The sequence below is a fragment of the Anabrus simplex genome, chromosome 10 (assembly GCF_040414725.1).
Source record: "Anabrus simplex isolate iqAnaSimp1 chromosome 10, ASM4041472v1, whole genome shotgun sequence".
In the NCBI taxonomy this organism is placed as follows: domain Eukaryota; kingdom Metazoa; phylum Arthropoda; class Insecta; order Orthoptera; family Tettigoniidae; genus Anabrus; species Anabrus simplex.
The window spans coordinates 8,283,133-8,859,848 of record NC_090274.1 but is presented as its reverse complement, the minus strand read 5'-3'; the positions used below and the strand labels follow the sequence as shown (position 1 = coordinate 8,859,848).

At 41.4% G+C, this 576,716-nt stretch overlaps 2 protein-coding genes and 1 non-coding gene across 3 annotated transcripts; all 3 read right to left on the bottom strand.

The window, feature by feature from the left end:
* Nucleotides 1–159,682: 159,682 nt before the first annotated feature.
* On the bottom strand, nt 159,683–503,461 carry Tusp (WD40 superfamily protein Tusp). Its single transcript, XM_067154178.2, has 14 exons — nt 502,961–503,461; nt 290,375–290,539; nt 190,918–191,100; nt 187,768–187,875; nt 184,912–185,080; nt 182,740–183,023; nt 181,353–181,580; nt 179,950–180,178; nt 177,596–177,831; nt 174,782–176,934; nt 173,373–173,532; nt 167,765–167,959; nt 166,508–166,685; nt 159,683–159,745 (listed from the first exon to the last, which is right to left on the bottom strand). Exons 1-13 carry the CDS (start codon nt 503,054–503,056, stop codon nt 166,569–166,571), a joined length of 4,323 nt encoding a protein of 1,440 aa, XP_067010279.2. The 5' UTR covers nt 503,057–503,461; the 3' UTR covers nt 159,683–159,745; nt 166,508–166,568.
* A 41,381-nt stretch (nt 503,462–544,842) lies between these two features.
* Nucleotides 544,843–574,392, bottom strand: LOC136881932 (RWD domain-containing protein 1). Its single transcript, XM_067154388.2, has 5 exons — nt 574,192–574,392; nt 573,337–573,542; nt 568,568–568,711; nt 549,188–549,374; nt 544,843–545,052 (listed from the first exon to the last, which is right to left on the bottom strand). Exons 1-5 carry the CDS (start codon nt 574,265–574,267, stop codon nt 544,955–544,957), a joined length of 711 nt encoding a protein of 236 aa, XP_067010489.2. The 5' UTR covers nt 574,268–574,392; the 3' UTR covers nt 544,843–544,954.
* LOC136882490 (U12 minor spliceosomal RNA) lies at nt 552,172–552,326 on the bottom strand. The gene has a single exon (XR_010861193.1). It is a non-coding gene; the product is annotated as a U12 minor spliceosomal RNA (small nuclear RNA).
* Nucleotides 574,393–576,716: the final 2,324 nt, after the last annotated feature.

Genomic DNA, 576,716 nt, shown 5'->3' with positions numbered 1-576,716 from the left:
GGCCGTGCTTGGATGTGTATGTTTCACCACATAACCACCAGACAGAGCCAAAACGTCAATTTAGAAGTAAAGCAGTGCGAAGTATAGTATGTGATTACTTATGTCTTGTATTATTATGTTTGTTTGTTTGGTTGGTTTAACGTAGAATTACGTTCCTCGGGAACGGATACATTGAAAGAAAAATTTTAAGACGCTTTTAGTGTTTGGTTCCACTTACGATTGCATTTAAAGTCTCAATTGGCAGATAAAAGAGAAGGCTACGTACATACATACATACATACATTATCATTATAGACTGTTATGCCTTTCAGCGTTCAGTCTGCAAGCCTCTGAGAATTTACTAAACGTCGCCACAATCCTCGATTTGCAACTAGTGTTGTGGCCTCATTTAGTTCTATATCTCTTATCTTTAAATCGTTAGAAACCGAGTCTAACCATCGTCGTCTTGGTCTACCTCTACTTCTCTTACCCTCCATAACAGAGTCCATTATTCTCCTAGGTAACCTATCCTCCTCCATTCGCCTCACATGACCCCACCACCGAAGCCGGTTTATGCGTACAGCTTCATCCATCGAGTTCATTCCTAAATTAGCCTTTATCTCCTCATTCCGAGTTCCCTCCTTCCATTGTTCCCACCTGTTTGTACCAGCAATCATTCTTGCTACTTTCATGTCTGTTACTTCTAACTTATGAATAAGATATCCTGAGTCCACCCAGCTTTCGCTCCCATAAAGCAAAGTTGGTCTGAAAACAGACCGATGTAAAGATAGTTTCGTCTGGGAGCTGACTTCCTTCTTACAGAATACTGCTGATCGCAACTGCGAGCTCACTGCATTAGCTTTACTACACCTTGATTCAATCTCACTTACTATATTACCATCCTGGGAAAACACACAACCTAAATACTTGAAATTATCGACCTGTTCTAGCTTTGTATCACCAATCTGACATTCAATTCTGTTGGATTTCTTACCTACTGCCATCAATTTAGTCTTCGAGAGGCTAATTTTCATACCATACTCATTGCACCTATTTTCAAGTTCTAAGATGTTAGACTGCAGGCTTTCGGCACAGTCTGCCATTAAGACCAAGTCGTCAGCATAGGCCAGGCTGCTTACTACATTTCCACCTAACTGAATCCCTCCCTGCCATTTTATACCTTTCAGCATATGATCCATGTAAACTACGAACAGCAAAGGTGAAAGATTACAGCCTTGTCTAACTCCTGTGAGTACCCTGAACCAAGAACTCATTCTACCATCAATTCTCACTGAAGCCCAATTGTCAACATAAATGCCTTTGATTGATTTTAATAATCTACCTTTAATTCCATAGTCCCCCAGTATAGCGAACATCTTTTCCCTCGGTACCCTGTCATATGCTTTCTCTAGATCTACGAAACATAAACACAACTGCCTATTCCTCTCGTAGCATTTTTCAATTACCTGGCGCATACTGAAAATCTGATCCTGACAGCCTCTCTGTGGTCTGAAACCACACTGGTTTTCATCCAACTTCCTCTCAACGACTGATCGCACCCTCCCTTCCAAGATGCCTGTGAATACTTTGCCTGGTATACTAATCAATGAAATACCTCGATAGTTGTTGCAATCCTTCCTGTTCCCTTGCTTATAGATAGGTGCAATTACTGCTTTTGTCCAATCTGAAGGTACCTTACCAACACTCCACGCTAATTTGACTACTCTATGAAGCCATTTCATCCCTGCCTTCCCACTATACTTCACCATTTCAGGTCTAATTTCATCTATTCCTGCTGCCTTATGACAATGGAGTTTATTTACTATCCTTTCCACTTCCTCAAGCATAATTTCACCAACATCATTTTCCTCCTCCCCATGACCTTGACTGTTTGCAACACCACCATGATGATTTCCTTTTACACTGAGAAGATGTTCAAAATATTCCCTCCACCTCTCCAGTGATTCCCTGGGATCTGTTATGAGTTCACCTGAATTACTCAAAACACTGTTCATTTCCTTTTTCCCTCCCTTCCTAAGATTCTTTATTACTGTCCAGAATGGTTTCCCTGCTGCTTGACCTAGCCTTTCCAGGTTATTACCAAAATCTTCCCATGACTTCTTTTTGGATGCAACAACTATTTGTTTCGCTCTGTTTCTTTCATCTACGTACAAATCCCTGTCTGCCTCGGCCCTTGTTTGGAGCCATTTCTGATAAGCCTTCTTTTTACGTTTACAGGCTGCTCTTACTTCTTCATTCCACCAAGATGTTCGCCTTTTCCCATCTTTACACACAGTTGTTCCTAGGCATTCCCTTGCTGTTTCTACTACAGCATCCCTGTATGCCACCCATTCACTTTCTATATCCTGAACCTGCTTACTGTCTACTGTTCGAAACTTCTCACTAATCATATCCATGTACTTCTGTCTAATTTCCTCATCCTGGAGATTTTCTACCCTTATTCGTTTGCAGACAGATTTCACTTTCTCTACCCTAGGCCTAGAGATACTTAGTTCACTACAGATCAGATAATGGTCTGTATCATCGAAAAATCCCCGAAAAACTCGTACATTCCTAAAAGATTTCCTGAATTCAAAGTCTGTTAAGATATAGTCTATTATGGATCTGGTACCCCTAGCCTCCCATGTGTAGCGGTGAATAGCCTTATGCTTGAAGAATGTATTTGTAACAGCTAAACCCATACTAGCACAGAAGTCCAGCAAACGCTTCCCATTCCCATTAGCTTCCATATCTTCCCCACATTTACCAATCACCCTTTCGTATCCTTCAGTTCTATTCCCAACTCTCGCATTGAAATCGCCCATTAGCACTATTCTATCCTTGCAGTTGACCCTGACCACGATGTCACTCAATGCTTCATAAAACTTGTCAACTTCATCCTCATCTGCACCCTCACATGGTGAATACACGGACACAATTCTTGTCCTAATTCCTCCCACTGACAAATCTACCCACATCATTCGCTCACTTACATGCCTAACAGAAACTATGTTGCGTGCAATGGTATTCCTGATAAAGAGCCCTACCCCAGACTCTGCCCTTCCCTTTCTAACACCCGTCAAGTACACTTTATAATCTCCTATCTCTTCCTCCTTATCTCCCCTTACCCGAATATCACTTACTCCTAGCACATCCAGATGCATCCTCTTTGCTGACTCAGCAAGCTCAGAAGGCTACGTGTTGAAAAAAAATATAAATAAATAAATAAATAAATAAATAAATAAATAAATAAATAAATAAATAAATAAAATAAATAAATAAATAAATAAATAAATAAATCGGAAACGTAGTTTTCATGCAATAGCGTCTCAAAGAAAGGTAAAATTTGCACGCTTACTCTGTTATAAGATGTCGCTGTGTTGACTCGCGCGCTTAGTTGGAGCTTGGAGGTTTGCTGTCGATGTGAGTACGTTGTCGTCAGTATACAACGTTTTATTGAATAAAATGTATTATTCATTAAATATTTGTCTTCTATTTCCAACAACTAAGTCTGGCAAACCATTACAATAGTTACAGTCTACCGCCAGTTCTCTCTCTCTTGTCAACAGTAATGTACCTATGCTGAGCGATTAAATATATATATATTTCATTCTGACGCCCTTAAGGGAGACTGCACCCGCATGTTTCCTAAACTAAGCTGCAGACAACGGTCGCGTGACGCAGCAAATTGCTTGGGCTAATCCCAGAGCCAAGGTCAACGTGAGGTGTCTCAACACTTTCCTTGCTCGTGAATGTTTCCACTAAAGGAGTAGGCGAGGCTGCAGACTCCGTGAGCGGTCCACGATACATGGCGCTGTTTGATCGGAAACTGTAATTTGACGGTATTTACACCGCCTCCACGTCAATGGACATTCCGCTTAATGGATTTCATCGAATTAGCTTGTATCTCGTTTCTTGTCGTCAGATTTGATCGGCAAAAAGTCAAGCGAAGGAGATTTTGAGTGCATTCTCTCATTAGTCGTGTTCACTGAATGTAGAGTAGTATTCAGCCCGAACGTTGGTTTGATCCTCAACAGCTCCGCCATCAGCCATCAGATCACCTAGACGTCATTGAAGAGGCGTAATGGGGAAATGCGGAGAGAGGTAGTTTCCCGTTGCTGTCCTTACTGAGCCAGAAGTTGCTATTACATATCAGTCTGCCAACCCCACTGAAATGCATGCACCAACCGACCCTATGGACAACATTTTCACACTATTCATAGCGGCGACTGGTTGCCATCGCTCATACCTCAGTCATTTTCATATCGTCAAAGCTAAGGATGAGACTGACAGTGAGACAACCGAGCTCGATAGCTGCAGTCGCTTAAGTGCGGCCAGTATCCAGTAATCGGAAGATAGTGGGTTCAAACCCCACTGTCGGCAGCGCTGAAGATGGTTTTCCGTGGTTTCCCATTTTCACACCAGGCAAATGCTGGTGCTGTACCTTGATTAAGGCCACGGCAGCTTCCTTCCCATTCCTAGGCCTTTCCTGTCCCATCGTCGCCATAAGACCTATCTGTGTCGGTGCGACGTAAAGCAAATAGCAATAGTAGACAGTGAGACAGGTCAGTGTTCTAGTCACTGGCGGCTCGTCAAATAGAAAAATGGGTGTTCACAAAATTTAACAGTAATAATAATGTACCAAGATCGGCCCCGCGGCGTATCGTGTCTGCCTCTTACGCGGGTTTGATTCCCGATCAGGTGCGGGATTTTTACCTGGATCTGAGGGCTGGTTCGAGGTCCACTCTGCGTGATTACAATAACTGAGGACCCACCTGACGGTGAGATAGCAGCCCAGGTCTAGAAAGCCAAGAATAACGGCCGAGAGGATTTGTCGTGCTCACCACACGACATCTCGTAATCTGCAGGCCTTCGGGCTGAGCAGTGGTCACTTGGTAGGCCAAGGCCCTTCGGGGTGTTGCGCCATGAGGTTTACTTTCTTAAACATCTGTATGTTAAAAGAGTTTACTAAAACAGCTTTGGCAAATCCGTCCGTCCGTTCTACTGGACCGATATACTTCATTTGTGCTTTATTCTCTCCAGAATTACCTGCCGGTGAATTGTGAGACATTGATAGGTCTCTGTGTTCAGCCAACGTCGAATAATCATAAAATCAAATCATTAAATAATCACTCCAATTACAGGAGAAGGTTTACCCTAACCCGCAATACGAGTACATTCTCTACTTAGAAGCTTGCTAAGTGACTAACACTTCCATTAATGAAATGAATGAAAACCTACAACCTGTTTTACAGTCATTTACCGGGTCAGGGATGTATTGAATGAAGCCCCCATCTTGCGGCGAAGATAGCTGTCGCACTCCTCTGGGGCAATGATTAATGACTGACAGATGAAATGAAATGATAGTGGAGACTGTTGCTGGAATGAAAGATGACAGGGAACACCAGAGTACCCGGAGAAAAACCTGTCCCGCCTTCGCTTTTTCCAGCACAAATCTCACATGGAGTGACCGGGATTTGAACCACGAAACCCAGCGCTGCCACCTGAGCCACGGAGGCTCCTATCACTTTCATTAATATTCTGATATATGTGATACATGCAGCCATGTTTGATTACTACCTGTCAAGCCAGAGAGTATACACTTCGCTATTCCCTACTACATACTCTTTGATTCTCTAACCTTTCCCAGCTTCCAAATATACCCAACAGATGGCAGAGAGAAAAGGGTACGTACAAACAGACCCCATCATGACATACGTGTCGTGACACAGGCCTTGCCACGACGAGAAATGATGAATAATCAGATTGATTTCCTCCGAGCGGTAATGAGGGATTGTTCAATGGGCCTGGGAGATTTGCTACGTGTGAAGAGACGAAGTCCTCTATCTCCCAAAACCTTCCTTTAATAGCAGACTGATGAGTATGTATAATTATATACAGTATTTACAATCTCCTTCCTAACTTCAAATGACGCTGACATAGAAGACTTGGCGTGGTCGAAGTATTGAAGTGAATACTCTAAGTCCACACTTGGACCTTATTATTATTATTATCGGTGACCTGACTGACAGGGCTTCCGCCCGCACTTCTAGATGACTTGTTCCAAAAAGCCTCGATCAGGGTGTGTACCCCTGTTTTATACCTTCACTAACTTTCGCCTCCCTTCGAGAAGGCCATCGAAGTTTCCATCCTATGGAGAATGTCCTCAGACACACGAAAACGGAATTGCCTCTTCCGTTCACTCGCTACCCACCTTTTCTGAAGATATACTACGCACCTTTAGCAGGGTGCAGCTTATGATTCACCTACTTCGACCAAGCCTTACTTCTAATTACACAACTTGTGGCTCACAGCTTTTGGTGTGCCTTCAACTCTTAAATCTTGTAGGATTCTTAATTTACTTATATCAGCATTATAATTATGATTCCTTGGCCTTGTTGCCATTACATAGTCATTACTATTAACTTATAATTTCCCTTATAATATTAACGTATATCTCAGCGACACCATTCCTCCTACGTCCCGGTCATGGGTTCGATCCTCGGAAGAATGAGTCCTGAGCTCCAATCTGGGGCTGACACGACACCTCCCCCCTTTGGGGAAAAATGAATGCAATACCTCTGCATTCATTTTTTACTCTTACTCTTACATTCTGTTAGAGTCTCCATGCTCTTGTTCGTGGGTGCGCTGTGCCAAGTTATCTCTGATACTTGCTCTACCTGTAGTAGGGCGTTCGTGTAACTCTAATCCCGACAGCGATCCTGAGTGGCTGAGGGCCCTTTCAGCCAGTCGAGGATGCTGAAAATGGACAGTAATGTCCTCATCAGAGACCTTAGCTCTGTGGTCATTAGCGATCACATTTTGAAAAATACATAAGTTGGGACAGCGCTCTCTACTATCTTCTATGCATTTACTTAAAGGTCTACACCTTCTACAGCAACCACAACAGTAACAACAACAGCAACAGACTATTATAAGTACTGCAAACAAAATAATACCAGTTACAATTTGATATACACTTGTATACTGTTGGGTCATTTGCATTTTAAATTCCTTTTCTTTCTGCATTACCAGTGCTTCTACATCTTCAGTCTTATGACTGGCTAACCTTAGGTCGCTTATATGATTCAGTAAGCTTCCTACTGTAACCCTATTTAATTCTGGTACATCCTCTAATTTGATCTCACTGTCTAATTGTTCACAACAATCATATATTAACATTACTTCTGGCACTAAGTCTTTCCTTGTTGTCGTATTCACTGAACCTGCACTCTGAATTTTACTTGTGGGACTGTAAACTGTACACAAGTCTGTGAATTGTATTATTCCCACACCATTTAAACTTATATCACTGGTAATATCCTGACAAACACTGGTGACCTTAGTTTCATGAGGCGATACAAAAATATACATGTTATCATCAATAGGTATCCATAAGAGTTCATAAATCGACATCACACTTCTCTTGCAGTCTTCTGGAATAAAGCTAACACCAGTTAACAACTTGACAATACAACTACCCTTTGACATTACATTATTAATAGGAAAAATTGCCTTGCATAATCTCTGTCCATTGTCAGTCCACTTGCATTGTTTCACTTGTTCATCACTTAATTCTACATATGTCTGTCTTTCTTGATCAACTAATACATACTGTTTTTCATTAGATATATACACAAAATGGTTTGGATTACTCTTCATGGGAGAGGGGAAAGGTATACAATGGTACAAATTGTACTTTATTTTGTTAGTAAGAGGGGTGCGTAAAATATACACCAAGGTATCTCGAGTTATATATACACTCACTGATGATATTTTTAGAATCAAGTACCCATAAGTGACTTGCAAATCATATGGCAGATCATAACCCTTAGGGAAATCTCTTTGGGCCTTCTTATATGCCCTTACTAGATCATCGGGGCTTAACACTTGGACACTCACCGTGCCTGTCTGAGAACTTACAATACTATCTAATAAGATCTGATAATGCTCGTGCAATTGCATCAGAAATCCTTGCAATTCAATTAAGTGTTTATTTAATGATATTTGCATTTCTGATTGTCTAAAAGCCTCATTTATACCCGTTGTTTCATTCTGAATGAAACTCTTAAGTTGCTCAAAACTTTCACTTAGCTTGAGTTCATTTGCTGTGATGTCATACAGAGTATTATTGACAGATTGCAAAGTTGACTTTACAACTAACATTTGACTTTTTGCTACTTGTATCATGGACAATTGTTCCTGTTCTAGTTCCTTAATTTTGCCCTCGTAATACATTGCATCACTGTCATCGAGCGTACCAAATAACGTCTTTGCGATGGTACCAATTGCATTTATTAACCCGCGCTTGCTTCGTTTCCCGTTGCCTTCCGGTGTTTCGATCCTAGTAATTTTCCTAATTAAATCTTTAATCCCTTGAATCCTTTGAAATTGTTGCTCTACTAACATTATCTCATGTTCGCACTTAATATGTACTTCCTTTTCTATCTGAATACAGAGGGTTTTAGTCTTCTGTAAACTTCTACGGGCTGTCACAAATAGATCTGCCAAACGTGTAAGATTAATATAAGTAACCAGTTTCCATTCTACAGTGTATAATTGTACCTCTCCTTGATAATCAAAATAGACTCCGGCTGTATTCTCGTACCGTTTCATCTTGAAATCCAATTGACTGGTGGGTATGGACACCCCTAGCAACATAACTGTGACGACCAGCATTCTCCAGGTCGTGCGGTCTGTCATCCCTTTCATTCTGCCTGGTTCGTTCACCTCCCAGCAAGGTAAACACGACTTTCACTTAGATATCATATGGATTACGTAAAACATTTATCTGTGAAATTTTTCTGTACCATGAATGAATTTCGTTTCAGTGGAACTAAGCTTGGCTTCACGCCCTTTCTGATTTTAATAATTACAAGCAGATCTCATCTATTTTACATACGACGCTACCTAATTTACTCATTTAATTTCTAGTACTTTCCTGATTTCGACGCGACCTGACAGAGTATTTCAACTAACTCTATCAGCGGTACACGATAATCCACAATGCCGTTGGAGTGAGGGAAGTGTAACTCACTGCGACCTAAATAGGAACCATTACCTTACATTCTTCTCTAATTAATGTACATTTTTAATCTATTCTGGTGCACGATAATTTGTCTACCACGCTTGTTTACCTGTAACGTGCAATTCACTCCCGATACCTTAGTAATCTTATAAGGACCTTGATACGGTGGAGAAAGTTTCTTTGAACGTCCCCTTCGTAGGGCATCGTTACGTAACAACACGAGATCTCCTACTTTGAATGAAACTTCATTCTTAGCCTTATCATAGTATTCCTTATCTCGTTCTTTGGTTTTAATTAACGTCTTTCTAGCTATTTCATGGCTCTCTTGCAGTTGTCTGGTTAACTGCTCCAAGACATTCTGGCATTCATTATAATTTGGCTCTGGTTTCCTTTGAAGAACACCAGGGATATTTGCCTTTCGCCCAAATATTAACTCAAATGGTGTATAACCTGTGCTAGTGTGCTTGGTCGTATTATACACAAACATTGCCATAGGAAGATAACTATCCCAGTCATCTTGTGAACTGCATACATAATGTCTTAAATATTCTGAGAGCACCCTATGAGAGCGTTCCAAACTACCGTTAGATTGCGGTCGAAATGCCGCTGTATGGACCTTCTTGATTCGCAATATTCTACATAACTTCTTAAAAACATCTGACATAAAATTTGCACCTTGATCTGTCAGTATAATATTTGGTATACCGAATATACTAATTACTCTATTAATCAGAGTTCGTGCTATGGTTTCTGCACTTTGGTCCGGCATAGCACTCGCAATTAAATACTTAGACAGCTGGTCTTGACAGGTGAGTATGTACCTGTTTCCTGCTTCCGTTACATTTAAAGGTCCTACCACATCTAGTGCTATTTTCTCAAAGACTGCTTTCGGAGTATCTGTGATCTCCATTTTTGCTCTTACTTCAGGCCCGGTAATCTTATCCTTTTGACATGATGGGCATGAGCGTATATACCTTTCAACATCCTTTTGCATCCCTTCCCATTGATAATGGTCTTTTATCCGGGCATACGTTCTGGATATGCCCTGATGGCCTGATACTAATGACTCATGACATTCCTTAATAATCTCTAATTTATCTTGTTCTGTTAGCTCCGGGCTAGTGTTCCTAGCCTCTTCGGTTACATCCTCACTATCACTGCTACCTTCTTCGCTTCCACTCTCAGGCTCTGTCACCTCTGCCGTGGCGTCCTCGGATTCAGAGCTGAGTCTCCGTGGTTGCACATTTTTATCTGAGCTAACAGGTCCTCCTAAGTTGTCATTGGCCTCACACTCCTCATTACTAGTCTCTTGGTTATTATCACTAGATTTAACTACTCGCACTTTTTGATCAGGCTCTTCGTTTCTAACTGGAATTCTACTTAAGGCATCTGCGTTGCAGTTACGTTTGCCTTCCTTGTACACTATCTCAAAGTCGTACTCTGCTAATTTCAATCGGAATTTAATTAATCTAGAAGATGGGTCTTGGACATTAAATACCCATTTCAAAGGCTTATGATCTGTTACTACCGTAAAATGCCTGCCGAACAAATACGGCCTAAAATACTTCACACTCCAAACAATTGCTAGTAATTCCTTCTCTGTCACAGAATAATTCTTTTCGGCCTTATTTAAAGTCCTGCTAGCGTAAGCTATCGGCAAATCCTTACCTATCTGTCCTTGTGACAGCACTGCTCCTAAGGCCTCATTACTAGCGTCTGTGGTCAATATGAAAGGTTTCTCAAAGTCTGGGTACTGCAATATTGGTTTCTCTGTTAACTTTTTCTTTAAGATTTGGAATGCCTGCTCTTGCTTATCCGTCCATTCGTACGGTACTTCCTTCTTAAGCAGCTCGTACAGTGGTTTCGCTATCTTACTATAGTTCGGAATAAACCTACGATAATAGCCTGACAAGCCTAGAAATCCTTTCAGCTGTTTCGTAGTGGTGGGCTGCGGATATTCTCTTACTGCTTGAACCTTCCGATCATCAGGTTGAACACCGTCCTTAGTAATTACATGTCCTAAGAAAGCTACCTCCGTTCTTAGAAATTCGCATTTATCTGGACCTAATTTGAGATTTACCTCTCTCAATCTCTGAAAAACATCACGTAATCTCTGATTGTGGTCCTCTACAGAGCTAGCATACACAATCAAATCATCCATATACGCCAAACATTTAATGCCTTCTAAGCCTGCTAGTGCTGTTTTCATCAAACGCGTAAAAGTTGCTGGCGCGTCTCGAAGTCCCATCGCTAATCTCTTGTATTCATAGTGCCTCCCTAAGGCAGAAAATGCTGTCTTTTCTCTGTCCTCAGGCTTCAGCAATACCTGATGGTATCCACTGGCCAGATCCATAGTGGAAAAATACTTCGCCTTTCCTAGGGCATCTAATATTTCAGAAATTAATGGAATAGGATACGTAGTTCCTATGGTGACGTCGTTCAAAAGTCTGTAGTCCACAACGACCCTCCACTTCTGCTTACCAGAAGCATCTAATTTCTTTGGGACTAAAAGGATGGGACTAGACCATGGGGAAGTCGAAGGAGTAATAATATCATCCTGTAACATCTGATTTATCTGACGACCTATCTCCTCTTTCTGAGCCTCGGGTAACCTATATTGCCTCACATGAATTGGAGGTTGATCTACGCGTGTGGGGATAGCATGTTGAAGTATATTCGTATGCGTTAATTTATCCCCTTCTAGGTGAAAAATATCCTGATAAGCCGTACAGATAACGTAAATTTTCTCCCTGTCTTGGGGAGCTAAGTGATCTACTCTAAGCAGCTCCCGTATTCGCTGCGTTCGGGATTTACCTTCCTGATTATGATTATTATTATCATCCCTCTGCGTGATCGGCCTCTTGGCCTGACTATCGCCTTTTACAGCTATGGCTTCTTCAACCTTGTGTACCTCTGCTGTAATTTCGTTTTCTATATCCAATAACTTAACTACTGGACTTTTTAATCGCCACTCCCTGTCAGTAGTGTTCAACATACTAACGAGTGCGACATAATCCTTGGCTTTCGTTAAACACTCAGCTAGGTATACACCTGGCTTTACTTCCTGCCGCTCTATCAAGCCTTCGGCTGACGGTTTGTCTACCTCTATGGCCACGATCTTCTCCACTCTTGGTTCGAGCACCACCCACATATCCTCTTTCGCCCCTAGTGGGTATCTTTTTCCTGCTATCACAGCATAGCCTTCCTTATAATTCAAGACGCTGTCTCTTAACACGTCCTTTCCAATTATACCGTCTTGTTTCAAATTAAAGTCGTTGTCCACTACATGGAAGTCTGGACATCTACCACCAACGGGAATTCGAACTTTTCCTTTGGTTTGCTTCGAACCTTTCGTTATGCCTCTTAACTTCAGAATTTCCTTGCGGTTAACCCAAGCACCGTAAGGAACACTACCTTCCTTAATAAGAGAGACATCACTTCCTGTGTCGATTAAAAATCTTAAGGCATCCTTACGCCCGGTTACCGTTATTAATACGGTACCCTCTTCATGCTGTCTGACCTTACTGGGACTGATGGTCTTATGGGAGATCTCAAGCGTCCCTGACTTGTCTCCCTTATCTAGTTTAAAGCCTCTCTCTCGGTTTTAAACCAGCATTCTTTAGCTGAATGCGACCATCGCCTACAAATTCTACATCGCGTCTTTTCGCGTGTCCTATCACGGGAATTATTATTATTATTACCGTTACAACTCTGAACACTCCTAGTCTGTCTTCTAGGCAAGAACTCTGTTCTACCTTTGGGCTCGCTATCGCATCTGGTGCGACACTGCCACTGTAGGTGGCCAACCTTGCCGCAAGCGTAACAACGCCTGAATTCCGGCTTCGAATTTCTACGTGGGCATTCTGCCTTTTTGTGCCCTCCTTCATTACACTTAAAGCATTTCGGTCCCACCTTATTCGCGCTCTGTTGGTAACCAGAGGTGCGCACTATGTTCACCTCGTTACCGGTCTTACCGGTCTCTCTATTTCTGTTTTGGTTAGCTAATTTCTTTCTACACTGCCGTGCCCAATGGCCTGGCTTTCCGCAATAATTACATTTTATCTCTCCTGCGGCGTTTCTTCGAGGAGTAAGGGATTCCTTTGTCTTAGAACTCTGATTCTTCTGCTTACAATCTCTAGCTATATGTCCCTCCTTATTACAATTAAAGCATATTAGCAGCACCTTGTTATAATGGGGAGATTTACTAGGTTTTTGCGCCCCTTGCGTGGCCTTGCCTTGCCACCGACCCTTCGTGTAGCTTACCGGCTGGTTGTGCGCGCCTTCTTTTCTAGAAGCCGTACTATTCCTGAGGAGTGCCTCTCTCTCCTTCTGGGAATTAATCATGGCTTCTTCTTGTCTAGCAATAGCTACAGCCGCCTCAAAAGTTTGAGGGCTACGATCCTGTAGCTTACCCTGTATTCGCGCTGTATGAATCCCCTGAGTGAAAGCCGCTATCGCGATTTTCACTAGCATTCTGCGCTGTCCTGTACGATATTCTATTGGTTCATTCTCCAGGATAGCGTTTCGAAACATCAACGCCATTTCTTCAATTCTATGGGCCCACTCGGCCACGGTTTCTTTCGGTCCCTGGCTTTTTTGGAACAATTGACACAAATACAAGTCAAAAGTGCCCTGTTTTCCATAATATTCCCAAAGAGCTTCCTTAGCTCTTTCCCAGTTGATTATGTCACCTCTAGATAAGAACTTTTCGCGAGCAGAACCCGTAATCTTTGTCAAAATATATTTAAAGAACAACGGTTGGTCCCTATCCTTGATCATACTCTGTGCGGCATCCACATTAGCAATAAACTCACGTAATTGCTCTGGTTTAGCACCACTAAATTCATGACCTATTAACCGGTATCCTTCAGTAACTGACACGTATAAATGTCCATCCTGTGCATCCCCCGCACTATCATAGTCAGAAACATTATCTGACACATCATTGGGTACATTGGAATCTGCCATATTTACAACACTTGTGGGTACTTACCACTGCCCGAATATCTGCTGTCTTCTCTCGGTGTCTCGGCGTTGAGCTCCTCCAGGTGCCTCCTGCTGCTCTCCTGTCCTGATGTCCGTTTCCTTCTGCGTCGGCTGGAACGGTAGGTCTCTCGTCTGCTGCTCTGGACTGGATCTGCGAATCTTCTTGCTTGAGCTAGCCTCTTCTGCGTGGCTCTTAAAAATCTGTCTCTTCACTGAGGCGGAATCGAACCCAGTACCCCGCAGCTGCACACCAGTTTTGTTTTTCCTGTCGTGACACAGGCCTTGCCACGACGAGAAATGATGAATAATCAGATTGATTTCCTCCGAGCGGTAATGAGGGATTGTTCAATGGGCCTGGGAGATTTGCTACGTGTGAAGAGACGAAGTCCTCTATCTCCCAAAACCTTCCTTTAATAGCAGACTGATGAGTATGTATAATTATATACAGTATTTACAATCTCCTTCCTAACTTCAAATGACGCTGACATAGAAGACTTGGCGTGGTCGAAGTATTGAAGTGAATACTCTAAGTCCACACTTGGACCTTATTATTATTATTATCGGTGACCTGACTGACAGGGCTTCCGCCCGCACTTCTAGATGACTTGTTCCAAAAAGCCTCGATCAGGGTGTGTACCCCTGTTTTATACCTTCACTAACTTTCGCCTCCCTTCGAGAAGGCCATCGAAGTTTCCATCCTATGGAGAATGTCCTCAGACACACGAAAACGGAATTGCCTCTTCCGTTCACTCGCTACCCACCTTTTCTGAAGATATACTACGCACCTTTAGCAGGGTGCAGCTTATGATTCACCTGCTTCGACCAAGCCTTACTTCTAATTACACAACTTGTGGCTCACAGCTTTTGGTGTGCCTTCAACTCTTAAATCTTGTAGGATTCTTAATTTACTTATATCAGCATTATAATTATGATTCCTTGGCCTTGTTGCCATTACATAGTCATTACTATTAACTTATAATTTCCCTTATAATATTAACGTATATCTCAGCGACACCATTCCTCCTACGTCCCGGTCATGGGTTCGATCCTCGGAAGAATGAGTCCTGAGCTCCAATCTGGGGCTGACACGACATACGACTTAGACATTGTCTGGGAACACCTATCGAATGATAAACTATCTGTATTAGAAAAGGTGAAGGCCGCGTATTTTAAAAATGTTCTGCTCACAAGACAACCGTTTTATATATGGAGAGAAGAACTGCGATTAAAAATACCATGGCCTTCTACGACACAATGCCAAGCTTTACATCAAGAACTGCAGGATAAAAAAGAGAATATATGGATAGATTTTTACCGAACAGACGGTACGATGATGGATGAATTCTGACTACGAAGACTATTGTTTTGCAAAGAAGTACGAGTTGGCACAAAATCAGTAGAGATAGCAGCAACATCCAGTAAGCTTTGCTTACTGTATTTCTGAGGAATGAGCACATTGGAAATGTGCACTTCCCATACAGTAACAGCTCCGTAAGGTATGATGTCACCACCACTCGCGAATGCGCGAAACCTGCCACAGCGAGAGCACAAGTCCGATGTGCACATTCAAGCATTCCTGGAAGTCTGAAACGTAGAACTCGGCAAATTTAAAATGCGGCAGTTCACAATTCTAATTAATAAGTTAACGAGTAATTAGAGGGTAACACGGGTCTCCGTTCAAGATTCTGTGTGTTCACGTTCACGATACGATACGATCCGTCGCTGATTCGAGCCCATATCAGAAGACGTAATGAACTGTTAACAGTAGGACTCAACAGCAAGGACACTACTGAAGGGTGTTGTAACGTCAAAGACGCACACACGCGATGCTGTAAATTATGTACACTGTTTTATTTACAAATTATATACACGTTATACACACATAATCCTTGCACTAATAAACTGCCGCCTTGAACAAAACACTCCTAAGAGGAAGAAGAAGAAGAATACTGCAACAGTTGCATGTTCACCAACTACCAACCCAACAAAATTACAACATGGGTTCACACACTCGGCTAACGACTTCTTCCCACACTTTCTATCACTGCACTCTAGAACAGAACAGGTCGCTTTTCGACATCAATAACTAAGGTTTCTGTGTTCATATGTCTAGAATCTAGACAGATTACATCAGGGCCTCTCAAACGCCCAAAATCTCACGCGTTCAAACTGCGACGCAGAGTTCCTGTGCACAGTGCATCGGTCCCACTCGGCTCGGCTCGGACCAACTCTTCGTCTCTGGGCTACTCGGCTAAGCTCGGCTCAACTCGGCTCGGATTTGGAGCACTACGGAGCAAGTGAGGAAGAACGAGACAGGGGGAGCGAGCGAGACAGGTATGGGGAAAGAGAGAGACAGCGCTATTGCTCCAAATCGAGGAGTGGGGGGGGGGTCTGCACTCTGCTCAACCAAGTGAAGTCGTCTTTTGCACCGTGCACCCTGAGAGGCCCTGGATTACAGGCTGTACGGTATTTAAAAATAAAAAGACAAGCAGTAGTACTGGGCGACAGTTTGCTTCATCGAGTACATACCGAAGTCGCCCAGGGCCGGCGGATTGCATTTCCGCAAAACAGCCTAGCTTTAGCACAAAACTGCACATATCTTTACCGCAAAATATTAGAAATCACTACCGCAAATGTAAACTGTACAACAACTTATCTTTAAAACTTGCAGTGCTCCACACTGCTTGTCGCGGTGAAACACTTGTCGTAGAGTGGGAACCGATGTACAATTATCCTTTTACGTGCTCGAGTAACGGTAATTCACCACGTTGATATCTGTCCTACAATTCAGTAGCAACACGATGATTACCTTAACCAATGAACCTAGTTCAATAATTCTAGTACCGTTTCAGAGTTATGAGGGAAAAGGTTCTGAGAAACAAACGCTACGGGAAACGCGCAACAAACTCACCGATAAAGGGAGACAGGGCTTCCAAAAGTGTTGGAGATATTAACAAACAATTTGCACTGTTACAAAGAGAAAAGTTCAATTTTAAATGAAAAAAAAAAAAAACATTTTAAAATCGTATTTTTTGTCGGCTCCCCTATGAAGCTTCCATAAACTCGTGGATAGAAGAACGGGGTTCGTAAAATGTCTTAAATGTCAATGAAACGACTCCGTATTTCTGATTTCATCGGTTGGTATACTGGCCTATAAATAAATAAGGGACAATTTAGCATCTTCACTTACATAGTTTTCAAGTACACATTCTATAAATTTTCAACTAGTTGTGACTGGGAGCAATACTACGCAACTTTACAAACGTATTCCCCGCTGTACTTGGGGGTATAAATCTTAAACCAAGCATATATTTGAGAAACTTTCCGACTTCAGATTGAGGACTGCTACACTCAGAACGAACCATGCTTGACCTAATGAAAACTGCAGCCTTTAATGTTAAAACACTGTCTATGCCGCCACTTCCCGCTCCATGCGTAAATGCTTAGCGTGCTGGTCTTTGGTCACAGGGGTCCCAGGTTCGATTCTCGGCAGGGTCGGGAACTTTAACCATAATTAGTTAATTTCGCTGGCACGGGGCTGCGTGTATGTGTCATCTTCATCATCATTTCATCCTCATCACGACACGCACGTCGCCTACGGGAGTCAAATCGAAAGAGCTACATCTGGCGAGCCGAACATGTCCTTAGACACTCAGGCACTAAAAACCATACGCCATTTCATTTTTTTATGCCGCCATATGGACTAGAACTTCAAAATCTAAGATTAATGTTTCAGGGTTAAAATTTTTAGTCCACAAACTACGAATACCGTTCCTCATGCATTCGTACGCTGATACAGTTTTTTGTTTTCATTAAACTAAAAGCAACTTGGACACACCCCAATGTACTGTATGTCTGTAACGTGTAAAGCTTATGAAAGTGTTTTCGTGAAACGTAAAATGTCCCAACCGCTAATACAGAAATTGCAGATTTTGTTTACAAGTGAACAATACTATGTTACTTTCCAGGTCTACGAAGCAGAACCTTTTGTCTCTGTTCGTTAAAATATCTAAACTGCTTAACTGCTCTAATGCCTCGTTTGCAGTACTTCTGTGCAATGATATACGAAAATTAGTTGTCTCATTTTTCTGTATTTCATAGCTAGCTGACCTAGATAATTCTACTCGTATTATTTTACTAGGTTGTGCAGTTACTTCTTCACAAGCTTTTCCCTTGGCAATTATTCCGCATAAATGTGATTCAGTCACCCTAACACTTTTGTTTTCATGATCATGGCGGTCTCTTAAATACACTAGTGTAGTTCACTCATTTCCGCATTAGACCGTAAAGCTGCGACACAGTTCTCCTCCGTTCACCTCCACGAAATGCCCGTGTACATTTTACGCTGCTTTCTGTGTTTAAAATTGTCCTTAATAATAGAATCCATTCCGGAATATGTAACAGTTTTTATGAATTCCATTCTTCAGCGACAAGGAAAAGATAAATGCATTGCGATGTCACTGTCGAGCACGAGCAGTAAGTTTCGGCTGTGTACGTGGAGATACCTAAAGGCTTGGTTTCTCAGAACTGACGCATGCGAGGTGCGAGGCCGACGTTGCGTACTTTCATCCCAATGACGCTGCGAGGCTCGTGCTTTTCCAGGCTGCGAAGCGGATCAGTTGCCGAGCACATGTCTCGCAGCCTGTGCGCTACTGTTGGAAGAGGAAGCGGATTATGTGTCAGTACTGGAGGGTTTTCTTCACCCCTATAGCAGTATCAATGGAAACTGTTGATTATCTTGTGATGTCAGCCTGTATCGTCCACAACCTTCTCCGGAATGAGCGAATTCCTTGCCCAAATTAACACTTTATTGGCTATTTGGAATTAACAGAAGAAAACATGATTCCTCTGGCAGCTGACAACGGAAGTAATTCTATACATGATGCTCTCATGATAAGAGACAGCTTCATGAAATATTTTTGTAGCAGGGAGAGAGAATCGGTATGACAAAGAGAATATGCTAGCAGGGTGGAGTGAAAGTTTTTTTTTCTAACGGACAAACATGTATTTGTTTACCTATAGTTTACTTTTTCTGTGACCCAATTAGCATAATAACGGAATGAACACCGTTATTAAAATAAAACACGTGATTTTATTACATGAACAATACTGAATTCAAATTTTGTAAAATTATATATATCGGCATATTTGATATTAAAGTAATGGATTTATTGGTTGATATATCATTTCTAAATCTGTTAATTATTTAATCCTTTGAAACTGAACTCATATTTGTTATAAGTAACATCAATAATAATAATAATAATAATAATAATAATAATAGAGTAATAGACACCCTACCACCGATTCACAGAGGCAGCTACCACATCAACGAAAAAACAAAGAATCCCAAGAACGGAGGTTCCAAATGACAGTAAATTAACAATAATCGTCTGGTACCTCCGTTTTTGGAGTTTCTGTTTTTACGAACTCTTTCCTTCTCAAGACCATCGTATAATACATAAAACTAGCAACAGTTATTAGTTGTTCTATCCAACTTCAGTGATATCATTTTCCATAAGTTGTCTTTCACAACGTTGTTTTTGTAGCTCTTGTGTTGTAAGTTATGCAACACTTGGTGTATTCGAACTTCTTTAATCGGTTCCTTGTCCACTTTGTCCGTAAAGCTCATCGTGTTGCTTAAAACAGTAAAAACAAGAACAGAAACAATGTCGCCTCGCACTGCTGTCGCCTCGCACAAATCTGGCCGGACGAATCAGTGCGCGTGACGCTGCGAGGTCTCACTGCGAGGTTGCGCACACTGCGCACCGCGCAGCTTGAGAAACCACTTGCATAAGCTCGTGTAGTCTGGATTTGTGCGAGGCCCGCCTCGCACCTCGCACCTCGCACCTCGCATGCGTCGGTTGTGAGAAACCAAGCCTTAACACAACGTACAGCCTTCTACCTTCTTGTACAGTAACTTTCGCCAGTGGCCATAGAGTCAACACACAATCTTCGACCTGGCGCCATCTACAAGCACAATAATTATCTATGCACGATGGGACTGAATTAACGCGGCGTTGCAAAACTTACGTAGTATGTAAACAGGAATTTAATTTACCGCCATTGAAAACTTATCTTCTGCGATAATAAAAAAGTAATTTTTGCGGTAATGAAAATTTGTTTTTTCGAACATTCTTTTACGTTTTTGCGCATTTGCTATCCAGCTCCAAGCGCAGTCGCGTCGCCCCCAAAATAGAACAATGCTCTTAACGTTGATGAATTATAATTTTTTGCCAATTTCGAATGTGAAAGCGATTTATAGAATTCACATCTGTTGTTGAAACCTGTTATTGGAAACTCGTCCGCAAGAGCAAAGGTTGCGTCATGCGCTCAGATATTCGATACAATGTCCAAAACCGCAGCCCGGCACTCATGGCAGTCTCAGGTGGCTTTGATTGAGCAACAACGGAACATCTCGCTGCCTTCTAAATTGTTAACTGACATACATAAAATACATATCGGATAAGAAATTCAGGCCGGTGAAATGCGCTTGTTTCGTCCTATAATAACCGCCAAAAGTGAACACATCCCTCCTAGAGTTCCCTGGAAACCCCATACAGTCCATTTCGTCCCAACACATTCCAACTACCTGTCACTCGTTATAACATGGATATGTTTTTGGTCTAACTAGAACTAGCACACCAATTTCTCCACACCATTGTAACCACTAGGTCAGTAGCGTCATCTTCTCACTGTGCGCTTTCTTCTGGAACTAAAGCGCCCTACGTTCACCCAGCACCAAAAACTCAATCTGACATTTGTAGTGGAAATCAGCGTTTAGAAAGTTTCGGTTGCTGTTATTGTGCTTGGCGAGGTGGGCTGTTTTAGGAAGAAGAGAAAGAAAAGGAGCACGTAGTGTAAGGACTGGTTACGAGAAAGAGACAAGTAGTCGCATATGGCTCGTTTAAACACGCTCAAAGACACAAGTGAAAAATATTCATAATTTTCTGCGAATGCCAGATGTGGAATATAGAAATTAGCTAAAAAGCAGTGAGTTGTTTAAATGTTCGGGGAAAAGTTGCCTGGCAGGACCGAATGGTATCCTCAATGTAAAATGAACAATATGAAACATAATGTATTGAATTTTTAAATCCTTGTTAGAATCAGTTTAATAAATACTGAAATTTAAATGGAACAAATTATTATTTTTTGATTCGTTGTGCCCAGCTGTGGAGCGCGTTTGAACTTATTTTGCACAATGTTTCTTCTTCTTTTCTTCCCAATATCTCTTCATTTTTTCACTGTGTTCCTTTCTGCGTGTTTCTGTCCAGCCTGTATTTTTTCTTGTTGGTTTCTCTGCAAATTTATGTTTGTTTACTAAGCTTCTAAATTTCATTCTATCTTGAATGGTTTCGTCCTCAATACCCATTTCTTGTAGATCTTCATGAATTTCTGCTAACCAATTGTTGCGGATTTTCAGGATTAGAGCTAGATTTAGACTTTTCTTTGTCAGCCTGTTGTTATCCATTCTATGTAGGTGTCCGTAGAATTTTAGTCGTCTCTTTCTGATGGTATCTGTGATTTTTTCTGTGAATTGAAAAATTTCGTGTGGTTTCTTTTTCATCCAAATTCCATTTTCGAACTTTGGTCATTATCATCATCATCTGCGATTCCAGTAGTTGTGTTTCCTCGTACTGGCTGTTATCATCCGCCAGAGACAGGAACATCAATGTTGGATTTCGAGTTTCGTATTTCCTCTTGATCGGTGAGAAATGAAAGAAGACCGAAGTACCTCGGGTATCTTTTCTTGCGTCACTTCTCAGTAGGTCCTGTAATGCCTCCTCCTTCACTTTCCAAAGACAAAGAAAGCTTCCGAATGACTATAAAATTAGTCGAAAAGCTAGGATGCAATGTCTGGCATGCCGACTACGATACTCATTAACTGCCAGTGCCTGGTCGCGTATTATCAACTGAGCTCGTCAAAACTGGTTTGTACAGTTGACAGGAAGACCATGGTCCCACCCTCCTCTACACACGCGCGAACATGGTTCATTGCTGGCAACTACACGAAGCAAGTTTTCCAATTCGACAGAAATCCATGTTCGTGGGACAGCATACACAAGCGATCTTGGTTCGTGAACTTTGAAAAAGACCTTGTTCGTATCTGTATAGGCCGCTGAAGAGCTTGAGAAAATCTGGCATCAAGTGAACCCCGTTCAACTCCTTAGTCCAGAATTAAAATCTTTGTACTGGCCAGGAAACGAACCCAGGGCCTTGGAAAAACAGACAGGCAAGCTACCTATACACCACACGACTGGCCAATAAAAATAATAATAACTCTTAGGATAATATATGGTCTCACTCATGTAAATGGTATACGGATTAAAAGAAAAACTACAGACCTGTACACAGCAACAGATAAGTTTACTGATGTACGCACATTACGCGAGCATTTTTTTTTTTTTTTTTTGCTAGTTGCTTTACGTCGCACCGACACAGATAGGTCTTATGGCGACGATGGGACAGGAAAGGACTAGGAGTGGGAAGGAAGCGGCCGTGGCTTTAATTAAGGTACAGCCCCAGCATTTGCCTGGTGTGAAAATGGGAAACCACGGAAAACCATTTTCAGGGCTGCCGACAGTGGGGTTCTGCGAGGCTTTTAGTGATACCTGAGCTGCCTAGTGCTGATATTCGTGTCCGGCTCCATGGCTAAATGGTTAGCGTGCTGGCCTTTAGCCACAGGGGTCCCGGGTTCGATTCCCGGCAGGGTCGGGAATTTTAAACATCATTGGTTAATTTCCCTGGCACGGGGGCTGGGTGTATGTGTTGTCTTCATCATCATTTCATCCTCATCACAACGCGCAGGTCGCCTACGGCGTCAAATTAAAAGACCTGCATCTGGCGAGCAGAACCCGTCCTTGGATCTCCCGGCACTAAAAAGCCATACGCCATTTTATTTTGATATTCGTATTGAAACACAAACTATGAATCGATTATGCATCGCCGTAATACATCTGGCGTACACTTTACGTACTAGTACTGTTGTTGTTTACATGTAAAGCCAAAATATAGAATTCATGCTAGGAACAAGATTCGCATCGAGAAATGTTATATGATGTATGCGTGTGACACAGTTGTTGGCTTAAGATAATAAAGTTTAGAAAATGCATATCGATCGATCATACTATCGATTCAATTCAGATTTCATTTCCATTCAGTTGGCAGTATAACCGGAACCGGGAGAGCTCCCTGCTTACTCCTCACCCCGTAAAACCTGATATCATTAAACGGTTCGCGTACCGTAGGAGACGCTTGACATTCTTTGGTTACATCTGTAGAATGGACAATGATACCGTAGATTGCCTAATAAGCTATTAACTATAATGAATTCAAAGAAGGTCAATATCAACTGGCTGGAAAAAATTTAGCAGGATTTACAAGAAATAAACGCTACAGATGATACTTTAAAAAACGTGAAGTCTTTGGAATTCTGGTTGCAAATCACACATTTGTGGAAAACGCTAAAAGGACCACTGGAAAACAGGACAGAGGAACGAAAAAAAAACCAAACACTGCAGCGAATTCAAGAAGAGATTGTGGGGGAGGAGAAGGGGAAGAAGGAAAATAATAATAATAATAATAAGAAGAAGAAGAAGAAGAAGAAGAAGAAGAAGAAGAAGAAGAAGAAGAAGAAGAAGAAGAAGAAGAAGAATGGGAAGCCGTCAGACCAAGCTAGCAAGTACGAACGCGCTCTTTAAATTCGGCATAACGAAATAATAATAATAATAATAATAATAATAATAATAATAATGTCCGTCTCTGTAGTGTAGTGGTTAGTGTGATTAGTGCCAAGGTGAGTGGCTCAGACGGTTGACGTGCTGGCCTTCTGACTCCAACATGGCAGGTTCGATCCTGGTTCAGTGCAGTGGTATTTGAAGGCACTCAAATACGTCAGGCTCGCGTCAGTAGATTTACTGGTACGTAAAGGAACTCCTGCGGAACTAAATTCCGGCACCTCGGCGTCTCCGAAAACCGTGAAAGTAGTTCGTGGGACGTGAAGCAAATGATATTATTTATTATTATTAGTATGATAAGCTGCTACCCCCGGAGGCCCGGGTTCGATTGCCGGAATGTTTGGAAATACAGCTCTAGATGTTAATAACTACTACGACATAACGCGGACTGCGCACACTTAAGACTTAGCAATCTGCAGCTCGTGTTGCTCAAACAAAGAACTCTTCACCCTTCAGCACTGACCTACCCCACGCTGATGGAGATATGGAGGGTTGCGCATTCATCCACTCCTCTGTTTGACACACCTTTTGTCAGTTAACAGCGTTGCCACCCCTGCAGTAATTTACTGTGACAGGCGACAATTTATTGTAAGCTCCGTATCAAATACGAAGACAAGCAGGGGGTCATTTTAAGCGCAATAGTAACCTTGAGTGAATGATGATTAATGTTTCTGTTTTCAGGTCCCACTAATTACTTGAACGGTTTTCGGAGACGCCAACGTGCCGGAATTTTGTCCGCATGAGATCCTAAACGTGTCACTAAATCTACAGACACAAGGCTGACGTATTTTAGCTCCTTCAAATACTACCGGTCTGAGTCGGTATCGAACCCGCAGAACGCCAGCATTCTACCACCTGAGCTCTTCAACCGGCGTCTGAATAATGTTTACCAAAACTGCTGAAGCCTGTCGCACTCCTCTGGAGCAATGATGACAGATGAAATGAAATGGAATCAATTATGATAGGGAAAACCGGGGTACCTACAAAAAAAAAGACCTGTCCCGCCTGTGCTTTGTCCAGCACAAATCTCACATGGAGTGACCGAGTTTTGAAGCACGGTATCCAGCGGTGAGAGGTCGGCGCGCTGCCACCTGAGCCACGAAGGCTCACCTGTAAGTAGATGACATTTCTAATCCTGAAATGAGTAATATTTAATTTTATAACAACTGAAATAAAAATTATTAACACCCTATTCGTCCGCCTCTGTGGTGTAGTGGTTAGCGTGATTAGTTGCCACCCCCGGAGGTCCGGGTTCGATTCCCGGCTCTGCCACGAAATTTGAAAAGTGGTACGAGGGCTGGAACGGGGTCCACTCAGCCTCGGGAGGTCAACTGAGTAGAGGTGGGTTCGATTCCCACCTCAGCCATCCTGGAAGTGGTTTTCCGTGGTTTCCCACTTCTCCTCCTGGCAAATGCCGGGATGGTACCTAACTTAAGGCCACGGCCGCTTCCTTCCCTCTTCGTTGCCTGTCCCATCCAATCTTCCCATCCCTCCACAAGGCCCCTGTTCAGCATAGCAGGTGAGGCCGCCTGGGCGAAGTACTGGTCATTCTCCCCAGTTGTATCCCCGACCAAAAGTCTGAATCTCCAGGACACTGCCCTTGAGGCGGTAGAGGTGGGATCCCTCGCTGAGTCCGAGGGAAAAACCAACCCTGGAGGGTAAACAGATTACGAACGAAGGAACACCCTATTTATTCTTCCTTGGGTTACAGCTGGGGATCTGTACGACTCGCTGGGTTCGTTATGAACTCAAACTTTACGCTGCTGGGGATATTTCGCTTTCGAATGTAGTTACCGATGTCAAGGCGATGCAATTTGCATGACGGCTGCTGTACTTGTGTTTATATTGCTTCACCTGGGGCACTGACGTACAGCTGTTTCTGTGCCTATGTACTATAGTACTTGGAGATGCTAATAATACATTAGTCTCTGTACGTGGAACTCTATATTTAGATACGTCTGTTGTAGAAAAGGCTGTTGCTTTCTGTTCGTCACAGACAATATTGTCTATTATCCTACTGCTACGCAAGTTTTCACTCCGCCCCTGAAGGGAGAGGCGGGCCTTGTAGACGGTGACGTCTCTCAGGGCAGGGAGATTTGACTCAGTGAAGGTGAGGGGGTTGGCGGCCGTGGTCTATTACAGGAACTATCCCGACATTCGCCTACGTGCAGGAGAATGGAAAACCACGGAATATCATTATCATGACAGCCGACGGTGGGAAACAGCCCCTGTCCGTCTCCCGAATACAGAGCTGTAGAGCCGCGGCCATCAGTAAGCCAAAATGGGAAACCACGGAAAACCATAGAAATAAAATTCAGGAAACTCAATCGTCAAAAGTTACCAGTGTTTCGCCCAGAGTGCGGCACGGGCTCATTAGTTGGATACCGCACATTTTCCAAGACACTGGCCGGCTAGCACGCCGGTAGCGACACCACTGCTGCTGCTGCTGCAACGTGTTTCATTCCCCGCCCTTCGGGCGAGGCGGGCCCCTAGACAGTGTCGCTGTCTCCCGGGCCGGAGATGTTGAAAGAGTTGGGGAAGTACCAATATTGTAAGGAGGAGGGTAAGTGGAATGAATGGTTGAGGAGGTGTGCACGGATGTTATTTAAATACCAGGGATGTGTGTAACGGGTGAAAATTCAGAGAGGAGTACTAGGGCTGCCATGAAAGGTTAGTAGGTGTAAGGTTGCGGAGATATTGTACAAGGAGGTGATGAGAAGTCTGAGAAGGTCGGCTGTTAAGGGTGGTGAGAAGGAGAATTGAGTTGGTGGACGAATGTGCGGGGGAGTTCGATATGAGGGGGCTGGCCGGGGTCGAAGACGTGGGCTGGTGGGAGTTCTAGGAGGGGAGCGTGAAGGTTCCACTTGATGTTGACGACCGTAGATACGTGCCCCGCTGGTAAGAAGACGTTGGACTGCTTCTTCCGTAGGCAGGTGGAGACGGACGAGATAGGTTGGTCCGGAGTTGTTCCAAATTCGGAAGGCACGACGCACAGGAATGCCTTCGAGATTAAGTTCTTGGATAACCTCTCGATCTGAGATGTCAGGATCCACGCCGCGTAAGACACAACTATGCATAGTGGTGCGATCTGGCAGTGGTGATGTTGAATGGCGCACGGTGTCTGCTGGAGGTGAAGGCTGTATGACTGGTGTCGTAGCAGAGGTTTCTTCAGTGATGGTCGAACGGTTGAAGTAGCGGGGAGGGATGTACAGGTAACTGGGCGGATCAGGGTATGGCGGGAGAGGAAGGGTCGTAGTCAGAATAGGGGAAGAATGGGAGTACGTAACCGTAGTGACAGGAAGGTAGGGAATGCGAAGTGCGCAGGTCGTGGTGGTTGTTGTTGTGGTAGTGGTTGTCATGGTGAGGAGAAAAGAGTAGGTAGAGGGGTGGCTAACTTCCAACAAGGCGTCAGCCAATTTGCTTTTTTGAAGTCGGCGAAGTAGCTGGAGTAGAGATGCTGAGCCACCCGGCCGACAAAAAAAATTAAGGAGTAAGGGGAGTTCTGAGACGTACGAAGAGTTCAAGAGCTGATAAACTGAGAGTCGACACCACTGCCAGCCATACATGTGATAAGCACAATGCAGTGCCGACGTACTGGGGGAGAATTGCATCTCCACTTGCTATATTGCCCTCCCGGGCTAGCATGACCAAAATATGGCTTCAGATTGAGATAGCTAGAAATAAAATTCAGGAAACTCAATCGTCAAAAGTTACTCTGGGCGAAACACTGAATTTTATTTCTAGCTATCTCAATCGGAAGCCATATTTTGGTCACGGAAAACCATGTTCAGAGCTGGCTATTTCTGCTTGAGAATAGGCGATGGGAAGCTCTTCTCTCTGCGCAATGCCAGTTTTCGTTACCATGGGAACGACCCTAGACAGCGCATCTCCTCTCCGGATACACACCTTCTCTCCATACTCGAATCTTTTGCAACTCCGGGGGAACGTAACTTTTTTTTCGGCCGGGTGACTGCTCATCTTTAATTTAGCACCCCGCCGAGACAATAAAGCACATAGGCTGGCACCAAGTTGGAGGTCGGCCTTCCCATCATGCTGTTCACCTGTGTTCTTCACGACGTTCCCGTTGTACTTTCTGAAGATGACCTCCTTACTGAACTTCATCCCACCGGCGCCTATTCTGTCACCAGGCTCTACGAAGGGACTCAACCAGCACCAGCTATACTTGTGTATTTTCACTCTTCAGCAGACCTCTCCACCATCTACAAGACTGGAGCCCGTATTCGTGGTCGTCTTTATCCAGCAGAACCCACTCCAGAGGATATTCAAGTCCAGCTCCAGCTACAGGACGACGAACCCTCTCAGCCTGCAACAGCCGCTCTGATCGCCGTAACCACGCTATCTTCCTCCACCTCATCACCACAACCTTCGTCTACCATTTACACCACTCCTGCCACTACTACCACTACTATCACCACCATTACCACTTCAGCCCACCTGCCTATTACTACTACTGTCATGTCTCATTCCTTCCCTCTTATGACGTCTATTCTTCCCTTCCCTCCCAACCCTGATCTAACACATCCGCAGAGCGCATCTCTTCAGTCACCTGCCGAGGGAAATTCTACTACAGATGCTCCTGGAAACATCGTACATCTTCCACCGATACCACCGCCTTCTGCCTATGCTAACACCTATAGCTGCGTGGTTTGCGGTGTAGAGCCTAGCATACCATCCGCAATCATCGCCCAGGAACTCCGCCAGGCAGGACTACCCGTGCGAAGAGCTTTCCGCATTTACAACGCCGACGGTCCAACATATCTAGTCAGACTTCTCCTTCCAACTTCTGACGACGCCGCACGACTCATCGCCACTGGGATCCACCTCAACGGCCGTCACCATCGGATCGAACCATCTCGTTCACCTCCCCAAACTTCGCCTCGTCCCACCACATCTCGTAGCCGTCCCCGGCCTGCCCCACCACCCCAACCACCTAGTCCATATCTTCGATCTTATCCACCCCCACCTCCACCCGGTTATTTTTCACCACCACCACCTTCCTTTGACATCATTCGACTTCTCCTCACTTCTCTTGTTAACTTCTCCTCCTTCTATCATAGCGTTGCACTTCACCTATTTCCCTCCCACCTTGTCTAAACCTTCGCTACATAGCATCGCTGTCCTATCTATTCATGTCTTGTATCCAATCTCAATCTAACCCAGTATAATTACCCCACTTCGCCACCTCCACACTTTAATTACCTCACCTACTCCCATCTCCTTCTTCTAATACCCCTCCTCAACCCCGTCATCTCTCCTGGCCAGAGAGAGGGCGACACCCTCTAGGTGGCCCGCCCCTCCCCTTCAGGGTGGGGAATGAAAGCATTGAAGCAGCAGCAGCTCCTCTCCGATCTCCGTAGTGCGCAAATCACTCATCCCAATCTTTTTTTCTCGGCCGGGTGGCCCACATCTCTAATCGCAGCCCAGCCGAGCTCAAAAAAGCACAAATAGGCAGACGCCTAGTTGGCAGTCGCCTCCCCAATACCATGCCCTACGTACTCCTCCCCTGGGTAGATCTCTCTATCCCAGAGACTGAAATTCAGCAAACACTTAAATCACAATATGCTCAATTTGTAAAATCCTTTCGAGTAATAGATGGCCGAACGAAGAGACCTTCAGAGCACCTCCTACTACAAGTCAGGACCGACCAAGAAGTGCACCGCCTAATACTACAGGGAGTCAACCTACGGAACTACAACTACGTAGTAATAACTCCGCCACAGAACATCATAGATCAACTGCAAGCCAGACCTGAACTAATTCCCATCCTCCACGAGCCTCCAATAAAGACTAAACCAATGCCACTTTCCCTCCCTATCACAACCACTACCACAACCATCATAACCACTACTAGCACCCTTGCCACAACCATAACCACCACCAGCACACCTTGCCACTCCTTCCCGGTCATGACACCGACCCTCCCCCCTCCTCCCATCTACCAACCCCCCAGTCCACAGCAAACAACGTCCGAAATAACTCTGCAGGACTACACCGCTGACCACGCAACACCATCCGAACAAGAGTACTTCAACGACCGAGCAACGCCGACCGAGCAGCCACCATCTCCCATGTCCATCCACAGCTGTGTACTGCGTGGCATCAACCCAGACATCCCTACAAGAGACATCATCCAGGAACTCCGCACTGCAGGCATCCCAGTGAAGAAGGCCATAAGGATCCGAAACAACCAGGGTCCTACCTATATGGTCCGCCTGCAGTTACCATCAGAACGAGATGTACAACAACTCATCAACAACGGAGCACAAATTTACGGCGAATATCATCGTGTGGAACCCTCCTTCTCACCACCCCCATCCACCCGCCAACCTTCAACCACTATGCATCCCCGCCCCCGGCCACCCCCCACGCAAATCCCACCATATCACCAAGCTCTCCCACCTCTCCCTCACTCCAGCCCCCACCAGCCGCCCACATCCTCACTGGATCTCCTCCACTTCCTCATCCTGTCTCTTCACAATTGTACCACCACTCTTCATCTCCTAACCTCACACCTGCTCCCAACCATGGCCATCCCACCATACCCACAGTCAAACCTAATCCCAAATCACATATACTAAAATTGTATCCCCTAGCATAACACCAAATTGTAATCCAAATGTAAAACACCATTGTATCTATTGTAAATAAGTATCACCATTGTAACTCCATTGTATTTAACCTAATAAAAAGCACAAGAGCAGAGACTGCACACTTAGCCAAGAGGCCAAACTCCTTCTCATCTCCAAATGCCAAAGCTACTACCCTTTTAACTTCAAACCCCCATCAAATCCCCAAACCCCGCCAAATCTCCTGGCCAGAGAGAAGGCGTAACCTTCTAGGTGGCCCGCCCCTCCCCTTCGGGGAGGGGAATGAAAACATCCCCCTTGGTCCTTGGTAGTGAACTTACAAGAAGTGGTCAGAATGATGAGCTTTCCAGGTATACTAGGCCCCACGAGAGTTCGAGTCTGACGTTGAACGCAGCGCCGAGAAAGAATTGCCACATACTATCCTCACGTGGCTTGGCTAGTTCTCCGTCACGGAGTCATACTGTGTTGTTATTGCTGTGTACCGAGCTCGATAGCTGCAGTCGCTTAAAGTGCGGCCAGTATCCAGTATTCGGGAGATAATGAGTACGAACTCCACTGTCGGCAGCCCTGAAGATGGTTTTCCGTGGTTTCCCATTTTCTCTCAAGGCAAATGCTGGGGTTGTACTTTAATTAAGGCCACGGCCATTTCTTTCACACTCCTAGCCCTTTCATGTCCCATCATCGATATAAGGCCTGCCTGTGTCGGTGCGACGTCAAACAAAAACAGTTATTGCTATGCTTGTTTTTATTTTACAAATATTATGTTGTCCGTCTCTGTGGTTTAGTGGTTAGTTTGATTAGCTGCCACCCCCGGAGGCCCTAGTTCGATTCCTGGCTCTGCCACAAAATTTGAAAAGTGGTACGAGGGCTGGAACGGGGTCCACTCAGCCTCGGGAGGTCAACTGAGTAGAGGTTGGTTCGATTCCCACCTCAGCCATCCTGGAAGTGGTTTTCCGTGCTTTCCCACTTCTAATCCAGGCGAATCCCGGGATGGTACCTAACTTAAGGCCACGGCCGCTTCCTTCCCTCTTCCTTGTCTATCCCTTCCAATCTTCCCATCCCCCCTACAAGTTCCCTGTTCATCATAGCAGGTGAGGCCGGCTGGCGAGGTACTGGTCATCCTCCCCAGTTGTATCCCCGACCCAGAGTCTGAAGCTCCAAGACACTGCCCTTGAGGCGGTAGAGGTGGGATCCGTCACTGAGTCTGAGGAAAAAACCTACCCTGGAGGGTAAACAGATTAAGAAAGAACTCCTTATTAATTAATTAGTGGGTAGTTGTACAATTTCCTTATTCACTTCTTGAAGTGCACCCTTAACCATCTGCCTTAAATGATACAAATACCAATGTGGATAGAGTTCTATTCTATATTATAAAATACATTTCTTATGATTGATAGATATAAGTTTTTGCCTTTTGACTACTCTTCTTTATATGTTCTGCATTTTTTTTCATGTTCTCAGCAGCTGATATTTTGCTTACTGATTATGAGATCTCATATTAGTCGGCAATGCAATCTTGTGTCTTAAATGCTGGAAATATTAGGTCGAGGTCCGGCTCCGTGGCTAAATGGTTAGCGTGCTGGCCTTTGGTCACAGGGGTCCCGGATTCGATTACCGGCAGGGTCGGTAATTTTAACCATCATTGGTTAATTTCGCTGGCACGGGGGCTGGATGTATGTGTCGTCTTCATCATCATTTCATCCTCATCACGACTTGCAGGTCGCCTACGGGCGTCAATTCAAAAGACCTGCACCTGGCGTGCCGAACTTGTCCTCGGACACTAAAACCCATACGCCATTTCATTTTTTCATTAGGTCGAGTTTAGGAACGGGTCAGGATTATTGACAGATGGAGAGAAGCCCACATACTTGAATGATTAAAAAAAAAAAAATGTAAGTCACTTCACCTGGCCGGCTGACCTTGGTTATTATGAATGAACGAAAGTTTCGGTCATTGTACCTGAAGATGGAGAGTGCTGGGCGATGTGACGTAGTGACCTTCATCGGCGGGGGTTAACTACACTCAATAGAGGACTTCATGCGTAAGAGAATAAATGTCCACGGTATTGGAGCACGGAGTGAGGATTAATCTGTGTTCCAACTAGAGACATATCTTGGAGTTTCTCCACTGACAAGGGAACCGTCCCATCTTCGCCATGAAATAAACTAACTTGATAAAAGCCGAGTTACCTGTACCAGTCTCGGCTCGTCATTTAAGGCTCTAAGGCAGGAAGCCACCCCTAGAATTATTTAAAAAAACCCAGACGTGCCAACTTCCAAAAGCAAAAAGTAAGGAGAATTTTTTGCGGCATATCCCGACTTGTTACCACACATCATTGATGACGCAACTTTGCTAGTTGCTTTACGTCGCACCGTCACAGATAGTTTTATGGTGACTATGGGACAGGAAAGGGACCGCAACTTTTAAGAATATTAAACACATTATACTACTGTAGTAACTAACATAAACAGTGATGGGAAAAGTACAAATAAAGGTAATTGGGATCAATTACAGTTACCTGAGGAAAGATTTACTCGATTACAGTTACTTCACAGAGGTTGCCCACTTCTCCTCCAGGCAAATGCTGGGATGGCCACTTCCTTGTCTTCTTCTTTCCCCACACCTGTGGGGTTGCGGGTGCGAACTGTGTAGCACATGTGGATTTGGCCATGTTTTACGGCCGGATGCCCTTCCTGACGCCAACCCTATATGGAGGGATGTAATCACTATTGCGTGTTTCTGTGGTGGTTGGTAGTGTATTGTGCTGTGTGAAGAATTAATCAGAAGCGATTAAAATCCCCGACCCGACCGGGAATCGAACCTGGGACCCTCTGAACCGAAGGCCAGTACGCTGACCATTCAGCCAACGAGTCGGACCTTCCCTTTTCCTTGTTTATCCCTTCCAATCTTCCCATCCCTTCCACAAGGCCCCTGTTTAGTATAGCAGGTGAGGCCGCCTGGGCGATGTATTGGTCCTTCTCCCCAGTTCATCCCCCGACCCAAAGTCTCACGCTCCAGGAGCCTACCCTTGAGGCGGTAGAGGTGGGATCCCTCCCTGAGTCCGAGGGGATAAAACCAACTCTGGAGGGTGAACGTATGAATGAATTTATTTATTTATTTATATTTATTTATGTATTTATTTATTTATTTATTTATTTATTTATTTATTTATTTATTTATTTATTTATTCCGACCTTTAGGATCTCGAGTGACTTGTTAAGCACGTCTCCGTTCTTCCCAATGCCTCTTCATTCTTAATAATAAATACATAATTGTGATTTACTGGAGCATTTGCCCTACCAGGAACATTCTAATTCTTCTGTCCGTTCGATACGTTCAAAATATTTAGAAATATGCAGCTAATGGATAGTAGATAAATAATGCAAGGCTCCAACCAAAACTATGCTCTACGTCATAGATCCTCCGTAAACTTCCGGTAGATTTTGACCTATTCGACCCACCACATCCACCCAGGCTAGATGTCTGTGTATCAGACCGCTCAGGCTGGGATAGCTAGAGCATCCAACATACTGTAGATGGCAATCCGTCAAAGTACAACACCGTGAAATGACAAACTTCAGAATAACAACAAGGGGTTGGTGAAACCCTAATATTAAAGCTCAAATTATTTACATTCTCTGATAACCAGTAGAATACTTCAACAAGTTAAGAACAGAGAAATCTTACCTATTTGTTGTCAAATGGCGCCCGCTTTTGGCCAGCACTTTACAATACTTCCAATAGGGGGCAGCACTGTGCTGTGTCAGCGCTGCAGGCGTAATGGTAGCGCGTGTGTTAAATTTGTGCATTGTCTATGTATTGTGTACCTACCATTTTCTGAATGCGTTGAGATGTTACTGTCAGTTGTGAGTCATGTATTTTATAATACTGCTGTAAGGAAGAAATATCTTTATGGAAATTAACTCCGTGTGTGATATATCAGATCGATCACGAGATATAAATAAGTGTGGACAGGCTTGTCCTTGATATGCATATCATCCAAAAACAAAAACAGTGTGAATCTAGAGAGGTTATATTCGCAGTTTCAATAAGCCGCTGTATCATTTTGTGGCGCAGAAGGAAAAGAGAGCAATAGGTAAGCTAAGTTGGAATATGTTATTAGTCTCATTTTTGACAAGCTATGATTGTTCTTTACATTGTTACAGCTCGATTGATCGCTAAATGTTTGTTGAGTAATAGTGTACTAATTGCTATACTGTTTGTGTATTAAGCTAGTATGTAAATACTTTGGTTATCAGACTTAATATACTGTCCTAATACGCAATTATTTATAAGTCTGAAGGAAATTTGAGAGACTTCTTTGATTAAAATTGTATTTTTTCCCACCCTCTTTTCGGTGATTTGCCTTTCGCAAAATGCAAATTTCGTGTACTGCGTGCCGGTTGAAATAGAGTGAAATGTTTACTGACTGTGTAAATCTCGTACCGGTACTAGAAAACCAATTTTGAAATTTCAATCCATGCATATTAGAAGTAAATGTAGTCATTTCAGCTAGATCATTTCATCTTGGAGGGATGAGTGGCTCAGACGGTTGAGGCGCTGGCCTTCTGACCCCAACTTGGCAGGTTCGATACTGGCTCAGTCCGGTGGTATTTGAAGGTGCTCATATACATCAACCTCGTGTTGGCACGTAAAAGAACTCCTGCGGGACTAAACTACGGGACGCCGGCGACTCCGAAAACCGTAGAAGTAGTTAGTGCAACGTAAAGCCTAAGATATTATTATTATTATTATTATTATTATTATTATGCCGGCCCCGTGGTGTAGGGGCCTACGTCAGCTCGTGTGGTGTCGGTAGATTTACTGGCACGTATAATAACTCCCCCTGAAGAAAATTCCGACACCTTGGCGTCTCGGAAAACCTTCGAAATTAGTTAGTGGGACGTAAAACCAATAACATTAATTAATTTATTCGTTTCATCGTGCTTCTGTATCTTCTTCTCCTTCTTAATCTGTTTACCTTTCAGGGTTGGTTTTGCCCTCGGGTTCAGCGAGGGATCCCACCTATACCGCCTCAAGGGCAGTGTCCTGTAGCGTGAGACTATCCTTCAGTCGATACAACTGGGGAGGAGGACCAGTACCTCACCATGCTGCCACACCTGCTATGCCGAACAGGGGCCTTGTGGGGGGGGGGGGGAAGATTGAAACGGATAGACAAGGAAGAGGGAAGGAAACGGCCGTGGCCTTAAGTTAGGTTCCATCCCGACATTTGCCTGGAGGAGAAGTGGGAAACCACGGAAAACAACTTCGAGGATGGCTGAGGAGGGAATCGAACCCACCTCTACTCAGTTGACCTATCCTCAGATGACCCCATCGCCGAAGCGGGTTTGTCGTACAGCTTCATCCATCGAGTTTATTCCTAACTTAACCTCCATCTCCTCATTTCGAGTACTCTTGTTTGTACCAACTATCTTTCTCGTACAGTAAGTTTGGTCTGAAAACAGACCGGTGTAGATATACTGTAGTTACGTCCAGGAGCTGAATTATTTCTTACAGCTCGCTCCGTTAGCTTTGCTGCACCTTGATACAGTCTCACTTACCGTACTACCATCCTGGGAGAATACACGTCTTAAATACTTGAATTGATCACCTGTTTCTGCTTTGTATTCCCAACCTGATATTTCGTGAGCTGGGTGCCGGTGAAAATCGAGTGGTTTGTGAACCAGTAGTGTGAATTTCGTGAATATTATAAATAGAAAAAAATGTTTGAGTTTATTTTCATTGTTGTTAGGGTTATCGATTCGTAGATTGGTTTGATGTATCTTTTAATGTCGTCCTCTCTTGTGCTACGTAACTACTACATCCTGCTTGTCATAGTCAAACCTAGGTCTACCTCTACCGTTCTTACCGCCTACATTTCACTCAAAAACCAACTGAACAAGTCCTCGGTGTTGTAAGATGTGTCCTATCGTTCTACTTTTTCTCCTGGTCAAATTTCGTCGAATCGATCTGCGCTCACTAATTCGATTGAGTATTTCTTCACTCGTGATCTGTCCACCCATCTCACCGTCAGTGTGTCCGACTCGGCTGAATGGTCAGCGTACTGGCCTTCGGTTCAGAGGGTCCCGGGTTCGATTCCTGGCCGGGTCGGGGATTTTAACCTTAATTGGTTAATTCCATTGGCTCGGGGGCTGGGTGTTTGTGCTGTTCCCAACATCCCTACAACTCACACACCACACATAACACTATCTTTCACCACAATAATATGCAGTTACCTACAAATGCCAGATGCCGCCCACCCTCAACGGAGGGTCTGCCTTACAAGGACTGCACCCGGCTAAAATAGCCACACGAAATGATTACCTTCAGTGTTGTTCTGTAACACCATATTTCAAATGCTTCTATTCTCTTTCTTTCTGAGCTGGTTGCTGTGGCCAAAGCTCACTTTCATACAATACCATCCACTGGACGGAGGTCTTCAGAACACCTTTCTAATTTGTATATTAATGTATAAGGGGAGCAAGTTTCTTCTCGTAAGAAAAACTTCCCTTGCTTGTGGTAGTCTACTGTTTAGGTCGTCCTTCCTCCTGCCATCATGACTTATTCTACCAACCAAGCAACATTATTTATCTGCGATAATACATCTTTACCGAACTGACCAGATGCTGGTTTTTAAGCTACCATATTTGTTCCGTTTTCTAAGGGAAATGAAAGAACAAGGACAATGACGGTGAGTCACTGCTATCGTGGCCTTGACTCGCTACCTACCCAGTGTCTGAACACGTAGCCGTGGTCAGTGTTTGCTACACTCTTAATATAGGTTCACTGTAACTTTGTTCAGCTGATTCTGTTACTGTTTCGTGTTGTCATTGACTCTGCTGTATTTATGATATGAGTGTGTCCTGGAGTGTTTCTCTAATTCTACAACATGACAGCGAAACGTAAGCAGACACCTTGACGAAGAAGAATAAAGAATAAAAAGGATCGAAACATTGTGAGAACAGTAGCATTGAAATACCGCGTTGGCATTTTACTGTATCAGACTGAATTAAAATGAAGAAAGAACTTTAAGAAAACGAACTCGAAACAAATTGTCAGCGCCACAACGGGCGACTTGCACGCACATCAATCAATCAATCAATCAATCAATCAATCAATCAATCAATCAATCAATCAATCAATCAATCAATCAATCAATCAATCAATCAATCAATCAATCAATCAATCAATCAATCATTTATCTGCATTTAGGACTATTGTGCAGATGGCAGATTTCCTATATCAATTATTTATCCAGTCTGTTTTTAAATGATTGCCGGGCTGAGTGGCTCAGATGGTTGAGGCGCTGGCCTTCTGACACCAACTTGGCAGGTTCGATCCTGGCTCAGTCCGGTGTTATTTGAAGGTGCTCATATACATCAACCTCGTGTTGGCACGTAAAAGAACTCCTGCGGGACTAAACTACGGGACGCCGGCGACTCCGAAAACCGTAGAAGTAGTTAGTGCAACGTAAAGCCTAAGATATTATTATTATTATTATTATTATTATTATTATTATGCCGGCCCCGTGGTGTAGGGGTAGTGTGCCTGCCTCTTACCCGGAGGCCCCGGGTTCGATTCCCGGCCAGGTCAGGGATTTTTATCTGGATCTGAGGGCTGGTTCGAGGTGCACTCAGCCTACGTGATTAGAATTGAGGAACCACAGTATCTGACGGTCAGATAGAGGCCCCGGTCTAGGAAGCCAAGAATAACGGCCGAGAGGATTCGTCGTGCTGACCACACGACACCTCGTAATCTGCAGGCCTTCGGGCTGAGCAGCGGTCGCTTGGTAGGCCAAGGCCCTTCAAGGGCTGTAGTGCCATGGGGTTTTTATTATTATTATTATTATTATTATTATTATTATTATTATTATTATTATTATTATTATTATGAACTGATTTCAAAGACCTTTGAAATTTATCGACCATTTTCCTTGATAAAGTGTCCCAATCCCTAAATCCCATAAATGAATATTTGCCCCAATTTTTCCTCTTAGATTCCGACTTTATCTTCATATTATGATCTTTCCAACCGTTAAAAGGTCCACCTGAGCTTATTCGCTTACTAATGTCATTCCACGCCATCTCCCTGCTGACAGCACTGAACATAGCGCTTAGTCGAGCAGCTCGTCTCCTTACTGCCAAGTCTTCCCAACCCAAACTTTGCAACATTTTCGTAACACTACTTTTTTTGTCAATAAATACCCAGAGCGAATCGCGCTGCTTTCATTTGAATCTTTTTGAGGTCTCGTATTATGTCATCCTGTTGTGGGTGCCATCAATAGTTTGCAGACCCGTCTCCATATAGCATTTTTTCTACGCGTGACCAATGTTTGGTCGATCCTTATTGTTACAGCCAGTATTTATACGGGGATCGGACTACAAAATCAATTCAAGTGGCTGGTTTGAATTTAACATGTTTAGTGACTGGTTCCACCAGAATGACCTTTGTTATTTCTAGAATGAGGGACGGGCCTAAGGTTATTATATGTGAAAACCTATCCAATTTTATCCAATTGTCTTACCTTTCAAATGCTTCTCTCGCCTCCCTGCCGATTCTAATAGTTCTTTACGATATCCGCAACGTCTCTAGTTCCTAATAGAAATTCCATTTCACACAGAGGATGATACCTTGGGATAAATTATTTCTTTTCTTCTGAGTCAGGAGCAGATTGCCGGCCATAAGTTATCGGGTGCCTATTACGGGTTCTGTCACTGAATGTTGTATACGGCACGGCATATTGCTGAGAAACTCCCCGAATGCTCGTCCTGCCCGCTTGAACACCTTTCACTGCAAGATCGTGCTGTTTAGGGGAATCATTTCTTTTGCCCGCAGGGTTCCACCTTCTTTTGTAACAACACTGCATGATAGACTTTACCCTAAAAAAAGTACACATTTATTACTAATAATAAATTATTCCCTTCCCGAAACAATTTTTAAACCCGATAATTTCTGCCTAGAATTATAATAGGATGTACTTTCGTTTTATTTAAATCTTCTCTTGCTTCAGTCGGCAAACTTCACTCTACACTAGTTTCTTTTTTGACGAAGAGAAAATAATTATAACATTCGCATTTCATTCGAGTTTAAATATCACGCCATACCCATTGTTCACTGCTGCTAAGTTTTTAAATTATTCCCGCGTCAACATTGTAAGTGAGATAGAGCTGCCAACATGTCAAAACGTAAGAAATTACAACCCTAACAGACAAAATATCGATAAGATCTAGAGTGATCGATTTTACGCTGTCTGATCGACTTTACCCATTTTTATGGTACCTTTCTTTTGGATTTATTTATATTAGCAAATCTCAGAGTATTGATTTCTTCTCCTTGGACTGTGATTCCTTCCCCTATCTTTGCACTTTATATGGAGGAAGTGGCGTCATTCTCATTTTTTAACAAACGTTTCTCTCCAATAATGTAACCTCCTTAATTTCAATATAAAATTGTTTATTAAATGAGGACAGATAAAATGAAACGTGCTTTTACAGAATTAATATTTCGATATCTTACCACTTCTGTCTTAATATTCCGTACTTCCATTTTCAGTGCAATATAAAACACCGTTTTAAGGCCACTGCGCCAATAAACACGTCGTTATGTGTGCATTTATTCGTTTGTTTGGTGAAGGCTTGCGAACCAACGCCATATTCAACTCCACACCAATGTCAGTTGGGAGTCTTATGCCTTTCAGCGTTCAGTCTGCATGTCTCTGTGAAGTTACTAAGCACTGCCACAGTCATCTGTCTTTAACTCATTCTGTGGGCTCGTTTAGTTTTGTACCTCTTATCTTTAAATCGTTAGAAACTGAGTCTAACCATCGTCGTCTCTTGGTTTCCCTCCACTTCTCTTACCCTCCAGGATCCAGTCCATTATTCTCATAGGTAACCTATCCTCCTCCTTTCGCCTCACACGGCCCCATCACCGAAACTGGTTTATACATACAGCTTCATCATTCCTAACTTAGCCTTTATCTCCTTATTTCGAGTACACTCCTGCAATTGTTCCCCCCAGTTTGTACCAGCGATCATTCTCGCTGCTTTTGTGTCTGTTTCTCCTAACTTCTGAATAAGAGATCCTAAGTCCACCCAGCTTTCACTCTCGTACAGCAAAATTCGTCTGAAAACAAAACGGTGTAAAGAGAGTTTCGTCCGGGAGGTGACTTCCTTCTTACAAAATAACTGTTGACCCCAACTGCGAGTTCACTGCATTAGCTTCTTTGATTCAATCTCAAAATATAATACGGCAATAATGTTAATTCCCTGCGAGTTCACCTACATATCAAAGCAAATTTTTATTCTTTCTGTCAAAAGAATAAGAACCTAGAACTGATTAAGTTATATTTTAAATTCTGTGAGCTCCAGCTATTTTAACAATCGGTTCGTGCGAACCGGTTGAATCACAGCACTGTATGAAAGGCAATTTCGGGAAGCATTCAACGGATTTCAGTAATATTTTCACCGTTGGAAAGCCTATTTCATTAGGAGTCAGGCAGGGATATATCTTGTCACTAGACCGTGTAGCTCATGGCTGTAATGTGACAATACAAGTTACCGCTGCTTTGGAGATTCCGGTATCCCTTCCCCCCACCCCCACCCCCGCCTAGTACTGTGTATGGAATGCAAAACATTCATATTTAGGCCAAATACTTTAATATGATAATACCGGACAGCTTGCGGTTTTCAGCGAGAAAGTCGATAGTGCTGCTACCTACATGGCTTGGTGTGACCAACTCTTCAATAACATATTGCCATCTGTACGATTCTTAGCTCATGGCGTGTTGTTTATAGTGTATCAGTGTTTGTCACTAAATCATCTTACATTGCAGTTATATTCCAAGAAATGCGTTATGCGCTGAACAAATTAACGAACAAGATAATGGCATGGAAACTGATAAGGACCGCAAGTATTAGAAAAAGTAATGACCTCGCATCTATGTTGAGGTTACATTCTATTCCCTTTATATTAAGAAACCAATCAAATACTCTACTGAAATATTGGTGGGACGTAAAACCAATAACTTTTTTTTTTTTTTTTTTTTTTTTGCTAGTTCGCCCTCGTGTGCTAAGTTAGGCTCGTCAGTTGGGACTTAGCACACCACCCAAGACGCAAGGCTAGTGCATACGGTGGAGGCCACTGCATAGGCTACTTGAAGCCACTAGCAGTGCCAATGTACAATGAGAGCTATGTCTCATTTCCAAAAGTTAGCTGGAAAATTTATAATGTCCAATAACGGACCATTATATTGGTATTATAAATTTACTCATTCAGGACAAATAATTTAGGTTCCCTGTGGGAATCAACATCTACATCAAGTAACGTTATGGCATGGCGTTTGGCCACAACGTTGACGATCATGCCATGTTTCAACTTGATGTTGCAAATCTTCCTTGGTACCAATCGTAACATCGTTGGCATAGAGAAGCGTCCACTGAACGCTTTCTCCAAATCGCGGGTTATGGCTTCCACGACCAACATGAATAGAAGTGGAGTGAGTGTTGGTTCCTTGAGTACGCAGACTGTCACAAGGAAACTATCTGACATACCTACAGAACCATACAGCATTTTGTCAGAGGATATAGAGGATGGGCTGTGTGCTTTACCCACAGAAATAAATCTTACATGCCTCTCGTAAATTTGTATTAAAGAAGACTGTTACGTTATCAGGAAGCCAGTAAATTCCAGGGAGTATCACAAGGTCGTTCAGTTGCTGCAGTTCTCGGCTCATGGCCTCTGTCAGTAGGTCAGGTCAGATTTCTTAGAAGTGTATTTTCCTGGAGAAATGTCGCGATGTCTACTAGCTACAATATGACATCAACTTATAGAGGTCTTTAACACATCGTCCGAGCGAGTTCCGAAAATAAAAGGTGGGCCACTTCAGTAACAATACAGATAACATAACATGGGAGATACTGTGACATCCTTATCAGTATGACTGGCAGCCATTTTGTGTCCCTTCCGGTAGATCACTTTCTTACTGCTGGTGGCCAGTTATATAAGACCACCTTCCTTCTCTTATTCTAAAAAAAGTATATGCCCAACCTGGCGTTAACGTCGTCAGATGAGTTACCGAGATGAAATGAACGACGTGATACATGATAGCAGAACGAGAAAATTCGGTGCCGGCACTTAGCCTACTCCTGTCAAACAGCACCAAGGGGTCCGCTCAAGACGACGGACGAATCACCATCAACAGCGTCATATGCCCTCACTCCATATGAGCACTGCGAAGAGATTTGGAATTTAATCCATGCCTTTGAGAGATTTTTGACTATCTGTAAAGTGGATAAAACAAATAAGTTTGCAAATAATTGTCTAAAATTTTATCATGAACGACTTTCCTGCAAAACCAACCGTAAATGACATACTGTATATCGTGTTTTATGTGTAAGGCCCCATCTGAAGACCCCCCCCCCCCACTCTTGCTGAATTGTTTTTGAGCAAATTATAGCTAAGGTCCTATTGGCCTTTTTTCCCCTCTGATAAGTGTTATATAGAGGATGGTTGCCCAGTTGTACTTCCTCTTAAAACAATATTCACCGAGTTCGATAGCTGCCGTCGCTTAAGTGCGGCCAGTATCCACTAATCGGGAGATAGTGGGTTCGAGCCCCACTGTCGGCAGCCCTGAAGATGGTTTCCCCATTTTCACAGCAGGCAAATGCCGGGGCTGTACCTAAATTAAGGCCACGGCCGTTTCCTTCTGCTTCCTAGGCCTTTCCTATCCCATTGTCGCAATAAGACCTATCTGTGTCGGTGCGTCGTAAAGCAAATAGCAAACAATATATATATATATATTCGCTACCACCACCTCCCGTATGGGCTCGGTACGGAAAAACTGGCAATCGTAACGTTACTACCAGTCCTATTAGTTCTCGATTGTCAGAGGAGGAACCAAGCGAAGGGTCAGGGAAGATAGGCCACGAAAATCTAGTGTCGTCGTGATCAGAGCAGGACAACAGTTGACCGACTGTGGTCAGGCAGAAAGTCAAGTTGTGAGCCCGTAAGATACCGGAGGCACTAGTTGAGCTCAGGTTTCGCGAAATAAGGTAAGATCCTGACTGTTGAATGCTGATAGCCGAGTGTTTCCAGTCCTGTGATAGGGCATCAGTTATGACATGATGCTCGGCTTTACAACTCCGAGATAAAAGCAAACAAAGATTAGCACTTGTGAGCTGATCTCATGACAAGAGTTCGTGGTAGATTTCTTAGTTAATACCAGAGTAAACTTGACGGCAGCTTCGGTAGAAAGCAGGATGTAGATAGCGCGTCATGTCTTTCCGAGAGCCTGGACTAGCCCAAGCTTCGTGACATTGCACGCGCTATCTCGTGCAGCCCACTGTCAGTAAATAAGGAAGTGTCGATGTCATTCCCACAAACGTGGGGTTTTAAGTGTTTTCTCCATTAACCTCAACGCAGACACGATGGCTAGTAAAAATCTAAAATAGTGAATATCTCCATTATTATTATTATTATTATTATTATAAACCGAACAAGGTATAGATCAGTGATCGATAATCCGACTCGTTGGCTGAATGGTCAGCGTTCTGGCCTTCGGTTCAGAGGGTCCCGCGTTCGATTCCCGGCTGGGTCGGGGATTTTAACCTTAATTGGTTAACTCCAATGGCCCGGGGGCTGGGTGTTTGTACTGTCCCCAACATCCCTGCAACTTACACACCACACATAACACTATCCTCCACCACAACAACATGTAGTTACCTACACGTTGCAGATGCCGCCCACCCTCATCGGAGGGTCTGCCTTACAAGGGCTGCACTCTAATGGAAACAAGAGAGGTACTATATGGTATTGAATAGGTGGACCTCTCTTGTTTCCATTAGGTTCTCGGTTCAATACGGAATTAACATGAAGTTTTTGAACTTGAAGGGCTGCACTCGGCTAGAAATAGCCACACGGAAAAAAAAAAGTGATCGATAGCTTCAGAGGCTTCCATGACGAACAGAAAATGAATAGGCCGCAGGGATGTCGAACCTAGGACACTCGGTGACACGCGAATACGACTTCTGTGGCACGCCGCGGAACATAATAATAATAATAATAATAATAATAATAATAATAATAATAATAATAATAATAATAATAATAACTATTGTTTAAAATAATAATTATCTCTTTATTTAACTATTTGTTTTAGGTCGCGCAGACAGACAGATCTTATGGTGACGATGGGATAGGAAAGGCCTAGGAGTGAGAAGGAAACGTCCGCGGCCTTAATAAGATACAGCCCCAGCATTTGCCTGGTGTGAAAATGGGCAACCACGGAAAACCATTTTCAGGGCTGCCGAGAGTGGGATTCGAACCCACTGTCTCCCGGATGCATGCTCACAGCTGCGATGCCCTAACCGCACGACCAACTCGCTCGGTGGAAAGAAATTTATCAAGGGATAATACGGGATTGTGCGTCCAAAGAATGATACACAGGAAGACAAAACAATAAGGACAGAATGTAATGGGCAGAGAACAAGTCTTGTAGAATTCTGTACAATAAAGGAAAATGAGAGGAATTTTTTGGTGGCTTGTTGGAGCATACAGGAATAAAGCCATAAGATAAAAAACGAGGGAAATTGATGCATTTCATGCAAGATAGATATGGAAGTGGCAGACCTACTGAAAGACTGTAAAGAAACAAGAAAGATCAGAGAAAAATATTTAGCTGAAAGGGAAATAACAAAAATTGATTTCTTTTCGCTATTTGTTTTATGTCGCCCAAACAGGTCTTATGGTGACGATGGGATAGGAAAGGGCTAGGAGTGGAAGGAAGCGACCGTAACCTTAGTACAGCCCCAGGGTTTGACTGCCGATAGTGGGGTTTGGAATAATTTACCAAGAGAGATGTTCAAAAAATGCTCCAATCCTTTGAAATTATTTAAGAAAAGACCAGGTAAATAACTGATAGGAAATATGTCATCTGGGTGAGTGTGTTGAAGTAGAAAGTGTACAGCCAGTGACGTCACAGTCGTTACCGTAGGTCTTGGTCGCCAAAGATGCTGCGGCTGTAGATTTGTATAAATAGTGTGTGTTGAAATAGAAAGTGTACCGTCAGTGACGTCACAGTAGTCGTTACCGTAGGCCTTGGTCGCCAAAGATACTGCGGCTCTACAAGTTAAGTTTCTTTGATGTAGAGTTGCACTTCTCCTTGATAAAACATTATTCGTCAGGTGTGGATAACAAGGCGCCTTAATGAGAGAAAAGAACCTCTGTGCCCATCTCTGTGAAATAATGCAAATAAATCGTTCGTTATCAATATTTGAGTTTCGTTTAATGAAAGACATATTCATAATCATTGGCTTTACTCAAAGGGAAAATATTTTTTTGGTCATTGTAAAATATATTTTTTGTGTATCATTTATTAAGTTAGGAAAATCTTGCCTCTAGTGTTGAAGAGTTATTTAGAAATAAACGCATTAGATGGAGACACGTGCTGAAATCTGTGATCTGATGTACTAACTGAGTATAAGAGAAACTTCGCTAGAAGTAGACTTCTCAAACTGTCCTGCCAAGAGAACTTTATCTGATGGATCTGTTACGGTGTCAAGTTTCGCCATCCTCAGTAGATGACGTTGCGGTCTGACATCTGATCCAGGTGTCGCATATTACTCGCAAATCACAAGCCTGCTTAATATTCCACAGGAAATGAGAGCCGGCCAAGCAAGCAGCTGAGGACATAAACAACTCAATCACTATTACAGGGGGCTTTGAGGACGCTTCACGTCAAGTAAGATGCTAATTGGCCCTTACACGTGCAATGCCAGTATTACTCCTTCTGGGTTAGAAATACTGATAGAATGATAGGATTACTCACGAATATTTTGATATCTTGAAGTAAAATCATCAGTATCGTCCTGGAGTGCGGGGAATTGACAGTATTGATGATGTGTCCGAGTCCTCATGAATATGATTATCAGTTATCCAGAGCTGCTGTGTAGATGGAAAACATGTGTGTGGAAGTAGAACATCTGGAAGAAAGTAGCAGTGTAAAAATTGAGGAAGAATGCAAGCTTTCACTAAGCTTCACTGAACCGTGGAATTTACGTCCTACAAAATACAGTTGTGAGGAACTCTGATGATCACTTCACGTTTCTAATATTGTGGAGCTTATAGAGGAAGGCGACGTTGTTGTTTGAAACATCAGTTCATATACTGGCTTGATGCAGTCCTCCATGCCCCCCTATCCTGTGCTAATATTTTCATTTCTACGTAAATATTACATCCTACATCCCCTCTAATCTCCTTGTCATATTCAGATATTGGTTTACCCAGACTGTTATTACTGCCTACACTTCCCTCAAAAACCAAGTGAACAAGTCCCGGGTGTCTGAAGATGTGTCCTATCATTCTTTCTCTTCTTCACGTCAAATTTAGCCAAATCGATCTCGTCTCAGTGTCTCACCAGTTCGAGACAGTATTCCATCATTTGTAATTCGATCTACCTTCAGGATTCTTCTCTAAGACAACATTTCCAAAGCTTCTATTTTCTTTCTTTCTGAGCTAGTTATCGTCCATGTTTCACTTCCACACAATGTCTAAAGTCTTCAAAAAACATCTTTGTAATTTATATATCAATCAATATTCGAAGGGAATAAATTGCGTTTTCTTAAGAAAGGCCTTCCTTGTTTGTGCTATTCTGCATTTTATGTCCTCCTTACTTTGTTTTACTACCCAAGTAACAATATTCATCTACTTCCTTTTAAGACTTATTACCTAATGTAATATTTCCTGCATCGCGTGATTTCGTTCGACTGCACTCCATTACTTTTGCTTTGGATTTATTTATTTTCATTTAAGGCGACATTATTCCTGAAAACTGAAAACTTCTGCTGATTGTCAGATATGTCAAAGTCATTGCAGCATTTCGTTACTTCCAACTACCATTTCCGCAAGCATTCTGAAGTTATCTGTACTCATCGTAACGCAACTCTGGTAATCTCTGATATCGGTAACTTGAATTGCTTATAGTTATTTTTTCGCGTTTTGTAAAATCCAGTCTTTTGATCTACTTTTTAGAGATTAGAGCGTATTCGGTGCAAACGAAACGATTTAAGCCAAACAATCCCTTTCCTATTCACTGATACTCTACTACCGGAAGACAGCAATTCCTTACTTGGTACTGATCTTAAAGACTGACCATGATACTGGTTGTGTAGGACCAAACCTTGTTCACAATATTGACAGTATACTGCATGACTAAGGAGCGCTTTAGGATTCCTCTGGATTTGTCACCTCCATGCTAATGAACGTGCACTCAGGTGTCAACACTACATAGGTAATATTTGTCACAGAATAACAAATACCTACAGAATACTCTTGTTAAGATGGACATATTCCCACAATGTTTTGCATCTGGGGAGGTTTAGAGATCAAAGACCTCAAAACTAATGCCGGGATTTTATTGTAATATCAAATTCCGAAATATGAACGTAAAATGTAGTGAATGCCACGTAAATAAGTAATTAAAAATATATAATAATATTAAATTTATAAAAATGTTCGTATTTTATTACGAATTGTGGTTATGATATGTCACAATGAAATTGTTCGAAACATCTCCGTATTTTATGCCAAAGTCATCGTTGTTGCTGAAGATAATTCATATAGTAGAATGCCATCTAATTCTGACAGTATTAAATAATCAAATTAAAAGCATAATGAACATACTTCAAATATTTGAAAATAATGTTATGTACTGTAAATCCCGGAATATAGCAGACAATGTATTCTTGTAGCTAATTTCCTGTAGGCCTGGTGCCCTGAAAATGAAATAAGTACATGTTATTAAATAAATTTAATATAGAATCTGTTCTTAAACACCCTATTAAGTAACAGGAATAGTTCTGTAATTTTTTATAGTGATGCGCAGTGTGGCACCGAATAGTTCTCCAGGTTTTCCTATTGTGATCTTTTGGTGCTGACCTGATAACTTCTCTGTAGGCTGAGAAGGAGAGTTCAGCATCGCAGGAAGTCACCGGTACATATTTTAAAAGATAAAACTAACTGGTGAAATATATTCAGGGGACTCTTCTTGTTCGCCACTAATGATCTTGCAAACAGATACAGAGCTTGAATAGCCTAGATTTATTTTCAAGATTGCACGGAGTTTGCTAGAAACTCTGACCAATCCAAGGCGCCTCGCCATCGCAGATTCTGGGAAAAGATCAGTGCTGTTGCTGTACGACACAGAAAAAGGGCGAGAAATGCTAAGTTTAAAGGAATTTAAAACCCAATTTTAGCAATTGAAGTATATCCTATATGAGATGAAATTCAGCAGTTATTTTTACTATTGTCTGAAAATTAAACGAACTGACATCTTTTTGTATAATTACCTTGATGTGTACAAAAATGTTACATTCCTCACAGAATATGTAAACATATGTAATATTACTAAGAATATGTAAAAATACGTAAGATGAAACACAGGTATAAGCATATCAGAACTACAATTCGCCGACATTTTCTGTTGTCCACAAGTAAAGGAATGGAATACGGTATGTAATTACATAAGAAACCTTGTAACTTTATCCTTGTTACATCAACAATATCAAGCTAGATATACTATTTAAAAAATACAAGATATTAGGTAATAATAAATACATACATACATCTTTATAATAGACTGGCCTCTCAGGCTCGGTTTCATCAAGGAGGGTTAAATATACTCTAACCTTGGGTTTGTTAACTTAGGGTTAATATTTTAACTCGTGCTCGTCAGTCACGCCTTTCACCGAGTTATTTCGGCAGAGGGTAAACTAACACCATATTAACCCTCGCCGGAAACAGCTACCGTACCAATCCAGGAGGCTCTGACTGAGAATTAGAAGTTATGAACACACTTTTTGTGTGGTTCTTTTGTTTCTTTTTAGCGCAGTATTTTATTTTCTTCCGCAGTTCCGTTCTAGTTGGCCTGATAGCATTGATGAACAATGGAACCGATTCAGAAGACAAACTGAACCACAAATAAAACAATTCAGTTCATTACAGAATGAAGAAGACTGATAACGTGGGATGAAAAGAAAAAGAAAGCCGCACGGAAAGAAATTACAGGGTAATTTATTAGCATTGCCAGTGAAAACTAGCAAACAAGTAAAGCAGTTGTACAAAAATATTAATGACTAGCAGCAGCCACTTGAGACACTTGACGGTAGCTTTTGATACCCCAGTATTGTCTCCGATCTGCGGGTTAAACCTTAACCCCGTGTTACACAGTTTTAACTCTGAATTTGACTACACATTCTGTTTCATAAAATCCTAATTCAATCATTACCGTACCTGCAGTGTAGAAAAGAGAGGCTTATTGTTGTCTGTTGTGTATTCTAACTTCTCGCGAAAATCATAAACGACTTCGCTGACGACGATTTTGACAGTCTATACCTCTTCAGAAATTGTTCCTCAGACTTTGAAAAGAGTTCCTTCTTATATTTTTCTGTCAGAAACACCATCTAACATATCCAGATAAAACAAACTCTACACCCAACACATTATTTATAGTGGCAATTTTGCTTCTACCATCGAGTTAACAGTTTAATCCAGATGAAAAGAAGGGGTTAACTTAACTCCGACCTTAACCTAGAGTTAAAACTAACCCTGTCTGACGAAACAGAATGAGTAGTCTAATTCAGAGTTAAAACTGCATAAGACGGGGTTAAGGTTTAACCCACGTTGATAAGAGTTCTGTAAGCCACTGTGAATTAATCAACGCCTCTACAATTCTCTATCTGTAACCAGCTCTGTGACCTTGTCTAGTTCCACATCTCGTCTTTAAAAGTAATTAGTCTAAACATTGCCTTCTTGGTCTCCCTCAACTTTTCTTACCCTTCATGATAAAGTCCATTCTTCTCCTAGGTAACCTTCTTCCTCCATTCGCTTATAATAACTTCACTGCCGAAGTGGCTATATGTGTACACTTTCATTCATAGAGTTCATTCCAAATTTAGCCATTGCCTCCTCCTCATTCTGACATTGTTCCCACCTGTTTGTACTGGCATTCATTCTCGCTACTTTCATGCCTGTTAATCCTACCTTACTAGATTAATAAGCTATCCTGAAAACAGACCGGTGTAAATATAGTTTCGTTCGGTAGCTTATATCTTTCTTACAAAACACTGTTGTTCACAACTGTGAGCTCACTGCATTAGCTTTGTTATAACTTGATTCAATATCAGTTAATATAGTACTAAAACAGTAGCATTGTTTTTCCAATATTATATTATTGTAATGCTGTAATCGTTGATACAACTAATGAACAAAGTAGGAAGATTCAACGGACCAAGAATTCCTGCATCAGATTTATATTTCCCTTACGCTATGACATACGTCCAGACTTTATTACAAGCAACTTTCCCTCCTGAACTCAGAAATCTTCATGTAGCGATGTTGAGAGTTGTGCCCAGTACCTGTTCTCGAAATGTACTTACCTATTCCGTTCCTACAGTTCAATGTACGCTCCGTTACCACCCTTGAGCAGGTCAGCTCCTTAAAATAGTTCATTTATTGCGATGGGAAGTAGATTATGGAACTAGGTTCCAGATAACATCCGCAGCATGAACTCTGTAGTCATTCAAGTCGTTGTATAGAAAGTAGCCCTTACATGCATAAATCAAATGGCGTGAGTGTGTGTGTGTGTAAATTAGATAATTCATTATGTATCGTTAATTTCAGTACCGTATATTAGTAGTTTAACTAATGACATGTACATATTGAACTGAAGTGTTTATGTTCCATTTTGTATTGCTATTTAAATGAGTTTTTATATTTCATGGTTTTAACATTTTTTACTGCACTGTGATTTATTTATTTTATTTATTTATTTATTTATTTATTTATTTATTTATTTATTTATTTATTTATTTATTTATTTATACTGGCGAGATCATCTAACCACTTTAACGCACTATTTACAAAGTAGTTTCCACCTTATGTGAACATACTTACATTGAAATTACATACTGACTGAAATTATTAAAAGAAAATTTATATAGACTATAAATAGGCCTGAATATTGTGCCTTACCTACTAAACTATTTTAAATTTTAATATTAATTAACAATGTTAAATAAGTAATTATTGAGTAATTTATAACTAAGTCCGCCTCTGTGATGTAGTGGCTAGTGTGATTAGCTGCCACCCCCGCAGGTTCGGGTTCGATTCCCATCGCAGCCATCCTCGAAGTGGTTTCCCAGTTCTCCTCCAGGCAAGTGCCGGGATGGTACCTAACGACCGCTTCCTTCCCTATTCATTACCCATACCTTCCAATCTTCCCATCCTCCCACGAGGCCCCTATTCAGCATAGCAGATGAGGCCACCTGGGCGAGGTACTGGTAGTCCTCCTCAGTTTTACCGCCGACCAAATGCCTGATTCTCCACAACACTGCCCTTCAGGCGGTAGACGTGGGATCTCTCGTAGAGATAACAACCCTGGAGGGTAAACGGATTAAATAATTGTTACGAGTTCGTGTGGAACACAGAGGTGAAAGAAGGTGCTGGCTTGAATAGATCTATCTGCGACAGTCAAAAGAATAATTTAAAACTTTAAAAATTAAGGTTATAGGCCTATTTCTTTTCAGATTTTAAATCTTAACAAAACAATGGGCTAGAAATAGAAAAACGAGAAAAACCTAGAAAAGGTTAGTTACAATTTGAGCTCCCTGCATCACCACTGTTGTGTTTAGATAGATAGTCAAGGAGACACATCTCCCAATTTCTTTTACAGGATTTTTAAATTACACAATTTTCAAGAGCACTTTGCTCCAAAGGTTACAAGTTACGGCCTTCCAAAGGTACCATTCAATATTCACATAAATATCTTTTACCTTACAAGAAAATAGCATTTGTGCTCTAAAGCTCTACCCAGGAGACTGCGCTCCCAAACCCTTACAGCCTAACCAAGGCAACCTTTAAGTTTACATTAGAGATTAGAGCGTCCTTGCTCAATAGATTTTACACTTTCAGGCCTCTAGAGGCACAACCTACATTTAGTAGTTCAAACAGCAATCACTGTCTTCAACACACAACAGTTTAACCACTTAACATAAAAGTATTTACAGGAGTATAGAAATACTCATTCTACCTGGGAAGAATAAAAACTGGCCCGAAAATCAAAACGAAGCGGAGGCAGACACTTACACTCCTTGACACGGGTACATGGAAGTTTAAAGCCCTAGTAGGGTTCTCAGGGGCTAATCCCATATTACTGAGGAGACTAGATGGAGGAAATTTAAGTTACAAGGCTACAGATAGAAAACGGTTACAAAAACATAGTCACCTCAAATACAAGTTGATAGGGTGTCACACTCTCTATTCCCAAAGTTCAGTTAAGTACACTTGATTTACTCGAACTTTTACATGAGAAGAAAGAAAAGTTTACCTTTAGAAAATTTGCGGTCACATTATTAAAGACAGGAAACCTTCCCCTTAAGTCAGCTTTCAGAGATAACTACTGAGTTAGAAAGATGGTGGCCATTACCTTAGCTGATGTTCTGCCTGCCGATGGATGAGGTCTCCGCCTCCTATCTTAGCATACTCACTCAATAACACGACTATCAATAAGACAAGTTAACTTGAAAAGGCGTCAGCTTTTATACCCGAGAGGAAGGTTTGAGAAGGCTCTGGACTAAAACCAGGCACACCACCTCACTTTATTGGTAGATAAAAAAGGTACAAGATAAATATGATTGACTGAAAAATAAATACACATAATTTCTGATTGGCCAGAATCCAAAGCTGGCGGGATAATCTTGCAACCTTCGAAGTATCAAAACAAAGAAAATATTAATTCAGTTTAGACAGCCTATAAATACCAAATTTCTTTAAATGTTTAGTAGTTCCACTTCACACCGGAGTGCATGACGTCAGTTCTTTAATAGAGACATCTAGGGAGAAAGGTCTAAACTTCTTGAAATAGTTGTTGCAGACTTTGTGTGTTAGATAGCGTTCTTCAAGGCGCTTCTTACAAATGCACGGGGTTGAGGTGTACCTACCGGTACAATAATAATTTAATAATTAATAACTAAATTAAGTAAATTATTTAGACCTGAAATGTACTCTGATTTTGCATTTTAATGTCAGGATTAAAAGTAAATATGTACAATCTGAAATAAGCCAAATTAAGTTTTGTTACTACATGGTTTTCTATTTCACATCATAAATCTCGGTTACAACGACACTAATTTATAACGAACTTGTTTATCAGGTCCCTTAAATGTCGTTATAACCAAATTCTGCTGTAGGTACATTAAAATCTTTATTCACAAAATTGTAGCGACTCTCTACTTGCTTACAGATGAGCAAGTTCATTTATACATCATCAAAATACATATTCTTTAAAATGTAATTGTCTATATTCATCCCTGCGAGAGAATTGACCTTATCTGGTGCATAATGCTTCGAAGTTTATTTTTTTAAATGTTAATTTGGAAAAGCGGAAATAATCGACCTACGTACAGATAAGGCTTTTGGCGGATGATGTTACAGTGTATATACAGTAGTAGTAAATAAGTTAAAGGATTATGAGCAACTCCAAAACACCTTATGTTGTGAGATGGACAGTAGGCAATGGTATGATGATAAAACGAGGTTAAAAGTCAGGCTGTGAGTTTCACCAAGAGGACAAGTCCTCTTACATTTAATTACTCTGTTGAGGGGGTGACAGTTCCTGATGGGGGTCACAGTAAGTATCAAGGTGTTAATATAAGGAAAGATCTTCATTGGGGTAATCACATAAACGAGGTTGTAAATGAAGGGTTCACATCTCTTCATATAGTTATAAGGATGTAAAGGAGAGGGCGTGCAAGTCTCTGGTAAGAGCCCAACTCGAGTATGGTTCCAGTGTATGGGACCGACACCAGGACTTGATATGAGAACTGGAAAACATACAAAGGAGAGGAATTTCCGACAAAAGAGTTATGTTACGGAAATGTTGAAAACTTTGACCTGGGGAGACTTGGGAGTAAGGAGACGCGCTGCTCGGCTAAGTGGTATGTTCCGAGCTGTCAGTGGAGAGATGGCGTGGAATGAAATTAGTAGACTGGCCCGCTTTAATGCAAGGACAAATAATGTAACATTTCACAATATTAAGAAACGTCAGAACAACCGCTCACAAAAAGTCCCAACTCTGCAGACAAGAGTGCAGTTCAGAAAAAGAATATTTCTTTCGACTTCTGTAGACCTGTTTCTACAACAGTTCACAATCTCCGCGAAAACTCTCTAAATAACTTCTAATGCTGATTTGAACAGCAAAATGCATTTCAAACGTTCTACATTAAGCCCTGTCCCATAAATATAATCATTAGTGTTAGAACTAGCGCAAAATAGTAGTTTAGCACGAAATTACGGTTTTAAATGTTTTAAATGTTATTGTTTCTTGTAAAGATTTAATTAGATTAGATATACAGAAAATATTTTGTTTTTTTCTCATTGTAAATATAATATTAGAATAGTTTAGATATTAGGTTATTCGGTTATTTGAAACTCATTGACAAATAAACACACGTAAAAATTAATTGCCACTCTAACTGGGATTAAAAGTCCTATAGTACACAGTAAATAAATAAATAAATAAATAAATAAATAAATAAATAAATAAATAAATAAATACATAAAAAGAGGACAAATTGGACAAATATTCGTTTAGAGGAAGAGGAGTTAGGATTCGAATAATTTTCCAACGGAAATATTCGGTAATTTTCCGATGTCTTTCACAATATTTAATGTAAGAAAACTCCAGGTAAACAACTGAGAGGGGATTTGCAACTTGAACGACAGTCATAAATGAAGATCGTCTGATACCATCCGGCTTGAAATCTCAAACACTCAGCTAGTGGAGGTTGACAGGGAGGACATTATTTTATGAACGTACAAAACCATACTTTTTGGACAAGTACTATTTAATACTTTACTATTCCTTTAATATAATTTATTATCAATTACAAATTTTCCCGCAAGCATTATATGCCTTAAAAACTACATCTCTAGGTGCCCATTCTCAAATTGATGAAACTGGAATGCGAGAACGAAAAATATATGGTCCCATTCATTTAAATAGAATATGGATTAAAAAGAAAACTTGTTTTTTACAATTGGCTTTACGTCGCACCGACATAGATATGTCTCATGGCGACGATGGGATAGGAAAGGGCTAGGAGTGGAAAGAAAGCGGCTGTGGCCTTAATTAAGGTACAACCCCAGCATTCGCCTGGTGTGAAAATGGGAAATCACGGAAAACCATTTTCAGGGCTGCCGAAAGTGGGGCTGGAACGCACAAAAGAAAACCTGCAGACCTGTACACAGCAACAGCTAAGTTTACTGATGCCGTACGTAAGAGATGCTTGAAATCTATGGTTAAATCTGTAGAATGGAGAATAAGAAGGTCAAACTCAACTGGTTGTAAGAAATTAAGCAGCATTTACAAGAAATAAACGCTATAGACGATACCATAAAACATCGTAAACTGTTTGGAATTCTGGTTGCAAATGACAGATTCGTGGGAAAGAACTAAAAACGCCACTGGAAAACAGTGGACAGCAGAAGACCGCAGCTAATTCGCGAATATATTTTGGGAGGATAATAAGAATAAGAGGAAGGGAAAGCCGTCAGACCATGCTAACAAGTTCAAACGCCCTCTGGGCATAACGAAGACAGAAAAGAAGAAGAATACTCTAAAAAGAACACAGAATCATTCTCACTAGTGCACTGCTTATACTGTCATGGTTTTAAAACATTAAATGGCGCTGTAGCTGAACAGTATTCTACATGCTATTTCCTGTCCCCTTACTACAATCTCCTTGGGCACCAAAATAGCATTTTAGTGCGGGGGTTCGACTGAATGAGGCTGAGCATTCTTCTCCTTGCAGAATCGTGACTATCGAGCTGATGACCTAGATGTTAGTCGTGACGTGCTCAGTAGGTCACCTCTCTGTTAGCAGGTCCTGTGTTCGAGCTCCGTTTGCTCATGCTGGGCGTTGCGAAGCAAACAATCTGCCATCATCACATCATTGTGCTACTTCCTACTTGTTGATTAAGAATGTGGTAAATAACAATCTGGGGGGTGAATGCGTTCGAACACCACCATCGGCTGGCCTCGGAATGCTTTTCTGTGCTTTCCTATTTTCACTTCCAGGGAAATCCCGGGTCACCTCCTTGCCCAATTTCTTCATTAGCTCCTCAGCTGAGTTTGGCGACAGGATAGGCATCCGGCCGTAAAAAACATGCCATATAATTTCACCTCAGCTCATCCACGACATCTTATCAGGAACTAAAGGACAAACATACATAAGGAGTAGAATAATCAGTAGTAGTAGTCACTGCTTTGTCAAAAGTCTAATTAGACCACTTACATTAAAAAAATATCTCTAATAATAATAATAATAATAAAAAAGCATCTGTCTGTCTATAACAAATCATCATCATCATCATCATCTGTTTACCCTCCAGGTTCGGCTTTTCCCTTGGACTTAGCGACGGATCCCACCTCTACCGCCTCAAGGGCAGTGTCCTGGAGCTTCAGACTCTTGGTCGGGGGATACAACTGGGGAGGATGACCAGTACCTCGTCCAGGCGACCTCACCTGCTATGCTGAACAGGGGCCTTGTGGAGGGATGGGAAGGTTGGATGGGACAGGCAAGGAAGACGGAAGGAAACGGCCGTGGCCTTAAGTTAGGTAACGTCCCGACATTTGCCTGGAGGAGAAGTGGGAAACCACAGAAAACCACTTCGAGAATGGCTGAGGTTGGAATTGAACCCACCTCTACTCAGTTAACCTTCCGAGGCTGAGTGGATCCCGTTCCAACCCTCATACCACTTTTCAAATTTCGTGGCAGAGCCGAAAATCGAATCCGGACCTCCGGGGGTGGCAGCTAATCGCACTAACCACTGCACTACAGAGGCGGACCCGGTGAAATCTACGGCACATAAGCGTATTCTTGGATGAATCTTTATTCAGGTAAAGACCTGGTTTCATGATTAGTTTTAATCGTTTTCTGCGGTTCCCCGTTTGTATGTGCAGCAGCAAGGGACAAGGGCAGGCGCTTAAAGTTGTAGGACTCGATCTTCTCCCATTGGCAACTGTACGTGGGTTGTTAAACAGTTGAAACCGCTCCAAATGAAAGGACACTTAATATAGTTTATCCGAAAGCTGTACAAGGAAATATTAGTCTTTTTCGTTGTTTTGATATTATTTAATTTGTTTAAACATATCTAATGGTTGAATTAATAAAGGCAGGCGAAGCCGTGGGCACATGCTAGTCTTCTATATATATAAAATAGCTTGTCCTGACTGACTGACTGACTGACTGACTGACTGACTGATTCATCATCGCCGAGCCAAAACTACTGGACATAATGAAATGAAATTTTGGGAATACATTCATATTAAGATGTAAGTGCTCGCTAAGAGAGGATTTTTGGATATTCCATCGCTAAGGGGGTGAAAAGGGGGTGAAATTTATAAATGTGTGTGTCTATATCTCGAAACTTAAAAAGCTTACAGGTGAAAAAATTAGTATTTAGAATCTCCCTTAAAAATAAGGAAACACGTATTTTTTTGTTTTCGGAAAATCCCAATAGGAGGGGTGAAAAAGGGTGAAAAATGGGTTGAATGCCTTTAATGAGGATACGTATATCTCAGAAACTGAATATATTACAGGCCTGTAAATTGGTATTTAGGATCTCCTTAAAAAATAAGGAATCACGTATTTTTTTTGTTTTTGGATAATCCAATTAATGGGAGGGTGAAAAGGGGGGTGAATTTTTAAAATGATTGCATCTATATCTCAAAACTTTTAAAGTATACAGATGTAAAAATTGGTATTTAGAATCTTCTTTAAAAATAAGGAAACACGTATTTTTTATTTTCGGAAAATCCCAATAGGAGGGAGGAAAAGTGGGGGGGAAATGGGGTTGAATGTTTTTGCTGAGGAATATCTCAGAAACTGAAGATATTACAGACCTCAAAATTGGTGTTTGGGATCTCCTTTAAAAATAAAGAAACACGTATTTTTTGTTTTTGGAAAATCCATTTAATTGGGGGGGGGGCTGAAAAGGGGAGAATTTTTAAAATGAGTGTATTATATCCCAAAACTTTTAAAGTTTATAGATGTAAAAATTGGTATTTTAGAATCTCCTTTAAAAATAAAGAAACACGTGTTTTTTGTTTTCGGAAAATCCCAGTGGGAAGGGTGGAAAAGGGTGAAAAAGGGGTTTAATGCCTTCAATGAGGCTACATATATTTCAGAACCTGAAGATATTACAGAGCTGAAAATTGGTATTCGGGATCTACTTTAAAAATAAAGAAGCAGGTATTTTTTCGTTTTTGGAAAATCCAATTAATGGCGGTTAAACAGGAGTGACAAATTTGGGTGAATTTTTCGAAAGACTACTGTATATCTACAGAATATCTTGAGAAACGTAAAATGTTACAGGCGTAAAAAGTGGGTATTTGGAATTTCCTGTAAATGTTAAGAAACATAGGTGATTTGTTTTTGGAAACTCCCCTTAAGGGGAAGTAAAAAGGGGTGAAATTATAAAATGAGAATTTCTACAGTATATCATAAAAAACGTAACATGTTATACAGAAGTAAAATGGTATTTTTACCTCTATTAAAAATAAAGAAACGTGTATTTTTAGTTTTAGGAAATACCACTTGGGTGGAGGGGGGGAGGGTAAAAGTGACTGAAAATGGTGTTGATTTCTTTTAATTAGGCTACTGATATCTCAAAAATGAATATGTTACAGACGTGAAATTTGATATCTGAAATCTGCTTTGTAAGTAAAGAAACACGCATTTTCGGAAAATCCAATGATGGAGGGGGGTGAAATAATTGAAAAATTAATTGACTTAATTGTATGAGAATACATACATCTAATAAAAATAAGGTTGTTACAGACGTGAAAATTGGCATTTGGATTTCCTTTACAAACAGAGAAAAACGCGTTTTTTTCGGGGGGGGGGCATCTTGCGGGGCGGGAGTGAAAAGGAGTTGAATTCCTTTCATGAGGACACATAAATCAAAAACTGAAGGAGTTATAGTCGTGATAATTGGTATTTAGAAGGTCCTTTACTATTAAAGAAACAAGTATTTTTGCTGGAAAATTCACTTGGGGGGGGGGACTGAAAGGAAGTGGAAAAAAAAAAGATTATTCTTATGGGGATACTTATATCTCAAAACTGAAGGTAATAGCCGTGAACATTGGTGTTTGGAATCTCCTTTAAACATAAAGAAACACGCCTTCTTTTCATTCTCTTTTTTTTTGGGGGGGGGGCGAATAAACTTAATGGCGGTGGGATGTAAAAGGAGGTGAGACCAATATTGATATTACTGTTCATAATGTACTTACAAGGAGCCTCCGTTGCTCAGGCGGCAGCACGCCGGCCTCTCACAGCTGGGTTCCGTGGTTCAAATCCCGGTCACTCCATGTGACATTCGTGCTGGACAAAACGGAGGCGGGACAGGTTTTCCCCCGGATACTCCGGTTTTTGCTATCATCATTCATTCCAGCAACACTGTCCAATATTTCATTTCATTTGTCATTCATCGATCATTGACCCAGAGGAGTGCTTCGGCAGCCGGCACTCTTCCTATTGTCGCCGCTAGATGGGGCTTTATTCATTCCATTTCTGACCCTGTCGTATGAATGGAAACAGGCTGTAGATTTTCGATGTACTTATTCTGATCATAAACCGATCATTTTTAATCTTTCCTGGGTTCGATTTCAACAGCCATCTTTTCCTTCGGAGAACGTTCTTAGATTACAGTAGACTCTCCTCGCATATAAATGAAAATTTAAACACATTTGAAATAAGCGATAGGAATGAGACTGGCCGTCAAATTGTTCACCTCTATAATAAGTTCAATAATGCACGGAAGTATGTCATTCGTATCGCCAGAAATCTCGCACACTTGCCTACGCGCGACAATGGTGCTGGTCACATTCTCAACAATGACAATGGCAGCATATGTAATTTACCGCCAGGTAACGGTCTTGCGTCTTTCTGCGGGGTCCAGAACATCTAATAATAATAATAATAATAATAATAATAATAATAATAATAATAATAATAATAATAATAATAATAATAATTCAGGGGAGAAATTTCACACGTCTTCGAAATCAAGACTGGTGTTAGGCAAGGGGATGGACTATCACCCCTTCTCTTCAACTGCGTTCTGGAGAAAATCATTCGGGAATGGCGCAAGGAGATGTGCAAGGAAGAGGTTGAGAATGGCCTTAGAATAGGATATAAGACAGATGATCTTATCATAGACTGCCTAGCTTTTGCAGATGACCTAGCGATCTTTTCTGATTCCCTAGATACTGCTGAAAAACAAATTAACCAACTGAGAATCCAAGCAGCAAAAGCTGGCCTTCAAATCTCTTTCCAAAAAACAGAGTTTATAACCAACATCAAGCCAGCTCCCAGAGAGCTCATTGTGGAACAGGGAAAAATCAAGCAGGTGGAAAAGTTTAAGTACTTAGGTGAGTGGATAGTACCTAACAACTCTGAGAAAGAAGCAATCATGTACAGAATCAACAAGATGGAGATGGCATATCAGCTGACTAGGAATGTCTACAACAAAAGATCAGTGTCCATCAACGCCAAGCTTAGGCATTATTGTTCGGTTGTACGCCCGGAAGCACTGTACGCAGCAGAATGCCTTGCAATGAACAGAAGAGGTCTGATGGAGAAGCTAGAAGCTAAAGAAAGAAAAATCCTGAGAAAGATTCTTGGACCAATCAAAGAAAATGGTGAGTACAGGAGACGACACACCAGCGATCTGTACCAGCATATGGAGAGGATAACGGACACGATTCGGAAAAGGAGGATTAATTTTTATGGCCATATAGCACGCATGAGCACACAGAGACAGACCAATAGGATATTTTCCTACTTTCTTAATAAGAAAACCAAGGGACCCTGGTTTATCGAAGTTGAAAAAGACCTTCAGGAAATAGGAATCACACTCGAAGACATCCAGAAACGTGCTCCTCTCCAGAAAAAGCTCCAGGGATACAAGAGGTTCCAAGAAAGGCCAAAGTTGAAAACAGGCAAGAAGTGGACTGATGAAAGAAAGGAGGCTCACAGAACGAGAATGCGTGAGTACTGGGGAAGAATTAAAGCTCAAGGATGCAAACGGTTGAAATAACGTGGTCCACAGCAGGCCGAAACGAAGAAAGAATAATAATAATAATAATAATAATAATAATAATAATAATAATAATAATAATAATGTTCTGGACCGTCTTCAAATTGTGCGGACCGCGCTGGAAGCGGGTCCTGGCCTGGTAATGTCTACGAATACAGTCCGGCCGCGGGTTCAGTACCGCCAAGGCACCCAAGACGACACAACGCCGGATCTCCTTCAGGAATTGATCCATAATAAAAATGCTTATAAGGAAAGATGGCAAAGATTTAGGGACCTAACTGACCGCGTGGAATACCTGGACCTAGCCCAGGAAGTACGAAATCGATTGCTGGAAAGAAAGATTGAAAAATGTGAGGAACTATGCCGTAATCTCCCAGAAAACGAGTCAGATCGCGAATTTTGGCGGATTCTCTCAGAAAACGAGTCAATTCGCGAATTTTGGAGGATTACATATAAAACGTTAAGCATTCAATTATAAATTTCAAGTTAATACCGTAGCGAAGCACGGGTATCTTGCTAGTATAATATAAAAAGTAAAGGATTGGCAAACGTCCTTTCGTCTCCTTTAAAACTGAGTTGTTTATTTCTTTGTTTATTCACGAAGCACAAGATAGTCTACAGCTGCACTCACCGCATTTCACTAATTAATATAAAGATGTAAACTTTCATCTATATAAATAAAATAGTAACGACCGTGTGTCTGTACATTGACTATTTTGGCGAAATTTTCATTCAGTTATCCGGTTCAGGTGTAATAATGACCATCTGCGTATTTTTGGCTTTGATGTCTTTCTGTTTGTATGTTTGTTTATCTGAGTTCTTAGCTTGAAAACTACTGGATATATTTCTGCCAAACTTCATATTTAGAAGCCACCTGTCATTGGGTAGGTTTTAGAACCAATATTTTTGCTAAATCGCTGAACTGACTGGGGTTTTTTACGTAACCGAAACCGTGATTTTTCACTCCCATTAAATATACACAGCCAAACTTAATGGAATGTCATGTCATTTCAAGGTGGCTTACAGGGTTTAAGTAAAGAGCCATTTTACTCTTTTCGATAGAACAGGTAATAAGAGAGGTGTTCAGCCACAGCTCCACTCCCGGTTTCAAATGAACAAAAATATGTAACCGAGAAGTGTGGGGAATTACGCAAAACTTCGGACCAGGAACTGTGCTATTCAATGAACTCTGTCTCCACCTTGTTCAGTTTTATCGTACTTCGCGTTAGACTCTGCCACTTGCTTTTGTACAACATGCCGTATTAAACGTTTGAGTACGGGAATGTAACTTCCCATAAATTCAAGAAGGAATCGTGAAATCTATTACCAATTCCCGTGCGAAGAACGGGTTCATATGCTAGTAATAGAATATAACGAATCAGTCACAACATTAGGCATACTTCCTACTAATAACAACTGTCAAAATCGAACACCATGAGAATGTCCATGTTCATAGCCAAGTCGTCGTAGGTCAAGAGGGAACCACTTCACATCAACTTATTCTTAAGAGATTTATTTACACGTCTGTGAAATATGCTTTTACTTGGTGCTATTGTCTCTTATTAATAGTATTAAAGATTAAAGAAAGTTGCGAGGCGGATTAGAGAGGATCGTTAAAGTATTGCGTGCTGAGTGGGGAATGTGGAGAAGATCTTTGTCTCTGGTGGAAAGGGAAGGAACGCGGGGACAGAAGAGTGAAACAAGGTATGCCTAATGTGCAGCGGTGACAGATTTATTGCCTTAATACCTGCTGCGTAGACTGATTTCTCAGCATGGCGTTTCTGTTAAGAAAACTTAACTTAATCTTAAGGGAACGTTCACTCTCGAGAGGATGAAGACAAGAAAAGAGATTGAAGAAATATTTGGCGACAGGTGTGTCTTAAGATAAGAAATAGTGCAACGTTTTAGCATTCTGATACATGCACTCTCCAACAAGTCACTGCTGCTATGCACAGCACAATTCTGCTAGGGTTGGCAACTCTGGCTTTAAGCTGGGAGTCATCATGTTCTCGACGAGGAAATGCTCACATGCATAATTATAGATGATGATCTAGACTTCGTGCAAATAATTCTCATGAGTAGAATGACAGAGAATTCTGCGAGGGGTTTCGATGAAGCGACGATCTTCATATCCGCATAACAGCACACAGGAGACCATCTTCGACTGCTCAACAATTACGAGATGACGATTTGAGGACAACCGGTGTCGGCGTATCTCCACAAAGTGTACGCAATCGGCTGCATAGTGCCTTTTCGACCAAATCGACGTGTTCCAGTAGAGAATAGTCAGGGCAAACGTCATGCTTGCAGTTGAAACACGGATATCACTTATTGGGCCAGATACACAACGACAAAAGGTGTGGAGACGTAAAGGACGCGCTAGAAATTACTATCATGTTCAAGAAGTGCAACCATTTGGAGATGTTGGTGTAGTATTTTTGATTGAGGTTCCGCATGACCAATTCGGGGTAAGTTAAATACCCTGCGGTTTCACCTATGGAATTCTTCGACCATTTGTACAACTCCTTATGGATGAACTTGCTGCTGAATTCATGTTTTGTCGACGACAATGCTCGCCCTCATCGGAGAGGAAGTTCATGAGAGAGGCGGGTATAAACCATATGAATTGGCCACCTAATTCACCGGACATGAACTGCAATGAGCATGCATGGCACAGATTGAAAACTGCTATTTTCGATCGTCCACGACCTCCACAGGCACTCTCAGACCTCATTAGAGTTGTCTAGATGACGTCAATGAACTGATCGCGAGCTTGCCACAGCGTGTCAGAGACCTGAACAGAAGCTTGACCGAAAAATGATTTCGAACTCATTGATGTGGTCACCTATCACCATGCTCTGATCGACTTTGCCTTCGAGATGTAACTATAGTCGTAATAACGAAAGATACTTCTGGCAGTTCTTAGAGGGAGGTCCGTTTACTGCTTGCCTGGGTGGGGAGAAGGGAGTAGGGAGTACGGTTGCCATGGGAACGTAGGCGGGCCCACAGCGGTTGCCATGGAGATAAGCCTGCTGGTCAACTCGCGTTGCTTGGAGTTGCCAAACCTCTCACTTTTTAGCTATACACAGCAGAGCGAAGGAACAAGTGAGGCGAAAGCGAAGGGAAGGAGGAAGGAATGCAAGAATGTGATAACACCGTGCAAAGCTCCGCCCTCCAGCCCTACCATTCAAAACGCTTCTTTTAATATTACGGGTGTAGAAGTAAGGAATTTCAAACCCATACTGACTAGGTATTTCAATTCCACAATATCTATCAAAACTCCGACACATCATTGGTGTAACTTTGTCACTAACATTTTTTTAAAAGTGGTTTTGAAACTGACAAATTCCGAAATAGTCAATATAACTTACGACATGTAAAACAAATATGAAGTGGGAACTGCATACCGCCAACACATGCGCTGCGTAGCGGACAAGTTTAGCGTGACACATCCCTGTATCATGCAGGTCTTGTAGGACCCTACCCCGGGGCCAGTGGCCGGCGACACGGAATGTGGTTATTTTCGTGACTTGTACACCAAAGAAAGTGCAGCTGATGTTCTGGGAAGTGGGGACCGTCTGCACAGCTGCGGTCCGCCGCAGTCACAATACACTAGTGATGGGAATATCGAATGTTTTAAACTATCGGTAGACTACCGATTGTGAGGCTTGACTATCGAATGAAAACATTCGATAGTTTTCATTCGGTTTGAAATCGGTAGTAATAGCCTATACGTTTTGTACTGCGGTAGTACTAGTAACTAGTAATAAGTCATTTGCTAGTAACTACCGAAATGTGGATTGTTGTATTATACTACCGATTTGTATAGATGTTTGTTTTGTTAATATAAGCGGAAATATAGACACTACGACTAGTAACCAACGTTACACAATGTTCGAGTGAAGTAATTGGAAAATGAAATACGTTGTTCTATAAAATAAGATAAAATGTTCCGATTAAAGTAATTGTGGTCATTATGCTTCATTTTATATAAAATGCATTTTTGTGTCCCTAACCACAAGTTAATGAATGTAAGATCGTCTGTTCATAACAAATGCTAGGTAATTTCAGACAAAGGTTATGTCCTTATTGTAACGACACCACATATTAAAGTAATATGAATACAGCAAACTAAACTAAATGAAAAGATAACATATTTTCCTAGGAACAAATATAGTGGATATAATAATTTTAAAATAATTCCATTCATGTAAGGTTAATGTTCATGGTTCGTATATGGGAAGTATTTATATAAACTATAACATGATTATCTATTGATAAAGTGCACAATATTAAAATTGCATTTATCATTATATAACTTTGAGTCAGATTAGTGCTTCACTTTCATCTTCACCAACAAAGTACTGTAAATCTGCAAAAATTCAGGATCTTGTGTGAGCATATGGCAATAGACTGCCTATGGAATGATAAATTTGAGCTTGTACTTTGAAAGTTGTCCGCCTCTGTGGTGTACTGGTTAGTGTGATTAGCTGCCACTTCCGGAGGCCCGGGTTCGATTCCCGGCTCTGCCACGAAATTTGAAGAGTGGTACGAGGGTTGGAACGGGGTCCACTCAACCTCGGGAGGTCAACTGAGTAGAGGTGGGTTCGGTTCTCACCTCAGCCATCCTCGAAGTGGTTTTCCGTGGTTTACCACTTCTCCTCCAGGAAAATGCCGGGTTGGTACCCAAGTTAAGGCCACGGCCGCTTCCTTCCCACTTCCTTGTCTATCCCTTCCAATCTTCCCATCCCACCACAAAGCCCCTGTTCAGCATAGCAGGTGAGGTCGCCTGGGCGAGGTACTGGTCATCCTCCCCAGTTGTATCCCCCGACCCAGAGTCTGAAGCTCCAGGACACTGCCCTTGAAGCGGTAGAGGTGGGTTCGTTCGCTGAGTCCGAGGGAAAAACCGACCCTGGAGGGTAAACAGATTACGATACGATACCTTGAAAGCTGGCATAAAGCCGTGATGGATGACTTGTTTAGCACCAAAAGATTGCTAATGACGCATGCACGCCGGTCATAATGAGGGATGAACTGGTTATCAGTTGTACGGAATAAATAATTCCTTTAAACGGCTGCATAACTCACTAACGAAATATAAAACGGTAATAATTCTCCGTGATAAAACAATATTCCTATGTTAAAAGCAGTCGCCAAGAGGAAGATTTGAACCTGCATCCCCACTGTTTGCAGCTCGTTGATTTACCCGTTGCGCTATCAGTGCTGCTCTAAGTACTCATTAATTTTCTCACAAACCTTCGTATAAGTAGGCCTATATACTGGTAATTGCATTTTATTTTCATTAGAGATTTGGTTGATTACCGTCTTGAAATACACAGAAGCGGAGTGAATTGGCGCGTACACTTATATGTTGAAAACTACCGCAGCCATTTTTATAATAAATGACTGACCACTCCGTGACGAAAGAGGTGGCGATTTCAGCGCTAACTAGCGGAAACAATTGGAATTTGCGATCCGAATGAAAAACCGAATGCAAACGGAAACAATCGGTTGTAACGGTAGTTGACAACTATCGAATAATTCGGTAGTTTTCATTCGATAGTCCCATCACTACAATACACTCCTCGGGGCAGGTGGGGCGAGTCTTCCAGGGGCATGACAAGGTCTGTTTTAACAAATATGAAGGAAAGTCAGTCGAGTTATTCAGAAGACGACAGTTCAGTGGGAGCATGGAGATGAGCAGGTCAGTGGGAGAGGAAATTGGGAGAAACTTTCTGTGTTGGTTCTAGGCCCTCTCGTTCAACACGAGCTTGTGTTCGTAGCTCTTCATGCCCAGAGTCCCAAGGTCAGTTCTCTCGCCACGTCACTAGCGTAATCATGGCAGCCGAACAGCACAGTGTTTTTCTATTTTTAATATTTTATTGTGACTTCGTCCTTAGGACATTTGGCCATCAACAATGTACAATGATTAAAATGTTACAAAAAAGAGAAAAACAATTGGACAACAAGGTAAAATACATAGCCTATAGAAAGACAGAAAGGACAGAGAACACAGCACTTGTTTCTTTAGGTATTTACACCAGTTTTCGCCAAGTATTTTGCTAATGCGCTGTACACACGTTGCCCGTAACAGCTGGGCATGTGTTGGAGAGGCAACACGAAGGAGCAACAATTCTGTGCGATACGATACGGTTCTACTGCACTCGAAGATGATGTGGTTCACATCTCCTAATGTTTCTTGACCAGCACAGTAGGTCCACTAGAGCTGAAGAATTGGTTGAGTTGCATACCGCAGACAGAATTACAGTAGACCTATTTAAGAGAGTGAACATTAAAACTGTGTTTTAAAAAAAGACGTTTACGGCCATTAGACACCACAGTAAGCAACTGTTACGCATTTTTAGAAGCTTTCTTTGCAGCCCAATGTCTCCCTCTCTGACAGCTGTCCACCCACTGTTCTTCTTCACAAAAGTCCTTGAGTTATTGATCTGTTGTCGATACCTGGTTCTGATAACAATGCCTTCACGATTTAGTGCATTTTTTTTCAGATCAATCCTGACCTCCCTGAACTACTTATCACATGTCATAAGTCTACTATCGAGTACTGTAAAACATCTCCTAGTCAACCGCTTGTTATCCATTACTGGTCATGGAACTTGAGTCGTCGCTTCTTCATAGATTCCATCAGTCATTCGATTTTCTGATATAGTTCCTCCCGCCCTCACAAGGTGTATTGTCTAGCCACGATATTTGCACCCATTATATTTCGAAGGATCTTCCTCTCAATCTTCCCAGCCTCTCTCGGTCCATATTGTGACTTTATGACCTTAGAAAAGCAACAAGGGCAAATAAAAACGTGTCCTTTCGTCCCCAAATTCTTATCTCCAGAGTCCCTATTTCATACAGGGAAAAATATGAAAATCCACAGCCTGTTTCCAGTCATTCGACCGGTTCAGCAATAAAATGAACAAAACCCCCCTTCTGGCGGCGAGAATAGGAATTGTGCCGGCTGCCGAAGTCTTCCGCACCATTCTAGGGCAATGCTTAATGACTGACAGATGAAATGAAATGGTACTGGAGAGTGTTGCTGGAATGAAACATGACAGGGAAAACCGCAGTACCTGGAGAGAAACCTGTCCCGCCTCCGCTTTGTCCAGCACAAATCTCATATGGAGTGACCGGGATTTGAACCACGAAACCCAGCGGTGAAACCACTCAGTCTTCTATTTATATCGGAACGTGGTATAAAAGAAAAGGCATTTTGTCAAACATCGGGGCGCTAGTGATCAGTATGTATTTCTGTATTTAATTTCCCGCGCTGATGGGAATCCTTTTATTATTATTATTATTATTATTATTATTATTATTATTATTATTATTATTATTATTATTATTATTATTACTATTATTAAAACGCAATCTTCTTCTTGCTGGCCTTTTCCCAATTACCTAGGGACGGCACTTCGTATAGAATTATCTCAGTTTTACGGCCGGTTGCCCTTCCTGACATCTACCTTATGTGTTGGGGGATGTATTCACTACTGCGTGCTTCTGCGCTGGTTTGTAGTGTCGAGTGTGCTGTGTACGTGAATATTTTATTTATTTATTTATTTATTTATTTATTTATTTACCCTCCAGGGTTGGTTTTTCCCTCGAATTCGTTGAGGGAATCCACCTCGAGGGCAGTGTTCTGGAGCGTGAGACATTGGGTCGAGGGATACAACTGGGGAGAATGACCAGTGACCCGCCCAGACGGTCTCACCTGCTATGCTGAACAGGGGCCTTCTGGAGGGATGGGAAGATTGGAAGGGGTAGACAAGGAAGAGAGAAGGAAGCGGCCGTGGCCTTAAGTTAGGTACCACGCCGGCATTTGCCTGGGGGTGAAAAGGGAAACTACGGAAAACCACTTCCAGGATGGTTGAGGTGGAGATCGAACCTCCTCTAGTCATTTTACCTCTCGAGGCTGAGTGGACCGTGTTCCAGCCCTGGTACCACTTTTCAGATTTCGTGGCAGAGCCGGGAATCGAACCCGGGACTCCAGCGATGGTAACTAATAACATTAACCACTACACCACAGAGGCGGACCATTTATTTGTTTATTTATTTGGCTTTTAGCCCTAATAGCCACACAGCCAGCAAATTACTGAATATTTACAATTTACCCAACGACTTATTTATATTCATATAATAGAGACCGGAAAGAAATAACATTTTTCTAATAATACTTTTGAAGAAAGTGCGGCAGTGTTTTCCAAAACATACATTCCGTGGCTGTTCTAATATTCAATTTTTATTTTGTATTTTCTCCTGCCTGAAAATCAATACAATACACATTTTTGTTTAAATAAGATAAATGCAATTTATGGACGGTATAAATTATATTTTGAAATTTTCTGAGGAATTCAGCTAATGCATTGCGGTTGAAAGGAGAAAGTAAAACTGGCGCTTGTATTAAGTGGAACGGAGCGAGCTGGCAGTGCGGTTAGGGTTGTGCAGCTGTGAGTTTATATTCGGAAGAGAAGGAATTGTTGACAGCCCTGAAGGTGGTTTTCCGTAGTTTCCCATTTTCACACCGACAAATGCTGGGGCTGTACCTCAATTAAGGTACGGCCGCTTATTTTCACTCCTAGGCCTTTGCTACCCGATGGTCGCCATAAGACCTACCTGTGTTGGTGCGACGTTAAGGCGAATTGTAAAAAAATAGATGGAGGTCCGATTTGTATCAGTTTTGTGAACAATCCTGTTCATGCTGTAGTGTACTTTGTACAAACAAATGTGATACGGTTCGAATTTGCAACACACGCGAAGGAGGGGGGTCATAATCCCACGGGGAGGAGTTAAAACGGTGAAGATGGTTGGTATGATGTAAGATGACGTCTGGTGAGTTTGCTTTCTTTTCAAATTAATCTCCAAATGTTGAAACTGAATGAGTGAATGAACTGTCTTAGTCTTTAATATCTGTAAAATAAAGTTCCTTATTTAAGTAAACGCTGTCTTTTGAACACAAAATCGAAGTAAGCCAAAGTACTACCAACTGACTCTTTCAAAAAGCAGCAGGCAATATACCTACTTCAGTTTTATGTCAAAGGAAAACAATAAATGATATTAGTTTTAAGATCACAGCAAGGTATTTTGATATTAATAATAATAATAGTTTGCATGGTGGAGTACATAAAGGTGCAGGCTCCCCAGAATCCGATGACCTGCTTGCCCCATGACAAGTGGGGGTGGATTTGTTACCACCGGACCGAAGTGGACCGAGGAAAGGAAACAAGCACACAGCCAGAAGATGAAAGCTTTCTGGGCAAAGAAAAACAGAATTTCCATACAAGGAGTCGAAACGAGCCTCGTGGTCCTCAGTAGGCCCAAACGACAATAATAATAATAATAATAATAATAATAATAATAATAATAATAATAATAATAATAATAATAATAATAATAATAATAATAATCAACTTTTGAACTGTCCTGAACCAAGTCATAAATTAGAATTTCAAGATATTGATGAAAATTTGGAAGAAGACATACCACCAACTATAAAAGAAATTGAAGAAGTAATTAAAACCCTCAAAAACAACAAAGCTAGCGGAGAAGATTCTATTACAGCGGAACTTTTGAAGTGGTCCTTGCCAAATATAGCAAATGAGCTACAATTACTCTTTGAAGAAATCTGGAAAACTGAAAAAATTCCTGAGGAATGGAAAGTAGCCTTGATACATCCACTCCATAAAAAAGGTAATAAACAGGACGTTAATAACTACAGAGGAATATCTTTATTAGCAGTGGCATATAAAATATTTTCCAAAATTTTATTAAACAGAGTAGAAACAACACTAGACAATCATTTAGGTGAATATCAAGGTGGTTTCAGGAAAGGAAGATCATGCTCAGAACAAATATTTAATCTTAAGTCAGTAATTCGCCACAGGTTACTTAATTCAAAGGACATTGTAGTCATGTTTGTAGATTTCAAAAAGGCTTTTGATTCTGTTGACAGAGAAACTATATATAAAATAATTCGAGAATTTGGCATAAAGTCTAAACTGGCAAATCTAATCCGTGAAACACTTACAGACACAGTCTCTAAAGTGAAATTTCTGGGAGAGATATCACAGCCTTTCAAAATAAAAACTGGTGTACGACAAGGCGACGGACTATCCCCAATTCTTTTTAATTGTGTCCTAGAGAAAATAGTGAGAATTTGGAACGAAAAACTTATTGAACTCAACATTTCACCGATAAGGTTAGGAAGAGGAAACAAAAGGATTGAAATAAATTGTCTTGCATTTGCAGATGACTTTGCAATACTTTCTGAAAATGTGACATCTGCTGTAACCCAAGTAAATGTCTTGGAAAGAATCGCCAGCAGAACTGGCTTAAGAATTTCTGCAGAAAAAACAAAATTTTTAACAAATATTTGGGATGCACCAAAATTTCTGAAAACAGATATTGGCCAAATAGAGAGGGTAAAAAAATTCAAATATCTAGGGGAAATAATCCAAGAAAATGGTTTAGAAAAATCTGCAGTAGAGGAGAGGGTACATAAAATGGAGAGAGCTTATGGTGTCACCAAAGATATCTACAATAAAAGATGCCTATCCAAAAATGCAAAAATAAGGCATTACAACACAGTAGTGAAGCCAGAATGCCTATATGCAAGCGAGTGTCTGGCATTAAACTATAATTTAGATAAGCTAGAAATACTAGAAAGGCGAATCATGAGGAAAATATTAGGCCCACAAAACACAGCAGAAGGTTGGAAATTACGAAGTAATGCTGAAATATATCAAAAAATAGAAAATATATCAGATGTAATGAGGAAAAGGAGAATTATGTTTTTTGGACATTTATATCGAATGCAAGATAGTAGATTAACCAGTAAGATTTTCAGATATTTGTGGAGTAAGAAATCAACGACAAGCTGGGTCAACGAAGTAAGAAAGGATTTAGAAAAAAACAATATAACAACAGAAGAAATAAATAATAGAGAAGGCTTTCGGTTAAAAGTATTGAAAATAGACGGATTCCAAGGTAGGAAAGTAAAAACGACTGGTTCAAAGTGGTCTGAAGACAGAAAGAAGAAACATAGTGAACAGATGAAAGCGTACTGGAAGAAAAGGAAAGAACAAAGAAGAAGGAATTGAAATTGGCACGTGGTCCTCTGGTGGCCCATTCGAAATAATAATAATAATAATAATAATAATAATAATAATAATAATAATAATAATAATAAATAGGCAATTTTAATTTCCCTGTGATGAGATTGACGAGTTGATGACAACGTTTCGATTACTTTTCATTCGATTGTTTGGAAATATTCACTATTCGATTGCCTCTTTCATTCGTATGAAATTTTGAATGTATAATCGAAAAAAAAAGAATAACCGAATAACCGAATGAAATTAAATAATCGATTAGACGATTATTTTCTATTCCATCATCCCATCACTAAAGACGCGTCTGTGTCACTGTGACGAAAAGAAGTCATTATCTTCTCTGGCACATTGTTTACGTTCGCCACTAATTTGAAGGTTATGGCGCGCCTCTGTATAACATATTTTTGTATGTAAAATCTTGAGCCGTGAATATCTCTATTTCATGCTCCAGATCTCCTCAGCTCTTCTCGTCAAGGAACGTCAAGACCTTCGGTGTCTGTTCAAACCGATAGCAACCCCGCACGTGCTCCTTCCTATCTTTTGGGGTAGGGCGGAACAAAAGACGAGTCTTGTGCGTGTGGCCAGCCTGAGACGTTGAGAGGCAGCTGGGAGTTGAACACACAATAGACACCGCAACCGCTCAACCATTACTGAAGGGATCTATGCTTAAAAGTGCTCCGTTCTGCAGTAGTTACATCACTGTCGCCGCTGGCTACAACAAAACAGCACTTGGCTCGTTTAAAACATCCAGTTTATAATCAGTTTTGTCGTCTCCGCATCTCACAGAAATACGCTGTTCAACTGGACTGACAAGTAATAACATTCACAAATCCCTCTACCCATTGAAACACTGCTAAACTATTTTCCCCGCACGCTTTAAAATACAACTTGTTCGCTCCCTCATCTTACCTATCATCGACAGCAGTGGCACTGTATTACTGGACATAAGAAACTAGGCCGGACTTTAGATACTGTAGACCTGTTTTTGCGAGTTGCCCTTCATTTGGAATATTACTGTGGCGAAACGGTACGTTGTATCGACAAACGGATTGCACCAGCAGACGGCAATTTTAGTGGCCTACATGTCTGGTCCTATGACATTTTCTCGTATATTGGCGATTTGTAGCATAGATAGAGGCAAATTTCGTACGTTTTTCACAAGTTGAGAAATTATTTTCCTCACCTAATGGACAGCTACAGCCTTGAAACTTGGAAGGCGTATCGAGGAAGAATACTTTTTAAATTTTTTTTACAATTCTTTCTTAGCTATGCCCAACTAAGGAGCGCGATTGAACTTATTTAGCTGATGTCGTTGCCCTTTTCTTCTCCCAGAATCCCTTCATCTTTTCGCTGTGGCTTTCCTTGCGATCTTCTGACCAGGTTTTGTTGGTGGTAGCGCTCGGATGATGTTTAAAGCCGTGAATGTCGACTAATATTCTGAACTTTGATCTGTCTAACACAATGTCATCTGTGATGCCTATTTCTTGAAGATCATTTCCAACTTCGAGCTACCAATTTCTTTTATTTTTTACTTTCATTGATAGGGCAAGGTTCAGAATTCTTTTGGTCATTCTCTGATTACTGATTCTGAGAATATGTCCATAAAATTCCAAACGTATTTTCCTAAATGTGTCGGAGATTTTCTCTGAGTGTTGGTACAGGGCATGCGATTTCCTTATCATCCAAATACCCCTGTACACACTGGTCCAAAGTTTTTCCTTAAGATTTTTCTTTCTTGATTTTCCACATATTTAATCAATGATCTGCCCCCACTGATCAGTGCTTCAGGCTTGATTACAGTGTTATAATGTCTTAATTTTGCATTTCGGGTTATAGATTTTTAATTATATCTGCTCCAGATGAGTTTGTATGCTGTTTGCAGTTTAGAGATCCTTTCTTTGTTTGCTTCAGTCCTGAAGGTTGGATCACTTCTCCCAGGTATTTGAATTTAGACACCTGGGATATTTTGTCATACGGGCTATTCAGTGGTTGTCCATCTAGGTACCGAAGGGATCCTTCCATGTAGCGCAGTGTTCTGATATGAGATCTGGAGTCCTGTTCTGGATGCAATTTCATGGAGTTTTTCAATGGATGCAGTCGCTTCCTGTCTGTTATTGGACAACACTGATAAGTCATCAGTGAACGCCAAACACTATACATTAATTTTGTTTTCACGTAATCTGCAAAGGGTTATTCCTTTGACTCCTTTTTCGCAAGTCCTATTCACTTTTTCTAAAACAAGATTAAGTAATAAAGGCGACAACTTATCTTCTTGTCGGACTCCTGTTTTAACACAAATGATTCAGGCAATTCCCTTTTTATTATTATTATTATTATTATTATTATTATTATTATTATTATTATTATTATTATTATTATTATTATTATTAAATATCTCAGCATGGGACAATGTGGTCATACAGTTCGACAGAGAATCTGCGACTGTTGGTCACAGCTGGCTCGTATATTGTTCTGCAGATAACATGAGATATGGTGAACTTTGCTCCTCGCCGCATACCAACACTGACATTATAGCGGCTATCAGTTCTTTGACTTCCGGAGTTTATGAATGCGAGGCCACTGGGCATGTCCCGCTGTAGGACTTTACTCAAGCCACCTGGCACGGGGGGGTCAAGGGCCCATTAAACCGAGTGACAGTTGGTCTGAGGACGAAACTCCATCGCTGAAATCACGATACATTTCCCCACAAAACCGCACTTCTCGCTTAATATTATCAGAGCTTGCACTGAGTTGTGTATCGGGTTACCAGACGTATATGAATAGATACCGTCTTTATTGGTCGCGAAGCGAGGAATCTGGGCCGTATGCTAAACCACTGTTTCATAATTTGACTAAAGTGCTACAGGGTTGAAAATAATAATAATAATAATAATAATAATAATAATAATAATAATAATAATAATAATAATAATAATAATAATATTGTCTGACTCGTTAGCTGAACGGTCAGCGTACTGGCCTTCAGTTCAGAGGGTCCCGGGTTCGACTGCCGGCCGGGTCGGAGATTTTGACCTTAATTGGTTAATTCCAATGGCACGGGGGCTGGGTGTATGTGTTGTTTTCATCATCATTTCATCCTCATCACGCTGCGCAGGTCGCCTACGGGGGTCAACTATAAAGACCTGCATCTGGCGAGCCGAACCCGCCCTGGGATATCCCGGCACTAAAAGCCATACATTTCATTTCTCAATAATAATAATAATAATAATGAAATTCCACAGCCTGTTTTCAGTCATTCGACCGGGTCAGGAATGGAATGAATGAAGCCTCCCTCTAGCGGCGAGGATAGGAATTGTGCCGGCTGCCGAAGCCTGTCCCACTCCTTTGGGCGATGATTAATGAATTACAAATGAAATGAAATGATATATGAGAGTGTTGCTCGAATGAAAGATGACAGGGAAAACCGGAGTACCCGGAGAAAAACCTATCCCGCCTTCGCTGTGTCCAGCACAAATCTCACATGGAGTGACCGGGATTTGAACCACGGAACCCAGTGGTGAGAGGCCAGTGTGCTGCGGCCTGAGCCACGGAGACTCAGTAATAATAATAATAATAATAATAATAATAATAATAATAATAATAATAATAATAATAATAATATAATTTATAACATAGGACCTCCACAAAGAGTCGCCGCCTCACTCTGTTCTTCTTCGCCAGTCGTCTCGCCTCCTTCACGGCTGCAACTTCCCGATTTCTCCATGTAATCCATGGTCTACCTTATCTCCACCGGCCGTGTGCGTTCCACTCCAAAGCTTGATTCGCAATTGATTCATTGCCCTGTCTTGGGGTGTGCTAAATCTATTTCCACTTTGTCTTCTTGACCTGTTCCGCCATTGGTCTCTGGTCGAAGTTTAGCATTCGATAACGTATTAGACCGCCATGTTCTTCAAACGGTGGTCCAAGAACGTCTGGAGATTGTTTTTAATTTTTTTAATTTTGGCTACCGGGTTCGTGCTCATCCAGCTAAAACGCCTTTGTACACTGACTGTAACAGAACCAAAATGACTGGGTAGTTGCGGCCACACTAATTATTATCAGTGACAGCGTTATCGTTAGCCGGTTCGAGTCCATTTTCACAATCAGAATGTTCTCTGGCAAGGCAGGAGAGGCGGTGTTATACAAGTTACAATCACTAAATTGCGTACCGAAAGCTAGGATTCAATTTCAAGTCTCTCTGCAGTGTTCATGCGGAGTAAGTGGGCATATGACGTCGTTGATAGTGATTCGGCCGTCGGACGGATATGTTAAGCCTTCAGAACAGATCCCTTGGTGTTACTTAACAGGCAGTAGGCTATCTGTCGACACTGGGTTTCACCCTCGCCCTACGTACTATCACCGCAAAGAAACAAAGAAACAAACAAACAAACAAACAAACAAACAAACAAAGACGCGCAGCTCAGCATGGGCGTCAACTAGATACAACTGCAGCAGGTTTTTCCGCAGGCTACGTCACATCACATCATTATTAGTGGCGAATACGCGCATTTAGGTCTATGCGAAATACTCAGAGGCATTTGTTTGTCTTTCTATGTCTTTTGCTGTGGACTTCTTTTCTGTCTTTAGTCGAAAATTGTTCCGGTATTTTCTTCGGTTTGTCCTCTTGGTCGAGTGGGATCTAAAGATCTCCCTGTTTCTGACGTCTTCTTGTCCGATTTCAGCCAATTTATGATTCTTTTGATAGCGCCGATCCATGTCATACTGTTTGTTTTGCCTTTTATTTTTATGGTTGAATTCCACTATTTGTTTTGTATGTCTTATAATGCATTTTCTAATGTCCTGTTGATATCTGTGTACTGTTCGTCTGTGAGTTTCTGGCCTCATTACGAATTTGTGTTCTTTTTCCTGTGATAAAGTTGATTGATTGTACTCGGGGAAGTGTAGTTATTGCCCCTGTAGTGAGGAAGCCGAGCTAGCGGATCGCTATGTGGGTGGAGAAGTAGGGTAGTGGTCCACACCCTTTCACCACTGTCTAGAGCTCGTCTACTTTCGCCGAGTTGCCCTTCAAAAGAATTAGTTCACAAGAGATTGTGCGGTAAGTAACATTCAGCTTGTAATTATTCACCGAAAACGGACTCAGCATCAATGGGGGGAAAAACGCTAAGATGATGAGCGATTGCCAAGTGTAAGTAGGAAACGGTATGCGAGTAAGTAAAAATAAAGGAGGACTTGTGATAAAACAAGCTTCGCTACATTTAAATTATCTTCAACATAAAATGAAGTGCTCGTTAGAAATATTCTTGCTGTGCGCCCAGTTGAGACACAGATTTGTGCCGAGTATTTAAAATCTGATGACAAAACAATGTGTCATGTCAAATTTCCTTAGGAATTAAAGGGTCCGGTGCAAAACCGGGGAAGCTTCATTTATGTAAACTTCCCACATTATTAAAAAGTTGAGTGAACATATTTTTCTTTTCCATAGCCCATACTAAAGTAATCTCGTATTACGATATATACTAATTTATTAAAATCGTACATTTATATGTTTAAAATGTAAACAAAATTTTGAGCTACCCCCCTTTATCCACGGAAATGGGCTAGCAAATTTTGACAGAATACACTGTTTATTTTGCTAATAGCATGAAGTACACCAAGGGGAAAGAAATGGTACGGTGCGCATTCAGCCTAGTTGAGTGCCTTATACTTGCCCGTGTCCTGGGTACTTGTCTTTTCGGAGAGGAATAGTCGACACACGATGTGGCGCCTTCAAAGAACGAGACTATGTGGTCTACGAGGAAGTGTCTGGATTGGCGGCGGATGGAAGCACCATGCGAATAGATATGGTAGACTATAAACCACAAAGCAAGAACGGAATGATCGAACCGTGTGATCTGATGGGTTTAGAGAAGAAGAGCGCTTGTGACCCTACAGTCTCGTATTGTAAAGAAAAAATATGTGACAGGATTAATGATGGGAGCCCTCAATTATTAGCCAAGTTTTCTACTTCATTAGAATAGAAAATCATCTGTTGACAAATATAGCGGCAGCTGCGATCCGCGGTGCAATATTAATTGTTTGTGTCGTCAGTAGTATCGTGTGTTACGTACTCGTTGTTAATTTGCTTCTTAGTTTCTTTTTCTATTTTGTGTGAACGATTTTTTTCCATATTCAACAGAAATATGATCTTTATGCAATTTATTTTACGTCGCACCGATACAGGTAGGTTTTATGGTGACGGTTAGATAGGAAAAGCCTAGGAGTGGAAAGGAAGCGGCTGTGGTCTTAATTAAGGTACAGCCCCAGCATTTGCCTCGTGTGAAAATGGGAAATGACGGAAAACTATCTTCAGAGCTAGCGACAGTGGGGTCAAACAAGTAGCAAAAAGAAAATTAGTTGACTTCCTATTAAATGATCTTGATAGGTGGTGAAATTATGTTTGTTGAATTCGCTGATCGCAAAGTTACATTAAAACAAATTTTGTTTTGTTTTCGCGTTTCCTCAGCAATGACGTTTTTCATATTCGATAGTCTACAATTGTCATGACAATATTATAACAACTCAATAAATATTCCTTTACAGAAAAAATGTTAATCAGGTAGAAAGAGAAACATTGGAGCCCGCCATTGGAAGCAACCACATCGGGATCCACACTTGTCTTGAGCTCTACAATAAATCATAAAGTAGGTACAGGGAAGTTTTTTTTCAAAGAAATGATCTTTTCTAGTAAAGAAAAATTCTTAAACTTAAGAATGCAGTTCGAAAGATTCCTAGCATTGACTGGTTGAAGTTTGGCGATGATTGTTCGGTGCGGCTTTTATTAGCAGATTTGTAAAATTGAAGTTTTCGAGACAGGTTAGAAAAAAAAACCTGGTACTTGGTTTGTTCACAGCCATAATAAGGAATAACGGTGAGCGCTGAAAACTTATTAATCTATATCAGTCAACGCACGACGAAATGAGCAAAATGTTGGTGTGTTTTCATTAAGATTGCATAATGACTTTGGTTTCTGCTAGGCTTTAAACTCGAGTCTCCAAACTTTTAAAACGGATTGTATGTATTATTTGGATTTAAGGTGGGACCAACAACTTTGATCAACCAAAAATGCGATTTTTCAACTTTTATTAATCTAAAATTGAACTTTTCTCCTTATAACAGTGCAAAATTTTTGTTGATATTTCCAATACTTTCGGAGTTATGACATGACCCAAGTAAGTTTGTTGCTCGTTTCCCTGATAACTCTGAAAGTTTTTGACATATGAAGATGAAATTTGACATGCATGAATATTTAATAGACGAGAAGAAGATATACTAGAATTATTGAACTAGCTATATTGGTTAAGTTTAAAAAATATGTTTTCAAATGTAAATTAATGAAAATAACTTCATGAAAAAAAATACTTGATGAACTTGACCAATTATAGTACATGTTGTAGCTATGACATTACTAATTATAATACAAAAGGAACAATAGAAAAATATTCATGTGTTTAGAAATCATGAGGGAAACGGCAAAATAGTGGCCACGATACACCGCCATTTTGAATAATTAATTTTGTATAATAATACAGGTTTACATGATTTCTAAATATGTAGGCATATTACTAAGTGGTTTGTCCTACTCAGTTTCCATTGCTGCAGGAAAAAGAGTTTAATACATCCTATTTTTATATGTTGAAAGGTGTCGGCACCCCCTTAAACCGCTATTTTCTCACGAATGGTTGAGAGGTACATTTTATTACTTTAAAACTGTGTAGAATCTTCTACTGAGACATAATGTTTAAACAAAATCGGTGATCCGAACATCTCAGTCTCCTTGTAAGCTCAGAACTCTAGTGCGCCATTCGATCGAGACCTCGCACTTCCTTGCTGAGCGAGTGCGCTGTGATGGCAAGCCCGGGATGTCGGCTGGACGAGAGGGACCGTGCGACCTCGGGGAATCGATTCCCCAACCTCGCTGACCCCATCTTCATTACATGATGACCTTAATTGGACGGCCAAGTGCGGTACAGTGATCCACAGGCAAACCACTTCACAAACATCACGTACTTAGGAGAATGAGCGTAGTGTGGTTGCTGATTTCTTAGACATTACTAGGGCTTGATTACGCGTTAACATCTTTTCAAGCAAGTACGACCTTAATTATAATAAAATATGACTCAACAAAACTAAATATGACTAAAAGAATTGACTGCACACGAACCTTTTTAAATTAACAATTACAACTGCAGAGATTTGTAATGCTAAATATTTGTATAGTCCGCATCTGTGGTCTGAGGCCCGGGTTTGGTTCCCACCTCAGTAACCCTCGAAATGGTTCCCCGTGGTTTCCCCGCTTCTCCTTCATGCAAATGCGAGGATGGTACCTAACTTAACGCCCCACCCGCTTCCTTCCCTCTTCCTCGTCTATCCATTCCAATCTCCCCATCCCCCACAAGGCCCCTCTCCAGCATATCAGGTGAGGCGGCATGGGCTAGGTACTGGTCCTCCTCCCCAGTTGTATCCCTGACCCAAAGTCTCTCGCTCAAAGAAACTGCCCTTGAGGCGCTGAGTCCGAGGGAAGAGCCAACCCTGGATGCTAATCAAATTAAGAAAGAAATAAAGAAAGATAGATTTGTCTGAATATTTGTTATACGTACATAGATCTTCATTATAGACTGTTATGCCTTTCAGCGTTCAGTCTGCGCAAGCCTCTGCGAATTTAGACAATCCTCTGTTTGTAACTAGACTTGGGGCCTCGTTTGGTTCTGTACCTCTCATATTTAAACTATAAGAAACTGAGTCTAACCATATCCTCACACTGTTGATCGCAACTGCGAGCTTACTGAACCTTGATTCAATCACACCTACTATTTTACCACCCTGAATAGTTGAAATGATCTAGCCGGGCTGAGTGGCTCAGACGGTTGAGGTGCTGTCCTTCTGCCTCCAACTTGGCAGGTTCGATCCTGGCTCAGTCCGGTGTTATTTGAAGTTGCTCAAATATGTCAGCCACGTGTCGGTAGATTTGTTAGCACGCTAAAGAACTCCTGCAGGACTAAATTCCGGCACGTCTGCGACTTGGAAAACTATAAAAGTAGATAGTGGAACATAAAGCCAATACCAGTATTATTATTATTATTATTATTATTATTATTATTATTATTATTATTATTAGACCCTATTATTATTATTATTATTATTATTATTATTATTATTATTATTATTATTGGGAGTGAGGTAGGGGTCCTCACATTTCTGTTCCGGCTGGTGGTCACGGTAGGTGTTCATACGGCCCTGCCTTCAGCTCAAGGCTTGAATGACAGAACAGAAACTGCAAGTCACTCTCTGGCCGGTGATCGAACTCTGGAGCACTGATGAATCACGCCTGACTTGTCGATGTTTTATTTTTCGCGGTGAAAAAGTTATTTAACTGCTCCGTGCAGAAAAGTACAGTTGGCAGATAAGGAATGCTACTTTCTTTCAGTGGCAACATCTAGCGCGCTTAGAGAATTCGACCAAATGATAGACGTAAATAAGTTTAAATCGGTCCTTTTTAGTTCGGGTGGTCTTTCAAGAGGGAATGTCAGGCTACATGCTGACTGCCAGTAATAGGTTATTGTGTCGGTGACGTAATCTGTTCAAACATCCGCCAGATACGTAGAAATTCACTGCACTTAAGCAAATATGAGGGCTTTTTCCTGCAACGTTAGTCCAGTAAGAGGTAATGCCTTAACATGGGCTCAACTGCACCACTCGAAAACAAGTTGTGCACTTCTTCTTATGACTGTCACCGTCTTCTAATAATTTCCACATTCACATTTTCTTTCTGTTCCTTTGTTTCAGCAAATTAGAATAATTGTATTTTAGTGAAAAAATGAAAACCTACAACCTGTTTTCCAGTCATCAACTGGTCAGGGATGGAATGAATGAAGCAGATATAGGCTATTAGTACGATGGGGTCGCCACCCCCAAAGTGATTTATTAATGACTGATAGATGCTATGAAATGAGAATGGAGAGTGTTGCTGGAATGAAAGATGATAGGGAAAACCGGAGTACCCGGAGAAACATCTGTCCCGCCTCCGCTTTGTCCAGCACAAATCTCACATGGAGTGACCGGGATTTGAACCACGATAGCCAGCGGTGAGAGGCCGACGCGCTGCCGTCTGAGCCACGGAGACTCTGTATTTTAGTGATAGGCTATTATTTAGTTTGTTGAATAAGCTATTTTGTTCAAAAAGGACTTCGGAGAAAGAAGGCGAGCTGCGCGACTAAGTGGTATGTTGCGAGCTGTCAGTGGAGAGATGGAGTGGAATGACATTAGTAGATTGAGTGGTGTCTTTAGAAGTAGGAAAGATCGCAATATGAAGGTAAAGTTGGAATTCAAGAGGACAAATTGGGGCAAATATTCCTTTATAGGAAGGGGAGTTAGGGATTCGAATAACTTACCAAGGAAGACGTTCAATAAATTTCGAATTTCTTTGCAGTTATTTAAGAAAAGGGGAAAACAACAGATAGGGAATTTGCCACCTGGGCGACTGTCCTAAGTGCAGATCAGTAGTGACTGATGATTGAAAAAGTATTATTTAGACCTACTTTTAAACCTGACGGCTATATGTTTGTTTTCTTTAACAAAAATAAGGTTTAACGGGCCAAAATATACACATTCCAACCAGTGGACAAATCTGTTGAAAAGAAGAATGGACTATTTCTGTATGTCTACGGGATGGGAGGTGAGGCGAGGTGACATGTTTTTACGGCCGGATGCCCTTCTTGGTGCAAATCTCAATTGAGGAGCTAATGTAGATGAAATGAAGGGTGGGGGAATTGATTGTGGCCCATGAGCAGGAACTCTCCCGGCATTTGCCTCAGAAGTGAATATCGGAAAGAAGAGGAAACCGATGGTCGGGTTGGAACTCCATAACCACCACTCCGCTCGGGTTGAACTAACTATTTCTAAACAAACTAAATCAATTTTTAAAAAATGTATAGTACATTTTTTTCTGCTACGCCGAAAATCACAGAATCATACATAAGTTTTTGTGCTGAGAAGACGAGAGAGTACAGATTGTTTGGTTCTTCCCCTCTTAGTAGCCTCCACCCACAAAAGAATGGCAAGGTTCAATAATAATAATAATAATAATAATAATAATAATAATAATAATAATAATAATAATAATAATGACCAGTACCTCGCCCAGCCGACCTCACCTGCTATGGTGAATAGTGACCTTGCGGGGACGGGAAGATTAGAAGCGATAGACAAGGAAGAGGGAAGGAAGCGGACGTGGCCTAAGTTAGGTACCGTTCCGGCATTTCCTGGAAGAGCAGTGGGAAACCACAGAAAACCACTTCGAGAATGTCTCAGGTGGGAATCAAACCCACCGCTACTCAACTGACCTCCGGAGGGTGAGTGGACGTCCTTCCAGCCCTAGTATCACTTCTCAAATTTCGTGGCAGAGCCGGCAATCGAACCCGGGCCTCCGGGGGTGGTAGCTAATCACGTCAACCAGTACACCACAGAGGCGGCCATTATTATTATCATCATCACCACCCCCTCCCCACCCCCTGTGGTGTAGTTGTAGCTTCCCTTTGTCTCATTCAAAGCCGAGGGCTCGTTTTTCGGCCATTTCAAGGATTTTCATTCTGGACTGTGGAGTAGAACGAGGTTCACATGATACGAGATTTTCTCAAGCTCTTAGTTACAGGAAGAAAGCGCACAGTAAAGCCACCAGATGGCGCTACTGACCTAGTGGTTGTCATCGTTACAATTGTGTGCGGAAATATAGGACGCTAATTCCAGATAGACGAAAAACATAATCATGTTTAACGTTCGATTTCTATGAAGGGGAAACAAACATACTCACGCCAGAAAGTCATGTGCTCACCAAATGCATCATCGGGAATACTCTCAAGCACTATTACAAGGCAAAGGCTACAAAGGTGTTCGGATCTATACCCGATGCCACTCGTACCCGCGTATTTTCACTTCGGGTCTCCTCATCAGCCGTGCCAGAACATTGACCATTCATCATTTATATCAGCTCCGGATATCCCTGTAACTGGCGATGGGTGACCTTCAAGTAAAGAGCAACGCGATTGGGTAAAAGATGTCGCGCTATGTACTTCTGGATATCGAGATTATTGTTACAAGGAGGCTTTGTAAGCCATATTTACTCCAGCCAAGGCCTGCTGTGTGCGCCACATGACGCACTCTTTGAGACTCTTCTCGACTCCGTCTTGTGAGACTGCACGGCGACCAAGGGATCTCAGAGGAGTCACGTGCCAAGATTTTTCCAATCAACATTCCAATCCAGTCAACTCTTATTCTCTGCCAAGTTCGAAGATCTTATATTCGTTAAGCGTTGGGAATACCCTAATACAGATCTCTGCACATGGTTATGAGGCTATTTAAGGGTTGTAGTGAGGATAAACGAGAGGGAGTATCAGACCCCAGTTAGCGCATGGCTGCTGTTTATGGGACCCACTCCAGGATTACTTGATACGAGAAGTGGAAAAGATTCAAAGAAAAGCAGAGCGACGTAAAGCCCATAGCAAAAAAAAAAAAAAAAAAAAAAAAAAGAAAAGCAGTACGATTTGTTCCGGGTGATTTCCGACAAAAGAGTAGCGTTACAAAAAGTTGCAAACTTTCGGCTAGAAAGACTTGGTGAAAAGGAGGCGAGCTGTTCGACTAAGTGGTATGTTCCAAGCTGTCAGCGGAGAGATGACGTGGACTGACATTAGTTTGAGTGGAGCTTTTAAAAGTAGGAAAGATCACAATATGATGATAAAGTTGGAATTCAGGAGGATGAATTGGGACAAATATTATTTTATAGGAAGGGGAGTTGGGGAGGAGAATTATTTATCACGGAAAATGTTCCATAAATTTCCAAGTTCTTTGAAATGATTTAAGAGATAGATAGGGAATATGCCACGTGCGTGACATACCTAAGAGCGGATCAATCTTGATTGATTGATCAAGTAATCCTCGTGTGGCTCGCATACATTACAACCATACTCTGAAATGAAATAGAAATGGCGAATGGCTTTTAGTGCCAGGAATGTCCGAGAACAAGTTTGGATCGCCAGATGCAGTTCATTTGATTTCACACCTGTAGGCGACCTGCGCGTTGTGATGAGGATGAAATGATGACGAAGACGACACATACACCCAACCTGGGACCAAAGGCCATTTAGCCATGGAGCCGGACGCAACCATACTCTAAATGGGGTCTTACCAGAGGAGCGTGTTTGGAACTATTTAGTACAAATTCTCTTCAATCGTTCACTGAGTTCCCTTCGGCATATTTCCGTCCATCCTGTATATTTTATTTTAGGTTTTCTCTGCGTATTTATCTTCCCCTACTAAGCTGGTTAATACTAATTTCTTCTAGATCTTCATTTAATTCTAGTAACCAAATTGGTGGTAGCTTTAGAAGTTTCCGTGTCAGTCGGTTGTTATCCATTCTCTGTAGGTTACCGTGCAATATTCTAATCGCCTGAGGCCCGGGTTCAATTCGCGCCTCTGCCACGAAATTTTAAAAGGGGTACGAGAACTGGAACGGGGTCCACTCTGCCTCGGGAGGTCAGCCATCCGCGAAGTGGTTTCCCATGGTTTCCCTCTTCTTCTCCAAGAAAATGCCGGGACGGTACGTAAATCAAGCCCACGGCCACTTCCTTCGCACTCTAGCGCCTTTCCTCTCCCATTGTCTCCATAAGACCTATCTGCATGAATGTGGCGTAAAGCAAGTTGTAAAAAAATATCTAATCGCCTTTTTCTCATTGTATCTGTGATTTTTTCATGTGTTTCTTCCATCCAAATTCCATTTTATTATTTTCATCCTAGGATTCTTTCTGAGAATTTTCCTCTCTTAGTTTACGATGTTTTTATTCTATTTACCGAGCTCTATAGCTGCAGTCGCTTAAGTGCGGCCAGTATCCAGTATTCGGGAGATAGTAGGTTCGAATCCCACTGTCGGCAGCCCTGAAGATGGTTTTCCGTGGTTTCCCATTTTCACACCAGGCCAATGCTGTACCTTAATTAAGGCCACGGCCGCTTCCTTCCCACTCCTAGCCCTTTCCTGCCCCATCGTCGCCATAAGACATATCTGTGTCGGTGCGACGTAAAGCCAATAGCAAAAAAAAAAAAAAATTAAATTTATAGTTTGATGGCTTTACTGTACTGCCGTTATTTTCATTTTTGATAGTCCTATGGTTTTCTTGTTGTATCTGTTCCAGGAGATTTTGTAAGCTCGTCCTTGTCTTCTTCCTGATTCATGTCTGTTGGCTGAATAATTTCGCCTATATAGGCTAATTTATCTACTGGAAAGATTTTCCGAATCTGGCGATTAATGGTTTGATTGCCGAATCTTGATCGACTATACCGGGTGAGCGATATAATACTGGTCCGGAAAATATTTACAGTACGACTGACGCGGGGTTGAACATCACAGAAGATGCTGGAAATGGTGTCATCTGAAGAAATGAGAAAGTGGGGATCCAAGAGTCCTGACTCCACGTCACCGGCAGAGCTCAACACGCGCAACAGTAAATCTGTAAGGATACAGATGCAGGTCCTTTTTGACAATGTTTCGACACGGCGATCTCTTAATTTCCACTTGTGTTGAGATTTCATCGGACTTCGTTGCAGGCTTACCTTCACTCGAGCAATGTTTTCTGGTCTTGGACCTCTTTTCGGATAGTTACGGTTTTTATTCGCTACAGAGCCATAGTTTTGCACTGCAGACTTTGTTGGAGATTTTACCGAAACACTTCTAGTCTGAAAGTCTTGTGCAAACAGCTCCGCACAGGTTTGCCACGAATCGTGAGCACCATTCAACACGTCCGCTCCTCTCACTCTCTCACATGCGCACGCGCAGACATGTCACAGCAACCGACTGGTGCATCGAAATCACGGTTTCCAGGATTTAGTTCTCGTGTTCATTAACGAGGCTCAATTCCGCATAAGTGTTATACATATTTTCCGGACCAGGTTTTTTGCACACCCTGTAGTTCCATTCATATAAGCCGTCTTTTCAAATGCAATTTGGAGTCCGATTTTTGCTGCTATTTCATGATGTTTTTCTATGAACTGAATTGCTTCTTCTCTGTTGTTGGAGGCAGAGGAGGATGGTTGCCCAGTTGTACTTCCTCTTAAAACAATAATCACCACCACCACCTGTTGTTGGAGAGGCAGAGGTGCCAACTATTACGGATTGTCCGTAATTATTACGGATTTTACCTCACTATTACGTCATTACGGTCAAAGGAGGAATGATTACGGAAAAGTGTCATTATCACAAAAAAATCTACGAAAGAAAGGGAAAAATATCTAATCACTTGAATTACTGCTCAATCCTTCTCGTTTCAGTGCTTGAGAGTTGGCAACGATACTCATTCGATCGTTACTTCTTTTTGCTAAGCGTGAATGTTGTGAAATTCTTTGTGAAAGAAGTAGCTCTTCTCTAAGTAATGTTCTAAATAACGTATTTGCAGCATTAGTTCTCCCTGACAGAAACTCTCCCACTGGAAGAATGTCAGTGTTGATATGGAAAACTGAACCATTCAGACTGACATTAAGCGCAAAATGGCTTATGGTTCAAAGGACAAAAATGTCATCACAGAGGAAAGGGTGAGCCTCCGTGGCTCAGACGGCAGCGCGGCGGCCTCTTACCGCTGGATACCGTGGTTCAAGTCCCGGTCACTCCATGTGAGATTTGTGCTGGACAAAGCGGAGGCGGGGCAGGTTTTTCTCCGGGTACTCCGGTTTTCCCTGTCATCTTTCATTCCAGCAACACTCTCCATTCTCATTTCATAGCATCTATCATTCATTAAAAAATCACTTTGGGAGTGGCCACCCCATCGTACTAATAGCCTATTCATTCCATCCCTGACCCGTCAATGACTGGAAAACAGGTTGTAGGTTTTCATTTTCAGAGGAAAGGATGCTTCAAAACAAAGCTACACTGAAAAGCAGCTGCGGGGTACGAAACAAGCTACAAAGAATGTTTTATGACAAAACTTGGTAATGTGCAAATCCAAACCAGATCAAACCAAACCCCATGGCATTACAGCCCTTGAAGGGCCTTGGCCTACAAAGCGACCGCTGCTCAGCCCGAAGGGCTGCAGATTATGAGGTGTCGTGTGGTCAGCACGACTAATCCTCTAGGCCGTTATTCTTGGCTTTCTAGACCGGGGCCGCTATCTCACCGTCAGATAGCTCCTCAATTTTAATCACGTAGGCTGAGTGGACCTCGAACCAGCCCTCAGGTCCAGGTAAAAGTCCCTGACCTGGCCGGGAATCGAACCCGGGGCCTCCGGGTAAGAGGCAGACACGCTACCCCTACACCACGGGGCCGGCAATGTGCAAGTTGTATTGTGTAATATGAAATACGTTAGAATAGATTGCTGTCAGGAAGGGCAAATGAGGTGTCATTATCGAGAAGGCAGTAGCATGCTTAGGATTTAACTCGACAATTTTCTGATGATGGGTGTAGGGGGTGTGGGGATTACTGATAACCCACTTCAAAGGTTGGTAGCTCTGGAGAGGACTGCAAGGCCATCTGAGAAAGCTAACCACTGAAAGGGAATTTTGTTTACTACTACTACTATTATTGAACAGTCCGACTCGTTGGCTGAACGGTCAGCGTACTTCGGTTCAGAGGGTCCCGGGTTCGATTCCCGGCCGGGTCGGGGATTTTAACCTTAATTGGTTAATTCCAATGGCACGGGGGCTGGGTGTATGTGTTGTCTTCATCATCATTTCATCCTCATCACGACGAGCAGGTCGCCTACAGGTGTCAACTCGAAAGACCTGCACCTGGCGAGCCGAACGTGTCTTCGGACACTCCCGGCACTAAAAGCCATACGCCATTTCATTTCATTATTGAACAAGGGGTCTCGACATTTGTGTGTCCGGCCGGTAAGGAGGGCCACTGACCAACAGATGCTGTGAGCACGGAAGTGGCCCATGCTCAGAGCACGTCGCGACCCACATGCTTGTCCTGTTAACTTTATCTGCGAGCCATCTGCTACAATAAGTTATCAGGTTGCCTAGATACGGTCCGCGATACCAGCGGCAAACAAGATCCCTTCTCCTAGCAACGCCACTCGTCTATTACAGGGTAACTTGGTTAATTCAAAAGGCATTCTTCGAGGCCCCTCGACATTCTTCTGCAACACCGTGTTACAAATTGGTCTTTAATTTGAATATTATACAGTTCACTTAGAAGAAAATGTACCATATTAGAGCTGCAATATTTTCAAAAAAAAATAATATTTAAGGGTGATGGAACCCTGTTTGAGGTGAAGAGTATCGTGTTGTTGGTGCTGGAAACGGAAGTGTAGTAGTTGTGAAGCTAAGAAAATGTTCAAGCTCTTGGCCATATTTAAGATGAGCTCATTAGGAGTCAGCTGATTAAATGAGACAGTCCCCTGGTCACTGAAGGCTTCGAAGGCGGACACTTGGTAAAATATCCTCCATTACTTGCTGATGGATTGAGGCGAAAACGGCTAGGATTTCCTGCCCAGCCAAAACTAATGAGAGAGTATTGACAGGATAACCAAACGCCTCTATCATCGTCTATTTGCAACTGGCTCTCGAGATCATTAAAAATTTACGTCGAACCATCGTCATCTTGGGCTCCCTTTAACTTTGGACCAGGATGTAATTTAATTTGTATAGATATACCTCCACTGAATTGGCTGGCAGAATTCTGGACAGCTCAAGAACATTCTGCGAGAGTGTAGCGTCTTTGGAAGCGAGTGATTGGCAAATTTAAGCTCAATCTGCACATGCACGTGTTTAGATCCCTTCACTCGAGAAGCACGTATTATCCTCATACTGAGACGAATCGCACTCCATTAACTGGTAACAATGGGCTACACGTGAGATTTCTTTTACTAGCGGAAGAAAGCCAACACCTCGAAATTTGGTACCATCTCCTGTGATCGTCATAGAACAATTTTTTTCTTTTTTCTTTTACTTCCCACCTCCACTGGATGGGGAGGGTAGAATACATCCACGGTACCCCTGTCTGTATTCAGAGGGCACTAAGTGATGGTATTTCCTGTCTTAAGGGGAAGCACAACATAGAAAATAGCGACGCAGCTGTGAGCTTGCACTCGGAAGATAGTGGGATCGAACCTCGCTGTCTGCAGCCCTGAAGATGGTTTTCCGTGGTTTCCCATTTTAACGCCAGGCAAATGACTGGGCTGTATCTAATTAAGGCCACGGCCGCTTCCTTCCCACTCCTAACCCTTTCCTATCCCATCGTCGCCATTAGACCTATCTGTGTCGGTGCGACGTAAAGCAGGCTGTAAAAAAAAAAAAAAAAAAAAAAAACCCTTAATCTTCTTGTAACGGTTTCCTGTCTCTCAGTTACAATACAAAACCCATGATTGTAATAACAGTTAAAAATAACGTTCCACCGTTCATGATATTTGTAACAACGTTATGATTACATCCCGGACTTGTATGCAGTAATAGGTCAGGATGCTAACTACTGTAGACTAGCCCGCTCTTCAGGAATGTAGCGAGAGTAATATGAATTCTAGGGGTTCTGATGGGCCATACCCGTAATGTTTATGCAAAACTCATAGCACAACCGTTGTGCAGACTAGACTATACTACTAGGCATGATAATAAGTAACGGTGAAGTATTCTTGAATTCAAACCCTCATTACTTGATACTCGCTTCAATGAATGAAACATTTACAGCAGCCAATGGCCGTTATGAATAATGAATTATGCACAATATTATAATTACAATATATCACAGAAATAACACAAAATTAAATTACACAATCTACCAGTCGTCAGAGTAGAATTTCTTCCAGGATTCTTGCGGAGTTTGTGGTACATTGCGTGGTATCGTTCACAAAGATTTCCACAGCGATCACATAGGCCCTACACAGCCGGGTCCTGGCTGATGGAACCGTTTTGTTTCACGTAGTTTATAATGGAAACCATGACGACGAACCTAGTCTTAAGTCGTACCTATTGCGCATCCAGTCTTTATAAACCATTACATCAGTGGCATAAAAGTCTCTCCGTATGTTCTTCTTTTTAAATTGTAGTTTTTGCAATACAGTAGTTGTTCATATCATGGAGTGGATTGTAGAGGCATTTGGAGACGAAGTTCCTCAATGTGGAATAGTTCCGTTGTCAGCTCGTAAGCCAATTGTGAAAGAGTGTACTTTGAAATATAGAAAACCTTCTTCCAGAAAGTCGCTTCAACTTTTTCTATTAGCGCTAAGTGTTTCTTCTTCAGATATGGACAGACGATTTCCAAGGACCAAGGGGGATGTTTTCATTCCCCTTCCCGAAGGGAAGGGGCGGGCCACCTAGAAGGTTACGCCTTCTCTCTGGCCAGGAGATTTGGCGGGGTTCGGGGATTTGTAGAGGTTTGATGATAAAAGGAAGGAGCTTTGGGTTTGTTGAAGTGAGGGATTGGCCTCTTGGCTAAGGTGCAGTATCCGTTCTTTTGCTTTTTATTGATTTCTTTGAGGTTACAAACATTGTTTGGAATTATTTTAGGTTTACATACATTGATTGGTTACAGAGATAGACTTAAATTCTAATGAGGTTGCGATTGTTTGGGATGAATAGTGGTATGATTTGATGGTAGAAGGAGGTGATGTTTGCTAGGGAGGTTAGGAGTAGTAGAAGGAGCTGGGAGTTGTTGTGTGAGTTGGTAGGGGGAGCTAGACGGGTATGGTTCTGGGAAGGGTTGCGATTGGAGTGGGTGGGTTTTTGCGGAGGGGAGCGTGATGCTTCCACCCGATGGTGCTTCCCGAAGAGCTGGATTCCATTTTCGGTCAGGCGGTGGGTTTCTTCGGGGAGCTGGAGTTGAACTCTTATCATGTAGGTGGGTCCTGTTGCGTTGTAGATTCTGCTTACTTTCTTCGGTTGTAGTCCTGCGCGTTGTAGTTCTTGGTTTATTAGTTCCGGTGGGATGGCTGGATTCACTCCTCTGATGGCACAGCTGGTATGAAGTTCGGGAGCTGGTGGATGCTGGGTTGTTCTATTGGGCTCGGACTCGGACTCGGGAGCTGGTGGCGGTGACGGTGGCCTTTCTGTGTCCATGGTGGTGTTGTGGGCTGCTTCTTCTGTCGCCGGTTGGGTTGGGTTGGATAGGGAAACGGGGGACATCATAATAGGGGAGGAGTGGGTCATGGTGGTAGTGGTTGTAGGGGTGTAGGGAGAGCAGCGGGCAGGAGTAGTGGCCATGGTGGTGGTGATAGTAGTGACTAGGGTAGTGAGGGGATGGGTTGTTGGCTGGGGTGGTGGGATGTATGGGGGTGTCCTTATTGGAGGTGGCCGGCAAGGTGGCTTGGTTCCCGGGTCCGGTGTATGCCACAAACGGGTGTTGCCTTCAGCTGAAACAATTTCAGAGCCGTCTTTGATACTCGCTTCAGTTTGTATTCTAACTTATTACTGCCAAAGAAATCGACAAGAGCAATTTGGTTTTAGAAGAGGGAGAAACGTATCAAAAAATCTCAAAGATTACGTAGAGCAGGTCCTTAGAACACCTCCACGCAAATTCCATGCAGTAACCATAATTTCTCGAAAGCCTTCGACAATCTAAGTAGGACCACCATTTCCACGAAACTAGATACGATAGGGAAGGAGAACTAAGCACTTACAATTCTGATCCACAGCATGCAGAGGAGTAAGAACGTTTGTGTGACCGAAACTATGAACGTTAACACCAAATGTATAAATCGTGGAAAATCCGTCATGGACTAGCGCACGAAGTGAAGAGTCCCTTATCTTTTTGCATATATTCTGGACATTTATTCATTTATTGATAGTAATTAGCAACAGTCCCGGAGCTTATGGAAATGTACCTGGAGATGATAGATAACAGCAGGGACTGATTGCTGCCTTCCGAGAAGTACAGGTCATTCAAGGGAGCGTGGGGTATACCTACTTCCTGTTAGCGGCAGGCCAAGAGCTTCTACTGAACGATTGACTACCAGTCAATATCCACTTGACTTACGTGGAGTTAGCTTAAACAGCAAATGGATACATTTGTGATTAGGAATGTAGTGTAGGAAGAGTTGTTACCTTCTTCGGTTTCAGTAAAACCTGAGAATTAAAAAAAGAAGGAAAACATGCTGTTTTCAGGGAAGAAGATTTTCTAATTGTAAAAAATTTTAATACTAGGAACGACTTACATTTTGTGTCACGTGTTCTTATCTATTTTTTTTTATTTAGCTTTACGTCGCACCAACACAAATAGGTCTTACGATGACGATGGGGCAGGAAAGGCAAGGAAGTGGCAAAGAAGCAGCCGTGGCCTTAATTAAGATACAGTCCCAGAATTTGCCTGCTGTGAAAATGGAAAACCACGGAAAACCATCTCCAGGGCTGCCGACAGTGCGGTTCGAACCCACTATCTCCCGAATACTGGATACTGGCCGCACTTAAGCCACTGCAGCTATCGAGCTCGGTTTATCAGGTTTTAGGAAAGCGAATTGTCAAACACACTATGTTACTCTTCATAAAACTTTTGCCGATGAATACCTAATAGAGACGGAAGGAAAGACGGAAGGAAAGACATGAAATATTCGCAAATTAACATTGTAACTAACGAGACAAGAGAAGTATTTTTCATCTAACAGCGTCATAAACTTTCAACTGAAGTATCCATATAAGTGTCTTACAGACTTGCCCACCATCGATTACTATTTACGGTTGGAAAAGTCGTAAAAGCGTGTATCGTTTCAACTTTGTTAGCTTTCGTTGAATGAACTGTCTTGATAAACGTAGCAAAACAAGTGTCCGTAAGCAACGATGCGGTTGCCAGACGCGTTGACCTCATCGCAGCACAAATAAAACAAAACATATCCGTATAGATATTTCTCTCCCACATTTATCGAGTTGATGAACATTTCTTCTGTAGCACAGTTAATGTGTTTGATGATCAGGGAACAGTATTGTGTTGACGCTGTTACCTTGCTCCCACACAATTTTTGAACTATCTAATTATCTTCACGTGTTGTTACGTGCGGCGATCGTGGAGAAAAGCAAATAATTTATCACTCTTTTGAATAATGGTGAATGATTCTCTTCCTTAACTCATTCATTACTATTGTTTCATTCACGATGGAAATTTCGCTTGTGATGTTCGATGTGATTGTTAAATTAGTAAACTCCTTTGTTTTCAAACCCCTAAATAAAATGAAAATCTTTCAGTATTATTGGATGATTTTATCAGCGCTTCATTCAGAACTCGCCATTAATACAGGCCATGGGTAGGTAATTTCTAAAGTTTGGGAACTATTCGAAAGAATCACATCATTTACTGTTTGAAATAATCATACCTCAAAGATGGTCTTAAAATCAATCTCGTTTTCCACATAGACATGTACATTTCTAGCCCTTGTGACAAGCGACTCAATGTTAGGGATATGAGCTACGAATTGTAGGTAAATACATTATAATAAAGTATTCTTTCCTAAAAATCACAGTTCTTTTCTTAATCATTGTTATCCGATCGATTAAATTAGCAGTTCGCATTTTTCTACCACTACGAACGCTAATTTGAGTCAACGCAGAGTTTCACTTAATCCCTTATAACTACATTCGGTATGGACATTTTTCAAAAAAAATAAAAATAAAAAAGAAGCCTGAGCGTACTGAACCAAGGAACAGATTACAGAAAGAAATATATAAGTAATTTGGCTAGGATTTGAATCAAAAAAGAAAACGAGTATAAAAACAAGCGATTTTAGACAGTTTTTCCGGCATTGTATAAACGCTGGAAGTGATTTTAGATTTCTTCTTAGTTTGATAGAGCTGTCCAAGACTCACAATTTGAAGTCTTTCCGGGTCCATTAACCCTTCAATTTTCGGCACAATCGAAGAAATTGCTTAATTTTACATTTTTTTTTGTGGTATGGGAAGCCCTGCTAAGTAATGTTGTCAACATTCTTTTCGCTCACAATTAGAAAGATTGCTCTGGTGGAAGAAGTGAATACAATTGTTTTCTTTGTAAGGTTGGAGGGAAGACCACGGCTGTGTTACCAGGAAGCCATGGCAGCGGTGAGCGCTGACAAGTTGATGTGTGTTCACCAGTTCATAGCTAAACTAGAAATAAGAATATTAACGAGAGAAAAGCTCCGAGAACAAGGCCCGTAAAGGATACTAATAATAATAATAAAATATGTACATAATGTGCGAGCAGGTTTTCTATAGGAATTTGATCCATTGCTTGGTGTGTGTTGTGAGGCAGGCCCATCTCTAGGCGACCACATAGGCAATGCAGATTGCTTTTATCTGCGGTTCCGAATCTCACATCAGGTATTAAACCAAACTGAGAATATTGTTTTATACAAGATGCCATCAGACAACACTCTCAATCAATCAATCAATCAATCAATCAATCAATCAATCAATCAATCAATCAATCAATCAATCAATCAATCAATCAATCAATCAATCAATCAATCAATCAATCAATCAATCAATCAATCAATCAATCAATCAATCAATCAATCAATCAATCAATCAATCAATCAATCAATCAATCAATCAATCAATCAATCAATCAATCAATCAATCAATCAATCAATCAATCAATCAATCAATCAATCAATCACCATAGTTGTTTTCTTAAGTGACTGTAAATAAGTTGGAAATTTATCAAAAATTCTCCTTGGTCAATTATTCTGATCCCTAATTCATTCTTCTTATAAATTAATATTTGCCGCAGTTTGTCCCATTGAATTCGAAATTTATCCTCATTTTATGGCCTTTCGTACCTTTGAATGTTCCTCTCACGCTTATTCACCATTCAGCCAACGAGTGGGACTTGTTTACAAGTAAAGCAATGGGATATGTAATTACAGTGGAACCTCGATATCTCGAATCACCTCGGAGGATGGTTGTACTTCCTCTTAAAACAATTATCTTGTCCGAGCTCGATAGCTGCAGTCGCGTAAGTGCGGCCAATATCCAGTATTCGGGAGTGGGTTCGAACCCCACTGTCGACAGCCCTGAACATGGTTTTCGTGGTTTCCTATTTTCACACCAGACAAATGCTGGGGCTGTACCTTAATTAAGGCCACGGGCGCTCTCTTTCCACTCCTAGCTCTTTCTTATCCCATCGTCGCCATAAGACCTATCTGTGTGGGTGCCATGCAAAAACAAATCACCACCACTATTAGTGTTAATAGAGAATGGTTGTCCAGTTGTACTTTCTCATAAAACAATAATCATCACGACTTTAGAAGTGTGTACATGTCGCTGTTGTGGTTGTATCCTGGTTGCTGTAGCTGTCCTGATTATTTGGTTCTGAACACATCAAGAAGGTCTGTTTGATAACGGCCGTGTTTGTACAGAAAGCGGGAGGAGGGCTTTGACCCGTGTCTAGGAATGTGATAGTCAGGCGGAGGAGACTTGAGACTCATGGCCTTCTAACGTCTAGCCGGGATTGCCGAACACTTGGAAAATGTATTCTACCTGGCCATGCCTTGCGTGAATGTAGAGAAAACTGGATCGTGCGTGCTGGAATCACAGTCTTTTTGCTGATATTAAACTTTGCTAGAAAGTTTGAAGGTTTCTTCTAACGCATTAGAGATGTGTCGGTCAGCACCAGGCGATACACGATCAACTTTTATACAGGAGCAAGGCAGTTATTAAAAAAAATAAACACTTCATAGGCACCTACGGAGGAAATAACAGGAAATTGAGTGATGCGAAAATTATTGGAGAAAAATTAAGCTGAAGCGAATAAGATCAATCCTATTTCTGTTAGTAAAATGACCAATAACGATAGAAGGAATTATGAAGATAAAGGACAGTGGTCCGGTAATAATAATAATAATAATAATAATAATAATAATAATAATAATAATAATAATGCAAAATTACGACACTACAATACAGTCATCAAACCAGAGGCACTTTATGCATCTGAAACACTGATCATTGGCGGCAGGTCACAAATGAAAAGCATTGAGAAACAAGAGAGGAAAATTCTCAGAAAAATCCTAGGACCAAAGTTCGAAAATGGAATTTGGATGAAAAAGAAACCACACGAAATTTTTCAATTCACAGAAAAAATCACAGATACCATCAGAAAGAGACGACTAAAATTCTACGGACACATACACAAAATGGATAACAACAGGCTGACAAAGAAAATTCTAAATCTAGCTCTAACCCTGAAAATCCGCAACAATTGGTTAGCAGAAATTCATGAAGATCTACAAGAAATGGGTATTGAGGACAAAACCATTCAAGATAGAATGAAATTTAGAAGCTTAGTAAACAAACATAAATTTGCAGAGAAACCAACAAGAAAAAATACAGGCTGGACAGAAACACGCAGAAAGGAACACAGTGAAAAAATGAAGAGATATTGGGAAGAAAATAAGAAGAAACATTGTGCAAAATAAGTTCAAACGCGCTCCACAGCTGGGCACAACGAATCAAAAAAAAAAAAAAAATAATAATAATATCTTTCTTACTTTCTTAATCCGTTTACCCTCCAAGGTTGCTTTTCCCTCGGACTCGGCGAGAGATTCCACCCCTACCGCCTCAAGGGCAGTGTCCTGGAGCGTGAGACTTTGGGTCGGGAGGATGAAACTGGGAAGGAGGACCAATACCTCACGCAGGTGGCCTCACATGCTGTGAAATTCAGCTCAGATTCGAGAATGCCATGAGAAATTTCGGCCGGATGACAACCGTGGTTCAGCTAAGTATCTTTCTTGTCGTATATTCTAAATAGCGGGAATCGAACCCCCCTCCCTATACTCAGTTGACCACCCGAGGCTGAGTGGACCCCGTTCCATCCCTCGTACCATTTTCAAATTTCGTGGTTGAGCCGGTAATCGAACCCGGGCCACCGGGGGTGGCAGCTAATCACACTAACCACTACACCACAGAGACGTACAATAATAATAATAATAATAATAATAATAATAATAATAATAATAATAATAATAATAATAATAATCCGCCTCTGTGGTGTAGTGGTGATTAGCTGCCACCCCCGGAGGCCCCGGTTCGAATCCCGGCTCTGCCACGGCATTTGAAAACTGATAATCGATAATATTAATGGCCTCAGCTACTGTATGCAGGCATTTCAACTTTGACGCCCTCTTGTTTTTCTCTTCGCCAATTTCGACGTTCCGTTTTGCTCTAGACTGGATAGCAGAGTGAACCGAATGTCTCTTGGGCGTCTATGGCGGAGTTTTAATGATTTTTTTCAAGTGAACAGTAAATCTTTTATCTGCCGACATCGTTCGACATGCCGGGAACATAGAGACAAATATAAATTAGTTATACTCCTTATTCTATAATTTGTATTTTCTATCAACAGTCGAAATTCATCGGATTCCCGTAATACATGTTAGGAAGGATATGATTGCCATCTAGCGGCGAAGAATTGAACTGATAGATAGTAGATACACAAGACGTCTATTTATTTATTATTATTATTATTATTATTATCATCATCATCACCATCATCATCTGTTTACCCTCCAGGTTCGGTTTTTCCCTCGGACTTAGCGAGGGATCCCACCTCTACCGCCTCAAGGGCGGTGTCCTGGAGCTTCAGACTCTTGGTCGGGGGATACAACTGGGGAGTGTGACCAGTACCTCGCCCAGGTGGCCTCACCTGCTATGCTGAACAGGGGCCTTGTGGAGGGATGGGAAGATTGGAAGGGATAGGCAAGGATGAGAGAAGGAAGCGGCCGTGGCCGTAAGTTAGGTACCATCCCGGCATTCGCTTGGAGGAGAAGTGGGAAACCACGGAAAACCACTTCCAGGATGGCTGAGGTGGGAATCGAACCCACCTCTACTCAGTTGACCTCCCGAGGCTGAGTGGACCCCGTTCCAGCCTTCGTACCACTTTTCAAATTTCGTGGGAGAGCCGGGAATCGAACCCGGGCCTCCGGGGGTGGCAGCTAATCACGCTAACCACTACACCACAGAGGCGGCTTATTATTATTATTATTATTATTATTATTATTATTATTATTATTATTATTATTATTATTTTCGATTTATGCCATATGTTGTCTGCAGCTCTTCAAGGGCAAACTCGACCTAGCTGGATGTCAGTGACTTCCAGTGCCATGGTGAGAGTGTGTCTCGCTTGGTGTCGTGCATAATTTGCCGGTGAGACACAAAGGCAAACTGTGTTTTAACACGGATATGTTTTGGGATGAGGTCTAGCTTGAATTACCGTAAGCTATTTTGTATCGGCAAAAACACGACACCGTTACTAGGCAACCGGTGTACGTCATTTCGATGGAAGAACGACGCCATTTTGATGGGCGGAAAGGCGTGTTTTAGGAAGATGTCGATGCTGGAAGTATTATGGCTAGTCCACACCAAAAAAGCTATGAGGTTATGATGCATAGAGTTAAGAAGAAGAAAATAGACGCAAAGCGTGGGAAAGAAAAATGGAACGGTGTTTAGAGTTAATTTTGGAGGAAACACTTTTGTCAGAACTTTTAATTCATGATGCAGCAGGCTTTCAGAATTTTCTTGAGTATGTCCCCACATGACTTTCAGTTCTTATTGACAGTTGTTGTTGTTTGAGTCATCAGTCCATAGACTGGTTTGATGCAGCTCTCCATGCCACCCCATCCTCTGCTAACCTTTTCATTTCTACGTAACTATTGCATCCTACATCTGCTCTAATCTGCTTGTCATATTCAAACCTTGGTCTACCCCTACCGTTCTTACCACCTACACTTCCTTCAAAAACCAACTGAACAAGTCCTGGGTGTCTTAAGATGTGTCCTATCATTCTATCTCTTCTTCTCGTCAAATTTAGCCAAATCAATCTCCTCTCACCAATTCGATTCAGTATCTCTTCATTCGCGATTCGATCTATCCATCTCACCTTCAGCATTCTTCTGTAACACCACATTTCAAAAGCTTCTATTCTCTTTCTTTCTGAGCTTGGGTCTAAAATTGCGAGAAATGATACAGATTATCGGAAAGCCCGTTCCACTAATGACAACCTGTGTATAACTTTAAGATTCCTATCAACTCGTGACTCTAGTGGGTCTAGAGTATCAAAACAAGCACTTTCACTTCTTGTGCCTGGGGTGTTTGAAGCTTTATACAAAAATCTCAAGGATTTAGTAAAGGAACAAAATAAAGAAAATCTGCGTTTAACCTAGTTAGGCTAGGATTATTTTGTTGATATACAAGTGATTATGAAAGGTTAAGTTATTCAGCGAGGAGCGAAGCTGGAAATAAAACTACATTAGAACACAGCTAAAAGAATATCATACAGAATTAAAAATACTATATCTTAGAACTTTCGCTTGAGATTAATTTGATATTCAATTTTTGGAAGAAATAAGAGATCATCGTATTCCGCGTTACGAATTTGCGTGCTCTAATCGCGTCCTTATCATGTGCGAACCGAAATGTTAAGGAAAACACGAAAAGTTAATGAAAAGATTCATTCACGAAAGTTAAATATATTTTGTTTATCAACATGCCGGGAAAGTTAATAAGCATGCTATTTTGTTTATTAACAGTCAAGAAAGGTTGATGAACATAGTTGGTTAACCGTGTTTATTGACAAAGTTAACAGAAACATATTGTTGTGAACGGACAATTTCACCTATATAGAGAATCTATAAACAAAGCAATGGTGAATAATTTTAATGGAAACGGAACACTGCAGAAGGAAGATACATTTTTTTATTGGACATACAATCATGCGCCGTAGACCAATAGCAGGCATTTTGCGAATATTTATGGCCTTAAAATTGTGTGTTTTGTGTGTTATATCAGCTGCCATATTGTTGGACGTAGATAGGTGGGGCTATCTTGTGACATGGCATGGGAATATTGTGTGCTGAATCAGCTGCCATATTGTTGGACGTAGATCTTGGTAGGTGGGGCTATCTTGTGACATGGTATGGGAATATTGTGTGCTGGATCAGCTGCCACATTGTTGGACGTAGATCTTGGGGCTATCTTGTGACATGGCATGGGAATATTGTGTGCTGAGTCAGCTGCCACATTGCTGGTCGTAGATTTTGGTAGGTGGGGCTATCTTGTGACATGGCATGGGAATATTGTGTGCTAAATCAGCTGCCACATTGTTGGTCGTAGATTTTGGTAGGTGGGGCTATCTTGTGACATGGCATGGGAATATGTGTGCTGAATCAGCTGCCATATTGTTGGACGTAGATCTTGGTAGATGGGGCTATCTTGTGACATGGCATGAGGATGTTGTGTGCTGGATCAGCTGCCACATTGTTGGACGTAAAGTAGATCATGATGCTGCATATTTATTTAGTTTCATTTCACCTGTAGGTGGAGTAAACAAGGATGCATTATCTATACCCAGGCTACTAAGAGGGGAACTAGCAAAGAATCTGTACTTACTCTCTCGCCTTTTAAGCCCGAAAACATATCTATGATTCTGTGTTTTCCCCGTGAAGCAGATAAATAAAGATATATTTCCTCCTTCCCGTTCACTGCCCAAGCATAGCTTCTATATTGGCTGGTGAAGTATTCTCCTATGATTGTGGCTGTACGGCGGAGGGCCTCTTAAATCGATCCTTAGGATCACGTTAATAGAAAAGTAATATTATTTCGTCGGTCATACTTGAATAATAAACTCACATTGAGGTTTCGAAATCATTTTTAATGTAAGACGCTATAATCACCGTATATTTGGTCATATCTTTCAGAATGACAAGTACACACATTTTCTCCACAACGTCGTGCCCAACTATGGAGCCTGATTGAAATTATTTAGCAGACGAATTTCCTATCTTCTGTTTCCAGAATCTCTTCATCCTCTCGCTGTGTTTTTTTTTTTCCTCCGTCCATGGAGTGTTGGTGATCATCAGCAAAATGACGTTTGTTCACCAACGTTCTAATGCTCTAGCTCATTCCATGTTTAGAGAACAGTATTGCTCTTGTGGCAACAGGGTACTTAAGTTCAAAATCAAAGAAGGAGGAAAGTAAGATGCAATTTAAAAAGAATCTAAGGTACAGGGGTTGTAAAGGGGGTGGGGAAGTCGGCTTATTTACGTTTTTACAGGAACATGAGTAAACTACTGCACATACAAAACCTTAGTAGTTAAATTTAACGCAAACTGGGAGAAAATAGATAACATATCATTTTTATAGGCAAGGGGCGGGAGATGTAGTTAATTGCATTTAATAAATTTGCCCAGGCAGTGCCGGGTACTACTGTGCCGTCGTATGGTCCCACGAAAAGAATGGTAACAGTTCAATGCACTTGTGAAAAAGTCGTGTAAATGTGGCAAAAATAAAATGCGCTTAAGAAACAAAACGAAGCACAGATAAAAATCATAGCGAACTTCTGCATCAGTACAAGTCATGGCGTGATGTATCGCTGCACACCACAGCATCATCTTCACTTCTCTACAACAGTGATAAGCTGCCGGCGATTACGCGTAGAGCAACTCAGAAGGAAAAGAATAAAGCGATGGTTGTTACCGCCATTATGCTTCCTCCCTGCGAATGTATTTATGAAATAGAAAATCTTCAGAACTTATTTTGATAACTCACGGGCAAAATCATGCCCCATCCATTTTCTTTCTTTCGTATTACAATATAACGCACATAATGATATTCCTGAATTACGACGAATTATGGGTGTGTTCACTCCCTGTAGGTTCTTAAGAGCAGTACTGTTTTCTCAAAGTGGAACGAGCTACAGGCGTGTGCCATATAATTTCGTCCGGTATGCTGATCTCTTGAAGGTCTTTTTCAGTTTCGATTATCCAATTATTCTTGACTTTTAGTGACGAGGCGTAATTAAATACCTTTTTTTTTAGTAAGCCTTTCATTGTCCATGCTTTGAATATGGTCATAAAATTTCAGTCGTCTTTTTGTACCTGTGTGATATTGTCTCAGAATGCTGGTATAATTCAGGAAACCCCCTTTTCATCCACACTCATTTTATGCATATTGGGCCAAACATGTTCCATTTCTTGATTTTGTTAAGTTTTATTTAAATATTCTTAGGATTCTATACATTGTATTTTGTATTTGGGAAAAAGATGTGTTTCACCGTATAAACGTTAAGTAGAACGCTCGGAAGAACTTGATTCTCTCGTGGACTGAACCAGTCTCAAACCGGCAACACTCAGGAAATTCCAACGCCTCGCCGCTGGAATTCACCCGTCCACAAGAGGTCTGATATCCTGTTCGTTGCAATTCTTACTCTGAAGAGTTACTACTGGACTAAATGCTCCCCGACTTCCGGTTTGACCAGACCACTGCGACTTGGCCCCCTGCAAACGGGCCAAGGTCACGGGCTCTCGTCCGCTGAGAACGAATTAGCTGATGATGATTGAGTTGTATGTGATTAAAGCTGACGGCAGGCAAATGTTAATGTGGCACCACCGTACTTGAGACTGTCCGATTTCTGTCTCACGTATCCGATAGACCTTATCAACATTATCACCGCTATTTAGAATATACGACACGAAATATACTTAACTCAATCAACACCTTATTACACGGTTGCCGTCCGGTCGGAATCTGCTGCAGCATTCCTGAATCTGAGCTAAATTTCCTGGGTCCCAGATGAACGTGGGATTTCGGTTTGTTCTCAATTTATTTTTCACTAAATACTTAATCTTGGCAGATTTACCAGTTCCGTCAACAGAATAAAATTTCGTTGGTACTAGGCCTACTGCTTGCATTGTGCAGTTATTCCTTATTTAGAGGTTGGTGCCCATATTACGCTGCTGTCTTCTGCCCATACTTGAGTTCTGAACTCAAAATGAATAACTCAACGAGTTATCTTTGTTACCGGGCGAGTTGGCCGTGCGCTTAGGGGCGCGTAGCTGTGAGCTTGCATCCGGGAGATAGTAGATTCGAATCCTACTGTTAGCAGCCCTGAAGATGGTTTTCCGTGGTTTCCCATTTCACACCAGGCAAATGCTGGGGATGTACCTTAATTGAGGCCACGGTGGCTTCCTTCCCATTCCTACGCCTTTCCAGTCCCATCGTCGCCATAAGACCTATCTGTGTCGGTGCGACGTAAAGCAAATACCTATTATTATTATTATTATTATTATTATTATTATTATTATTATTATTATTATTATTATTATTATTATTATTATTATTATTATTATTGTCCTTACTCCTTGAATATTAACAGAAGTACATGGATATGATCATAAATTTGTCTTTCAGTAAATGAAATTCAAACATACATACATACATTACATACATTATCATTATAGACTGCTACGCCTTTCAGCGTTCAGTCTGCAAGCCTCTGTGAATTTACTAAATGATTTATTTATTTGAATCTAACGAATCGTTTTCAACAGACGTCTATGTATAATTTGATGTGGCAAGTCTAGGATTCAGTGCATCGAAATTGGGAATCTGATTCAGGGCGTACGGAACTACCACGAGTGTAACAATCGGTTCTCTAGTGCATAAGGAGATGAGGCTTCATTGATAAAAGAACCTTCAGTATGCCTTTCAGTCATGGCCATCCATCAATACTTCACATCACAGCCTGCAAGATCACATCGACCATATGTACTCTAAAGCCCCTCTTTGATAATATGTGTCTCAGTCATGACCATCCATCAATACTTCACATCACAGCCTGCAAGATCACATCGAGCATCTGTATTCTAACGCCCCTCTCTGATAATATGTCTCTCTCATGGCCATCCATCAATACTTCACATCACAGCCTGCAAGATCACATCGGCCATCTGTACTCTAACGCCCCTCTTTGATAGTATGTCTCTCAGTCATGGCCGTCCATCAATACTTCACATCACAGCCTGCAAGATCACATCGGCCATCTGTACTCTAACGCCCCTCTTTGATAGTATGTCTCTCTCATGGCCATCCATCAATACTTCACATCACAGCCTGCAAGATAACATCGGCCATCTGTACTCTAACGCCCTCTTTGATAATGTGCCTCTCGGTCATGGCCGTCCATCAATACTTCACATCACAGCCTGCAAGATTACATCGGCCATCTGTACTCTAACGCCCCTCTTTGATAGTATGTCTCTCTCATGGCCGTCCATCAATACTTCACATCACAGCCTGCAAGATCACATCGGCCATCTGTACTGTAACGCCCCTCTCTGATAATATGTCTCTCTCATGGCCATCCATCAATACTTCACATCACAGCCTGCAAGATAACATCGACCATATGTACTCTAACGCCCCTCTTTGATAATATGTCTCTCAGTCATGGCCATCCATCAATACTTCACATCACAGCCTGCAAGATAACATCGACCATATGTACTCTAACGCCCCTCTTTGATAATATGTCTCTCAGTCATGGCCATCCATCAATACTTCACATCACAGCCTGCAAGATAACATCGACCATATGTACTCTAACGCCCCTCTTTGATAATATGTCTCTCAGTCATGGCCATCCATCAATACTTCACATCGCAGCCTACACGGTTGCCAGGTGGCATCAACTAGATATTTAAGTTTAGGACAAGAGTGAGTAGGATTTAATTATAATTCGTTAAAATAATTCACCCGGTGGGTGCTTTAAACATAAAACTCGATGTATGTCTTGTACGGTTGGTTTAACAGGAAAATTGCTACGGACAAAATTTATTTACAATATTATTTACAAATTTTCTTGTTCTATATTTTTTGCCAATAAAGTGAAAAACGAGGGACATTTCAGTGCCGATATTGTGAAGTTGAAGTTCGAGACCCGGTAACTAACTCTGTAGAGATTATCCTGGCAACATACGTCTTTTCTACTGGATGAAAGAGACGTATCGAGAGCAGCAGTAATGCAAAAAAGAGATGAAGCTGTTAAAGGCGACAGCAAGTCGCGGCTAGTTTAGTAGGGAAATTCTCCAGTGGGAACAGTGTGCGGCCACGATCCCCTGCGACATGACATTTCTTCCAGGGTCGGTGGCTTGTAGCTAGCGGGGTTGTTTCTACATCCAGGACATTGTCTGTGCAGATGCTGACTCAGATCTGAAAGGTTCTAAATCGAATCCAGGTCAAGGAATGCGAATGGGCAATATATATACTCTAGTTGTCATTGGAATTACAGAAACTATCCCTTCTCTAGATGTTATCGGGCGTACACCGGTACAGTCACTTCCAACAGATAAGGAGTAGACAGAAACATCTACCGTGCAGGAGACGTTCATCATCATCAGTTGTTCTGTCTCAGTCTCTAACTGCTCCTGTCCCAGGCCAACTGTTTGTTAGTCTGGTATATTCCCCTTTTCACTTTGTTGCGCATTGCTAAAATCTCCGCTTCCACTGTACCCTGAAGTTCACTGTCCTGTTTTTAGGAACATAGATAATTTATTTATCGTGACAAAGTTAGACACCGCTGTCACTGTCTTATACTTACTCAACTGCTATCAAAATTATGTTGATAACTTAACTAATTACATACTTTAAAAAAGTAACGTGTCTTTAACTTAAACTATGCAGAACTATTGAACTACGGCTAACAGTAACTACTTGTGCATTAAAATAAAAACAAGTTAAGGGGAAACAGTACAATAATACAGATAATGTGTACAGATTTTAAGATATTCATAAACAAAAAGAGACTTACTATAACTCTTGTCCTGTGAGTTTCCACCAATGCTGTGAAACGTACAGCGGAAGGATAAAGTAGACGGGTGGAAGAGGATTTAAAAGAAAGGAAAGAGGACGATGAAATAGGAAAGTGATTAGGTGCCGTCGCGATTGCGAGAAAAAGTAGTTGGGAAGAGTGGCAGTTGTGCCTTTATCGCGTTCTTAAAGTTTGTCAAGTTGGAAAAAAATTGAAATTGTGTCACAAATAGTAAATATAATGTATTTTAACACATTTGCACTTGAAGTTCAAACAAATCCATGTGTTTTTACTCATTCTGAACTGTCTGTAATTATTATTCTTACGGAGTTCTCCGTGGTAGTTAGAGGTGAAAGAAGGTGCGGGGTGGTGAATAGGTCTCAGGCTACGAAATTAAAGTGAATTTAAAATTTAACAAGGTTATATTTTCTTTTCAAAATCAAGAAATAACAAACATGGCAGGTACAGAGTAGCAAGGCAACAAAAGTACAATTACAGTATTTACAGGATTTGGGCTTCGAGCCCCGCGATCACAATCCTTGAGCAATCAGCTCAGTTTTACCCCAAACACAAGTGTCAACAGAGGGGCGGAGAACCCCATTCATGCCTAGGAGCACTTGCTCCAAAATACACAGTAAGGCCTCCTTGAGGCGCGCAGAAAACAAAATTTTCGGGAAAAGAGCAACTTGCTCTCAAAATTCAGGCCTGTCAAAGGCCACACCTAATTCCACTTTCAAGCTGTCCTCTCAGGACATATACACAGGGGTAAAATACCCAACCTACTGAGGTCTGTTAAATGACAAGAAGGTTAATTACATGACCTCTAAATCAACAATTTGAGAGGAGGCGATTTGCACTCCTAATGTATTTGTTTCAAAACCTAATTTGGCTCTAGGCCACTGATGCAAGGGCTAATCCCATACTAAAGAGGTGACTTTAGAAATTGACAAATTTACATAATGTTAAGGAAGAATAGGTTGAGAAAATAAGTTCACCTCAAAACAATATGAGTGGAAGCTCGAGAGGGTTAAGCACTCTCTATCCCAATATGTAGTTTAAAAGATAGAATAGATACAAGTTCCTTTACATTTAAGGAAGGTTACATAATGGAAAAACTTCGGACCCGCCCCGAGAGTTAAACTGCTGAGCTAGCAAAGAAAGAAGTTATTAATTGGCCATTACCTTGTTGTTGACCGCTGCCGAAGAAAGAGGCGCTTCCCGCCCCCTGCTATGTACTTTACGCACTGAAAGATGGAACAGAAGTGGCCCGGAGACCCTAAAATCAGCAGTTTATATACTCTCCCGGAAAGTTCGAGGTGTAAGGGGAATGAGAACACCCTCCCCAAAAAACTTTATTGGCTAGCCGAGAAAAACCCTACACAATATGAAGAAGAAACACATTATTGGTGGAAAATTAATTAAAGAAATTCGGGATTGGCTAGATACAAAACAAGGGGAAAGAAAGGGTTAATATTGCCAACTTAAACAATGACTGAAAGAAATTTAGCAAAGAACAAACTTTTGAAATTGAATTTTCTCCAAAAAACAGTTCTTTCACTCCGCACTAGGGTGCACTATTGTTGATCTTCAGTAGTGTCCTCTAGAAGAGAAAGTTCACACTCCTTACTACAAGCAAAACAAAAATACGTCGAAAATGACACAGTTCAAAAACTCCAAAATTTCCATGTAGTGACATCTTCTGAGAAACTTGAAAATTAATACCGTCGATAAAGTTCAGACTTCCTCCAGCAGAGGAGTTTCTACTGGCGCACATTTTGAATTAGCGGCGTGGAGGTGTACCGCCCGGTACAATTATAACCATGCAGTAAAGCACATGGCTTACGTTTCTCCGTCTCAATAAGTTCCTTAATAGGACAACAACGATTAATGAACATGAACAAGCAAACGAACTAAAAACTAAACACAGTGGTAGAGCAGAACTGGGTTCGTAAGAGGGGTGGAAGAGGGATTCGGATCAACACACAAGCGGTGATTATCTGTTGCTGAGTTGCTATTTGTATATTTCCATCAGATATTTTTCGTATGCACTTTTAGATTTCTTGGACGCTGAAATCCCTCTGACGTTTTGAACCAGGTTCTTCCATTCACGAGTTGCAGTAACTGTGAAGGAATTGAAGACTTCTGACTGGGCGTGGTAAGGATATAGGCCTACATGTGTGTTTTTGGTGGCGAAATGAGGGATTACAGAAACTTTCCTTAAAATATTAAGGAGCAATGACATTTCAAGTTCGCTGCAGTCGGAGCCAGCCGAGTTTGGTGTAGGGCGATGTCACATGCGCTGTGACTTCAGTGCAGTCGATGTAAACCATATCACAGTAATCAAGTAACTACTGTTTGAATTAAACTCTTTTTTAGTTTAAAGGGAAATATACCTGCTGAGGGCATGCAATGACACAAATACTCGCGTGCACGCTGATGTCGTATGTGCGGACCATCTGCAGTGATTCCAAGATTTTTTTTTTACCGTTTTACTGTAGCGTATGACTTTGTTCTGTAATCGCATCACTGGAAGAGTTGCGCGATCTTCTTCAGATAATAGTCTTGGATTGGCTATAAGGAGTGTTTTCAGTCAGGTTTAGGAGAATGAAGGGCGTAACATTAGTACCTGCAGGGCCCAGGCCTTTAAGGGCACCAGCAGACTCTTCTAGAAAAGAAAAAGAAAAACACATCAGTATACTTAGCTCAATGTAACTCTTCACGGAAATGATCAGGACAGTTTTGTGGAAACAGTCAAAGTAGTTTGTTGTTTCTTTTTACAATTTGTACTTAAAGTAATTGCCAGTTGGTTGCATGTAGCAGCAGTTTGTTGTATTGAGGGTAGCGCGGTCGGTCGATGTAGAGTGGCCCTTGGCCCACAAGTGGCCACGACTCCACGGCCCCGTATGGTTTTCCATTCTCCTGCACTAAGGCGAATGCCGGGGCAGTTCCCAGTATATGCCAGGGCCGCCAAGTCCCTCCTCACATTCTCCGTTCATCTTCTTCACCGTAACAAATCTCCAGACCTGAGAGACCGCACGCCCGCCTCCCCGTTCAATCAATCAATCAATCAATCAATCAATCAATCAATCAATCAATCAATCAATCAATCAATCAATCAATCAATCAATCAATCAATCAATCAATCAATCAATCAATCAATCAATCAGTCAATCAATCAATCAATCAATCAATCAATCAATCAATCAATCAATCCTGATCTGCATTTAGGGCAGTCGCCCAGGTGGCAGATTCCCTATATGCTGTTTTCCTAGCCTTTTCTTAAATGATTGCAAAGACATTGAAATTTTATTGAATATCTCCCTTGGTAAGTTATTCCAATCCCTAACTCCCCTTCCTATAAAGAATATTTGCCCCAACTCGTTCTCTTGAATTCCAACTTTATCTTCATACTGTGATCTCTCCTTCTTTTAAAGACACCACTCAAACGTATTCGTCTACTAATGTCATTCCACGCCATCTCTCCACTGACAGCTCGGAACATACCACTTAGTCGAGCAGCTCGTCTCCTTTCTCCCAAGTCTTCCCAGTCCAAACTTTGCAACATTTTTGTAACGCTACTCTTTTGTCGGAAATCACGCAGAACAAATCGAGCTGCTTTTCTTTGGATTTTTTTTTCCAGTTCTTGAATCAAGAAATCCTGGTGAGGGTCCCATGCACTGGAGGCATGCTTTAGTTGGGGTCTTACCAGAGACTTATATGACCTCTCCTTTACATCCTTACTACAATCCCTTCAGGGGAAGAATGAAAATATTTATCCTGAGAGCCTGTTTTGCCATTGCTATTCTCGTTTTTATTTGTATCTTACTCATTCAGTTGTCAGTTAGCAAGCTAGAGGAGATGGTGGTGGGGATTGTTGTTTTATATAATATTGCAATTCGCTTTACGTCGCACCGACACAGAAAGGAAGTGGAAGGAAGCGGCCGTGGCCTTAATTAAGGTACAGCCCCGGCATTTGCCTGGTGTAAAAATGGGAAACCACGGAAAACCATCTACAGGGCTCCCGACATTGGGGCTCGAACCCACTATCTGCGGAAAAATTATCCTTTGCAACCTTGAGTGGTGTCTTTAAAAGAAGGAGAGATCACAATATGAAGATAAAGTTGGAATTCAATTATCCTATATTCCAGAATTTCTGTTCCCATTTAGGTAAACATTATTTAATACAATATGAAGACCACTCACACGTCTCTCCCTAATTCAAATATACATGCATTTTGCATTTCCTAACCTTTCTTACGTGATCTACATATTTACATAAAATAAGCCCGCATTTATAAAGTTAGTTTTTTCAAATTTAATGTACTCATCGTCTTGCTGAGAAATCCATGGTTCGGGTCTTGGGAAGGCCCTTGGCGTCGTTTAACCCCTCATGGCGCTGGTGTGGATCACCGGTTCAAATCCTCTCCTGGTCCTCTTGAGCACCTTCATAATCCTGGGTCTTCTTCACTGGAACGAGTCTAATGTTAATGAGGTTCAATTAAATTCCGTCTTTCACCAACACAGTTTATGAAACTCTAATACAGTTCGACCTGTTAGTCAAATTTTGACATACGTTCAGTAATTTAACTTTATCTGTAACTCGAACATAGTCTTTCATACAGCGTATGGATAAAAAGTACAGTACAGTAGTACTCCTGAACAAAGGTAAGGCCAGGACAGCAGCGGACCGTGTGCCTGCCTCCAATATTTCACGTCAAGTCATCCCTTCCGCATCACCGCGGGTTCTTTTATAATTTCACCCCTACACGAACAACAGACGGCGAACGGTCCCCACCTCATTTTGCATATCAGCCGTTCTGCGACTCCTGTGACACTGACGATGCTTTCTAACGTGTAGCTCAGAATTCTAAGTAATTTGGTTGAGTGCGCAAAACAAATCGATCGGCGGTTTATCTGATATTCACCATCAAATACGACGCCCCTTCGGGGATCCCCCGTCCGGAGTCTGCGTTCTCAGCTAGCGTGCGTACGCTACTGGTGCTTATATGATCTTCTGGTGGCGTAATTTTCCACACGTTGAAGTTTTACAAACAATATTACAGTTTTGGCATATGTCTACTATAAAAGCATATGACATGCCGAGGTTTCCCTTACTAATTAATGCGCTTATCTCGAAATCTTACAACACAAATCAAGCTTGCACGTTGGCATTACCGTGTTTCGGCCATTTTTAGTGGGCCGAGTTATTGCTATGTATTTTCCTTCCTTGTCATTTTCCTAGCTCGCTCTCTTTTTGGGGATCTCTCCAGCTATGACGTACTCGTGTTTGCACCACAAAGTCGGAGGTGTTGTGCAATCTGATGCAACTTGACTTGATGCACAAAGGAGCTTGACAAAAGTTTTCACTGCCTAAACCAATTTTCAATTAATTGTATGTATGACCGATACGGTTACAGTATGTATTCTTTATGATCGTTGTTTCTCATAAATGCTTCATATTTTTCTTTTATGCGCATTGCTAACTTTACTTACTATGCATTCTAACTTACAGTACTACCTTGTTTACGTGTAGTATTTCTTATTTTATTGTAATTATAGTCGTTAAGTGTCATAGAGGGCCACGAGCCATTGCTAAAGACCGAAGTATATATAGTATGCCTATCCACTAAGAAGTAATTTATTTCCATCTCTTTTCGCTCCACAGCGTTATAAGACTTCAAACATGTTAAGCGTAAAAGTCGAAATTATACATTAAAACACAACTTTAAAAATGACGTCTTCATGTTTTTTTAAAATTTTAACTGAATATTTCGATGGTTGTTGGAAATTCAAGAAAATTCTCTACTCAATGTGTTACACACCAATTTTGACATACGCAGCGGGCACATGGACAACAACAAAAACGATGGAAGCAGAATCCAAGCAGCCGAAATGAAATACCTTACAACAATAACTGGGAAGACAGGAAGGGATAAAGTCAGAAACATAGAAATCAGAGAGAGAATTGGAATCACTAAACTGCAAAACAAGACAGAGAGAGTAGTAAGCTGAAATGGTATGGGCACACATTATAAGAATGGAAGAAGATACTGTAATGTTCCACACCCAGTAGTTTTGGAGAAAGTAATAGGAGGAAGATAACGAGGAAGGCCTATAAAGAAGTGGACGGATGCGGTGAAAGAGAGTGTAAGAAAAGAGTAAAACTAGAAGAAATATTGGAGGAAGGAAGGGAGTTAACGAGAGATAGAAAAGTGTGCGGGGTCCTTGATTCACAACTCGACACAGAAGACTGGAAATAATTATTATAATTATTATCTTCGTATTACAATTATTTTGTAGACTATACAAGCCTTCTTGATTGGCATATAATGGGCTGCCTATTATACCGGTAATTTTCTATTATGCCATTTACTTTTGGAACAGTTCTTGCAGTTTATTGAATACTGATAACTAATTAGTACTTGCAAAAATATTCTTTTCCGCCTCTGAGTTAGATTCCCACCTCAGATATCCTCGAAGTGAATTTTCGTGGTTTCCCACTTCTCCTTCAGGAAAATGCCGGCCGGGATGATACCTAACTTAAGGCCAGGGCCTCTTCCTTCCCTCTTTCTTATCTATCCCTTCCAATCTTTCCATCCCTCACAAGGCCCCTGTTCAGCATAGCAAGTGAGGCCACCATCGCGGAGTACTGATCCTCCTCCCCAGTGTATCCCCGACTCAAAGCCTCACGCTCCGGACACTGCACTTGAGGTGGTAGAGGTGGGATCCCTCGCTGAGTCCCAGGGAAAAACCAACCCTGGAGGGTAAACAGGTTAAGAAAGAGAAAGAACGAAAAAACTATTTTTTCTATTGAAATCATACCACCATAATCCCCTGACCCATGGAGCCATGCGACAGCAACATTGTCCCAAAACTGGGCTACAGCCATACGGAACCATACGCCAAGGTGCCTGTTGGCATGGGACCTTTTCAGTCTAGAGTCAAATGCCACCTCATCTGGAAAGCAAAATAAAATCCATACTGATGGCTGAACAAATGCTCTCCCGACCATGCGAGGGTCGACCGCACTTCCCTCCGTTCCAAGAATACAACCTCCGGCCTCCCAGGGCCATGGTGCATTAGCGGCATAATAGCAAAGGACAACACTAAAACAAACTTAAAGGCATAGGAGAACGGAGGAAAACTAGGATGCATATAACTACGGCAAATGATAAGCAAACAGACTTTAAACACTATTTAATAGACCTTGATACAACACACAAATTAATCAAATGTAATCATGTATAGCAATAAAATCAAACTGTACAATGTCGGATGGACTGAAGACAATAAACTCGGAGATATCACTCCGGTCATTTAAAAATTAAATTGAATTGAACGTTCTTTTCTTTTACGATATGACGATAAAGACATCTGATCATTAAAAATAACTCATTTTAAATATGCTTATATACAGGGATATCCTTATAAATGCGACGGAATCGGAAGAAATACACTATCTACGCAAAAATCAGAGACAACTTTGAGTGGTCGCCTAATTAGTTAACTGCATTCGTAACTGATAAATAATAATAATAATAATAAAGCACTAATAGACATAACACAACCAACCACAAAATTAAACAGATGTCGTGTCCGGAATCGAACCCACATTGCAATGAACCTGAGGACCAAAATCACGGAGCAGAACCCGCTCTTGAATTCAAACATCAAACATAAAATAAACCTCAAAGAAAACTTTCAAATAGATATGTACATACACTACAAAAATTAAAGTATAAACAGTAAACAAAACATGATTGGCTACATTTCATGGGAAAAAACCTGTGTGTGACGGAAAATCCAGGGTTTGCCTTGGACTTCGAACCAGTGGTCTCCACGATGCCACCGAAAAATGGGTCTATGAAAATGCCTATCTGAATTATTCAGAAAAATCAACAAGCTTACTAGACTGGCGTTTCAATTACTCATATATTTTACAGAGATAAACATGAAAGAATTAAAAGGAAATCTTCTAATGCGAGGTTATATTTGCGTACCCCAAAGTTTCTCCATATTTGTGCAGGTTAGAAGCATTATCTTGGCAGAATTCTCTTTTACGAGTACGGTCAAGCACGCCCTCTCAACAAGTCATAAATCAGTCGTCGCAGAGCCGTGCTTCTAAGTGCAGGCTGGTGACCATTTATTTAAACATTCTCAAAGCGAGGCATAAAGTCCCCTCGAGAAAGAACGTGGTGAAGATATCATTTCAACAAATGCCATCATATCATATTCAAAAGTTTCATTCGCTTGTACATTCTCTACCTATTTACTTATCCTTAAATCGCATGGAGATGCTGCTCATCTTTTAATCATGAAAGACCCGGGTTCACAACTAGTCGATCGCATAGAAAAATCAGCCTACGGTTTTCTTCAAAATCAAGAACGCAAACAAAAATCTCAAATGGATCTGAACATAGGCATTTACTTTATTCTAATTAAGAAAAGTATACACTTCTTGACATAGAAGGAAAACCCTATCTAAAATAGGTGGACGTGCGTTCGAGTCCAGTCATGTCACACATCACACAACTTGATACAGCCATTGCTATCTTATAATCATGCAAATTTACTTTAAAATCAGAGTGCATCGCTACTCCCACGATTATCATACCAATACTGGCATTTTAGAAGATACTACCGACGTGCATTATCAATATAAATTGAATATTCCGTATAAAGAAAAATATTGATTACACCGTTTGAAATCTTAAATAAACAAATCTATATTTTACCGTCTCAATCTAAAGCACTCTCAACCATCGGATATTTCATCTGTAATCCATGCTCGTGTTTTACTTGAATTAACATTTTACAGGCTCCAAATTTATTCCATATTCCAGAATTTCCGTTCCCATCTAGATAAATATTATTTAATAAAACATGAAGACCACTCGAAAGCTTCTCCCTAACTTAAAAACAAATGCATTTCACACTTACTATCCTATCTTACGTGATCTACATATTTACAAATTAATCCCGCATTTACAAGACTATTTAGTATTTCAAATTAATGTACTTATCGCCTTGTCGAGAAATCCATGACTCGGACCTCGGTAAGGCCCCTAGCCGTCGTTTAACCCATCATGGCGCTGGCGTGGATCACTGGTTCAAATCCTTTTCTGGTCATTTGAGCACCTTCATAATCCTGCGGTCGTCTTCACTGGAAAAGTCTAATGTTAATGACGTTGAGTTAAATTCCGTCTTTCACCAACACAGCTTATGAAACTCCAATTCAGTTCCCGCGGTCGTCTTCACAGCGATACAATCCTCCTGTTAGTCGAATTTTCACATACTTTCAGTAATCTAGCTATATCTGTAAACTTGAACTTAGTCTTTCCTACAGCGTACCGACAAAATACACACAGCACTCCCGAACAACGGCAAGGCCGGGACACCATCGGACCGTATGTCTGCCTCCAATACTTCACGTCAAGTTTGTTCCTTCCGTATCAACTCGGGCTGTTTTATAATTTTACCCCAACACGAACAACAGATGGCGTACGGTCCCCACCACATTTTTCATATCATCCGTTCTATGAGTCCTTCGACACTGGTGATACGGTAAAACGTGTAGCTCAGAATTCTAAGCAATTTGGTTACGTGCGGAAAACAAATCGATCGGCGATTTCTCTGATATTTACAATCAAATACGACGCCTTTTTGGGAATTCCCCGTCCGGAGTCTGGGTTCTCGGCTAGCTTGGGTACGCTACCGATGCTTATATAAACTTCTGGTGGCGTCCTTTTACACACGTTGACATTTTATAAACAATTATAGTTTTGGCAGAGGTCTACTATATAAACATATAACATACCGAGGTCTCCCTTACTTTTTAACGCGCTTATCTCGAAATATTACAACTCAAATCAAGCTTGCACGTTGGCATTACCGTGTTTCGGTCATTTTCAGTGGGCGGAGTTATCAATACCGGTATGTATTTTCTATCCTTGTCCTTGTCATGGCTATCGCTCCCTTTCTGGGGATCTTTCCAGCTATGACGGACTTGTACCTGCGCCACCAAGTCGGAGGTGTTGTGCAACCTGACTTCGACATGGGCAAAGAAGCTGGACAAAGGTCTGCACTGCCTGAACTAATTGCCAATTAATTAAGTGTATGACCAATAGGTTACACTATATTGGAAATAATTTGATCTTATTCACTTCAACATATTATTACAGCGTTGTGCCCAGTAAAGTAAATTCGTTGTACTTGTGTGAATGGTTCTTACTATGCCCGTTCTCTTTTGCATTTCATTACCCAAGATCTCAATATTAGTGTGCAATGGTAATGTGTAGTCTCGGGGTAACGCGCTGGCGTGCGGATGCCGTGTGCTGGAGTTCGAATCTCAACGCGGCAGGGAAATTTTACTGAATATTAAATGATTACAGCCTTGAGTAAGAGAGCGTCAAGGAAGTGAGTCGAGCAGCGCAGCCAATACGAAGCTAGACGCAAGGGCTGGACAGATGATATCATACCGAGATTTGCAGGACTGGAGAAACTTGGAAACGCATGTCTGAAATATGACGTGAAGGAACAAGTCTGAAGAAGGGACGTCCTCGAAGTGGTTAGGAAGAAATACGATATGAACAAAGGACTGCGTTTAAGGGTAAGGCTGAAAGTGAAACGTACGCCAGTGAGGAAGGTAACCCGCACAGCAGGAGTCAACGACGTATTTCCGATAAACCGGCGTAGAGTCCTCTCTGAATTTAATACATCTGGGGTCGGACTACAGTTACCTTTGACGTGTACCCAACAACTTAAACTTCCACTTACCAGCCAGAAAGGATTTTTTTAGCTCCCTTCTCTTTTGAACTTCATTACTCAGTATCTCAATGCCAACGCTCAACAGCGATGTGTGGTCACGGGGTAACGCACTGCATTTTGAATGGTGAGCGCCGGAGTTCGAATCTCACTACCGCGAGATTTTTTTGTGAATCGTAAGTAAATCGTTCTAATTTAAGTCAAAACTTTCATTATGTATATATATGTTTACTACATTGCGCCTGCTAAATAAAATTCATAGTACTTACGCTTGAGTGAATGGATCTTTTTAGCTCCCTTCTCTTTTGAACTTCATTACCCAGTATCTCAATGGTAACGTCCGACAGTGATGTATGGTCGTGGGGTAACGCACTGGAGTGTGGATGGGGAGCACTGGAGTTCGATTCCCAGCAGGGCGGAGAATTTTTACTGAATAGTAAATGAATATCACTTTCAGTGATAGAGTACCAAGGCAGTGAGAGGTGCAGAGAAGCTAATAGGAACAGCTGAGTAGAAGGTGTCATGGCGGCGACATGGATGGCTTCAGAGACTTACAAGAAATACCTGTAATATGGTGGATGAGAAAATATGAAGGAAGGAATTCCAAAAAACGACTAAGTCAGGGAAATGGTTCAGAAGAAATACGGTATGAGTAAGGAAAGTTGTTCAAGTGTTGAATTGAAAATGGGAGTAGCGCCTGTGAAATAGGCAACCCGCACAGCAGGGGGTCAACGACCTTTTTTTAAACAAACCGACATAGAGTCCTCCCTGTATTTTAGACAGCTGGGGGTAATGGCTCCGGTTCCCCTCTGGGGTCGGCCGACCGCTGCCTTCGACGTGTTCCCAACTACTAACCCACCCTTATACCTACATTAAACAGCAGACCAGAAATCCAATACTTTGTTCTGGCTACTGATTGGTTGTAAGCGATCACATGCTCACGCATGCTCACTGCTATAAACTTGGACTTAGCGTTTTTCATTGCGGAGTGACTTAAATCTGTATGTCATATGATCTGTCCAAGTTTACAGTAGTGCGCATGCGTGAGCATGTGATCGCTTACAACCAATCAGTAGCCAGAACAAAACATTGGATTTCTGGTCTGCTGTTTGATGTAGGTATAAGGGTGGGTTAGTGGTTGGGAACACGTCGAAGGCAGCGGTCGGCCGACCCCAGAGGGGTACCGGAGCCATTACCCCCAGCTGTCTAAAATACAGGGAGGACTCTATGTCGGTTTGTTTAAAAAAAGGTCGTTGACCCCTGCTGTGCGGGTTGCCTACCCCACAGGCGCTACTCCCATTTTCAATTCAACCCTTGAACAACTTCCCTCACTCATGTCGTATTTCTTCTGAACCATTTCCTCGACTTTGTCGTTTTTCGGAGTTCCTTCCTTCATATTTTCTCATCCACCATATTTCAGGTATTTCTTGTAAGTCTCTGAAGCCATCCATGTCGCCGCCATGACACCTTCTACTCAGCTTCTCTGCACCTCTCACTTCCTTGGTACTCTATCACTGAAAGTGATATTCACTTACTATTCAGTAAAAATTCTCCGCTCTGCGTGGATTCGAACTCCAGTGCTCCCCATCCACACTCCAGTGCGTTACCGCACGACCATACATCACTGTCGCACGATAGCATTGAGATACTGGGTAATGAAGTTCAAAAGAGAAGGGAGCTAAAAAGATCCTTTCGCTCAAGCGTAAGGACTATGATTTTTATTTACTAGGCGCAATGTAGTAAACATATATACATAATGAATGTTTTGACTAAAATAAGAATGAGTTACTTACGATGCACCAAAAAGTCCTGCTGTACTGAGATTCGAACCCCGGCGCTCACCATTCAAAATGCAGTGCGTTACCCATAGACCACACCGCTGTTGACCGTTAGCATTGAGATACTGAGTAATAAAGTTCAAAAGAGAAGGGAGCTAAAAAATCCATTCTGGCTGGTAAGTGGAAGATGTTGGGTACACGTCAAAGGCAAGTGTAGTCCGACCCCAGATGTCTTGAGGCCTCTACGCCGGTTTATAAAAAATACGTCGTTGACTCCTGCTGTGTGGGTGGCCTACCTCACTGGCGTATGTTTCACTTTCAGCCGAACGCTTGAACGCAGTCGTTTACTCATATCGTGTTTTATCCTAACTACTTTCAGGACTTACCTTCTTCAGACTTCAATCTTCCTGTCATATTTCAGACATGCTTTTTCAAGTTTCTCCAGCCCTGCATAACGACGGCATGACTTCATCTACCCAGCACTTGCGTCTAGCTTCCTATTGGCTGCTCTGCCCCACTCACTTCCATGACGCTCTCTTACTAAAGGCTATATCCATTTAATATTTAGTAAAAATTCTGTGCCTCACTTGGATTCGAACTCCAACATTCAGCATCCGAACTCCAGTGCGTTACCCCGAGACTATACATTATTATTGCGCAGTGGCATTCAGATCTTGGGTAATGAAATGCGAAAGAGCATGGACCTAGTAAGACCCATTCACACAAGTACAACGAATTTAGTTTAGTAGGCACAATACTGCAATAATATGTTGAACTGAATAAGATAAACCCGGTCTAGAAAGCCAAGAATAACGTGATGACCACACGACGCCTCGTAGTCTGCAGGCCTTCGGGCTGAGCAGCGGTCGCTTGGTAGGCCAAGGCCCTTCAAGGGCTGTAGTGCCATGGCGTTCTGGTTTTGAATAAAATAAAATTGTCCCCCTCTCTGGTGTAGTGGTGAGTGTGATTAGCTGCCACCCAGGAGGCCCGGCTTTGATTCCCGGTTCTGCACGAAATTTGAAAATTGGTGTGAGGGCTGGAACTGGGTCCACTCAGCCTCGTCATGTCAACTGAGTAGAGGGGGGGGGGGTTTCGATTCCCTCCTCAGCTATCCTGGAAGTGGTTTTCCGTGGTTTCCCACTTCTCCTCCAGGCAAATGTCTGCTTGGTACCTAACTTAAGACCACGGCCGCTTCCTTTCCTCGTCTATCCCTTCCAATATTTCCATCCCTCCAGGGGCTCTGAACTTTGGAGCGTGGGTTGGCGACCACGGGGCCCTTAGCTGAGTCCTGACATTGCTTCCACTTGCTTGTACCAGGCTCCTCACTTTCATCTATCCTATCCGACCTCTCTTGGTTGACACTTGTTCTTTTCCGACCCCGACGCTATTAGGTGTCCGAAGCCTAGGGAATCTTTCATTTTCACGCCCTTCGTGGCCCTTGTCTTCCTTTGACCGATATCTTCATTCCTCGAAGTGTCGGATCCCTTCCATTTTCCCCTCTGATTAGTGTTATATAGAGGATGGTTGCCTAGTTGTACTTCTCTTAAAACAATAATCACCACCACCACCACCACCTCCACCCACAAGGCCCCAGTTCAACATAGCAGATGAGGCCGCCTGGGCGAGCTACTGGTCCTCCTCTCCAGTTGTATCCCCCGACCCAGAATCTGAAGCTCCAGGACACTGCCCTTGAGGTGGTATCCCTCGCTGAGTCCGAGGGAGAAACCAACCCTAGTGGGTAAACAGATTAAGAATGGCATAATAATAATAATAATAATAATAATAATAATAATAATAATAATAATAATAATAATAATAATAATAATATCGTATCGTATCGTAATCTGCTTACCCTCCAGGGTCGGTTTTTCCCTCGGACTCAGCGAGGGATCCCACCTCTACCGCCTCAAGGGCAGTGTCCTGGAGCTTCAGACTATTGGTCGGGGGATACAACTGGGGAGGATGACCAGTACCTCGCCCAGGCGGTCTCACCTGCTATGCTGAACAGGGGCGTTGTGGGGGGGGGGGATTTGGAAGGGATAGACAAGGAAGTGGGAAGGGAGCGGCCGTGGCCTTATGTTAGGCACCATCCCGGCATATGCCTGGAGGAGAATTGGGAAACCACGGAAAACCACTTCCAGGATGGCTGAGGTGGGAATCGAACCCACCTCTACGCAGTTGACTTCCCGAGGCTGAGTGGACCCCGTTCCAGCCCTCGTACCACTTTTCAAATTTCGTGGCAGAGCCGGGAATCGAACCCGGACCTCCGGGGGTGGCAGCTAATCACACTAACCACTACAGCACAGAGGCGGACACAAATAATGCTTTAATGAGCTATATTGATGAAGATGATTGTACAAAATAAATGAAATGTGTCACTGCATTAGAGATGGTCGATAAGTCACAGCCTTCTAGTTTGTCACCGATATATCAGATACGCTGTCACGTAAGTATCTGTGACAAAATATCGTTTAAGTTGTGTACTTGGAACACGTTCACAGGACTATGTAGCTGTAGCTCAAGGTCTATATCCGTTTTCCATTTACCAGTTACCTACGGCGATATTAAAGGTGTTAAGTCATACATTTTATCATTCATGTAATCATAGTGTATTTACGAGCACAGTAGAGAGAATACCTCTCTAGCAACTCTGTATGTCAACAGCTAGCTCATGTTTCATACGTAGCGCGAATCCATCAGATCAGTCCTCAGCTGGCGAATGAGGCATGTTTGAATGCATAATATTTTTTTCGAGAAGTACTTGTTCGATTTTCTAAATAATTACGGTGCTGAATTTGTAATGTTTGTAGATTTTAAGGCTATGTGTACAAAACAGTGTAGTACCGTTTAAAGACAAGCGATGTTATTACCATGATCTCAGAAAATATTAAATCCATGACAAAATATCAATATCTTGAACCGTTCACGAGTTATTTGAAGTGGACAACTTTGCTGAATAACCCTGTTTATGGGAGGAACCTTCGTATTAAGTTCATAAATATATTATTTTTAGTCATTTTTATTTTTAAACCTTCATAAGTTCCGTAAATAATTGGTATCCCGGAGACACGACACTGGTAATCACATTCCGTTTGTTAATTTATTGCGCATCATGTTAACAACATTTTCCCTATGCATTATTAAAACTTGTCCGCCTCTGTGGTGTAGTGGTTAGCGTGATTAGCTGCCACCCCCGGAGGCCCGGGTTCGATTCCCGGCTCTGCCACGAAATTTGAAAAGTGGTACGAGGGCTGGAACGGGGTCCACTCAGCCTCGGGAGGTCAAATGAGTAGAGGTGGGTTCGATTCCCACCTCAGCCATCCTGGAAGTGGTTTTCCGTGGTTTCCCACTTCTCCTCCAGGCGAATGCCGGGATGGTACCTAACTTAAGGCCACGGCCGCTTCCTTCCCTCTTCCTTGCCTATCCCTTCCAATCTTCCCATCCCTCCACAAGGCCCCTGTTCAGCATAGCAGGTGAGGCCGCCTGGGCGAGGTACTGGTCATACTCCCCAGTTGTATCCCCGACCAAGAGTCTGAAGCTCCAGGACACTGCCCTTGAGGCGGTAGAGGTGGGATCCCTCGCTAAGTCCGAGGGAAAAACCGAACCTGGAGGGTAAACAGATGATGATGATGATTATTAAAACTTCAAATGATAAATGTGAATATTATTTTTCCCACTTCTAATGCCCCGAATTTTCCGAAAAATACTACCCGATATTGTCATCTTATCAACTAGAAGTATTTCCATACTGGCCGATCGCGACGAAAGTGTGACCATGACGATAATTATATGGGGGCCGATGGCGTAGATGTTAGGCCCCTTTAAGTAACGAGCATCATCATCATAATCATCATTTGCTTATGATTCCTGTATGAAAGCTTCGTTTTTCTTGATGTAAAGCTTGGCATTGTGCCCTAGAAGACAATGGTATTTTTAATCGCAGTTATTCTATATGGAACGGTTGTCTTGTGAGCTCATAGGTTAGTTTCCTTTTTGCCATGCAGATAACTTTTTTAAGATACGTGGCCCTTAGTCTTTCTAGTGTAGCTGGGTTATCCTTCGATAGGTGTAACCAGATAATGTCATGATGGGGTCTGTTTGTACGTACTCTTAGCAGTATGTAAGATTTTTAGGAATGCTCTGCCATCTGTTGAGTATATTTGGAAGCTGGTAAAGGTTAGAGAATCAAGGAGCATCTAGCAGGGAATAGGTTATTCCGTGATCAGAGGAAGTGTTTTGCTCTCTGGCTTGACAGGTAGTAATCAAATATGGCTGCATGCAATGACATTACTAAGAATGAAAATCACATATCAGAATATAAATGAAAGTGTTGGTCGCTTAGCAACCCGCTAAGTACAGAATGCATTGCGGGGTAGAGTAAGCCTTCACCTGTAATTATTGGAGTGATCATTTTATGGTTACTCAAAGTTGGCTGAACTTGGAGACCTATCAAAGTCTCATGATTCACTGGCAGGTAATTCCGGAGAGAATAAGACATAAATTAAGCAAATCGGTCCTGGTAGATAGATAGATAAAGAATGGGTGAACCCTGCCTTCGCAGGGCTCCACACGTAGGTCTATGAAGACCCTTTGTGCCCCTTAAACGGGTTTGCCTAGTCCAGCCCTAGTGCTCCTATAAAGGATACCAGTGTCCGGATGCTGGGATTGCTGATGTCTTCCAGGCTCACGTAATGTGAGCCAAGGTATCGATGTCTGGTGCTTGCAAGAGCCTCGCACTGACATAACACATGCGCGGAGGTCTCCTCCTCCTTACCGCATCTTCTGCACATCGGATCCTGACTGATTTTCGTGATGTGTAGGTGTCTCTGTAAGGTATTGTGGCCTGTCAACAGTCCAACTAGCATTCGCATTCTGGTCCTATTTAAATTTATCAGGACCTTTTTATAACTTTGGCTAGGCCCTTTGATAAATTCACGTGCCTGCCTTGCTATAGTTAACCTCTTCCAAATATCTAAGTGAGACTGGTTTGTCCACTGGGATATTACCATTTTCACGCTTCGGAGTGACACTCCCAGGAAGGGCTCTGGTCCTATGAAAGGACCTTTTGAGCCTTGTTTCGCTAGTTTGTCAGCTTCTTCATTTCCAGTGATACCTGTGTGCCCAGGGACCCATAATAGGGTAACTGAGCTAAGTTCACACAGCTGATCTAACATCCTTTGGCATTCCCATACCAGTTTTGATGTTGTTTTAACTGCACATAGTGCTTTTAGTGCTGCCTGGCTATCACTGCAAATAGTGATGCGTCTTCTGTGTCCAGGCATGTTCCATATACTCGTATATACAGCACAGGCCAGTATTGCGTATACTTCGGCCTGGAAAACAGTAGCGTATTTACCCATAGGTAGGGAGAGCCTTGTCTTAGGCCCCCAGACCCCGGCGCCTGTGCCCGTCTCCGTCCGCGAGCCATCTGTGTACCATGTACAGCCCCCAGACCTAAGACGGGCCCCAGCATCCGCGGCCCACTCCTCCCTTGTGGGTATCACCACTGTGAATTTATAATTCAAATTAAAACTAGGCTTCATCAGGTCCCCGATCATCATTGTCATAGGGCAAGTCTGGTGGAGCCTTGTGACAATAGAGGCATGACCTCTATTCGGATTCTTGAAGGACCATCCTCCGTGTGACCAGAGGCGGTAGGCACTAATTCCCGCTATTTCCTTAACATATAAATGTAAGGGGGGAAGACCTAGAATGGCCTCCATTGCACATAATGGTGTAGTATCCAGTGCCCCTGTTATTCCTAGACACGCAAGTCTTTGGACACTGTTCAACTTGGTAGTCACAGTTTTACTCTCCGAACCTGGCCACCAGACGGTCATGGTAGAATGGACGGACCGATTTGCCAAAGGTGTTTTATTAAACTCTTTTAATGTATAGATGAAGACCTTCCGAGATTCAGAGGATATTGCAACAGTGCCGATGACACAGAGTCTTGCGGACGAACGTGAGAAGTCTGTACTTCACACACCTAACCTAGAGCTGCTCTTGCTACAACTTCATAATAACAATAATTGTTATGACAGTCATTTATCCTGCAACTCACGCCGCCTTGAAACCGGTTTTAAAAATACACCACTCTCGAATGCTACTATAAGACATACAATCGCGAAAATACTTTTTTGTTTTCACATATCCTTAGGAAGCAAAGAAAAACGAACAGGATTTTGCCCGCAGTGTGGTGTGAAACAATAAACAAACTGATAATTTGAATTAGACTGCCATCTTGCGTAAAGCAAGGCCTTGTACACTGTTTGCAAGTCATGGCCGACTGAAGTCTGTTCCCGTGCCACATTCCACTGTAAACTATCGTGTGGTGTCTTATTGCCGCCTTGTTTATTCCAAGGAGATTGATTGATTGATTGCATGCGTGTGGCCCTGCGGAGTCTTTCTGTTCGACTCCCATGGGTGACTTGCACGTCTGGGTGTGGTGGGATAAGGACAGCGTCGGGACATATCCTACCGTGTCAAATACCACCAAGGGGTTTACTTAAAGCTTACCGTCCCCATCCGACCAGGGTCATACACCCTCACTCCAAATCAACGCTCCGAAGATATTTGGAATTGGACACTAGTTTAGTTTGTTTGTACTTTTTCTGGTGAAGAATAAAGTAATCCTGGTGAAGATCCCACACACCGGAACCATACTCTAATATTGGGGTCTTACCAGAGACTTATATGCCCTCTCATTTACATGAACAAAACCTGTGTCAGCTGAGTAAAGACTCTGTTTGGAAATGCCGAATAGTTTAGAAATGAAACACCCGGCGAGTTGGCCGTGCGATTAGGGGGGCACAGTTGCGAGCTTGTATCTGGGAGATAGTGGGTTCGAACCTCATTTTGGCATCCCTGAACATGGTTTTCCGTGCTTTACCATTTTCACACTAGGTAGACTCTGGGACTGTACCTTAATTAAGGCCAAGGCCGTTTCTTTACCACTCCTAGGCCTTTCCTATCTCATCGTCGGTGTGTTGGCGCGACGTAAAGCAAATTCTTAAAGATAGAAATGAAACTGGACGAGTGTGTTGTCCCCCTTTCGTTACTAATGGTTATGGACTACATTGTAAAGCAGACAAAGGAAGCACATGGGAATAGGGAGATAAAGTTATTACTGTTTGCAGATGATATTATGGTCTGGGGAACAAACGGCAAATGAATACAAGAACAACTTGATGCACTAAACGAGAAAATTGAAAAGTGTGGTATGAAAATCAGAAAAGCAAGACCATGGTGACATGAAGAGGAACTTTTGTGGTCAAAACCTTCAAATTGTGGACAGTTTCAAATACATACGGAGTGAATTAATGCAGAATACAAAGTTGGACACAATCCCATTCTTGATGTCTGTTATTATCGCTGATAAACTCACTCGAGTCCTCTTTGAAGAAGACGTAAATATTGAAAGAAACAAGGAAACGTTGGAAGGGGCCACAGCCTTGAGGAAAACCCGCGCTGATTCTAATTGATAATAGTGCTGTAAGCACACGGTTTCGCCTTCACGCTGCGACGGAGCCCCGTGCGTCACGCATTACGCCAAACCCGGCGGATCAATGGGATGAAGGTCGTCAAGTGGAAGACGCAGCTACGTCGTACATTGGCGTACCCAAGGGGGCGTTAACAGTACATCACTCCAACATTTTCTTTAACTGAAACATAAAACATTATAGGAAATTGCGTGTGTGTCCAACCCTTGTCCCGCTTCTCTACGGGGTCGTGTACGAAGCGAGATGAATCTTTTAACCTTCCAGTTGGCATTCGGTCCGAAGGACCATGCAGCCAGCTCTGTCGAAACGTTGAGGAGAAGGTGGGATTCTAACACTTCTCTACTGGACGTTCTCAGCCCAAGATCTACCTGGACTGCGAGATTTTCGTCAAAAAGTGTTCAACCATCAGAAAGTGTCTGCAGCGATTTATCAATACAATATTTTTCATTAAAACATTTTTTACAGTTCTACTGAGTAATGTTCATCAATGAAATAAAAAACTACTACCTTAGGCACAGAACAGGTCTTTCCTGAAACGATATAACGTGCCTCTTTTGAGTGTTACATTGTTCCATATTTGGCTCCACCACGTCCGGAAACGTAGAAAACTCCTCTGTAGACATTTTGAAACGCTCTTCATCTTCAGGGATTTCCGGCCATAAGGTAGTAACATATTTATTGCTCTCAGCATTTATAGGATGTACCCATTTCCTTGTATTCTCTATACAATAGATCGTCGTTGCCGGGACAAAACCTCCAATGTGATAATATTTTTGGAGATATACTGACCCGCAGCACATACATTATGAAGAGCGAGAATACCTTGACAACATTCACACAATATTGCGCCTTAGATGACAGAACCTTACCGGCCAAAGTTCTAAGCTCAAATATTTCACATGGGAGGTTTTGTCCCTGCAGCGACGAGATGCTGTTCACAAAGTTCCGCTAAAATGCCTTCATCTACTTAGTACCATTGCCTAAAAATTAAATTCCATAATGGTACTGTCTATGAGAGCCTCTGGCTGACTAGAGGAACTTCATTTCATCATCGAACACGTCAGAGCAATGTGATCACTTGAGGCTGACATGTGTTGACACCTCGTAACACGTGTTAACATGACACGTGAGAGTAGTCTGCAGTCGCCTTAAGGGGTCATATTCCCTCACTCCATATGAACACTGCGGTGAGATTTGCAATTGAATCCAGGCTTTTGACACGCAATATCACACTTCTCATACCCTGCCGGCCAACATTTTGATGGTGAACATGTTTCTTTTTCGACCAACGGACTCGAACCGGCTAACCGCGGTGTCGGACTGTATAGACTCGACGCCTTGACGTGAGCTAAGTATGATAAATATTATTAACTGAATCTGACCACTTAGGATCACGCTACAATTTCATTTTTTCTTTGTCCGAAGTTTCCTCTCCCTCCATTACTCCTTCACATGGACGCTAATGCTGTTTCTTCTGCTCACCCGCCCAAGCTCTTCCCGTCTTTGCAGTTGTTTCCACTTGAACCATGGTCTGAAATGTTATCCTGTCTAACATCTGAACTTCCTGGATGTTCGACTTCTCTAGATCTTTACGAACTTGCTTAATCCTTGTCGTCATCTTCCACAGATAGTAGAATAACTTTTTGGTTTGTCTGGTTTTGTCCATTCTCTACAAAGGTCCAAGAAATGTTAACTTCCTCTTTTTCATGGTCTCTACAAATTTCTCCATGTTTTTGTAGAAGTTTCCAGCCGGTTTCAGTCTAGATTGTATGTGTCTGACATTCTTCTTCTTCATATTATTATTATTATTATTATTATTATTATTATTATTATTATTATTATTATTATTACTATTATTGCCTTTTCTGCTGTCTTTCAAACAACACCAATTAACATCAATTGCGGCACTTTGGATGCCAATTTTGAATGTATATTTTATTGGTAAATTATCTTCCAGGCATCCAGTATCTTTTTTTCCTGGTTTGCACGATACCTCCATTTGAAACTGATATAATCCTTGCGGAGTTTATAAGTACCCTATCTCCAATTCTGAATATGCCAATCTACTAAAAGCAGGGAAAATTTTAAATAAGTTATTGTCTGCATTTCATTTTTTGGGGGGTGGGGATGGGACTGGTTATACAATAATGACACACTTAGTTTACGAGTAACATTGTAAGGTAACAATTGACGGCGATATGCTCGCAGTGCGGGACTTCCCCGAGGTCTCTCGTGCATTCATCCGTGGCGACAGAGCTTCAGAGTCTCTGCATTTTCTCGACAAGAGAGAAACTGTTGAATGAGTTCCGCCGGTAATCAGGGCTGCCCAAACGTAACGCCAACATCCAATGCAGTTCTACTATGTTTTTCGGGATTCTCTTTCGGAATTTGGAACGCTTCAAGGATTCAAAAGAAGATACTACATAACCAGGCTGTTTTATTTTTAGTCACTATTTCGTTCGTCTCCTTGCCTGAATGGTCATCCTAGTGGCCTTCGGTTCGGAGGACCCTAGCTTCGATTACCTGTTGGGTCACGATTTTTTAAAATCTTAAATCGTTAGTTCCCTTGGCTCGGAGACTGGCCGTTTATGCTGTCCCTAACATTTCTACAACTCACACACAACACTATCGTCCACCGCAATAACACGCAGATGATGTCCACCTTCTTCGGAGGGTCTACCTTACAAAAGCTGCAGCAGGCTGGCAGTGACCACATTACTTTTTTTTTCAATTAGCTTTACGTCACACCGACACAGATGTCTTATGGCAATGATGGGATAGGAAAGGCCTAGTAGTGGGAAGTGGCCGTGGCCTTAAGGTACAACCCCAGCATTTGCCTGCTATGAAAGTGGGAAAGCAGGAAAAACTATCTTCAGAGCTGCCGACAGTGGGGTGCAAGCTCACAGCTGCGCGATTGTTACGGGGATGCGGGCACGAATGGGCGGATGTAAGACAGTCAGAAGATTAATTTAAAACTTTGAAATTAGAGCTATATTTCTTGCTCTTCTTTCTTTACCTTTTCAAAAGTGAGACTTTACAAATTCAAGTACAAACATTTTGCTTACAAGCTAGGTAACACTTTTAGAAAATCAGAACAATCAACTAATAACAAATTAGCAAGCTTGAGCTTGCAGCTCCCTAATTACCAATTTTACATGAGCACAAATTAACAAACAGTGAAGGAGACGGGTCTCCCAATTTCTTTTACACGAACAGGAAGAGCGTTCGTTATTGCTCTATCAATTTACACTTAGAAATATATTTCCAAATATTTCCAGGTCTATCAAAGGCACAACCTACACTTTACAAAATCAAACGGTATTCACTGCCTTGAATGCTCAACAGTCTGATGCCTTTACCCTGAAAAGAATGAAATATGTAGAGTTTAACAAGGTTAGCGGGTACTCATTCTACAAGGCCTTTGGTAAGAACAAAAGGTTAAAGTTACTGGCCCAAAAATCAAAATGGCGAGGAGGCGGATATTTGCACTCTTTAAAATTTACATTAGATGCATAAAACCCTATTAAGGCTTGTGGCTCGACGTTACAGAGACTAAGCCTATACTACGGAGGTGACTAGATGGAGAGAAATATTCAAATTGCAGAAATTACAAACTATAAAATGTTACAAAGTCCTAGTCACCTCAAAATCAAGTTGAGAGGGAGTGCGAGAGGGTACCACACTCTCTATTCCCTGATTTCGACTAAGTTCTTTCGATTAATTTGAAACTCACATTCAGAGTATGAACTTTACATTTATAGAAAATGAAGTTAGATTACCAAAGATTTGAAACCTTCCCCTCGAGCTAGTTTTGAAAGACTATAAAATTTTAATCAGGATCTGCCATTACCTTGAGCTGGTGGACCTGTCGAAGATGGACGAGGCGCCTCTATTCTAGATGAATGTTCACAAAATATCAATCGCCTCTTCGGTATTGTTCCTGTTGTGTTTTTTTTTTTTTTTTTTTTGTATTCTGATATTTGTCATCGTTACTTCTTGATTTCCAGAGTTCTGTAGTTTTTAGCGGACCGAATATTTTCCCGTACCGTACAATTGTTGTTTCCAGTAGAGGACTTCTAACTTATTTAGCTTGTAATTCAGTACTAGACATTCGCTCGCGTATAGGTATTCCGGTTTGATTACTGTGTTGTAGTGATGTATTGTCAGGTTTTTAGATAAACACTTACTGTTTTAGATATTCCCAGTACGCTATTATTATTATTATTATTATTATCATAATCGATTAGCGACCAGAATCACCGCTTCTCGCATCACCTGGTTTAACGAGGCACAATGAAGACTGTTCCAGCTGTCGAACCAGAATTAAAATTCTTGGATTGGCAGGCAATCTAACCGTAATCCTCCGGGTAAAACGTAATTCCGCCACCCTCTATACCAGACGACTGGTCTCATAAAAGAAAATAGGGTCAGCGTCACACACACACACACACTCGGTAGTTACGGTGCTGTCATAACACAATGTAAAAATAGGTACTTTTTTTCAGACATCGTGAGTTGGTCTGAACCCTGACCCCGTCAGAGAACCTTGAGGAGAACTGGTCCGAGCGGAGCGTATGACTCAACAGTTTTGAGGTTTATGATCCTTGCTCAAGAGAACCTTATTAGGACAAGGAGGTGAAGATGTGTTGTCAGAGCCCCCTGCACCTGTGACAGCGCAAGGACTCGCCAACTCGTTAGCGTCAAGAAGGCCTAGAAAAGGCTTTTATTCGAACAAAATTACACCTTGTGGACACCTGAACGTGAAATCTGCACGTTTAAAGATCCATTTCGTAGGTTCATGTCTACAAAACTATTTGTTGCGAGCCTACAAAACTCTGCTCATCTTTTAATTAATTACTTAATCGATCCTGACGCTGGCGCCTCAACGTGAGACTTAGGTAATCATAAATGAAGTAAAAATATAGAAAATTTTACTGAAAAGGCTACTATTAAAACCAAGTAAAACATTCATTTATTAATCATCATAGAGCTGCATTTATCTGGCAGATTTCCTAACAGTTGTTTACCTAGATTTTTCTAAATGATTTCAACGAAGTTAGAAATTTATCGAACATTTACCTTGAAAATTTATTCGATTCCCTAACTCCTCTTCCTATATATTAATGTTTGCCCCAGTTTGTCCTCTTGACTTTCAAATTAAACTTCATACTGTCACTGCACGCCGTCTCTCCACCGACAGCTCGGACCATACCACTTAGTCGAGCAGCTCGTCCCTTTACTCCCAAGTTTTCCCAGCCCAAACGTTGCAACATTTTCATAATGTCACTCATTTGCTGGAAATCACCCAAAACAAATCGCGCTGCTTTTCTTTGGCTCTTTTCCGGTTCTCGCTCGTATAAAGTAATCGTGGTGAGGGTCACACACACTGGAACCACACTCTAGTTGGGGTCTTACCAGAGACTTATATGTCCTCTCCTTTACATCCTTACTACAACAACTGAATACGCTCACAGCCATATGTAATGTTAATTTGGAACATAGTTAATGTGATTATTCCAATGAACCCCTAGCCCTGAATATACTTTTCCGTGGTTTATCATTTTCCCACCAGGCAAATGCTTGGGTTTTATCTTTTCTTAAGGCGACTCCTAGACCTTCAGGCTGAGCAGCAGTCGACGTTATCGCAAACTTAGCTTGTAGGTTGCAAGCTTGTACCTTCACGACATCCATGTCTAATGTAATGTTATGCTTAACAAAACTCAATGAAGAGAGAGAGAGAGAGTCAGAATGTCCTGGTCACTGACCTGTGGTCCAGCGGTCATCATTATCTTGTGCACACATTTCTGGTCTAGGTGTTGGTTACTTCAGAGTATGCGGATCTCTCTGGTCTAAGGCGGGACGAGTTGCCAACTGTGTCTGGCACAGAGCCGCTAGATGGCTATTAAAAATCAGCATATTTTCTCTAAAATCCAGCTAGAATTTCAAACTATTTCTGTATATTTATTGGAAATGGAACGTAGTTGAATGTAAAGTGTACGTATTGAACAAGATGGCTACCCATATATTTCAGTTTACGTACGTTTTCAAATTATACAACAAAAGGAGAGAAAATTTAGTGGCATGTGCACTATGAACTCACCAAGATGCCATAATATATTAACACCTCAGCCTTGTATGGCAGCACAAATCTAAAACCGGTATGGTTAAATGCAGGTTTATAGATTAGAAAATACACAACATAGAAACAAATTACCAGGTATCTGGAACAACGAGTCCATAAGGCTGTTGGTACACTCCCTGGCATGTCAGCGCATACACTGTTAATACTAAAGGTAGTGTTGGGCTCGGTTCATACAGTTTAAGGATCATACTTGCCGATACTGTTGATCCTGCACATTGGCGGTTTTCTGGTGACTTGCAAGATTTACGTATTGTGAAAATCAGTAATGTTACATTTGCGAGTATAAGTAAAGGAAATTTTCTTTTTTCTTTAGGATTATAAACCTATTTGCATAATACCAGACCAAGCTCCATGGCTGTAGTCGCTTAAGTGCAGCCAGTATCCAGTATTCGGGAGATAGTGGGTTCGAACCCCACTGTCGGCAGTCCTGAAGATGGTTTTCCGTGGTTTCTCATTTTCACACCAGGAAAATGCTGGGGGTGTACCTTAATTAAGGCCACGGCCGCTTCCTTCCCACTCCTAGCCCTTTCCTGTCCCATCGTCGCCGTAAGACCTATCTGTGTCGGTGCGACGTAAAACAAGTAGCAAAAAAAATAACCTCCATCCTACAGACGAACCATTATAAACAGCGTCATATGCCATCGCTCCATGCGAGGACTGCAGAGAAGTTTGCTTTTGGCACGGAGTGTAATGACAAGGACTTGTATACCACCACCTGTTCTACCCTACCAGCCAACATTTTGATGGGGGATTTTTCCACCAACAGGACTTGAACCAGACTATAAGCAGGCAGGGCCATTAGGCGGGGTTTCGTTGAGAATTGCTACTTTATCACCTCAAAACAAGATTTTGTGTTCGCATTCATTTTCATTGCCTTAAAAGCCTGTAAGGAAAAACATGAAGATTGTGTCCTTAACGATGACTAACTGAATAAATACAGATTAAGTTAAATAATTATTATTATCAGTCAAACTGTCACTGCTGCTATCTGTTTATGTAAGAGCCAAGCCCTTGTGGTAGCACGAGGTCGGATAAGAACTCCCCTTGTTTCTCAGCAATGAAAACACTCTTAACGACTACCTTTGAAGTGCTGCGCCGCCGGTGAAGGGCTGACAAATTCAGACAACTCCTTCCTGATTTACGGTTTTAAAGGGGAGATGAGCGTGTCAATAGTCACGTCCTCCCTTCCATTAGCCGCTCCTTAGGGACCCCGTCTAGACTTTGGTTTCAGCACCCTCTTTAGCTTTAGAAAAACAATGGCAGTTTGGCCGATACTGCTCAAAGCAGTGTATCCTCGACACCAGGGCCCGCGGGACTTGGAGCAGCTCGAAAATGGTGCGTTTCCATGGTAACGATAGCGTGATTTGCTCTCAGTCGCTATTATGATGTCATTCGGACTTGTACTGTGTTGATTGTATTGCTTTCCGTGTTTGTTTCCCGAATATTGATTTTGTTGTTGTTGGTTTATTATTGATTAATTTACAATTTTCCTAGTTTTATTCTTGAAATGTACCGTTGACAGTTTGCATTTATTATTATTATTATTATTATACGATGAGGCCTGCCAGGGACCACATGCCAATTTCATTTCCTCCTTCCTTCTTCTATATTCTTCTGGACCGGGTTAGCTTCTCATTCTTCTTTCCATTCCTATAACTGTCTTTTTAATAATTCCTCATTGTGTAGTTTCCTCTTATTTTCTTTCTTTCTAAAATTTTCTTGACCTCTTGTACCCGGCTCGTTGTTGACTTTTCTCCTAAAGGTACTTGAATATCTGTTCTGTCAATCTGTTATCACATCCATTCTATTGATATGTCCAAAACATAGCAATCTCCCTTTTTTTCTTACTGTTTCTGTTATATTTTCTATGCTCTGGTACATTTTCTTATTTCTTAATTTCCATTGTTCTGTTCTTTTCATTGGATCTACATTTTTTCCTCATCATTCTTCTTTCTAGCACTTCAAGTTCATATAAACTTAGACATTCACTTACGTAAAGACATTCAGGTTTCACCACTCCATTGTAGTGTATTTTTTTGAAAATATTTTTAGATAAGCATTTCTTGTTGTAAATATTATTTGATAATATAATTTTTAAAGTCTTACACACACACACACACTGAAAACAACATTCAAAATCAATTTTGCCGAGCGAGTTCGCTGGGTCACATATGTAGCTGTGAGTTTGTATTTCAGAGACGGGGGTTTTCCGTCGCTTCCCATTTTCACACGAGAGGAATGCTGAGGCTATACCTTAATTAAGGTCAAGATCCCTTCCTTCCACTCCTAGCCCTTTCCAATCCCAGCGTCACCACAAGACCTGTCTATGTCGGTGCGACGTAATGTAAATTAAAAGCTAAACATGAATGCGCATGCGTAAATTGCAGTTGCGTTGCTAAGTTACGACACTAGCAACTTTCGCTACTACTAGTAAACTGTTTTCATTCCTACCCTGAAGAGGAGAGGAGGGCCTCTTGGACGGTGACACCGTCTCTCAGGCCAGTAGACAGTCGGAGAAGGTGAAGGAGTTGACGGCCGTGGTCTATACTAGGAACTGTCCCGGCATTCGCCCTAGTGAAGGAGATTGGAAAACCACGGAAAACCATTTTCAGGACAGCCGGCAGTGGGGACCAGCCCCTCTCCGCCTCCCGAGTGCAGAGCTGCCGGACCACGGACTAGCCGTGGCTACCCTCTGCATCCTCCGACCAGCAACTTTCGATCATCATCATGAAACCGAGCTCGATAGCTGCAGTCGCTTAAGTGCGGCCAGTATCCAGTAATCGGGAGATAGTAGGTTCGAGGCCCACTGTCGGCAGCCCTGAAAATGGTTTTCCGTGGTTTCCCATTTTCACACCAGGCAAATGCCGGGGCTATACCATAATTAAGGCCACGGCCGCTTCCTTCCACTTCCTACGCCTTTCCTATCCCATCGTCGCCATAAGACCTATCTGTGTCGGTGCGACGTAAAGCAAATAGCATCATCATGAAAAGTTTACATTCCCCTCCCTGAAGGGGAGGGGTGAGCCACCTAGAAGGTAACGCCAGGAGATTCGGCGGGGTTGGGGGTTTAATGCGCTAGGGTGGTTTGGCATGGTGAAGGAGGTGCGGGGATTTCTGCTTTGGCTGTTTCTTTATTGCCATCTTGGGTCTTTTACAATTGTTTCAGAATTTTACAAATGTTTCATTTACAATTTACAACTGGTGTATTCTTGAAGTGATGGTATATACAACGAAGTGAGATAAGAGTGGAACTTGCGACTACTTCCAACATTTTTGAAAACTAAACTAGACTAGTGTGTTACTTGGTTTGCAAAAGGAAGTAGGGAAACGAAGAAATAGTAAAATGTCTCTTGTTATTCGCAGTCCAGACGTAGATGGGGACTTCATTCATTCCATTCCTGACCCGGTCGAATGACTGGAAACAGGCTGTGGATTTTCATATCTCTTTAAAATCCCACAAGTACGTCTGCTCTCCGCCTTGTTCAGCACAAATCTCACATGGAGTGACCGAGATTTGAACCACGGAACCCAGCGGTGAGAGGCCAGCGCGCTGCAGCCTGAGCCACGAACGCTCGCGATATTAACGGTGTAAATGTTAAAAATAGTAAAACGCTTAAGTGGCTTCGGGTGTATCCTGAAAAGAATGAATGTGGATGGACTGACATAAACGAATTGTAGAGATGAAGAGGAATCATCGCTAGCTTGATCTTCTTCTTCCCAGTTCGGCCGGGACTTCGTTGGAGTTAGCCCGGTTTTACGGCTGGATGCTCTTCCTGACATCATTTGTACGTGTTTCTGTGTTGGTCTGTAGTGTGATGTGTTGTACGTATTTAAAAGGTAACACAAACACCGAGCTAAATAAATTAATGGTATGTGATTAAGATCTCCGGCCCGGGCAGCAATGAAAATCGGGACCTTCCCAGCCAAAGGCCAGTAAGCTGACCGGCCGACTACCACTTGCTACATCGTTGTTGATCGTCTTCACCTCACCTTGCATCCTTGACTAGACGTCTCCGTCCAGAGCGGTCTTCAGCTTTTCTTAATATAATCTGAAGAGGTAGACCAGCGACGTTCTTCGCTTGATCTAACCATCAAATTGCTGTTCTTCCTGCTGCCTTTGACTTTGCCTTGCAAATTGGTCCTTTCTAGATTATGTCCTCCTCTTATGTGGCCAAGGAGCTGGAGATAACACTCACTCACACGGGAAGTTCGTCTATAATGGAAGCATGTATTGTTCTCTCCGTCCAGGGAGTACACAACACCACGTCTCAACACGGTCCAGGTCTCTCAGCCATATAACAAGACGGAGAACACTTGTGATTCATCCAAGCGCATCTTCGTAGATTTGCCCGGTTCTGCCAAATTTTCTTTATTTCTTAATCTGATTAAACCTCCAGGGTTGTCTTTCCCCTCGGACTCAGCGACGGATCCCACCTCTGCCGCCTCAAGGGCAGTGTCCTTGAGCTTCAGACTCTAGGTCGGGGGATACAGCTGGAGAGGATGACCAGTACCTCGCCCAAGCGGCCTCAGCTGCTATGCTGACCAGGGGCCTTGCGGGGGGATGGCAAGATTGGAAGGGACAGACAAGGAAGAGGGAAGGAAGCGGCCGTGGGCTTAAGTTAGGTACCATCCCGACTTTTACCTGGAGGAGAAGTGAGAAACCACGGAAAACCACTTCCAGGATGGCTGAGGTGGGAATCGAACCCACCTGTACTCAGTTGACCTCCTGAGGCTGAGTGGATCCCGCACCAGCCCTCGTACCACTTTTCAAATTTCGTGGCAGAGCCGGGAATCGAACCCGGACCTCCGGGGGTGGCAGCTAATCACACTAACCACTACATCACAGAAGCGGACTCTGTCAAATTTTAATGAGTTTAAACATTGCAGCTCGACCTCCTTTTATCTTCTTTTTGCAGTTTTTCTTGCCACTGAGGTGACTTACTCCAGATATACGAATTCCCTCACTAACTCCAGGTCCTTTTAGGCGTCCTGTAAGTTAGATTCGCCCTTGCCGGCCATGTTCATCTCTAGACCATATTCTTCACTCTTATAATAATCAGGTCAGTAAGTTCCTCTTCACTTCCAGCGCTGAGGGAAGTGTCATCTGTAAAGTGCAGGTTGCTAATTTTTTTGTAGACAATCGATTACCTCGGTCCAGTCATTGAAAGCTTACTAGATACTAGAATGTAATTTCTGACGATTTGGCTTTCCGCGTTAGTGTCTACTATTTTTGTTTGCAACTCTTTCCAGAAAAATGTTGAATTGTTTTCAAATCTTCTCGTGCATCTTTCAGTAAGGTTGCGGAACATCCTAAATGTGATTTTCTGTTTATCCATTCCCTACTCTATATTCATTTCTTTTTTTCCGTCTTGGTGTTCTAACAACATCTCTATAGTTGTTACAAGATACAAGTTTTCATAATCAACCAATCACCACTGATCTGTCGCCCACATGGCAGATTACCTACCTTTTCTTAAATGTTTTCAAAGAAATTTATCGAAAATTTCCACTGGAAAAATTATTCCAATCCCTATTTCCTCTTCCGGTAAATGCATATTTGCTCCATTTTGTCCTCACAAATTCTCGCTTTATCTTCATATGATGTTGAACTTCTCCATTGACAGTGTCATCCTCACAATAATGACCTGCTCCGGCTGGAGGTCATCTGAAATGAACGATACAACTGGGAAGGCGCGCTGTTACCTAGCAACCGTGCAGACTGTTATGTGGAGTACGGTACAGAAGGCTCTTTTATCAAAGACGCCTCACCTCATCGTATTCTAGACAACTGATGATTTCTTACGTGGTAGTTTCAAAGGACCTGATTCCGTTCCCATCTTTCGATGCTCTGAATAATTCACTTGTTGACTCCAAATTCCATATAGATGTCTCCCTTCGTTAGATCCAAGTAAGTGAATCGTTATCAATTTCAGTTTCATTATTGAAAGACACGTTTGTAAATATGCTATTTTCGCAAAGCGAAATTTTTGTCACCATTTTCCTACCTATGAAGCAAGGATTTGTTTAGTTCTCACGACTTTCTGAAGTCTGAGAAAAAAAATTCATTTCATTTCATTTCATTTCATTTCATGGTTTCTTCAGCCTGGCCCCACGTCATGCTTCTTATGCGTTCTTTTTCAAGGAGAGAAATGTAGTCTTAAACCTAAAAATTCCTTGTCGATTGTTCTGTCTTTACATTGCCTCTCGAATTTTTTCCTAGCTAGGAAAATATCTGACATTCGCAAAATGAAAAAACAAAACAAAAAACAAACCCTTGTTTGATGTCATAGCATCATCTTAACATTAGACTATGAAGAACATGGTCGTGTGGCGTTCAGTTTGAAACTAATCAAGAATGCAACACGAAGTATCTATCGTGGTGATCAAAACACATTTCACCTGCTTTCTGATTGCAACTCTGCTGTTCAGTTAGTGTATCCCATATGCGAGTTCACACAGGTGCCTAGCGAAAGCGAACGTAACTCGCGCTACCGAGAAACAGTCACCGCGACATCTGTTAGAAGTCCTACGAACTAGGAAGAAATGACCGCATTGCTAACAGATCGCGCTTGTGTAGTGTTTTTTGGTTTGGTTGTACGAGACTTGGGTGAAGCTAAACCAAGCTACAATGTACATATACTGAGCAAGGAAACGTATCATTGTTGAAATATTTCGGTTCGTGAGTATGACTAGGAAATGTTATGAAAGAAAGGAAGAACGAAACGGGTGTCTGTGAGGGTTCGGGAGCAAGTTTTAACTAGGAATACGCACCACGTGATACATAATGTCGAAATGAAACGTGTGTAATCCGCTCGGTGTAAACAAATACTCGTTGAAAGGTCGTAGTGTTGTTCAACCAATATTAACTATTTTATTAAATTTACGTCATACTTTAACAAATTCAATCCAGAATGTTATCGTTCGTAATCTGTTTTCCCTCCAGGGTCGGTTTTTCCCTTGCACTCAGCAAGGGATCCCACTTCTACCGCCTCAATGTCCTGGAGCTTCAGACTCTGGGTTGTGGGATGCAACGGGGGAGGATGGTCAGTACGCCCAGGCGGCCTCACCTGCTATGCTGAATAGGGGCCTCGTGGTGGGATGGAAAGATTGGAAGGGACAGGCAAGGAAGCGGCCGTGGCCTTAAGTTAGGTACCATCCCGCATTTGTCTGGAGGAGAAGTGGGAAACCACGGAAAACCACTTCCAGGATGGCTGAGGTGGGAATCGAACCCACCTCTACTCACTTAAGCTCCCGAGGCTGAGTGGACCCCATTCCAGCCCTCGTACTACTTTTCAAATTTCGTGGCAGAGTTGGGAATCGAACCCAGGCCTCCGGGGGTGGCAGCTAATCACACTAACCACTACAGTACAGAGGCGGACTTTATATTAATTAATTAGTAAATTTTGTGGGGAAACTGTTATTTTGTATTGCAAATGTTGCACAAAGCGGACTCTGTGGTGTACTGGTTAACGTGATTGCAGTAGCATAACTGAAGTACTTATCTGATTATTGTTTGCATGGAGGAGCTATACCAAATTATGGAGAGTTGCTGTAGTAGCCCACGTGTATAAAATAAAGGGTGATAGACATAACGCTGGGATACCGTGGTTCAAATCCCCGTAATTCCATGTGAGATTTGTGCTGGACAAAGCGGAGGCGGGACAGGTTTTTCTCCGGGTACTCCGGTTTTCCCTGTCATCTTTCATTCCAGCAACACTCTCCATTATCGTTTCATAGCATTTATCAGTCATTAATAAATCACCTTGGGAGTGGCGACCCCATTGTAATAACAGCCTATCTTTGTTTCATTCATTCCATCCCTGACCCGGTCAATGACTGGAAAACAGGTTGTAGGTTTTCATTTTTTCATTTTCAGACATAAAGCTGAAAATTACAGGCCATTCAGTTTGACATTCATTGTATGTAAGCTTCGGGAAAGCATTCATTCTAATTATGTTTGCGAAGTTAATAGCTGGTTCGATAGAAGGCAGTTCGGGTTTAGGAAAGGTTATTCCACTGAAGCTCATCTTGCAGGATTCCAACTAGATAATGCAGAAATCTTGGATTCAGGAGGTCAAATGGACTGTATGGCGATTGACCTACCTAAGGCATTTGATATGGTGAATCATGGGAGACTACTAGCGAAAATGAGTGCAATTGGACTAGACAAAAGAGTGACTGAATGGTTGGATATATTTCTAGAAAACAGAACTCAGAGAATTAGAGTAGGCGAAGCTTTTATCTGACCCTGTAATAATTAAGAGGGGAATTCCTCAAGGCAGTATTATTGGACCTTTATGTTTTCTTGTATATGTATAAATGATATGAGTAAAGAAGTAGAATCAGAGATAAGGCTTTTTGCGGATGATGTTATTCTGTACAGAGTAATAAATAAGTTACAATATTGTGAGCAACTGCAAAATGACCTCAATAATGTTGTGAGATGGATAGTAGGCAATTGTGTGACGATAAACGGGGTTAAAAGTCAGGTTGTGAGTTTCACAAATAAGAAAAGTCCTCTCAGTTTTAATTACTGCGTTGATGGGGTGAAAGTTCCTTTTGGGCATCATTGTAAGTATCTAGGTGTTAATATAAGGAAAGATCTTAATTGGGGTTTTCACAGACACAAATCTCTGCACATGGCCATGTATGTAACTGGTAAGACCCCAACTAGAGTACGGTTCCAGTGAATGCGATCCTCACCAGGATTATTTGATTCAAGAACTGGAAAAATCCTAAGAAAAGCAGCTCGATTTGTTCTGTGTTATTTCCGACAACAGAGTAGCGTAACAAAAATGTTGCAAAGTTTGGGTTGGAAAGACTTGGGAGAAAGGAGACGAGCTGCTCGGCTAAGTGGTATGTTCCGAGCTGTCAGTGGAGAGATGGCGTGGAATGACATTAGTAGACGAATAAGATTGAGTGGGGTCTCTAAAAGTAGGAAAGATCACAATATGAAGGTAAAGTTGGAATTCAAGAGGACACATTGGAGAAAATATTCATTTGTAGGAAGGAGTTAATGATTGGAACAACTTACCAAGGGAGATGTTCAATAAATTTCGAATTTCTTTGCAACCATTTAAGAAAAGTTTAGGAAAACAACAGATAGGGAATCTGCCACCTGGGCGACTGTCCTAAATGCAGATCAGTGGTGGTTATTGTTGTTGGATAATGATACTAATAATAATAATAATAAAAATATGTGTTTGTTTCTCAATCGGTGTACGGTCCAGGTTTGGTTTTTCCATAGGGATCCCAGCTCTACCGTCTCAAGGGCAGCGAGACATTTGGTTGGGTATACACCTAGGAAGGAGGACCATTACCTCGCCCAGGCGGCCTCACCTGCTATGCTGTACAGTGGACTTGTAGGGGGATCGGGAGATTGGAAGGGATAGACAAAGAAGAGGGAAAGAAGTAGCTGTGGTCTGAAGTTGGGTACCATCATAGCATTCACCTGGAGAAGTGAGAAACCACGGAAAGCCACTTCGAGGATGGCTTTGATGACACTTGTATTGACTCCAGTAAGAGTGAAGTGTAATGTGGATAATGGGCTTATTTATTAATTTAGATAGATATATGTATTCCTTCAAGTTTTTGGGCCATTTTCTGGGCTATTTTTTGGAGGATTTTTTGTCATTTTTCGGCATTTGTTAGGCCATCAAAATCAAGGCGTTGGTAATAAAGACTTCAGTATTTCAGATTGAAGGTCGCCATACTCTGAGTTATGGGAGAGCTACCAGTGGTGTATTTATCGCAGTGACAAACTGAAATCTCGCCATCTCTCCCAGTACCGAGTATCTCACGATCAGGACATTCAGCGACATCTGTTAGACATTATACAAACTAAAATGAAGTGAACTCATTCATAACAGATGGCGCTCGCGGATGGTTTTCAAACCAGTTTCGTGATCAATGTGCCGACCAACTATTGGATATTCTTCGAGTTCCTAAACGCAAACTCCAGTGTATTTTAGGTAAGGAAATGTAGCCTATTCTTTCTGAAATAGTTCATTTCTTATGTACGACAGTGCAGAGGATGAACCAAATACAGTAGAGACAATACACGACACTTACGGATTTCGCCTTGCTAAAAATGGGAGACAATTCGACGGTGGCGCTCCTAGTGACATGACCTGAACAAATCGCGCTAAATTCAAATATCAATGGAAATGTATATACGGAAATGGATAAATAAATTACGTCTAGAAAGAAAGTGGTATTGAGATATTAACTTCGAAGTTGCTAAAGCAATTCTGGATAAAGGAATGAAGAATTATTTAAAAGGTTATCATTCAAAGACTGAAATTAGACATATAAACAAGGTGTGAAATGGACTGGTGTGAAATGGCTTGATCTTTCATTTATGCATTACTTTTTTAGCTTTAGCATCATCATCATCATCATCTGTTTACCCTCCAGGTTCGGTTTTTCCCTCGGACTTAGCGAGGGATCCCACCTCTACCGCCTCAAGGGCAGTGTCCTGGAGCTTCAGACTCTTGGTCGGGGATACAACTGGGGAGTATGACCAGTACCTCGCCCAGGCGGCCTCACCTGCTATGCTGAACAGGGGCCTTGTGGAGGGATGGGAAGATTGGAAGGGATAGGCAAGGAAGAGGGAAGGAAGCGGCCGTGGCCTTAAGTTAGGTACCATCCCGGCATTCGCCTGGAGGAGAAGTGGGAAACCACGGAAAACCACTTCCAGGATGGCTGAGGTGGGAATCGAACCCACCTCTACTCAGTTGACCTCCCGAGGCTGAGTGGACCCCGTTCCAGCCCTCGTACCACTTTTCAAATTTCGTGGCAGAGCCGGGAATCGAACCCGGGCCTCCGGGGGTGGCAGCTAATCACGCTAACCACTACACCACAGAGGCGGACTAGCTTTAGCATACCTGCCTGAAATCTTACGGTTGGATTTGTCTTTTCTCCTCATTTAAAAACATTGTATCATCACATTAAGACATTTGTCAATAAAAATATCGGCACATTCCTGACACACATGATGCAATGAATTAACATTTAATAGCTGGACAATTTTCCTCTTAACACGAAGCCTACTAACAGAAAGAAAATCTATAAAATCCCGGCTTTAATCTGAGAAGAGGGATAAAAGAAAGAAAAGTTTGAAAATGTTGTCGATAGTGATGCTTTGAGGAATATTTACGTACAATTAGAGTAAATATGTAACATACCCTTGGCTGTATAGTCGAGGATTTCTAAAGTCGCTGGCCTGGAAATGATCTGAACAGATCTTGTAATTCTTATACAGGTGTAACGTCCCTTCTTTCCTGTACACTTTATCCAAATCGCTTCTGTGACATTTCAAAACCCACAGATCACACCTACGACAACACATCGGTATTGAAGGTTAACTGCTGCACTATACAATAAAATATGCGTATTATATTTTAAGCCCGTTAAAACATGGGTCGAGCAGGTCAGAAAATTATGAAGTACTATAAAAATCTCTGTCACTGGAAGAATATATATGCAAACACAATATTACTTACATGTTCTTGTCACGAGTGAACCTGAAGAACGACCGCGCATTTTTCTCTACTTCGTAATTACTGCAGCCAAACACAGCACATAACTATCCCCTCATGTTGAGAGGAGATATCAAGGAATGACACACGCTACTATTTAATTATGTCAACTCACTGAAAACGCATAAATAACACCAAAAACTTCACACAAAAATACACGTGCTCTTATGACAGAATCAGTACTGTTCAGGTCTATCCGCTAGAGTGAGTTCCAATAGCTGTCCCTCGATATCTCGCTCAGTGTCGCGTATTGTCTCTACTGTATTTGGATGAACTGAACGATAATGGTGAATTATTTTCTTCTCCTTCTTCTTCTTCTGCTTAATCAATCTACCCTCCAGGGATGGGACTTAGCGAGGAATCCCACCGCTAGCGCCTCAAGGACAGTGTCCTGGAGCTTCAGACTCTGGGTCGGGGGATACAGCTGGGGAGGGCAACCAGTACCTTGCCCAGGAGGCCTCACCTGCTACGCTGAAGAGTGGCCTTGTGGGGGATGGAAAGAGAAGGAATTGGGCGTGGTGGCCTTTATTTAGGTACTATCCCGGCATTTGCCTGGAGGAGAAGTGGGAAACGACGTAAAACCACTTTGAGCATAGCTGAGTTGAGTTGGGAATCGAACCCGGGCCTCCGGGGGTGGGGGCTAATCACGCTAACCACTACACCAGAGAGGTGGACCTTAATGGCAAATCATCGAGGAATTCTGTACAGGAAGAAAAAGAAAGACAGTGTTCATACAAACGTACGCGTTAAAAGTTTCTTTTAACAATGAAATGACTCAGGTCGGAATTTGAAAAGTGGTACGAGAGCTGGAACTGGGTCCTCGGTAGGTCAACTGAAGAGAATGAGGTCATTTTCTCCTCCACGTAGGAAGAACACCTCGTCTCAACAAACGTTATTGGCCATCCCCTTGTAACCGGACGGTTATTTTCACTTAGTAAGGACTCTCTTCTTGATTTCGTTGAGACATGTACTGTTTTTCTCAACATTGCTGCAGAGATAGCAAAACTCGACTACTTTCTCGAGTCGCTCTCTGTCTATTCTTGTATCAGCGCTTCCTCCATTTTCCTTCATGACTATTGTCTTCTTGGTATTTAACTTGAGCTTCGCTGTCTCTTAGCTTAAAACCCTAAGATTTTATTTAGTTCGTTCTCCGTGTCTGCCATTATTGTGATATCATCGCCAGATCAGATGAAGTGTAGCCAAACTTCCACAACACATTCCTCACACGTGGAATGTTGTATGCGCATGAGCGTGGAAACGCTTTACAGTATTTCCATGTTCTACAACTCTACGCAGTACATTAATCACAGGAACAGAACTTACCAGCATACCACATGAAATGTTCAAATGGCAGTTAAATCCGTCTCGTGGACCAAATGCAGATCAGTGGTGACTGATTTAAACATTTGCTGACATCTTTATGGACTCTTATGCTTTTAAGAGACTAGTCTGCAAGCCTCTGTGCATTTAATAAACTCCTCTACAATCCTCTAAAGTATAAGTATTTCAGTGGCATCGTTTAGTTCAATACCTCGTATCTTTAAATCATTACAAACTGAATCTAACCATCTTCGTCTTTGTCTACCTCTATTTCTCTTACCCTCTATAACAGAGTCTATTATTCTCCTGCATTCATCTCATTTGACCCCACTAACGAAGCCGCTTTATGTGTACAACTACATCCATCGAGTTCATTTCTAACTTGGCCTTAATCTTCTCATTCAGAGTACCCTCTTGCCATTGGTCCCATCTGTTTATACATGGAATCATTCTCGCAACTTGTGGGTCTTGCTTCTAACTTATGAATAAGGTATCCCGAGTCCACCCAGCTTTCACTCCCGTAAAGCAAAGTTGGTCTGAAAACAGACCGATGTAAAGATAGTTTCGTCCGGGAGCTGACTTCCTTCCTGTAGAACACTGTTGATCGCAACTGCGAGCTCACTGCACCTTGATTCAATCACACTTACCTACTATATTACCATCCTGGGAGAACACACATCCTGAAGACTTTAAATTATCTACCTGTTCTAGCTTTGTATCGCCAATCTGACATTCAATTCTCTTGGATTTCTTACTTAATAACATCAATTTAGTGTTGAACACGCTAATTTTCATATCATACTCATTACACCTATTTTCAAGTTCCAAGATATTAGACTGCAGGCTTTCGGCACAATCTGCCATTAAGACCAAGTTCTTCGCAACTGACTGAATCGCTCCCTGTCACTTAATACCTTTCAGCAGATGATTCATGTAAACTATGAACAAGAAAGGTGAAACATTACAGCCTTGTCTAACCCCTGTAAGTACCTTGAACCAAGAACTCATTCCACCATCAATTCTCACTGCAGCCCAATTGCCAATAGATGAAATTCTTTTCACTGTCACGCTCAGCCTTGTTTGTGCTATTGAGTTGTGAGACTCCCTACCAGGTTCTTCAATTGGCCTGTACGTGGCGGGTGTAGAATACCTCCTGTCTGCCGTAAGAGGTGACATGGTATTCAATTTGTGTCTGGACACGTTCAATTAATGCGGTACATTGCTAGGTTGGTGTCATTCTTTAGCAAATTATTTTATAAAGCTAAATATAGCTGTGTAAGAACCTCTTTTAGGCATTAAAAATGCCACATTGTGGCGTCTAAAGTTCCGCTGTCGGCAGGGTGCAGCGCGAGGAGAGGAAATTCATGTCCAGCCGTTGCCGACGTGATATACAAGGCCTGGAAATGCCGGTCGGCTGATGGGTTCGCGGGGAGTTTCAAAATTCGCCGCTAAATGTCATCTTTATGGGCTGAATGGGAAAGAACACAAGTATGTTGATATTCACCTGATAAACTCATAAAAATGCTAAAAGGAAGGGAAAACTCGGTTTAAATCACATAATAGTTATTCCTTACCTGTCGGTCTGTAATATTTTGAAGAATCGTTTACTTCTGCAAGGTGTTCCAGTGGCCACAAGGGGTGTGGAAGTTTTAATGTAACTATTAGGTGATATTCTGTACCACAAAACAGCTTTTCCGGAGTAGTCTCACCAAATTTGACATTCTTCTTTCCGTACGGGTCTAGCTGATCTACTTTCTTCTGTATTTTGTTGTTTTCACGTTCTTCTCAGATGTTAATTCTTTCAGTTTTATCGAAGCTTATAAATTACTTTCTTATATCTATTAATTGACTTCCTCAGCAAGGCAGATTCCTTCAGTGTGGTCTCGCTTTGGGATTATCATTAGTGAATACGTCGAGCGGAAGTCTTTGACTACTTTTAGACTATCAGGATTCGAGATCTCTCGAGAACTATTAAGAATTTGATTCTTCGACATGTTGGTCTCGGATACTCCCATCATTGCTTCAAAAAGGTAAATCAGTTGTATGATCCTATATTTACTCTACGGAATAAACTAGTAATGCTGGCCTGTGCAACGTAAAGTAGTAAGTTAAGCGTAGTCTTCATTAGGCCACAGTTCTCCGCCACGGCCTGCAGTTGAGGAAGAAAATGTATGGGTAAATAAGAACACAGTAAAATTCGTCACTTGATCTCTTTAATTACAAACATTTTATAATATTTTAGTGCCATTTAGCTGAACTGAAAAGAGAAAAATAACATGGACTGTCTCTCAAATTGATACAATATTTCAATAAACCGGTAACAACAAATAAAGATGAGGACTTATAAATTAACAATACCTAGCAAACTGTAATATTAACAAACAGGGGCATTTGAAAGCTGATGGTCAAGTTGTTAAGTTGTGAATGAGAAAATTTTCAAAGTATCGACTACAGCTTGGTAATAAGTGAGGAGAAAGGCTACTGTTAAATGTCTTCTTACTTGGTTCTGTTCTAAGACAAGCTCATCATGATGTGGAATGTAGACTAACAGCCTTAACTGTGTAATACTTTAAGTAAAAAATGAACGTTCCGATGTTTGTTAGTGCGTCGCTTAATGATCTAATGTCAAAGGTATATTTTTCACTGTGGAAGTAGTAGTCTCCTTGTAGAGTGGAGACTAGGATTGGAAACTAGAAGACAATAATTATATGTATAGAGTGGGAGGAGAAAATAAAGAGGAAGGAAGAGGACAAAACGAAAAATAAGAGACGCAGAAGAAGAAAAGCGAAATTGAAAGAATGTGGAGAAAGGAAAGTAGAAGAAGATGATGATTAGTAGGGACAAATATTAGTAACTGCATTCAATATAAGTGAAAAAAAAGGGAAACAGTGCAAACAGAAAAAAAATGAGTATACGAAAATGAATAAAAGGAAGAAAAATAAACAGATGAGGGAGAAAAAGGGACATGAAAAATATACAGTAGATGAATGGGAAAACAGAATGGAGGGAATGATGATGACGGACAGAAAGTAAAAGGAAAAGGTAAATACGAAGGAGAATAAATATGAAGAGCCAGAAAAGGTAAAATGAAATCAGAAAGGAAAGATGAGTTGAAGGAAGTAAAGAGAAAGCAGAAAAATGAAAAAATAAAGAGGACAAAGACGAGGAGGAGAAAAGAAGGAAAATAGAAAGACTTTAGAAGAAAAAAAATGAAGCAAGTAAAGCAGGACGAAGATGAAAGGAAGGAAGGAAGGAAGGAAGGAAGGAAGGAAGAAAGAAGAAGTAAAATAAATAGATTTATGAGAGGACAGTAAAGCAAATGGAGGAACACAAGCAAATGGGGAGGATATAAAGGAAGATATATATATATATTAAAAAATTAAATGAAGAAGAGGGGAAATAAGACGATTCAGAATAATACTAATAATAATAATAATAATAATAATAATAATAATAATAATAAAAACAAGTCTTTTGAAAATTATACGATTAGTACGAAAATTAAGTGAACTTTGTTCAGAACTTTACAATGTTATTGAGAATGTTGGGTGGATCAAATCAAACTCTGTGATAGGCCAATGACCTTAGCTGTGTTTATTGGAAAAGCTTTTATTCCATACTTTGGCGAATTTGACTTCTTTTCCACACTGAAAAGTGTACAGAGAATGACACTTTACTCGTCAGTTGCTACTTTCCGTATACTTCAGTTGGAAAAAAGTCTCGGACTAGTTGAACTCCGGTTCCCTTAGCTACAGCTTCTCTGATTGCTTCAAGTTTTCTTCCTATGTTTACCGTTTGTTTACTTAATGTTGTGTCCACTATGTAGGCCATGGCCGCCTCGATCTTGGATGCTGACGTCTCAACATTATATATAATAAATTAATTTAGAGTAAGTAAATTCGCCATAGTATGGAATAAACCATTGTACGCAGCAGTCGCTAAAGTGATATCATCTCATTGGTAAGGTGAAACCTCACCTACGTAGCTGTTTTGTAAATAACTATTTTCCCATTATGAAACTCTCTGTTCTTGTAGGACTACTGTGATTGAGTTCCGGTGATGTGAAGGAAGCAGGTACATTATCTTTGGTCTGTAATGTTCAGAGGGCTATGTTCTTGTGCGGGAGTGAAAAATTTCATGGCGAAGGATTATATGACACTAACAGGAGAGTCTTCAGTCCAATCACTCACATCATAAAGCTTAGCAGTTATTTCAAACACAGTTTTATCAATGTTTACACACTGCCCCTGTCGTCAAACACGCCAACCCACAAGTAGAGGCGCACATTTTTCACATTAATGTCACATGCCATTCTGATTGTGATCAGTTAATTACCGATATAACTTTTGCAATTTTTAGCAGAAAAATAAATTTGAATCGAAGTAGACCGTTTTTTTTTAATCAGATGCGAAATTCTAGCAATACTTGCAAGAGGAAAAAAGGAGTTTCGCATTTTGTTCTTACCCTGTACGTACGAAAAGCTTGGAGGAGAAGAACTGGACAATAATACTAACAAAGTTCTCTCGGAAATTATTTATTGACCTGACCATGCGGAGAAGCAGAGAATGAGCATACTCCACTGGCCTCCGTCCTGCGTTCAAAGAAATGGCAAGTACATCGTGGTTCAGAAAATGATTCAAACAGGAGAGTTCATATCATTTCGAGTCACTCTACAGCCTGTGTTAGACCGACGGTCCAGTTTGAGACCAACCGAAGACGGTTGACTCGGAGAAAAGGGAGATACATAGCCCTACCACAGGCAACACTGCAACATCCAGCATGATTCTTCGGAGCCAAAGGTGGCATAACTAAGCTCATCTAAAAGATAATGATGGAAGATTAAAGAAAAAAATCAAGACTAGTTTACTACTTTTAAACATTAATTTGTAATTAAATAGTTAATGTGAAAAATCGATGCCTCTACCCTGAACAGTCTCCATTTACAAAGTCAAATAAGACAAGGGAATGTAAGAAATACTGCATATAAAATGTACTCACATGCCTAGACATCAACCATCTCGCCCACATCCTCTACTCACTAGCGATACGAAAGAACTAACGAGTGACCTGCTCACCAAATTATCTTAGCAATATTTCCAAACGATAGATAATATTGCTCAAAAACGCCCGAGATAACATCACAATTACATCATCCGCATGCTCGCTTCTGTTAGCAGCACAATATACAAATTCTATTATCGTTCACTTTTACAAAATTGTATTTGTTTCGGTATTGGGGTCAGTTCTGAAGCAAAGCCTGGTGTATGAGTGAGAGAGTTTTAAATGCTAAGCAACTGGCTTCGTTTGCTGGCTGAAGGAGAACGGGGAAGGCAGCACTAGGCAGTAACAAGTTAGAATGCGAAGATAGTGAAGCTAGGATACCGCAGTCTGCACAACGGTTATGCTCTGAGATTTGCATAAACATTAGGAGTCTCACTATACTCTTGTATAGTTATACAATGAATAAGCGTTGCATATTTTCCTTACCAATAAACGTGGTGTATGCCTTTGATGGCGAGACTTCGTGTTTGCTATGTACCATGTCTTCTGGTATGGGCTAGAATAAATTTGTTACTTTCGTCGATCTGCCTCAGTCTTAACTTTGGCTTTGACAATATGAAAGTGGCTGAGCTATGAGCGATGCTAGTAATACCATTCCTTATGCAGCCAGTCTCTGTTATGGATGGTGTGAAAATGTTGCTCATCGGGTCGGTTGGTGCATGCATTTCAGTGGGCTTGGCAGACTGATATGTAATAGCAACTTCTGGCTCGGTGAGGAAAGCAACGAGAAACTAACTCACTCCTCATTGCTCTAGTACGCCTCTTCAGTGATGCCTAAGCCATCTATGACAGCTGATGGCAGAGCTGTTGAGGTTCCAACCTGCCTTCGGCCTGAGGACTGAACATACAGATCTCTTCATGTGGTTGTGGGGTTAAAGGAGAGGGCATGTAAGTCTCTGGTGAGACCACAACTAGAGTAAACAACCAGGAACCCATTGACGTATAAATCATAGATATGCCACACATTAAGAAAACAGGACAGAGAAGTTAAAACGTCGTTCTTAGAACTGAATCCCAGACGAAAAAGGAGTGTGGAAAATTCAGGAACAATTCGAGACGAACTGTTCAAGGGGAACTGATTGGAGTTAGGAAAAAACGTGGGATCAGTTAAAAGACGTGGCTGCAGAATTTACGGAATGGAGAGCTTCCATGAACGTCATTTGCTCACCAAGTTAAAGTAGGAATTACGGTAAGGTTACCAAACGCCCCGGATTTCAGAGACACACCCCGAAATTTGCTTTTTTATTCCTGGAATAATTATGATTTAGGTTTTTAGTTCCCCTGATTACTTTTGTGCTTATCGGAGATGCTGGTGTTAGAATTTTCTCCCACAGAAGTTATTTAATGTGCCCGTAAATCTACCAGCACGAGGATGACGTATTTGAGCACCTTCAAATACCACCGGACTGACCTGGGATCAAACCTGCTAACTTGAGCTGAGAAGACTAGCGATATTCCGCCTGAGCTACTCAGGCTGGTGGTGTACGTGGATTTAACTTGTATTTATATCTGTCCCATCAAATCGTCAAAAAAGGTGGCAACTTTAAATAACATTAGGCTTTACGTTACTCCAGTCTATATGTCCAGCTATATGGATTCGTTTTACAGTGTGCCCCAAAATTATTTGTACAAATTGAAAGGAACAAGGAAGTCAAGGTTGTTTTGAGCTAAAATCTGGAAGAACTGGAATAAATTAGGATAGAGCCGAATCAGTGTCCTTGAATCTTGTTTCTGTTCCTCTCGCATTCATATGCCACTTTGTCTGTTTCCCCTGTTCTCCTTTCTATGCTATGTGAACTTTCTTGCACTTTTGAGATCTTTCCTAATAAAGTTAATATATATTAAAACATATTTAAGTAAAAAGATGGCATTCCACAGTTTAGGCAGATTCTATTTCCATGTTTTATTTTGCTACATACTTATCAAAAAAGATGTGTATTCATTTCAGTAAAAGCATTGTGATGATATTATTGTTTCTATAAATCCAAGTATCCTTAGGAATGAGGAGATTAATAAAAACCCTAGTCTTGAGAAAGGATAACACAGGCTTTGCATTCTTTTATTCTTAAAATGCCATAATTTTCTTTTTTTTAATAAGTTGGACTAAGTCCTCTAAGGTGAAGCTTAAGACCACATATCATCTAAATAACAGCTCCAAGATGTAAAAACAAACACAAGATGAGACAGAAGAGAGTTTGAAGCAGGGTACAATAATACGTATAAGGATACAGAAGACACACAACATTGTTAGTCTCACTTCGTACTTCGAATGACTTGAGATGAGCATCAAATTGGTATCCATGAAATTACATTGTAATTTTTGTCCTAAATAGAGTATAATAACTGCTTTCACGCACATCAACAATAACACTTAGAAGACGAGCGACGTACGCTGTACGGCGTTGAGTTCTAGTGCTTATATATCAGCTTTAGCGTACTACAAATGTTAGCAGAGTGCTTCCGCAGTGCTTGTAGTTCATTAACAAAATACCAGGCAACAGCAGGCCATCGGAACCTAATTCCATTATGTACCACCGAGGCAGCATGGTCTCGCGCGGCCGACCTAATTCCCACAATTAATGTATTTTTCATTCCTCAATTATATTTATGTATGTTGTGTTTGGTAAATGTACCATGGTGTGTGTGATTACGTAACTTCACATGTTTTAAATACGCATTGTGAAAATTGAAAAACTAAATTAGAAAAAATTCTTCTTTAAAATTTATGTATAAAACATAGTGCTTTTGCTCCAGTTTTGAAAAACAAAGGTATGCATGCGTAGTTCAAACCTTGTTGAATCCCAAAATAGGTTTGTGACTGTCCGTATTGTTAGCAGTTATTTATGTATAAACATGTGAAAGCGCACTCAAATTCTCAGTCCACAGTGTAAGATCTGACCTCACCCACTCGGTCTTCAATGTGGTAAAATTTGCGGTAGATTAATAAATAACATAATTACTATTTCGGTGTAGACACGACTCTTCTGTGGCATTCCGCTTCATCGTGCCGCCTTCCTGAGATACAGAGCTATGTCCGAATTGTCAATATCTTTGTCCATCATGACTAGCGCGGGCAGTTCAGACGGTAAAATGGAGGTGAAAAGTATGTTGTAACACAAAAATGATTTTTGTTAAAAGAAAAATAGCATACTCCCTGAACCATGAATTATATTAATGAGTTATGGACACAAGTCACCAAGTAACATGAAGCAAAGTGAGCACACACTTCACACACAAAAGTGTTCATGAACAAAAAGACACACATAAGCGCTGTGACGTAGTCGTAATGTTGCAAAGTATGTATATACTCCTCCAGTAATGATGGTATTCATTAATTTACAGCTAATTGTACTCTTGATTTGTGTAAAAGCAATCATTACCTTCCATTTAGGACAGAAATTATAATGAAATTTCATGGATTTTTCGTTCACGTAACCTCAAATTGTTCTTTATAGTCAAGTGGACGTGAAGAGGCATCAAACATTCAGATTTTGGTATTTTTCCTTCTTTCAATAAAATTACCTTCCTCAAATACAAAAAAGATATATATTTATAAATTTGTACAGCATCTATAGCAGAGTGTTGTTTTGTAACAAGAGAAATCTACGTTGGTGTGTTTTGTCGTGAATATATTATGAAAGTGCTCTACAAGATGGGATTTCTTTCATGCAACGAGAATATCACATTCTGCAAAATTGATCATTTTCTAAATTCATTGAAGTTATCATAACAAAATACCTGAATGTAGAGTTCACATTTTACAAAATAACATTATGGTATAGATGTTGTACAAATGTATACTATTTTCTGAACTCATGAGTGCTATAACTGAGTCTGGCATGGATCTTAGCAATTCTCCTATATTTGCTGTGTGTCTTTTGGCTCCTTGGTCAACTAAAATTCACTCATTCTTGGCAGTAATATTTTTGTTCTAAACAAGGCTCACATTGTTTCAAACTAGTTTCCAGTCTTGACTCTCTGTGACAGAGATCACAGCTCGTTTGAAAGGCTTCACTAATGTCAAGTGAAACACGACTGAGCTTAATATAAATGTAGTCTACTCAGTGTCAGTAGCGTAATTAAGTAATTTATGGATCTAGACTTCATCCAAACCTTACAAGAACGTATTGCCATAAAAATAATAATACACATAATTACAAGAAGTAGTTAAGGTGCATGGATGACTGCGCTAGGTTGAGCAGAGTACAGATCTCCACTCGTCGAGTTTGAGCAATAGCTCTGTCTCTCCCTTTCCCCACCCCTATCTCTCTCGCTCCGTCTGTTTCCCTCTTCTTCACTCGTTCTGCAGCGCTCTACCATCCGAGCCGAGTTGAGCCGAGCTTAGCCGAGTCGCCCCGAGACAAAACGCTGGTCCGAACCGAACCGAGGCGAGTCGGACCGATACGGCGCACTGAACCTCTGCGCCTCGTTTTGCACGCATGATATTTTGGGCGTTTGAGAGGCCCTGTTCTAACCTACAGTTGTCAGTATTAACCGAGGTCTTAAGTGCGCCAGACGATATGAAAGATGATAAATCAACACAATCATAGTTCCGAACTGTTTTTCGTTGGACACAATAGAGAAAAGCTGACCGAAGCGAAGCATTTCGTAAGCCAAAGTGACCTCTGCTACAGTCAAGACTGGAAGGTTAAAATTTAACACTAGAAACCCCTAACAACATAAACACATACACACTCTTTGTGGATATAACAACACATAATACAGAAACAAATTACATGTCAACATTTTTCTTCCATGTTTTGTGTTCACAACACGCTACTTCGTGTACGTATACGTCGAGGGTGAAACGAGTTTCAGTGCACACAGTTTCATCGCTATTGGATTAACAATGAGCATTATGGCTTAAAGAAGGTTTGCAGGAACTGGGGATCCAGGAGGGAGACAACTTCTAGGAAGAAACCGAAGAAACTCGTTAAGTCAGGCAACATCTCGGTTGAAGAGCGACGAAGGAGAAGCGAAAGACTTAAGAACATCTGGAAGGCGTGCAAAGCAATATGATAGATAGAAGATCTGGTGGGTTATGTAAACGTAATCCATAGATAACCGTAATGAATAAAATAATAATGAACATTACTTAAAACGTATATGCGGGAAAATATCAATAATTGGAGCCCGGATTTTTAGACAGTAATATGTTTGAATCCAAACTTACTGAAGTGAGTAACAAGTCTAAAGTCTAACCTGTACAACGGCTATGCTATGAGTTTTGCAGATATAATAGGACTAGGGCCCTTAGAAAACGTAGTGTTTATGTTACTCTCACTGCAGTACGGAAGAGCGGGCTAGTCGATACTAACCAAATTAACTTGAATTCTAACTTATTACTGTTCCTGAGTCTGTTAATAATCAGGACTGCAGAAGATCTGGCACCAGTCTGGTCTGGAAGCAAGAATGAATTAGTAGCTCTGCACTGTAGCCGCGTTAAACTTGATAGATGCTGTCACAACGTGGTTGAAGCTTTGTAGAATCGGAACAGATCTTATTTACCAGTGCAGGCAAGTTGAGAGTCCAACATCAACTGCGGCTTTCCCAGACAAACTTAATGGCGAGGAAATTCCCGTGTCGTGGATTTCTTGAATGCTAACCCAGAGGCTCTAAAATTTAGAAATAATTTAGATATTCATTTGTAACTTTCTTCTCTCCCTTATGTTCTCCACTAGTCTCCTTATTTTGCATTATTCCCGCGGGGCAGGAATGTCTGCTTACCCACTGATCTTCGTCATGACTATCGTGCAAAATCCTCTTCCTTAGTAAGACCAAAGTTCTTCATGTCAGAATTTACTTGTCGGTGTTGCAAACATTGCGGGATCTTGGTAAGATCCTCTTTGTTTTTATTACTGTGTTGATGGAGTGATAATACGTTGGTGAAAATCATTAGGGTAATAACATTAACAAGGTTGTTAAGAAAGGGTACTGATCTCTTCACATGGTTATGAGAGTATTTAGGGGTTGTAGTAAGGATGTAAAGAAGAGGTTGTACAAGTCTCTGGTAAAACACCAACTAGAGTATGGTTCCAGTGTGAGGGACCTTCACCAGAATTACTTGATTCGAGACCTGAAAAAAAAAAATACAAAGGAAAGCATCACGATTTATTCTGGGTGATCTCCGACAGAAGATTAGCGTTAGGGAAATGTTGCAAAGTTTGTGCTAGGAAACTTGTGAGAAAGGAGACGAGCTCTTCGAATAAGTGGTATGTTCTGAGCTGTCAGTAGAGAGATGGCGTGGAATGACTTCAGTAAACGATTAGGCTTGAAGAGAGCTATTGAAAGTAGGAAAATTCACAATATGAAGATAAAGTTGGAATTCAAGAGCAAAAATGGCGCAAATATTCATTTATAGGATGGTGAGTTAGGGATTGGAGTAATTTATAAAGATAGATATTCGATAACATTTCAACTTGTTTCATATTATTTTAGGAAGACTACATAAATAAACGGAAGGGAAACTGTCACTTGGGCGACGGCCCTGAAGGCAAACCAGTGGTGATTGATTGATGAACCATCCGAATCGTCAGCAGTGAAGGGAATTTCCTGAAAAAACCACTTCAACACTCCAGTGAAGCCTAGGACTCCATCTGACGAACGAATTATGCACTCGCATCATATCAAAACTGCGGTGGGGTCTAGAATTGAATGTACGCAATCTAGTGTTTCTCCTACCGTGCCGTCGAACATTCTAACGGTGGGCATTTCTTTCCTACTAACGGGACTCGAACCGGCTAACCACGGTGTCAGATCGTGGGCAAGTCAGTGAGGATATCACAATAACTTGTCGTACACTGAGAAGGAAGGGATGCAGAAGAAGAGGGATTCGTGGGGGATAAAACATATCTATGAGTTGACTGCTTATTGTACAGTATTTCTCCATGTTCCCTCACTTACCTTCCTATCACATCCTTCGGTATCTTTCCGTCTTCAGTGGGTGATTTAATTTGTTATTTGACATCTAATAAGATTTTATTTCTCCTTACAGCCCACTTCCGTCATCTATAGTGAAGACCCCCCACCCCCAACAGTGCGTTGGATACACTTGCCCTCTCGATGAAGCTGCATGCAGAATAATCGCTGAGAATAAATAGAGGAAGAAGAATTGGGTTTAATGAGAAGCGTGTTTATGTATGAAGATTTATGGTATGTGTAGATGAAGATATAACAGTTACCTCTCTGTGCCTAAGTTCCATCTTAAGATATTTGTTAATGTACAATTTGCCATTCTCTTATATTGTTATCAGTAATACGTTAGAAGTGAGCAACAAGTACAGTCGACATCGCTTTTAATGACGTATTGGATACAGCGGGGAAATCGCTTAGCACAACAAATCGTATAAAACGGCGCATATCGACCACATTTTCGGAGAAATGTATCGACTATAACGTCCAATGTTTGTTATGCGTTTGGGGATTGCTGACACAACGTAAAGCTTATTTTCATATGTAAACACAGTTTTAAAAAGCAGTTCAGGAACAATTACTAAACGATGAAAGTTCCGTTGACTTTAAGGATAAGTAATTGTTTTTAGTGTTATCAAAATATCATGTATTTGCTATTATGTTTCTAGGCTGAAGATGTCTCACAAGGAAGACACGAAACATGTCTCTTTAAAGTAAAAATAATAACAGTATGGTAAAGGTGGAGTTCTATCTTGTTGACGCTGAGAATACGGATCAATTATTAAATTTATTCTGTTAATTAACCGTGCAAGTGTGTAGGCTAATACTTATAGGTATGGCATTTTTAGCAACGAAACCCGGTTTGAGTGACTTTTCATCTATAACGAAGCCGTTATGGGCGGTTTCTAGACCGCACAACGGTTATGCTATGATTATTGCATAAACATCAGTTGTACGACCCATCAGAGCCCCTAGAATTTATGTTACCACAGCTACATTACGGGCTTGAAAACACTTAACTTGTTTATAACCAAATTACTTTACATTCTAGCCTGTTACTGCCTACAAACCTGGGGCTTTGTTCTAACTCTGTTACTGTATGGGCACTGAAACCCATTTCACCCAGTCTCTCATACATGACACACTTTCTTGTAATGTTAAGATGGGGAAATGAATAACAATAATAATAAAAACGAGAGGTTCCCCCAAATACAATATAAAATGTTACGTAGCCGTCCTCGCTATCTCTCACTTCTCTTAAACTTCCTAAATCGACGTCAGTATTATAGTATATATATATAATATAGTTATCGAACTTTTTGAGATGTGGGGCATCTCGAGCACGCATTGAAAAGTCTGGACGAAAATCATACTTTTTTTGTTCTTTCATTTTATAAAAACAAGAAGCCCAACAAACACTGTGTTGGAGAAATAGTTCCAGAACGTAGGCCTGAGCGCTGTGACCCCACCACGCGAGAGAAGGCTTAAAGCAGCAGCGAGAAACTGGTTTCTTGTGCCCAGCCGATCAGTCCAGTCCGTTCTTGGCACGAGTGAGGAGCACGCAACGAATGATGGCCGTGGTGTCTTCTTTGCAATTCACAGCCTGGAACAAGGAAGTGAAAGGTTTACAGAGAAATGACATCGTGTGACGCTGAATAATTGGAGGAACAGGACAACATAGGTGATGGGAAGAACTGAGTGTAGAGTCGTTCAAACTCATTCAAAATAAATGGGTCCCGCCCACAGGCAACTATTCTCATTTAGGCAGATGAAAACTAATATTTTTATTTCATCGTATTAATATATACAAATGTGTATTCATACCAATCTTCTGCACTTGAGCACTATGATTGTCGGAGATAAATGGACATAAAGAATTGTCTAACAAGCGTAAGACTTCGGACATAAATAAGTGTTATGGCTGGAGTTCATATGAAAACTTGCGTTATGGAATTTAGCGTCCCGGAAGCTGCGATGTAACGTATGGATGGATGGCCAGACAATGTTACCTAGCAACCGTGCAGGCTGTGATGTAAGGTATGGATGGATGACCAGACGATGTTAGATAGATAGATAGATAGATAATGCCTTTATTGGTGGCGAAGTTAGGGCTCAAGGCCCTCTCTTACACTTAACCACTAGACGAGTATACATGTACATAACTTATACAGTACTTACAAATACAAATAAAACAAATAATATTAATAGCAAAAACAATAGTAATAATATTAAAAATGACAACAAAAGAATCCTTAATTTTAAAATACACAAAGTAAAATCCACTGCAATAATCCGTTCATTCATCCCATTCATTCTTTCATTCACTCAACAATTATCCAGCAAGTCAGCAGGATCTACTCAACAAATACTCGCGGCACGCCACTTTAAACACACGATGAGAGGGATTGTCCCTAATGTTCGCAGGTAGCAAATTCCATGCCCTGGACGCAGAGATTATAAAGGAGCGGTTGTAAGCAGCAGTACGGTTTACAGGTATGGTAAGAGAGGAGCCAGATCTCGTATTGTGGTCATGATATGAAGAGAGGTAAGAAAAAGGCGAAGAAAGATAGTTGGGAGTATTAGTGGAAAGTATTTTGTGCAGAAGTGATAACATGTGAAATTCACGGCGCTGGTGCACTCGAAGCCACGACAATTCCTTATAATATGGTGATATGTGAGCATCATATCGCAGATTAAATATATATCTTACGCAGCTGTTGAGGCTCCGGTCGAGTTTCTTGTTACTGTCGCAGGTAATTTCAGTCAACACAGTGTCACAATAGTCAAGTATAGGTAGTATGAGAGAGTGAATTAGTTGTACTTTAAGTCGAACCGAGAATGCATTGCAGAATCGCTTCAGAGGATATAAGCATTTGTGTACTTTATTACATGTGCTTATCACCTGTTGAGTCCAATTTAGGGTCTCAGTCATAATAATTCCTAAGTTAGTCACTGAAGTAGAGTAGGGTATGATTTCATTGTTTAAAATTATTGGAGAGATGTCCCGTTGCTTAAGGGAATATAGGTTTTTACTGGTACCAATAATAATAACTTGAGTTTTATTCGGGTTTATTACTAAACTGTTTTCATTTGCATAGTCACTAAGATGTTTTAGGTCGGAATTTATTTTAGTAATTGCAGTATCTATATCACTCGGTTTTGAATGACAGTAAATTTGTACATCATCTGCGTACACTTGCATTTTGCAGAATTTAAGAGCTTTCGATATATCATTAATTTGGATGATAAATAACAGTGGTCCCAGGACCGACCCCTGAGGGACACCGAGGGTCTTACTTTGCCACCCTGAAGTCATATTTCCCACTGTCACACGTTGCCGGCGATTTTCAAGGTAAGAGGAAAAGAACCGAAGCGACACACTATTAAAATTTAGTTCTCGAAGTTTGTGCAGTAGTAACTGAGGGTTGACAGTGTCAAAGGCACTACTGAGGTCTAATAATGTCAGTACAGTCACTTCCCGTTGGTCCATTGCACGTCTAATATCATCTGTCACTCGTAGTAAAGCTGTCACAGTGCTATATCCTTTCCTGAAGCCGGATTGGAAGGGATTGAGGAGGGAATGCTTGGTAAGGTATTCAGTAACTTGTGTGTGAACTAGGCGTTCAGGTACCTTGGATAGGGGTGGTAGGATGGATACTGGACGATGATCTGAAGGAGAATCTAACTTGGAGCTCTTCGGGATGGGTCTAATTAGTGCATCTTTCCAAACATCTGGGAACACTCCGTTTGTCAGGCAGTAGTTAAATATATGTGTTAGTATTGGCAGAACAGCTCCCAAGATATCTTTAATCAGCGATGTAGGAATGTCATCATTACCTGTGGCATTAGATGTAATAGAGTATATCACACCTTTAACTTCATTCGAAGTGATATTTCTAAAAGAGAATTGCTCATGCACAGAATGCTGTTGAAACAAGGGTAGTGAACTTTTAGGGAAGGAGGTAGAGGCTATTCTTGGCCGTGCGAAATAATCATTTAAAGCCTCTAGTGATATGCTTGGTACATGTTGTTCTACGGTTTTACCTATACCTAACGTACGTAATTTACTCCATTTTTGTCTCGGGCTGTTAGTGTTCATCAGTTCCTGAAAGTATTTATATTTAGAGTTCCTAATTAGTTGCTTTGTTCTGTTTCTCAGAATCCTGTACCGCTCAAAATCATCTGTGTCATGCGTCAGTTTGTATTGTCTGTACAGTTTGTCACGACTGGCCATAGCAGATCTTATCTCGGCCGTTAGCCACCCGGATGAATGGCGAGTGATTCTTACCTGTTTCTTTGGTGCGTGTTTATCAAATATTTCCAGTACCATTGAATTGAATTTGTTTACTTTAGAGTTTATGTTCTGAAAATTACGTATACTGTCCCAAGGCAAGTTATATGCATCGTGGCGCAGTTTATTCCGGTCCATATGTCGTAAGTCTCGTATTGTAATGTAGCGTGGTTTGTACTTAGGTATTCCCGTAGAGTAACACATGTACAATAGGTCATGTGAAGAGATGCCAGGAGCAGGGATCTGTCCGTGTTTAATTACTTTCTGAGGTTGATTTGTCACAAGAAGGTCAATTAAGGTATGACTTGTGCGGTCAGAGTAATGAACGTGATTAGTAGCGTTGAGGGGTAGAACAGTCATGTTTGTGGCGAGAAATACATTCAGTAGGTTATTCGCTTCACTAGTCTGCTTTAAAAGGTCAGTGTTAAAATCACCCATGATTATAATGCCATCATATGCCGAGATAAGATTTGCTAATGCCTCTTCAAAATCATCAGTCTGTCTTATTTTAGGTGGCTTGTATACAATCCCTATTAATATCTATTTATGGCAGTCTAATTCTACAAACATAAATTCTGGTCGTAGTGTAAGTCTTGGGTCAGAAGTGGAAATTATCTTACATTTCAGGTCATTTCTGTAATAAAGTAGAAGCCCTCCACCTATTTTGTCAGTGCGGTCATGGCGTAATATTGAGTATCTGTCAAGGTTAGCTGCCGATGACGGCATGTCTGTACGCATCCAGCTTTCACTGATTCCAGTAATATGTACATTGTTCACTTCAAAAATAGCCTGTACCTCCTCCATATGAGCTAATAATGACTGGCCATTTAGGTGGCAACAATGTAACGATCGCGGGTGGCTACTGAGCTGCTCTTGCAACACAAGTCCTGTTGAAGGTGGTAGGGACAAAAGAGAAGGGTGGGTGAGGGCTGTGGAGAGGAATGCAGGTCAATGGTATTACCGTTGTACTGGTTAACGAACATTTGAAACTAAGCAGTAGGACATACAATTAAACAAGAAGTAAAATGAGCTTACCCGAGCAGCTTGGCGAGTAGATCCACTGACTTTCACTCACTCACTCACTCACTCACTCACTCACACACACACACACACACACACACACACACACACACACACACACACACACACACACACACACACACACACACACACACACACACACACACACACACACACACACACACACACACACACACACACACACACACACACAAATAAAAACTAATTAGTATACACATAATTTCTTTCACTATGTTCACATGTTCAGCCTACTCCCTGCAATGTTTTTTAATTGAGCCATCGTGCATATCTGAATTTTACTTCCATCTTCCCGTAAAACACAAATGCGCCCATCTTGAGTCCAGCATTTCTGCATTCCCCATAAATCTCTTGCCTTATTAAGGATGTTTTTTCTCACACTTGTGAGAGACTCAATTAGCATGAGTCCACTGCCCTTCAAAGCTCGCTTCGCGCGCCACACTCGATCACGATCATGGTATCGAAGGAACTTGATAATGATCGGTCGATTTCCATGTGAGACCACCTCAGTAGACGTTCGATTACGGCGGCCCAGCCTGTGGCAGCGATCCACATCCAGAATTGAAAGTTCTATTGAGAGTATTTTTTAGTGTCTCTAGCATTTTTATGTAAACGTCCTCGGACGGCTGTTCCGGCACATCATGTAATAAAAGGCAGTTCCGGCGACTGTACTGTTCGGCCTCATCCAAAACGTCATCTTGTTTCTGAAGCCGATTTTCCAGAGCCTTCAACTCCCCCTTAAGTTTAGAGATGTCTTCGTTGGCCTGTTTCTTGAATGCCTGGAACTCGCCGCCAAGCGCTTGAAGCACGTTCGGTGGGTTGGCGGCACTGACTGCTGAGTCTAGGCGATCTTGAAAGTCTTTCATGGAATCTTCAAAAGCCGATATCTTCTTAGCTACTTCCTTCAGAGACATGGTGTTTACTTTTTAAGGAAGAAGGCACTTGAAAATATAACTTAGTTCACACGGATTAGCACTTTCTGCAACTTAACTTTCTATTTACGCAGGGTGTAGCAAGAGCAACTTTACTCGAACATCTCACTTGCCGCCATGCTTGTACTTGTTATGTAGCAACCGTGCAGGCTGTGATGTAAGATATAGATGGATGGTCAGACAATGTTACCTGGCAACCGTGCAGGCTGTGATGTAAGGTATGGATGGATGGTCAGACAATGTTACCTAGCAACCGTGCAGGCTGTGATGTAAGGTATGGATGGATGACCAGACAATGTTACCTAGCAACTGTGCAGGCTGTGATGTAAGGTGTGGATGGATGGCCAGAAAATGTTACCTAGCAACCGTGCAGGCTGTGATGTAAGGTATCGATGGATGACCAGACAATGTTACCTAGCGACCGTGCAGGCTGTGATGTAAGGTATGGATGGATGACCAGACGATGTTACCTAGCAACCGTGCAGGCTGTGATGTAAGGTATGGATGGATGACCAGACGATGTTACCTAGCAACCGTGCAGGCTGTGATGTAAGGTATGGATGGATGGTCAGACAATGTTACCTAACAACCGTGCAGGCTGTGATGTAAGGTATGGATGGATGACCAGACGATGTTACCTAGCAACCGTGCAGGCTGTGATGTAAGGTACGGATGGATGACCAGACAATGTTACCTAGCAACCGTGCAGGCTGTGATGTAAGGTATGGATGGATGACCAGACAATGTTACTTAGCAAACGTGCAGGCTGTGATGTAAGGTGTGGATGGATGACCAGACAATGTTACTTAGCAAACGTGCAGGCTGTGATGTAAGATATAGATGGATGACCAGACAATGTTACCTAGCAACCGTGCAGGCTGTGATGTAAGATATAGATGGATGACCAGACAATGTTACCTAGCAACCGTGCAGGCTGTGATGTAAAATATAGATGGATGACCAGACAATGTTACCCAGCAACCGTGCAGGCTGTGATGTAAGGTATGGATGGATGACCAGACGATGTTACCCAGCAACCGTGCAGGCTGTGATGTAAGGTATGGATGGATGGCCAGACAATGTTACTTAGCAACCGTGCAGGCTGTGATGTAAGGTATGGATGGATGGCCAGACAATGTTACTTAGCAACCGTGCAGGCTGTGATGTAAGATATAGATGGATGGTCAGACAATGTTACTTAGCAACCGTGTAGGCTGCGTGTTATGGCTAGTGATCATCTGAAATTAGCAACCGTTGATGGATGGTTATGAGCGAGAGGTACATAAGCCATTTGATTTTCTCAAAAGAACATGTTGACTTTATTTCTTGTTAATGAGAAGTAATTGAATTTGTGATCTGAATTTAAGGTTTGCTGTAAACACATCTCCAACTGCGATTATTTACGAATTACACAAAAAATGTTTAAGGCACACCATACAAATTAATAAATAAGAGCTAATGGCACGAACTCTTGTGCACGAATCTGTTATCTTTTGGCGCAGATCAACCCTCTAGTTTAAACTAAATCTACGTCCTCATTGTTCAACTCTCGTCTTGTGTTTATCTAAAAATTATAGCCCTGGACTCGCTGGGAATCGAATGCGAGACCTTTGGGCAGACATGCTATGCCTACACCACGAGCATGGGAAATCGTGAAGGAAACAGCTTCATTCAAGAAATGCAATGAGCAAAAACACATTAATAAAATTAGTTTACATTTCTTAGTTTTTAACTACAAGAACAATGAGGACGAAGATTTCATCTCTAGAGTTGATTTTAAGTCCTGTTTATAGGATGATTGATGCATTTGATAGAATGTGTGAAGGTGATGAACAGGAATTAATTGGAATCTGTTTTGAAGAGATTGAGAACAGCGTCTGAGGCTGTTCCTCTTCTTCCAAAACAAGACCATACAGTTGAAACTTTCTAGGTTCATACAAGTGCGAGAATGGTTTGGGGGAAAACGTCCTCACATTTTTAGTACAAATAACACGGCAAATGAATAAGGTCGAGTGAATTTCGACCTTTCAGAAATTCTGTGTTGCTGTTAGAGCGATACCCGGCGACTTTGACTTTGACTCACCTGCTTGATTCGATGATTCATCCTCCGTCGGGCGAGGATAACTATGATATGTGGATAAGGTTCACTTCAGTCGCTGAGTCACGTTTGCTAGTGCCACAGCGAAAGCTTGAAGTGCGGAAAATGGGTATTGGAAATCAAGAGTGTAGGCGTTTCCGTCTATACGACCGAACTGCATAACCTGCAACAGTCAGTCAGAATTCTGAAACATACATTCTAACATTAATAATTCTCATAAACGGCAAAATTACACAATTTTATTCATGATTTTCACTGCTTTCATCATCATCATCATCATCATCATCATCATCATCATCATCATCATCATCTACGAGGAATTCTGCGAGATACAAGAAGAAATAAGAAGACGTGGAGGGACAGTTAGAAGAAGTTTAATATAGTTTTGGGAATGGAATATTAACGGTAGACCCATCTTCAACATGAGACAGATGATGAAAAAGCAATGAAAATGTGAAGGACAAATGGTGATAAGGGCTCAATATCAACATCAATCACAACTGATCTGCATTTAGGACAGGTGGCAGATTCCCTGTCTGTTGTTTTCGTAGTCTTTTCATAAATGATTGCAAAGAAATTGGAAATTTATTGAACATCTTCCTTCGTAAGTTATTCCAATCCTCTTGCTTTCCAATTTTATCTCCATATTGTGATCTTTCCTACTTTTAAAGACAACACTCAAACTTATTCGTCTGCTAATGTCATTCCACGTCATCTCTCCACTGACAGCTTGGAACATACCTCTTAGTCGAGTATCTCTCAATGCCACGGCATGGAGGCCAAGAGAACAAGAGATAGACCTAGAATAAGGCAGTTGGTCTGCATCAAGAAGTAACACGAAAGAATTGGAAAGGATAACTTTCTGCTTGAATCCCTCCAAAAGTTCTGGATTTATTTATTGTTTTTATTTCAATTATCGAGGCTCTTGTCCCAGAACAGACTAAGAGTTGGAATTGCAGACGTTTTCGATTTTTCTATGTTTCACTCTATTAACAACGGTGGCTATTTCGTTATCATAATCATCAGTATACTCGGGATTTTTCGACAGTGATAGGTTCGAATGCCAACTAATTTGATTATTAGGGAGTGTCCCCTAGCCCGCTCTTTCGTAATGTAGCGAGAGTAAGCTACATTCCAGGGGTTCTGCCAGGTTATACCCTAATGTTTATGCACAAACTCATGCGTACTCGTTCGACTAAGTTACTGCCTAGACTCATCAAGCGCATGTAGCGCGATATTCACCTGTTTCCCTCTAAACTCTATCTGGAAGTTTTTGGCCGACTCTTGTGTCACTCTTCCTCCAAAGTCAAGTTGGTACACTTGACTGTTCTCGTTCCACATAGGAGCCTTGTTGTGCATCACGAACTCCCTGCGACGTGGCGTCTGAGGTGTAGGGCTGCCTTCCGGTCCGTCGCCTTTACACTTGCCTCGCTTCAGCTGTACAGACAGAGGAGTACGGTTAAAAACATACTATCCCTGAACACAGACACAGAATAAACACAATAACCAGTGTGGGAAGAGCGAACAAACATGGAAACAAGAGGACAGTGACAATATTCACATTTTCATACACTGCCGTGTACAGTTTGATGTATTCTCTCCCAGCCAATCCCAGTTCTTTTATGTCCATCTCTTCTCATTTCGGCTTCCTTACTTCATCAGGCGGGTGGGCATCAACATCTTGACAGATCATCAATTTCATAACAAGAAAGTAGGTAAAGACAAGGAAAAGAAGATACCTTCAAGGGGACGCAGATAAAGAGGAAAGTCACGCTTTACCTGATATGGAAGATTTGCGAAAGATCTTTCACAGAGAGGTGACTATTGGGATGAGGGAGATGGGGTTCACAAGAGAAATCTCTTTGTTTGGTATGCTACTTAACATGGCTGGAACTAACACGCGAAATTAACTGTCATGAAATTAAATATGAATACAGAAAAAAGAACTGAAGAAAAACAGAACAAACTGAGAAGGGGAGAAAGAACTCAGTGACGATGATATAACAGAGTGACTGCTGCGAACTGATCAGGATAACAAGACAGGTTTTGTTTCTTATTAACAGCAAATAGTGATGTCCTTAGTATTTTTAGATGAATCCGCTGTATGATAAAATATTCCTAATTTTTTTTTACACTTTCCCCTATTTCTTCTATGCATTATCATATTGTTCGAAATTTTAAATAGACTGACCTTCGCTTCCGTCCTAATATACAATTTTGTTTTATAAAATGTTTAGGATGGGTGTTATTTTTACTATGCTACACGTAGAGGCAGTGTTAGGGTAGAATGCGAACGTAGTGAAGTAACTAATGTTCTTCAGCCTGCACAGTGCGTATGCTATGAGGTTTGCAGGAACATTAGGGGTACGGCTACATTACGGGGAGCGTGGGTGGGACGACACTTTGTAAATTAGTTTGTCTTCTAACCTATTACTGCTAAAAATTTCCAAGGTTAGATACATGTAATTGTACACAATTCCAGGAGACTGGCCATTGTCTTCAGTATGTAATATGAAATTACTGTTAAGAAATAGAATATGGTAAGCCGTTTACCACTAATGGAAAAGGTGAGAAAACTGATGACGATTTCAATGAGCGATCCCTCATTGCAAAGGGAGTTTGATGGTCGTGAGAAAATAGTGATTTCTCTAAGTTTGCCGATGTTTGTACATAATTTTCATACTTTCTTCAAGTAGGTTCCGGAAGATGCCCTGACACGCTTACCTACAGGGAGACAGAAAAAGAGGAATGGCCCATATGCCAAGAATCTTCCGCAGGTAAATGTCCACTGCAATGGTAGACAGTGTTGGTCATACTGATGTGCAATTTGAAAAATTACGTTGATATCTCGCGCTGTTGTCGTTTTATCAGGTGCTGAAGTTAGCCAATCAGATCGCTTCGCGGCGAATTCAAATGGGCTTTACGAGGCGGTGTGGCTAAATCTGCAGGTGGCTTGATCGGGCTTGACAGCCATGAGAGAAATGCGCATCCAACACTTAACACACAATGCCACCGTGGCGTGCAGGGCCTTGTCCCTCCCCTGGAGAAGTTTATTTCTTCTATTGGTGCTCTCAAGCTGGTTATAAGCCACAACACCGCCTCGGAAAGCCCGTCTGAATGGCTAACTTCAGCGCTGATAACAGCAGTAGGTATCGAATTCTTTTTTCCAATTGTGTATCAGTATTACCAACCCTCCAGCGTTTGTCAGGAAGTGTGACGGGACTAGCACCAAGCAATAGACCCGACATTTTAGGCGGTAATAGCTTAGAATGCAAACTACTTTTGTAATTTTGCTCGCTCTTCCGTATTGTAGTGAGAGTAACATAAATTCTAGGGGTTGTGGTGGGCCGAACCCCTCGTGTTTATGCAATGCTCATAGCATAACAGTTGTGCAGGCGGGACTATACTCGTTGCCCGCTGCAGCAAGTTTTCATTCTAGTCTATTAGTGCCTAGAAATCCCGGCTCTAGTGATAGACCACATAACGTGTCACCTTTGAAGTCGGGGTTGCTACGTCATAGTGTTAAGGGCCCGGAATGCCCTCTCCTTACAATGTTTGTTGCACCTTTTCCTAAAAACTATCCATGAAACAAGTATGAAATTTGTGTGTGTTTAGGAGATGTACCTTGACTATTTACTGAAGCGTACATAATTAAGAATGTGCCTCAGGTTTATTAAATACAGTATATAATTTTTTGTGATGTGTCAAAAAATAGTTTACAGAACAGGTGACTAGACATTTGAAATCAAACAATTAGAGACCTTTAGAATATGTAGAACAGTGGAAGAACCACACCGTGAAACTTCCAGTCTCCCACATGTAGTATAAGCTGAGAAAAGGTACATTAAGTAATAAAAATAGCAAACATAGGGAAAACAGCCTTGGGTCATCTTTCCCCACATCAAACCGTTCGAGCAGCTTTCTTTTGCTAGCTCTGTTGTTTCCTGGCTTCCTAGGTTAAACTCTCGAAGTTTCGGTTAGCATTTAGGAGTCCTTCCTTGTTGCATCGTAACATGGTGCCAACAGTTCGACCCCCGATACCCAATCCTAGCTTGTTCAAAACTTTACATCTTGTTACATTTCCTTCAATAAATGTCACAACTGCATCAAATACTCCGAAGTGAAGGGTTTAGATACCCACAAACAAAGTCTTGGTAATCAGACTCCAGATGACAATATTTAAACTCTCGTTTGGGTTTTGTGCACGTCTTTGCAGATATTTTTACAGTAAATCAGGGTGTGCTAGGTCTCAGAAAACTGGCTTTATTATTTCCATCGCACCAAGAGGTAGACAGTGTGGATGGTTGTACTTTTTGCCCGTTATGAAACCACAGATTTCATTACAGAACTGCTACGAGTATTTCAACTCTGTCGGCCATGATGGCTAACAGCCGACTACTTTTCATGCGTGACCTATTTTAAATATTAAAAAAAATACTTCCACTTATTATAGAAATGTAATGTATGTATCATTTTAAAGCCGGGATTCCAACGTTAATTTTAGATTTAAAATATGAACATTTTTTTGTGACCGTAAATATCATGAAATCGGTGACCGGAACACATTGTGCTGTTCGCGGAAGTCTGAGCCGGATCGAGATCCTCCACTTGTTTAACCACTGGACTATGTGCGGTTGTAAGTTCTAACTTGGACACAAAGCGTTTCTCGACCCATGTCGATATAGCACATTTTCATCTCCTACCTGTGAGGAATGTGTCATGAAAGAGTTGCCGTACCTGTAGAGTAGTTTGTGTAACATAATGCCATGCTCATATTTTGATACTCGTTAACATCTGTTGTAACGAAAGAAGTCTACTGTTGTCAGAATATTGATGTTAATAATGCGGGAGATTGATAAACAGATACACACACTATTGTTTCTACACGAGATAATTAATGATAAAGGTGCAGTACATGTGCGACGCACCATCATTATAGTGAAAAGCAGGAGATTAATCTACATGTTAACTGCGACCTTTTGCACATGCTGTTGGATGGTTTATGTTTCCCGTGTATCTACAGAGCTGTCTCTCCCGCATAAGGCTGCCAATATTTGTGAAATACCAAAGTAAATACAGTTTATCATAATTATAATAACAAACTCATTTTAGGGTGTAACGACCATTATTAATGTTACTATTTTGCAACAGTTCATATGTTTTTATAGTAAGCAGACCCGGCCAACAGTAGGAAATTGCAGATGATGATGATGATGACGATAATGATTAAAGTAAGTTCAGAGCCTTGACTATTAAAAATTAAGGTATTAGGAAAGTGTAATGATAACTGTAAAAAAATGTATCATGTAAACCAGAGCATGTTTTAATGATATCTGATGATGCTGTTTGTTGTGTAAATGGTCCTAACAGCTAGGCCATCGGCCCCTAATGGCACGAGGTGAACGAAATTAAAATTAAAAGTTCAAAATGTATCCGCTGACTAGTCTAAAACAAATGACTGTAGGAAAAAATGATCGTGATACAAAAACAATTGGTGGATCCTATTCCACCATACGTTAATTACTGGGATAATCATAGGTAATATCTAAAAGGGTCCAAAATCCAGGTCACCGGCCACTCATAATAGTACTAATCACCGGTAAAGCAGAACCATGGCGGTCCTCCTATAGTGATACTAATCGCAAGCAACGTAGTCTCATGGTGGTACTAATCACAGGTAATGTACACCCATGTTATGCCACACACAATGTCACCACAAACAGGTAACACAAAGCCATGGTGTTTCTCATAAAGTGATGCAACTCGTACTTAACGCAGACCCTTTCTGAACACAGTGGAACGTACCAGATGACATCACAAGCAACGCCCAGACCTGCAGTGTTTCTCGCATAATGGTACTGCTCTTATGTAATGTAGACTCATGGTGTTCCGCACGTAATGATACTAATAACAAGTATTCTCATAATTCTAATTTCATCAGTCTCCTCTTACGACAGGCGGGGGATACCGTGGGTGTATTTTTCGTCTGCGTTCCCCACCCATACGGGTTTATCTATTGATAGTTAAAAAGTAATATCGCAGTACATTATCATACACTAGCAATACAAAGTAATTTTCGAATGAGATTCGGGCACTGTCTGATCTTGTACCGTTTCAATCCTCTCGGAACACCTCAGCAGTAGGCGTACTCCAGATTGAGAAACACTAGACTAACGTAATCAAGATTTCGAATCAGTTGGACAATCCACAGCAGAAGGTGACGTTCTTGAACACGGTAATGCACGATAGTTCGTGCTTTATGCATTTGATCCGTTGCGCCCTTTAATGATGGGTTGTCAGAGAAGAACGCTTTTACTCGGATAAATACCGGTTGAACACCCGCAGTCACAAAAAGCGACAGGAAGAAAAGGATGAAAAAACTAGCGGTGGCCGGTTCAAGTGTGACTGAATGATCCGTGAAAATCTGTTGAAGGTCGGTTTGAGTGGAGAAACTTAAAAGGAGTGTTTCGACTAACAAGGCACGTCTCTCTAATTTCATCCACACTGGAATAATTCTCAGTTTGGTATCCATGCAGTTTAGATCGACCCGCTCCGATGAATTTCGACCCGTCTGACGAATAGAGACAAAAAGCATATTTTGTTATCGTCTGCATTATCTCTATTTCACTGACACTAAATAAATCTCTAAACTGTGGAGAGTTAAATGTTATGTGAAAATTACAAACAAAGAAGAGATAGATGGAATCTGTAATTCTGCAATTGAACTGGTTATAAGCGTTCTTGTTCTTGCCCACAGCGGTGTAGAACTCTGCCTGGTGCAACTGGCTCGTCTGTGTGGACTAGCGCCTGCGAACCTGAACTGACATCGCTGCTTTAATTCCTTACTCACCTTCTGCTTCAGCTGAGCCTTCTGGAAACTCTCGAGGTCGCGGTAGTTCTTGCCGTTGAACACCTCGTCCCCGGAGTGGACGACCTCATCGTCCGAGCTCTCCGTCGTCTTGCTCTTCCGCTGACGCCGGTTCAGGAGGGGAGAATTGAGCAAATGCTTCCTGGTAATGCAGAGACATCAATACGAGTCTGTGTTTAAATAACAAGATATGAATGGACATAGGGTACCACAAGGATGCAATTTGACACCTTCATTTTATTAGTTATACAGAGTAGCTTAATATCGAGGGTGAGCAACAAAAATATCTCCTCTATGAACATAATGTACGTCGTACAGTTCATTCAATCTATCCACAGCAGCGATCATCTACTAGTATACACCACTTGCTTGATAAAGCCCGCTTTTTTCACAGAGTAATAGGTTAGAAGGTAAACTTACTGAAGCGAGTAGTAAATACAGGGTGTCTCTTAAAAACCCAGACGGAGCACACAGTGTTTGTTCTCTGCGCTACGGCAGCCGCCCTGCTTTAAGCGTGTATACAATCGTATATGAAATATCACCTTATAAAAGTCTCTGGAAGTGTCGTCCTTCATAATGTGGGTCGTCATAAACACCATTAGGATTTTCTGCACACCAATAGCGAAAGTTATGACTGTTCACACGACCATTAAGATGAAACCAGGCCTCATCCGAATGCAACATACCACTTACAGTATCTCACTCTTGTGGCTGGATCAGCAGGTTTTAAACAATGGGCCCGTGTAAATCTGTACGGTTTGATGTGTAACAGCTTTGTAGCTCTGTGTGCAGAAGAAATCGAAACCCCTACTTGTGCTTATTTTGTGAGTGATTGATTCGGTGACTATTCGAGATTAGCACAGGTGTCATCTAGCTTTTCCTCTGTTAAAACTGTTCGTGTAGGCGCATGTTTTTTTATTGAGCACTGAGCAAGTAGTTTCAAATTTATTTATAACAACATGAACGTGTGCTCATGAAGGTGGCACTTCACCAGGAAATTGAACAAATGCATTGCGTTCCCGTCGAGCCTATTCGTACTTAAAATCATTTTAAGATATGAAAATACGGTGTTGCAATGATGACTGTCTCACCATGTTAACAGCTGAAATTCAGACTGGCTATTGCTGCTGCGTCGAACACGTGCATGCTCCTTGCGCGCGCCTTCCGTACAGCGGCTATGCTATGAGTTTTGCATAACCTTAGAGTACGGCCATCAGAACCCCATAGAATTCACGTTACTCTCGCTACATTAAGGAAAAGCAGGCTTGACACATCCTAATAACCAAATTTGTTTGCATTCTGAACTTACTTCCTAAACATCTGGGCAATAATAATAATAATAATAATAAGAAGAAGAAGAAGAAGAAGAAGAAAGATGGAGATTCTGTTACCTGATGGGTGAAGAGGATTGGTTCCGTTTGCTGGCCTTCTTGCTGGGGGCCGGGCTGGCTGGACTGCTGCGTGGCAGACGTGGGGAGGCGCACGGCGATGGAGGGGGCAGCGAGTGGGTGTCGTCCATGTCTCGTATCCTCTCTCGCAGACTGTCGAGCACCGCCAGGTTCGCCATCACTTGAGCACTTGGGGCTGTTCCCACCTGTTCCTCCCTGGCAGACTTCGAGCCCGCCTTGGCATCCGCGACGGTGGACTTGGCCGCCGTCTCTTCTGTATTCTCACCTTGCTTCGAGCCTTTTGGACACGTGGAGGGCTTCACAGACATCTGAGTGACATTCGGGATGGACGAGCACGCAGAATTGGCAGGCTGGGACGAACTGCGACTTTCAGATTTCGGCGACTTAACAGCTTGCACCTTTGATGAATCGGACGGAGGGTTAGCAGAACTTTTAGCAGAAGCATTTTCTGCTGCTGGAAAAATATCGCTAGAGTCGAGACTTTTGCTCTTTCCGCAGTGTTTTAACTTGGGAAGTTTAGGGCTGTTATTCGGATTATTCACACTCTTTTCTCCCCCTTCTTGATTCTGCTCAGTTTTTGTTTTATGCCTCTTCTGCCTCTTGCGATTCACTAGAACTAACCTCTTGGGAGTCTCCTTCCTGAGCATTAGGAGGGCCACGTCGCAAGGCACCATCTGGGCGTCCACCAAGTCGAGATAGCCCACGCTACAGCTGCGGACCATGGAGTCTGCTAGGCAGGTTGGCGTCTGTGGACCAATGGGCATTGCCGTTGGGGTCCTCTTGAAGTTCCCTCGATCGGCTGCGCTCGCCTCTACGGCGGTGCCTTCCTCGTCTATGTACATGAACTCCTCGGGTTTCGTGACGCACCACTTCCCCGCCGCGACGCCGACTTGGTTCCCACTTGGACTAGACTTGGATGAACCGTGCTTCTCCTTCCTCTTGCCGCCCTTGCTGTGCGGGGACACGGCGTTGTGCGCGTTGGTCGCCATGACAACGCTACTGTCCTGCCCCGAACACATGCTGTTGGACCCCCCACTGTTGATCAGCTGATGCAGTTTATTGTTGCTGTTTCCGTCGACGTCCAGACGCTTCACCACGACCGGTCGCAAGTCGATGTTGTTCTGCTCTCCTGATCCAAGATTCAGGTTTAGATTCAGGCCGCCCGTACCCCGGTTCTGGTTCTGCTCCACTAGTGCTGACTTCATCCTCTGCACATTTGAGGAGTAGTCTATCGGCGTTGAGGAAGCCATCATTGTTTGGGCGGATGGTGGTCTTTCTATCAGAACCTCACTCGGCGCTACTGCGTTCTTGGGTGACTGAAGCGCTGGCACTGCTCCGTCGCACACCAGAGGTGAGATCGCGTGGCGAGCTTGACCAGGTGCCGCTCCCCCTGCAGGAATGTTTGATCTGGAGAACTGAGAGATCCCTCCCACGGTATAACCGTTACTAGAAGCTCCGTTGGAAGTGGGCAATACCTGGGGGCAAGCACAAGAGTCCAAGTAGCTTTTAACCGTCGGAGACACCACCGTCGCGGTTGTGGTTGATGACGAAGCAGCGGTTGTTCGCAACGTCTCACAGAAGTGAGATATATCTGTGAGATCGACGTAAGGGAACTCATCCTCGTAAGATTCCGCCTTAGCTAAGGAAGGTCCTGAACTGCCATTGACCATAGTATTGGTCTCCGCGGTGATGTGGTGCATTTGCGGCTGGGTTTTCACCGGCCTCGTCTCGCTGCTCGTACTGTAAGGAGGCTGCATCATCACCGTGGACGGAGGGCGCGGCTGGATGAAGCGGCCGCCCACGGTCGACGCAGGGTGGTGCGGTCGCGGCGTCATCGGCGCGATGGGGGGAGCAGAGTCGCTCTGCAGGCCGGGATGGAAGCGGTGCGTCTCCTCCTGCTGAAACACTTCCTCCTCGTCCTCGGAGAAGAGGTTGGGGTTGAAGTTGGGGTCGGGGCCGGGCGGAAAGTCGTCTCGGAGTTCTGTTATCACCAGAGTCATCTGCCGGGGTTGCAGATGGAGTAAGGAAGTCTTGTACGTAACCTGACCAAGGTTCGCAGGCACTGAGGTGGCTAAGCCGTGAATTTTGAATTTGGTTCCCCAAATGTTAGAGGTAACTTCCACCAGTCGGATATGCTGAAGGAAGAGAGGAAAAATAATATTAAAACTTAGCCAAAACATACTATTAAACAGAAAAAAGAACACAATGATGGTATCGAATCACAACCACGTACTTAAATAAATAAATAAATACATAAATAAATAAATAAATAAATAAATAAATAAATAAATAAATAAATAAATAAATAAATAAATAAATAAATAAATAAATAAATAAATAAATAAATAAATAAATAAATAAATAAATAAATAAATAAATAAATAAATAAATAAATAAATAAATAAATAAATAAATAAATCAATCAATCAATCAATCAATCAATCCAATCAATCCAATCAATCAATCAATCAATTTCCAGGTATTTTCTAGCATTCCTTTAATCTTGCATTAGTTTCGAGAGAATGGATGACGTAAATGTAACTAAGAGAAAATAAGAAATAACAGAAAAAGTATAAAACAAACAGAAACACAAAATACGCAATGACAGTAAAAGTGGTAAATAAAGAAATAAGAGTAAATGTACAAGACAAAGAGAAATACTAACTAAGCAAAGCAAACTTAAAATTAAATACGAGGAAAGAATAAATAAGAGTGAGCCAAATAAAGAAAATCATTAAATATGAAATAGCAGAAAGCTAGAAACATACAAAAGAGAACCACAACTGAAGGTCTTACTTCCGGCAGGGAGTCCACGTAGGTGAGGTCGTCGTGGTGCTCGCCCTCGGAATTGCCGACGCCGTTGTTGGTCTTCTCTCCTCCGCCGTGCGACTTGTTCCTCTTCCGTTTCCGCCTCTGGACCCGGGGACTCCCACAGCCGTCCTCGCGCTCCGTGTCCGACGTGTCGCTAGGAGCGTTCTGAGACGACCCGCTGCTCTTGGCCGACTCGGACGCGTCCAGACCTAGAGCCAGCTCTGCAACAAAGACGGACCTTGTGAGTGTTCTCCCTGGACTTACAGGACCCTCATAAATGAATCACACGTGATGCATAAATAAAGATGAAGTGTTACCCCTTCCAGACCTGAAAGAAAACTGGCGGTGTGAATTTTTGTTTGTACGTCAAAAACTGACTAAAATGCTCTTAAATACATATATTTTTAGTTTATTCTACAAAATAAAAATTAACATCTGAAAAAAAGCACCCGCACAATTGTGCGTGTCAGGACTTACTTCACTACTTACAAAAAGAAAAATTACCTCAATGCATGTGAATATACGTATGTACATGATCAAATGTTGTATTTTACAGTGGGGAATAATTTAAAACAATTAAATCTTCGTTCAGACACAAGTAAACGTTACATTTTCCACATTGAGGAGGAGTTCTGCTATTACTGCCCTTTTGGCAGCAGCAGCAGCTTGTCGTCAGACCTGAAAGAAATCTGGAGGAGTCTAAACGTCAAAAACTTACTAAAATGCTCCTAAATACATGTTTTTTACAGTTTATTTTACAAAATAAGAACTGAAAAACAGAACCCACACAATTGTGCGTGTCAGGACTTCATTCACTACTTGCAAAAAGAAATTTAAAAAATTCAACTCAGTACATGTGAATATGCACATGTACATGATCAAATGTTCTATTTTACATTGTGGAACGATTTTAAACATATAAAATCTTATACATTACATTTCTCATGTAGAGCACGAGTTTTTCTTTCTCGGTCCTTTTTGTGACAGCACCCAGCACTCCTGCATGCATTGGCTGTCTGGGAACCTAGCCCGCACATATGTGCATATCAACACTCAAAACCTCATGGTATTACGTACGATGTTGTAAGTTCACAATTTACGTTTGCTACACAATTTACACACTTCATTGATTATATTCTGATATTCAGTAAAGCTTCAAGATTAATATGAATGCAATAAATAAATACTTACTTTAGGCATTACTGCTTCCCGCCATATTGCTAATGAACTGTATTTTTGAACTCTTCTTCCTGCCGCCTGGTGTTTATGTACAAAATAAAAACAGCTGAAGTACATGCTATGTGTCCCGCACAAGCACTGCAGTTCGGTCTAGCGCCAAGAAAAACGTCAAATAAGCTCTGACATAAATAAAATACGAACCCGCACAATTGTGCGTACACGGTCTGAAAGGGATAAACTGTTTTTCTCCTCCAACTTCAACAGTATTCATTAATTAGATTATTTGAAAATATAATGCTTGGTAAACTGCCATCCAGCTTCCTCGTTTCTGCTGCGAAGTTCCAAGTTCCCCTGCAAAGCTTAGAGATATCCTTAAGTTGGTGAAAAAATATCTGTCACCAAATTAACTTGATTTCTACAGTGCCCTCAGCTCTTTAGAAGAGTGTGAGTGAAGAACATTTTGGGACTGGAGTATATACCATTAGGCGGTGACAGATTAGAATTAGAATCCAAACTTACTGAAGTTAGTAGCCCGGCCAACAGTTCTGCTTTGATATTTGCATAAATTTAAGGGGCCCGGACTATTTTAACCCCTAGAATTTATGTTACTCTCGCTGCATGACGGAAGAGCTTGCTAGACATCATTTCCTACTAAACTAATTTGCATTTTAACCTGTTACTGCCTAACTATCCTGGTCCTATCTTAATGGCACTTAACTATGCTCATTACGTGCCGCTTCTTTCTCTCTTCAATATACTGAGTGAAAATTTGCTAACTTCTTGCCATTTTAGTGCAAAAAGGTGATAGATCCAACTTTTGTTTAAATTTTAACCTGTTTGATAAATTATTATAGTGTAACAGGGAATCTGCGTAAGAAGCATGAACTGTGAAAAGAAAATATTTTGCCAAAATTTCAATATTCTGGGAAGAGTTTTGCTGCCACCCACAAGCTTGTATTAATGGAGGCACCCTGTTTTTTTTTTTATTACCATAACCTTCAATGACAATCCAAATGTAAAGGTGACTTTAGGATTCAGACACGCCAGGGCAAGACAAGACAGGAGGTAGTGGACGTGAAGCAAGGGGAGATATCGGCAAGCATTCTATCTTAACTGTGAAGCGGGCTTGCAGAACACACGGGGTAAGGCTAATTACATACCGTCTACTTGCGGGTCGAAGATGACGAACTCCGGCCGGATCTTGCTGGTTCTCTTCCCCTTGAGCAGAGGCACCAGACCGCCCAGGTACTCCAGGTACAGCGTGTAGCACGTGCCTGAGCTCAAGTTCGAGTCATCGTCGTGCCGGATCATGGTACAGTGCAGGCGCACGCTGCCTACCGGCGGCCGCGACACGAACTCGCGTAGAGCCGAGGATTCAGGAACACAACACTGGAATACAATGACGTGGTAATTCTTAGTATATATATTTTTTGTTGAAAAATGAAAACAGATTGTGTGAGCTTTGACGTGGAGACTCCTTTAAGTTCGGTCCCGTACTGGAAGAAACTGATCTGAAGTCACACTTGAAACTCATTGGAAAAATTGTTGCACTGAGTATAGATGTAATACAATTATATACTTGCAAAAAGGACCAGAAAAATGGCCAAGTTGTATTGACGACGTCATTAAAACAGGATGGCTGCCATTATGGCTGATAATTTTCCTTGTTCGTGGCACGAAAGTCAATGTAGCGTCGGAACTTCATAGGGGTAAGGTCATTCGTAAGTTGTGCTTTTGTAGCTAATGGACCAACGAAAAAAGATTTTTGAGCATCAGCGGGATATAATAGTGAATAACAAAAGATATGAGAGGGAAAAGGTGAAAATTGGAGAGTTTTGGTGAGTTGGTGGCGAAATATCTAAGTGCGTGAAAAATAAGTAGGCAGAAGGGCACCGATAACTAACAAACTATAATTCCTTAAATTACATCTCACCTCATCACCAGCAGGAAAACCGGACTAATGGGTCATCCTTCACCGTTTTGGCTTATATTAACCCTTAACTGCACAGCATTGCGCATGCGCAAAGGAGAATATACTTGATTCATGATTTTATAAGTGTTCATTTACTTCTGCCTTGCAGACGAACTCGCTAGGTGTCATTATTCACTAAAAATTAATGATCTATTTTATGAATTTTCTTGCTAATCCAACTAGAGTGGTGTAAACATTAAACAGTTAAAGTAAAACAAATGAAATGTTGTTTACCTCAGAGAATTCGTGACCCAGAACATCCCTAAAATTGTAATGTGGCAGTAGCTATAGCAATAGTACAGCTTTGTTCATACAGATGCGTAAAACATTCAAAACTCTTTTACATTTTTATTAGTCCAAATAAATAAAAATAAATTTAATGTATTTTTCTGGTAAAAATCTATTAATTTTGAAGTGAAAAATCATAATATTGAAAAGAGGTAATGCATTGCGCTCTTAAGGGTTAAACCTTAGATGTAATTTACGGTTAAAGAGTTACGAAGCCCTCCTTGCTATACATTCCCGTGTGACACTCGAAATTCTGCGTGGGACACAGAGCACGAAATAAAGTTATAGCGAGGAAGTACTCACCCTGATGGTTTGAGCAAACAAGTTGGCAATGAGAGCCTTCATGCGAGGAGGTAGTGGTAGCGCCGCGACCTGGGGTTCCCCGCCGCGAAGCTGGCTGTGGATCCTCAGGCGGCACATGAGCTGGAGCGACGCGACGCGTCTCGACACCCAGGCGATGTGGACCTGGCACCCCGTAGCCACGAACAGCCGCTTGTCGTTGTGGCCCCACGTCATGGCTGTCACGGGAGACTGAAATAAACAACACATACGTGGTAGCACTGCAGTGTTTGTTATCCAAAAGTATAGGTAGCTTTGGGATTCAGACACGTTAGAACAAGACAAGACAGGAAAGCCGTCAGTCTCAAGAGTAAAGCGGGCCTGCAAGGCACATGGGGCAACGGGACTGAACATAATCTCGTGTATTGTCTACTTGCGCCTCCAAGGTGACTAATGGCTGATTTGAAAGCAATAAATACTTTCGAATGCTTGTTTTGGTTAATACCTTTTGGTTGTATCTTAAGGGTTTTCACAAACTAGTAATTATTAGCATTGGAATGGAAGTACTCTGTAGACCGACCGTCGGATTGGTTAGGAATCGCACCCCCCTTTTTTTACATTACGAGAAATATTTCCCGTAAAAAGCGAAGAATTATGTTGAGTCTATTAAGTTGAATGAGCGCGAACTATCTGGACGTAGATTATAAAAGAACTTGTCCGTAGATAAATAAGCACAGTACCCATTTGCTGATTATGGACGGGTGAGATACGTCACTTTTACATTAGCAGAATTGTTTATAGGTACGACAACAGAAATATTCTCTGAACAGACTGGGATTTTCCAAGTGTAAATTCCAAAATTTTCTTGTTTTATAGGTAATTAGCAAAAATTCTCACTTTACGCTTGCGAGCTGACAGGCATCCCCCGCCAGTATATTCTCAAATCTTTCCTCACAGAAAGACAAAAACAATATTTATCTGACTAATAATAGTCGACTATGCATTCACCACATCCTTTCCCATAGAAATTCAACACCACCACTTACTTTATGCTTGTGAGCTGATTGATATTCCCCGACAGTGCAATCCCCAAATCTTTTCCTATAGAAACTCACTAACCAACCTACTTCTTTATGCAAGACCAACAGTCGCTTCAAGAATACGAACAGACGGTTATTCTCCAGGTGAATATGGTCAAATTCCTTTCCCACATAAACAGAACAAAAGCACACTCTTTATGAACGTGAAGGACTGTCATTCTTCAAGTAGGTAAACCCTAAATTCTTTATTACAGAAACTAAACAAGTTATAAGAAATTTCGTTTAGGGAAAAGTCAAATGATCATAAATGTCTTTCAATAGAACATGAGACGCGTTGTTACCTTGCAAGGTACTGTTGCTAGGATACGCACCTGTGTGTAAGGTATAACGGTGGAGTAGAGCAGCACGCCCGTATCCGAGTAGAACTTGAGCATGTTGGTGTACTCGAGCGCGCCCTTGGGCTCCGCACACGGAGCCAGGCTGACCTGAGGGACTGTCCCGGCCACAGCCAGTAGTTCTCGAGAGTTGCTCCACTCGAGACACAGCGAGCCGCCCAGCCCTGTGTGGACCTGCACGGGAGACACGTCATCGTAGCTCTTCATGAGGAAGATGTAGCCGTTCTTCAAACTCACCGCCAGGATGAAGATACGATCGTCTGCAAACACAGATTTCAGACAAAAGGAGTTGTGTTACTGGTCTATGGGAGACAAACTGCTCGATTAAGTGCAGAGATGGCGTGGAATGACTTTAGTAGGCGAATAAGGTTGTGAGGACTTTTTCAAAGCAGGAAGGATAAATTTAGAAATCAAAAGGAATCATTAGAATAGGAATTAAGGATTGGAAAACTTTACCAAACGAAATTTTGGAGAAATTTTCAAGTTCCTTGAAGAAAAGTGATGACCCAGTTACAAGTTAAAAAAATAAAAATTAAGATTGTTGGCGTTTAAGATATTTAAACTATACATAACAGAAATACGTTAAAAATATCATTATTGTGAAAAATGAAGGACACGAGTTACGATGGTGCACTTTAGAAGTACACACCTACTTTTACAGAGTTTTACATTTGTATGTATAATTTCTAAACGATTAGAGGCAGATTTCTGAACACACTCCCGTTCTATTCAGTAAAGGGCAATCTTTATGTTAATTATTATGAAAAGTCCTGATATCATTTCTTTGTATTTACAAACTCTTATAATATGCCATCGGCCGGGCTGAGTGGCTCAGACGGTTGAGGCGCTGGCGTTCTGACACCAACTTGGCAGGTTCGATCCTGGCTCAGTCCGGTGGTATTCGAAAGTGTTCAAATTCGTCAGCCTTATTGTCGCTAGTTTTACGGGGACGTAAAGGAACTCCTGCGGGACACAATTCCGGCACCTCGGAGTCTCCAAAAACCGTCAAAAACTTAATAATATTTTACGTCCGATTAACTATTATTATTATTATTATTATTATTATATCCTGGCATTGTGATTTTGTTTTTCCTAGCATACAATGGCTCGATCTGGTAAGATAAAGTATATGGGAAATCGTTCTTCGTGAAAATTCCGCCCCGTAAATGGGGTTAGTTTGGCTAGACATGCGAACGATTCAAACGTTGAAGAAAACGCCACCATGTGCTCACCACATGTTGAAGTTGACGCATCTCCATCAAGTTCTTCAAAGAAAATGTTTAATTCTCAACAAAGAATTTTGTTGTTACAATTTGTTTAAGTCGTACCTACAAAGATTGGTCTTATGGCGATGACAGCCCCACCATTTTCCTGGTGTGAAAATAGAAAACCGTATTCAGGACTGTCGACATTGGGGTTCGAACCTACTATCTCCCAAATGCAAGCTCACAGCTGCGCACCCCTAACCACATGGCCAACTTGATCGTTCTCAACAAAGATAGAAGAGATGACAAATATAGAGTCAGGGAACCTAAAAGTAAGCAACCAGTATAAAACAAATCTAGAATACGGGGCAGGAAAATTGTACGAATGTGTGTGTTGTAACTTTCCTTTTGTGCACATCAACATGACTAATTAAGAGTAGTAAGAAAATTATTTGTAAGTAGTACCTAAAGTGAATTAGACAATTTTGGGCACATTTTTAGGTAAAAATTACACCTCTTAAAAATGCACCTGAAAAAAGTATTTGGTTTCGGCAAATAATATTTCTGAAGGTGCAAATAATAAACCTTAAAAATTTTACTAGAAGTTTGAACTTTTAGCTTGGGCGAGAGAGGCAAATCTTTCTCACCTTAAAATAAGAGTAGATAAACATTTGGTAGGGGAAGTGCCAACTGGGCGACACTGCTAAATACAGATCAGCAGTAAAAGAAATGAAATGAAATAAAGAAAGAGAAGAAAGCCACTGAATAGCATGTAGGAATGATGGGCAAATGTTCAAGGATGGATGCAGTTGAAATATCATGCTCGGTAGCTGGCAGAAAAAAATTAAAAGGTGGTAAAAATATCACAGTTTAATATAACATCTATAAATCGATACGAAGACAATAAGTGAGAGTTAACATTCCATAGAGGAGTGTTTCTTACCTGGCTGTGTTCCTACAGGATCAGCCTCGTCTCCCTCTTCCATCTTGAACTTCTCACACGACCAGGCCATTCCAGTGATGCCCACTTCGGTGCTGAGCTGTACTTGGGACACCATAGCTCCGTGGACGTCCATCACAATGATCTGACCTGCAGTCGTGCCGAAATATACCTGGTCAAAGAAACCCGTATTATTACTAGATCCCGGATATGTAGACAATAGTAAGTAAATTCTGTGAAATTATGCAAAAGTTGTAAATAATTTGGTTATTAGGAGATACCTTCCAGTCCGTCCTTCCACAACGAAACGAGAGTAGCATCCATTTTAGGGTTCCGATTGACGTAACCGTAATGTTTATGCAAAACTCAGACCATACTCGTTCTGCAGGGTAGGCTGTACTGTTACTTGCTTTAGTTATTTTGTGTTGTAATCTATTATTGCCTAAAAGTTCGCATTCTAAAGATTACCTGTGTAGCCGTAGATTTTTCAGCCGACTATATCGTTCACAACACATTCATATGATATAATTTTACTCCATATAGATAAATTGCACGAGGGGCAGTTGAATGACTCTCCCTCTGCGCGCCCGACAGAAATAATTTTTGAAAGACAATTCGCTGAACTGTTAGACTAAATGATATTGAGAAGCAGATGATCGTGTCACAATGGAAGATTAGAATTCTGTGCAATTTTGCAAAAGTTGTCAATACGGAAAGAAGGGTTTACGAACAGAGAAGTAAGAGCGGTGAGTAATGGGTATCTATAAGAATAAAGGTCAAAGAGATGATGATGATGATGATGATGATTGTATTTTAAAAGGTCATCGAGGTCATCGGCCCCTAATGGTACGAAATGAAACGAAATGTAATGACAAATTAAAAGTACAAAATCCTCCAGTGACCAGAATTCAAAACGTAAGGATGAATGGATGGATGGATGGATGGATGGATGGATGGATGGATGGATATGAATTTAAGACGATCAGTGGAACCGACCCACAGTGCCTCACATGCACAGAAGCCGGCACAAAACAAAGTATTACGCACCAAAGGACTGCTTCTATAGCACAACACTGAAACGATGATACTTGTAGTCGACAGGGGTCCAAAATCCTAGTCAGCGGCCCCTCATAATGGTACTTATCGCTAGAAAAGTAGAACCATGTTATTTGTCATGTCGCGGTATTCCACACATTATGGTACTACTCACAGTTAATGAAATTCGCACATGTAACACAGACCTAATGTGTTTCTCACATTGCGGCGCCATTGACAGGCAACGTAAACCTTTGGTGTTCATTACATAATTGTACTAGCCACAGGGACTCGTACTATCCCGTGGTGTCGCTCATATAGTGCTACTAATCACAAACTTATGTGGTAGCTAACATAGTGGCACTAGGTGCAAAGAAAAGCGACCCATGGTGTTCCCCACGTGGTGGTACTAATCACAAGTAGTTTCATGGTTCTAATACAATCATCCCTTGGTCACCCCTTTTAGTCGCCTCTTACGACAGGCAGGGGATACCGTGGGTGTATTCCCTCAACCACAGGGAGGAGTCAAAGAGATTATGATCATGATTTTAATGCTGAAAACATGTTCGGCGGTCCCCATATTATGAAAAAGGTAAAATTACACAATTTCCTGAATTGTACCGAAAGTTGAAGAGCTAAAGAGCCCGTAAATGTTCCAAGTTGTGAGTATTGGGTAGCGCTATCAATGTAAGAACTATAATTGAAAATCACTTCCGCTCTAAATACAGTTCCGGAAAGACAGTCTAAAATCCCTCATTTCTTTGCCAGTTTTCTTTTTTGGTTCAAATCCTAGACAAATTAACTTATTTGCATAATTCTTTCTGTAATGTGTTCCTTGGTTCAATACCCTCAGTTGTTTTTGAATTTTTGAAAAAATGTTCACACCGGAAGTAGGGGCTGCCTGGCCGAGTTCGAATCCCCGTCAGGAAGTCGTTCTGGACGTGCATATGGCCCTGAGGTTCATTCAGCCTACAGCAAAAATGAGTACCAGGTTAATTCCTGGGGGCAAAGGTGGCCGGGCTAACCACTCTACCCCATCACGTGCCGAGGTTAACAATTCCACTCCACCAAGGGCCTTCATGGCCTGTACGGAGGTGAGTTTACTTTGCATTGCTCACACCGGAAGTACTTATAAGGGTTGAAGTGAAACTCTGCGTTGACTCACATTAACAAAAGCAAACTGCTAATTTAATCGACCGGATAACAGGAATAAATAAAGAAAAGACTCTCATATTTTATTTACGTAAAATTCGTAGCTCATATCCTTAGGATGTTCTCAACTTTGAGTTCTTGACGGAAGGGCTGGAATTGTGGATTTTTGTAGGAAGGGAAAGAGATTCATTGCAAGCAAGCGAAATGTGGATGTAGAGGAAAATCATGAGGACATGACGGACTCAGAAGAAGACGAATCGAGATGTTCTAAAGGAAGTCAACGAGCGACGGACACTGAAGGTATATGGAAAGAAGAAAGTTAAAACTTGTAGGACATAACTTCCTGGCAAACGTCTTCGAGTGAAAAATTCTAGGAAAAAAAGAAGACAAAGCCCGATGAAGACAAACTACGAGGATGTGGGAAACTGAATGTGATGTAAAGACTACAAGGAAGTAATGAGAGGAGAAGGCTTAGTGTATAATGATTATGATCATTCGCGTGGAGAAGCAATTCATCCAGGTTAAGTTAGGTGTTCTCTGACACACAATCTCTTTGGCTATTACTGTGAAGGGGAGGAGTATTCAGTGCGAGGAGTATTTACTGCAGGTAAAGCGTCATTTTTCCTACTCTTTTGAATATGGAGAGAAGGCAAGTACGTCGTCGTATCTCACCTGCTGATCATCCGGTGTCCAGATGCCACAGGTGATGGTGGAGTCGAGGTTCAGCATTGAGGACCAGTACCGCTGACCAGCTACCGACCCCACTAGCACAAATCCATCCTGAGAACAAAAACAAAAAAAAACACTCGGAACATACCATTAGGTGATTAGTGTTTATTTCTCAGCAAATCAACTAAACTTTTGAAATTAAAAAAAAACAATTTGGCGTTATTTTTCACTAATTCCTTGATAACATAAAATAAAATACGAATGGAGCCTGTGACGCGGCCACCGCCGTGAAATTCGACTTAAATAGCACCACGTCAAAAGTACCGTCGAAATAAAGTGCGAAGACAGTGCAGGTTTCAAATGCTTCGGTTAAATTCTATTTCTTAATTCTAATCTAATTTGCACGTCTTTCAGATCCTTGGTTCGAAATCATTTTCGATTGGTCGACTGGGTACCAGCAGCACGACGCTGGGCCATCCCTACCTTTGAGGAACACTCTATAATCTTTTGACGCTTGAAATTTGTCATTTTGAACATCTGTGATTTTGGCAAGCCACCTCATTCTCATGAGCGAGTTTTCGATCATTTTGAACCATTTACTGTCCATACATCACGAAGGAAATACATTTTTGTGCATTTCTTCGGATAACAATTATATCATATTCTCACTATTTGAATTATTTACCACCGTCATGTGAGCGATACAATTACTCACAGTGACATACCGCCTAACCTGTCGAGACAGGATACATTTCACTGCACTAAATTTAGTTACGCAAGCACAATCACAATCCACCAAAAACAAAACAATAATCGTCGAAACAAATAAGAATGTTGCGTTAAAATGATAAAGTTTTCACGTACGAAGGTTTGAAACAAAATGCTCTAGCGTTTTTCGCGAATGCCAGCCATCCCTACTGGTAAGTTTGTTATAGTGGAAGTATGAAGTTTTCCGGGCAGTCAAAACTAACGTAGGATTAAAAAATTAGAAATATACCTGAAAAATAAAATGTATAATTACATATCATACATGAAATTAAATGTTATGTTTTTCAGGTATAATATATTATTAAATATTTCCCCCCATTATTTTCGATAGATTGAAAAATTGCACATTTACAGATTTCCAACTGATAAGTGTCAAAGTACGAGGCGTTCGTGGAAAATGAAGATATCATATAAAGACCGGTGCATACTGTGGCTTTGACTGTCATCCTTCCGCTTTCTTCTCTGGTTCATTCGGTCGTGGTATGCCCATTCTTGTACGTTTTGTAAACGGCTACGCCGATCCAGCATCCCGCCGAATGTAATCTGCTCTCCCTAACAGTCTTTCTTTACCGCAAAGCTTGAGTGCTCAGAGGAAGTTCATTGGCAAATTTTCGGTACTTTGCGGAAGATTGTGAATACAGAAAGTAGTGTCAAGAATTCTCTACAGGCAAAATCGACATTCTTAAAGAAGACGCGAGAGGTGTTCGTGATATTGTGCCCAACAGTATTTGTTTACCCGAAGAAACACCTTGGACGACGACGATGGTAAGTTAACCGAATAAGTCTTAGACATGTTTGAAGGTCCGCCTCTGTGGTGTAGTGGTTAGCGTGATTAGCTGCCACCCCCGGAGGCCCGGGTTCGATTCCCGGCTCTGCCACGAAATTTGAAAAGTGGTATGAGGGCTGGAACGGGGTCCACTCAGCCTCGGGAGGTCAACTGAGTAGAGGTGGGTTCGATTCCCACCTCAGCCATCCTCGAAGTGGTTTTCCGTGGTTTCCCACTTCTCCTCCAGGCGAATGCCGGGATGGAACCTAACTTAAGGCCACGGCCGCTTTCTTCCCTCTTCCTTGTCTATCCCATCCAATCTTCCCATCCCTCCACAAGGCTGCTGTTCAGCATAGCAGATGAGGCCGCCTGGGCGAGGTACTGGTCATTCTCCCCAGTTGTATCCCCGACCAAGAGTCTGAAGCTCCAGGACACTGCCCTTGATGCGGTAGAGGTGGGATCCCTCGCTGAGTCCGAGGGAAAAACCAACCCTGGAGGGTAAACAGATGATGATGATGACATGTTTGAAGTGAAGACGCAGGCTGTCTCTGGGATACAGAAAGGAGACTGAAAAGTGTTTTGAGAATGGCGACAACAAAGTTTGGACAGACAAGTATGAAGTGGTATTTACGATGATAATGATGATTATGTTTGTTGTTTAACGGGCATAACAACTAGGTCATCAGCCCCTAATGGTAAGAGGTGAGTGAAGCGAAAATTGAAACCTAAAAAGTTATCCACTGACTAGAATCTAAAATGAATGATGATTAAAAATTATACTGGAACAAAAACAATCAGTGGATCCAATTCACAAAGCCTAAATTACTGGGATGATGCATTGTTATCTAAAGGGGTCGAAAATCCAGCTCGTCATAATGGTACTAATCAATGGGAGGCAGAACCATGGTGTTCCTCCTATAGTGGCACAAATCACTGGTAACGTAGACTCATGGTGTTTCTAATCACAGGAAACGTAGACCTATCGTAGGTCACACACAATAGCATCACTCACAGGTAACACAAACCCATGGTGTTGCTCACATAGTGCTGCTAATCATGGGCAATGTAGACCCACAGTGTATGACACATTATGGTAACAAGCACAGGTAATACAAATCCATGGTATCTGACACACAATGGAACTACTCTCAGCCAACGCACACCCATGATGGTTCTGGTAAAGTGGTACTACTAATAGATAGCGCAGATCTATTCTGAACCCAGGGGAACCGGCACATTCCAGCACTGCGTTACGGCACATGGACATCAGTTCGCGAAGCCGAATGCCCGCTCCTCCGCTTCGGTGGAATACATACGAACGTAGACCCTACTAACCACAGAACCGTGGTGTTCCTCAAATGGTGGTGCTAACTGTAGATAAGGACGACCCATGGTGTTCCTCACGTAATGGTACTAAGCACAGGTAGTTTAATGGTTCTAATGTCCTCATCCCTTGGTCGCCCCTTCTAGTCGCCTCTTACGACAAGGCAGGGGATACCACAGGTGTATTCTTCGTCTGCGTCCGACACCCACAGGCGGTGACGTGGTATTTAATTTGCAGTGGATGTTTAGTCAATGCATGTGTATCTTTACTCCCAATAAAGTCCCTGTGACGGTACCTGGTAGCAGATGAGCGCCATACGACCGTCGTGCGACCACGAGAAGTGGGTGACGGGCGTGCTGCGGTCGTTGATCAGCTCGATGCTCCATCGTCCCTCGTACTTGATCCACACGAAGATAATGCCCGTGCTGTCGCAGGAAGCTAGCTTCTGGTACGGCTCGTTCCACTTCACAAGGATCACCTGCCACAGGAAATGAGTTGTCGTTATTCTCTTATTACACAAATTAGAGTGCACAATCTTACTGATATTACATTTCATAAGCAGAGAACTACTACTTAATTACTTTTAATAATAATAATAATGTTTCTTGTTATTGAATACCAGCATGCGTCTTATATCTGGCACCATCAGACCAACTAAAGTTCACTGGCTCCCTATTTGGCAGGAATAATGCCACCTGACTTATGAAGATCCAGAGCTCTTGTTCGAGAGTACAACAAGATCTGCAAGAATCCTCTGCTACCTGTTCTAAATGACATACCAGCTCTTAGTCTCAAAAGACTGAAATCACGACATCCACCCCTTTGTGATGCTGCTCTGAAGACGTCCACCAACTTCAATGCTTTGGAGGAGTGGAAAGGCCGCTGGAATAACCCTCCCAACGTGCCCCTGCATAATATCTTCAGAGGGGAAAATATTGCATATGGATCCCAACTACCACGTGCAACTTGGTCCAGACTGAACAGGATCAGGACAGGTCATGGAAGGTGCAGGGATTCTCTCTACAAGTGGAACTTTGTACCATCTCCAGAATGTGATTGTGGAGACCCTCGCCAGACTATTCCCCACATTGTAAGCGAGTGTCAACTGCGGGCTTATCCAGGTAGTTTGGAAGACTTCCTATCTCCAACAGCGGAAGCACTACAGTGGATTGAAAAGTTGGACATTCAGATATAACACTAATGCCTGAAGTGAATCAATGTTTTCGTTATTGTGTATATATTGTATATTATGTATATAATTTCCTTGCCATACGCTAATAATAATAATAATAATAATAATAATAATAATAATAACAACAGAGGAGCCTCCGTGCCTCAGACGGCAACGTGTCGGCCTCTCACCGCTGGATACCGTGGTTCAAATCCCGGTTACTCCATGTGAGACTTGTGCTGGACAAAGCGAAGGCGGGACAGGATTTTCTCCAGGTACTCCAGTTTTTCCTGCCATCTTTCATTCCAGTAACACTCTTCCTTCTCATTTCATAGGATCTATCATTCATTAATAAATCACTTTGGGAGTGGCGACCCCATCGTACTAACCGCCTAGCCTATATCTGCTTCATTCATTCCATCCCTGACCTGTTCAATGACTGGAAAACAGGCTGTAGGTTTTCATTTTCAATAATAATAATAATAATAATAATAATAATAATAATAATAATAATAATAATAATAATAATAATATAATGGGAACATTAAACGAGTATCACAGTTTAAATATCTTGGCTAAACAATTCAGGAGAGAAAAGACCAATTAAATTACGTGCCAAAAGATGGAAACTGCATATTGACTAACCCACAATATCTGTAACAAAAAAATGTATCTCCAAGCACATATTACAACACAGTAATTAAACGAGAATGCCTTTATGGATCAGAGGCGCTAATTTTGAACGGGACCGCAGACATTGAAAACATTGAGAAAAAGGAACGCAAAATCGTAAGATAAATTCTATGCCCAAAACTCACCGACGGACAATGCCGACTTAGAAACGGACAGGAAATCAAGCAATACACAAATATTCAAAGTGACATCAGGCTAAGATTCTGTGGACACATTAAAAGAATGCACCCAGACAGACTTACGAAACAAATAGTCTAATTGTACGAAAAGAGCGGTAAAGCTAAAACAGACACAATGAAATGGATTGGCGATCTGAAACAGGCAGGAATTACACCAGCAGATGTCCAAAACAATGTAATATTCAGATCAAAAATTCACAAGTGGCAAGTTGATAAACAGGAAAGACCAAAGAAGAAGACTGGAACAACCTGGTCTGGAAGCCCACAGTAAAGGAATGAAAGAAATATGGGTACAAAGGAAAGCAAATGCACGCTTCTAAGTACTTTCCGTAGCCATAATATGCTTATTCATACATATAACAATAACAATAATAATAATAAAATGCTATAATTTTGCTCGAAATGCGATTTTTACGTTGGAGCAACGTGTTTGCACCGCAGCGTTATGCGAAGTATTTCTCTGTCAACGATTCTCGGTTTCCTGGCAATGGTCCTCCAAAGGGGAATCAGGCTCGAAATATAGTGAAGAAATTCCCCACCAATAGGAGACCAACTGCGCTGACATGGAGAAAGTTCGATTAAGTAAAATTCCCTTTCAAAGACGCTCTTGCTAATCTCTGTCGCCTTCATTTAATACCTTTCGATTAATACCGGTGGGGGATTTTGATGTTCGCCAACAACGCTGACACAAGAGAAGAACTACCCGGTAACATTTAGCAAGTCACATCCAACATCTCAGGGTAAGATTTGACGAGTGTCTGTAAGTCTGTCTAAGAGGTAGCAGACGCGCTTAAGAGCCAAGGACCGTCGCTTTCAGCGTCTCCTTTATGCGCATATATATTTAATCGGAAATAGCTTTCTGTGACGAGTGTCAAAGCGTGAATGGTGCTCCAGCCTAGTTGTAAAATAAAGATGCTAACGGAATATTTCGGTCTTCTGCATTTACAAAGGATTTGTACAGTTATTGCCGATAAAGTCAGAAAGTTATAAAATGAAAATCTGCAGCCTGTTTCCAGTCATTCGACCGGGACAGGGATGGAATGAATTAAGCACCCATCTAGCGGCGAGGATAGGAACTGTGCCGGCTGCCGAAGCCTGTCACACTCCACTCGGGCAATGATTAATGACTGACAGATGAAATGACACTGGAGAGTTTGCCTGGAATGAAAGATGACAGAGAAAACCGGAGTATCCGGAGAAAAACCTATCTCACCTCCGCTTTGTTCAGCACAAATCTCACCGGGACTTGAACCACAGTGGCGAGAGGCTTCCACCTGAGAACGGAGGGAGTCACAAGAGGATCTCCAGGTTACAAAGATAATTCTATCTTAAAGGTACTCTTACGAATAATAGTTTTCAATCCAAGATTGATGACCTTTTAAATGTAAGACAATTTCATTGAAAATCCTTTCAGGAGAGACACTTTTGTTATGCTTGAAAAATACGCATAAGTACTTGAACGCCAAGTTACCTTAAACTATAAAAACGTCCTTTATAAAAATCTTGGCTCAAAAGACTTACTGGTGCGGATGTTCGGCTGGTGTAGGAATAAGCTCTGCTTTTCCACTGCTCTACTGAAATGATATTCTATGCTCTAAAATAAGTCAAATTTGTACTGTATTTCATCTTACTGTTGAATTTAGGTACTGTTAACTGTGTTGTAAGAAAGTGTAATAAAATGGCTATAAACTGTGTTATTTAGTTCATTAACGGTTTTTTTATTATTTTCAGTCACCGGGATCCAATTTGAGCTTCTTCAAGGAGGTTCTACTGGACGTGAAGCAAGAACTGGTTGTAAGTACAGAAAACGTTTTCAGATTTACGAAAGTGTCAAGAACGGACTTCAACATTGATATTAATTTGTCGCACTTGCTCATAATATCTCAACTCACAACCTCTGGCAAGTTTTGTAAACAATGTTGCATATTCAACAGCTCAAAAATTGGCCGTGGTTTTTTCAAAGTTCTAAACGACATTAATTCTTATCAGAACTAAATTAGGCTTCGAATGACTGAGCCTGAAGAAAAGAGTATGGCCAGACCCTGCCTATATAGGCAGTAATAGGTTTGAAAGCAAACTGTTTTGGTTATTAGGAAGTGTGGCCTAGCCCGACTTTGAGTAACGTATCGAGAGAAACAAAACTTCCAGGGTTTCTTTAGGGCTATACCCCTACTGCTAATGCAAAGCTCATAGCACAATTGTTGTACAGGCTATTGTATACTTGTAATAATAATAATAATTCCTCGGCTTCGCAGATGACTCCAACAGCAGACAAGAAGCACTCCAATCCATAGAAAAACTTCATGAAATAGCGGCAACAACAGGTCTGCAAATTTTATATGAAAAGGCAAACATCCTCTCCCAAGTAGGGAGGCGAAATTGTATAGGCAAATGGGATAAATCAGAAAGCAAACAAAGAAAGAATTAAAAAATTACAAAAAGCATACATAATTGCCTGGAACAGATACAACAAAAAATCGATATCCCAAAACGCAAAATTACGTCACTACTACACTCTTGTCAAACCAGAAGCCTTTCATACATCAGAAACTTTGATAATTCGTGCAGATTACAAGTCAAAAACATCAAAACACAAGAGCGGAAAATTCTCAGGAAAATTCTAGGACCTAGATGCGAAAATGGTATTTGGATGAAAGGGATATCACAGGAAATCTATCTAGTAACAGAAAAAACACAGACACCATTAGAAAAAGGAGATTAATATTCTATGGTCACCTGATCAGGATGGATAACAATATGCCAACACAGAAAACACTGAATCTCGCAGTTTGTCTAAAAAACCACAACAACTGGCTTACGGAAATTAACAAAGGTGTTCAGGGAATTGGTATAAATGAAGCAATCTTGCCAGATAGGAAACGTTCAGAAATCTCATACATAAACAACACAAATTCCCTGATCAATCTAAAAGACAAGCTACAGGGTGGACGGAAGAACGCAAAAAGGAGCAGAGCGAAAGGATGAAGACATTTTGGGAAGACAAGAAGAAAAGTTGTGCTAAATAAGTTCACACGAGATCCTTAGTTGGGAGTAACGAATCGGAAAAAATGTTTACGTCGGACTAACTACTTTTTAAAAACTATTTTAGGAGACGCCACGGTGCGGGAATTTTGTGCCGCAGGAGTTCTTTTACGTGCCAGTAAATCTACAGACACGAGGCTGACTTATTTCAGCATTTTCAAATACCACGGGACTGAGCCACGATCGAACCTACCAAGTTGCGGGCAGAAGGCCACTGAGCCCGGCGCAGTGTTCAGTATCACAGCCTCTAAATCCGGACTGTAGACATGACCTGCAATGTGGTAAGTCCCTAAAACCTGTCAACAGTAACATTACACTGCATTCCCTTCCCACGTCACAAGATCTACATCCAACAAAATGGTCGCTGATTTAGCGCACAATTTTATGGCCGTGAATATTCTCGAGATAGGTATTATGAGAAAAATTCTACTGCCTTCCGTGACATTACCGTGACCTACACGAAACTCCAGACAGTGGAAAATTCGTTCAAAACACGGCGCAATTTGTACCTCCTGTATGTAGAAGGTGGTCTGGTAATAACGTGAGGAACACTGGTCGCGTAATGACCTCGGTCACGCGAAATTGATGGCGCCCAGCCCAAAAACATATCCATGGTAAGACATACGTCCCACTAGCGTCTCACAGTGAAGGAACACATGAACCAGCACCAGTCGTCACAGTATCTTTTTATTCCTCCTACTATTGCGCATTTCTGTTGGTGTGTTTCCCTCATTGTCTTTCTAGCAAGGCCACCTCAAATTCTCCGCCATACAAACCCGGTTGAACGTTGTCTGTACACAGGTGGCTCTGTCACGGATGCCTATCTCCGATAAAACTTTAAACAGAGCTTTACCTGTGTCTCTCCTGTTGCCATTCTTAAATTGAGGCTTCTTCTTCCCCTCTACAAATATTTAAGGAGATTTACTTTTCACCTCTGAATAAACCGTGTGACACTGTCAAGTTTATGGCTCACTACTGCAGCTTCTCCCGGATTGGCTCAGTTTCTACGAGTAGGATACAGAGGGTCTGATTCATAAATCAGGCGGCTGGTGTGGTGGTCAGACAAACAGGAAGACTCAATCCTCGAACCGTAGGAGTTAACTCTCCACCTGGTAGGTAGTCGAAACGAAGACTCTCAGAACATTAGACTAAACATTCTGCTAAATACCCGGTACGTCGGCTTCTCTGAAAACCGTAAAACCAATGACATAATCAAGCTGTTTATTGAGTGCTTTTCTAATATAAATACCAGTAACACGAATTAGTTAATAGGTTGTGCGACGTGATCTGTTGTGATTCAGTGAACGCTGTAGAGTATGAATCAGGCATGTAGTGTCACGGAGGAAGGGACATTCATTAAAAGGGCGTTCCCTGCGAGAATATCGTTATTATGGATGAAACAGTAATGTGCAACTTATTTTTGAGAACTGAAAAGGGTAACAGATTTCTAATCCTTTCCTATGCACACATGTTTGGAGGTATTAACAACTTAATTTTACGTATGTATAACAGAACGGCTCCTTTGGAACGGTAGCGCAATATTTAATAAGTCTGTTTGTCAACTGAACTTCGCATCTGTGAAAAAAGACAGGCTACGACACAAATCATTCACTCCTCTAGAGGATGTGAACATAATTGCTCACCTACACTCGCGTATTCCAATGACGATTATATTTAGAGAAACATGATAAGTGATTCGATGAGAGAAGGAAATAGACGACAGCCAATACGTTACAGGGACTTTAACGACATTACGTGCACTGGGGCACTCTGATGGACACCAGGCATTAGAGATGCTCCTACAGTGTCTGGTCAAAATGAACAGGTTGTTTTGGGCGTTACCTTGTATTGGTACACAACAACATCAACGAGGGTGGGCTAAGGCGACAGGACATCTCTTGTCGAGCAAAGTTCCAGTTACAAATCAACAACTTCCAAGGGCTTCCATGAAGAAGAAAAGCAGAACAGTGGTTGTCCATGGAAGGACGGCAGGCTGCCAAGGAAAGAACGCAGCGATTGTAAGCTGCAAAAAACACCTCAAGAATGGGCAACAGTTATTTAACGTGGTCTTTATTGGCCATAAACGGAAAATAATACTAATAATATAGGACCTTGAAAAATTGCGCCGGTTTTGACAACAAATTATGAACTTTATTTTTTCCAAAACACATTGACAAAATACAAAAACATGTTCATCGCACGTTTCCATTTTAGGTGTGGAAAATGATCGGGCATATGACCTATTCTACAGCATTTGCATGCAAGAACTCGGTCCGTGAAATTCCCTATGACTGCCTGACAAGATTCCACTGTGATTTCGTCAACAATTCGTCGAATTTTCTGCTTTAACTTCCGGAAATTTCGCGATATTACTCTAATTTATTTCTGGATGGCCCAACACACACACACACACACACACACACACACACACACACACACACACACACACACACACACACACACACACACACACACACACACACACACACACACACACACACACACACACACACACACACACACACACACACACACACACACACACACACACACACACACACACACACACACACTCTTCTATTCCACCATCAATGTCCACACTTACTGTCTATTTACAAGTCGCCGTTCTGTACACAGACCAGGGAGTGCCATCTTGTTGGAATTACCTGAGAGGGCTATATTCGTATTCTCAAGCTGGCCTTACTTTCACTTCTAATGTACTCACCCGACACAGCAGCTGCATGCAGACAGGTTTGAACACAGAGCCACTCGCCACGCAACACACGATTACTGTTCCTTGGTTCGACTCCAGAGACAGTCCAGTAATTCACACAGTCAAACACAGTGAACAAGTGAACACCACCAGCTCAATAGTGTTACACAGCAGGACAATACTCCTGACAACAAGGACCATTAACAATTACAATCACGATAACTGCTCTAGTCACTGACTGTACTCTCTCCACACTCCGACGTAACAACAATCACAACTCCTTGTTCAGACCTCGGTGGGAGACTAGCGACAGCCAACACTTCTATAGCCCTCTGCGCAGCCACTGAACCCCAACTTACTGAGTCTCATACTGATTCGAAAACTGACCGAATGTCCGCTGCAAGCCTCGTTTTTACTGCTCGGGTGACGCGTACCACAATATTCGCGATGTGGCTAGCGACGGAACATTTTCGCTGTAGTTCGCAGAAACTCACAGGTAAACCAGCCGAAGGGAACAACACACAAAGAGACCGGCCCCGTCTTCCGGGCCGGCTGGGAGATGTCGCGTCGTCTGACACACACTAGGCCTTTTAGTGGTACACCACAAGGATGGCGCGTAACAGAACAACCACGCTGGCACAAACCACCTCAATGTTGTGCTCAGATCGGCCAGAACGAGGACGCCCGCAGCTTTTAATGTTCACTAATGAACCAGTTTCATTCAGCTTCACTCTACGAAATGTTCATTCATTCGATGCTTCATTACGCCCTAGAATCGCAGGAAGACCGTTCGTGCATACATTTTTCCGTTCTGATAGAACATTGTCACAGTTAGCACACGTAGCGCACGAGTAAACAGCTCCATGGCTAGACACACAATGAAGAAAGGCGAGAAATTCAGACTGAACAAATAATCGGAATGTTTACGGATACCGAAACGATACGCAACAATCTCGACAACCGAGAAACACAAATATATCGCGCGATTCCAACGTGGCCCGTTTTTGAAGTAACCTATAATAACGAGGGGACCCAGACTGCTCCGTAACATTCCTACTAAATAGGTCAGATAACTCGTTTTGACATGCCTATGGCAGTTATATTGTTTTGTCTGCCCTTTTCAATACTTTTATGAATATTTAATACCGGTAATATAGTTTATAACACTTCTTTCCATACAGTATTCTATGTGCTTCGACCATTCGGGTGTATCTGGATCTTAACATTGTCAAACGATCTTGTCCGAGATAGTCAACATACAGTTGGCCGTGCCTGGGTAAGTACAGTAGATCCCAACGCTTTATTAATGGTTACACAGAAGGCTAGTTGACTTGATACCTTCCCGTCTGCACCTGTTTACCCTTATTATTATTATTATTATTATTATTATTATTATTATTATTATTATTATTTGCTTTACGTACCACTAACTACTTCTGAATGTTTTCGGAGACGCCGAGGTACCGGAAGTTAGTCCCACAGGGGTTCTTTTTACGTGCCAGTAAATCTACCGACACGAGGTTAACGTTATTTGACAATCTTCAAATAGCATCGGACTGAGCCAGGATCGAACCTGCCAAGTTGGTGTCCGAAGGCGAGCGCGTCAACCGCCTGAGCCACTCAGCCCGGTAATGTTTTCTCTTAGCAACATGCAAGTTAATAGGAACGTTCTGCCATCTGTTAGGTATATTCAGAAGCTGGGGAAGGTGAGAGAATCAAAGGGTATGTAGCAGAGAATAGTATTCTCCCATCATCAGAAGAAGGTAGTAACCAAACATGGCTGCATGCTATTACATTACTAAGGATGAAAATCACATATGTCAGAACATAAGTGAAAGTGTTAGTCGCTTAGCAACCTGCTAAGTACAGAATGTATTGCGGGATAGGGTGAGCCTTCGCCTGCAATTACTGAAGTGATCGTTTAATGATTTGATTTTATGATTAATTTAATTTTCATCCCAATTACAGGAGCATTCTTTGTGATGCACAGTGAAATTACAAATAATTATTACTTAATATTACATAGTAACTTAAATGTATTCTAAACTAATTCTAATCTAATCCTGCCGGGCTGAGTGGCTCAGACTGTTAAGGCGCTGGCCTTCTAAACCCAACTTAGCAGGTTCGATCCTGGCTCAGCCCGGTGGTATTTGAAGGTGCTCAAATACGACAGCCTCGTGTCGGTTGATTTACAGACTCGTAAAAATAACTCATGCGGGACTAAATTCCGGCACATCGGCGTGTCCGAAGACCGTAAAAGTAGTTAGTGAGACGTAAAGCAAATAACATTAATCTAATCCTCTTTGTTGAAAAACTTAACGACTTTCTAGACATTCTGGATTACCATAAGGACAAGCTGGCCGGTTGTGGTGTTCCATTCTGTCTGTGGGATCATTTACACAGCCTTTCTTGCTGTCGTACCGGATTCCGTGAGATCTCCGAAGTTAAGCAGCATTGGGCGTGGTCAAGATCTGGATGGGTTGCCACGCGCTGTTGGTGGGGGGGGGGTAAGGGAATGGAGGAGCGGAAAGGAACTGGCCACCATACCGTACGTAAACTCCGGCTCAGGCAAACGTCCGCGGAGGTTCGGACCTGCCTTCGAGCAGAATACACCCTTACCTTACCTCTTGCTGAAGTGAATCCTTTTAAAAATATTGTTCTCTTTGTACCGAATTTCTTGAATTTGGGCGTGGCACATGGGACATTCAGGAGGGAAAGGAACTCAGGATTATCAATTTGTGAATTTATTATTTACTCAAAGTTGCCTGAACTTAGAGGCCTATGAATGTTTCTTGATACACCGGCAAATAGTTCCGGAAGGAATAAAACAAACATTAAGCAAATTGGTGCAGTGGAATGGACGGACGGGTTTGCCGAAGCTGTTTGTATTGAACTCTTTTAATATACAGATGATAATAATAATAATAATAATAATAATAATAATAATAATAATAATAATAATAATAATAATAACAATAATAATAATAATAATAATAGTAGCGTGTGTCCTCTGGAGAGGGTTATAGGCGATCTGACCGGGCCCTACAGTACAGTATTTACAGCACGATGAAATACAACATAAAAATAAAATAATACAGAACCGTAAGTACAACAACAAAAATGGTATGTTTATTACGAGATTAGATTCGTACATCTAAACTCTTGATCCAATCCACCGCTTCAGGACTAGCCGAGTTCAGTTCCTCCAGATTTCCAGGGAGGGCATTGAGGGGAGAATCCAACACTGTGTGTTCCACTGTTTGTGGAATGAAAGCACATTGGTAGAGAGGGCTATCTGTCCAACCCCACTTATGAAGAAAAGAAGCCTACTCCAGACACACCTAGGCAGATTGAAGGGTTCTCAACGTTCAGGGTGTCTGGTGCTATAGAAGACGTCCATAATTCCGCCAGTTGTCTTCGGGATTGTTTAATGAATTGCAAGGTAGTCAGTTTACGGGACTTCAGGCTACGTATTCTTAGCTGATTCACGTCTTTATGCTATGTTCTTACGTATTCTTGACCATACATGAACAAGATGCTTTTGTCTTCCAGTCGCAGGATGCTGATTAATTCTTTAGCTCAAGAGACACACACACACCAAAATAAAATTACACTGAACCAGAATATGCAAAACTTCTCTTGAGTACTGTACATGGAAAGCCATTTCACTTCTACAACTCTGAGACTTGGTTCCCGTGGCAGTTCCTCTCAGCGGAATGAAACACTCACACAAAGAGGGAAGAGTTTCTCCCACGAAATACGAGCAGCGCGTGCATTATGGTAATACTTACGTTGTTCATATTCTACTTCTTCCGCTGTCTGGCTACACACATCTCCTCAAGGATTACAATCCCCATGCAAGTGGAATAACTGAGCTACAGGAGCATTTCTCTGTTGATTCTTACAAGCAGGATGCTTCAAGCAAAGACTAATTTCCAGGAACATTTCCGCAATTTGAGCCCCGTAACAGGTTTCTGCATTACTATTATGCCATGAGTTTTGCATAAACATCAGGGGTACGGCGCATCAGAACCCCTAGAGTTTATGTTACTCTCACTACATTATGGAAGTGTCGCCTAGGCTACACTTCCTAATAACCAAATGAGTTTCCATTCTAATCTATTGCTGGGATTTCCTATGAGTTAGGATCCTTTGCCTGTTTATATTTTGGGCATTTTAAAATGCATTGTATTGAGCAACTGGCCATGTGGTTAGGGGCGCGCAGCTGAGAGCTTGCATTCGGGAGATAGTGGGTTCGAACCCCCCCCCCTGTCGTCAGCCCTGAGGATGGTTCTGCCGTGGCTACGTAAAGCAAATAGTAGAAAATAACAATTAAAATGCAATCTTCCCCTTTTGGAGTAAAGCATTTGATTTTCAGTTGAGTTACTTAGTATGAGAGTTGGTGTCGTGTTTCAGAATTTAAAAGAATGGTATCCGCCAAAAAAGATCCAACGAGGAAGGCTGTAGCGAAAGACAGAAAAATTACAGACAATCCGCTAAGGAGGTCCACCATTTTACGACCACCCAATGCCAATGGACGAAAATAGTTTGACCAAAAAAATATTTTTCACTTCTTGATAAAAAACCCAAAACCACGATGCCTTCCTCTAGAAACACCAAAGAAGACCTCCAAAATGCTAAAAATCGAACTCGACATCGCTTTGACAGCTATTTATTCCGGAAAAGAAGGGGACGAACGGGCTAAATCGAAACGAACTACCGATAAGAAGAAACGGTGTCGCTTGGATAGAGGAGCGCAAGCAGGCTCACTCAGAAAGAATGAGGGAATTCTGAACTCAAACGAGAGAAATGTTCGCTGGCACTGGTCCTCGATGGCCCGAGAAAATAACAATTATAATAATAGGTAATCGTCCATTTCCACATATACGATTTTGTCACTTGAACTGTTCTGAACTACTAATACGTCTTTTGTCTCCACAAGGCAGACTATGAAAGAGTTATTAAAATCAGTCTTCAATAATGTACAAACCTTCTGTATTACTCAGCTGTGTAGTGCGACTGCAGTACACGGAGCTTATACGCTCAACTTGTAGCCAAGAAAGCAGATAATCTGGTAATTATACGGGACTGTCGATATCGTAAGTCTAGTTACAGGTGACTTGATGTAGTGATTATCACGAGATCTCCACGTTTAACTGACATTTGAAATGAGGGCCGTAATCGCAATCTATCTAGTTTTACGTGACTGTTTAAATGGATTACATGCGCTGAACTTTATCCCTGGTACTAGTTCCCCTTCGTTATAGTTAACCAGCATTACACAGCCGTTCGAACGGCAGCTTTACTAAACTCGACGGGCGTGCTCGGATGCTATTGAGTGCTGTACACCTCCCATCGTTAGTGGCGCCAGCGAACGGAGATTAATGTGGAAAAAGCGAGAATCGATTGTAACCTGATCCGTTGTCGTTCAGTGCGTGTGCATACGCCATAATGAGGACGTATAATGGAACTGCGTAAGTAGGCGTGACGGCAGAATGTCGGCAATTGTTCGAGAATCATTTCCAAGCAATTCTTTATGGCGAACAAATCGACACGAACATGCACTTACATAGACAGCTTATCACTGTGCATTGTTGATCGAATGATTAAATAAATGCTCCGTGCGATTCGTGGTTGGGTTTAGGATTTTATTCGCGTTAGGTAATACCCCTCGTCCAGGAGCTAGGTGCTGGCTTTCGTCTTAAGACATACTTATTCATTTACATGGAAGACATGACGCTTAGAGCCAATTCTGAAGTATGTACATATAATAGGTATCGGATAGGAAAATGGACTTAATCCACATGCAGTGGCCACTATAACAAGTAGAGAAAAGGCAAGTAATAGTACAGTAATAATGTCCGCCTCTGTGGTGTAGTGGTTAGTGTGATTAGCTGCCACCCCCGGAGACCCGGCTCTGCCACGAAATTTGAAAAGTGGTACGAGGGCTGGAACGGGGTCCAGTCAGCCTCTGGAGGTCAAACGAGTAGAGGTGGGTTCGATTCCCACCTCAGCCATCCTCGAAGTGCTTTTCCGTGGTTTCCCACTTCTCCAGGCAAATGCAGTGATGGTAGCTAACGTAAGGCCACGGTCGCTTCCTTCCCACTTCCTTGTCTATCTCTTCCAATCTTCCCATCCCCCAGCAAGGCCCCTGTTCAGCATTGCAGGTGAGGCTGCCTGGGCGAGGTACTGTTCATCCTCCCCAGTTGTATCCCACGACCTAATGTCTCACGCTCCAGGACACTGCCCTTGAGGCGGTAGAGGTGGGATCCCTCGCTGAGTCCGAGGGAAAAAGCAACCTTGGAGGGTAAACAGGTTAATAATAATAATAATAATAATAATAATAATAATAATAATTAGTTGAAATCGCAGCCAGGCTAGGGTGCAAAAGGCACAATTTTGATTTTGATTGGCTAGCCTTTGCAGATGATCTTGCAATTGTTTCCTATCCCTTAAACACAGCCAGGTAACCGGTTTTTCAGTTTAAAACACGAGCAGCGAAGCCAGGCCTACAGATCTCTCTTGGGAAAACAAAATGTGTAACTAATATGAAGGTGGCACCCAGAGAGCACAGAGTGGGACAAGAGTGGATACGTTCAAGTACCTCGGAGAAGTGATAACACCAAACTTGTCAGAGAAAGAAGCGTTTATATTCCGGATGAACAAGATGGAAAGGCCGTCTACAACACAAGGTCCACGTCATTCAATGCAAAGCTGAGGCCTTCCTGTAGTGTCGTCTGTCCAGAGGTCTTATACGCTTCAGAATGTCTTGCAGTGAACTAAAAAGGCCTGATGCAGAAACTGGGGGCCAAGGAAGGAATGATTTTGAGGAAGATCTTACGTCCAGTCAAAGACAACGGGGAGTACAGAAGAAGGACTGTACATCCACGTAGAGAAGATAACCGATATCATCCCGAAAAGAATAGTTACCTTTTCTGGGCATGTGGCACGAATGCACGAAACAAGACTGACCGACCGTATCATTGCCTTCTTTCAGCAGGAGAAAACTAAAGGGGCTTGGTTCATTGAGGTGGACAGAGACCTTGAAGAAGTGGGATTCACGCATAATGTCATCCAGAAGCGTGCCCCATTTAAGAAGAAACTTCAAGCTTACCAGATTTTCCGAGACGATCCAAAATTAAAAGCTGGAAAGACGTAGACGCAGGATAGGAAGGAAAGACACTGGGAACGCATGCGGAAGTACTGGGCAGACATGGAAGGCAGAAGCAGCCACTTGAAATGACGTGGTCCGGAATTGGCCGATGCGAAATCAATCAATCAATCAATCAATCAATCAATCAATCAATCAATCAATCAATCAATCAATCAATCAATCAATCAATCAATCAATCAATCTGGGGAAGAAGCAATACAACCTACATATCAAGTGATCAGCTTTTGTCAATGACTTTCCCGTCTTCAAACTTTGTAGGTTAGTAGTACTATATCACGAAAACACTGGCAAAATAGTAGCGTGCAGCTATCAAAAATTTCCGAAAAAAGCAAATTTGAAAATGTCGAGAAAAGTTACGACAGGTTTCACATGCCAGGTACCAGAAAGTGAGAGACTGTGGCGCGGTGGTCCAGTGTTTAAGGTTACTTTTGTTTTGTTATTTGTTTTACGTCGCACCGACGATGGGATAGGGAAGGCCTAAGAGTGGGAAGGAAGCGGCCGTGGCCTTAATTAAGGTACAGCCCCAGCATTTTCCTGGTGTGAAAATGGGAAACCACGGTAAACCATCTTCATGGCTGGTTAAGGTTCTCCATTTCAGTTATGAAGATGGCGAGCTCGAGTCACGCTCGTCTTTACTTTTCTTTCTGACATTTCCTGATCCCCTTCTTCTTCGTGTTGCGAATTAGAGCAGCAGTTAGTCACTGTCTGACCGCGTTGTGTCGTGTAACGGCTGTGTGCGATTAACAAGACGTGCTCATCGTAAGTTCGATCGGCGTGGAGATCTCTCATGTTGAATTATGTTTCAACGGACGTGAAGCTACGTAAAGTGCAAACGAGTTCCCGGGAGAGCACACAACAAATAAACAGTTGGCAAGGGCCATGGCTTACGTCGAGCGGCTTCTTTGTATACATCGCTTACTGGATCCCGGCGACTTTGTAGAGATTACTGAAGACGTCGAATTATTGGGAAAGAACATTTTAGAATCTATTTTGACAGCAATAGAAGAAAAAAGAGGCGAAAGTTGGGGTGGGGCGTAAAAAGCTGGTAGCAGTGTGAGTCGAACTCACCACTTCATAACTAATGGAGAACCTTAACCATTCGCCCATCTCGCTACAGTCTCTTGCTTGATGGTACCTGGCATCCTAAACCTCTCGTAAGTTTCCCGACATTTTCAAACTATCTTTTTCCTAAAATTTTTGAGAGTTGCGTTCTACTACTTTTTCAGCGTGTTTTTGTGAGGTGCTACTACAAACCTACAAAGTCTGAACAAAATCGGAGATGCGGACATAGTGACCTCCCGTTGTTAGCCCAAAACGCGAGAAGATGCTTGAGAGTCTGCATGTAATCGGGTCCTAAAGTCTCTATGAAAATACGGGATATAAAGAGTACCACCACGAAAGTGGTAAGTATACGGAGGTAAAACATGGGAAGATTAAAAGGACAGAGAAGTGCAAATACTTGGGAGAATGGATAAGGAGGAAAACAAGAAGATCTGGCCTACGAGTACAAGCTAACACAGAACAGGTGGAACAAACAGGCAATGTCCTACCAGGTGAAAGCCGACATTATAACTTGTCGGTAATGAAACCTCGAAGGATTATACGCTAAAGGGTGCCTTATTTTATATTAAAAAATGGGACCTGCAAGAAGTCGAGAATAAGGAAAGTGAGATTATAAAGAAAATTCTAAGATGGAAGAAGACTACTGATGGGGAAAATGAGGAGCTCTAAAGAGGTCACGAAATGAAGGCTGAAATTCTACGGACACCTGGTAAGAGACGATACCCATGTCTACGTTTAAAATCATTTGAAGAGAAACCACTAAAATGGAGACCCAAACGGATCATTTCCAAAGAGGAGGGAAGGATCAGAATCGAAAGAATGAAGAGGTTAGAAGAGTGAAAGGCCTAGAAGCCTTAAATTCTATGCGGTCAAATTTGGAAACAAAAATTAAATTAAAACAATAAATTACCTTAACTGTCAAAACTCAGATTTCTTTGATAAGCACACGTACCTTACACCATGTTTTCAGGTTACTTTAGTTCTGACATCGATCCGACCGTCAATTAATGCAGATTTAAAACATGCTGTGAACTGTATTTGAACAAGGTTTCATCGCATACAGGCAACAACCGGGATCACTTCAGTATAGCTTCCTTCACATCTGTTTCAATACCTTATTAATATTCCTAAACTTCCCCTCAACATTTTCTTGAGGTAAAAAAATTTATTTGGTATTTCAGAAAAACAGTAAAGTGTACAATAGTCATACGTGTTCACCTTGGAGAATATTTCCCCCACTGGTTGAAGGAATGCGTGAACTTTGACACTTTCGGCGTTTTCTTTACGACTTCTGAGTTTAAACTCGCAGCTCAGCTTAGTTTGAGGAATTTCGTAGCCATTGTCCGGTTATCAGCTATCGCGGTACCAAACTTTTCATTGGCTGGAAGTCTCCCATTAACCATGTTTATTTTTAGTAGGTCAACTTTTGTGTGTGTGTGTGTGTGTGTGTGTGTGTGTGTGTGTGTGTGTGTGTGTTTTAGAGGAAAATCAGTTTGCATATAAGATAATTTGAAAACACTCATTCCTTTAGATTCTCTTAAAGATATATCAAATTACATTAAATTTATGAAATTTTCTTTAATAAAATCAATTTACATTATGTTTATCTTACAATAGATCAATATACTTAATGCTTTTCAAATTCTCTTAAAGAAAAGTAAACGAATAATAAGTTTATCAAATTCTCTTTAAGATAAATCAATTTCAGTTTATTCATGAGGTATATTTTTGGGCTTATGCCGTGTAATTAATTATAAAAACACACTCAACGCGTTTCGAAAGGAACCTTGCCTTTCTTCATCAGGAGACAACAGAGAAATGAACCTACGCATAACAGGTTGCTAAGAGAAAGCAACAAGGAAGTTGAAATGGTGCCCTAAGATGTAAACGGGACGCCATTTTAGCCCCAGATAGAGACAACGAATGGCAACAGTAAAGCATTACTCTCTAATGGTTCTCACAATATCTGGAGCTAAAATGGCGTCCCGTTTACATCTTAGGGCACCATTTCAAGTTCCTTGTTGCTTTCTCTTAGCAACCTGTTATGCGTAGGTTCATTTTTCTGTTGTCTCCTGATGAAGAAAGGCAAGGTTCCTTTCGAAACGCGTTGAGTGTGTTTTTATAATTAATTACACGGCATAAGCCCAAAAATATACCTCATGAATAGTTACACGGGCCGTGAAAGTCTAAATGATAATTTCAATTTAGGTTATCATATTCCTTTTAAGAAAACTCAATTTATCTATGTTTTCAAATTTTCTTAAACGGAAATTCTATTTACTGTATATGTTTTGGATTTTCTGAAAGTTAATCGACAATAAGTTTTTCAAATTCTCTTAAAGAATAATCTACAATGTAGAATGTACAAGCACATGCTGCACTCTAGCGGATGAAATTGAAGCGTTGTGTCACGCGACCAGTGCCTCACACATTCCGACGAGCGCCGGCAGAGCGCATGTCGACTAGCGCGCTCGTTCAGATGCAGGCAAAATAGGATATGCAATCATGTTCCTGAAATTTAAATTTAATATAACCCGTTCTTAGGAGGAAAATAATATAAAACTCTTTCTGAATTTCTTGGTGGTACCATGGGACCTTACAGACTGTCCCTGGTTCCTACTGAGAACAAATATATTCGAAAAAATTGATCGGGAATATTTTTGCGGGACAAAAATTGTTATAGGGTAAAACCATTTTGGAACATTTGTTTGTCAGATGAAATGTCGCTGAGTCATGCTATTCGCATGGAGTGCTGAAACAACGCCCTTGTGAGAGATTTTATTGGTTAGAATTCACGTCGAACGGGGAAGAATACCTCACGTGTGAATCCGCGAGTGAACATTAGATTAGTAGTCCACAAAGCTTTTCACGTTGATATGAGGCTGTATGCTCCACTGTCCGCTTTGACCTGAATATCCACGTAATTAGAGGTAATTAGCGGGTAAAAATGTGGGGGGCGATGGTGCGATTATTGAATTAGAGGCCGTCAGCTGCTAATTCACAATCGATGTCTGGGACTTGATCTGATCAACGGAGCTCTTTAAAAAAAGAGTGTGCGCGTGATTCAATCAAAACTACCTCTATCTTCCTTGTCTCTCCCTTCGTGTTTTCTATTGATTTGAATATGGCGGTCAGAGACACATGTTACTTCACTTGAAATGAATTTTCTTTCAATATAGCAGTCCTTTATTTTCCAGAGTGAACATTTGCATCAGAATGCAGCCAACACCGAGGAAACCAAGAAACCACTTGTCCCTTTGCGAAAACAGAATCACCATCAATACGTTTCCCGGTCATGGCCATCCATCGTCGGCAACCTGCCATAAGACATAACCTGTAGGGTTGCTAGGTAACAATACCTTACATCATTAGGCACCCGGTGATCGTCAAGCCTTATTCCCAATATAAGAGCACCCTTTCATTCGCCGCCTCTTATGAAACTGTGGGAATACCATGGATGCACTCTACCATCGCCGCCCCTCGGGTGTTCAGCGCCTATTTGAAAGAATTGGCTGCACTACACATGCTCCAAAGCCCTCTGTCCTGTGTTCACAGAGAGACAGCGAGTCCCGCTAGATTAAAACTGTCTCACAAACTTCATTAGCTGCTCGCTGGAATTAAACGTCAACACCACTGCATAGCTTTGTTACAGTGTAACTCATTTCGTCTCCAATGTCTTGTGTCTGCAGATCCAGCACATTGTGATCTTATCCACTGGGTTGATTCTTTAATGAAAATTTGATAAATTTAATGTGCGTTTGTTTATCTTTAAGAGAATTTGAAAACTTTATGTAAATTGAGTTTTCTTCAAGAGAAATAGATAAATCAATTGCATTCTTTTTATCAAATTCCTTTTATTTGGAAAACTGTCAAAACTGCTTTATATTTCAACCATTAAGAACGCCATAGTAAAGCATGTGAGAAGCACAACACCCAGAGTTACCAATAAAGTGATTTAATCACTCTTACTGACGACTATTGTTTTAACAAGCTGTTTTTCGTTCTGTCCTGTTAAAATAGGTACTTATTTTCGAAATGTATTAGCGGCAGATGTAAATCTATTTGCAAAGTAACAATATGAGATTTTTACAATTAATTTTGGTTCGCTCCTAACAGAACGCACACAAAAATACGTAAAAAAAATTCAACTTTATGTGTTTCGTTAAGTTATTCTTGTGTGTAATCATTTAGGGTGCAGCGGACATCCCATCCAAATTTATACATGTGTATGAAGTAGCCTTGAATTTTGCACATTTCAGTTTATCGGCTACTGACATTGCGATCAAGTGCTTGTGCGCGCGTGAATGTTGGCAATAGCTGTGGTTGTTTATTTCTATGTGAGCCAAGCACCTACTACTGTCAGTACCGTTCTTATTAGTCTTTTAATGTTAAGCTAGTAGTAAGCTCAACCTAGAGTGTTGTAAGCCGTAGTGTTAAGCACGGGAAATAATTAAGTTGTGTGTGAAACTGTATAGGGTGATGCTGGATCTAGAATGTTACACTTGTATTGTTTCTTTTTCTTATGTTTTCTTTCCATTGAATTGCTTCTTGTTGTAGTTATTGGATAATTATGCTTTAACTTTATGATTACACTGCTGTAAGTGACTATTACCACCGGGATATTTTAGGAATTGTGATGTATTTAATAATAATAATAATAATAATAATAATAATAATAATAATAATAATAATAATAAAGTCCATTTGAAGGAGTCGTTCGAGGGTTTGAAACAAACGCTTGTGGTGGGTAGGTCCTATATATGTTTTCTTAACATTTTATTTAGAGGGTTTGTTAATTTGTTCAATAAATTTATGAAAACTGGAACTCAAAAAGAATGCATGTTGTTTAAAGTAAATCAGTTCCTGAATCTATAAATTGAGCCTCCGTGTCTCAGGCGGCAGTGCGCCTGCCTCTCACGACTGGGCTCCGTGGTTCAAATCCCGGTCACTGCATGTGAGATTTGTGCTGGACAAAGCCGAGGCGGGACAGGGTTTTCTCTGGGCATTCCGGTTTTCCCCGCCATCTTTCATTCCATCAGCACTCTCCAATATCATTTCATTTCATCTGCCAGTCAGTCATTGCCCCACAAGGTTGGGACAGGCTTAGGGCAGCCGGCACAATTCATATTCTTGCCGCTAGATGGGGGCATCATTAATTCCATTCCTGAACCGGTCCAATGACTGGAAACAGGCTGTGGATTTTCAATCTATAAATTAGTTTCGATTGATAGTTCATTACAAGAACGGTGTTGTACAACAGCACAGTTAAATGGTGTTATTTCGTGTAGGAAGAGCGCATTCTCGATACTAAAATACACTGGCGTATATCCACATGGTGAAAAGCAGCCTTTAACTTGAATGTTTGTTAGCTGCGGGTAAAGTTTGTTTGACCTAAGACTGTACCTATAGTCACTTTGTGTGCCGGTCAGGCCGCTGCAGCCTCTAGTCAATGCCCTCTGAAGAACTCGATAGCGGGAGAGGACAGCCCACATGAAGTGGGCAGATGTCAGGAGTGCGCAAGGAAAACGGAAACTTTAATCTAAAGCCAAGAGTGAGGGTATTGAAAAAGTTTTTAAAAATATATCAGTCAATCAAATACAGTAATATCGTTGTGAATACAGCTAATTTAACATTCCATGCCAGGTGAAAATTTAGAATGCACGCATTTATAGACGTATTAAATATTATACAATTCATGGAGTTACCAGACAAACGTAGGTAACATTTACGAGTGGGGACTATTATTAATTCCGTTCTTCTTCTTTCTTCGTCTTTGGCCTACTTTGGATTAAGGTAAACAGTCGACTGGCTGGTTACTCATTTTTTCTTCTCCCAGAACTTCATTTCGCTGTGGTTCCTCTTCGTCTCCTCTGACCACATGTTCTTGGACTTTTAATTTCGTTTTTCCTGGAACCCCTTGAATTTTTCTATTTTAGCTCGAAATATATCTCTAGGAAATGTTTCTTTTGGACTGCTCCAACTTCCTCCATGTCTTTCCTTGTTTCACTTACCCAGTTTATATTAATGATGTAGTTAAAGAATTTCTTTGTCAGTCGACTCTCGTTAATTCTTGTGAGGAACCCATAAAATTTCAGTCTCCTCTTACGTATAGTATCTTCTCTGTCTGTCTGTATAGATATTTATTTTTTCCTATTCCTCCATGTACGGTTATTTCTTTTCTCGGGACCCAAGATCTTTCTCAAGATTTTTCTTTATTTCTTCTCTAGCCCATCCATTTCCCCTTTCTTATTCAGTATGAGACATTCTGAATTGTAAAGTTTTGTAACCATGGTCTAGTGTCTGATCTTTGTTCTGTAATTATTATTATTATTATTATTATTATTATTATTATTATTATTATTATTATTATTGCCTGGATTTGTAAGCAGAAACAGGTCAGAATACACAATTACTGAAGGGAGTAATAAGTATACTCCAGCCTGTACAACGGTGATCTTATGAGTTTTGCATAAACATTAGGGGTTCGACCCCTCACGACCCCTACAGTTTATGTTACTCTCGCTACATTACGGAAGATCAGGCTAGACGATACTTCCCAATAACCAAATTAGCTTGCATTCTAACCTAATACCGTCTAAAATTCCGGTGTATTGTTATTATTAATACCATTTTCAGAAACCGACATAATTAGCTCAGCGGTACGGCCGAATGCAACTAATCCGGATTCCGGAGATACCCTTGGTCCGAATACCACAGTAGACCGTTCTTAATGGTTTTTCGAGGTCTCATTTCTTCTCCAGGAAAATGACACGGTCACTTCCTCTCCAAATTGCTACTCAAATATCATTTCTTTCTTTCTTTCTTTCTTTCTTTCTTTCTTTCCTTCTTTCTTTCTTCCTTCTACAAGACCAACGCTAGTAGTCGGCTCATGTATTAGAGGAACGGGAGGTTAGCATCGGTAGTCTAGTTGTTAGCGTGTTGGCCTTCGAATACAGATTCGATTCCCGGCTGAGTCAACGGATGTTTACCTCCAATGGTAGATTGCCTTCGCTCGGGGACTGGGTGTTCATGTGTCTTCCAACGCTTATTTTATCTTCCGCACAGCTCTCCAGTGGAGGATCAAAAGAGAATTCCCTCCCGAACTAAAACTGAAAATGGCACATCATCGCTTATTAGCGAGCGAGATGGAGGGTATTTCAGAGTTTACCCACGACGTCATAAACCTGAAATACGACTCTGCGCACACTGATTGTTCCTTTTGCTTCGTCATTTAGCTAGAGTCAATTCTTTTTTGCGACTGTGACTACCGTCGTTAACTTCATGAACTTATCTAATGCAACGAGAGAGATTATTAGGAGGAGAAGAATCAAGAAACATTCCCAGATTCTATCTAATTCTAAGCTGAACGAGCATGTGTTTAATCTGGATTGCCAGCAGATATTCCTGTTTTGTAGTAGAATGCGTCTAATTTCGTAGTCGTACTTTAACAGATGGGCTTTACAAAAACGCAAGTGTTTCAGTTATTAAAGAGAACTACTTGGCAGATTGTCTCACGGCAGTGCTCAGTGTGTCAGTTTACCTTGGAACAAGTGTTTGCTGGCGTACAGTAATAGCGCCGACATCTTGAGGCACTTACGTCGCCTTGCCGCGCGGCAGTGGACTGCAGTGTGGTAGGACATTGCAAGAGGGTTTGTTTTACTCGTCTCACTGAAAATATGTAGAAAAATGGCTCAAATAGTGAACATTCGAGAAGTTTTGTTGCGGATAAGTGTGAAAATTATCTTTATCTCAGAAAATGTCCCAATATATGGACCGCATGAGTTTCAAAATTACGGAAAAAGCATTCTGGAGGGCAAATTATTTACATTGTTTAAATCGATTTCTATGATGCATCATTTGCCTCCTTTCTTCATCCATTTATCCATTACCCTTTTCATTATAATTGTTTTTCACTTGTCCATATTACTTTATTGAATCGTTATTGGAGTCTCGATAGGATCGAGGGTTCCTTTACCAATTTCTTAGTGTTTTTGCTAATATTACCAGCGAGTTCCCTAGAGTACCCGGAGGCTTCGGGACTTACACCCTGGTTTGAGGGACAGTTCGAGGTCCGCTCAGCCTACGTGATAATCACTGAGGAAATATCACACTTTCTGGCTGAGTAGCGGTCGCTTGGTAGGCCAAGACCTTTCGGCGCTGTTGCTCCAGAGAGTTTGGTTTGGGTTATTTTATTTAGTGAATATGACAAAGTTACCCTTCTATAGTTACTTGAATTTGATCTTTCACCCCATTTAGGGCAGGTGACCCCGGCCTGCCATCTAAAATCTTAAATACTAACATGTAACGGAGCTTCGCCCTCGTTTATTAATTCGACCATTAGATGTTGTCAAACCATTTATTTAAAAGCAAATGCCTATATACATATTAACACACGCAGTTTTTACAGAAATTGCATGCATTACATTTCTTTTAATTGTGTTACTTTCATTGCTTAACATACCGGGTTGGTGGATGGTACAAATAATATTAACACTATATAAAAGACCATATTGTATAGAAACAACTATTTTTTTTCCTTGTAGTGCTATATTAAGTGTCCTTTCATTTGGAGCTGAGATGGATAGTGTGTTTGCCTTTCCAACTCTTGGGAGACGCACCGTTACCTAAGTCTGAATCTTACAACTTTAAGCGATTGTCCTTGTGCCTCGTTGATGCATACAGCGAAACTCAAAGAAACGGGAAACTGCAGACGTCTAAATTGAAACGGAATATCCGAAGTGATGATTTGAATCTCACGAATGAATACTACCCCATGTCCGGTCATGATTGTGTCTTCAAATAATATTCGGCATCATTTTCTTGACTGAGCGCCGTGTTCAGTTGCGGAGGGAATGAGGATTCACATTGCTGAGAAGGATAATCGGTGCCACAATTTTCAGCTTCAAGATGTTCAAAAGCTCTGTCGTGTAGTTTGCAGCCTCACCTGCATTACATGTCGTGTCGATAGACTTGTATATTTACAGAGCACCGACTAATTCACGTAAAAACTTGCTTGTTTATGACGTTCACAGCAAGAATTGCACTTACAGACAGCCATGCGTGAACATTTTAAGTGAATATCGGATAAATATTGAGTTTCATCCGTAACATAAATAATTGAAACAATAAAAAGAAATGATTGGTGAAGGCATGTCTTGACCTATAAAAAGATTCACCTAAGAAAACGCCTCTGTTAATACTTTCAAATCCCTTCTTGCCATAGATTTGGCTGAGCATCACACACGTACACATGGACAGAAATGGATATTACCTACTGAACACGGCTCCTCGTTCCGGGGACCGAAGATGGCTCCTTGACTTGTAATACCTATCTCATGTACGTTCCCTAGCAACAGAGAATCTATGGATTTATTCCTGCACACTGGATTGTTTTTATTAATTATAAATATATTTCCGCTGACTTCAAGAAATGCAAGATTTTTCCTGTAGTATTGAGAAGATCTGGAATATTTGGGTACAAACTGCACCTGTTAGCTCCCTCTGGTTTAAGAACGTTAGTTTTGTAAAACATTTATTGAGCGTTTATTATATATAGAATAACAATGTGTTTGCGAGGAGAACGTTATTCTTATAACTTTCTTTCCAAAACTCAGTTGTTGATACCTGATCCCTTTCTATATTTCTTGTAATAATTCATCAGTCGAAATTTCGTCGTCTAAACTAGGAGAATACTCCCCTCGATAGCCCAGTCTCCAACTATCTGCACTTCGTCTCATGTGTTCGATTCATTCTCCATGACTTATTTCTATCTGTGTTGTACTTTTTCTCTATATATTTGATTTACAGCCCTTATGTTTGTGAAGTATCCACAGCCCTGTTTCCAGTCATTCGACCGCTGGGCTGAATGGGTCAGACGGTTGAGGCGCTGGATGGCACGTTCTATCCTGGCTCAGTCCGGTGGTATTTGAAGGTGTCCAAATACGACAGCCTCGTGGCGGTAGATTTGCTTAAATATAAAGAACTCGTGGGAGACACAATTTCGGCTACTCGGCATCTCCGAGAACCGAAAAAGTAGTTAGTGGGACGCAAAAAGCGAACAACACTATTACCGGGTCCGGAATGGAATGAATGAAGCCCCATCTAGCGGCCAGGATAGGGTTTGTGCCGGCTGCCGTAGCCTGTCGCTGACATGAAATGAAATTATATTGGAGAGTGTTGCTGTAATGAAGGATGACAGAGAAAACAGGAATACCCAGAGAGAAACCTGTCCCGCCTTCGCTTTGTGCAGCACAAATGTCATATGAAGTAATCGGGATTTGAACCACGGAAACCAGTGGTAAGAGGCCGGCGTGCTGCCGTCTGAGCCGCGGAGGATTTTTCCTTATGTTGATTATCTCTTATGTAAGTTATCAAATTGTTTCTTCTGCCACAGACTTGAGTGAATGAAGTCTGAGAAGTTCATAATAATTGACGGTTGGCATTACTGACATAAATTACAAGCTCCAAGCAATTGTAATGTAAAGGTATGAACATAAACTTAACCTAGTCATACACAAAGCCCTCAGTATCTGCTCACTGAATTGCTCGCCATGTTAAATTCATTTCGAAGGCATTGAGGGTGCAAATCTACTTGGCGCAGTGCTTCCTTTCCATTACTACACTTCTTATTGATTTTCCTCAGCCGCCTGCTGTGCTGCAACCAAACTCACACGCCACCACTGCGTGGTTGCATACAGACGAGGCGCCGTGCTCACGGTTCTCTCGTTCCTCCAGGCACGGTGTTCGGACGGTTGCGTCACCCAACAGCTGGTAGGGGAGTTGACCTCTTGCGCCTTCCGCATAATCTGAATGTGCTCAACGTGGTGCTCATTTATGATTTTTGTCAAACGACTACGAAAAAGATGCTGTTATGGTATATTGTTTCGTAACAGTGGGATTATTCTTGTGAAATATGAAAACACCCAATATGATTTTAACATCCATACGTTTGGGTTTATCTGGAATTAGCGTCATCAACTTGGCGTGTACTGTACACAAAACCGGCAGTGTGGTTACCAGGCAACTAGTGTTCGTCATAATATTCCTCACATTATTACCATAACACCGCCTTCTATGTGCATAGTAGGTAGAAACGAGTTTCCACTGTCTACTTTGCTCACAGCAAAGCCCCTTACATTCGGTGAAGTCACTGCAGGCAGCAGAATTTTTTGCATAATACGTATCTCGTGAATGTGTACGGCAATGAAATTATGTGATAAATGAGCGATCATTTTGTTGGATGTAGATCTTGTGACATGGCATAGGAATGTTGTGTCCTGGATCAGCTGCCGTATTGTTGGACGTAGAAGATGATGCTCGTTATTTGAAGGGGCCTAACATCTAGGTGACCGGCCGCTAATTGTATGAAATGAGATGAAATGTAATGACAGTTACTGACCAGAATTCGGAACATGAATGAATGAATAAATGAATAATCAGCGGATCGAACACACAATATTGAAAATTAAAATAATTCCAAAGTCCATCCACTGATCATATTTCAAAAAGATTATGATGGACAATGGTTATGAACTTAAAACAATGGTATAACTAAACAAGGGACTACTTTCAGAGAAGAATCCTAAATCGATGATGCTTCTTGTCTAAAGGTGTCCAAAATCTAGGCCATCGTCCCATCATGATGGTACTAATCGCTTGTAAACTAGAACCATTGTGTTCCTCATATAATGGCACCATTCCCAGGTAACGCAGAGTCATGGTGTTCCTCGGAGGATGGTGCTAATCATAGGAGATGCGATGATTCAAAATCCATTATCCCTTTGTCACCCTTTTTAGTCACCTCTTACGTTAGGCAGGGGATACCGTGCGTGTTTTTTTCCGTATGCGTCCAACACCAACAGGGACATTGATCATAATGCTACAAGTTTCCTTCGATGCATCTGAATTCTTTATCTCCCCTGTGGGCGGAGTGGAAGGTTGTTTTATCTGTACCCCTGCATGATGTAAGAGGTTACTAAGAGGGGAGCAATCAAAGTATCTGTACTCGGATCTCTCGTCTTCTAAGCCGAAAAACGTATCCTTAGTCCTACGCATTTCCGTGTAGCGAAGAAATGTACGCATATCTTTTTATAATAATAATAAAAAAAGAAATAGTCGAATTCTATGAAAACAGGAGTAAAGCTAAAACAGGCGCTATGAAATGGATTGAAGAAATCAAAACCGATTTGAAACAGACAGGAACTACACCAGCAGATGTCCAAATCAGGATAATATTCAGATTCAAAGCTCGAAAATGGGAGTTGACCAAGAGGAAGGACCAAAGAAGAAGACTGGAACAACGTGGTCTGAACACAGAAAGGAAGCGGAGAGGAAAATAATGAAAGAAATATCGGCACAAAAGAAAGCAATTGCACGCCTGTAAATAATTTGCGCTGTTCTAATGGGCTTATTCGCAGATAATAATAATAATAATAATAATAATAATAGAGCCTCCGTGGGTCAGGCGGCAGCGTATCGGCCTCTCACCGCTAGATACCGTGGTTCAAATCCAGGTAACTCCATGTGAGATTCGTGCTGGACAATGCGGAGGCGGGGCTGCTTTTTCTCCTTGTACTCCGGTTTTCCCCGTCATCTTTCATTCCAGCAACACTCCCCATTCTCATTTCATAGCATTTATCAGTCATTAATAATCACCTTGGGAATGGCGACCTCATATGGTTCATTCATCACATCCCTGACCCGGTCAACGACTGGAAAACAGGTTGTAAGTTTTACTTTTCAGTAATAATAATAATAATAATAATAATAATAATAATAATAATAATGAAACGAATGAAGGAAGTGTGGGCACAAAGAAAGGCAAATGCCAGTCTCTAAGTACTTTGGGTAGTCCTAATGGGCTCATTCGCAAAATATATATAAATATGTAATAATAATGCTTTTACGCCCCACTAACTACTTTTGAATTGTTTAGAAGACGCCAAGCAGCTGGAATTTTGTCCCGCACGATATTTTACATCCCAGTAAATGTACTGACACGGGGCTGAATTATTTGAGCACCTTGAAATATAGTACCACTAGACTGATCCTCGCAGAGCCCATTTGAATTCACTCACGAAGCGATCTGATTGGCTAATTTCAAAATGACAATGGCGCGAAATATCGAATTATTTATCAGTATGACCAACCCTCTAACGCTCACATATCCGGCTCACATCGTTTCCGATCACCCTGTATATAGCCCAGATGTTTAGGTAGTAATACGTTAGAATGCGTACTTAGAAGCGGGTAAGGAATAGGTAGGTCTATAGTCCACCTTGCACAACAGTTCTGTTACGAGATTTGCATAAGCCTTAGGGGTAACTCCTACAAGTTATGTTACTCTCCCTACATTGCAGATGAGCGGGCTAGTAGACAGTTCCTACGAGGCAAATTAGTTTTCATTTAATCATCCGTAATCTATGCGGAGAATGTGTGTGTCAGGAGTACAGCGCAACCACCGAGGTTTCCCGCTGAAACATAGAATGCCTACATTTCAGTTCTTAATGGCGAACAAAGAACAAACTCGTTGCCACCGATCGGTGTGGATATTCATCAAGATATTTAAAGTCGAACAACAAATGAACGAATAAACTGTTGTACAACTCATTGGCGACCATATACAAGTGCAAATAAGTAATTTACGGTGAATGAAGCTCACATTGAAGAAATAGCGCGCAGTTATAAGAACAAAAGGATAATCACCGCGTCGAAGCATATCTGAGTGGTATTCAAGTGAATCTCGTTGAAAGTGACACTGGATCACGTACTGAGGAATAAGAAGAGTAATATTTTACTGAACTGCTACTACGAATTATTATTATTTCTTTATTTCTTTCTCCGTTAGGGTCTTCTAGGGACCACGTACCAATTTCAATGCTTCATTTCTTGTGTTTCCTTCTTCCTCCAATACTGCTTCATGGCTCCTTTTCTTTTCTACAGACAGTTTCGAGCCGGTTTTCTTTCCCTTCCGACCTTGGAATCCTTCCATTTTATAACATTTTCTGTCTAAAAATTCTTTCTCTCTGTGTTGCTTGTTTTTTCCTTATGCTGTTTATTTCCAAATCTTTCTTGACTTCATCAATCCAGGTTGTTGTTCACTTCTCGTTCGAAATACATTTAAAGATCTGTTTGGTTAACCAGTTGTCACCTATTCTGCATAAAAGTCCAAAAATATAATTCGCCTCTTCCGCATTGTATCTTATGTTTTCTATGTTGCGGTATATTTCATCATTACTTCTTAATTTCCAGACTTCTGTAGTTCTTAGCGGGCCCAGTATTTTCTATACTGTTTTTCTTTCTAGTACTTCTAAATTATTCAGCTTGTAATTTACTACTAGACATTCACTCGCATATAGGCATACCGGTTTGACTACTGTGTTGTGTTTATTGAAATTTTTAGATAAACACCTTTTGTTGTAGATATTGCTTGTTATGGCGTATGCTTTTCCCATCTTGTGTATCCTTTCTTCCACAGCGCCCTTTTCCAAACTATTTTCTTGAATTGTTGCTCGCAAATATGTGAATTTCTTTCTTCCTTCCTTCCTCGACCAATTCCTGTCATTAGAAATTCTGGTGCATTTTTTATATTTTCCATAAATTTGGTTTTTTATACGGAAATTCTAAAATACCTGATCCTTTCGCTATTTCTTCCAAGAGATTGACATTATTATTATTATTATTATTATTATTATTATTATTATTATTATTATGTCTTCAACACTGCTTTTTACAAGACACATGGTGGTGTGTGCAAGAGCAAAACCAGCTCAAGGCGAGTTAAACTAAGACAGTACAACACATTGTCTGTTTACTAGTGAATTACTCCGAATGACAGGAATGTCTGGTGTAATAGAAGGCCAGAAATTTGAGGGGAAATCCTCCGAAAGATAATGGGCCCAAATATCGCGGATGGCCAGTATAGGTTATAGGTTTCGAGGAAGGGGAGAACTATACCAGACTGATTGAGCTAAAGAAGAAAAGAAGACTCAAATTTTATTGACATATGTTTAGAATGGACAAAAAACTGACAAAACATAGTTTTAAATCACTTCATCATAGACTTAATGTTTCTGACAAATGGTTTGGGGAGGTAAGAAAGGATTTTGAGCAGTTTGGATTAAATCGCGAAGACATCCTAAACAGAACAAAGTATAGATCAGTGATCGACAGCTTGAGAGGCTTCCATGACGAACAGAACCTGAATAGGGGTTGGACAAAGGCAAGCATTCAGAGATTGTGGATTGCAAAGAAAGCTTCCAGTAGTGTGTGATTGTTGTTTAACGTTTTCTCAAATGGTCGTATACGAATAAAATAATAATAATAATAATAATAATAATAATATTAATAATCCTCGATGCTAAGGTTGGTCGAAAATTCATGACCTCCAAACGTTTTCTAGTGGCAAGAGGTGTGCTTGCCTTTGATGGTGTCTATAAATTCCGCTGTATAGTTGGACCTGTGAGGGTTGGAGTCTGACATTTGAGCGACTAACTACGAGTTCAGCTGCGTTGCCATAGTTACCTGGCCCTGCCGTATCCCATCCTTTGATACAGGCTGAGTGTTTGATGAAACACGTAGCCCTAATGGAATTCAATAAACTTCCGCCCGTTCCTAAGCTCGTGCTAATAACTACAGAATTTAGGACAGAACAGGTCATTGCTGACAAATATGACGACTAGCACAGCGTTGCTCAACTTTCTCTCACTGTCAGCCCTGATCATCGGACTCAAACTCTTATTGACCTTAGTATAGGCCATCCTTTTCTCCTATCTACCATTTGATGTTCAAACAAGGCGGTGAATGATGGAGCAAGTAGCGAAGGACGCTATTATTTCTCCTGTTTCTCTGAAGAGCAGACAATTTCAAAACGCCGAATTATACGGAATATTTATTATTGCATTAGTATGGACAAAAGGCACGACTCCTTGGCTTAATGTTCAGCGTTGAGGTCTTATATTCAGAGGGTTCTGGCCGGGTCGGATGTTCAGTCGCGTCAGATTCTTCTCACCCGGGGACTGGGTGTTTGCCGTTGTCCCAACACTCTCCTTTTCATATCCAGACAACATACCACACTACCAACCACCACAGCAACACGCAATACTGATTACATCCCTCCATATAGGATTGGTGTCAGGAAGGGCAACTGGCCGTAAAACAAGGCCAAATTCATACCGAGACACTTTTCGCACTCGCGAAGCAACAGCTGTGGGAAAAGCGATAGAAGAAGAAATAATAATGGCCGAAATAAATAATATGACGACAAATTTTGGTAGGAAATCGCTGGGCAAAACTGAATATTCAAAAATAAATGTCGGACGAAGTATCCGTTAACCTTTGAGAGAGACACAAACTATGAACTATCTGAGTGTACTAACCATTTAAACAGAAGCACATATATATAGCATTTTAACAATAACTTGCACGGAACTTAATCTGTTTTCTGCTATTACTTGTTTTATAGGAATATGAAGGTATGAACATTAAGAGCCTCCATATCTCAGGCGCCAGCGCACCGGCCTCTTACCGCTGGATTCCATGGTTCAAGTCCCACTCACTCTGTGTGAGATTTGTACTAGTAAAGCGGCGGTGGGGCAGGTTTCTCTCCGGGCACTCCGGTTTTCCCCTGTCATCTTTAATTCCAGAAACATTCTCGAATATCATTTCATTTCATCTGTCAGTCATTAATAATAATTGCCCCAGAGGAGTGCGACAGGTTTCACTAGATGGAGGCTTCATTCATTCCATTCCTCACCCGTAAACAGGCAGTGGATTGTCTTTTCTTACCAACATTAATAAAACCACATTTAGAAACGGGATTTACAAACTTTTATGTGCTTAGTGTCTTATCTTATTATTTAGCAGTCACTCTCTTGTCTTTGTACTTTGACTTCTTCTGTGTCTGATGTTGCAACATGGAGTAGAAGTTGTGACCAACAATAACATTAAGTTTCTATGGCTCTTAAAGGTGGAACTGCTCTGTTGTCAGCAGTCAAACTAAATGCTTGTGAGATTAAGGCACTGACGAAGCCTTTAACAGTAAATGTGGACTAAGTGGTGGTGGTGATTGTCCAACCAGGCAACCATCCTCTATATGACACTAATCAGAGAGAATATGTGGAAGGGATCCGACACTTCGAAAAAAGAAGACATGCGCCAAAGAAAGACAAGGACTAGAGTCGGGGTCGGAAAAGAACAAGAGTTGACCAAGGAGGTCAGACAGGATAGATGAAAGTGAGAAGCCCGGCATAAGTAACTGGAAGCAATGCCAGGTCTAAGTTAAGGGCCCCATGGCGCCTTTAAGTCGCCTCCTACGATAGGTAGGGGATACCGTGGATGTTATTCTACTGCCCCCACCCACAGGGGGAGGCGGCCTGAGTCAGCCTGTCACAGTGAACGACAACGGGTGTATTCCGTGAGTTTATTGTTAGAAGGCAAGCGCGCCACATATACTCTTAACAATGGACCATACTTTCAAGCTCTACTAAAACCCATTTATGAAACAATAAACTGTTATATGTTACTGTTATTAATTGCTACACGGTGAGGTACAAAGCCTCAAACGCTTAGTGGAGTAAATAATTTAATGAAGTGTGTGTGTGTGTAGTAACAGTTTATATTTTTAGACTACATAAAACATTGTTACGTTGAAGTCCACCAAATGGTTTTAGGTATATAATAATACTAGTATTTGTACCCATTCTTCGCAGGGGAATTTGCGGTAAATTACACATTTCTTTCAGGAATTTATGCGAAGTATCATGGCTCTATCCACACGTTTAATGCGACTTGTTAAGATGATATTTTCCTACGAAAGCGCGTGGCAGTAATGTGAAATATGATGAAGCCGAATAAAGTAGAGAGAATGAGGACGATTTCCACGGTACAGTTCCTGGTATGAAGTTGTGCGGAATACTCCGTGGTTCTCAGGTTGCATATTGTACCTCTGACCACTGGCATGAAGCTCTGACGTTCATGATATCTCCCTTAATATCTGCTGTACCGAAAAGTGTAAAGTAAAATGGCTCTTTAGTTTTTCCCGTTACCCACAACATGTCCCACGGGACTTTGACTAAAAACTAAATTTTTCGTAATCATCTGCGTTATTATCCGTCCTATGATAAATACGTACATGACATAAAGGAACGGATATAACATTCTTAAACGTAGCCTGTATACAGGCTTGATAGACCTAATGTTAACGAAAATATTTGAGAAGTATCTTCCAATAAATACCAAATCCATGTGATTACCATGAAATCAAATGCACCTGGTAACACAATCCTGAGTGAGTAGATTCTAAATACATAGTTTGATTGAAATAAGTCCAGCAATTTTCCATTTTTTTAAATATAAAAAAAGGTAGACAGACAGACATTCTACCTCATGTTTCCTCGGTGTCAGTTACATTAGGTGGGGTTAAGTTTCAAGCCGAGCGAAATATTATTCAACGTCTGATTTTCTCCTGTTATGCATCCTGTAGGTCTGTCACTGGCTGCAGAGCATGAAGCCCGTAGAAAATAGTAATTTTCTCAGTCATTTGAAGAGTAAACGAAATTATGTACATAACAAAAATTATTTGAATGAATTAAATGAAGGGGTGTTGCACATCTAGTCTACATATTTTACAGATAATCAATAGTGTACGAGGAAATGGAAGGAAATCTTCCTAAAAAAAACCCAGTGTGATAAGTGATTTTTAAATGATATCCATATCGAAACCTGCTCCTGGACGAGTAGACTCTAAATTAAGTTTGATCGGGAGCCATTCAACAGTTTACCCGTGACGGTGGAACGGATAAAAGATAAACTTCTGATACTATCTTGAGTTGACCTAAAACGGATAAATATATCAAAATATGGTGAAATAAATTACATTACAAACAGCAGACGGCCTACAGATTTATTTGTAAGATCCACACATTATCTTTTCCCTGAAGGATGTGCCCATTGACGTGGATTAAGAACCCGTAAGTATCTCTAGTTTGGCCAAAGTGGCCCATATCCTCCCATTGGCACGGACAGATTCAACTGATCTCTAGTCTTAGAGCCCCTATGTGATATGCAGCCATCATTAGCGAACCGCTCGGACGGCTGCTTTATTACGCAAGGCGGCGTGCGTGATTGGATCCTATTATTGGCACTAACGGACATAGATTAATGTGGATGGGGATCGATTTTAAGCTGATCTTCAGTAATTCCTGACGCGCGCTAGAGTTTGATACACAGCCGAGTCTAGAGTTTCTAGTGATTGCATGAGAACTGCTTTGAACTAATTTTGTGTATAACTTTCTTTCGACAAAATTTTTTAGTTTGTGATATCTGAAGCCATCTGTTTTCAATTTCGACTCTGTTAATTTTAACTGTAATGTTCTTATTCTGAAACTAATTTTAAATAAAATGTATAATCTACACGATGAAATAAAATATATCGTAAGAGACTTATGTTTAAAAAGGTGTAACTTAATCAAAACAAAATGTCATATTTTGTTCTCGAAAGGATATCATCAGATATTTAGAATTTTATAAACGTGCTGTGACAGAGTGGGGAGAAATGAGAACATCATTAAGATAAGTTCCAATTTTAAAATGTTTTAGGATTTAAACAAAATTTCATGTAAATGTTCATACATTTCTAATTACAGTCGAAACGATTTTTCTGTGACATCGCTTTTAACGACATATTGGACATTACGGCGTATTCTTTCACTTTTTTTAAGGATAAATGTATCAATATTGATTTCTTGTTTGTTCAGTAATTGGGGGATTGCTGACAACAATGTGAAGGAAATTTATATTCCAACTCTTATTTTCAGTAGATCGCATATTTAAAATCCGTCTGTTAAATAGTCAAGTCAATCATCGCTGTGAAAATGTCGAAACAGAAAGGGAAAGTGTTTAATGTTGGTCGTACACAATTGGGAAACAAAACTTCGGCGTCGCCAAGGAATTGTGTGTTTGACACTCAACGATTTCTACCATATAGAAGGACGGAGAGAACATCTCATTTATTATCGAACACCGCGTGGAACAAAACTGATCAATTCACATTGTTCATACTTCTTTCCTCATTTATTATTTTATATTTTATCTGACATATTATTGCTGTTTGTACTGTGCAAATATTAGAAGAAAAATTCATTTCAGTCCCACTGTTAGTTAACCATGTAAGTATGCAGCCTGAAAGTTATAGATGTGGCATTTTTAGCAAAATCAACAACAACAACAACAACAAAAACAACAACAACAACAAAAACAGTTATGCGACTATCGAGTATAACGACCGTTAATTCGCTCTCCCTTTGGAATCTGCATAACCGGTTTCGACTGTACAGTATATTTGAATGTGACTTGATAGAATCTGATGATTAGAGCCCGGATTTTTATGCATTAATAGGTTAGAGTGCAAACTTACGAAAGCGAGTAGCAAGTATAGTCTACCTTCACAACGTCTGTGCTATGGGGTTTTCAAACATTAGGGGTACGGCCCATCAGAACCCCTATAATTTATGTTACTCTTGCTACATTATGGAAGAGCGGGTGGCCGACACTTCCTACTAAGCAAATTAGTTTGCAGTCTAACTTGTTACTGCATAAAGATCCGGGCTTTACTGACGAAACATGTCGTTCTATTTCAATTATGTTGTTTCTTCTTCAGCTAATTTACAAATTTATTTATTCAAAATTAGTTCTGGCAGAGAGAAGAACCTAACAGTTTGATATAAAAAAGATTTTTTTAGTGAAGGATTATTCGTGTTTTTTACAATTTGCTTTACGTCGCACCGGCACAGATAGACCTTATGGCGACGAAGGGATAAGAAAGGGTAGAAGGAAGTTACATCCGTCCACGGAAATGCAGAAAAGTATATACAGACATTTTCATTATGGAATCTTAAGGTTTTGTGGCTATGAGGAACATCAATAGATTTCGCAATTCTGTATTCGCAGATTTCACAAATAACTTCCCTTTTCTGAATGTAAATTATATTCTTAGCCTCGTAGCAGTCACTTGAAGAAGAGCCTGATTATTTAGGCAGTAATTGGTTAAGGAACAAGTACATCCTACCCTGCACAACGGTTATGTAGTGAGTTTTGTGTAAACGTTAGGGCACGGCCCATCGGAATCCCCTAGAATGTATGTTACTCTCGCGTCATTACTGAAGAGCGGGCTAGTCTACAGTTCCTAATAACCATATTAGTTTACATTCTAACATACTACTGCCTAAACATTCTGAGTCTAATTATAAGTATACTTCCCTCGCAGTGATTGAAGGAACCGAAATACGAGAGCTGGCATTTTAACAGTTGCTAATTGTCAGCCCCGTGGTGTAGGTGTAGCGGGGATGTCTTCGGTTAGATTCCTTGCCAGTCCAAGCAATTCATTGCTAAACTGAGGGATGGGAAAGGATTCACTTAACATCCTGAGGAGCTGTTTGTTATGACAGCTAGTGGACCTGGTCACGAAATAGAATGTAACCGGTACAGTACTAATCAAAAGTACCGTAGACTCGCGGCATTCCACACATTATGGTACTACTCACAGGTAATGAAATTCGCACATTTAACACACACCTATGGTGTTTCGCACACTGCGGCACTATTTACAGGCAACGCAAACCTATGTCGTTCCTCCCATAAGTGGACTAACTACAGGGACCCGCACTACCCCGTGGTGTTCCTCACATAGTGGGTACTAAGCATAGCCAAGGCAGAACCATGGTGTCGCTAATCCCATGATGTTGCGCATATATGCGTACGAATCACAGGTACCGTAGAAGCCGGCAACGTACTCTATTGCTACGAATCACAAACCTATTTGATACCTAACATAGTGGTACTACGCGCAAGTAAAAGCGAACCATGGTGTTCCCCGCGTGGTGGTAAATATCACAAGTAGTTTCATGGTTCTAATAAAATCATCCATTGGTCGCCCCTTTCAATCGCCACTTACGACAGGCAGGGGAGACTGTGGGTGTATTCTTCGTCCGCGTCCCCCAGCCACAGTTTTTTCTGTTCACACTCATTTTAGCAACCTCTAACCACATTAATTAGATGTCAGAATATTTCATTTTAGAAAATGGTTTGAAACATTCCTGGCAATGATACGCCAATTTAGGATCCGAGAGAGATTTAGGTAAACCGCACTGAGCGGAACTTCACACCTAGATACATTGCTTAAGTTAAAAATTAAGTTTAGAGGATGATATGGAAACATTCTATGATAATAATGTGGTTTTGTACCTGACGGAAGTTCGACCAAATGACATTATATTATATAAAGGATATCAGAGAATGAAGAAATTTTGGCCACCCCTGGCTCCGCGCTGTCCCCTTACAGGATCAATGCTACAGTCCCGCTACTCCAGCTGCAGGATTTGTCGACTTTAAGCCCACAAACGTACCTTGCGAATGTGGTCATTGTATACACACCTGCTCTTCATGCAATACTCCCTCTTTACATTCACAGCGAACGTACATCTCTACAATACCCTCTGGTGCATTACGATAAATAGCACAGTACAAGGAAGGGATAATTGTTTTACCTCAAAAAGCCCCGTCCTGATCGACACCCTGGAAATCGAGATACAGCTTTATATATTCTATGTAAAATTTCGTCTGCGTGTGATGATCGGTTTCGGAGAATCAAGGGAACAGACAACTTCACGACAGTATGTCCAAGACGAAACATTATAACCAAATGTATTGTTTTATGACTTTTTCACGGCTGAATATCCGCAGACCAGTATAGCGTCTTCATTTTGATAACAGCATAATATAGTATATTACACCATAATTGTTGCTCCATCACAGCCAAAATACAATTTTTCAACATCAGAAATCCGAGTTAAGTTATAGGGTATGAAAACACCAATAAAAAATATTGCATTCTAGTAATATAGAATTAAAGCTCCCATCCTCTTCGCTTACAAGTAATGGAATGGAAAAACTTCGATTCAACGATCACTCTACAGAAACAGAATGTGGTCGCTGAATCACGTACAATTTTAGGATTTGTGATAAGAAATGTGAAGCCATTTAAAAGATAACATGTATTAATGTGTACAACACCCTGATAAGGCCGAAACTAGAATATCCGAGCATGTTGTCGAGCACTAAGTGCAAAATATATGTGTATCTGTTTCGAAGTGTGCAAAAACCACCTGAAATATTTACATTTGAAAGGAACATTATGTCGTCACAGTCTGGGGTACAGCAAGGTGATCCAAAAGGACCTTTACTTTTTAGTCTTACACTCCAGCCTGTCATCGCAGACTTGAACAGTTCTCTCAACTTACTTTATTTCGATGATGGAACCATCGGCGGTGATCCTGATACGGTTCCTAAGGATTTAAAGAAAATTATCACTGGGTGTAAAAACATCGGTTTCGAAGTTAATCCGCATAAAATGTCAAATCTACTTCTGTTCCGCGAGAGATGAGACAACAGTTTCTGCATTTCAAGCATAATTCCCGGTATTCACGTTACAATAAATTCCAGTCTATCCTTGCTTGGATCACCGCTTACGTTTGAGGCCGTGAAGGAAATTGCGAAGCAAAAGCTAACAGAATTAATGAGGCTGTATGATGGCCTCAAAGCGATCAATTCTCACATGGCATACTTCTTAAAGAACTGTATTTTTATTCCAAAATTTAATTACTTTCTGCGGACCACACCTCTATGGTTATTTTCTCCGTTCCTTGCTCAGGCTGATGATTTAACAAGAAGTTGTCTCGAGTCCCTACTAAATATTATACCGTTTGAGGAAACTAACTGTACCCTGGCGTGTTTACCAATAAGATTTGGGAGGCCTCGGAATTCGTAGATTAAGATATATTTCCATTCCCGCTTTTCTTGCTTCCGCTCATGGAGTATCTGACTTTATCAAGTCTCTATTATCTGATTACGGTGATAATGTCAAGATATGCCATCTGGTTGACGCAAGATATCACTGGAATATCATGACCAATAAATTGAGACCTCCAGTATTCCTGGATTCACAAAGAAGTTGGGATATGATAAAGACCCGTCGAATTTTCGATTCTTTGATTTTGTCATGTCCAACAAAAATTGATCGAGCACGACATCTTGCCATCCAGGAAAAGGAAGCAGGCTCATGGCTTAAGGCTTTATCGTCACCCAATGTTGGCACACTTACGGATAACATGTCATTCAAAATCGCAATCGGCTTACGTCTTGGTTGCAAAATATGCCAGTCACATAAGTGCGTATGTGGAGCGGAAGTCGACGTTTGTGGCCGCCATGCTTTAAGTTGCCTAAGACTGCTGGTCGATTTTCAAGACACTGTTCAATTAATGACATTATCAAAAGAGCTTTTACATCTATCGATATCCGTTCTGTCCTAGGACCGAGTGGAATTAGTCGCACGGATGGAAAACACCCTGATGGTCGACTTTAGTCGCATGGAACAAAGGCAGATCTCTCCTGTCGGATGCCTCACACTGGCAAGGCTGCTGGTTTTGCTGCGCAATAAAAGGGCGAAATACAGAGCAGTAACGGACCACTACATCTTCATGGTATTCGCCGTATTTTTTTTTTGTTACTGGCTTTACGTCGCACCGACACAGGTATGTCTTATGGCGACGATGGGATAGGAAAGGCCTAGGAGTTGGAAGGAAGCAGCCGTGGCCGTAATGAAGGTACAGCCCCAGCATTTGCCTGGTGTGAAAATGGGAAACCACGGAAAACCATCTTCAGGGCTCTGGACATTGGGATTCGAACCCACTATCTCCAGGATGCTAGCTCACAGCCGCGTGCCTCTAACCGCACGGCCAACTCGCCCGATAGGTACGTGGTGTCAAGAGGCTAAAAGTCTGATTTCAGATATTGGCAAACAACTAACAGGAATCACTGGAGACTACCCTTCAACAGCATCCCTGAGGCAGCGGATAGGAATTGCTATCCAGCGTTATGGACACGTTTCCTGATAACGCTCCACTGGACGAAGTCTTTTACCTTACACCTTAGACTTCCGAGCTGGAGTGAGGTTGTTGAAGTATTACGTTCAATATTATAATTAAATACATGAATACTTTTATACCTATCTATATGATACTAAGTTAAGATGCTTAATTATCATCTCAATATTCACATATGGTTTCGTATAACAAGGAAAAGCTGTATTTAGATATGGGAAGTTCAGATGATCGAAGAAGGATGCGAAAATTGAATTTAAAAGACACCTGTGATTTCCGAGAAGAAAGTAGTGTTACTAAAATGTTGAGAACTTCGGGCCGGGAAGACGTGGGAGTAAGAAGACTACATGCTCGACTAAGTGGTATGTTTCGAGCTGTCAGTGGTGAGTTTGAGTGGAATGACATTAATAGAAGAATAACCTTCAGTGGACCTTTTAAAGAAGTAGGAAAGATCACAAATGAAGATAAAGTTGGCATTCGAGAGGACAGGTTGGGGGAAATATTCATTTGTATAACGAAAATAAGGCTTGGAATGAATTATCAAGGGAAATGTCGATACATTTCCAAATTCGATGAAAATATTTTTAAAAAATGTACGTAAACAATTTGTAGATAAAAGGAAATATGCGGAAAGCAATTCATAGGGAATCTACCACTTGGGGGAGAGGAACCCTAATTGCAGATCATTGATGATTGATTGGTGATAATAAATTCACAAACTGATAATTATGAGTTCCCGAATTTCCATGTGCCGCACTCAAATTCAAGATTCAATATAACATTAACATCAGTACTTCCAAAGTATCAGTCAATATACCGTTACTCTTAGCCGATGCGAAGACTGTCAGGGTACTATATACCGTCACCACATTCGGCACTCACCGAAGGTTTGAGTAAGTTCAACAGTTCGTCGTTAGATGGCACCAGCTTGCGGAAGTAAGCTTGCCAGATGTCTATCATCATTTGCGCCGTGTTTCTCCTTTGTTTACCGCGAAAATAAGATTCGTTTACTTTATTGAACACGAGGTAGCTGATATTGAGTGGTGATTTTTTGTGCTAATTTTATTGGTTTGTACGTCAAATGTAGTTATAGGTCGTCAGGATAATTGAAAAAAAATGCCTTTAGAAGATATTTATATCTTAGGCTTAGTTTAAATCAGCTGTGTCATAACGTACCATAAGTAAATAGAATCAATGTGTGAATATTTTTGCATTACGGATGTGTCATCATCTCGGGTAAATGTTTGTGATATACCGAGTATTTATACAATGACTGTCCGACAGCACGAATTATTCAGTGGTTATGTTGTTTTTAATGTAATATCAATAATATACGCCTTCTGTTATATTTTATCGTATTATGGCTGAGAACGTCAATTTCAACCACAGCATCTTATGATTACTCTCCTACTTTTGCTCTAAATCTGAAAATAGTGTATCGAAATCGATCAGATCACTCAGAGATATTAAAAGAGTTATATTTTCTTTGGAATGGAATTACATACATGACCTACAGTAGAGTAACAGGCATAAGTATGTTGTCTGATATCGAAGTGATAGGATTAATGGTTGGCGTTATAGCAAACATTCCTCTCTTACGTCAAGTTCTGCAAATCTCCTAACCTCGATCAGGCAATGATAAGAGAACCATATCCCCCAAAACATATGTTAAATGTGCTTACGAAGGATTATGTAATCAATTCACAATTACTTGTAATATTAGTCTTGTTTTTTAAATACTTTGTCCTCAGGGAGTCCAGTTGGGGTAAGTCGAAATATATAAATAAATAAAATAATAAGAAATTACATTTTTGCCTTTTTAAAAATGTTCCCATTATTTTTGCTCAAGTTCATAGATAATATACGGCCATTAACTATTATTTCCGCATGCTTTTTGGTTTATGTCCATGAATTTTCTCGGTGTGACATCTGTGAATGTGTGGATATAACATTTTTTGGGAAATCGTTGTGCTATTTCATAGGAAAATGGCTGACAATCTTCAAGCATTCCACTCTAAAAGACCTCGAAGTAACAGGGTTTAAAGGAACCTGACATGTAGGCCACTGGTCACCGTGGGTTATGATGGTGCATCAGTTATGCGTGTAATGTTTCTCGCCTTCTAGAACTGCAACACGCTTTAGGATATAGCTGCCAAGAGTAATGACGATGCTTTAGTTATGTCTATAAAAATAACAAGCATATGATATTGTGCAAGTTTTTTCAGAAAAAATTGTATCTATGATGTTTGGGTTGGGTATCCGCAGCGAGGAACATAAAATACCGCGTGTTCGTTCTTTTTTGAGTGAAAATACAATTCCATGTATAATAAGGATTGTTATATTTGTTGAGAGGATTTGTGTCAAAGTGGGTGATGCACAAACTGTGCTCGTATGTCTGTTTGTTCTGCGCTCTGGGTGGAAACTATTCGGACAGACTGCAGTGCAGAACACAGCACTAGGGGAATGTATTGAGCGTAGCTGTTCTCGTATACCACCATAATGGTCTGCTCTGGAATTTGTCGGTCACGCTGCGGATAAGGTATTTTCATGTAGGAATTTTGGATTCCCTAATTCATACAATATTTTGGGGTCACCGCAAGAGAACGCAGCCGTCAAAATGAAATAGAATGCGTATCACCTGAATGTGCCAAAATATAACGTTAGTGGTAAAACACTTTGTGGTTTCGTTGGCCACGATTCTGACAGCAGGTGGATTTTTAATGACTGCTCTTCAATGGATGCAGAAGAAACTTGAAGAAAGTGGTACTTGGTCATACGCTTTTTCTATGTCTACGACAAATATTGCAGTCGTCAGTTGGTGAAACCCAATAAGTGACATTTTCTTTTTCATATGAATACGTCTTTTAAGTGGGGATGGCGGTTTGAAAAGTTGAGAGAGACGTAAATAGGGGAGACTCTAACCTCTATTTGGCAAGTTGTGCAAAATCACTAAAAGGGAACATTCATTCATTCTTTCTTTCTTTCTTTCTTTCTTAATTCATTCTCCCCCCAGGGTTAGTTTTTCCCTCGGAACAAGCGAGGAATCCCACCTCTATCGCCTCAAGGGCGTTCGCCTGGAATGCGAGATTTTGGGTCGGGGTATACAACTGGGGAAGATGACCAGTACCTCGCCCAACGGCCCGACCTGCTAAACTGTACAGTGGCCTTGTGGGAGGAGATTGGCAAGGAATAGGGAACGAAGCGGTCGTGGTCGTAACTTAGGAACCATTCTGGCATTACTGGAGGAGTGGGAAACCATGGAAAACCACTTCGAGGATAGCTGAGTTGGGAATCGATTTCCCCTGTACTCAGTTGACCTACCGAGGCTGAGTGGAACCCGTTCCAACCCTCGTACCACTTTTCAAATTTAGTGGCAGAGCCGGGAATCGAACCAGCATCTCCGGGGGTGGCAGCTAATCACACTAACAACTACACCACAGAGGCGGACGAAAAGGACATTTACCTTTTATAATAAGAATAATAAGACAAAGGCAGGCAGTGTCCATTAACTTGGCAATTTTATATTTGCTGTAAGTAGACTCCAGTAATGTGTTAGAATGTTAACTTACAGAAGCGAGTGATAAATATACACTAGCCTGTATAACGGTTATGCTATGAGCTTTGCATGAACATTAGGGGTTCGGCTTATCAGAATCCCTAGGATTTATGTCACTCTCGCTACATTTCTGAAGACCGGGCTAGACGACAGTCCCTACAGCTAAATTTGGTTGCATTCTAAGGTATTATTGTCTAAACATCTGGGCCGTATATTAGCAATGAATTCGCGGAATATGCGGAATTACTTCGGCTTCTACGGATGTAGCCGAAGTTGTACAACTAAATGAATTAATTGAAAAGCTAATAATAAAATCTTGAAGAGATAAATAAAATTTGATCAACTATTTGAAGATTATTTTTCAAATAGTCTCGAAAATTTGGTCATACTTTCAATTTTTCCTTATTATTTCATATTCCTTTCTATGTATTAAAGCATCAAGAGGACAATATTGTCCGTAGATACAGCATAAGTGAACTGGTTAACTGAGAGTACGGTGCCCTACATTGTGGGAGGAGTGGGGAGGGGAGGATCGATGGTTCGTTGCCCAGTGCTTGTATCCAGACTGCGCGATTCATTTTCTAGGCCAATTCTCCTCTTTCAACCTTTTCCTTGGATGTGGCTTCGCGTGGAATTCCACTGTTACCTCACGTGGTTGACGGTACAACGAATATTTCCCAAGCTCATGGAATTTGCCAGCAGGGATAGTGAAAAGGGACCAGTGACAGATACTTGAGGGGCTCCATAGGCGAGATCGTGGAGGAGTGATCGATCAAAAGGCTGGGACGTGCATTTTATTCCGCGTAGGATAGTAACAAAAATATTATAAACGAGATTTCCACTTCTAGGGAGGTGTATGACCTTTAACTTCATTCAGTCTACACCATGGGAGCAAAGGCTTAGAGATAACCACTCTATACCACCAAGAGACGAGGTTTTAGCTTCTACTCCTCCGAGGACCTTTATGACATGTAATCAGGGGCTTTGCTTTGGCAGTTACAAGGAATAATAATACAATTAAACTAGAAGCACTTAACATGAATTTCAAAGGCCAGATGGAGAAACTCGAGATAGAAGAAAGAGAAGATTCAAGAAGGATCATAGGACCAAAAGTTCAGGATAATATAAATCAAGAATGAAACAATCTACAAGAAAATTGAAAAACTCATATTTTGAGAAAATATTTTACGGTGATCTTCTCATAATGGACTAATAGATTAAGGAAATAAATCTTTGACTTCTTCAGCAACAGGAAAACAAAACCCAACTGGTATAAAGGAACTGAATTAAAAAATACAGAACATTTACTATTCGATCAAACAGCTAAAGAGGAAAATATAAGGTTCCAAGACAAATCTGCATTAAAATCAAACCTGTTATCTCGGAGGACGAGAGGAATAGAATAGAATAGATTTATCTATCATCAACAGGTTATTTTCCCAATTAAAGATGATTTAATAAAACATAATATACAACAAATACACCTTAAGTAAATAACACTAATTTCCTAAAATAATAACCAAGTTCAAACTAAATCTAGAGACCTTTTTATATGCATATTTACAAAACCTTAAATAGATAAATAAAACTCAATCTCCTTAAATAATGGGCATTATTAAACTACATCTAGTAACATTTACATATCTTACATATAGGGCCTTACATTCATGAGGTCATTAGGGCCATGTCTGATTTGAGACGGGGGTGAGTGAAAAAGGTCCACTGATTCTCCCACCTCATTCAGAAGAAGAACACACTGAGAAATGACTGGTTCAACGTACTTCAAACGATAGAATAATAAAAATACTAGGTCCAATGAAAAGTACAGAGTTGTGGAAATTAAATAGTAATAAGGAAATTATCAGGGCATGTAAAATATAACGGAAGCAATACAAGAATGAGACTTATTTTTTGGGCATATCTTCATCATGGATGATAACAGATTAACAAAAATATATTCCGACTGTTGCCTGGCAATCAGTTTTGTTTCTAATATCCTACCACAGATCCCAGAGTCCTTAGGTACGGTAAATTTCTGTTGTGGTCGTACTCTGTCATATGCCACACTTCGCAGTCTTTAATATTTTAGGGACACTGAAGAAACTTACCACTTCCAACTATTGCACTGAGTAATTCTTACCGAGTAAATGAGAGAATATTTCTTGTCGTGTCATGGCTTTGTTGCTCCCGTGAATTCCCACCAGCGGAGCGACGTGAGGGAGTCCAGGAGGGGAGTGAGGTTCATCAGATTGATGGGCTCCCCCTAACAAAGAGAGGCAAGACTGTTTGTGTTCCCAGGTCACCAGAGGTCGTGAGCATCAAGATCGGACACTGCATCTTTTATGTCCTTCTGGCTTGGAAAATAAACTGTAATTAAATGTTGGCTGCACTGCATGAAGTAGGTCGCAGTCTATTTTAGCGCTAACTGGGGGATGAGGGGCACACAAACTGGGCTTGGAGTTTAAAGTGCCTTTTAAAAATTTATCTTCAAGAGGCAGAGTTGAAGTGCATTATCTGAAAGCTGTAAAAGGAAGTGGCGTCATAAAACTGAGTGCGCTGATGATGGGCAAACAGCCGCCTGACGACATGTTCAGAAATAAGTGGACAGCACATGTTTGCTATACTGAGGGGGTGTGGGATGAGGGGAAGGGTGTCAAAGAGAGTCTATGTTGCTAACTAGATGACAGTGAAAATGTAGTTACAGGGATAAAAGAAAACTGTATTGTTCTCACAGTAATTGGCCCGCTTGGTCACGATGATCCTTATTGGCTTCACACTGTTTAGCACGTTCGACTCCCTTTGGAACTACGTGTTTTCACTATCAGAATGTTGGCCGGCAGGGTAGGAGACTTGTTTGTATACATACATACATACATACATACATACATACATACATACATACATACATACATACATAATTATTATAGACTGTTATGCCTTTCAGTGTTCAGTCTGCAAGCCTCTGAGAATTTACTAAACGTCGCCACAATCCTCAATTTGCAACTAGTGTTGTGGCCTCATTTCGTTCTATACCTCTTATCTTTAAATCGTTAGAAACCGTGTCTAACCATCGTCGTCTTGGTCTCCCTCTACTTCTCTTACCCTCCATAACAGAGTCTATTATTCTCCTAGGTAACCTATCCTCCTCCATTCGCCTCACATGACCCCACCACCGAAGCCGGTTTATGCGTACAGCTTCATCCATCGAGTTCATTCCTAAATTAGCCTTTATATCCTCATTCCGAGTACCCTCCTGCCATTGTTCCCACCTGTTTGTACCAGCAATCATTCTTGCTACTTTCATGTCTGTTACTTCTAACTTATGAATAAGATATCCTGAGTCCACCCAGCTTTCGCTCCCATAAAGCAAAGTTGGTCTGAAAACAGATCGATGTAAAGATAGTTTCGTCTGGGAGCTGACTTCCTTCTTACAGAATACTGCTGATCGCAACTGCGAGCTCACTGCATTAGCTTTACTACACCTTGATTCAATCTCACTTACTATATTACCATCCTGGGAGAACACACAACCTAAATACTTGAAATTATCGACCTGTTCTAGCTTTGTATCACCAATCTGACATTCAGTTCTGTTGGATTTCTTACCTATTGACATCAATTTAGTCTTCGAGAGGATAATTTTCATACCATACTCATTGCACCTATTTTCAAGTTCCAAGATATTAGACTGCAGGCTTTCTGCACAGTCTGCCATTACGAACAAGTCGTCAGCTTGTTTGTATACAGTTTTATAATTACTAGATTTGTGCCAATAGCGTGGATTTATTACCAAAATACTGAGTGAGTGGGTTGTGCGGTTAGGGTTGCGTAACTGTAAGCTTGCATTCGAGAGATATTGCGCTCGAACCCCACTGTCGGCAAGCCTGTACATGGATTATCGCGATTTCCCATTTTCAGACCAAGCAAATTCACCTTAATAAAGTCAACGGACGCTCCCTTCCCATCGTCGCCATAAAACCCATCTGTGTCGGCGCAACGTAAAGCAAATTGCAAACAAAACTGTATTTCCAAACCTCTCCGCATTGTTCATATGGAGTAAAGGCATTTGATGCTTTGATGGTGATTCGTCCGTCGGACGGAGACGTTCAGCCGTGAGCAGAGCCCTTGGTGTTATTCGACAGGGGTAGGGATTCGAGCTAGTACCAGGCTTCACCCTCTCTTTACCTACTATCCGATACTTATACTAGTAAGCTTACACCCAGACACGTTGTCGGCGAGGTACAGACACCTGCACCAGGTCTCAACCAGGCCAAAACAAACAAACAAACAAACAAACAAACAAACAAACAAACAATCCTTTTTTCATTATTTACATGAAAAGATTACTGAAATATGCAATATTTGAATGGAAATATTGTAAGCAATTTGGTGTATGCCGATGACTTGTTCTTAACAGCAGCTTGTGCTGGAAGTTTACAGTGTAATAGCTTGGAGCTTCGAAAGACGTTCAGTAAGTATCACATGATATAAAGAAAGAAAAGAAACCACTTTTCCGTTTACGAAAATTAAATTATCATAAATGTGTCTCCCAGCGAAGGCTAGACATCAACGACTGCTAATTTCAGACAGGCATAAGACACAGCGTGTGCGGTTGCTAGGTAACGATACTTTACATCACATCCTGCACGATCACTATGGTTACACTGTCGTCACACATTTTGTCGCGTTACGTTACACGAATTTTCAGGTTACCCCAGCCATAACATATATTTATATCAAAATTAGCAGAACTAAGATGGCGCTCTTTTGGGAAGCTGACTGAATACAAAACTAGAACAGGTAGATCACTTCAATTACTGAGGATATGTATTCTCCAAGAGTGGTATTATGGTTCATTTAAATGGAATCAAGATGCAACAAATTTAATGGCATGAACTCTCAGTTTTGGTAAATTGTAATCTGCGGAAAGGAAGTAATCTGTCAGTCGAAATGATCCTCACATTTCCCTTTACGGGACTGAACTTGTCAGAATAATCGAATTCTTATACGCTATACATTTATGCACAACGTGGCAACACTACCAACCGCACACAAACTTGTTATGGTGATTACTTCCTTCCACACAGTGATGGTATCAGGAAAGGTATCCAGCCCTACAACTGTGAGTAATGGTGTCTGATGAAAGTGTTCGCGAATAGTCCAGTGAAGATGAAGAGTAAGAAAAATTAAACAAAGTAGTTACGAGTGCAAGGCACCGTAGTAATATTGAGGCTTTCCCTTATAAAAGGGGCAACCAGAATTAACGACTTGGGTCTGTTTTGCTGATTGCATGAAACAGAATTCTGCTTGAGAATAGCAGAGCGGTAGTCCATTTTACTGGATCTCACGGAAGTCAATATTGAGTTGTAGAATCGACAGCAATACAGGGTAGAGAGAACCATACAGCAGAGCCGTGCAATGAGAGAGTCTCAGCTCATCCTCTACTCGGCTCGTTTGGTCAGAGAACTAGCCTACCGCTAGAGCGAACAGACTCATTGATCCTCAGACTAAATGGGCGAAATTTGAACAATGAGCAGTTTGAGTCTACCCGAACTCCACAACAGTTTCCGAGCTGCTGGATGCGTTTAAACTAGTTTCTAGTTATTATCACCAGCCAGTGCGGAGGAGTCATTTGTTCAGTGAACAGAGTGTGAAGACTGAGCGGGACCCATTTGAAAGAGTCTAAACGTTGTTTCGCACAGTTCTACCATACATCTTAGTGTGTATCGCAATATAAGACAGAAAGAACACACAAGTTAGAGCGTGCCGCAATGCAACACAGAAAGAACACACAAGTTAGACTGTGCCGCAATGCAATACAGAAAGAACACACAAGTTAGAGCGTGCCGCAATGCAACACAGAAAGAACACACAAGTTAGAGCGTGCCGCAATGCAACACAGAAAGAACACACAAGTTAGACTGTGCCGCAATGCAAGGTAGAAAAAAATCAGCTCGTTGCCGCAATATAAGGTAGAAAGAACACTGGACGTTAAGGTACAACCACACTGCACGAAACAAACAGCCTGAAACCGCGTCAGGCAAAATGTTTCGGCTGTTTGAAACAACTCCTGCGCACACATTGCAGCACACTCAGGCAGTCATCAAGGTGTAGTCTGGAGAAGAGGATGTAGATCAATTCATACCAGTGATGTGGCAGTGGTTCCTCTTAAATTCCAAACCACCACGAAAATTTTGGTTTCATCCTTTAAATGTTAAAAGAATTGAAAATAATAGGTTAGTATCCTTGATAAATGAACTACATAACTATGAAGATATGTGTCTTAATTACACGAGATGACCACTGTAAGATTCCAACTTTAATTAAGTTTGATTGAGAACGAGATTACAAAACAGACACGAATTTTCGGAAAAACATAGCCCCAGAGGAAACAAAAACTACTTGTGACATTTAGGTGAGCAAAACAATAGAGCATTTTGTTTGGTAAATATGTTAAGTTTATTACTCCTTTTGATATGGGTACATCATGCACAGTTCAGTATCATTTGATACATTGCCGAAGGATGTATCAGGAGCAGGGGGGACGGGATGGAAATGGGAAGATTGATAGTGCAAGATTCGATGATAGGACTTGCTACTCCAGATAGCTATTCAGAAGTGTCATCACATCTATTTTAAGTCACCTCTTCCTTCCATAAGATAATTTATCTATATCTTCACTAAACTTTTCAAATTGTCAAGAGTTGGGTTTTCTGTTGTCTCCGATGATGCTTGTAGAAAGGCTATCGTGGGTTCTGCAACAGTATCAGCTGCAGTTTGCATTTTACGTCTTTGTGAGGATACAGCGTGTAGAACAGGAGGCAACTTCCACCTGACTGAGGTAGTCTTGGCAGTGTGGTCTGTCACCATTCGCTTCCGGTATTTCGAGGGCTAGTTGATTGAAGCAGGCGTCCTGAGGCAGTCTGTAACTATTTTGTTTCGTTTCACTTCACGCATTGTGGTCGTACCCTTAGATATACCGCATTACAAGCTAGAAAAAAGCCTGAACACTAGACTGTACCGCAAACCAAGGGTAAAGGAACACTGCACGTTAGACTGTACCGCAGTGTTACAGTACGTATACACACTTTAAACTGTACTAAACTGTACTAAAGCGGTCATGAGAAGCAGGCACATACTGGAAATGATTCTTCTTTTAGGAAATAGATAAATATACGCAAGCAATCAGAAAACCTACACTAAGAAACGCATGACTGAAGAAATAATAGGCTACTCTTTCTATACATCACAGCCTATTGAGAATTTCCTGAGTGCCGAGCAGAGGACCTTAGCACGTTGAGGCGCTGGCCTTCTAATCCCAACTTGGCAGGTTCGATCCTGGCTCAGACCGGTGGTATTTCATGTGATCAAAAACGTCAGCCTCGTGTCGGTAGATTTACTGACACGTAAAATAACTCCGGGTCTAAATTCTGTTACCTCGGCGTCCCCGAAAACCGTAAAATGGTAGTTTGTGGGACGTAAAGCCAATAACATATCATTATTAATTTCCTAAGCAGTTTTAAGTTTTCACTCGACATAGTGAAAAAGAAGAAATGACCATACAGCACAAGCAAAGTTTTTAACTCCAGGTCGAATGTGCTAGAAACGCAGTTATTGAACAGTTTCATTTCTGCCGTTTTTTCTCAATCCTTCCATTCCCTTATCTAGCGAGAAATCTTTTCTCCTTATTCATCCGCCTCTCGTGACAGAACTGACGATCACCGTCCATCAAGACGACGTCCTCATTCCGCTCTGACCTCCCTTCCTCTATCTAACGAACAATCTCTCTCATTCCACATCTCTGATGCGCCACCTCGCTGATCATTGCTCTCCAAGACGATTTCAACTATTCTCGAATAACAAGATATTTTCACCGAAATTTTTACAAACAAGGTATTAAGAATAAATACACTCGTTACCAATAATGAAATGAAATTTGAGTTCGGTTGACCTACGATATACGGATACCTCCGCTTGACAATTCCCAATCCTGCTGCTACGTGACGATACGAGGCACTGTCCGACTGAATACAGGAGACAGAGCGCAAGGTACTGTGTGCTCCTCGAGTTCCTTTCACAGTGTTACAAAATCAATTGTACTAATAACTTCGGGAAAGTGATGATTTCACAGCTATAGTTATTATGTAACTTACAAGCAATGTTGACAATTAGAGCCCAGATTTTTAGTCAGTATTAGGTCAGAATACAATTGAATGGATGAAAACCATAATGGTATAAGTAGCATTTTGGTCATTCAGAGTAAAAGGCATTTAAACATCTTCAACACTCATATAAAGCATGCTATTTATAGTTATACCACCCATCACTAGAGTGCAGAATATTACCGCTATCACTTGTATCTCTTTGCTGGTGAAAGGATACATCCTCCCGGAGTTACATCCTGCACTTAACTAATTTTTTTAAATTGTCACTTATACCGTTATGGTTTTCATCCATTCAATTTTTCTGAAGCGGGTTACAAGTAAACTCTGGCTTGCACAACGATAATGCTATGGGTTTTGTATAAACATTAGGGGCAGAGCATAACCCCTACCGTTTATGTTACTCTTGCTACATTACCGAAAAGTGGGCTAAGACTACCCTTCCAATTAACCAAATTAGCTGACCTATTACAGGTCTGTAATAAAGATCGAGAGCGCAGGGGTTTGGCAAGGTTACAAGGCCGGCGGAAGGCGAGGCCATCAGCCAGATAGACAATACCGCCGGCGAATTGTTGAGGCTCGCGATTAGGAACCTTCTTGGACTAAGCTGGAACCTTCTTAGAAATGGAAAAGGCAGCTAGAATGATCTGGAAGTGGAGGTTGTGAAAATCTCTCACCGACGAGTAACTTTTCATCCAGCCGCGTGTGATTTATGACAGGCCACTCCCACTCAGACTTTGAGGACTGACGTTGCCCAGGGATGACCTCCCCGCACTGCTCCCTGTTGTAGCGGGTGTGCTGACGTAGGAGTACATGTGTTGGCTTCCTGACCTTGTCCCTGTAGGCGGCATAAAACACCATTTGAGTGATTTAAATGTTTATTTTCGAACGGGCTGAGTGGCTCAGGCGGTTAAGACGCTGGCTTTTCGAGCCAAAGTTGGCAGGTTCGTTCCTGGCTCAGTCCGATGGTTTTTGGAGGTGCTCAAATACGTCGATAGATTTACTGGCACGTTAAAGAATTCCCGCTATCTCAGCATGTCCAGAAACAGTAAACGTGAGTATAACGTATAACCAATTGAGTGTGCCAATATTGTAACGGCCGCAGCGCTTTAAGGCTTTCGTAGACTTACTTATTAGAAATTTTGTTCATAGGGACAGCCGACCTCCAACTGAGCGCGCGAGTCTACGCAGCGCCATCTTGTAACAGAGTATGCGTGTGATGTCACATATTTAGCACAAATTTTGCCTTACTTTGCAGCGGTATTACATGGAAACCACTTTTCAAATTTTCAATTTTTTTCCTTGCAACAAGTAGCCTGCTCTTTTATCTGTCAACATAATCTTACGCGTTCTGCCCTAATACTAAAAGCGTCTTAACATTTTTCTTTCCATCTACCCGCTGTCGACTAACGAAAGTCTACGTTAAAAAAGTGTTAGTTTGAGTTATGCAGGACAGAATTCGTGCTTTTAAGACGAACTTTCCCTGTTCCACGAACAATTTCAGGAAAATACTTTGAGAACTCTAATCTGTAAATTCACGTGTCTTGTACGGTTGCAGTATTGTTAGTTACCACGAAGCTACGATGATACAATAGCCTTTCTACTTAAGAACATTTTTATTTTTCAATTTTCACTTTTTTTCCTGGTTATTCAGTTTAACAGTAGCTGGTGAGCTATTTATTGACGAGGAAGATCGAACACACTGCGAGGAGTACTTTCGGGATCATTGTTGACGTCCGTCCAAGCCTTCCGCTCTGATACTACCTATAAACAGTGTTAGAGAGCCTGTTTAGGACATATTATCGATATTTTTATCGACTCAGGCTATCGACCTCGTTGAGAGCTTAGTTTACGCTCGTCGCGGCTGTGAGGTATTTCTCCCGCCAGGTGGCACGACGTCGAGAGCTCATAAACAGATGATATCGGGGAAATATGGCTCGTGGAGCGGAGCGGCGCGCAGCCAGTCTGACCTACTAACAAGGTGCTTTATTACTAGATTCGAATTTTGAGGCAATGGTAGATTAAAATGCAATATATACTCCCTGCTATGTAACTGCAACCTTACTCTTTCTCCCCTATAACTACTGAAGTTAGTCGTTTTCTAACTATTGGGTTTGATTTACGGTCACTAACCATTCAGTTTACTTGCCCACACGACGTCTTACAGTTAGTGTTAATCCGGCACGTTGGCACTAAACAGTCATGGTTTATTTCTTGACTTGCAAAAAATACGTATTGCCAGTGCTGTATTGTGAAAATCACAAGTGTTACATTAGCGAGATTAAGTTATGTAAATGTATTTGGATAAAGTACGTACAATTGTGGAAACTTGGAAAATGCATTTATTAAAGTAGTTGATATGAAATGACGAACGCAGCGTTTTATTAATACGGTTTTATTTCGTCAAATTCTTATGTATAGAATGCAGTTAGGATGTATAAGATGCAAGAAAAATTTCGAAGAACTCCTCAAAAAAGGAAAGGAACATTCATTATCTCCTCTATTCTATGATAAGTTTCTGACTTAATGCGAATCAGCTGAAATGAAAAACAAAATCACGACCTTGATGATGAGATGGTGCTGCTTGTTTAAAGGGGCCTAACATCTAGGTCATCGGCCTCTAATGGTACGAAATAAGACGAACTGTAATGACAATCTAAAAGTCCAAAATTCATATATAAAACGTGATAATGAAGAATGAATGCATGAATATGGAGTTAAGATAATCAGCGGATCCAACTCACAATACTGAAAGTTAAAAATGACTCCAAAAATGATCCACCCACTAGAATTGAAAAAGACGACCACGATAAATAACGATCACGAATAAAACCATCAGCAAGTTAGAGTGTGCCGCAATGCAACACAGAAAGAACACAGCAAGTTAGACTGTGCCGCAATGCAACACAGAAAGAACACAGCAAGTTAGACTGTGCCGCAACGCAACACAGAAAGAACACAGCAAGTTAGAGTGTGCCGCAATGCAACACAGAAAGAACTCAGCAAGTCAGACTGTGCCGCAATGCAACACAGAAAGAACTCAGCAAGTTAGATTGCACCGTAATGCAAAGTAGAAAAAAATCAGCACGTTGGAGTGTACCGCAATATAAGTTAGAAAGAACACTGGACGTTAAGGTACAACCACACTGCACGAAACAAACAGCCTGAACTTGCTGAGTTCTTTCTGTGTTGCATTGCGGCACAGCCTGAACTTGCTGAGTTCTTTCTGTGTTGCATTGCGGCACAGCCTGAACTTGCTGAGTTCTTTCTGTGTTGCATTGCGGCACAGCCTGAACTTGCTGTGTTCTTTCTGTGTTGCATTGCGGCACAGTCTAACTTGCTGTGTTCTGTGTTGCATTGCGGCACAGTCTAACTTGCTGTGTTCTTTCTGTGTTGCATTGCGGCACAGTCTAACTTGCTGAGTTCTTTCCCAGAAACTGTCTTACATGTTTGTTGTCTAAGGGGGTCCGAAGTCCAGGTCAACGGTCCCTCATAAAGGTACTGATCGCTACTAAAGTGTAACCATCGTATTTACCATGTTGCGGTACTAATGAAAAGTAGCGTAGACTCACGGTGTTCCGCACATTACGGTACTACTGACAAGAATTGTACCTCGCACAGGTAACTCAGACCTATGGTGTTTCTCACATTACGGCGCAACTCTTAGGCAACGCAGACCCATGGTGTTCTTCACCTAGGTGTACTAATCACAGGTACTGTAAACCCACAGTGAACCATTCTCTGCTGCTACTACTCGCAAGTAAAGGCGACCCGTAGTGTTCCTCACATGACGGTACTAATTACAAGTAGTTTCATGGTTCTAATTCAATCTTTCCTTGGTCGCCCTTTTTTTCGCTTCTTACGACAGGCGGGGAATACCGAGGGTTTATTCTTCGTCTGCATCCCCCACCCACAGGGGGTTGTCACGACTTTCATACGGTTTGCAGACTTAAATATATATTCTTATTGAGTTACGGCATATGTACATGTGTGTATTGTTACAGCGTGCTTTCACTTTAGTCTGTCAGGTAACAGCAAATTTTCAGAAGGGAGCTGAATTATTTACACCAAGCAAACACCGGAAGAATTCGGTTATAGTAATGCGTCTATGAAAATTAAGGCAGGACTTGAGTGAGGATGAGATTGTGTTTATTTCCCTAATTCATCACTGAGGTTGAAAAAAAGGCTTGATTATAAATATATTGATTTCTCATTTACTAGGGTAAGGATACCTCCATAACGTCATTCTGTCTCACTACATAACCACGAAGCGGTCAGTTAATCGAGTTTGTGTATCGTGGGAAGCCGTGAAGTGTTGCAAAAGCATGTGAGGATGAATTAAGTAGATTAATAACAATCATATTATTACACCGTTGAAATGCCAGAGGAATTCATGCTTGAGCAAAGTGTTCTTATGTATGTCGTATGTATCAAGAAAGCCATGTAGAGAGGTGTTCAGGCGATTTCAGGAGACATTTTCTAGGGTCCTAGTTCCAAGTAGAGAAACAGATATCTCGTGAATAAATTAAAAACCACGGGATCACTTAATGCTGTCATTCCTAAACCGCAACTAAGGGGTTTGTCGGAAAGCAAAATGGAGGACATTTAACACATCAGTAAATTTGTACGACTTGTTGTGTAAGTCGGCATCAGTTTATAGGGCTACTGAAATATTGAAATTGAAACCTTTCAGTACACCAGTTACGACCCTGTTTGAATGCTAAAGGACACCACCTTCAAAACCGCCTGAAAAAAAATAGTTCAGTACCCATGATAAAGGCTATTGGGGAGGCAAAAGTAAGCAACAAGTGTAGGCTAATAATATCGGTAATAGAATACGCGGGAGATTATGAATAACTACTCGGAATATATGTTCTCTCCCTGCCCCGCTGGGCTATGTAAGTAGTCAAGTTGGAAGCAGTGATGGGCCATTAAAAAAAAAGAGCAGAGCGGCGATATTCGTCTTACGTGACGAGTGTTATAATTTTATTATTAGGGAGTAGCACATGTGCCTGCTTCTTACCTGGAGGCCCGCGGCTCGATTTCCGGCCAGGTCAGGGATTTTTACCTGGACCTGAGGTCTGGTTCGAAGTCGAGTCAGCCTACGTGATTGGAATTGAGGGAGTTATCTGACGGTGAGATAGCGGCCCCGGTCTAGAAAGACAAGAATAACGGCCGAGAGGACACCTCGTAATCTGCAGGCCTTCGGGCTGAGCAGCGGTCGCTTGGTAGGCCAACCCTTCAAGGGCTGTAGTACCATGGGGTTTGGTTTCGTTGGAGCGGCACATGGGCCGTTCTTCCGTAATGTACCGATAATAACAGAAATTCTACGGGTTCTGATGTGCTGAACCCCTAATGTTTATGCAAATATCATAGCACAACCCTTATACAGGCTGCAGTATATTTGTTACTCGCTTCGGTAAATTTGAATTCTGACTTGTTACTGCCTAAATTCCGCGCTTTAATGGAATTTTAAACTATTTAACTCTCGTTTAGTTTATAATTGGCTGTTCAGGGATCATTAAGAATTACCCGGTTTTTAGAAATACAGTAACTTCGATCAATCTAGAATACTTGAATTTGGGGGAAGGGCGGTTAATGTTTTAGTTTCCAGTAGCTACAAATTTTGCTTTAAGTCGAGTCTTTGGTTTCATTGTCTTGATACACAAACGTTCATTAAATTAAATATACTGGGACATCACCCTGCAATACTTTTCACTTGAATCGATTGTTTCTAGAAGTTCGTAAGACGAGAAATGTAAATTTTGTGGGAAATTGAATAAAATACTTTAGAGCGGAAACTACCTACAAGTATATCATTATGAACATAGGAATTGCTGGTTGTTGTCAATATTTATTAATTTGCAATGTAACAGCCTACGATAAGTATTACATAATATTATTTTAAGGCTTTAAAAATACGGATATATCGACAAATGACAGTGAACAGGGTTTTGAAGGAAGTATGATCGTATAGCTCGTAACTAACTGCAGTACAATCATATGGCATGTGCAAAGTTCTCTAACTCCCCAGCTACTTTCCACCAATATTCAGGCATGCTGTTTTACTCGGCACATTGGAAATAAGTGCCAGCAGAAGAAACAAATCGCATCACAACAATGGTCAATGTAATGTTACTGTTGATCGGTTTTATGAGCTTTCAATACTGTAGGCCTTCACATTTAGTTTTCTTCCGACTCTGTGATATTAGGTCATCTAATTTAAGGCCAGTTCTTGCTTCTTTCACGAGTCTCTCTTGCCTTATTCTTCAAGAGATCGTTCCTTTAAGATTTTTCTTTTTTTATAATAATCTTCACAACTTTTCATTGTCGACGTGGTTCTGCAGCTTACGACAAAAACCATCGCCAGCTAACACGATTGAACAATATTCCCATGTTAGCAATGCTCATCGTTGATACAGAATAAGCAACAAAAGTATAAATTCATGAATTCTATTACCACAGTCGGCACACTAAAGCTGTGTAAGGTATTATGTGAAACATATTCTCTATACTTGTTATGTCGTATTTTCGATAGAACAAATAACGGATATTTTCGAATACAATGTTGGGCCATCCCCTAAGCTACCATTTCATCGACCGTGAATAAAATTATTTATATCCTAGATTGTAGTGAGTCATTCCCCGACTTCAGATACTCATTTTCATTAAATTCTCTTCAGCGATTTTCTTGTGTTGCGCGTGCAAACAGACAGGCAGACATGACGAAAAATTAAGTTACTTGTTACTATAGGCACGACCGATACAGAAATACCTTCATTTTTAAATTCTGTTCAATGCACAGACAATTTTATTTTATATGTACAACTGAAGTTGGTGATTAAAGAAATCACGTGTTGACGAAGCACGGCACGCAATATACTCCATGAATAAAATTGACGTGGACAGTGAATAAGTTGGCTTATAACGGTTTGTACACTAATAGTGACCGAACAACTTGGCTGTGCAGTTCGGGTCGCGCAGATGTCAACTTGCATTCGTGAGATAGCGGGTTCCAACCCCATTGTTGGCCGTCCTGAAAATGGTTTTCCATTTTCACACCAGACAAATTCTGTACCTGCATTAATACTACGGCCGGTTCCTTCCCACTCCTAGTCTTTTCGTTGACAAGACCTATCTGTGTCTGTGTGCGTAGTGTATAGTTCTTAGGTAGACGAATAAAAAACAATATGGCGCCCAAGAAAGGCGGGCAATAAGATGTGCTCCTTAATGGAGTCAGTGTGCGCTCAACAATATGGCGACTAAGGATGGTGGGATCTAGTTCTCTTAGAAGAAGAGATAAGCCTAGTGAATTGAAAGGCAGAATGTTATTGACTCCTAATCCCGCCTCCCTTCTAGACATAAGCAGCAGCTGGTCCGCACGCAATATTAGTCCGCTCTCTCTCCATCCGTCCAATAGAGACGCCGCGTCTCGCAGTTTCATTTGGACGAATATTTTCCTCATCTCGCGCAAAAGACTCATTCACCGTGTGCTCTATGGGGCTTCATTAGAGGAGGGAAAATCAATGGAGGAGACGTCTTATTGACCGGCCTGCCACATGTCACACCGGTCTGATTATTGCGAATGTAAATAGTGTTCAGTAAGCAGTAGCTTTGGACATTTCACTTCTTATTTCTTGAGCGGGCAGGCGAGTGGCTGTTTTGATGATGATTGTTATTAATTTCGCGATCTGTGATATCCGACTCTTAAAATCACTGCCTTCTCACAAAGGCAGTCGCAGTTGGAATCCCGGCCAATGCGTATGGTGTTTTTGAAATGAAGGTTGACGCCCCTTGCTTTAAATCCCGCATAAAATCAGAAGTGCTGTGGCTATGATTCCAATATAATTAGATTGGTGTATAAATGGATATTTAGATATTCACAGTATATTTTAAATAGGTCTCCACAAGGGCATTACATTGCACTTAAGATTTTACTAACTTTACTTGATACAGAGCATGTGTTTACTAACAAACCACGTATTTTAAGTTCTTCTTCTCTTTCACTTAATCCCACTTATGTCGGATCGGATTTTCTAGTAACTCTCCTCCACTAATTTCAATGTAGTGCAGCAGTGGTTGTATTAAGTCCTTCGTGATGCAGGTTTCCCACCTTAATTTAGAGCTGCCCACAGCTGGCTGGCCTCTCCAATCTTTGGGCTACATTATCTCCTGGTATTCACTGAAGTTCATCGAAGTATCTCAGTTGGTTTTCCCTCAGTTCCTCAGAGATTGGCTAATGGTCTCATTTGCCCGGTTGACACTACTTATTGCAGAAATTCGAAAACAAACTTCCTGTACATCCAAACCTACCCCGCCGACTACTGGTACACGTTGATGACATGGAAGCTGCGGGACGTGGCAATTAGAAGGGCAGGGATCGATGCCTGCTTTGTTGTGTCAAGTTTTGAGGCTTGGCGCGCGATGACAGCTCATCAGCTGTTCACGAGGTAGATTGATTGCAGTGCTCATTAGCGGTCTGGGTGCCAGGACAAATGAACGTCGTGTTCCGTAACGCTCGTATTACAACACTATGTGAAGAACAGAGCAGTCCCGTTGCTACGAACGCCAGCCTAACCTCACTAGATTTACATTTAAAAAAATTCTCGGTGTCTCCAAAAAAACGTAAGGAAGAAGCTTGTGGAAAATAAACTCAGTAGCATGTTGTATTTATCTGGGTGAAGGGAAAACATGCAAATAAAGAAATGAAAGAAGAGAAAGGTAGCAAAAATAGAAAAGAGGAGATGAAAAGGAAAAGTGCGAAGGTAGAAAAGGAACAGAAAAACAAAATCTAGATAGAAAAGAATAAAGGAAAGAAGGGTAGATATTGAGAACGGAATAGAAAATAAAAGAAAGATGAGGATGAAATGTTCGAGGGAACTGGACGAGGAAGAAAATTGAATCAGAAGAGGAAACATACGATGCAGAGAGAACTAGAAATAAATGTAGAAGAATGGGAAGAATAATTTAAACAGAAGAGGAGAAAGGGAGAGGGAGTTCATAAGTAAAGAACAGGAACAAAGAGATTGTTAAATGAGAACAGAAAATGACGAAGGAAAAGTCAGTGAGATATAAGGATCAAGTGAATTGGATGTTCAGTGCGTGCCGCGTAGCAGTAAGCTTACTGTCAAAAGATAGTGGGTTCGAACACCATCACCGACAGTGCTGAAGGTGCTTTACCGCGGTTTCTCATTTTCACTCACGAAAAACGGTGAAGGTGTTCATTAATTAAGGTCATGGCTGTTTCCTTTTCAAACCATGCTTGTCCTTTTCCATCCCACCGTCACCAAAAACATGTCCGATGTTAGTAAATAGCAGAAGATACAAAGAAAGAGATGGAGGAACGAAATCAAAGAAGAAAGAAAATGAGTATTGTAGAAAACGAAATATAAGGAGGACGATAACAAAATCTGATAAAGAAGAAAAGGAGAGCAAAGGTATAGAGTAGAACAAAAATACCAACAAAAAAAGATTCTTGCACAGTTGTACTTCCTCTTAGACATTGGTCGAATAAGGGTCACTCACGCTACCTGCAGCGCTCACAACGGCTGTCAACTGCAAAGTCCGGAACCATGGTTATTGTACAAAAACCTACTTGTCTAACATGTCAGCGGTATTTGGTAGTAATCCTCTTCCTTCCCCCCGCCCATCTGCTTTACGTGACACCAACAGAGAGAGGTTTTATGCCGACGATGCGATAGCTAAGGGTAGGAGTTAGGAGGAAGTGGACGTGGCCTTAAGGTACACACTGGTATGAACATGGGAAACAACGGAAATCCATCGTCAGAGCTGCCGACAGTGGGGTTCGAACCCACTATCTCCCGGATGAAGCTCACAGCCACGTGATCCTATCTGGACGGCCACCTTTACACAATCAAATAATAAAATACCCGATCGATGCCCAATAACATATAACTAGGGTAGACGTTAAAATTGTTGTTCCCTTACACCACCAAGGTTGGAAGGGAAAATGAAAATCGACACCTTCTTTCCAGTCATTCGACCGGGTGAGGAATGGAATCAATGAAGCCCCATCTAGCGGCGAGCATAGGAATTGTGCCGGCTGCCGAAACCTGTCGCATTCCTCTCTCTTATCCAACCCAGAAGTAAAGCAATCATTACAGAGCTCTGAAGTGTCCAGTTTAATCCGCCATCCGCTGTACCGAGTACTGTATATCAAATTGTAATCGCTACCTACTAAAAGTCATTGTACACGGGAGTCGAGTGAGTATTGCAGCACATCAGTGTAAATTTACTGCAATTACCGGGTAATTGAAGGCAATCAGTATAACTACAAACTCTGTTTCTTTTGTCCCGCTAACAATGTGTTCAAATTTGTATTTAATTTGGAGTTCGTAGTGATTAACGAATGAATTACAAATGGAAAATTAGTGAACAAAATATAACGTTCACTTAGAGAAAACGAAGACAATTTAAAAACCATTTCTACGAAAAAGAAGATTGTGTAAATTATAAGAGTATAAAAATATAAGAACACACTAACAAAAGTATGTAAACAAACAAAATATGTAAACAATAGTATATAAACAAACTAACAAAATATGTAAATAAACTAATGAAACTATATAAACAAACATATAAGGAAACTAACAAAAATATGTAAAACCACTTATTAAAATATATAAATAAAAATAAATGTATAAACAATCAAAATATTTGTCTCTCTCCAAGAACACATGCATAAGGTGCAACACAGAACATTCTTAACACAAGAATACTAGGCAAATTTGTTTGCATTCTAAAGTGTCCCTGCATAGGCATCCGAGCTCTATAATAATAATAATAATAATAATAATAATAATAATAATAATAATAATAATAATAATAATAATAATAATGACATCACACAGTACAAGCAGTGTCACAAGAAACGAACACATTATTTCTATTAATATAACGATATAATCTGAAGCTCAAGGTGTATTTATTGTGACTATTCCGTCATTCAGTACAAATTTAAATAATAATCAAATAAAAATGAATAAATACAAAGCAAATAATATACACAGATACTAGATTTGGTTATGTCTAGAGTTGAAAAGTAATTGATTAAAAGTGACGATTACCGTTTATTAATTTTTACTTGTAATCGTTTCTCTGTGGACTCGCAAGGCCAAGGATACGACGACACACACACATTCATTTACCAGCCGATTGTTGTGTTTGAGATTTAGATAATTGTATATTGAAGGAATATTCCGTGTTACTTGGTCATGAACATAATGAAATGTGACATGCAAACTTTGCTTCGGAGAAATCATTTTGAAAATTTGTTTTCTCTCGCTTATCGATGAGAACTACTTTAATGTCTATTCTCAAAAAAATTGGAGTGATAAATTTTTGTTTACGAACTTAAGTATCATTCCAGCACTACCTGAAGTAATTAACATTTAGCAAAACATTTCTGAGATAACTGTAATTCTGCCTTATTTTGTTTTTCCCCCTATCACTGATTATGTCATTCTACGGCTGTAAGTTATTTAGAGGACAACAATTTAAGCATGGAAATATACAGTTTTATCTTTTCATCATAAGTCTTTGAACTGCAGTCTCCCAATATGTATCGCTATTGACCTCCTCAAGGATTCTGATCGGGAAAATCATAGGAAACTATTGAGGTAAATGGCAGCTGTTGCAGTACATGAAATTGTGATTGAATGGTTGGCTACATTTCTATAGTCGTAATATTGAAAGATACGTTTTGACATTTCTCACAGTCAGCTCCGTTTACTGCCTGCCTGGGTGGGGAGAAGGGAGTAGAATAGAGGGCGTGTGGTTACCATGGAAACGCGGACGGACCCACTGCGGTTACCATGGAGATAAGCCTACTAGTCGGCTTGCGTTGCTAAAGCTCTCACTTTTGAGTTATGTACAACAGAACAGAGCGATCTGAATGAACGAAAAAGTGAGTCGGAAGCGAGGGGAAGGATAAAGGAATGTGGCAACACTGTGCAATGTTCCTCCCTCCAGACCTATCTGTCAAAAATGCTTGTCTTGACAATTCTCTGAGAATTACTGTAGAACAGGTGAGCCATTCTTTTCATGCAGTTCGTCTTCTCGAATAAGAGATAAGGGAATTGAAGAATAGCCACAATCAGCTGTCCGAGATACAAGGGGGAATAGGAAAGACAAGTGGATAAGAAAAACGATTAACCAGAAGGTATATCTCTTGTTCTGCTGACATTTGGCTTTAGAATTAGAGAGAGGACATTACTTCCGTGTGTTTTTAATTCAGAATAAAGTGTATTAGTGACAGTAGAGTAATTTAGTTCCTTCATTAGTGTCCAAAGTGTTCGCGAGCTGTCTTTATGCTAGGAACTCCCTCTCTTCTTGCGTTTCTCAGAGTCACGCGAGGTCTTTATGTATTGCGGGTCTAAGACAAGCGAGTTACTAGGGGTGAATGGACTCGAGGCCTCGATTTCGTTATTTGAGACCAGGACACGTGAATTTTGCCGATTGAGAATTCTCTAACATTGTACGCCCTCTTAACTCAATCATACTTCTTCTTCTTCTTCTATATCCTATGCAAAATTGAATCGAATAATTTTAAAACGGGCTCTGTCACACTGACAGTTTGGGGATAAGGATTTGTGAAGACTAAATTAAGTACAATGTATCAATTTTAGCAAGTTTATCTGATTGGTGAGTTATAAAGTGGTGTTATTAAATATTTAATTGCGCACAATGTGCATGAATACAACTATACAAAGTACTACACTGCCTCACAAAAGTTTCTCAGAGATTCTGTTCTCAATTTGCACTTTGTTTTTTGCTAGGGGCTTTACGTCGCGCCGACACAGATAGGTCTTATGGCGACGATGGGATAGGAAAGGCCTAGGAGTTGGAAGGAAGCGGCCGTGGCCTTAATTAAGGTACAGCCCCAGCATTTGCCTGGTGTGAAAATGGGAAACCACGGAAAACCATCTTCAGGGCTGCCGATAGTGGGATTCGAACCTACTATCTCCCGGATGCACGCTCACAGCCGCGCTCCTCTACGCGCACGGCCAACTCGCCCGGTAATTTGCACTTTAGTACATGGTATCTCTCACGGAGTTCACCACATCTTCTGCACTTACAGTCATGGCAGGGGTCATGAAATTGCTTGGATTCACACAGTTTATGGTGAAATCCATGCACGGCGAGCCTTGTTGATATGTGTCTTAATTTATAACCTCCTTGCATGCACTCTAAGTTAATCATTGCGTCACTGAGGTAGTGCTTCATACGCCGTGGTGGTGAGGACCAGGAACTCTCTTGTACATAGAACAGTTCTCTTTGTCAGCACGTAAACGAGGTGTTATATCAGACAATTTTCACATTCAAGTAAACATCCTATTTTGTATTTGTAAGGAAATGATTTTATCCACTAATCGGTTATAATGCAAACTTATTTGAACAAGGCGCAAGTGTCATCTAGCCCCTCTACAGTTATGCTGTTGAGTTGCTTACAATTTAGGGGGTTCTGATAGTTCGGATCGCTAATATTTATGCACATCTCACTGCAGAAGCGTTGTGCGGGTAGCAGACACTTGCGCCTTGTTCATGCATTCTAAGATATTCATACTGAAAATCCTTTCCATATTTATTTAAATATATAAACTTAACTGACTTAGGCCAATTAAAACACTAGCTTGAGAAATCGTGTTAGAATTGCCTGGAATTAAATGAATTTATTTTACTGTATGGAAATACATATGATAATTATTCTACGTAACATGTAACTTGTTATTTCGCCTCACATTTTACTACTTAGAAACATTCCTACTATTATTCAGTAACAAAGTTTATGAAAAAATATCTGAATTAAGATTTTAAGTTCAGCAAACAAGAACTTCAAGCCAAACCTTTGTTCAAAAGTCTGAGGGACCTGTTAATTGGTAGAGAGCTCACCCTACAGCTCCTAGTTCAGATACTGCAATGCTATGTGTTTCCTGCACTTCTGTATGGTTTCGAAGGCTGGAGAGGTGGATTGCAGCTCTCGAAACGTAAAGAAGAATGATTCGAATATACTGGGTAGAAAGTAATACCAATGAGGAAGCCCTCAATATTAACATCAATAATAAATTGACGACTTACAGCACAGCAGTTAAAACAGAAGCACATTATGGTTCTGAAACTATTATAACTGGTGGGAGATCTCGAATAAAGGTGATAGAAAACCACGAAAGAAAATTCCTCAGAAAATTCTTAGAACCTACATGCGATAATGGAATTGGTATGAAAAGGGAAATTAGATGAAATCTAACAAGTTACAGAAAAATCACAATCAGGAAACGGCGATTACAATTTTATGGTCGCTCATATAGAATGGATAATAACAGACTCATAAAGAACATTTTAAACTTAGCCTTATTAATGAAAAATCACAATGATTAGTTAAAAATATCAGTGAAGACCTAAATGAAACCGCTATTAACGAAGAAACCATTCAAGGTAGAATAAAACTCAGAAACTTATTTCACAAACACAAATGTTCTGTAGAGCCCACCCGACTAAATACAGGATGGAGTGAACACCGTAAAAAGGAACACAGCGAGAGAATTAAGGGATGTTCGTAAGAGAAGAAAAAACGTGCTAATAAATTCATATGCGCTCCTTATTTTGACATAACATTTATATATTTTCATTCGTTATTTTCTTTACATCCCACTACTAGTTTTACGGTTTCCGGAGAGGCAGAAGTGCCGGAATTTAGTCCAGCTTGAGTTGTTTCATGTGCCAGGATCAAAACTGCCAAGTTGGGGGTAAGAAACAGCGCCTCAAAAGTCTGAGCCACTCAGCCCAGCAAAACAAATCATCAAGGAACGAAAGCTCAGATACATCGGACACCTTCTCCAACTCATCATCGAGGAAAAATTGAAGGGAAACCATCTGTGGAGAGACGGAAAAATTCCTGGCTTAAAGACCTGCGCCGTTGATATGGACGAACTTGTATTGCAATCTTTGGGACCCTCTGTTTCGCGAGTCATCACAATCAATTGGATCACCAACCTTCGTAGGGAGACGACGTCTTATGAAGAACAAAAAAGAACAAACAAAAATTTATTCTCGAGAATAAATTAGACAAGCACAATGATATCATTAACCCATCAATATTTTTTTAATACAAACTCCTCCTTTCTCATTGTTCTTATTCTGTGTCATTTTCATGTTCGAACGGACTGGAAAAGATCTGGGTAGAAGTCCTTGTGCTCGTGAGGAATGTACGTCTGGATTGTCCTCAGGTCTTACATATCTTCCCTTCTTTTTATTTTTTACAGTTGGCTTAACGTCGCACCGACACAGATAGGTCTTATAGTGACGATGGGATGGAAAGGGGCTGGGAGTGGGAAGAACGCGGCCGTGACCTTAAGGTGAGAAAATATGAACCAACGCAAAATCATCTTAAGGCCCGCCGACAGTGGGATTCGAACCCACCATCTCCCGAATGCAAGCTTACAGCTGCGCGGCCCTAACGGCTCACTAGGTAGGCAAAGTGTAATTGGCATTCCATTCTCACTGATGTAACTACGGCCTGGTTCTTTGAATTAGTTCATGCTGCTACTACTATGTGGCCAACCATACAATACTTGGGAGGTATTCTTGAGGCAAGTATGTCAGTGTTGTTGGGTCTTAAGAATGTGTCCGAGAGTTTCATCTTCCACCTAAGGTCAGACAAACAACTGTATGCGACAGCCGAACAGATAACTACCTCTGTGAAAGAACGAAGGTTAACCTTTTTTGAACTCGTACAGACTGACGCACAAAATTGCTCACTTTGGAGGAAAAATGGAAATTTCATCTCCGTGCTGACTGAAGGTGGTGCAGAAAGACAGGAGTGTAAATGACAAGACCAGAAGGCGTAGTGAATAGGACCAACTTTAGAAAATGAGCTGGGGGGTTTGAGAGATGATTCAGAGAAATAACTGGCGAAACCCCGGAACATCTCGGCAGAAGAACGGCTGAAAAACCTTTGGTTACAATGAAAACAAATTTGTCAAACTAAGAGAGGGATAGAGCGTGCGGAACAGTAGTACAGAGTTTGCTGTAATATAATAATAATAATAATAATAATAATAATAATAATAATAATAATAATAATAATAATAATAATAATAATAATACGCGAACCATACAATACTTTGAGCGTATTCTTGAGGCAGGTTTTTCAATCGTTTTTTTTACAGTACAGTAATTGTCCCAACCCTATTTATATGTACTTCATGTTGGGAAAAATAACACTAGCGTTATAATAACAGAATATATTAAGTTCACTAGCCTTCGCCAGTAACAAATCCGTTACACTTTGTACATCGGTATACTTCGGCTTTCATTTGTTCATGACAGATTGCACTTCGTGTTGCCAGGCAACTGCACTCTGCAATCTGTTGTAATTTACGGCGAACTGTCCAGGTCAAGCCACACTCCGCCGGAGACAAATCAATCGAAACAAGATTATAAAGTGATCTAGTTTTGACGGGGCCGCTCTCAGGCAGGGCTTCCGACTGGTTTCGGTAATCAATAGTTGAACACATGATCTGCAGTGTTGTAGGCTAATGCGTTCCTCTGGCGGCACGCCAACTATATGCAGTACTGTTGTGATTCTATTGTCAATACGCACGTCACTGTTCATTGCAACAGGCTTCAATTCTTCCCTATCCTACATTTTAAGAAATTCCGTGAGATACGCGTTTTCACAAAAATAACGGCCATTCATACACGAGATAATGCACTTCACATTCTTAAAGGAATGCTTATGCTCGATTTTTTAAATAGAATATGACAACGGCACTAGTTCTTTTGTAACAAATGCATTTTTAGACGCGAAAACATCTGTCTTTTGGGTCGGGCACTGGGCATATACTAGCGCTGAAGCATTAGTCACAAATGGTGGTGCTATTTTACAACGCTCATATCTCCGTATCTCTTACCAATGGCGCCATTGTAATTATCATCAGGTTCTGTTAAAGCCTGCTGAAGATTCAGACCACCTGCTCGATGTCCTTCCTCGCAGTCTTCTGCCTTCCATGATACACCTCTCGAGATTTTCACTATCCCGTCTTACAATATCATAACCCTGCTCTCAGTAAATGTTTGTTGAAGTAAGTTAAAACAAAGAAATGCGTAATAAATATATATAGAAAAAATATATTTGTCAAGGAAATTATACCTAGGACGTTCGAATAGGAAAATGTTACGTGATATTCGGATTGGGATTGGGTCTGGCAGGCTTCTCTTTAGCGATCTAGTTACATTAGTATTAAATCAGTACTCTGAGGGAGTTTCTATAACCCTACATCAAGAAAATGAATTTAAAATGTAAATTTAAAACAATAACATTTAGGTTTTTAAAACGCATCACTGATGTGAATTGATTAATATATAGGTTTAGTAATATTTTACAAAACTAAATGCGCTGAGTTTTAAAATTCTGCACAGAACTTAGTGCGCAATATAACATAAAAAAGGAGTTTTATACACGCCAAATACTTTAATTTCTAAGATAGTTCCCACGCAGGCACTTGGCATGTTTCAAACAAATCTACAGCTCACAGAAGTTCATCCTTTCCCAATTTTCGGGGATTCATCCTATTCATTTGCAGTCAGAATTCAAATTTTACCGAGTTAGTCAACTTTGTTAATCTTGAGTGAGTGATGTACGGCCTATTTGTGTTTTTTTCGCTTAATGAATCCATGTTTTTTTACAATCTGTTCTACGTCGCATCGACACAGATAGGTGGCCTTGATTAAGGTACAGCACTGGCATTTGCCGGTTGTGAAAATGAGAAGCCACGGAAAAGCATCTTCAGGGCTGCCTACGGTGGGTTTCGAACCCACTATCTCCCATGCCCCAAACTGCAGCCACTTGCTCGGTGGTCCCGTCTTCATAGAAATGCTACGTATATTGTGAATTCAAGATACGAACCCTGTACAAGATTTGAAACTTGAACCGTTTGAACATAAATTTGTTAGCAAGTAATATAAGGCAGGGCCGAGTGTGAGAGCCCCACTGCAACTTTGTGCATGTGACAGGGAAGTACTGGCGCCCAATTTAGGGTCCATATTTTGACAGGCGAAAGTCATTTGCCGAGCAGTGTACCCTGGGGTGTGGAGGCGAGTGAGGTGTCATTTGGTTTATCTGGATAGAAAACATTAGATTATTTAAAATTAAGAGAATGTTTATTATTTTCTGACTGAATATTAACGAATGTTGGCATTCTTCACAAAAACGTGAATGTATAAGACTGATAAGCCTATTCGCAAGGAAACGCGACTCAATATGGGATCGAATAGAACATCTGCAGAAGGAATGCGTCTGCTATGAGAGCCTTCAGTTCTGGCATAATGTACGATAAATTGCAAAGCATACATCTTGTCCTTCTCACGTCATTCACCAATGTTAAATAACATTCTGTTAATTTCTACAAGCTGTGCACATGAAAATTTAAGTAAGCCTTACAAATTTCTACTCGTTTATAATTTCTGTCTACAATACAGGAGAGATGTTTCACGGCCTTCCATGTTTTTCGCTCTGCCAGTTTTCCCTGCCTGTCATGTCACTCAAATGTCTGATCTAACCGATATATACTTCACTGCATTATATTACTTGCTCGTTCACGATGTAGCACCCTCTCGGTCGTATCGGAGCTCGCAATGCTGTGTAGGCTAGTAATGCGGTCAGGAGGATGGGCGCCGCAACAAATAGAACCGGCCAGATCTCGACAAGATAACAGATCTTGAGTGGAAATTGTAGCCGACAATTTAGTGCTGGCAAACACTTGTCACTGTCATCCTCTATCGGGATGGCGATAAAGTGCAAGCACCACGGCCTCATTTCACATCGAAATAGTCTTATCGGACCCCAAAGTCCGTTAACATTTGATGAGGCCATACTTCACAGAATATTGGAGGTAGAGAGGGAATAACCGACACTCCTGATTGGCACGACATGGAATTTTATTGGCATCAAAATAAAGTACAGTAAGGCTTCACTAACAGTGCCTTTCTGGTAACGTCCAAGTGCCGCGATTGCAGGCGCATCTGACGCCCTCTCTCACGACAGCTCCTTTAATACTGTACACGAGTCTGATGTGGCAACACTCACGTGTTGCTGTCCAGCGCCATCTGTTGGTCACTTTATACACTTTATTTTGGTGTCAATAAAACCCCATGTCATACCAATCATGTGTGTCAATTATTACCTCTCTACTTCCAATATTCCGTAAAGTATTGCCTCGTCAAATGTTAAGTGATTTTTGAGTCATCCTGTACTACTTGCAGTTACGTTTTGTGCAATTGCAGCGGTAATGCTGTCTGGAGGCTGAACAGAAAGAGCTGATATTGCTCATCAGTAGAGCCTATTGTACGCACAAGGAAGTTAGAATGCAAACTGACTTGATCATTAGGAAGTATCGAGTAGCCTGCTCTTCAGTAATGTAGTGAGAGGAACATAAATGCTAGGGGTACTCTTAGACCGTACTCCTAATGTTCATACACAACTCGCAACATAATCGCTGTGCAGTCTAGTGTATACTTGTTACTCACTTGTAGACTCTATTGCTCAGCTTCCTGGGCCTACAACATTGCCGCTCACCGCGATATTAGGGCATTCATTTCTACCTCTTTTCATGACTCACCTTTTACGTGTTTTTCTTCGCCCTTTTCATTTGCCCTCCTCCATTTTCTTCGCATAGAATCACGGATATGTTTTTTGGGAGGCTTAGAAGAAGAGAGAAGGAGTATAGACTATTCGGTTCTTCCCTCTCTTAAAAGACATGAAAGGGGTACACACCACTCTGAGGAGAGGTGAACAGTTCCATAAATCGAATGACAGATCTATCCACAAAATAATTGTGAGAAAATGGAAGTCATTGTATACCTCGTAAATATAATACTTATCCAATCACGATTATTATTAATAATATGGTTATTATTATTAGCCACCCCTGTGGTGTAGAGTTAGCGTGCCTGTCTTATTTCAAGGCCCTGGCTTCGTTCTCTGTCCATTTAAATCGTTTCAGTTCTGGAGTAATGGGTAGAGCGGCGTGATGACATCTCTCAGAAATTACTTTCCTTTTGCAGTTTCTGTTATTATCAGGAATATAATTTGCCATCAGGAATATGTTCTACTCTGCTAAGAAGCCTCTAGTCCGCAATTAACTTCGGAACAATGATTATGACAACCTTTAAACAGATGAATTGTGCGGTTTATACGAAACTTGTAAAAATCCGATTGCTAGCTTTAAGGGTAGGAGAGAAGAATGTTCTTCACCATATAATCTGTTGTTGTACTACAAGGGTATTAGAGGGATCCAATGCTATTCTCTCTATACAGATATTAATATAATGGATACAGCACACCTCGGGAAAATAAACAAACCGAAGAGGATATAACGGGACACCCACTGGGAGCAAAGGCCATAAAAGCCAGCAAAACATTTGACTCGACATTTCAATTAGGAGATCTCGAGCTGTATGAAACTTTTTACGACATTATACAGTCATAATGGCCGGCTATTTCCTGGTAATGTTCCCAGTGGAGCTCTTGTCTTGGAACAGTTCTCAGCATAGAAACGAACTGTGGCATGGCGGTAGAGAGAACGAATGGGAAAATGCGCAAGACCAAGAATGTGAATGAGAGAGGAGGAAAAATAAAGGAACCGAAGGGGAAATATGCAAGAAAGGGCATTGCAAATGAGGATGAGGGGATAAGAATGACGAGAATGTGAAAAAATTAGATCAGAAAGGTTTGGGAATAGAGGAGAAGATAGAGGAAATTAGCGAAAGGGAGATCGTGAGGTCGAAAAAATTAGGGAAATAAAAAAGCAGAGCAAACGTGAATGAAAGAGAAGCGAAAATAAAGAATACGATTTCTTGAGTGAGGAAAGCAACGACGAAGTAAAGAAAATGACGTGGAGAAGGTGAGGGAATTGGGGGAAGAAAAGGGGAAGTAAGAAGTATTATGGCAGGAAAATAAAGAGGAAAAACCGCAGAATATTACAAGGATTCAGGAAAATGTAAGGGAAGTGAGGGCGCGAAAGTGGGAAGGCGAATAATGGGAATTGGAGAGATCAAATCAATAGGAGACGGAGTAAAAATTTAGAAGAAAGAAGTGAGGCAGGTTATTAGGATGAGAATGGTGCGGAAACAAGGTAAAAGCAGGATAAATATTCAGAAACTAATGAAAATGAAGGGAATTGGGAAGATTGAGGGGAAGAACGTGGAAAGTAATGAGGCGAGGTGAGATGCGAAAAGTAACGATGAAAATATAAACGATGCAAACAAAAGTGAGTAAGAGAAAATAAGGAGACGGCGAGGAAAAGTAGAAGAAAATAAGAAAGCTGAAGAAAGAAGTAGGGAAATGTAAAGTAGAAAGAAATGAGAATGGCGGTGCATAGAGATGAAAATGAGGAAGTGCAGGATCAGAAGAGGAGTAGAGATGATTTACGTATAAGATGATGGGAGATAGAAACTCGAGTGGTAGTAGGAGGTTAAGGGAAGTGGAGAAGAGGAATATGGAGAAAGAGGATCGCACAGAGAGGTTTTACTATCTCCTGGATATCAAAACCAATGCATCACACAAACTCACAGACAGACAGCTCTAAGTCAAGTTACTGTAGAGACAGCCGAATGCAGGTCACAGTCATAATTTGGCTAAGCGTTGCTCTCTGTCAGAATTAACGATGCTAAATGTAACTAATCCATTCTGTCACAGCTTACACCACACTGCCATCGACAGGACTCCCTGCCATTAAAGATATTTATGTAGTACATTTATATGAATTACCCGTGCAGATAAAATCAAAAACCGATCATCCATTTGTCATCATTACGTTCGCCTACAAAAATATTTCTGGTGCTCGTATGTGTGATAGGAATAGCATTGGTTCAAATTCCAATGCAAATGGATCAGGAATGTATGTGTCGCAAGCATTATATCGTTTAGTTCCAGTAGAAGGTTCCTCTGTAAATATTTCTCTCTCCCAGGAACGTGTGTACAAGACTTCCTAATAATTTCTAAACAGTTTTTCGTATTCTAATTTTGTACGACGCACCAACACAGACTAGTCTCACGGTGACGATGGGATATGACATGGCTAGGAACGAGGAGGAAGCTATCGTGGCGTTAATCATGGTACGGCGCCATCATTTTGCAATGAGGGAAGCCATGGAAGGTGAACTTCAGGGCTGCCGACAGTAGGTTTCGAATCCGTGATCTCATGAATACAGGCTCACAGAGACGTGACTCAGACGGCGTGAAAATACACTGAATGTGAAGTTAATAACGAGTTGCTCATCCGCGAGCCCTCAAAACGGCAGCAATAGGGCAAGGCATCGACTCTACAAGGTGTTCTTGAGCTTTGTGGGTCCACACATCCTGCACTGCATTTGATCCTGTATGGTGATGCGGGGTTCATGGAGCGTACACTATCGCCGACAGCATTCCACAAAAACTCGATTGGATTACGATTGGGGGATGGAGTGCTCCTCCCACCAGCACAGAGCAGTGACATGGTGCATTGTCCTGTTGAAACATGGCATCTCCATCAGGGTACTCTAAGGCCAGAAAGGGATGCAGATGGTTTGAGAGAATATCCACATAACGTGCACCTGTCTGCGCTCTCTGCAGCCGGAAATTGCGACCATGCGATCGCCGCCCAGACCAGAACTGAGCCACCTCCCGCCTGGACACAACCTTGTTAACACGCATGGGGCATACGCCACATTCTGACTCGCCTCTCAGCTCGGTGCAACTGGAGCCGGGATTCAGCGAACCATACCACACGCCGCCACTGCTCCAGGGTCCACTGCCGAAACTCGCGTCTGTTAGGCTGATGACATGTCAGTTATGCAGCCTGTATTCAGACTACGCTTCTGCATAAAAGTAAATGCTTATGAAATATCTTTCCCTTACCTTCATCTAGCACCACCCTTCTCACTTTGAATGTTTGTATTTAAAAAATCCAGTTACGAAATACTGATCGGTCATTTATGCAACCTTGCCGACACTACGCTCATGTCCGAGGGGTTGCATAAACAATAGGAGTTATGAAATAGGCTATTATAACTATAATAATTTTGTAATGTCAAAACATTTCTTAATAGACAAAGTAGAGCTCCCCATACTGCGAAAAAACGTAAAATTAAGGAATTTCCTCAATTGTAGTGGGACTAAAGCCCCAGACACGTCTCCCACTGTGAGTCCAGGACAGTTCTATCAAACTAAAATGCAAATTTTGAAAATCTCTTCCGGCCTAAATGAAGTTTCGGAAAAACAGCCTAAAATCGCTTGTTTCTCTACTAGTTTTCTGTTTATTCAAATCTTAGCCAAATTAACTTATTTCCGTGATATGTTCCTTGGTTCAATACCAGGAAGAGGCTTTTTAATTTTTGAAAAATGTCCCCACCGAATATATTTACAAGGGCTTAAATGAAAGTCTGTATAGACTCACATTAGCGCTCGTGGTGGTAGAAAAAGTCAAACTGCTAATCTAACCATCAAAAACCCAGTTCTAGCCCTTCAGGCAAGCAACTGAATGTTGGAAACGAGGATTAAGGGGAAGATTGTAATTTTTACGAATAGATAAAGAATACATTCTCATATTTATATTATATTTTCTTTACCTGAAATTCGTTGTTTCCAACATTCAGTTGCTTGCCTGAAGGGCTAGAACTGGGTTTTTGATGGTCCCATTAAAACAGCTTCCTCTTGTTCCCATTATTATTATCATCATCAAATTATTAATATTATTATGACAGATATTATGAATATAATATGTGCGAAAATATATCTGACGTAATAAATATGTATTCTATGTCTATTTTTACATCGTTTTTCTATGACCCGGAAGTCATAACTAGCCTAGAAGTGTAAACTGTACGTTCGAACGCGGCAAGTAGTTAATGGTCGACATTGTGCCCTAGGGACTTGTACCGGCTGTGCGTGAGACATGCAAGTCTAGCGGGAAGCCCAACTATCAGGGGACAGCTTGCTACATACACACAGTTCGAGCTTGAGAGAATAGCGCTATTACTCAGACATAAGCCAGGCTTGTCAATACATTCTAGTGGCGGATTTTAAGAGGCACATTATCACGGCTCCCTTTTCAACTCCAACAGAGAACTCCTTTACCAAACAGAGTGTCTGTTTTGTGACCGCAATTGAGAGATTTAACTTTTGATATTACGTACACGGTTGCTGCCTGTTTAGAAACGATCCCGGAGGCTTGTTTGTTAGTCTTAAACTATCGGGTAATCAAAGAGGAGAGGTAAAGGTTACCAGAATATATTTAGATCCCCCGGGGTAAATCCCCAGGCAAACCCTAGCATAATTTGTATTGAAGTGTGACATTCACTTGTTCGTTCACGAACAGTTTCTACAATGGCGAAAACATTATCTCACATCCGTCTGATGCACGGAAACCAGCTTTTTAATATTTATCCATTGCAAATAACGGAGAAAGTAACGAGGCGTAATGATGAGCGATTCCGTGATGTAATATCAGTTATTTTTATCGATGACATCTACCAGCGAATGGTGGATTTATGTCACCTAAACAATCTCCTTCTACCACCATGTCCCTTCCTGTAATACGAGAGTAAAGATCCTCTTCCATGTTCCATACTACCACCTTTCTCCTAACTTACGATCAATATCTAGACGTATTCAAGTCATGTATAATGCCTTATTTCTCACCAGGTTCTTTAAATCTTATCGTGTCCTCCATTCTGTCGTAAAATACGCGTATTTTACGTCCCTAGCTTCATTTCTCCTTCCCGTTCTTTCTCCATCTTACATTATCTCATTCTCTTCTCTTGTATGTACGTGAATGTTCCTTAATTCATGTCATTCTTTAAAAGTATATGTAAAATGTATGGTTTCAGTTGCGTTAGCCCAGTTGTGGTTTTTTTTTTTTTTAAATTTTTGTCCCTCATACATGTGTGTATATTTCTCATTACAGCCGATAAAGTAAATCAAAGAAGAATGTGGAAAGGGAATCACTATCCAAGGAAAGGATATCAAAACTCTTCAGGTTTCCTGATGATATTTTATCTGGGTCCGCAGAAGATCTGGAGAAATCACGGAATGAAATCTACGCAGTCTTGGGTAAGGAGTACAGTACAAGATGAAAATACAAAAATCTAAAAAAAAAGATATGTAATGGAGTGCAGACGATGCAGAAAATATTAGATTAGGTAAGGAAGTAGTAAAATGAATTACCATGGCAGAAGTAAGGGAGGGCTTTCTTCAGGCAAGATATTTGCTGATTTTGCATGGAGTGTGGCTTAGTGTGGAAGTGAAACATAGGCGGTAGCTAGCTCAGAAAGAAAGAGAATAGAATCTTTTGAAATGCGGTGTTATAGAGGAGTGCTGACGATGAGGTGGGTAGATAGAATCACGAATGAACATATACTCCACCGATAAGAGGAGAAAGATTTGACCAGAAGGAGAGATGGAATGACAGAACATGTCTTAGACACGCAGGAATTATTCAGTTAGTTTTTGACTAAGTGTAGGCGGCAGAGCGGCGGACCAAGGTATGAATACGACAATCAGATTTGTAGATTGAAGTAGTTACGTTGAAGTGAAAAGGTTAGCACAAGAGAGTGTACCATGGAACCTGCATCAAACCAGGCTGTGAACTGATGATCCAAACAAAAAAAAATCCCATGTTAGTTCAATAATTACTACTGTACATATTAGGGGTCTTTATAATTTGGTGTTATGGTGTTGATAATAAATAAATAAATAAATAAATAAATAAATAAAATATCCTGATGTGAGTTACTTTTTATGAAACATACACCAGTAAATGACCCACTTTATTAGGGATATCTCATATGTGGGAAATGAAATAATTTTTAGCGACCGCCTGGTCGAGGCGATGAAGGTGTGTCTGCCCGGTTTACCCGGAAGGATTTTAGTTCGATTCGTAGCCAGATAGCCGAAAAAATTTAAGTAACGAGATTTTAGGTTCTAGAGGTGCACACGGCCCTTAGGTTGACTCAGCCTGTAGTACCAGGTTAATTCGTGCGGGCAATGCCGGCTCTACGCCAACAAGTGCCAAAGTTACGCATAGACGAAGACTTTACCTTCCACCATTCCAAGGGCCTTCGTGCGCTCTGCGCAAAAGACTTTTCCTCGTTTTGAAAATAATTTGAGGGCAATCACTCATCCCGGCGAAAAACCAGATAAGTCAATCCTTCCGTTTTTTAAGTTTTGCACTAACCTGCTAAGGTCAGTTCTCTCTCTTATTTGATACTAACATAATAAGTCATTTCCATGCCCGGTAAGAACCATATTAAGTTGAGTTATCTTGTTAATATTAATAAACGTGTCTTCTACTAGTTTGTCTTATTTGTAAGACATTTTCTGTTGTTATTGTCCTCGTGGATACCACTGTCTTGTAAGTGTTTCTGTTAGAGAGAACTATTAAACCGTACTGGCTAACAATACACAGTTCTGACTTACAAGCTTTGGTTTTCACTGGTCCACTTAAGAAATGGTCAATATAGGGCAAGTCTGGTTCATTCACGATACTGCATTAATATTTTGAATCTAACAAAATCCAACCGAGCTAATTATTTAAAAAGCTGCTTTATGCCTCACGCAGAATAGTTTGACAGCATTCGTCATTGGTGATTTCTTATTGTTTAAGAACAAAACACTGGCAGTAGACACTAGATGTGCCAAGATGGGGTGAGTTTACCACTCCTGCAAGAGCATTTACACATCCAAACATATCAGTAACACTCTGCTATACGCCTCGGAATGTCCCTCTCAGGAAAACAGAGCTCAAGGAACGGAAAACCTTACGGAGGTTATTAAGACCCATAAGACATAATGAAATCCACGTGGAAAAGTCGACTGCCGTTCTATGGCCACTTGAACTGCAGGCTCACCAACAAGGGCGGACCACTATGCAGAGTGTCTTCCCAGTGAGCTACCAGAAGAGCGAGGAGGGTAAGCTGCCCCACAGGTAGAAAATTATAATGATGATGATGCTTGTTGTCTAAAGGGTTCCAAAATCCAGGTCAACGGCCCCTCATAATGGTACTTATCTCTAGTAAAGTAGTGCCATGGTATTTGTCATGTTGCGGTAGCGTAGACTCGCGGTATTCCACACATTATGGTACTACTCACAGGTAATGTAATGCGCACATGTAACGCAGACCCGTGGTGTTTCTCACATAACGGTACTAATTACAAGCCCGTGGTGTTCCGCATTTAGTGGTAGTAATCACGGGTTCTGTAAAACCCACCCTGATTCACACTCTTTTGGTACTAATGACAAACCTATTGTGTACCTAACATAGCAGTACTACTCGCAAGTAAATGAGACCCATGGAGTTCCCCTCTTATGGCTCTTACGCCTATTCTTCGTCTGCGTCGCCAACCCACAGCGCGTTGTGTGTTTGGTCCGCTAGAGCTGTTGTATTTCGCTTAATTCCGCCGGCAAACCGGTTAGAACCCTCCTATCCGCCACTTGGGACGCGCCACGTGGGAGTATCCTCTCTCCCGCTGCTACGCCAGCGTAGTAGGTTTGTGGCTAGAAAATTAAAGCTTCCAAGAATAAGCATGTAAAGAGCCAAAACGAGCGCCGTGGTCCTAATTAGGTCGAACCGAAAAGAATAATAAGAACTATGGTAAGGTAATAACATAAATCGTAAAATATCTAATTCAAAGAAATACAATAGAATGCATAATTACATACGAATCCTAGTCCTAGTTATGAGTACGAAAATGTTCTTAGGCACCAGGAGTTTTACTCCTATTTACTTTCTACCCGCACAACGCATCTGCAGTGAGATTTGCATAAGTACTAACGAATGAACTATCAGAACCCCTAAAATGCATGCAAATCGCCTACACAGCTGTGGAGCGGCTAGATGATACTTGCGCCTTGTTCAAATACGTTTGTATTCCAGACTATTAGTGCTTAAAATACCTTCACTAATTATTCGTCTGTTTTAACCTCTTGAGCCGTGGTGTGCTTTTAAAAGGACACTGTTTTAAAAAAATAATCCCGCAAAAAATTACAAAATAAAAATTTGTAAATTAATTTACCTTGATGTAGTACGCTTCAAACTTCGCTTTCTCCGAGCAGAACATTGTTAGAAATGTACTCATTTTTATGAGATTTCACCGAAAGATAAATGTCCTGGACATCAGCAGCACATTTACTAATCAATCACTTCGAACAGAAATGCAACACGATTTGTTCCGGGTCATTTCCGAAAAAGCAGTAGTGTTGCGACCTTTGGGCTGGGAAGACTTGGGAGTAAGGAGACGAGCTGCTTGACTAAGCGGTATTTTCCGAGGCAGGCGTTCAATGACATTAGCGGACGAGCAAGTCCGAGTGGAATACATCCAAGTACTAAAGATAAAGTTCGAATTCCAGAAGTGGGCCAAACATTGGTGTATAGGAAGACGAATGATGTATTTCAATAATTTAGGAAGGGAAATGTTCGATTCATTTCGAGGTTCTTCGAAATCATTTACGCGAGGACTCAACTAACAATTGATACTCTTAGAGAATGTGTCGCCTGGGCGACCGTCCCAAATTCAGAACAGTGATGTTTTATTGATTGAACTCTTTTGAACAAAGTAACAATCTTATCAGGTATAAAGTTCACTATAATCATCGATAACTGCAAGTATCGAAGTTCTCTGGCAATTTAGCTCCTTTTTCGTCAGTGTTGAGTGAAGCTGCTTCATTTTCCCCCGCATACAGTACAGGAAGATGAGCCTTGTGGTCACTTTAATACATGTAGTGGTTAGTGTGATTGGCTGCCACCCCCGGAGGCCCGGGTTCGATTCCCGGCTCTGCCACGAAATTTGAAAAATGGTACGAGGGCTGGAATGGGGCTCACCCAGCCTTCGGAGTTCAAATAAGTAAAGAGGGTTGGATTCGCCCGTCAGCAATCCTCGAAGTGGTTTTCCTTGCTTTCCCACATCTCCATACAAATGTCGGGATGGCACGTAACTTAAAGCTATGGCCGCTTCCTTCCTTCTTCCTTGTCTATCCCTTCCCATCACCCTACAAGGCTCCTGTTCAACATAGGAGGTGAGGCCGCCTGGGCAAGGTACTGGTCCTCCTTCCCAGTTCTATCCACGCTCCAGGACACTGCCCTTGAGGTGGTAGAGGTGGGATCTCTCGCTGAGTCTGGGCGAAAAACTAACCCGGCAGGGTAAACAAATGAGATAAATAAATGAAATGAATTATAATAAAGCGGCTTAAATGCACTTAATTTCCATCTCCATCTAAGAAATCAAGTATAACTTGACAAACAAAGCGTAACTCTTTTCCTCTAAAGATATTTAGCCTTAAATGAATTTGAAAACTACTCATGATTGCGCGCGTGAAATATCTGAGAGCTAATTATGTAAAGCGAGCACAATGTCATTACTATGTCTATACCCCGGAAGCCATGTTCTGGCTGTAATGAGGTACGTCTCAACTTAGGAGATCTTATGTCAAATGCCGATGGTCTGAGTGCAGTGCGGAGAGCCATGGGGAATGAGTGAATGTCGCCCGCCCGTGTTCCCAGACACCCTGTTTCACTGTAAAGCCACACAGCGTACCCTTGAACGATACATCTCAGTCCTCGTATTATCCTCCTCAGCACGAAAATGAAACTTATTTTAAGTGAAGTGACTTCTCCATTCCTTGGTAATTGTCGGGCGTTCCTATTGTAATGTGATTTTCTTTAATCCAGCTCGCTAATTAGTAAGGGAGAGATGTCACTCAATTAGCGAATCGCTACACGATACAGATTAATTCCCCTTGTTGGGGGAACACAATGAGAATAACAAACAACAGGATGGGTAAAAGAATGACATACCTTTACGGATTTCACAGAGTTGATATATTTGAACGAAGATGATGCACATCTAATCACCGAGATACACATGAAATACAGAGAATGCTTACTTCACTTCAAAACATTCCGATACACAGTAGTTAAATGTGAGAAATTAACATTCATATAGTAGTACCGGTCATGTAACAGTACAAGGAGCTCCGCAGGGAGGTGTAATAGGCCCATCCTTGTTTATGATCTACATCAACCGTTTGTCGAAAGAGATTCAAAACTGTTTGCAGCATTGGAAGGTTACAGAATTCATAGGTAGTTTTTAGGTCAGGTAATGTGGTGCCTTCACATTTTCTGCATTTTTACTAAAGTTTTAACGCCATACCGACCGAGTTATGTCCTTTGATGACGATAGGAAACGGTTAGAAATAGGAAGGACTTAGTGAAAGATCATATACATAATTTCCGTGGTTTGAAAATGGAAACCCTCTGAAAAATCATCTTCAGGGCTGTCAACGCTGAGGGTGTAACTCGCTACCTCCCGAATGCACGCTCACAGCTATGGGTTGCGTACTGCCTAGTAAACTCTATCGGTTATTTCCTGTTTAATGCGAGTGTTTAATCGGAAACAATTACGAAGAAATATACCGGTAAATCCCGGGAAGTCGTGGCTGGTAGAACAGACATCATATATTCAGGCTTATAAGATTATATCGTGATAATACTGTAGTACAATACGAACAGAGACTTCTGCCCTATATATTGTGCAGTTACCTGGAGAAGACGTGTATTCATTCAGCTCATAAGTCAGATGTCACACAGAAGAAGGAACATCAAGTTAGAACGTGTCTGTGGGCACGAAATGAATGAATTTACGTAGGTTTTAGGTTTGTTGGTGAGGACCGTTATCAGGTGTAGACGGAATGATTCAGATGACCAGCAACATCAAATTGGCGTCGCAACACTGACTGAAGTTACAGTTCTCACAGTCACAAGGAGTTCCGCAGGGAGGTGTAATAAGCCCATTTTTGTTTATAGTGTATATCAACAGTTTGTCGAAAGAGATGCAAAAATGATTGCAGTATTCGACTGTCACATTCTCACGTCTTCCTTTTGTTGGCTCCTCAAATCGAACAGTAATGGGCAGTGGTTCTTCCTCTACATTATTCGGAGGCAATATCCTGTTTCTTAACTTTGTAACGTATGATGTCATTATTCTTCGGATTTGCCTCCCGGTATTTCTGTATCACCTTGCGTAAGTACAGAAAATCTGTGCACATTACCTGAAGAGTTTAGATAATGATGCAAGTTTACTGTACCTCTGAGTTTGGTTTTATTTCTATATTGGTGTAGACTTGGAGTAGCCCTCATTTTAGTCGACATGTATAACCGGATTAGGGTTTCTCTAAGTTTGAATTTAGTGATACATTCCTTTTAGTGAACTGGGCATGTCTGCAGGCATGCGTAATAACTCCTGAATTTCCCTTTGTAAAAGTATTTAAAATTTGAGTTTCTGAATTTTTCTTTCTTTAAAACATGTTCTAATCCAAAGGCAATTGCTCTCTCCGTTTTGTTTCCTAGCAAAACGCTACGTTCCATTACCTCTCACGGTTCCATGTTGCTTTCCACATCTATTCTGTTCTAGTCATGTTTCCTAACCTGTTTGTTTACATTTTGTTGCTTTGTAGAATCTTAAGTTTTTCGACTAAGGTTTAAATTTCATTCTGTATTATTACTTGCGTAATCAACCAATTACGGTTACATTTCCGATTATTCAAGGAACGTACCTAGCAGCAAATTTTGACAAATCTTGGTCTGCAGTTTTCTATTTGCCAATGTTACACTTGCGAATTGCTATCTGAACGGCAGGAAGCGGTTGGATTGTATAAACCTAACAGGGAATGCAAGACTACCTCGAAGGATCACTCTCAAATTATTCTTTCAACTGAAAGGGTTAAACGGTACATTGTAGAGTCGTTGCGCATTGCGTAAGTCCGTTCCTTAACGGACTGTCATGACGTGTGCCTCTTAGTCTCCTTAGTTTTATCCAATAAGTTTGTACTTCATGACAAGAACGTTACAGATGAAGTATTTGAATCACAAAAGGAGGAGGGGCATGCAATAGGAGGGAGAACTGTCTGACTTCACGTTGAAGTTTTAACAATTAAAGAAGAATTTCAGATAATTTACATCTACAAACCGAAATACATACAATATACTCGTATCAAACTCGTATATACTGTAGATTAGGTTAGATTCACCCGGATCGAATACTTTACATAAGAATTTTGTTTGAATGTTTGCCTAACTACAGTGTGATACACAACGACACTGTTGTCCTTTCTTTTGTGTATTGCCTCGCTCAGTATTTAGAATGTTACACGGGAATGTGTAGTAAGTTTCGCTTTATATCTCAAACTGTAAGTAATACCTAATGGTTAACATACGGTCGAGAATGTGAAACAGGAAAACTTCGTTCAAAATTAGTTTTAATAATCGGTAACGTTGTGTTGAGGGATGTGGTCATTGTCTTGAAACAGCGTTCGTCACAACTCAGTGAATGTATTATGACTTGCGACTCAGAGGTAACGGGGTGTTCAAAATGGTATCGTTACATTTTTCTTGGCAAATGTTCGAGAGAGAGAGAGAGAGAGAGAGAGAGAGAGAGAGAGAGAGAGATAATTGAATTGAATTGAATTTATTGATAATTTACATGCCACTAAGGTCGAAAATTCTTTTTATGTAGCGTCATCATATAACACAGTACAGGTTTATGAATACACTGACTACATTTTTGTAACATTAAAATATTAAATATTAAACTTAAAAATTTGAAATATAGATACCAAATTCAGTAAAATAAAAGCATACCTGTTTACTGACGGATAGGGATGGAGGGAGGAGCATTAGACGATGTTGCCACATGTCTACATTCCTTTCTCCTTCTTCGTTCAGTCCGCTGTGTTCTGTTGTACTTAACTCAGAAGTGAGAGGTTTGGCAACTGCAAGCAACAACAAGAGCCGCCAGCGGGTTTATCTCCATGACAACAGCTGTGGACCCGCCCCGTTTCCGTGGCAACCATACCTGCTGCTCGCTTACTCCCACCCAGGCAGGTAGTAAACGGACCTCCCCCTTAAATGTACGTAACATGACCTAATGTTTGAAAAATCGATTTCGATTATTTAGATAAGTATTTATCTCTATCCACTGAAGCAGCCAACCTCATACAAAGGGTACACTGACATAAGACACTAACTGAGTAACCAAGGCACTTAAAATGTTTAAAATTGTGCTAAATTTTCAAAATATCTAAACATCTTCCGGAAAAATCTGAGGAATCGAGTGAAGTTACAGGAGTGAGGATCAAAACATGTCAGAGAGTACCGCAAATGCAAAGATTCTGAGTTGTTCATGCAGTGAACGTACAGGACAGCATTTCAAGCGTGCCTGTGGAGCGTGTAGACTTGAAGTCAGTTGTAGACAGTCTCCAAGCTTTCCACTCTCCACTCAGATTAAAAAATAAGCGTTGCAATTTTAAAATATTAGTAAGATAATATTCTAGTTACACTGAATCTACTTTACTTCTGTCAGAGCGAGGTGTTCTACGCCATAAATCTTGTAATGTGCCTCCCACAATTTGTGTCAGTTTATTTTCGCTATTTTCCCTTTTATACTGCACGCACTCAGACAACGCTTATGGCGACAAAGGGATGCGACAGGGAAGAAAGCGATGTGTTTTAATTAAGCTAAAAAATCAATTACCAAATACTGATCTCCGGTCATTTATGCAATCTTACCGACAATACGCTTATGTCTGAGGGTTTGCATAAACAATAGGAGTTATGAAATAGGCTACAGGTGGTGGTGATTTATTACTGTTTTTCGACGAAGTTTTTTGTTGTTGCTATTTTCCTTTACGTCGCATCGACACAGGTAGGTCTTATGGCGACGACGGGACGGGAAAGGCCTAGCAATGGGAAGGAAGCGGCCGTGGCCTTAAGGTACAGCCCCAGCATCTGCCTGGTGTGAAAATGGGAAACCACGGAAAACCATCTTCAGGGCTGCGACAGTGGGGTTCGAACCCACTGTCTCCCGGATGCGAACTCACAGCTGCGTGCTCCTAACTGCACGGACAACTCACCCGGTTTATGACGAAGTAAAACTGGACAATCATCCTCTATTAACAGTAATCAGACGGAGAAAATTGAAGGGGTCAGACACTTCAAATAATGAACAACCGGCCAAAGAAGGACAAGGACCTTAAAGGGCGTGAAAGTGAAGAGCTCCCTATGCCTCGATGTATTATAACTTCGTGGTCGGAAAAGAACAAGAGTCGATCAAGGGTGGTCGGACAAGACAGATGAAAGTGAGAAGCTTGACACAAGTAAAGTGGAAGGAATGCCAGGACTCAGCGAAGTATCCGGTTGTCGCCACCCACACTGCGGATTATGATATAGAGTACCATCTTCCGGTCATTCACACAATCCTTGAGGCACCGCGCGTCTCTCTGGAGTGAACAACAAATTATGCAGTGCAGTACTAATCCATTCTTATCGATACAGTCTAACTATCGTTATGCATCCGTTACAGTGTTTGCATATACATCAGGGGTTATAATTTATCATCCTGGCCTCATTTATGCAATTCTCTCTTGGGAGGTTTACATAAACAGCAGGGGTTTAACTCATCAGCACTCATTGAGTTGCATCGCCACGGATGTTATAACGTTAATTTCCCTCTGAAAGAGTGTTTTATACAATATTTATTGACTATCTCGCTGACAAATCTGTCGCTTTGAACTTGAAGTAATCTTTAAGGTTTTGTGAAAGCTTCAAAGTAGTTCGAGATACACAAAAGAAATATCGTGGTATATCGGAAATTACGAGAAATATTGATAAATAAATTTTCGAGTTTTTTATGGAAAGGAACAGCGGGACGAAGTCTATTTTGTCACTGACGGAGGCGTGAATGTTCATTAAAAACAACAGTGATTCAGAGCCGAGAGGTGAACACGCTATCTCCTCATCTAGGGAGCAGAGAGCTGCAAAAACAAAGGGTTAAATGACTGTAGGAAGAAATTACAACCGCTACTAGGTTTTACGACTAGCAGAGTTCCTTCCTCCATCCCCCGGGGTTCATTTGAACAACGTAAAAAGAACCTCTTATAATTTACGAGAGATGTATGTATCGTTCTGACAATAATATGGTCTATAGTAGGTCTAAATTATTGATTAATATTTTATTCGCTAATCGATCCACCATATGAGGGGCTCTGGTGCAAAACATGTCAAATGTACAATTTATAGTTTTGAGAAACATGTACAGTGAATAACCGTTAATATTAGAATAGTTTGATCTTTTCTCAATATTTGTGTTACTTTCGTTCTATATTAACAGCATGTTTCATGAGATTGGTAAATTCAAAATGTAAATTTCTATCGATTCATTACAACTAGAGGCAGATTTTGCTACGAGGTTCTTAGAAATGATTTTAAAAATAATCTTTAAATACCGGTTTGGTTTTTATATTACTTTAAATTTACTACTACATGGATAGACGATAGTGAACGAACAGTACTTCACTACTTTTGGATACTGTTTGCAAGCTGTTTTAGTCCAACTATGTGTTATGCACTCTGGATCACTTTAAACAAAGTGTGTACATGTATTAGGATCCGCCTCTCAATCTCGTGGTTCGCAAGTAGCATCCGGGAGTTAATCTTGTAAATTTCGTATCTCCCATCCACCACACCTTCGTAATACGACAAATCATGAATACCCAAAGTGATTACTCACTAGCATCTTCACAACCTCGATTTTTGCTGCTGAAATAGAAATTTCTCACACACAAAAAAAAGAAAACAAGATTTCCTCCATACCTCTGACGGCTACGGCTAGTTTCCGTTGTTTTGGGTTTGGGACTCTGCTCCTGGGGTCCTTGGGACTTCATGTTCCCTCCATAATTTAATAACCTCGCGCTAATGTGCTCAGCAATGTTCGTAATAATGCAGCTAATGTTTTGATTGTAGACCTTCAACTAAGTGCATTAAGGATGTTTTGAAGCACAGCCTCCTATTCAACAGTCTTTTAATATGGCTAAGTAAGTGAGTTTGATACACACGTTTGCGCACTTCAACTGCTTATGTTCCGCAATTCCAGACACCAATCATAACCTAAACTGAACAAAAATTCATTAAGCAGGTTTTGATCCGGTGCCCCCTCATATGTTTCATTACACATTCTGGCATTTATTCAATTTTCGGTTGATCCTGTAGATTTTCACTGTCATTAACTTTAAAAGCGTGAAAACATGTAAAAAATATATAGTTCATTTTTTGTATTCTTTACTTCTCCATAAATTAATATTTTTGGTTTTGGCGGTCCTTTTCCAATTTGTGCGATCTTGCTTGATCGTTTGATCTTTCAATACCGTAATTTTATTTATGGTCATCCTATAATTATGTCTCTTTTAAACAGCATCGTCTGGTATGTTATTTTCTTTATGTCCTCCCCCTTGACTCCTTTAAGCCAAGTAATTTATACCTTCATTTAATATTTCTTTATTTTAACTGATTTCGACAAACATTAAATAGAGGTTAATGATTAGGCTCTGGATTTTTATGCGGTAATAGTTTAGAAGGGGAGGAAGTAAAGAGACAGTGCTGAAGGCACAGTATGTGTATTGTTATACATCCCAACAGTCTTGTAGCGGGCTGCCTACCTGCTGCAATGCCTTAAGTGAGGAGGTAGGGGACACCATCCTTTGTTTGTATCGGGGCACCATTTCTGTGCAAGCGTGTACACCCACAGCGCCGGACGGTAAAAGAAAGAAGTTTTCACGTCATTAATGCCGTAAAATTTGGTCTCACTTCATCCCTGACCCCCTATAGTAAACGGGGTTAAGTGATGGACCATTCAGAGCTACATTAATGAGTACAGACTGAAAGTCTTTATATTTCAATGCCTGAGTTCAAGAAAGAACGGCGAGTTCAGTCGGCTAAGCGCACATCACAAGTTTATTTGACGTGTACAATGTTGCGATGAGTGAGTCACGCAATATGCGTGTGCGGAAATCAAATTTTCACCCTCAAATTGCTGACATGACTGACCAGGTGGATGTGTAACGCCATTACAGGCCGACATTTGAATGGTCTCTGATGCAAGTTACGTTGTTATGGGAAACAGAACTCAATACTGTTCAGTTGTAACGAACTACTCCCAGGCTCTTTGTGGTGCTGCTTGCCCTGCCGTTATCTGTAACTACTGTTGTTAGTATTACATAGTGTCTCGCACCATTGAGTACATACGTGTGTGATGTGATCTCGAGGATTGTCTGGTTGCCAGTATTTTGTTGCTCGGTTAACACTAACCGGGAGAACAGACGTGGCATGATGGAACGACTTAGGATGCTGCACATATTGTCCAAGCCACCTAGCTGTGAATTGCCACGCAAGATCTGATCGGTTCTTAACCGAATAAGAACCAACACTGGCAAGTGCGCACGAGTGGAATAAAATAACATCTCCAAGTTGTGTTCGTGACACTGAAAATCGGACTGTTCACCGTGTACTTTGAGAGCTTTCCCTGGCAATCCAGCAGAGTTCCTGGTTATGATCAACAGACTACATTCGTGGTCTGTTGATATTAATTTCTAATTTCATGAGATAATTGTAAATATTAATTGTTATATTATACACAATTACGGACTCTGGGTTAGGGTATACCATCTAGTAAATTCTCAGAATTTACGTATCATCTTTACCACTCAGTACGTTTTGGCAAGTTATTTTTTTATCACTAACAATATCGTCGTACAAGATACTCTTTAATTCAGTTGCATACTTTGTTTTGTCAAGCCTTCATTTACTTCCTAATACACAATAATAATAATAATAATAATAATAATAATAATAATTCTGCTGGACTGAGTGGCTCAGACAGTGGAGACGATGGCCTTCTGAGCCCAACTTGGCAGTTTTGATCCTGGCTCACTCCGGCGGTATTTGAATGTGCTGAAATACGTAGCCCCATGTTCGTAGATTTACTGGTACGTAAAGAAACTACTGTGGGACGAAATTTCGGCACCTCAGCGTCTCCGAAAATCGCCCGTATTTGCGATATGCTTACCGCTAGTGTTACGTATGTTTATATTTCCGTAACACTATGATCAGTGGCGACTACCAACTTTTGCAATCTCTCTAACCTTAGACTTTTTTCCTTCGACATCGGCCATAAGAGAAAGAACGTTCTAGCGGTATTTTGATATAAACACGTCTTAAGGCTGAAGATCATCCGAAAATCTCTGCAACGAATTAATGTAGCGTATGTAAGAAAATGTGTGAGGTGATGTTACCTAGCAACCGTACCTTGAGAGCTGCACAGGCCGTCGATCTGTACGTCATGGCCACCCAGCAATGCTTCATATCGCAGCCAGCGCGGTTGGTAGGTAACATTAAAACACCTCTAGTGGACCTCAGACCCGTAAGGTCGTGCTTGAAGACGATATTATTTTTTGTGCTCTTGCCTAAATGTACGCAGTCTCGTCCTACCGCCATCGTTATTCGTGATAAGAAATGCTGAATTTGTTACTTTTTACAGCCTGCAATAGTACGATGGGAAATTTCGTGAGAACGAAGTGATTATTGCCATAATGGAATAGCAGTCTGTCATTCTTTTCGCTGATCCTACTATCTACGTGGTAATTTTACTGTTTTTAACTGCTTTAAGAACTAAACCTTTTGATTGTGAATCACAGAATAGGAAAAGCAAAATTATATTGTCAAACATTCTGAACTAAATACAAAACATCCACCCATTTTTTGCCATAAAGTAGCCAATGGTTTCAGACCAGCGAAAGGTTGCATTTAACGAAGCAAGTAAGAAATGAAACAGAAAATGAGGAGGGGGTGGAGTGGATCTCATCTTCCAACAACAAGCAGGTAATGGAACGGAAGAAAGTGATCTCTTCAGCATGAAAGTTGATTTAGAGAGGTGTTATTAAGTCACCCGACCGGAAAAAAAAAAGAAATTGGCTGTAGGATGTTACTATTGTAACGGTTGAGGTTTTAGCAGACTTACATATTAGAAATTAAATACTATGTGTATAATAAATGTTATTCAATAGAATGTGAGTAATAACTGGTGCAGTATGAGCCTGTGATTTGATCAAATAAGAGACTTAATTCTTGAGGAATATTACGACGATTATTATGATGATGTTTGTTGTCGAAAGGTGCATAACAGCTAGGTCATGGGCCCCTAATGGTACGAGGTGTAATTAAATTAAAATTAAAACTTCAAAATGTATCCACTGATAGAATCTAAAACTAATTGGTGGTGAGAAAATGATCAGGAAACAAAAACCAATCAGCGGATCCAGTTCAAAATGTCTTATTTACTGGCACGATGATTATTATCTAACGGGTCCAAAATTCAGGTCACCGATCCCTCATAATGGTATTAATCACAGGTAATGTAGAACCATGCCTTTGCTGACGAGATGTACTGTTTGCAGTGCACTATGTCTTCTGGTATGGGCTATATCAAATTTGTTACTTTCATTGATCTGTCTCAGTCTCATCCTTGGCTTTGACAACATGAAAGTGACTGAGGTATGAGCGATGCTAGTAATACCCTTCCTTATGCAGCCAGTCCCTGCTATGAATGGTGTGAAAATATCGCTCATGGGGTCGGTTGGTGCATGCATTTCAGTGGGCTTGGCAGACTGATATGTAATAGTAACGACTGGCTCGGTGAAGAAACCAACGGGAAACTACCTCACTCCTCATTTCCATAGTACGCTTCTTCAGTGACGCCTAGGGTATTTATGACAGCTGTTGGCGAAGCTGCAGAGGATCAAAGCAGCATTCGGGCTCAATACCCAACATACAACATAATGTAGAACCATGGTGTATCACACATTACGGTAACGCCCGCAGGCAACACAAACCTATGATGTTCTTCACATACTACTACTACTACTACTACTACTACTACTCATAGGTAACGCAGACGCATTCTGGACACAGTGGAACACCCACGATGGCCATTATCATAAACAACGCCCAGACCCGTTGTGTTTCTCACATAAAGGCACTGCTCCTATATAACGTCGGCCCATGGTGTTACGCGCGCAATGGCACCCTTGGCCTCCCCTTTTAGTCTCCTCTTACGACAGGCACATCACATATTTAGCACACATTTTGCCTTACTGTGAAGCGCTATTTCATGACAACTAGGCTTCATATTTTCTTTCTATTTGCAACAGGTAGCATTCTTTCTTATCTGTCAATTGAGACATTAAACACAATCGCAAGTTAAATACTCTTAGTTAAATGAAATGTCGTATGGCTTTCAGTGCCGGGATATCCCAGGACGGGTTCGGCTCGCCAGGTGCAGGACTTTCTATTTGACACCCGTAGGTGACCTGCGCGTCGTGATGAGGATGCAATGATGATGAAGACAACACATACACCCAGCCCCCGTGCCATTGGAATTAACCAATTAAGGTTAAAATCCCCGACTCGGCCGGGAATCGAACCCGGGACCCTCTGAACCGAAGGCCAGTACGCTGACCGTTCGGCCAACGAGTCGGACAATACCCTCAGTGATATACACGTTCTACCCAAACACTTTCGCGTTCTCGAGGAACAATACTCTACGTTAAAACTCTTCGACTTGTTCAGTTAGTTTTGCGGGAATGGCCTATGTAGGGGGTAAGAAGGGAACAGGGAGGCCAAGTCATCAATATCATAGACTGTAATAGACGCATGGTGAAGGTTGATATTGGATGGTGCTAATCTGCTGACCCGACAAACTAATCTCAGTATTGACAGAGTGTCTTGGATAAGGCAATCCCACAAAGCTCCACTCTAGTACTCGCTAAAGCGGCCGTAATCAAGAACCATCTTCCCCCTCTCTATTACAATCAATAACATTTGGTTTGTAATGATGGCGCGCGCTCTGAAAATAGACCTTCGGTCCGGACGTCGCCACCAGGTCAAGGATACACGTAACCCGTACTACGGAAGTAAAAACACGGCCTTGTTAATGATTTAGTGGGAGGGCAGCTCGCAATCAAGTCAGGCGTGAGTCTTTGAACGAAGGAGGATCGTTGTATGAATCATCTGCTCTACGAGCTCAAAAAGATTTATCCTCCTTTGTGATTGATAACACAGTTGAACTGCAAAATGCAGTTATTAATGATTTCGAAAATTATACATTTTTCAACCTTTCAAATGTTGTAATTACAATAGGCATGAAAATCAATGCAATTACAGAAGCAACAAAGACAAAGACATTGCGGGATTCTTTTGTTTTAAACACCATTTTCCTCCTCACAGATGTCTGCTGCCTTCTCAGCAAAAGTTTAAGTTTCAAATTAATCTTGGAGGGTGAGATCCTAAAGCGGAAAAATCCGCGTGACGCTAGTCATGTAACATTTCAATATTATAGCTCAAGAACTGTTGTATATACGGGAATGTTTCGTATATTATTCTAGAACAGAAGGATGAACACTGAAGGTATGACCACTGTAGCTGACCTAATGCGCATGACGTCATCCCAAGATGGCCGCCAATTGAAGATGTGTGTTGGCAGGCGAAAGTCAGTCACCTGCCGCCCCGTAGAGCTTAGCGGGTAGCCGTCGTACAGGGGTGATGAGGTGTTCTTTGTCCCGGCAAGATTATCAGAAAAATTACAACGTGGCCGTTTTTTAAAGAAAATGTTGAAGATTTTGTGACTGAAAATAGACACATTATTTCGTACTTGAGAGTACTGTCTAGATATAAGGCTAGTAACCCAATAAAAGTCGTTTAGAGGACGGCAGACAATGGTATGCTAGTAAACGAGATAAGTTTCACAAAGCGAAAAGTCCGCTCACTCTTAATTATTGTGTTGATGGGTTGAAACCAATCTTCCACTTTAAGAATGACGTCATCTGCGTCGTCAAATCGGAATTATTTATTTCAAGTTTTGGAACAAGAAAAATTTGGTGCGAGACCGGGAGAATAAGGCGAATGCTGCACGATTTCAAAACCACATGCCCTTGCTCTGCAGAGCGAGCTAATACATTGCCAGGAAAATTTTCTTTTCACAGCATCTGTTAACTTGTCAAGAAGGTTGCTCTAGTATGCCCCAGTGATGGTTTGTCTCTTTGATAATGACTCCACAACAGTCCCAAAACGTGACAGCATGCACTCCCCCCCCACCCAAGCTAACTTTTGCATCTTTGCCTTTTTGAGGGTAGGGGAATCGGCATGGTCCCTGGACCATTTTGATGGTTACCAGACCACAAAAAATAATTTTCATCCTGTTCCAACAGCGTCAAAATCTGTCCTGAAAAGTCACGCTGTGTTTGTTTCTTGAAAGGAGTCAGCAAAGTAGTTAGCGAATAATTTGCCAAACACTACAATAACAGACCAGAGTCATTCATGATCATTTGGACAATTTTTCGTCTGTCTTGCAGGATTACACACTCCACTTTCTTCACTGCAGCGGCTTTGTCCTCCTGTGATTGTCTTCCAGGTATTGGCTCGTTTGTGAGGGTCCTGAGACCATCTCACAATAGTGCCATAAGGTGGCCAATAGATTCCAGAAAACTGCCGGGATCAATCATGAATTTGCAGGGCACTATAACCCTTAAAATACAGGCACACTACATGCCTAATCTTCTCCGTGTAACTATTTGGTCAATTTTGGCACAATTAGTATAATAAAAAGTTTTCTCATTTAGTGACTATTGACGATACTGACATTTCATCAGTGTACCGTAATAAATTTTGGTGCAATAGAAGCTTCACTATGTGAAGCGAAATGACATCCATTGACTAAATAACTTATGTTCTGCTTAGTACAACCAACAGTTCCGTTACGGATCTTCTCTGTAACAAGGGGAGTTAATACTGAATATTGAAACTTCCGCAGTTTTTATCCGATTTTTACCAAGACTAGTTGTTGCATTTAGGTAAAAATAAAAACATATTTTACCAAATTATAGCCGTGTAAATGTATTTGTTCGAATGTTATTTCCATTTTTTTTACCTAGTCCCGTAAGGAAGTCCCTGCGTAATAGTTTCCATTTTATCAAGCTGAACGTTTGTTGACATTTAGCTAATGCATGTAGAAATGGTAATGGTTTTACTGTCAGATGAATACTATTCTGTCCAGAAATGTTTAAAATGTTGTTTCCATTTTTTTAAATTCAATATTAATCCAACACCGAGCACCAAAATTCACATTGAAATTTAAAATATCTTAAAACGTATAAGAAATTTAAATAGTTGTACATTTGGGAACAATCTCACTAGGTTAAAACAAATTCTGATATAAATTGCATCGCAAGGAGAATTTTTCACAGAGCAAAATATTAAAAAATTGTGAAGCGAGAAAAGATAAAAAGAATATCTACTCATTTCAGAACTGCCCTGCAGCATATTGCTCCCCTTCAGAATTCCAAATTCTTTCTTGGATATTTTCTGCCACTTCTGATGTCTTCTTCTCATTTCACTTGATCACGAATTCTCTTTCTGCTCTGAGCCACTAAGACATAACATTTTGTGCTGCTTCAGAGCATGTCGTAGGCTTTTAAAATGGCGAAGGAACTTCTAGTTCAGTCTTCAGCCCTAAGGCTGGTTGGATCCTCAACAGCTCCGCCATCAGCTGTCAAAGATGGCCTAGGCATCACTGAAGAGGCGTACTAGGGAAATGAGGAGTGAGGTAGTTTCCCGTCGCTTTCCTCACCGAGCCAGAAGTTGCTATTACATATCAGTCTGCCAAGCCCACTGAAATCCATGCACCAACCAGCCCTATGAGCAACATTTTCACACCATTCATAGCGGGGACTGGCTGCAGAAGGAATGGCATTACTAGCATCGCTCATACCCCAGACACTTTCATATTGCAAAAGCCAAGGATAAGACAGAGACAGATCTATGAAAGTAACAAAATTGCTCTAGCACATACCAGAAGTCATAGTGCAGTGTAAACACTAGGTCCTGCCAGCAAAGGCATCGAAGTGACATAATTGATACAATTATCTGATAGAGGAAGGAATGGACTACGTTCTTACGAAGAAAACAAACTGTTTTTGGTCCAGAAAACAAATATTTCACCCATTACTCCCCTAACAGTTCCGTTACGGAAGTTCTATGTAGCATTTAAACGACTCCCTTTGAAAATTCAGCTGTGACAGCAAGAGCATACAGTATGACTTCATTTGCATGTTACAGGTTGTAATATCAGAACTGTGATTAGAAAGAAACTGAAAATATCGAGCTGGGAGAAGATCGATATCTCGTTAATCCGTCGTTGTCGATGTGTATCTGACCTTTAACTTGTGCCACTTTACAAATTAATCCGCGAGCGGAGGTTTATGAAAATATCGAACACTACCTGCCGCCATTGTGTGCGGCAGAACAATGGAGCAGCTCGTTAGCGAGCTGCATGATCAATTAATTGTTGAGGTGACAGCCACTGTGTGTGGCAGCCCGCAGCTGACAGTTGGAGGTAGCATCCAATAGCAAAACTAAATAAGCCACTTCTTCACTATCTCTCATTACGGATATAAACATGTCTCATGGCCCGGAGTGATCTGAAATGTGTGAGGTGATGTTACCTAGCAACCATGCAGCTAAGGAAACACTGTCAGGGTACTCGTGAAGTGTTCTCTCCTTCACTGAACCGCCGAACAGTTAATTGTCTCCTAGTCTTCTGGATGGTACTCTACGACACACAGGAAGCGTCTACCCTTCAAGTCCTTTTTGAGGGGGCCGAAGGCTTGATAATCGCATGGAGAGAGATCAGGGCTATAGGGCGGGTGTTATTGTCAGTAACGGATGAGGGTGGATTCCCACGTCGACCGGCTTCTTCTGTCGAAACGAGACCCGCGCGGAGCTTGGTGAACCATGGTGGTTTTCGTAAGACAGGCCGCCCCATACACAGTCGTCATTCTCCGATGGATGTCCACCCGTGTTTTGTCCTTCGACAGCACGTTGGTCCTGTTTGGACGCATTTCGTAATAACGTCGCCACAGTTCACGTGGCGAATCCCTTTGCCTACATGTCCGTGGTTATATATCCGCATTGGAGTCGCGCTACGTTGCATGTCCCCTGACTTTATACATACTACTTTTGCCACTTTATTGTGATTCCCGGCTTTCATTTAAGCCATCAACTATGCAAACATATTCAGGAGATTTGGCGAAATTTCATTTAATTCCCACAATTAAATATATTGCTTAAGATATCCTAGGTATAAACGAAGATCACTGAGGAAGTCCTCAACTTGTTAAATAAGAAAAACGAGCTTCTACAAACCACCAAGCAACAGAAGATCAGGTACATTGAGTATATCGTGAGAGGCGAACGATATGAACTTTTCCAGTTCATCATCGAGGGGAAAATTAAGGGAAAATTAATGTGGAGAGGCGGAGAAATTGCTGGCTTGAACACTTGCACCGCTGGTATAAACAACCTTCGATTGAAATCCTTTCACTGTTTCACGAGTTATCATATCAATTGGATCGTCGAATTTCGTAGGGAGACGGCGTCCTAAGAATAATTAAATGTACGTGACTCCATTGTCAGCTTAACAATCATAGCGATTTCATTCGCGAGAACAAAGCGGTAATAACTAGACTTCGTATTTTTATGCAGTAACAGGACAGAATGCAACTTTACTGAAGAAAGCAGGAACTGCCTGCACAACGGTTTTGCTACGACTTTTGCATAAATATTACGGGTACGGCCCATCAGAACTCCTTTGATGTTATGTTACTCTCGTTACAGCGCGGAAGAACGGGCTAGACGACACGTGCTGGTAACCAAATTAGTTTGCATCCTGAACTATTAGGAGAGTCGGATGTTAGACAGAATGCATTTTAATCTAGGTGGATATATCGAAGTGTAAAATAGACAGAAACATGTTTTGCCTATTTTAGCTTCCTTAGTCAAGTCATTAAGCTATCAAATAGGCTAAGTTGTGGATATTTTCTGCTGCTATTTATCTTATGTATTATTGGAGGAAAACTATGTAATATAAATGTACTGTATTAATAATATAGAAAAAATTATTTCAGCTTAATAGATAAAAAAATAACATTTACACAAATGATATGAGGGTTGCCAGGTCACGTCCTTTCTTCGAAAGTGCTGGTGGTGATTATTGGTTTAAGAGGAAGAACAACTTTGTAACTATCCTCTCACAACACTGATCAAAGCAAAATGGAAGACGTCCGATACTTCAAAAAATGGTGTCATCTGCAAAAGATAGACGAGGACCACGAAGCGTGAAAATGAAAGACTTGCTTGGCCTCGCAACCTAATACCGACGGGGTCGGGAAAGAACAACTCGGCTAGGAGAAGCGTGGTTGCCAACCGACACTCACTGGTCTCCCTTTTAGTCGCCTCCTCTTAGGCCAGAGAGGATAGCGTTCACGATATTCTGTCATCCCTATCCGTAGGGGGATGCAAGATCAAGTACTAAAATGTGGTGCACATTCGTGTTATGTAGCTTACGTTGAAGTATCCTTACTATTTTAGTGCCCGTTTTTGTCATTATAAAAGCCTATTTTAATTAATTTACTGCATAATTCCTAAATGTTAAGTGCTTATTTGCCAGTCTGTATTAGCAAAATTAAATGCCCGAACTTCCGGGCTCCACCTATTAAGACCCTAGAATTCGGGCGTCTAGTAATGACGACATTGATGATGATGGTGAGACGGTTAATAAAGAGACGATAGATAGATAGATAGATAGATAGATAGATAGATAGATAGATAGATAGATATCAGAGGAATAGAAGAAGTAGCATCAGATGAAGACAAATTTCCGACAGCCTTACTTCAGCCGGATTCATGGTCTACTTTGTGGGAAGCGGTCTGTCCAGTCTGTTGGCACACCACAGACCTACTCCGGGAGTGTCTTGATTCGACAATGCACATTCTCAACATATAGGCCTTTCGTACAAGAAGAATAACAAAGGAATTTATTCACAATTTTCTATCATTATCATTCCTTACATTAGAACATTAGCTACAAATTGTCCTAAATGTTGCTTGCGATTTTCGTAACATAGTAGACCTACACAAATAGTAGAACTAAAAAGCAAGACGAGTAATATTTTATATCAGAGACCATAGCACTGGGGGAGATGTACAAAGTTTGCTGTTCAAGTGTCCGTTCTGTGAACAGGTGTGTGTGTGTGTGTGTGTGTGTGTGTGTGTGTGTGTGTGTGTGTGGAACTGTGCCTACCTCAGAGCGGTGCCCTCTCAGGTTGTAGTTGCTGCGCAGTGGCGACTCGGCTGACTTCTTGCAGTGTGATGTGGTGAAAGTGACGCCCACGATGCCACGAACATTGCCCGTAGCCAGCCAGCCCTCCTGGTAGTAATTGGTGCGGTTCAGCTTCCAGCCTTCATCCTGGAACACAACAACAAAGGGTTTTTTTATTGCCTTCTTTCCGCACTCAAAGGTGTACGAAAACTTAAATGGCTTTCCGCACCGTTTGATTACAAATCGTCTCTGACTGGTTGTTGATCTCCACATCGCGGATAGTCAGAGAGATCATGAATCAAGTTAAGATTTATTAAGTGATTCTCCGCCTGATCGCAGCACTCTGGTTCCCTACCCATCTATACAAAAATTGCGTCTATCCATTCCCAGCTCAAGTACTCTGCCACATTCACAATACTTGCTGATGTAAAGGGGAATGCATTTCCGATAGGAAACATCGCGTTTACGATTCTGACAGCTTAGTGGACTGTCCACTACTTGACATAATATTAATATTCGTGTTTTATTACAACGTAACTCCACGCAGGACACGAACGATAACAATAAACCGAGACAATGTCATATCTCTCCCTACATCAACCAGCTACCTTGGAAATATTTAGAGGAGAGACGAAATATGCAGTCTGTGTCAGTTATTCATGGTGTTTTACAGAGATAAACAACACCGTCAGTACCTATCATCCAGAAATAATCACCAAACAAGGTCATTAAGCTAAATCCCTGCTAAGTTTCTCTACCCATCACACTACTATTTACAGTGATACATTATCCCCGCTACTATCCGCCTGTAGATTTCTCTGCCATTCCGTACTCAACTGTACAAAAGAAGGTGTTGCAAACATTACTTACATATAAGAATATAATCTATAGCACGCACCTAAAACAATTCTTCATGAAAATATTAACCGTTAAGTTACACAGTTTTGGTAAGTTGTATAATTCAACTTTAATTAAACAGTGTATTAAGGGTGGGCATAATAGCAGGCTCTATAGCCTGACGCCATAGAACACAAGACGATAATAAATAAATGAAAAATTAAATAAACTCTCAAAGCATGGATCAAAAATGGAGGATTTGCGTCTCAATGAATAAAAATTGTATATAAATAAATTCATTTAAATTTGTACAACCAGCGACTCAACGCCGAGTGCGGTGCAGCGAGATATAACCCAACAGTTGAAGGAGCCAACTACTTCGGGTGGATGAGCTCCATCAAATGGGTGGCCATCCCTCAGTGGAGGAAATGCCACTGGAATCCACAGGGCAGCGTCTGCACTCCATGTTAAGAGCGGGTGTAATGGTTCAGGGGAAGGCAACGCAAAAACACCGGAGTGAATGTTTCCAAGGAAGTTACTACTAAAATAGTACGAATGTGGTTACACAAGAGAATGCTCAGAAAAACCTGGGCAGATTTTGAAACCAATAATGAAGTGTTAAGGCGAGCTAGAGTTGAACGTGAGTTGCCAGACATCAACATCGTATTAAAAGGAAAGATAAAAGGCAAGAGAGGAACTGGTAGACCACCGATATCATGGCTCAAAAACATCAAATACTGGACTTGCATTAACAACAGCGAACAACTCTTGAACTAGGCTAAATAAAGGGGGCTTTCTGCAGGGAGATCGCCAACGTCTGGGGACCGGGTATGTTACTTGATATTTAAAATAAGTAAATTCAGCACAGTATGGTATAGAACAGTCACTACAGTGGTAAGTTCGCATTAAACGTTTCGAAATTCTGGAGACATCTCACTGGAAGCGTGAAAGAGCACATTGGGTGGCTGTTTCGTAAATAACTATTACATATATATGGTCAATAATGTCCTCAACCATTAATTGTAAGTGTTTCGACGTGAGACAGGAAGGAAATTACTGGGCATCACTGAATATAGGAGGGTTTTTAAGGGCAGTTACACCTGGAAACTCTATTTTTGTATATTTAGGCCACTTAAACTTCGAAAGAAATTCCAGGTTAGAAAGAAAACACATTCCACTCATTGCCTGCTTCTATTGATAGTGGATGCGTGACGTGGCATCACTCCTGTCAGCAACCATCTCGTATAACGTCGCTTGTAACTCGAGAGGTTTTGAGACAGTGTCCCGAGGATTTGTAGATATAACATTAAACTTTTCTCAATAAGCGATATCAGTTTACAGAGAAAGAAACACACAAGCAAAATTTGTGAAGTGGCATCTTCCTGCTCTGCTGCTGTTTTCTTTCGTTCATCGTATCCAATTCTTTATACACTTTTCCCCTGGCGGCATGAAGCCCGCCATACATTAGCACCACCTGTCATTTCCCACGAGACGCAGCAGGCATTATTTGTTGTGATACATCATCCTGGTGAGAAGATAATGTGCGTCATACTATTCTCTTTTAATAATAATAATAATAATAATAATAATAATAATAATAATAATAATAATAATAATAATAAAGGGAAAAATAGCTGGAACCCAGTAAATATTAGGACACAAACAAGGACGATCTGACCCTTTTGTCCAGCGATGAAGACACAGCGCTACAGCAAGTCTAAATTCTCCAAGAATCTGACAGAAAGGTCGGTCGGACTTCATGTCGCCTTACAGAAAACAGATTTTTTCTGTTCAAAACTAGACATCCATTGTCTTAATACAAAATACGGACAAATCAACAGAGTCCCTCACTTCAAATACCTGGGCGAAATCCTCGAACCAACCAGAGAAAAAAATACCCCAAAACAACCGTGACCAAAAACTCAGAAGAGCATATGGCAGAACAATTTAAATCTACAACAAATATGAATGTCCCTTTACGTTAAGATTAAACATTACAATACTGTAATAAAATCTGAGACTTCATATGCAGGGGAAACTGTAACGCTTCATAAAAAGGGTGAGCTCGAAAATATCCTAAAAGAAGAGCGAAAAATCATGATGAAAATTTTAGAACCAAGACACACGGAAGAAGGATAGCGCCTCCAATCCCGGAAATCCACAGAAAAATGTTCTAATATTGCGGCAGAGCTCAGGAAAAGAAGGCTAAATTTTTTGCTTTACGTCGCACCGACACAGATAGGTCTTACGGCGACGATGGGATAGGAAAGTCCTAGGAGTTGTAAGGAAGCGGCCGTGGCCTTAATTACGGTACAGCCCCGGCATTTGCCTGGTGTGAAAAATGGAAACGACGGAAAACCATCTTCAGGGCTGCCGACAGTGGGATTCGAGCCCACTATCTCCTGGATGCAAGGTCAGCACATCCTCGTCCGACAGGAAGCGTGATAATAGACTTCATATACCGCTCGCTTGTTGGATCGACCGGCGGCTTGTGTCGAAACTCGACCTCCAATCTATAACGGTGGTTTTCGACAGACAGTCTTCATTCTCCGATGGATGTCCACCGGTGTTTGTCCTTCGGCAGCCAAGAACAAAATAACAGCGCGTTGGTCCTGTTTGGACACATCGCCATAGTTCACGCGGCAGCATTTAACGCACGCACGACAAGACTGCCACACTAATCCCTTTACCTACATGTCTGTGCTCATATACCCGCATCAGAGTTGCATGTCCACTGCCCTCAAACGGAAACTTTGCGCTCACGCCTTATCGGGTAGTCTCATACAGTATCTTGACTACGTATAACCGTGCAACGTACATACCACATCGTAAACACCCTTCATAAAATACTGAATTCTTTACAACCTACCAACCTCAGTAATTCCGTCATGTACCTCACTGCCTCGGAAATACCCGAGTATGTAAAACCACCATTTTCGCACCGGCGATCCAGAGAACTACCACATTCACAAACTCTTTCACAGTTATTGCTTCTTGTAAATGGGACTTCGTTACTGAATGTTAATAAATCAAGTGTATACTGTATTTTCTAAAACCGCCATGTAACTCGTACACTCCTGCTAAATTTGTTATTATTTTAGTATTGTTGCATATAAATAATATTTATGACTCACTTTTTCCGTAAAGCGGAGAAAATTTCATTTCTTTTTGTTGCAACTTCCCTGGATTCATGGACACGTTGTTGACGTGTCCCTACTTTTCATACAACGTGCACTCACGGACAATATTCCTCAGACTACTGCTAGTTATCCGAGATTAATATTTGAGCAGACGCTGTCAAATTGTTATTCATGAACTTTGGACAACCAAGATTGTTGCCAGTTGGAGGCAATTGTTTGATTAATCTTATATTCCTGTAATATTACACGGCACGAGAGGAAACTACCCTACTTGCCTGCCCAATGTTCGTCTCATTGAAAGCAGCTGTACAGTAGAAATTGTAGCAGAAAATCTTACCCAGAGGAAAACGACCAAAATTTTACCTGGAATTGGAGTGAAAATAGATTGCGTTGATCAGAGTTCCCAAAATGATCATATATACAGGCTGTATCGAATTTCACGTTCACACTTCTAGGGATGACAGACAGGACCGAAACGAACGTTTCTTGGTAAATGACCAGGGATCCGAAAGAAATTCTTGATTGAGAAAATGATAAATTGTACTGTATGGGTGTAAATCCGTCATGACTCTCATTCTTGAAAAGTATCTTCTTCGTTTTGAATCTACTTTACATTGCATCAACACAGATAGGTTTTACGACGACCATAGGACATGAAAAGGCTAGGAGTGGTAAGGAAGCTTTAATTAAGGTACAACCCCAACATCTGCTTTCTGTGAAAATGGGGAACCATCTTCAGTGCTGTCCACATTGGAGTTTGAACCTACATCTCGGGAACTGAAGCTCACAGCTGCGCGCAACCTAATCGCACGGCCAACTCGATCGGTAAATGATTTTCCCGTTGAAGTTTTGTGTTCCTTACGTTAAATTCAATCCTCATATTCCTTCCCCCAGCTGACATCACTTAAGATAGACAGGAGAATTTCCTTGCATCAAGTGAAGTCATAGAAGACGACGGTTTTTGTAGAGAGAGAAAAGAAACTCTGCTACTAGTTCATGACTGCTCGAGCTACTGACTAATCACCTTCATTTATTTCCACTGACATCACTGCGGTTTTTGAGCTCCAGAATATTAATGGCGAAGAAATGCTACGTAGCGAGTGACGTGAAATAATTGGACATCATCAAGGAAGAAAAATGTACAAAACTAACAAAAAGAAAGAGTAACGTTTCCCTCTGCGAAAAGCTAACGATCATGAATATGTCTTTCAATAAATGAAACACAATGTTCTATCAAGGAGAACTGCAACTCTACGTCAAAGGAACTTAACTTGTAGCCGCACCGTCTTTGGCGACCAAGGCATTATCTCGCGTCACGGTACAAAAGTTTTCGGATGACCCCGAATTATTTGAATTTCTCTGCACATTCGGTGCGAAAATGAGTGGGCGCATTGTACTGAGTAAGTTCCTGACAGGTAGGCTACACTTCTCTCAGAAATAACAGGGTTTACAGGTATAGTGTATGTTGTGGGTAATCACAGGTTATGTATCTACATACGAGGTGAATTACAATTAATTCTGATAAAATAATAATTGTGTCATACGCTCATGTTGTGTGTGGCTCACTACGGAGCAGAGGAAGAACCTCTGTGCCTTTGGAAACTCATCCAAACCAGCAGATCCACTTGGGCATGTCATCTGCTAAGACAGGGCGGTCTCAGTCAAACACCCATCGATGGTGAAGCTCGCGGTAAGGAACAGCAGAAGCAGGCCGTGATTGGAGTACATCACCAAGATAATGGGGTACACCGGCTGTCTGGCCTCTAGCGCTCTGAAAGGGAAGACAGAGAGACGGAACGCGATGCTGTCAATCAACACGTAGGTCAACGCCCAGAGTGTGGATTGTTAGGAATCTGGTAGGTTAGAATGCAAACTTACTTAAGCGAATGACAAGTATACTCTACATTGTACAACGGTTATGCAGTGAGATTTGCATAGATGCTTTCCTGTTCGAAAGGAGCTTAACAGCTGGGTCGTGAGCCCCTAATGGCACGACGTGCAACGAAATGACACGAGAATTAAAGTTTCAAAATGTATCCATTGACTAAACTCTAAAACGAATGATAAAAAATGACCAGGAGTCCAAATCAATCAGTGAATCCATCTCACAATGCGTTAATTTCTGAGATGATGCTCGTTGTTCAAACTCCAGGTCACCGGCTCCTCATAATAGTAACGTAGTCTCATGGTTCTAATTCCATCATCACTTGGTCGCACCTTTTAGTCGCCACTTACGAGAGGCAGGGGGTACCGTGGGTGTATTCATCTCCGCCCAGAGAGTGTACCCAAATGTGCATTGTAGCAGGTGGTAATTGTTAAAGGAAGTTTGTTTCCTAGTTACCTTCACCGAACACTTTGCACAAAGAGCATGTATAACGAGAGTGTGTAGAAGTTGGTAGCTCTGTGAATAACCGACAAACACGAGCCCAGCTGATCTAATTCGCGTCCAGGATAGAGAGGTCGCTATTAATACGCAATGGGGGTCACCTATCACTCAGGGGCAACAGAAACTGGAACGGACAGAAATTCGATAATATTGACAGGATAGTTTCTACCAGTGAGACACAAGATAGCTTTGTCTATGTGTTCTAAACTGAGTAGCGGACTGTCAGATTTTCAGCTATGAAGTACGTTACATCATTCTTAGAATTCTAAATGTGTTATTTCTTTGCTTTCGTCATTATAAAATGGTATGATTTTTGGCGTTCATTAAATAATTAGTAATATTATTACTTACTTGATAATGATGGTGTTTGCTGTTCAAAAGTGCTTAACAGCTAGGTCATCGGCCCCTAATGAACGAAATGAAACGATAAATTAACACTTCAAAATAAATCCACTGACTAGATTCTAAAACAAATGATGATGAAAAAAATTACCACGAATCCCAAACAATCAGTGGATCCGATGTCCGGCTCCATGGCTAAATGGTTAGCGTGCTGGCCTTTGGTCACAGGGGTCCCAGTTTCGATTCCCGGCAGGGTCGGGAATTTTAACCTGAATTGGCTAATTTCGCTGGCACGGGGGTTGGGTGTGTGTGCCGTCTTCATCATCAACTCATCCTAATCACGACGCGCAGGTCGCCTACGGGGGTCAAATCAAAAGACCTGCATCTGGCGAGCCGAACTTGTCCTAGGACACTCCCGGCACTAAAAGCCATTTCATTTCAGTGGATCCAATGCACAATGCCTTTCCCCCCCCCCCCCCCGACATGATGCTTGTTGTGTAAAGGGGTCCAAAATCCAAGTCACCAGCTCCTCATAATAATACTAATCACAGGTAATGCAGACCCATGGTATGTCACATACAGTAGCACAACTCACAGGTGAAACAGACCCATAGGGTTCCTGATATAAGGGTACTACTCACAAGCAACGCAGTCCCAAAGTGTTTCTCGCTTAGTGGTACTAACCACAGGCTACGTAGGCCCATGGTGTCCCCCATACAGTAGTACTACTCATAGGTAGTACAGATCCATTCTGAACACAAGGCAACCAACCCACTGGAGCGGAGCGCTTGGCACAGTACAGTAGCACCCGCTCCCCCGGCTCGGTGGGATGCACACGATGGTACTAATCACATGTAGTCTTCTGGTTCTACAGCAAGTCCATCATCCCTTGGTCTCGCATTTTAGTCGAGTCTTACGACAGGCAGCGGATACCGTGGGTATATTCTTTGTCTGTGTCCCCCATCCACAGAGGTTATAATTTACATAACATTTTAGGGTATTTAGAGACGTCGATGTGCGGAAATTTTAGCCCGAAAAAGATCTTTTAGGTGCCAGTAAATCTACCGAAAAGAGGCTAACGTATTTTAGTAGTACCTTCAAATATCTGACCGAGAGAAGATCGAACCTGTCAACTTGAGCTTAGAAGGCCAGGGCTCTACCGCCTGAGCAACTTTCAGTCTGCAAACCTCTGAGAGTCTTCATTACTCTGTTGTTTCGTTTAGTTTAACACCTCTTATCATGAAATCGTTAAAGAACTGAGTCCAATCTTGGTCATGTTCCTCTCTTCTAGTTCTCTTATCTTCTACGACTGACTCTTTATTCTACCATGTAACCTATCGTCCATTCATTTCACATGTTTCCACCACTCAAGGCACTTTATATGTTCAGTTTCATACACCGGCTTAATTCCTGACTTCGCTTTTATCTGTTCATTTTCAGTACCCACCAACTATCACCCCCCCCCCCATGTTTGTACCAGCAACCATTCTCGATATTGCCAAGTCTTTCACTCACAAATTATGAGTAACATACTTATTACACCAAGCTGTCACTCCCATACACTTATTATTGTCATATTCTGACTCCACGACTCGTCGCCTAGCAACCAGTTTCATGGCCGCTGAATTTACAGTTGAAAGTGTTCCAAGAAGTTAAATGAGCTAAGCGGAGTGTATCGCAAGCCGGACTCATGATATCTGGGTCGAGTGAACTCCGGAAGGACAAATAACACAGAGTTCCAAAACTAATCACGCAACGGGCAACTAAACTGGCACCTCCAGAACCACAGCTGTGCTTCTCTGTAAAATGAACTAAAAGCAATTTATTCGAGCGTGGATCGAGCAGCTACAGACAAAGGGAGTGCAATTAGTTACATCAAAGTAGTTAACGTGGGTTCCGCAAGGATGCATCTTGGACCCTTATTGTTCATAGCATACAATTTATATAGTGAAACATATGATAATTATACTAATATTGTCAATTATTACATTTACTACCATCTGATATACAATTTAAGGCGAGATCTATGTCGCATTATTTCTCCGTAAGTGTTCACATATTTGCCGAAATCTATGGAAACAGAGTTGGCACATTTAGACACCCTTACGTGCCATCGACCCGAGTGCCACAGTAAATTAGTGACTTCCCTTCTATTTCTAAGAAACAACTTCGAACTTGAAAAGGTGCAACAAGCTTGAAGTTGCGATCAGCGGTATTCTGTAAAAGAAAAGAAGTGAGCTTTCAGACGAAACTGTCTTCCCCCGGTCTGTTTTCTGACCGATTTTGCTGCATGGGAGTGAAAGCTTGGTGTAATAAGTATGTTACTCACAATTTGTGAGTGAAAGACTTGGCAATATCGAGAATGGTTGCTGGTACAAACGGGGGGAGGGGATAGCTGGTGGATACTGAAAATGAACAGATAAAAGCGAAGTCAGGAATTAACCCGGTGTATGAAACTGAACATATAAAGTGCCTTGAGTGGTGGAAACATGTGAAATGAATGGACGACGACAGGTTACATGGTGAGCTTTCATCCGGGAGATAGTGGGTTCAAATCCCACAGCCCGTCAGAACCCTTAGAACTTATGTTACTCTCGCTACATTACGGAAGAATGGACTACAAGAAACTTCCTAATAATAAAATTAGTTTGTATTCTAACCAGTTACTACCTAAGAGTATAATAATAATAATAATAATAATAATAATAATAATAATAATAATAATTTTCTCTTATCTTTCTGGTCCTTCTATTTATTTTAAATTTCGCTCCTCTTTCTTGTTACACTACTCTAACAATTTGTTTTCCTTTTCTTTATTCTGATTTTTCTCTATCTTACTCATTCGGATTTAGGAAGAGGCAGTTTCAAGGATAGCTAATGTTAATGTATTATCTGAGACCGGAGCACGGTGAGGTCGTCACCGGATGGTTGAAATCAATATTGTCAACTGTGGTATTCACTGTGCTCAGGAGAAAATAGCCTCGTATTGTGCGGTGGCTCTGCCCTTGACTGCCGAGACCTCAGGGGAGTTGATCCTCCATTGAAAGCTCACTGTCTATGGAAATAACTTTGTTACGTCACGAACTTAATGAACACCCTTGGCTGCATGCGGCACTAACGCTTCGACAAATTAGAAATACTAATATTTTCCTGTTGGGGTAATTCTCATCTCGCGGAAATGCTTCCATCTGCCTCCCTCTGCTAAATGCAGGGAATATCCTTCTCACACAATAACTGATGACGGACGCCTAAGGCACGGGTATTCAGTTATTGCAATCATAAATAATAGATGGATGAAATTATACTTCACACAAGATACTGAAGATATTCCAGGATGCCTGAGCAGTTGAAGGCAAAATGTTATAAAAGTATGGTGTGCCCAGTATAATGCAGGGCTTTGACGAGCAAACAGAGACAAGGCATCTACGCCATGGACATAAAAATGCTGCCATCGTCTCTTGGATTGATCTGAAGGTGCATTCAAGGTTGCCAAACTACTGGGAGAGATCAAAGCTTTCCTTTGAATACAGCGAGATAGAAAGATCTCGGAAATAAACTTTCCTTCACGGATTTTAAGGAAGAATTGTAAAGAGCAAAGGCAGGAAAAACGTAGTGTTTTCTTATTGGAAGTTAAATATTTCCCTGTCATAATGAAGGAGATGGATTCAGGGATTATCATGTAATGTCTCATCGTTGCTTCTCTTCGAGACCCATCCATTTCTATCAGAAAGTTTTCCTTATCCACTATTCCATTAAAAATCGAAACATGACAGGACATTGAAAATTAGCGAATCATTTAAGCCTTCGCCTTGTTCCATCCTCATTCCTCTTCTTTCTTTCTTTCCCCTTCTCATTATGTTTATACTTATCCTAATTATTTTCTTTCCTATACTTCCCTCCTCATTAGCTCTATTTCCACTCTTATCTATGCAAATTTTTCTACTTAACCATTATCATTGACTCCTATTCATTGCTCTTCCTTTTTTGATTCATTTCTTCTTCATCCGTTTGATTTTCTTCCTTTTTTGAGATGTTCTTCTTTCTTCTCCCCCACTGTCTCCTTCAGCCTTGTGCTTTTTTCACTCTTATTTGTATTTCTCATTCTTCCTCTTCAATTTTTTTTATTCCTTCCCTCTTCCTCCTCTTCTGTTTCTTCTCACTCACTTTAATATTCTTCATCTTCCCATTCTCCTCTCAGTAGTATTTCTTTCTTGTTGCAGTGGTTATCTTATTGTTTAATCGTTTCGCCTTAACCCAGACGTTCAAAAAACTGCAATTTGCCGTAAGTAGTAATTTTTCTACCAGCTGCAAACTGTTTGTTGGATTCTAAACTCTCCTCAATATATTTCCTTGTTTAACTGCACCAGGATTTTCTACTTCTTCTGGTTCACGTAAGCTTCCAAATATTTTTCCTCTACACAAACAGCGTATGTTTTCAAATTCTCTTGCTCCAATTGCAGATCGACTCTAGAATGCAGTGTAGGAGTTCCTCAAGGTATCAACCGTGGCCCAGTATTGTTCACAGTTTACGTGTATGATGTGCCCATGCTAATGAGATATATTACATGTTGTTGTATACGTGCAATTTTTAATCGTGTATTGTCAACTTTTAATGTTACTTGAAGGATAACATTCAATGAATTAATAATTATAGTAAACGATGTCCATTCCTAGGCAGTAATAAGGGTCACACAAGGCACCCTCATTTGACCAGCTCTGTTTATATTTTACATGTAGCTTAAGTTTAAAGCAGTTTAGGTAACCTCTATGTGGCTGTTATGTTTTAACGTACAATTTTAGTCGAAAGTGTTAATGTTTATGCGGCTGTCACTGTGACAGAACACGCTGTTTGTACGTCAGCACTAATCCCCGGACCCTCGACTCTGGGCGGTGGCCAAGTGACTAATGGCTTCTGTCAACATGAGACTGGCTTAGCTGGAGGGCAACAGTTCGAGCCTGCATCACGTAACACAGATCCTAGCAACAACGTTAGGATTTAGTTCACTTGCACAGGTATTCTGTTAAATAATGGCCAGGAGATACATTTTTCACTATATTCTTCTTCGTCTTCTTTGTTTTTTTCTGATGACAGGCAATAATAATGGCGAAGTAGTCTCTTTTCGTTGTTGTTCTTGTATTGCCTCCTCCATTACAATCAAACCGAAGTGTGTACGGTGTTCGGCTGTCATCAGCCTACTAGAATCTAGTCCTGTCCAATCCCGTAAGTTCTTCAGCCAAGAGAGTTTCGTTCCACATTGTACTTATTAGACATTGAATATTCATTTCGGCCCAACGCGTAACGTTTTTATCCCGCCTGATCATTGCTTTCTTTCCATTTTGCCTTTGATGATAATTTGTAATCTTCGGTATTTGTAATTCCTTGTCTGAAAATGCTGTTTTATAAATCAGTAACTCTTTATTAGTTTGATTTAACAGATGGTTCTGTTGTGGTAGATTATTATACTCGAGTCGAACATACATATTTACAGTAATGTACAAGTGAGTTTGATGTGAGATGCTCATATTACACCTGGCCAGAAATTTGCAACTCCCAGTGTACTCAGAGTGGCTTGCAGGAGATCATCCTCTGTTAGGCACAGAGGGCACTGAAGAATGGTTTGTTCTGGTCCACATTCACACTTTGTCTCACTTATACTGAACCTCCATTTCTTCAAGTTATCCCTGCATATTCCCACTCCTGATCGTAGCCTCTTCACCGTCCTCCACACCAGACAGCTTTCATTAGTAACTGCTCAACTGCTAGCGGATGTGCGGCGTTCTCTTCTTCTATGGTGAAACAGCCAGCACCTCAGATGTTCTGAGCCGTTGCCGAGGAGGACTTTATCCATGCAGCGTGTGGACGCTGTTCTAGTCAAATTTAAGCCCCTCCCTGTTGGCAACTACGTACACGATATTGTGTTAGATGCCAAACTGTTAAGACCCCTGAGCTCTTTGTTTCCTATTTATTTATTTATTTATTTATTTATTTATTTATTCGTAAATTGACACTCTCCATTTCCTGTATTGTCTTTCTTCCTTGCCTTCTTTCTTTATTCTTATATTCCCTTTTCTTTGTTCATCGCTTTCTCCCTTACTATGTTTCCGTTTTGTACCTATTTCCAATACTTCTTTCTTTTTCTAATTAGTCTCTTCAACTATTGGATTGGCACATAAATTTCATATCTTTTGTTCAATCGTTGGCAACAATGTGCCGTCAAGGATTTCATTGCTGTTGCTGAGTTTGTTGTTTCAAGTTTGTGAAAAGATAGTGTATTGTAATTAGGCAGATAAACTGGATAGTTTGCAGTCGGAAGATGAAGGGGAGTCGAGTTCACAAATTGAATATTATAGTCACATTCAGCCTTTCGAGTATAACCCAGGACAAAATGCAGGAACAAGGGAGGAGATAGTTTATACTGTGTAGGGAATTAATGCTTAAGGCAAGTAAGGCAAGGGAATGGTTTTCTTGTTTCTGCAAGACCGATTTAACTTCCGTGATGATGAAAGCTCGGACTTTAACCAGTAATAAGTTAGAGTGCAATCTATTTTGACAAGGGGGAAATCTCATCTTGGCCACGTTTCCTCAATGTATAGAGAGTGACAAATTCTGGGGGCACTAACTGGGGTACCCCTAATTTTTATGCAAATCTCATAGCAGAACCGTTGTGCGGGCTAGAGTATTCTGTTTTAATTCCTTCAGTAAGATTGTAGAAATTTGGAGTCTTCAGGCAGACAGGCAGCCCGCTCTTCCGTAATGTGATGAGAGTAACATAACTTCTAGGGGTACTAATGAACCGTACCCCCTAATGTGTATGCAAAACTCACAGCGTAACTGTTGTGCAGGCTACAGTATATTGGTTACTTGATCAGAACGACCATCACACTTTGATGAAAATCGCTTTGGTGTGCTTATTCATGCGAATCCCAGTCAAACAACGCGGAAATTGGTGGAAATACGCTGCAGTGCGTCATTTGCATTCTATGGGTAATTGGGTTCCTGGGGGGATCAGATGCGGTAAGTGAGGAAAGCAATTATCTGTGTGTCATTCCTTGGGGACATTTGTTACTGCTGTCTATACGTCAACATCAGGAAGAGGAAAGAGCGGCCAAACCCACTGTCGCAAAGGACAGTGCTCATTCAGCGTGTCTTGTGGGACAAACAGGGAATTCTTCACCATGAACTCCTTGGAAGAAGCGAAACGACCACTAGTATGTATAGCCCAAAACTAAGAGGACTTGTCGCTGTTGTTGAAGATAGCCATAATAAATAGGCCGGATGTTGAACCGCTAATAGTTGAGATTGGAAAATAGTTTGGCTAGTAGGATGTGTAGGCTTTCGCTCTACCGTAATGTAACCTCTACAGTTCTAATGGGTCGTATCCCTGATGTATATGCAAAACTCATCGCACAAGTGTTGTGCAGTCTAGAGAAAACTTGTTACTCACTTCAGTAAGTTTTCATTCTAAGCTAAAAAATACCTAATCATCACGGCTGTAATGATAATGCCCGCCCACATTCGAGCGAAGAGGTTATTGAGGAACTCTGCTGGGAATATGTTACACACCCTCGTTACCTTCGTGAACCTACAACTACCGATTTTGACTATTACCGCTCTCTCATTAACCGCATTCACGGAGCAGTTTTTTTTCTGTTGAAATAGTTCTTGACACTTGGCTTAGCGATTTATTCAACTCAAAATCACAGTTGATCTTCAGACTGGCCATCGAAATCCTCACGCAACGTTCAAAGATTGTCACAGACAATGAGGTGAGTTCATTACAGACTGAGTGAGGATTTTGGTGTAAAAAAGCCGAATGTGTTCATCTTAATATAAAGGTACATGCATAAAGGTGCGTTAATTGATCCTATGCACGGATCCAATATTTCTAAGTTTCCTTGTGTCTTCCTTCATTTCTTCTCTCTTTGCTTTCCCTTCGTTTATGTTATTCATTTTTCAAGGTAGAATGCGTTTTGGTTTCAAGGTACCTACAAGGGTTAGACAAGGCTGAAATCCTTACTTTTTTGGTTCATAATTCACATTCATCTGCTGAAAGGTATTAAGTGGCAGGGAGGGATTCGGGGATTCGGTTAGGCGGAAGTGCAGTAAGCAGTTTGGCCTACGCGGACGACTTGGTCTTAATGGCAGACTGTGCTGAAAGAAGAAAAAAACAATGAATATGGTATGCAAATTGATGTCAGTAGGTAAGAAACCTCAGAAAACTGAACATCATATTTATGATACAAAGCTGGAACAGGTAGATACGGAGGTGAATCAAAACGTTAGTTGCACTAACGCGCCGCAGCAGCGCGCTGTGTGTCGCAAACGTGGGCACAGCGGAGAAAGGGACAGACACTGCCCACACGTCTGTTAGGCAGGTCGCTGTGATGTCTCGTCTAGTATTGTGTGAATAGCGGCCAAATGCAACGGCGCGTCAACTGGACGTTCACTCCAAATATGAGGTGCGTGCGAAGGTCCGATTCCTATGGGCCAAAAGGAAGAATTTCACGGACATTCATCGTGAAATTAGTGCTGTGTATGGGGAGCGGGACATTTCCCGGCAAGGCATCGTAAAGTGGTGTTAGCAATTCGAAGCCGGACGCACGGATATCACGGATAACCATCACGAAGGCAGGCCCGCAACGTCCAGGACCCGTGCAAAGGTCAACAGTGTGAATGCGGTCATTAGACAGAACCGGCGCATTAAACTGAGAGAAATCGCGACGCAGCTGAACATGTCGTATGGCAGTGTGTTCGCCATTGTTCACGAGGACATTGGATATCGTAAGCTGTGTCAAAGATTGGTCCCACGTCTTCTCACCGATGAGCACAAGGGACAACGTTTCCAATCCTCCCTGGCATTTTTGCAATGCTATGCCGCAGACGGCAACGGGTTTCTGCGGCGAATCGTCACAGGCGACGAAACGTGAGTCCACCACTTCACCCCCGAAACGAAGCGAACATCAATGGGATGGGTGCACCCCTCATCACCACAACGAAAGAAGGCCAATGTGCAACATTCAGTCTGTAAGGTTATGGCGACAGTGTTCTTTGACATGGAGGATTTGCTGCACGTGGAATGCATGCCGCAAGGAACGACGATGAACGCGGCATCGTATCGTCAAACGTTGCACCGGTTGCGTAAAGCGATTAAAGAGAAGCGCCGGGGGAAATTTTGATGCACGATAACACAACACCTCACAAGGCCCGCCAAACGAGAGAACTGCTGCAGCGTTTCAAGTGGGAGGTCTGGTAATATCCACCCTACAGTCCCGACCTAGCGCCATGTGACTCATCTGTTCGGTAAGCTCAAAACGGAGCTCGGTGGTCGACGTTTCCAGACCGATGAGGAGGTGAAGGCCGCTGTCTCCGAGTGGTTGCAGGACACTGGAGGAAATTTCTATGCATCCGGCATCGACAAGTTGGTTGTGCGCTCGCAGAAATGTTTGGAGTCTCTTGAAAACTATGTGGAAAAGTAACGTTACAGTGTATGTCGTTATAGTCGTGTTGCTGTTGTATAGGTGGTGTAATAAATGGCCATAACTGGGAAGTGCAACTTATTTGCTGATCTGCCATCGTAATTTAAAGTATTTAGGATGTGTGTACGCCCAGGGTGGTAAAATAGTGAGATTGAATCAAGGTGCAGTAAAGCTAATGCAGTGAGTTCGCAGTTGCGATCAACAGTATTCTGTAAGGAGGAAGTCAGCTCCCGGACGAAAATATTTTTACATTGGTCTGTTTTCAGACCAACTTTGCTTTACGAGAGCGAAAGCTGGATGGACTCAGGATATCTTATTTATAAGCTAGGAGTAACAGACATGAAAGTAGCGAAAATTGTTTCTGGTACAAGTTGGTGGGAACAATAGCAGGAGGGTACTCTGAGTAAGGAAATGAATCTACATTAAGGTTAGTAATAATCTGGAATGATATAGCTGAACGCAAAAATGGGAATGAGTGGTAACAGAAGTGCAAGGAGAGCAAGGTGGTGGTGTTTAGACAGTTTTTAACGATTTAAATTTAAGTAGTATGGAACTAAACGAAGTCACAGAGGAAGTTACAAAGAGGGGATTGTGGAGGCGTTAAGTATATTCACAGATGCTTGCAGACTGAACCTTGAAAGGCTCAACAGTCTCAAATGAAGATGTATGTATGTGTCAGTCACCAAACAAGTCAACACCAACATCTACTGTGTATCTGGTATCCTCTCACAAGGGGGACTTTCAATGGCGTGGCAACGCATTTACTGGACAACCCTTGCGCACAGCGGAGTGGAGTTGCTGTTGTACGAGAGAGAGAGAAAGAACTGTTAGGTTTCCGCACGCCAAGAGGACGAATGTGAAGCATAAATGAGCCGTGTTAATCGCATGATAAAAACACAAATATTTTTGGCACCACGCACAACGAATATGCACTTTAAGGTCGCTTTGTTATTCAGAGTTTTCCTTATTTATTTGAAGGCTACTGTATGTTTGTCACCAACAAACGATGGAGTCCTTTCCGCCTTCAATTCGTGCATGAAACCACTGTGATCTGTTTTATATATTGAAGGAGGAGTGTAATCTAACATTCGCTCTGTAGCTGCTTCCACAAATTTCTTTGCGACTTCATCTGTTTTCCCTTTCTTTTCTCAGATACGCAGGAGATAAAAATTTCGTGATTTTCCTACTTTTGATTCGGTGCTTTCTCTTGAAGCAACTTAACCAACCAGTAGGTGCGCTGAAATTACTTTGCCCCATTGAAATATCTCCTGAAATGTCCGAGGTACACAACCACAGGTCTTCATCACAAAAATTCAGCTTCAACCTTCTTGGTTCTGCAAAGAGAGAAAATAATTTTGTATACACATCGATTTCCTGTGTTCAACGGTATTCTAGATTCTAATTGGCTCTACCACATGTACAGTTGTCGTAGTGACGTCACCGTACAATATTTCCGAACAGTTGATAATGAAAGCCGCTTTTTACCCCCTTATTCAACCTTACATATATAGTTTTCCTCTTGTACGCAAGATCTGCAGTATGTTTCATTTTATTCCATGGATTTGGAGCAGAGCTTGAACTGGTGGATTTATCAGGTGACTGAGGTGTCGCTTCCTTGGACTGACGCGAATCAGACTCGGGGCTCAAACTCGGATCCGTAACACCTATCGTACCTGGAATGGTGTGCTGTCTTCTCCTTCAGATGCACTGCTTCCTCGATTGGTTCGATTACATGTCTAGCCATCTCCCTTTCAACCGAAGTTATTTCACGGGAAGATGAAATAGCATAATGCGTACTCTAGGAAATTAGCCGGATTCATGGCTGCTCTCTCAAAGGAACATGCGTAAGCTGTGCGGCACAGGCCTGACCACATCCAGCTGTATGGTAACGCGTGCAGTCTTATTAGATTTCAGGATCTTAGACCTCGAAATGGCAGCTTCATTCCCGAGCAGTGATATCTTATAGACCCTCATCCTCTCAGCGAAATTTCATTGTCAGTTTCGATATGACTGTATTGATAGAAGCCGGTAACACACTTGTTCCTACAGAGGAGAATTAGGTTTCGAGGCTGCGATCGATAACATTTGAAGCTCTTCTGTTCTATTTCTTCAAATTTATTTCCTACTCAGTGAGAGTATTGACGAAGCTCTGCTCAATTTTCTACATTTTCTATATTTAGAGACGTGGCTCCTTAGACCTTGTGAATATGACCTTTGAATGTTACGTGAGGTAGGCTTCAGGCTGGAAGCGTGCCATCCACTGTGCACAGAGTTTGTCCTGCCACATCATGGGGCTGTGAGTAGGGTTGCCAAATTCCCAATGGCAAATAAGGAACACTTCAATTTCTTTGCCATATAGCGCTAAAAAAGACATTCATTTGATGAATGAGAGAAGAGACCAGGGATGTATTAACTAATAAATACCAGCAAGAAATATTTGTTTTTACTACAAACTAATAATGCCTTAGTCTTCAGAATGAAATAGACATTTCACAAGAACTTATTCAAGATGCAATTTTCAACAATTTCTTCTGAAATCCCTTACAATTCTCATCACAGCTGACGTATACAAACACTTCATTTTTAATTACAAATACAGAGCTGCTATTTCTGTCATTTCTCCATTTTATTGCCATAATTGAAGATACTCTTTCAGTATATTCAATCCATGGAAATATAATTAACACAATCTTAAGTCCGTCAAATGTTCTTCAGATTTTCTGGGTCAGTTAAACCTGTAATATAAACCCATCTCTCTGGTATTGTTTTACCAGAACCATCCTCGCCAGAAAAAAATATCTATTTCTACAATTTCTGAACAATTGTCATACATATTCACATTTTCCTCTAAACCTAGTGCCAGCACTCTAAATACTTTCTGAAGTGAGGTGAGTTTGCTAGAGTTATGCAATTCATCAACGCTAAAGTATTAGAATCACTAAAATCAAACAAGTTACATAGATAATTAATACAAGATTCATAAACAAGTTTAAAATCATTTTCACAGATCTTAAATTCTACACTAAACAATGTGCGGCTCACCTTATCATAAATTCCCCATTCTTTGCCTGTTCTACATGGGCATAGGCACCGCTATTACGCATCCAGAGGCACTGTTCTCAACTGTGATGACTGATGTTTGCATAGAACCTATCTATGTATATAAAATAATAGTTTTACTCGTACAATGATCGAAATTAAAAACAATGTTTTTTCTGTATTGGTCGCGTCCTCAGAAACAAGAAAAAACACTTTTTAATTTTCCGCCATCTTTGTCTGTCTGTTTATTTTAAGCGCATCACGAGAAAATGGCGGAAGATAATTGATTGAAAATCGGTATAAAATATCAGAGAATAAGGCACAACAGTCTAGGCTACAAATACCTCTATTCACGCTGGATGAAATTGTAGTTTAGAGGAAGACGCCTAAAATTTGATTTGTAATACCTACGCTACTACGCAGTTTAATAAAACTCTACTCACAACATCTACACGATTTCATCTAGAATTCTGTATACAATGTAGAATTCCGGAGGGAAGCACGGGTTCATCAGCTATTGTACTCTATCATAAATACTGTAGAGCCTGGATTTTTAGCCAGTACATGGTTAGAATCTAAACTTACTGAAGCGAGTAACTAGTATAGTCTATCCTGGACAACGGTTATGTTATGAGTTTTGCATAAACATTTGGGGTATGGCCCATCAGAACCCCTGGAATTTATGTTACTCTCGCTACATAACGCACGAACGGGCAATGTGACATATTACTGCCAAAATCTCCGGAGTAACAATAACAGCGCTCTTGTTCCATACGATACTGTTGTCTAACACGAAATGTTTAATAAATAAATGGAATATTTGGCGTGAGGTTTCAATAATGGAATAAATCAATATGCCCGTAGTGTTCCGGGCAAAACTGTACATCTGACAACCCTAGCTGTGAGCCAGGTAGTTCCATCGCAGTAGATGACAAACATTTCCTATACGTAAGCGCAGCTGGGTTTTGGCGTATAATATATCTGTACTTTCAGAACCGTACTTGAGCCACTGAGCGGTCCAAGAAAACATGACAGTTTCCAGTCGAAATCATTTCCAGACGGCAGTGTTCAATATGTTGGTGTAAAGAGGAAGGACCAGTATATCTACTGTACTCCTAATATTAAAAGAAGCGTTTTAACAGATAGCGCAGTGTCCTTACATTCCTTTCTTTCTCCTTTCCCTCGCTAGCGGCTCACTTGTTCCTTCGTTCAGATCGCTGTGTTCTGTTGTACGTAACTCAGAAGTGAGAGGTTTGGCGACTCCATTGAACACGACCCGGACCAGCAGGCTTATCTCCATGGCAACAGCAGTGGCTCCTCTCCCGTTTCCACGGCAACCACAACCCCCTGCTCCCTTCTCCCCACGGAGGCAGGCAATAAACGGACCTCCCTCTAAGAACTGTCAGAACGCAACATTCAATATTACGACTGTAGTAACAAGAGCCCGACCTCCACATGAAGTCATCACGTGGATCTATAGTGTCGCCATCTTGAGGTACTAGAATAGCCGCACATTGTGTGAGGAGCCGTTTCATTTGTCTCAGCGACATAGTGGAAGAAAATCAGATGGAGAATATTTGAGAAAACTGTGCAGCGAGTACGTGCGGGAAGTTTTTGATGATGATGGAGATTGTTGTTTAATGGTACGAGGTACAACGAATTGAAACGATAATTAAAACTTCAAAGTATATCCACAGACTAGAATGTAAAACGAATGGTGAAAACATTACCATGGATCCAAAACAAACATTGGATCCAATTCAGAATGGCTCATATTCTGAGATGATTCTTGTCGTCCAAAATCCAGGTGAGCGGCCCCTCATAATTCTGCTAATCAGTGGTAAAGAAGAACCATGGTGTTCCTCACATAGTGATACTAATCACAGGTAATCCCAAGGTTTCAATTTAAACATCCCTTGGTCGCCCCTTTTAGTCCCCTCTTACGAGAGCCAGGAGATTCTGTGGGTGTATTCTTCGTGTGCGTCCCCCACCCACAGGGTGTCGGAAAGTTTAAATTTCTTTCGGTAAATGTGACATACAATAAATACGTACAATCAAAATAATCAAAAACGCGTTTTATAGGATACAGTAGTTTGCGAGCACGCGGGCTGACGAAGAGAGAACTTGGCTGGCCTCTGGCATGCACGAGTGACTCCAGCCATTATCGGGGGAGGAAACCGACGATGCGAACGAGGCCCAGAATAAGCGCTCTGACTGGTTAAATCGCTGACAAATGAATGGGAACCTGTCTGCATTGTGAAAGAAAGCAACCTCAAATTGGAACTTGCCAGAATATCAAACGAACAACGTTCGCTGAGTGCCTGGCGGATGTCGGTATAATATTGAATAAGGCAATTGTAAACAGTACTTATTGCAGTCATTTTATCCGCTCTCTTTATTAGTCTTTATTGGTAAAGGTTATTCTGCCCGAAGGCAGGTCCGAACCTCCGCAGAGGTGTTCCTGAGCCGGAGTTTACGTACGGTAGGGTGGCCAGTTCCTTTCCGCTCCTCCATTCCCTTACCCCCACCAACAGCGCGTGGCAACCCATCCAACTCCTGACCACGCCCAATGTTGCTTAACTTCGGAGATCTCACGGGATCCGGTGTTTCAACACGGCTACGGCCGTTGGCGGGTCTTTATTAAGAGTCCGAATCCTTGGCTGAATGGTCAGCATTGGTTCAGACAGTCCCGGGTTCAATTCTCGGTCGGATCGGATATGGCAATTGCCGGTGATTAATTATTCTGGCTCGGAAACAGCGTGTTTGTACCACCACTCTCCTCTTCACGTAGGGTTGGCTTCATGAAGGGCATATAACCGTAAAACTGGGCCAAACATGTGCGACGAGGATAGCACTCGTCACTCAACAGGTGTGGGAAATACGAAATAAGAATAAGAGTTCTTTATAAGTTAAGCAAGGAACGTAAATATTTATTTCGATGTGTGACTTAACGCATTATCACGTGCGAAGAACAGACATTCAGCTAAACAATATATCATGTTTACGTAGGTCTCATCGGACCAAGAACGGTTTCGAACATACAGACGTTAAAGTGATGATTATGTTTGTTGTTTAAAGGGGCTTAACAGCCAAGTCATCGGCCCCTAATACTACGAGATTCAACGAAATGAAACTATAATTTAAACTTCAAAATGTATCCACGAACTAGTGTGTAAAACGGATGATGGTGATTCTTGTTAACAGAAGTGATCCGAAATCCAAGTCACCGGCACCTCATAACGGTATAAATCACTTGTAAAGCAGACTCATGGTTTTCCTTGCATGGTGGTACTAATCGCAGGCAACACACACCCATGGTTTTCCTCACGTAAGGGCACCATTCGAAAGCAACGCAGACCATGGATTTCGTCGCATACTGGGACGAATTATGGGCCCCGGTGTTCCAGTGGTTTTCCTCACATAGTGGAACTAATCACAGGCTACGTATACACTTTGTGCCACTTACCTGGTGCTACTAATCATAGGGAATGCAAACCTACGGCGTATCATATGTTATCGTACCATCCACAGGCAACACAGACCCATGGTGTTCCTCACATAGTGGTGCTAATCAGAGGCAACGTAAATCCGTGGTGTCCTTCGCATCAGGATACTACTCCTAGGTAACATGGATCCATGGTATTCCTTACATGGTACTAATCAATAGTAGTCTCATGGTTCTAATTTCATCATCCCTTTGGTCGCCCCTTTTAGTCTCCTCTTGCGACAAGCAGGGCATACGACGGATGAATTCTTCATCAGCGTCCCCCATCTACAGGGGGGTGACATTAAAATATTCAAGGGTACGTGGGTAAATATTCATCTAGAAAATAGACCTTAAAACCTGCAGATTTCACGTCAAGGTCCCTTTAATAGAAAGCCTCCTACATGAGCTACAGTACTCTAATTATTTCCCGGCGCCAGTGACTAAGATCTACCAGTCTCCGTAAACTGTAGGTAGAAATGTGAGTAAACGTTTTGACTGAAGTGCCTCTAATGGTGGATAATTCATGGCAGTCAACAGCGCCACGAAGTTAGGAAGCTCTTCTCAGCTTGAGACTTATTGCAACAGAGAAAGAGGAGGAGGATATTGAATTTAGATTCCCTCACGGTTAGCGAATGCGACAGGAAATTGGATTTATCGAAGCAGTCCGTGGCCGGTCAAGGAAGGAATTACTATCACGGGGGCCGGGGGGTATGAATTCCTGCCCGCAGGACATTTCTGTATTACATCTTGCAGACGAAGCAACACAGGAGCGATCCAATAAGCTTATGGAGAAAACCAATTTTCTCCAGGGTTTTTATCTAGATCCACCTGTCCAGAGCCCTGCAATTCCTCCACAGTATTAGAGTTTTCTCTTCGTAGTTCAGTTTCCAAGCCTCTTGTATTTCTACCTAGCGGCTAAGACCCAAACCTCTTCTGCTTTTAGAACCATTTTCTTAAAATCTCTATGTGAGTAGAGAGTTTGATACAAGGTTGCGACAGCATTTCCCCCAATTGTCTTCTGTTTGTAATTTTCTCAATTATAAGATAATGAAATGCACTGGGTGTCATTTGAAAACTGTTTTAACAAGTTGCTTTACGTGGCACAGACACAGATAGGTGTTAATGCGATGATGGGGCAGGGAAGGGGTAGGAGTAGGAAAGAAGCGGCCGTGGCCTTAAGTAAGGTACAGCCCCGGGCATTTGCCTTGTGTGAAAATGGGAAACTACGGAAAATCTTCAGGGCAGCCGGCACTGGGATTCGAACACACTATCTCCCAAATACAAGCTAACACATGCGCGACCCTAACCGCATGGTCACTAGCTCGAAACGTTCTGTTTCGACAGAGAAAGAGGTGGAAGGGTAATTACTGATATTCCTTACTTCTATTAGAACACTGCCTAGCTTTTTAGATTGGTCAACATTACTTTATTGCAACCAGTTTGATGAAATCACAGCTAATTTTATAAATATAATATGAATGTACCGACTATTCTAATGACCTCTTGAAACTCCATACACACATTGTTATATGTCTTCAAAACGGAAGTTTTCCACTATTTATAAACATTTTCCCTGTTCCAGCGAGAATTGTCAAATTATTCGCCGGTATAGTAATATTTCATATATCTACACCATCTGACCTGTTAGCTTTTCTCTCAGTTCGGTTATGTCACCTAAAAGTACACAAATTCAGCCACAAGTTGGCATCATAATTCTAGAATTGACAAAAATTGACTTCTGTTATTCACCAGTGTTCTTCAAATGCTATCGATTTTTTTTGTAAATGCAAATATTAATCTGATGGGAAAAGAGTGAAGATGTATTTTTGCTAACTCATGAATCGGCCTGTATTGCCGTTCCATTCTGCATGTTGCCGAACGCCTACATTGACAGCAACACGCCGCTCTACAACCTCACGCCTCGTAGGAGAGCGGTACGAATAGGGTGTTAGTGAAATAACGTGCCGGGTCCCCACAGTGCACTCTCGACAGTGATAAGGGTTGGGAAAACAATCAAGGAGGGAACAAGTCCACATTTAACAATGGCATTAGTTGCGAAAATCGCTTAGTGCTGGAGTGTCCGACTCATCATCCAGGCTGAATCAGGGCGGTCAACAACCATGTCATTGTTAAACATTTCTGCTGGCGTACATAGTATCACCCGACAAGGCTCACGGCCCAGCAGTATTCAATTTTTAACCGCTAGAGAGCAGCATAATCGTAATTCGTTAGGAATCCCGTCCGTTCCCGTTTCCCAGTTTCCAATTAAATGTCACCGTGTCCCAAAAATCTTCATTGGGAACACGGATTGATATGTTTTTCCCTGTTTTAAATTTGCCATTAAAACATTTAACATATCTATATTTGTTCGACATCACATGCGCAGTATTGCCAACAATATATCGACGGAAGGGTAGGTTGTTACTCCTGCACCTTGTATTGGAGATGTCACGGCGCCGATCTCATTATACGGTAATGGTCTGCGTTCGCTTCATCCTGTTGTATTGGCTGAAAGCTGGAGAAATAATGGCGAATAAGAAACAAGACTTCAGTGAACGTTTGAAAGAAGAGATTCTCGACAAGGAGATAATGATGCTGGCAAAGTGGATTGTGTGACATTCAGTATTTCAGCAAGTTCTTTATACAAATAAAAGACACAGATAAACTGTAAATTGCAATGAACTTAAAATCTATAAAACAAAACTATTCTGAACTAATTATTCTATATTTGAATTCCACAATATCTTAATATTCTTAGACGCCCTACTGCATGCTCCAAAAATGTTTCGGTATTTCAATTGGTAGACAGAGTAGCTCTAAGTTGTTGATGAACCTCCAGCACGTCTTCTGGTCGTAAATTGTTAAAAATGTGTTTTGACCATCGAGAGTCGTCCACCCGTCGTAGGGGACCGTAGAAGTGAGCCCTGTGTTTGTGCCATTGTGTCCATCTTAGAGTAGATGTCGTGAATGGATTTTCTTATGCACGTTCCGATTTTGTAGTTTGGGCCAAGAATCTCGTGGAGAATATTCATCACATTTTGCTCTAACTTAGCTAGGGCACATTTGCGAGAGAGGAAAAGGCACTCTAAAGCATTATTGTTATTATTATTATTTGTAGAATTTGCTTTACGTCACACCGACACAGATAGTTCTTACGGTGACGATGGGACAGGAAAGGCCTAGAAGTGGGAAGGAAGCGGCCGTGACCTTCATTTTAGGTACAGCGCCAGCATTTGCCTCGTTTCTAAATAGGAAACCACGGAAAACCATCTTCAGGGCTACCGACAGTGAGGTTGGAACCCACTATCTCCCGGATGCGATCTCCCAGCTGCGCGTCACTAACTCGACGACCAACTAGTCTGATATTATTATAGTAGTAGTGAAAAAAGTCAGAGTTGAGGCCGCCGGTTCACCGTGTTCGCTGTTCGATTCCCGAGTAGGCTTGTGATCCAAGGCATTTTAAGGGAATTTCCTTGCGTTTGGGAATGTTCACCATTATACACCCTTCTTCGTGTGCAGTATAAATCACTATAAAACGCGTAACAGCTGAATGCATCCTTTCACATTAGGTGGGGGTCAGGAAGGGCATCCAGCCGAAAATGCGGGTCAAGACTCACTTGGGACACAGATCGCAGTCATCATTGCGAGAGTGTGGGAAACATGGTGGGGAAAGACGATATTAGAGTATAATTACACATGGACGGTAACAAGCACACAGGCGAAGTGCATTATCACCTATGATACAATCTACGTTCGTTATTCGATAATATTAAAAGTCATTTTTACGGCAAACTACAGTCTTACGAATACGTTTCACAGTCCTGAACGTTCGGCATTCTCGACAAACTCCAAAAATTTAGTTACCGAGCTGGGCCCCAATCAAAATTAGTTCCCCTCAAAATCATATTGTCTTGAGTAAAAATTCTACCGAACAAGGAAAATCCTTAGTTTTCCAGTAAGAATACTGATATTTACGGGTTTGAGCACTCTTTACTGCAATGTAATTCGATCTTCCACCTTTGAGGGCGTTGCTAAACACGTAACAAGTTATTTCTCTAAGGAGACCGATTATGATCAATTCCTAGAATATAACTAATTTATTTGTAATATATATCTCGTCCTGATGGCGTTTCTATATCAATTACTCCAACAATAATTAATTATTCCCTCTTTACCGTTATGCCTCTGCTTGCTATAACAGGAATAATTGATTCATGATAATTACCTGTAGTAATGTACGCTACATGGTAACAGTAATGGTCCCATACCTGAACCTTGAGGTAAAATAATTACACGCTTACTCACTGCTGTAATATTAATGGCGTTTATTTAGAAACTCTAGCATGAGATGTATTTGTTCTAAATATTATTCACCCACCCTCAACTCCCACGCTGTTTGTTGATGTAGAGGGACATCATAAAAACTTTGTCCCAAGTAATGTTCCCAATTATACTATATTCCTCCTGTACCTGCCCAATTACTGACCGAATCGTGCTCTGTTACTACATAACGCATCGTTAAAGAACGATAACTTGGCAAGATACACCCTTTCAGTTAAATGGCTTCATTCAGAACTGCTAGGAAAGCTATTATATGTGTAGGGATATGGTGCCTGGTGCCTGATTTACATTGTTATTGAGCTGTCATTTAGTCCGAATACCGGCCATACTGTTAGCTGCGAAATTATTGAGCTTAAAATCACATCTTGCGGTTTGGAATGCGCATAAAACTAAGTTTCATGACCGTGCGTAGGAGATGAACCATTCTTCTTATTCATATTCTTATTATTTTCATACCTATGATGTCGACTTGTTCTTAATGCCAGATTGTGCTAATAGCCTTGAGTCTAATATCTTCGAACTTGAATGTAGGTGCGGTGAGTATGGTATGACAATTAGCCATTCCAAGACTAAATTGATACCAGAAGGTTAGAAATCCAAGAACTGAATATCAGATTGGGAATACGAAGCTGGAACAGGTGCATAATTTCAAGTATTTAGGATGTGTGTCCTCCCAGGATGGTAGCATATTAAGTGAGCTTGAATCAAGCCACAATGCAGCTAATGGAGTGAGCTCGCAGTTGCACCTTGAGGTAATATAACTACACGTTTAATCACCGCTTGCCAACATTAGTGTGATTTTAAACCCCTAGCACCACAGCAGGTAACTCAGAAATAGAGCCAACTTGCAGCGTACAGTGAATTCCGAAATCCTCCTCATCGCTTGATTTTGTTCTGCATTATCGTACTTCACATTCCGGCGGAAAACATTACTTTGAGATGCCTTTTTAAACTAGTGAATGGAACCATGAAACTTGGCATAAATTCACGGAGAAAACATACCTTTCATTGTATAGTTTTTTTCCGAAGAACAAGTACAAAATAAGAGGACAGTATTCTTCTCAAATACCGTAGTAAAGCAATGTATATCTATCTTCCTCTACCACGGCATTTTCCCCACACCTGTAGAGTCGAGGGTGCGAAATGTGCCGCACAAGTGGATTTTGCCCTGTTTCTACGCCCAGACAATGTTACCTAGCAATCGTACAAGCTGTGATGTAAGGTATGGATGGATGGCCAGACAATGTCACCTAGCAACTGTGCAGGCTGCGATGTAAGGTATGGATGGATGGTCAGACAATGTTACATAGCAATCGTACAGGCTGTGATGTAAGGTATGGATGGATGGATGACGAGACAGTGTCACCTAGCAACCGTGCAGGCTGTGATGTAAGGTATGGATGGATGACCAGAGAATGTTACCTAGCAACCGTGCAGGCTGTGATGTAAGGTATGGATGGATGGCCAGACAATGTTACCTAGCAACCGTACAAGCTGTGATGTAAGATATGGATGGATGGTCAGACAATGTTACCTAGCAACCGTGCAGGCTGTGATGTAAGGTATGGATGGATGGTCAGACAATGTTACCTAGCAACCGTGCAGGCTGTGATGTAAGGTATGGATGGATGGTCAGACAATGTCACCTAGCAATCGTACAAGCTGTGATGTAAGGTATGGATGGATGGCCAGACAATGTTACCTACCAACCGTGCAGGCTGTGATGTAAGATATGGATGGATGGTCAGACAATGTCACCTAGCAATCGTACAAGCTGTGATGTGAGGTATGGATGGATGGTCAGACAATGTCACCTAGCAATCGTACAAGCTGTGATGTAAGATATGGATGGATGGTCAGACAATGTTACCTACCAACCGTGCAGGCTGTGATGTAAGGTATGGATGGATGGCCAGACAGTGTTACCTAGCAACCGTGCAGGCTGTGATGTAAGATATGGATGGATGGCCAGACAATGTTACCTAGCAACCGTGCAGGCTGTGATGTAAGGTATGGATGGATGGCCGGACAATGTTACCTAGCAACCGTACAAGCTGTGATGTAAGATATGGATGGATGGCCAGACAATGTTACCTAGCAACCGTGCAGGCTGTGATGTAAGATATGGATGGATGGTCAGACAGTGTTACCTAGCAACCGTACAAGCTGTGATGTAAGATATGGATGGATGGTCAGACAGTGTTACCTAGCAACCGTGCAGGCTGTGATGTAAGATATGGATGGATGGCCAGACAATGTTACCTAGCAACCGTACAAGCTGTGATGTAAGGTACGGATGGATGGCCAGACAATGTTACCTACCAACCGTGCAGGCTGTGATGTAAGGTATGGATGGATGGCCAGACAGTTACCTAGCAACCGTGCAGGCTGTGATGTAAGGTATGGATGGATGGATGGCCGGACAATGTTACCTAGCAACCGTACAAGCTGTGATGTAAGATATGGATGGATGGCCAGACAATGTTACCTAGCAACCGTGCAGGCTGTGATGTAAGATATGGATGGATGGTCAGACAGTGTTACCTAGCAACCGTACAAGCTGTGATGTAAGATATGGATGGATGGTCAGACAGTGTTACCTAGCAACCGTACAAGCTGTGATGTAAGATATGGATGTATGGTCAGACAGTGTTACCTAGCAACCGTGCAGGCTGTGATGTAAGGTATGGATGGATGGTCAGACAATGTTACCTAGCAACCGTACAAGCTGTGATGTAAGATATGGATGGATGGCCAGACAATGTTACCTACCAACCGTGCAGGCTGTGATGTAAGGTATGGATGGATGGTCAGACAATGTTACCTAGCAACCGTGCAGGCTGTGATGTAAGGTATGGATGGATGGTCAGACAATGTTACCTAGCAACCGTACAAGCTGTGATGTAAGATATGGATGGATGGCCAGACAATGTTACCTACCAACCGTGCAGGCTGTGATGTAAGGTATGGATGGATGGCCAGACAGTTACCTAGCAACCGTGCAGGCTGTGATGTAAGGTATGGATGGATGGCCAGACAGTTACCTAGCAACCGTGCAGGCTGTGATGTAAGGTATGGATGGATGGCCAGACAGTTACCTACCAACCGTGCAGGCTGTGATGTAAGGTATGGATGGATGGCCAGACAATGTTACGTAGCAACCGTGCAGGCTGTGACGTAAGGTATGGATGGATGGCCGGACAATGTTACCTAGCAACCGTACAAGCTGTGATGTAAGATATGGATGGATGGTCAGACAGTGTTACCTAGCAACCGTGCAGGCTGTGATGTAAGGTCTTTCAATTTTCCCATAGGGAAACCTATTACTGTCCTTTAAGAAAACAGACTCCCAAAATTGAAAAGCCATCAGATGCTCAGTATTGTGTGTGATTCTAATAATTATCGGGAACGTTTGCTGAAGTAATTAAATTATTGGTTTTACAGATGCCGTGTAGACAGTGCAGTAGGGTGGAAGTTAGTTTCAGATTTTTGATTACCCATGTATTTACTGATTAACTTTATGATGTTGGCACTCCCTGTCAACAAAGCGCGACTGTCGTAAGCTGGCGCTGGTCCTTCCACCGCCTCCTAATTTACGGTAATGGGGCAGCTGTCCTCTATCGACAGATATCCCTGGAGCTGACAGATCAGGGGCGTGGTAATTAAGACGACTGCAGCAGTCCGCAAGGCAGGCACTACAGTTGATATTACTTTCCAGATTCCTCTCTCTTTGGATTACAAACAATACTTGTCGTCGCACCGACACAGACAGGTCTTACGGCGACAATGGGGCAGAAAAGGGCTAGGAGTGCGAAGGAAGCGGTCGTACCCCAATTAAGGTACAGCCCCATCATTTGCCTGGTGTGAAAATAAGAAAGCACGGAAAACCATCTTCAGGGCTGCCGACAGTGGAGCTTCAAACCCACTATCTACCGGATGCAAGCTCACAGCTGCGCGCTCCTAACCGCACAGTCAACTCGCCCGGTGAAAATTTAAATTGCAAATTGTCAGCCCACTTTCTCTGTATAGTTTCTGTATAGAAATAGTATGCAGATAACGGGTGCGAAGAAAGTGTTCAATATCTACAAAGCTGCATTGACTTCGTCATGTAAGACTATACGTCAGAATATAGAAGTAATTACGGGCAGCCCTAAATATGTTTTTCCGCGGTTTCCCATTTTCACACCAGGCAAATGCTGGGGATGTACCTTAATAAAGAAGAAATTAAAAGGAAAGAGGAGAAAAATGAGTATAAATGTTGTAGGCCATATTATGAAATTTATTAGCTCCCATGTGAAATATTTCTTCTTCTAATATTTGTTTCAAGTATTGTACTAAATGTCAATCAAACTCGACAGCTGCAGTCTCTTAACTTCGGGAGATTGGCAGCCCTGAAGATGGTTTTCCGTAGTTTCCCAATTTCACACTGGGAAAGGGCTGAGGCTGTATCTTAATTAAAGCCACGGCCACTTGTTTCTCACTCATTTCTTACATGAATTTATTGTAGCAGCTGTTTGTTCCTCACCTGGATTCGATCTGGCAACTCTGTTCGCGCAGAAGGAAAACAATAATAAACAATTAATTGGAGTTTGGGCTTACATTGCTAGGACTTATCTAAAGCCAGCATTTTGTCTTTCGCTTGCTCAACTCACACGAGCCGTTATCGATTGCGAGCTCCAGTCAGATAACGACCTAGCCCCTGGTCGTTATTCCACCGCACATACACTCGTAAAAGTTGCGCAAACAACAGAAACTGCCGACAATTCCTTGCTCGTTGCTTCTCTTGTTCCTCCTGAAAAGTCACGTGAGAATTTAGAGTCCGGAAACGAAGTCAGATCAATTGTTCTGGTTCTCTAAATACTCTGCACAAGTAGATCTCTTGTATGAGCATAGGAAGTTAAATAAAATACGTCATGTCTTGCTCTTTATCGTCGCATTTAAAGACCTTCTGAAATAATAATGCTGTTTTAACGTCCAAATTTATGAGATCTTCAGTAACTCTATACACGTGTTTTTTAAATTTTTTAATAACGTCCAGCTCCCGGAATACCAGTTGCATGCGATCTTCAGCAATACAACATTTTATATTCTTTCTACTTCGTTCACTATCATAGGTTCCTTAATAACATGCCATTATATGCAGTTATTTCTTCGTATTTTACCATAATAATAATAATAATAATAATAATAATAATAATAATAATTAAAACCTACAACTACCCATCCATGGATGGCGTTGCCGTTGACATCGCCGGTAAATTGTGTGTGAACTAACCAGCCCATTCTATGTTCATAAAACAAATCAACTTCAATGGCCACACACATTTATAAAGAAGCGCCCCTACCCACTATTTGCACTCCTTAATTTTCGAACAACATTTCACACTTTCTGCTTTAGCGCTTAATGAATCCAACAGGAGGTAACTCTGACTTAAAGGTCTAGAATATGGATTAGGGCATTCATATCACTAGTAAATTATCTGAATTTACGCAGCGTCCGGTATGCTTTTATTTATCGCTAAAAAGTAGTTTGTTACAAGATACTCTAATCCAATTTCTTGGTTTTATTTCAACGAATATTACCTTCCATTTACTACCTAATACAAAATAATAATAACCAAACTACAAATACTCTTTCGCGAATGGCGTTGACGGTACCCGAAAATGGCGTAACGGGAAATTACCGTAGACTGGCCAGCTGGCCTCAAACGACAATGACACCACCTCGCACTGTCCGTTGAACTAGCAAGGAGGGAGGATGCACTACTAGGAGCGCTTCTTTGAGATAAGTTCTAACTTTCAAGTATTAAAGCGTGTAAACAGAATTTAAATATATAAATGTTTTATTGATATTTTTTTATAAATATAGAAAGTGTTATTTCATATACTCTGATGATTTTTCTGGAACAAACTACTACAGGAACTAACTCTGACTTAAAGGGCTAGAATGTGGACTAAGGTATTCATAACTGTAGTAAATTATCTGAATTTACGTAGCGTCTGGTATGTTATTTATCGCTAAAAGAGTAATTTTTTTACAAGTATGTTATATTTTATTGTTAGTACTCGACAGACTGGAAAGCATTAAAATTACATTACAATTTCTACTTCGTTCATACTTCTGGCCTCCTCAACAATATGCCAGTATATGGTCTTTCCATTTCGTTTTGATCAACGCCCTTCAGGTAACACGCAATAACATGCTGCTTCCACAACATTCATTTCGACTGCCTTCTAAATATTACGCAATAGTTTGTTGCTCCTGTAGTGCTAATTTACATGGCTCTCGTATCATTCACATCATGGCCTCCTGAACAATATGCCATAACATGCTGTGTTTTATGACCGCAACTGAGGAGTATGTTGCTTCCATGCTGTTCATTTCCTCCCCATATGCTGTTCATATATCGTTAAGATCTATATTATCTTTTGAAGTGAAGATTTATTGCTTTCGACGTCAGTCAAGTGTGGCTCTTACGGTATCTGGATTGTTACCTGCCAGCCACGAATCCAAATAGCATGGCGGCCGTGTTTTGCGCTCAACAAAGGCTGGCCGCCGATACAAATTACAACTTACAATAACACTTGCGTCACGCTACCCAACTTTATAAAGCTCTACTTTAGCGATAATATTTCGAACACGAATAACTTAATGGCTAATATTTTGTCACGGATCTGGTAGAAGTTTCTCATAGCTAAGCTAAGCCTTTTGGTTAACTAACAAAAATCAGAGTTTAAAAGTATTTACGATGCTTTAGTTGTAACAGGGGTTTTGAATAAGTAAGCTTTCCTAAAGAGGGGAATTACCTAATAATAAGCCAGTATTTTTACAAATCCTCGAACGTATATCTATAGATCATTTGAATCTCCTGTAGCTTATGCAAATCTTCCAACATACAGTCACGGAACTTCCTTACATAGAATTGCGGATCATTTAAATGTCCTGAAATTTAGACAAACCTTCGAGCATTGAGCATTGCGAAATTACCAACACATATGTCAGGATCATTTAGTTCTTCTGTAGTTTATGCAAACCATCAAATACAAACGAATGCATTTCCTGTTCATGCAAACTTTGTATCATAGAGGTACGAGTCTTATAAATTGCGTGTATTTTATGTAAAGCTTCCCATTTTGAGGTATGTATGCTTTGAATTGCTGATAGTTTAATCAAATCATCCAACACCAGAATACTAAAATATTTAAATATCCACCTTCGAACATTGCAGTGTCAATCATATGAATTGCTTGCAGTTTACGTAAGACTTGCAATATACTGTTGTTGGTTTATGATAACCTTCCTACACAGCGCGTAGATGTTCAAATCCCTGTGTTTCATACAAATCTTCCTTCATAAATAAGAATGTATTGTTCTCCAAAATCCCATTTAACCAAGACAACCGTTCCTACGTAAATTTCTCCTTAATCCCCTGTAATTTAGCCGACTTTCCTGCCTAGAAATATGTTTCTCATACACTCTTGTAGGTTAGACCAACCTTTCTAGAGAGAAGCAAGCCTCTTAGTCTAGGGCCAGTAAACTTGCCTCTCGCTGGATCTCAGGGCTGGGTCGAGGTTCAGTGAGGGGCTATCTGGTGGTAAGATGGCGGCCTCCGTCAAGAAACCCCAGAGTATCAGTCGAGAAGTTTGGTTGGGCTGACCAAGCGTCACCTCCTAATCTGCAGGACCTGTGTCTGAGCAGTGGTCCCTTGGTAGGCTAATGTTCAACAGAACGGTATCGGTCACTTACTGTAAGTAGCCTACTTTATAATTAGAATTGCGGAGCTAACAGCTGCGAATTTCATTAAAGTGTATACCTGATGCGAACCACGTTCAGAACTGTCATAGTGGGGGGTCGAACCGAATGCAAGCTCACAGTTACGCGGCAGTTGCCAGCAAGCAATTCGAACGGCCATCGATAAGAGGCCACATATATCACACGCGGGACACGCCTCCTTGAAATGCGTTTCTTTCACGTCAGTTACACGAGGTAAAGTGACTGCTGATGTTATCCTTGGTAACCCTTGACCTATTACAGAGCTCTGAGATAACAATCACCCCCTTATTAATTAAGCAGACCGAACCTCCGCCCTGCCACCCCTGTTATAGTGGCTGGGAAATACCATATGTTGTGGAGAGACATAGGTATACTGCATGAATTTTAAAACGTGAGCTTGCATCCGGGAGATAGTGGGTTCGAATCCCACTGTCGACAGCCCTGAAGATGGTTTCCCGTGGTTTCCTATTTTCACACCAAGAAAATGCTGGGGATGTACCTTGATTAAGGCCAGGGTCGTTTCCTTCCCATTCCTAGGCCTTTCCTTTCCCATCGTCGCCATAATACCTATCTGTGTCGGTGTGACGGAAAGCAAAATAGCAACAACAAAACGCAACTGAACTTCCTGTAGGCAGATTTGTCAGTACCGCCTAATTTTCGAAGTATTGTGTTACGTGGTGCGAAATGATATATGATAATCTAATCATCCGTGCCGTCAGGTACATTCCTTTTGACTAATTTGGAGACTTAAATTGAAGTACAGTTGTTGTTGTAAATCCCATGTAAGTTATGGCAACCTCTCTAAATCTGTAGATGAATCACACAAATCCCCTTCAGGTTAGGCAAATCTTCCTACAGATCTGTAGGGGGTGTTTCAGATCCCCTGTTGTAAAGTCCAACCTTCCTACATTGTATTAAGGTTTCAAATCCCCCTGTGGGTTTGCCAGACCTTCGTACGAAAGTGCAGAGCGGATCAGAGGGCTGTGAAATCCTTCAAGTGACTGTGTTCGAAAGGCTTCTTGCATCCGAAAGGCCGGGAATAGGGAACAGGTTGGATATGTTGAGAAAAAAAACTACTGCGACAACTAGTCTATAACAGTATGGTTTTCCAAGGTTTGCCCCAGTGTTCACACGTGACAAATCCTGAGAATGTCCCTTAATTAAGGTCGCGGTCACTTCCTTCCCAGTCCTAGTAATTTTCAACCCCATCGGGATCATAAGGCCTGTCTGTTTCGGCACGACGTGAATAACAACATCGTGTAGTCTCCGCTACTGGTTGTAGATTGCTGCTTCGCCCTCTTCGTAGTCCCTACCCTTTCTGATTGTCGACTAATATCTTTGCAGAGTTTTCTCTGCTGTGCGCAACTCTGAGTAGTTTTGTCCTTGGTATGGATGTCCACATTATGAGATTCTGTAGCCAGGAAGTCGTCCTCCAAACATCACTTAACTTCCCTGGTATCTTTTCATTGATTGATAGACAACAGCAGTTGATATCTGCTTTCATTCCTCGTAATATGTCCAAGGTACTAGAACTTCCTTATCCTTTTTCATGCCCCTATAATCACAGTCTCTAGCACTGTAAGTGCCTTCGGTACAACGAGATCTGAAAGGCTTCCAATCTTTTACAGAGCGACTGTTTTAGCGTGAGTGTTTAAACTCCACAATAAAGGACAGCGAGTACACAACAGCGCATAGTGTTTATATTCATAGTTCACTCGTAAGAGGAACTAGTAATAGGACAGAATGCAATTTTACTGAAGCAATTAGTTCAAAATACTCCAGCGCGCATAACGCTTCTGCTACGAGATTTGCATAAACATTAGGGGTACCCCTATTAGAGCCCTTAGAATACTCTAGCCCGCACAATGGTTGTGCTGTGAGATTTGCATAAGCATTAGGCGTACACCTAGTAGAGCCCCTAGAATACTCCAGAGCGCACAACGGTTCTGCTATGTTATTTACATAAGCATTAGGGGTATACCTATTAGAGACTCTAGAATACTGTAGCCAGTTGAACGGCCATGCTAGGAGTTTTGCATAATCATTAGGCGTACACTTATTAAAGACTCTAGAATACTGTACCCCGCTGAACGGCTATGCTAAGAGTTTTGCATAAACATTAGGAAGTCACCTATTAGAGCCCCTAGAATACTCTAGCCCGCACAATGGTTGTGCTGTGAGATTTGCATAAGCATTAGGCGTACACCTAGTAGAGCCCCTAGAATACTCTAGCGCGCACAACGGTTCTGCTATGTGATTTACATAAACATTAGGGGCACACCTATTAGAGCCCCTAGAATTTATGTTATTCCGAGTACATTAGGGAAGAGTGGGTTATAGGGCACTTCCCATGTATCACCAACTGGTCTGTATTCTACACATGACTGTTGAACATGTTACCCACATTTTTAAAACAGCCGGGACTCTCCTAATACGAGACTGTACTTCATCCGAAATAAATAAGCTGCTTGCGTGTGAATATCCACGTTCTGTTTTACTCTAGCAGATGGCGGTGAAACGCGAAATCTATCGGTCGAACAATTTCTGAGTTCTAGTTATTTCGGGTAGATACCAAATTTTGACAAGCGCTCTTTTATGCCCCAAACATGCGAGCGTCGGACGGAAATTAAATTATCCAACTATATCGAATGTTAACCCACGACTTAGGGCTCTAGATACAGTATCCTACCGCTGACCAACAGAAAGGGCAGATAGAATCTTTCAAAGCATGCACAGGCACATGTTACATATCGATCTCTAAGCTCTTTTCAAAATAGTTTTACACGTTCTTTGCTAATTCGTCTTCAAATTAGCTTTCAATTCTAACGTCCTTAATTAGATTTTTTTTAAACATTAGTTGTTATTATTATTATAAAATCAATTAATAACACATTTACAAACCCAGAGATCATAAATATGCATGAGAGAGAAATGTCTGTCTGCGGTTCCGGTTGGATGATGAAATAAACAATAATTGGTCTGCCGGAACGAGGCGGATCCACTTATAAATTAATAACGGCTTCAAAGAGGAGGGGGAGTTGAGAAATCCAACCAAGAAAACAACATCAAGTCATAGCAAAGTGAAGGAGTGTCTTAATGAGGTAATATGTACTCCACTTGAAGACTTATTGATTGTTTTAATTACTCGCTGTTACACTGTTAGGGATAGAATCTGATTTTAGCCAGTACTAGGTTATAACGCAGCCCACTCTTCCGTAATGCAGCGGGAGTAACAAATTCTAGGGGTTCTAATGGATCCGTACCCCTAATGTTTATGCAAAGCTCATAGCTTAATCGTTGTACAGGGCAGAGTATACTTATTACTCGCTTCCGTAAGTTTGATTTCGAACCCGTTACCGACTAAAAATCCAGACTTAAATAACAGGCATTCACTCGCAGGCGGGTATAGTACGTGTGAAAGTATCACAATACAGCGTTAAGTCCTGTGGTCGATTCTTTACGAAATACATTCAAAAGGTATACAGGAATTATTGGTATTAACCCTACCTGTGACGTCGTACTTTGAGTAGCTTTTGCCATGTTCATGTAGCAGAAGTGATACGTCACTCAGCAACAAGTGCTCAAACTTTCGGCCTCTGTACAGAAGTTTTGAATATCTTATTAGGAATCGTGCATGATGTTATCAATGGGAGAGACTTACGCTATTTCGGTCATGGAGAAAGAACAGGTATCATTGACCTCACAATGGAGAGGTGATTAATTAACTTTTACGAGACTTTAAGGGAGAATGTCCGATTCCAAAATTAATACGAAATACCCTTAACGTTCTGCATGATAAAGAGAATTGGCCAGTACAAAAATGAGGAGTTTTGGTACATTTAATTGACCCAATATTCTAGCATAGCTTGTCGTTCCACAATTTTATTTGCAACCATCTAAGAAATAAATAACTGTCGGTTATAAGAGTGAGTGAATACTCAACAGAAAGCGAATATCAGTGTATGTAATTAAAATTCAGAATATTGTGTAAAATGAAGATACGTGATGAGTGAGGGAAACATTGCATAAATGTACACAAAAGAGAGATGCTACCGCATCCTGTGAAAATACGTAAAGTGTGTTATATAAGATTGTGAAAGATACCTATGAAGGACGAGCGTGTGGAACAGAACATTTTATCCTTCCAATACTGTTCTCATATGAAGTCACAGGTTAGTCACTTCAGATAGGGATTTTAACATTTCCGTTCTATGGGATTCAAAGGAGTGTTAGATCTGAAAATAATCAATCATTCCTCCAAACCCATCTGATGTATCAACTGAGGGTGTATTTTACAAGTTCAGCAGTCGGTGGACTCTGCGAAATGAAAAACTTTGAATGAGAACTTTGATTTTAAAACCGTAGCAAAGCACGGGTATTTTTCTACTATAATATGAAAGTAATAACGCCAACAATGGGGATCAATGCCAAAGTTGCACAGTTTTGCTAAAACATTTAGCCACCTCAAGACCGTTAGGTGTAGCTAACCTGAGGTCCTTCACTGAGCAGCTGCATACACACAAGGAACAGCATAAGAGATTTTTGGTTGTCTGCAAGTCACTACAATCACATGAGACAGTGCCGCTTACGTAAGTTCGCAGTGGATCTTGAGTCTTAAGCTCGTAATCTGTTCAAGGACTCCAACGTTATCCAGAATTTAGAGAGTATTTATTTAATTTTTCGGTTAAAAAGCAAATATTTCCCCAGAGATTTTTGTAAACAGCCATCATGCCAACTGATTGTCGAATGGACTTGTGTCGTCTCTCAAAAATTGAACAATCTCAACTTGGTTATATCGACCAATGCTTGGATCCGACTCCATACCAATAATCCACAAGGAAATTTCGTTGGCTAGCACCATAAGTTCCAGGGTTAAACCAACATTATTCCAGTAGCTTTTCACACCTGTGCACGGGTGAGCTGATATTGATCCTCTGGAGAGGACGCAAGAAGGTCCGAGCGTTTCCCGGCCGCCCCGACACCGGCTGCAGTTGACGTCTCCACTCCACTCCACTCTTGGTAACGTATTCATGGCAGTGACTGCCAGTTACATTCTCTCAATAATAAATCCGTCTCACACGCAGAGCTTTTGTTTATTCCATGGCGCATTCCGGCAGCAGAAATACAGCAGTGTACTGCCTGAAATGACATTTCGATTGTCTGGTTTCAACGTAAAGTATCCTTAAAAGCTACTTCTGAGTTATGAGTTTGAAAGTTTACCTGTCTCTATACAAACTGACATTCTCGATAGCTTCTTATTCTTTTATCTTCCGAGCCACTGTAGAAAAATGACAAAATATTTCTCCTCTTCAAAACCAATAAATTTTTCGAAAACGTGCAGTCGTGAAAAATTTAACACGACATTTGTGGACATTTCTATAGTATTTTTTTGGTTTACTTTGATTCTGATTAGCGATACGACTTAATGCAGTACTCAGCTAAGCAGAACTTGTTGAAAAATGGAGGACATTTAAAAATTAAAATGGATGCTATTTGAGTTATCGCACTTTTGAACCAAACGATCGATTTACTGCCGTAACTGGCATTCGTGGATTTCCAAAATTACATTTTCGATATCGAAGAGATTTTTTGTGCTAGTTGTTTTAGGTCGCATCGACACAGAGAGGTCTTATGGCGACGATGGGGAAGGAAAGGCCTAGGAATGGGAAGGAAGAGGCCGTGGCCTTAAGGTACAGCCCCAGCATTTGACTGGTGTGAAAATGGGAAACCACGGAAAACCATCTTCAGGGCTGCCGACAGTGGAGTTCAAACCCGCTATTTCCCGGATGCGAGCTCACAGATGCGCGCTCCTAACCGCACGGCCAACTCGCCTGGTTCGAAGAGATTGAAGATACTGATATTTAATGGTTAAAGAGATTTAAAAGTCATCACACTTAGTGTTCAAAGGGATTAAAACTCACAATAGTTATTATTCAATATAGATTAAACGTAAAATAATAATACTCTAAGATACCGTATTTATGCGAATAATCCCCGCACCCTAATTTTAGGAAGGATCATTTTGCAAAAGTGAAATGAACTAAAATTCCTTCCACCGAAGGAGTAAAGTAGGCATTAACAAGCATTTTATATCACTCCGCGAGGTCCATGGGGTCTTTACGCAAGTATGAACGTGTAAATTAACGGATATAGCTGCTTTGCCTGAATATATTTCAGATGATAAAAACACACTATCACTGATCGCCATGAAAATTAGCAAGTTGGCCTAGGTATTTCGTCAATCTGAACTTGCAATACGCTCGATTTCCTGTCTCTTGTCTCGATGTCTCTTGCATCACTAAAATCCTCTCCTCACTTACTTTCACTCCACGTCGGAAACAATTTTCACACGCGGTCTCTTTTTACTCGGATATTAACACGAACAGTGGTTGATAATTCTTTTCGTGAAATGTAAACACTCGAAGCAGACACACCGGCTATACAGTAAAACCTCGTTGATTCGAAATGTTTGGGATGAAAATATCTGACTTCGAATTACGTTATTTCGAATGAACTGCCAACTCGTGATTCAGAAATGCCAACCTTTGCCGCGTCACAAAATATTCAACACCCGTTACTGCAAGCAACTAACATTGATTCACAGTTTTAGTCTTTCAAATGCCATGGAAAGAAAGTTTTCCAAAAAGTATCCAACAAGGTGCATTTACAGTATTCAAATAATGGGCTTGGATAACTCAGTGGTAAACATAACCTCACGCAACGAATGAAAAAACAAACACGGTGTATGGATTTCGGAATGTAGCCGACGCCCTTGAAACATCGTGGCTTATGTAGCTTTCCTATGACGAGGGGAGGAAGTCTGCATTGCAACACAGTACAGTGATCCATCCCCTTTAAACGTCCGTTTTGGCTAGGTATAAAAATTCAATTCAGTTTTATTGGCATTAGCAGTATTGTTCGGTGCGTATGAATTGATTATAATTATGAGCACGCTTTGTCGGCATCGGCAATGTTCGCGGATTCTGCTTCTCCGCACACTGCCTATTACGTGATATTGTGGCGTTCCTGAAGACGCTGAATACTCTCGATACACTGAAGTGAAAGAACGTGCGGAAGGCTACCCTTGCACGTTCCGGAAGATGCATTCTTTAATTTAAATTACCCTTAAAATACTATATTAAAAATGTAAATTCAGTTTTAAATTGAAATTATGAATTGTTTTCCGTTTAAATATAACATATGAGGACAGTTTTCTTCTATCTGCAGTTACACAAAACGTTACTGTACATCCAACATCGAAAACTTGCCAACTCGACGCAAATAAAACCCGTAACCCAATTTCGTGCTTCGATTTTTTTTAAAAATATGCGGGGATTATTCGCGTAAATACGGTATTAAGATTCGTAATAATTAATGTTCAACTAGGTTAAAAGTCATAACTAGTGTTCAAAGCCATAATAGTTGATGTTCAAAGAGATCAAAAGTCTTAACATTGTTCAAAGAGATTTAAAATCACAATAGTTAATAATCAAATACATTAAAAGTAATAACAGTTCATGTCAATTTTGTTTGGAAAAGCTAGTCATTATTTTTTTCATTATTATTATTATTATTAACCATGATCTGATTTTTATATATTTTCATTGGGCATCATGTTGGTTACTTTCCAGTTATGTCACCGTCTGCAATTATTCTTAACATCAGTGATTTAAAAGTCATATTTAATATTCAATGAAATTGAAACACATTATAATAATATTTTACCCTAAAATGCGCAGCATTTCGTACGTTCGAACACAATTTATTTGTTTGTTAGATATATTTTCTATTGGACAGACGAATGTTTCTATTCCTGCTCTATATGTTTGCAAAACTATGCATTTAGTCTGCCGGATGAACTGACAGGATACGGCTACTATAGCCATGACAAACGATCCTTTGTTTCATGTTTCCTCATGCGATGCAAATGGGGGTGAAGAGTTGAGTTAATCTTTTAAACAGTGAAAATAAAATGTTTTATTAATCAGCGTGGACAGTATCATAGCCTGAAGGGTGGTAGTAGAATGTAGAGAACTGCACTCTTTTTCATTCATGCAAGACATCCAAAACTCGTGATATTTTGACTCTGAATTAGTAAATCTTATTAAAAGCTATATTATGATGATTATTCATTTCCTTTGTGCTTGGCTCGCAAAGAAGCAATCATCAGGTTAAATGGCATAATGATTACGGATCCATGACATTAAAAAAAGGGTTGATATTGAGATGTGTTTTGTGAGTATGAAGAGGCGAGTATCAAGATAAACACAAACACAAACACCCAGTCAAAAATCCGTCTGGGAATCGAACTCTGTTCCCTCTGAACCACAAGCTTCAAAGCTGACCACAGAGTTAAGATGCAGGTAATGTTAAAAGTGAAAAAAAGTCATCTTTGTAGTTTGCCGAAAATTAAATGCAGGATAGTTAGTTCACAAAGAGAATATATGTCTTACTAGTTAATACCTCACAGCGCAAGAGCCCCGATGGGCCATGGCCTACCAAGCGACCTCTGCTCAGCCCGAAGGCCTGCAGACTACGAGGTGTAGTGTGGTCAGCACAACGAATCCTCCCGGCCGTTATTCGTGGCTCTCCGGACCGGCTAGCTAGCTAAACCTCATGCTGATTAAAGGACATAAAAGTGTGTACTCAGAGAGGTATTGTCTACACTACGACTAATCAGTGCGGATTCCTGAAAGGCTGTGCCACAACCGACGCAATTCACTTGCTCCTGGAGAAGCACCGTGAATCTCTAAGCATGTACACTTAGCTTTCCTTGACCTGGAGAACGTATATACGATCGTGCGCATTATTATCTGACCTGGCTTACTCTCCGTGAGCATAAAGTTCCTGAGAAGCTAGTAGAATTGGTGAAACAACTATATGATGATCCTAAAAGCCATCTACAGTCAGCGCCGGCCTGTCAAATTAGTTTCCTACATCAGTCGGTGTCCTTCAGGGATCAGCATTATCCCCTCTGCTTTTTATAATATTCATGGACGCCATCACAGAAGTCGACACCTGGGACTCTGTGTGCAATATTGAGCTCCAAGAACAAGTGCAAGCAAGGAAAATACGCCTACAGACAGATCCGAATGTTATGGATGTTATGTCCTAGAAATATCTTGTCTCAACCATCACTGTAGATGAGACCCTCAGTGCGGAAACAGCCAAGCGCATCAGTGATGCTTGGGTGAAGTGGTGGTCTATGAGCGCTTGAAGTCAAAAACATATCTGTCACCAGTCCAGTGACCTGCAATAAAGGAAGTAGAACTTCGATTTATCATCATGGAAACCAGATTACTCCGCAGGACATCTCGCCTGATACTCCACGATCATGTTACCAATGATGACATGCGTAGTAAATATTGAATTGCACCAATCGCACAGAAGAGGAGGAAACGCCGGCGGAGACGTGCTTCGAGTAGACAGCTCTTCAGGCGCAGAAACCATGGAAGTGCGGGAAGACGATCAGATCATAATGACCCAAAGATCGTAAGTCTACACCCCGCCAGGCGTATGGTGGTACCAAGTGGAGAAACAAAGCCGAGAAGATGGATCAGGCTATACTGAGAGACCACCACTGAGCAGAAGAAGAAATTAACTCTTAATGCTCAATTGTAAAGAACCTGGCTGTAATAACAGTCCTCCAGGGTGGATATTTATCACAGTTCAGTATGGCGTATGTCCTCCACGAGAATTCATCATAGCTTGGCACCTATGTGTCATGCTCCGTAAAGGTCGAATGAGGTCACGTTGCGGTATCAGGTCCCATTCTTCAATGAGAGCCTGCTCGAGGTCTTTGAGAATCTGTGGTGGAACAGGACGCCTATGAACACATCTGTAAAGCCTATCCCACACATGCTCGATGGGATTAAGGTCGGGGCACACTGCTGGCCATTCCATCTCTTGAATGTCCAGTTCTTGCATGACAGCTCTCGTAATGCGCGCTACATGAGCCCTGGCATTGTCGTTCATGAGTACGAATTTAGCGCCAACACCGTATGCAGCAACCAACACATGCTGTAGCAGTATCTGCTTGATGTACCCCGCAGCGGTAAGGTTACCACGGACGGTGACAAGATCCGTACGCCCATCACTACTGATGCCACCCCACACCATCACGATGTGTGTGTGTGTGTGGGGGGGGGGAATCTGGACTCGTCTGTGAACAACACAGGTCTCCATGGGCGAAGTTACCAGTTGACGTACGTACGGGCAAACAGAAGGCGAGCTGCCCGATGTTGCTGCGTTATACGGAGCACTCGAACAGGGCGTCTGGGTCGTAAGGACACTTCTGTTAACCCGTTCCTTACTCTCTAATCAGACACTGTGACTCCTGTGACCCTCCTGAGGTCTTGTTGCAGTTCTCTGGCAGTTGCTGAACGACGCCGCAACGCACAGATGGTCAGATATCGGTCATCCTGTGGGGTTGTCATGCGTCCACGACCTTGTGCAACTCTCCTTGTGAACTGGCCTGTCTCACTGTAGCGATTCCACAAGCGGTGAATAACTGACGGAGACACACATTGAGATCCACAGTAACACGACGAAAAGTCCATCCTTCGTGGATCGAAGTTTCGACCCTTGCGACTTGAACCTCGTTAAGATGTGTCACGGGATGTGCTGGTTTACGTACAACGTACACAAATGACCGCAGTAGCCTGTGTACCTCACGACGACACACGGGAGCACTACTATTCACTTTGTTTTGAGGGGTCACCTGACAGTCTAATGCATGGCTACGCCTACAGATTGAGTATAACTTCGATTGACATACCCTGAGTAGCTGAGGTCTCAAGGTATGCTCTACGTCCATTGGAACCCCATCTACCAAATTAACGTTCACATACCAGACCTTACGAAACATGTTCCCCTATTTTTTGAACTGTGTATATATATATAAACACAAACACAAGGAGGTGGTCCATGAGGACAAAGTATACTATATGCTTTTATGGCTATATAAATCTATCTCTCGGTATGGATAATGAACCTTTCAAGTCTTTGAGCACCACATTTTTCGTCAACGGATCTGATACTTTTGAGAGGAATTTTTCGAACAATTTAGTAACATTTTTCACTCGCACCGGTCATGAGGACTGTCACATCGATGTTACAGCGTCCCTATTCACGTCGGCAGAAGGGTAGAGTTGGTTCGTAGAGGTTTTTGTTTTCCTCGTGTACTTTACTAGGCTTGAGATTCAAACCGACCTGTGAGATAAATAATATATCTACTGTTGTTCTTGAAGGGTATCATATCAGTCCTACGGGTACTGCCGCTCTCCGGCAATTCATGCACTGTGTAACCAGCGTCTTTTAATGACTGAGCGTTTGAGCTTCTTGTTGCGTTGTGTCTAGTATTACGTCGGAAGTTTTAGCCGTAGTGACAGTAACCCAGGACATGGAAAAGGATTCCTGTCTCGTTGTTGCAGTAACTATTTCCCAATACACTTCAGTTTTATTTTATTCAAGTTGCAGATGGACTACTGGATTTCATAAGGCAGTCGATCGCCAGACCTATGCGACAACATGATACGACTGTCCTGAAATGATATATTCAGAGAACAAAGGATCTAAATACACGTGCATTAGTGCAGTAGCATTAAGATGAGGATTATCTAAGAATTATCTCCGGAATTACGGCATACTGGAACATATACATAGGAAGAATTTGAAGGATATTTTGACATCATCTTACGGTCGTTGCAGTGAAGTGTAGAACTGAAAGGAAACAGAAGTCATGGAGAAATAGTTTTCATTGTAATCCTAATTTCCAAGCATGAGAAGGGGTTGACTCTACTTTTGTTTGTGTAGCGAATGGTCGGACAGTAAAGAAGTGGTGTCCATGGTAACAGGAGTGCCTCAACCACTTTGTTCGTTCCACTTTGCAAGTCAAATGAGAACGTTTCAAATGACGAGCCAACTCTCTCAGCTTTTTATTAGAGCACGGACGAGCTGAGATTGAGGAATGAGATGCAGAGATACAAGCAATGTAACCATCCATGGTACCCTTGTTGGATCTGCTACTTCCTTTGCTTCCAAGTCCAGTAAAGAAAGTTTCAGGGTGATTAGTAGGGTCTGAAATTTAGGTTAGAATACAAACTTACTGAAACGAGTAACAAGCATACTGCAACCCGCACAACGTTCATGCCATGAGGTTTGTATAAACATTAAGGGTACATCCCATCAGTACACCTGTTTGAAGAGATTATATTCGTCAGAAATATAATTTAGGTAACCATCGGAATGAGAAGGAAAATAATACGAGAAATGTAAATCGCGAAGAGAGCTGGAAACCTCCATGGACATCTGATGTCCAAATACCGTGGAGCAAAAAAAAAAGAACTAGATCCGCTGGCCTAATAACGTTACACTGAGGTGTGGCAGCTGTCTTCCGCTCCCCTCATCTGCGCTGGATGGCATTCCCCATCAATTGTCTACCTATCATTTTGTCACACGGTTACAAATAACTTGCAATTTTACCTAACATTTCCCTTGGTTATTTCATCAAATCCCTAACTCCTCGTCCAGTAAATACAGGTTTATCCAGATTTCTCCCCTTAAATTCCAACTTTATGTTCATATTCTCTTTCCTTATTCACCTACTAATGTAATTCTACGCCAACTGTCTGCTGACAGCTCGAAACATACCACATAGTGGAGCATCTCGTCTTACTCCGAAGTCTTCCCAGCCCGAAGTTTGTAACATTTTACTAACACTACTCCTTTCCCGAAAATCGCTCAGAACGAATAGTGGTTGTTCCCTTTGAATCATTTCCACTTCTCGTATCAAGTATTCCTGGTGTTTATCCCACGCACTGGAACTGCGGTCTTACCAGATACTTATACGCCCTCTCCTTTACATAGCTACGATAACCGCTAAGTATTCTCATAACATTGTGAAGAGATCTGTAATCTTTCTTAACTACCTCGTTAATATGATTACCGCAATGAAGATCATTCCTTATAATAACACCTAAGTATTTATAGTGCCCCCATGCGGTGCTATAACCCCATCAATGCAGAGAACTTTACTCTTTGTGAAACTTACAACTTATCTTTTCACACTGTCTGTCTACCTTCATAGTATTTTCCGCTGCAGTCGCTCACAACCTTGCAACTCCTTTACTACTCTATACACTAGAACATCATCCGAAAATAGCCTTACCTGTGACTAGCTGATGTACCCGTGCTTCGCTACGGGATTCCTAGAAAAACTGACTTCGTGGCTTTCGTAACTGAAGTCAACATAGATCATTACAAAAACGTCAGTAGGAATGTAGCGATTAAAAGCAATGTTATCATATAAAACACTCGATCAATGAAAAACCTCACATTTTCTCACTTTTAACAAATAGTAATACGGTGCCGGTATAACATTCCAAAGTTCCAGAGCTGGAATGACCAGGCCGCAGACAGCCGTGACCACTCCTCTGCCATTATTCCGTTAAATATGCACACTGCTCATTCCAATCAGTGCCTCGATAGTAGGGACTGAATAGCTCGAATGTTATGTTGAACCAGTGCGTTACGTACCAGTAGTATCAGAAAATTTAGGAACCAGAGGAATGGCTAGAAACGTACCTAACTCCCCCAGCTACATCCCGCCAATATTCAGACAGACTCTTACACTCGGTACGACCGGGCAAGTTGGCCGTGTGGTTAGGGGTATCCAGAAGATAGTGGATTTGAACCCCACTGTCGGCAGCCCTGAAGATGTTATTGCGTGGTTTCCCATTTTAACACCAGGCAAATGCTGGGAACATACCTTAAGTAAGGCCAAGGCCGCTTCCTTCATACTCCTAGCCCTTTCCTATCCCATCGTCGCCATAAGACATAACTGTGTCGCTGCGAACTAAGGCAAATTAAGAAAAACTCCGTACGCAGCAGTAATCCTATCTATCGGAGATGAATGGCAACAGAAGACACAAAGCACATCACAACAGACAATGGTCAAGGTAATGTTAGTGTTGATAAATTTGATGTGCTTTCTCTATTGTAGGCCTTCACATTTAGTTTTCTTTCGACTCTGATATTAGGCCGTCTTATAAAATTATTTATAGCGTAGACTTTAGTTCCTTATTCTCCTACTTTACATACAGATTTTCATTAAATCCTGTTTACCCATTTTCTCGTGACTCGGCGCTGATATGGACTTAGTAACAAAAATTCAAATTCATGAATATCTCTGATCATAGCCGGTATGGTAGCAATTTATAAGACATAAATGATGGGAAATTTAATTATAACTTAAGTTATGTAGTATTTATCGATACGACCACTAATAACAATTATTTGGGAATTAAATGTTAGACCTTCCCCTAAACTACCATTTCACTCAGCGTGAATAAAATTATTTTCGGCCTAGATTGTAGCGACTTATTCCCCGACTTTGCATACCGATTTTCATTAAATTCTGTTCAGCCGTTTTCTCGTGATGCGTGTACATACATACATACATACAGACAAATTACGGAAAAGTAAAAAGTTCATTTCCTTGTTACTCTGGACGCGAGTGATATAGAAATACAATCCTTTTTAAATTCTATGCAATGTACAGACAAAATTCTTATTTTATATATTATTCTTTACTCGCTTCATGCAGATATATATAAGAAAACAAGGGTCCAATAATAGTGCCTTGGGGGACCCCTTCTTAGTCATTATAGGAATTAAGAATCAACCGACCCAACGGCTGGTTATACACTAAATTTGAAACTAAGTATTATTAACATAATTTTCGGCAATAAGAATTCAAAAATAATAGTAATAAAACTATAATACATAAGAAATACACTTGCGCGGATTCTTAGCCCCCTGTGTACATCCACAGGAAGAAAGAAGTTAATAGTTTAGTACAAAGGGAGAGATAAAGGGGTGGGGGTGCAGAGAAAGTGAGGTATATACATCATTCACCCTCAGTGTCATCAGCAGCAGTGTTCTAAAATTCATGTAACTTCTCAGAGTTTAAGACATCTCCATGTGGATAGGGCAAAACGTTGGGTACTTCAGACTACATACCACTATTACACAAAGTTGTAGCGAGGAGATAAAAGTTAGATGGGGGTTGCAAATCTGTCAGCGCGGGATTGTGTTTGCTCTTAATAGCGTCTAGACGCTGAAGTAGCCACATAGACTGCGGCGGAGGACTTAAATTACAACCACTGCCACCAGCAGACGGGGGAGAGAAGGTTGTCTGCCGGCTGAAGAGAGGAGACATTATAGTCTGCGGTCCACATAATTCACTGATATTAACACAAACGTCTCACGGTGTCCACACTAAAGGCAGAGACTTACAGCCGCTTGAATGCTTCCTGTCATGATATAATTTAGTGGAACTTTGTTATAGCGTCACACATACTCCTTACAAGAAGAGCGATTTAACTTTGCTTAATATGATAAACTTATATGCAGCCCTGAAGATGTTTTTCCGTGGTTTTTCATTTTCACACCAGGCAAATTATGAGTCTGCACCTTAATTAACGGCACGGTCGATTCCTTGCCACTGCTAACCCTTTCGTATCCTATCGTCGACATAAGATCTATCTGCGTCGATGGGACGTGAAGCAAATTTTAAAAAAAACTTCTATGGCTCTAGAAGTCATTTGAAACCTCAATATTTTAAGATCTGAATCGCAACGTGAACATTCTGAAGCGGAAGATGATTGCAGTGTTGTTAATTTGTTGTTATCTGAATTGTTGTCTAGAGTAGGTTGTGATATTCTAGATCATTGCGATAATGAAACCTATGCAACAACAGACGATGGCGGAGGTACAACAGAGGTAGTAATACACTGACTTAGCAAATGTCTTGGGACAGTCACATAATAGCGTGTGGGCCCTCCTCTGGCATTGCGAACTGCAGTGAGACGCCGTAGAAGTGAGTCGACAAGTCCCTGGTAGTCCTCTGAACGCAGCTGACACCAAATTGTTTGCAGAGCGGCCGCCAATGCTGGTCTCTTCGTGGGTGCAGGATCCATAGGACGGAGCCTGCGTTCCAGGACATCCCAGATATGCTCGATAGGGTTCATATCGGGGCTCCTGGGTGGCCATGGCAGTCGTTGGACCTCCGCTGCATGATCCTGCAACCATTCCCGGGCGACGTGGGAGCGATGTGGCGGCGTATTCATCATCTTGAAACACTGCAGAACCGTCTGAGCGCTGGAAGGCCAAAAATGGGTGGAGATGGTCTCCGAGCAGCTCAACGTACCGCGTATCATTCAAAGTCTCTTCCAGAACAACTCGGGGACCCTTTCCATACCAGTAAAATGCACCCCAGACCATAACAGAGACACCAGCGCCCTGGGCCACACCTTCGAGGCAGGCGGGATCCATCGCTTCATGTGGTCTGCGCCATACACGGTGCCTCCCATCGGCATGGTGCAGTTGAAATCGTGATTCGTCCGACCATATCACGTTACGCCATTGTTCCAATGTCCATCCCTGGTGACTGGCGACAAATGCGCGTCGTTGTGCCAGATGACGTTGGGTTAACAGTGGCACCTGTGTGCGGCGCCGGCTCCCATACCCCATCGAACCCATGTTCCTACGGATTGTCCACTGGGAGACGTGTCTAGCACGGCCTGTGTTGAATTGCGCCGTGATTTGTTGCACAGTTGCCCGTCTGTCACTATTGACAATCCGTCTCAGATGTCGCCGATCACGGTCATCGAGGGTGGGTGGACGGCCGGTCGTTCGTCTGTTGTGGACGGTGACACCCGCATTCAACCATTCACGATACACCCTGGACACGGTTGATCGTGTGAAGCCGAATTCCCGCACCACTTCCGAAATCGCACTTCCCATCCGTCGGGCACCGACCACCATATCCCGTTCGAACGGTGTCAGCTAACGACGACGTTCCATGTTACACCTGTCACATGCACAGCCACTGCTCACAAGGTCTCCTATACAACTGTCGCTGGCACAGGGGGCGTGTGGTGCGCAGACAACACACCTGCGCATCAGTGCACCGCTATCCCATGACACTTGCTCAGTCAGTGTAGATAACGGTATTGGAAGCAAAGAGCGGAATAAGGAGCACAGTTACAAAGAAGACTAGAAGCAAGAAAGGTCAGAAGTGTACAGAGTGATCCAAAAGTCCGTTAACATTCGACGAGGCAATACTTCACACGGAATATTGACGCACGTTATTGGTATGACATGGAGCTTTATTGAGACAAAATAAAGTACACAAAATGACCAACAGCTGGCGCTGGAGAGCAACACGTTAGCTGCATATGGCCACACAGCCTCGACATGAAATAGGGTTTTATTGACAACAAAAACGAGTGCACAAACAGGCCAATAGATGGCGATGGACAGCAACACGTCATTGATGGCGCATGTACAGTACTGTATAAAAGGAGCTGTCGTGCGAGAGGGTGTCAGATGCGCCTGCATTCGCGGCATGTTGACGTTACCAGGAAAGGCTCTCTAAGTGAAGTTTTATTTTAGTATGAATCTCTATCTCCATTAGGCTGCTTCTTTTTCTTGGCTTTTTTCATATAATTAGGGACAGTTCTTAATAACTAAACATCTGTTCTGAAAAAGCGCACATTTTGTTCTTACAGACTGTGTACCCGTATTAAAATTATGATAAACACGGGCCTAGAATCTGGAAAATATTATTGATAAAGCCATCAATTTTTAGGTCAAAATATGGCTTCAAATTATTAACAGTTATCAGAACAATGATTTATTAATACCATTATCCGTGTTTTCACATCTCCTTTATAATAATAGAATTGTTAAATATGTTGTTCCAAAGAAGTTTGACTAGACTGACTCCTACTTTGCACTACAAAACACTAATCACACTGCCTGCTTAACTGTTATATTCATCTATGCTTGATATTCAAGCTCCTTTGTCTTCTTCCGTATATGAATCATAATGCTCCTGTAATAGAAAAGTTAGAATATATTTTCAATTTTAATTTGTGCTCAGAAAATCTCCTTTCAGTTCGAGTTTATAAAATCAATAGGCCTAATATTGGTATTTAAGATGAGAATAGTATGAAAGGGAATTTTGCATCCTAAATGATATATATTTCCTCTCTTAAACCTAACCAACTAAAACTCTAAGTTAGGTATTAATTTCAATGTTAGAGACATTTAGAATTATGAGGTAAAGTAGCACCAGTTACATGATAGTAGGCCTAATGTTAGCTACATATTCTCTTTTGAAGATTGTTAATTTAATGTACACCGGGCGAGTTGGCCGTGCGCGTAGAGGCGCGCGGCTGTGAGCTTGCATCCGGGAGATAGTAGGTTCGAATCCCACTATCGGCAGCCCTGAAAATGGTTTTCCGTGGTTTCCCATTTTCACACCAGGCAAATGCTGGGGCTGTACCTTAATTAAGGCCACGGCCGCTTCCTTCCAACTCCTAGGCCTTTCCTATCCCATCGTCGCCATAAGACCTATCTGTGTCGGTGCGACGTAAAGCCCCTAGCAAAAAAAAAATAATGTACGGGTATACACAGTTTTTCTGTTTCTGGAGAGTGTTCTATAAATTTAAGACATTTGTTTATCTACCTAGGTATACATTATTTGTCATTAGTAGTGTATTTTAAGTCTTTTTATTTTGTTTTCTAAATGTTGTTTTATTACGCCTGTTACTTATAGGCTAGCCATCCAAACTATTTGTGGAGATTTGTTCAATCACAATGTAAATGTGTTCAGTTTGTGTGCGTAAGTATCATTGCCGTGTTATTAACGTCTTGATTCTTGTATGGTATATTTATTGCGTGTATTCGCGTTAGTCGGTCTAGGCTGTGCCATTTATTATTAATGAATTAGGACCTGGGAATGGCAAAGTTTCCCTGATGCTTGGAATGCAACAGTATTAGACGCTTACCGGAGATTAATGTGAAGTAACCCACAGACCTTCACACTTCACGATCCACTGGTGCTATTCAGACCTCAGGATTATGATGAGTATAACTTCTGCGAGGCTTTTTATTTAAAATTAGTGCAATAATTTTGGTTTGCGAATTGACGGGAATTTCCGTACGGATCTTCTGCTTTCTAATGCGGCGCATTTTTTACATTTTAATTTGGATGTATCTGATGAACATCTATTCTTACAGTGTTATCCTGTATCGCAGGAATAAAAATAACCTGTCGACAGGCGTTTTCATTCGTTCGTAATGGACGTTAATGCATAAATTGCATACTACGCTCTCCTCGGCGAGCTGTGGAGTGCCCCCAACATGGCGACACGCGCATGGACAGCTCCTCCCCAGTCACACGCTACTGCGCTGCCAGCGGTGTAGTGAAATAGTGACGCTAATTATATTAATACAGAACGTAATTCACAAAATGTGTATTGAGCAAGGAAGAAAAGACAATTGGTGTACTCCTAATGTTTATGTAAACCTCATAGCAGAACTGTTGTGCACACACTAGCCTCCAGCATCTTGGAAGGGTGTGGCAATCCAATTGTTGAGCGCACTGCTACATGGGGCGAAACGCTGCTATCTTCAGTATTGAAAAAAAAATGTCTAAATAGTTTAAATGTTCATAGAATTCGTTCAGTAAGTTTGTATTCTAGCCCACTACAGTCTATTGTGATCAACAATATCCCTCTCTCTCACGTTTTAGTTGCAGTAACATTTGAAACGCATTTTCATTTCTAAAAGACGCAGCTTGGTGAGATACAAGCTAGAACTGCATTGTATGTTGCACGTTACTGTCGCCCTTACAAAGTAAATATATAATTTAAAATAGTCTTAATTAATTTTAAAAAAATACGGCATAACTTCAGTTGGGATTACTCACGTATAGAGAAGGAAAATGTACACTGACTGAGCAAATGTCATTGGATAGCGGAGCACTGATGCGCAGGTGTGTTGTCTGCGCACCAGACGCTCCCTGTGCCAGCGGCAGTTGTATAAGAGACCTTGTGAGCAGTGGCTGTGCATGTGACAGGTGTAACGTGGAACGTCGTCGTGAACCGACACCGTTCGAACGGGGTATGGTGGTCGGTGCCGATTTCGGAAGTGGTGCGGGAATTCGGCTTCACACGATCAACCGTGTCCAGGGTGTATCGTGAATGGTTGAATGCGGGTGTGACCGTCCACAACAGACGAACGACCGGCCGTCCAGCTACCCTCGATGACCGTGACCGGAGACATCTGAGACGGATTGTCAATAGCGACAGACGGGCAACCGTGCAACAAATCACGGTTCAATTCAACACAGGCCGTGCTAGACACGTCTTCCAGTGGACAATCCGTAGGAACATGGGTTCTATGGGGAATGGGAGCCGGCGCCGCACACGGATGCCACTGTTAACCCAACGTCATCGGGCACAACGACGCGCATTTGTCGCCAGTCACCCGGGATGGACACTGTAACGTGATATGGTCGGACGAATCACGATTTCAACTGCACCATGCCGATGGGAGGCACCGTGTATGGCGCAGACCACATGAAGCGATGGATCCCGCCTGCCTCGAAGGTGTGGTCCAGGGCGCTGGTGTCTCTGTTATGGTGTGGGGAGGATTTTCCTGGTATGGAATGATAACGCGCCGCCACATCGCTCCCACGTCGCCCGGGAATGGTTCCACGAACATGCAGCGGTGGTCCAACGACTGCCATGACCACCCAGGAGCCCCGATATGAACCCTATCGAGCATATCTGGGATGTCCTGGAACGCAGGCTCCGTGCCATGGATCTTGCACCCACAAACAGACCAGCATTGGCGGCCGCTCTGCAAACGATTTGGTGTCAGCTGCGTCCAGAGGACTACCAGGTACTTGAAGACTCACTTCTGCGGCGTCTCACTGCAGTTCGCAGGGACAGAGGAGGCCCCACACGCTATTAGGTGACTATCCTACGACATTTGCTAAGTCAGTGTATATCAAAACAAGGGTCAGGAATTGCGTTCTTCCTTGGCCTCCTCGAACTCCTGATCTTGACACGTTGGTTTTATTTGTGGGAATTACACAAAGTTGTTGGTGTAGACACCAGCTGTGGAGAGTGAAGCTAAACTTCATAGAACATTAACTCTTGAATGTAAAAGATATTAATTTATTGCACCCTGGGACAAAAATCCTCGAACGAGTTAAACATGAGATACTAATATGCACCAGAATAAAGATAGAATTTTTCAAAACGTTTTAGAATAAACTAGTGTGGTGCAAATTATGTACCAACACCCCTCAAACAACATGGAAGTCCTGGAAGCATCACTTGTTCTTTCCTCAACAAAGGAGCTACTTTGTACACACAACAGTTTCAGTCATTTCTTATCTGCCTTTCCTTAGTGCCGCAATTCGCACATCTTCGCCTTATGGTCCTTTATGAGCCTTGTGTTGTTGGCTCTCCTTCACACTCTTCGGCTCGCAAGGTCTCTTGTTTTCTTCCTTGAAGCTACGAGAGTGTAACTCAGCACTTCCTTCCATACATCCCTGCGAAAATTCTTCATATCGAACGAGTGGCGGCGTGTGCAGCAACACGACTACTGTTCAGAGAAGTCTAGGTCGTTTTCTGCGAATTTCCACCTTAAAACGTATGATGCTGCGTCGGTTATGCCAGTAGATTTGTTACCAGTGGCTTAAAAGTAGGAAACGCCCACACATATCAAACATTTCCCCCAAGGATGCTGTAGTAACAAGTCTTCAATTTTCTGAAATTGGGAAGGGAAATTAGGGGGAAATCAACTCCTGCACTAACCTTTCAACATTTTGGGAATCTAGTGAAAGATCTGAGAACCAGCTCCAGTCCAGTCTATTGTGAGAGGCAGCGAACATGGCTTCCCCTCTGTTCAGCCCCTCTATAAGCCATACAGTGTTTGTAACGAGAATTTCAGAACACACTGTACAGCCACCTAGCTTCTCTCATTTACGAAGGCCACGCGGTCTGAGTCTGAACCTGCATTACCAGCGGCAAATTCATTCTTCTGTCTGTTGCAGGGACAACTCACACACATCGACCGTAAACTACTACACATCGTCATCGAAATGTGACTACGTGTTTAAAATGCTATTGCACGCAATGATTCCAGAAATTACTGCTTCTTTATGACCACTGCTCTATCACCGTGTAGAGTAGAGCGCTAGATCTATGACTACTCAGTCAGTCGTTAATAATAGAGAGCTTACTTTCACTCAAACTTCCCATATAGCATTCTCAATTCATCCTGCTCCATCGGTAAAGCGTGCCGCATGCCATGGCTACTTGGTTCACTGATGTGCCCTACCCACTACCGGTGGCTAGCCCAAGAGGATTGTACAATATACCAGTCGTGTGATGGCGCTTCGGTTATGCCATCAGATCAGTTGAGCGAGGCGTTATCATTTGTATACCCTCACTTCCAAGTAAAGCAAGGCATAACTCGGGACCTCACAGTCTGACACGTAGCTTTTCGCTTAGAAGCAGGGAACTCTCATCTATACCTGAACATCTCCCAGTGATACAGCCTGGTTCTAAACAGTTTCCTCACCAATTATACTTCCCTCTTCCTTCTCACGCCAGTAATTAACGATTTCTCCACGTTGTCACAGCCCCACAAAGGAGAGCGAGAAGCGGAAAGCCCTCATTCTCAATGTCTAAAGCATATAAAATGGTATAAAGGCAATTTCCGCAGGTCTTGACACTCCCGCATTTCGCTCCCTCGCTTGTCTGGGCGACACTCCCTCCCTTCCTCACGTCAAAAGAATGAACCGGTATTGAGTCTCCCGTACACAGTAAGTAACTCCGGGGACTGACAAAAGCGACAGCTCTCAAAATGAATCAGTCCTACTAATATTTAAGATTGCTATCTCAGTTTCTCTTGTAGCAAAATACTGTTAGGAAGTTCGTTACCTAATTATTTTTGATCTCCTAATCAGAGGTAACTTCTTCCCTTAATTCTATCCTAGTTATTATTATTCATCGTCCCATAATATATTATGAATTTTCCAGTCCTTTTCTTACCTGTTAGCATCTTCAGTCTGCCGAAACTTATTTTGGGTGATAAATTTATAAACTACGTGAAGAATAAACATCTTAAGGGGATCATGACACAAGTTTTGCTCTTTTGTTTTAGAGAGGGGCGATGTGTCAACAGCGGAACAGCCATCACAGTATTCAGTACTGGCTTATTTAGCTAACATACGACCCATGTGCGTTCTGTTTGCTGCCGTGTTCCGGATGTTATTGGCGCGCTAGTGACTTCGCATATTATTACGATTTTCCTCCGTGCTAACCCCGATTTTGCGCGACCTCGCTTTAACGTAAAGCTGCATTTTCTGTTAAGGAGATGTTAAAATTCTCAAATATTTATTTATATTAGTTTTGGTTATGGGACACTAAGAACCTATGAAAAAGACGTCATAAGCTTGCTGAGGAGGATTCAAGGCAGAAGAGGAAATTAAGAGCGTGGGCACTTGGGGCTTAAGTGAGATGTCAGACCCAGATGCACATCCGACCGCGGCCGCTGGAGGATTTATTACAACCTTCGAAAATTCCTATATTAATCTGTGCAATAGCCTTTGGTTACAAAGAGAACCGTACCGCGATTTCTAAAAGCTCTAAAGGCGGTTTTACAGGGTAGCGCTTCGGCGTATACAGAGTATCAAAATTAATAGCGTAAATTGAGACAGCCGTAAGTAAATGACAGTAAACATACTGTAGGACCCCAAACGAGCCGTTTGAGATAATTTAGAATTTGTGGTTACCAGCCATCAGTGACCTCCTCCTTCTTCTTCTTCTTCTTCTTCTTCTTCTTCTAGCGGAGGTTGGCGGTCCACATAGCCAGCTCCGAACGTGATGTTGCAGCAATATGGAAAGCATCTTCTGAAGTGCATCTTCGGATGTCCTTCAATTCGAACTTAGTTGTCGTACACTTTGATCTTTCCAAAACTGCCAGGCTTTCTAGTCATAGCAGCGTTCAGAGCATTCCCCACCGGTATGAAATGAAATGGCGTATGGCTTTTTAGAGCCGGGAGTGCCCAAGGGCAAGTTCGGCTCACCAGATGCAGGTCTTTTGATTTGACGCCCGTAGGCGACCCGCGTGTCGTCATGAGGATGAAATGATGATGGAGACACATACACCCAGCCCCAGTGTCAGCGGAATCAACCAATTATGGTTAAAATTCCCGACCTTGCCGGGAATCGAACCCGGGATCCCTGTGGCCAAAGGCAATCACGCTAACTATTTAGACATGGATCCTCCCCACTGGTGGTCCGACTTAATTGTGTGTAAATGTCATCCTACTTAAAAAAATGTATGTATAGTGTACTCAAAGGAAGTGTTCGAAGTGTCGTCTTGTACCCTGTACTCATCGTCGGATCGAGTTTCGAATTCTTTCAAACACGCCTGAATCATTTTGAAATATTTGACAAGCATTTACAAGTCTCTGCTCCAGTTCTTCAAACGTGTCTCATACACTACCCCAAACACGAAAATACAAAGAGCTCAGATCAAGTGTAACATACACGTAAGATCAAAGTATCTAATAATTTTTCTTAATATTGTATTTGTGCCTTTTCTAACTAGGATGACACTCACGATCGAGTCAGTGGGGGCAGGTAACCACAAATTTTAAATTACCTTTCAAACGGCTCGTGCACCTGCATTTTCGATTCGAACCTACTGCAGGCAGCATATAAATCAGTGCTTTCCAGATCTTGACGCGAGACGAATGAAAACTTATCGCATCTGAATGAAATGGCTTTAAATCTATTTTGTCGTCTTACTGTGATTAACAAAATTCTCTAAAAAAATACCACATTCTCCATAGGGAATATTTTCATGCACAACCTTTTTGCTTAAGGTGTACTCACTTTTTGCTAGCCCGATACACCATTCATTACCACGGTTATTGCACATGCCGTGTGATGGAGCCCATACGTCACTTTACCTACACAAAGTGGAATTTGACACGAAGTTTCCAATCGCATTTTCAGATCGATAATGTCGTGGAGCGCGCTATTACCAATACTCGCTGAAATATCGATAGCAGGGATGTTATGTGAACCTGGATGCAGCATTACACTTAATACAGGACAGTTCACCTAGAGCCACCGGCGAGTGCAGACGTACGGAGTGGAGGGTCCCTGGAGTGGGAGAAGGTAGTGTAAGTGAGGAGTGTTGGAAGTCAGCGAGGTGCTTACAGGCAATGATTGGTACAGAGCAGTACAGGGCGAGCATAGGTGGTTGGGAGGGAAGGAAGAAGAAAGAAGAAGTGAAGACAAGAAGATGCAGAATAGAACTGGATAAAATAGGATACTTTATACTTTCTGCAGCGGTGATTTTGATATTGCTTTGGATTGGGGGAGTAGAACTGAACCCAGGTCCGACTTACAGAGGAAATATGAGCTGGGAAGACATGGAAACAATTAGAAAAATCGTAACAGAGGTGGTAGCAGAGACATGTCCCCTCGAACAAATCAAGAACATGATCAAGGAACAAACGAGGGAGTTTGAAAAAATGAAGGGGTGGTTTCAGGAAAAGATAGAAGACACAGCTTCACAGGTGAGAAGAAATGGTGAAGAAGTTTCAGCATTAAGAGAGGAGATAGGGAGATTGCAAGAGGAGGTATCGAAACTGAAAGCCGACGTAGTTGTTAACACCCGAAGTCGCAGAAATAAATGCTTGTTTATATATGGAGTGCAAGAGGGTAAGAAGGAAGATAAGACGAGTATAGTTTATAAAGTAGTGGACTTAATTCAGGGTAAAATGAAAATAAATTTTAGTGAAGTGGACATTGATGATGTGACAAGAGTGGGAAGATTTAGAGGTAATAGGCCTATCAAAGTGCAATTATTTTCTACACTGATGGCTGATACAGTGGTGCGTAATGCAGGTAACGTGCAAGGAGAAAAAATATGGATAAGGAGGGACATAGGAGCTGAAGAGTGGAGGAATGAAAAAACTCTTAAAAAACACATGATACGAGCTAGGCAGCAAGGGTTGAATGCAGTCATCAGAGGACAGGAATTAGTGGTGACAGGCAACAGATGGAGGAGAGTATGGTCGGTGAATAGACTGATGGACCTAGAACGAAGGATGAAACAAGATGAGGAGGCTAAGAGAAGTGTAGTGAATAACGGGGATGACAAACGAGTGGAAGATAATAGGCAAGTGAAAGATAACGAGGGTAGAAGTGTAATTATAGGAAGTAGTACTGAAAAGTGTCAAGAGAGACAGAACGAGGTGCTAAGTGGAAGTATGAACAACGGTAAGGAAAGAGCAGTGGACGGGCAATGCAGGAGAGAGGCTGAAGATCAAAGGGGTGATGGGGGAAAGGAGAGTGAGCAACAAGAAGCTGAGAGAGCTGAGTGTAGTGGTGTAGTTAGACAAGATCAGGGTATAAAAGTAAGGCCAGTGTTAACCTATGAGTACCTCGATCAGAAGTTGGGTTGGAGCGCAGGGAGAGATAGAAGATATATTTGTAAAAGAAGTAGAGATGGAGGTACTGAGATTGCATTGGTGTAGGGTATAAATGCTGAGTGATGGCAGATGAGTGTGTGTTAGGGCTGAATTGAGGTGTTGGAAGTAGAGGTGGTAAATGTTGAAATGTGGTGTTGGAAAGGTATGGAGATGTAGTTATGATATGTTATAGGGTTGAAATGTGGTGTTGGAGAAGTGGTGGTATAAGATGGTGGATGACAGTTTGTTGATATTTGGAGCTGGAGGAGTGATGGTAAATGTGGTGTTGGATAAGTGTTGTAATTTGGCTATTTGTAAATTTTGGTTTGGGGGAAGATGGAGTTTTTGGTAGGAAATTATGATGGATATTAGGATGAGTATGAGTGTATGGCAAATTGAGCAAATTATGATGTGTTATAGGGTTGAAATGTGGTGTTGGAGAAGTGGTGGTATAAGATGGTGGATGGCAGAAGGTGAGTGTATTTGTAGAAGAAGTAGAGATGGTGGTACTGAGATTGTATTGGTGTCTGGTATAAATGCTGAGTGATGGCAGATGAGTGTGTGTTAGGGCTGGATTGTGGTGTTGGAAGTAGAAGTGGTATATGTTGAAATGTGGTGTTGGAAAGGTATGGAGATGTAGTTATGATATGTTATAGGGTTGAAATGTGGTGTTGGAGAAGTGGTGGTATAAGATGGTGGAAGGCAGAAGGTAAGTGCATTTGTGGAAGGAGTAGAGCTGGTATGCTGAAGTGTGGTGTTGGAAGTATTGGAGGCTTAGTATGATATGTTATAGGGTTGAGATGTGGTGTTGATAGCTATTTAATTTTTGGGGCTGGAAACAGGTGAGTTTATTATCATTTTGTATTGTATTGGTGACTGATATAAATGCTGAGTGATGGCAGACGAGTGCGTGTTAGGGCTGAAATGTGGTGTTGGAAGTAGAGGTGGTATATGTTGAAATGTGGTGTTGGAAAGGTATGGAGATGTAGTAATGTAACTCGGCTATTTGTAAATTTTGGTTTGGTAGAAGATGGAGTCTTCAGTAGGTAATTATGACGGGTAGGAGGAGTATGAGTGTATGGTAAATGTAAGTTATGATATGTTATAGGGTGGAAATGTGGTGTGAGAGAAGTGGTGGTATAAGATGGTGGATGGCAGAAGGTGAGTGTATTTGTGGAAGGAGTAGAGCTGGTATGAAGTATTAAATTATGATATGTTATAGGGTTGAAATGTGGTGTTGGAGAAGTGGTGGTACAAGATGGTGGATGGCAGAAGGTGAAGAAGAAGTAGAGGTGGTATATGAGGTAGGGTTGGTGTGGTATTGCTAAAATGGGTGTTGGAGTATTGCTGGCCAAAATTTTTGGAGGCGTGATTGGTATTTGTTATTCATTGTCGAAATTTCTGGAGATGAGAGGTAATTTTATTATGGGTGTTATGACGGAATGAAATGAAATGAAGCAATGTTAACGCAGATTGGTAAAAGTTGCGGTATGGTTGATTGGAACGCAATGACGGAATAGGATGGCCGGGTTGGTATGCAATCATGTAATGGCGGGCTTGGAATGCAACCTGGTAATGCTGCGCTTGCAGCCTATGCTGGAGTAGGTCAGGGAACAATAGAGGTGAAGAAAATGCTGAAGTAAGAAGGCTGAGTACGTGAGAGTGATAACAAGCATGGAGTTGTAACACCAGCAGTAGAATGTAAACATTGACCAGGCTGTTGTGAATTGATGTAGATGGAGTTGGTTCTGGTATAAAACCGGGACGGTATTGTTTATTTCATTTGATGTTATTTAGTATATAGTGGAGAGGGGTGGCTCAGGTTGGACTATTCTTATTAATTTTATTTGTTATTTATTATTATTATTGTGAACATGTATTCGGGGCTGAATGCCTGTTTTGTTCACTAATAAATACAATAAATACAATACAATACTTAATACAGGAGGCTATGAGCGTACAAGTGAGTAAAAGAACTTAATGATGTAGGGGACCATGAGTGAACCTGGAGAACACAAGTTAACGAGCGTTCAGCAGGCCATGGACGCATAACCGCACTAAAGAAAAAGGACTGATTTAGGAGGCCTTGGACCTAAAACAGAACAAACTAACTGAATACAGTTTCAGGAGGCCTTGGACCTAGGAAAGGGAGAATCAACTAAATAAATACAGTTTCAAGAGGCATTGGACCTAGAAGAGGGAGAATCAACTAAATAAATACAGTTTCAGGAGGCATTGGACTTAGGAGAGAGAGAATCAACTAAATAAATACAGTTTCAGGAGGACTTGGACCTAGAATCGACGAAGCCATTAAATAAGAAGAATCATTCTAGAGGCTTTGGAGCGAGCTGTGAAGTGGAAATATAACATGATTAGGTTATAATAGGACGTCGTTGTGTTAATCCAATAGTTATTGTGTATGTGAAAACAGCAACACGTAGATTTGCAAAAGAATCTGCGAGTACTACTTTATAGACTTATTCCAGTTATAAGCTTTTTTTTGCTTTACGTCGCACCGACACAGATAGGTTTTATGGCGACGATGGGATAGGAAAGGCCTAGCAATGGGATGGAAACTGCCTTGGCCTTAAGGTACAGTCCCAGCATTTGACAGTGGGGTTCGAACCCACTATCTCCCGAATGCAAACTCACAACAGCGCGCTCCTAACCGCACGGCCAACTCACCCGGTAAGCCAAAATTATATCTATAAACTCAGCAGAGAACACTAATGGAAATATTAACTACTTGCACATTCAGACACGCCATATTAATATCGCCAATCGGAACTACCAGGTTTAAACCTGCGGGCATCAAGAAAAAACAGTTCTGATAATCTTAGAAGAAAAGCGATGATAATAGAAAGAGGGAGAATATTAACATGTCAAGCGCTGGTGGCATTCAACTAAATAGGAAAATTAATGAACAGACGGAGAAATATGACTGCTATTTTGCTTTACGTCGTACCGACGTAGATATGTCTTATGGCGACGATGAGATAGGAAAGGCCTAGGAATGGGAAGGAAGCGGCCGTGACCTTGGCTGGCGTGAAAATGGGAAACCACGGAAAACTATCTTCAGGGCTGCCGACAGTGGGGTTCGAACCCACTGAAATGAAATGGCGTATGGCTTTTAGTGCCGGGAGAGTCCGAGGACAAGTTCGGCTCACCAGACGCAGGTCTTTTAATTTGACTCCCGTAGGCGACCTGCGCGTCGTGATGAGGGTGAAATGATGATGAAGACGGCACTTATCCCCAGCCCGCGTGCGAGCGAATTAACCAATTGAGGTTAAAATTCCCGACCCTGCGGGGAATCGAACCCGGGACCCCTGTGACCAAAGGCCAGCACGCTAACCATTTAGCCATGGAGCTGGACTCGAACCCAGTATCTCCTGATTACTGGATACTGGCCGCACTTAGAGATATGACTGAGCCACTGTAATACAGATCTGGCAGTAGAAGGTTCCTTGAACACCAGTTGATGGCGGACCAGATATAATTACAACCTTAACTCATTAAGTTTCTCTTCCATTCTTCTTCGGTGTATAATGTCTAGAGAGTGGTGATCACCGGAACTAATTCTGCACGGTACAGCTGATCAGTGATCTGTATTAATCTGTATAACAGTCCAGTCTTGGATATTACTATACGAAGTATGATGTTCATCTTCTCTTTCGTCTTCCCCCCTTCAGATTAAGGTGAACAATCTTATGTTACTGCACCACAAAGTAGAGCACAAGCTCCACCGCTCCTTTACTGTCAACGAGTTGTGAAATCCGTTCGTTGGTTATACTGAACCCAGCAGGCTTCCATTATTTACCTGTTTAGCCACACTTTGAAAGCTTCCAACTTCTTAAGAGTGTGCTGTTTCGGAGTCGATCATTGCGTGGACCACATGTGGCGCCGTCGGAGACAGAGCATCACTGCACAACAAAGAGCTCATTCTATCAAATGTGGTTCTAGCTAGTTTCTATACGGACCCTGATTTCCGTATCGCTGATAGGTAGTCCAATGTTTGTAAGGGTTTTGTTTGAAATAGCTCACGGAGACTTGGAAGAAATATGAACAATCCTAACTCAGAATGCTTATGGACATGTGTCTCTGTGTATGCAAGGTGAGTATCATGAGTTCAAACCCAATATACTATTTTTATTTTTTAAAGTGGCTCTATGTCGTACCGACAAAAGGAGGTGTTATGGTGACGATGGGATAGGAAGGAATCAGCCGTGGCCTCAGTTAAGGTACAGCTCTCAGCATTTGCCTCGTGTGAAAATAGGAAATATCTGCAAACCATATTCAGGGTTGGCGACAGCGCGGTTCAAGCCCACTATCTCCCGAATGCGAGTTGACAGCTGCACGGCTAAATTGGTCTATCAACATACAGTACTGTTTATGGGGCGTTTCCGTCATGATGGTAGACACTTCCAGGGTTGCTGGAGAAAGACACACGTGATAGGGAACTCCGGTCGAGAAACTACTCAGTCACCGGACATAAGGCAGGTATTTTTAATATACGTATGAAGGCGTGATAAAAATATATTACGAATATTTGTGCAAAACTTATTTTACTTGTACTACACACACAATATTTGAATGGAATCAGATATACGAGGCTCTCAAAATGCAAATGGTATAAGTCAAATGACTTGGTAATTAGAAGGTTAGTAGATACCACAGCCCGAGATCGTTCCATACGAACGATAAAATGAATTAAGTTGGTTGTGGATGGCAGCACTTCATCAGAGAACATTAAAGAATGGACACTTTTGTCTTAAGACTAGTGAAGCAAGTCCACTTCACATGGCAACTGGCGGTTTTCACCCCGAAAATGTCTTGTTTTAATGATGATCATGATGATGATTATGTTTGTTGTTTAAAGGAGAGTAAGAGGTAGGTCATCGGCCCGTAATGGCACGAGGTGCAATAAAATTAAAAGATAATTTAAACTTCAAAATTTATCCACTGACTATAATCAAAAACGAATTATGATAAAAAGACCAAGAATCCAAACCATTGACTCCAATTCACAATTCCTTACTTTCAGAGATGATTCTTGTCGTCCAAAGGAGTCCAAAATCCAGGCCTCCTCATAATAGTACTAATCACAGGTAACACAAACCAGTGGTGTTCCCCACATAATGGTACTGTTCCTATGTAACGTAGACCCCTGGTTTTCCTCGCAAGGTGGAACTAATCGCAAGTAGTCTCATGGTTCTCATTCAATCATATCTTGGTCGCCCCTTTTAGTCGCTTCTTACGACAGGCAAGGGATACCGCTGTTTTATTCTTCGTCTGCGTCGCCACCCACAGGGGATGGTATTGTCTTGGTCGGTAACTACACTGGTTTTCATTTTTCTGACGAAATCAGCAAAATTATATGAATAGTTTTTATTTGTTTACGCCCCATTGGTTCAGACAGGTCTTTAGGCGAGCAATGGATAGTGGAGAGATATCGAAAGGATACCTGATACAGGTGTGCATAGATATGGCAACACTAACGTTTGACGAAATTCGTTGGATTTATTGACAATATTTCCTCGATTATTCGACAACATTGATTGCAAAATTGAGTCCGACTCGTTGGCTGAATGGTCAGCGTACTGGCCTTCGGTTCGGAGGAACCCGGGTTCGATTCCCGGCCGGGTCGGGGATTTTTATCGCTTCTGATTTAATTCTTCTGGCTCGGGGACTGGGTATTTGTGTCCGTCCCAACACTCTCTTCTTGATATTCCAACAAAACACTACACTACGAACCACCACAGAAACACGCCTTATAGGGTTGACGTCAGGAAGGGCATCCGGTAGTAAAATAGGGCCAAATCCACATGTGCAACGCAGTTTGCACCCGCGACCCCATAGGTGTGGGAAAAGCGGTAGAAAAAGAAGAACAACTCATCGTAAAATTGAATAATATTCAGTTCAGTAATACCCATTTAATATTCAACGACATTCAGTTGATTAATGGACATCATCAATCTCATTCACCGACAAAGTATATATTCAGTAATAATCGCTTGTTTAAGAATCAGCCACTACCACCACACTTATATTATCCATGTATTCCTCAACCACTTGCTACATTCGCGCTTTACGGGTTGCTCATCCCAAATCCTAAGGGATGAGGCAGTACTCCACTGTGTAACTAAGCCTCGTGGTGATCGACCCGAGCTAAGGCTTTCATAAATGATTCATCAGAGAGCCAGGGGTCATCTCATTTGTGGACCAGCTGTGGGAGTTTGTTTTCCATTTCCATGAGCGGCAGTGGCAATACATCAGCCTGGTGGTTGGCACCTCTGGGCGGTAAAAATATGTGCGCTGTTTATTCTATGTATGAGCACTACAGTGTGACCCGCGAATACTGAACACACCAATTATATGGTGTTTGATTAGGTCATAATATAAAAGGAAATCCTGCTGAAGTTCCGAACAAAGCAGTGAACTGACATTCAAGGAATGGTAAATAAAACTAGACTGATCAGCGGATCACGCGGTTCTTAGACAGTAACAGGTTAGAATGTACAACTTGTTGATGCGAGTACCAAACATATATTAGCATACACAAAGGTTAAGCTATGAGTTTTGCATGAATATTAGGGATACGACCATCAGAACCCCTAGAATATATGTTACTCTCGTTACATTACGGAAGAGCGGACTGGGCGACATTTCCCTACTATGAAATTATTGCCTACAAATCCGGGATATTATTAATTTTATTATAGCCCGAATGTTTATTATTATTATTATTATTATTATTATTATTATTATTATTATTAAATATCCAAAGCAGTTTGAAACCGTATTTTACATAGTATACTAGGGCTGTAGTTAAAATACATATTCAGTTTTACAATGAAAATCAATTCATGTATCTAATCGACGGAAAATGAAGTGGATGAAGTTAATGAAGTATTTGTAACAGCACGGCTTCTTAAACAAATGATACAGGGGTTTTGATAATGCAGTTTTGCAATAATTCAAATGTTAGTTCAAGTCATGCCTTCTTCTTTCAAATGCAGCACATTCAAACAGTAGGTGGTCCACCGTTTGTGACGATCCGCAAATACACACATAGCCATCTTTAACCTTTTATAGCCCGAATGTTTAGAAAGTAATAGGTTACATTAGAAAATTACTGAAAGATGATTGTACAGTTGTACTTCCTCTCAGAACAAGAATCACCACAATTAGTGTTAATAGAGGATGGTTGTACAGTTGTATTTCCTCTTAGAACAATCATCACCACCACCATTAGTGTTAATAGAGGATGGTTGTACAGTTGTACTTCCTCTTAGAACAGTAATCGGTGCCGATGACCAAGATGTTAGGCCCTTTAAACATCAATCATCATCATCAGGACAATAATCACCTCCACCATTAATGTTAATAGAGGATGGTTGTACAGTTGTTCTCCCTCGTAAAATAATAATCACCACTACCACGTCATGTCTTGGAAAGGACCCGGGGATGTTGGCAAGACAAACCGGAATTGGCGCCCTGCGATTATCTCCTGTTTCACTCTGTGGAGTACACGGCAGTAATTAGGCGGCTCAATAACGCCATTGATTAATGAGAGATATACGACACCAATACGTGAACTGATTTGCATGTCCATTATGACTTCTGGTGAGTGATAAAAATGGAACGGGCAGCGCATTAACACACATTGGTGAGAACTGACACCCACACCCCTTCTGATGTGAATTCCGGCACTTCTCACGTCCCTACCCTCCGCACCCGCTGAAGAATGAGTGTCGCCAAAAATATTCAACACATTTTCACTGACCTAAGCAGCTCAGTCCTAGTAAGAAGATGCCGATAGAAAATGCATTCTAACAATTCTAGGAACTGAGTTACAAACGCGCATCTGTCCGACATGAGAATCGGAGAGCAAGGTTGCGGTTGCCAAGCAACACCACTGAGAATAGCGCCACGCAAACCACGTGACATTCTGACATTTGGAGGCTGGTCAGTAACACCTCAGGAGGCCTTGGACACGTGATGTGTTGTACAATCAAAGCAAAGATCTGCACTCACCTAACCTCAGTGAGATTGCTTATCCTAGAAACATCCATAAGGTAAGCAGGCAACGTACCTGAAATAGAGAGAGATATATATATTACGGTTACCAATGTTTGAAATAAAATCTTACAAAATAGCTAAATATCTATCAAGGGCAGTTGAAATTTTGATGGTAACATTCAGTTATAATAGGAATTTGTACCATAGGGCTGCGGCATGTTATGTAACCACATTGTCTGGGATTTGAATGACGATCCAGTTGATTCCAAATCAGTACTGATGTCACTCACCAGCCAAAATGAAGCAAAAGTAGGAAGACATATATTTTTTTCAATTAGCTTTACGTCGCACCAACACAGATAAGTCTGACGGCGACGATGGGATAGGAATGTGCTAGGAGTGGGAAAGAAGTGGCCGTGGTCTGAATTAAGGTACAGCCCCAGCATTTGCCTGGTGTGAAAATGGGAAACCACGGAAAACCGTCTTCAGGGCTGCCGACAGTGGGGTTTGAACTCTATCTCCCGAATGAAAGCGCACGTCCAATTTGCTCGGTAATAACAAGAAATAACCTAATATATATATTTTATTTCATTTTTAAATTTAAATAAAGCAGACGGCCAAGTCAAGTTATATAATGACATTTAATAAATTAAAAGTGAAAATAGAAGGCAGTATGAACTTCCATGTTCCTTTCGAACTTGCATCGCGTCTTACCTTCAGGATTCAACTTCTGTTAGTTAAAGTATAATAATAATAATATCTCCCTGCGGATCAGTGGTATAGAGTGTTGGTCTCCGGATTCCAAGGTCGCTGGTTCAAAACCAGCAGTTGTAGTCCGATTCTTGAAAGCCGAAATAAAGGCCGTTCAACACTCCATGTCGTACTCCATCGCTCAGCAGGGATTCGATTCCCTGCCATCTGGTAGGGTAAAACTGAACTTCTAAATTGACACGGAGGCAGGCTACTTGGCGTCAGACAAGAAATACCCGTAAACGGTAGCTGATGTCATGCTATTATTGTTAGGTGAAGCAGAATTTCTCCAGTTGGCAACAGATCTATAGTTAATGGGTACTTAACACACTGCGGTCGAACATGCGCTGCAGATTATTCTATTGCTTGTGGTGTCATTACCTCGGATTAACTTTAGTGTCGATGGAATGAGAAATGCCGAAGACTAGGACGGCCGTGGGTTTGATCTTAATTATGGTACTGTAACGGAACTCGTCGGGCAGTTATCTATCAAGTACGAAATAAAAGCCCTTGCCTCAGTTCTCGACTGATGAAACTAATAGGTTATAAGTTACAAGTTGTCAGCCCCTGAGGAAGTTCTGCACACTGAGGCCTGTATTAACAATGTATCACCATTAGTTCGTGGTCAAGTTAGTCACATAACCAATGTATATCGGCCATCTTGCCACGGGAACCCTGGCACTAGGTAGTAGCGCGCGACCGCCATCTTGCACATTAACCCCTGGAGTAGAATCCCCCTTTTGTATCTACTACAGATAGCTTCTATGATTTATTCCATTAATAACGTTATCAGTCCTTATATGAATGTAAAGTTAGACGGCACGCCTAAAGGCGCGTGATGATTTACTTTGTGTATTATATTCACCAGTCTCGGGCGTAGAGCTAACAACTCTACCCCATCAAGTGTCGAGGTTGCGGATAGTGGAAGCCTTTACCTTTCACCCCTCGAAGGGCCTTCATGGCCTGTACGCAGGTGATTCACCAGTCAGGGATTTCCCCATTTCTTAATAAAGTTAAATACGGCCAAAGCGACTACAATTTATATGTGGAGCGTTGCATGATTTTGGACATGGAAAACGCGGAGTTTAAAGGCAATGAGTGGTATTTATGTTCAGGGGAGATAATATCGGATAAAACAATCCACAGAAAAAAATCATCGAGTTTCTGTTGGAGAAGTTTGGGAAGGAATTCAGTTGGGGGTAAGTGTAACATGTAGTTTGCCCTGTGATAAAGGATAGGTGTGAATGGCGGACTGTGCTGAAAGGAGGATGAGAAAATGTGCAGTAAGTAAGGTTAGGAAAATGAGCATTTCCAAGTCTGAACTGATGTCGGTGGGAAAGGAACCTCAGAGGACTGAATATCAGGAAGGGAATACAAGACTGGAACCGGTAGATCATGTCAATTCTGAGCTGTCAATGGAGTGAGTAAGTGGATTGACATTAGTAGAACTGTGAACTTGAGTGGAGATTTTAGAATTAGGAAATATCATAATATGAAGATTAAATTGGGATTCAAAAGGAGAAATTGGGGAAAATATTCGTTTATAGGAAAGGGGTTAGGGATTGTAATAATTATCAAGGGAAGCGTTTGATAAATTTCAAAGTTCTTCGAAATGCAGATCAGTTATAAATATATGTGTACATAGTTAAAGGAAAGTTAATGCAACGTGTCAAGACTTACAACAAACGGTCTTCTGTAAGGAAAAAAAGCGAGATTTTCGAGGAAATAATCTTGACACCGTTTTATTTCGAGGCAGACTTAACTGAGCAAGAGTGAAATGCAACTGTACTGAGTTTATCTTCTTCATAAGTTAGACATAACAAACTTGAAACTGCCGAGAATGATTGCTTGTGGAAATACGTGGAAACCATGAGAAGAAGGATATCGGAATATGGAGATAAAGACCAAGTTAGAAATGAATTGGATTGATGAAGCTTTGTATATAGACTGGTTTCTGTGGTAGGGTCATGCAAGGGAATGGAGTGTAAGAGAATTACAGGGGGGAGGGGACAAGATGAGGATGATTAGACTCAGTATTTTAGATGAGAGGCTTCGAACTAAACTACGCTGGTGAAAAACACAAACGTACTAAATTTGTTGTATTGTTTATCATATTTGTTCTTTCTCTTATATTTCAATTCTTTAACTACTACTTTTCCTGTTATTCATTCGCTAATTTTGTTCTTTATAATGTGCACCGCGTTGTATAAAATTCGCCTGTAAAAGGAGGATACCTCCGTTGGTGGTGCATTTGTATATAAATAAATAAATAAATAAATAAATAAATAAATAAATAAATAAATAAATAAATGTAGAACTTACAGGTGTTTATTTTATTCACATAAGCTTGTAGACTAAACGCTGAGAGACATAGCAGTCTATAACGAGATGTACGTAAGTGCTTACAAGAATGCTGGAAGTAGGATTGTTAGAGACTTTGGACCGTCCATCCTGAACAGAACTTCAGAGTTCCGAGAGTGAGAATCAAGCCGCCATAACTGAAAATTGAAGAGCCTCAAATTGGAGGGTTTTTGGTTGTAATTAATTACGCAGTGTTTTGTCCACGTTCACAACGAGGTCCGGGTGATACTTCCCGCCGTGAAGGGGATCATTGCTGGTGGTATCACATGCAGCGCGCGGCGCACTACCATTGCAACCAGCTGTGCTGTGCTGTAATGCGGAGCGGAGCACACATTTGTCATGCAAGTGTCTCTTCAGGACGCTTGTCTCTAGTGTTAATACTGGTGACATTAGCATTGCTAATGAGACGCGCCGCCACACCCTGCCCGCAAAGTTCCATCACTCTCACATACAGCTCTAGCACAGTGGTGAGCAGATAAGTTCGCAAATCGACAGCTCTAGCATTTCCTAATTGTACACATTATGGGCTTTGCCGTATCAGGAAAACAATATGAACACATCTCCGAGAACTTTGCTTTGCGTCTTCAGAAGAAAATCTCGACTGTTCGCGAGGAAGACTTCACCTCTGTGGTGTAGTGATTAGTGCGATTAGCTTTAATCCCCGGAGGCCCGGGTTCGATTCTCATCTCTGACACGAAACTTGGAAAGTAGTACGAGGGCTGCGACGGCGTCCACTCAGCTTCGGGACGTCAACTAAGTAAAGGGAGGTCCGATCCCCACCTCAGCCATCCTCGAAGTGGTTTTTCGTGGTTTTCCACTTCTCCAGACAAATGTCGGGTGGAACCTAACTTAAACCCACGGCCGCTTCTTTCCCTCTTCCTTCTCTATTCCTTCCGATTTTTCCATCCCCCATGAGGTCCCTGCTCAGCATAGCAGATGAGGCAGGCTCAGTGAGACACCGGCCTTCCTTCCCAGTTGTATCCCCCGACTCAAAGTCTCACGCTCACCATAATATGATTTAAAGTAATCGAGTCAAAGAAGGTGAAAATCAACTGGCTAGAAAAAAAACTAATCCGGACCTCGAAGAAATGAATATCACGAACGACATCGTCGAGTCTAGTACAACAGTAGCCAAGGACAAATTCGTGCAGAAACATAAGAAAACTGGTAGCAAGTGCATTCATGAAGAGATTTTTAGAGGATAAGAAGGCGAAAAACATCAGGCCAATGAACAAGTTCAAACACGATCTTTAGATGGGCATAACGAAGAAATAATAATAATATTAATAATAATAATAATAATAATTCTCTCTCAATTCATGTACCCCCTGTATGTCTTAAGTGATGTTGCATTGGGGTCTCATGGTAGAACTCCTTGATTTAATTTTCAACAATTAGCCGAAGAAAAATATTATTAAAAGTGAAAATAAATCAATTTTCTGAAATATGTTGATGTGTAATTCATTTCAAACCCTCTAAAATGAATGATGTCTCTGTTGTTAAAACTTCGAACTTCGATCCTGAAATCGACCTAATTTCGACTTTAGGTATACATATGTACCGAGGCCTTTTATTTAGCAACGAATGGATTTTTATTCATACAAAATATAAGTTCTATTTACCTAGATTATCGTCGGTTCTTCCTGAAATAATTTCCTGAGAAAAAAGATCTACGGCACAGTGATACCCAAAAACATTTTCTTTCTTAATATATACTGTAGGTTCCCAGTGTCGTAAATACTTCGGTTGTCACATACCATCAATCTCGCACTGAATGGAAGTAACAGGGGCGGTGTTACGTTCACAGCTGGATGTCGGCCTACGACAGCCGAACCAGGACACTTGATTTGTTTCTCTGGAATTGCAATTTGCAACATTAAATTACAAGGAACGCCCTTGTGTGGAATCGTTGGCAGATGCAACCATTGCCACTTTTATCTAATACTTCTTCGTGTAGACGCTGTGTAAATACAGCATTTTGTTCGAACTCACTATCGGCAACCCTTGAAGATGGTTTTCCGTCGTTTCCCATTTTCACACCACGCAAATGCTGGGGCTGTACCTTAATTAAGGCCACGGCCGCTTCCTTCCTGTCCCATCGTCGCCATTAAAGACCGGTGTGTGTCGGCGCGACGTAAAACAACTTGTAAAAGACAAAACAGCCCTTATGTAGATTGGGATTTCTAGGAAAAGGCCAACGTTTGCATCTTAGTCAGGTTTCCCCTCTTAGATATGTTTCCACTTTCGTCTCTATATCAATTACGTTCCCACATGAAAATGTCTCCCACATTTAAGCAATGTATTCACTTTTAAACTTTTTCTGCTATTGGTCTTCCACTGGGTGTATTATTCCGTCTAAGACAGGTTTCCGCCTTATTCAGGTTGATGCTTTCTTAGGATTTCTAATTTAACAGGATTGTATCTTATGCAGATTTCCGCCTTAAACATGTTTTCAATATTAAAGATTTCCCCAATAACCACGATTCCGCCTTAGACAGTTTTCCACCTTAAACAGGTTTCATTTTTATAACTTTTGCTACTGACCTTTCCCAACAAACGTAATTCGTGTTGAGCAATTTCGCATCAAGCAGTTTGACTATTATATGTTTCCTGCTATCGGGATTCAATAATAAACATGAATTACCTTAGGCAGTTTTCCTTGTTAGGCATGTTTCTCCCTACACGAATAACATATTGAAATATCTTATTTTATTTTGTCTTAATTAGTTTTCCCTTTAAACAATGTTGCTTCTTTCTCCTGGTTTCCATTTTAAGCTAGTGTTCTTGCTCGTTTTCGTCTAAACAAACTATCTTCTTATGAACTTTCATATTTGTCTTTCACAATAAATAGTTTTCCGTCCTATTCAGTTCCATCGTAATGTGTTTTCAATCTTAAAGCAAGTTTCCGCCTTAAAGTACAGTAGGTCTAACGGCCGTGTATTTTTCTTTCACCTTGAGTTTTTCATCATTAGCTTCCCTTTACTCGAGATTTCCGCCGTAGAAGTTTTTCACTTTGAGATATTTTTCTTCTTACGACGATTATGAATTCTTATTGTACTTACTCGTAGGTGAATTTAACGTCCATACTTCCTGAGATCAACAACGTATAGAGGGAAGAATGAATTACAGAATAACACCACCTCGTGTTACAAATACGTCATTTGTCATGTGCCATCAACCCTGCTCTAAATAAAAGCGGAACTGGATATACTCTGTTTCTACACTGAGCATATTTCGTTTTAGACTGTAAAAAAGCCTATATGCCTTCGTGGTGCCTGAAAAAATTTCGTAAGATAGGTTTCCAATTATTGAATTGTCCGCTTTGGTAGTTTTGCTGCAGTTAGATATTTCGTCCATATAACGATGCGACATCATCGGTGAGACGTACTGACCAATCTGAGGACGTGCACGATAAATGGCAGGCGCCATGGCAATGCCCGTCTTCAAGCACTGTTCTGGTATTCAACAAGAGTGCGAAACTGTGTTTGATAATGTCTCTGTTTAGCTAATATTGCAATTTGAACGGTATGAACACAGATGGAACAGATTACAGTTCTACGGATGTGCAAACTTCAGGTCATTGTAGACTTTCAGAGTAATGCCTGCAACATGACGCACATCAGGCTGCAAATTCGTTTTATCTCTACACCACAGGTAGACCTGAATACTGGCCATTACCGTTTTATCTGTCACGCCAACAACACGTTACTCGACGCATATCAACGGGAACCTAAATCTACTACCCACAGGGTTCTATCATCCGGATGAGTTGGGAACTGAACTCTGGACCACGATATTGCTTTTATCTAAATGGCCCATTCACTAGCATGGCTTTTTTTTTACTTCTAGATTAATGTTCACGGTTGTAGATTCTCTATGGCAGGTGTGTTGCGAAGATATTTTCTGATACAAGTTTTAACATCGATCAATAAAAGCAGTAGCGTTGTTTGCGTCATTAGTCGACGCCGGAATTTTAAGAAGGCAAATTAATTTCGTTGTTAGGAACAGTCTTCTAGGCCGCTCTTCCGTAATGTAGTGAGGGTAACAAACTGTAGGGGTTCTCATTAACGAACCCGTAATTCTTATGCAAAACTCACATAGCATAACTGTTGTGCAGGGTAGTGTAGACTTTATACTAGCTTCAGTACATTCGCATTTTAACTTATTATTGCCTAAAAATGTGGGTTAATGATATTTGGATGGACTGAAAGTTGATGAACCCAAAACAAAACGAATTCTATTTTAGGAATATCTATACGAATGAACTCAGAGAGACAGATAATAATAAAACTTCCGATGGTACATATATACTGTACTACTCAGGTCTTCACACAGCCGCTCGCCATTAAGTCCTGCGAACAGCCATCTGGTTCCTTCTTCGTCCTCTACCTATTCTTCTAGAGCTTCCATCAGCAAACACTCTCTTCGTAGCCCGTGCCAAAGCAAGTTATTCTTCCTTGTAATAACATCCTCTTTTCTCCTATACCTGGTCGTTCCGTACCCTTTCCACCCACCAACGATATTCTTTCCATCCTTCTCCATAAGCACATCTCAAATGCTTCTAGTCTCATTTCATCTACCTTCTCTCTGCTCCGGATAACACCACACTCCAAACAAAGTATTTCGCCAGCCTCTCCCTTAAACAATCGTCCACATAAGAGTATCTTCTTTCTGTTGAAGGCTTCTTTAGCGATGACAATGAGAGTTCTTACCTCCCCGCTGCGTCTCATATAGTCCCCTATTCTGATTCCTAGATATTTGAAAGCTGACACTTGTACAGCTGCATTCAGGTCTTCTACCATTCCATTTAGAACCCTTTTCCTTGGTAACAACAACATGTCATCCGCAAATCCAATACACTCTAGTCTCCTACCACCAATAGATAGTACTCTTCTTCCACCCAGGCATTCCCCAAGAATATTGTTCAGGTAAACGTTCAATAGTATGGGAGATAGACAGCATCCTTGTCTAACTCCCCTTAGAATTCTACTTTCCCCTGTCATCTCGTGGAATAAAATTTATATCCCGGGAACTTCGTAATACAGTACTGTTCATTCCTTCGTGAGGAAAATACTCGTACTTTTGCGAAGGAGGAAGTTGTTCAAAATATAGCATTATGATAGTTTTATTCTTTTTATTTATTGAAACTTCCTCCGTAAGGAATCTATAACAAAGATAAAGTATAATTAACGCAGGATTGTGTATATAAAGAAGATAATGAAAGAAATGAAGAAAAAAGAACAATATATACATGAATATAATGAAGAGAGCACATGTGCACCATTGTGGCGACACACATAGATGATGCCTGAGTTCGATCAGTGACCCTCTGATGGCGATGCCGTAGAATTGGGATCCAGTTGAGCCTCAGAGAAACCCAGAATTACACAAGAAATTTACGAATTGTTCCCCGAGCGCCGACCCTGAGTCCATGCGCAGATATTTGTCCTTGTAGTATGGCACTGTTAGCTCTTATTTCAGCGTCAATCGACTCTTCCGCAATGTAGCGAGAGTAACAAATTCCAGGAATTCTGACAAGCGAACCCCTAATCTTTCTGCAAAACTCATAGCATAATCGTTGAGCAGGTTGGAGTATGCTTGTTTCTTGTTTCCATTCTACTGCCTAAAAATCCAAGCTCCAGTGATGTGGATGGTCTGACAGTTGATGAACCAGACAAATGCTGTGGTTTTAATGACACTTCCTAATAAGGAAATTAGCGATATAAGATTCTTGGGTCTAATATTAGCCCATGCTTCCTGCCAGACCAGAAACTTCCTCGTGTACTGCAGAATAGTTCTGTCTGAGTCAGTTGGCGATCCTATGTCGCAGAGTGTGTTGACGGTGTTGGGACAGGCACCCAGGATGTGTATAAGAGTTTTGTGACCTCTGTGGCACTGTCGACAGAAGATGATGTTCTAAGACCTGACCAGCAGACTTTTGAATATTTATGGCAACTTTTGGATTCTACTATAACCGTCTCTTTCAGTAATTTTACAGAAAATGCTAAATGTGATCTGTTTATCAATTTCTTATTCCATCGTTTCTGTCTCCTTTTTTACTCAGCCTTTACAACGTCTCTGCCACAACAGAAGATGCTGCGAGGATTTCCGCGTCCATAATAAATTGATAACTTCTGCATTTTAATTTGAGTTTTATCACGAAACTGCAGTGTCTTCATGTAAAAAAAACAACCATCCTTGTAATTGCTTTCATGAAACTAGTTCCTATATTCAATGTCGTCGTGTAAACAGTCTGATGCCTAACTTTGTGAAGAGATTCTCCAAACTGGCAGGAACCCAAGATGTGAAACTCCTCTTCTCTTCGAATCTAATTCCTTTAACTAATGTCGTTAGAGGAAAAAGAATCGGTATAAATAAGAAATAGAGTCCAGAAAATACGTAAACAGTGATAGGAAGGTAAAATCATCAATGATCACGAGATATTGTATGAATTAAAAGGCGATCACGGAACAGAATGATCTTTCAATAATACGTAATTAAGTTCGTGGATTGGCCGTCTAGTGTCGCTGTAGTGTACGGCAGGCAGTTGCGTGCGTACGGTTTAAACAGAACTACGGTTTCTGTTATGGAGGGAAGTTGAATGTCAACTTGAGAATGTCCTAAACAGAGCAGCGGACAAATTTCAAATTCTGTCAAACATTAAGCAAATCTGCAAGCGAAAAGTTTCAGATTATAAAGTCGAATTCACTCGAATCACCAAGACGAGAAAAAGACACGAAAATACAGATCAGAAGACTATGTGATCCTTGAACTGCTAGTGCCAGTCCGCGACTGTAATACGTACATAGCTGTAGAATGTGTTGCATACGCTGTAAGCGCCAGTCCAGGAAGTTATTGACTGCAATACATGGGTGTACGCCGTGTTGCCTACACTATAGGCTCCGGTCCACGAATTTGACTGTAGTAATAGTATAATTTATACATCTATTCAGGACGCATTGCAACTGAATTTACGCTTACGTAACCAGCTAAAACCTTTTCTGTCAAATTGTAATCAGTGTGCTTAAATCGCAGGATGAATATCCTCATGGAAGCAGTGATGCCTCAAGGTTCTGTAGTTTGCCCCCTTCTCTTTTCTCTGTATATTAACCTTATTTCATTGAATATTTAAAACTGTAGATATCATATGCATGCCGATGATATGCAACTCTACGGTCACACAAAACTAATCGGTATTCACGAGGCTTTACGTAAAATTAATGAAGAATTCGCGTGTGTCGGACTGAGGACTGGAACGGACTCAGAATGAACCCCGAGAAATCTGGAATTGCAATGATAGGTTCATACAAGACCCATTATCACTTAACAAGCGCGAATATCCCACAATAATCTTGAATGAAATCATTATCCCTTTTGGATAAGTTACAGCTTTAGGATTAATACACCTTTACTGGACAGAACACGTAACAGCTAAATGCCAACGAGTACTTTTCTCCTTCACTCGGTTAAAATAATAATTCAAGGTTAGAAAGCTATTGGTTGAACAACTGATGGATGAAACTGAAGTCTCGGGGAGCTTCCAGAAAAGATCACCGACACCATCAGATCGAAGTTCTCTGGCCGCATTCTCACCAAAAAGGTTCTCAACCTTGCTCTCTCATTGAAAGTTAAGAACAACTGGCTCGGTGAAATAGAAAAAGACCTTCAGAAACTTGGCATCCCATAGGAAATTATTTTGATACAAATTATCTAATGTCTTACGATTTGCTCTGGACACAGTCGGCCTGGTCTATAATAGCCGCACGTCGGGACTGTATTGGTATGAATTTCGTTGTTCAGTTGGGAATTGACAGAACTTATTGGAAACCAATTTCATCGCATATTGAGAGAGCACTGGGGTCAATCCCGGTTTGCTTTATTGGCACCCAAATGAAAAATACAACAAACGCATTGGCATTGCCTACATTTTTAATATCGCAAACGTACACATCAATATCTACTGCGTAGTGGAGTTTTTGTATATTACCTGCTTTAATTTGCCAGCGTTCGCCGAGGGATGTGTTTTAGAGATCCGATTGAGAGACTACGGTAGTCGACAAAATTTGTTTCCAGTTAACATCAATCGCTATTTTGTTGACCTCTATTCAGAAGGCCGTGCTTGTGTAGAAGCATTCGCTCAGGAGGCCATGGATATATAGCGTACTACCTTTGGTTATAAAAAGACGAGGTGACGTCCGTCTGTCTTTCTTCCGAAATTACCTAACGTCTAAATAGCTCGGCAGAATTTGGTGTTTAGTACACATCCACAGTCTTGCTTAATAGATCATTGAAAAATATTCCCCATTCACCCATCTGGACTCCAATTGCACATTTTTAGAAATACCGTAACATTCTATCACTCACTAGTCCCCGAGAAAAAGCCTCAACTATCATGGTGTAAGTGGAACTGGTGGTGGTGATTATTGTTTTAACAGAAAGTACAACTGGGCAACCATCCTTTAATATAACACTAATCAGAGAGAAAAAAATGAAAGGGATCCGACACTTGGATAAATGAAGGTATCGGCCAAAGGAAGACGAGAGCGACGAAGGGCGTGAAAATGAACGACTCCCTAGGCCTCGAGTGTTCTAATACCGTCGGGGTAGGAGAACAATAAGGGTTGGTCGGATAGAATAAAGAGCCTGGCGGTCGCCAACCCACGCTCCCAAGTCAAGAGCGCTTGGGGCCATAAGCTAAAGCTGTTACACTCCCTGTAAGGCCAACTCAGATATTCTTATGAACTACACAGGAAGTGCTTCAGAAATTAATTTCACATAAGTACGTGCTTTTAAGTTTGGTACAAATTCATTATGAAATTACTCTGTACATATTTTTGATAGACTACCTAAGAACTAAGAGACATACCGTATTGTTTACATTTAAGGGGAGGGTGTAAGCCATTTTGCCTTTAAAATACCATAATCTTGTTAGTTGGAAGTCCATGTTATAATGAACATGAGGCTTTTTGCTGAAATAGAACCTCGAACGCCTTTTAACGGCCATTTGAATATCACGTGACATATGAGTGTCACGCCTCCATTCTAGATCTGTTCTTTCTGTCACAAGACTGGAATATTTTCAGTTTTCTGGCCTACTTACTTTCTATTTCAGAGTTTTGTGTGTTGGCCAGCCTGATAGATATTGTGCGTCATTCATTTGTTTGAAGACACACGATTTTCTTTCGAAAGTGCTTCCATGGAAGGACTCAAAATTCAAACAAGACATTCCACAATGCGATTTGGACCAGGGTGCCAAAAACAGTGTTTGTGAGGAAAATGTTTTTGTTAATAGGTGGATATGATGTGGCATTGGCATTTGGAATGGAGGCTTCATGTGAATTTACAATAAAAGGTAAAATGAATATTTTATATTTTCGAAGGGCAGGAGTTTTAAGGATTTATATTATTATTACTAACTATATCGCAAATGGAAGACATCCCGATGGCAACACAGTAGTGTGATAACGGAGTTACAACAACAACAGTACAACATTTGTTAAGAATGAAGCCATGTTTTCCAGTGTTGACTTTGTTACATTTAACAAAGGCTTTTCAGTCGTTCAAACACACAGCAAATACAATGTAAATTATAACACTATAAACATACCTGTGACCCGAGCTCGATAGCTGCAGTCCTTTAAGTGCGGCCAGTATCCAGTATTCAAGAGATAGTAGGCTCGAACCCCACTGTCGGCAGCCCTGAAAATGGTTTTCCGTGGTTTCCCATTTTCACACCAGGCAAATGCTGGGGCTGTACCTTAATTAAGGCCACGGCCGCTTCCTTACCACTCCTAGCCCTTTCCTGTCCCATCGCCGCCGTAAGACCTATCTGTGTCGGTGCGACGTAAAACAACAGCAAAAAAAGTACCTGTAAAAAACACACTAACATACAAAGATACAAAGAAGCACAAATCTTGGAGCCTTTTCCTGTACCATCTCAAGTTCTTTAACGGATGCTGTATAACTTTATCTTTTGAAAAAAATATTAGAACATTATTTATCGTTCTTTGTATGTTAGTCTGTTTTACAGGTATGTTTATAGTGTTATAATTTGCATTGTATTTGCTGTGTGTTTGAACGACTGAAAATCCTTCGTTACATTCAACAGTACAACAATCAATTCCACCGACAGAATATATTTCAAGAAATACTTTCTTTTTTTTTCTTTGCTAGGGGCTTTACGTCGCACCGACACAGATAGTCTTATGGCGACGATGGAACAGGAAAGGCCTAGGAGTTGGAAGGAAGCGGCCGTGGCCTTAATTAAGGTACAGCCCCAGCATTTGGCTGGTGTGAAAATGGGAAACCACGGAAAAGCTGTTTCAGGGCTGCCGATAGTGGGATTCGAACCTACTATCTCCCGGATGCAAGCTCACAGCCGCGCGCCTCTACGCGCACGGCCAACTCGCCCGGTCAAGAAATACTGCTAGTTTAATATTCTAAATACAAGTTCACACATACCGGAAATAATTCAGATGCCTACAATTTACAGTTGGTTGAGCGTTGCATGACATCATCAAATAGAAATTTACAGACAATTTCCAGCATTCTGGAGTCTATTCTTCAACTACCTTACATTGTTGGGAAAAGGCTCTAAGACAGCTGCAGTTAATGGTTCATTTCCCCAACTTACAAACGAATATTTCCCCCACAGTTTTCTGCGACCTACCTTTCACTGTATGCGGGTGGTCTGTCCTACTTATGTAACAGGGCTTTTCAACTCTCCCTAAGCTCGCTTATTCGTGGAGCGTAACCGTGTTCGTTTCCTTCTAGTCCCCAGCGCCTCCCAGCAAGTTTTTCTATCATACCTGTGACGATACTTCGGGGATTGAAACCGTCAAGCACGAATCTTGGAGCCTTTTCCTGTACCATCTCAAGTTCTTTAACGGATGCTGCATAACTTTATCTTTTGAAAAAAATATTAGAACATTATTTACAAACATACAGTTTCAACAAGGCGCCATTATTTGCAGCGAAAGTACAAATCTAAAAGCTCTCATAAGTTTGTTTGCGTATCTCAAATACTTAGTGAGAAAAAAGCAACATGAAAATCAAATTTAACATGCAGACACAGCTTTCAACCTCCCCGTCCCGTTTGTAATTCTGCAGATCATGACTGCGCATCTATATACGTTATGTGCCAATGTTGAGGGGAAAATACTAAAATGCAGCACTGTACCTCTGAGAACGAAAATTCGTTGATATGATTCATGCCTTTAGATGACAGAGCCTTCCTGGTCAGAGTTCTAAGCTGATGTATAATCACACAGCGGTTTTTTCCCCCTAAGCGCAACTACGAGATACTGCACCTTTACAAACTTGAACAGAGGTGCCCTTAAAAATAAATACATTTATAAGGTAAAATAAACAGAGGCGTGTAGTTTATCTAATTGCTCCGCCGTGCGGTGTACCTGAAGTCTAGTCGTCCACTTGTTTCAATTATTCAGGCGCTCGCTGTGTGGACCAGCTCGGACAAGTTTCCAACCTCTCTGGTAAAGATGAACCCAGGGGAGTTCCCTGGCACATGAATCGCAGAATACTTCACAAGTCTATTCCGCTCACCTGGATACAGTTCTGCATTCTCTTGTCATTCATCACGCCAAACAAGTCCTTTCATCAAGTAAAGGCCTGTGAACCAAAACATGATGGCCAACTTCTGAATGACGGATTAATTACCCCGATGATAAATCAGAAAAACTCCTGTGAACATTATTATGTTGCCCTAGATGCAATTAATGATGTCAGGGAGACATATCTCACAAACACTCAATAACGATGAGTTACGGCTTGTTTAAAGACAAATTTGTGTGATATTCCCCCAAATCATCATTACATAATTATCTTCATGACAAGATTCTCCTTTCATCACTGAAGTCTCCTGTCTTGAAATGACGTACATATCAATGACCAAGATAAACTGAAATGTAGTTAAGTCGCTTAGATACTTCTACCCAGGGACCCAGGACCTAATAAATGCCGATAAATGACCTACAAGTCATCGAAAATGACATTCCATTAATTCCCATAGTATAATACACACTGACTGGCGGAACGTCACGGGAAGAACTCTCCCATTAGAAAATGTGCCGTGTACGACCCATGAGCGTTGCAGTTAACTCCCGCGTAGCTGAACAGTCTGTCTTCGAGTTTGAACGTGGGATGATCACCGGCACACAGGAATGGTTCATAGCATTGCGGAGATTACATGCGGATTCGAGTTTCCCTAGTCAACACTGTCGAGGGTCGATCTTCAATATCGCAGAGAGAATGTTACCACCCGCGTAAATGCCGCACGGGAAGACCACAGGTGTTTAAAGAAAGGACTCCACAGAAGAATACTGGGTGCTCGACGTCACATCACCATCTAGTTGTATGTTGGGAGACAGGAACCCATTTCTACCAGGACTGTAAGGAGGCAACTGCACCGCATAGGCTTCACCAGCCGACGAAGAACTCATGCCTCTTCCCTGACACCTCGACACAGAACTCTTCGACGTATCGGCGAGGGACCATGGAACAGTGGAGGCGTGTGCTATGGTCCGATGAATCCCCCTTCCAGTTGTATCGAGTGATTGGCGCGTGAGAGTGAGGCGTATGGCCTATGAAGCTATGGATCCTGCGTGTCAACAAGGTTGTGTCCAGGCGGGAGGTGAGTCAGTTCTGATCTGAGCGGCGTTCTCATGGTCGCAATTAGGCCCCATTGTCTGGTTGCAGGTAGCGCTGACAAGTGACGTTATGTGGAATTCTTTCACACCATCTGCATCGCCGTATAGCCCCTAGAGTATCCTGAGGGATATGCCCTGTTTCAACAGGACAGTGCGCCATGGTGGCACGCAGGTGGTTGGAGGAGCACTCCAGTGGATTGGTCCTCCAGATCCCCAACCTTAATCCAGTCGAGCATTTATGGGATGTTATCAATGCTAATGTACGCTTCATGAACCCCGCACTAACTACACAAGACCAATTGTGGGTAGTAGTGCAAAAAGCGTGGGTCCAGGAGCGTATAGAGCGATTCAAACACCTTGCAGAGTCGATGCCTCGTCGTATTGCTGCCGTATTGCGGGCTCGTGTAGGAGCAACTCGTTATTGACATTACATTCAGTGTCTCCCCGTGACATTTGATCACTCAGTGTATAATGAGCCTCTCAGAATATTTACTTCCCTTTTGACAACTTTAAGTCGAGATAATTATTTCCTTCACGTTGGTAGTATACTGTTATCTGCTACCCATCCTCTCTTTTATATAATGTAACTCTTTGAACTTTCCTCAGAGTTCATTATTGTATTGTCACTTTTAGTACAAATTATATAATTGTTGTTTATAATATTAGCCTATAGTGTAAATTACACCTTTACTCGATAATACACTGTTTATTTTTACATCTACAGATCTACAGTGCCTTCCAATGGCCTATGTTGTATCATACATTTGACACTTACAATATCATAAATTTCTGTTGCACGATTCTCCAAGTACAGTGTATGTAAGTTGATCTAATTTGCCAACACAAAGGCGAGAGTAGGAGGCCACAAGTAAATGTAAAGTGTAGGTATCAGCTTCATTTGCTCAGTACCTCTCGTCTCACAATACATCCTCTTCTGGTAAGCATTTATTTTACTTCTAAAAAGAGCGAAGACCATGCCATGCATTGGTAAAATCGGGCCGGATCGAATATTAGAAAAGTATCACTACGCGATGTGAAAAACGCAGCGACAGAGAGTTTCTAAAAGGACGACGAAATAATATTTCTTTAGCAAGATGTAATCACATTGCTCGTTACGTATCAACTAACACTCCGACATCTGAAGTAGTTTGTTTGTAGCTTCCATACGTTGGAGTGCGAAGGAGAAGGAGAGGGTGAGTACACACCACCAGTACTTGTGAACAGGTAGACCTAATGGAGTGATGATATCCACGTCTAGATTCTGAACCACAGGGACATCATATTTCGTTTCAAATCTGTCAGATATTTTTGGCCTGGACTAAAACTCAAGGCAGCTTTGTGGGAGAATATTTATTTAAAAGGCTCTACTGTTAGTGAATGCAACAATAAGATTATCATTTACTGCAGTGTATCTGCTTGGGGAACAGGTTGTGTGCGAGTCATAGCATATTTTATCAAATCAGTGCCCCTTCGTAACCTGACAACAACAAACAAACAAGAAAAACACACACACACAAATTTGACGAGATAATAAATACACGTCAAGTCGTTATCAGAACAACACAATTCACCAGCACTGTTTACCACCGAATTTAAAACAAAAGAGATACACACACTCGTTCATTCTTCGAGGCCATTGTTGTAGCGACACATTGTTGGTCCACGTTATCGACTCTCCTATCTCGTGACACGGGGAATGATTTGTTGTCCCGCCACACGCGGAGCTGTTTATTGCTGTGACGTCACCAATGGACGGCTTCCGCCCTTCACTTGTTCTGCCTGACACGTGAGGCTGCAGGCAAACATTTTTACGACTCACTGTCTATCAGGCTTCACTCACTTGTACTAATTTATATCTTTAGTGCGTATTCCTGAAGGAAAATCATACGTCGAATCCGATAAAAACATACCACTTGCAAATTTTTGCCGCTACACAGGAAAGCATAGAATCTTGGAGACGTTTTTTGCCGGGAAGCCGGTCAGGACCCCCCTATCCGCCACCTGGGACGCGCTACGTACGAGTATCACCTCTCCTGTTACGCCAGCGTAGTACGTTCGTGGGCTATTATTCTTGACTTTCTAGAGCGGGTCCACCATCCTACCCTCAATTGTAATATCACGTAGGCTGAGTGGACCTCGAACCAGCCCTCAGATCCACGTGAAACACTCTAACATGGCATGAAACCGAACCCGAGGCCTCCCGGTAACACGCAGGCACGATTCTCCTAGACCGTGGAACGAAGCATGTAATATATAAAGAGGCTTGTCTTCCAGTCTTAAATTATACGTAACATGGTTTATAGAAGCGCTGACCGCAGTATGGCTGTCGGTGATCATCTCCCCTATCAGAAACGGACTGTTCTCATAATTAAGCAGTAAAACGTTTCAGTGCAAATTTACTGGAGCGACTAGCAAGTACGAGGGGAGTACTATATTGTTTTACACTATTTTTTCTACGTCCAGGTATGGCTCACATTTCATTTTTGAAGGTGGTGGCGTGTAACAAGTGTCTTGTTACACTATTTGGTAGCAACACACACACACAGGGGCCAACGAATGCACTCGTCATAGCCATTTCATAACAACACTGTCAGTGTAGGAGCAGACAACATGGAAAGCAACCGTCAGGGACAGCGCTATACGACTTGGTTATGGAAAGAAGTCGTGACCACTGCAGAAATTCAGGGACGCTTAGTGACAGACTGTGGAGGACATGCGCCGTCACAGAAAACAGTTTACAACTGGGTGGAAGGTTGGAAAATAGGGCGCACAACGCTGGACAAGGGAGCCAGTTCTGGAACGAATGTGAGTGTCAACACCAGTCAACATTGCCAAGGAAACAACTGCATCACATTTACGAAAATGGAGGCAGCCACGCGAATTAGCCGAAACACACTGCAGCGGATCGTGCATGGACTTTTACAGTTGGGGAAGGTGTCATCCACGTGGGTGCCTAGACTCTTGTCTGCAGACGAAAAGCAGACGTGTACAGAGACAATTTCGCAACGCCATGATCAAGATCCAGTCGACTTCATGCCTAGGCTTGTGACTGGTGATGAGACATGGCTGCCATTGATCAAATGGGATTCACGGTGCTGCCACATCCACCATACTCTCCCGACTTGGCACCAAGTTCGGGAACATGAAGAAACCTCTGCGTGGTCACCGTTTTTGCAGATTTTGCAGAACTGGACACAGGTGTCAAGCCATGGGTACGCAGCACTCCGAAAGAATGGTTTCAGGAAGGTCTGGAGAGACTGACACATCGATGGCGAAAGTGCATACAGTTACAAGGAGATTATATTGAGAAGGTGGACGTAACAAGTAATGTACAAAGTGTAAAACAATACAGTAGACCCTTCGTATATCCTATACTGCAACTGGTTATGCTACGAGTTTTGCATAAACATCAGGAGTACGCCAATAACCCCTAGAATTTATATTACTCCCGCTATATTACAGAAGAACGGGACAGTCGACATTTCCTAATAACCGAATTAGTTTGGAGTATTAATGACTAAATATCGGGAGACTACTTATTCCTTAGAAACAAAATCTCTTATTCACTCGACTTAACAGAAGCAAACACGGCTGGATAAAGTTTGGGGAGGTTAAAAAGACTGGAAGGCGCTTGTGTAGCGAGAGATGTGAGGATGTGTGTGTTCAGCTTCCAGGACTGTAAAACAAAGACAATGGCTGTAGAAGACTCTTCCTCCGTCTCTCTCGAACGACGCCAAAGTGGCTATAAAACGTGGATTACACATCGACACAGATTCAAGAGGTGAGCTTGCTTGTACCTTCTGGTTCAGACCAAGATGCGCCGTCACGTGGCAAATGAACACCTTGCCCCATTTTATGTTTAACATCTAATATTTTGCGTCAACAGTACCTGAATTTTCAGAAATTTATTCAACCTCACGAAGGTGTACTATAAGTAGATATTTTGACACAAATATGTCTCATACCTGAGGGATCATCTGAAATCATCAATGCAAAATCTGTGTCGCGATGTTACTTAGCAAACCTGCAGGCTGTGATGTGAAGTAGCGATGGATGGCCATGGCTGAGAGACATTAACAATACTTTACACCACAGGTTGCTAACAAGGGGAGGCTATGACGCATGGGTGACGGATTCGATCCATCTTTGGTACACAGTTTAGGGTATGACCAGGATACTCAGGCCTTCCCCAGAAATTAAGTTGTAAAAAAATTCCAGTGCGCTTATGTGCAAGCTATGTTTGCGAAAAGCAGAACAAGCTCGTGGCGCAGCGGCAAGGACTTCGCTTCGTAAGCGCGGGATGGCTGGATCAAATCCAGCCGATGGGCGAATTTCTTCAAATGTTTCTCATCTTTCGCATGTCAAGGTGTCTTCAATTATGCTCATTTTGGAATCAATTCCAATAAATTATTTTCTAGTTAAAAAGGGATTCTGAAAAATCGAACAAAAATGCAAAAATATGGCACTTATCAGTTGCGCAAATGCCGCAATAATTATTGTTTCCCTTCCTTCTATGGTCAATTTCATCCTAACTCTTGGAGTAATTCGTCGCGTGAACAGCACGATAGTGAATAAAAAATACGGTAGAATATGTTGTACAATATACTGGGAATAAAAGTATTAAATTTTCAAACAGCTCCTGTACGATTTTTTCAGAACACTTTTCCCCGCTTATTTTTGTTTTATTGCTGCTGCGGCACGAGCTCGTTCGCCTTTTCGCAAACATAACTTGCACATTAGCGCACTGGATTTTTTATTAATTTCCGTGAAAGGGCTGAGAATTGCACCTGTTATCCTCCTGGTCATACCCTACACGTATACCAAAGATGGATCGAATCCGTTAGCCATGCGTCATAGCCTCCCCCTCTAAGTAACACACATTTCTTATCGCTAATTTCAGATGATCCTCAGCCAATATTGTAAATACGACTGAAACAAGTAATCCAAACCTCAAAGGAATCATCCCATACTCATTCGTGGAAATGAGTTTAATTTCGGGAGAATGAATTGCTAGATTGTGTTATATCCAGCGGTATTGAAGAGAAAGAGTAGTTTTAACTAACTACACAACAATGGGTGACATCCTCTCTGAAGCCAGGAGATTTGTTACGGTAAATGTCATGCGGAGAAGTGTAACGGGGAAAGTGGCCGTGCCTTTAAAAAGGATCTGTCCCGGCATTAAGCAATTTTTGGGACATCGAGAGATGGCGCCACAAAGTACTCAGTTTTTGAAGGTAGCACTACCATTTTTGGTCACTGTCTCTTGCAGAGCTGAATGGGACATCTTGAACTCGCGTTATTATGGTTACGGCTGACAATTCATTCATCTGTATGTAACCAAGGGCGGGGAGGTTTTTTTTTTGAAATACCTCTGGAACGGTTGACATTAGGGCCTTAAAGTATTGTTTTCGGGAGACTTACATAGTATTGTTTCTCGTAGTAACTTCTATATTTTGCCTATTTCTGTTTTGTACCCCTCAAAATATGGAGTTAGAATTTGACCCGTCCGATTGCCTTCGTGTAAGTGTTCGTACTCATCAGTGGAGGCGGGTTGTTATCTCCGCATTATCTACACGATTGATTTAATTCCTCTACCTTTTCTTTTCTTTCTTATATCTACATTCTACTGTTACATTCCTATTTCAATCCACAGTTTTGGAATTATCTGTAAGCTAAACATTCTATATCTGTTCTCAGAAAATTATTTTGCATACTGTGTCATGTTTATTCTCTTCTGAGACTGTCTTTATAATTTAATTTCATAACTGAATGTATAACTTTGTATTATGCTCCACTCAGTGTAGTAACCGTATATTTTGTATTGTACTACTAGCTTTCTCTTGTTTCGTGTCCTCAAATATAAATTGTGTAGTTCATTGTATTTTTTTATTCGTATTTTTATTTGTTTGTACTTAATACTCTCTCAGTATTGAAATTCTTATTCGTATATTGTGAACATTGTAATTGTGCGAAAGCATTTTATGTTCATTAAACAAAGAATTAATTAAATAAATAAATACAAATAACGAACAAACAAATATACGTTTGATTTTAAAATTAAGTTTTATTAAACACAATGTGCACATTAGTTCAGATTTTGCTTTCAACCAGTCGGCGTGTTTATAGATTAAGTTCCGTTTCCACGTTTCGCCCAATGGTACTTGAAGCATGGTTGGTTGCATAGCTTGCAGGCGCTATCCTCTTTAGGTTCGCGGTATGATTCATTCCGGCATATTTTTCCGTGAAAACCGTCGGTGGCGAATTTCCTGTCGAGATTGCGGAGCTCGAATTTCGGTCCCTACTTTTGATTAGGCATTTAGATATTGTTTATAGTTGCAAAGCTATAAGTCCAGCTTGCATAAATTTCCGTGTGAAGGTCGAAATTTTACACGAGGTACAGGACACAAACGAAAAGTACATGTGTGTCAAGAAATGAAAACCTCCGCTTCTTGAAAGATTGAAGTATCGGCTAAAAGGAACGTCCACAAAGGACGATACCCTGAAAAGACTGTCTAAGCCCCTTTAATATTCGAGGTGAAGAAGGCTTTACAAAGGAATTTTAGTCAATAATGATTAGGATGAGGAGTCTAGCACAACTAGCCCAAGTGGAATGTCAGCTCCTGTAAGGCTCCCAAATATTTCTGCAGGAGAGAAGCATGTCTCGACTGGAAGCTCATCAGGCTGTATCGTGAGAGTGGATAAAAACAACACTTATCTGTTAGGGGTGCTGGTGGGGGAGAAAGGGGGTAATGTACTTGACACTCTCTCAACGGGGTGAGTTCAAGAACCCTTCTCTCACCAGCAGCCTGATCAGTCTGAGAATTAATTAAGCGGGGAGCTGGGAGCAGATAGGGCCTGCCAGGGGTACGATGGCGTTACCGTTATGGTGTGCCTCAAAGCCTTCCGCATTGAGCCGTTATCCCTTTAACTGATAACTCTTATCATACTGTTATTTGCTATTATATATATGTCATTGCTGATTAGGATATATAATTAAACTCCTTCCTGGAAGCAGGCAGTATTTCATATGCTTTTTTTTAAAATATATCTCTTTAGGATTTTCTTTGCATAACAAGCGTACACTAATCTTGACTGTTGCAAATTACTGCACTATGCTCTGTAAGACGGCTTCATTTGTAAAAACATCACTTTTCTGAATAATGACATTAGTTATCAGCTCACGATAAGATCAACCTCTAGTGTCGTTTCAAGTTCAACTATTTCGGTAATGTAGCTTTTCAACACCTGACACATTCCGTTCCTTACCTGGCTCTGAAGCGTTGGAACTTATATAATCCTCATTTTCAATTTTTTTCTACAAGTATTCTAGCCACATTTAATAAATTCAGTTTGTGTCTAAGATCTACCGACCCATTTCCCATAAGACATTGGCAACTGACAATCCGAGTGACAGCTCATCACGTGACATTCCGTCATAACACTGGTTCGTACTAAATACAGACCGGACTTTTGGGCAGTAATAGACTAACCGGCAGGATGCTTATGCTATGAGTTTTGCATAAACGTTAGGCATACGGACCATCAGAACCGCTGTAATTTATATTACTCTCGCTATATTACGGAAGAACGGGCTAGTAGACGACACTTCCTAATTATCAAAGTAGTTTGTATTTTAATCTCTTACTGCCTAAAAATACCAAGTCTAGTAGTCACACACTAAAAAGCGCGTTACTAACTGTTACCCGCGGCGTCGATCGCGTGGATTTCGTAATTTGATGACAGTAATCGTTCCTCGGTACTGCACTAAGACATTATCTGAAAAACCCTAAAGTATAAAAACTCACTGAACAATTGTGTTTCATTTACCCCAGAACCTCATTGTTCTAAAACACGCTTGTGGTATTGCCTTTTGGGACTAAGGTGACCAGGCTACTGGCAGAACATGCGACACGGAACTGTAATTATGATATAAACAGTCCTCTCTCAAGTCGAGAACAAAAAAAGTATTGTTTCTTTATCCTTAAAGGAGATTCCAAATACCACCTTTTACGTATGTAACATGTTAAGCTTTGCGATATACTAATTTTAAAAATTCACCCCATTTCCTCTTCCTTCTACCCCCTTCAGAGGATTTTCCAGAAACAAATGTATTTATTTTTAAAGAAGATTACAAATACTAATTTTCATGTTAGTAACAGCTTCAAGCTTTGAGATATAAATATTCTCATAAAAATAATTCAACCCCTTTCTCTCTCATTTCATCCCCATTAACTGGATTTAAAACAAAAATAAGAGTTACTTTATTTTTAAAGTAGAATCGAGGTATCAATCTTCACGTCTTTAAACTCTCACGGTTTTTAGATATCCATATACTCATCTCATATCTCCTCGCTTCTTTTAAACATACAATTCGCTCTCGGTAAATCTTCCAATATTCTTCCATTTGTTTATCGACCTCCAGACCGCAACATCTTAAAATCAAACCTAGAAGGGTACTCGATATTTCGGAGTTGGAAGCAGTCTATTCGGCACTACATGTCCGTACCATTTAAGCAAAGAAATCATTGTAGTGACAACTGGTCTCAATCAATCAATCAATCAATCAATCAATCAATCAATCAATCAATCAATCAATCCTGATCGGCTTTTATGGCTATCGCTCCGGTGGCAGATTCCCTATGAGTTGTTAATAGCTATTCCTTCCTTAAATGAATTCAAAGAACTTTGAAATTTATCCAACATTTACCTCGTTAAATTATTCATATAACTGAATATTTGACCCAATTTGTCCTCTTGAATTCCAACTTCATCTTCATATTGTGATCTTTCCTACTTTTAAAAACACCACTCAAACGTATTCGTCTACTAATGTCATTCCATGCCATCTCTTCACTGAAAACTCGGAACATACCACTTAGACGAGCTGCTCGTCTCCTCTCTCCCAAGTCTTCCCAACCCAAACTTCGCAACATTTTCGTAACGCTACTCTTTTGTCGGAAATCACACAGAACAAATCGAGCTGCTTTTCTTTAGATCTTTTCCACTTCACGTATCAATTAATCCTGGTGTGGGTCCCATGCACTGGAACCATATTCCAGTTGTGGTCATACCAGAAATTTATATGCTCTCCCCTTTACATACTTACAACCCCTAAATAGCCTCGTAAATATACGAAGATATTTGTAACCTTTATCTACAGTCCTGTTAATGTGAATGACCCTATAACAGTACTGCTTATATTAACAGCTAGGTGCTTACAGTGATCCCCATGAGGAACTTTCACTCCGTCAGCTCAGTAACTAAGCCTGAGGGGACTTCTTCTCTTGGTGAAATTTACAAACTAACTCTTCATCCCGTGTATAATCGTACCATTGTCTGCGGTGTATTTCACAACATTGTAGAGGACCTTCTGTAATTGCTCACAATCCTGTTACTTATTTAATACTCTATACAGAATAACATCAGCAAAAAGCCGTATTTTATTTATGTATATAACAAAAATCAGAGGTCCAATAACAGTGCCTTGCGGGACCCCATCTTAATAATTATACGATTGTTCCTTTCAGCGTTCAAAGTTTGTGATCCAGTAGCCCATAAACGATCGACACATGCTCACAAGGACTTGTATTGTTTTGGGGTGAAAATATTCGGAAAACTCCTGTAAGTATTGGTAAAGTTGCACATGCGTTGGTGAGAACAGGATAAGTTCAGTGGAAGTCTGCAGTATGCACAGTCCACAATCAATGTTTTATTAGCTCACCATTATACCTGGTCTTCCTGTTGAGCTTCCCTTCCCATCAGCTGTTTGATCGTCGGATGTGTGGATAACCTACAAACTCCGTTCTCTATAACTAGTCAAACACAAGGGGTCGAGTGATATCAAGCTAAGCTAGGCTATGCTCCGCAACCAAACGATCCACTGTAACAACCCAACAACTTAGTCGAACAGTGAGGACTGGACAAGTTTTAACAGAAACCGACTGAAATGTTACGAACGCTGACGGAATAATAGGGCATGTTTTTGTGTACCTCTCATGTTATGGACATGCCTCTCCCAAACAGCCGCTTGTCGTGACATACTTGCTTCCCTTCCCTCTCTGGGCCTTTGCAGTTTAATATTGTTTTTCATTAATGCTGATCTCGATTTGAGCTCCTCCCACTAGTATAAAAGAAAGCCAAGTACCGGAATCCGGTGTTGTAGACTTTCACACCTAGTTTTTTTTTAACTGTGATATTAAGGTATCCAACGTAAAAGGAGTCCTCCTCCCTCCTTTCATTACGTTCCTTCAGGACTTTAATTTCGATAATCATCTTTAAAATGCCGATATCCGCTGATGAGCTCTCTCTTTCAGCTGAAGGCAATCATGACATAAGCACCATCGTATGCACGGCGTTGACATGGACTAAGCAACAGAAGTCTAAATTAGGAATCTATCTCATAGTTTGTACGATAAAACTTTATGAGAAATAAATGAACGGGAAATTGTACGGTGGTGGTGATCTTTGTTGTTTAAAGGGGTCTAACATCTAGGTCATCAGCCCTTTATTGCACGAGGTATAAGGAAATGACACGATAATTAAAACTTCAAAATGTATCCACTGACTAGAATTCAAAACAAATAATTATGAAAAATGGTCATGAATCCAAAACAATCAGATGATCCAGTTCACAAGGACTTGCTTTCTGAGATGATGCTTGTTGTCCAAAGGGGTGCAAAATCCAGGTCACCGGCCCCTCTTGACAGTACTAATCACTGGTTAACCACAACCATAGTGGTGCTAATCACAGGCAACACAGACCCATGGTCTTGGTCATATAATGGTACTAATTACAAGTATTCTCATGGCTCGAATTCCATCATCCCTTGGTCACCCCTTTTCAACGCCTCTTACGACAGACAGGGGTACCACGGCTGTATTGTTCTTCCGTGTCCCCCACCCACAGGGGGTTCTACAGCTTCTTTTATGTAGTATTTATCGACAGGACCACCAATAACGAAGGAGGAGGCCGTAGCCTTAAAGTATAACCCCAGTATTTTCCTAGTGTGAAAATGGGAATCCATGGGAAATCACGGGAAACAATCTTCAGGGCTGCGGACAACGGGGTTCGAACCCACTATCTTCCGAACTCAAGCTCACAGCTGCGTGCCCTAACCGCACGGTCAATTCGGTTTTGAAATGTGGTGTTACGGTAGAATGATGAAGGTTACATGGGCAGATCGAATCACCAATGAAGAGATACTATATCAAACTGCTGAAAGGAGAACGACTTTGCTAAGTTTGACGAGAAGAAGAGAGAGAATTGTAGGCGGTAAGAACGGTAGGGGTAGACCGAACAGATACGAGTAGATGTACGAAGTAGTAGTTATGTAGAAATGAAAAGGTTACCAAAGGTAGGGTGGCATGGAGGGCTGCATAAACCAGTCTATGGATAGATAACCCAAACAACAACAAAGTTATGTTGGAGATGAGTTACAATGGCAGGAAGACTAAAGTGATGATCGGCGCCAGGGGAACAATAACCCGCCACGCATGAGTACAGCAGGGATTGTCTAATCGCGAACAACGCAGGCTGCTCCTATGCGATAAGGAGACTCCTCGCCGTATGAAACTCGGCAAGATATATGGGTAGAGGGACAGGAACAGCACCAAGGATACAAAACTGAACTGGTGAATGCTCTGATACATGTTTCGCTATCGCCACGTACGCTGTTCAGAAATGGACCGTTAAGAACAGCCGTCAGGAAAAAAATAGAAGCGCTGGAAATCATGACTCACCAATGACCTGTATTTAGGACACAGGTAGCAGAGTTGCTTATTTACCTTTAAATACGTAATTTCGAAGAAGTTGACAATTTATCTAATATGTTTGTTGGTAAATTCAACCAATCCCTAACTTCTTTTGCTGTAAATTTGTCCTCTTGAATTCCAAATGTATCTTCATGTTTTGACTTTACCGTTTTCAAAAGCTCCACAGAACCTTGTTCGCCTACTATTGCTATTGCACGCCATCTCTCCACTGACAGCTCGCTACAAACTACTTATTAGTCAAGCTGTTCGACTCATTCCTTCCTAGTCTTCTCAGTGCAAAGTTCGCAAGATTTTCCTAACACAGTTCCTTTGCCGGAAATCACCCAGAATTAATCCTGCTGCTTTTCTCTAATTTTTTTCCATTTCTCGAATCCTGGTGAGAGTCCCACACACTAAATGTGGTCTTACCAGACACATATGCCCTCTCCCTTACATCTTTACTTCATCCTCTAAATACCCTCATAACTACGTGGAAATTTCTCTACCCTTTATTTACAATCCGTATTTATGACTGAACAATGAAGATCTTTCCTTATATTAACACCTAGGTACTTTCGGTTATCTCCTCTTGGTGAAAGATACAAACTGATTTTTCACCCCGTTTATCATCATAACATTGCCTGCTCTCTACTCTCAACATTGTCGAGGTCTTTGCGGAGTCCTTCACAATCCTGTAATTTATTTGTTACTGTACACAGTATGGACGCTATCGTCATCCGCAAAAAACCTGATCTTTGATTCCAGGTCTTTACGCATATCATTTATAAACACTACCGGAAAAATATACAAACACCTTGATATAAGGTTTCGTAGAATAGGGAAATTTTGGCAATATATTTGTCGACGTAACATAATTATTTAATTTAATATCCGCGCGAGATGGATACCGTGGTTCAAATCCCGGTCACTCCGTGTGAGGTTTGTGCTGGACAAAGCGGAGGCGGGTCAGCTTTTCTCCGGGTACTCCGGTTTTCCCTGTCATCTTTCATTTCAGCAACACTTTCCATTCTCATTTCATAGCATCTATCATTCATTAATAAATCACTTTGGGAGTGGCGACCCCATCGTACTAACAGCCTATATATGATTCATTCATTCCATCCCTGACCCGGTCAATGACTGGAAAACAGGTTGTAGGTTTTCATTTTCATCCGCGCGAGAAAAGACATCGCAAATGCACCATGTTGGTCCATCAATAACCGGTGTAATCGCCAGACTGTTGAGTGCAGACGTGCATGAATCGTGTCGTACAGGTGCCGCATGTCAGCTTGTGGGATGGAGTTCCATGCCTGTTGCACTTTGGTCGGTCAATACCGGGATGGTTTATTCCGGTTGTGGATGATGCTGGAGTTGTCCAATGATGTCCCATACGTGCTCAATTGAGGACAGATCGGGGGATCGAGCAGTCCAAGGCAACATGTTGACACACTGTAGAGCACGTTGGGTTACAACAGCGACTTGGGGGCGTACATTCCTGTTGGAAAACACCCCCACGAATGCTGTCCATGAATGGCAGCACGACAGGTCCAACCACCAGACTAATCTGCAGTCAGGGTGCGTGAGATAACCACGAGAATGTTCCTGCCGTCATAGGAAATTGCTCCCCAGACCAGAACTCCCGGTGTAGGTCCAGTGCGTCGACGCCGCAGACAGGTGGAATGCAGGCGCTCACCCGGCCTCCTAACTACCACGCAGCCATCATTGGCAACCCGGCTTTCACCGGAAATCACAACGGACCTCCACTCCGTCCTCCAGTGAGCTCTATGTTGCCACCACTGAAGTCGCAGACGGCCGGTGGTTTGGGGTAAGTGGAATGCACGCCGAGCGTGTCTGGCTCGGAGCTGTCGTTCAAGCAACCGATTTCGAACAGTGGGTTGCGTCACTGTGTTGCTAACTGACACTCTAATTGCCGAATACGGCGGTCCTCTCTCTCGGTCGTGCCACGGGGACGTCCGGAGCCCTGTCTACTTGCGAGCGTACCTTATCGTGACCACTGGTGCCAGCACGCTTGCACAGAGGAGACATTTCTGCCAAGTCGTTCTTCAGTAGCGCGGAAGGATAATCCACCTTCACGTAGCCCTGTTACACTGCCTCGTGAGCTGTTAATACTGGCCTCTTCGTCATCGTAAAATCATTCTTGACCGACTCACAATCACTCCGTCCAATCTCACAGGTAACTGACGCTCTCGCACACTACAGCCCGTATTTAAACCAAATCTGATGTGCAACGCCATGGGGCCGCTACTAGCGTCACGCTAATGCAATTTGCGGGAAATCTGAATCAGCGTCATCTCTCAATATATAAATACGACTACCAACGTTCGTTAATCCAGAGCAACTCCTTCTTGGTGTTTGCATTTTTTTTCGCCAGTGCATATAAGGAAATATTAAGGGCCTATAACAGAGCCTTGAGGAACTCCCCTCTTAAAGAATACAGAATTAGATAACGCTTCACCTAATCTAGTTCTCCGAGTTCTATTTTGTAGAAATGTAGCGATCCATTCTGTCACTCGTTTTAGGTCTGCCTTCCAGTCCACTGCACATGTTGGACGAAACGCAGCAGTATCGTTTCGGTTCTTGAGGACATCAGAATCAAAGACGGGTTTATGCAGAAATTTAGTCGAGCACTCTTAAAATGCTTTTTAATCTAGCCCAGAATAGTCTCTGAATACAAAGACAGCCATTATTAGGTCGAACACATTTCAATACTTTCACAGCGCACTTCATTAATATCCATCAAGCTCCTAGCAGGTGAAGTTCTTCCATTGACTATGTGTCTCTTGTTTGCCGGTCGCCATTGTGTGTATTCCGCTCTGAACATTCTTATTTCACTCTTTGATGGAGCCAGCTATTGAGATCTCACCATTATATTACTTGTTTGCATTGTTACACACTCCATACCATCCTCCCACTCCCTATATTACCTCGTGGCTTGTGGTGGTAGGACCGAGTTAACGTAGCTGCAAATATCGTGATTGGGATTAGACGTACATTTAGGAAGTAGGCCCCGTGGTGTAGGGGTAGCGTGCCTGCCTCTCTCCCGGAGGCCCCAGGTTAGATTCCCGGCCAGGTCAGGGAATTTTTTTCTCTCGACGTGAGGGCTGGTTCGAGGTCCACTCCGCCTACGTGATTAGAATTGAGGAGCTACCTGACGGTGAGATGGCGACCTCGGTCTCGAAAGCCTGGAATAACTGCCGAGAAGATGCGTCGTGCTGACCACACGACCCCTCGTAATCTGCAGGCTTTCCGGCTGAGCAGCGGTCGCTGGGCAGGCCAAGGCCCTTTCAAGGGCGTTAAGTGCCGTGGTGTTCGGTTTTTTGGTACATTTATTCTTCTTTCTACCCTTAACAGAAGTTGCTTACGTTTATCGCTAAATATGAATTTGGGTTAGATTTACGGCAGGATGCCCTTGCTAACGCCAACTGTATGTGGACGGATGGATTCACTATTGCATGTTTTTGTGATAGTTTGTCGTGTGAATATGAAGAGAAACGTACTGAAAGGAAGACAAACACCAAGTAAGGGATAAGAAATTAAATATCCTCATTCCGGTTGACTATCGACCCGGCGACTAGTAAAGAACGGTATTGGTAGCCCAAGGTATGAATATGAGAAGCAGAGTACAGTAGATGTAATGCTGCGTGCCTCACCGCTGGGTTTCGTGGTCCAATCTTGTTCACTCCATGCGAGATTTTCGCTGAACAAAGCGGAGGCGGGACAGGATTTTCTCCGGGCTTTCCGGATGTTCCTGTCATCTTTCATTCCAGCAAAACCCTCCAATATCATTTCATCTGTCAGACATTAATGATTGCCCCATAGGAGTGCGACAAGCTCCGGCAGACGGTACAATTGCTATCCTTACCACTAGATAGGGGTTTCGTATACTCCATTCCTGAACCGGTCGAATGACTGGAAACAGGTTATGGGTTTTGAATAAAGCAGATGTAGTAGTTACGTAGGGTGGTATTCAGAGCTGCATCAAACGAGCCTATAGACTGGTGAGTCAAAGAACAACAATGTTCCTTCATGCTTTCTTTACACTAGCGCACACCAATCTCAGAAAAATATACACGAGGGACTATCGTGAAAATACGGTAAGGCGATTTTTTAATAGTCCGCCATCTGAAAGGAGCACGTGATGTGATGAACAAGAAAAGTACAGCGTCAGACTGAACTCGGAAGGAGACAAGACCGCATTGCTTGAAGTCCGAGTTACCTCGGGCATGGGATGGAAAATTTTGACTACAGCCCAGATTTGTAGGCTGTAATAGAGAAGGTTAGAATGCAACCTCAGTGAAAAGAGTAACACGTATACACTACCCTACACAACGGTCATGCTATGAGGTTTGCATAAACATGAGGGGTAAGCTCATCAGAAAACCTATAATTTATGTTACTCTTTCTAGAGCGGGGTAGGCGACACTTCGTGATAAACACATTAGTTTGTGTTCTAACATTTTGTATTACAGCCTGCAAATCCGAGATCTATTAATAAAGCCAGGAGCCACAATAAGGAGTTTTAAGAGAATCCAGAATGGTATGTTTTTGTCACACGAAACAACAAGCGGTATCTCTTCCATTCTGGACGTGTAACACAAAATTGTGAGAAAACCGCAACACTAACGCCTATCTGTTATATATGAAAAGAAATGTCTCAATCTCAGGATTACCAGAATAACAATATCTCGCTCATTAAAAGTCATCTCCGCTTATATTTCTGTGTCAGCCCGATAGAGGGCTCTGAAATTTGTCTATGCATATGAGGGTCATTCAAAAAGAAACTAGCTGGAAACTACAAAATGAAACTCGCTGAAAGGATCGCAATGCAATTGCTTGCTGGAGAAGGTGAGGTCCCTATAAGAGTGCTGAGGTCCAAAACTCTCCGCTGGAGGAACATGGGTGCGCACCACGTGACAACAGAGCGAGCACGCGTTGATCGCCCATGCGGCTGAGTGAAATGGAGGCCTAAAAAGATCAAAGGGATGTAGAGCGTTTCATGCCGGCAAAAGTAGTGGGGGGAACAAAAATTCATCAGAGAATGGCTCAAACGTACAGAGAGCACTGCATGTCCCTTGCAACGGTCAACAGATGGCACAAGCGATTCGGGAAAGGACGGATGTCGTCGTCCGATGATGAACGGTCTGGAACGCCACACCGCATAACCGATGCCATTGTCCAGCAGGTGGATGCCCTCATTATGCAAGACCGGCGAGTTACGGTAGCAGCCATTGAGCGTCGGACGTGTCCACGGCATCATTAAGGACAGATTGAAATTTCGCTATAAGTGCGCCCAACGGGTGCCTCACAGTATTCAATCAGCACAGGAAGCACGTCGAATGGACGCATCTCTTGAACATATGTTGCGCTACTCCAAGGAAGTGGAAGTTCCTGTCACGAGTGGTCGCTGGAAGCCGAGTCAAAACGCAAAGTCTCCAGTGGAAGCATGCCGTGTCGCCGCGACTCAAGAAATCCTAGTTAAGGTAAGGAAGGCGCTGTGGGGCAAACGATTCACCTCGGACACCGACGTCAAGCAGTACGTTTGGAACTGGTTCACAACGCAGCCCCAGGAATTTACCGCCATGTGTCGCAGTGCGACAATTGCCTCAATGGTTCTTTTGAAATAATTGTACCGGTTTTCATTTTATTGCTCCGGCTCGTTTCTTTTTGAAAGGTCCTTGAATGTTATTCCGAGAGATGGCTCTGTGAAATCAAGTTATGACGAGAATAAAAAGCGTTGTTTCAAGTTGGTTCTAATAAGGGCTGTATGAAAAAATTATAAAATCAGAAGTGATTGCACGTAGTTCCAAGAATCAGGTAATTTATTTACCTACGGTTGGTTTGGTGTCTACTGACAGTAACTGGCCTTTCAAATTCAAAGGGAGGCAGTTCCCATCACGGTTCGATTCCCGGTAAGGTCAGGGATTTTGACTTGGATCTGAGGGGTGGTTCAAGATCCATTCAACCTACGTGATCATAACTGAGGAGCTATTGACGGTGAGGTAGCGGTCCCGGTCTAGAAAGCCAGAAATGAGGGTCGACTATGACGCAGATGGTTTCACCACCGTAATGTCTCAGTCGCAAGGCACAGCCTACTTGTTGTGTGTGCACGCGCTAAGCCTGGTCTTGCCTTCAAGAGCTGTCACTTTTAATCTGCTTGTTGCAACACTGCGAAGCGAAGCGCATTAGCAGGCCACACAATCACGTAAACAAAGTCCGCTGCCACCAAGACGGGATTTACAACCTGTCCAAACCAACTCGCATCTCACAAAAAAAATTATCATTATTATTAGTTCAAACCGCCTCTGTCCTGTAGTGGTTAGTGTGATTAGCTGCCACCCCCAGAGGCCCGGGTTCAATTCCCGGCTCTGCCACGAAATTGTTGGTACGAGGGCTGGAACGGGGTCCACTCAGCCTCGGGAGGTCAACTGAGTAGAGGGGGGTTCGATTTCGTCCTCTGCCATCCTGGAAGTGGTTTTCCGTTGTTTCCCACTCCTCGTCCAGGCGAATGCCGGGATGGTACCTAACTTAAGGCCACGACCGCTTCCTTCCTTGTCTATTCTTTCCAAACTTCCCATTCCCCCGCAAGGGCCCTGTTCAGCATAGCAGGTGAGGCAGCCTGGGAGAGGTACTGGTCATCCTCCCCAGTTGTATCCCACGACCCAGAGTCTGAAGCTCCAGGACACTGCCCTTGAGGCGGTAGAGGTGGGATCCCTCGCTGAGTCCGAGGGAAAAACCGACCCTGAAGGGAAAACAGATTTCGATTATTAATTCAACTTTAGTATGTGTACCGCCGAAGCGAGCAGCTCCTCCCCATACTCTATAGTCTTCTCAGCCCAAAGTTTGCAACGCTTTTCGTAACACTATTCTTTTTTTGCCATAATTATAACAGAGGACTTTCCCTCTTGTTGAAACGTACAAGCTGCAGCAATGTTTGCTGTCCAGCTCACAACACTGTCCAGGCCTGCTCCTAATCATTCACAATCCTATTTCCTACTCTGTACAGCCTTATCTGTAATTCCAGTTCTTGACTCATAATATTTATATATAAGAAAAGAAAGGTCCAATGACACTCCCCTGAGGGACACCCATCTTAATCATTACAGAATCAGATAACAGTTCACCTATACTTGAGTCCTATTTCCTAGATATGTAGTCACCAATTCAACCATTATTTCGTCCAGTCCAATAGTCCTCATTTTCGTCACTAATATTCCATCATCTACCCTATGGAAAGCCTTGGGTATGTCAATAGCGGTACAGTCCATTTGACCTCCTGAATATAAAATATTTACTATACCTTCCTGGAATTATACAAGCTGAGCCTCACTGGAATGACCTTTCCTAAAACCGATCTCTGTCTTCTATCGAACCACTTACTAATTTCACACACGTGTGTAATATAATCAGACACGAACAGCCTTTCTACTCTATCCAGCCGATTCTTTCTGATTATTTTCGATCAAGATGGGTTGCATTAAATGCCTTATTTTCGATTCGATTTAGCTAAGTAGCAGCGCGTGTATGTGTCTTCATCCTCGAGCGATCGATCTCGTAACCATGGCCCCCTTAGTAACATTCCACGTTCGTCAATACGGACGCCAGCAGATGTCTCCAGCCGCGCGCCCGACCGAAGCCAAGAAAATGTCTCCATGCCAACAGAAAGTGCACATTCAGCCCCCTCCCTACCTCCCTAGCAACTGGTTCAGCATAATTCAAATGTCACATAGTATTACAAAGGCTGTTCCAAGCAGACAACTTAGGAAAAGACATGGCGTCAAGATATATTTAATTCAAGCAATATCAGGACTCGCTGTATCTTACCCCGTTTCAGTTTCTTCCTACTGAATGTTATATATTTATTAATTTCAGCATGATCTATATCAAATTTGATCATGCATGTAGTACAGTTTAAATTCAGAAAAAATAAAATTTGTTTTAAATCGGCCATTTATTTACTCACCCACCACTTCGCTGTACCGCCCTCTGGCAGCACGAAGGACAAGTTTAGTAACAAGTTTTCTTTCCCTATGTCTTTCACATTAAATTATTATCACGCTATTCAAAGAACGATGCTACACTCATAACGGATCCCAGAAAATCACTGAACAGGCAGAAGGAATTATTTTGAAAATCTTCTCAATGTTAAAGGAAATCTTCCTTGTGATGTCGCAAACAACAATGATGTTGGTGAAATTACGCTTGAGAAAGTGGAAAGGATGGTAAATAAACTCCATTATCATAAAGCAGCAGGAATAAATTAAATTAGACCTGAAATGGTGAAGTATAGTGGAAAGGCAAGCATGAAATGGCTTCATAGAATAATAAGATTAGCATGAAGTGTTGGTAAGGTACCTTCAGATTTGACAAAGGCAGTAATTGCACCTATCCATAAGCAAGGGCACAGGAGGGATTGCAACAACTATCGGGGTAACACATTGATTAGTATACTAGGCAAAGTATTCACGGGCATGTTGGAATGGAGGGTGCATCAGTGGAAAAGCAGTGTGGTTTGAGACCACAGAGGGGCTGTCAGAATCACAGTTGATATTGAAATTTCGTTACACACATCTTCGAATGGCTCCGTCCCGTGAGACATATTTATGTGAAAAATGACATTTACATCTTTGTATTCTTTAACTGTAATGCAAATGTAGCCTATTATACACATGTCCTCATGAAAACTGTTTTCAACATTTTGTAGCCAGTAATTCCCTGGCGGGACGTGGAATATGTATTCAAGAGAACTGCTTCTCATTCCCAAAGAGGGATAATTAGAACTCGGCGACGTACAAAATTAGTCCCATTACCGTAAAGTTGCCTATGGTTTACAGTACGGGCTGTCAGACTCCTCCCCTTTGCAGATTACTACAACAAAGTTAGTGCTGTGGTTGCTTGTGAGAGTTGCCAACAGTTCGGCCGAGTCACTAATCTCCACCTTCGATATCTTCTCACATAGTGCATGTATACTTTCAGATTTCCAGCATGAAGATTCTACACTTCTATGTTTATCAATATGGATACAAAGTATATGTGAAGGATTCGGGGGCAAAGAACGATGAAGTCCAGAAAACTTAAAAATTGTGGAAAATGAATTATCAATGTATAAACATACAAAACATTTATAGTTTTAAATAAACTTTCGGTTTACATGGTCGTCAAATACGACGCATATTCCAAGTCTAGGATTCTCCCCACTCTGTAAATCACCTCGGATATCTTAAACCAGACATCAACAATGAGACCGTTTGTTAAGTTACAACCTTCAGTTAGGCCTACTCCAAGTTAATACCCAATCTTTATTAGCTCCCCTCAATCAAAATACAATAAATTACTGAAAAGAAAATTTCTTCTCTAAGTTGGAGGATAAATCCTTCCTTCGGAACAGATTATATTTTTCCCCACACCAATACGAATAATAATAATAAAATAATAATAATAATAAGCCTTTGCTGGCGGGACCTAGTGTTTACACTGCACTATGTCTTCTGGTATGGGCTAGAGCAATTTTGTTACTTTCATAGATCTGTCTCTGTCTTATCCTTGGCTTTGACAATATGAAAGTGACTGAGGTATGAGTGATGCTAGTAATGTCAATCCTTATGCAGCCAGTCCCTGTTATGAATGGTGTGAAAATGTTGCTCATAGGGTCGGTTGGTGTATGCATTTCAGTGGGCTTGGCAGACTGATATGTAATAGCAACTTCTGGCTCAGTGAGGAAAGCAACGGGAAACTACCTCACTCCTCATTTCCCTAGTACGCCTCTTCAGTGATGCCTAGGCCATCTATGACAGCTGATGGCAGAGCTGTTGAGGATCGCACCAGCCTTCGGGCTGAGGACTGAACATACATACACAATAATAATGATGATAATGATAATAATTATAATAATAATAATAATAAGGGTTTTAAGTCCCACTATTTTACGGTTTTAGGAGGCCAAGGTGCCAGAATTTAGTCCCGCGGGAGTTCTTGCACGTGCCAGTAAATCTACCGACACGAGACTGACGTATTTCAGCACCTTCAAATACCACCGGACTGAGCCAGGATCGAACCTGCCAAGTTGGGGTCAGAAGGCCAGCGCCTCAACCGTCTGAGCCACTCAGACCGGCCAAAACTGTGTTATTCTAATTAACCTGATGTATAACTAAAAATAGTCTCACAAGATTCTACTTATTTCCGCGCTTTCATTTAATCAACATCACTTTCATCCATTTATTCTTTAACACACAAGACATATGAGGTGAAGCAGAAATTGCCTAAAAATAACATTCATAACGATTAATTTATTTGAATCTAACGAATATTTTCTGGGAGATATCTGTACGGAATTTCGAGTCGTCTAGTGTAGGATTCACTGCATGGAAACGAGAAACCTGACTCAAGGCCTGTGAAAATACCGCGGTCTCTAGACTGTGATGAGATGAGACATTTATTGTTAAAAGATGCTTCTATATGTCTCTCAGTCATAGCCATCCAACAGTACTCCACATCACAGCCTGCACGGTTGCTAGGTAACATCGCGCTACACATTTTGTTTCACGAACTTCAGATTACTGCCAGCCATAGCACACATTTATGCCAGTTACGAAAACAAGTAGGAAATTACTGCCTTCTATCGCCACCATTCGTAAAGAGCTACGTCATTTGGTTCAAATTCTGGCGACCAGAATATTCACGACCTGTGAGAGGTGCCTCAAGATTTCGATCACCTGTGGCTTTCTACAGGATCCAGTTCGGCAGCAGGTAGTCATGTGGCTCCTATCATTATATTAACAATGAATAAGCTTACCCACTTGTAAGGTGGTGGACGCTAACTTTGGAGACACACTGTATGGACAAGAAGTTTTCTCTACTATCTACGAGTGTTGAACGTAAGGCTACCTCGTTAATGAACCATCCTGACCTGTGTTGAGCCCCCCCCCCCCTCCTCCCTACCTCCTAATGTCGACTAATTTCCCTCGAGTCTTCTCGTGCAGTAAGGTCGAGTGAAGGGAGAGAAACAGAGGAGAAAATGAACGTGAAAAGGAGCAAGACGTACCGGAGGATAATATCGCAGAAACGATCAACTTATCCATTAACGCCGACTAAATGTCTGATATTCAATTAATCCGGGATTTTTTAGGCACTAATAGTTTAGTAAAGTGAGTAACTCTAGGCTGCGTAACGGTTATGTTATGGGGTTTGCATATACAATAGGGGTACACGGATTAAAGCCCATAGAAATTTAGAGAAGAGGGGGCCAGACGACACTCCTTAATAACCAAAATTGCTTGCATTCTAAGCTATTTTTTGCCTAAAATGCAGGTCTAATAGAGCTCGGAATTTTAGGCGATAATACGCGAGAATGCAAACTAACGTGGCTAGTGGGATGTGTCAAACTAGTCCGCTTTTCTGTAATGTACGGAGAGTAACAAACTGTAGGGGCTCTACTATGCGAGTCCCTTTTGTATAGGCAAACCTCATAGCAGAAGTATTGTGAGGGGTGGAGTTTTATCATACACTGCCCGTGAAGTATACTAAACTTTTCGTGACAAAATTTTAGCGACTATTTATCTCGTGGATAAAACACTAATCCAGGATAAGAACATCATGGACTTCAACCAATCAACAGGCGTCTATGGCTCCACAGTTTTATCGTATTCGTCTTATCACTTTCATTTCAGAACAGCGCCTGATACATCTTCAGTATTAGATTTGAACACAGAGCGCACAATGGATAGAACGTCACTGTGTTATTCTGATGAAGGCGACATACAGGGTGACTCGAAAGTCCGTTAAGATTTGACGAGGCAATACATCACGGAATATTGCAGGTAGAGAGGTAATATATGACACACATCATTGACATGACATGAGGTTTCATTAACACCAAAACAAAGTACACAAAATGACCACCAGATGACGCTTCGTACGATATACAAGCAATAATTAGCATAACAATGGAGGTTTATCGAAGACTATTATGTTTAAAACACATGTCATCAACAACACCTGTACTGGAGGGCATATTCGTAGGTATGGTGAGAAATTGCCGTCGGATGTTATATTTTAGTATCGCTCATGAGGTCGACGATTGCGACTTCAGGTAACCCCACAACCAATAGTCACATGGATTGAGATCGGGGAACCTGGTAGGCCAATCATGATCTGCCACCATTGCAAGCGCATCTGACGCCCTCTCTCATGACGTCTCATGCTGTATCACTGACGTGTTGCTCTCCAGCGCCATCTGTTGGCCTCTTTGTGCACCCCTTGTTGGTGTCAGTAAAACCCCATGTTATGCCAATCAGGTTTTTCAACTAGCGCCTTTTTACCTTCAACAATCCGTGAAGTATTGCCTCATCAAATGTTAACGGACTTTTCGGTCATCCTGTATTTGTAGACCGCGACCTAAAATTATACACGATTTCCGTGCTGAAAGTTTACTCCGTGAATAGTTCATTAATATGTATGTTTTGTAATTATGTACTTTCATTACCATTACACGCTTAACTGTGTAGTTATTCCCTACATAGTCATAAAATATACTACTGTAGCTTCACATTCTCTTGAGATAAATTCTGGAGCTCTTGCTATAGATGATCAACACAAAATTCAGCATGCGTGATCACAGTAGCTCAACATTTTATCTGGTCGGTATGAGCAGCCATGGACATGGAGGATAAATGGAATGCGAAACCCACTGTCGGCCATCCTTAGAAGGCTTCTTTCCTAACAAAATACTCTCTCAAAATGGTTGATACTTCCTTCCCAATTTCTGTACCCATTTGATGAGGAATCATACTCTCACAAACCAAAGCGTAGGCAACTAAGCGAGGATTGCTCAACAAATAAACACACACAGTAAGCATAAACGGAACAGTTGGAAAGAGTAATGATGATAACATTACCGAAGCACCTTCAGTGTTCTGAGCTCGCAGTACAGGTCGAAGACCGAGCTTACCATATCCTCCACTAGAGCAATGCAAGTGTCATTAATCAAAGCTTATCTTAATATTATCTCCCCCGTGAAACACATTAACCTGGCTGAGGGTGGGACCTCTGAGTTAATGGGGAAGAACATTACGTTATCTCCAACCTGCGTCTACACTCTCGTCCAAAGCCGTCTATCCCTTCAATACAGACAGACCTCCCCGCCCAGATTCGAGAACTTATTTGATGGCAATCTCTGATACGTTCGATTTGGAATATCTATGGATCATCGGACTGAGTAGAAACTCATTGTTACGATGGTTTGGTTTAGTTTCGTCCCTGTAAAACAACCCATGTTTCGTCATCTTTGGATATGATCTTCAAGAAGTCTAGCAAGCAGTACCAGAACGAAGAAGGAACGAGAATTTTTCAAATTTACTGGATATATGATTTAGTGAGAATCACTGTTAAGAGCTAGAAAACTGATTGAAGCAACGATAGGGGGATACAGTATTATTATTATTATTATTATTATTATTATTATTATTATTATTATTATTGTTATTGTTGTTGTTACTGCCTGTTTACATAGAATAGGCAGTAAAGGAAATCAAAGAGGAATTTGGAAAGGGAACCAAAATCCAAGGAGAGGAAATCAAAACCATGAGATTTGCCGATGATGTTATTTTATCTGAGACTGCAGAAGATCTCGAGAAGTTGCTGAATGGTATGGATGAAGTCTTGGGTAAGGAGTACAAGATGACAATAAATAAGCCCAAAACAAAAGTAGTAGAGTGCAGTCGAACAAAGACAGGTGATGCAGGAAATATTAGATTAGGAAATTAAGTCTTAAAGGAAGTAGATGAATATTGTTACTTGGGTAGTAAAATAACTAACGATGGCAGAAGTAAGGAGGACATAAGATGCAGACTAGCACAAGCAAGGAAGAGCTTCCTTAAGAAAAGAAATTTGCTCACTTCAAACATTGATATCGGAATTAGAAAGATGTTTTGAAGACTTTCGTGTGGAGCGTGGCATTGTATGGAAGTGAAACATGGACGATAACTAGCTCAGAAAGAAAGAGAATAGAAGCTTTTGAAATGTGGTGTTACAGAAGAATGCTGAAGGTCAGATGGATATATCGAATCACGAATGAAGAGATACTGAATCGAATTGGTGAGAGGAGATTCATTTTTGCTAAATTTGACGAGAAGAGATAGAATGATAGGACATCTTAAGACACCCAGGACTTGTTCAGTTGGTTTTTGAAGGAAGTGTAGGTGGTAAGAACAGTAGGGGTAGACCAAGGTATGAATATGACAAGCAGATTAGAGCAGATGTAGGATGCAATAGTTACGTAGAAATGAAAAGGTTAGCACAGGATAGGGTAGTATGGAGAGCTGCATCAAACCAGTCTATGGACTGATGACTCAAAAAACATTATTATTATTATTATTATTATTATTATTATTATTATTATTATTATTATTATTATTATTATTATTATTATTATTATTATTGAAAAGTGCTAAGAATTACTTCATGAAAATAAATCAAAATTTTCTACGATAATCATTAGGTTTTAGTTTATTTGAGGGGTACATATTCTTAAGAGTTTCTATGGTTTTTCTTTTCAGGGCAGGAACATCTAAACGTCATTTACGGGTTATGCGAAAGTTTTCGATGCATATTAAATTTACTTTTCGAAAAGCTCACATCTCGCAGTGCTGCTAAATTCGGTATTGTCACAATGAGGTCTTCAATTAAATGTCCATCTATCGTTCGTTTCCAATGCGTTGTCACTTGCGAAATCGTATTCAGTGTTGCTAGGAGACGAAAAAGAGGAGGGAAACATAGGAGGCCATGAAATATCGAAGCGTGTTGTAAGTGAGCGGTATGTCTGATCTTGACCACGCTTGAGTAGAAGTTTCAGACTTTTCATTGTGAACTGCCTTTGATTTTGTTATCTATATATGTAAGGGTCGTCCAAACGAAACAAGACTAACATTGCTCTAGTGGAGAATAACGTAATCTCTGCCATCCAGCTGAGGACACTGAAGGGGCTTCTGCAATGTTATGATAACTTCCGCGCAAACAAACAGAACACCAACACTTTCCAACTATACCCGATTTCTTCGCGAGATTCAGTGCGTAACCATCCACCGACGCATTCTTCTTTAAAAAAAACGACCCTCATTTTCATGTGGGCAGTCCCTATACCCCCAGGCTCCGCTCCCAGTGTGACATGTTGGCCATTAATATCCACACTAAGGCACTTCCCTATTTTCGAGATAATGAAATTACACTCATAAACAGCGTAGTAGGTAATAAAATATAATAGTGTATCAACAAACACAGAAGATGCTTCAGAAATAGAAACTAAAATTCGTTTATTGTTCTATAGTTTGACAACTTTCTAAACTTGTTGCGAATTATTGATATCGACTTGCTTTTTACATCTGATCTTAGAGGAAGGAATTAACAAGGACAAGCTCGCGTACATAGCATTCGCAGATCTACAAGACACATTCGATAATGTTGATTGAACGAAGCTATTTGAAATACTGAACGAAGAATTATCTGCAATCTGCACAATAATCAATGTACAGTGATAAGAATCGAGGGCTTTGAAAAAACTGGCGGTAGGTTGTCACTGTTGAAATGGTTTTCAGGGTTTCCTAGACTTACTCGGTAGAAATAGAGGACAAATATTATGTGGATAATACACTTTATTCCAGTGGTTCTCAACGTTTTTGGTGCAGCGCTCCCTTTGTACCCGTAAACTATTTCACGCCCCCCCTAATGAATTACTGAATTACACAAAGTTCTAGTTTTCTGTTAGGGTTAATATCTCAAATATTTTATAATGATTTTATTATGAAAAAATTAAATGGCGTATTACTTTTAGACCCGGGAGATCCCAGGAAGGGTTCGGCTCGCCAGATGCAGGTCTTTTGATTTGACTCCCGTAGGTGACCTGCGCCTCATGATGAGGATGAAATGATGATGAAGACAACACATACACCCAGCCCCAGTGCCAGCGAGGGAAATTAACCAATGATGGTTAAAATTCCCGACCGTACCGGGAATCCAACCCGGGACCACTGTGACCAAAGGCTAGCACGCTAACCATTTAGCAATGGAGCCGGACATTTTATTATTATTATTAATTATAAGTGCTTGACACAATTTTCAATGTAATAATTATAAAGCAATCACTTTACGAACAGTCATGAATAGAGTCCGGATTATTAGGTGCTGATAGGTTAGAGTGCAAACTTACTTAAGCCAGTAACAAGTATACCCTACACTGTACAACGGTTATGCTATGAGATTTGCATAGATATTAGGGGTACAGCGTACAGAACTCCTTGAATTTAGGCTACTCTTCCTACATTTTTGTATAACGGGTTGCATAACACTTTCTACAAACCAAATTACTTTGCATTCTAACCTATTACCACCTACAAATCTGAGGTATAGTCATGAATACCATAACACAACAGGGAATAAAAGAAATGAGAGTAAACACATCACTACGCTCACTGCAATTAGCACTTCAAACTACGTCATTTGATTTAATTTTGTAAGAACATAATTTTTTTATTTCACAAGTTTTTTATGTTTGGTCCCAACTGTGATCGTGCACACCTCAGATCACTTTCAACATCTAGCCGTGCTCGATATTTTGATTCGATGTAAGCCAGCGTAGAAAAACTCAGATCCTCATAGCTTATCAAATTTTTTCAATAGAAGAACAATGTATAAACTCAGTTTTTGCTTCTGAACCACATATGAGGTCGAACATCTGCTGCTGAAAGGAATCAGGAATCAAATCCAGTTCTATTTTGAACGGATTTCGTGTCAACTGAAAAATTGCCAGCTTTCTGAAGAAATGTGTGGAAAATACAGTCTAAATTCTGTTTTCAAGGTTGACAAATGTTCTGAAATCAAGCTCTAACTCACTTTTCAAATTCAATGGAAGGTTTTATGTGTCACTAAGAAACTCTTTAAGGATAAAACATTTAATAAAAAAAATTTCTACGTGTACGATTTAGCGGTGACAAAGATCATTTTTTGTAGCAGATTATTTTCTCTGTCACAACCTTTTACCTTTTAGAAAATTTGTGCGTGTTTTTAAATGTTCACCTCGGCTGATAATAGACCATGGTACACTTGGAACGAGGGTAACCACTCGGTGTAGTGTCGGTCTGTAATAAGAGAAACAAGAGACACAATTTAAGATTTCTGAAGTAATATTACGAGTAAACGTAAAATCAGTAAATGTGCTGGGAGAGTTTCTCTGCACAATATTCCGACTAAAGTAGTGTTTGACAAAATATAATGCCTTTTCATTTCTTTGCATGTCTACATTAAAATCGCCCATCATGATAATTGCCACATCATCAAACTCGTGGTCAATCATTAAACTTGTTTCAAAACAACGCATAAGTGCAATAAAGAGAAAAATTTTCAAATCGCCAGAATTTCATGAAAGGATGAATATATACGCACGCTAATATATTAAAAATGTTATTAAATTTGTTATTGTATACAACTGACCGCAATGTATTCACAACGACAGCTAACCTTCAACTGAGCTTGCGGGTCGACACGGCGCCATCTTTCTAGAGAGTATGCGTGTGACGTCATGAAAACTATGTTTCACTTTTTTTTTGCATTATGTAGCCGCCTCTCACCTGTCACTTGAGGCATTAAAACATAATAAGTACTATCAGGGATATACGCGTTCCACCAAAACACTAAAAGCGTCTTAACATTTTTTATTTCCATGTACGCGTTGTCGAGGAAGACGTAAGCCTACGCTAAAAGAAGCAGCAACTGAGAAAGGAGTCAGTCAAGGCTGTCATTTACCCTTCCCCCCACCTCATTTTTAGTGTCTACATAAAGAAGGCAGTAAAGGAAATCAACGACGAATTTGGAAAGGAAATCAAAAGCCTGAGATTTGTTGATGATGGTATTATTTCATCTGAGACTGCAGAAGATGTAATGCCGAGAGTCCTGGGTAAGGAGTACAAGATTAAAATAACTATGTCCGAAACAAAAGTAATGGAGTGCACTCGAGTGATGTCACGTGATGCAATTTGCTTTACGTACAACAGACACAGATAGGTCTTATGACGATGATGGGATAGGAACGGGCTAGGAGTGGAAGGAAGCGGCCGCGGCCTTAAGTCCTGGTGTGAAAGTGGCAAACAGCAGAAAAACATTTTCATGGCTGCCGACAGTGGGGTTCGAACCCACAATATCCCACTAACCCGCACGGCCACTTGCTCGGTGCACGTAATATCAGGTTAGGAAATAAAGGCTTAAAGAAAGTAGATTAATAGTGTTACTTGGGTAGTAGAATAACGACGGCACAAGCAAGGAAACCTTTCTTAAGAAAAGAAATTTGTTAACCTCTAACATTGAGATAGGAACTAGAAAGATGTTCGTGAAGACTTTCGTCTGGAGCGTGGCGTTGTATGTAACTCAGGACGATAACTTCCTCACAAAGAAAATATTTTGAAATGTGGTGTTCATAAGAATGCTGAAGGTGGAATGGATAGATCGAATCATGCATGAATGGGTAATGTGATAGATCGATTTGGATTTTATTTGACGAGGAGAAGGGACAGCATGATAGAGCATATCTTAAGACACCCAGGGAAGAACAAGCGCATGTAGGATTTTGTATTTACGTAGGAAAGATTAGTACAGGATAGGGGGCTTGGAGAGGTGCCCCGAACCAGTGTATGGACTGATAACCCAAACACATTTGTACATCTTTTCTAACAACGAGATCATTAATCCAGTGTCATAAGATAACACGATTAGGAGCGTATATGTGTAACTTCCTGGGAGTTCCAACCCAGGAGTAAGCTCCATAAAATGGACCTTGAGGAAAACAACGCAGTTTCCAAATTAATACATGATTGTGCCTTGTCTGCAGTCATCACGAAAGCTTCGTTACGCTGGCGCAGTTTAATCTCATAAACCAGTTTCTACTAGCAATGATAAAGTTGAAGTGAAAAATTCAAAGCACACTTTCCAATTGCTACAAACGACGACTAAAACAAATTCTCTACAGGTTGAAATAAACTTATTCAAAATAATACCTAAAGCAGAGATCGTTTTAGAACTAAGAATCTGAGAGGAGTGCAAAACTATGGTATGTACGGTTGAAGCAAGTTTTCCGCGCCTGAATGAACTCATTAGGTTCATATTGCTGAGAGTGTAAATTGTATCAGAAAAAAGCCGGCTATAAAGTACTAAAGAAGAGGTTTTTGAGGACGTAGAGAGACAGAGAACCACAGAACACTCAGTTGTTGAAGTTAGCCTCGCCCCCCTGCTTCTTACAGAACTGGAGGGAAAGTTGAATGGCAGGTGGCGTTACCATGGTTACGGCTGGCAATTCCTCTGTCCGTTTCGAAGAGCGGAGAGCGTGTTTTTGGAAATTTCTAGCAAACGGTTGATTTTACGGCCTTAAAATGTTGTTTTGCGGTCCAGATATTATTTCTCGTAGTGAGGCGCGTAATATGACGAGTCCTTCTAAAACTTTTATATTTTGCCTATATTCTGGCACCTCGGCGTCTCCGAAAACCGAGAAGTGTGTTAGTAACGCAAAATCCGAGTAGCAGCATTTCATTATTAATAATTGAAAACTTTTATTTGCAGGACGTTGGATCCACTCTGGGCAAAATGGTGTTTTCGTCAGGAATTTAAGACTGGATGCTCTTCCGAAACAACGTGAATTGTTAATAAAATTCCGTCCATCGAGACTGGATTTTCAGCCAGCAGATTGGGAAGCAACTAGCCAAAACACAGCACTAATACAGCCCCTTAGTGGCGATAATAGTAGTAGATATGTTTAATTTGGGTTGAGAGACTGAGACTATTGATGGAGTTGCAGTTATGGAGACTGTACGTGTCTAAAGCAAGACGCTGGCTGGTCATGATGGATGGTTCCTGACGCAGATTCCTGGGGGACAAGCTCACCTGGCTCTCGCTGACAAGAGCGAGCCGATATGATTGGAAGGACGGCGGGGTGTCGGGGGAAATCACGACGGAGCGCGGTTAATGCCACCCCCGACGAGCCCTGCTGATGCACAGATTGCTCCCAGCTAGCGACCTTCACTAAGTTTCCCGACAGGCTTATAAACTTATCAAGACACGGCAAACTTCAGCAGAGCAAACTTCTACGAGATTGGACAAACCACAACATGAAGGTGTATGCTAATTCGCAGAGGTAAAGAAGATATTACACTCTTCCAAGAAGAAAAAAAATATTGTCTGAGACTCCCAGAAAAATTTCAGCAGATGCTGCAGAATTTAGAAAATTCACCATGGAGAGAATATCGAACAATGATGGTGCGCAATGTTTTAATATACGGTCTTCTGCTAAATATGTGAAAATAATCGGATTGTGAATAGAACACCCCAAAAGAACACAAAAAGTCCCTATGAACATATGTCCTAATGCGGATCGTTTAAGAGATAAACCTGTTTTAGTTATTAGGCAGAATGTGGGCAGAGTTTATATTTTAAATTTGGAGTCAGGCAGCCGTCACGGACATTGCAGTACTACGCCAGCGTGAGGAACAAGGTTGTCATCAATGAGGGGCGTGTTCAGGCGCATGGTGGACATTTCGAACACTTCCTGTATGAGAATGTAGTATCCCTGTGGTACTCCAACATGGCAGCGTGTCACGTGACTGGTACTTCCCGTACCAAGTTAGAAACTATCTCCTGAACGATCAACCGTAGGATATATGTTCATAGGAACTTTTTTGTATTGTTTTTGGGTGAACTATCCATGCCCTGATTATTATCACATATTTATACTGTCTGTGTCCGTGCACGGCGTTGTTATCTAGAATGAGATACACGAGTATTAGCATCAATTCCATCTCTAGTTTTGATTTTCTCTGTTCATTTCTTTGTTGGATGTTAGTTTCTATAGTTGTGTGTTTTGTTTGTTTTTCTTTTAGTTGTGTTTGTGTGTCTTATAAAGTTGTCTATTTGTTTCTTAAGTTGTTTATCTGTCTGTAATTCTGATTGCCTTTTATAAACGTTTCTGTCAAGTTGTTTATCCGTGTGTCATTGTGATTGTTTTAACATAAAGTATGACAAAAGTACAGATAGTCCACCTAGTCAACGCAATAAAATTTATTTAAATTTAAAATTACAGATAAAAGCAACAGAAAAATAAGAGATCATTACATGTTTCAGCCTATTTAGGTCATCTTCAGCTCCATTAAAATGGAATACTGGATTGCAATATCTGAATCTTACACAATGTGGAGAATCTTTCATTTTTATGTAATAAATGCATTAAAGATTAAATGTTGCATATTAAAATCAAAATGAGAATGAGTCACCAATGTCGTATAAGTAAAATGTGGTCCTTAAAATCATGTAATATTGTGGGAGATAGAAGAACTGGTTTTACTCTAAGTTAGAACTCCATTTTAAAGTACTGTTCTAAAAACTCATTGACAACCTAAATTTGTCAAATTTCAAAGTATGTGGAAACACCAAATGGAAGTCGTTGAATTGCAAGTGAACCACCGTCTAACATATCTTATAAAGCTGTCTGTCTGACATTCTGAGTGTTTTTATAAAGTTCCAATTCTGTTATTTCGTCCAGCTCCATGGCTAAATGGTTAGCGTGCTGGCCTTTGGTCGGGTTCGTTTCTCGACAGGGTCGGGAAGTTTAATCATTGGTTAATTTCGCCGGCATGGCGGCTGGGTGTGTGTCGTCTTCACCATCATTTCATCCTTATCACGACGCGCAGGTCGCCTACGGACGTCAAATCAAAAGACCTGCACCTGGCGAGCCGAACTTGTTCTTGGACACTCCCGGCACTAAAAGCCATGCGCCATTTCAGTTCATTCTGTAATTTCATTTTTATTTGCTTTTTTACATATTCGTATCTTTAGTTGTCTTTTTGTTTCTGAGTCTGTCTGTTGAGTCACTTGTGTCTGAAGAAAAGAACTGGCTATTGGTTATACAGGTTGTTTCTATATTCCCATTACAGACTTCAAGGACTTGGAGTGGGGACCAAGACGGTTGAATTTATCATAGTAACGTGCCGTCTTCCCGTTACCCGTAAAAAACCACCACAGTACACGTTTCAAATCTCCCGCACTGTCGGCGCTACTGACAAGAGTACGCACGTCAGAACGATCACGTGATGTCTCATACCCCTGATATTGCATGCCATTCAGTTGAGTGTATGATCCGCACGACAAGGTGGTGTACCTGCTGCTGTACTTGTGATCTTCGTCCATACTACAGCACAGCAGCGAGTTGTACTTACAGTAGTTCATCTGCACCAAGGATTTGGGCAATAGTGGATAGGTCGTGGTGGCCCGATTGCTTGGCCTGCACGTTCACCAGACTTGACACCGCTAGACTACTAACTGTGGGATCACATGAAAACTTGATTTACGAGAACCCTGTGAAATCCGGAGAAGACCTACTGGCGCGGTTTACGGCTGCGGCGGATGTTGGAAGACCAAGGATTAGTGATCGTGTGTGTGAGAACATGGTACGGATTTACTGTGTCTGTGTTGACGTTGGTGGTCGTCACATCGAGTCCCACCTGTACTTGGATCCAGACGACAAACAGCAGGAGTCAGAGCGCCGAAAGTGCGGAAGCTGTGAACTTGGGTTTTTTTTTTTAAGGAAGACGGTACATTTTCGGACACAAGTTCCTATGATAAATTTAACCGTCTTGGTCCCCACTGCAAGCCCTCAAAGTCTGTAATGGAAATTTAGAAACAACCTTTATACCGGTAATTATAATTGTAAAGGCTGCCAAGCAGGCTATGTTAATGATGTTCTCCACATTTACGGCTGTTACATTCATCCTACAAACATTAGCCGGCACCTTAAATAAATTGGTCCATTTGGACAGTTTTCACATACCAAGTCTCAGGATAACCAAAAGGGGGATTCCTTGATTGCACTCACCTGAAACAGTAAAAGAGAATCATTGTAATAAATATTGCATTTCTATTTACTAATTGATGTGGTTAGCTACAGATTCTAAATCACAGTCACGTAATCAACAGTTCAAAAAGGAGATACATTTATAAACTTTCACACAACTCTGTTTTAGTACGCAGTGCAATTTACGCCGCTTCGACAAAAATTTCCTAATATTGTTTTAATTCGAGATTCGCAAGAAATGATTAAAATGCCGCGACTCAAGCCGCAGAAGCTGTAACAGACACAAGTGTATCGTTACTCTGCGATTGTGGAGGACAAGACATGGGTAAGGGCGGTGTTATTCGCCTTCTGATGTTCCAAGAGCAGGAAGGCAACCTTATTTTTGAAATATTATAATATATCACTTACTGCAATAGTTATTATTCCAATACAGGGTGTAACAAACAAATATATCCCCGAACTTCCAGGACATATTTCTCAAACATAGAAGAAGAAAATATATAGGCGTAGGTCCGGAAAAGTTTCATATCCATGGGAAACACACAAGAACAGCACTTAACAGAATAGCACAGGAATTGTTCACAACGCCCAGGAATAGATCAGGAGCTTCGGGGATTCAAACAGATAGCGGGTTGATGCATGCATCAGTGGTAATGGAGGGCATTTCGAACACATTTCATTTAAGAAAGAGTTTTCTGTCTTATGCTGGTACAATCTGTTACTAAGTGCTTCCCATGATTGATACACTGTGCAGAAAATTAGTTATATGGACACAAACTGTTTCCGGAGCCATACCCATACAACATATCAGATCCCCTGGTTTATATCACTGTTACAGTCGTGAGTTATGAAGTGAAAATACCTATGATAATCAGTACCACGTAAGGACAAAGTGGAAAATGTACAACAGAGAAAAAAGCCCATACAATTAGCTCAGGAAATGTTCAAGTAAGTGTACAAACATAACACTTGAACACATTTGTACTTCTTAGTTTCGCGATATTCAATCGAATCATTTGCCTGCATTCTGAAGTTGGGAGAGAATTCTATTGTATTTATTTATTTATAATCTTCAATCCATGGTTACAGCTGGGTAAGTTACATATATTGTTGATGATTATGATGATGATTAAAGCCCGGATTTTTATGCAGTAACAGGTTAGATTGCAAACTAGTTTGGTTGGTAGGAAGTGTCGACCACCCGCTCTTCCAATATGTAGTAAGAGTAACATAAATTGTAGGGGTTCTGACGGGCCGTACCCCTAAAGCCTATGCAAACCCCATAGCACAGTCGTTGTGAAGGTAGACTATGCATGCTACTCATGTCAGTAAGTTTGCAATCTAACCTATTAATGCATCAAAATCCGATGATGATGATGATGATTGTTGTTTAAAGCAGCCCAGCAGCTACGTCATCGACCCCTAATGCAACGAAATGAAACTTAAAACATCAAAATGTATCCACTGACTAACTTAGACATTCAGTGGAACAAATTCACAATACTTGTATTACAGTGATTAGGTTTGTTTTCTAAAGGGGTCCAATCAGAGCCATCAACGACATATAGAATTTGAATAAGTTGTCTGTCAAAACAGCCCTGAAATTATTTGACCTCAAACTATCACCAGTGATGACCTATGGATTAGAAATTGTATGGCCGCATCTAAAAATGAAACACTTCGAACAACTAGAAAAAGGCACTATGTGTCTCGAAGTATACGCCTTCAAGGCTTGTATATGAGTTAACACGCGAACCTTTCTACGTAGAGGATCTCCGTTGTCACCTACCGCTACCACTACACCAACATATCTACAGTTCATAGAGAAATTAAGAGCAAAGAAGAGAGACATATGGAGCGAATTTTACTCGACGGACGCAATGGTTTACAAAGACTGGCAAGCAGGAGGATATGAGCTCAGACACTTGATCACAAGCTTTGCAATACACGGATTTCATTACAAGCTGTGTAAAACAAAGAAATTCCATCAACCAGACACGGACTGTGTATGTGAACGTTATCATGCCATGATTTGTACTTGTCGGCGCGAATCGATGATAGCCTTCTGCAGAGATGATGTGTATTAATGTAAATATCTTTTGGCCATTGGCTGCAATAAAATGTATTATTATTATTATTATTATTATTATTATTATTATTATTATTATTATTATTAAAGGGGTCCTAAATCCAGGTCACCGGCCCCTCGCAATGGTACTACTCCCATAGTAATTCTCCCCCGCTGATACTAATTACAGACCACGCTGTAGCCAGTAAAGATTATTGCTCTAAGCACAACCAGACACATGGAGTAGTACTAATTTCAAATGAAGTCCACCCATGCTTTTCATCGCGTAATGTTGGTACTAGCCGCAAGAAACGTGCACTCATTGTGTTCCGGACGTAATCTCATGGTTCCAATATCATGACTCCTCTTATGACAGGCATGGAATGCCGTGGGTGGTGGTGGTGGTGATTTTTGTTTTAAGAGGAAGTACAACTAGACAACCATCCTCTATATAACACTAATCAGAGAGAAAAAATGGAAGGGGTCTGACACGTCGAAAAATGAAGGTATCGGCCAAAGGAAGGGCCACGAAGGGCATGAAAATGAAAGACACCCTAGGCCTCCATACGTAATACCGTCCGGGTCTGAAAGGAACAAGAGTTGACAAGGGGAGGTCGGATAGGACAGATGAAAGCGAGGAGCCTGGCACAAGTAAGTGGAAGCAATGCCAGGACTAAGCTAAGGGCCATGTGATTGCCAAACCACGCTCCAAAGTTCAGAGCCCCTGGGGCCCCGTTTAGTCACCTCGTACGACAGGCAGGGGATACCGTAGGTGTATTTTTGTCTGCATCCCTCACCTACAGCGGTTATATATAAACACATACTATCTTACCCTCCATGGACTGTCCCTCCCACAGCTACGATGGTCCAGCGCTCAACTGAAATACACCTAATCACAGACGAGAGATTTAAATTCACAACGTTAATAATTTTGTCCTGAGTCTAGTCCCTAGTTCCAATTTCCTGACCGTGAAACTACATTGCCAGTTTCATATTCATTATCAATACCCAAGTATTAAGAGGAACGAGACTGAAGCAATTCTAACAAATATCGAATTACGGTCAAACTGCAATTTGAGAAAGTAATTGGAAGTAGGGTGCGTCGGTGTTGAATACCACGAGGGACGAGTAGCGCACGTTGGCACCACTGGAGGCGTGTTTCAAGCCGAGTTACCTGCCATGAGAATCAAATGTTTGTTCTATGGCCTCTGTTTCCTATTGTCTGAATATAAATATCTGTCGTTGCATGTAGTTTCCGGGGTTACACAAGGCTCCAACGTATCTCCTTCATTGTTCATTGTTTACATTAATCATTTACTAAAAGAAAGGAATTCACTTAGCGGATGCCCGCAACTTTGTATTAATGCACTGAATACCTGTGATATATGAGGATTTTGAAACGGGGTACTTAGTATGTCCAGGACTAAATTGATGTCAGTAAAGAATAAATCTAACAGGACTGAATGTCAGGTGTGTTGTTTGAGTCATCAGTCCGCAGACTGGTTCTCCATGCCACCCAATCCTGTGCTAAACTATTCATTTCTACGTGACTACTGCATCATACATCTGCTCTTGTCATATTCAAACTTTGGTCTTCCGCTGCCGTTCTTACCACCTACACTTACCTCAAAATCCAACTGAACAAGTCCTGGGAGTCGAAAGATGTGTCCTATCATTCTATCACTTCTTCTCGTCAAATTTAGCCAAATAGACCTCCTCTCACCAATTCTGTTCAGTATCTGTTAATTCGTGATTCGATATCTAAACTTCAATATTCTTCTGTAACACCACATTTCAAAAGCTTCTATTCTCTTTATTTCTGGGCTACGTATTGTCCATATTCAATTCCATACAATGCCACACTCCAGACGAAATTATTTAAACACATATTTCAAATTCCTATATTACTGTTCGTGAGCAAATTTCTTTCTTTAAGAAAGCTCTTCCTTGTTTGTGCTAGTTTGCATTTTATGTCCTCCTTACTTCTTCCATCGTTATTTATTTTACTACCCAAGTAACAATATTTATCTATTTTATCCAAGACGTAATTTCCTAACCTAATATTTCCTGCACACCTGCCTTCGCTCGACTGCACTCCATTACTTTTGTTTTGGACTTATTTATTTCATCTTGTACTCCTTACCCAAGACTCTGTCCAGACCACTCAGAAATTTCTCCAGATCTTCGCCAGTCTCAGACAAAATAAGAATAACATCGACAAATCTCAGGGTTTTGATTTCCTCTCCTTGGATTGTGATTCCCTTTCCAAATTCCTCTTTGCTTTCCTTTACTGCTTGTTCTATATAAGATCTGAAAAGGAGAGGGAGAAAATGCAGCCTTGCCTCACTCATTTCTTCTTTCTTAAGAAAGACTGATTTTTACACAGATTGTAGATAATTTATCGTTCTCAGTACCCGATTCCTTTCTCCTTCAGAATCTCAAATAGCCTGGTCGAGTCATAATTATCGAATGCAACGCCATGTATGTAGGCTTGTCCTCCTTAATTCGATCCTCTAAGATCAGACGAAGTTAGGATTGCTTCACGTGTTCCTACATTTCTTCTGAAGCCAAACTGATCTTCTCCCAACGCAGTTTCAAATTGTCTTTCTATACTTCTGCAAATAATACGTGTTTAAAATTTTTCAGGGATGATATACTAAACTCCTCGTGCGGTAGTTTCGACACTTGTCAGTACCGGCTTTTTGGGAAAAGGTATAACAATATTCTGCCGAAAATTAAATGGCACTTCTCCTGTCTCATACATCTTACACACTAAAGAGAACAACCTCACCATGCTGGTTTGTAAAGTACTCTATCCCTATATAAAATCTCAGTGTGTTGAAATAGTAATGTTCAGTCTGCAGTGCCTAAGGAATGCATTGGAAACGCTTAGATGGACTGATTCGTGAATATCTCACTAGAAAACAACACTGACTTTCCAGGCATCTAAATCTTTACTTCAGGTTGGCTTAAAAAGGATACAAAATCATTTCTCTCTGTAATATTGCTGTGCAAAATTATACGGAAATTTATATTATGTTTAACCATTGCTAAGGTGTGTCTGTTATATTTTATACCTTGAAGTACAAATGATACTTCGGAGTATAGATTTCAAAACTGGGTGCTTCTGATTGTTGAATCCTAACGAGATTTACGCAATCCTTCCTAAAGTGTATTTAAACGGGCAAAGCGCTCAAAATAAAGTTTTGATAATCAAAGAGTTCGCAGTACTTGATGTATGTGACAAATATATCTATCACAGTTGTAATCACTGATTTAGCACATTACATTCAATATATCCTTGTTACTGAGCCGCGAATGTAATAACGAGCTGGCATAATGACTCCATTAAGCAAAATTAACATTCTCATTAAATAATAAGACTTACTGCACGATAGTATTTGTACAAAAACAGCGAGTTGCGTTAATAATTCCCCAGGAAATATCGAAATGAATGCCTAACAGCGAGGCTCAACAGTTTGCCTACAACACAGGGTGATCTGAGTCTGCAGAAGATCAGGAGAAGAAGTAAAAGATGCAAATTAAATAAGTTCAAATCAATCAAACAATCAATGAATTCCAAATAATCACTACTGATCTGCATTAAGGGCAGTGGTCCAGGTAGCATTTTCCCTACCTTATCCTTTTCTTAGATGATTGCAAAGAAATTGGAAATTTATTGAACATCTCCCTTGGAAAGTTATTCCAAGCCCTAACTTCTCTTCCTACAAATGAATATTTTCCCCAATTTGTGGGGCAGTCGAACGAAGTCAGGTGATGCAGGAAATATTAGATTAGGAAGTAGATTAGTATCGTTACTTTGGTAATAAAATGACTAACAACGCCAGAAGTAAGGAAGTCCTTTCTTAAGAAAAGAAATGTACTCACTTTGAACATTCATATAGGAATTAGAAAGATGGTTTTGAAGACTTTCGTCTGGAGCGTGGCATTGTATGGAAGTGAAACATGGATGATAACTAGCTCAGAAAGAGAGAGAATAGAAGCTTTTGAAATGTGGTGTTACAGAAGAGTGCTGAAGGTGAAATGGACAGATCGAATGAAGAGATACTGAATCGAATTGGCGAGAGGAAATCGATTTGCCTTGATTTGACAAGAATAAGATATAGAATGATAGGATACACCCTAATGTGATAAGAAAAAAAAAAGAATTATCGGACCGAAAAGATGTGTTGACACAGATAGGTCTTATGGTGACGATAGGACAGGAGAGACCTAGGAGTTGAAAGGAAGAGGCCGTGGCCTTAAGTTACAGCCCCAGCATTTGTCTGGTGTCAAAATGGGAAACCAACCAAAAACCATCTTCAGGGCTGCTGACAGTGGGGTTCGAATCCACTATCTCCCGAATACTGAATACTGGCCTCACTTAAGTGACTACAGCTATCGATCTCGGTAGTATGTAAAACACGCAACAGGATTTGAGATACCATACGCAAACGAATGGTTAAATTCTTTGAACATATTTCAAGAAACTCCGAGGACAGACTCACTAAGAAGATGTTTAACCATTCCAACAAGCCGAGAAGGAAGGGCAACTCTTAGGACAAATGGTTCGTTAACACCACGAAGCATCTGCAAGAAATGAACATCGTGATTCAATACAAAATCACACATTTGAGGGGTTCCTTGACCAAGAAACAGCGACCAAGAAGAAACAGAGAGAAGCTGTAGGCAACGGAATGAAGAAATGCTGGCGCCAAAGGAAACTGAAATCGTGAAGGTGTTTACGTGGGCTATAGGTGGCTTTTAACGTCCCCCTACTTTGACGGTTTTCGAAGAAACCGAGGTGCCGGAATTTTGTCCCGCAGGAACGTGCCATTAAATCTACCGACAGGAGCCTAACGTATTTTAGCAGCTTTAAATACTAATGGACTGAGCCAGGATCGAACCTGCTAAGTTGAAGCCAGAAGTCCAGAACCTCAACCGTCTGAGCCCGGCTACATCTTAAGACACCCAGGAGTTGTTCAGTTATTTTTGAGGGAAGTGTAGATGGTAAGAACGGTACGGGTAGACCAAGGCATGAATAGATGAACAGATTAGAGTATATATAGACTGTAAAGGTCAGCAGAAGGTAGGGTGGCAAGGACAGCTGCATCAAATCAGCCTATGGGCTGATGGCTAAAACTATAAAAGCATTATTTCTACAGTACATATTACGCGGTGTCAACCCGATGGACATGATCTCTAAGGCGTTAGTTCTTTATGGTTTGACGACGCGGGTAGCCGCAATCAGAATGCTGGTCTGCGGGGTCAGAAGCCGAGTGAGGGTGATTCATCCGTCGGATGGATACGTTAACCCTTGGTTTTCTACAAGAGTAGGCTATGTGCCGACATCAGGTCTCATCCCGTTATCAAAGTAAGTAACAAGTGCACTGCACGGTTCTGCTATTAGATTTGCATAAACAATAGGAGTAACCCCTAGAAATTATATCACTCTTGCTACATTACGGAAGAGCGGGATAGACATATGAGTTGCCTAAACATCAGGCTCTAATTCACGCACACAAGTCGCCTGTGAGTGTCAAATACAAAGACCTACACAATCAATCTCGCGGTACGTAATCTGTATCAAAACTAGGAGCCCAATACTAATACAGATCCGTTTCAGTTTTCTCCTCGTTCAATTGGACCTCGCAGGTCAGATCATGAAGTTAACATGACATCTGGTGTTGAAACCTGCTGACAGATGCCGCCGCACACTGATGTTAGACGGAGGAAGTTTGGGGCCGCGTCAGAACGCCGTCAAATTGAATTCCTCCAAGTGTCCGCTATCAGAAATCTGAGGTCGAGCGGGCAGGACAGAAAGGGACGGAAATTGAATGAATCACAGTGTGAAGTAGACAGATCCTCCCCTGAGGGGCGCAAGAAACTTGTGAAGAAGTAGTTCGTAAATTTGGAAATATATCGTCCTTAGTCTAGCAACTTATTAGTCGAGATGGAAGTTCGCTCACTGAACACAAAAAGTTAACAAGCTAACGTGTTGTATAAATAGAATCATTTGCATTAATCCGGCTCCACCGTGTAGGGGTAGCATGCCTGTCTCTTAGCCCCGGGTTCGATTCGTGGCCAGATGAGCGATTTTTACGTGCATCTAAGGGCTGGTTCGAGGTCCATTCAGCCTAAGAGAGTACAATTGATGAGCTATCTGACGGTGAGATAGCGGCCACGGCTGAGGATATTCGTTATACCGATCACTCGACACCTGGTGATCAGCAGGCCTTTGGGCTGAGTTGCGGTCGCTTGGTAGGCCAAGGCCCTTCAAGGGCTGTAGTGCCAAGGGGTTTGGTTTAGGAAATATCATAACATGAAGATAAGGTTGGAATTTAAGAGGACAAATTGGGGCAAATACTCATTTATTGGACGAAGAGTAAGAGATTGAAATAAATGCTCGATACCTTTCAGTAAACTATGAACAGAAAGGGCGAAAAAGCTGAGCCTTGTGGAACCCCTGCAACTGCATCCGCTAGGTTCATTCAGAAAAGGCTAGTAAACAACTGATGGGGAAACTCCCACCTGGGCGTCATAGAGTTTGGTTTGATTTCTTCGTTATTTACACTCCCCTCATTCTCTTCTTTGTAGAAAACTGTATCTTCTTCATCCCAGCCTTTACTTTTCCATATCCTTCGAGTCGGCACGGGCTATTGATTTGGTATAGTTTTACGGCAGGATTCCCTTCCTAACACCAACCCTGTGTAGAGAAATGTGTTCATTATTGCGTGTTTCTGTAGTGGTTTGAGTGTGGTGGTGATGTGAAAGCAGACGGTACATGCAATTTTATATATAACTATTAGGTGAATTAGTGTGCTGAGACTTTAGAATTAAATTTTAAAATACCTGAACGACATAAAGAGCCTTTCGATGGGAAAGCACAATGACTATTATCCTCAAAAATATGCCATTGGCACTGTTTCTAATGTTACAGTATTCTTGTTCACAATAATAACTGGTTACAGTATTCTTGTTCACAATAATAACTGGCAATTTTCGTTAAACTCCGCCCTTTCAAGTTTTCTACTTCAGTGTATTCCTTGCAATTCACAACCACATCTACGATCTTTTCTATATTTGCGGTTTCCCTTTCTCGACCAGACAGGTATATCCTCTCCATTTGTTATTCTGTTACGATAAACTTCGATAAGACAGGAAAGGAAACTGCATTAAACTGTTTCGACCCGTTTCAGAAGCAGCTGAATTGAAATATTTGAGTTTTTAATGGAAAATAATTTCGGCTAGGCTAGTTCCCGAATTTTTTTTTTTAGGAATTAGCAGGTTAGAATGCAGCCCGCTACTCGATAGTGTCACGAGAGTAACATAACTTCTTGGGTTTCCGATGGACGTACCCCGCTTGGTTATGCAGAACTCCTAACACAGCTGTTGTACAGGCTAGGCTATACATGCTACTCCCTGTACTAAGTTTGCATTGTATCCCATTACAGCCTAAAAATCCTGGCTCTACGTCATCACTGCACTACTTCGAAGCGGAAACATCCGGCAGTATGTCACATGGCTAGTGTGGACCACTATTACACATTCATTTCCGTTTCATTTAATATTCTGAGCCTCAGTATGAGTGAATAAAAATATTTTTAATAACAATGCAGAGAAAAGGGGTATTGATGGCTGACGGGATGTATGGTAATTGGAGCAGAGCCAGATGAATTCATCACGGTCGTACAATATGGACATACACGGACTAGCTGTAATTTTGTTGTGGAACTCATTACACGTGCGTATTCGCTCATGGGGAGGAGAGACTACTCCTCCTGCTGCTACTGTAACCGGCAATACACTGATTACAGGATAGGTGAGAATGTCACACACACACACACACACAAAAGAATGCCTTAGCTGACTACAGAATCAAAGCCTTCTGAGATCAGTTTTTTTTTTTTTTTGCATGTTATGCAGGTTAGCCTTGCCAAGGCTAAAGAGAACTGAATATCAGATTGGGGACACAAACCTGGAACAGGCAGATAATTTCAAGTATTTTAGGATGTGTGTTCTCCCAGGAATAGTGAGTTTGAATCAAGGTGCAGTAAAGTTAATGCAGTGAGCTCGCAGTTGCGATCAACAGTATTCTATAAGACGGAAGTCAGCTCCCGAACGAAACTATCTTTACATCAATCTGTTTACAGACCAACTTTGCTTAACGGGAGTGAAATCTGGGTAGACTCAGGATATATGATTTGTAAGGTAGAAATAAAGGACATGAAAGTAGCGAGAAGGATCGCTGGTACAATAGGTGGGAACAATGGCAGGAGGGTACTCGGAATGAGGAAATAAATGAATTAACTGCATTGATGAAGCTTTACGCATAAACAGCCTTCGGTGTTTGATCAGGTGAGGGGAATGAAGGAGGATATCTTACAAATTGAGGATTGTGGGGTGTTTAGTAAATTCACAGAGGCTTGGATACTGAATGCTATAATGGAAATCTACCCATCTCACCTTCAGCGCCCTTCTGTTACACCACGCTTCAAAAGCTTTTATTCTCTTTGTTTCTGAGCAAGTTATCGTCCATGTTTCACTTCCATACAATTCCTATATCGATGTTTGAAGTGAGGAAATTTCTTCTCTTTTTTTTTTTTGCAAGTTGCTTTACGTCGCACCGACGCAGATAGGTCTTATGGCGATGATGGGACAGGAAAGGCCTAGGAGTGGAAAGGAATCGGTCGTGACCTTAATTAAGGTACAGTCCCAGCATTTGCCTGGTGTGAAAATTGGAAACCATGGAAAACCATCTTCAGGGCTGCCGACAGTGGGGTTCAAACCCACTATCTCCCGGATGCGAGCTCACAGCTGCGCGCTCCTAACCGCACGGCCAACTCGTCCGGTAATTTATTTTCTTACGGAAGGCCGTCCTTGCTTGTTCTAGTCTGCATTTTATGTCCTCCTTACTTCATGAATAAAATATGACACATTTACCAAAACCGCTCCAAAATGGCCTAATGACTGGACTCTAGATCTGTAGGCAGTAACAGGTTACTTATAATGCAAACTAGTTTGGTTATTAGGAAGTGCAGTGTCCGCCTCTGTGGTTAGTGTGATTAGGTGCCAGCCCTGCAGGTGCAGGTTTGATTCACCTGTCTGCCACGACATTTGAAACATGGTGCGAAGGGTAAAACAGGGTCTACTCATCCTCCGGAGGTAAACTAAGTAGAGGGGGTTCGATTCCTGCCTCAGCCATTTTCGAAGTGATTTTCCGTGGTTTCCCATTTCTCCTCTAGCCAAATACCGGGACGGTATCTAACCTTAGGCCACGGCCGCTTCCTTCCCTCTTCCTTGCCTAATCCTTCCAATCTCCCCTATTCCTTCCCCCCGCAAGGGTGGGGGTTCAGCATAGGTGAGGCCGCATGGGCGAGGTACTGGTCCTCCTCCCCAGTTTTATCACCCGACCCAATGTCTCACGCTCCAGAACACTGCCCTTAAGGTGGAATCCCCCGCTGAGTCCGAGGGAAAAGCCAAGCCTGGAGGGTAAACAGACTAAGAAAGAATAAAAGAAGTGTAGTCCGGCCCGTTATTTCGTAATGTAGCGAGAGTAATAAACATTCTAGGGGTTCTGATGGTTTCCCTGATGTTTATACACAACTAATAGCATACCCGGTGAGCAGGCTAAACTATACTTGTTACTCGCTTCAGTAAGTTTGTATTCTAACCTACTGGTACCTACAAATCCGGGCTCTGGAGATGATAACTAAAAATGAAATGACGTATGGCTTTTAGTGCCGGGAGTCCCGAGGACAAGTTCGGCTCGCCTGGTGCGGGTCTTTTGAGTTGACTCCCGTAGGCGACCTGCGCGTCGTGATGAGGATGCATTGATGATGAAGACGACACATACACCCAGCCCCCGTGCCAGCGAAATTAACCAATGATGGTTCAAATTCCTGACCCTGCCGGAACTCGAACCCGGGACCCCTGTAACCAAAGGCCAGCACGCTAACCATTTATCCATGGTGCCGGACTTGATAATATTTTTTTTGCTAGGGGCTTTATGTCGCACCGACACAGATAGGTCTTATGGCGACGATGGGATAGGAAAGGCCTAGGAGTTGGAAGGAAGCGGCCGTGGCCTTAATTAAGGTACAGCCCCAGCATTTGTCTGGTGTGAAAATGGGAAACCACGGAAAACCATCTTCAGGGCTGCCGATAGTGGGATTCGAACCTACTATCTCCCGGATGCAAGCTCACAGCCGCGCGCCTCTACGCGCACGGCCAACTCGCCCGGTTGATAATAATTCAACAGGGAAAATGAAATAACATTTTTCATCAACATCCAACCCCAATCGTCATCAAACTTCAAGGCCATATCCAATCTCTTACGAACGTCTTCCATTGTTTTCCTGACAGGAAATAGAACTGATGTACATTGTTCCGGATGAAGCACGCGCCACACTCGTGTGTTGGCAGTTTCTCTAGCATGGTCGATAGCTCCTTGGGGAGGGGGTCGTCAAGAGGCTCTTGATCTAAAGGAGGCTGCACATTGTTGTCTACGAGGTTACGAGCCAGTTGGGGGAGAAAGACACCAGGGACGTACAGGATGGTGAAAACTTGGGGAAGCCAACATGTGATCTAAACCGTTCGCTGGCGGTGGTAATTTATCGCCGTGCGCGGCCAAAATATTGAAATATTGCGAGCAGATTTCCCTCATCAGTAGAGCTCAATCTATTGTAAATCGTTCTGTAACAGTATCGGAAGTATTCTACATTTTCTGTGAATTACCTTGTACATTGCCTGTAGTTGGCTACAGGTTTCAGAGTGCTTGTTGGAGAATAAGGTCAATTGTTTACCGACTTACCTCCAGCCTACGTGTAAACAACTTACAGGCGTTATCTGTCTCCTTGAATTAACATCAGATTAATAGAATTATGTAGTTAGAATACTATGTGAAGATACAAGTATACAAGGAGAAAGGTAATAAAATACTGGTTGAGTTTAAAAAAGGGGAGACACGAAGTTAATATTGAATATATCATACGGCAGCAGATGAAACATTTAAATGATTATTACTGGCAAAGGAAAGTTAAAATGATCCTTGACATAATAGGAATGGGAAAATACTGGGATGAAGACATCCTGAACAAAGATAATAAATTGTGCAAGAAAATAACGATTGGAGTGAAGGAATCGGATGAGTATGGCAGGATGTAAGAATAAAAGAACATTATCGAAAATCTGTGAAATTGTAGCAAAGAAAAACTTTTCCCTTTGCGAAAATCAAACGATCATAATATGTCTTCCGGTCATGGCCACCCATTAACGGAAACTAATTTCAGATGACCGTAACCCATTAGACAGCCAGCACGGTTGCTAGGCAACACTTCTGTCACATATTATATCACGTTACGTTATACAAATTCTAGGGGTTCTTACGGGCCGTACCCGTAACATTTATGCAAAACTCATAGCATAACCGTTGTGCAGGCTAGGATTACCGGTGTACAGCAAACTTTATTCGCGCCGACGGAGATAGGAAGTTCATCGAGCGAAATATCTCCTTCCTCAAATCGATTCCCAGCTCGATACAGTACTGGATGATGCGGAAGAAGGATGTGTTTGCAATGATCCATCAGCTATGTGAATCCATTGTATGCTTAACTTTAGAACATTGAATTGTAGACATGAACTCTTGTCTCCCATCCTCTAAGCCCAAAAATATATCCATTAAGTATTTATTAAATAGCTTCTGTGTCTACAGCCTTAATATTGAAAGAAGCGTTTTGACAGAGAGGTGCATTGCACGGTGTCATCTCTCCTACCCCTCGCTTCCGGCTCACTTCTTTGTTCGTTCAGACCGCTGTGTTCTGATGTACAGAACTCACGAGAAGTTTGGCGACTCGAAGCAACACCAGCCGGCCGGCAGGTTCTTCTCCATGGCAACCGCAGTGGGCCCGTCCACGTTTCCATGGCAACCATCCCCCCTACTCCTTCCTCCCCACACACGCAGGCAGTAAACAGACCTCCCTCTGAGAACTGTTACAGAGCATCTTTCAATATTACGACTATAGTGCGGTCAAAAATAGAACAGGGAATTGATAACTCATTTATAGTTTCTTCAGGCCTCCAAACAGACACATAAGAGGTATGTTATGGTGGCTAATAGGGTTGTATAAGGATAAGCGCCAGAGATAAAACGTGACGAAAACCGCTGGTTATTTTGTGGAGAAATAAATGAAAATGTGCGACTATAGAGAGATTGTAGAGAGAAGCGTGCACTCAGAGTAAAATATCTTGGTAATGATTATAAAACAAACTTGGAAAGAGAGAAAGAATTCTATACAATTGTTAAATTATTAAATAAAGAATGTATTACACCGGGAATAACTCCAAAATGTCCTTGTATATTAAAAGATATGTGAAAGAAGAAAGTGACAGGGGAAACAATGAATGGTACAATTGATCTTTGTCCTATGTCATATGTATGTTGGGTAGTCAGCCCGAAGGCTGGTTTTGATCCTCCTCAGCTATGCCAACAGCTGTCATAGATGGCCTAGGCATCACTGAAGAGGTGTACTAGGGGAATGGGGAGTCAGGTAGTTTCCTCGTTGCTTTTCTCACTTGTCCTACAATATGCAACATACTTTATCTAGAGAAAAAGAAAAAGCGGAGCGCGCAGTTGAGTTTGGCAAGTCGTTTATGTTCTTTCAGGATCTGGAAGGAAAGGGTGTTACACACAGGGTGTTGATGAACCACCTGTAAACACCAAAACCAACGAGGAAATGATAAATACGGCTCGGAGTCATCTGAAAATTTGCGTCACGAAATAAGCGAAGCGATACAAAATGTGTGAGACGATCTTATCTAGCTGAGTATGATGTGAAGATTTCATGAATGGGCATGAAAGAGAGAGACGTGGTGTCAAAAAATAACGGAATGATTTTATTATAGCAACATACTGGTTACCATTATTCAAATTCACTTACAGACTTTCAAAGTATTCTCCTTCAGACACAACGCAACGGTTCCAGCGTTCAGTCCACTGTTCGAAACACTCCCTGAAGCCCTTTCTCGATAGTCTGTTGAGTATCCCCAAATTACATTGCTTACTTCTTGATCACTTTGAAAGTGAGTACCACGAAGTTCCTTTATTCACTGGAGGAAATAGGTAGAAGTTGCATGGTGCTAGGTTCGGTGAATAAGGTGGCTGTGGCATCACCCCAATGCCCAGTTTGGTTATTGTTTCTCGCGCCTTGATTGACCGATGCGCAGGTGCGTTGACCCTGTGCAAGATCCATCCCGTTTGAGCAAAGTTTCTTTTTTCTGGAGTTTTTCTTTTCAGTAGCCCCTTTAGCACTTCACAATATTAATCAGCAGTAATAGCACGTTGCTTTTTCACTACATGATCGTACACAATACCCCGCTTACCCTCCTTTAAGGGTTTGTGCCACTGAAAACTTGCCTCTTTCCCAAGGCATTCTCTCTGTGAGCTTGCTGCAATATTTCCACTGTTTGTGTTGGAGTTTTGTCCAGGAGAACACAAAATCTAATTGAAACACGCTGCGACAACTTGACATCCATGTTGGGTGCAGCGAACACGACCTCCTTCCTCAGCTGCTCCCCTGAGACCAGGGTCGTGCTTCGCACTGTAACAGTACTACCACCTGCAAACTCCACGCGGGATTATTGAAACACAAAAAAATAATTCCGGTTATTTTCTGACAGTCCTTCGTAACACTACTGAGAGAGAGAAAATATAAGGGACCCAACATTTCGAAAAATGATGGGTTTTGGCCAGAGAAAGACGAGGGCCATGGAGAGCCTGAAAATGAAAGACTCCCTACGACTCGAGTGCTCTAATACCGTCTGGGTCGGAAAAGAACAAGAGTTGGCCAAGAAAGGTCGGATAGGATAGATGAAAGTGAGGAGCCTGGCACAAGTAAGTGGAAGCAATGCCAGGATTCAGCTAATAGCCCCGTGGTCGTCAAAACACGCTTACAAGTTCAGAGCCCCTGGGATACCCTTTTAGTTGCCTCTTACGAGAGGAAGGGGAAATCGTTACTAGATTCTCGACAAAATGGCGGATTAGCGATAATGAAAAGCGTCATGGCCCCTGTTGCGATTCCACGTGAAATCGAATGCTAGAATCGAGAAGGACATAACGCACACGGATATGAAACCGAGATATTTTGAGTTTTGCTTTTGTCTTTACTGCATGAACCTGAGCAAATTAACAGTCACAATTTTGGTTCATAAACAATTATTTATGAACCTTCCGTGGCTCAGGCAGAAGCGTGTCGGCCTCTCACCAATGGGTTCCGTGGTTCAAATCCCGGTCACTCCATGTGAGATTTGTGTTGGACAAAGCGGCGTCGGAACAGGTTTATCTCCGGGTAGTCCGGTTTTCCCCTGTCATCTTTCATTCCAGCAACACTCTACACTATCATTTTATCTGTCAGTCATTAAAATCATTGCCCCATTCCTATCCTCGCCGCTAGATAGGGGTTTCACTCATTCCATCCCTGACCCGGTTGTAGGGTTTTCAAATAATTATTTATAGTCCAAAAATACAGATAAATTATAAGTCTTCTAATATCCATTACTTATCTGAAATTCGCCTAATCTGAAAGATGAAATTTTAATAATCGGTTACTTGTACAACAGTGGAATTTTCATCAATTACTTGTTTTAAAATGCAGTTAGGTTCAGATTTACTTCAACATGATTTTTTGTTACATTTAAGGTTTACTAATAGTGTCTCCGGTTTAAGTCAGATCGAATATAAGCAGCCATCTGTCACCGTTAGCCATGATGTCAACACTAACATGTGACAGCAAGCGCGGGTACAACCGGCTGCCACTAACCGACGTTATTTTACCGCGTGGCTTGGCTCCTCTCGCACTGCAACTTTGCTATTCAGAGATTTTCCAAAAGGTTTCTTTTGCATAGCGGGAGAATAAAAGAGGATAATTATTCATATATTATGGGATAGTAGATATGTAATATTCAATAACTCATTTTTTGACGATTTGTGGCTTAGCTCCGTCTCGCATTCTAGCACACAATTATAATAACAGAGAAAAAGGGGAAGCAGTTCTCAGTGGCTCCACAGCACTTGCTTGCCCTTTTCAATAGTCTTATGAATAATTAATACCTGTAACGTAGTTTCTAATGCTTCCTTCCATAGAACATTCTGTGTTTCGACCATTCGGGTGTATCTGGATCTTAACATTTCCAAACGATCTTGCCAGAGAATACTGGTTCAGGTAAGTAGAGACCCCACTTTTTCAAGAGTTTGTCCCTGCGCTTCATTAATGGTCATACAGAAGGTTAGTCGACTTGATACCTTCCCGCCTGTGCGTACGTAGATTGTTTCCTATTAACAGTGTGTAAGTTATTAGGAACGTTCTGCCATCTGTTGAGTATATTCAGAAGCTGAGGAAGCTTCGAAAAATCAAAGCGTATCTAGCAGAGAATAGTGTTGTTCCATCATCAAGTGTTAGTCGCTTAGCAACCTGCTGACTACAGAATGCATTGCGGGTTAGGGTAAGTCTTCGCCTGCAATTATTGGAGTCGTCATTTAATGATGTTATGTTTAAAATAAACACATTTACGTTGACATTTAGGGAAATAGAAGATTTAACTATTGAGATGATTTGGAAGATTTTGATACAAAGAGCACCTTTTAACACCCTCTGGTTTAAAAAGTTGGTTTTTGTAAAACATACACGTTAGCGTTTTGTTCTTCCTCAAGCTCGTTGCTATATCTCGCACAGTTACAGTTCTAACTGTTCATTTATGTACTGGACTTCCCCCACGGGGCAGTAACATTATGTCAACTTCACTGAGTTAGTCACGGATAATCGCAGGGCTATTCATTAGGCAGGCTCACAGTTTCCGCCTGTCCTATTGCACATGATACATAGGGGCCGTCTGTTCTCCTACAACGACAGAGCCCGCATTTGCATAGAGCAGCGCGCCGTACGCACAGTCCAGCGAAAAGAGCCAGTTACATCTAATGACGCATTTCGTAACTCCCACACACAATCAGTGTCTAAAAATAGGGCAATTCTAAACGTATCAAAACCCTATAACTTTTCTACGGCGCCTCACCTATCATTGTCATATTTGTGTCTTGGAGATACTGTTTTTTAAAGTAGCCTAAACGCTAGGTCGCCAGCTCCTCTGTCTGTCTGTTAGGTGATCAGCCCAGAAGCTGCTTGGATCCTCAAATAGCACCACCAAAGGTTATGCGGTTATAAGGAAACCGCAAAAAACAATGGCAGCACCAAAATGAGGCGTACTAGGCAAGACGAGGAGTGAGATAGTTTGCCATTGCTTTCCTCACTGGGTCAGAAAGTGCTATTGCAGCACGACTGACCCTATGAGCAACACCTTTCATAACACTCAGATGCACTAGTCGTTCTCTGAATGTCATAACTCAGCACCACCCATACCCCAGCAGCTTCCATATTGTCACAGCCATGGATGAGACTGGGACTTCGGTGAAAACTACACTTTACTCTGGCCTGTGCCAAGAGATGAATATAAAAGTACTGTATCCATCAAGTAATGGCAGCAGGCAAGCCGGCTGCTCATAGTATTATGAATCACAAGTAGTCCCATGGTTGTAAGTTCATTATCCCTTGATTACCGCTTTTAGTCTCTTCTTACGACAGGCAGCGGTTACCGTGGGTTTATAGTCCACCTACAATGAGTCATATTTTGGTCTCCTCTACCACTATCATATCCATGTCTTGGTCTCCTCTGCCACTGTCATATCCATGTCTTGGTCCCCTCTACCACTGTCATATCCATGTCTTGGTCCCCTCTACCACTGTCATATCCATGTCTTGGTCCCCTCTGCCACTGTCATATCCATGTCTTGGTCCCCTCTGCCACTGTCATATCCATGTCTTGGTCTCCTCTGCCACTGTCATATCCATGTCTTGGTCTCCTCTGCCACTGTCATATCCATGTCTTGGTCCCCTCTGCCACTGTCATATCCATGTCTTGGTCCCCTCTACCACTGTCATATCCATGTCTTGGTCCCCTCTACCACTGTCATATCCATGTCTTGGTCCCCTCTACCACTGTCATATCCATGTCTTGGTCTCCTCTACCACTGTCATATCCATGTCTTGGCCTCCTGTACCACTGTCATATCCATGTCTTGGCCTCCTGTACCACTGTCATATCCATGTCTTGGCCTCCTGTACCACTGTCATATCCATGTCTTGGCCTCCTGTACCACTGTCATATCCATGTCTTGGCCTCCTGTACCAGTGTCATATCCATGTCTTGGCCTCCTGTACCACTGTCATATCCATGTCTTGGTCCCCTCTACCACTGTCATATCCATGTCTTGGTCTCCTCTACCACAGTCATATCCATGTCTTGGTCTCCTCTACCACAGTCATATCCATGTCTTGGTCTCCTCTACCACAGTCATATCCATGTCTTGGTCTCCTCTACCACAGTCATATCCATGTCTTGGCCTCCTCTACCACAGTCATATCCATGTCTTGGCCTCCTCTACCACAGTCATATCCATGTCTTGGCCTCCTCTACCACAGTCATATCCATGTCTTGGCCTCCTGTACCACTGTCATATCCATGTCTTGGCCTCCTGTACCACTGTCATATCCATGTCTTGGCCTCCTGTACCACTGTCATATCCATGTCTTGGTCTCCTCTACCACTGTCATATCCATGTCTTGGTCTCCTCTACCACTGTCATATCCATGTCTTGGTCTCCTCTACCACTGTCATATCCATGTCTTGGTCTCCTCTACCACTGTCATATCCATGTCTTGGTCTCCTCTACCACTGTCATATCCATGTCTTGGTCTCCTCTACCACTGTCATATCCATGTCTTGGTCTCCTCTACCACTGTCATATCCATGTCTTGGTCTCCTCTACCACTGTCATATTTCACAATGTCAGGCATAATTTCGTCTATTCCTGGATTCGTAGAACACATATTAAACATATAAAGGCAAATATACGTATCTTACATGCCGTAAGTCTAGGGGTGATTTAAAGCCAGGATGAATCAAATAATCCATGTTCATCACATTCATTCTTATCATTCAAGAATTCATGCTATCACTTTTATATTTCATTTTGCGATAGGGGAATATATAACAAGTTTTTTCCTTTGTGACCTTATGCATCAAAGCAAGGCTTGAGTTCGATTCAGCCTGTCAACAAACCGTAGGCCAAACCCGTAGAGGAAGCCACAGTTTTTTACGTCCACAAACGTGACGGGCGGACTTTACGGGAATCAGTTAAGCAGCTTTTGGTAGAAGCCTAGGGATTTCCGCACGGCTTCTCGCAGGATTCTTCACACTCTCTTCCTCTATCGATTACACAATAAGAGTATCGACAATCGATGTAGAGTAGCGCGAGAGCACAGCTGCAAGTGAGTTGAGAATGTAATCCTTTTCCAAGCAGCTGTAATGGGAACCTGTCACGAAAATATAACACAGAGGGCTTTGCATTTATTGGAGCTAGTGTACAGAGCCTACTGTATGGCTCACCACCGCTGAAAATTCCACCTCGAACTGTGCAGTCTAATTCCAAAATCGTGTAGCTAATCGCTAGATCAGGGAAGGGATTATCCAACTAGATTTCTTTTAAACTTCCGGTAAGGTTAAAGAGATACAAGATGGCCAATTCAGTCCAATGTTATGTACAAATGACCGAGAGACCAATCCGTCGTATTGAGAAGTATGCCTCAATAACAATACAAATACACTGGCTGACAAAATAGTTAAGCACCCACAAGGAGTGGTCTCATTTCGGAATACATGCGTACCATTGATGTGTGAGTAAATGATTAGATTTACAAGGATCTGTAATGTGTAGGACACCCACCAGAGTGCATTCGTGATGGCACCGCCCTGTTGTTGCCAGTCAACATCTGTGAGTCAGACAGTTGAGCAAGACGTGCAGAGAGTACGCGTTAGACAGCCTCTCCACCAATTGACAGAGGTCGTATCGCGCAATTGCCAGGCATGTGAGCCATTTAGATGTCACAGTGGCCCGATGTTGAACTCGTTGGGTACGTGAGGGCTCCCAATGACGTCGTCCAGGCTCGGGTCGACCAAGAAACACCACCCCGAGGGGGGGCCGTCATATGGTGTGCCAAGCATTGCGTTAACTTCGGCACCCGCCATCCGCGAACATGTACTGGAGACTCTACAACATCCTGTGAGTTCCCGCACAGTGTCTTGATGACTCGCTTGCGCCGGATTGGGGTCCTACCACCTCATGCTTCGGTTGCCATTGACACCAAAACACCAACGCCTGCGTTTGGAGTGGTGTCTTGCCCGAGAGGCATGGACAGTGGACGACTGACGTCGCATCATGTTCACTGGTGAGTCCCGCTTCTCCATAACCTCCGATGACCATACTGTGGAAAGATACACAGGTGTAATCCCTGGCATCATGGTGTGGGGACCCATAGGATATGCGTTCAGGTCACCTCTAATAGTGCTTCGGCAGACTTTGACGGCGCAGTGATACGTAACAGACATTCTGCGTCGTACCCGTTATGGCTCAGCACCGTGGGACAGATAATGCACGCCCACACACAGCACGTGTGTCTATGCAGAGGTCCTCCCGTGGCCACCAAGTTCGCCGGACCTCTCCATCATTGAACACGTGTGGAAGGAACTCCATCCCAGTACCAACCTGCGGCGTTTGGACGGACAGCTGCAACAACTGTGGACGAACTTGCCTCAGGGGAGGATCGAAAGGCAGCATTCCGAACGGCATAGGGGGGGGGGGGGGGGGTACGACACCCTACTGACCTGGCGCCAACATTCCGCCTGTAACCGCCAGCTGGCCTGTCTTGTACATCCCATTTTGTAATCTATTCGTTAAAGACACATGGTTTTTCAGCTTATGTAGTTTCATTCACTTGGGACTACACCTTCTGGGTGCTTAACTTTTTTGTCAGGCAGTGTATGCTTTTAACAATTGGTTTTAAGTCGTACCGACACAGGTAAGTCTTATGGCGAAGATGGGATAGGAAAGGCCTAGGATTGGGAAGGAAGTGACCGCAACCTCAATTAAGGTACATTTGCCTGGTGTGAAAATGGGGAAACCACGGAAAACAATCTTCATGGCTGCCGACAATGGGGTTGGAACCCACTATCTCTCCGAATGGAAACTCATAACTACGTGACTTAAACCGCCCCAAGACAGCCCGCTCAAACGCTCTCCGACAAATTGGTAGTTAATTCGAATTTCTGAGCGTTGAAGGCACAGTTTCAGTTCCACCGTAGGTTGCAAATGGGACCTGCACCTTCCTTTTGAGTTTTATAGGGAAGTTAAATTCACTGAAGATACATTAAAAGTAGGTCATGTTAAGTGGTTACTCACGCAAGTTTCATTTAAAAATGTATTTTATAGGACGGGAAATAACCGATTGGAATTATGTATCAAAGGAAATGTTCGATGAATTTCTAATCTCTTTGAAAACATTTCAGAAAAGGCGAGGTAAACGATTTATAGTGTATCTGCCACCTGGGCGTCTATCCTAAGTGCAAGTCCTTAGGAGTTCAAAATAGTCAAAATCAAATTATTTTCGTCTTAGCCTTCCTTCTAGATCGATTTCCAACTTACCCAGCGTGGGAACAACAACAGCAATGGAACCATCTTCCCACGCAGAATACAAGCCGCAAACATGTCCGAGATCTTGCTCAGAATTAATACCGACGCTATATCTACCAGTTGGATGTGAGTGAACGCCTAATCTGGATATTACAGGTCTGTCCACAATGAAATTCCCACTTTTCTATCCCCCTGCATCCTCCCTCAAACCGTGGCCACCTAGCGTAGCCATGGCAACGTCTGATCCCGCCAGTTCCACATGAAACAGGGGGCCACTGCTATGCTATCTCTACCCTTGTTCCATGTCGCATTTCAAATCAACAATAACTTGTTTACAGCCAATCAACATAGAATTTACGTTCTGAAATTATCTTGCAAATTTTGGAACGCATACAGGTCACGAGTAAAACGCTTGACTTTGATAGAAAAAAATGTTAAGAAACAAAAGCGATTAATTTACTAAAACGTGAAAGATGGTATACAAGTGGATGGACTACACAGACTGTGCTGAAAGCTTACTGTATAACCTAATCCCAGGATTACTTGATACAAGAATTAGAAAATGTCCAGAGGAGAGCAGCAACATTTATTCTGGATGATTTCCGACAAAAGAATAGTGTTACGAAAAGTTTGCAAGCTTCGGGAGTAAGGAGACGAGCTGCTCGACTAAGCAGTATGTTCCGAACTGTCAGTAGATCTATAGTGAGGACCGGCAGTATGACTATCCTCTTCAGTGCAGAAAACGTTCTTTCTACAGATGTTGAGGTTGCTGGTATAGTCACAATGTTGCCAATTTTAGTACTTAAGGCATCCCTGGATTTAGTCTGTTCTCTTATATGGCGGAAAGAATGTCATGGACTGTTTTTGCGAGAAATCGAATACGTAGTCAAATCTCACGTTGTTTTTTTTTTTTTTTTTTTTTTTTTTTTTTTTTTTTTTACAAGAGCATTAGGCTATGTTGGTCAGTGAGCAGAGTATGTTGTTTATTTAGCTGTAAATCTATTCTTGTATTACCAAAGCTTGCAAAGTTCATGCTACTGCAAATGTGAGCCTTCGATTGATCATATTTTCGAAATGCCGTGCGAAAAGAGTTCATGTCTTCACGACCTAATAACAACATGGCCAGCAATACACTTTATTCGGCTTAAAACTATCAGACAACCAATTCAATCCATCATATGCATTCTGGTGATGTGAAATGACGTGTATACTCATACCGTTCCCATTGAGCGAAATATCTCTCGCGGACCAAACACAAAAACTCCTGTGGGTGGGGGGCGCACATGAAGAATACACCCACGGTATCCCCTCCCTGTCGTAAGAGGCGACAAAGGGATGATCCAATTAGAACCATGATACTACTTGTAATTAGTACCAGCACGCAGTGAACACCATGGGTCGCTTTTACTTGCGCGTAGTACCACTATGTTAGGTACACAATATGTTTGTGATTAATAGTGATAGTGTGTGCTCAGGATGCATTTTACAGTGTTCCTGTGATTCGTACCCCTATATGAGCGACACCATGGTTCTGCCCTGCCTATGATTAGTGCCCACTATGTGAGGAACACCACGGGATGGTGCGAGTCGCTGTGGTTAGTCCACTTATGTGAAGAACGCCATAGGTCAGTGTTGCCTGTAAAGAGCGACATACCGAGCTCGACAGCTGCAGTCGCTTAAGTGCGGCCAGTATCCAGTATTCGGGAGATAGTGGGTTCGAACCCCACTGTCGGCAGCACTGAAGATGGTTTTCCGTTGTTTCTCATTTTTTACAGCAGGCAAATGCTGAGGATGTGCCTCAATTAAGACCACGGACGCTTCCTTTGCACTCCTAGCCCTCTCCTGTCTCATCGTCGCCATAAGATCTATCTGCGTCGATGCGACTTAAAGCAACTAGCAAAAAAAAATAATGCGACACATATAGCGAAACACCATAGGTCTGCGTTACCTGTGAGTAGTACCATAATATATAGCATACCGCGAGTCTACGCTACTTTTGATTAGTACCGTAACATGACAAATATCATGGCCGGCTCTACTTTCCTGGCGATAAGTACCATTATGAGGGGCCGATGACCTGGATTTTGGACCCGTTAAGAATACAAGCATCCTCGATTCAGTATTGTGCTTTAGAAGCAGTCCCTTGGTCAGTAATACTATTGTTTAATGCTAGTTTCTGGGAATGTGGGGCATTGCGGGTTGGATCCACTGATTGTTTTAACTTCATATCCATCCGTTCACTTTTCGTCCTCACGTTTTGAATTCTGGTCAGTGGAGGATTATGGATTTTAATTGTCCTTACATTTCGTCTCATTTCGTGGCATTAGGGGCCGATGATCTCGATGTTAGGCCCCTTTAAACAATAAGCATAATCATAATTATCGTAGTAGTGAAGAAGATCAAATTAGGCGTTTGTATTGCCTAAGTAGCGTGGAAATGTTGAGGTGTGATTTGATTGTCCCATTTGTCTGGCTGCCTGAATCGAAATGTTCCAAGACCTATTTGCAGGGGGTAACCAAATCATTATGCCTGTTCCGTGAGTCGTTAGTCAACATAACGTTATCTACAGAGAGAAGGGTCCAGGTGCGCGGTTAGTGTGTCCGTGTACAGCAGTGATAACAGGGCGGATCGTTGATAAACTCCCGCTGTGACAGCAATTGTGGTAGAGGAGCTGAACCAAATGGGACAGTGGGTACGGAGCGAGTACCAGATGGGTTCATGGAGTACTCGGTCAAATCCCTTTTCTACATCTAGAAAGGCCACATGGGCCGTTCTTCCCTTCTCTCCGTGCCTCTCTGCCAGCAACAGGATAGCATCTGTTGTTCTGCGGCCTTTAACGAAGGTACATTGGTTTGATCAGACAGTAATGATTCTTCTAGGTGTGTGTCAGTCACCCGCTCAAATGTTTTCACGTTTTCGTAGAAGCGCTACAAGAGGGCAGGCTATGTATTTCTCCGTCAGTTCCGAAGTGTGGTACAATTTATGTTTCAGGATAAGGTCATGCCGGGTAAGAGGAGTAGGAGACAGACTTAGTTAGGTGTGAAATTAACCGCTAGTTACGAATAGAAGATTGTGAAAGAGTCTAATACATTCACAGAGGCTTGCAGAACGAACCCTGAAAGGCATAGCATGCTAAATTCTTCAAATTTTTAAAAAGGACTAGGCGAGGGATCCCAACTCAACCGCCTCAAGGGCAGTGTCCTGGAGCTTCAGACTCTGGGTCGGAGGATACAAGTGGGGAGGATGACCAGTAGGCTACCTCACCTGCTATGCTGAACAGGGGCCTTGTGATGGATGGGAACATTGGAAGGGATAGACACGGAAGAGGGAAGGAAGCGGCCGTGGCCTTAAGTTAGGTACCATCCCGGCATTTGCCTGGAGGAGAAGTGGGAAACCACGGAAAACCAATTCCAGGATGGCTGAGGTGGGAATCGAACCCACCTCTACTCAGTTGACCTCCCAGCCCTCCGGGGGTGACAGCTAATCACACGACTACACTGTAGAGGCGGACTTTCCCATTCGTACTTCCCATTGTACACACAAGCAACGCTCAATATTGACGAGTTAATTATGTTAGTAATTATAATGTTATAAATGATCAAATTTTCAAAGATTCTAAAAGTACAAGTTTATTTTTGCAAAACTCTCCTTCACTGAGAGAAACCTCTGAGGGTGAACCCAGGGTGAAAGAGGAAAGGGAAAGGGTTACCCCGGGTCCACCCCCAGAGGTTTTTTCACACACACATTCACACAGAAGGTTATACAACGGCGATTTCCATGAAGGATACGTGGCCGCTATATCCGACACGGAAGTCTGGAGACTCGAACCTCAGAGGTTCTCGCCCCCCAGTCGTATAACCAACACCTAAACCGCTCGGCCAAAGCAGCTAGGCGCTGGGACAGCCCCAAGAGCTGGTACTTGTGTACAACAGGCGTCAGTTCGTAGTAGCGCTACTAGAGGGCTCCGTCAGTTCTGATGTGTGGTACATTTTACGTTTCAGAATAAGGAAAATAAGTCTTGTTCCCTTATTAATTCTTTAACGAGAAGACTAAACAGCAAGATTCTACGAACATAACATTATTTTAGTGTTAAAAACAAATTGCAACCATATGAAATGTTTCCATCAACAGAGTGGGCCACTTCTTTCATATACAGTTCGTTCAGGCTCTATTCCTGGGGGAAACAGTACCGCTGGAAAGTGTTCTTTCCCAAAGAGCTAATACCAGGTCAACAAAACTATACCAGAAGTGTATGAGTGCATATTTATTGCTTGTATACTAAAGCTTTTTTACTTTTTCTTTGCTTATGAGCCTTTTTGCTCTTTCTTCCCCTTTCGTTTCTCTCTCTCTCTCTCTCTCTCTCTCTCTCTCTCTCTCTCTCTCTCTCTTAATCAGTTACCCCGTGCACCGTCCAGGGAGGTTGGTTTCTCTCTCGGACTCAGCGAGGGATCCCATCTCTATCGCCTCAAGGACAGTGTCCTGGAGCGTGACATAGGTAGATAGATATATAGATAGATAACAGGTAGATAGATACTTGATAGGTAGGTAGATAGATACTTGATAGATAGCTAAATAGGCACTGGATAGATAGGTAGATAGGTACTAGATAGATAGATACTAGATAGGTAGGTACTAGATAGATAGATACCAGATAGATAAGTAGATAGGTACTAGATAGATAGATACTAGTTTGGAACTCTTAAATAATGATAATGCTTTTGACCGTACGTCCCATCGACTATTTTTACGGTTTTCGAAGACGCCGAGGTACCGGAATTTAGTCCCGCAGGAGTTATTTTACGGACCAGTAAATCCACAGACAAAACGCTGATATATTTGGGCACTTTCAAATACCACCCGACTGAGTTAGGATCGGACCTGCCAAGTTGGGGTCAGAAGGCCAGCGCCTCAACCGTCTGAGCCACTCAGCCTGGTGGAGTTTTTGAAAAAGTAGGAAATATCATAACATGAAGATAAGGTTGGAATTTAAGAGGACAAATTGGAGCAAATACTCATTTATTGGACGAAGAGTAAGAGATTGAAATATATGTTCGATAAATGTTCAGTAAACTATGAACAGTAAGGGCGAAAAAGCTGAGCCTTGTGGAACCCCTGCAACTACATCCGCTACGTTCGTTCAGAAAAGGCTAGTAAACAACTGATGAGGAAACTCCCACCTGGGCGTCAGCTCTAAATGCAGGTCTTTGATGACATGAAAATTAGCATTTCCGGGACTCATCTAAAATTTGCATCCCCCTCCCTGAATGCAAAGGGGCGGGTCATCTAGTAGGTAACAGTCACTCTCTGGCTAGGAAGCTCTAGAACAGGCCTTTCCAACTCGAGCATTTTAGATCAAGAACAATTATGTGCAAAAATCTTTCGCAACTTTAAATCTGTTATGGATACTGTGTCAAGATATGTACATTTCTGCAGAAAGCAAGGTTTGAACCGTAGGTAGTTCAAATGATTTTTAAAATATCTCGAGGCAGAATGTAGCGACATTCCCTGTTGTTGTATTGTGCGCTGGTTAAGTTGCGTGAAAGTGCCAGCAACCTTCTGTTCCTAGGGATTAAAGGTTCTCCACAACCAACTGTGCAGAATAAACAATGGGTAGGTGACGTCGCTTTCTCGGCAAACATAACGTATTATTTAAATGATTTAAATATTTCATTGCAAGGGAGAAACACAATGATGAGCACCATACGTGATATAATTAAGACTTTAAAAAGGAAGAGTTTGTTATGGAAAAGACATCTTGAAGCCGACAATTTTGACAATTTTACTTCATTAAAATCATTACATTTGTCTACTTACGAAAATCTTGGAGACTATCGGACGTCGTTACAGAATTTGCGCGATGAATTCAATGCCCGATTCAAAGAAATGAATGATATGCCACCTCAGCTTGAAATATTTATGACCCCATATTCAGCGCGTCCTGAGAAATCACCATCATATTTCCAAACAGAGCTGATAAAGCTACAGTGCAACGCAATCCTACAGGAGAGGTACTACCATTACAACGGTAATTTAATTTCAGTTTACAAAGGTGTTCATCCACAAGAATTTCCCAGACTTCATGCTTTTGCCTTAAAATTTACGTCAATGTTCGATACAGCTTATGCATGCGAACAGATGTTTTCAATTCTTAATTTAAATAAATGTAGAACTAGGACTTCTGTCTGATACTGTCTTAGAGACTGTACTGAGAATTTCTACTGCCAAATCGGTTGTACCCAATACTGGTAAATTAGTTGCCGCAGAACGATGTCAACAATCGACTTAAACGCAAAAAAGATAACACAATGTATGCACAGAATAAATTGTTTGTGTTCACAGAATTATCATAAATAATATTGTTTTCATAAGCTGCGCGCTTACTTGACCTGTGGTTCTGCCTCTGCTATTTGCCCTGCTTCCCCCACCACGTCTACGGTGCTCTAGCACAGCACCGGGGCCGGCCGGGGCCCTGAGAGCACCTCAGTTGGAATCGTTTGCTCTAGAAAGATTCCTAGCAACACGTGTGTTATTTGAAGAACTTAGGATGCATGTTCTTTCAAGTTGTTGGTATAGTACGTTAAACTGAACTCTGCACGGCATTTTGTAAGAAAAAAATTCAGATACCGGACGATACTACCTTTACATCACTGTGTCTTGAGGCAAACTACTGTACGGGAGTGAACTCTGGGGCCTTAGGATATCCTAGAAGTAACAGACATGAAATTGGCAAGAATGACTTACAGTACAGAGGTGGAATAAGAGCCTCCGTGGTTCAAATCCCGGTCACTCCATGTGAGATTTGTGCTGCACAAAGCGGAGGCGGGACAGGTTTTTCTCCGGATACTCCGGTTTTCCCTCCCATAATTCATTCCGGAAACACTCTCCAATAACATTTAATTTGTCATTCATTAAGCATTGCCCCAGAGCAGTGCGACAGGCTTCGGCAGCCGTCACACTTCCTATCCTCGCCGCTAGATGGAGCTTCATTCATTCCATTCCTGACCCGGTCGAATGACTGGAAACAGGCTGTGGATTTTCATTTTAACAAAGAGTTGGAATAATGCCGGCAAAGTACCAGAATGAGGAGATAGAAAGTAATTTAGCAATTAACTTGATAGAATACAATATTATACAATTTACGCTAACAAATTTTTCTATTAAACACACAGCTCATCCTTAATAAATGTATATTGTTTACAAAATTCTACTTATATCTCCTGTACTTACAAATATAGTGAACTCATATACAGTATGTGGAATTACTTCAAATAATACTATACAACTGGTATAAGATTAAAATTTACATTGCATTTATTTATTTATTTATTTATTTATTTATTTATTTATTTATTTATTTATTTATTTATTTATTTATTTATTTATTTATTTATTTATTTATTTATTTATTACCCATTTTGGAAGGTAAGTAGCATAACGACCTGCTGCTTCTTAACCAGAGCCCCTTTTGCCACCACTTTTCAGAGTTCCTGAAGGGCCTTCACAGCTACCGTAGCGGTCCCAGCGCACTCGGAGTCCCCACTGTACTTCACTCCTACAGGCAGTCCCCTACTTTGGCTGTCCAAAATCCTTAGACCAGGGGATGGAATTAATTTATTGAATCACACTTTTTATTTACCAATGGTCGAATGCCTTCTAACATTTCATTTATTTTCTCTGTTGCCGTTTATTCTCTTCTTGAATACCTGTACAGATTTTGGAAAAGGAAGAATCCTGCAAAGGGAATGCACCAATCATTTCTGAGTCAATACCGAAACCAGCACCTATGTAATTTTATGGTCACGAATAGACTTGAGTTTTAGAAAATCTGTTGTGTGGTCCCTTGAATCCCTAAGCAGACTTTCAAAACGCCACCCCTCTATTACCAGGGGCTACCCACGACGCCCCGTAGCATCTCCCTGCTCGTTCTTTCTTTACGTCGACTGTACGGTGTTCTAGGGAGAGAGAACTTATCCTAGCGTGCCGACTTCCTACCAAAGTGACCACAGATTGCAGTGCATACGATATTTTTGCTACGTGTTTAATGTTGAATTAACAAACACACATCTGAGGGGATAATTATTGTATAAATAGAGTATCACTAGAATGAAAGAGGCATAGGGATCCCGAAGAAGGCATCTCCGCCCTGCACTTTATCTAGCAAAACTGTTATATTCAATTAGCAGGTATGAACCCGGGACCAGCGTTAAAAGCCAACATCTAACCATTTTAGACACAAAGAGGCCACCAGATTAATGAAAATAATTATTAAAATTTGAACAATCAAATCACACCTCAAAATGTGCACGTTACTTAGGCAATACAGAGGGCTAATTTGATCTCCTTCACTACTACGATGATGACGCTTGTCGTTTAAAGGGGCCTAACATCGAGGTTATCGGCCCCTAATGCCACGAAATGAGACGAGATATAAGGACAATTAAAATCCATAATCCTCCACTGGCCAGAATTCAAAACGTGAGGCAAAAAAATAAATGGATGGATAGGTAGTTAAAACAATCAGTGGATCCGACCCGCAATGCCCCCCACATTCCCAGAAACTAGCGTTAAACAATAGTATTACTAACCAGGGGACTGCTTCTAAAGCACAGTACTGAATCGATGATGCTTGTGGTCTTAACGGGTCCAAAATCCAGGTCATCGGCCCCTCATAATGGTACTTATCGCTAGGAAAGTAGAATCATGCTATTTGTCATGCTGCGGTACTAATCAAAAGTAGCGTAGACTCGCGGTATTCCACACAATATGATACATACTACTCACAGGTAATAAAATGCGCACATGTAACACAGACCTATGGTGTTTTTCACATAAGTGGACTAAGCATGGGGACCCGTACTATCCCGCGGTGTTCCTCACATAGTGGATACTTATCATAGGCAAGTCAGAACCATGGTATCGCTCATATAGTGGTACTACGCGCAAGTAAAAGCGACCCATGGTGTTCCCTGCGTGGTGGTACTAATTACAAGTAGTATCATGGTTCTAATTTGATCATCCCTTGGTCGCCCCTTTTAGTCGCCTCCGACGGGGTATACCGTGGGTGTATTCTTCATCTGTCCGCGAAGGGCATTTTATTTCCCTCAACCGGGCGAGTTGGCCGTGCGCGTAGAGGCGCGCGGCTGTGAGCTTGCATCCGGGAGATAGTAGGTTCGAATCCCACTATCGGCAGCCCTGAAAATGGTTTTCCGTGGTTTCCCATTTTCACACCAGGCAAATGCTGGGGCTGTACCTTAATTAAGGCCACGGCCGCTTCCTTCCAACTCCTAGGCCTTTCCTATCTCATCGTCGCCATAAGACCTTTCTGTGTCGGTGCGACGTAAAGCCCATAGCAAAAAAAAAAATAAATATATATATATATATATATATATATATATATATATATTTCCCTCAAGTCCGTCGGAAAACCGGTTAGGACCCCCGTATCCGCCACGTGGGACGCTTCACGTAGAACTATCACCTCTCCCCTGCTGCGCCAGCGTAGTAGGTTCGTGGTTCACTACGGGGGAGCCGAGGTAACGGAACGCAGATATCTTCGGTAGTGGGTTTCGTCGACCAATATTGCCCCATTTGTCTGGGTGCCTCAATCTAAATGTTCGAAGCCTTGTTTGCCAGGGGGTCGCTTGTCAGCATAACGTAATCTGTATAGAGAAGGGTCCATGGATGGGACGTTTGCAGGTGCGCGGTTAGTGTGTCCATGTACAGGAGTGATGACAGTGCGGGAGTTCATGGAGTACTCGGTCAAATCCCTTTTCTACATCTAGAAAGGCCACATGGGCCGTTCTTCCCTTCTCTCTGCCAGCAACAGGACAGCATCTGCGGCCTTTAACGAAGGTACATTGGTTTGATCAGTCACCCGCTCAAGTATTCTCATGGTATGGCAGAGGAGACTGACTGGGCTGTAGTTGGCGCAGTTTGTAACATCAGCCTTGCCTTTCGAGACTGGCACGGAAACACTGCTCTTACAGGCGGATAGTACGGGACTACTACGGGACTAAGGCAGCTTGCTTCAAGGTACCTATAGGGGTTAGACAAGTCTAAAATCTTTCACCTTTTTTGTTCATAGTAAATAATAATAATAATAATAATAATAATAATAATAATAATAATAATAATATTTGCTTTACGTCCTACTAACTACTTTTTACGGTTTTGGAGACGCCGAGGTGCCGGACTTTTAATCCCGCGGGAGTTCTGACCGGCACGAGGCTGACGTATTTGAGCACCTTAAAATACCACCGGACTGAGCCAGAATCGAACCTGGCAAATTGGGGTCAGAAGGCCAGCGCCTCAACCGTCATAGTAGATATGAATCATCTCCTAAAAGGTACAAAGTGGCAGGAAGGGATTCACTTAGTTGTAAATGAAGTAAGCAGTTTGGCTTATGTCGACAACTGCTGTTCTACGGTCTGGTTTGATGAGACAGTAATTATTCTTCCAGGTGTCAGTCACCCGCTCAAATGTTTTCATGCTATGGCAGAGGAGACTGACTGGGAGTCGCTTCGTAGTAGCGCTACCAGAGGGCAGGCTATGTATTTCTCCGTCATTTCTGAAGTGTGTTACATTTTATGTTTCAGGATAAGGTCATGGCGGGTAAGAGAAGTAGAGGGAGACCAAGACGACAATGATTAGACTTAGTTCGTAACGATTTAAAGACAAGAGGTGTGAAACTAACCGCTAGTTACGATTGTGAAAGAGTTTAATACATGCGCAGAGGCTTGCAGAACGAACGTTGAAAGGCATAGCAATTTATAATAAAAATGTATGTATTCTTCAAATTTGTAAAACGAATTGTTAGCCTACGCATGCATAATAATTGTTTATGAATAAAATCTTCTTAATCTGTTTACCCTCCAGGGTCGGTTTTTCGATCGGATTCAGCGAGGGATCCCACCTCTACCGCCTCAAGGGCAGTGTCCTGGAGTTTCTGACTTTGGGTCGGGGAATACAACTGGGGAGAATGACCAGTACCTCGCCCAGGCAGCCTCACCTGCTATGCTGAACAAGGGCCTTGCGGGGAGATGGGAAGATTGGATGGGAAAGGCAAGGAAGAGGGAAGGAAGCGGCCGTGGCCTTAAGTTAGGTACCATCCCGGCATTTGCCTGGAGAAGAAGTGGAAAACCACGGAAAACCACTTTCAGGATGGCTGAGGCTGGAATCGAACCCACCACTACTCAGTTGACCTTACGAGGCTGAGTGGACCCCGTTCCAGCCCTCGTACCACTTTGCAAATTTCGTGGCAGAGCCGGGAATCGAACCCGGACCTCCGGGGGTGGCAGCTAATCACGCTAACCACTACACCACGGGGGCGGACCCTAGTCAAATCTAACTTATAATATTCGCGTAGTTTGGACCTTCTGTACCGCGAGGACCAGTAATATTATGAATAACTTAGTTTTAGTTTTTATGTCATGGGATACGTAAATGCGTACCGGCATGGTATAGTCTATACTTCCCATTCGTTTCATTACAATTCCTTATTATATTGCAAATATTCGTACAATAGCAACGCTCAATATTGACGATTTAATTATGTTAGTAATTATAATTGTTAATTATAATTTTCAAAGATTCTAAAAGTACAAGTTTATTTTTGCAAAACTCTCCTTTACTGAGAGAAACCTCTGAGGGTGAACCCAGGGTGAAAGGGGAAAGGGAAAGGGATTACCCCGGGTCCACCCCCAGAGGTTTTTTCACACACACATTCACACAGAAGGTTATACAACGGCGATTTCCATGAAGGATACGTGGCCGCTATATCCGACACGGAAGTCTGGAGACTCGAACCTCAGAGGTTCTCGCCCCCCAGTCGTATAACCAACACCTAAACCGCTCGGCCAAAGCAGCTAGGCGCTGGGACAGCCCCAAGAGCTGGTACTTGTGTACAACAGGCGTCAGTTCGCAGTAGCGCTACTAGAGGGCAGGCTATGTATTTCTCCGTCAGTTCTCCGTTTCATAATAAGGAAAGTAAGTCTTGTTCCCTTATTAATTCTTTAACGAGAAGACTAAAACAGCAACATGACATTATTTTAGTGTTAAAAACAAATGCAGCCATATGAAATGTTTGCATGTCAACAGAGCGGGCCACTTCTTTCATATACAGTTCGTTCAGGCTCTAACTTTAAGAATTCCTGGGGGGAAATTTCTTTCTATTACTGCGAACAGTACCGCTGGAAAGTGTTCTTTCCCGAGGAGCTAATACCAGGTCAACAAAACTATACCAGAAGTGTATGAGTGCATATACATTTTACCCGTGTACTGTCCACAAAGGTTGGTTTTCCCCCCTCAGACTCAACGATGGATCCCACCTCCATCGCCTCAAGGGCAGTGTCCTGGAGCGTGAGATAGACAGATTCTAGGTAGGTAGACAGATTCTAGGTAGATAGACAGATTCTAGGTAGGTAGATAGATACTAGATAGATGGGCATATACGAGATAGATACTAGGTAGATAGATAGATACTAGATAGATAGACATATACGAGAGAGGTAGATAGATAGATAGATACTAGATAGACATATACGAGAGAGGTAGATAGATAGATACTAGATAGACATATACGAGAGAGATAGATAGATACTAGGTAGATAGATAGATACTAGATAGACATGTAGATAGGTAGACAGATACTAGATATATAGATACTAGATAGACATATACTAGATAGATAGATACTAGGTAGGTCGATACTAGGTAGATATGTAGATATGTACATAGATAGACACTAGATGCATACAGATAACAGATAGATATATACTAGATAGATACACTAGATTAATGGATACTAGATAGGTAGGTAGATACTAGGTAGGTAGATACTAATTTGAAGTTTTTAAATAATGCTTTTGTCTGTACGTCCCATCGACCATTTTTACGGTTTTCGGAGATGCCGAGGTGCCTGAATTTAGTCCCGCAGGAGTTCTATTACGTGCCAGTAAATCTACAGACACGATGGTGATGTATTTGGGCACCTTCAAATACCACCAGGCTGAGTCAGGATCGGACCTGCAAGGTTGGGGTCAGAAGGCCAGCGCCTCAAGCGTCTGAGCCACTCAGCCTTGCGGAGTTTTTAAAAAAGTGGGAAATATCACAAAGTTGGAATTTAAGAGGGCAAATATTCATTTATTGGACGAACAGTAAGAGACTGGAATAACTTATCAAGGGAAATGTTCGGTAAAGTTGCAATTTATACAAGGGCGAAAAGCTGAGCCTTGTGTAACCCCTGCAACTACATCCGCTAGGTTCATTCAAAACAGGCTAGGTAGACAACTGATGGGGAAACTGCCACCTGGGATTCAGTCCTAAATGCAGATCGTTGATAGCATGAAAATTAGCATTTCCAGGACCCATCTAAAATTTCCATCCCCCTCCCTGAAGGGAAGGGGCGGGTCATCTATTAACAGCCACTCTCTGGCTAGGAAACTCTAGAAGATATATTCCTAGGGACAGGTGTGTTATTTGAAGAACTTAGAACGTATTTTCTTTCAAGTTGGTTAAACTGAACTCTGAACGGCATTTTGTAAGAAAAAAGTCAGCTACCGGACGATACTACCTTCACATCACTGTGTTTTGAGACAAACTTTGCTGTACGGGAGTGAACTCTGGGGTCTTAGGATATCCTCGAACTAACAGACATGAAATTGGCGAGAATGACTAACAGTACAGAGAGGTGGAATAGGAGCCTCCGTGGTTCAAACGGCACCGAGCCGACCTCTCACCGCTGGGTTCCGTGGTTCAAATCCCGGTTACTCCATGTGAGATTTGTGCTGGAAAAAGCGGTGGCTGGACAGGGTTTTCTCCGGGTACTGCGGTTTTCCCTGTCATAATTCATTCCGGCAATACTCTCCAATATCATTTCATCTGTCATTCATTAATCATTGCCCCGGAGGAGTGCGACAGGCTTCGGCAGCCGGCACACTTCTTATCCTCGCCGCTAGATGGAGCTTCATTTATTCCACTCCCGACCCGGTAGAATGACTGGAAACAGGCTGTGGATTTTCATTTTCACAAAGAGGTGGAATAATACCGACAAGGTACCAGAATGAGGAGATAGATGAGGTTCTCTGTATGAGCCTAGCGGAAGGAGTTAGTGGGGTTCCACAAGGCTCTACTTTTTCACCCTTGTTCATTATGTTCATAGTACGAATATAGACGGAGTGTTATAAAATGGTAGGAAGGATGCAGTCGGGTAGAAATGCACTAAGCAGCTTGTCCTATTCCGAAGAATTCGTCTTATTGCCAGAGAAGGTTGAAAGACTGCAATCTAATTTCTAGAACCTGGATTTTTAGACAACAACAGGTTAGAATGTAAACTTACCGAAGCGAGTAACAAGTATACACTGCACTGCACTGTGTGTATGCTATGAGATTTGAATAGGCTTTAGGGGTACGGTCTACCAGAACCCCTACAATGTATGTTACTCTCGCTACATTATGGAACAGCGGGCCGGACCACACTTTCTAATAATAAATCTAGTCTCCACCCTAACGTATTACTGCCTAAAAACTCCCAGCTTTAATAATTACCCTGACGTGCTCGTACTAAATTAATATTAAAAGTAGAATCTTGTATCAAAGTAGCAGATGTTGAACGTGTGTACAACAATCGAGGAATTAACGAGGTATTTAAACCACTTTGCAAACCTAAGAGGACATATTGTTCATTAGAAATAATTAACGCCAAAATATAAAACTTACATCAGACAGAGTAGGAACTTTCCCCAACTCTAACGGGAATGTCAACCCCATCCAACAGCCTCAGTCTCCGTTACTGACAAACTACTAAAAACGTTGCGATTTTTTAAGATTTGCTACGACTATTTTAAATGTTGTAATTTTTAGGAAACGTAAGTTAATTTTCTGCAGTTTTTGTCAGACTTTACGTGGAATGTCCCGTACGGTATTGCACAGCTACATGGAACAAAATTGCTGTACTAAGATGTTATTTATGTATTTAAAGTATGTATGACCAACCTACGAATCCCATGATAGCTGTTAGTTGACCCCTGAGGATCCATGGAGCAAAGTTCGGTAATCACTGCTCTAAAGTCGACGCGTCACAGACCCAGAAACGAAGAGGAGATTGCGATTGTCTCCACCTCTTACTGGCTTTAGTTGTGAGTCTGGATTGTAGGCAACCCGACATGCGAACATGCCCTGCTAGGATACATAACTTGTGATCTCACAAAAGTAGATGGTCTACCTCGATAATGTCTGTCCACAGAAAAAAGGAAAAAGCGAAACGTCCGTCGTTGATGAATAACCCGACGTCAAGTGATACGTCAGAACTAGTGACTGCGGACGGAAGGCTGTGTATTGCAGAATAATTATTACTGGCGAGCCTTTTGTGGGGTGGCGAGGCAGCCTTCGCGGGAACTGACAGCGGAACAATGAAACCGCTCAGCTCGCAGCGGGACAATGGCGGGCCTTCACTTCGCTCTCACAGAATTTTGTTGTTATTGTTATTACTGGAATACTTTGGGAGAGTACCACGCAAAGTTAAGTAACTTTATTTCAATGTACAGTCAGCTCAGAGATGAAATCGAACTTAGTAGTCAAGTCAAGAAAATCGAACAGGGCTGTGACGAGATCGCTGCTAGAAACTGTGACGAACATGTACCACGTGACAAACACTACAATAACTAACCTACCAAAAACATGTCCCTAATTTCGTCCCCCGCCAAATTTACGAAAAGTTGATGATGATGCTTGCTGTTTAAAGGGGCCTAACATCGAGGTCATCGGCCCCTAATGGTACGAAATGAGACGAAATGGAATGACAAATTAAAAGTCCAAAATTCTCCACTGACCAGAATTCAAAACGTGAGGACGAAGAATGAATGGATGGAGATGAATTTCAAACAATCAGTGGATGTGACCTACAATGCCTTACATTCACAGATTCTGACGTAAAACAATATGATTACTGATCAAGGGACTGCTGCTATAGCATAACATTGAATCGATGATGCTTGCAGTCTAAAGGGGGTCCAAAATCCAAGTTATCGGCCCCTCATAACGGTACTTATCGCTAGGAATATAGAACCATGGTGTTTGCCATGCTGCGGTACTAATCGAAAGTAGCAGAGACTCGCGGTATTCCACACATTATGGTACTACTCAGAGGTTATGAAATTCGACATACACTGACTGACAGAGCAAATGCAACACCAAAAAGGAGTGGTCAGAACTTTATGCCAATTGCAGGGTAGACTGACGTCACTGAGGTATGCTCATGATGTGAAATGCGCCGCTGTGCTGCGCATGTAGCGAACGATAAAAGGGACACGGCGTTGGCGAATGGCCCACTTCGTACCGTGATTTCTCAGCCGACAGTCATTGTAGAACGTGTTGTCGTGTGCCACAGGACACGTGTATAGCTAAGAATGCCAGGCCGCCGTCAACGGAGGCATTTCCAGCAGACAGACGACTTTACGACGGGTATGGTGATCGGGCTGAGAAGGGCAGGTTGGTCGCTTCGTCAAATCGCAGCCGATACCCATAGGGATGTGTCCACGGTGCAGCGCCTGTGGCGAAGATGGTTGGCGCAGGGACATGTGGCACGTGCGAGGGGTCCAGGCGCAGCCCGAGTGACGTCAGCACGCGAGGATCGGCGCATCCGCCGCCAAGCGGTGGCAGCCCCGCACGCCACGTCAACCGCCATTCTTCAGCATGTGCAAGACACCCTGGCTGTTCCAATATCGACCAGAACAATTTCCCGTCGATTGGTTGAAGGAGGCCTGCACTCCCGGCGTCCGCTCAGAAGACTACCATTGACTCCACAGCATAGACGTGCACGCCTGGCATGGTGCCGGACTAGAGCGACTTGGATGAGGGAATGGCGGAACGTCGTGTTCTCCGATGAGTCACGCTTCTGTTCTGTCAGTGATAGTCACCGCAGACGAGTGTGGCGTCGGCGTGGAGGAAGGTCAAATCCGGCAGTAACTGTGGAGCGCCGTACCGCTAGACAACGCGGCATCATGGTTTGGGGCGCTATTGCGTATGATTCCACGTCACCTCTAGTGCGTATTCAAGGCACGTTAAATGCCCACCGCTACGTGCAGCATGTGCTGCGGCCGGTGGCACTCCCGTACCTTCAGGGGCTGCCCAATGCTCTGTTTCAGCAGGATAATGCCCGCCCACACACTGCTCGCATCTCCCAACAGGCTCTACGAGGTGTACAGATGCTCCGGTGGCCAGCGTACTCTCCGGATCTCTCACCAATCGAACACGTGTGGGATCTCATTGGACGCCGTTTGAAAACTCTGCCCCAGCCTCGTACGGACGACCAACTGTGGCAAATGGTTGACAGAGAATGGAGAACCATCCCTCAGGACACCATCCGCACTCTTATTGACTCTGTACCTCGACGTGTTTCTGCGTGCATCGCCGCTCGCGGTGGTCCTACATCCTACTGAGTCGATGCCGTGCGCATTGTGTAACCTGCATATCGGTTTGAAATAAACATCAATTATTCGTCCGTGCCGTCACTGTCTTTTCCCCAACTTTCATCCCTTTCGAACCACTCCTTCTTGGTGTTGCATTTGCTCTGTCAGTCAGTGTATACTACAGACGGATGGTTTTTCTCACAGTGTGGCGCCATTAACAGGGAACGCAACCGTATGGTGTTCATCACATAAGAGTACTAACCAAAGGGACCTTCCCCTATCCCGTGGTGTTCTTCATATAGTGGTACTTATCACAGGTACTGCAAAAGCCGACCGCACAGTGCTCCTGTTTGTTACTAATCACAAACCTATTTGGTACCTAATATAGTGGTACTGCGCGCAAGTAAAAGCGACCCATGGTGTTCTGCGCGTGGTGGTACTAATCACAAGTAGTTTCATGGTTGCAAGACAATCATCCCTTGGTCGCCCCTTTTAGTCGCCTCTTACGACAGGCAGGGGATACCGTGGGTGTATTCTTCGTCTGCGTACCCCACCCACAGGGGGTGTGTGTTTGTTCCGCGAGAGGTATTTTATTTCCCTCAAGTCCGCCGGCAAGCCGGTTAGGACCCCCCTATCCGCCACCTGGGACGCGCCACGTGGGAGTATCACCTCTCCCCCTGCTACGCCTGCGTAGTAGGTTCGTGAAATTTATGAAAAGTAAAATTGTTAATTTTAATATATTTTTTTCTTTTTAACCTTATCAAACACTTTCCTTATAATGAATTACTCGATGGTCATTTATGAAAAAAAATCTATTCTTTTTAGCATAGTCTTTCAGCGTTGCATGTTAAACGCTTTAGTTGCACGTTTTCAAGCCATTATCTTGTCTCTCAATGACTTAATAGCCTTTTTCATAACCTCTTTATTCCAATACTTGCTTTTTTCCATCTGAAAAATAATAAACTTTATAAGTAGAAAATAAAATGAAGGGGACGAAATTACGAACATTCCCCTATTTTTTATAATGGACACTACAGTATAACTCAAGCCAATCACCTCACTGTATCGGTTACACGACTGGAAGGCAGTACAGTATTTCATACACATACCAGTGCTGACTCTAGGAATAATAATGGTGCACACAACCAACTCTCAGAATGAAACAACGGGATGAGGCTGCATGTGTGCATGCGGCTGAATATCAGGTACCAACTGTGCAAACCGAAAATCCCTAGGGGGAAGAAATTAAGTGCGGGGACTGAATCCCCGCCCCCTATTGGATTGTTCAGATAAAGTGAGTATCGTACTGGTTAGAAGTGTTATTTTTTACATTTCATTTTTTATTTCTAAAAAACGTGCACATGTGTAAGGCCACTAATTCGAGATCATTTCCCACCAGTGGGGCAGAGGATGTGCGGAAATTAGCTCACGACGCTCGACCGCACTAAGTTTGAAACGCTGCCGAGTACAGACTGCATCCAAGCATGGAAATTCATCACTCTGCAACTGGACAATCTCTCCTCCGAGGTGAATCACAGAGTAAAAATTCAAACGTACCGATGATGTGCCAGAATGTGTAACTATGTGGTTCTATGAACAATGGTGCAAACAGGGCGGCAAACCACCTAACGTATAAAAAGAATGCTCGTAGGTTGGCACTATTGTAGTACCCGCAGAGTTTAGAGGGTTCCCACGCATACTACACTCTTTTCGTCTAATGAATTTTATTGCTTCATCATTCACTTTTCTCGTTTCAACTCTTACTTTTTCACGTTTGTTAATGTTGGCAACAGTTCTTAGCAGATAAAGTAGACGTCCTCGTCACGAGAAGACTGGGCTGTGTCTGCAGCAGCACACCACAGTGACGCAACGAACTGTTCGAAAACGATTACTTGAAGAACAGCTCCGAACACTTCCACTTACCCCAAACCACCGTGTGCGACTTCAGTGGTGTCAAGCGAGAACTTATTGGAGGATGGAGTAAAGGTCCGTTGTGTTCTCTGATGAAAGCCTGTTCTGCCTTGGTGCAAGTGATGGCCGTCTGTTGGTTAGAAGGAAGCAAGGTGAGCGTCGTCAACACACTGGACCTGTTGTGCTGCCATTCATGAACAGCATTCCCGGGGGTGTTTTCCAACAGCATAACACACGCTCCCATGCCGCTGTTGTAATCCAACGTGCTCTACAGAGTGTCGATATGTTGCCTTGGCCTGCTCGATCCCTCGATCTGTCCCCAGTCAAGCACATAGGGGATCATTGGACGACAACTCCAGCGTCATCCACAACCGGCATTGACCATCCCTGTATTGACAGACCAAGTGTCACAGGCATGGAACTCCATCCCCCACCTGTACGATATAACAGTCAGGCATGGCACATTTGTGATTGCTTTTCTCTAGTGGATATTAACTTGTAGTCTTTAATCAATTACATGTTACCTCGACAAATATACTGCTACAATTTCCGTATGCTACAATCCGTATTTCATGATGCTTGGATATTTTTCCACCAGTGTATTCAGGAAGATAATCCACCTGATAGCCGCCCCTTTCCGGGAATCAAATCATCGACTTCCTAATCAGTTCATATGAATGATATTTATTTTATCCGATGTTTAGATTTAAGTAGGATTTGACTTCAAACTGGTTCTCTTTCAGATTTTTCAGATTTTATTGTAAAAAGAAAATGAAATACATAGTATTTCAAGTCAGATGGTACAACTGATGTCCATCAATCGCCAATGAATTTTTCAACGCAGAATGCGTTATGGTCTGGATAATGGTGTACGGGAATTTTTTTTTTCTTAGGAAGTTCAGAGTCTCCTTATGAATTGTCCCTCTAGCGCCAATCCTAAGGCCAATGACTCCTCGTTAACTGTCAGTTATGATCACATATACAGACTGGTAACTTCCTACTTTATCAAGCTTAGGTTAGGTTATTAACTTTTGAATAGCATTCATATTCTGGACATTTTAAGTGATCTACGAAAGTTATCCTTATTTATAACACTCCTCTTCCTCCGCTGTTCTGATAAATAATGTAAGGGTTATTCTGCCCGAAGGCAGGTCCGAACCTCCGCAGAGGTGCTCCTGAGCCGGAGTTTACGTGCGGTAGGGTGGCCAGTTCCTTTCCGCTCCTCCATTCCCTTACCCCCACCCACAGCGCGTGGCAACCCATCCAACTCCTGACCACGCCCAATGTTGCTTAACTTCGGAGATCTGACGAGATCCGGTGTTTCAACACGGCTACGGCCGTTGGCTGATAAATAATGATGTTCGTATTTAAGATAAATTGTTTTATTTCCTCTTTGTAATCTTATTTAGTACATGACTTTATATAACTTTTTTGAATGTTGTTTTCATAATAATAATAATAATAATAATAATAATAATAATAATAATAATAATAATAATTCAGTGTTTGAAATAACTAGTTACCCTTTCCTAATTCCTAATTTTCTTCGACTTTAACTAAATTTGTACACACAACATTTATGTCGACGATGAGATAGCAAAGATCTACTGTGGGGATGGAATGACGCAATCGTCGCCTTAGAGTAGAACCCCAGCATTTCCTGGAGTAAAAATGGGAAACCACGGAAGAGCACCTCAGATCTACCGACAGTGGAGTTCGAGCCCACTATCTTCCGAATGCAAGCGCACAGGTGCGCGACTGTGCAATCCTAGAAAACCTATAGATGCCCGGAATGGTTCGCCATAAGACTTGTACACGCACTGAGATGTATTCTTTCTCTCCAAATAAATAACGACAAGTAACCAACTAGTGACCAACTTAAAAGTATTGTTACAGACCAGACTGAATCCATATTTTTAAAAGTATTTATTCTCACTTCTTGGCGCCACACTTTTGTAAGACATTCGCTGTATCACTTTGTATCAACTCACTGAGAATTAAACGGCACTTCACATAGCGTGCTACCATCCGCGCGGCACGCCGAATTTACTACCTCAAAATGGCAGTATTATTGAGTCACCCGATGACGTACAGAGGTCAGAATTCAAACTAACGTAGTTGCTAGGAAGTGTCGCCTAGCCCGCTCTTCCTTAATGTACAGAGTGTAACATACTTTCTGGGACTTCTGTTGGGCCGTGCCCCTAATGTGTATGCAAACCTCATAGCATAACCGTTGTGCTAGATCCATTGCGCCTCCTCCTTTACAGTGAAATATTTTGATTGTAAGAATTCATTTCATGTTTTTGTACTGCTCACTGGCTCAAGCAAGATTCTAAACTATTGACGAGTTCTTTGTCCAAAAGGAAGCAATAAATAAGATAGAAGGAAAAGAAAGCGACAAAAGAACAGACAAAGAGGAGAAAAGATAAGATCAAAAGGAGCCTGGCCAACGTCGAATGAGTGGCATATCCATCAGGGGCACTGTCATCAGCACACACGTCTCAGGTTGTGGGGACCTTGGGAGAAACGCTGAAACCTCATGGTAACGTTGCAGCCCGCCTGTGTGATACAGTGGCCCACTAATATGGTAACATAATAGTCCTCGACCATTATGCCATTATATGATAGACCAGGATAACCCTGGAGAGTTCAGAGAACCGATAACAACAACTTTGCAACGCGATATTCGCTCTCCTGGCGGCTTACCATAAACCCTCAACGCAAGCATTTATACTCCCACATGGCAATGTTATCCAATTTTAATGGTCATTATGTCATTGTGGGATCACAATGATACGATGAGCGGTAATATTACAGGCAGTTTCACAGTTCAAATTGTACTGAGGTGTCACGCAAGGGTCTAACATCGGACCATTATTGTTCATAGTTTATATGATCATTGGAAGTAGTGTGTAAAATGATAAAGTGGAATTAAGTTGGATTAACATTTAATACGTCAATGTAATGGCATGTGTAATTCAGCCACTACACCACAATAATATGTCTTGAAGTCCTACATGCCGTTGATTCTTCAAAATCCGTTCGGATTTATGTCACGAAGTGAATTTCCGTCGCGCGAGACCTGACTGCGCTTAAATGTGACAGCAAATTCTACCGTTAATGAAAGTGGTAAACACACTTCGATAATGAAAGCAAGTCGTAAAAAGCCGGCGATAAAACTTGGAAAAGTGCTCAACTGGTAACATTCAGCTTTCGCTGTCGAGGCAATAATTTCCTGCGGAACAGCGCCGTAACTCGACGTCACAGTAGGGAGGCGTAAAGTCACATCGCATACAAATGGTCGTCGCTATGGAGTTCTAACAAACGCCGCAAACGACTTGAGTCAAGGCCACCTGAGATGAGATGAGCCTGAACACTAAAGGAATGCAGCGCTATGGCGTTTGTTTTCTCAGGATTTAATCATGTTCTTTCTATTCTAAAGGCGATGCGTAGTCAATACAAGCAATCGTTATTTTCCGCTGTCCTTTTGATCTTCGTGTAAAGTTCTCATGCCATTATCTTTCTGATATCTCAACAAAGTCTACCGGAAGAGCTATTTGATCTAATGCAGCACACACAGTTATCGACAACCGTGTACAGTGCTGTCGTCATGGTTACCATAAAACATAGTTAAGTAGACATTCAAAGTGTGGAAAATAAGCTTAATTAGATACTACATGGGTCGTTTACCTATTGGTGTATTTTAAACACTGTTAGGCTAAATAATACTCATCTATCACAATGAAAAAATGAAATGGCGTATGGCTTTTAGTGCCGGGTGTGACCGAGGACATGTTCGACTCGCCAGGTGCAGGTCTTTCGATTTGACACCCTTAGGCGACCTGCGCGTCATGAGGATGAAATGATGATAAAGACGACACATACACCCAGCCCCGTCCCAGAGAAGTTAACCAATGATGGTTAAAATTCCCGACCCTGCCGGGAATCGAACCCGGGACCCCTGTGACCAAAGGTCAGCACGCTAACCATTTAGCCATGGAGCCGGACATCTATCACCATAAAACAGTAGTATGAGTATAAATATTTTGGAAATATTTATAAAACAACAATGTCCAAGCTTAATTCGCTGGAAGTTGATATTTTGGGATACGTTTATTTATTTATTTATTTATTTATTTATTTATTTATTTATTTATTTGTTCCACTAGGCTCCAGGGGAAGAGCGCTGGCCTTCTAAGCAGATATTAGTGTGTTCGATCTCGGTTTACTCCGATAGTAATTAAAAGTGCTTAAAATCGTCAGCCTGGTCTCAATAGACTTACTGGAAAATGAAAGAGATTCTGCAGGACGAAACTCCAGCACCTCGCCATGCGATATAGAACCAATAGAGAGGGTGGCCAAAATAAAACTGGTCCAGAAAGTAATTAAAAAACTGACCCTGGTTCATGCACAAGAAATGCTGTAAGCCCTGATTTCGATGCACCAATGGGTTGCTGTCACATGTCTGCGCGTGCGGATCTCCCGCATCCTCAGCACATGAAGGTCCTTTTTGATCATGACGATCTCTTAATTACCACTCGCACAGATAAACAGCGTTGAGGCTTTAATTACCACTCGCACAGATAAACAGCGTTGAGGCTTTCCTTCACTGGAGCGATGTTTTCTGGTGTTCAAACTCTTTCCGGATAGTTACGGATTTTATTCGCTACAGACCACGATTCGCGCCATTTTGCCGCCAAGTTTTGCATCGCAGACTGTGCTGGAGGTTTTGTGAAAACACTTCCAGTGTTAAACTCTTGCGCAAACAGTTCCGGACAGGTTTTCCACAGATCGTACTTTGCATAACACTCGCTGTTTTATCGCGAGCACCATTTTGTGTTGCATTCAACACGTCTGCTCCTCCCTCTCACTCACACGTAATGACACAGTGACGTCCTCGGGACACAGCATGCAGGAAATTATTATATTTAATTTATTTAAAAGTAGAAGATGATTGTTATTTTAAGAAGCTAAATATTATTCCATAAATTAATTAGTTAATTAAATACTTATATGTAAACGTAACTTATTTCCTGTGTTTTAAACGTGTAACAAACACAGCACTACAACAGAGGATGTCTGGCTTCAAGCGCCATACAGACTGTTAAAAGCTTGCATTAAATTGAAATCGAACTACATACTTCTACACATTTGTATTCCATGGTATAAAGATTATAGTTCTTTCCACTTTCAAAATGTATAGAAAATGCCGCTTTACGCTTCAGGAGCTACTTTCCGTAGACTTTTATTTAAAACGAGTCTCTGAATGGTTGAACTCTGGTCCGATTAGCAACAGCTTCTCTGATTGGTTCAAATTTCCTCTCGGGTATTGATTTTCTGAAATTCTATCAATGTAAATCATCCGTTCACATCCTGTTATATCACCCCCTTTTTTAAACCACTAAATTTATATTCATCTGTTTGGCCTTTAGCTTTTCTTCAACTTAGTCTCCCTGTAGCACGGCTCAGCCTCTGTTTCGGTAGGCCTCATGCCCAATGAGGTATTGTACGATTCTAAATTTTATGATTTCGGCTTTGGTCCGCACTTTGGCTTTTTCCTTTTTGTAATTAACTTTCTGTTGTAATTTTATCTGTTCATGGCCGAGTAGTATGGGCCTTCTGCCCCGTTCTCTCTTCCGTAAGGTCTCTATATTTACCTAACCAATACCGACTCTGTACAGACTTTACTGCTTCTCTCTATGACTGGACTGAAGTTAATCCAAAGAGAGTGAGAGAGAGAGCGAGATGGACACAGCGAAGGCGAAAACGACACCAGTGAAATATATTTAAATCAGACTTAAAATCAAGGAGGGTTCAGAAACGTTATCTTTTGACACGTGATTGGCATGGCATGGGGTTTTATTGAGGCCATCAACGAGTGCGCAAACAGGCCAACAGATGGCGCTGGACAGCAACACGTCCGTGATCCCGCATGAGAGGGCGGCACGTCATGCTTGGCCTCCCCGACCTCAATCCGTTAAGACTGTGGGGTTACTTGAAGTCGCAGTCTACCGCGATCGTCCGACCTCATTAGGTTATGCTGTACAGTGCTGTTCATAAATTTGTCCCTCGACTACACGTATTGCTTGATGAATGACGGTCGACTTGTTGAACGTGTGTTAACAAGATAGTCGTCTTTGCTAAAGCTCGACTGTTATGCTAATTACTGCTTGTGTATCGTATGAAGCGCCATCTCCCAGCCATTTTCTGTACCTTTTTCTTACAAATTATTTTAAATTTGTTTTCATCACACCAACACAGATAGGTCTTGCGGTGACAATAGGACGGGAAAAGCCTAGGAATGGGAAGTGGCAGTAGGACTCGAACCCACTATCTCCCGGATGCAACCTCACAGCTGTGCACCCATAACCGCAGGACCAACTCGCACGGTAATTTTTTGTGTACTTTATTTTGGTGTCAATAAAACCCCATGCATGCCAACCGTATGTCTCTATTACCTCTTTACCTCCAAAATTCCGTGAAGTATTGCCTCGTCAAGTGTTAACGGACTTTCGGGTCATCCTGTACATCTTCGACATTCGCACAGTGTGATAATGAAAAAAAAAGCAATGTAAACAAACCATCCTCATTGGATGTCAACGAATCTACAATTTCTCGAATGCAAGCTATCATTTACACGTCGTACCAACTCAGATCAGTGACCATCAGACGAAGAAATGACACAGAATCTCTCACCTAACATCATGTGTTACTGCATCAAACGACACGTACGGTAATTTCATCAAATGAATGAGAGTAGCTTCATATTTCAAAGGGAAATTCTTAGTTTCTGGTCGCCCGAGGGAAGAAGTAGTCTACATCCAGTATTAAATAAAAATTTGACTAAGAACATCAAAGAAAAGAGAATTTATCAAAAGGAAATATTTAACTTCATAACTCACTTCCTTGAGGCCAACTGAAGCAGTTTGCGCGTAAATTATGTAACAGTGATAACGTAGCGAGTTCTGTCTTAACTCAATTTGGCACTGCGAAACCATCGCCACTCCGTTGCTAAGAAACGGTGCTTTGATATTTTCACGGCCCCCTACATTCACGTTCCTTTGAATTTAGCGGCCAGTCTCCAAGCATATTTCAGTACCATGATGATCCTACGTATTGACCCTTTGCCTTCAATCATTCTACATAATCTTCTGTCATATTGGAACATTCGACCACGTATAAGAACCTCTCTGGAGGTTGGTTGTGCCAGCTGACGTCCATATTTTTTTCTATTTTGCTTTACGTCGCACCGACACAGATAGTTCTTATGGCGACGATGGGATAGGAAAGGCCCAGAGTGGGAAGGAATCGGCCGTGGCCTTAATTAAGGTACTGCCCCAGCATTTGCCTGGTGTAAAAATTGGGAACCACGGAAAACCATCTTCAGGGCTGCCGACAGTGGGATACGAACCCACTATCTCCCGGATGCAAGCTCACAGCTGCGCGACTTTAACCGCACGGCGAACTCGCCCGGTGTCCTGATTTTGATGCCGTATTCACTGCTGTATAGATAATCTATGGGGAAAGGTTTTAGTCAGCCCTGTCCGTGATTTTATTACGTCCTGTTCATTTTGCGTTATAAAATGGATGTCCTTCACAAAAAACTATAATATTTACATGTTTTGTCATAACATAGACGTAAAATGTAATTGTTTATAATCTGTGACTAATCTTGTAATTCACACACTCAGCATTAACATCACAATGTCCAAGACGTCAGACGTGTTTCCTGTTTCACCTAAATCGCTGCATCCCGCAGTACGCGGTGACGTCACACTGCCACTTCACTAGCAGGTTTTAATGCAAACTAATTTGGTTATCTAGACCGCTCTTCCAGAATGTAGCGGGAGTAACAAATTCTAGGGGCTCTGATGGGCTCTACGCCTAATATTTATGCAAAACTCGTGGCATAACCCTTGTGCAGGCCGCATCAGTAAGTTTGCGTTCAAACCAATTACTGCCTTAAAATCCGGTTCTAGGGATAAGTTTACCTCAATCGGTCCTCGAATGCACGTCGGACGTAGACATCTCTCTTGTAAAGAAAATAATTATTTTCCGTTGCTGCTGAGTAAATAACTACGTCCTTATCTTGAATTCCGAGTTATCGAGGGAAACCTTTACGTTAAAGTTCCATATACTCTAAAACAAGTAATTTTATAAGTAGAGAGGATATCAAATAATGTCATCGTGTACAAAATTGCTCCCCCGTGGAGCAAGAGCAGGTGGTTAGCTGTTAATAAACAGAGGAGTGATAACACCTCACGGCGTTGAAGAAGAGAGCTTTCAACAATGAACGGAAGATGGAAAGAGTGAATTAGAGTGACATTTCCATGGAATTATGACGTGTTATTTCCTTGTATGGAGTTTCAAGGGGACTCAAGACAGCATCTGCCATTTATCTGCCTGGTGTGGCATCGCGAATTAAGTTGTTTTAAATCCTGGATAAGCTTCTTTTAAATGTTGTCAAGAATCGGAAAACAACGAATCCCTGCTTAATTTGTTGTTTGAATTTGAAGAACTGATTGATTTGTTGACGCCTGTTGTTGAAAGGGAACTAACATCTAGGTCATCGGCCCCTAATGGTAGGAAATGTAATGACAAATTAAAAGACTAAACTAAAAATGTCATGAAGAATGAATGGAGGGATATGAATTGAAACAATCAGTGGATCCGACCCAAAAACGAACATAAAAATAGTATTACTGACGTAGGGACCACTTCTAATACACAATCCTAAATCGAGGAGGCTTGTTGGCTAAAGGGGTCCAAAATCCAGGTCAACCGCCCCTTATAATGGTACTTATCGCTAGTAAAATAGAACCATGGTATTTGTCATGTTGGGGTACTGATATAAAGCAGCGTAGACTCACGGTGCTCCACACATTATGGTACTACTCACAAGTACTGTACGTCGCACAGGTAACGCAGACCTATGGTGTTCCTCACCTACGTGTACTAATCACGAGTACTGGAAACCCACAGTGAACCCCTCTCCGCTACTACTAATCACAAACCTCTAGTGTACCTAACATAGTGGTATTCCCCGCGAGATGGTAGTAATCAAAAGTAGTTTCATGGTTCTAATACAATCATCCCTCATGAAAATCGCCTCTCACGAAAGGCAGGGGCACCGTCAGTGTATTTTTCGTTTGCATCCCCCGCCCTCATGGGGTAGATAGAGGGAAAAAGAAGGGATCTGTCACTTCGAAAAATGACGTAACGGACTAAGAAAGACAATGGCCACGAAGGGCGTGGAAATGAAAGACTCGCTAGACCTCGAATGCTCTAATACCGTCGAGGTCGGAAAAGAATAAGAATTGACCAAGGGAGGTCGGACAGGATAGACGAAAGTGAGGAGCCTGGAACAAGTGGGAGCAATGCCAGGACTCAGCTAAGCGCCCCGTGGTCGCCAAAACACACTCCTAAGTTGAAAGCCCCTTGGTCCCCTTTTAGTCGCCTGTTACGACAGACAGGGGATACCGTGGGTGTATTCTTCATCTGCGTCCCCCACCCACAGCGGGATTTTGAAGAACTTGGCTATTATTTAATGAACAGTACTACTTTGGTTCATCAGTCCATAGACTGTTTTGATATAGCTCCCCGTTACACCCCATCCTATGCCAACCTTTTTAATTCTGCATAACCACTACATGTACTCTAATATGCATGTCATATTCACACCTTTTGGTCTACCCCTACCGTTCCTGCCACCTACACTTCCCTCAAGTAACTGTGTATTCTATAACTGTATCCCTTCTTCCAGTGAAATTTCGACACACACACACACACACACACACACACACACACACACACACACACACACACACACACACACAAAAAGATTCAGTACCTGTCGTTTTGTGACTTGACTTACTCAACTATTCTTCAGCATTCTTCACGAACACTAAATCACAAAAGCTTATACTCTCTTTCTTTCTAAGCTAGACAAAGTTCCATGTTTCACTTCCATACAATGTCACGCTCAAAAATATCTTGCTAATTCCTATATCAATGTTCGAAGTCATCGAATTTCCTTGCTTCTGCTGGTCTGCTTACTTCTGCCATATTCATCTACGTCCTTTAAGACTTCATTTCCTGATCTAATATTTCTTGATCTAATATTTCCTGCATCACCTGACTTCGGTCGACCGCACACCATTACACTTGTTTGGGGCTTATTTATTTTCGTGTTCTACTCCTTCTTTAACACTGTGTCCACACCATTCAGCAATTCTTCCAGATCTTCTGCAGACTCAGAAAGAAAATATCATCGGCAAACCTTAGAGTTTGCAGTACAAGAAATTGAATAGGGCACTGTCTGAATTAAAGCCTCAAGTTTTGATATAGAACACGTGGTAGTTATTGTCGAAATAAATCAACTAGTCAGCATGGATTCGAAGTTTTATTGTTATTTTATTAATTACTGTAAATCTCAACAAATCTTCACGTCTTGAAGAACATGATTTCGAAATCAATTTATAGCGCAAAACTCCCTCACTTCGGCACTGGTTATTTTGGACTTTTAAAATTCTATTAAGCCACTCTATCCCTTCGAATGCATTTTCGAAAATTTGAAAAGCATTTATCGTTCCATATCTTACAACACTTTGCGAAAGAAATGAATCTCACATTTATTCTCATAAAAATATTCCCAACTATTTACCATTTGATTTTATGCCGTGTTGTTGTAGAGCATCCTGAGAGGAATAAAACGGCACCTGACGCGACGTGTTACCTAGTAGTCTAGAGCTACACTCAGTGTTAGCCGCGCAGCATGGATACTTTAGTACCTCAAGATGGCAGTCATATTGCTTCGCCCGATGGCGTTCAGAAAGGAAACTAATGTAGTTACTAGGTATTGTGGCCCAGACCGCTCTTCCGTAATATAGCGAGAGTAACAAATTCTCGGTGTTTTGATGAGATTTGCCCCTAACGTTTATGCAAGCCTCATAGCACAACCGCTTTGCCATATGCACAACGCCTTCCTCTTTACAATGAGATACCGAACACTGCTGTAGCACGTGAAAACCTACAAATTAGTGAGATTCGTTCGTGTTTCTGACGCAAGTACAGCAGTTCAGACAGGAAATATAAAGTGGAAAGAATGCCAGATTCAGCGACGGACCATCCGTCACTAAACCACGCTTCCAAATTCAGAACTCCTGGAGGTTCACCTTTTAGTCATGTCTAGAAGCCGAATTTTTAAGCGGAAAGGAGTAACAAGCATACACTACCCTGCACAACAACTAAGCTATGAGTCTTGCATACACATTAGGGGTACGGTCCAGTAGAATTAATGCTGCTCTCGCTACATTACGGAGGAACGCGTTAGACAACACTTGCTAGTAACTATATTACTTTGCATTCTAAACTGTTACTGCCTACAAAATCCAGAGTCTAGTGCTCTCTTCCGGGAACGCCGTGTCTATGACCTGAGAGCAGAACTCCACCTGTTTGCAATCACCGATTGTAATTACCAACGATGGAAAATGTTCCTCTCAATAATTTACCGCAGAATTCAATAACCTCAGCTTCATCAGGCGCGGATCCATAATTCACCAGCACACTGCGCATAGCGAACCGGAAGACAAAAGCCATCAGGGTAGCAGGTGGTTAAAGTAACGTCATCCTATATTACCACATTTTCATCATGGATGTAATGATATGAATTGTTTTTGCAGTATGTCATAATATCCTCGTGTTAAAAATAATAATAATAATAATACTAATAATAATAATAATAATAATAATATTATATTATTAACTAAAAAACGTACTCTAGTAAAAGTAGTAGTTTTATTTCATCTGACCTTAATATCAAAGCCAACCAAAATCCCGTTGTCAAAACCCCCTTCGCTACATTGTACCTTAAAACACTAGAAGTTCCGCTACAAAGTCTCTGAAAACGGTAGTAGTTCCGCTACAAAGTCTCTGAAAACTGTAGCAGTTCCGCTACCAAGTCTTTTGAATAAAAATAGATTATATTGAATCTTCCGGCCATTCTCCAGTACTCATTCTATTATACAATCAATGAAACACATATATGCCTTCCTCCACCATCCCTTTAAACATCTCTCTTGCTATATTATCAATACCCGGAGCTTTATCGTTCTTTGTACATTTATTGGCATTCTCAATCTCACTGCGCAACATTGCACGTTCAATTTGAAGGCACTTATACCTGGGGCGTTGTTATTACCTTCTGAATGTAACTTTCCTCTATATTGTTTCCAATATGTCTACAATGAGGATACAATTTTCATCATGTACCAGCAACGTGCAGGGTTTTAACTTTCCGAGTGTTGCTCGAGGCTTTACTAAATAGTTCTCTGATTTTAGTTTTTATGTTTTTCCATCTTGTGAAAGATATTTTTGTAGGAATTATCATCTGTCTGTGCTACAATTTCGCTGTAACTCCCAACAAAAGAGCTTGTACTTTTGCTCTTCTACAGTGCGGTTTGAATACCAATTCCGCTATTTGTCTTCGTTATTTTTACTACCAGCTCCGCAGGTGTTCCTCTTGAAATACAAACAATTCCATAGAATAGAAACTAAAATACTACGAATTCTTTTATTATTATTATTATTATTATTATTATTAATAATAATAATAATAATAATAATTGTTGTCTGAAGCAAAGTTCCTTTTTCTGTCCAAAGATAATTCATCTCTTTGACCTATTCTCATTGTCCTCTTTAGCTGCTGATACGTCATCGTTCTTATTGAGACCCTCTGGTAGCCTTATCCTCCTTCCCACTCGTCTCTCCGTTTCAGTTTGGTCTTCAATAACAACATTAAATGCGCTAAAATCTATATTTGAAAAGGGATGTATACCTTTTCCAAACTAGATGTGGAACTCAGCAAGTAATTTGAGAACTATACTTGGTACGCATACGACTTACTATCTGGAAAGAAATACCATGGGGATGGGTGACGCGTAAAAACGTTCAATATTAGTATCGAATCCAGAGTTTTCGGGATCACTGACATGAATTGTGACAATCCGGACGGCGTTCACGTTCAAATTCACCCTCCATCGGCATGGGGGTCCGAAGAAATGATGATGATGATGATGATGATGATGATGATGATGTTTAAAGGGGCCTAACATCTAGATCATCGGCCCCTAATGGTACGAAATGAGACGAAATGGTATGACAATTTAAATATCCACAATGCTCCACCGACCAGAATTCAAAACGTGAGGACGAAGAATGAATGGATGGATATGAAGTTAAAACAATCAGTGGATCTGACCCGCAATGCCCCACATTACCAGAAACTTAGCGTTAAACAATAATATTACTGACCACTTCGCTGATGCTTGTAGTCAAAACGGGTCCAAAATCCAGGTCATCGGCCCCTCATAATGGTACTTATCGCTAGGAAAATAGAACGATGCTATATGTAATGTTGCGCTACTAATTAAAAGTAGCGTAGGCTCGCGGTATTCAACACAGTATAGCATTATGCACAGGTAATGAAATGTCGTATGGCTTTTAGTGCCGGGATATCCCAGGACGGGTTCGGCTCGCCAGGTGCAGGTCTTTCTAATTGACACCCGTAGGTGCCCTGCGCATCGTAATGAGGATGAAATGATGAAGACAACACATACACTCAGCCCCCGTGTCATTGGAATTAACCAATTAAGGTTAAAATCCCCGACGCGGTCGGGAATCGAACCCGGGACCCTCTGAACCGAAGGCCAGTACGCTGACCGTTCAGCCAACGAGGTAATGAAATTCGCACAGGCAACGCAAACCTATGGCGTTCCTCACAGAGCGGGTACTAAGCTTAGGCAAGGCAGAACCATGGTGTCGCTAATCCCATGGTGTTGCTCATACAGGAGTACGAATCACAGGTACTGTAAAAGCCGCCAACGCACTATATTGCTACTACTGTAATCACAAACCTATTGTGTACCCAACATAGTGGTACTACGCGCAAGTATAAGCGACGCATGGTGTTCCCCGCGTGGTGGTACGAATTACAAGTAGTATCATGGTTCTAATTTTATCACCCCTTGGTCGCCCCTTTTAGTCGCCTCTTACGACGGGCAGGGGATACCGTGGGTGTATTCTTCATCTGCTTCCCCTGCCCGCAGGGGGTAGGGTGTTTGGTCAGCGAGAGGTATTTTATTTCCCTCAAGTCCGCCGGCAAGCCGGTTAGGACCCCCCTATCCGCCACCTGGGACGCGCCCGTGGGGGTATCACCTAACCCCCTGCTACACAAGCGTAGTAGGTTCGTGGCAGAAGAGATGAAAAGGTAAATGTCGAAAATAACCGTGATTAGTGTTGAAGTGGTGGTGATGATTATTTTTAAGAGGAAGTACAACTAGGCAACCAACCTCTATGTAACACTAATCAGAGAGACAAAGTAGAAGGGATCCGACACTTCGAAAAATGAATATATCGGTCAAAGGAAGACTAGGGCCACAAAGGGCGTGAAAATAAAAGACTCCCTAGGCCTCAAGTGCTCTGATACCGTCGGGTCGGGAAAGTGGAAGTAATGCCAGGACTCAGCTGAGGGTCCCGTGGTCGCCAACGCACTCTTCCGAGTTAATAGCCCCTGGGGCTCCTTTTAGTCGCCTCTTACGACAGGCAGGGGTTACCGTGGGTGTTATTCTACCACCCGCACCCACAGGGGGAATTAGTGTTGAATCCACAGTTTTCGCAATCGCTAGCCTGATTGATGACAGTTCCAATGACAGTTGGAATCCAGTACATAATATACACACCGCGACGCGTAAATACATACAGTTGTCACTTATGCTATTTATTTGAAAGCATCGGCTACTTCCCAGAGGTCTGGAGTACCACGAGAACAAAGTTTATCGCAATACAAAATAATCTCAAACTTAAAAATCAAACAGATACTCAAGAGCAACACTCAGTGAAGAAATCCACATAAATGTACTTCACAGCTAAAAGTATTCATCAGGCTCTGTATATTGAGGCAGCAATAGGATAGAACGCCCGCTCTTCTGTAATGTATGGAGAGTTACATAAGTTCTAGGGGTTCTGATAAACCACACTCCTAATGTTTATGCAAAACTCATTGCATAACCTTGTGCAGTGTAGTGTATACTTCTTACTCGCATTCTTAATTATCACTACCTAAAAACACGCGCTTTCAAAAAAAACTACCCGGGCAGCGCGGGGTGCAGTAAAACGCAACCAATTCTACTTTATCGTCCCTTAAAACAAGGATTGTCCGCTACTCTAGTGAAAGAAACTGAGCAGGGAGGTAATCCGCAGTCGGACTGCCCAAGCGGTGTCCGCTCCAGGGATCAGGAGGGTACATGTTGAAGACGAGATGCACGATATCGATCTCCCACAAGACGACTGACGCACAAGTCGTAAATCACTCTCCTTATTAAAGCTCTCGGAAGTCTTTGGCCGTGAGAATGCTCGGCCACAACCTGCTCCACAAGTATTGATCCGAGCCGCACGAACCTGTGTATCCACTCACCGATCGGGTAAATCTCTGATGTTTAGCCGGTAATAGGTTGGAATTCAAAGTAACTTTGTTATTAGGAGCTGTCACCCGTAATTTAGCGAGAGTAACAAATTCTAGGGGTTCTGAAGTGTCATGCCCCTAATGACTGCAAAACTCGTAACTTAACTGTTGTGCAGGGTAGGCTATCCTTGTTACTCCAATAAGTTTACGTTCTAACTTGTCGCGGCACTATTCACGGCCCAGGTGACAATCACTCAAGCAATCCCGTGATTTTCTCCAGCGTACCATCGGTCGACGAAGGAAAAATTTTTGGCGTGAAACGTGTTTTATAAATCAGTAGTGATTGGCGAGGATGCAACGAAATTGTGTTTACCAAATATTTCTTTCTTTGTAACTCGGAAAGTGTAAGAGATAAACGAAGCGATCATGTTCCATTCGAAAAAGGAAGGTTGTAAAAGTACAGTATATATTCATCTCGGAATGGCTGCTGAATATGGGAATAAAGTCACGTGTGGCTGACAGCGTGGTGAAGTTAGTGTAGCTCAACGTAAAATCATGAAAATATTTTGCGAGTGGATCCAATATTTCATCAATATCATGCCATATTTGTCAACTCTTACTTGTCTAAATAAAATACAAAATATCAGCAAGATACGAAATATATTTACGAAGATTTTTGTATCTATGTAAAACTAATAGTCTGAGGATTGTCGTGGTGGTACAAAATTGCATAAATGTTTTGACTGGTAAAAAGTTCATTCTGTTCAAAAAGCGTAGTTCCTACATTCAAAATAATAATTTTTTTATCATACGCACACAAACCTGGAACATGTCACATATATTTATATTCTATCTGTAATGCACTAGCAAATGTTCCATCAATCTAAGAGGTATATTCTTGAAAATGTATTGACATGGAATCATTTGGAGGCGTAACTTTAGACCACGTTGTTATGATAGGTTGCTTTACGAGAGTTTCGCCATCACTTTCACTTTCCCGTATTGATCCAAAGAAATAGCTGAAGCATTACAAATCTGACTCTGAATCTGTCGGTTCATTCTCAATATCCTCAAACTCAGATGCATCACTTCCATCTTCCAACAAACTGCACACTACTGCATTAATAATTCTTCATAAGGAAGTGAAGATGCCATATTTACACACACCGTACTAAATATATATAATAAATCAAATCATATCAGTACAGAAGTAATTAACTCGCACCGAACGGAAAACCACGAAATAAAATCAAACAGAATACCAAAGCAGAGCCCGTGAAAGTTTCTTTACAGACACTACAGAAATGGTGCTCAAACAGATCGTAGGAAAACTGCATTGATTTATTTCTGTAAAATTGCGCCCAAACAGGTATTAAATATCAATAAAACTGAACTCGCGGCTGTTGACATCGAAAACCACAAGGAGTAGACTTTCATGACATATGCTGAAGAAATGAGAAAATTACCAGAAGAAATACGAACATGTCGAATATTCGACAGTTGCCAGTTCAAGGGTTAAAGAGTTTAGATTTTTCTAATGGGAAAATTAGGAACCAAACTGAATTCAACGACTCAACTCCTCCTGGTCCCTTAGTAGCTACACCAACGTCTCTCAGATTAGGAGCCATATAATAATATTCAGTTTTTTACGAGAAGAACCTGAACCGCACAGGAGTTCTGTTTGAAGGGATGCATAATCTGTTGGGGCTCAGCGCCATGAAACTTTTAGCATTTTGAATACTCTCCCTAAAGGACTTATGTACGGCTAAGAGAGAATGCAGTCTATCCTATTTCTACATAGAAATACAGCCCGTACAATGTTAATTTTGAAATAATGAACTACAAAAGTATTTACATTATTTTTAAGGATCAACCGTAAACAAATGGTGCATTAACTGTGACATTGCCTTTCTCCCCAATTAGCAGCCGCACAAAGCCGAAGCGGGTAAGTAGATTTGTTCATGTTAATAGGATCAGCAGCAGCGAGACTTGGAGTTTGTTGATGTTGGAAATGTCGTTCCGCGAGAGAACAGCAAGCGCACAAAGCACACAACATGCAAGTTTCTCATTCAGAGGCACGTCGTGTTATTACGTGATCAATATATAATGAGCTGGGACGTGCACAGTGGTGTGGAGAACTACCAGAGAACAGCCGTGCATTGTTTGGCCACCCTGAAAGTTCCTTGTATGTACTTTGCTCCTTAATTTTTGAATTCCCTTCCCCATTTCAAAAGATATGTCTCAAAATGCCCAGAAATGTCACCTGTAATGACTTCCATAAATCTTTTGCGTATTTCTTTTGGAATTTTTATTTTTAAGTTTAATTTAAATTTTAAAATATCGATGAGATTTGCATTAAAATTTGTATGGCAGAGAGAATTAGGGAGCGGGGTTATACATTTTGACTAGTAGCAAGGTGTCGCCTGAGCCGGAGAGCATTTTCGTTTAAAGAATTGCATAATCTGCAGGAGCTCAGGAAGAACGTACGTGTTTTAGGCTTCCTTTACACAACTAATTTAACTTAAAATAATTAGCAGGAGAATAATCTATAAAATCAGAAGTAAACTTGTCTGTTTGTTTTTGATACAAATCTCATAAGTACCAAAATGTACACCAAGGCGCATGAGGCATTCGGTCGATTCGTAGAGGTTCTTACACTGTCAAATTCAAATTTGAACTCGTGCTATACAGGCTCGGATCCCTTTCATTCTTTCTCTGTGATTAGTGTTATGATTGCCTATATGCACTTGCTCTTAAAACAATAATGATCACCACGTCCTCCTTACATTCCGGACATGGCACCAAGTGATTCAATATGCCGTGTCCTCAAGGAATGTACGTATATTACTTTCATGCCTTTGTGAACCGTCGGAACAAGTGTTTGGACAACACTGGTAACTATGTATCAGCACCCTACTACTGTGTATCCTTACATCTGCCTGCAAAATAAAAGTTTCTCATGGGAGCCATTGATAACTTTCAAATAAATTTTAGTGGTTTATTAATTTAATAACGTCTGACAAATCCTACGTCTGGGATGTAATGATGAATTTGCCTCATTTATGGAAGGATCGCTCTAGCTCATCACCACTCAAAATGAAAGTAGTATCCTGTTTGGTATTTCCCAGCTTTCCTCTATGGAGATGAGATATAGAGTCTTCGTGCTACAGACCTGAAGAAAATGGATTTTTTTGAAACGTGGTGCTGGTGAAGAATGTTACGCATACCTTCGACAGCACTTCGTACCATTTATTACATTATAAAGCAGCTCACCCTCAGAATCAGACTATCATCAATATGTAAACAGAGTTTTACAATTCTTTGGACACACTGTGCGATGTGAGAGAGATTACTTTTAAGCAATCCACGAACATTCGTTACAAATAAATGAAAGATTTTCTTCATACAAGTGCGAAGTAACTGAAATGAAATAAGTGACGTAGAAATTACGAGAACCGCCAGAAACATCGAGTGGCTTATGTCAGGCAATTGCATTCAAGGTTTTGGTTGTAAAACATCAAGCCGAAACAGTGAGGCAAAATGGTTCAGACATTACTCCACTGGTCTTCTGACTCCAAGTTGGCGGGTTAGATCCCGGCTCCCTGTGGTGCTCTTCCTTGGTCCAAAACAGGCTGCCTATCCTTGCTCCTGATCAAAAACTTTGCCTATCTTTACTCCATGAACAAAATACAAAACTTTCATATTAACTCTGGTAGAGACCGGGCGAGTTGGCCGTGCGTGTAGAGGCGCGCGGCTGTGAGCTTGCATCCGGGAGATAGTAGGTTCGAATCCCACTATCGGCAGCCCTGAAAATGGTTTTCCGTGGTTTCCCATTTTCACACCAGGCAAATGCTGGGGCTGTACCTTAATTAAGGCCACGGCCGCTTCCTTCCAACTCCTAGGCCTTTCCTATCCCATCGTCGCCATAAGACCTATCTGTGTCGGTGCGACGTAAAGCCCCTAGCAAAAAAAAAAAAAAACTCTGGTAGAAAAAGGTTCTCTGTACAACATTTCTGTTTCTCTTCAGCTTATCATTTCAAATTCCCAGGCAATATCATAATTACAATGTCCCTTACAACACAACTTAGCCCCGCCCATGCCTTTTTCATGAACAGCTTTATCTGATTTCGAACCAACTGCAGAGTCACGTAATGAAGCTTCCGTAGCTCTTAAGATACAGCATTGTGTGGGCTACAATAATGAAAACATCAATGCTTATGGAATTCCATAATAACCAAGAAATAATCAATCAATCAAATCATTTATCTGCCGTCCAGGTGGGAGATTCCATTCCAATTGTTTTCCTAGTTTTTTCTTAAACTATTTCACATAACTTTAAAATGTATCGAGCACTTCTATTGATAAATTATTCAATTATCTAATTCCTTTTCCTACAAAAGAATATTTGCCCCAATTTGTCGTCTTGAATTCCAACTTTATCTTCATAATATGATCTTGCCTACATTTAAAAGTTCCGCTCAGACTTGTTCACCTACCAAAGTCATATCACACCAACTCACCACTGACAGCTTGGAACATAGAACTTAGACGAAGCATCTCGTCTCCTTTCTCCCAAGTCTTCCGAGCGCAAACTTTGCAAAGTACTACTATTTTGTCGGAAATCATCCAGAATAAATCGTGCTGATTTCCTTTGACTCTTTTCCAGTTCTTGTATAAAATAATCCCGGGGTTAGGTCGCATACACTGTAACTGAAGTCTTGCGCCTTCTCCTTTACCTCCTTACAACAACCGCTAAATACTGTCAATCTGTATCCTTTTATCTACAACCTCGTTCATGTGATTACCCCAATTAAAACCTCTCCTTATACAGTAAAACCTGCCCTTAGCAGAATCCTTATGAACCGGAAAACTGTCCATATCGGAAAAAATTCACCTTTCCGTGAATTCAAGCAAGTTTACCAGTATTTATCGGAACCTGTCTGACGAGGAAACGGAAGTAAGTTTCCCGGCTATAACGTTCCAAATCGAACCAAAATGGCTGAGACACTGATTGTTGTACATTGGCCGTTGACCTAGGAGTTGGGACAGAGGCGGCGTTAGAAAACATCGGAGAGTTCCGGCACGCATCACCTCCAAGAAAAGGAAACACACACATTTGGCGATGCAGACGATGAAGATGTTTTTTACAACGTGAAGACTTACCGACACGCCGTAAAGAACATTCAATCTATTCCGCTAGTGAAAACTGACGCGGAATTAGTCGACATTATTGGCCATACCCGCATTTTAATTCAGAACCGTGGTACCAGAGATATTTGAGTCCAGCGTACAATTCTGGATTGCTAGAAGAAGTAAATGACAGTATTCTACAGTATTAGTGATAGTGTCATTTCTATAAAACAAGTAATGTGTATTAAATAAGTGCATCTACTGTACTACTGTGCACTGTGTGATTAGTGTAATTATTGTATCTACTGCCGCACAAAATCAAATATACTGCTGAATTATGTAACTACAGTAAGGTATGCACTTAGGTTTTTATGTTTTTAACAACCTTTATGAACTGGAATACTGTATACAGTGGGAAAAATATTCCCGTCCCCTGGGTTTCCTATTAACTCCTAGGTACTTTCACCCCATCAACACAGCAATTAAAACAAAGGTCTTGGTGAAGCTTACATCACACCATTGTCTAGATCCCCCTGCAGTCTCTTACATCGTACTCTGTAATTACTAGAGCCCGGATTTCCATGCAAATGCATGTTTTTAAATAAACTGGATACACTTCTCAAATTTTGCAGATATTCGTTTTATGGCTTACCGATTCCAAATAACCGTTCTTTTTCCGTGCATGTTTGCATGTTTTGGCCGTTTTAGGAGAAAATTCATGCATAATGCACATTTTGAATATTTTGGATTTAATAGCGAATATTTGGACATTTAGTATTGCATAATATGACTATTTTTCTCATTTTGGCGCTTATATAATGTTAACTTGCATGATAGTACCTTTTAAAATGTTGGTTTGCAGAATTTGGGACCGCTTTTCCAGGTTGTACAGTATGTCTGTTATTGGGAGACGGAGAGAATGTATTCCTGGCATTCTGTCTGATAACCGAAGTTAGTAGGCCTATATACGGTAGAGGTCCTATAAAGCAATTAACCAAGCACTTTCTTATCTGTTGCTTGAGTAAAAGTTGACGTAAGTCGAAAGGCCCCACGTCGATCTCTGTAATTCTTAGGAATAAGGTACCCCCGTTATTCATGGGTATAAATTTAACCGTAAATTGTGGATTACTAAATTACGGCTCATTTTTCGTCACTGTTAGACGTAAAAAAACAAAACTTGCATCACACTTCTGTGGCCCCGCGTTACTGAGATAGCACCTTATAAACTCTGGTTTTGCATTGAACCCTCTTCCGTTGTTATCCTGGAATTTTCTACCCGGAACTCTCCCTCGTCACACGTCTTTGTTATCGCAGCTACAATCTTTAGTAGTTGAAGACATCATCTGCAATCATTGAGTTAGGTCGAACAAAGTGATCCGTTCAAATCCTAACTTTGAATTCGTCAAACAATGCAAAATACGTACAATTTGACCTCACTCGGTCCCAGATTTCTGCATTTAAGTATGCACTCGTCACTTCTTGTGACGTAGAAAGATCATTTTCTGTGTTCAAGAATATGCTGACATATAAACGGAAGAGTTTAAATCAAGACAATTTGGAGAAATTACGTTAGTTGTACAATGTTTCAAAAGGAACTGAATTTTGATTGTGCATATTTTCCAGTTTATTGTGCATGTTTTGCCATATGATAGTGCATGAATGCATGCATATTTTGAGATTTGATAGTGCATGGAAATCCGGGCTCTAGTAATTACAGTTCTCTACTCGTCACTATCCAAGTTCGACCTCATCCTGCAAAAACTCCACACAAAAATTAAGTACATTTCGATTTGAAATGTAGTGACAGACATTAATTCCTGAACCTTCTCTCAGGAGTTTCGTTCCACCCTGTATAACAGATGTAACATGGGTGAGCCAATAGCGTAGTGACGTATCCATTTATAACGCTCCAACAGCAAACAAAATGAAATTATTACTAAAACTGCAACAAATATCTGTCTTGTCTCTTTGTCACTGGTAATGAAGAGCAGGAAATGAAAAAATGGGTAAACACGATCAGTTTATTACATACCGGAGTGCATTAAATCATCCCCTGTCCATCACTCATCCCTCAAAGCAGAGTTTCTGCTGTGCCAGGCCACACCAAGTTTTTGTTTTATTCCGAGAAACTACTTGTTCAAAAGCTGTGTTGTTGTCATAGTTACCATAAACCATTGTTAAGTAGAACTTCAAAGCGGCCAGGTCTGTGTTGGAATCATGCCCATTTTTAAAATGACACGAAGACGTTTTACAAACTGCGAATTTTGTGAGTGACACAATTGAAATGTCAGTGATGACATTTTAGTGATGCTTCTAGGTTAAAAGGGCTTAACATCGAGGTCATCGGCCCCTAATGGTACGAAATGAAATGGCAACAAAAAATTGTAAATCATCCACTGACCAAAATAAGAAAATGTCATGAAGAATGAATGGATGGGCATGAACACAAACAAACAAACAAAAAACGGTGGATCCGACGCAAAAAAGATCATAAATAATGGTATTACTGACCAAGGGACCACTTATAAAGCATAATCCTGAATCGAGAATGCTTGATGTCTAAAGAGGTCCAAAATCCATGTCTAAGGCCCCACAGAATGGTACATGTCGCGAGTAAAGTAGAACCATGGTATTTGTCATGTTGGGGTACTGATCAAAAGTAGCGAAGACTCACGGTGTTCCACACAATATGGTACTACTCACAAGTATTGCACTTCGTACAGGGAACGCAGACCTATGGTGTCGCTCGTATAGTGGTACAACTCACAGGCTACGCCCAGACCCGCGGTGTTGCTCACATGAGTACGACGCACGGGTACTGGAAACCCACAGACCAGCCTCTTTACTGCTACTAATCAAAAACCTATTTCGTACCTAATATAGTGGTACTACTCACTAGTACAGGCGACCTATGGTGTTCCCCGCGTGATGGTGCGAATCAAAAGTAGTTTCATGGTTCTAATTCAATCATCCCTTGGTCGCCCCTTTTAGTCGCCTCTCACGACTGGCAGGGAATACCGTTGGTGTATTATTCGTCTGCGTCCCCTAACAACAGGGGGTAAAGAGAGAGAGAGGGGGAGAGAAAAGAAGAAAGAAGGGATCCGTCACTTCGAAATATAAAGTAACGGACGAAGAAAGACAAGGGCCACGAAGGGCGTGAAAATGAAAGACTCCCTAGGCCTCGAATGCTCTAATACCGTCGGGGTCGGAAAAGAACTAGTTTTGACCAAGGGAGGTCGGACAGGATAGACGAAAGTGAGGAGCCTGGCACAAGTGGAAGCAATGCCAAGACTCAGCTAAAGGCCCCGTGGTCGCCAAGTCACTCTCCCAAGTTGAGAGCCCCTTGGGCCCCTTTTAGTGGCCTCCTACGACAGGCAGCGGATACCGTGGGTGTATTCTTCATCTGCGTCCCCCCCACCCACAGGGGGTGTGTGTGTGGTCCGCGAGAGGTATTTTGTTTCCTTCAAGTCCGCCGGCAAGCCGGTTAGGACCCCCCTATCCGTCACCTGGGACGCGCCACGTGGGAGTATCACATCTCCCCCTGCTACGCCAGCGTAGTAGGTTCGTGGGGCAGTTTACTACCCGACGCTGTAATGTTTAAGATGGGAGTACCTCAAGGCTGTGCTATTGGACCTTTATGTTTCCTTATATACATATGAACGATATGAGAAAATAAGTTGAATCACAGACAAGTATTTTGCGGGTGATGTTATACTGTTCAGAGATGTAACAAATAAGATACAGGATTGTGAACGAATGCAAATAAAAAAAACTCCTACAAAATGTAGTGAGATAGACAGCAGACAATGGAATGATTGCAACAGGATGAAAAGTCATGCGAGTTTCACCAAGAGGATCACTGTAAATACCTAGGTGGTAATAAGGAAATCAGATAAATGGGAATGCAAATAAAGGTTACAGATCTTTTTCAAATGGTTATGAGGGTATTTGGGAGTTGTAGTAATGATGAAAAGGAGAGAGCATGTAAGTCTCTGGTAAGACCTCAATTATGGTTCCAGTGTAGGGAACCAACACCACGATTACTTGATACGAAAACTAACACCAGAAAGCAGCACCATTTGTTCTGGGTGATTTTCGACAAAAGAGTAGCGTTACGAAAATGTTGCAAACTTTGGAAAGGGAAGACTTGGGAGTAAGGAGACCAGCTCCTAGACTAAGCTCGAGCGGAGATTCTAAAAGTAGGAAAGATCAAAATATTAAAATAAAGTTAGAATTCAAGAGGGCAAAATGGAACAAATATTAATTTATAGGACAAGAAGTTTGATAAAGTTCCTACTTCTTTAAAATATTGTAAGAAAAGATTAGCTAAACAAGTGATAGATATACTGCAACTTGCGCGAGAACCCTAAATGCTGATCAGTGATGATTGATTGATTGATCGATCGATCAAATTGAAATCCAGATTTGTACTATGAAGAGTCATGAATGTTATGTAATTAAATATATTTTTTATACACGCACATTTTGAACTATTTTGATACAATAACAAATTGTTATTTTTGCTTGATCTAATTTTCATATTAATTTCAAACATAAGATCTTTCTACAAGCTTCCATGCGATATATATACAGATTAGTTCAATGTAATGATTACAATTTGAGTCCGACTCGTTGGCTGAATGCTCAGCGTACTGGCCTTCGGTTCAGAGGGTCCCGGGTTCGATTCCCGGACGGGTCGGGGATTTTAATCGCTTCTGATTAATTCTTCTGGCTCGGGGACTTGGTGTATACGTCCGTCCCAACACTCTCCTCATCATATTCAGACAACATACTACACTACCAACCACCACAGAAACACGCAATAGTGCTTACATCCCTCCATAGAGGGTTGGCGTCAGGAAGGGCATCCGGCCAAAAAACAGAGCCAAATCCACATGTGCGACGCAGTTCGCACCCGCGACTCCCCAGGTGTGGGAAAAAGCGGCAGGAAAAGAAGAAGAAATGATTACAAAATTTGAACTGAAGAAGTAAATTACAGGTGAGAAATACATTTTATAAAAAGTAATCTCTATAAGGAAGATTTTTTACGCAATCATTTCCTAGCAATATAGGTGTGAATAAACAAAGAAAACTCCCATTTCCCATTTCCACCCAAGAACAGGCTAAGATTCTTCCAGACACAGTATACGATGATAAAAAGCCACACCCGTTCGTCTTGTCAAGTGAATCTTCTGGTCTACTTGACTCTGATTTATAGATGAGCCCGCAGATAACTTGCGGCTGTTGAAGACCAAATTGGATCCATCAGGAGAGGCTTTCAACCCTTGAATATGTGATAACCTTCACTAGAGTGGCTCGCCTGTTTCATGACATCAAGTTGAGAAGTTTAACGCTTGGAACTGAAGAGGTGGTGGCGTTGTTGATGTAAGAGTCAAAACTGGAGTCTGAAATATTAGGAAGTAACAGGTTAGAAAGCAAACTTTCTGAAGTGTACTTTAACCTGCGCAAAATCATGTTATGAGTTTTGCATAAGCATAAGGGGTACGGCCCATTAGAACCCCCAGAATTCATATTACTCTCGCTACATTGAGGAGGAGGGATAGATTCTTGCCTAAAAATACCGAATCAAATGGAAACAATAGGATAATCAACCCTTCGTGGCACTAATGATTAGAGAAAGAGAAGAACGAGCGCAACGCCCAGAGAAAGGAGAAGCCTACGAAGGGTCAGGGTTCTAACATTCATTACATCAGCGACTGCGTCGCTCACCGAACACCTTTGGACTCATCCCAGGATCGGAAGGGAGCAGGACTTGAATAAGTCACAATTTTCAAACATACCTGTCGTTTTCTTCATTGTTTTAGAAGTGATGGTGGTGGTTATTGTTTCAAGAGGAAGTACAACTGGACAGCCATCCTCTATTAAGTGGTGGTGATTGTTATTGTTTTAAGGGGAGAGTACAACTTAACCAGCCATCCTGGTAAAGAACGGATACCCACAGCATCGTATCGGCTTGGGAACAAAGAAGACGACTTCTCCTCAGCTATCACCTCTGTCAGGTATGTGTACTCCTATTCAGTATAACCGCTCTGTCAGCCATTTGTACTCCTATTCAGTATAACCGCTCTGTCAGCCATTTGTACTCCTATTCAGTATAACCGCTCTGTCAGCCATGTGTACTCTTATTCAGTATAACCACTACGTCAGTCATTTATACTCCTATTCAGTATAACCACTACGTCAGTCATTTATATTCCTATTCAGTATAACCGCTCTGTCAGCCATTTGTACTCCTATTCAGTATAACCACTACGTCAGTCATTTATATTCCTATTCAGTATAACCGCTCTGTCAGTCATTTGTACTCCTATTCAGTATAACCACTACGTCAGCCATTTATATTCCTATTCAGTATAATCGCTCTGTCAGCCATTTGTACTCCTATTCAGTATAACCGCTCTGTCAGTCATTTATACTCCTATTCAGTATAACCGCTCTGTCAGCCATTTGTACTCCTATTCAGTATAACCGCTCTGTCAGCCATTTATACTCCTATTCAGTATAACCACTACGTCAGTCATTTATATTCCTATTCAGTATAACCGCTCTGTCAGTCATTTATACTCCTATTCAGTATAACCGCTCTGTCAGCCATTTATACTCCTATTCAGTATAACCGCTCTGTCAGCCATTTATACTCCTATTCAGTATAACCGCTCTGTCAGCCATTTATACTCCTATTCAGTATAACCGCTCTGTCAGTCACTTTATACTCCTATTCAGTATAATCGCTCCTATTCAGTATAATCGCTCTGTCAGCCATTTGTACTCCTATTCAGTATAACCGCTCTGTCAGTCACTTTATACTCCTATTCAGTATAATCGCTCCTATTCAGTATAACCGCTCTGTCAGCCATTTATACTCCTATTCAGTATAACCACTACGTCAGTCATTTATATTCCTATTCAGTATAACCGCTCTGTCAGTCATTTATACTCCTATTCAGTATAACCGCTCTGTCAGCCATTTATACTCCTATTCAGTATAACCGCTCTGTCAGCCATTATACTCCTATTCAGTATAACCGCTCTGTCAGTCACTTTATACTCCTATTCAGTATAATCGCTCCTATTCAGTATAATCGCTCTGTCAGCCATTTGTACTCCTATTCAGTATAACCGCTCTGTCAGCCATTTATACTCCTATTCAGTATAACCGCTCTGTCAGCCATTTATACTCCTATTCAGTATAACCGCTCTGTCAGCCATTTATACTCCTATTCAGTATAACCGCTCTGTCAGCCATTTATACTCCTGTTCAGTTGAGGGAGTATATACGCGCAGAATGAATTGAATTTCCGCAGAGTACACATGTTATCCGTGCGGTTCTATGTAATACTGTATTACTGTAACCTATTTGACCGGAACACGACCCACATATAATGATCTCTTCTAATTAGACCTAACGCTGAATGAAAGCTGAACTGATTGGTGTATTCCACACAGCACCATCCGCTCTCTGAGTTATCAGCTAAGCCAATAGATAGATCTCTATAGCAGTGCTTCCCTCGCTAATTCTGTAAATGGGAAGTTAATGGAAGTCCACAGTTTCATTACAGAAGATAAACAAGCAAAACGCAGAGAGATTAGAAAGCATAGCAGCAGCACCATCGCACTCCCTTACAGCACAAGGTTTGCTTCAAGCCAGCCTCTACACCACGTACAGGCTGATTCAAAAACACTGTCAGATTGTTCGTGTCGGCCTAGAAGACAAAATCAGAGATAAAACACCTTCAATAGAATATCATGTATTATACTAGGGAGTACCGGTACCTGTGTGCTTTGCTGATTATTTATTTATTTATGAAACTATAATTATAACTCCAAAATGTATCCACTGACTATAATCTAAAACGAACGATGATGAAAAAATACCATGAATCCGAAACAATCAGTGGATGAGATTCACAGTGCCTTGTTTTCCGAGATGATTCTTGTTGTCCAAAGGGGTCCAAAATCCAAGTCACCAACCCCTCATAATTGTACTAATCACAGGTAATGAAAACCCAGAGTAAGTCACATATTATGGCATCACCCACAGGAAACCCAAACCCATTGTGTTCTTCATATAATGGTACTGCCCCCATAGTAATCCTCTCCCGAAGATACTAATCACAGACCAAGCTGCAGGCAGAAGCGGTACGAATTCCTCAGGTAGTAGTGATTATTGCTCTAAGAAGGAGCACAACAAGGCACATGCAGTAGTACCAATCGCAAGTAAAGTCGGCCCATGGTGTTCATCGCACAATGGTACTAATCATAGATTGTCTCATGGTTCCAGAAGTATCATCATAAGCGGTCCCAGTTATTAGTATTATTATTATTATTATTATTATTATTATTATTATTATTATTATTATTATTATTATTAGCCTTATTCGTTCAGGATGTTGGCGATCATCATTGCTATATTTGATTTTTTTCAATTTAAGCCTTGTTGAGGTCGTACCATTCTCTGAAGTTTAGTGTAAGAGGAGGCCCAATGCCCTTAACTACGATAATAAAGACATTCATCTACCTGTCAATGTATATCTATCGATCTGTCTATCAAATTCGACAAACAGGAAATTTTCATTCTACCGAGTTCTCTTCCAACTTCTAGTTTACATCTAATTATGACCTGTAGAAGTCTATTTTTTGCCACTAGCCAAAAAAAACCATGTACATCTATCTCGGAATCGACTGGAAATGGGTCATATGTCCATATGAAGTTTTTCGTTTCAAATGATCGTTCCTGTCGTGTGCCTGAATACTGACCATTCCTTCTGGGAATCTTGTGGAATACGATTTAAGTATTTTGTAAATTATCTAAATAAGATGTAATCTTAGGATAGGTCTAGTGTACATTATCTAGACCTTCCATAATTACCAAGTTTCCCATCCATTTTCCCGTGATGTTGTAACAGACACAAACAAATATTACACAAAACTCGACGTCACTAATCAGAGGGAAATAATAGACAAAGTCCTCATCTTCGAAGAATGGAGGGTCATGATGTGTGTTGTTTAAAGGGGCCTCACAGCTAATGGTACGATATGAAACAAATTGAAACGATAATTAAAATTCGAAATGTATGCACTGGCTAAAATATTTAAAAAATGATGAAAAAGTGACCATGAATCCAAAATAATCAGTGGATCTGATTCACAATGCCCCATTTTCCGATATGATCCTTATCGTCTAAAGGGGTGCAAAATCCAGGTCACCGCCCCTCATAATTCTACTAATCACAGGTAATGTAGACCCATGGTGTTCCTCAGATAAAGACGCTACTCCCAGGCAACGCAGACCCATAGTGTTCCTCAGATAAAGGCACTACTCCCAGGCCCATGGTGTTCCTCAGATAAAGACGCTACTACCAGGCAACGCAGACCCATAGTGTTCCTCAGATAAAGGTGCTACTACCAGGCAACGCAAACCCATGGTGTTCCTCACTTAATGGTAATAATCACAAGTAATCGCATGGTAACAATTCCGTCATCCCTTGGTTGCCCCTTTTAGTCGCCTTTTACGACAGGCTGAAGATACTGTGGGTTTATTCTTCGTCTGCATCCCCGCCAACAGAGGATAAGAATGAAGTTATCCGCAAAAGAACTGAATTGGTGGTGGTGATGGTGATTATTGTTTTAAGAGGAAGTGCAACTGGGTAACCATCCTATACGTAACTCTAATCAGAGAGAAAAATGGAAGGGATACGACACTTCGAAAAATGAAGGTATCGGCCAAAGAAACAAGGGCCGCGAAGAGCGTGAAATTGAAAGACTCCCTAGCCCTCGCTAACCTAATAGAGTCGGGGTCGGAAAAAAACAAGAGTTGACCAACGGAGGTTGGATAGGATAGATGAAAGTCAGGAGCCTGGGACAAGCAAATGGAAGAAATGCCGGAACTCAGCTAAGGGCCCAACCCACGCTCCAAAGTTTAGCGCCTTCGGAGCCCCTTTTAGTCACCTCTTACGACAGGCAGGGGATACCGTGAGGGACCACGTAGGGCGAAAAAAGGAAGGACTCGTTAGGCCTCCCAAACCTAACACCGTCTTGCGAGTGTAAGAACTTACAGTACCACGGAAGAACACCTAGGAGAGATGAAAGTGAGGAGCAATGACAGACTCAGGGTACTTGGGGGCCACAAGAAGAGGATACAGTGGGTGTTTCCTAGCAACCGCACCCACAGGGGAATGTTACTTAAAGACTAGTGCATCCAGTTCCTGAAACCTAATCTACAAGAGTTGAGATTAATAGTTTCAGAAGAGAACTACAATGTCTCTCTTCCTGAACACGCGACGCCTGCGGAACACACTGTGATGGACTCAGCAGATCAATATTATCGTCAGGATATATCACGACCATTCCGAAAATGGTTTGCGTCAAGCACGACGTTGTGGGGGCGGAAAGTAACATTCATCTCCCGAATCCGCGGCTTTGTTCCGTAATGGAGCGTGTGAGTATAATGGATAAGAAAGAAGGGAGTAGAAACAATTGCAGCTGACAATGACAGGTTGCAGATAAACTCGGTACATCCATTACGAGTTCACCACAAGAGAATTTCCCCTGCCGATAACATCACGAAGACCACAACTGCAGACAATACAGATCATGAAAGAAATCAATCAGCTTGAACTGAAGAAATGGCAACATATAGCACGGAGAATATACTGAAAGGAGAGGCATATAGCGAACAGAAGACAATATTGCTCAGCAATCATCTTACAGCACAGCTTGAATCCTTGTGCGAGTAGGAGCATACGGTCTTCCGTTCAGAGTGGTGGTGATTATTGTTTTAAGAGGAAGTGATAATGATGCTTGTTGTCTAAAGGGGTTCAAAATCCAGGTCAACGGCCCCGCATAATCGTACTTATCGCTAGTAAAGGAGATCCATGGTATTTGTCATGTTGGGGTACTAATCAAAAGTAGCGCAGACTCAGGGGGTTCCACACATGACGGTACTACCCAGAAGTATTGGACGTCGTACAGGTAACGCAGACCTATGGTGTTTCTCACAAGGGTACGACTCACGGGAACTGGAAACCCACAGTGACCCACTCTCTGCTGCTACTAATCACAAACCTGTTTCGTACCTAACATAGTGATACTTGTAAACATGAAAGGGGACTTAAGACCGGAAATCTTCCGACGTATCAAACTAGGATGGCAAGCCTACGGAAGAAATTCTTCAATCTTCAAATCCAACATGCCACCCCACCTAAAGAAGATAGTCTTTGACCAGAGTGTTCTCCCCGTACTGACTTACAGTTGTGAAACCTGGACATTGAGCGAGTTTGTTAAGCAAAAACTCAGAACAACCCAAACAGCTATGGAACGGTTCTTGCTAGGCTTCACGAAGAAAGACAGGAAGAGAGCAGATTACATCAGGTCAGTCACAAAGGTCAGTGACATTTTAGAAAGGGTGTTCACCCTAAAATGGCAGTGGGCAGGCCATGTTGCTCGGAGAACTGATGGTAGGTGGACAAAGCTTGTGCTTGAGTGGAGTCCGAAAGATCATCTGAGACCTAGGGGAAGACCACCGGACAGATGGGATCAAGACATCCGTCAGATTACTGGGATCAACTGGCAGAACATCGCTCAAGACCGTCCCAGATGGAGAGACCTCATGAAAACGTACCTTGCTTCGGAGTTAAATAGGCCACATCGTAAAAACGATTAAATATGGCTAATAGTGAAAGTGATAGTGGTACTAGTCGCAAATACAGGCAACTCATGGTGTTCTCCTCCTGATGGTATTAATCAAAAGTAGTTTCATGGTTCTAATACAATCATCCCTTGGTCGCCCCTTTTAGTCACTTCTCAAGACAGGCAGGGGATACCGTGGAAGTAACGGACGAAGAAAGGCAAGGGCCACGAAGGGCGTGAAAATGAAAGATCCCCTAGACCTCGAATGCTCTAATACCGTCGAGGTCGGAAAAGAACAAGAATTGACCAAGGGAGGTCGGACAGGATAGATGAAAGTGAGGAGCCTGGCACAAGTAAGTGGAAGCAATGCTAGATCTCAGCTAAGGGCCACGTGGTCGCCAACCCACGCTCCCAAGTTGAGATCCCCTTGGCCCCTTTTAGTCGCCTCTTACGACAGACAGGGGATACCGTGGGTGTATTCTTCGTCTGCGTCCCCGCACACACAGGGGGTTGTGTGGTCCGCGAGAGGTATTTTATTTCCCCTCAAGTCCGCCGGCAACCCGCACCACGTGGGAGTATCACCTCTCCCCGTGCTACGCCAGGGTAGTAGGCTCGTGGTTAAGAGGAAGTACAACTGGACAACCATCCTCTATGTTATGTAATGTTTCCTAGCAACTGTTGATGACCGAGACACACTATTCCATTCCTCGCTGCTGCAGCCTGTGTTCTCTCCTTTCATTTTAAAACACTGTACATGAACTGTTCTGAAACTCAATGGACTGCAGAGGAAACTAAGTATTTATCTGTATAGTTAAAATATCTGATAGCCCGCCTGGTGGCCATCATCGTTAAGGCGTTAAAGTCTAAACGGTCTGACACCGCGGTTACAAGGTTCGAGTCCTGTTGGTCGAAAACATTTTCACCATCAGAATGTTGGCCGGCAGGAGTTAGGACATGTGACACTGTTGACGATGATTCGTCCGTCGGAAGGAGACGTTAAGCCTATCATACATCACGTCATTCATTTCATCTCAGTAACTCCTCTGGTGAGGTTGACGTCAGGAAGGTATTCTGTCATAAAAACTCGCCACGACAGGTTAATCTCACCTCACACCCAACCCCGTAGAGAAGCGGGACAAGGGTTGGACAAAGAAACAAACAAACAAACAAACAAACAAACAAACAAACAAACAAACAAACAGTTGCAATATCTGAACCTTATTCAAAAGTGGGCTTGAAGAATGGAATCTCATACATTCAATTATCATTGGTAAGACTTACCGCGGTCCGCCTCTGTGGTGTAGTGGTTAGCGTGATTAGCTGCCACCCTCGGAGGTCCGGGTTCGATTCCCACCTCAGCCATCCTCGAAGTGGTTTTCCGTGGTTTCCCATTTCTCCTCCAGGCGAATGCCGGCATGGTACCTAACTTAAGGCCACGGCCGCTTCCTTCCCTCTTCCTTGTCTATCCCTTCCAATCTTCCCATCCCTCCACAAGGCCCCTGTTCAGCATAGCAGGTGAGGCCGCCTGGGCGAGGTACTGGTCATTCTCCCCAGTTGTAGGTCCAGGATACTGCCCTTGAGGCGGTAGAGGTGGGATCCCTCGCTGAGTCCGAGGGAAAAGACGAACCTGCAGGGTAAACAGATGATGATGATGATGATGATGATGAAGACTTACCGCTGCTGTACAGAATGCAACGCATTAAACCCACTTACGTTCACTGGAGCGGAGAGGTTACGTGCGTACGGAAGCTCATGAAGGGCGAGATTTCGAGCCAGATATCATTAACTGCGAGAAATTACGCTGTTCTCTGAGCTGCGGTATGTGTCCTTCGCTGTTTTGTTTACTTCTATTTAACACATAAAAGGTGTTTACCCTAACTTAAGACGACCCAATATAATATCTTTTAAATTTTATTATATGTTCCCAGTTGCTCATTTGTATACAGTTATCAATTTCCTAATAAATCACAAATAATTGGCAACTGTTGTGTTATTATTGCCTCAATGCATCATTTCGTATTACAGATATCGTTGTATTACACCCTGACAATCGTCTAGGTACAAGAAAAACATGCACCTTGCAATGATCAGCGTATTTAACACGTGAGGCGAAAGTCACTCACAAATCCCGTCCAGAACTGTGAACGGCGAGCTGTGTGTTATCACATTCCCAAGACGGTTTCTCATATAGTTTTTCTCAACTTCTGTCTCGCCAGATAAAACACACACAGACATTTCTGAGCTCTGTCGTATGCGATAGCTCCAAGTCTATTAGATTGCAATCGGACCGCGCGGCATTCCACTAGCAAGCTTCTTCTAAAGGAGAACATTCTGTTGTCTTGGGCGCACAATACCTCGTTCACAACTGTGATTGGGATTATCCTACCTTCTATACACAACATTATTATTATCATCATTTCTCCGTTAGGGCATCCTAGGGACCACATGACAATTTCAATGCTTCATTCTTTGTTGTTGTTTTTTTCTCCCTCCATTACTCCATCTGCTCACAATGTCTCCTCTTCTCCTCTCTGTTTTTTCTTTCCTTCCCGACCTTGGATCCTTCCATTTTTAACACATTATTTCTAAAAATCTCTCTCTCCCTCTCTCTCTCTGTTGCGGGTTCTTCTCTTATATTATTTCTTTCCAAATCTTTCTTGACATCATGAATCCAAGTTGTTGTTGACTTCTTGATCCAAAGTTATTTGAAGATCTGTTTGGTTAACCTGTTGTCATCCATTCTGTAACACCTTCATTACTCAGATTTTTGCGCCATTCTCGAATAAGTTTCTGCAGAACACAGTTGAAGAGATAGAGAGAGTGTCTCCTTATCTGTCTCCTGTATGCCCATTGAAAGAGTGCGTTTGAACTTGTTCGTTGGCCAGATGGTTTTCACCTTCTTATCCTCCCAAAATCTCTTGCACTGTGCAATCTGCTTTTCCTTTTTGTTCCCGTTATATCTTCCATTTTCTTGTGTATTTCCTTATTACTTCTTATTATCCATTGTTCTGTTCTTTTCATTGGTCGTAACATTTTTCTCCTGATTCTCGTTTCTAATACTTCCAGTTTTATCATCATATATATTATTTCAGTAGTATAGATCCCTTTTGCGGCGCTCACAAGTAACCGATCGTGGCAAATGAGTATTCAAACGAAAGAGAATAGACATTAGGAGTGGCGAATTGCACTCTCAATTCATAAATATCGATAATTTCTTTTTAAAAAATGAGTTTAGAAAAATAGTACGAAGTGTGCGATTTGCAAATACTGTTGCTGTGGGGAAAATACGCGCCATCATTGCCGCTGGGACGCCTGTAATTATCAGTTAAGAAACGAATTATAGTAAAACAAAAAAATACTTCTGGAATATTCGTCAGTATAGTAATGCATCTGCACTTGCTTTCGTTCAAGTGGATACCATCATTCTTTTTTTTTAACAAAGATTACATTAAGTGGTAAGTAAGACTGTCTAATATTTTACTGATATGTGTGTTCCATAGTTCACCAGTAGCTCACCAGGGGGCTACTCCACCACATACTTTGTGAACATGCCAGATTTCTCGCACGGGTCCCCTAGTCTAAACTATAGCTCAAAAATAGACATTCACTTGGGTAAAGACATTCTGGTTTCAACCACTGTGTTTTAGACCCTTATTTTAAGATTTTTAGATTTTTGTTGTAATAATTCTCAGTGACGCCATACGCTCTTTCTTGTACGGCAGATATGTCTAAACCATTTTCTTGAATTATTTTTTCCAGATATTTCAGTTTCATTACTTTATCAATTATACCAATATGTGTAGTCAAATATTTTGGAGCGTTTTTTTTTTTTTTTTTTTACGTTTGTAATAAATTTGGTTTTTTTCGACAGAGATTCTCAAACCTTCTTTGTTCGCTGTTTCTTCCAGGAAATTAATTTGTGTACATGGTCATTCACTCCGCTGAACAGGCTGACTTCAGGAACGGCATCAGATTGTAAAATCTCGCTAATTCACATCATACCCGACCCCGTACAGAATCGGCACAAGGGTTGGATATACACACATCGAATGCCTAGTGATAACACTCGCACGTGTACCAGAGTCTTGTGGCTTTATGAAAATGAAAACTGAAGATCCACAGCCTGTTTCCAGTCATTCTACCGGGTCAGGAATGGAATAAATGAAGCCCCCATCTAGCGTTGAGGATAGGAATTGTGCCGGCTGCCGAAGCCTGTCGCACTCCTCTGGGGCAATAATTAATGACCGACAGATAAAATGATATTGGAGAGTGTTGCTGGAATTAAAGATGACGGAGAAAACAGGAGTACCCGGAGATAAACCTGTCCCGCCTCCGCTTTGTCCGACATAAATCTCACATGGAGTGACCGGGATTTGAACCACGGAACCCAGCGGTGAGATGCCAGCGCGCTCCCGCCTGAGTGACGGAGGCTCATTCTTATGGCTTTATATTTTCGATAAGTAATATTTTTGTAATGAATAGTACGTGAATGGATCATGCCGTCTCGTCCCGAGTTCTTGTTACGCCTGGACTGGTGACAGTAGCAAAGCCTCCTGTAGGAGATGGCTTTTTTAATATGTTTAAATAAAAGAAGTCACACGCAGAGTAGAAGGCTGTTGACTCCTCACCACCAGGAGGTAAGGGGATCAGGTTTAACCGCAGAAAACGTGACGATTGGCGGTCTAGAAGTCCAGACATCGACACTCAATATTTCTCTTTCAATCATTGTGTGGTTTCTTTGTGCATCAATAAACGGTCTTAACACACAAGAAGTAATCTCTGAGTACCAGTTACTGCGGTAACTAGAGCATGGAGTTCCCACTTATGATTCTGATGAAACTCTTGCAGTTGATGGCGAAATGGGAAGCTTGCATCCAGAATTTAAACATGTTTGTTTCGGACAAAAGATTAATATGTTTCCAGCTGTTACAGACATAAGCTGAGAAAGAAGATGCTATTTCAACAAGTAGATTTTTCCTTGAATAAGGAATACCTTTCCTCAAACGTCGGCCAGATGTTGAAATGACCTCCGTCAGTGATCTTGTGAGAGTAAAGCTAAAGGATTAGAAACATACAATGACGATCCCAAGGGTACTTCATGGGGGAGTGACAGGAGAGGGCTTTCATCTTCCGAGTGGGCTAACGGACGTGCAGTACAAATGCCTAGTTTACACGATGCCATCTGAGACCATTGTTGGCGACAGTTGTCCTCTAAACAATCGCTGGCCAGTCCGGTTGAACAAGAACACGTTCACACGAGGAAATGTTTGCCTCGCCAGTAGGCGCAGCGTCTGTAGTGTCCCGTGACGAACTAAATGTATTTTGTAATGATATGTGCCGGTAATTCACTGCTGAGTCAGGAAAAGTTTTGACCTCAATCACACCAAATCCATGAATGACAACAAGTGCCGTTTGACGAGGTCTTCGCACAGACACCGTCGCTCCCTTACAGCTCAATGAATTTTACGTTATTATCGTCACCCCACTTTGGAGCAAACAGCTTACAATTAATTTTAAAAATAAAGTATTTAAATTATCAAGACCACGCAGATGGCTGCACCTCTCGATTTACACAAGCGAAATGGCACAAAAATATACAGCCTGTTACGTTCACACTGTCCCGACAATACAGAGCTGCGGGTGGTGGGGGATGCAGCCCGGTCTACTCCTGGAGACAGTTGGTTGCCTCGACTGAGGGCAACTGTCTAGACAATTAGACTGAAGTGTAGCCAGTGAACTGTCTTCTGACAATTGTCTCATCAACTGGCTAGTTGCTTTACGTCGCACAGACACAGATAGGTCTTATGGCGACGATAGGACAGGAAAGGCCTAGGAGTGGGAAGGAAGCGGCCGTGGCCTTAATTAAGGTACAGCCCCAGCATTTTCCTGGTGTGAAGATGGGAAACCACGGAAAACCATCTTCAGGGCTGCCGATAGTGGGGTTCGAACCTACTATCTCCCGAATACTGGATACTGGCCGCACTTAAGCGACTGCAGCTATCGAGCTCGGTCATCAACTGGCGTCGTGTAAATTACGCATAAGAGCAGTCATATAATACCATCCAGTGTCGCTATTCAGGTTGTGAAGAAGCGGAGACTCTCAGACGTGTATTCTATTGGGTCGATGACCAAAATGAAAGATACGAACCGAATTTCATATTCCTAACATTAGATCTCAGATAAAGAAAATACGTAGCAAAGTTGACCAAATCTAGAATCCTCCTAAGTCATTCAACCAGGTCATAAGGATCAAGGAGCCACGTACACATTTCAAATACCGCGGACATTGGTCACTTAAGACCAAGGAAATAAAAAAATTATTTCGGCCTTTTCCAAATTTAACCACTCTTTCAGCAATGAAACTAAAATTAATCTCTGAAAGGTGCCGTTTGTTAAAAAGAAGGAAGTACCCCCGTACTCCCTGCGTCCCCATCAAAAAATCTCCGACTCCAAAACTGTATAACAATATCCAGTGAAGAGGTAGTTCCTTTCCTGACGTGAGGCTAAATAGAGCCTCTCGGCCAGATCGATCTTTCCCTGGCAGTCCAGCAAAACAAATATTTTTCCGACTCATTGGTACTTCTCGGAAACAGATTAGTAAAAGGGCATAGTTTTCACCCTGGGACTAATTCACTCGCCCTCAATATATAAATTTAAAAAAAACAAAGGGTGCGTTGTTACAATGAGAGTGTTCTATGGAAAGCAGTAGCGGCCATTAGGAATTACAAGTGGGGGGAGTCTGGGATATAGTGGGCTGGATAGCAAAATGCCTAACCGGGCGAGTTGGCCGTGCGGTTAGGGTCACGCAGCTACGAGCTTACATGCGGGAGATAGTGGGTTCGAACCCCACTGCCGGCAGCCCTGAACATGGTTTTCCGTTGTTTCCCATTTTCAACACCAGGCAAATGCTGGGGCTGTACATTAATTAAGGCCACGGGCGCTTCCTTCCCAGTCCTAGGCCTTCCCTGTCCCATCGCCGCCATAAGACCTATCTCTGTCTGTGCGACGTAAAGAAAAAAAAGGAAATGCGTAAAAGAAATTCCGCAAAAAAAAAAAAAATTTCATTCCGGCAACAAAATATCTTTGCATTACCGCAAAAGATTCTTGTCTCCAAAGGCAGTCGGGGATGCGTTCGTAGAGATGCATTGCATTACTCCCAATGACAATCAGTTTAAAAAATTCGAGACTATGAACTTGAAAATTATGTATGTGTTTCCCCCTGATGTATGGGCCAGTATACTAACAGATTAAATCAGAACTACAAATGGTGCGGAGTACATTCATCGACATTTAAGACAAACTTGACAAACTCCATGCCTCTATCCACGAGTTTACGGAAGGTTTAAGCAATTGCAAAGCGAAACTTGCCTGTGTTTTAAGACAAAACTATAAATAGATGTGGCCGTGAAAATCATCGTGTTGCAAGTAGGAAGAATGATTGCTGGTACAAACACGTGGGAACAATGGCAGGAGGGTACTCGGAAAGAGGAGATAAAGGCTAATTTAGGAATGAACTCGATGGATGAAGCTGTACGCATAAACCGGCTTCGGTGGTGGGGTCATGTGAGGTGAATGGAGGAGGATAGGTTACCTAGGAGAATAATGGACTCTGCTATGGAGGGTAAGAGAAGTAGAGGTAGACCAAGACGACGATGGTTAGACTCGGTTTCTAACGATTTAAAGATAAGAGGTATAGATCTAAATGAGGCCACGATACTAGTTGCAAATCGAGGATTGTGGCGACGTTTAGTAAATTCTCAGAGGCTTGAGACTGAACGCTGAAAGGCATAACAGTCTATAATGATAATGTATGTATGTATGTATGTAAGTAATGAATGTTAATGAATTTTGCGACATATATCAACGTGGTGGATTACCGTTACTCGAGCACGTAAAAAGGATAATTGTTGATCGGTTCCCACTGTAGGACAAGTGTTTCACCGCGGCAAGCAGTGTGGAGCGCTGCCAGTTTTAAAGGTAAGCTGTTGTACACTTCACATTTGCGGTACTGACTTCTAATATTTTGTGGTAAATCAATCCGTCGATATAGTGGGGGGGAGGTAGACAAGAAAACTGAAAACAAGCCTACAAAATAGTACGTTTTTGATGCTCTCTGGTGATGATGTTGATTATTGTTTTAAGAGGAGGTACAACTAGGCAACTACCCTCCATATAACACTAATCAGAGAGAGAAAATTGGAAGGGATCCGACGCTTCGAAAAATGAAGGTATCGGCCAAAGGAAGACTAGGGCCATAAAGGGCATGAAAAATCAAAGACTCCCTAGGTGTCGAATGCTCTAATACCGTCGGGGTCGGAAAAGAACAACAGTTGACCAAGGGAGGTCGGATAGGACAGATGAAAGTGAGGAGCCTGGCGCAAGTAAGTGAAAGCACTGCCAGGACTCAGCTGAGGGCGTTGTGGTCGCCAACCAACGCTCCCAAGTTGAGAGCCCCTGGAGTCTCTTGAGTCGCCTCTTACGACAGGCAGGGGATACCGTGGGTGTTATTCTTCCGCCCCCACCCCCAGGGGGTAGTAGTGGGGACAAAATATTATAGACAACGAAAATTACCGTGAGTCTGGGGGATATGATGGGGGTAGACAAAAAATGTAAATTAAAAAAAGCTACAAAATGGTTCGGTTGTGATGTTCTGTAAGCTAATTTCCACAGCCTACCAACTGAAGTGTGGTGTGGTTACACAACGAAAAAGCCATTTAGTATTTGACTACCACGAACAGAGTAACAGACACTAGGTATTACTACACAGACATTATTTGAAGGAGGGAGATCGCCAGATTGACGAATGCCGCGGCAAGCGGGTGAATTATACCTCATTGTTCATACCTTGGCAAAATATACCCCTGTTTCCCTACCTCACAACACGTGCTAAAAGTGCGATTATCATCTGATGGTACAAACCTGCGCGAAGCCCCGAGCTTGAGGGGAAATTAGGGCAATGAGAGTGGTGGAGGGAGTATTAAATTACTGCCGAGCTGTTTGAAGCGAAGTTAAGGTGGCCATCAGGAGGCGACGTGAACACTTCCGTAGCAACCAGCAAAATGAGCGCTGCTCCCCTCTCAGGCACTCTGCAGCGCATGGACTTGTCATTTAGTGCGCAGCCAAGGTTTTGTGCCGTCAGATGGTAATCCCGAGTCTTCACTACTTGCTGTGGCGCTCCGCGAATCTTAGCCGCGCCGAATGACATTTTGTTCGTATTCCAACTAAGTAATTCTTTTAATAGCCGAATAAATTAAAGAAAACGATTGAGTGATAAGAAAACAGGGTTTGTAAACATTGAAGTTTTTTATAATTCCTATTTCTAGGTGGCTAAAATGGAATTAAAAAATACTTTTTCTACACGAAGCGGAGGGGCAATTGCCGCCACTGCGAAGAAGTCCACTGCATCGCGGTTCCTATTGCTGTCGACTTCACGGAGGAGAAATGTCTGCTGTCAGCTCCCACAAGCGCACAGAGGAGGAGTCATTGGTGGACGAGGAGAAGAAAGCTGCTTACTGCCCATTTGTTTCTCACTTAAGCGAGAGTTACAATACAATTGGATAAACAGGGGAAGTGAAGGGACTTATCTCACGAGCCAGAGGATCCTCTTAAAGGCACAAGCTCCTTCCTCCAGAAGTTGGGGTTAACAACATCTAACCCGTGCGATTCTGAAGGATCCTTTGTCCATTTTATTCACATATTTGTACATTTGTTAGTTATCGTACCGTTTCACTGCGAGTGTGGCGGATGTGCTTAGTTTAAGAGGAATCCCTCAGCGAGGGATCTCACCTCTACCCCCTCAAGGGCAGTGTCCTGGAGCGTGAGACTCTGGATTGGGGGATAAAACTGGGAAGGAGAACCAGCACCACTCCCACGCGGCCTCACCTGCTATGTGGGAGATGGGAAGATCGGAAGGGATAGGCAAGAAAGGGGGGGGGGGGGTAGGAAACGGCCGTGTACTTAAGTTAGCTACCATCCCGTGATTTGCCTGGAGAAATAGGGAAACCACGGAAAACCACTTCGAGGATGACTGAGGTGGGAATCTAACCCCGCTCTACTCAGTGACCTCCCGAGGCTGAGTGGACACCATTCCAGCCCTCGTACCACTTTTCAAATTTCGTGGCAGAGCTAGGAATCGAACCCGAGCCTCCGGGGGGGGGGTGCAGGTAATCACACTAACCACTACATCACAGAGGCAGAAAAATGTATTTGTAGGGTTAAAATCTTTGAGATGGGGAGTCAGTGAAGCTGTATTAACATTTAAGGACGGGAACATTGGAACTAAAAGAGTGTTAATGCATCTTAACATCAACCATGGTTGTCATACTGCAAAGGGAGTGCAACTTTTACATAAATTAAGAATTGTCGAAGCACCGCGTGCAGCCGAATTGAACACCAAAGAATCAACGTCCTCCCTAACGAAAATGTTTTCAGAGGAGGCGAGGGACAAGAAAGAGGATCCTGACAATCCTGCATGGTGCTTTTGAGCCTTCATTTAAAAACATGAGTGATTTTTGTCATTTAAATTGTTTTACTTTATTTCCTCAAAGAGATTTTTTTTTTACAATTAATGTTCGTGTACTTGAAAAGCTACTTGTAATAGCTGCATGAAACTTTGTGAGCTGCCTATCATATCTAACACACACACACACACACACACACACACACACACACACACCCGACTGAAGCATAATGAATGCATAGATATGAACTTAGGGGTTTGCATGTAAAAAATCTTGTGTCGAAAGTTGTATCTTATAAAAATTAATGTCTTCGGTTCTTTTGTTTCTTATTTCTTAATTATAGTTCAAGTCACATAAGTAACGCGGAGACGTCAGCTGTAAAAATTTCAGAAGCTTATCTTCATTGGTTCCAAAGATAAAGGAACATAAATCTGGCTCATTTAAACACATTATTAGTTATTAAAAATAATTTTAGAGAGCCGGCTAGGCTCAGATGGCAGCGCGCCGGCCTCTCACTGCTGGATTCCGCGGTTCAAATCCCGGTCACTCCATGTGAGATTTGTGCTGGACAAAGCGGAGGCAGGGCAGGGTTTTCTCCGGGTACTGCGGTTTTCCATGTCATGTTTCATTCCAGCAACACTCTCCACTAATCATCAATCATTGCCCCGGAGGAGTGCGACAGGCTTCGGCAGCCGGCACAATTCCTATCCTCGCTGCTAGAGGGAGGCTTCATTCATTCCATTCCTGACGCGGTGGAATGACTGGAAACAGGCTGCTAAATAATTTTGACATGCATGATCCAGGTGGCCGTGACCAAGACATCTGATACAACAGCCCGTGAACAAATAAACAAGGAGCGGACACATGATAAACATGGACGGAAGTTCAGACAGAAGAAATTTGAATCATTCAGTGAATTAGAGTTAAGACACGCTTCTTGGTATGGAATAAAATGGATACTTAGCTTTTGATGATTAGGACCTGATGCTCCCACGCCGCTAGTGGTACATAATATACTGTAGATTTAACTTTCGCCCCTGATATTTATGTTTATCTCGTTCCGTAAGCATGTTACTTCTGATATCACCGACTCACTGACAATCACTTCGCCTTGAAGACAATCATCTATGTCTAGAATTAAGAAATAAAGGAGAACTCTGAGATTTGCCGATGATATAGTTATTTTATCCGAGTCTGCAGAAGATCTGGAGAAATTGCTGAATGATACGAACAGTCTTGGAGACGGAGTACAAGATAAAAATAAATTTAAATCCAGAACATTGGTAATGGAGTGCACTCGAAGTAAAGTAATGCAGGAAATATTAGATTAGGAGTAGATGAATATTGTTACTGTGGTAGAAAAATAACTAACGATGACAGACGTAAGGAGGACGTAAAATGCAGACTAGCACAAGGAAGGGAGGTTTTTCATAAGAAAAGAAATTTGCTCACTTCGAACGTTGATATAGAAATTAGAAAGATGTTTTTGGAACGTGGCATTGTATGGAAGAGAAACATGGACAATAACCAGCTCAGAAGAGAAGAATAGAAGCTTTTGAAATGTGGTGTTTCAGAAAACTGTTGGTCAGATGTGTAGATCGAATCACGAATGAAGAGATATTCAATTGAATTGGTGAGAGGAGAAGTATTTGGCTAAATTTGACCAGAAGATGACATAGGACACGTCTTAAGACACCCAGGACTTGTGCAGTTGGTTTTTGACAGAAATGTAGGCGGTAAGAACGGTCGGGGTAGACTAAGGTATTAATATGACAAACAGATCACAGTAGACGTAGGATGGGCAACTGCATCACACCAGTCTGTGCACTGATGACCCCAACAACAACATTTCAAACTCATACCGACTGCATATTTTATTACGACGTACGTAGTGAAACTTTGCGGCCGTCACTGCCACACAAAACCGGTCGATTCGTTACATATTATCATGTCATAAAGTGAGGCCTTCCCTATCACTTGAGTGCTTAGAGGAGGCTCCATTTAATGGCGTATCAGACTATATTGAAAAAACATGTGCTTTGATGTTGTTTGGAAGCGCAGAGAGTTGAGGCATTCCAGTATCCTGCATGACATCATGAACTCAACTTTGTCGAAGTTGTATTGGAAAGAATTGAAAGGGAGTATTATTATTGAAATGAAGATCTCTGCTTGATGGGTTAGTTTTTGTACTTGCAGCATTAATGTCGAGTTCGTATACCTCGCGCAAAATATGGGATTGTCCCTTTGTTCCAAACCTTGTCCCGAGAAACTTCGTCGGGACGCTAAAATGTTCCGTGTTTTATAAGCACGTGAAAATTTGGTTTTCAATTTTGCCTACTATGACTTTAAAATACACCCACCCACACACACACACACACACGCGCGCGCGCGCGCGTCTTCAAAATACTGTTTAAATGCCTTTCAGCGTTCAGCCTGCAAGTCTCTGTGAATTTACTAAACGCCTACAAAAACCTCCATTTGTAACTAGCTCTGTGACTTCGTGTAGTTTAATTCCTCTTATAGTTAAACCATTAAAGACTGCTTCTAACCTTTGCCGTCTCCGTCTCCCTCTACTTCTCTTACCATCCATAACAGTCCATTATTCTCCTAGGTAACCGATTCACCTCCATTCCCTTCACATGACCCCACCACTGAATCGGATTAATGCTTACGACTTCACAATCGGGCTCATTCCTAACTTAATCTTTGTCCCCTCAATCCGAGTACCCTCCTGTCATTGTTCCCACCTGTTTGTACCAGTGATCATTCTTGCTGCTTTCATGTCTTACTTTTAACTTATTCATAAGATATCCTGAGTCCAGGTGGTGGTGATTCTTTTGAGATTAAGTACAACGGGGGAACCATCCTCTATATAACACTAATCAGAGAGAAAAAATTGGAAGGGGCCACGAAGGGCGTGAAAATGAAAGACTTCCTGGGCCTCGAGTGCTCTTATACGGTCGGGGTCGAAAAGAACAAGAGTTGACCAAGGAAGGTCGGATAGGATAGATGAAAGTGAGGAGCCTGGCACAAGTAAGTGGAAGCAATCCCAGGACTCAGCTGAGGGGTCCTGTGGTCGCCAACCAACGCTCCCAAGTTGAGAGCTCCTGGGGTCCCTTTAGTCGCCTCTTTGACAGACAGGGGGACCTCAATTGCAATCACGTAGCTTAGTCGGCCTCGAACCACCTGGGGAGTGGGGGGCGAATTCTGACCTGGCCGCGAATCGAACTCTGGGGATCCGTGTAAGAGGCAAGATTAGTAACTCTAGATTTAGGGAAAGGCTACATGTTATATAAGTCATTTCAAACATTTTGAAACATTGTTAGTATGAATATGTTCAATATTTTGTATTATACGTAAACTAACTGCATGAAGCCCCACAGTATTACAATACATGGAGGGTCCGATTAAGACCCTTTGAAACAAGTCATCATCCTCATGTTGTTGGTTTTCCTTGATTGGCGGAAAAAATAATTATATTTATTCATTCAATATTAATTCTTGTTATATTAGTATTTAATGTGTGTATATTAAATGGGTTATTTTGTTCACCCGTCCCAAATGACCTACTTTTGAAAACACAAGCTATTGCGTACATTTACACTAAAAACTATGGCTTCTGAACTGACCTCAGCAGGAGGATCGACAAGCTTTCGCAGCATCTCCATAACATTCACGTACAGAATTGTATTTTTCTCCTTGTTATCTGTAACGAATCCGCGTGATTCCAACGCTTGATCTATCTCGTAACTTCATATTCCTGTGTTTTCATTTTCTATATAGCCTACTAGCTGATGTACCCGTGCTTCGCTACGGAATTCTAGTGTACACATTGTCAGCAAGATTGTATTAAATCGCATAGCTCTTAATGTCACCCTGGAAACGCGACGGGGAAGTCACCAAACTTATTTTCCCATATGAAGACTGAGTTAGGGAATTTTCTCTGTAATGGTAGACCCGCTTGCATACCATCATTCACAATCAGGTTGGAGAGTTTTCATTGTAATGGTAGACACTCACTCTCCACCTGCCTTTTTACATCCTCAGAAAGACTGTCTTAGTGGTTTTCCAAACTGAAATGAACATACATTACAATGACGTCAGTAGGAATGGCGCGATTAAAAGCAATGCTTTCATATGAAATACTCGATCAACTGAAACACCACATATTTTCTCACTTTGAACGAACAGGACTGCACTGCCGATCTAACAGTCCAAAGTTCCAGAGATGGAATGACCAAGCCGCAGACAGCCGTGATTCGTGAACACTCTTCGTCCGTTTTCGGCGAGGAGAGGGTCGAATAGTGGAGACTCCCAGGGTGAAAAATATGCCCTTTTACCAATCTGCTTTCTAGGAGTACCCGATGAGTCGGAAAATATCAATTCACTACACTGGCGGAAAAATCTGACTTGGAGGCAAATTTTTCCTCCAAGCCAGAGAGAAACCCCCGCTTCACTAACAATTTGGAATAAATTGAATGTAGAGTTTAAGAAGAATGAAGAGGAAGAAGCTTTCCTTAAAAACGGCTCTTTTCAGGGTTGAATTTTGAGTTATTGTGGTCCTATAATTTGGAATAGGCCTAAATTGTTATTCTAGACCAGGCCATACTACTACTACTACTACTACTACTACTACTACTACTACTAAGTCAGCCTCTGCTTTAAGTATGCACACTGCTCATTCAAACCAGCGCGTCAGAATAGGGATCGATCAACTGGAATACTATGAAGAACCAGTATGTTACGTACCAGCTGTATCAGAAAATGTATGAACCAGAGGAATGACATGCTAAAGAAGAAAGTTTTCTAACTCCCTGGCTATTTCCCGCCAATGTTCAGTCAGGTTATTATACTCTGTACGCAGCAGTAATTCCATCTATCGGAGTTGAGAGGCAGCGTAGGAGACTAATAATATCACAACAAACAATGGTCAATGTAATGTGCGCTTTCGATATTGTAGGCCTTCACATTTAGTTTTCTTCCGACTCTGAAATACCACTCTTATCATAGTTGGTACGGTAAAACTGAATAAAATATAAATGATCGGAAATTGTATTCTCTGTGACTTTTGTTATGTATTACTTTTCGATAGGACCAAATATATAGCTATTTAAAAATTAAATTTTAGGCGCCTTCCCCTAAACTACAATTTCATCCCGGGTGAATAACATTGTTTATATCTTAGACTGTAGTTTCTTATCCCCCGACTCTATGTACAGATTTTTATAACATTCTGTTTCTCGTGGCTGGGCGTCGATACGGACTTAGCAACAAAAATACAAATTCATGAATATCTGTGTTATCATAGCCGATACGGTAAAAAACTATAAGACATAAATGGTCAGAAATTTAAATCTATATAACTTTGGTTATGTAGTATTTATCGATACGACCACTAATAATGTAAATATTTAAGAATTAAATGTTAGGCCTTCCCCTAAGCTACCATTTCACCAAGCTTGAATAAAATTATTTATAGCCTAGATTGTAGCAACTTATTTCCCGAGTTCGCATACCAATTTTTATTAAGATAGGAGCACTAATAATATAAATATTTGAAAATTAAATGTTAGGTCTTCCCCTGAGCTACCATTTCACCAAGCGTGAATAAAATTATTTATGGCCTAGATTGTAGCGACTTATTCCTCAACTTTATATACCGATTTTCATTAAATTCTCTTAAGCCATTTTCTAGTGATGCGCGTACATACATACATACATACATACAGATAGACAGAAATTATGGAAAAGTAAAAAGTGCATTTCCTTGTTACTGTGGACATGACCGATACAGAAATACCATTCTTTTCAAATTCTGAGCAATGTACAGACAAAACTATTATTTTATATATATATATATATAGATGTTCATTCTATAAAGTCTTAAGTTGAATTATCAGATTATTTTGTGAACTGCTCGTCAATTGTCTCTAAAAATACGTCACGATCGAAAAGCTCATAGAGTTGTGAAAAGAAAAGTTGGCACATAGAAAAAAAAAATAATAATAAAATTACATTTATTTTATTACAGGAATATCAAATAGGTTTGATCACCACTTCCATTAACTTGCGTATGTATCGTTTTTATTTTTATTCTTTATTTTATATACCATAAATACCATAAATAGTGTATGTAATTTTAATTATTTTTGTAAAGGATGTGGAAAAGTACGGATACACTCCCATTCAAGACAGACATTAATACCCTACGTGTTAAGATCGAACCATTCAACTCTGAATTCATGATTCCAATGAGAAGAAAAGTTAATTTTTCGAATAAAAAGCGTTAAACTTCGAAACAGACATTAAGCATGGCTAATGTCACTGCCTCTTAAATTTCATCTCGATGAGTATTAGCGTAAACTGATATGGTGGTGGTGATTATTGTTTTAAGAGGAAGTACAACTGGGCAACCATCTTCTATTAACAGTAATCAGAGGGAAGAAACAGAAGGTGTACGACACTTCAAACAATGAAGGTATCGTCCAAAAGATTAACAACGGCCCCGAAGTGTGGGAAAGTGAAATACTCCCTAGGCTGCGATGTTGTAATACCGTCTTGGTAAAAAAGAGTTGACCCAGGGAGATCGGATAGTATAGATGAATGTGAGGAGTCTGGTACAAGTGGAAGCAATGTCAGGACTCAGCTAAGGGCCCCGTGGTCGCCAACCCACTCTCCCAAGTTCAGAGCCCCTGGGTCCCCTTTTATTCTCCACTTACGACAGCCAGGGTATACGGAGTATGTTATTCCTATCACCCCAACCACAGGGATGTTTTCATGAAATAATTTGGTAATCTATAAGTCTTTTATTATTATTATTATTATTATTATTATTATTATTATTATTATTATACGCAGGGATGAGGCAGGGCTACGATTAGGAATGTAGTGGCCGTGGTCTTAAGGTACAAGCCCCAGCATTTGCCTGGTATGAAAACGGGAAACCACGGAAAACCATCTTCAGGGCTGCCGACAGTGGAATTCAAACCCACGACCTCCCGAATGCAAGCTCAACGCTTCGCGAACTTAATTGCTCGACGAACTCGCTAGCTAACTTATGTAGGAAGAAGTGCTAAATTTCTATTGAGGGAGCAAGCATCTTAAATCTTGTGTTCGGAGAATATCAGCGTAATATTTTCATAAAATATTCATTAATTTATAAATTATGTATGAAAGTGCTAAATTGATTGATAAACTATGCATCGTGAAACGTCACTCCATTTAACCTTCTGCTCAGATAGTATTACAGTTTTTTTTATTTTTTTATTGGCTTTACGTCGCACCGACACAGATAGATCATGTGACGACGACGGGGCAGAAAAGGGCTAGGACTGGGAACGAAGCGGCCGTGGCCTTAAGGTACAGCCCCAGCATTTGCCTGGTGTGAAAATGGGAAATCACTGAAAACCATCTTGACGACTGCCTGTCTCCTGAATACTGGATACTGGCCGCACTTAGGTGACTGCAGCTATCGAGTTCAGTAATATTACCGTAAAAGAGATACTTTCATGAAAATATGGTGTAAATCATTAATTATGCATCAAACATTACTGTGTCTTTCAATTCGGTTATTTGTTTTATGTACGTCATTTGTCATTGAATAGAATTCCAGACTATCCCAAGCTTTACCTTAGGAAACACCGGTAGGCTTCTTTGACTGGGAGTCGAATGCCTCTAGTACCACAGCGAGCTCGCTCCTCTCTATATCGCATGACACCTCGTGGACATGTCACATATTGAGCAGAACAGAACATGTATCAGACATCAATCTGTCGCAACTACACGGTATAAAATATTCCAACTTCATTCCAGGAATCGATACAAAATAACAAGAAGTCTAACGAGAGAAGCACGGACATAAAAGCTAACAATTTCCCCAAGATCTGTGGAGTAATCTCATGCAATATTACAGCAACAGCATAAAATAATGGTAATCTTTATGTATAAATCCGTTCAAATTAATTTTATAATATTATGGATTAAGTTAACAGATGTTTGAATGGTTTCGTTAAAATAATCTGCATTATGTGCATGCGATGTCATTTCTAGGAAATAGAATCTATCTCTAGATATGTTAATATTAGCAACTTTTGGTTGGTTATAGAAAACATGGTGAAACAGCTATTGTGGAATCCGTTCAATGCATCAGTCATGTGTATAACAATGCGTTATGATGAAAGCACTTCCCAATGTAGAGGGCCGTGAAACATAGAGTCCACACATTTCATGCACTTAATAATATAAGGGAATTAATTTACGAGAGTAATTCAGAATTCTGTGTACTTTACCTCTGGAAGTTCGTCAGGGACTTTTCCCATCCATGTAAGGGACAGGACGGTGCAGTCACATTTCGCGTTGGTATTCCGCTCAAAATGTAAGTGCATAGCCAAAAATTGCACTTAAATACAACAACGGGGCAAGGACAATAAGCCTAGGCCTTTTAAAACAGGAACACGTTTTCTTGACAATCAGTTCACGTCTGTTCAAACATTAACATGATACGACTTTCGCTTACAACACGATTTACGAATATATATTTCGTCAAAATACCGTTACACCGTAACACACATTTCGCCACATTATTATCTATTAAACTATTTATATAAAATTCACTATTATTTCCGACACATTTCTTTCCTATTTATAAAAAGCACGAAAATCGAAGAACGTGACAGAACATTGTAATAATACTTCACAAATAACGCATTTAGATCACCGTATTGCCTTTGTCAACATTCTGACACGACTAATTGTCTTGGTTTTGTCACTTAACACGCACGATGAGTTGTTTTCCCTTGCACAGAGCTTTTCAAATACAGTTCATTCCCTTATCTGTCAAGTCAAGCAGGCAAATGTATTGATTCGACACGACACTGGCGCCGCGCCCCGGCTACACTGCCAACTAACGAGCAAAACAGAGCACGATCGCATAACACACATGCCCGCCGGCTGGGTGGCTAAAATAGTACTAACATACTGGATACGCCCATTCAGAATGGTGATACGGGAAACACAAACCCATGCTCACTCCGGGTGATAATAAATGTTAGGTCATCAGTCTGATGTAAGAATTTACTTAATGAAAAGGGAGAAGCGTAATTTTTAGATCTAATGAGGCGTATGGTCGTATCTTATCCCACAAAATAAATGGATGTGAGTCTGAAATTAAGCGATCTTTGTGGAATCTCTCGAAGGGATGGAACATTGTTAGGAAGACATTAAGGATTGTCCAAAATTATCCAAAATCTAAACCGTATTCATAAAAATAAGAAAAGATTAAAATATTCGAAAGATTAATTGCAATGAAACGGAAGTCGTAAAGGAAACCGCAGAACTGGCTGAGTTACAGGTACCTTTGAAAAAGATGAGAGTCCGTGTATTTCTTCTTCTTCTTTATCTGTTTACCCTCCAGGGTCGGTTTTTCCCTCGGACTCAGCAAGGGATAGCACCTCTACCGCCTCAAGGGCAGCATCCTGGAGTTTCAGACTCTGGGTCGGGGATACTACGGGAGAGGATGACCAGGACCTCGCCCAGGCGGCCTCACCTGCTATGCTCAACAGGGGCCTTGCTGGGGGATGGGAAGATTGGAAGGGATATACAAAGGAAGAAGGAAGCGGCCGCGGTCTTAAGTTAGGTACTATCTCGGCATTTGCCTGGAGGAGAAGTGGGAAACCACGGAAAACCACTTCCAGGATAGCTGAGGTGAGAATCGAACCCACCTCTACTCAGTTGACCTCCCGGGGCTGAGCGGACCCCGTTCCATCCCTCGTACCACTTTTCAAATTTCGTGACAGAGCCGGGAATCGAACCCGGGCCTCCGGGGGTGGCAGCTAATCACACTAACCACTAGACCACAGAGGCGGACGTCCGTGAATTTATTATTCGTTTGCCACTGGCTTTACGTCACACCGACACAGATAGGTCTTATGGCGACGATGGGACAGGAAAGGCCTCGGAGATGGAAGGAAGCGCCCGTTGCCGTAATTAAGGTACAGCCACAGCATTTGCCTTGTGTGAAAATGGGAAACCACGGAAAACCATCTTCAGGGCTGCCGACAGTAGGATTCGAACCCACTATCTCCCGGATGCAAGCTCACAGCCGCACGCCCCTCACCGCACGACCAACTCGCCCGGTGTGAATGTACAAGTAACTATTTTGAGTTGGCCCACTATTGCAATAAAAACTTGGTAGTATAATCAAATAAGACATCATAAACTCAGCAGTAATATTCACGTCACTCTGCCACACAATGATGTGTATCTACAGTGTGTCCAAAAAGTAACTCTGCAGTAGAAAAATATCTTCGCACCCTACATTTTTCTGCTATGCGAGAAAACATAGAATCATGGATATGCGTGTGTGCTTAGAAGACGAGAAAGCGAGTACAGATTCTTTGTTTGCTCCCCTTTTAGTAGCCTCTTACAGCATGCAGGGGTACAGATAAGCATCCTTTGACAGGGGAAATAAAGAGTTCTGATAAATCGAAAGGAGAATGAGAGTCCATTATTGTGAGAAAATGAAATCCATTCTAGAACTTCGGAAAAATTATTATTATTATTATTATTATTATTATTATTGGTCTAACTCAGAGGAAAAGTCGTTCTTAGAAACTTTCTTACAATGTGGGAGGTGCTGAGGATAAGTCAACGAATATGTGATGATGCAGGTTTAATGCGGCCGGAGAGCTGTGCAAGTTTTTCGGAATAACACCGGTACATTATATTACTACTGGAACTGTAGTGACTGATTCAGGTTTCCACAGGCATTGTATTTCTAATGCCATTTCTGTGTATTTTGATACCTTTGTGGCTATTGTTGTTTGCAGACTGGAGGTATTTCGACAAGCAATTTCTATAAGGGAAGCGGATCTTTTTGATTTATTGATTAGAATAATATCTGGCCTATTGTTCCTGAGCGTGACAGCAGTTATGACTTCCAGGTCCCATAAAAGCTGGTATGAAGATTTTTCGAGAACGGGTGGAGGTCTGTATTTCGAATATGCAGTTGATGATTGAAGAAATCCACATTTTTCAGAATGATTTTAGCCACCTTATCATGTCGGTGCTTATAATGAGTATTGGCCAAGTGTGAGCAGCCAGAGCTGACGTGTTGTGTGCTCTCTGTAGTTCTGGAACAACAACGGCAGTTGTCTGTGACAACTGTTAGGTCATTCATGATGTATCTACGGTAGTTCCGTATAGCACTTACTTGATCTTGGATGGCCAGAACAAATCCTTCTGTTTCTGGGAAAAGACCACAGTAGGTCTTTATTATTATTATTATTATTATTATTATTATTATTATTATTATTATTATTATTATTATTATTATTATTATTAGCCATTTCTGTGATGTGGAAGTAACGTGCCTGTCTCTTATTCCAAGGCCCTGGGTTCGTTTCCTGGCCAGTTCAAGTATTTTAATTCTGGACTGAGGAGTAGAACGGCGTTCAATTGATACGAGATGTCCTCAAGCTCTTAGTTACAGAAGAAAGCGCACAGTGAGAAGATGTCGCTACTGAGGTTGTCATGGTTACAATCGTGTCCGGAGTTTTTTTTTCTAGTGGATTTACGTCGCACCGACCCAGACAGGTCTTATGGCGACGATGGAATAGGGAAGGCCTAGGAGTTGGAAGGAAGCGGCCGTGGCTTTAATTTAAGTACAGCCCCAGCATTTGCCTGGTGTGAAAAGGGAAACCACGGAAAACCATCTTCAGGGCTACCGACAGTGGGGTTCGAACCCACTATCACCCGGATGCAAGCTCACAGCCGCGCGCCTCTAACCGCACGGCCAACTCGCCCGGTTGTCCGGAAATTGAAGACGATAATTATAGATAGAGCCCCACCCCAAATATAAACAAATTTCTCCTTAGAAGGCGAGAGGTACAATTTGTTTGATTGTTCCCCTCTCACGACATGCAGGGGGTAGTCTACAGATAACGCATCCTTTCACTCCAGCCACAAAGGAGATAAACAGTTCCGATCACACATGAAGATCTGAGTCCATCAGTATGCCAGCTGATCCAGCACACAATATTCCCATGCGGTGTCAACAAGATAGACTCACTCATCAACAAAACAAACAAAATGGTCGCTGATTTAACACACAGTTTTATGGCGAGATACGTATTATGTGCAAAATTCTGCTGCTGTCCGTGATGTTACCGTGTGTAAGGGGCTTTGCTAACGCCAGTCAAAGACAGTGGAAACTCATTTGTAGCTACTGTATATAGAAGGCAGTGTTACGTGAGGAACAAGATGTTGCCTAGTTACCACACTGTGTCGGTTTTCCGTGCACGCAAAATTGATGGCGCTAAGTCAAAATGAACATACAGTCGAACCTCGATATCTCGAATCAGAGAGCTAAATTTCACTTCGAGTTAGCGAAATTACTAGATATAGAGAATATCGTTTTTGAGCATGTATAGCACATAATTGAATCCTATGTATCTACGGGGTTATACTAAATACATTTTTTTTAAATATACAAACAAACTCTATTTTACGGCATCACTTTACTTGTTTGTTTAGTCCTCAGCCCGAAGGCTGGTTGGATCCTCAACAGCTCCGCCATCAACTGTCATAAATGGCCTAGGCATCACTGAAGAGGCGTACTAGGGAAATGAGGAGTGAGGTAGTTTCCCGTTGCTTTCCTCACCGAGCCAGACGTTGCTATTACATATCAGTCTGCCAAGCCCACTGAAATGCATGCACCAACCGACCCTATGGGCAACATTTTCACACCATTCATAGCAGGGACTGGCTGCAATCACTTTACTTATAACCCTTATTATAGTAACTCTTTAGAAGATAGGATCCAGAACATACAGCAGTGAAACAAGAAACATACCTCCGTTAACACCCGTTAGTCTCTTCACTTTGAAACTTCTCGTCAATACCAGGCAGCCGAGATTTGTAAATGGAGCTTGTCATCCGCGACTTCAGGGGTTGGTTTCGTACATGACCGATAATTAATTCACACCCGAGAAACAGCGATTTTCCGATCATTAGAAGTTTTAGATTCTCGGTTCCCGTCATATTAGCTCCCAGCATCACTGTAAACCTTTCTTTACTTGTTAACTGTTCCTCACAAACCACAAATGCCGCATTGCACAAAATTCGTGTTACAGAGTATTTTTTGCTTCAAGAAATCCGTCTAACCAAATTTCCAGTAATAGAGAAATAAATACACGTAAGAAATAGGGCAAACGGCCGGGAAATTTAAGTTACTTCGAGATATTGAAAATTCCAGTAATGGAAAATCTGTATCTATATCAATTTGAAATTGTAGGTGGTACGGCAATGCATTTTTTTCTACAGGAGATATTCCGTCCTGCGGCCCACAGACATGTCTCCTAACGACGCTGCACTATTGAACGCTTTCTAAAAGGTACAGTTAAACATTTTCGAAGGATTAATTGTGATCAAGCAGATAGATGACCTAAAGGAAAGTGCAGAAATGGCGGAGTTTCAGATGTCTTTCGTAAAGACGAAGTACGTGAACATACAACGAGCTCATTGTGTTAGAACCAGCCATTTTGAATCCCATGCTCCCTGAGTTGGCTCACGTAAGATTCCAGTGCGGTAACGTCTGCGTTGCTGGTGACGTGGCCAACACGCTACGAACTTGTGGCACACGATATCCCGATGTTACGATCGTCTAGAGGCATTTCCAGTGCTCCAGACACGACGTAACCTCGAAAATGTTGAGAGATGGACAGCAGGCAATGGTATGTTCATAAACGGGGTTAAAAGTCAGGTTGTGAGTTTCACAAATAGAAAAAGTCCTCTCAGGTTTAATTACTGCGTTGATGGGGTGAAAGTTCCTTTTGGGGATCATTGTAAGTATCTAGGTGTTAATATAAGGAAAGATCTTCATTGGGGTAATCACATAAATGGGATTGTAAATAAAGGGTGCAGATCTCTGCACATGGTTATGAGGGTGTTTAGGGGTTGTAGTAAGGATGTAAAGGAGAGGGCATATAAGGCTCTGGTAAGACCACAACTAGAGTATGGTTCCAGTGTATGGGACCCTCACCAGGATTACCTGATTCAAGAACTGGAAAAAATCCAAAGAAAAGCAGCTTGATTTGTTCTGGGCGATTTCCGACAAAAGAGTAGCGTTACAAAAATGTTGCAATGTTTGGGTTGGGAAGAACTGAGAGAAAGAAGAAGAGCTGCTCGACTAAGTGGTATGGTCCGAGCTGTCAGCGGGGAGATGGCGTGGAATGACATTAGTAGACGAATAAGTTTGAATGGCGTTTATAAAAGTAGGAAAGATCACAATATGAAGATAAAGTTGTAATTCAAGAGGACAAATTGGGGTAAATATTCATTTATAGGAAGGGGAGTTAGGGATTGGAATAACTTACCAAGGGAGATGTTCAATAAATTTCCAATTTCTTTGAAATCATTTAGGAAAAGGCTAGGAAAGCAACAGATAGGGAATCTGCCACCTGGGCGACTGCCCTAAATGCAGATCAGTATTGATTGGTTGATTGATTGAGTATTGTGACTGTCAAGTATCCGGACAGATGAAAACACCATGTTCGCTACACTGCACACCCTGTACTTAAAATAAAAACGAAACCACTTTTCCATTTGCGAAAATCAAATGGTCATAAATATGTCTTTCGGCCTTGACCATCCATCAACGGCTGCCAGTTTCAGAAGACCCCAACGATTGCTATTTTTGGTATAAATTTAAATGCAAACTGGAATATGGAAGGCATTTGTAATGAGTCTATGACTAATTGCCTAAAAAAGATCTGGAAAAAGGACCTAAGCCTGGCAAAAAGGACGTGAAAATCCGTTCCAAATTTATTCATAACTTTAGTTTTAATTACAGTCGAATCTCGATGTATCGAACCTCGATATATCGAACCTCGATTACTCGAATTTTCAATATCTCGAAATTTCGATCATTCGAAATAAAAATTAGCTCCCGAGGTGATATCGAGGTTCCACTGTACTTACTTAATGAACGAATATAATGTTTGAAAAAGCAAAAATACTCGTATATGTGCGAAATACTTCTTCTTTCAGATATTATACATTTTAGATGAACATAATTTAATCAAAAGAATTCCGTTTTTATTTAAAAAAAAGTACTTGCAGAATTTAGAATGAAATGTTCTTTTTGTTTTTCAACCTTAAATGAATTCAGCGAACCCGCAATCGACACCCTGGAGAAAGAAATTGAAATTAGTATACCTGGAACCATATTTGTCTTAGGGCCGGTTCTACCATCTGCTGGTAAAGTTGCTGGCAGCTGCCCGGGAGGTAAACTACCTGGAGGTGTAAATCGGCTGGTACTTTGGCTTGCGTCCAACCACCTCCGCGCAAGCGCTAGGTAGCTACCCGGAGCTAGACACCGATATACGAAGTTGGCTAGACTGATTTTCAGCGATTTCTCGCTTTCGAGTGTGGTGCTATCTATCGTCAGATGCATGAAACCCATTTCGATTGTCTTATTTCCCTGTGCTTGCGTCTGCTGATTATCACCAAAAAGCCTAATAAGGGGAGTCTTAAGAGTTATGGACAACGATTCATGTCAAGCTTTCGTGATTTTAATCTATGATCTTCAATATCAATACCTAATTGGGATTAAAATCTCGAGATTACATTTTCTTACGCCAGTTATAACCTATCATTTAAGGCAGCGTTTTTGAAAGGTATTCTCGTAGTAGACTGGTCAAGTCGCTCGCTCCGTAATAGAAGGTACGCAGGTTTTCATCGTATTTCTAATTTACATTTTAAAGTGTATTTTCGTTCCCTGCCGTTGTTCTTAACTCTCTTTTACGCGCTTCCATATACGTATATACACACACATCTTCTTTACGGACTTATTACCTTTGAGCATTCTATCTGCAGGCTTCAGTGAATTGATTAAGTATCTCCGCGATGCTCTATTTGCAACCAGTTCTGTAACCTCGTTTAGTTCCAGATGCTTCCATTTATTGATAAAGCATTTCATTTTAATTTTTAACTTTATGAAGATGAAGTTGGAAGGTACTGTAAATGTAAAGAACTAATCGGGAATATCCATTCATAGGAAGAGGAATTCGGGAATGGAATAGTTTCCAATTTCTTCGAAATAATTTACAAGCCTATGTAAACAACTAATAGGGAATCTGCTACCTGGGCGACAGTCCTATGTGCTATTAATCATAACATCACTTGCTATAGGTAGCATACATGTAAAGCAATTTTCCTAGTAGACATAATATTGTGATAAGAACGTATGAAAAGAGGCATACAGATTAACACAACGCTAATAATGGAAATAAAAAAGATTCGTCATAATAAAGACTCGAACCTCCACACTTCGTATTACGAAGCGTACGTGTTAACCACTACGCTACGAAAACGCTTGGGTTAGGTAGGATACATACAGTAATATATATCTCGTGTCCGAAAACTGAAAAAGTAGAAAATTAAAGCCCATTTGAAATGATTTCCAAATAGATTTTGATTTTACATCCTTTTAGAGTTTCTTTACGAAAGCTTGACGTATAAAATGTGTTCCCTGCGCTACCGATGCGAGAGGCTGGTGTGACCGTTGCAACTAAAGGGGAGCATTAATGTTCAAAATCCTGCAATACAATATCGATCACTGTTACAGTATACTGCTTTTTTCAGTATACTAAGCTAATTTCAGTTGCATATCACCAGAAATACAGCTAATAATGTTCAGCTCTCAGAACTTGCCCGGCAGGGCCCTCGAAGTGGCCGAGAAATTACGCGCCGGGTAACGACGATTTATGCTGCCGATAGCGCTACCTGGGAGTGGTCGGACGGAAACATCCTTTTACGCGGAGGGCAAATTACGCGCTACTTTACCAGTAGGTGGTAGAACCGGCCCTTAACCACACTAGGGTTACAGAAATTGGAATTCTGGAACCTTACCTCAGTTGGCTTTCTAGTGTATCACAATAGTCATCTCCAGGTTCTTAGGAGTAAAGGATCGTCGCTTTTCAGATAGCGCATTGAGAATCATCGAGAAACTCTCCACATCAACGGACGTTAAGAGTTCTTACTTAAAGCAAAATAATGATATCTTCCTCTTCAAAAACACATCAACAGTTTCTCCTTTCAATATTTCACTTATCGTGCACATAATTAGATATCCCCTGTTTTTTCAAACATTAGTTTATTTTTAATTTCATTTAATTTTTCTCTCTTACTACAGAAAAGATGTTTAAGAGTGGTGGATGAAGAAGTGATGATTACGAATTGAGAATGGTCACTACAAATGTAGTCGAAACAAGGTGAGGTTGAAAAAACCGTGAAGACCTAAAGAAAGGCTATAAGAGGACCAATAAGCCAAAAACGCCGAAAAGGGCAAAAAAAAGAACAAGTAAAACTCATCTTTTTCTGGCCTGCAATGACCCACAATGAGCATATTGTTTCGTGCCAGCCCCGTAGTAGCCTCTTTCGGTATTTCCGCGAAGGGTAATGACTCTCCCAGCCTGCTTGTGTGTATTGTTCTCGTCGGCCGACTTACCTGTGAGTTTCTTGGAGATTCCACGGGAATGTCCTGCCTCTAGCCACCTCGCGAAAATTGTGGCTCAAATCACCCGAGCTATAAAAAGGGGTTTTTTTTTTGCTAGTTGCGTTACGTCGCACCGACACAGCCATGTCTTATGGCCACGATGGGATAGGAGAGGGCTAGGAGTGGGAAGGAAGCGGTCGTGGCCTTAATTAAGGTACATCCCTAGCATTCGCCTGGTGTGAAAATGGGAAACCGCGGAAAACCATCTTCAGGGCTGCCGACAGTGCGGTTCGAACCCACTATCTTCCGGATGCAAGGTCACAACTGCGCGACCCTAACCGCACGGCCAACTCGCTCGGTGCTATAAAAAGGAAGGCTATCCGCGGATTAGGAAGAACTATTAATGCAAACATTCCTATATAATAACAATATTCACAAACGAACAGAAAAAACAGCTTGTTTCTCAAATTCATTTTGAACGAGTCATGTGTACGGAGTTTTCAATAATATAAATCAATACTGACCTGCATGTAGGGCAGTCGCCCAGGTGACAGATTACCTATCTGTTGTTTTCCTAGCCTTTTCTTAAATGATTTCAAAGAAATTGGAAATTTATTGAACATCTCTCTTAGTAAGTTATTCCAATCCCTAACTCCCCATCCTATAAACGAATATTTTCCCCACTTTCTCCACTTGAATTCCATCTTTATCTTCATACTGTGATCTTTCCTACTTTTAAATACATCACTCAAACTTATTCGTCCACTAATGTCATTCCACGCCATTCCTCCACTGACAGCTCGGAACATACCACTTAGCCGAGCAGCTCGTCTCCTTTCTCCCAGTTCTTCACAGCCCTGACTTTTCAACATTTTTGTAACGTTCCTCTTTTGTCGGAAATCACCCAGAACAAATCGAGCTGCTTTTCTTTGGATTTTTTTCCCGTTCTTGAATCAAGTAAACCTGGTGAGGGTCCCATACACTGGAACCATACTCTAGCTGGGGTCTTACCAGAGACTTATATGCCCTCTCCTTTACATCCTTAATAAAACCCATAAATACCGGCGAGTTGGCCGTGCGGATAGGGTTGCGCAGCTGTGAGCTTGCATCAGGGAGATAGTGGGCTCGAACCCTACTGTTGGCAGCCCTGAAGATGGTTTTCCGAAGTTTCCCATTTTCACACCAGGAAAATTAATCAATTAAGGCCACGGCCGCTTCCTTCCCAGTCCTAGGCCTATCCCGTCCATCGTCGCCATATCAACTATCTGTGTCGGTGCGACGTAAAACAAATAGAAAAAACCTAAATGCCCTCATAACCATGTGCAGAGATCTGTACCCTTTACTTACAATCCGATTTATGTGATTACAGCAATGAAGATATTTCCTTACAAGGATTCCCATAAGGAACTTTCACCCCATCAACACAGTAATTAAAACTGAGAGTTTTCCTATTTGTGAAACTCACAGCCTGACTTTTAATCCCGTTTATCAACATACCATTGCCTGCTGTCCATCTCACAACATTATCGAGGTCATTTTGCAGTTTCTCACAATCTTGTAACTTATTTCTACTCTATACAGAATAACATCATCCACAAAAAAGCCTTATCACTGATTCAACTTCCTTACTCATATAATTTTTATATATAAGAAAGCATAAATATCCAGTAATACTGCCTTGAGGAATTCCCCTCTTAATCAGTATACAATGTAGAATATCGTGGTGAAATACGCGTACATTTCCTAGTTATTTATAAAAAGAAGTACTAGTTATTATCCGTTATTTCAAAAGTGGAAAAAGTATTAAATATCAAATTAATGAAAAATAATTCACAGTATGATACAATGTCTCCATACCTCAAAGTGCAATAATATGAGTGAAAGAAATACGTTTAAATGTTTACGTCCTAACTAACGTAACAGGCTTAAGTTGTTGATCTGGCATCTCAATCCACGGCCTCCTATAATAGTAACGTTCAGATCCGTGGTCTCTTCAGTAAAGTTACATGCTGCTGAACTGGCATCTATTGTGATCAATATAACACTGATATCTGAACTTGAATCTCCGATAAAGCCTGGCGCTACAGGCAAATGTATGGCTAATTGAATATCTTGACATGGATCGCCGACATGACGGATCGTTCGGGTAAAGCTATGTTCACACTTCTATCACATGATCCCACCTGTTAAGGATCAGCCAGGGAGTTCCAAATCAAACACAATGTTCCAACATTGGGTTCTTCGTCATCACTTTATAGCCATGACAAGCACCAGGTCAGTAGCGTCATCATCTCACTGCCCGCTTTATTTGCTGTAACTATATATAAAGTCTCGTATCAAGTGAACACCGTTCTGCTCCTCAGTCCAGAATTAACATTCTCGAAGTGTTAGGAAAAAGAACTCCCGGCCTTGGAATAACAGACAGGCACGTTACCTATACACTACAAAGCGGGCTAATAATAATAATAATAATAATAATAATAATAATAATAATAATAATAATAATAATAATAATAATAATAATCCACGAACCTACTACAGTGTCGTAGCAGGCGGAGAGGTGATACTCCGACGTGGCGCTTCCCAGGTGGCGGATAGGGGGGTCCTCACCGGCTTGCCGGCGGACTTGAGCGAAATAAAATAGCTCTCGCGGACCAAACACACCACAACAACATCAAGAAATCCAATTGTGTCTGTTCTGGTATCAAGCGACTAGTGGTTTGCGTCTGTTCACCTAATTGGTGCGGCAGTGAAATATGGCTTGATCTCAACAATCAAGTCTGTAGTTACCGTGATCTTTATTAAAGTCACCACAACCAACTTCAACTTGAAGTAATCATGATGGAACAAAAGGAAAGAAATCCACTACCCCTGGACCCAGTCAACGCATTGGACTTCCCTGGTCATCGGATTCTGGGGGACCAGGAACATCATGAGGAGAAGAGTCGGAGCTTCTCAAAATCTCTTCGCAAACACTGCATTGGCACTCTCAATGCAAACACTCTCTTCAAACTTGGAAAACTAAAACAACTCACAGACATGCTTGAAAAATTTCACATAAAAATTCTTGCCATTCAAGAGACACGCTTTGATGCAGAGTGTGACAATTCTTACTTTTTTCCTTTCTCCTATTGGCGTTACACCAAAATCATTTCTAGGAAACTTAAAAGAGACCAAAGCTCCCCGTCTACACTCACTATGTGGCACAACAGGCTGCAACCTATATAGCACCCGAACGGGTTTGATTCCCCGTCAGGAAGTCGAAATACTTAAGAAACGAAAGAAACTCAGCCTACACCAGGCATGAGTACCAGGTTAATTCCTAGCGACAAAAGCGGCCGCTAAACACTCTACCCCACCAAGTTCCGAGCTTATGGATAGAAGAAGCGTTTACCTTCCATCTCTCTAAGGGCCTTCATGGCCTGTATGGAGATGACTTTGCTTTCTTGTAACCTATATAGCGACGAATATAAGAAAGATGTATATCGTCAAATTATGTGGGAAAAAAAAAAAATACAATGAAAATTCACAGCCTGTGTCCAATCATTCGACCGGGTCATCTAGCGGCGATGATAGGCTGTACTTGCATGAACGTACAAATTCGTTATTCTTTATGTCTCATGCAATAAAACTTGCCTTAATTATGATAAAAATATTTTACTTACTTACTTAATCTGTTTACCCTCCAGGGTCGGTTTTTCCCTCGGACTCAGACTGGATTTATGAAAGGAAAAGGTACTCGAGAACAGATCTTAAGCCTAAGACAAATCATAGAAAAGGCTAGAGAATTCAATGTTCCGGTATATCTGTGCTTTATTGACTACCAAAAGGCTTTTGATACTGTCTTTGGAAAATTTTGGATGACATGGGTTTGCCACTCCATTTGATTGATCTCCACAAGTCCTTGTATAAGGAAAATACAGCCACTGTGAAGATTCAAAACAAACAGTCTCAGCAGTTTCGTACAAGGGCTGGAGTTCGCCACGGATGTATCCTGTCACCGTTACTTTTCAATATCTATGGTGAATATGCAATGAGAACTGCATTAGATGGCTGGGACAAAGGGTTTCCATTGGGAGATGCAAGATCAACAATTTGAGATTTGCTGATGACACCACCTTGAAGAGGAGTTGACAGAGCTGATCAAGAGAGTAGAGGAAGCAAGCCTAGAAATTGGATTACGCCTAAATCGACAGAAAACCAAAGTCATGATTGTTGATCGTAAGAACAACAACAGTCCACATATCAAACAGATTGGAGGGTGTGAAGTTGTACATCAGTATGTATACCTAGGCTCCTTACTATCCAATTCTGGTGGTTCCAAAGATGAAATAAAGCGCAGAATTGAAATAGCAAAGGTAGCAATGATCCGTCTGCGGAAGATCTGGAAAGATAACAACATCACCATTATGACAAAAAAGAAGCTCGTCGAATCTCTAGTCTTCTCAGTCTTCTTGTATGGTGCAGAGACGTGGACCATCCTCAAACGTGATCGTGAACGGATAGAAAGCTTTGAAATGTGGTGCTGGAGGAAAATGTTAAGGATTCCTTGGACAGCTCATCGCACGAACACATCAATCCTGAACCAACTTCAGATAAAAGTTCGTCTATCGTGTAAGGTCTCTCAACGAATTGTACGCTACTTTGGACATATAATGCGCCGAGATGGTAGTCTACAAAAGCTGATTGTTGAGGGCAAAGTCCAGGGAACCAGACAACGAGGACGAATACCAACGCAATGGATTGACATGGTGAACGGCCCCCTACAGTGTTCTCTCAGAGTAACCACATTGAAAGCTTTAGATAGGGAAGAATGGCGGAGTATGGTTCATCGGCTAGAGGGCTGAATGTTATGATAGTCACGACGCCTCAGTCATGAGACAAAACGAAGAAGAAGACAGAGAGGGATCCCACCTCTACCGCCTCAAGGGCAGTACCCTGGAGCTTCAGACTTTGAATCGGGGTATACAACTGGAGAGAATGACCAGTACCTCGCCCAGGCGGCCTCAGCTGCTATGCTGAACAGGGGCCTTGCGGGGGGATGGGAAGATTGGAAGGGATAGACAAGGAAGAGGGAAGGAAGCGGCCGTGGCCTTAAGATGGGTACCATCCCGGCATTTGCCTGGAGGAGAAGTGGGAAACCACGGAAAACCACTTCCAGGATGGTTGAGGTGGGGATCGAACCCACCTCTACTCAGTTGACCTCCCGAGGCCGAGTGGATCTTAAGTACAATGCGGCCGTGAAAATTCAATATTCATTGACTTGGCCCTCAACGGGCGACTTAAACGCACTCTACAGTGTGATGGCAGTAGTGCTAGACCTGTAGCTTAGATCCTTTCCAACATTTCTTCAACACGTACTAAATGCACGTAACACGACCTAATAGGTTGGAAGTCGATTTCAATTAAATCCTTATATCTCCCTTGAAGTCCCAGGAAAGGGGAGTGGTGGTGATTATTGTTTTAAGAGGAAGTACAACTAAGCAATCATCCTCTATATAACACTAATGAGAGAGAACGAATGGAAGGGATCCGAAACTTCGAAAAATGAAGGAATCAGCCAAGGAAAGACAAGGGCCACGAAGGGCGTGAAACTGAAAGACTCCCTATGTCTCGAATGCTCTAATACTGTCGGGGTCAAAAAAGAACAAAACTTCATCAAGGGAGGTCGGATAGGGTAGACGAAAGTGAGGACCCTGGTACAAGAAAGTGGAAGCAATGCCAGGAATCAGCTAAGGGCCCTGTGGTCGCCAACCCACGCTCCCAACTTGAGGTCCCCTGGGACCCCTTTAAGTCGCTTATTACGACAGGCGGGGGATGCCGTGTGTGTTATTCTACCGCCATCACCCACAGAGGGAGTTCAAAAGAAACCTTCAAGAAAAATATGTCAGAATGGCCTATGGGATATGAAACTGTGTTTAGGCCTATACTAAAATAACCCGCAAATATTTCTTCATACATAGGGCCTAGTTGTGAAATGTAGCGTTAATGCCTTTCTGATGGTGACTGGTGAAGTTAAATGTTGCGCATCAATCAATCAATCAATCAATCAATCAATCAATCAATCAATCAGTCAATACTGATCTGCATTTAGGGCAGTCACCCAGGTGGCAGATTCCCTATCTGTTGTTTTCCTACCCTTTTCCTAAATGATTTCAAAGAAATTGGAAATTTATTGAACGTCTCCCTTGGTAAGTTATTCCAATCCCTAACTCCCCTTCCTATAAATGAATATTTGACCCCTTTTGACATGACATGCGCATCTTGATAAAGAAAAACGCATAGCCTATTATTACAAATTAATACTGTTCATCTTCTTTCCAACCAAACGGCCGCCAGATTTGCTGCGGTTATTTCAATAAATGTCCCATGATCATTTACTGTAACAGTGTTTTCGAAACGTCTGAACTTGATACTTTTAAATAATAGTTTATTTTTGCAACAAAAAAAAAAAACATTGAAAGATTGTTGGTTACAAGGATAATGTCCAGATAGAGGAGGAGACTAATACTAAAGAAGTATTAAAATTTACATATGATAACAATGACATTTACAATAAGATACAAAAGTTGAAAACTAGAAAAGCAGCTGGAAATGATAAGATTTCTGGGGACATACTAAAGACAATGGGTTGGGATATAGTACCATATCTGAAGTACTTATTTCATTATTGTTTGGTCGGAGGAGCTATACCAGATGAATGGAGAGTTGCTATAGTAGCCCCTGTGTATAAAGGAAAGGGTGATAGACAAAGCTGAAAATTACAGGCCAGTAAGTTTGACGTGCATTGTATGTAAGCTTTGGGAAGGCATTCTTTCTGATTATATTAGACATGTTTGCGAAATTAATAACTGGTTCGATAGAAGGCAGTTCGGTTTTAGGAATGGTTATTCCACTGAAGCTCAACTTGTAGGATTCCAGCAAGATATAGCAGATATCTTGGATTCAGGTCAAATGGACTGTATCGCGATTGACCTGTCTAAAGCATTTGATAGGGTGGATCATGGGAGACTACTGGCAAAAATGAGTGCAATTGGACTAGACAAAAGAGTGTGGGTTGCTATATTTCTAGTAAATAGGTGTCAGAGAATTAGAGTAGGCGAAGCTTTATCTGACCCTGTAATAATTAAGAGGGGAATTCCTCAAGGCAGTATTATTGGACCTTTATGCTTTCTTATATATATAAATGATATAAGTAAAGGAGTGGAATCAGAGGTAAGACATTTTGCGGATGATGTTTCTCTGTACAGAGTAATAAATAAGTTACAAGATTGTGAGGAACCGCAACGTGACCTCGATAATGTTGTGAGACGGACAGCAGGCAATGGTATGTTCATAAACGGGGTTAAAAGTTAGGTCGTGAGTTTCACAAATAGGAAAAGTCGTCTGAGTTTTAATTACTGCGTTGATGGGGTGAAGGTTCCTATTGGGGATCATTTTAAGTATCTAGGTGTTAATATAAGGAAAGATCTTCATTGGGGTAATCACATAAATGGGACTGTAAATAAAGGGTACAGATCTCTGCACATGGTTATGAGGGTGTTTAGGGGTTGTAGTAAGGATGTAAAGGAAAGGGCATATAAGGCTCTGGTAAGACCCCAACTAGAGTATGGTTCCAGTGTATGGGACCCTCACCAGGATTACCTGATTCAAGAACCGGAAAAAATCCAAAGAAAAGCAGCTCGATTTGTTCTGGGTGATTTCTGACAAAAGAGTAGCGTTACAAAAATTTTGCAAAGTTTGGGCTGGGAAGAATTGGCAGAAAGAAGACGAGCTGCTCGACTAAGTGGTATAATCGGAGCTGTCAGCGGAGAGATGGCGTGGAATGGCATTAGTCTAGTAGACAAATAAGTTTGAGTGGCGTTTATAAAAGTAGGAAAGATCACAATGTGAAGATAAAGTTGGAATTCAAGAGGACAAACTGGGGCAAATATTCATTTATAGGAAGGGGAGTTAGGAATTGAAATAACTTACCAAGGGAGATGTTCAATAAATTTCCAATTTCTTTGAAATCATTTTGGAAAAGGCTAGGAAAACAACAGATAGGGAATCTGCCACCCGGGCGACTGCCCTAAATGCAGATCAGTATTGACTGATTGATTGAACCACATCTATTCATGAACTGATAATAGAGCCCAGTAGCGGCGATTGGGAGTTAGAAGTAGGGGGGCAAAAATGTACAGACAACAAAGTACCCGGGTTTGTGGATATAGTTGGGGAGGGGGGGGGGGGGGCTTACAGTATATACATGAAAACTGAGGGAAAACTTATAAAATGGTAGGTTCTTATACTCTCTGAGCGAATTTCGACACAGAGGTAAATGTTGAAAACCTACCAACTTAAGTGCGATAATAATAGTGTGTTGATATTTTGATTCAATACTATACAATAAAATTTTCACCAAAGGAACAATATTACACATGTATTACAATTAAATAGAAGTAGGGCGTGATTATACAATTAAAAAGCACTTAGTATTTAACTACACACTAAGAAACTAACATACTGAAGAGACTGCCAGACTGACGAAAGCGCGCCGCAAGTGGGTAAATCATACCTGTGTCCATGACCTTGGTAAAAAATATACTCCTCCTATCCTTCCTCACAGCGCATGCAAAGTGTCCACTACTTGTTATGGCGCTTTACAAATTGGTTAGCCGCGACGTACGACATTTTTAGCGTATTTCCGCTAAAAATGTTTTAAGAAAAATATAAAAGAAATAATTACCTGATAAGACAACAGTGCTTGTACAAATTGCTTGTTTTAATAATTCGCATAATTCCTTGTTTCAGACACCTAAAATGGAATACGAATGTAATATTTTCTCCACAAAGTGGAGACAATTCGACGGTGGCGCTCGTAGTGACTTGACCTGAACAAATGGCGCTAAATTCAAATATCAATGGAAATGTATATACGGAAATGGATAAATAAATTACGTCTAGAAAGAAAGTGTTATTGAGATATTAACTTCGAAGTTGCTAAAGCAATTCTGGATAAATGAATGAAGAATTATTTAAAAGGTTATTATTCAAAGACTGAAATTAGACATATAAACAAGAAGTGAAATGGACTGGTGTAAAATGGCTTGATCTTTCATTTATGCATTACTTTTTTAGCTTTATCATTCCTGCCTGAACTCTTACGGTTGGATTTGTCTTTTTTCTCATTTAAAAACATTGTATCATCACATTAAGACACTTGTCAATAAAAATATCGGCACATTCCTTACACATATGATGCAATGAATTAACATTTAATAATAATAATAATAATAATAATAATAATAATAATAATAATAATAATAATAATAATGTTTTACGTCCCACTAACTACTCTTTTACGGTTTTCGGAGACGCCGAGGTACCGGAATTTAGCCCCACAGGAGTTCTTTTACGTGCCAGTAAATCTACCGACACGAGGCTGACGTATTTGAGCACCTTCAAATACCACCGGACTGAGCCAGGATCGAACCTGCCAAGTTGGGGTCAGAAGGCCAGCGCCTAAACCGTCTGAGCCACTCAGCCCGGCGAATTAACATTTAATAGCTGGACAATTTTCCTCCTAACATGAAGCCTACTAACAGAAAGATAATCTATAAAATCCCGGCTTTAATCTGAGAAGAGGGATAAAGAAAGAAAAGTATGAAAATGTTGTCGATAGTCATGCTTTAAGGAATGTCAGGAATCAACTGTTTGTACCCGAAACAATTTGGGATCACTGTCTGACTTCCGATTAACAATATTATAGGTTGAGCTTACTACTAGCTTAACAATTAGAGCAAAAATGTAACATACCCTTGGCTGTATTGTCGAGGATTTCTAAAGTCGCTGGCCTGGAAATGATCTGAACAGATTTTATAATTCTTATATAAGCGTAACGTCCCTTCTCTCTTGTACACCTTATCCAAATCGCTTCTGTGACATTTCAAAACCCACAGATCACACCTACAACAACACATCGGTATTGAAGGTTAACTGCTGCACTATACAATAAAATATGCGTATCACATTTTATGCCAGTTAAAATATGGGTCGAGCAGGTCAGAAGATTATGAAGTACTATAAAAATCTTTGTCACTGGAAGAATATATATGCAAACACAATATTACTTACATGTTCTTGTCACGAGGGAACCTGAAGAACGACCGTGCATTTTTCTCTACTTCGTAATTACTGCAGCCAAACACAGCACATACCTTTCCCCTCATGTTGAAAGGAGATATCAAGGAATGACACGCACTACTATTTATTTATGTCAACTCACTGAAAACGCATAAATAACACCAACAACACACAAAAATACACGTGCTTTTATGAGAGAATCAGTACTGTTCAGGTCTATCCGCTAGAGTGAGCTCCAGTAGCTGTCCCTCGATATCTCGCTCAGTGTCGCGTATTATCTCTACTATATTTGGCTGAAGCAAGACCGACTCCAATCCTCAGACCTTAATGCTACTCTCGATCGTTCAAAGATGGCGAATCGAGTAGCCGAAATTGTTGGAAATGTGGGTTTGTTGTTATCGTATGTAGTCAGTGCAATTTTATTAAATTTGACGATAAATGTTAATTTATTTGTAGAATATAAGTGTGCGAGTGTATTTATATGAGTCGGTGGGTACATAGGATCTGTAATTATACGCAGTAATGTGAGAATGTGCTTGTTTTGATCGTATTTTTACTCATTAAAAACATGAGTGCACTAGGTGGACCAGTTTTTAGTCTAACTATGGCAATGCCTCTCATACAACTATTCTTAAGTTTCCTACGAAATAGAGCATTAGAAGAGAAATCGATTAGGAATATACATCGTGATTATTTTGAAGTCCATGGCAAAACCGTAACGTGCATACATCATTTTGAGAATAAGTCTGAGGTTAGGATTCTAGTTTTCTACTTCCAAACTATTCGTGTTCCTCGAAAAATATTAACTTTGATAGAAAATAATTGATATTGTGTTATTCCGTCAGTGGCTATGTGCTTCAAAGTGTCTAGTGATTTAGATGCAAGTGTATTTTACAATAATCTGTGCTTTGCCTGCGGAAATGTTTGGCTGGATCTTGCAGTATAACAAAACTTATAAGTGTGACAGATGGAGCAATCTGTATACTGTTACACAAAATAAATAGTGACTTAGAGGGATTAGCTGGGTTTCTAATGTAGGGTTTTACACTACCAACACCTTCCGATTCATGCTGTAGCTATCTGTTATCAAGCAGACTGTGCCGAACTGAAGCTCGTGCATGTGGTTAAGTATCAATGTTTAGTCAATAGAGTTTTTCCACCCATGTTCTTTTATGGGTAAAAACCTATTAGGCTATATCTTTAGTGTCTGAACGTTTCGTTACTAAGGTTACTACCATTGCGTGAAGTGCTGTTATGCCATATGTCAACATTATATTAACATCATCATCATGTTAACATAATCATTTCGGGTGTACTTGATCTGAGTGACACCGAGCTCGAAAGGTGCAGTCGCTTAAGTGCGGCCAGTGTCCAGTATTCGGGAGATAATAGGTTCGAACCCCACTGTCGGCAGCCCTGAAGATGGCTTTCCGTGGTTTCCCATTTTCACACCAGGCAAATGCTGGGGCTGTACCTTAATTAAGGCCACGGCCGCTTCCTTCCCACTCCTAGACCTTTCCTGTCCCATCGTCGCCATAAGACCTATCTGTGTCGGTGCGACGTAAAGCAATTAGCAAAAAACTAGCAATGATCTGAGTGACTCAGACGGTTAAGGCGCTGGCCTTCTGATCCCAAGTTGTTGATTCGATCCTGACTCAGTCCGGTGGTATTTGATGGTGCTCAAATACGTCAACCTCGTGTCGATAGATTTACTGGCACGTAAAGGAACTATTGCAGGACTAAATTTCGGCATTTCGACGTTTCCGAAACCCGTAAAAAATGTAGTTAGTAGGACGTAAAGCGAATAACATTATGATTTCGGGTGTACTTCCCATTCATTGGGTGGTGAATTTAAGAAATTATCTACCACTTCAAAACTAAGGCAACAAGTTAAGTTTGTGTTTCACAGTTCGCATGAGAGCGAATAAATCGAGGAATTTTGCACCTTAATTTATTTTGAAATATTCAAAATGATGCTAGAAATATCATTTTAACAGTTCTATCACGCATTTTCATCTATCCAGCGAAGTGAAATCTAAGAGAAAACGTTATTTGACGAATTGAAATGTCTAAATAATCAGCTTGTTGGTCTCTTTGCTAGTAGAATATATGTGATTCTAGTTGATTATATGTGGTGCGTACTTGTTGGCGAAGCGTTTTCATACGTGTAAAAGTGATTTTCCTTACGATGTTACATTTATCATATTAAATTACCACCGTTTATATAAAATGCACGTGATATTTTCGTGTTAGCCAATACCAGCAATCCGGCTACTTCGGCCGCCATGTTTTTCTTATATTACGGTCTGAGGATTGGAGTCGGTCTTGGCTGAAGCGACATGCGGCTAGGCCAGTGTAGAAATGTAAAGTTCTCTTGCCTACAACTGTCATGGCGGCCGCAGTTCACCGAGCTTCAGTCAGGGGCGCTGTAACGAATATGTTTAGCAGTCTATATCTTTGATGTCGTTGGAGCGACGCATCAAGTTTGCCGTGCAATCAATCACCACAGGCAGCCGATCGCTCCAACAGAGGACTCTAGTTGAGATTAGCAGTGTTGTCGATCTGTTGTTTATCGTCGTCATAAGACTTATCTGTGTCGGTGCGACGTAAAGCAGTTTGTCAAAAGATCTGTTGTTTTCTGTAACAACGTGCTAACGGCTGTGTATTGTATTATTATTATTATTATTAATAATAATAATAATAATAATAATAATAATAATAATAATAATAATAATAATAATTGTATGGCCTCAGCCACCGTGTGCAGACATTTCAATTTGACGCCATCTGGCTATCTGCTCGTCAATTTCGACGTTCCGTTTTACTCTAGGCCCCCACTAGATGGCAGACCGAGTAAACCATAACTCTCTTGGACGTCTATGGCTGAGATTTAATGAATTTTGTCGGGTAAACACCAAATGTGTCACCAGAGATCTTATACATGCCGACATCGTGTCGAATGGACTTTCTTCCGCCCTTCAAAAATCCGACCACCTCTGCCGGGTTTGAACCCGCTATCTTGGGATCCGGAGGCCGACACTCTACCGCTGATCCACAGAGGCAGCTGTGTGTTGTATTGTGCTCAGTTCTCTCCGCGGTCTTTGTCAGTTCATTCGGTCATTCTTGACAAAGCACCAACAATGGCGGCTAGAAATAATTAGTTGTTTGAGCGGTTGAAAGAGCGCAATATTTCGATTCGCGATAACATAAAGGAGGGGGGAACTCGTGCACCTTGTGAAACGAAAAGCCCTAGTACCCAGTTTACGTGGTGGATGAAATAGGCATCAACAGACGATGACAATGCCGATAGCGACTCAGAAATTAGTGGTTTGTTCCCTTTGTAGGATTTTTTCCTTCCTTACGAGAAACTGAATCTATCAACAACGCGAGCTCTTCTAGATGGTGAGTAGAAATTTCATTTCATTTTCTCGCGTTTTATCTGTTGGAGCATTGATCTTTTTTTTAAAAAAAAATCTTATAGCCTTATCTTCAATTTGTTATGTGGTATTGTTCATCTTATGTGAGTTATCCATTTTGCTGCAAAGACTTATATTCGAGTACGTACATTTCCGTTCGTGTTGTGTGTCAGGAATCAACTGTTTGTACCCGAAACAATTTGGGATCAATGTCTGACTTCCGGTTAACAATATTATAGGTTGAGCTTAACATTACAACACCTAGGTTAAATAATTCAGATGCTTTAATACTACAATTTACAGTGCATTGAAATACAACACACACAACTGACAGAATGCTGGAGTCTGTTCTTGAAGCATCTTACATGTTTGGGAAAAACCACTAAGACAGCTGCAGGTAAAGCATTCCAGTCATCAATGTACTACACCTAAACTGTAGCAGGAGTTGTCAAATCGTCTACTGCACGCATAAACCAGTTTCAGCGGTGGGGTGATGTGAGGCGAATGGAGGAGGATAATCGATTCAGTTTCTAACGATTTAAGGATGAGAGATAAGTAAAGCAGGCTCCACAGACAAATAGAGGATTGTGGAAGTGTTTAGTAAATTCACAGAGGCTTGCAGACTGAACACTGAGAGGCATAACAATGTATAATTTCGTATGAATGAACAAAGACATCTCCGTACAGGCCATGAAGGCTCTTGGAGGGGTGGAAGATAAAGGCTTCCACTAACCGTAACCTCGGCACTTGACGGGCTAGCTCTACGCCCGGCCGCCTTTCTCCCCAGGAATTAACCTGGTACCCATTTTTGCTGTAGGCTTAGTGAACCTCAGGACTATAAGCACCACCGGAAGTGGAATTCTCGTTTCTTAAATGTTTCGACCTTTTATTTTTCCTACAAGTTGCTTTTCGTCGCACCGCCAGATAGGTGTTGTGGCGACTGGTATAAGAAAAGGTTATGGCTTTAATTAAGGTATAGCCCCATCCTTTGTCTGGTGTGAAAATGGGAAACCACGGAAAACCTTCAGAGCTGCCGACAGTGGGGTTCAAACCCACTATCTCCCGGATGCAAGCTGACAGCTGGGTGACCCTAACCGCACGGCCAACTCTCTCGATTTTTCGATTTTCAGCAGGGGAATCGAGCCCACGTCCTTTCGGGTGAACCGACTACGCCTTTACAACCTCAGCCAGGCAGCCCCTATATATGTATGTACACAATAACAAAATAACCCGTTTGTCTGGAAACAACATTACACACCTCGACACTGAATGTGTGGCAGTATTAAGACAGCAGTGGGAATTGATTGAAATTTCTTGATTTGTTTTTAAAATGATTTTTGTTGTTGTACAAGATTTTATTCTGTTTGGAGCTTTGGCCTTGAAATAATTCTGTTTTAGAAACTCGTTTTTTATGTGTTGTATCTAAATTATAATTTGTCTGTGAATTTTAATTTTTTTGGTCAAAATTTGTGAAGAGCGTATACCTACACGTGCAGTTCTGGAAGCGCGTTTTCTGTTGCATAAACGCAAATACAGTAGAGACAATACGCGACACTTCCGGATTTAGCCTGGTTAAAATGGGAGACAAGTCGCAAGTGGCGCTCCTAGTGGCTTGGCCTGAAAATTCGCGCTAAATTCAAATATCAATGGAAATGTAAACACGGAAATGGATAAATAAATTACGTCTAGAAAAAAGGTGTTACTAAGATATTAACTTCGAAGTTCCTAATGAAATTCTGGATAAATGAATGAAGAATTATTAAACAGGTTATTATTTAAAGGATAAAATTAGATATAATATCAAGATGTGAAATGGACTGCGTTACTTTTTTAGCTTTAGAATTCCTGCCTAAACGTTCACGGCTAGAATTCTCTTTTTTCTCATTTAAAAGCATTGTATTATCATATTAAAACACTTGTCAACAAAAATATCGGCACATTCCTCACACAGATGATTCAATTAATTTACATTTAAGAGCTGGACAATTTTCCTTTTAACTTGAAGCCTACTAACAGAAAGAAAATCTATAAATTTAGCCTCAAAAACATTCAAACTTTCCCTATAAGCAATACTTGCCATAATGCCATTAGATTAGGGCAAAGCAAATTTGCATCATCATATTGTTTCAATAAAATATGTACATTTCTTAAATCACCCATATTTTCTTCAGTGCTTGACAACGCATTACGGCATTCCAAATGGGGTGACTTGGACACAACCAGCCACACTCATATGCATATGTATTTTCCTTAATTAAATCAAACCCATAGATCACACCTACAACAACACATCGGTAGTGAAGGTTAACTGCTGCACTATACAATGAAATATGCGTATTATATTTTAAGCCAGTTAAAATATGGGTCGAGCAGGTCAGAAGATTACGAAGTACTATAAAAATCTCTTTGTCACTGGAAGTATATATATGCAAACACAATATTACTTACATTTTCTTGTCACGAGGGAAACGGAAGAAAGGCCGCGCATTCTTTTCTACTTCATGGTTATTGTAGCCAAATACAGCACATACCTTTCTCCTCATGTTGAGAGGAGATATCAAGGAATGACACACGCTACTATTTAATTAAGTCAACTCACTGAAAACGTATAAATAACACCAAAAACTTCACACATAAATACACGTGCTCTTATGACAGAAGCAGTAGTTCTCAGGTCAATCCGCTAGAGAGAGCTCTAATAGCTGTCCCTCGATATCTCGCTGAGTGTCGCGTATTGCCTCTACGGTATTTGATAAACGAAGACTTTTCTCGAACATCTATCAGCAAGAACGAAGAGACTTTTGATTGGATCAAATTCGCACATGTAATACAGACCTATGGTGTTCCGCACATAGCGGCGCCATTTACAGGCAACGCAAACCTATGGTTTTCATCACATAAGTGTACCAACCACAGGGACTCGTACTATCCCGTGGTGTTCCTTATATAGTGGGTACTAATCATAGGCAAGCCAGAACCCTGGTGTCGCTCATATAGTGCTACTAATCACAGGTAGCGTGAAAGCCTGACCGCGCGGTGCTCCTGCGTGCTACTAATCACAAACCTATTTGGTACCTAACATAGTGGTATTACGCGCAAGTAATAGCGACCCATGGTCTTCCCCGCGTGGTGGTACTAATCACAAGTAGTTTCATGGTTCTAATCCAATCATCCCTTGGTCGCCCCTTTTAGTTGCCTCTTACGACAGGCAGAGAATACCGTGGGTGTATTCTTCGTCTACAGATTAAGCGGTCCTATCGATAAATACCACATAACTACAATAAAGTGAGTGAACAGAATTTAATGAAAATCGGTATGTAAAGCCTTCGGGCTGAGCAGCGGTCGCTTGGTAGGCCAAGGCCCTTCGGGGCTGTTGCGCCATGGAATTTGTTTTGGTCTTTAATTGTGGAAGCCGTTCTATCTGCACGTATTTTGTGTTTAGTTTCTGAATGTTGAATTTACTACAAATGAACTTAGTTTTCTCAAATGAAATTCGTAGCCCAACTTACGTTTGATTGCTGAGATTTCACTGTCCGCTATTATTATTATTATTATTATTATTATTATTATTATTATTATTATTAGGTTGATTGTCTGATCAATGATCAAGAGTCTGGCCGTGGTCAGGGTTTGCAATTCCAGATTTGATCTGGAAAGCTGATAAATTAAATATGATATGATGAAAAATGAGGCTGTGAAATGTGTTTGCCTCAAAATGTTCTCTGGCTGTTGTTTTACGGAATTGAGCTAACCAAAAGCAACGTATGCAAGTGAAACATTATTCAAACTTAATTACCAAGCAACAGAGAAAGTGCAGAAAGTGGATAGAAGAATTCTCCGGACAATTATTAATAAAGAACATCAGGTTGATGGCCAGTGGAGACTTTTACCCAATTCAGTAATTTACAAGGAAAGTGAATGAATTATTGACACGATGAGAAAACGGAGGATTGCGGTTTTTGGACACATATACCGTTTGCCAAATTTTAGACTCCAAAAACAGCTTTTTGATTTCTTTTAGAATAGTAAAACAAAAAACACTTGGTTTAAAGAAATACAAATGGATTTGAATGAATTGAAAATTACTACAGAGCAAATTGAAAATAGAGAAGAGAAGAAGATTCTAAACAACAGATATACAAAACTATCGGTTATAACATCAAAACGTAAGCAGTATGTAATATCAGCAGAAGAACGGCCTGCAAGATCGTCTAGAATGAAGAAGTTTTGGGGCAAGAAGAAATCATCAAGTTTAAAAACATGAACTTTTATTTTGATGTACTTTTTGAAGATTTTGGTGCTCCAATGTGGGCGTAAACACCGTAAATCAACCAATCAATAAATAATTATATTATTATTGTTGTTATTCGCTGGTGGGTTGATTGAGATCAGCCCTCGCGGCACGAACTTCAAAGAACCTTGCTTGCACAGAAGTGAATTATTTAAGTTACTAATTTCAGATGCTCTTCCTACACCATCACGAGAGACAAAACAACAGTGTATACCCTTGTAGTAACACAGATCCATGTTGTATGCTGCTGTATTGATGTCGAGAAACCCCGCCAGGTCCCTTTTAAACCCGACCATCAATCATCGTCTGCCCGTTACACACATCTGCTACAAGAATTGCATAACATCGCCTGCGACGTCTGTTCGGCAGATTAAGTCGGAGCGTGTAGTATCTGTCACTGACAGGGCTGGCAGGGCAATTTACTAGAGACGTTTCTTACGTAAGTTACATGTAATTAAAAGCCGATGCATACATCTCCGGGACGCGACAATGCTTTCCATTTCTCTACCCCTCCTTTCGGACATGAATTGTTCGAGTTTTCAGCTCCATGCAGTCAAGTTGCTACTTAAGTATCCTATGATTAACTGTCAATGATAGCTCCAACCTTGGGTGAATAGGAGGAATATAAAATATTGGTTACAACCTATATCAAAATGGAGGGGATTATAAGGAGTGTTTTAAGGACTCAATGGACGACGAAATAAAATGAGCAAAATTGCATTCAGTGTGCAGCTGAAGAAGATGGAATGTTTGGTTGGAAATTAACTCACTTTATGGAGACCTGCTATTGTATCGAAGGAAAGACTGGCAGCATGACTGCGACAGATCTATTTAAATTATATTAAAAGTAACATCCATGTTAATGGTAAGTTTTTATTGCAACATGGATATACGAAAGTCCAATATTTTGTTTAAAAATACAGACAAATAAGCATAAAATTTACGAAAAAAATTGAAGAAAAAAAGTGTCAAATGTCAACAAGTGTAGGCTTTAGCCCATCGATAGTGGGAAAGTGACTCGGAGCCAATGAACCTACCACGAATGAAATAATCAGCTCGCCAGAATGAGATGATACCTCTTTATAAAAGAGCCTCCCATCCATCAATACTTATCACAGCCCGCAAGATCACATTGACCACATGTATTCTAAAGCCCCTCTTTGGTATGTCTCTCAGTCATGGCCTTCCATCAATACTTCACATCACAGCCTGCAAGATCACATCGACTGTGCTTCATAAATAAGCTTCTGATAAGTTCACCTGCATACACCCCAGCGTCAGTGGGTAGGGTCTGACACATCCCACTCTGAAGAGTCTAGTGTCAGACCTAAGACGAAACGCTGGTTAATAGAGCAAACGCCGGAAAATGCCATCCATCTAATTTTTGATCTGATTTTTGATATGCTCTATTGGTGGAAAAGAATCTAATTCCCTCCATGGGAACTTAGAATTTCCATTTGGAATTGCTAGGCGGGCATTAATTCCATTGTGGAGTTTTATCTCCCGTATGCAGTTATCAGACTGTGCTTCATAAAGAAGCTTCTGATAAGTTCACCTGCATACACCCCAGCGTCAGTGGGTAGGGTCTGACACATCCCACTCTGAAGAGTCTAGTGTCAGACCTAAGACGAAACGCTGGTTAATAGAGCAAACGCCGGAAAATGCCATCCATCTAATTTTTTATCTGATATCTGTACTCTAACGCCCCTCTTTGATAATATGTCTCTCAGTCATGGCCATCCATCAATACTTCACATCGACTATCTGTACTCTAACGCCTCTCTTTGATAACATGTGTCTCAGTCATGGCCATCCATCAATACTTCAAATCACAGCCTGCACAGTTGCTAGGTAAAAATGAAAAGCGTATCGCTTTCGTGCCGGGAATGTCCGAGGACATGTTCGGATTGCCAGGTGTAGGTCTCTTCAATTGACTCCATAGGCGACCTGCGCGTTGTGATGAGGATGAAATGACGACGATGACATATACGCTCAGCCCCCGTGGCAGCGAAATCAACCAATTATGGTTAAAATTACCAACCCTGCCAGGAATCGAACCCTCGTATATACAACCTCTACTCTATCCAACCTAAATGCCATAGATCCAAATATTGTTTTTACAACAGAGTCTGAATTTCAACAGAGCCTAAATCATCTGTACTTAAACATCACTAGACATCATAACCAGCTGTCTTATCGTATTTTTAGAAAACCCACTCAAACAGCTACAACAATTCAAAAGGATTCCCTTCATCCCCATAAGAAAGCAACATGCCATAGTATGGTAAATAGGGCTTTTACCATTACCTCATCTAAAAAAAGATCTTCGAGATTAATTAGACATCATACTGTACGTTCAACAGCTAACTCTAATGGTTACAATACACAATTTATCAATAAAATAATGAATACAACTAAAAGATGCAAGCATTCAACCTTAACTAGAGAATCAATAGACAAAAACACCTACTCTTCATTCACATTTAATAACCCAGATATATATATATATCAAATTACCAATATCTTCAATAAATATAACCAATGGATAGCCTTTAAAACTGATAATAATGTTTTTTTTGTGTGTGTGTGTTTTTTTTACAATACAGGCACAATTAATCAAGGTGAAAATTTTTCCCAATCAAGGCAAAACTGCAAGACCATAGTCAAACAGGCCGTAGTTTCTTGATAAGGAATATGGAGCATGTTAATGCTGTTAGATATAATCGATTATCTGCAATAGAACAACATGTCAGATTCCAAGCGTAATTTTACGTCTATCAACCAAGATTTGAGCATTTTAAGGAGAGAAAAGAAAGGTCCAAAGCTGAACATTTTGAAGAACATTTAATTCATCTTGAATAGTATCTCAATCCTAATTTTTATATTAATGAAATGAATGAGAAACCCAATATTATTTTTGACATAATCCTTCCTATTTATGTAAAACATAAAACTTAAAAGAAGTACAGCGTCAAACCCTCCAATTCATGTATCCGTACCCTTCTGCCCCCTTACTCACTCCTTCTCCACTCCCCATCAACATAAGCTATATCTCTGTTCTTTCAGGCCGATAAGTTTGCTGTTGGTTTTCGTGCCTACACACACAGTACTCGTAGCATACAAGGCACTTGGGGCGAGTCTCATACAGTTACATTTTCTTCCTCCTTTAGATTTTATCATTTCCAAAATTATTTTAAAAAAATTACTTTTCTCTTTGCTTACGTCACACCAACACAGATAGGTCTTATGACAACGATGGGATAGGAGAGGCCTAAGAATGGGAAGGAAGCGGCCGAGGCCTTAATTAACGTACAGCCCCAGCTTTTGCCTGGTGTGAAAATGGGAAACCACGGAAAACCATCTTCAGGGCTGCCGACAGTAGGGTTCAAACCCACTATCTCCCGGATGCAATTTCACAGCTGTGTGTCCCTAACCGCACAGCCAACTCGCCCGGTTTACTCTTCTTTTCCAGGCATTCACTTTATACGTATCAGTCCATCTGATCGGAAGACCACTTATTCATAAAGTGAATGTCCCTTTAAGCATTATGGGGAATAACAATTTTGTTAGTTGTATACTTTAAATATTAAGCATAACTTGTGGATCAAAGATGTCCACCACATACATGGCAAATGTCCATCGACAACACTAACGCAAGACTCAGGATACATATCAGAGGACATCGCAATAATTACGTGATACTAGAATAAATAATTTTGAATGTGTCATTTTAATTCTTTTCTAATTGTGCTGTGTTTACATTCTTTTGAGCTGTCTTACATCACTGACTAAATATTCTCAATGAGGTCAAGTTGCCTAATTCAACTGCGGATGCAGGTGTGAATTATGCAAAATTTAGACCATATACCAAAGTTAAAATTATTAATAATGCAATAAGAGAAGTTTTTAATGTGTCATTTTAATTATATTTCATAACTGTACTGTTACGAATAAATCAGCGTCTATTTTATCACTCCAATTTATTTCCAGCAAGACCCAGTAAATGCACACATACAATTCTAATCAGCTATGAATGGCCACACTTACTAACTACTGTCTATTAACAAGTCCCTCTTCGTTATGGCACAGCAGGCGGTTCGGCCCGCTCCTATACCTGGGGACGCTTACTTTCACTCGCCTCATACAGCAGCTGTGTGTAGACCGCTGGATTTGAACACAGAGCTACACAACACATGATGACTATTCCTTGATTCGACTCCAGAGACAGGCCAGTAATTCACACCGTCACATGCAGTGAACAACTAAGCAGCTCAACAGTATTCAACAGCGGGGCAATACTCAAAACACAGGTCCGTTTACCCTTCCACTCACGACAGCGGCTTCCCTCGCTGACTCACGGCGCTCCTCAGTCCACAAAAATACACAAACACGCCGTACTCTCAGGTAGTACACAGTCTTCCATTCCATCGTATCCAGCCCACCTACTCACCAGATTCTCTGACACCACAACAACAGCTCTTCGTTCAGACCTCAGTGCGATACTAGCGACACCCAACACCTCTGTCGCCCTCAGCCCAGCCACTGAACCCCAACATACTGAGTCTCACACTGACTCCAAGTTCAGCACCAACATTTAGTATAGCTCCACCACGCAGCCCAACACTGACTGACTATCCACGGCAAGCCTCCCTTTTTATAGCTCGAGTGATGTGAACCAGAATACACGCGAGGTGGCTAAAGGCGGAACATTCCCGTTGAATCTTCAAGAAACTTACAGGTAAGCCAGCCGACGAGAACAATACACGGAAAGGCATTCACATTCTTTCGTACTGTTTTATACCATACCTCTAATTTTTTTGAATGAGTTAAAGTTACCTCATTGAACTCCGAATACATACGTAAATAACACCAACTTGATTAAGACTGATGATGATGATGATGATGCTTCCTGTTTAAAGGGGCCTCATATGTCATTACAACATGTTATGTTAACAAGTTTAGACACACAGATTGTATTATCTTATGGTGTTTGTAACTGCATGCATTATCTTTTCCATCTTTTCAGTTATGGCTGAAGATGATCCAATATCATAGGGTCAAAACTAGTCCCAACATTTAATAACGATCTGGAAGAGTTAGAGAGATCAGCAAAAACCAAATCCCAGTAAGACTCAAGTGTGTGCATTCCATCTAAGGAATAGACAAGCGCACACGAAGCTTCAAGTGCCCAGGAGTACAACTGGAACACTGTTTTCAATCTAAATATCTCGGGGTCACTATTGATCGTGCATTGACTTTTAAGCAGCAGTCTGAATGTGAAACAAGAAGTATCTGCAAGAAAAAACATTTTGCGTAAAATTGCTGGAACATCCTGGGGTGCAGCAGCAAAAACAGTTAAAACTAGAGCTTTATCCCTGTGTTATGCTGCAGGTGAATTTGGCAGCCCAGTGTGGTATAATTCTACTCATGCTAAACACGTAGATGAGTCATGTAGATTTATTATTGGATACCTGAAACGTACATGAAGGGATAAACTCTATTACTGGGCTGGAATTGCTCCTTCAAAATCAGGCATGAAGCAGCTGCATTCAGAGAAAGGCATAAGGTTACTACCTCAAATAAACACCCATTATACGGTCATCATCATCCTCCTCCTCTTTCAAGATGAAATGAAATGGCGTATGGCTTTTAGTGCCGGGAGTGTCCGAGGACATGTTCGGCTCACCAGGTGCAGGTCTTTCGATTTGACACCCGTAGGCGACCTGCGTGTCATGATGAGGATGAAATGCTGATGAAGACGACACATACACCCAGTCCCCGTGCCAGCGAAATAACCCAATTGTGGTTAAAATTCCCGACCCTGCCGGGAATCGAACCCAGGACCCCTATGACCAAAGGCCAGCACGCTAACCATTTAGCCATGGAGCCGGACCTCTTTCAAGATTAATGTGCAGGAAAAGTTTCTTGTGAGCAATAGATAATATTGGTCAAGAAAAATCTTCTCGATTAACTATGCGGAAAATGAGATCTGAACGCCATTGGATGACTCTATCACAAAATCTAGCTGCCGGTTTCACTGAAGAATGGCCTGTGTGGAAAACTCTGAATATGCTCAGAACAGGGGTCGCAAGGCCAAAAGATAATTTGCAGAAATGGGGTTACACCACAACTGTGGAATTCAACAAACTATGGAGCACTTATACCAATATATACTACGTCCTGCAAGATGTAACATTGATGATCTGATGTCCGCAAGCTCTGAAGTCATAGTGACTGCTAAATATAGGGCTAAAGTTATTTAGATTGTCATCTTTGTCTTTTATCTCCTCTGTCTTAACTGTATATTCTGTATAACAGACATATCAAACAGAGCCCGCAGTAAAACATCGCACAGCCTAGAAATGACCTTGTATGAGTGCGGGCAGAACTTCTCCTCTATAGGCAGGAGGGAGGAGAATTGAACTGACAGTGTGTTCACTCACAGCAGGAATGAGTAAACCAGATCTCATCATGTCACGCGAAACAAAAGGACTATGCGAAACAAGTGGTATGAGGAACAGTTACGGTAGATTTGACCCAGAATAGTCGAACTGTTTCCTAAGTTGCGAACATGAAGGAGAAGCTCTGTGCTTAGTGTGTAAAAAGCATGTCGTCTACAAAAGTTTAATGCCAAGCATCATTATGAGCTATATCATGCACACCAGTACAATGGTATTACTGGTGATGAGAGCCTGAAATTAACAGCGGAACAACAAAATACTTTGAAAGCTGTAAGAATACTTAAGAGATGTGTTCTTAAAATGTAGTTTGTTAGGAGAACACGAACAGTAATGTCCAAACAATGGTAGTTCCAAATATCAGCTTATTTTTACCAGAAATCCTGTCAATCTTCAGAGGTACTTGCAAATGTGAACAGTTCTTTTCCAGGATGAAGATTAACAAACCTCTATTCCAATCTCGGCTAACAGACATACATCTCAACGCAGTAATGAAAATAGTGTCTGCCATCACCATCAAGCCTAACATTGATTGAATTATTGCCAGCAAACGTCAACAGGGCTCAGGAAATCAGTGAAGATAAATGGGTCGCTTTTACGCAAAATATTTTTTATTTTTCAGAGGAAGAATAACCACGATGACCAGGGTGTGGACAAGTGCTCACCAGACTGTTTTTAAGTTATTGCACAACACCTTTGTTGTGTCAACCAGAATACTCCTAATTTATTACTTTCTTCAACATGCCAGAATTTAATTCTTCATTTAATATCTGGTTAATGTGTGTAGTATGTATGTAGTCTACAATTCTATTGTCTTTGCATTTATCAATAATGTGTTTATTATTATTTCATGTAAATTAACAACTTACGGTACCTTATTAATGATATTTGTGAAGGACAGCTGTCATTTAGAAGTAGCGCACTTTGTTCACAATGAAGGAATACTGTGCACCACTAATGCATCTCCTTCAAATTTCTCCACTCAAGTCAGCGTGTCAGCCGAGAGCGCACGGGAGTAAAGACCCTCCTGCCTGCAGCTCGTCTGGCGTGAGCTTGACCTTGACCTTAATATGCCTGCCGTATAATGTGATGCTTTTGACATCAATCATCAATATGGACCACAATGAAATTTATTAGTTATGAAGAACATAGCTGTCACAGCGAAAGACTGAGCCAACATATTTCAATTTTGTGGTCTACTTTAGTTGTTCACCACCAATGCTGATGGTGCTGTGAGTCTGCAGATCACTTTCCATCAGTGGCATATACTGAGGGCTACCAAAGCTACCAATGAACCCTAACCTCAAATGAGAACAATGAAAATCTGAAGTACATTATAATGTAAGCAACTGGCACACTGTTCCAGTTACAAAACTTGAGCGCAAGGAGATAAAACTTCGCTCATATCTCTGAGTGCAAGGCATCGGAGACTGATATTCTTAATGATGCCACGGAAGCAAAAAATCCTTTATATGAGCTAACTCCAAAGTTATTAGACATGGTGAATTCAAAACATAATACAATCCCGCAAACTTTTAGAACTTCTTGTTCTAAAGCTTCCACCACCTCGTCAAATGTTAGGCCCGCCCATCTTGCTCCTAACAGCCCTCCAACAACAACACATGCACGCAAGGATCCACCCACCATTACCCCCCCTCCATGTCCTTCACTGCCTCAGCCACACCGTTATAATACTAGAAGTAGAAAGCTCAGTCAAGCTAGTGTTGCTGAAACAACCCGACGTACTTAATACGCACCGTACGAGTAAGTACCGCCTTAGGCATTTTTGACGTACGGGAAGTCTCTTCTACAGTACGGTATTATTTAACCAACTTTCTTCTACATTTTGTTTCAGAAAAACTTGATCATTTCTTCCAACAAATGTTTCAACGGAATTATAACATCAACTTGACTGTCTTTTAAATCAAATCGACTACCAACATAATTACTGACATCCGCTAGCTTTGACATACGTTTTATCATTAGCAACGTCTCTACAAGAAGTTCCATTTTCTTTTCCACTTTCAGATACACCAACCGTATACATTTTACCATGTTTATTACGTTCACACTTCCGTTTTAAATAACTGACAGTGATTTGACCATCTTTGATTCAAACTATGGGAATTGAAGAAACATCCCCCTTTGATGATTGTGTTTACACTCAAGGCCATCACAGCCTTAATGATATTATAAAAAAAAAAAAGGATCCATTTTAGTTTTAAACTCTCAAAATTCATGTTTAACCACGTTTTAATCTTCAAAAACAGTTAATTTTCTCTCTTTTAAGATACTTTGGTGCATTATCGTTGTTTTAGATGTTATTGTATAATGTTTTACGAAATCATTTTTCAACATTTTAACCTATAATTTATAAGATTAGAATGACTCCATATGTATTATTTTTAAGATTGATATAAGCTGATGATGCCCGTAAGGAGGGTGAAACATGTACCATTGTCTTTTATGTATTATATATAAAACTTTTGACCATATGAAATAGTGGATCATATTGTATTGTATTGAACAGGTGGACTTATAATATTGTAATAATATTTGAGACTTTGATGCTGAGTATCCGATAGGTGCGGGAACAAGGGGGTTAGGTGCACTAGGCTTCGTTCTGTCAGAAGTTTCCAAATTGACACATGTATTCCTCATCGTATATATTTCCTCACCTCATACAACTGACTTAATTATACAGACAACAGAGTGCTGGTATTTCACTCCATTTTGCTTTTACATCCTTGTAGGAAGACACTGCACGGCTGCTGTTATAGGAGTTAATATAGTTTTCTTTTTATAGGTAGATCTGCTAAAATGAAATGCAATCTTTCAGGTTAAGTGTTCTCTTTTGTTGGTTGGAATCGAACCCGTGATCATGGGTCATACACCACTAATGATCTACCGAGGAAGGTAATAAATCAGTGAACGATGGGTACGACCACTGGTAATGCTGTAAAATTCAAAATTTTAATAATAATAATAGTGTATGGCATCTATATAGGCTTGGTGGTGAGCTAATGAGGATGAAATGAATGGCGAAGACGTCATAAACATCCAGCCCCCAAGCCAGGGGAATTCAGAGTACAAGGGGGTTAATTCTGAGAATTGAAATGGGGCCCATCGAACCAAAGGAGGCATTGTATCCATTTCGCCACAAAGCCAGACTTTAATTTCCTAAACCTCAGGCTATCATCTCGACTGATCAGGTGTTGAGTATTGGCAGTGGCAGAGGCCAGGGCAGTAACTTGCCTTGACAACACACCAGGCTACTCCATTGCCTATTGACTGCAGCTCAAAATGCTTAAGGCTTGACATTCACTAAACCAAACATCGAAAAGGGGCAACCTAAATGTAGTGGTAGCCCACGTTATGATCCCAGCATACGCCACTGTTTTCCGTGTACTCTAGTCTTCTAAGTATTGAGCCTCATATCGCTTGTATCAAGATGTGTCTTAATGCTTTGCTGTCCCTAACGCTCTAGAGCACTAGAGTTTTATGACTTGCCTGCCATGCTGAACATTCCAAAGCGCTCGTCAAACACACGGTCATTAGAAGTGTGCTAACATAAACAACCACACTGCATTTCCATGACCCAGCACCTTATTGTCAGCTTTTCCTGTGTGTATTTCACATGCAGATCCAGTTTATAAACATCATCTTCTAGCTAGACATTATTAATGTCATCTACTTATAGCAAAATAGTGCTGAAAATTTTGGAAGAATGCGAAATGGGAGGTATGTTAAGAATTAGAGGAGACAGTGGTTCCAAACTGTATTCCGAGAATCATTAAAATCGTGAACAAACATTGCATGAAAACCAAGGGACAGGGCTACAGAGAAATGTTACTAGTGATATCTGCAGTCGTGATAATCAGAAAAATATTTTTTAAAATTATATTTGTAGGATGGGAATTTTATGAGCTTGTAGCAAAGCGGATGAATATTCATGCCGAATATTTACAAAAAAAAAACCTGGCACCATTCATCACTTACCTAACAAGACGCTAAGACTGTCAAAATAAGGGCATATAAGGTGCTTTAATTTACTGTATAAGGGTTTATTCTTCTACCTGAAATTGACGATTACTTCCTAGGAGACTTAAGCGGGGGCTCATTAGTAAGGCAGGCAATGACACTGAAATGGTTTAGGAAACTTGGGCAATATTTATATACAAAATTATCATCATTTAGAAACAAAATGCAAAACAAATTCATTTGATTTCTATGTTATTTTCTTTAAAGGGTGGCTGTCTCTAATGGGATTTAAATACCCCTGTCAGAAAATACAGTAATTCCGGCAAGGCCACAGCCCTTAAATAGGGAACAGCAAAGGCTTAACTAATGTTACTGAACGCTTGAAAGCCGGTCTGAATGGCTCAGACTGTTGAGATGCTCGCCTTCTGACCTCAACTTGGCAGGTTCGATCCTGGCTCAGTCTGGTGGTATTTGAAAGTGCTCAAACACGTCAGCCTCGTGTTGGTGGCACTTAAAGGAATTCCTGAGAGACTAAATTCCAGCACCTCGGCGTAAAACAAATGCTGTAATATTACTGAATGCTTGAAATGAAACCAAACTGATAAAACAGGAATAAACGAAAGAGGCTAAACGTATATTAAAAGAACAAGAATGATAAAAATTATGTTGAAGATTCTTCTTTCTTATAATGGTAGCCTGATGGGGTGAAGCAAGCGACGCTGTGTGTCGCGATGTAAACATGTGAGGAGTCATTTTGCGATATGAATATGTACCTTGTCTATTTTAAAAATTCAGAAGTGGGATATTTATCCAAAAAGTCCAATATCAAGTCCAAGTAATCTGCAATGTGAACGAGAACAACATGATGCATATAGGTTTTTGAGATAATGTCCCAGGTGATCCAACAAAACCAGTAAATGATACAACTGAAGCCCCCCCCCGGAAGAAGGGTCTATATCATCTCAGGTTATTGCATGCGAATTATGATAGTCATACCTTTAACAGAAATAGGTCATTTGTCTGTTAAAAAACTTATTTCCCTGGAAGAAGGGTCTATGCCACTCATTCAAGATGGCTGCCAGTGTGTTGAATGTTTCGTCCAACGAGTTAAAAACTTGAATAAAACCAGAAAAACTAAGAAAAATATGGATAACTGGAAGGATAATGAACATGAAAGGAAACAAAATAGGGGTGAGGCTTAATAGAACAACGAAAGGCATTATAAAAGAAGCAAAAATGAGGCAAGAACAGGTGAGTGGAATAAGGGTCTATAATAAATGGGTTATGTTGTGCTAAGGAAGGTCCTTATATAAATTTGGTCATTGTTTAATGCATAATGCATTATACAAACCATTCATTTAATTATCGTTACGGTAAAATGGTGTAGTGTATAACATTATAATAATTTTCTGCTTCTTCGTTGTTTCGGGGCTGTGTGTATGATCCAGAGTTCTGTAACAAGAATGGTTGTATTCAGCTCATTGACTGTGAAAAGGAGTAGTAGTGCAAGAATACTATACCATGGACCTTAATGAGCAGTCTTTGTTTCTTGTGAATAAGGGCCTCAAAATCTCTGAACCGAAAAGAAGGTGTAATCAGAGAACAGACGTCACTTCAAGTCGGAAACATTCTTTTGAATACCACGTTCCAGCAAAAGGTAGTGATAGTAGTTCACTGCAGGTATGTAAAATAATTTTTTCAGACATGTTAAGTCTGTCTGTTCAGAGTTCTGACTTCAAAGACACGAAATGTTGGCAAAAGGCCCTAAATTCAAGGTTACTGAAGCAATGTGACTGAAGTTTTCTGAAGATGACCCCACATCTGTGTTTATGCGAAGATGCCACAATTTAATTGCTCCTCGGGAAAGATATACCTTAGTTAAAGGTGTCAAGAACAAACGGAATCAGCCCCTATTCCTGCCTCAAGAATTGCCACAACTCTACGGCTCAACACTGCCCCTTAAGAAAGATGTGTGACTATATCTCTCAATAATTCAGAGGATTCTATAGTGATTTGAAGTGATTCATCTTGCAATAAATAACACTGTATTAAACTGTGAAAATGTGGTTTAGACCCTTACTCCATGGTTTCAAAATGAGAAAGTGCTTTTTTACTACCATTAATAAGGTTAATTTGTGATCATTTGGTTTTTTTTTTGTTTTTTTTTTACGGCGACGATGGGACAGGGAAGGGCTAGGAGTGGGAAGGAAGCGTCCGTGGCCTTAATTAAGGTACAGCCCCAGCATTTGCCTGGTGTGAAAATGGGAAACCACGGAAAACCATTTTCAGGCCTGCCGACAGTGGGATTCGAACCTACTATCTCCCGAATACTGGATACTGGCCGCACTTAAGCGTCATTTGGTTTTCAAGTGGTCTTTAAGCATTCTGATTTATTTCAAAATATATATTTTTCATTTTCTCATTATTGAGACGTTTTTTCTGTTTCCTGAACATTTTAGTTTTGTGGCATAGACCCTTATTCCGGGGGGACCTTCAACTAATGCAACAAACTTTTTTTTTGCAATTGGCTTTACATCGCACCGGCACAGATAGGTCTTATGGCGACAATGGGATAGGAAAGGTACAGCCCCAGCATTTGCCTGGTGTGAAAATGGGAAACCACAGAAAACCATCTTCAGGGCTGCCGACAGTGGGGTATGGACCCACTGTCTCCCGGATGCAAACTATCAGCTGTGCGCCCCTAACCGCACAACCAACTCGCTAGCTTGCAACAAATTACGCAGCAAGAAAACCTGGCAGAAACTACAGCCTTATGCCCGATTTGGTGAGTCGTCTTATTGATTTTCATGGCAGAGAAAGCACAAATGCAGCAGTAAAGGTTTGCTCGTCCAATACAGACGTTGACAACCTTTCAATGGACTCCACTGATTGCATTTGAACTGGCAAGGATACAGTTAAAAGGAGCTGCTCGCCAGTGATGGACCATGGTAACTGTGCAATCATGTGACATGAGAGGCCACTGCTACAAGTGATCACAAGATTTCAGCAAGCCAGTACACGTCAACGTTTGCACCTGCCTGCTGCCTTGCCTCTCCACACGTTCCGTTCCCCACTGCACTCTCATCACATCCGGCTGCTTGACACAAAGTCAACTTAGTTTCAACATCAGTGCCTTGACATTTAATTTTACTGACAAAGTACTTAGGTACTCTCATTCCTTCTGAAATTCTCGCTAGATCTAACTACAGCGATAGAGTGACCCCCTATTTGGCTTCTTTTCCCATGAACTTTGTCACTTCATAGATCTCTGACCCCAGTGAATAAGCTAGTAAGTCACATTACAAGCAAAAATGAGAGATATCTGCACCAATTTACTCTCCAATACATCCTTCACACTCACGCATAAACAGGTAAGCACTGACCCCCCCCCACAGAGAATCCGTATAAGCACGTATCTACATTTTGGGATATATGATTATGTGTTTAACCAGATAAGTTCACTTTATGACTTATCCGCATATTCACCGGGGGCAGAGAAATTATTTCCCTTATTTGTGCATGCAAGTCGTCTTTCTTTTTTTCATTTTGTTTTTTAATTCACAGTTGGCATTGTATTATACATCATTAATATCCCAGTGACTAAATCTTTTTACCAAACCTACACTAAGTGACTTTACTTTTCACTTATAACATAATAAGAGAAGAACTTAATACTTTGCCCAGGTTGGCTGTAAATAGGAGCATTTAACACTGTTATGTAAATACATCCTACCTATTTTACCTCTGGCTCCAAATTAATCATTTACTAATATTATCATTAAAGTAGGATTAACACATTTCATTTCATCTCCTTGGGAAAAAAAAGTCGCTTCAACAAAGTTACCATTACCAGGCAAGGTAAAGTAATTTGCTTGTCAACAAGCGCTGGCTCATTCTTGGATAGAGTTTTGAATTTTGCTATGAGATGAGAACGATGATGGAAGCCAGCAGTTGATAAACTTAACCATAATAGGTATTCTGTTTGATCCTGTATTGACTTGTCTGAATCTATTAAAGAACTACCAATTTAAAATAGTTTTAACTTGAGTCCGCCTTGTCAATACACCTTATGATAGAAAACTATTTATTTTCCCATACATGTTTTGGGAAAATCGTCCAGTCCCTTCATCAGTGATGTCATTATTTTTAATGATATCATAAATTGCAAAAGGCAAAATAAAAAGGTATTGATTAGGTAGAAAATATTTTTTTACGAAACCATTAGATTATATCATCGATATGACTACCAAGTGGATAGTTTGTAATAATAGGGAAACTATACAAAGAAATTCTCAAGGGTGTCGACGGCGGTGTTCAAACCCGTACATTTCCCAGATGGAAGTTTACAGCTACTTCAGGAGTACCACGCAGCCAACTGGCTCAGCAATTAAAGAAGAGAGAGAGGTGACTTTTAAAACAATTCAGTATATTCCTTATGTAACTTATGTACAAGCACGCAATTCGTTCATTCACCCACACAAATGTACAAAGCAATGCGCATTACAAATTAGCTAATTTCAGGAGTTCTCATCGTCGTCGAGCCCGTCCTCTCCTTCCAGATCCAGCTCGTCCAGGTCCTGAAATAAGGACTCGTCCACCTTGACAGCGTCTCCACCTGAAACATGAAAATAAAGCAATTCCGGACATAGATCACGTACGTACATACATATCCCACGTCGTTCCATCTATACGATGGGTTGGCGAAACATCGATCAAGTAAAGAAAAAAAATAATTCAGAGAGCAGTCAAGCTTTCTTTTTAATGTTTAGATAACACTTTCGGAGACAAAGACCCAACTCTTTGAAAAAGACATAGTAATATGAAAAGGAATTGGAGGAACAGGAACAAGTAACTGTACGGAATTGGGAGATAGAGGAATATGGAATGAAAAGAAGTGTGGAGAAGAGTGATGATGATGATGATGATTGTTGTTGTTTAAAGGGGCCTAACATCTAGGTCATCGGCCCCTAATGGTACGAAATGAGACGAAATATAATGACAATTTAAAAGTCAAAAATCATCCACTGACCAGAATTCAAAACGTGACAATGAAGAATGAACGGATGAATATGAATTTAAAACAATCAATACACCCGGCCCGCAATGAACCACCTTCTCAGATTAAAACAATAGTATTACTGACCAAGGGAGTGCTTCTAAAGAACATTCCTGAATCTGTGATGCTTGTTGTCCAAAAGGGTCCAAAATCCAGGTCAATGGCCCCTCATAATGGTACTTATCACTGGTAAAGTAGAACCATGGTATTTGTCATGCTGCGGTAGTAATCAAAAGTAGCATAGACTCACGGTGTTCCACACATTATGGTATTCCTCACATAGTGGTACTAATCACAGGTACTGTAAACTCACAGTGCTGCCACTAATCACAAACCTACTGTATACCTAACATAGTGGTACTACTCGCAAGTAAAGGTGACCCATGGTATTCCCCGAGTGATGGTACTAATTAGAAGTAGTCTCATGGTTCTAATTTGATCATCCCTTGGTCGCCCCTTTTAGTTGCCTCTTACGAGAGGCAGGGGATACCGTGGGTGTATTTTTCGTCTGCGTCCCCCAACCACAGGGAGTAGAGAGAGAGAAAAATTTAGAAAGAAGGGATACGTCACTTCGAAAAATAAAGTAACAAATGAAGAAAGGCAAGGGCCACGAAGGGTGTGAAAATGAAAGATGATGATGATGATGATGATTGTTGTTTAGAGGAGCCTACAATCTAGGTCATCGCCCCCTAATGGTACAAAATGAGACGAGATCCAGTGACAATTTAAAAGTACAAAATTCATCCAATGACCAGAATTCAAAACGTGATGATGAAGAATGAATGAATGAATGAATGAATGAATGAATGAATGAATGAATGAATTTTAAAAAATCAGTGGATCCGACCTGCAATGCCTCACCGGACCAGAAACAATATTACGGACCAAGGGACTGTTTCCAAAGCACAATGGTGAATTGATGATGCTTGTTGTCTAAAGGAGTTCAATATCCATGTCAACGATCCCTCATAATGGCACTTATCGCTAGTAAAGGAGAACCATGGTATTTCTGAGGTTGCGGCACTAATCAAAGGTAACATAAACTCACGGTGTTCCAAACATTATGGTACTACTTACAAGTATTGTACGTCATACAGGTAACGCAGACCTCTGATGTCTCTCACATAATGCCAAATCTCATACGCAACGCAAACCCGTAGTGTTCCTCACCTAGGTGTACTAATCACAGGCGCTGGTATTCCTGTGGTGTTCCGCATATAGTGGGTACTAATCATAGGCAATGAAGACCCACAGTGTCCCTCATATTGTGTTACTAACCACAGGCAATGCCCAGACCTGTGGTGTTTCTCACTTAATGGTACTAATCACAGGTACTGGAAACCCACAGTGACCTAATCACAAGTAGTTTCATGATTCTGATGCAATCATCCGTTGGTTGCCCCTTTTAGTCTCCTCTTATGACACGCAGGGGATACCGTGGGTGTGTTCTTCGCCTGCTCCTTGAGTTTCTATGATTATGGGCATTTGTCCTCTTCCCCAAAGAAAACTGTGCTGGTCTAACAATCCTATGTATGGAAATGAGGTTATAATGAAAACTATGACACCGATTTGACACCCAGCTGAAATGCTTGCATTTCCATAATAATGAGGAACCAACTATTGTTGAGCCAGGAGTAGCAAAAATCAAAACCTGTATTCTTACACTATGAAGGCCAATTCACATTGGAATTTAATAAATCAACCTCATTATAGCTATACGGAAGTTTGTAATCTTACAACTTGTTTAAACAGATAAAATGCTATGTTTTTGTAAATAAAGGAGATTATTGCATGACAGATATTTACAAGTTTTTGTGAACCAGTTTTTATTGTATTATTTACCACCAATAGTACACAATGTATACAATCCTAATAGAGCCGAAGCATTACTCAATTTTGTTGCACAAAATGCCGACTGCAATATAAAGCAACATGTATCTTGAACCACATTGTTTTATTAAAAGACTCGATGGTTGTTCACCGTCGGGCTGAACGTGCTAATCAGAGAAAATAATATTCAAGAGGTCCGGCACTTCAAAAAATTAAGGTGTCGGACAAAGAAGGACAAGGGCCATGAAAGGAGTGAAAATGACACACTCCGTAGACCTTGACATCTAATACCGACTGGATCGGAAAAGAGCAAGAGTTACCGAGGGAGGTCGGATAGGATAGATGAAGGTGAGGAGCCTGGCACAAGTAAGTGGAAGCAATGCCAGGACTCAGCTAGGAGAACCGTGGTCGCCAACCCAAGCTGAGAGCCCCTGATCCCCCTTTTAGTTGTCTCGTTCAACGCACATTGGAGGAAAGCTGATCCATACGTACTTCTCTTACAAATTTGGTGGTTCAACAAAAATGGAAAATCTTTTGAAGTGGCTTATAGTCGCACCGACACAGATAGGTCTTATGGTGATGATGGGACAGGAAAGGCCTAGGAATGGGAAGGAAACAGCCGTGGCCTTAATTAAGGTACAGCCCCAGCATTTGCCTGGTGTGAAAATGGGAAACCACGGAAAACCATCTTCAGGGCTGCCGACAGTGGGGTACGAACCCAAATGGAAAATCATTAACAAAATTATAATGTTACTTTAGCTCCTTCTAGAAACTTTTTTTTTTTTTTTTAAACAGACAGTAGAAACTACTGGTTAGAAAATGACAACATACCACGACAGATTACACAAATATTTACTGAGGTGATGCAAAAGTCTGTAGTGTTTCGGTGTAAGAGCTAGGAGCTTGTTTATCATTTGTCAAGAGTCATTTGAGTGCCTGTGTTGTGTTTGTGGACATGCCTTTGAACTGTGCTGTTCTGAAGAAGGTAAAATGTTAGGATGGTCGAAGATGGAGTGCCAAGTGGCGAGAAAGGAACATGTTCAAGTATAGAAGAGGAGCAAAAGTAGCTTGAACCATCTGCACCGTATATGGGGACAATGTTATCAGAGAGAGGATGGCACAAAAACGATTTATCGTTTTGAACAGGGCGACTTTGACGCAAAAGACTATAGGAAGGTATCATGTTCTGGGAGTTGCTTTCCAGAATGTACGTGTCAACAACTGAGAGGCCTTGTGGCCGCAATGCAAGAGACCCCACAGGGACGCCATCAGGTGTTGCTATCACACGATAAGCCGCTAATGTGACAAAAATGATTATCCAGGAGTTTAGTTGGGATGTTCAATCCAAACCCCCCTTATTCTCCTGCTCTTGCACCTCCAATTTTCACCTCTTCCTTTCTTTATCAAAGAATAAACATGAATGTTCTTTTTCATCATGAAAATTATCTTTGAACATGGCCTGTCGACTTCCATAACACCAAGCCAGTAGATTTCTTCAAATGTGGAATTGAAAACTTGCCCCAGCATTGAGAGAAAGTCATTGATAATTGGAACAAAGATGCAGGGACAGCGTTAAGAAAGTACTTAAAACGACATAAAAGCAAAGTTAGCAATGAACTGTGCATATAAACCAGCTTGTGACAGACAAATGGAGGAGGACAGGTTACCTAGGAGAGACTCGGCCATGAAGGGTAAGAAAATCAGAGGGGACCAACGCATTGGAAGTTATATTTTAATGAAACTAAATGAGGCGCTTAGTTAATTCACAGAGGTTTGAAGACTGAATGCTGAAAGGCATAATAGTCTATAATGAAGATATATAAATTATATTATTATTATCATCACAACAAAATGCATAACTCACCTTCCTCCAGAAACTTAAGGTCAGACTCATTCAGGGTCTTATCCAGAATGAACAACTCTCTACCCGTTAATTTCTTGGAATCCTTGTCTTCTTTGTCGGTCTTCTTTTTCACCCCCGTTTCTGAATCAAATTTGGCTTTCCAGGCCAGAAATGATTCCACGGTGACGCGAGTTCCTTCGAACCGTACCTGCAACGAATAAAATAAATAGATGAATCCAATCATAGAAATATGGAGAATGAAACAAAAACAAATAAATTTCACACAACAATAGAACATACTCCATAGACATTTATGTCCATTAACTACAACATAAGACAACATAAGGTCCAACTAGGCGTGTGCTGATTTTCAATGTACTGAAATCAGAAATGTATATTACTGTAATTTAGCTTCTTGAAGAAAAACAATGGAATTTGAGTTAATTCTGCTAAACAGGTGGTGCCTTTTGATAATGAAAATCCTTAGCCTGTTTCCAGTCATTGGACCGAGTCAGGAATGAAAAGAATGAAGCCCCCATCTAGCAGCAAGGATAGGAACTGTGCCGGCTGCCAAAGCCTGTCGCACTCCACTGGGGCAATGATTAATGACTAACAAATGAAATGATATTGGAGTGTGTTGCTGGAATGAAAGATGGCAGGGAAAACTGGAGTACCCGGAAAAAAACCTGTCTGCCTCTGCTTTGTCCAGCACAAATCTCACATGGAGTGACTGGGATCGGAACCATAGAACCCAGCGATGAGAGGCCAGCGCGCCGCCGTCTGAGCCACGGAGGCTCGCATTTTTTTAATAATAACTGTGAAATTAAAATCACATTTGCATAGTGCTAATACAAGATGGCTTCTAAAAATAAGGTAACAAGAGCCTGCATGAAGAAACTTTATTTTACAGGCAGTAGTTGGGCACCAAAACCTATTACTATTCAACATAGTGACCACTCTTGTCAAAGTACTTGTTCCAACAGTACATCAAGGCTTCGATGCCTGCATCAAAGAAATTTGTCCAGTCTCTGAAGCTACATCATGATGACATGCTGAATGGTCGTATCACCGTCAAATCGCTTGCCACCCAAGAAACAGTTAATTGGCTATTATCACTACGTTAGACTAAACATGATACCTTGGCATTTTGAAAATTATTTTTTCCCATAATTTTTGTTTCCAATTATTTTACAAAATCATTACTGTTCTTTGCTGCCCCTCCTATTTATCACAGTGATGGATGTCATAACAAAGGCACTAAAAAGGAAGGAGCAGTAGGACTTGCAAGCCGTCATCTTTGCAGACGACGAGGTGGTCTGGGGTGAAACCGAAAATAATGTGGAGGAAAAGCTGCAGAAATGGAGTCAAGAGTTTAAGAGATACGATTTAAATATCAACAAGGCTAAGATGGTGGCCATGAAGTTACAGAGGGGAGATGACAAACCACAAATTAGAATAAATGACACCAAACAGGACAGTGTTCCAATGTTTAAGTACTTGGATAGTTCAGTATCAAAAGACAACCTTGCAAAATATGAGGTGGACAGTCGAATTAGCAAGGCAACTCAATTTTACCACCAAGTAAGACAACTGCTATGGGATAAACAAGTACCATATTATACACCCATCCTCACGTATAGCTTGGGAACCACCATGGTAACAAGACAAGACAACTCAAAACTCCAAGCTGCAGAAATGAAGTTCATACGCATCATGATACAGAAGACCAGGAAGGACAAGTTCAGGAATGAAAAAGTCTGAGAAGAAGCGGGAATAGGAGACTCCCTACTACAGAGTGGTTTGACCATGTAGAAGGATGAGTGCAAGCAGGACTGCAAGAAGAGAATCATCATCATCATCATCATCCTAAACCATCTCCAGTTTCCCGGGTTATTATTGCTGTTGTTCTTAAAATCCTCACTGATAAGCTGCAAACTTTTGGGAGGAAGCACATCTTTGTATTTCCTGTAAAGACACACTCTACAAGGGCACTTAAAGGAATACCTGTGTTTAATTTTAAGAACATTCTCCGCAGTGATGAAATGTCATATGGCTTTTAGTGCCGGTATATCCCAGGACGGGTTCGGCTCACCAGGTGCAGGTCTTTCTATTTGACTCCCGTAGGCGACCTGCGCGTCGTGATGAGGATGAAATGATGATGAAGACAACACATACACCCAGCCCCGTGCCATTGAAATTAACCAATTAAGGTTAAAAATCCATGACCCGGCCGGAAATCGAACCGGTGACCCTCCGAACCGAAGGCCAGTACGCTGACCGTTCAGCCAACGAGTCGGACATCCGCAGTGATGTCTGATGTCTTTGTAAGTAGGCCTACCTCATCCAGCACTGGTGCAGCTACAAGTTCCGCTGTAGTAGACCTGAAACCGTTATCTTCGTCACCACTTATTTTTTTCCCGTTTATGCTTCCATGCGATGTATATTGATTAATGGACTTCTTTTTTTTTTTTTTTTTTACAATTGGCATCATGTCGCACCGACACAGATAGGTCTTATGGCGACGATGGGACAGAAGAGGGCTAGGAGTGGGAAAGAAGCAGCCATGGCTTAAGGTGTGTAAATGGGAAACCGAAGATCATCCTCAGGGCTGCCGACAGAGGGGTTCGAACCCGCCATATACCGGAACTAGCTCAGTAAGTTCAGTTTTTCCATACAGCTAATATTAACAGAGAAATCTGATACTTCCCATTTCGAACCCAGTAAATATTGCTACGCCACTGCATACTAATCATACAATAACAATATAGCCTAGTGCAAAAGCCGCATATTTGAGTTTAGATAAATTCAGTTACGCCGTTCTCCCGTGGATAACAGGTAGACTTAAACTGAAAAGAAACACCTACTCCTGACTTTGTACTCCCTATCCGAAATGAAAAATGTGACGCAAAAATTGAAATCTACACACCAACATTACAATTAAATCACACACATAGTAGGACAAGCTGTCGAACTAAGCAAAATTCGCTTTGTGTACATTAATTTCTGAGGCAGATCGCTATCACTCGAACTGCCTGTAAAAGTAGACAGGCTGCTCAGAGGACGACCTGTACCTCATCAAAAATTATTGGTGCTAGTACTGGCTAGCTGAGCCAAGCGTCACCAAGGCTCGATATTTTCCTTACTCATTAGTTTAAGGCACAACGAGGAATTGCTTTCTTCCACTTAAATACTTACTGTGCTGCAAAGCTCCAGCGAGTACTAACAAGCCTTTTTCAGAAATAATTTCATTTCATTGGGTACTGCGTGATTTGGGGTTATAATATCCACTCCAGTTATATTTTGTCGCCTATGAATACAGTATACTCTGAGGAATGCCACATAATGCATATTCAGAAACAGCAAACGACCATTATTAACATTATAACCGCACGCGGCGAGCAGTGCTAGCCACGTGACGTAGTGTAAGCAATTTGCTCGTCGCGTAATGAAACTAATACTGCCAACCAACACTATCTACATTGACTACACTGTAGATGGTCTTGTAGTGACAGTACACATACATCGTTTAGTTTCTTAGAATGGCCACATGATTTCACTGTGACAATACTCGGTAATGTTCCGATTAAAACCCTTGATTCCGTACGATCCGAGAAATTAACACGGCGAAGATTTCAAAAGTTCGAGGATTATAATTATTTTGGTAACCGAAGATTAACAAATTAGTGAAATATTCGATATGACAGAAAAGAGAACCATCTCGGACTTTTTAATTCTCATTTCCGACCCGCAACTTTCAAACATGTTATAACCGCACTTCTCACAATCCAGTGAAAATGCCTAGGACTTCAATAAGTATTACGTGGTATTAGTTCTACGATACAACCACCGCCACTCCAAGACAATTTCATTACTAAACATCTTCCTAGCTCGGAAACCATCACCAAAACACGTAAAATGTGTAGGTAAATCGAAAAGAATGACGATGGTTAGAAAAAAAAAAAAAAAAGCCGTTGAATTCTGGTCACAGCAGTTGTGGAACAGAAAGTATCCCTCTGTATATCACTGGCAGAATACCGACCGTTAGGTCCCAAGATCGTGGGTTCAAAACCCGGCAGAAGTCGTCGGGAGTTTTAACGGGCAGGGAAATACAAGCTACGATGTCGGCATGTAAAATAACTCTGGTGACGCACTGAGTGTTTACCTGATAAAAATGAATTAGAACTTAGTCACAGAGATCCCGTTTCATCTGCCATCTGGTAGAGTAAAACGGAACGTGGAAACTGACGCGCAGGCAGCCTAGATGGCGTCAAATAAAAATATCTGCAAACAGTAACAGAGGCCATACGATGATGATGATGATGATGATGATGATGATGATGATGATGATATTTGTTGTTTAAAGGGGCCTAACAGCTAGGTCATCGCCCCCTAATGGTAAGAGGTGAACGAAACAAAATTTAAAACTTCAAAATTCATCCACTGACTAGAATATAAAACGAATGATGAAAAAAATTATAGTGAAACTAAAACAATCAGTGGATCCAATTCACAAAGCATGAATTACTGGGATGATGCATTGTTATCTAAAGGGTTTGAAAATCCAGGTTGCCGGCCCCCCATAATAGTACTAATCACTGGGAGGTAGAACCATGGTGTTTCTATAATGGTGGTACTACTCACAGGAAATTTAGACCTATCGTATGTCGCAAACAATGGCATCACTCACAAGCAACACAGACCCATGGTGCTCCACACATAGTGGGAATAATCACAGGCACCGGTATTCCCGTGGTGTCCCTCACCAAGTGGAACTAATCACAGGCAAGGTATACTCACGGTGTTGCTCACATAGTGCTGCTAATCATGGGCAATGTAGACCCACAGTGTATGACACATTATGGTAACAAGCACAGGTAATACAAACCCATGGTATCTGACACACTATGGAACTACGCTCAGGTAACGCACACCCATGGTTTTCGCACAGTGCTACTCACCACGGGCACCAGCCAAACCAGTAGTTTTTTATACATAGTGGTACTAATCACAGGCAACGTATACTCATGGGTAGTGCTGATCTATTCTGAACCCAGGGGAACCGACACATTCCAGCACAGCATTACAGCACATGGACATTCGCGCAGCCGAATGCCCGCTCCCCCGCTTCGATGGAATACACACAATCGTATACCCTACTAACCGCAGAACCGTGGTGTTCCTCACATAAAGGCACTACTCATTGGTAACTTAGATCCATGGTGTTCCTCACATGGTGGTGCTAACTGCAAGTAACGTCAACCCAAGGTGTTCCTCTCGTAATGGTACAGTACTAAGCACAAGCAGTTTCATGCTTCTAATACAATCATCCCTTGGTCTCCCCTATTAGTCACCTCTTACGACAGGCAAGGGATACCGTGGGTGTATTCTTCGTCTGCGTCCCCCACTCACAGGGGGTGGAGAGAGAAAGGAATAAAAAAGGACCCGTCACTTCGAAAAATGAACTAACGGACGAAGAAAGGCAAGGGCCACGAAGGGCATGAAAATGATAGACTCCCTAGGCCTCGAATGCTCTAATATCGTCAGGGTCGGAAAAGAACAAGAGTTGACCAAGGGAGGTCGGACAAGATAGAGTAAAGTGAGGAGCCTGGCACAAGTAAGTGGAAGCAGTGCCACAACTCAGCTAAGAGCCCCGTGGTCACCAACCCACACTCCTAAGTTGAGAGTCCCTGGGATCCCTTTTAGTCACCTCTTACGACACACAGGGGATACCGTGGGTGTACTCTTCATCTGTGTCCCCCACCCACAGGGGTTTATTATTATATATTTTTTATTTTTTTTTTTGCTATTTGCTTAACGTCGCACCCACGCAGATAGGTCTTATGGAGACTATGGGACAGGAAAGGCCTAGGAATGGGAAGGAAGTGGCCATGGCCTTAATTAAGGTACAGCCCCAGCATTTGCCTGGTGTGAAAATGGGAAACCACAGAAAACCATCTTCAGGGTTGCTGACAGTGGGATTCGAACCCACTATCTCCCGGATGCGAGCTCACAGCTGCGCGCCCTTAACCGCATGGCTAACTCGCCCGGTTCCTCAGTTCCTCATTATTATTATTATTATTATTATTATTATTATTATTATTATTATTATTATTATTATTATTATTATTATTACTCTAACTTATGAGATTGCACTGTAACCATTATTGTAGAATATTTTGTACATTTTGGGTGAATTTCTTGTGGCAACGCTGTAATCATTAGTGAAAGAATTTTAAGGTGCAGAACCTTTCAAAAAATCTCGCTATTTTCAAGCAGATAGCAATTGGCGACAGGAAATGAAGCTAAATAAACATAAATTGTCGCACTTTTTTCTGAGATTACTACATTTTCCTACCTTTTCCCTTCTACCTCATATTGTATGCAATTATCTTCATATTAATCCGTACTGATACAATTACAATTAGGTGGAACCCTTAAGTCTATCTGTTGTAAACTTTCTACCTCATGTTTCAGCACCTTCCTCCCTCTCCTCCCCACCACCCCCTTCATGAACACGTTTTTATCTGCGTTGTTAAAAGATCAGACAGATTTGTTTCTCTTCTTTAACAGATTTTATAATTTTGTTTAATCAGAAGTCAACAACAGTCGATAAATATTAAAATATAATTTATGGAAACCACTAGTAACTTACAAGTAACCAATCTCATTTTGTTCCGTATTGAAGATACAATAAGTAAAATTCTTTCAAGAATAATATTACTGTGTCCACCTATTCAATACAATTATATTTTGTATTGATTAAATTCTACATGAACTATAAACACTAGTTAAGAACACGTTTTGCCCCAAAGTCAGGGCATCTTCAGCCTAATACTAATCTTAAGGTCTTAAATCTATTAAACATCGGAACTTAATACTAAATATAATGGTCTTATGGTAAAAATATTTTTACAAAAGTTGATATTTACACAGTTTACAAAATGTACCTTAAATGCCAGAATTTGTGAACAAGGAAGCAATTAAACTATTTTATTTTACAATGACTAGATAACGTCCAAAGAGTAACCTGGATTTCTCCTATTGCATGGATGAAAGTTTATGCAAATGAGTTCATACCGACTAGATCACATCGTGAATTGGGGTTTCACCAACTGTGTGGATGAACATTAGGTTGAAAGTTTTACAGTTGGTTTGTTCAAAGGAGGCTATGGACACCTATGTCATAAGTATATAGGTATAGATTAGTAAGTGAGGTGCCGAAATTTAGTCGCATGGTAGTTCCTATTTGATGTATTTGAGAACCTTCAAATATCAGTGAACTAAGTCATGATCAAGCCTGTCAACTTGGGCTCAGAAAGCAAGCGCGCCTTAACCATTCGAGCCATTCAGACTGACTTTAACTTGTGAAGTTTTTTTTTTTAATTTACTTCCTTTTTATTCTTCGTTTGTTATTGTTACATTTCTGTTTCAATATAACTTCTTGTAATATTTAGATTTCACACAATTGTTTGTTGTAGTGTCGTCGTTGTTGCTGTTGTTATGTAATTTAAGCTTTAATATTACTTTGTTGTCATACTACAGGTCGTAATCATCGCCACTGGAATATTCGATTACAAGTTTAGAAGTAACAAAGAGCAAAGAGGTACAAGGACAACTTGATGCACTGAACAAGAAAATTGAAAAGCATGGTGTAAAAATCAGCGCAGAGAAAAGTAAGACCGTGGTGATATCAAGAAGAGAAAGACAAGGGAAAGGCACTGTGAACATTGGTGGTGGACATGGAGATTAGCAAAAGGGTTCAACAGGGCAATGCATTCTACCAGAGTGTAAGAAACCCTGTACCAGGGAAGTGTAAAGAGAGAATGTACAAAATGTATTGTACACCCATACTGACTTATGCGGCTGAGACCTGGACAATAAGTAGGGAGGAGAGTAGAATTCAAGCTAAAAAAGTACGATAGGAAAAACAAGGAAAGAAAGACTGAGAAACGAAGATGAGGAGGTCGGAATGGAACCTCAGGCCGCTACACTGGCCATTCAGCCAGGAAGGCGAACAACTCTGTTAGTGACTAAGTATCCATTTTTTCCTTCAGTTTCCACAAAAAAAATCTGCTATTGCCCTAAGGGATATCTTTTCAAGCATCAACTTCATCTTCCGTAAATTCTCTCCAGGACATAGGTGAGATTTCTATAACTTTTGGGCAGTTGTTCAGATGTTGTTCTTTCACTGTATGAGTCTTATGGTTAAGACAGCTGTCCTCATACAACCTGAAGGTCACCCTCATCACAAGTACCAAGTGCAAACTTCTCTTCAAGATTTTGCAGTATTATCGCTTGTCCATTGTAAATTTATTTATGAATACAACACACTTTTCACCCATTAACAATGTTCAACATAGACATGACATAGGCTTTTGGGCTTATGCCGTCTCAAGTAAACAAGGCGCAATTCTTTTCGTTTCACAGAAAACTGTGCTCTGCATCTTCAGAAGAAAATCTTGACTGTTTATGAGGAAGTCTCCTCCAAGAATGAAAATTGTTCAACAGACACAAACAAGAATTTGATGAGTTGATTAATAAAATTCTAAACATTAAAAATATAGACAACATTGTCTATGTAATTATAGGAATGCAAGGCTTAAAAAGTACACAATGCACAATAAACTACCAATTTAGATTTAGGGATTTCACGCAAGACAAAGTTAGTAGTACAATGCACGTATATCCACTCCTCAGTCCCGTTCTCTGATGCGGTTAATTAACACCGTATAATAACTAAGTTAAAAGAGGGATGTTCCACCTGATCAATACAAAAAGATTTACAGTTGCAAAATTAGAATCTTACATTTTATACATTAAAATACGTTAAACCTATTTATTTTGCTTTTCAAGAAAACCAAAGGAATTCATTTTTTAATCCTTTTTAGATGCAAAACAGCAATCATTTTATAACATTTTTTAAATGTATCCGTGTGTTTTATTGTTGATTTAAATGTCTTTGTCCTCTTGTAATTTTATCTTGTAGACCTACTGTTGATGTTAGTTGAAGATGATCCATACAAGGATCGAAACACGTCCTAATTTAAGATTAAATTAACTCTTTATTATAACTAAATAATTATACAGTATTGAACAAGTGAAGACATATTTAAATACATTTTTATTATGGACCCGTTAGAGGAGAGATCCTCACTTGGACTATGTGCAAGTAGGGCAGCATCCTGCTTCATGAATCGACCGAGCTCAGAACATTTTAAGCAAGCCTCGGACCTATGGGAGTAACGGAGTCCCACCCCCATTTGACAGGCGAGGGACTCCTTGGAAACAACTTGGCGAACGAAATGGAATTCGATGGGGAGCTATCACTATTAATGGGGCTTATGGAAGAAAGAAAGTAGAACTGGCTGAGTCAGCAAAGAGGATGCATCTGGATGTGCTAGGAGTAAGTGATATTCGGGTAAGGGGAGATAATGAGGAAGAGATAGGAGATTATAAAGTGTACTTGATGGGTGTTAGAAAGGGAAGGGCAGAGTCTGGGGTAGGGCTCTTTATCAGGAATACCATTGTACGGAACATAGTTTCTGTTAGGCACGTAAATGAGTGAATGATGTGGGTAGATTTGTCAGTTGGAGGAATTAGGACTAGAATTGTGTCCGTGTATTCACCATGTGAGGGTGCAGATAAGGATGAAGTTGACAAGTTTTATGAAGCATTGAGTGACATCGTAGTCAGGGTAAACAGCAAGGATAGAATAGTGCTAATGGGCGATTTCAATGCGAGAGTTGGGAATAGAACTGAAGGATACGAAAGGGTGATTGATAAATGTGGGGAAGATATGGAAGCTAATGGGAATGGGAAGCGTTTGCTGGACTTCTGTGCTAGTATGGATTTAGCTGTTACGAATACATTCTTCAAGCATAAGGCTATTCACCGCTACACATGGGAGGCTAGGGGTACCAGATCCATAATAGACTATATCTTAACAGACTTCGAATTCAGGAAATCTGTTAGGAATGTACGAGTTTTCCGCGGATTTTTCGATGATACAGACCACTATCTGATTTGTAGTGAACTAAGTATCTCTAGACCTAAGGTAGAGAAAGTGAAATCTGTCTGCAAACGAATAAGGGTAGAAAATCTCCAGGACAAGGAAATTAGACGGAAGTACATGGATATGATTAGTGAGAAGTTTTGAACGGTAGACATTAAGCAGGTTCAGGATATAGAAAGTGAATGGGTGGCATACAGGGATGCTGTAGTAGAAACAACCATGGAATGCCTAGGAACAACTGTGTGTAAAGATGGGAAAAGGCGAACATCTTGGTGGAATGATGAAGTGAGAGCAGCTTGTAAACGTAAAAAGAAGGCTTATAAGAAATGGCTCCAAACAAGGGCCGAGGCAGATAGGGAGTTGTATGTAGATGAAAGAAACAGAGCGAAACAAATAATTGTTGAATCCAAAAAGAAGTCATGGGAAGATTTTGGTAACAACCTGGAAAGACTAAGTCAAGCAGCAGGGAAACCTTTCTGGACGGTAATAAAGAATCTTAGGAAGGGAGGGAAAAAGGAAATGAACAGTGTTTTGAGTAATTCAGGTGAACTCATAATAGATCCCAGGGAATCACTGGAGAGGTGGAGGGAATATTTTGAACATCTTCTCAATGTAAAAGGAAATCATCCTGGTGGTGTTGTGAACAGCGAAGCTCAAGGGGAGGAGGAAAATGATGTTGGTGAAATTATGCTTGAGGAAGTGGAAAGGATGGTAAATAAACTCCATTGTCATAAGGCAGCAGGAATAGATGAAATTAGACCTGAAATGGTGAAGTATAGTGGGAAGGAAGGGATGAAATGGCTTCATAGAGTAGTAAAATTAGCGTGGAGTGTTGGTAAGGTACCTTCAGATTGGGCAAAAGCAGTAATTGCCCCAATCTATAAGCAAGGGAACAGGAAGGAATGCAACAACTATCGAGGTATCTCACTGATTAGTATACCAGGCAAAGTATTCACTGGCATCTTGGAAGGGAGGGTGCGATCAGTCGTTGAAAGGAAGTTGGATGAAAACCAGTGTGGTTTCAGACCACAGAGAGGCTGTCAGGATCAGATTTTCAGTATGCGCCAAGTAATTGAAAAATGCTACGAGAGGAATAGGCAGTTGTGTTTATGTTTCGTAGATCTAGAGAAAGCATATGACAGGGTACCGAGGGAAAAGATGTTCGCCATACTGGGGGACTATGGAATTAAAGGCAGATTATTAAAAGCAATCAAAGGCATTTATGTTGACAATTGGGCTTCAGTGAGAATTGATGGCAGAATGAGTTCTTGGTTCAGGGTACTTACAGGGGTTAGACAAGGCTGTAATCTTTCACCTTTGCTGTTTGTAGTTTACATGGATCATCTGCTGAAAGGTATAAAATGGCAGGGAGGGATTCAATTAGGTGGAAATGTAGTAAGCAGTCTGGCCTGTGCTGACGACTTGGTCTTAATGGCAGATTGTGCCGAAAGCCTACAGTCTAATATCGTGGAACTTGAAAATAGGTGCAATGAGTATGGTATGAAAATTAGCCTCTCGAAGACTAAATTGATGTCAGTAGGTAAGAAATTCAACAGAATTGAATGTCAGATTGGTGATACAAAGCTAGAACAGGTCGATAATTTCAAGTATTTAGGTTGTGTGTTCTCCCAGGATGGTAATATAGTAAGTGAGATTGAATCAAGGTGCCGTAAAGCTAATGCAGTGAGCTCGCAGCTGCGATCGACTGTATTCTGTAAGAAGGAAGTCAGCTCCCAGACGAAACTATCTTTACATCGGTCTGTTTTCAGACCAACTTTGCTTTACGGGAGCGAAAGCTGGGTGGACTCAGGATATCTTATTCACAAGTTAGAAGTAACAGACATGAAAGTAGCAAGAATGGTTGCTGGTACAAACAGGTGGGAACAATGGCAGGAGGGTACTCGGAATGAGGAGATAAAGGCTAATTTAGGAATGAACTCGATGGATGAAGCTGTACGCATAAACCGGCTTCGGTGGTGGGGTCATGTGAGGCGAATGGAGGAGGATAGGTTACCTAGGAGAATAATGGACTCTGCTATAGAGGGTAAGAGAAGTAGAGGTAGACCAAGACGACGATGGTTAGACTCGGTTTCTAACGATTTAAAGATAAGAGGTATAGAACTAAATGAGGCCACAACACTAGTTGCAAATCGAGGATTGTGGTGACGTTTATTAAATTCACAGAGGCTTGCAGGCTGAACGCTGAAAGGCATAACAGTCTATAATGATAATGTATGTAATGTATGTTTTATTATGGAAATGCTTTCACTTTAAAGTTGTAATTCAATAAGGAACAAAAATGAGATTCATTTGTTGTAATTGCATACCCCTGTACAGTCTGCTGTTGTAAGAAATGTGAGACAGGAGTGTAGGCCTACTCATGCTGTGCAGAGGAGTTGAAAAACCACTGTCAAGCTGGCCCAGCAGGTAGCATCTTGTAAGGCAGGGGTGCAGAAATTTTCTCTGAATTTGAGGAGCCAGATCAAAATTTTAGGTGCCAGGATCAATTCTGACAGCATCTTACTTATAAATAATCGAATTGCTCTACTTCATGTTGACCTCAGTATATGTGTATAGGAGTTGTGAAGAACTGTGTCAAATTAGTCTGGTTTGATTGGTCATTACTAGGGCCCGGATGTTTATCACATGTCATCTTTTTACTGCGCTGTCTAAAACAATGCTAAAGTACATAGAAACTCCGGCCAGGCCAGCCCATCTTCATATATGTACATTTTTTATTTTGCGTCTTTTTGCATTTTTTGCTATTTTTCCATTTTACGAGCATTTTTATTAAGTTTGGTAGGTTCTTTTGGGTCATATTTTAGAGATATCGGCCCTTTAAGGTTTTTTTTTCCAATTTAGTCACGTCTCTCAGAGTTAAGAACAAGCTAGTAGCTGATACAAGATAATTTAAAATATTGAAATAAAATATTTCAATATTGCTATTAGTAGTAAAAAATATATCTTGGCTGCAGAAAGTTATGGGGGTAGGTATTCAGATGCTCTTGTTTTTGTCGCAAACCAGTTATTAACAGAATGGAATGCTGCCTGCTCTGTTAACTAAGGTCAGCTGTGGCGGGGTAGAAAGGGGAAGGGGTGCATATTCTCGTCTCGGTTCCGTATAGTTCACGGAGAGAGGTATTACTTCATTACTTACGCTTTCAAAATGCCTAAAATAAAACAGAGTGTGTCAGTGCATTTAAAACAACTACGTGGTATCTGAATTTGGTGACAATGTGTTTTCTACCGATGGAAGCATATTGTTTTGCAAACTGTGTGGAACTGAAGTAGTTGCTAAAAGAAGATTTACTGTAACAAAACATACCGGTCGCGATAAACACATTCATGCTCTTCAGCGTGCTTCAAATAAACCTGCAATTCAGCACTCACTGCCTTCAGTTGCTTTGACTTCCGGCAAGTCCTCACAGTTCAGTAAAGAATTGTGTGATGTATTTGTATCTGCAAACATTCCACTGTATAAACTCAACAGTCCAAAATTACATGGATTTTTGGAAAAACATATGAATCAAGAGATACCAGACGAATCAACTTTACCCAAGAATTATTTGCCGCAGTGTTACAAGGAAGCATAAAACAAAATAAGATCTGAAACTTGTGGGTGTCAATCTAAGAAACTTCAGATGCTATGGGACGTTACATAGCCAACGTTGCGATCAGAACTTTAGAGGTGCATACACCAGGTGAAATACTTTTATTGAATACTGAAGTGTTAGAAAAGACCAATTATTCTACCATATCAAAACTGTTTGACAGCGCTATATTTCTCCTGCAGCTGGAGGGCATCACACATGACGATGTACTTTTATTTTTAACTGATGCTGCACCATATATGGTACGAGCAGCTAATTCATTGAAGGCACTCTATTCTAAAATGGTCCATGTTACATGCCTTGCCCATGGACTGCACAGAGTATGTGAAGAAGTAAGGACTCTTTACCCCAGTGTAGACAGGCTTATAGCGAACGTTAAGAAAATTTTCTTAAAAGCACCCTTGAGAGTCGCACGTTTTAGAGCTGAAGCTCCAGACATTGCATTAGGCTACCTCCACAACCTATCATAACACGCTGGGGCACGTGGTTAAACACGTGTATGTATTATTGAGAAAACTTCAAGTTAGCGAAGGAAATAGTGGAGAGTTTGACATTGAAGAAGCTGCAGCGATAAAATTTGCCCAGGACATGCTATCTGAACCAAACATTGAAGGTCGTTTGGCATTCATAAAATCAAATTTTGCCTTATTGACAACAACAATCACATCGTTGGAGAAAACAGGCGAAGAAATGGTTGACTCCATTTCCTTAATCAACCGAGTGGAAACTAGTCTTAGCAACAACCGTGGTGAAATTGCTGAGGGCATTGCATCAAAACTGAAAAAAGTGCTGGACAAAAGCACTGGTTATAAAACATTCTCAAACATTCTTTCTGGTGAAAACTACTGCATGGATGGGATAACTGCATACGGGAGATAAATCTCCACAATGGAATTATTTTCCGCCTAGCAATTCCAAATGGAAAATTCTAAATTCCCATGGAGGGAATTAGATCAGACTGTGCCTCTTATAAGGGCTTCTGATAAGTTCACCTGCATACACCCCAGCGTCAGTGGGTAGGGTCTGACACGTCCCACTCTGATGAGTCTAGTGTCAGACCCAAGATGAAACGCTGGTTAATAGAGCAAACGCCTGAAAAGCCTTACATCTGATATGTTTTTTTGACATTTACTTCCATCTCATACGACACTCACCAACTGACTGATTTCACAGCCCCCGCTGCGCTACTACCAGCTATCACAGAGCCATCTGTCGTTCTGCAAACACATTATGCCTGCAGAACTTCCACATGACACATATACATTTGTGATCCGTTCACATATCTACAAGAAAAAAATAGTTGCCATGACTTTTGCCCCAATCCTAGTATTTTAAATAGTTCTGTAATAGATGCTTGAAGTCTACGTTCTTTTTGATTGTCAGTCAGAACCCGAGGAACAAACTTGGCAACAACCCTTTTCATTCCCAAATCTTCCGTTAAAATTCGCTGAACCGAGCTCCAAGACAACCCACTAATCTCTGACAGCTGATCAATTGTCTGTCGACAGTCTGTGAGCACAAGCTCTCAAATTTTTTCAACATTTTCGTTCATTTGGTCAGTTGATGGACGTTCAAAACAAGGTTTGTCATGAACCGACATGTCGCCATTTTTAAACTGAGCAAACCACTGGTACACTTGAGTTTTTCCCATAGCGTCATCTTTGTAAGCTGTTTTCAACATTAAAACAGTTTCAGCAGCATTTTTATCACTTAAACTCGCCATCATAAAAACGAAACAAGAACAAAACAGCGTTAGCAAAAACAATCACTGCAGATGAACAGAGCAAGCCAGGTTGACAATACAGGCAGCACTGCACTGGCAAAGGGTTGCGCTATACACGCCTAGCGGCAGAAATGCGTACTACACAAGCTTTGCCCACGGCAATGTTATTCTGGTTATTTTTGCGTACCCTTTCGTATATAGAAAGATACGATATAGTTAGAAAGGAAGCTGGCATTGAGACAACATTGTTAGATCGGGTCAGCATGTCCAGACTGAGAACAGCTTATGTTAACTTGGAGCGACATGTGGCAGGAAAACCAAGAACCCACTGGATGGACATCATAAAGATGGACATTGCAGATCGGAGAAGGACAATGGAGGATGTCATTAACAACAGAACGTATCTCAATAAGACGGAAAGTCAGAGGCTTGCCAACAGTACCTGAGAAACAGGAACGGTAAAATGATGAGGATGATGATGATGATGATGATGATGATGATGATGATAGAATGAAATGAACATAAAATAGGATAAACACAAAGATAAAGTGCGTGTGGAAAGAGGAAACAAGAACAAACATGAGAACACAAAAGGAGAAGGACAATCTTTACATCTTTGGGCTCTCTCGTCATCAATTCCAGTTCTCTTCTACATCCACTCATTCTCAGCCCTGACGAGCACATTTCACTGAGGGGCTATTTTTACAGATCTTCACTCTTCATCTGTCCAGATCTTTGTCCTATCCTCTTCATATTTCTCCTTGCCTCCTCTTCCCTTAACCAACTCAACTCATTCCACGTGACGTTCACGTGCCGCACTGAGTCGTATGTACTAGCTTATATTTTTATCACCACTGCAAGGGTTTCCCTTTTGTGAACTTCTATGAATACAACAGGAATATGGCTTGTTTACAGCTCTCCTTCTAAGAACTTGCACCATTATTTATTGCCTAGTTGCAGCCTCTGAAAGCACAAGCATTTCATCAGGTGTCAGTCAGTTTGCTAGACGTGGTTTTGGGCATAGAAACGGTCAGCGACAGCAATTCTATTAGATTAGGAGGACAGTGATGGTGATTACGGAAACCCTGAAGAAGAGATTTGAAGTGAAAGTGATATTTCATCTGAAACAAGTGACAGTGAAATCGTACCTAAAGCCCCGTGTGCGAAATCAACACATTGACTGGGCACGGGTTGGAAGTAGAGATAACCAACCAATTATTCATCAGGGGTATCAGGAAAACTGAGAGACGACTCTGTATCGGAGTTGTCCGTATTCTTGGAGGTTATGGACCCGTCATTTCCTGCATTGTTCAGGAAACAAATATTTATGCTATGGAACAATTATCGCACGCCCATGGAAAAAGACGCTGAAAAGTGGTTTGCATTCTGATGTCCCAAGTTTGTGAGCCTAGCATCCAATTATATTGGAACAAAGACAAATGTACTGAAACCCCAATTTTTCGAGAGACACTGAGTAGTGTGAAGTACCTCTACATATACCCTAATGTTCGAGATTTACCACACAAAATGCTTCAATGAAAACCGTGCATGAAAATTCTCGTTGCTGTTCCATTTATTTCAGAGCGGTGTACAGTAGTTCCGACCAGGTGGCTCACTCATGTTGAGGACAATTTAAATCTGTTTTCTAAGCGAGCACGCGGGACCATTAACTCTTTACCATGGGTTGCGTAGTAGAGCGTACTCGACTTTCAAAGCAACTTCCTCTGCCATCTGTCTGCTAAACATATAACTTCTTGGAACCAGTGAATTTCCTAAGCTTCCTAGATACGACTGACATACATGGTATCCTAAACTAAAGTGTGCTTTTATACGTTTTTTTTAGATAGAACAGACAGCTGACTGAATGTAAACACATTGCAGCAACATGGCTGCACATAACCAGTGGAGTGCAGATGATATGTTACAAATTAGATTAATATGTTGACGAATGCAATGGTAGTGAGTTTGAAGTTGTAGGTACGATAATAAAACTGATGTGGGAAGCAGTTGGGACAGAAGATGAACCTGAGAGAAATCGAAATACACCACAGGACAGGAAAAGTTCATTCAGGTACCATCTTCTTTTAAAATATTAGACCTACTTGTACAAAACTTAATTATCAGTTTTAATCCTCCAGTTAATTTTGTTTCGGACTATGGGCCTCTAGGTAATTACATAATATTCCAACTAATGTCAATTTATCTTCCAATCCCATTCAGTGAAAAATTGTTTATAATTTGTATGTCCGAGAGGAAGTATGATTTGCTATCTAAATATCTTAATCCGATGGATCCAGAAAATGAAATGAAATGGGGGATTGAGGGTGAATTTCTGCGTTCTCTGCATTACCAAGAAAATAAGAGCTCCATGAGGTCGAGCAATTCAGACGGACTTTAAGAACACGCAATTTAACATTATGCACCATACTAGATACTTCTTGATGTATCATTCCCAATGCCGGGGGGGGGTGGGGGGTGGGGGGAGGTCCTGTGTGTAATTAGGTGATCTTATTGCATCATTTTAGAATAACTATAGTGTATTGTCCACTGTTACAACATTTGAATGCGATATCTTAAGTAGTTTTTACAGAATAAATTATTTAGTGAAGGTACTCCACAACTATATCTGACAAGCAAATTATTACTCTAAGTTTCTCTCAACAGCGAGTCAAAGATAGTCCGTGGGAAAGGGTTAAACCTAAAGTGATTGGGTGAATAATCTGTCATTATCCTATTAGGCATTCCTATCTTTCCATGTATGCCTTGTCTTTTCCCTTCCCAATACTTCAATAGAGGATTAGTGAAGTGTTCCTCCTCTACGCCATAACCTTCTGCATGCACAAGTCATTAGTGGAGAATAATTTGTTATTTTCCGATTATCTTTTAGTCTTAATGCCTCGATACAAGACCAGTCAGAGCGCATGCCACCCAGTGGTACAGGAGGGGGCCCCTACACACAGGAGTGTAAAATGTGCGATACTGGAACCGCTGTAACCAGGTAGTTTTGGCGCGTACACACACAAAATATTGGTACAATACAATGCGCTCCTTCTGCTCTACAGCATGAAATACTTCCCTCTGAATCACTTCAGTAGACGTACTTTCCTACAGGAACGCACGGGCACCCAGCTCAACATCACGTGCCTCACTGTCGTCTCCACTTATTCGTTCTGCCACAGCAACATCATTTGTCAATGAACTGTAATCGGAATTAAGATCATCACCACCCGAGTCACAGTAACTGTTCTACAAAAGCAAAGAAATACTCTCATTAGGGAGCCATACTTCACAGCCTCCAGTTGTCACTGCGCTAAAATTCACGACTTTCAAGCTGCTCAAAGGAAAGGAAACAGTTGATAAGGAGTAGGTATAACCACCACAACGAAAGAGGAATATACTATCCCTAAGTAAAACAAAGTTAGACTTATGTTACCATTGCTGCTTTCATGGCCCGTACTTGTAGACATGATATGGGCTTATGCCGTGTCAAGAAAACTCTTTACGTTTCACAGAAGAAAATCTTGACTGTCCACAAGGAAGACTTCTACAATAATGAGGTTTCAATTTAAGAATGTTTAACCCTTGGAGCTGTAGTGGTACGCTCATTCATCACCAGGTGGCTCACTGTATTCTGGCACAGCACTGGTATTTAAAGCGGGAGCTCATGACAATATTAAGTTCCAATCAAGATGTTCTGTCACACCGTGTGTGCACGAGAAGCATCAGAGAGGACATCAGATAAATCAGTGACGAATGTGGTAGAATAAATGGAAAGTAATAAATTTTTAAAAAATGCAATGAAAGACACCAGTATAGAATACAACAGAGCTGAAGAATGGAAAAAAAATGTGTGGAGGAAACAAGAGGGGAAACCATGAAAAACCACCAACTTCAGGGCTGCCAGTGGTGGGATTCAAACCTACTGTCTCCCAAATGCTGTGAGCACAGCTGCGCGACCACTCACTTGGTAGTTGTCAATTATTTTACTAGTCACTGAGTGTACTATTTTCATGCCTATTTTTAACTGTTTTTAGTGCCTATAAATCGTGACTCACCCTTTCCGCCTCCTCAGCCTCTATCTCCTTTCTCCTAGCGTTCTCCTCTCTCGTCTTCCGTCTCTCGTCGGCTTGCGTATTCAGCCACTCTTGTGCCGACGAGACTAGAGAGAAGATCATCACAGTGCCCAGGTTCTCTTCAGCCTGGAACATAAGATACAGCAAAGTAAGGCCAAACTCAAGTGATATTACATGATGCTAAAATTCGTCAGCCACGTGCTCCTGTGTATGACAGAACAATGATATGACTTTATTCAGTTCATAACCGTTGCGTTCTTCAATATGCCAAAAGTAATTCTGAATAAATAAATCTATGAACTACACAGATGTACAGGAATTATCTATAAGATTTATTTTGTGTCAAATGGATCAGAAACGTGGGTGGTGAAGGAGAGGGATGAAAGAATACAAGCAGTGGAAATGAAGTTTCAGTAGGTCTAACGAGAATGGACAAAGTAAGAAATGAGAGGTTCAGGAAATGGTAAAGAAAAAAGGTACCCCTACAGGAAAAGATAGAAAAATCAGGGCTGCAGTTGTATGGACATGTTAAGAGAATGGGAGAAGAGAGGATTCCAAGAAAGATGTTAGAAATGGAGTTGAAGGGAAGGAGACCTAGAGGAAGACCGAGGGACAGATGGCTGAAAGGTGTAAAGAAGAACACCGAGGCAAGAGAAGGGAACTCGACGACAGTAAGAGAAGAAAACTGGTGGATGGGGAGCAAACAATGATCCAAGTAGATCCAGCCTGTGGTTGGAAACTGCAACAGATGGTGATGATGATAAACTACCTGATAAAGAAAACATATGGTAACAGAATTATACCTGAAAAAGAAACAAGTTATTTAAAATGAACGACATGTTTTATTCTTCAAAGAAATTGTTCAATTTCATCAAATCAGACTCAAATGTACAGTATTTAGAAATGTATAAATATTTGTGTGTATTTCTACGTTGTTGTTTGGGTCTCCAGTCCATAGACTGGTATGATGAAGTCCTCCACGTCAACCTACTCTGTGTTAACATTTTCATTTGTACGTAACTACTGCATCCTACATCTACTCTAATCTGCTTGTCCTATTCATACCTTGGTCTACCACCTACACTTAATTCAAAAACCAACTGAACAAGTCCTGGGTGTCTTAAGATGTGTCCTATAATTCTATCTCTTCTTCTTGTCAAACTAAACAAATCAATCTCCTCTCACCAATCCTTTTTTTTTTTTTTTTTTGCTAGTGGCTTTACGTCGCACCAACATAGATAGATCCTATGGCGACAATGGGATAGGAAAGGGCTAGGAATTTGAAGGAAGCGGCCGTGGCCTTAATTAAGGTACATCCCCAGCATTTATCTGATGTGAAAATGGGAAACCACGGAAAACCATCTTCAGGGCTGCCGACAGTGGGATTCTAACCCAATATCTCCCGGATGCAAGCTCACAGCTGCACGCCTCTCACCAATTCAACTCGGTATCTCTCTTCATTTCTGATTCAATCTACCCATCTCACCTTCAGCATTCTTCTGTAACACCACATTTCAAAAGCTTATATTCTCTTCCTTTCTTAGCTAGTTATCATCCATGTTTCAGTTCAGTCTTTAAGAACATCTCTTTCTAATTTCTATACCAATATTTGAAGTGAGCAAATTTCTATTCTTAAGAAAGGCCTTCCTTGCTAACGCTAGTCTGCATTCTATGTCCTCCTTACTTCCGCCATTGTTAGTTATTTTACTACCCAACTATATTCATCTACTTCCTTTGAGACTTCACTTCCTAGTCAACTATTTCCTGCATAACCTGACTTTGTTCAGCTGCACTCCCTTATTTTTGTTTTGGATCTTTATTTTATTTTCATCTTGTACTCCTCCAGGAAGGGCTGCCTGGCCGAGGCAGTATAGGTGTGCTTGGTTTGCCCGGAAGGACGTGGGTTCTAATCCCCGTCAGGAAGTCGTAAAATTTAAGAAGCAAGATATCCACTTCCGGAGGTGTACTTGGCCCTGAGATTCACTCAGCGTACACCAAACATGATTTCCTTTGATTTCCTTTACAGTACTGCCTGTTCTAAATAAACACTGAATATATTTATCCCTAGTAGCAAAAATACAAAATAAATAATGGTACATCCCCCCTAATATGCCTCATTTGTGCAGTTTTCCTATAACCACATGACCTTTGGTGGTGCTATTTGAAGATCCAACCAGCCTTCAGGCTGATGACCTAACAAACAATAGTAATTATCTTGTGAATAAAATTCGTTGCTGCGGACACCGAGTGTGCTTCCGACGACTCGCATTGCAACAAGCAGGCGACACAGGAGAGCGTTGTAAGGTAAGTAAGGCGACTCTCTCTTCTACTTCTTACGAGACTTGATTGAGGGCCATTTAGTTCTGAGGCAATAATAGGAGGAGCAAATAAAAAGAAAGTAGTGGTGATTGCTAGAGACGATGAAATCAGACTGGTTATTATTACAGGTAGGTGAGCAATTTTTTTTTTTACACCTGGCTCCCAAGAAATTTTGCTGGTTCCTGGATTTTTTCCTGATTTGTGCAGTCTGGTATTGCACACCTGTACAACCCTCTACCTGGTCTTGTTTAATTCTACATATTCACTTTGAAATCATTCAACAACAAGTCTAATCATCATTGCCTTGGTGTTTCCAATGCATGAGAAATTTCCCACGAGGGAAAAATGAGCATATTTTCTTGTCTTGTGGGAAAAAAGGCAAGGAAATGAAAAGACAAATTGTGAGGAATTTTGAAATTATGTTTGCTAGCGAGATGTAGTGTTTACAGTTTGATATGGGCTGGAATAAATTGGTTACTTTTATTAACCTGTTACAGTCTCCACCTTAGCTCTGACAATATGAAAGTGACTGAGGTATGAGCAATGCTAGCAATATGCAGCCAGTCCCTGCTATAAATGGTGTGCCAGTGTTACTCATAGGGTTGGTTGGTGCATGCAATTCAGTGGGCTTGGCAGACTGATATGTAATAGCAATTTCTGGCTTGGTGAGGAAAGCAACGGTAAACTACCTCACTCCTCATTTACCTAGTATGCCTCTTAGGTAACTCCTATGCTATCTATGACAGCTGTTGGTGGAGCTCTGGAGGAACAAACCAGCCTTTGGACTGAATACCCAATACCCGTTTCCAGGCATTAAAAAAAATTGTTATAGACTATATTAAACACAATAACATTTCAACTTATTAGGTTGTGTTGTGAACATAAAGTACGTATTGAAGAGATGTTAAGAAGGCGTACAGAACAAAAATGGCCAACCAGACACCAGTGGGATGCGAACCCACAATCTCCCAATCTCTATCCAATTGATCCAGGTCATATTTGTTCTGTTGGAAAGGGTCTGACACCACTGCCATCACACTGTAGAGTACCTGCACACCCAGGAAACTGCTTGTGTGTCAATATGTCCTCCCCCGACTGCATGCTGTCTGATGCGGCGTGCAAAATCTCGCATGCTCTTCTTAATGATACCTCAGAAAGAAGAAGTAACTGTCCGATTTTGAAAATACATATTTGAACTTGTACACAGTTGAACTTTTAGCCCAGCTGTATGTATTCATGCCATTCCATTTTAAAATATGGAGTTAGTATCTATATCACGGTTATTAATCATCCCATGAGAATACGTAGCACATTATTTTACAAGCCCCTGGGTATCATTTATGGATATAACAACGGAATACCAGTATCTTTAATGGTTTAGACGTTATTTCCGTGAAACATCTTAGGTGAATAACCCTGTGTATATATATAATGCTTTTGCTGGCAGAACATAGTGTTTACAGTGCACTATGTCTTCTGGTATGGGCTAAAGCAATATTGTTACTCTTACTGATCTGTCTCAGCTTTATCCTTGGCTCTGAAAAAATGAAAGTGATTGAGGTATGAGTGATGCTAGTAATGCCATTCCCTATGCAGCCAGTCCCTGCTATGAATGGTGTGAAAATGTTGCTCATAGGGTCGGTTGGTGCATGCAATTCAGTGGGCTTGGCAGACTGATATGTAATAGCAACTTCTGGCTCAGTGAGGAAAGCAACAGGAAACTACCTCACGCATTTCCCTAGTATGCCTCTTCAGTGATGCCTAGGCCATCTATGACAGTTGTTGGCGGAGCTGTTGAGGATCCAACCAGCCTTCTGGCTGAGGACTAAACATACATACATATATATATATTCTCAGGTTATTAGTCAATATGGACCATGAGCATGATTACTTGTGATAATCACTTTACAACTACACGAAGTTTTGTCCACCTGTGGAAAATTCTTCTGTTGTTTGGGAGAGGAATTTTATTCGCATAGGGTTGGCAACACTGCATCACGATGGTAGGTTCGAACCCTACCATTAGCAACAAATTTGATAAAATATTTACAGGTAGGCCCTAATAACTGTACTAGGCTTTTCAAAAATCTCAACAGTATTTCATGAATGTATGCAAAGGAGAAATTTTGTTTACTGCCTATACCTATAGAATTTGTAGTTGTTGAGGTACAAAAGTTTGAATTTTACAACATATAAATTAGCGCAAGGTATAACTCTATCCTTAACACAGAAACCAGGCGGCTTTAGATTCAAATCTGGATCGAAAACAATATTCATGCTTTGATTTCAAAGGCAGTAGCTTCAGGAAATCAAATATCCTTAGGCAAGGAAGAAAAAAAAAATCTACAGAACATTTGGCTGTCATTAAAGGAGAAAACGTTATTTAAGACCAGAAATGAAATAAATGAATAATACTTCAAAGAAATACAAACCACTTCAATTATGTGTTTTCTTAGTAAGGCCTCATCTTCTTCTTCAAAATTCTCTGGGTTTAATATCTCTATTTCTGGAACTTCATCCGGATAACTGGCTGAGTAGCCAAACTTCAAAACACATGCAAGACCATTCTCTGAATCAGGCTCATATTCCTCTGACTTAATTGGAATAGAAAACTTGTGGTGTGGAGAAGTAGACAATACTGTAAAATAAAATTAAAAATTACAATCACTTTCCAAATATTTTATAAATGCATAAGATTCCTCCCTTTTAGTACGAGAGAAATTTACTGGTTCAATCTAATTTTACCCTTCAAAACTTGAGACAATGTGTGAATATGAAAGACTGACAGATATTATTTTCACTACCAGTATATCAAAAGAGATTCATATGAATTTAATTTTTTTTTAAAGCAAGCCTCCAAAAGTTCATGATTGTACATTTGAGCACTATCTTAAAGAAACTCTTTGAAGCATAAATAGGCCTATTCCTTACAGGAACTCTTAGCTACTGAAGTAGGTAGTACAAACAATACATCCACAGCCGAAGGGGGCAATAAATTAAGTTGCCTCTCTAACAGACATAAGTTAATACAAAAAGAGCTCGGTCAGCTTGCAATGCACTGGTCTACATTCATATAATGTGATCACTTATCGTTTTTAGACAGGGCACGACACTAAAACAGGCACATTACTAGTTACTATATTTTTCATATGAGACTAAATAAACAAGAACATGTAAGTTATATCACTAGGAATTCCTCAGACTGACAAGTAAACGTCAAGAAATGTGTATTTTAGAGAGGTTATGTTACTCATTTAATCCTCGTGACGGGGTCAAAGGTTCCTTACTTTCCAATTCTCCACAGTATATGGAATCTAAGGCTTCTATTTCGTTGGTCTGTTCTTCTAAGTAATCCATGATCATAAATTAATTATAATATTTGTACTGTATAAACTTTGATATACTAAACAATTGTCAAATCTACTCAGGTTACACATCCAATGCACGGCCATTTAACCCGGTCGTGGCGCCATTGTGACGACAGATAGAAGTAATTTAGCTGATAGAAAACGAAAATCAGCGACATAATAAACGCCAAAATCAAGATATTGCGATTCCCAATAAGTTTATTTCATGGGTAACAAAATGGGTGAAACTATTCGTAACAGGTGAATGAGAAGTTCCTAAAGAAGGTCATACAAATTGATGATTTTTGAAAAAAGGTCCGCAAATATAATTGTATGAAGTTCGAACGTGTAATACGAAACAACAATACTGTATTGCATCCCTGTTCTTACGAAGTTTGACACCTACGTCAGTGACTTACCTTACACATTCTCTTTGCGTCAAACGTTCGGGATGTGACCCAGCGAGGGGTGAAAGAAGAGATAATGGAGTTTTCTTGAAAACCCTGCGCCGCTCATATCCTCGCCAGGAGGCTATGCAATGAGCATTTTACAATAAAATAAAAATCGAATAGCATTGTTGGAAATAGCTATTACTTAGCTTTCAGATTACAAATGTATTTATGATATCCTTTACCACTGCCACAGAAGAGAAAATTTTCGGAAATTTTTGACCATTTTTAGGAACATTTTGGTGCCTGTTTCGATCATCAGTGCATAAACTGGTTCAATCCAGCTCTACATCTACATCCCACCCTATCCTATATATTTATAAGGAGCACTCAAATGAGTATTAAGTTCGTTGTGTTAATTTACATTTTGCTGTACCGGTAATGTGTTAAGAGGTTTTTTTTTGTCTATTTTTGCACTTTGGCAGATGGTAGCGGTCACACTCTTCCTTAAACAGTGTACAAATACAGTCATCTGTTGGGTTGTGGAATTTTTTTGCGCATATTTTGTGGTGGAAGCCATGTATCGCATATCTTGTTATGACATGTCTTTGTTCTTGAAGTTGTTTGGTCCAGTTACGATCAGTGATAGCGTCATTGTCGTAGAATTCAGGGTTTATTTCCGTGCGTTTCTTAAGAAGTTTTATCTGAAGCTCTTGGAATGAACCGGTAGATGGCAATGGTAGATTGAGTCGTAGATCTTCAATGAAGTAGGTTTCCCGTGTCAGTACATAAACAAGCTGGAGGGCACCAGTTTACCTACTCCTAGAGCCTCCTTGAGGAATCTTGCTTTGACTCCTACACCCTCCAAGTCACCGATTGTCAGGTTGTCCCATATTATTTCAATTCCGTATGTGACAATTGGGGTTATTACGGTCTTGAATAAAGTCATCGCTGTGTTAAGGGATAGCATAGATAAATTCTTGATATTGTGAATGGCTTTGATTGCTGTTGTCATTCGAAGGATGTCATGCTCTGGAACGTGATGCCCATGTATTTGAATTTCTTGACTATTTCTAGTGTTTTATTTTTTAATGATATAGCATCATCCTTGTCCGTCTTGCCACCTTTTCTGAACATCATCTGTATTGTCTTTACCTGGTTAATTTCAAATGTTATCTGAAGCCCAAGCTTCTAACTTCATCATTGTCGTCTGTAGTTCAGTCTTTGAGCTCGATTCCAGTGCCATATCATCAGCATACATTATTAGAGTAGTCTCAGGAGAGTCTGTCATTATTCGTGTGATATCTGCCGTTGCTACGTTGAATAGTAGCAACTTAGGGGGTCTCCTTGAGGTATCCCATTTGTTTGAATTACTTTCCTGGATGAGTATGCTCCATCTTCAATTTTGATTAGGTAGTAATCTAGTATGGTCTCAACGATTCTCACGAGCATGTTGTCACCAATCATTTGTTTTAATTTTCCTATCAGGATATCTCTGTCGGTAAGATCAAAAGCCTTATAGTCAACAAAGACAACATAGTACTTCCCTTTTGGATGCTTCAGTGCCTCTTCTACTTTTTCTTTTAGGTATGCTGCGGCTTGTATCATGCTTTTTCCTTTGCAGAAGCCTAGTTGGCATTCTGGTATGAATGGGTCGATTTCGTTATTCAGGTGATTCGCTAAAATAGTTGTAAATGTTTTGTATAGATTGCTTTCTAGAGCAAAGTATGTTTTAAGAACTTTTTTGTTTATCACTATGAATCCTTCTTCTCTCGGGATTTGGATAACTATCTCTGATTTTGCGCTTGGCTTGTCTATTCTGCAGTTGAGGTCACCCGCAATTATCACTTCTTCCGCAGTATTTACTTTCCCTATTGCATTAAGTACTGATTCTAATACATATTCTATTGGATTTTCTGGAGCGATATATATTCCTATTAATGTTAGGTCACTGATCTTAACTATGATTTTTTCACTTCTCTGGATTTCATTTACTCTGTCCTACGCTCACCTTTTTGGTTCTCCACAACTATGTACGTTCGTCATCTTGCCAAAGAAAGGAAATGCAAAACAATG

What these genes read in the sequence shown, in the direction of transcription:
- LOC136881932 (XM_067154388.2), bottom strand. Translation starts at nt 574,267, where the DNA reads ATGATCATGGATTACTTAGAAGAACAGACCAACGAAATAGAAGCCTTA. An exon ending in GAAAACACATAATTGAAGTG is followed by an intron (nt 568,712 to 573,336) that starts GTTTGTATTTCT and finishes CTTATGTTCCAG; the next exon opens with GCTGAAGAGAACCTGGGCAC. An exon ending in CCTTAAGTTTCTGGAGGAAG is followed by an intron (nt 545,053 to 549,187) that starts GTGAGTTATGCA and finishes TTCATGTTTCAG; the next exon opens with GTGGAGACGCTGTCAAGGTG.
- Tusp (XM_067154178.2), bottom strand. Translation starts at nt 503,056, where the DNA reads ATGCACTTACATTTTGAGCGGAATACCAACGCGAAATGTGACTGCACC. An exon ending in TCCTGTAGGAACACAGCCAG is followed by an intron (nt 183,024 to 184,911) that starts GTAAGAAACACT and finishes CTGTGTTTGCAG; the next exon opens with ACGATCGTATCTTCATCCTG. An exon ending in CCGTTATACCTTACACACAG is followed by an intron (nt 181,581 to 182,739) that starts GTGCGTATCCTA and finishes TGTTTATTTCAG; the next exon opens with TCTCCCGTGACAGCCATGAC.